Source organism: Trachinotus anak, unplaced genomic scaffold (assembly GCF_046630095.1).
Source record: "Trachinotus anak isolate AG129_WGS33_773 ecotype Australia unplaced genomic scaffold, CSIRO_AGI_Tana_v1 ptg000024l, whole genome shotgun sequence".
NCBI lineage: Eukaryota > Metazoa > Chordata > Actinopteri > Carangiformes > Carangidae > Trachinotus > Trachinotus anak.
This window is the reverse complement of record NW_027273875.1, coordinates 15,838,392-16,335,604: the sequence shown is the minus strand read 5'-3', so window position 1 is coordinate 16,335,604 and position 497,213 is coordinate 15,838,392. Positions and strand designations below refer to the sequence as shown.

The following is a 497,213-nucleotide window of genomic DNA, read 5'->3' as shown; positions in this document are numbered from 1 at the left end:
ATGGCAGCTGCTTCAGCAGTTATGATGAAAACACCATTGAGGGTATTTGGGTGGCTGGCAGATAAGGAGGCTTTGGAGAGGTATGAATCACTTAAAATGATGTGATACTCACACAACAAAACACAGCCACCAAATGCACAGTGTAACCTCGAGATGAAAAGATCCTGGCCTTGGTTAGTCTCAGTGAGATACAAGAAATCTCCTTTCATAGCTCACTAGCTGTTGATTGCTGACACAGTATAAGGCTGTGAGTGATAAACACTGCACATTAAAGCTGATATGGAAGTGCAGTTCTTCCAGTGACATCCAAAAAAACTCACTTTCTCTGCAAATCCGGGACGTGGACTGTCAGTTCACTTCTAATGTGTGTTTGGGGTTGGTAATTTAAAGATTCAGTAAGAATCTATAAAATTTAAAACCTTGAGACACATGTTTGGGAAATATTTTGACTCAACATACACACTGCTTCCCAAATAAATATTTTCATGCTCCAACGTTAAAAAGTTGTCAGCTCAATAAACATCAATTTAGACTTTAAAATTTAATTTGAGAAACTCACAAACATTGCTTAGTATCGGTGTTTAATGGTTTTTTACAATTAGTCCCCCCCCCCACATTTACTGCTTTACTACTTTATAGCTGTTTAATTGGGAAATCACAAACAACTATGCTAAGAATTAGTATTTTTCCTTTTGGGGTCCCATATTATATAAAATGAGAGGTCCATTTCTTTTTTGATTTTAAAGCAGGTCTAGGTTCTATATTAATACTGTGAATGTATCAAAGCCTCAGTCCACAGAGAAATGCACACAGCCTGTATTCAGACACTGAGCCTGAAAACAACTGCCCTGTTGTTACTAAAGCTCCAGAGAGAAGAGTGATAGAGGAGATGTAAAACTACACTGAGATGCTTTTTTGGTTCTTAAACCCACAAATTTATATCTTCTTATGGATATCAACACTTCAAATACAACACAGGAGAAGTTAATATATGGGATCTTAAAAGCACATTAAGTGAGCAGGCTGCTATGTTGTTCCTGTTGAAACTGGGTTTGATTTGTGTCTTAATGGCACGTTTAATTCCATTGTTCTTGAATGTGCACCGTACCTTTGAATTGTTAACACATTAATCTCCTTGTCTCCAGGTTAATGTAGTTCAGCTTTATCTGCTGTTTTTTCTAATCCAAGGAAGCGTAAGGAATAAGATGTAAGTGTTTTCTATTATAGTGCATCCTCAACATGCACATTCAGTCCAGTTAGAGATTTCCAAACTTCCCCACCAAGAAAATCAAATGAACAAAACAAGAATGAATTAAGAGCATTTATCCTGGATACCACACATCAAGCTCCACAACCCTCATGGTAACAGGCAGCTCAGCCAGAGAGAGAGAGAGAGAGAGCATGAGCAAAAAGAGAGAGACTGAAATGCACATGCCATCTACGGCTGAGATGCATTAAACCTTCCCCATCAGGAGAAGTAATGGATTAAAGGCCGCTGTGGCTCTGCAGTTTGCCAGTCAATGTTCTTTCGCTCTCCTCCATCCGGAGCCCCCCTCCCTCCTCCCCTCCCTTCCCGCTGGAAGAAGTTGATTTGCCATCAATTGCCATCTTGGCTGGCGCCATTAATGCACGCCCACAAAAGGATGACACATCGCATTATCACCTCACTCCCTTTCAAATTAGAGCTGAGCGATGCCTTGGCGCAGCTTGTGACTGGTTAACACTATCAGCTATTTGTAGGGATTGTTCCCTAATACACAGCGTCTACAGATTTCATCAGGCATTTGATGACAGAAATAAACCACTGCCCACAGGGAAATTGGACTGATTAATGGAATTATGCGTTGGAGGGGAGTCGATACAGGCAGCAGACACTCACATGGGGATGAGCTGTCTGTCATGGACCAGAATGAAGTGGCTTGGCCAGGGAGCCTCGGCCAGCAACACACTCACCTTGAGCCGGGCCTGGGTTATGTGTGTTCACTGGAAAAGCCAGGGATGGAAACCTGTGCTGCTAACTGCGGCTGCCTCCGCTCTGAATGTGCACAACCATATGGATAAAGATCATTTTATGTCATCCGTCTGACAGACAAAGCTGATCATGTAGGCCTGGAACAGCACTGAAGCGCCACTTCTTCTGCTTTTGTGCTCTTATTCAGTTTTGCCCCCTCACTCAGACCGGCCCCCCTCAGTATTGTTAAGTGCTCTCTTAGTCTGCCCTAATGCACCTCCACCCTGCCACTGAGGCTGTAGACGACCCCCTTCCACCACCATAGCCCAGTCTGCCTCTGCTCCACATCACAAGCTGTTTTTGCATTAATTGTTTCTGGCTGTTGAGGAAGATACAGATAGGTAGCTACGGTCCCTGGACAATCAGCCATACTGTGGGTCTATTTAAGCTTTTCTCTCAGAATATGTACAAGCTACTTGTGTGAAAAAATGTGAGTAAAAGTAATTATCATCTGCTTTTGGACATTTTATGTCAACAAGCCTTCTTTTACTGCTTCGCACTTTAAAATAAACAGAGTTGGGGTAAAAAAAAAGGGGTATTGTATGCATGTTTACACACACTCACAACCAATTGTCTGTGATAGAGTCAGAGGTTAAACTATGATCAATGGAATAACAAAATTCAGATTTTTGCACAGCATTTGCGTTAAAGACAAGTTTTGAATATTAAAGGGAAGCAAATTGTTTCTGGAGTCCACACAGACAGAACCTTGGTCTGTAGCAGCTTTACACATCCAGAAACTATTCAACCTAATGTAGTAGCCTACCTGCTACATATATTGTATTTCATATATTTCAGGTTCCCATACTTTGTGTACAGAACTGGCAACAGCTACTGTTAATGAATTAACAATGTTTTCTGAATTACCAGTGTTGTGTTTTAACTATATTGTTTCAAATTAATTCAATTAGATCAACTCATATTAACTGAAGACAACTGCAAACAATTTATCAACAGTTTAATTTAAAATTCCTCTCCAGACATGTTTAAAACTCTGTAAAAATGGTTGCTATGGTATAAATGCTATGGTTAATATATTGTTAAACACAGACTCAGGGGTTTTGGAGGAGTCTGTGTAGAAGACATATCAGGACAGTTAGTGGAGTTAGGATTTTTTATTTGTTTATGTTGTTTGTTAGCTTGTTGGTTGGTTAGTAGTAGGGGAAACATCAGAGAGACTCAGCCACATGTTTGAGCCTCAGTCAGACCCAGACTCAGATGAGGAGTCTGGCTGTGTGAATCTATTTTTACGAGACTGCCATCAGATCACAGCAGTTCAAGGTGGAAATACTCAGTCACGGTGTTGACTGATTATTTTGCTAATGATATGTCTTGTATTATATAAAAACATCTTATGGAGATGTTAACAAGGTTAAAAACTTGATTCATCAGAGGGGGTCTTTAAGAAATTAAGCAACAATTTCCTCAAATGACTTTGGTAATTAATTACTAAAAGACCTGATGTAGAAATACTTCTTGGTCATGTTTTGAGATATTTTATCCATACTTATTTCATAATTATATTCTGTTTTCTTTTACCGCATGAAATGAACACTCAATTTGTTGTTTAACATGTGCACCTCTTGTAACAGCAGTGTTATGGTCAACCTGTCAACCTGACAAATTAAATCCAGTGTGTGAGAAACTTGAGATAACTGGATCTGTTGTTGATCAGTCATGTCTCAAATTAGCCCCCCCCCCACATTCCCTCTCCATGACTCTTGTGTCTACTCACTTGATATGTATTTACAGTATATGTATATGTATAAGTATATAGTGCGTGTGTATGTTAGAGGAAACATCAGAGACTCAGCCACATGTCTGAGCCTCAGTCAGACCCAGACTCAGAGTCTGTTGAGACTTCTCATCTGACAGATGTATGATGCAAACCTAACAGAAAGTATGTTTAAAATTGAGAGAAACTGAATTTGACTATAAATGCTTTTGAATAGGATTTCAGGATTCTGGTGAGCTCCATTCTGATATATCAATAAGATTTACTATACTACTCCTCCAGTAAAAAAATGTACTTAAAAGGCTCAGGTTCAGGTAATATACACCTTCCAGTTTCTCACCTCGTCTAACTAGTTTGTATCTTTGTAGAAATAAAGGAATGAATAGATTTTAATAAGTTTTGGTGCCAGGTGGTACGTGGATGTATTCATTAGAGAAAATGCCCCCTGTATGCTCACCACATTACACATTAGCTGAGGAACATTGTCTCCTCCTGGATGGATGTGGCACATGCATGAGTATGCCGCGATCCTCTGCCCTGAGCTGAAGAATGAAACATCCACATTGACCACAATGTTGACGAGGTGGGAAGTGGTAGAGACACAATTAAGACAGAATTCAAACAGATCACAGTTAGTTTTAATCTTAGTTTTAATTACTACAAAAAAAGAAAAGAAAAGAAAAGAAAAGAAAAGAAAAGAGAAAGAAAGATGAGACATGCATGGCTGTCTGAGAGTCACTGTGTGTTATGTTGCAGACCCTCTGTCACTTGCTTGGCTCCCCTGCAAAGGTTTAGCAGCAGTGCCCTCTAGTGTGTAATCAGTGAAACTGGAGCAAGTCAAAGCCAAATTCACTGAGCTAAAATTGAAAAACATGGAAAAATAACTAACAAGACTTTAATGCACATGTAATCCACCTGCTGGTGAGTGTGACCAGGGGTTTTCCAACCTGGAGGTTGTATAAAGTAGAGTTGTGGTGTTGGTGAGGTAATAATGATCTGCAATACAGATAGAAGGCACCTTTTTTTATTGAATTATTTGTTTCATTTGAATTATTTACCATGTTTAAGCATCCATTGCTTCTATTATAATTATTATTTCATATTCATTAGAAAACATTAATAAAGAGGTGTGGCCTATTGTCCCAAATGTTTGTTCCAAAAAAATAAAAAATAAATAAAACAATCAATATTAAAACTACACTTTTCTTTGACTAGATCCTATAAAAACCTCAACAGTTTATATATTTCTCAAATGTGCTGCACAGTAATTAACAAAGAAGACCTAATGATGATGGTTCAAGATGTCAGTAACTTGTCATGACCAAATGTAGTTATTGTTACATGCTACAGATTTGTCATTTTATCAGTTTTGGTATTCTGCCTGACCACCCTACATAGATATCTGTGTTTTTCAGACCACTCGGGAGGCAAATCTTTTTTCTCTAAATGCTCTTCCTCTGACTCAAAGTGCAGATGCAATTTTATTGTTACAAGAAGTGCACATGCAGGGTTTCTCCTTATTTTAAAACTCCTACAACATCTAACACATTTTGTGACAGTCGTGCAGCAGTGAAGTACGCTCATTAAATTTGTATTTTACTTCAGAATAGTGCAATATTTAAAATCGTCACTAAGATGTCTAGTTTTACGTATTTATGTATGTTATTTTTTCACTTCAGTCTAATTTAAAATTGTAGATGTGATAATACAGACCAGAAGAATAATTGTGCCTATTTCTGTTGAAACATTATTAAGATTTATTCATAGACTCATAATTTGGGCTCAGTTCTTGAAAATTCAGAGTGTATTTAGTTTTTTTGTAATTATCTTTCATGTGAAGCATTCCCCAGATATCATCTGTCTACTGATTTTCTGTCTTAATCTGTTTAACCACTCATGCTCCAATGCTTCTTCTGCTGCATAAAACACACCACTACCTTGGAGAAGTGCTGTGACCCAGCCAGCCTGTTTATCGACTGACTGTATCTTGATTACTGGCATTAATGTATGAGTTTGAGTTGTTACTTCACATTTCAACTGACTGTAATAACATAGTGAATCCACAAATGCATGTTTGAAAACACAGATGGTCCAATTAGGCATTCACTTTAAAGGCAGAGGGATAAGATATCTTTGCAGTACCTCTCCTTCAAATCCCTTTAGTCAAGGCTTCTCTACAGTGATCTTCTTTGCTGCAGATCCGGCTGAAACTGGAGTCTAATGCTCATGTCTGGTAACAACCAGACCTTTCACCCATTAACCCTTAACTATCCAGCAACACACACTCTAATTAAACCTCATCTTGTTGTCACAACTGTCTTTTGGTGGAAGAGCTTGGGAGGATGTATGTCATTTCATTCCCTTAATGTGAAATAAATGCTAAAACCCTCTGAGGAGAGCAGACAGCGGCATTATGGGAGTTGTTGGCAGATTCTCTGAACTGAATGAAAGGGAATAAAGTGACTACAAGCTAATCACTTCATATTTCTTCCTCTAGGCTTCATCTGTCCCCCTGCAACTTGCTGCTGGCAGCCACAGAGGCATGAGATCTGAAAGTGATGTCAAACAGACTTAGCTTTTGGCTTGAAATGGTTTAGGGAAACAATGCAAAAAAAAAAAAAAAAATTTAAGCTTCTGGTGGTTTGTTCCTCAAATACATTAAATAAATCCCTTTTCCACTGGCAAGTCGATAATGAGATTACACACAGAGGCTGTGTGGAAAGTGGGCCGAGGAGAGCAGCAGGGCTGAGTCAAGCTGGAGAGATGAGAGATGGAGGATAGTATAAATCAGGAGAGGGTAGGGGAGGGGGCATGGTGCAGATATAAACTGAAAAGTTTACATAATGCTTCTTTGGTGCAATAAATAGCAAAAGATTAAGTTGAAGTTGACAGCTTTCTCATATACTGTGTTTAAGTCTAGTTGCCAAACTCAGATATGACTTATAACATTGTTAACTGCTTCATTGCACTGGAATAATTACTGGAACAGAGCATCATTAATGCTGATACATAATGTATAGGCATATACCTTTTCTGCTGTGACAAGTCAAAATGTGAGCTATGAATCTGATTCAACAAATCCTCCAACCTAAATGATGAAAATGGTCTCTCATCCCTACCCTCGGATACGCGCCACAGAGTCATGGATACAGTCAATATTAAAAACTTGTGGTATGGTTGTGGAACAGTCATGGTTTAGTTATGTTTAGTCACAAAAACTACAAGGTTAGGTAGAGGAGAAGATCATGGTTTGAGTTAAATAAGTATTTAAAATAATAAAGAAGGAAATAAATGCTGGTCCCCCTGTGTGATAATCCTGTGTTTTGTTGTCCCAACCATCTACGCCAGCCTGCTTGTAACATCGCAGCCTTTGTCACTCTGTAGCTGATTTCCTTCTTTGCTTCCATCATAATTGCTGTGTCCATTAGATGTCGCCTAACTGTGGGTCTAGGTTAAGTGCGGCACACCTATGGGCTCATTTTTTCAGGACAGAATTAAAGACAGGAAGTTCAGAAAGCAAAGTGGCATGTTAAGTACTTTTGAGCAAAAGCCTTATAATGTCCTTTTCTTTGTCTGTTAATTACTATTAACACCTGTGTTGGTGACCACAGGAACTGAATTAACAGTTAGACAGGGGTGGCAAAATAGCAAAAGAAAAGTAGTAAATGTAGAGCAGTCGGTAATATGCACACAATGACATTGTCAAATGCATGGTGCTGCTGTTATACTGTAACCAGAGACAGTTCTACTCAGTGCTAACTACACAACAGATTAACAAACGTGTAACAGTTATTGCCGCAGGAGCCAAACCAAAATGTGTTAATGTAAAAACAGCAACCAACTGAGTAAACTAACATTACAACTCTGCAAATGGTAATCAACTATCATTAGTTAGCAGTAAAACATGCGTACCAACAGTCAAAATGATTGATACTTGTGATGTGAATAAAGATGATGAATGCAGATGCTTCCACACAGGGTCACTAAATGGATTCATCTGAATGATGTGAATCATTTGTTCAGGCCTTGACAGCACCATCAGAGGGAATAGATTTTGGAAGAGTGATGTTTATCCCTCCCACGGTCACTGGAGCAGCAGCTGGCCCGACACTTTTCTAAGACACTTTATGTTCTGTGACTGTTTCTGAAACAGGGATTACAGATGCAGATCTGCTAATCCATCAGCAGAGGGCGCTGCTCTGGTGGAGTCGTCATATGAGGGACGTTAATAATGTGCACGAATATACCATTTACACTGAGATTGTTTTAACACTTGCCAAGAGTTACATGAGAAAACCGAAACAACTCAAATACACTACCCTACAGTAATTATGAACCTTCAGTGAGCAATTAGCTTAGAATGAGGAGTGCAAACTGAAGGAAAGAAGCTTGACTCTGCCTAAAGGCAAAACAATCCTACCAACCTCTCAACTTTATTATTTAAGTGAAATACACAAAATATACAGTCACAGTTTTTAGGCTTGATTTCTATGGACATCTTATCATCTTATCTTATTGATGGTCTTGGTCTTCTGAGTGCTGTGTTTCATATTGCTGATCGATCAGTATTTAATTAACAGTACCTAATGTTTAAAAAGAAAAGAATAATCACAGTCAAAGTCATTGTCAGGGCTGTGTGTGTCTTCCTGAGTGAAACCACAGAGCTGAGTCATTTTTGACAGATTTTTATTGACCTCTGTTGGTGAGGAGTGGAAAAAGCAACAACATCAACAGCTCTGAGAGCTCTGAGGGCTCTGAGTTGCCTGAAATTGAGACAACAAAGACAGTTACTTGAAAGGAAATGTTAAGTGGAAAGCTATTAGATGCAAAAACAATAATTAATCCAGTCAATGGTATTGATCAGCTGTCTGGTACCATTTTGTACTGGGCAGCAAAGAGCTCATTTATTCCAACATTGTTATCACTTCCTGCACATTTCTCTAAGGAAAAGCTCTGGTTCCTTTGCCTGAAGTCTTTCAACAGTTTCACCCCAGCAGTGAAGCATCAGTTCATTGTGTAGATGGATGGACACAGCAGCGCAGCATAAGAAAAGCCTCAAAGCATCTTGAAAATTGCTGCCTATTGAATCAGCTAATTCAACCTGTCTCCTCAGCCAGAATACAGAGAGGCCTGCTGCTCTCAGGGAGTTCATATGTCATACGCATCCTCTGAGCGTTCCTTTCTGAGAGGCTGGCGTGCTGTAGCAGCTGCACTTTCCTGGCCTTTATTTTGCGCCTTTTCACCAAGTCTGCTTCACTCATTCCCTGAGAGCAGTTAAGAGGTCATTACAAATCTCTACTGCTGCGAACTAAAGCAGGTGGAGGACACAGTATCCTCACACTGCCGAGCCCAGCCCAAGAGCATGTAATCCAGTCTACATCTGTAAAGTGTTGGCAGGTTCTCTGAGCTGTATTAAGTCAAACAGCATTAGTGTTTGATTTTTGTTGTTTAGCCTCCAAATAGTCAAGCAGCATCTCTAGTTTGTATGATCTGGTTTATCTCAACAACTTTTTGTCTTTTAATTTCCCCAACATGGCCCACATTCAAACACTGTTTGAACTGTTTATTGTATAAGAATGAAGCAGAAGGAGGTCAAGGTGTTTGCAGATGCACCAAATTAGATATGAAATTATTTATTTCTTTTGTCATCTAAAAACCTGCCATTGTTCCTCCTGTATGGATTAGAAAAGTGTTTTATGACTTAGATGAAAACATTCACGTGGCAGTGTGAGTTGTTTATGTAGCTTACATACACTGAAATGACTGCACAATTGTTTTTATGGCTGATTTAGCAGCTCAGATGATCAGTGCTAGATCCTGGTTAGAAAGTGCCGTTGTGTTGCCTTTGTCCTTTGACACTCAGACTGACTTCCCCTAGTTTTGTCTGCACTTGTCAGTTCTGCCTTTCCCTTTTTCTGGTCTGCTCTGCTCTGCTCTGCTTTGTTCTATTCTGTTCTGTTCAGGCCACTTCATTAGGTACACATGTACAATCTCATGCAATGCAGAACAACCTGTCACAAATTCTACCTCTACAGAGTTTGGAACGTTCAGCTTTTGGTGACATTGTCAAAAATGTCATTAAAAAATTGTCATTCAAGTTTCATCCAAGAGTGGGGGTAAGTCACACATGTGCAAATTATGGGAAAGTCTCAAGTCTCAAGCATGTCCCAAGTTACTGTGGTGAGCATCAAGCAAGTCAACTCGAGTCTTTGCTGTGGGTCAATCAAAACAAATCAAGTCATTGCTTAGATCAAGCAAGTCACAAGTCAAATTTCAAAATTCAAAATTCTGACCAGCAATCCCAGTTTCTACTTATAAGTATGTTAAAAAATCAGTGGACATGAAAAGTTTAGTTTTACTTTCAACATAAATGAGAACTGTTTACACCTTATAAATATAATACTGACATCCCGTGGTGATCTGTGACTGTGGCCACCAACTGCTATGATTATTATTATTAGTCTTATTATTATTACCTCCGTCAACGAGGTTATGTTTTCACCAGGTTCTGTTTTTTCGTCAGCAAAAAGTACTGAACTGATTTACACCAAACTTGGTGGAGGGACGTCAGAGGGGGCAGGGAAGAACAGCTCATTACTTTTTGGTGCAGATCTGGTTAAAGGGGCAAATCCAGATTTATAGGATGTAATGTATAGGATTGTTTGGCCTTGGTGCAGGTATGTGCTCTACCATTACAAATCTCTAGTCATGAGTGAAGCCAAAGTCAAGTTGAGTCTGAAGCCCTCATATTTGTGACTTAAGTCTGATTTGGGTCAAATGATGTGAGTCAAGTCTCCCACCTCTGTTTTCATCTAATCATTGGATCATTTTGTTATAGTTTATCCTAATATTGGCTGGAGGTTTGGAAAAGAGGAGAAGTACATTTTAAAATCTGCTAGGAATTGGAGGCAGTTGATTTCTTCAGAGGAGTGAGAAGCTGAAAGAAACCTCTGAACGACTTTGTGAAGAGCATTGATCGGCACACAGCAGGACTGCATATGCATTACTGTATGCTCACAGAAAAGTAAAAGCTTGTGATAGTATCAGAAATATTCTTCTTTATAGATGTTTTCCTTTTTTCATTTCTATTTTTTTCCCCTGAGCCACTGTTTACTGCCACTCACAGCCAGGGGACACAAACAAACACATAACTTCAGTTTAGGGGGCATCTCCCCAGTAAGTTCTCCTGGGAATCAGAGAGCATCATTGTGCTGTTACAAAGCCTTTGCCTCATCTCATCATTTTGCTCTGTCTCCTTTCGTTTGATATGCTGTTTACTATTTCAACCCATTTGCGAGTCGTTACTCTAGGTAATGCCTGACTCACAGTCCCCATTAACTCCAAGCTGCTTCTAAAATGCATGAAAAATGCCCTTGAGATGGTTTGGTAAAATGTATGCACAGCTATTCCACCATCACTATCACTCGCTGCTGCTGCTGTTAAATAACTTTTACGTCAGATCTGAACAGGAAAGGTGGTGGCACTGGAAGGCACGGTGGGAAGGGGAGCAGCAGGATCAGCTTGCACAGATGGTGTGAAATAACGAAACTCCATTTCGAGTGCAAATATTGATACAGGAGCCACAGTAAACCTGTATCATGTGATCTCACCAGCACATCTGACAATTTACCAACATGCACAACATGCATAGTACAAACAAGGGGGCTCATAATGTCTTGCCAGCTGAAATGGGCACAGGTGTGCTTTCTCCCTCCCACTAATCCCACGTGTTGTGATTTGCCTGCTGATGGATGATCATATTTACTGTGAAGTGATCTTGTCAGAGGTGCAATTTCAGGAAGAGGCAGCAGAGGGCATACAACTCAAACCTTTGAAAATGACAGCGTGTGCCGTCTCCTTCCTGTGATATGTGACAGCTGCTTCAGTGAAAGAATAAATCAGGTCTTTCTTCCCAGTTGATGCGACATAATGCCCGAGTGTGACTGAGACAGTGTAAACCACAGTGCTCAGTACATACATACATTAACATTAACCTTTTCATTTCATGTATGCTTCAAGTTAAATTTAAATGAAAGTTTAAGACTAAGGCTAAGACTTGATGTTCTAATGAAGCTGCACATACTCAGACCTGCAAGATATAAATAAATAAATGCATAAACAGAGAATCTTGCCTTGTTATGCTAATAGATTAGAAAAGACTAGAATTTGTTATTGCAGTCAGAAAAATCATATTCCACTCCTTCCAGACACAGACGGGAGGTTAAATGAGGCATCTCATTAGGCCTTTTAAATGTGTTTCAAACATTACAAGACAACAACCCTGGCAGCTCCTCAGCAGAACACAACAGAAACCCTGAGTGAGAAAAATGAGCAGAGAGAAATGTTGCTTCTGCTAACAGGAGAGGATATAGCCAGTTTTTGTCCCCAATGCATACCTTGTTGAATGAAAATTGACTTATCAATAATAGAACAAGACAAATGAAGGCAAACATCTATAGCACAGAGAGACCATCTGCAGGAGAGCATGTCTGGACATGAATGCAGAGACAGGAGCTTCACCTTACAGTGGGTGTTGTATTTTGAGAGCACACACTCACACATAACACAAGAACGCTAATAATGAAAGACTGTCTATACTTTTATCTTTATTGCTCTTTAATGCTGATACATTTATACACTGATTTAGCTGCTTCATGTAAACACATGTACACTCAGATTTACAGTTTAGAGTCTGCAGTGAACCTGACCTGCATGCCTCAGGACTCTGGGACAAAACACATGCAAGCATCACATATGAGAACGTTCAGACTCCACAACTGAATAAATTCCAGTATCAGTCACAGGCTAAGCAGTTCACTTCCACGCTCCCTCACATAAGCGAGCTCCCGTAGATCAAGGATGTGTGCTTGCCCTTCTCACCTCTGCTACCTTATACATCACTGACTGCACCTCCTGCAAGCTATCCAACAAGATACAGGTTTGTGGATAATGGTGCCCTGGAGGTCTCATTGCCAGAGGTGATAAGCTCATGTAGGAGAAAGAGTGAAGCTGGAGATCAATATATATCCAAATAGTGGCGTGCTGAGCAGACTCCTGCACCAACTCATTTGCTCATCCTCCCATTGAGGTTAGATTTGATTAAAGTTAGCAGAGTTAAGTTAAGTTGAACACACTTGTCTTCTGTGTAAATAACAAGGTAGGGCTGCAACAGCAGGCCCAAGACTGCTAATGGGATGCCAGATGCACCCTCTGTGCCCAAATTACATTTTGAAGTGATGTTCTCCAGCTACAGGGGACATGAACTGAAAAACCAAGAGCAAAAAAAAAAAAAAAAAAAACTTTTTCAACAACAGCATTGAGAAAGTTGGACCCCCCACAGGCCACTGAAAAGAGAAGGTTAGGTTGAGAGAACCTATCATTAATTGAGTTGAGTTGAATTTTTTTTTTTGAGTTTGAGTGAGAAAGGTGCTTAGTACAGCTAAAACTGCTCATCCACATCACTCGTCCACATCACCAACACGCTTACATGAGAACATCATCTGAAGAAAGAAAGAAAACCCAATGGAGGATTTCTGCCTGTGGAAACACTTTGAATTGCTTCTGTGTATGAAATGTGCCATATAAAAAAACTTGCTTTGTTATGTCCATGACCAATTCACAACCTTAACCACATTTATTATCGTAACCATGGTGATGATGGTCAATGACCTTAAGACAGAACTTAACTAACCCAAACCTGACCAAGAGGTTTTTGTGCCTAAATCAAAACAAATTATTATCTTTCCATATGCTGCATTTTTTTTGTTGTAACCATGACAACCAGGCATCCAGTACACCCCATTTTAAGAGATTGTGCAAATATTACATTTATTGCCTCAAAAGATATTCAATCTGTTAACTTAACTGCACTTAACAAACAGTCGTATTGATATATTTTAGTGTAGAAACAGAATATGGAGTCTTGCCTGAGTCCATGCCCTTTTCCCCATGTTTCTCTGATTCTGATTCTGATTCTGATTCTGATAATAAATATTGTTTGTTTTATAAATACCATGGCTAACTGCATGCATCATACCTGGTGCAAGTTTGGATCGCAGGATTGCCTCTACGGTAACCATGGTGATGAAGGTTTGTGTCAGAGAGTGGGGAGTTGATGAGATCGCTCAGGTTGAGGATGTTAGTTGTTCCTCTGTAGCTCCTCCCACCTGAAGGCAGAGATGTGGCTTATTTTCCGTGCCAGTGAGAGGGTCACTGAAAACAGACTTGCATGATCATGAAGAACAAAAGAGCAACTGAAAACTGTAACATCACTTCTATTTTTTTGTTGCACTGTTAAATAATTTTAATTCATGTAGAAAGACTGTTATAGAAATATATAAAGACATTAATACAACAAATAACAAAATAAGATATGTCAATATCTTTTTTAGTACTGTATCCTTTATGTACGGCCCTTTGCAAGTTCTGCACACTGTACTGTCCTTGTTGAGTAACATCAGATTCTGAAGAAGCAGATAGGAACATAAGTTAAAGCAGCTCTCTGTTGTCTGCTGAGCTCATGCAGAGCAGTTCCCTGTGTTAAAATCCTACTTGACACATTGGTTTATAGAGATAAATAAACTGCCCTCCTCACTAATGTGGTGTGGCTCATCAGTAGTCGAAAAGGAAAGATTACCACTGCGGGTCCTTCTCTTAAATTATTTTCACAAATAGCTTGGCAAAGAACAGACAGATTACTACAATGCTCTTTCTGCATCGCCTCATTCAGCAGACTGAACTGGAAATTATCTCAGTCCTCCGGATGGCCAAATCACCACTGTTATACTAAATGCTCTGTTGGCTGTGTGTTGGCTGTCTATTCTCTCTCGGTGGTGTACAACATTCACATATAAAACTGCTTAGTTTTATAGCAGTTGTGTTACAGATAAATAAAAATGGCAGATATTGTAGGATTATATTACAGGAGAACAGAATTCACAAAAGAAGACTTTCAATCATTTGATAGCTGTGAGTGCTGGTTTATGGAATTACAACCTGTAAACAAACAGTGAGATTGTGACTTTATTGGTCTCTCCTGAGGAGTGAATACTTAGTTTATGTGTTCAACATGAAAACCAAACACTGAGGAATGAGCTATCAGGATGACCCCTGTGGCTTCTGTTAGTACACTACTCACCCACTTCTCATTCTGGTGATTTACATTAGTCCTGTTTTGTGCTACACAACACTGCCTCATTATCCCACACAAACATAATTTCACACACTGACATAAATGCATGGAAAACACATGCATTCATCCCCTCAACTACTGTGCATGATCAAACATAAATGTTCCACATCTGGACATTGACTACAGTGTCGTTAAAAGGCTCCATATAGTATAAAGGCAGATTTCCATGTGTTTTTGATTATAAAGCAGGTCTAGGTTCTATATTTATACTGTGAAAGTACCAAAGCCTCAGTCCACAGAGAAATGCACACAGCCTGTATTCAGAAACTGAGCCATCAGGACTTCTGGAACTTGATGTCACAACAAAGGAGACACTGCTGTTAGCTATGCCCCAAGCCCAGCCCACCTGGACCCACCATCCAACCTTGAAGGATTTGGTTTCTCTGAGTGTTTACCTGAAATCTGCAGTATTTTTATGTCCAATCACTCAGCTAATCAGAAGAGAGGTTCAGAGCTTCTATTCTGAGTGACTCACCAACCTGTTGTCACTAGAGCTCCAGAGAGAAGCCTGAGAGAGGAGATGTAAAACTAAACTAAGATGGTTTTTGATTTTAAAATCACAAATATATCTTCTTACGGTTATCAACACTTCAAATGGCACAGGAGAAATCCAAAATATGGGACTTTCATGTTCCTGCGTTCAGAGTTTTAATGTGATTGTAGTATCTTTCAAAGGTTTTATCTACGTTTTAGCTCATTCACCTGTACTAAGGTTGGATCAGTGGGGTATAGTCTATAATGGTGTGAGAGGGTTGGTTTTGGTTATGAACCTGTCTTGGGGGCAGAGCTGCTGTGATGGGAGAATTATATGGGTCCAAAAGATTTTGAGCTTGAAAAGTGATTTACAAGTAATTCCCAAGTATGTAGTGTGTAAATCGACCTTTGTAAACCTGCAAAATAAATCTGTGTGAGAAGTTCAGGTTTGCACATGTCCAGAAAAGCTTTGTATTTGTAAGAACAAAAGAAACTGTATGAATAAAATATGTAATTGTAACTTCGGTGTCACACACAGTGTAGGAATTTTGAGCGCTGAATTTTATATGCAGGTTTCTGCTCTGTATCTGTACACATGTTCACAAAAGGCCCTTTTTTCTCTTTACAACCACAAACTTTGGAATTATTTGTGAACATCACTTTACAAACTTAAGATCTTTGACTCTAGAAACCATAGAAATCATGGTTAAATCAAGCCACATAATTTTAATATAAATGACTTTAAATATAACCTCTTGCTCTGCCTAAGAGTGTGTGAAGGGCATTTTCAGATAGAGGTTTCCAGGACAACTCATACAAGCACCCGTATGGATCAGGAATGACTGGGCAGTGCCACAAAAATGATTTGAGGTTAGGGAAACATTAAAATGTAATTTTTGTCTTTAGTCCCGACAGACAGGGCTTAGTGGCCAAATTAGTTTGGGTCTAAGGACAGAAGGTATAGAGTGCTGTTCAGATTGTAAAGCCCTTTGGGCCAAATTTGTCATTTCACAATGTGATTGCTTGCAAATTGTCTTATCGGATGAATCTATAGATCTTGTCAGTGTAACCAGATAGTCAGGGACAGTAGATGGCCTCCTCAATCTGTGAATCATGAGGCTTGTTCAAGATGAGCCAGGCCTGCACACGATCGACCACTGGTGATCGCTGCACGATGCACATGGTTTATCCGGACTTGCTCTGATATTATGCAAATGTACACAATGATAACCTCATGAGACCAGGGTGGCTGCAGTCTTTGGAGTCAGACACCACCTGACTGCAAAGCTCCAGAGCATGATGAGAGACACCTGGCTGTTACCTGATCTAAGAGATGATTGGTTTGAACATTTGATTGAAACTTTTTTGTTTAAATTGAGATATTTTAATTTTTATTAGTCTGATTTTCCACTATTAACAGAATAAATGTTGTAACATGAAACAATGCAAAAAGTTTTGGTGAGCCTTAAAACGAGCCATCAGGACTTGTGATGTCACAACAAAGCAGTCACTGCTGTCAGCCATGCTTCAAGTCCAGCCCACCTGGACCCAGCATCCAACCAAGCTATATTTCTATTCAGTCCAGTCAGAAGTTCTCTTCTGATTGGCTGACTGACCTGTTGTTACTAGAGCTCCAGAGAGAAGCCTGAGAGAGGAGCTGTAAAACTTCACTGAGATGGTTTTTGGTATAGATATATCTTCTTACTGATATCAACACTTCAAATAAAACACAGGAAAAGTATAAAATATGGGAGCTTTAAAATAACATCTGTACGGATGTGAGGATCTGACACTTTAAATATCTGATACATCAATGATAAAAACTATGCCTTTCCTCTCCCAGTTTATTTTGACAGTTTATTCATGTTTTGATTTTTTTCAAGTCTGGCCTGATTAAGCTGATTTATATATAGTGGCAAAACATTTGAGCCTATTAAATGTTTATGTAAAGTAATTCTGTGTTATGGTCATGATGATGACAGATAGCCTTCAGGTATGTAGCATTTCAAAGTGCTAGCCTGTCATAGGCTATAAAGAACATAATTCAAACAGCAATCATTGCAGACTGAGTACAAGCTCATAGAATAATCTGATAACATTTCATTAAACAGGGATCTGATCTAACAGGATGTAGATATTTCTTTGAAGTCATGTCAAGACTGTGAGGACTGCTGGAAACTGTTCTGCAGCTTTTTTCACTGATCCCTGCTGCAGCCGCCTGCTCTCGTCTGCCATCCAGGGCAAGGCACATTTCATCTCCAGTACCATCAAAGTCAAGTCAAAGTCTGGTCACATGACTTGGCCCCAAGTCCTCCAAGTCCTGGCTTCCTCCTCTGGACTCACTCTGCCCTTTTTCACTGTCTCTCCTCGGAAACACCTCGGTTCTTTAGTTTATCTCACCAAGTGAGACGATTTGTCTTCAGAGAGCTGAACTTCCTCTAAGAAAAATTTTGGAAACTAACTTAATAAAAACAATAACAACAAAAATGAAAACAACTGTTTTCTTTTCTTGATTGTTTGGAAGCAGCTTAGCTCACAGCTTACAGCATTATTGCTTATTCAGAAATTCTAGTTATCTATAGCAAGAGCCAAAAATATTAATGTCCCTGAATTGAAAACAGCTAACAGCCTCCTCTCCTGTGCTGAGAGAGCAAACTCGCTCAAATAGTCTTTTCGTTGCAATTGATTGAGTTTGTTTATGAAGTTCAGTGGATTCGTCTTCAGGCTCTACCCACATGATGGAGGTCTAGAGGCTCATCCTTCAACCTCATCAGACAGTTTTCTAATCAGCTCCATCGACTGCTCCTGTGGGCATGTGGCAGCAAATACTGTTTCGTGTTAGTGGGATCAGATGAGGAAAACAGCACTGGACTCGGCCTTTCAGAGGAAACACTGGTGCACTGATGCTCTAATTTATTATAAGTGGCTCTGAAATGAGTTTATTTGTACACTACATACAGTGCATATAACTGTTTTGTGGATGTTTGATAAAGAACAAGAGCAATTTATCATGAGTGATGTGACTTGAAGGACATTATGGACACTGGTAGATGAACCAGAAAACATTTAAAGGTCCCATATTGTATTGTTTTGGATTATAAAGCAGGTCTCACTTCCATAATTGCTGATTTCTGCTGGTGGGTGCTCTAAATAGTTCAATGTCCCATCCCCCTGCCCTGCAATATAAACTTTCTGCAAAAACCACAGCTGACATGACTTGTTGCTATATGGATTTGGAAAAGTCAAATGCAAGCATTTCAGCACTGATAGAAATGACAAACGATGACTGAAACATATACATACACAGTGGGATTGGAGATGAAAAGTTTAACAATACACAAAATGAAACACAAGGATAACGCCATACCATGCATGTGCAGCATGTGTGGTGTCAGGTGGAGTGTGTTAAGTACTAGCTTGGATTAATCAGAGGGGTGCTCTGTGACTGGAGGTTACAGTTAGGGGCAGAGGCCTGACAGTGAAACAGCCACAGCAGCTTAGACTCTACGGCTGATCCAACCTAGCACTAACCTGGAGTTTGTTATCAAATCTACTCCATGAAAGTATCAAAGCCTCAGTCCACAGAAAAATGCTCACAGCCTGTATTCAGAAAATGAGCCTCAAAATGAGCTGTCAGGACTTCTGTAACTTTGTGATGTCACAACAAAGCAGTCACTGCCCTTAGCCATGCCCAGACCACCTGGACCCTCCATCCAACCTTGCAGGATTTGGTTTCTCTGAGTGTTGCTATATTTTTATTGGATCTCTCAGAAAACAGTCCTGACTGACGCCGTCAAAAATACATCTTCTTATGGATCTCAACACTTCAAATAACACAGGAAAAGTGTAAAATATGGGACCTTTAAAAGAAAATGTGATTGGAAAGTTATTCAGCTGCTGGTTGAGGCAGTTTCATGCTGCAGCAATATCCAAAATAAATGTAGAAATCTTAAAATATAGCACTCTGAGTGGTTCATCTATGACTTTAAAAGTGACAACCCCAACATATATGCTTCAAAGAAAAATGTTCCCAGCACAAGCAAAGCTTCAGGCTGGGCGATTATTTTTGTGGTTGCAGTGTGATGAAATGTTGGTTTTGGTTTTAATATCAGTCCCAGTTTCGGTCACAGTTTGGCTCCCCTGCAGGTTTTCCTCTGAGTGATGAATAAACTTCACTTGAGAGGTTTGATGTGATTGGATAACTGGATGTTTTCCTTGTTTTTATGTGTAGTTTTATTTACTTATTTTTTTATTAGGGAGGGAAACACCGGTAGAGGGTATTTTAAAATCATGACAAAAGAAATGCTGTAGCAGCACTGTGAGCTTCATACTGCTGAATGTTCACTTTGAAACAACACCGCTCTCTCCATTATCCCCACTGATGGTAGAGACTCATCTTTTCTTTGTTGTATGAAGATCTGACTTGTCCCTGCATCAGGATTCAGCAGGACCATTATGCACATCCTAAAATTCTGCTCTGAACAGAGAAGCCTTTGTTAGTGGCTCCATTGAGTGGTACTGTATGTGACTTGCAGGGACAACTTAATTATTGATCACAAAGACGAACAGTCTAAGTGGGGGCACATTTTAATAAGCATGAATTGTGCCAAACTTATATGGAATTTGTGGACAACTTTTATTTAAACTAATGCTGCGAACTCACCAAGGTTAGTTAAAAGGTTCTGGTCCATCCAGTCTTCACATATGCATCAGATCCATCAGTGTTTCATTTGACCCCCAACTGTCCACCATTTATTCGTCTCAGTCAAAACACTCCCTTAGCCATTATTTAATCTTATTCATGCTCGACAATGAATCATATCTATGCTTCTCATTTCCATCCAATTTCCTAACTCTCTGTTCTACCCAGATTTCTCTTCCCATACCATCAGTGCTCTGAACATAACCACACCGTCTGCAATCTTCCTTAACACAGGTTTACTGTGACATATGCAAAGGCTCCACGATGAGTTCAACACCGTTCTCAGCTTATAAATTACCAGTTTTTCACACAAGCCATTGTTTTCATCAATTTCATCAACTGATCACACACAGGTATTTGCATAGTATGTAACTCAGCTAATGGAACAGCATTGACACCCTCATATTTTCTTGTGTTAAATGAGTGAGACTTTTTCTGATTAAAAATGAGCTTGGGAGCTTGCAGTAGCAGGAATATGAACCTATATTCAGTCACGAAACACCTGAAAGCTGAACTGAACCCCAAATCATGAACAATCTGCTGCTTGCTGGGAATTCTGTTAAATTCTTTGCATGATTTATCATCCTTTTGGAAAAGCTCTCCATGTTAAAAGACATAATATTTTGGTGAAAGTCCTGATATAATGCCATTTAAAAACCAGCCAGCTTGGGATGCATATGGACTGATCCATTTTTAAGCCCTTCATGTGGTTTAGATTATTATCCATCCTTCTTCTTTGCATGTTTTCACTGCAAACCTCTAATAGTAATGTAAATTTGGCCTGATGGTGGTGCTGTGAAGCATGACCAATTGCGGTTTGACACATATCTGGGCCTGTGGGCCTACAACTAAATGTTGTTTTAAAATGTTATTTAGGCTGAAGTGACCTTGAAGGTTTCTGTCCCTCTGTATGGATGGTGTCCTTGACTGCGTCTCTTGTGTGTGTTTGTGTATGTGCTGTCTGCTTTCTTTACAGATCTTTGCGATACAGAGGAGAATGTGTGGCTCAGAACCTCACTGCTTGACATTCTCCTGGATCCATAATCTTCATTTATGTTTACAACCTGTCTGTCTATCCTGGAAGAAAGACCGCTCTCTGTTGCTTCTCCTGAGATTTCCCCTTTCTTTTCCTGTTAAGGGTTTTTTTGGGGGGAGTTTTTCCTTATCTGAATCAAGGGTCTATGGATGGAGGATGTCATGGGCTATACAGAAGTCCTTTGAGGCAAATTTGAGCTTTGGGGCTAAATAAATAAAACTGCCAATTGATTCACCCTCAGTTGCAGCAACCAAACTGATCTTCAGGGCTCATCTCAAATCTGTCACTTTAACTGATAAGCCTTAGAACCTGCAGAATCTGAGGTGCAAATCATTTTAAGGTAGAAAAAGAACAAAGAAAAGAAAGACAAAAGGAACAAATGCAGGAAGATTAAGAAGAAAAAATTACTGAACAAGGAAACAACCAAAAATAGTCCATTTACAGTCTTTTATTTTCACTCATCCCCATTGCCCCTTTAGAATGGAGTAGTGAGGCTCTTCAAAAGAATCCAAATTAAAACCATCATTAAATTAATATTTTTAAACTTTAAAGCAGGATGTGGATTGGCCTGAATCTATATTACATCTCTTGGTTGCCTTGAAAAGAGTAAACCGTAGGTTTCTCGCCTCAGGCTCTACAAGCAAAGCTCTAGTTTGAAGATACATGTGAATGTCTATTAGTCATTTGTGCGCAGAGCCTCTCAGGCAATCATATGCCTGAGGACACAAGAGAGGCAACATTTAGATCCTCTTTTGAGCACATGATTATTACTTTTCTTTTATGAGCTTGAGCCATCCTCACTACAACGTTTCACACCGTTTGTTCTACTTTTACTCTCTGTTGTGATCTCCTGTGCCGATGTGAACAAAGCCATTAATATCAACTGGTCCCTTGTTCAGCTTTCTAATATTTGCATCTTGTTGAGCTGTCTGTGCTTTTACCATCATTACTTGTAATCACATTATTTACCGGCTAATTAGACACGAAGCTGATGCCTTTACAATGAGATAAAATCCCTCCTTACTTAACCTTGCTGTTAGTGAGGTCTGATTTGATAGCCAGCCTATCAGATGGCCAGTGGTGATTATCATGCCACAAAGAGAAACACAAATAAATGTCAGAAAAAGTCAGGCCATTCATCCATCTCTCGTGGGTGGAAGCGTCATTTACCATGAAAAAGATTAACTATGACTCGACAACGTTCAAGCACATGGACGCAACAGCTGTCATCTCGTCAAAAGGAATGCGGGGCTTCATTAGCAGGCAGCAAGCCTTCCTCTGCCTCTGCTCAGCAGCACCAGCACAGCACTTCTCCCAGGGCCATCCCACACCTCTATCCCCACTTTCCATCTCAGGTACATTGCACATCCTAAACTTTACAGCTAAAACATCGCCATCCAGCTCAGACTTGTTGGATTTCCTTTTTTTCAGGCTCAACAAACACAGAGGCATATTTTACAGTTCCCTACCCTCCCATCTGCCTTTTTCTTCTTGGAGTCATTGCAAATCCCTGTGCAGTTCCTATGAAAGAGAACTGACACTAAAATTTACATGTGGATTAATATGACTAGGGGGTCGCTTTTGTATGCAATACAAGCGATGCTGGTGGTGAATAAAAATGCATGAAAATGCTGGCATTAAATATGCCATCTTCTTCCCCCAGGCCCCCAGAGTTGGAGCCTCTGACATATTCATCTTTTGCTCTCTTTCTCATACTCTGTTGAAAATCACTTCGATCCCTTTCACTCTAGCTAGATTTCAGTACAGTTACCAGAATGCTGAAATATTGTAACAATTGCACTTTCTCTAACAATGCTGCTGGAAGAATTGCAAGAATATAGATAGCTGGTTGCTATTTCCTAGCATACAAGCAAAATAATTTGACAAAGTGCAATTTACTCTCTGGGAGGCTCAGGGGTATTAATCATAAGAACTACCAGAGCTACTGTATGTTCAGTTTTCAGTGCTGCTGCATTAAATACAGATTCTGCCTTTGTCTGCTCTGTGACTGCTCTGGCAGGTGATCGGCTGAGTTACTGTGAAAAATGCAGCACCGGTGGAAACAGCTAGGCTAATTGATGGGTCACTGAGCAGAGCGGGTGACTCTTGAGGTACCAACCAGACACCTTTTCCTTCACCTCTGGAGCTAACAATCACATCTCCACATCCCAGCTGTTACCTCTGCATCTGGAGCAGCAGTGCTGGTTGTGTTAGAGACTATTTGTAAGTTTTGCTCTTGCATCATTGCCAACGTTAGCATTAACAGATGTTTACTTACAAGTCTCGCCAGTCTCAGCCATAGTTAGAGGTGATAATACATTAGGGCTGCAACTAACGACTATTTTAATAGTCGACTAGTCACCGACTATTGAAACGATTAGTCGACTAATCGGATAATTATTAATTTTTTCTTAAATTTAGCATGAAGTTGCTTTAATTATGTGGCAAATGATAATAATCACAAGAAAGATGGGTATCCAGGCTAAAATGCTCCCAAACTTTAGAAGTTTTGGTACGCGTAGCTGACGTGTTGGACGCAGCCATTTCTGTGTACGTTACCGCGACTCTCGGCAGAGATTGTAATTAAGCGAGATGCCTCACTCTGTTGGAAAAACACGTCTGGCGACAATAGTCGACAATGGAATTCATTGTCGACTATTTCAACGATTTGTCGACGTTGTCGACAGCCCTATAATACATCCTCTGAGCAGCTACCTCTTCAGGGCAGACTGGATGCTACAGTGGCTTGCAATCAAAAAGTGACAAGACAGTCCAGCCAGAATATGGTGTAACCCAGTAGATAATTGGGTCTAGTAATATTGTTGTTTTCCTTTAATGTATTTTTTTTATTGATTAATCCTTTTTTGGTTATCATTCTGTCAATCATATTAATTTAGCACACACTCAGTCCTTATTTATTATATTACTGTGGATGATTGGTAAGAGAAAGTAGTCCCACCCTCTTTTCGCGAGAGTTACAGAGCGGAGTTAGGGTGCGGAGTGAGAGCAGCAGAGTCAGAGCAGCGGTACGAGCGTATGGGAAATACGGAAGAGAAAGTCAATCAGAAGTCAATAAAACTGCGGTTGTTAACTCACTTATCAACACAGAATAACCATTGAAAGTATACCTACCTGAAGCAGAGAGGTGGTTGAGGACCCGTGAGTTACTGTTTTCGGCAGAGACTTGGTGAGTTGCTCGAGCTTGCTAACTAGCGCTAGCGCATGCTAACCGTAATAGCCACATTGTGAGTTGGTTCATGAAATGGCGGAAACACATGAACGTGACTTACCGCTACTGTTTACTATGTGTGTCAAGTGTAATAAGAGTTAAAGCTGCATATTCTGCTCTGATAATCTGATGAAAAAATGAGGTGTGCTGTTTATTTTGCTGCTGTGTGTGTGTATTCATTCTGGGATGCACTGTTTATGTGTGTTATGATGAAGACTGCTGAATGTGTTCATTTATAACAAAGGCAGAAACTCTATAGTCCTGAATTTGATATTTTGATGTGTGTTAAATGTGCATTTTGTTAATTTGCAGTTCATAATTCAATGGACATGTGTGCAAAGGTTAAAAAAGGGTTAAAATTAACAATATTTCATATGGAAGATGAGCTAAAAATATCATAATTCATGGTAAGCAGCTAAAATAATTCATGTTTGTTAATAATGTGTAGGAATGGGTGGAAATACTTACCTTAAGGTAAACAAGAGAACTGTACAGTTAAAAAGATATTTTTTTAATCACTATTGTGTTCCAGTAGTGTGTTGAGATTTATCCTGAATATGGCCATAAGAGAGAAGTTGATGAGTCTGTGTCGTAATAGTCCTGTCTTTCTACAGGCTAGGTTTTTTGAGAACCTTGAGAAACTCTTAGAAGTGGGTCTTGATTCTCCTGGTTGAGGGAGATGGCGAGCCAGTGAAAATTCTCCTTACCCCAAAGAGTGGAGAACCAGCACCAGAACCCGAAGAGGACATCCAACCTTCCTCTTCACCTTAACTGAGTCTGTGGTGGTAGGACCACTACACACACCTGACTACTGTAATCCTAGACTCTTTGAGCTTTCCCCCTGACTTGACTTATACTCATTTGACTAAAGTGCGCTGACGGACAACAATGACAAGGAACATTAAAGGAACATTACCTTTCCATATGGACACTTTCATGTCGAAGAAGATACTGTGAATATTTAGAGATCAGTTGTGATTGCACTGAATTTTATTTTATTTTATTTTTTATTTTCATACAGTTCAATATAGTCAACTTAACTCCAAGGTACCTCGTGGCTCCATTAATCTATTGTGTCTGTCACTTCCTCTTTAAACCCTCCTATCACGAACCTAGTCCCTGGTCCATACACTCTAAACCCTGTGGTGCTGAGTGGGTTACAGTGGCTACCTGGTTAGCATGCTAACTTCAATGGAAAAAAAAGACGTGATGGAAATAGAAGCAAAACCAGAGTTAACATTGGCATTGCAAGTAAAGGAACAAAATTTGATGCTGACATTACAACATTTCTTCAAAGGAAACAGCTGTTAATGCTAAGGTTGGATATGTAGCTATGGCAAAACTTACATATTGCTCCTTTATGAGTCTTGAAAGACAAAAGCAAAAAAAAAAAATGCAGAAGTTTTGAAGCAGGGGCTATAAAGTCTGCATGTGTGTGTGCTTATGCATGACCTGCATGTGTCCAGCCCTATACAAGCATGGTCCATTTCTATGGCTATCAGACAGAACAAGAATATTTTAGACAATCTGGCATATTTTAATTTTGTTAGAGAAAGACCGACAGAGAATACATCAATCAATGGAGGGAAGGTAAGGTAGGGGGGGAACATTTATGTCAAGTAGCTGTGAAAGATCAAAAAAACATTTTCCTCAAATTAAATATCAAAACAATGTATGCCATTTGTAAATGCTAAGAATACAGACTCCGTGAGAGAGGGCGAGGCAAACTGGGGGAGGTATATACAACAGTATGACCCACAGGAACACTGATCTGACAACCCTGTCAGCAGAACACCATCATTTGGCACTTGGTTGACACAAAATCAACTTGGTTTAGGACAGAAGGATTATTTGGGTTCCAATAACTACTTTGTCAAGGTTACAAGACACCAATGTTAACCATGAACAGGAGACAGGAAGCAGGCAGTGTCTAAGTTTGACACTTTGTTGACCCATCCATCCATCCTGAGACTACAATGCTGCTGTTTTTATTGGGAGAACAGTCCAATAATCAAAGCTGGTACATGATTTTTTCCTCATCCTTCAACTGAAGTGCCTCTTCACTGAGGCACCACCACACTGTGCTGAGGGCTTCTATTGGTAGCTGTAATATTGCAAATACACAGCTTTACAACTATTAACAACAATTACAACAAGTAAAATGTTACCCTCATTAATAAAGCTCTTCACCCTGTGAGTTTATTTTAAGCAATCTTCCCACAATTGATTTTTTGAATGATTGTTGAGAGACTGAAATTTACCAGTTCCCTTTGCAGCCATCCAGTCCTGGATCATGGCTGCCATCAGGTGCTTTGCATTCCTTTCCATTACTGAGTATTTGAAATTGACTTCTGTTATAATAGAAGTCAACAAATGCATACATAGCTGGGATTCATTTGTTTTTCCTTTGAAATGTAAAGTTCAGATTCTTGAGACTGTGGTACGGTCCACATGTTTATTATTGTAATCATGACAACCATTGTCTGGTGCGGCCTGCCTCTATAGGGGCACTATTTCATGAGAAACCCCCTATGGGTCGAATTAGAGGGTTGTAAGTAGTTCAGGTTGGAGGACGGGTTGGGATTCTTGTACACTATAGGCAAAGTCACCTGCAGGAAGGCATATAAAACAGTTTCATGCAGGTTCAAATGAAATTAAAGTTAATTATTCAAACAGCTCTGAAAGTGCTCTGTTCGATGGAGAGGCTGGAAGGAGGCTGATACTGGGGATTAAACTGGTTTTTGGTGATTAATTCAGCATGTAGAGATCAGATAGTTGGACACTGGTTGTCCACTGCAACTGTGTTATCTGCTGTGCTAAACATAACTGTTACTGATCCTCAGGCTGGCCAGCACACTGTTTGTGTGAGTGATTGTCCATGAGTGTAATGATAATCCATAAGGCTTTGCTTGATGTGTGGAGTTAAGCAGGACTGTCAAATAATCAATTTTGCCCCTGTGACATACTTTTTGCCAAACAGCTGTGCTATTCCTATTGGGATTTGTCTCTGATTTCTTCAATTGATCCGGGGGATTTTATAGACACACGGGCTTGACTGCTCTTGCACTTTGCTGAACTTCATGGCAGTCAAGCTTGGCCGGGCTGCTTAATGATTTCTTTCGTTGCATATTTATCTACTGAGATGGTTGTGTTTTTCAAAGCAGAATGGTACTAATAGTGTATCAATAATGTAATCTGGTGGCCTCACAAATGAACTGCTTGATAGACACCAGCACAAAGTGAGTAGGAGAGTGAAGAAGGAATGCAGGGGCTCAATTAAAAATAATAATTCATAATGTTTTAATGAAAATATGCATCACTACTTCACTACTATTACCAATTCATACAACACAGTAGTAAATGAGTCCATAGTAAGTTTATGTTTTAGGTTTGTTAGGTTTAGGTGTGTGGCACATTTCACATATGATAATGTTTTGCCATTCTATGATAATATAATCTCATATATTAATTTATTAAAATACAAATGAATTGATCATTGCAGTTATCAGGTCATAGTGTGAAGCTACTCTGATGTAGTCCTACATGATCGAACCAAAACAAACCTTTTCATGACAGTAGCAGCAGCAATTCTCCCATAAATTCAGGGCCTGTTCTGTCTCTTGATTTTGTGCTGCTCTTCTCTCCTGTGCTGAAAGTCTTGCTGCTCTCTGCCCAGACATCTTCACCTTTATGCACTCCTTCCTGGCTGAAGACGTTTTAAGATTATTCCTTTGAACTAACATATCAAATGTGCAGTATAGAGGATACATATCTAAAAATCACTTTTATGGTTATCTTCAACATATTTACCATTAACTGACAATGGCACACTCCAATGACAGTGTTGAATCCTGTATTTTTCGGCCAAAGTGTTGTTAACCTTTCCTGGTCCATCATCTGGACTACAGTTGAAGCGTATGGGAGAAATGGAAACTTTGGTCTTGAGGAGTCGTAATATATATTTACTTGACACGGCACTGCTACATTCACAGCTACACTGCTAACTTTAAACTTTGCCCCATTTGCCAGCCTCATTGCTCTCCCTCTCTCTCTCTCCCACTGTGCACACAACCTGAAAGGTGCTGCTCTCCTTTATATTCTGTCTCAAACTTCTCAAGTTTACTGCAGATCTCACACAGAGATGATACATTTGTGTAATTTGCTTGTTTATATGCTACTGCTGCCTCTTAAAGCTTAATGTGGAAATTTAGTTTCCATATGTCTGCTCATGTGTATAATGTGTGTAATATTATTACTGAGCTCAGAACGGTAGAAGCTGAGTCAATGACAGCTTGTCAAGCACACTTTGGCTGTAGCTAATCACCAGTCAAAGATCCCAGGATTATCCTCAGTGTTCAGGATAATGTCCAAAAAAGGCTGCTCCCCTTTCTGCTTGACGAACTCCAGCCTTTGTCAATGGGACATGGTCACGCCCACAAAAATGCAACAGCTGGTAGTCAAGCTAGCTTCCAGAGAAAATTCCCTGCTGCCACCACAAGTAGACAGGAAATTACATGATGGATGCAAACACACATCAGATCCATTATGGGACAGAATGCTGTTCTGAGATCAGATGTAAGGAGAGATACTGCTTCTGCTTCAGTATTGTTCTAAGTGATGTCTATTTTTAGCTTTAATTAGTCAAGCACTGCTTGCCTTGCTTGCCCTGACAGCACGCCACTGACACTTTTGCTTAAATATTTGCTTTATCAGTGTCATGTTATGGTTGTGTGTTGCTACACTTGCAAGCAAGTACACAGACATTTTACTTGATTGCGTACTCATTGATATCTAGAAATTGACTATTCTCTATCACAAAGCAATGTCATGATGAGCTGCAGTAAGTTGCTGGAAAAATGCAAATGTTCTGAAGGATTATGTTCAGACATTTTTTTGCCATCTCTGCTTGCAACTGCATCATCATGTGACAACAAAGTAACTCTGACAAAAAACAGGCCATGAAATGTTTGCTGTGATGGATTTCTGACATTAATTTACTGACATTTTCTGGCACCAGAGGCCACCAAGAAGATAGGAAATTAAGACAAAACATTGGGTTTGTCTTTGAACGGTTTAGTGATGATGTCAGAGAGATTTTATTGATGTGCAAAACATGCAAAAACACTTTTACTGTATTAGTGGTGTGTTTGAGGCTGCTATTGAGCTGTTAAGGTACATTTGTGTCCATGAAAGATTGGCCAATGTTTTCCAAAGAAGAGAAGATTAATATTATATATTATCAATAAAGTTAAGACAAGGTACAGCCAGTGTGGCTGATGTTATTGTCTAACTACCATGCACCTATTTTATTTCTGCATTTGTGGGATATGGGAGAATGGCCTTGTGCATAGTTTTAAATTATGCATTACATAAGCCACTACCTGTTTTACATGAAGTATGTTGTGATAATTTCATTAACAAACACCTTTTTGTCTCTTTATACTCCTGAACTCATCTGCTTTTAGAGTTAGTTTCGTCCAGTTTCTGTTCTATTACCGTATTTTCCGCACTATAGGGCGCACTGGATTATAAAGCGCACTGTCAATGAATGGTCTATTTTCGAACTTTTTTCATATATAAAGTGCACCGGACTATAAGGTGCATTAAGCGAAACAAACCAGTCAGATAAGTCAGTCAAACTGTATTAAACGCGTTCACAATAACTCTCAACATTGTTCAAACGTTAATGAGCGTACTCACAATAACTCCCAACCTTGTTCAGTTGTAACACGTAAAAAAAAACACAGTCTGATACCGCTAAATCAAACATTAGCGTATTCACAATAACTCTCAAAATTGTTCAGTTATAACACGCAAAATACAACACAATACACTCACTTTTTCAGCTCATTCCTCGTCCACAAATCCCTCAAATTCTTGTTCTACTGTGTGACTGATAGCCTTGAGTTTGAGGTCCGCGTCGTAAGCGTGTCTCTTGACAGGTGCCATTTTGGGGTCCTTATACACACACACTGTAATATTATGGTGAGTATTACTCCGCGATGCTCCTGACTACGATAGCCGTAATGCTGCAAGCGGTGCAGCTTTGTAGTTTACCAAAGTCGTACTAAAACATTTTGACAGAGCGCCGTGAGCACCATGTACCACACACAATCGCTTCGAGGTCAGTAAGCACAACCAGAATTAATCCATATATAAGGCGGTAAAGATTATAAGGCACACTGTCGTTTTTTGAGAAAATTAAAGGCTTTTAAGTGCGCCTTATAGTCCGGAAAACAGGGTACTCTTAAGTTTTACCTTGTGCAAGGACAAAACCAAAAGGCACTGTCAGTATACCACACTGGCTGTCAATGCAGACATCAAACAGAAAAAGTCCTGACCAGGCAAAGAAGAAGAAGGGAGGAGTGGATGGGTAAGACTTCAGACTGAAAGCTGAAGTGTTATTCAGAGGTCTCTAGAGTTAACTTTCTTTTTTTGTACCAGCCTCATCTCTTGTAGGTTAAAAAATGTCTTATGCAAAGACAAAAGAAAAAATGCTGTCAGTGCATATCACTTGTTAATACACCATGTTGTGTGACTAAGAGTTCATTAAGCAAAACGAATTCCTCTCTCTAGCATGTTTCTCATTAAGTTCACTCTTTCAGAATGTAAATGGGACACTCAGTGTTTATTTTGTTGTTTCGTTTCAAAACAAAGCTTTGAATATTGTGTGTTTATGGATAGATTCTTGGAGTGGAAAGCAATAGTGCTATTCCTCCACGCCTTTTGCCTAACACTGTTCTGCTGGAAATTAATTTGCATTGTATGACTAATGACTAACTGCTGAGGTTACACTTTGCAAGTGAAATTGATTAACTATTTTTAATCATTTAATTAATTTCAATTTTATTATTTTATGATGTTTTTGTTGTCTGGGCAGCATATTTAAGCATTTTTAAATCTTGTAATGTCATTTGGTAGCTGGGTGGGGTGGGGTCTCCTGTGTTACTGATGATCTGACGCTATACTCATCCCTGTTTAGAAAGAAATACAATAATTGGCAACATTAAACTCCATATAAAATAAAAATAAAAAAAGACATCATAGCACGAACAACTCAGTGACTGACAGGTAATCTCTGAGATCTCAAACGACACAGCAAAAAAAAAAAAAAGCAAAACTAAAAATAAAAGCAGTATCTCACTGGATAAAGGGGGCAGAGTCATTTTAACACAGTGAAATCAGAAATAAAAGTCCAGCAGCAGACACATTTTAGCTTGATTATTGTGGTGTTGACACTAAAGACTAGGTGACTGACAGATTTTTCAGAAACCCCGCTGCTTTCTGTTGAACAAGTACGGAGCAGTTCTGCATGTAAATTGCAAAACTGTTCAGAGCTTTCAGGGCTGACAGTAATACTCACTGTTATTCAAATTAACACTGCAGATTACACAGGTGAAAGTGGCCAAAACAGAACAAATCGGAGAATGAGAACCAGTTTAAAATTCATGGAAATTCAGTATTAATGCATAGACATTTTATACATTTTAAATCTACTTTTTTTTTTAAAAAAGAGTAATTTGCTTCACTGAAGTGAATGTGTGTGCAAAGGTAGCTGGGTATGCATTTTTAGTAATTCACTATTGCAGAGTATTTACTGAGTAGCAGAAACATGTATCAGTTTTGGAACTGAAGCTTCTGACCATACTAATTTTCATACTGAACTCGGGGAACGGGGATTTGAAGGTGACTGTAAATGATGTCACTACTGCTAGATGTTGCACTAGACCACCAATATCTCAGACCAAAACAAACCCTTCATCAGCCACAGCCACCCCCCCTTCACCTTCTCAGCTAGCAAGGTGTTACATAGCCCAGTGAATGTGGCCACTAAACACGCAACAAGAAGCACAACTAAATAAAGTTACCCTGTGGACATGAGAACCAACATAAAACAATCTAACCATAACCCTAATGACATGTAACATTATGTAGCCATGAAGTTAATTACACATGGAGGATAAGAAAAGCCTGGTCTGAGTTAAGCTGGAGCCCTTTAGCCGCTCGTAGGGTTCTCCATCTCAGTAAGCTAACCCTTGGCTCCACAGTCAGACTGGGAAAGAATTTCAGCTGTGGACTTATTCACCGGGACAGGTCACATGAATGACACTAATGGAGTGTGCCTGTGTGTTTATCAATGGGGGGAGGACCAACGGTTTATCAGGAGGAACTGACATGCACTAACATGCATGTGCTACCAGACTGGCTACCAAGACAAAGACCAGAGGAACTCAGATAATAACACACACGGAGGGGATGTGACTGCAGGGTTTATAGAACCCTTTAAAACTTGATTGATGGTGATCTTAAAGCTTTCACTCTCCCAAGTCAAATGTTTGGCTTGTTGGTCTTCTGCTTGATGTAGCTACCTGTTGATCCTACAATCACTGCAGCTGACTCCCTTTTATCATCTGTCTATACAGACTGAACCAAACACAGGGAGTGCAATCAATGGTGTCTGTATAGAAGTGCAGCAAAAGCGCTGGTCTTCTGGACAAGGCACCTGAACCTGAAGGACACATTCATAACTTCTGCTAGATTCACAAAAGCGAAGATTTTATTGACCTCCTCCTGTGGCTCCAGTAATTGAAGCGAGTGATAGTCGGGAAACTCACCATCCATAACATATTGAGGAGCCCTTCAGTATCTCTAGCAGGGCATTTTACTGTCTCATCAAAAGACGCTTGGAAGCTATTTATCAACGGCAGCATCGCTGAGGAGGTGCTTCACCTTGAGGAACGGCGAGATCAAACAAAATTAAGTCTTTTATTGGTCTGAGTCTTCTTGAGGGGAACAAGTAAAACTTGGCTGCTCTAGTTCAAACACACACACACACGTATTCACACAAACACAAATTAATGTTCTTTCACAATCCAGTGTGTACAGCCTCCATGGCCACTAAGAGCCATGGTAATTCTACCATCCAAGAGTAGCAGAAATGTTTGAGAGGTTGAGTTATTACATGACAACAAATTTCTTCTTTTTCTTTTCAAGGACAGGCACAATTTATCTCCTGCTCAAAGGCCATTGGAGATGGGATGGATTCGAGTTCTTGCATACAATCCAGCATCAGAATTATTTGAAGTTTAAAGACTGCTGGCACAACATCCTCATAGAGAGGAGCATGTATTTTTACCCATATTTAGACCAGTGGTCTGTATGAAACATCAAAGTTCCCGATCATCAGGGAATCGATCGAAGGATTGGTTCATGTGGGAATTTAGCCAGAGCTCATGACAGATGCTTAAGAGTTTTCGAAAGCGCTCTGGGACAAAAACAGGCAAGCATGCAAATGACAGCTGTTAGTGATGGAGCTGACTACAGAGCTGGAGGGTCCTTGAAGGACTGCTTTAACTCACAGCACATTACCAAAGCATGGATGTGATTGCTGTTTATGGCGAACTGGTGTGAGCTATCTGACAAATGTTAAGTTAAGTGACAGTGAAGAACTCATAACTTGTCATGTCAAAAAAAAAAAAAACTTTCCCTTTAAAGGAACTAAGTTTTGCTGCTGCTTCATAATCAGTTTTAGCGTTAATATCTGTTTACTTATCAGTCTAGAAGAGATGTTACAAGTTCAGCATCAAGCTTCATTCCTTTAGTTGCCAAGAGCTGTCTTCAGCGGTGGAAAACATTGCCATTGTTAACTCTTGTTTTTCTTCTGTTTCTATCAATATTTCTATCGCTTTCCAAAAGTGAATCACTGTAGTGTTCAGTCTGCCATGATGAAGTGGCTGGTCAGAGGTTCTATTATAACCTCTTGTATTGTGCACACAGTACAATAGGCTGAAATTCTTTGCAAGAGACAACACCACTGGCAAGAACCCACCTTCAGTGGCGAGAAAACTTACAAATAACTCTTTTAAACACAACCATAGAACTCTTAAATCAATGGCTCAGTGTGCCTTTCACCAAATTTACAGTAAACGTAGGAATAGTGAGAACAAACTGGATAATCCACAAAACTCAACAGAAATTATCATGTAAATTTACTGTATCACTCTACTGATTCTGATTCAGTTTTAAGATTAATTTGACAGCTAGTGCAGAAAACTAGAATGTGTACAGTACTGTACATTTAGGAATGTTTTTCTCTTTGTCTTTTCTTTTGTATAAGAATTCCTGTTAACTCTTGGGTGAAAGCCATATTCTGTATATTTGGAAAGCTGACGTGAAATAACATGAGACAATCATGGTTTTTGGTTTTTGCTTCCAGGCTGATTGAAGTTATACATGTCTGTCTATATTTTTTTAGACTGACATCTGTTGTGTGATAATTTATGGAAAGCTATAAAATCTCCTTTATTTACCCCAACTGTGCATTGGTGTAGTTTGTCAGGACTGTACCAATACATTAACGATCTCAACAATCTTGTCAGTTTAACTCCACTCCACAGCAAAAATCCTTCACCCTTAACGACCACATTAATTGTTTGTTCCTGCAGTCTAATATGACCCATAGGAGTGTACCACTGGCTGTTGTGCCAGACCTTTGTCATCATGGTAACAATAATAAACATGCAAATAAGGTTATGGAACAATGTTTTTAAATGGGCCACTGATGTCAATGTCATGTGTTTTGTTGAGGCATCTATCCACCTCGACCTCCTACTAACACTGACTTCATCATAAATAGTACGACCACTAGATGTAGCCTGGCAATAAAATGAAACATAATAAGCTGCTTGGACAAATTATCTATGGGCTCGATTTTTACAGGTCTCCTAAACTGTGTATGGTCTGCTAGCTGCAGCGCTGGCAGTGAGATGAGTGAATGGTGGTGAAATGCTAATTTGAAGCAGTTGGTATATGTTGTATAGCCATCGAATTTAAAATACTTTGCTGACACCACTCAGTTGGTTTTTCGTTCAAATTTCAGTTGTAAGGTGTTTGCTGATTTGTGTTCATTGCTGTAACAGTTTATTGTTGTAAGTGAAAAGAGAACAGAACATCAGGTTTTAAAAAAGAATCACTGTCAAACACTTTAGCTTAAAAAATGTTTTCTAATCAATGATTAGCAATCAAGGATCATCTTTATAAATTGAGTTATTATTGTATGGATCATTAATTACCTTTGGTTTTGATTTTTAGCTCAGCATTGGCTTTCACCTGTTCAGTTCTACTTCTATTCTATTCTATTCTATTTTAGTTATATAGCACCGATTCATAACTTACGTTATCTCAAGGCAGTGTGCAGATCAAGGTCAAGATCTTATAATATCATAAAGAGAGGATGATATTACAGGAACAACTGCATATACTGCATAGCAAGCATAGTGAGACTGATTGCTATAATAATAATAATAACAGTGATATCTATAGGTGCAATAAAGTTATTAATCGTAACAGCAATAATAATGATGATGATGAGTGTTGAGTAGTGCTGGCAGATCTGGATCCAGCAGCTCTGGAGTCAGATATGTACAGAATGAGGACACAGAGGAGAAGCACAAACTATGGAGGAGAGGAAATACAAAGTCAATAACATGCAGTAGTGTGATATGTATGGATGGGAGAGAGAGAGAGAGAGAGGAACAAGAAGAAGAGGAAGAAGAGCTCAGTGCATCATAGGAGTTACCCCAGCAGCCTCAGCCTATAGCATCATAACTATGGGGTGGTTCAGTGCTCACCTGAGCCAAACTTAACTTTACACTTTATCAAAGAGGAACTTTTAAAGCCTAATCTTAAATGTAGAGAGGGTGCCTGCCTTCTGTCCCTAGACTGGGAGCTGGTTCCACAGAGGAGGAGCCTAAAGGCTTGGCCTCTCATACTCAAGGAACTACACTTGGCCTGCATTTTGTTCTGTTTTAATAAAAGGGCACTAGAAGGTCTTTAAGATACAATGGAGCTTGCTCCCCTTTCTTCCCCTTAAGTGCTTACATAAGGGGAGGTATTTTAAATTCTGTTCTGAATTTTATATTTGCTATTTTAACTTATGCAGGAGCAGCAATGCAAAATGGAGATGCTTCCTCAGGAAATCATATTGTTATGTGGATGATGCAGAGCGGCACAATGTGAACACACAGAACTATATATGTTGATTTTTCTTTTACAGTTAACAAATAGAGTTGTGATAGAAATTAATAGATTTGGTGACGCAGTTTATCTGATATTCAGAATATTGTAGGAGTGGTATTGCTTCATAAGCTGTTTTTTTGACTGGAGAAAGGATGTGATGTGGGTCAGTTCACTGGACCACTGTCCTCCCTAAGCCAGTATTTTTTCAGAATATTGACACTGTTTACAAAGGCCAGACCTGTCACACTGTGTGTTTAACCAGATTTACAGTCTCTATAACACACAGAAAAATCCTAGGCTGCTTGTCTCTTCACAAAACATATTTAAAAGTAACTGTAACTTTAATCCAGCAGTGTACTGTATATTTTTTCCATATGGTGCACAGGCTAGAGTACATTATCATTAATGACAGGATGATTATCATGTTCTCTGAAGACCTTACTTGGAGCAAGAACACTGCATCACTGGCCAAAAAAGCCCAACAGCGCCTGTACTTCCTCCGTAAACTGAAAAGAGCCAGTGCCCCAGTCCCCATCATGCTCACCTTCTACAGGGGCACCATCGAGTCCATCCTGACCAGCTACATCACTGTGTGGTACAGTGCCTGCCGCAAGACCCTGCAGCGCATAGTGAGAGCAGCTGAGAAGATCATCGGTGCCTCTCTCCCCTCCATTCTGGACATTTACAACACCCACCTCACCCGCAAAGCCCTCCAGATTGCGGGTGACCCCACCCACCCATCCCACTGCCTCTTCAGCCTGCTTCCATCAGGAAGACGACTGCGGAGTCTCTGGGCCAAAACCAGTAGGCTAAAGGACAGCTTCATTCACCAGGCTGTCAAGAGGCTCAACTCCCTCCCTCCCTCCCTCCCTGTTATTTGCACCGTGGCTCCGAGAGGACTGAAATTTCAATTGTGCTGTATGTCCTGTATGTGTAGCATAATTGACAATAAAGCTGACTTTGACTTTGACTTTGACTTGACTTTGACTTTGATGTTTAATGCTAATAAAAGGAAATCCAAGGTTTTCTCTAGATCCTAAAACAGACTGCTGTAATCTGTATATTTCTACTTTAAATAGCTGGAATATTCAGAGTGTTACAGAGGACAAGTATCCTGGCCTCTGGCTTGAAGACAAATTTACTTTTAAATACCACATCAGAAACCTCCGTTTGTATAGACACTAAACCAGTTTGCCTTTCATTTGTGGAGAGAGCATCATTGCAACAGTTTTCCTACCAGTTTTGGACTATGGGGATGTAATCTACAGACACGCTGCTGGTTCTTCTCTTAAGCCTTGAGATTCTGTTTACCACTCAGCCCTGAGGTTCATCACTGGTGATAGACACAACACTCATCATTGCATCCTCGATGGAAAGCTTGATTGGTCGTCTCTCACTGAGAGACACGATACGCATTGTCTGTACATCTGGAAAGCCCTGGTCAGGAAAATTACCATCATGCATCACAGCTATGTTGCACTGGAACCCTGGTCCACTTTCAACTCATTCCAGTGGCTGGCTGGGTTTTCAGGTACCCCATGCTAGGACTGACGGTGGAAGATTTGCTTTTAATATCAGTGCAGCAGAATCATGAAATCTCTTGCAGTTTGACCCATTGTTGTCCTGTATTATTTTTGGGGGTGTTTTTGTCTTCATTGGACAGTTATGATTGTGAGGGCTCTGACACGCCACAAAGGTCTATGGCCAGATTCAAACCATGGACACTGCAGTCACGGGATATACACTGTACGGCCACCAGAGTGCTTCTATGAATAGTTCTCTTATCATTTATCTTATCTGAAAACATACACACCGTAACAAACAAAAGTCACTATTATAATCACATGTCATTTTTTCATTCATTAATAATGGATAACGCTGAACCAACTGCAAAGATTTTTGTCCCTACCAATCATTTACACTCAGACATGAGAATATAAGGCCCAGGTGAAAAAAAAAATCATTCAAATTTACCTTCACCAGGGGAGATGGTTGTTTTATTGTTCATTATCTATGTAAATGTAAATGTTATTGTATGACAAGTGCTATACAAATAAAGTATGATTGACTGATTGATCATGTTAACTGCATTATCTCACATCAGGTCAAGATGTGGAAAGAGGATGTGTGGTTGTGCTTACGTAGTAAGTCATAAAAAATAAAAAAATAAAAACAGCATTTTGATTTCAGCAAAATTATTTGTGGCAGGAAAATATGAAAATGAAAAAGTAATTATATAAAGGAACAATAAGCCTTGAGTGTGACCATATTGCATCTGACGGGGGTTTATAGGATTGTTTATCAGTGTTGGTAAATCAATGGTTCTCTCTGAGATGGTGTGATTTTTTTCAGCAGTGGCTTTATGTGCTTTAGGCATTCAGCCACAAAGCAGTTTAAAACAAGAGAAGGTATACACCTAGTACATGGCTGCACTGTGTATGGGTGTGAACCATGGGCAGTTGTACGTAAATGGGAGAGTGGGAGGGAGAGAAAGAGAAGTCATCGGTAACTACTCAAGAAACTAGCAGATCTGAATAGCATGTAAACAACAGAAACACCAGCAACTGGAAATGTGACAATACGCTTACTGCAGCACAGCAATAAAAGCCCTGTTAAGAAATAAAGGGTTTCTGCCCACTGAAATGCAAGAGGGCTTTTAATTTGAAATTGAATATGTATTAACATGTAATGCAGTAAAATACCTCTATGACCAATTCTACATATCAAACAGAGGTGGTTATAAATAAAGACATCTAATAAAAGACTGTTACATCTAGAGGTGAGGTAAATAAAGGCTAAACTATTGTGGATCCCAGATGGAAGCTGTGCACTGTGTGAGAGACAAAATAAGAAGAGTGCAGCTGAAATCAACTCAGTCTTTGTTATTAATTTATGTGTTTGGTGGTTTTGTCAGATGACACTGTGGTTATAAAATCAGGATTTGACCATAGTTGGTCCAGCTATAGACTAGGTTTTGACCTAATTTTGCTTATAGTCTGTTTATTTATATAAGGTAATTTGTTTTTGATTTTGTTGATTTGCAAATTTGTGACTGCATTACAAATGGGCGGGAGGCGGGTGTTTGATGATGCTGAAGAGGTCCACTGGAGCTCACAGAAGGTGGTTTTAGCTCATTTGGAAATGGGTGGGAGGCAGGTTGAACACATCCTATCCCTTACCTTAACCAGGTTGTTTTTGTGTTTAGCCAAACCTGAACAATAGTGGTGGCAGATCAAAAAAATGTGTTGTTGTGGAAGGCTGTATCCCAAAGACAGTGACATAGTTTGTCATAACTTTAGGAGGACTTAGTAAATCATCAGCATTATAAGAACATCTCATCAGAGCTGCCAATCCCTTGCTGATGATGTGATGATGATGAAGAAAACTCCGCTGACACTGTCTTGCTTGTATATAAAGAGGTTTATTACAAAGAAGTCCAGCATCAAATCAAGCACTCGAGATTGCCTGAGAGAGGAGTCGAAGACAATATGATTCTCCTCTGAATAACTGCTCTAACTCCCCGTCTATATGGGTTGGTTGTCTTCATGAACCTATATGATCCATACCATAAAAGGCCTCATTTTCAGAGAGACAGTCATCTCCCAAAACCCCTAGACCTAAGACCAAAAAAGGCCACATTTTCCTAAACAGAGAAGCACTCATCTCCCAGTGCATCCTCTGACCTGGGGCCCCTATCTAAACACACCAAACCCATAACGTTACATGTCCTATAGAACTTCAGATACTACACTCACAACTGAAGAAGATGCAAAGACTAGACTTTTAAGCCAGGACAGTAAAAAAAAAGCACAGTTCAAAAAACAAATGCTTTTTCTTGTCCTTCATTGATAACAAGTACTCCAACTTAAACAAACCATTGTATAGGTTGTTTGTCCCTACACTTGGATATGACCCATAGGTCAGAACCAGCAGCAGGTGTACCAGACCTTCATCATGAGATGTGTTTTAAAACAAAATGTAGTAGTGTAGCCTTCAGCAGAAGAACTACTTGTATAAATATTGTGTTTTGGGTTAAATTAAGTGCTTCCTAGAGGTCAGAGGATCTTCATTGTCACGGTTACAATGAAAAACACATGGTTAAGATTGTAGAATCATCATGGATAAAAGAACTTTATTGACTGTCGGTTTCTTATAGGAGAAGGGTGTTCGTTTCCTGTGTGCAGGTCCCATCTTTGTCAATACATCCATCCACCCCCAACCACAAACCCACACGGCCTATGTTGGTCTTTACGCTCCTGTCATATTAACTACGGCAAAAGGTCACCTTACAATAAAACATAAACATAACATAATGAGTCATAATAAGCTGCTGCATAGATGACCTTTGGGGTCATTTCTAAAGACTCAAGTTGTATTGTAGAAAATAGTGACTACACAGCACTGGGCAAACTATCAGAAAAGAGACACAGGAGGGCATTAATTAATTATACCCATTCTATTGTAACAAGCTCCTCAGTATGTTTTTAAAACTAGTTCCAATTACACAATACAGCCTCAAATCTAATCTAAATTTGTCTGTGCATGTGGGTGTGTGCAAACAAAGGTTAACACTTGGATAATTACAGGAAAATTAAAGGTTTTAGTAGGAAACAAGTTAAATGGAAGCATGTTTTTTCAAGGACAAGCTCCTGAATGTGGTTTTCAAAATGGCCTCTAACATGAACTTGAATATAATTGTTACAAGTAAAAAAAGAATATATTTACTGAAAGGATAATTTTTCACTAAGAGAAGACTTCCAATGCTCTACCAATGGGAGACCTTTTAGATTATTCTACCTCTGGCTCTGCAGCAGATTGATAAAAATATGAAGCAAAAGTAACATGCTTGGACAATATTCATGTTTTGTTACATTAAGTATTTGAGAAATAAAAGCTCTGAATCACATAAAGTATCCCTAACCGACTGCAAAGTGTAGTCCAACAAGTCCGCTCAAATCCATTAATATGGGTGCCAAAATGAAAACCGAGATGTTGTGCAGCCGCCACGCAGCCAGTGTGTTCCTGGCCTTAGGACAAGCTAGTGCAGTGGACTGTTGAGTCTAGGGAGGACTGCAGACTGACAGATTTCAGTGCCAGTGCCATCAGGGAGAATCAGTAGGCCTCCTACTGTATGTTCTGAGATGGTCATGCAAAAATTACATTCAGGACATCAAAAACATTTAGAGCTCTTTTAGATTAAAACATCCACACACTGTCCAAAGCTGGTCCCTACTCTGGTACCTACCCTGCTTGTACTTAGGTTGAGGTCCACCTCACATACATTTCTCAAGAGATTATTCATTAACTGAACAGTTAGGGCGCATTAGTTCATTTTTAGGAGCTTTGAAGAAGATTTCTCTCTTAGGAGTCCGTCTCTCATTTTTAGGAGATGGAGGCACCTCAACACCTCAGAGCCCATCTGTAAAAGCACAAAACTGTTCATTATGTTTTTAGAGATTGTGACAGCAGCACTAACAAATATTCAACATTTACGTCATATAAAAGTAGGAGGCACTTGACTGCCCTGAAGATTTTAAACATATTGTATTTCAGATGTATTCAAATCAGGAAACAGAAGATGGTAGTTAGCTGGTAGATGAAAGTGAAGTTACTTCTGATGAAACACTTGTCAAAGAGGGTGAAGATTTAGTTATCGTCATTGTTGATCAAGTTGGTCCCTTATTACTTAAATTAGATCTTCAACATGCCTAGTAAATGTTTTGATGAGTTACGGGGTGTCAATTAATTACGTTTTATCAAAAACATTGTCCACAACACATAATAAAACCATAACTTCACTGTTGGAGAATTGTTAATAGACACATAGATTTGGTTCATAGTAAACCATCTTAGTGCAGCTGTAAGTGAAGAAGGTCCTCTTGGCACAGCATACTGGAGAAATGGGTACTTACAAGCACATTTCTGTATCACTGAACGGTTGATGCAGAACAGAGAAAGAGAAATTTTTGCAATCCTTGTCACAAACTCTGAAAAATAGTAACATCAAAAAGCAAGTGTTGAAGAGTGAAAAACCCGGTGATTCTTCATATCAGTAAAGTTGTTTTCATGATGGTTCCACTTCAAGAAAAACAAATTTCTACCTCGGGAGGAGGTAAGATTTTCACTTCTACTCTACTCTGATGATTTTGAAATATGTAATCCTTTAGGAACCTTGCGTAGGAAGCACAAGGTGACAGGTGTCTACTGCATATTGGTTGATATTCCGTCTACATTAAGGTCTATATTATCATAAATTTATTAAGCTATTTTGTGCATGGCAGATGATGTTAAGAAATTTACCTATCCCAAACGCTATTATTAAGTCATTCAAAAAGCTTTGAAGAAGATTGGTGTTTCCCTGTCTGGGAAAAAAAAAATCATAAAGGACGTCAAATTTTCTGTGATTGCCAAACCCCTGTGCACTAGGTCACATATTTGCAGATTTGATGTGGTCCCAGTCTCAAAGGCTTGAAGTCAGGACAGGAGTGTTCCCTGGTCTCACAAAACAGTAACACCAGTTGGACATTGAAGCAGCATTAGTAACACCCAGACGTAACAGACATAGACATAAAGTCAAAAGTTATTGTGCAATTATTCAAAGATTAAATCATTTTCATGTGACAACAGGTTACACACCTGAACCGCATAAATTCTGCCTGTAGACTTGGCACTTTGTTCAGATAACTTAATATAAATTATAGATAGATTTCTCTCTTGAAGAGTTCATTAGAAAAAGTACAAGGATAGGACAAAATGTCCCTAAGGTTTACAACGAACACACATGAAAACTGGTGTTTCATGATAGCACTTCCACTTCCGACTGGCCCCAAAGTACAGGAAGAGGAACAGGCATTGCGGTTGTTGATGACACTCTAAGTTGTTGTTGAGTTGGTTATGTCACCTACCCACACAGATGAAAGCAGTGGTCACCCAGATAGCCTCACTATATGGAGAACAGACATAGATTAAGCAGTGTTTTTCCACAAGAGATATTGATTCCAAAACATTTTGTAGAGCATTGTGAGGGAATTTTCCCCCTTCAGGTCTATTTTCTTTCATTTAGTCTGTATTCTCTTATTCAGGGAATGTCTACACATGTCTTTTACTCTCTGACAATAGTTCACTTTTTGTTTCGAGGAGAGCTGTGAAGGTACTGATAAGTTAGATAGCCATAACAAACGAGCCTGTGTCTGTCTTAGTGGGGCAGATATCATTTGGATCTAAAATGTGAGTTAGGTAAGACCTGAGCTCATGTTTCAATTTAAGTATCCAGTAGATTTTTTGCACATGCATGTTAGAGAAGGAATAACTTTATCCAGACATATAATCTGCGACATGTGAGTCTGGGCTATGGTAGGTAATGTGGGTTTAAAAACACCTTTTCAGAGGACAGCTTCAGATTTGTTGTGGCATTACAGGTAAAGCTCTCATCACTCTTCTCCACGATGCATTGAGCATCAATAAATGCTTCTTCTTAAGGCATCTGAATTCTCTTGAAAACCCCCTCCTTCAGCTCACAGTATTTCCATCACAAGCATTACCCACAGCTCATAAACGTGTGACCCACCAGTGTCCTCAGGTGAAGTATAGATAATTGCCGGTCAGGTATAACTCCAATGTAAGTGTAAGTTGTTGGGTTCATTTTTTACTTGAGTTTAAGTACAGGATTACTTTTTTTAAGTCAATGCATTGTTATATTCTATACAGGACCTAATGTCTCAAAAATAACCAGCTGAATGAACTGACTGGCTGGCTTGTAGAGTATGATACAAAGACTGAACTTTTGTTGATTCACTTGTCTTTTGGTGGCAATTTTGACAAAGGATTACTAATACAAGCTGGTTTATCAGGAATGAAAAACAAACCTGGACATGCTTTCTCAAGTTGGATGGCAAATTTTCGTCAGCAGTGATCAAGATTTAACATTCAACATTTAAAACAAATCTTTGTATATTTCTATGGACTTAAGATAAAGCTGTGGTCTCTGGTGAAGAATATTTTGCCTCATCTTAATCTAGTGTAGCATCATTAGGACACTGACAGATTCAACATGAACAATGAAACAATTGTGTTTGTCAAATATGACTGACAGTGTAGGAGTTGACTGTCATTGGTTTTCTCCTGTGACAAACACAATGTATGGCCTAACCAACCCGATAACATTTTTCAACATAAAAGAAAATTAATTCCACTGATTAAAGCTCTGCTTTAAAGTGACATGTACGTCATATAAACGTAGAAGAGTCAAAGGTTCAAGTATAGTTGAGTTAAAGTCATAAGTTTCCAAAAAACAAATATTCAAGTAAGGTACAGATATTTAAAAAATATACTTACTCAAGTAAATGTACTTTATACTTTGTTACCACCCTTTTCTGAAGCTGAGCATACTTATTTAAGAAGGCCAATGAGCTGCACCCATAACATTTATCTGAGGCAAAAAAAAAGTCCATGATACCAACACACCATCTCCATGTACAAATGTAGAGAAACCTGCTGTCTCTGTATCGAAGATGTCAGAGTTCCAACAGAGAACTGAATGGCTCCACTGGTGGGTTGCCTGACTTTGCTGAAATCTTACAACTCAGAATTGTTCGTTACAGCTCAGTGTTTGTGGTGAAACTGGAAAGTGCATGGTGCTGTGAAAACTGTAGATGTTTCAAGTTGGAGTCAATAAGTAAAACAGCAGTCACATCCCACAGTCATACCCATTGGCTACCTATACAATAGGAGGTGACGGGTTCTCTTAAATACAACAAAGGTAAAGCTGTTATGTAACACCTTATCAGGACTTATTCCAGATTTGCAATATTCATTGTAAATTTTTTTTCTGATCTGTCAAGAGCACACATTAATCATAGCCGCTTGTAGAAAAATACAGTATTTGCTCTTCTCAAATCACATTGTTCGTAGTTTTCTATAGCAGTTGTGCTTGCATAAGGCTTTGATGATGTCACTGTAGACAAACATCTGGCAGCTGCATCCTTTTCCCTTGCTCCATTTGGCAGTAGCAGTCATTTGTTTATATAATATATATTACGGAATACTGTAACTGATTGGACACACTTCTCTCAAGTTAAAATTGGAAATCAAATTAGTGTATCTCTTTTGTAAATAGTGGTAGCTTGTTCTTTCACCCTCTGTTCAGTTAGCATCAGACTTGGCCCAGTCCCCAATGTTGTACTTGTGAATCTGTCAGTTCAGATCAAAGATGAATTCAGGAGAATAATTACTAACTACAAATTTAACTGCTACACACCAAAGCTTACTACCCTCATAAAGGCTGAGGGAGGTGTCGCAGGGACCACGCTGAGGCTGTTCAAACTGAGTCAGGTGTGTTTGCTCAAAGTTTTGCTTGTTCACATTTGTTTGCAGGGAGATGGTCCTACTGTCTCTGGCCACATCCACACTGCTACATTTTTGTTTTAAAACAGCATTTTAAAATGAAAATTATCTCCATCTAGATGCCCATTTTAGCTCTGTATGAGAAACAATCTGCGTCCATACAAACACACCTGAAAATGCATACATGACCATTCACATACACTGGGCATGCACAAGTCAGTGTAAACAGGAAACAGATTGTCTACTCTTAGTTGTACTTAGCTGATTAGTTGCAGAATATACTATGAACGTGGAAAGCAAAGATAGTTGTAGCATTAATATACAGGATTTACATTATACAGGATTTACTTATACAGGAAAGACGACAAGGTCAGTAACACTTGTCATTTGTTACTCATATGGCTTTCACCACTTCTAGTCAAGACTGATAAGACCCAATCAGAGAGCTACAGGTTGTGACTACATCCTCACTTCCAAAAGTCTCCATTTTTGTCCATCCAGACTACAACGTAACCCTGTTTTAAAATGAAAACATAGTACTGTGGATGTAGCCTCTCTCACTCTCACTATCTCTCTCTCTCTCTCACACGCTGCCCCATGCAAATCACATATACAGCACAAGTCCTTGTACTGGGTGGCTTCTATGCCTCTGCATGCTCCATCTTTGCACACATGACTCTTGCTCACATCACTGCTCCTGGCTTCAGTATTGACACAATATTAATCCTTTGACAGAACTGAAGCACTGAGATGAAATGTGAAGCTGTAATGCTTTTATTTGCAGCCTCATATTGTACCTTGATGAGACAGAAGAGGAACCCTTTGAAGATTGCCTGGTAAAGCATGATTTTCTTAAATTTATTTTTAATGATATATTAAATTTTAATGTGATATTTAAATTTCAAGTTAACACAAAGCTAAGAGAGGAAGGCAGATGAAGAGATGGAGATGTTCCTCTCAGCAGTGGCCCAAATGGTACATTTTATTACACAAAATCTTGTATCATCTGTTGCAACAATCTAAATGGATATATTTTCAATGATTTAAATTAAGTAGAATTGCAAAAATTAAACTTGCTCGGGGTTTACAAATCCATAGTGTTTTCTGGTACTGTGAAGTTGCAGAGGCACATAATTTATGGCTGAGAGCAACATTTAAACAAGGGCTACAAATATTTTACTAATGCTGGCTCACTGTTAAATACTGTAGATTTGATTCAATTTCAATTAACCTGAGCTATGTTTAATTTTTTTCTAGCTCATATTTGTTTATTCTGCCTTGATAATGAAGCAACTTCGAAAGATTCAGGAAATTCCATTTGTAATTGTTTCTGAATAGAATGGTCTTCATTTTTCTTGTAAATCATATGCAGGGCAGCCACAGTGATGCCACTCAACACATCCTCAAGATCCTGGTCGTCCATGGTGCTGATGGTGAGGATCTAGTACAGGGGTCGGCAACCTTAAACACTCAAAGAGCCATTTGGACCCATTTCCCACAGAAAAGAAAACACCGGGAACCACAAAACCCTTTTGACATCTAAAATGAAGATAACACTACATATATTGTTTTTTACCTTTATGCTATGTATAAAAAAACTATAGTGTGTCGCATTTATGAAATCAATCAACTGCTACAGAGAAAATGAAATTTTATCTCTGCATGCAACAAAAACATTTTGAACTCCAAATTAATCTGCCCACGTAGCATTAAATGTTCTGTTTTCTTCAAAAACTTTTCTTTTCTTGGATTTATCCATGGTTGGCGTACCGGGGATCAAAAAGCTCAATAAATCACGTGCCGGCGGGCATCCCACATTGGCAGTTGTGACGCATATTTTGAGCGACAAAAAATTAAACACGTTTTATTTTAATGTTACAAGATCACCATAATCTTCAAATTTAGAATTACATTTAAAATACTAACAAACTAAAATAAAATACATTTAAATTAAATATTCATTATTTATTTTCCAAAGCTACAGGGAGCCACAACAGAGGGATGAAAGAGCCACATGTGGCTCCGGAGCCACAGGTTGCCGACCCCTGATCTAGTAGTTCCTTCTTCAAGGCAGGGAGATGATGCCAGCACTATTAAAGCTTGAGTGGGTGGGAAGCTGTCCTCAGAAGTACAAGCTCTATACTTGAAGTTGCCGTCTGAAATACTATCACCATAGCAAGTAATGCTACACCCCAACTCTGGATGTGGATGTGGTCAAATATGGCCAGGACACAATTTCTATTGCTGTTTGTAAGATGGTTTAGTGCACACATGATTATATTTTTGCAACAGATGCAAACATAATGTATTTTGTGTCAGTGTGGATATCAATATCTCTTTTATTGTAAACACTGGGCCCCAATAGTATTTAAGGCACTTTAGTGATGCTGCCCTGCTCACATTCTTGCCTTTGAGGTCAACTTCACCATGGCTATGTCAACTAAGGCACCTGGTCTTTCAGTCGCTGATGTTTATTACAGATAAAGGGCAAAGAAAAAGTTACTACTTTTAGCTGTTGATCAAAATGTTTTTTCATGCATTAAGGTTTAATGGCATACTTAAAGTGCACTAGTCCAGAGTGTCAGTTCAAATGTTGCAATTGCAGTGTTTCAGAGGGCTGCAAGGCTTTAATTGGATATTTCAAAAGCACTTCTCCAGCTCTGTGTTGGATGTAGTGGATTTTTTTTAAGACCAGCATTTGACACAAAGAAATCTTTGATACACTATAATACTTGGAGTAGGTGAGGTACTGATGTGGATTTGACCAGTTAAGAGGCATCAGTTTTTAATGTTGCTAATTCTAAAAATGTTGCTATTGAATTTTGGTACTATGCTCCCGCTGATTAAAACCTCAGCTCATGTTTTTGACATGTGATAAAACAAAAAGGAAATGCAGTGTTTTCTGCAGCGTAACAAGAGCCACACTTTAATAATCAGAAATCCTTGTTAATAGGGAACCGAGTCTGAAGAGGAATTTGGGGATTTTCCTGGTCAGAACCTACAGTTGGAGGCTGGGAACTTTTTCAAGACTGACTCTGGGGTGGTTTCCCCAAAAGACACATGGACCAAAACAAAAGAAGGGAATACAAGTGCAAAACAGCACAATGGCATGAAGCCAAACAGTGTATGTGATGCGTAATGTGTAATGTGATGCCAGTAGTTTTATTTCGCAGGGGGCTGGTGCCTGTCTTCTATCATTGTTTCAACTGGAGAGTAATTTTCCATAGAAATTTTGAATTGCTTAACCTATATTTTTTACGCACAAAAATCAAAGATGCGCCTTCCACCATGACCAATAAAACATTAAATGAACAGCATATAAATTGAATGCTGCTTTATATGACAGAAAAAAACAACACAACCGTGGACTTCATATTAGTACATCATTCAAAACCTTAAACATAATACAAGTTCATAGTTCAAACAGCACAATAAATGGTTGAAAAAAATAAACCAGAAATGTTGTCAGAATGGAGAGCAAGAGTTTTTATTAGCACAAGCACTAACACTGTGTCAGCCACTGCCAGTTAACAAACAACATAAACAAACAGAAGATGATAACTTTGCTAACCATCCTGATAGGTCCGCGTTGTGGTCACAACATACTTCTCAAGTATTGTCTATTCTCTTATTTGTTTGGCGAGATGCCGATCTTCTAGATTCTGCAATGCAGTTGCAACGCAAGAGACGTGTGTCTCATGTACATCTTACGTGGGCAGTGTGTCCACTCTTATCCATTAACATGGGTGCCGAGGTGAAAACCAAGACATTCTGCAGCTGCCACACGCGTAACACATCCAGTGTGTCTCCAGCCTGTCCATCTTGATACTCTCTGCTCTTTCACCTGTCAACCAGGGGCGAGCAGGTGGTAGCCAGGGCACAAGGCCTGATTCAGGATTTCTCAATGAGGACGTAAGTGTAGATGTCCTTCCAACCCAAGTTTTCCTTTTTTGTCACTCTTTATGTGAGAAAACCATGTTACACAAAATATGAATCATAGCATTTTTTACAGAGTTTAAAACATGACAAGAACTTTAAATGAGGAAAGTTCTGGAGATGATGAAGATCTAGTTTCTCTAGTTTCCTTGTGAGGTTTCTTTTCCTATGTTAGTCAAAGACCAATTGATAGATAGTCTTATTGTTACAGAATAGAGACTTTGTTTTTTTTTACTCCCATTTTGCCTTATATCCATTTAGTTGATCCTCTGAAATGACTATTTGACCCATGATCTGGTCATACATCTCTCTGACATGCTGATTGCTGGTCTGTTTTTGAGATAAGGATATTGTTTCCTATCCATGTGATAGTGTGACAGTGAGTAGACTGGAAGAGTAAATCCTTTTGGGTACACAAACTTTGCATGTCCTTACTTTGAACTCTTTAATAGCTCGTGACTGATGCCAGGCCAGGGAAGTCTGCTACAATACCTTGGATCAATATTTTTATTTTGATGAGTTCATGTTGGTGAACAGAGGCTGAATTATTTGACAGAACAGCAGATACTTCAATATACAGTCATACAACAACATACAGTCATACTTTCAACAGAGCAAAAATGGCCATGCTATATCTACATATATGAGCTGCCTGTCATGCCACTGTTAGATTTACAGCAGCTGAGGTGTCTGTTTTTCAGTTTTTCCTCCCTCATCAGTTGGGTGCAGCAACTGAACCTGGAAAACAGAAAGCCCTGGTCTCTACCTATGTTCCAATCATCAGGATGGAAGGCTACATGGAGCAGTGCTTCCCTCCTGCTCACACAGGCTTATTGCTGTCATCAGCAACGGCGTCTTCAGCATCGGACTTCCAGGGCTTTAGCCAAGAGTGTTTCTTGACTGGACCCAAAACTTCCTGAGAGAGTTAAAAAATCTATAATCAGAATGAAATGTTGGATAACATCCTCTTTTATAAAACCTCAGTCAGTCCTCTGCACAGCTGTTTTCGGCCTGAAAACAGGAAATGCATCCATTACATGTTTCAGTGTCTCCTTTCAGTATTTGCTTATTTATTAAAGCAATTCCCATTGCTCACTGCTTCAGCTGACAGCACAGTGAGCAGCCATGCAGAAGAGGCACACTGAAGAGCAGCAGCATATCATAATTAGCAGTGGAATAATCAACAAGAATCGGTATATGCCCATGAGAAGTGGTGGAAGCCGGTGTAGTCTCTTTCCCTGCTGATATGTGCTTCCCCTTACCTTAACCTGAACCTAGCCTTATCACAGGTGACATACCAGCCAGAGTTGGGGTACGCTGCAAGAACAATAGTGTCATCTGCATTTTTGATCTCAGTGTCACTCTTAAAGCAGAGTTTTTTTGCAAGATTTGAAAAGTCTTAATAAGCATTGAAGTCAGTTTTCTGAAATAAAAACCGTGTTGAAAAATCCTGAATTTAATTTACAGTCTTAAATATTTTCTCTTGCCTGCTGTAGGTAGTAATGTTAGTTATACTATGTTTTTGTATATGTGGGGGCCTGTTGAATTCTTTGCAGTCAGCACCATCAGACCTGTAGCAAACACTGTCACTACATTAAGGTGCATATGGGCCTGTGTAGTTAGGGCCTGTAATGGTTATGGATTCATTTGTTGAGGTAGGTGTGTTTGTGGTAACAGACAAAACCAGTGAGAAAGAGCCTATATCTAGCTTCACATTGAAACCACTACTGATGCCCTTAAAATTATAATATGTAACTTTTCTAAAAACAACTAGACCTCTGTTATATATTTTGTTGAGTTGTGTTTTTACATTATCCCAAAAGTTTCAATCAATTCTCAAACCAGAGAAATCTGTGATTTTAATCATGGTCCGTTTCATTTGGTCGTCTGTCAATGACGTCATATCCTCTATGCTCATGTGTTAGTGTTGTGGTTGCCTGCTGGAAGCTCAAAATGGACTTTTATCCAGTTTTAACATTTCTGATTTCACATTTTTAAGATAAACTTTTTACACCTTGGTCGTTTTCAGCTATATATTTAAACCAAAAAGAAGGATTTTAGTAATCAGACATCTGGGTCTTAAATTATCAAAGAAAAAAGCTGAGCAAATGTTAGACAGCTCACCTCACAGCCGTTCCGAGACATGCTGTGAAACACTGATTTTTACAGTAAATCAGTTTTATTCAGTTTTTCTACTGGTTTTAATCCCCTGCCCTGTTTGTTATGGAGGAGTCCTCTGCAGACAATTCGGCTACTGGTAAAATCTCCAGAACATCTGGTTCATAAGTTATCAGAGAAATACCATACAGTGCCATACGGTGTCAGCCAAACTTTAAACTCTGACTTTAAATGTGAAACTGCTTAAATTCAATGCTTTTACTGGTTATATGGATGAATCCATCCTTAATACTCAAAATGAGACCAAGACGATTCCCACATTGTTTTTTTGGTCGCATGAGGGATAAACCCACGAGTGGTAGCCTTAAAGAGCTTTGCCTATACTCTGGAGTTACAGTTTGTAACTAACGTTTCTAGTCCAGATGCTGAAAACAACTGCTGCGGAGGAACAGATGTCTGTGGGATGCAATACTGTTGCCATCTTCACCAGCCCAGGGGATCTCTTATTACATTTCCACCAGTAGACTTAATTTACACCCAAAGAAGGGGAGATGTTGTTTGGAGGGTTCATAGCTTTTGTTTTCATGTTGTTGAAAATGTTGTTGAAAAGGTTATCTCCAATGTTAGCACCATGGTCTGAACCAAGACCTCATGGCCTGTAATGTTTGAGTGCTGGTCCTGTTTAATCTGATGGCTTTCCATCAGTATGAGCTTCTGGATAGCTAGCTAAACCAGACAGCTGCCGCACAACAAATATGTATGTTGCAGGAGTCACAACACACACTAGAAAAGTCTGAAACCAGCTGACACTCGGCTGAATGCCAAAACGACACCATGACATCAAGAATATGCTAGTTAGTGTCATCTAGTGACATTTTGCGACATTTCCAGCCGCTTTAGCTACTTTACAAAGTAAAGTTGTTGTTTACAGCTGGTCCACAATAGTTTTCAATTATGACCTCAATTTTGCACAATGGCCATACACAGTCCAGACAGATACAAGGTTTTGACCATGTCTTATGTATCTAAGGAGAGCAAAGGAAGAGGGGCACACTCTTCTGAAGTGTAAGTAAAAATTTTTTTCATTAATGGAGATAATCCATTTTTCACTGACAGCGTCTAACTAAATAAATAATTGTTAGCACTTTTGCCAAGGTTTTGTGTATTGAAAATGACATATCCCATGAGGCAATGGGGTGGCATTGTGCTCAGATGATAATTTTATTAAAGCATTGACTTTCAGCACTTTGAATACATTGCAAAATACAAGGAGAAAAAATCTAAATGGAGGCTGCATTATGTTGTTAATGGAAAATGGAGGGTACAATTTAACTAGATGGTATGTTTTTTCAGGACGCTCCCTGCTGTGGCAATACAGAATAACAGTGTGACATACCTAGCAACATGGAGGAAGCAATGCAAATAACCTCCCCAATGGAATTAAGTCAGAGATAAAGAGCCTCCAGGGTGCCAACACACACAGCAGAGTCAGAACTAACAGACAGCAACAGCAGAGGAGTGACTGAGCTTGCACTCATTTAAATAGACCATCACCACTGTGACATGCAGTGTCATCCAGGGACATGCCTGTCAGACAAGTTGAATTAGATCAGTGGTTCTCAGATTTTTTTCTGGCATGCCACTTCAGGCCCGCCCACCCAACAATTTTTATCAATCATTATCAATGATAGGGGGAAGCGACTAATAAGGGGATCCATGTTTGATTTTAGTGAAATAGAGTTCAGCACGATAGCATCAGCAAACTCTTGTTTCTTTATTTGCCATACATCATATAATCATATTCATTCAACTTAGTTTCACTCCATATTTTTCGCCCCAGTCTGAGGACCAGTGAATTAGGTCAAGGCTTTGTAACAATAAGCTAACATGCAGACCAGTACTGTAAGAAAAAGGTTTTAGTTTTATTTCATTGTTAAGATACTGTACCAAAAGTGACTGAACCTAAAATAAGGAAAGTAATGATTGTTAAAAAACGGCACCGTTGTGTGATGAATGGGACATATAGCCTAAATGCCATGTTTATATGAAGAATAAGAATAATGTGAAGTCTGTCCTCTCTAATGATGGACTAAACTCTATCATAGCTGAATGGGACAACTTTTGATAAAACTGCCACTGTAGTGACTGTGTCATATTGATAGGAAAACAAGACGCTTGCCTGTGGTTTCAATGATGGATTGCATTTGTCAAACACTATTTCTGAACTATTTCTATTGTATTACAGACAGAAATACCTTCTGATGGGGGAAATTCATATATTCATGGATGAGTTTAGAATTTTTATTTTATGACCACTGATGTTATTCTTTATTTCCCTCTGCTATCTGTCATACAAGTTTTACTTTTTATTACAGCTTGTTGGAATTCAGAAAAAAATGGGTTTAAATAAAGAATATATCAGCATTTCTAGTGCCGATACAGGGCTATCCTCTGACATTTGATTTTAAACCAAATTCTAAACCTGTTCAGTCCTGGTATTAACATGAGTCTTGGGTGATTCAGTCACAACTGAACAGCTACATCAGTTCATTAACATGCGTCACCACATGCGTCTCGAGTGACCATGTGATCGGATCTCACTTCCCTGCTCTATATGCAAGTAAACACATTGATCATTTCTGTTTGCAAAGACCAAATGTGTTATTCTTTTTAAGGGGCGGGAGGCAGCGATGCACTTCCCGCCGTACGTGCATAAACTTAAAAGAAAAAGAAATCAAAACAAGCCTGGTTCTGTTTCTAGGTGTCTTCCAGGCAAAGCAAATCACCCAAGATGTTTGACGCACTTCTAATCTTTCTCCATGGGATTCTCGAAATTTTCAGATGGACAAAGTCAGCTGATGCAATTTGTACGCTGTACAATGCACTGTATTTATATGCTGTTTGTTTGTGAATGAGTATGCACATCTGTTTATGCAAAGGATGTCAGTTGAGTGGCCAGTCCTTCAATGTGGCCCAGCACACATAAGTGTAAACACTAAAAGAATATAGCCATGTGTGGCCGGGCCACCTCTGAATGTGGTCAGAAAGTTCAGAGATTGAGTCAGTGATGACCACAAACACATGCAGAGAGCTGAAATCACTGGTATCCAGTCTGTTTGGCTTGAGACTAGAGCTGCATGATATCTTGGCAGATAGTGCAACTTCGATATGCAATTGTTATTTCAGTTGAAATGATTGCTTTTGCATTTTATTTTAACTGAAAAAAAGTTTCAAATGATGATGATGTGATTTTTGTTGAGGCTTGTACCAAACATGTTCCCTTACGTCTGGAATATGATTTATAGCACAGCAATGCTTATGGTGCTAACAATGCACAACAGTGTTGTGACAGCCCACATTGCAATTTTCCAATATATTTTGATTAATTGTGCAGCCCTATTTGAGACCTTTTAAAGTTAAGCAATACAGAGCAGTTCAAGACAAGAATGATCCCTTTTCAGTTTGTTACATTTGACAGTTTTAGGAATATGGGGATGTAAAACCAAAAATGAGGGAAACATCAGAAAAAATCAGCACAAGCAAGAATTTTGTTATTCATCTTTTGATACCCTTAATACATTTTGTGACCCTGGCTGTGGGCCACAGACTGGCTTAATACTGGTCACTGGTGGTTTTAGGGCTGAAATTCTCACTCTACTTGTTGCATTTTAAAATTAGCCCTGCTAATCGTTTCAAAGCCCACTTACTGCTGGGCTCCACAGGAAACCGAAAACTCCTGAGATGAAGCCTACATGAAGCTCCTGCGTCACACTCTTGCTCGCACTTCACTTAATATCCTGAATGAAGATAAATACCCGCGGTAAGTGAGTAAATGAGGTGAAGGGACTGCGGGAGGGCAGCGCCTCCTCAAGAAGCCGCCACTTACAGCCACTTTAAGATCGCTTCAAACAACCGGGTCCGGACAGGAAGTGGCTAGATTTTTCCTTCAAATTAAAAGCGCACGTCAACCTGAACACCAGTAAATGTCTTTCATTTGACATTGTCCAGACCGGAAGTGATCGTGTTGATTGTCGCTAGCTTGTCGGTAGCAGCGCTGCCAATAACCTCTCAGTTGAAGGAGGGACTTTGTGGAGCGCTGCGTTGGTGGATGCTTTACAGTCAGACAGGCGGACCGGTGACTTGAAGAAAAGCACTTTTCGGGATTTTCAGAGACTCGCAGGCTATTTTTTCCTTGACGACATCACACAGCAGACAAACAGATCGATAGACATGAAGAATCCTCTGTACTGGGCTATGCTGGTGGGGATGACCATCCTGCTGATGGAGCAAGGTAAGTGATGGATTTTGTTCTCCTTGGAGCACTTGTTATCGCCGCCTTCGACTCTGGTCGGGTGCGCCTGTTTGTCAGTTTATGAAGTGGCTCATGCATGTCGCGGACAGTGTTGGGCCTGATGCTGCCCACCCAGCTTAAATTAAGCGATTAGTGAAGTGCAGTTGAGCTGTCTTGGTGCCACCGGCGTGACTCTAAGTACCGGGTGTGCTTTGAATGTATTTTTACACGGGTTATATTAGGCTGCAGCCTCTTCTCTTCTGTCAAAGTTTAATCCCTCCAGTTTAATTCTCAGCAGTGTCAGTGTTGCTTCAGTTGTGCATTTTGCATCTAAAAAAGAGAAACAGAAGTAAAATGTCATTGATCATTCTGACTGTATAGCCTCCAGCCACACTGCTCTCTACTTTAATGCACCTGCACTGTGTAATTGTCCTTTTTGCGCCTGTGGCTCCTGCTGCCCGCGGATCATAGAGACGCATGGTAAATCTCCCGGACGGGAGGTCTTTGCTGCAAAGTTGATTAAGCATTAGTTCTTAATCCATATTGACTGCGTGGTCAGGTCATCCAAGTTAAGCCCTGTATTCTCCGGGCAGGCAAGAGTTCCTTGCTGTTGGAGGAAGAGAAGCAAAGCAGCTCAGTCTTTCTGACCTTGTTTACACCTGACATTAAAAATTCAATCCAATAAGTAGATTGTGGCTGGATAGAGGCGCACTTACAACATGCAAATTAAGGCCACCTAAGGAAAATGAAAAGGGCTTCTTTATCAGCCTTAATCAACTTCTTGTGTATTTGCTTTGCTTTATAGCTCCACCATCAGTACACAGTAAAATGGGCAGGAAAGAGGAAAGATTAATGTTGTGAAATCCTACCATGATAATGGCCCTTGAAGTCAGAAGTAAACTGTTAAATAAAAAGGGTGAACAAACAAGTGAAGTGGATGAATCAATGACTGTAGGAAGGAAGGAAGGAAGGAAGGGTGTTTTTCCCTACCACCTCACTATTTAATTTGTCCAGCAGTCCATTTGCTCTTTGTAGATGCGCAAAATACGCCCCCCAGACGCAAAGTCAAACTCCTGCACAATGAACTAGAGCAGTTTAAGATTTTTGCTTAAATAGCTAAAATTATGATGCATACTTACAAAAATTAATGTTTAACATAGAAATCAGAATCAGAATTTATTGATACCTGCAGGGAAATTGCTTTGTTTCAACTGCTCAACACACAGCTGAGCAGTTGTAAGGAGGAGGTAAATAAGTGAAAAAGTCTCAACTGCTATAATAATCATAAATTCACAATGGTCTAAGTGTAGAATAGAAAAATCTACATATGCATATTTGAAAAAGTATGTAATCATACAAAATCAAAGCAAAAATGGAAACAAGTAAAACAGATTAACATAAATTTAACAGTAAATTAACCATAATTTGCCGAGTTATACTGAATGAAAAGTGTTATGTTAACAGTAGTTTAATAGCAGAGCAGTGATGAAGATGCAGAATTAAGTAAATTAACATTAATTTAAAAATAAGTCTGCAGAAGTGGCAGTAGATCGTGGAAGTTGTAATCATTTAGCAGAAAAGGGAGGAACTGTGTAACTGGATGTCACAGAGAGGAGGCGCTTAGTTATTCAGAGTCTCTGTGTGAACGTGCTCCTCTGGCCAACCGCAGCATGAGGGAAGGAGATGATGATGGACCACATGCAGTCCATCACGGGAAACATCTCCTGAGCCGGTCTTCTGCATAAGTTCTTTGAGTGTGATGGTGTCGGGCTTTTGCCCTAGCAAACAGCTTAGAAAATGGTTCTGGCCATAAAAGCATTTGCTGCATGACACCACAGATGTTGAAGGACTGGAGCTCTGGCTCTTTCTGTAGAGAGCTGCAGAGTTCCTGGTCAAATCCAGTTTGCTGTCCAAGTGGATACCTGAGTATTTACATTCTGGTACCATCTCCACCATCTGTTTTGCTGATGTTGAGCTGCAGGCAGTTCAACTCACTCTAGTTCACAAAACTGTCCACTACCCTTTGGATCTCTGACAAGTCATCCGGCCCTGATGCATGCAACAATTGCAGAGTCATTAGAGAACTCCTGCAGATGGCAGGTCTCTGTGTCGGACCTGAAGTCCGACGTGTACAGGGCAAAGAGAAGAGGGGGCAGTACAAACCCCTGTGGAGCTCCGGTACTGCTCACCACTGTGTCTGACAACCAGTTCTGAGGACATCTAGTGGTATTCCAGGATCGAGGACATCAGAGGAGCATGACATTCTTCCCCAGCAGGGTAGCCTTAATGATGTTAAAGGCACTGAGGAAATCACAGAACATGATTGATTAACAGGAACAGATGAGGTCACAGCTTTACCTCCTTCACAATGATGTTTTCTAATAAAACTATCCTGTCTTCAAAATTATGCCTTTTCACCAACATTGACACATTTAATAGAACTGTGTCTATTCCCATATTTTATTCCATCTTCAGCCGCACTAAATGAGGGTTACATTGAATACCATGAACCACACTGGTAAACTGAAACTGTGATGTCACATGGCACACTGTTTTAGCATATACAACTGTGAAAAAACTGGGGCACAGAGTCTTTGCACTTTTCAACCTAATTATGTATTTCAGATGTGTCAGTGGTAAGAGAAAGATGGAATTAATCAAGTGACTCACTGTGTGTGGTTTCGTAAACCAGAGAGAGCTTGCTTTAACCCCACTTAATGAAATTCAGCGCGTACTGTCACTGTCAATACCATATATTATTACTTATGTTGCAGAGTAGTGAAGTCATTATTTTGCAGGTGAGAAGTAGTTTCAATTGAAAGAAGACCCCTGACAATATTTTGAAAAATGCACAAATTACAGCTGAAACAAGCAGCGAAGGAGACATTGTTTTGTGTCACATCGCACCATAAAAAATGTCCGCTTTTAATACACCTGGAAAAATTGTCCTTTCCCCCCATTTCAAGTCCAATCCATTCTCCAGACAACATCAAATTTTTGCTGAAGTCATTTGCATATCAGCCAATCTCTTGCAGAATCAGAGATGTGTTAGATTCGATTAGATGAAACTTAAATGGTCCCCGTAGGGAAATTGGGTCATTGCAGCAAAATAATTCGGCACAGATGAGGAATGAGGCAAATTGTGATAAGATAACAAATAAACAGAACCAAAGAACATATGGAGGATAATAAATCATGAATGAATAGAAATAGGCAGATTTACAGGTGAGCAGAAGGATGCAGGGTATGAATGCATCACCAGTTCTCATAGAAAAGACTATATCTTATTCCTGCAGTCTCCTTAAGGTTGGGGTTGGATACTGCAGCATTTTATCGAACCCCTTATTCAACACAATTGTTTTTGCCTCTGTTTATTATTATTATTATTATTATTATTATTGTTGTTATTATTATGCCAAAATGGCTTAATGTCCTTGCTGGAATGAGCTAGAAACATGAAACTAGGCCAAATACCTGGAAATTATTACAACCTTTCAAAAAAAGGCCACACCCCTCACATCACAAATCCGATTGACTTGAAATTTAACATACAAGTTCAACCCAATGTGGCCTAGTCTGGCATGACTCTTTTTCCATTTTGAATTTTTTGAAAAACATCCACAGTGCACCAAGAGTTGTATAAAGCTTGCTGATATCTTATTGAGTTAACTTCACAAATTGGCCATAATTCATGATTGGTCCAATCATCCTGGTAGATATCTTCAGGTCGTGTTTAGGAATAGGCCTACCAAAGCATTTTGAGCCCGAACCATATGGGCTGACAAATAAACCAGCAACGTGTACTTCAAAACCTGGTGAATAGAATTTCACCAGATTTTTCACTAATCACTTTTCAGATGCCAGAAACATTATAGTGTTTACTAGTGGCCTAATTCAGTCAAGACAATTTATCTAGAGGGTGGTTTCTTTTACAAACAAACAATCACTGATCAAGTGTAGACACCAGCTTGGAGAGAGTCACCAGACAATGGCAACAAGCTTGATTTTGGCCTACATTAATTATCTGATGTTTGGCCAATGTGCCATTGGCAGTCAGTGGTGGAGGAAGTAATAGTGGGCTGAGAAGCAGTGCTTTGCTGACCTCTCTGGCTGAAAGTTTAACAGTTGTAGTAGCCCAATGTAAAGTTAAATCTTTACCAGTGAAAGTCCTGTATTCAAAATTTGAATTTGTATTTTTATTTTCAGATAATGGTATTGTTATTGTTTTTGTTAATGTGGAAATAAGTTAGTGCTAAGACATCATAATTGTCAACTACATGGTACATGTAGTTGACAATTATGTCAACTACATGTACTCCATGTACCATTACATGGAGTAACGGTACAGTAATTCCCTCCATAATGTAAAAGAGATGAATTATACCTAACCCTAACCCTAACCTTAACCCTAACTAGAATAATGTAGAAAGACTTGAGTAAAGTACAAGTACCTCAAAACTGTACTTAAGTGCAGTATTTGACAAAATGTTTGTGGTTCCTTTCCACCACTGCCAGCAGTGCTTGTCATTTCAACAGCTCACATCACCTGTATGTGCTTTTGTATGTTGCACTCTGCTGATTAAACAGGAGAGGGAGGACAAAATGTAGTTATGACATTATTTAGTGTTGGAAACATGAATCCAGGTCATTTTCAAACCTGGAATATGAACCATAATGGAACCAGCAAACAAGTCATGTTAAAAGTTTATATTTCTTACCCTGAGTAGTTAATGCTTCCTGTTCTGTATGTAATTATTATTATTATTACGATGAGTACGTTTCCATTACAAATGCTTCGTAGCAATATGTTTTTAGCTGTGGGTATGCTGCCATGGCTGTTGAAACATGCAAGACTGTGGGTCTGTTTTTAAAATAGAAAGTAGCTATTACAGTAGCTCCTCTCATGATCTGACCTGATTATAATCAGAAATGAAAGCAGCTTGCAAACATTGTACTGTTCATGAGAGAAATAATGATGTTTTGGCTCATGTACAGATGTGCAGAGAGATGTGCAGAGCACCCTGCAGGTCAGACCGAGGCTGGTGGGTTGGATGTAGAGACCAGGGTAAATCCCAAGAACAGAGAAAGACAATCCGGAGCAATTGATAGAGACAGTAAGAAGCGCCTGGGCTGATGCGCTCTGCTTGTTGGCTGGATGAAGCTGGAGCCACTGTGGCAGGAAGCACTGTACATCTGGATGGCGGTCGACACGAGCAAGTGCTTAAAGCGCTTCTCGGTGCACCTCAAGGGGATGAGCCGCAGGCTAAATTTGCTGTGGGGCTGCGTCAGCTCACTGAACAGAAGGTGGAAGGCTTGGTCCAAAGTGAAGATCAGTTCAGTTTCCCATTGATGTATTTATCCACCGTATTTCTTTGTCTTTCATTTCCAGAAGACAATAGACATTGTGCAGAGTACATTATAGTGTCCTTTTGCTTTCTCATATGCAGCGGGAAAATATGTGTGAATGTGTCAAGGTCAGCTTCACAGTACCCCTCACTGAGTTCAGTTCACTGCATTATTTTCTCCCATCTAATATGCTTGGCACAGACAGTTGTACACATTCGCCTTGACAGAATTGATTCACATTTGACACCAGAGTCATACATAAAAAAAAAACAAAAACAGTTGTACAAGGAATGTGTGCCTAGAATGAACTGCACAGATCCCTGTGGGTTGTCTGTAAGGTGAAGCAGTACGGTTAACGCAGCTCAAACAAAGAGCAGCTCTTTTCGCTTTCCTGCAGCTGGTCGTACTGTTTCTGTCAGCGGACTGAATATGGAAGCAGCCTCTGAATGTTTCTTGAAAGCAGGTGGGATATGAACCTCAACAGTTGATCATCCTCCACGAGAACAGACAGAACAGACTCCAACATGTGAAGGGTAGGTGGTAAGCAATCAAATGCTGACATCAGTGGGTGTTGTGTGTTTTTGTACAAAGGAAACAAAAATTGCAAAAAAGAAAGCAGAAGTAGAGCAAAACATTACAACATGAAACTGCCCCAAAAAAAGTAGCACATGTTCTTTTCTTCACAAAGAAAAGAAGGGCATTTCTTACTGGAGTATTAATCCAGCTTAAGATAAACACTGGTAATGAGGCAGCCTCATTGTCTAAGTGGGCTGCTTCCCTCCCTCTTTCTCTGTATGTGGCTGGGAGAGGACAGTGCCGGCTGTGTTGCCAGGGTGCAGCACAAACTCTTGAGGTTTTTTTGGCTGAGACCCTTGCAGCCCTGTGTATTGTGCCCTTGTCCTTCTTGTCCTTCCTTCATCAGCCCGTGTCAGCCAAAGACGAGAATTATAGCCGGTTAGATCGAAATTTGGAGCAACAGCTGTTCTTGGATGGCCAGCTGAGAGAGCAGAGATGGATAGGGGTGGTGGTAAGGGAGCCATGGTGTGCTCGTTGTATGCAGCCTTTTGTTAAAGACATTGGGATCATTGTTGATGGGTAGAGTGTGTTCTCTTCTTATCACAGGGCTACAGCTATTCAGTAGGGATCCCAAAGAAAAAGAGGCAGAGATGTTGCTGTAAAAAAATGTCCATGTTTGTGTCTCTCTACGCGGTGCTCAGTCCACATGAAGTCATGCTGCAGGATGTTTGGGCTGAGCTGGCGGATGGCTGACAATGGCAGGTAGATATCACCATCTGTGTACAGCCGTGTGATATCAGAATGTTATAAATTAATATCATGTAACTTGGCCATGAGATGCTATTAAAGCCAGGTGCAAAGTAAGACACAGATGCATTGATGTTTGCATTTCAAGATAAAGCAGTGGAATTTTTTTCCTGATGCTCTTTTCCTGAACCTTCTTCTTCTACCTTTACTTCAGATAGTGAGTTACTAACCTTCCCAGAATGCCCCACAGAGACTGGCATGAACCTGTTGTATACAGCTGTGAGCTACAGTATGCATATCATTGGCCTGTTGTGAAAAAAATTCAGTTTGAATGAATGAGAACAAACTTGTAATTCCTTCAAAAAAATTTAAATGTCGCCTAAACTCCTCTGTAGAGTCGACACTGTTAATCCCGCAGGGCCTCGCTCATGCCAACAGGCGACTCCACAGATGTGTCGTCATGGTAATGCTACTGTAAAGGAAGTGTTTCTTCACTGACCTTTGTCAGTTGTCTGTCTCACAGAGCGGAGACTAAGCTTCCACTTGCACAATGTTAGAAATCAGCACTGGTTCTTTTTCGGTGAAATGTCATCTCCTCAGCCAGCTGTTTAAGTCGCACAAATCTTCTTCTGTCTATAAGTTTTGAACTTATTATTTGTATCTATAATGATCAATCAACTTGATTGATACGGCCATAGTGAGACAATCTCTGACTCACTGAAAATGTAATTTAATTTTAATTTAATTTTAAATTTACACTCATGATGTGTCACTTCATGGTCAGTCAGCTGTGTGTGTGTCTGAGTGTGCGCACGTCTGCCTACTGGGCTCACTGGTTGTGATTAGCCCTCACCGAGCTGACCTGAGTCAGTGGCACAATGCGAAGTATGAATTATTAAATTGTTTATTAATCACAAAGTAGTGGGGCACCTGATATACTGTATTATTTGGTAATTAAAACTTAAAACTGGCGGGAAACACTGGGCTGGCGATGGGTGTCATCTTTTTAGCTCCCTAGTTGAACTGATCTCAGTACGCTGCTCTGAGTCTGGGGGACTGAACTGAAGCTTCAGTAGCTGATGCTGATGTTTTTTTTTTCTGGCTGTGATTTGGGAAAAGGATGTTGTACTTTACAAAGTCACAAAAGAGTGTTACAAAACATGCAACAGGCTGTTGCTCTTATACATTACAATGTATGCATTGAATTCAGACATGATTACCGTATATTAAAGTTTCTCACATACTACAAAGCGTGGGCTGTTGAATAAAAAAGTGGGAGCCCTGGTGTGTAGATAGACTGAGCAATCGAAAATAGGGATGGAAATGAGCGAGAGAGGTTTTTTTGTGATGCCCCCTGCTCCAGAAATACAGACTGTCTCATGGCTGCACTGCATTCTGTTACAGGTAAAATTGCTACTTCTACTTCTTCCACATAAGTTAAAAAACTCTGGACTTGACGTCCATGAAATCAGAAAAATACAGGACGAAGCAACAAAATGGACCCAGAAATAAAAGACTGATCACCAACAGCAATTTTTGTATTATTGTTGTTCCACAGATGAGTCAAGAGGTTGATTTTTTTTTTAATTAAACTTCATGGTGCTTACTTTCACAATGTAATATTAAGGAAATTACAGACATTATGAGATGACTAGTGTCTGTAATTGAGAATTATTACTCCACAGATATGAAACTGCCACTTTGCCTGTTTCTTGGAAACAGCAAGAGGCATTATTTGTTTTCTGAAAAGGCAAATTGCAAATTGGAGGTAATTGTTATCCAGTTGTCTTTTTCATTCCTGTCGTGGGAAGCAATTTCTGTGTTGCATTCTATTTCTGTATTCAGTATTGCTTCTGTTTTTTTTTCTGTGTTTGTGTGTGTTTGGTATTTTCACAGTTTCATATCACAAATAAATTGTTTCTGGGTTGTAGAAAATGTGTTGTAAGGGTTTAATGGAAGCCTGATTGATTCACTCATTCTTAGTTTGGGTCAACAATCAATTTGTCTACTGGAATTTCACTGAAGGCTTTTAGAGCTCAAGCTGCATTTTGTATGGAATTGATAATTTAGCAAAGAAGGAAGAAAAACAAATCCCAGGAGATGTGGAGAAAAACACATTTCTTGAATAAAATCATATTATTATTATATACTCTATATCACCTGATAGACAGACAGACACACAGTGAGACAGACATACAGACTGCATCTCGAGGAAACTTCTGAAATGCTGATACTTGAAATGCAGATAAACGTATGTAAATGTCATGGGCAAAAAATGCAACCTGAATCTGACTTTTGTTCATTTTTCATACTATAGGGGATGGAAATGTAGGAAATGTGCTGAATAAAGTCCTTAGTCTGCACATGGGCTTCAGTTTAACTTCCTAGATTTTAAATAATGCAGCGTCATCTCACAGTAGCAATACCTACAGTCGCACAAAAGTAAAGGCAAAGCTTATTGAGAAGCTTTTTCTCCCCCACACAGTTTTCCAAGTCACAGTGAAGTGATCATGTGACTTGGTGGCCACAGGGGACCTTGCCAGGGAGGGCTGATTAATAAGCAACAGGGATAGTGACTTCAGACTGTGTCCATTCACCAGGTTGTCGTGTCTGAGGAATGCTACCTCCTTGAGAAACTCACAGCTTGCACTTTCACGATGTATTTCACTGTGAGCAGCTTTATAGAAATACACATACATGTACTGTGTGTGTTCATACCTCTTACACAGCACGTTGAGGTGGAGTAAAGATGCAACATTCCCTAATTGGACAGGATGTTTTGTCACAGAGGCCTGAGTATTGAGTGTTGAGTGTCTCTCAACTTAAAGATCCCTGACCAAAAAAAAGTAGACTGTTCTAATATAAAATAGTATTTATACTATGGCTTGGCTAAAGACATGATGGTTATTATTTACTGAGAGATGTGCATATATATTGCCCAGTATGCACAGCTAATCAACATTTTAAATTTTAAATATTTAATCAATAGACAATGTCAACCCATCTTGCATTAGTACAGAGTTGTAACTAAACCTGACTGAGAGACTAGATGATCAGTGTCTTGTTTTAAAATGATGTGTGCCATATAATGTCTGGACCCCACAGAGGCTGCAGGAGAGCACAAGTTTCATTTGACGCAGGCACATATGGGTGTGTATTCATGTGCAACGCAGTTCGTAAATACTGTGTAAACAGCATTTATTATGTTATCTATTATTGTATTTTACTCTTGACTTGTCTGGCACAAAGTCACAGAAAGGCCGTGGAAGTGGTTGGTAAGCAAGACAAAGAACAAAGACCCACAGGCCAGATAGGTCAGAGAGCCAGACAGACTAGAGAGAGATGCACCTTAGCGTTAGCCTACTTTTATTTGCTCACATCGAACTTTACCTGATTGAATCGAATCGAACCATCGAATTTACACTCTCTCACAGTGTTAAATGGCAGGAGGATAATGAAATAAGTTGAAACAACAGTTTATTGAGCAAGAAGCCAAAGGAGTACAGTATAAATAATGGATCATATCCCCAACATGAACCCTGTGATGAGCAAAAGCTCTCTGTCTTTATAATCAGCTTACCTGTAGTTCTTGTGTCTAGAATGTGTAATAGCTTCCTCCTGCTTGCAACGAATATCCCTCTCCTGCCTGCACTACCGATACAATCAACCCATCCCTGCTACTATTCTTTACATTCTGGATTGTGGAGACTTCGCAGCCCTCCAGGAGTGTTTACAGCCTGAGATATGTCTCTGAATCTTCCATATGTTCTTTTTATCTGATTTGAAATCGCAAGGGAAGGAAACAGATATATAATTTAGATACCCACATTGGTCATACACCTTCATCTGCCCAGATCCTTCACATCTACACTGTGATAAGGCCTGCCCTCATGCGTTAACAGCAGGGAGGTGTCCCACAGTTGGGGAGTTGTTGTGTACTGGGGGTGTTTAAACTAGTGCAGCAGTGTGGTTGCAATTTTGGAGCAGATGTTCGAGTTTGTGGTTAGCAAGCACATGATCTGTGGAATAATCTGTGTGCAATTATTGGGGGCTTGACTGGGCATTTGTGTGAAGCACAAGAGATAATATTTCAATTAGTGCTATCATTGATTGGGCTGGAAGCCCCTTGGCAAAAGCCTTTGTGGCAGAATCTGGGAGGCTGTTAATAGGAAACAGGTGAGCCTCCTGAGAGCGGGAATCTTCATCAAAGTGCAGTCATTTTTTTACTCCTCCAGAAAAACCGCATCGATGAGCCGTTAAGTTGTTTGACCAACTCCTGCAAAAGCTCTCGCTGTTGTTTCTGTGTGTCTACCGAGATGATTTGTAACTACTACAAACAAAAGGTGACATAATGCCAGATTTCCACACTTAGGGAGGACAGAGTATGCTGATGTTATCTGAATCACTGCCTTAACCTTGTGATTGATGAATGCAAAGTTAATAGATCAATACAGCTGATATAGCTCAAAAAGGACCTGAAGGCTCTCGCGGTGTCACAAAGAGCTGATAATAGAGACAGCAGAGAGGAGTGTGCTGTTCATGCATTTGCAGGTCCATGTCAGGAAATGTAAACTCATGAATATTTAACCAGGATTTTTGACTAGGATTTTCCACATTACGGATGTTATAACAGTCATGTTTTAGTCTTTAGTGATTCAGCTGAAGAAACAAAACACATTTCATTCATAGACCCATCCTGTATGTTCATGAATATTTATGAAATATAGATTGGCCATGGAGACCTGCTGTATTACAGTGTAAACCGAGTGACGAGACGAGCTCTCATCCCCAGCTATCTGAGTAATGTGGCTTCCTGGCATCTGGGCTGGTGCGTTGTGGTTGTGGTTGTGCATCTGCACTAAAGTAGCTTTTTAATTGCAATCACATCAGCGGCAACTGTCTAAGATGAACCCTGATGCCATTTAAAAAGCGGCTGAGAGTGAACGCGTGGAGCTTTCACTCCAGTGGAGCTTCCTGGTGGTAACACATCACTGATGACCAGCAGCAGGTTTAATGTACCTGCTGTGCTGCAACTGCTCTAATTCAATCTGCCTAATCGCTTTGACATGGTTTTACAAAATATATAAAGAGACTATTTTTTAGGTAAGAGGTAAGTTTTTTGTTTTTTTTATTTGAATGATGCTACAAACTTCTGTCTACAAATGTCCTGGAGAAGATTCAGTTGTTAAAAAGAAAAATACTTTATTTGTTATAATGACTGGTTATATGCAATGGGAATTATGAGTCAGTATTTTCCCGGTATTTTTTTAATTATTGTGAGCAGTGAGTGTGTATGAATAACAATAATTTCTCAGGAAAAATAGAAGGTATCATTAATATGTGCACTGAAAACAAATTTGGCAGGGAAAGTTTATTACGGCCGTCATTTCAGGACTTTATTTACCACCTGATTTCTCTACAAAGCTCCTTCCATTACTTTAGACTTTACAATGCTCATTAAATTTCATGGAAGCTTATGTAGGCCTGCTTTATAATTAATGCTTAACGCTTGAGTGGCAATCTTAATAGTCTTTTAAATGGTCAATACAAAAATGAATGTTTCTCATTAATCAAAATCCCAACTGTAGTAATTTCTGCTAAGCCTTTTTCTTACTCTTGCTATAACACACGATTCATTTAGGCCAAAAAAACCATTGTCCCACATGTAAAAATCACCTCTTTACCCTCTCATTATTTGAGAATTTTTAGTGGCCACTACAGTATGTTATTTTGAAAATAAGCTTTAATGTCTAGGAAAGGCTTCCTGGCCACTTCTCAGATCTGCAGGAATCCCACACTTCCAAATAGGAGTGCAGTTAGAATAGTCATAAGATCAGTGACCACAGTGATCTGCCCTGACCACAGTGAACAATATTCAGTTTAGAGTGGCACTGTATGTACAAACTCCTCATTATCTACCTAGCGTGAGGAAACAACAGCCCTGTGAAAAAAAACAACTGAAAGAAAAACTAAAGCAAACCCAGAAGACAGCCACTGCTGCCTGCTGTCCCTGCTCAAACTGCATTAGCAGCTGTTAGCTGAGAATGCATGCAGCAAAGGCAGCAAAACCCAGTTATTATTCTCCTCTGCTGCAAACCTCTGAACATACCACAGGCCACTCCGACCTCATGTCGTCAGTCAAATGCATCAGACTTTACCATGTTCCTGCTGCATCATCTAGCAAAGGAAAACAACACGGCAGGCCATGATGTTTTGTCTCCAAATGACCTGACTGTGAACCCAGCCTAGCCAAAAATCCTGTGTATATATAAAAGTGTTGAACTCAAATTTAAAGGGAGCACAAAAAATGCCTCTCTCCCCTCAACAGATGAATGTGAAAACAAACCTTTCAGTTTCAAACCCTGCACATAGCTCATCCTGCACAGTGAAGCCTCAAAGTTAAGTAACTATAAGAAAAACAACTTGAACAACTTTAAATGTAAGAAGTCGTTTTCGTTGTCATACGCTGGCAGGGTCTTACATCTAACTTTCTGATATTACCCACAATAACTAACAACAAATAAGTTTGTAAAATGAACTTGTAGTAGTTTGATAAGAATGAATAATTTGGTTTATTGTATAGTATAGGCAGCTAGTTAGAGACAGAATCACACAGCAGTGGAACATGAAAAAATCCATTTTAATTTCACATCCGCAGCATCTCAGTGTGATGAAGCAAAATGATTTGTGATTTACCTGCAGGGGGTGAGATAATAGCACAGACTCAAGTACCTGCAAGACAGCTTTTGTTAGCGTAATTTAAGATGGATTTTGGTCATTGACTGAAGGCAACTGCATGAAATTTCATCAGTATGCAATACTAAGCTGTATACAACAGAGCAGAAAATATTTATCATGACAAATTACATAGAAGTTATTAGATTTATAGGAACTGTTTTAGTGAACTTCACACTGCCATAAAACACATGTTTAAATTGTTTAATAATATTCCAGCAGTATGTTCTTGTGCCATTGTGTCCCTGTCTTGGAAAAAACAAATTGTATGTCAAAACTTTTAGAGGTGCTTAACACATCTCGGCATTCTGCCATAGGTTGGAAGCAGCAGTTTTTTTATATACAGTGAATGAGTCACTGTTATAATGAGCAGTTTACAAAGTGAAATAGATTTTATTTATTTTTTGTGCCGTTTGATAAGTTTGCAAGCCTGCACTGCTGTGTTTAATGTAAAACTGACTTTTAAGCGGAGCCTGCAGAGATGAAAACAGTGCACAACACACAGAGGCTTTCTTCCACTTTATTTGAATACACCACCATTTGAGCTTGTTTTGGTGAGAACAAATGTCTAATTTAGATAAATGCCAAGTCCATCTGGTTGGAACAAACAGATCGACTACTGTATGTTTATGGTGGCACTGACATGTTTCCACTCCTCAGTCACATTTTATGTAATGTAATATCGTAATTATCTATCTGTTGTTCTGTAAGTTATGTAAAAAGTCAGCCACATACCTGAGGCATGATGTGACAGGCAGCTTTCATCATTGTTTATATTAGATGCAGCCTGTTATTTTCAGCCTGATAATGCAAACCTTTCAGCCTCAGCAAGAGCGTCGCAGCTCTGTGTTCACAGTGCAGGCTCACTTCAGGCACAAAAACAAAAAGGATGTGTGTTTGGTGAGACTCTTAACTTTGGGCCCAGCTTTTAATTTATACAGCATATCCACACAACACATTCTAATCCTGTTCAAATGTTTGATTCTGCCACATTATATGAGCTCAAGCTAATGTAATATGCTATAGTAACTGGGAGTGCTAGTCTAATCATCCGGTTGTCACCGCACTTGAAAAGAAGACTTTGATGCAAGACGTGTAATGTTGAGTTAATGTCAACCTGCCACAACAAACTGCTGTTGGCCTGTATAAATCTTTTATTGAGTACAGTGTATTTCCTGCATAGTATGTTGTGCTAAGACTGTTTGATGGCAAAGTTCTTGATTAATAGGCACAATTTGATATATGTTTATGTGTCTTGAAGTTTTGGACTGTTGGATGGACAGAATGGGGAGTATGAATATGTCACCATGGGCTCTGGGATATTGTGTGTGTATTTTTACTACTTGAGATACAGAATGCACTAAATGAGTTAATAATCACCAAATCAGTGCTTAACAAAAGAAGATCAGTTGTGGCTCTAGTTGTGTGAGGTGTAAACCAAGTGTGAACTGTTATTATTCTAGTAATATTAGTCACCAAATGTTTTTTCACCTACAGTGTCTAAAGGCAGTGTCTGAGGCTGTTTCTGGTTTCCATAGAGACTTAGGGAGATCACCATAGTCCATATCCACCATATTTACTCCTAGTGGATACATAAATTGCCAAGAAATGTAGTAAATGATCATAATTACAAAATATACTGCAACCAGGTTTCTGAATATTACACAGCAAATACAATTTTTGATCTTAACCAATCAAAGGGTAAAAAGCTTGATGTCAATTTTCAATACAAAGCGGAAAATTTTGCTGTTTTTGTTTCACATCAATCCTTCCACTAAATGTCCTATTGTGCTTGGAAAGCAAACACTGTGTAATCCACTGTAAAAAAAAAAAAAAAAAAAACTGCTTCAACTGTAGCTCCTCATTTAACCTTGAAACAGGCATAGACTCCAGCCTCGATAGTAAGTAAGTAACATTTGTTTATAAAGCACAATTAAAGTGCTGTAAAATCAAAAACCAAATCAAAAACAGTAAAACAAGACAATAAAGACACAAAAACTGGTTTAAAAGACAAAAGGACAATAAAATAACAGGCAGTGCGGAGGAGATTTTGGTGGTCAAAGGTCAAAGGTCAGTGTTAACCTAACCCTAATCCTGGTGATAACTCAAGTATTCAGACACTAATCATGACACAATTTAACTGAAGCATCTAACAGGATAAAATGATGAAGTGATGACAATTTATATCCAAAAGGTCAAAGGTCACTTTCACTGTGACATCATAATGCTGTGCACACTTTATTCAGCGCTGTAACTCAGAAAGGAGAGATTGCGACCATATTTCCTGCAACTTGTCTGGTTGGTGGAGGCATGCAACCTCAAGGAGGTGATTCCAGTTTATCATATGAGCGGTTTCATTATTGCGTTCTCATTTGTCATCATCATACTGAATAGTATGACTGTCTCAGTTTCAGAAGAAAAAAGAAGTTGCGACGTCCGTCAACATGTTGATGTTTCAACCAAGCATCAACCTCCAGGGCTGAAAAATGAAGCCAACACGGAGGTGCTAATAACTGCAGTTCCTCTAATGACCACGAGAGTCTGGCTCCAAAAGTGAGTCAGTCCCCACAGACTCTCAGGTCTCTGTAGCTGGTGTCCTCCTTCATTACAACTACACAGGGGTGAAACTGTTTAGTTTGTTTTTATGTAATTTACCTGTTTATATTGTATTAAGGCTTAAAGTCATGTTTGCCACAAACCAGCATGCACAGAAGTCTGAACCTTCCATCTTTATTTACAGTCTACAGTCCTGACAGAAGCACTCAGTACTCATGAGGTGGATCACCCATCCTGGAACACCTCCTTCATTTTGTTCTCAACTACACACCTGTAAGTTTTCATGACTGTATTGTTCTGACAAAATCTGTCCACAGACAGACAGACACATAAACACCCGCCAGAGTACTCAAAACCACCTCTGTGGCAACAGAAGGTGTCTCCAGAACCACACTTTGCCTTGACGACACTGATACATACTCTCTCTCTCTCTCTCACACACACACACACTCACACAGGAGAAAGCAATAAAAACAAAGTGAACAACATGAATCCAATTTGTGAAAATAAGAGCTGTATGGTGAAGAATGTTAAGAGCAGACTTTCATCAGTCAGGTTTTACTGACCAGCCAAGCAGCACGGCTTCACAATTAATTCTCCTCTTTTTCTGTTCAGTGTTTTTCTTTCAGAGTAGGATCACAACATGCTTTTAATATTTCATACCTGCTTTCAGTAATTGACTCGGAGCTGAAAAACAACACGTGTACTTGCTTTAAAGGATTTATTTTGCATGTTTTCTTTTGCATAAAGATATTAGATACAAATATTCCGATCAAAACAAATCATGACTCAAGACACAGCCAAGACCTGAGAGCTGTGTTGTCTCCTCTTAAATGGGTGACTTGGCTTATTTGGCCACTTAACAGATGCGATCCAAAATCCAGCCTCAAATATTGGCCTCCAACTGCTCCACCTACTCCTCTGGCTTACCTGCAGCCATCTGTTGAGGGGCAAAAAAAAAACCAAACAATAAGAGACTTGTGGTTGCCGCTTGCCTTCTCTTTCATCTCTTTGTTTTTGAGTATATTAATTGCACAGCCTGTGCCCATATACCTTCTGTGATCTAGACGCTTCCTTTCCCAGATCCCTGATCTCTTCTCCCTTTCTTAACAACATCATTTAGTTTTTCCCAGCAAACAAATGAGAGCAGGAGACTTTTGGAAGCAGCATGAATGTAGAGAGATTAATGCTGAGAGAGTTGTGTGTGTATTCTGCTCATGGCAGCATGTTTGAGGTACAGTATATATGTCTGTAAGTGCCCTCAGCAATAACATGAGCAGTAGCATCTTAAGATCTGACCTTTAAAAGTTTTCTTTTTTTTCGTACTTCTTTGTTCTCTTTGCTGGGATGAACTGAGAGTCTCCTCGGTTGCAGAGCGCTCTTTTTTTAGTTTGAAGTGTTCTTATTGGCTGAAAAGGTTATTGATTCAGTTACAAATAACTATCTTGAATATTTTTGATTGTTCTGTTTCTGTGTTTTCAGAAAACAGTAGAAAATCAGACCAGACCATGGTGACATGTACTGCATGGTGGTTCAACACTGCGGGTGATTAGCTTAGCTTAGCATAAAGAGTGGACATAGGGGGAAACAGCTAACGTGGCTCTGTCCAAAGGGACAACAGTTATACTGAATGACCACTTTGTTTTTATTGGTTCTTATCAATCAGTTAATTCTTGTGGATCAAACTACATAAAATTCATATTTCTAGGTGACCTGTGGTTAGTGTGTTGGAACTGTTGTCTGTCAACACCTGTAACGTGTGTTTCCATCTGGGGTCATTTTCTGTGCTTCTATAAATTCTATTAAAACTGTTTATCGCTGATTTTATTAAGATTACATAAAAGATATGATGCTCATTGTTGCCTAGCTTCGTAACAGGCTAATTGTTGACTGTGGTTAGCAGAGGCCGATGTAGCTTTACGAATGAAGCCTCATACTGAGTGCTGCATGTTGTTTACAGTGCCAGCCCCCTCCAAACAACAGAGACAGGCTCAGGGAGAGAAGGAGCAGAGGGAGACAGCTAAAGGAAGTTTTTCACAGCTAGTTTCAAAGACGCACCTGGCCAACAGCTGACTGAAATATCAAGCAGCCGGTTTTTACACATCGTATCTCCACTGGGTATTTTTTACCTCTGCCAAGGGTGTTATGTTTTTACCCTTGTATTTGTTTGTCAGCAGGATTACTCAAAAAGTACTGAACTGATTTTCACTGAACTTGGTGGAGGGGCAGGGCACAGGTCAGGGAAGAAGTCATTCAGGTTTTGGGCAGATCTGAATCATTTCCTGTGAATATAATTTTTTTTCTCTGAGGTCTGGCATATGTTGTTTGACAATAGCCCTGGCAGTTGGCTGTGATGTGCCATCCTATCTGTCTTTGCATCTTGGTAGTTGGAGAAGTAGTTGGAGTAGAAGTTGGAGGTACTTTAGGCATATTTCAAAAGACAGTGAGATTATAATATTATGGTATCTACATTATAGCTAAATGAAAGGTGCAATTGTAACAATGTTGTAATTGAGCAATGCTTTTCCTTATGGTGATGTGAAATATTTTATTCTGTATATGGGACATTTTGATCTCCTCTGGTCAGTTTTTTCTTAGTTCATGCAGTTATTTAAGCCCCAGTCTGTGTGTCTGCATGCATGTAATTTTATGCATGTGATGCAATGTGTAAAAATCAGGAAGAGGAGTGGTAACACCGCCGAGGCCTTTCTTTGAACTGAGCCTTTGCCCTACAAAGTACAGTTGTGTGGTTGTGTTGCTCAGTAACAGTAGCTACTGTGTTCACAGGATTTCTGATCTCATCCAATCAACCAAAACTACACATTAACTGCAACTTCTGCAACTGTTACCTGGCCTTGTATCACATACTACACCATGTTGAGGCTGAAACTCCCTGTTCAAAATTTTAAATAGATTTTACTTTACTATCTCACTTTGTGCCAGTCATTCAGACAAAGGAGATTTTTTGATAACATTCCTCCCTTTTCTTTTATGAGGTGGTGAGTTTGGATGAAAAACCCAAACGGTTTAGTTCACAGTTGGTCCATGAACCTGAATACATTTAATGAGGTTGAACTACTCACCTTTATCTGTCCCCAAGTTTCAAAGTCACCTGATGGGTCTGCACTGAGATGGGACAGCTTTATTGTCTTCATAAACACCAGCTGAATGATACGTGTGGAAATTATTTCTTTTTTTATAGTCTTTTTCCATTAATTTCCAAGAGGGTCAGTGTCAGATCTGTTGCATCTGCTTCTGTAATTACACTATATTGCACTATACACTGTTTAAACAACTAAAATGTGAAATTTTGTAAACCATACATGCACAACTCTGGGTCCAACTCCAAATGTCTGAACTTTTGTTGCATGTGATCCTCTCTTTATCTCCTTATCTTTGCTGCTGCTGCTGCTCACTGCTTGTGATGTGTACACTTGAAATAGCTTGGGGGTGGAACTTTTTGTTTTGTTTTTTTTCCTTTCCAACAATTTTGTCATTAACCTCAATCCAAGCGCTTCTTGACATTGGCAGAGTCAGCTTCCTACATCATCCGCCTGTGCTCTGACTGGACACATCTAAACATAGTCCTGGACAAACAGCATCATGCAATTTTCCACTTCTGCTGTGAATTACAAACACTGGTGAGTGCACAGCCCATGAGAAATACTGGCTTACCAATTTCCAGACCCTATAATAAAGTCTAATGGGACCATTGTGGCCATACAGCACAGGTATCACTGCTCAAACTCCATGTTACTTACAGTGACGGTGCAGTAGAATATGTAGGGATTATTTCATAGATGTACAATCAAGGATTTGCCGACTGGTGTGGTGGGTATACAGGACTCAGCACTTGCAAAGTGAAAGCTCTTGTCTGTCTCTTCATCTCTCTCTTGAGGAATCTCTGGATATTTGTCTGTGTGAGTGAAAAAAAAACTGATAACGCTGATCCAGTAATTTATTCACACAGATATTTAAAGTAACTTAGAAAATGGCTGATGCAGAATCAGATTTTAACTTTCTCAGATTGGGACAGTCATATCCTTGAGGCTACCCTGCGGCTATACTGAAGGCCATGCATTGGTAATGCCCCCTGGGAAGGTGGATGCCAGCCAGTGGCATCCATAATTCTTTTCTGCTTGAGTGTCCCCGACAGGAAGCACAGGAAAAAAAGGCTGGGGCACTCACCTTTTGTGTGTTCATCTAGCTCAATATTAGAGATTGACAGAGGCCGCTTTGCTCTCTTAGTAATAGCTGTGGTGCATATTGCTGTATGAAGCTGATTGGCCAATGGTTTCACCATGTCTGATTTCCTCCCACAGTATGCTTGCACTCCCATGTCTCCCTATCATCAAATGTCAGCTGAGACCCATTCGGAGAGGCGCATAGTCGTATCATAAATGGTGTAATGCATCCTCATCGTCCGTGCCTTTTGTGCCGCCTTTCCCCACTCAGTGTACGTCCTCCCACACAGAGCAGATACGGTGGACAGGTTCATTGGTATGTACATGGTGTTCTAAAATAAGCCAAGCCCACACTGGGATCATCAATAGGCTGACACGCTGCTGTGCTGTTGCAGCCAAGAGGTTAAAATAATATCTAAATCAGGACATTCTGGGAAGTGCGAGACTGAAATGAATCACTACTGTCTCATAGCATTTTCTCCCGCACCTCTTTGAGAATCCTGACCTGCTGTATCTCTCCCCACCAGATGGTGGGCCTCTTTGGAAGTTGTTTTCACAGGGGTTCCTTTTGCTCTATAACTAGGTACCACAAGCACAGGGAAATTATATTGCCATTAGTATGCTAAGAGATGCTAAGGTATTCTTTTTTTCATAAACCTAGAGCTTGTTTTCTCTGACTCATTGTCAGATTTCTCCCGAACAGAAGTGGGTAATTCAAAAGAGGGGAAAAAAACTGCAACATTAAAATCAATACTGCATAACATCTGCAGTTATTGTGGTTCTAGTATTTGTGTTGTATCCAGCATCCCATGAGACTTATAATTCAGTGTGAAATATGCAGTGTATGACAGCGTGATCTATACAAAATTACTGGAATTAGGAGGGAAGATGCAATGTTCGATAGCAATTTTTAATGCATTGTGTATGGAAATGTATTCTTGTAAACAGTCTGGGGATTGACCTTTTCATGTGTTAAAAAAAAGAGAGAAAAACTCTTTAATTTCAGGACTGTTCCCCTTTTTTTCCAATAACGCCCCTCACTGTCAAAAAAGGGTTACACAAGAACAGAGGAGGACAGGCACAAAAGCAAAGTGGGGGATTACACCAAGAAAACCAATATCATGGTCAACAAACGTTAAACCATTATGTGGAGGTCTTTATTATGTTGTGGTGGTTTAGGTCATTTCTGCTCCTCAGAGGGCAGGTAAACACAGATAAACGCTATATACCATTTCTGAGTGAATGCCTTCATCTTATGGTGAAGTGTCTCTATCCACACTATATATAAGCCTGGCTCTGCACAGGATTGCAGCCTCATGTATACTGTACATTAGGTGAAAGGTTTCTGGAATTTGAATCAGTTTTGGCAGCACAACCAAGTGATTTCAGGACTCGTTCTGATGGAACCTCTGTTTGTCAGCATAACAAACAAACAAACAAACAAACAAACAAACAAACAAACAACCAAACAAACAAACAAACAAACAAACAAACAAACAAACATATTTTGCTATGTGGTCCATCCACCCAGAAAGGATTGTAAAAGGAATTTTCTGCCAGCTCTTTATGCATGATATAATCCATTGTATTATCACCCATACTCAGATGTAATTAATGTACATATATATTTTTATTTCCATATATGAAATACAGTATATTTACATATAAAACATATACTGTACATATGTATGAAATTATTAAGAATTATACGCATATAGAATTTTTATATGTATGTTGTTTTAATAAACTTATATAAATTAAATAGATATAATTAATATATATGGTCACAAGATGTTATACCATTTAGAAATTCAACATATAGACATTTTTAATATATGTACATGTACAAATTTTACTATAGGGATTTCATATATGTTATAAACGTATATCTTCATGTATCCAGAGGATGTATATATGTGCTAATCATATAGGTGACATATATGGCAATTGTTATTTAATTAGCAATTGTTGGGACACGAGTCGAAGAAGCACACTGCTATCTTTTCCTGTTTTTCTCCTGTCACTGTCTGACAGGGAGTGGCAGGCAGTGACAGAACAAGAGATAAAGTGCTGGCACGTCTTTACAGGTGACAACAAATGAATTAAGTGACTTTTTTGTACAACTCCCATATCTCAGCATACAGTTAACATGTATATCTACTTTGTTGAGAATATCATTCTCATACGTTCCATATCAACATGGCCTTTTTTTCCTTGACAGCATTAGAGAGTATAGTATTTAGCAGTGGCTTCATTCTCACCTCACTTTGATCAAGTTTTCCTTTTCACCGTGTTAATCACTGTTGATATATGATCCACCCCTCTACCAAGTTCCACCATGTAAATCCACTTTTCAACTTGAACCACATCTAGATCATTTTATTGTGCTAGTAATTATCTTTTTAATATCCCAACATCTGGATTTTAATTTACAGGTAGCCTGCTGGAAGTTCGTCGAGGTCGGACCCAGTAAATTCATGGAAATAATCATATCCATCGCCGCTGGTGGAAGAGACAGAACCCGAGCTTGTAGATCCCTCAGACAGGCTTATTATGAGACCGAGACTCAGACATGTTTGACCTTTTAGACTCTCCAACCTGAGCATAAGGAGGACGTCATTAAGAATTCAAGGTCAGAACAGATAGACTGCAATCAGTTAATGACAGGGAGACCTTCCTGCTTGTCCTCTGAAGAGTTGGTCTTGAAAAGTGGCTAATATGGCTCTATTCATTTAGAATACATTTCCTCTTCCAGGCAATTTCATTGTCCCTCATTGTTCAGACAGCTGCTTCTGTGCCGCAGCCCTTAATGTTTGGTCTATTACAGGTCCTATCTTTCAAACTTTTTCTGTGTTTTATTTGAAGTGTTAATATCCATAAGAAGATGTACTTGTGATTTTAAGAAAACACCACCAAAAACCATCTCAGTGTAGTTTAATCTCTAGCAACAGCAGGTGTTTTGTGTCAGTTGTTTTCTGAGTGATGCAGGGCCAGGCCAAACACAGGTGATGGATTGAAGCCGAATACTGTCACTCGGTAAAACTGGATATCATTCCTTAACTGTGAATAAGCAAGTTTGCAATCCACCTGCAGCCGTAGAGGAATAGTGTTAAAAGCAGAAACGATTGAACAAAAGGAGTCCTAAATAGAGATCAAATAAAAATGTAGCGGCTCGTTTTAAGGCTCAGTTTCTGAATACAGGCTGCGTGCCTTTCTCTGTGGACTGAGCGTTTTCATACATTGACAGTATTTATATAGAACCTTGACCTGCTTTATAATAAGACATTTCAGAGAAATCTCACTTTCTACAATATAGGCCCTTAAAGTAGAAGTCAAATGAATTCTCCTATTATTGATTTTCTTGTACTTTGTGATGGCTTCACTAACAACAGTCACGAAGCACGCCAGTGTTAAGACCTGTTACAGGAGAACAGATTGTATGTGGTTACCGGTGATTTCTTTAGATGTACTTTTTCATAGGCTTTGATTAACAACAACATATACATTAACATATTAGTTAATTTGAATTGAGAAAAAAAAAATTAAAATAAAGATCTATAGGTAGATTTAAACTCAATAATGGTTTTATTGAATTTTAAAATGGGCAATTTTCCATTTAGATTTAATTTATTCCCCCATATAACACATGCACACACATACACAAACACACACAAGCACACACACAAAGGTTACGTCAGCATGATAAATTTAAATTCATACAAGTCAAATACACTGATTCATTGCCTCTAATTTCTTTCTTTGTGGGGTGTCTTTTATTTATTCAATTTTCCTTGGGGCTCTTGGCTAAAGTTTTGATCCTTGGGTTTTGAGGGGGTTTTGTGTGGGCTGCATGTGGGGTTGGGGTGTTTGCATGTGCTTAACTAAGCCAAGCAAGTTAGTTGTAAAGTTAATTAACAGTAACTCCTAAGTGGTTGTGATTTTAAATCCCCCACAAACCCCCTGCAGCAAGCCGGAGGGGAGGCTTGTGATTAGGATTTCTCTTAAGTGGCTCTCCCGCCTACGTGCACACATGAATCACTGCATCGTTTTGGCTTGCCATCAGATCCTACACAGGCAAAACTGTGCAGGCGCAAATCTGCACCACACATTTTAAGCTCAGGAAAGTCATATCCTCCCTCCAGATATAATGAGATCCTCCGGCGCAGCCAGTGCAGGTTAGTGGTGCAGGAGCATTTGCTCCCACTCTGAGCCTCCCCTTCTCCTTTCAGTCTTGTCCCAATCAGACACTTATAAGGAGCAGTGGACCCACCAGATCTAAAGCTGAGCCTTGTTCAAAGTGGGAAATCACATATTCCCACCTGTACAGGTCATCAAGCTCCAGAAACCTGTGACAAACAACATGGTTGCTTGTTTTTTTTTTGTTTTTTTATCCACCACAGTATAACAGCATTTGGCTTGCTATAGAATTAGCAGCTTTACACAGTAATCAAAATAAATAAAACTGTTTTAGTCTGAATTCACTTTTCATAAGCAGTTTATAAAGCAGTTAAAAAATGCTTTAATAACAATGGTTACTTTCCACAGGGAAATTCAGCATTCGCATTTGACATAACAAGGATAGTGAGTTATTTTGTCACTGTTGCAGAGTGGCTGATCACATACAGCAGGCTCCCACATTTTCATTACATTTCTCCTGAATTAAAATAATGTAACTTTATGTAAAAATGCAAATTTGCCCTATTTCTTTTTTTTTTTAGCATTTGGGGCAGTAGAATTACATGGATATATTTGCAAATGTACATGAAGAATTTGCTCGATGTGAGAGATGGGCAGATGCTTGTTAGGCTGTTCAGCTACTGACTACAGTCTCAAACAGATATGTTAGAGTCCTGATACAGCAGTGTTACAACTGCTAAATAAATGACATATATGAGTAAATTATTCAGAATTTAAGAAGTAATGAGAACTTCACTATATAAAATTTTGACTCTAAACTGAACTAAAATGCAAAACTAGGACCACAGTCTAAATATACAGTGACTTCAGACGCCTTCACTTGTTTCACACTTTCTCTTGTTGCAGATTTAATTCATAAGGCACTCAATAATTCATAATGACAAAATGAAAACATGTTTTTAAAATGTTTTGAAAATTTATAAAAAATCAAAAACTGAAATCCTTTATTTACAAAGGTATTCAGAGCCTTTGCTGCAACTCCAAACTGTGGTCAGGTGCTTCCTCTTTGCCTTAATTATCCTTGAGGTGAGTCTAGAACTTGAACTCAATGGGAGTCCACATGTGGCAAATTGATCCCACAATTCACAAAAACCAAGTCAAGGAACTCTCTGTGGATTCCTACGATAAAACTGTTGCCAAGCACAGATCAGGGCAAGGGTATGAAACCATTTCTAAAGCTCTGAGTATTCCCAGGAGAGCAGTGGCCCTGATAATTATGAAATGGAAGACGTTTGGAACCACCAGGACTTTTGAAGTCCTCTTTAGAGATGAAGAACCCGCCAGGAGGATGACCAGCAGCCCATCAATCAGGCCTTTGTGGCAGAGTGACTAGATGGAGACCACTTGGATTAAAGTCCATATGACAGCCTGCTGGAGTTTGTCAAACAGCATTTAAAGGCCTCTGAGAGCAGGAGGAAAAAATTCTCTGGTCTGATGAGACAAAAACTAAACCCTTTGGGCAGATTTCCAAATACTACTGTGTCTGCTGAACCTTGCTTGTTTCATTTTTGACCTTAACCACATGATTATTCTTGTAACCATGACAATGAAGCCCCCTTAAACTTAACAAAGAAGGCATTTTAACCTGAACCGTAGTCTCTCCCTAAACCTAACCAAGTTATGTTTGTGTCTACACCTAACCAAACTTTAACCTGGTGTGTTTAATTGAGAAACCTAAAAGTCTGGCAGATACTGTAGGTAAATTGCATTGTACTGACACAGGAGATATTCATGGTTATGTTAAGGTGATCATTTCTTTTTAAAGTGCAGGCTTACTTCCTGTTACATTGTGTCTATGGCAACTTATCAAAAGGTTGAATGACAGGCTCATTTTGCCCAAAGCAGTTTTGACAAGACACAAGTAATTGGTACCTCAAAATTTGCACTATTCATTAATTTCATGACCTTTCCTTGCGACTGTAAATTGGTTTGGTTGGTTGGTTTTTGACTTCTGATTTGTGGAGATAAATTAGTGTGAGTCTGATGTGGCAGAAAAGTCTAAGAAGTCGCTTGCATGAATTTTGGCTAATTTTAAGGTCAGATAGTGATGAAAATCAAACTTGAAGGTTTATACTATACAGGATTTATCTGTTATTGTTTGGGAAACACACCATTCAAAGTTGGCCCCTGCTCAATTAGAGAGAGAGAGAGAGAGAGAGACAGACAGACAGACAGAGAAACTGCAAATACAAACATACCCACACGTTTTTTGGGTTTTTTTTTCCTGCAGAAAATACCTGTGAGAGTCTTGAGAATTATGAAGGTACTGTATTGTTAGGTGGATCACAGTCTCATTTTATTTTCCCCGACACTTTAGCTGTATTTTAAGTCTAAAAGCATTGTGGGAGATCACTGTGGTATTGTCGCGTTAGAAACAAGACATTATCTTGATACAGACGAGGGGAGGAATGCCAGGGAGAGAAAGCTAGCTACTTTTTCTGTTGGTAATTACAATCTCAGTTTCAGATCAATCTGGCTTTGTCATGCACTGTCTCTGAAATAGGTCCTCGCCGTGAAAATGAGACTCTGGAGATTCTTGCATTGGTGTTAATATTTTGTTTAGCATCTAGAAGTCGTTATAAATAATGATATAATTAACCATAATGTTTGTATTTGTGATTTCTGAATTCCCAGAGTCTGATTGATGTAATTTAAAGAACAATTGAAATACAGGGTAGAATAAAATTACAGCCAATTCATCATCATGAAATACCATATTTCTTATTCCCAAATGCTGAAGAAAAGTACATAATATGATCAATATTTTTCCATTATGTTCTCACACACACAGGCTGTCTTTGTCAAGCTTGAATTGAAAGTTGCCTTTCTCTTTTTCTTCTTGGGATTGTAGTGCTACATTTTTCTTGTTTCTCCTGATGTTGTGTTGTGGTTCTCCACACATACACTGACCACGCACACACGCACGCACGCATGCAGACACACACACGCACGTACGCACGCACGCATGCACAGAATTCAGGCCAAATGAGAGCTGAAAAGCATGCTGTCTAATCATCCCATGAATACAGTATCTGCAGTGAAAAAAGTGGTCAGTGATGGTTTAGGTCACACACACACACACACACACACACACACACACACACACACACACTCTTTTGTATGTCTCATGCTAATCCAGTGCTTTCTGCTTTTACCAACACAAAAGATCTTCACATTGTGCACTCCGAGGATGAAGGAGGAAACTGTCAAACCTGCAGACTGGTAAACACAGACCTCATCAGATGCTGAAGCTTCGTACTTTCCTTTTTTTGCAGAGTACCAGATCGATATCACCAATTATCAGAACATGTTGAGGTAAACAGAGTTTCTCCATTTCCAACTCTAGCTCAGAGTAACTCAGTAAGAACTTGTTCTTCAGGAGAGGTATTTTGTCATTTGGTGTAGACTCCAGAGGGCCCAGACTTCTCCGACAAGTTTACCTTTATGTGATGGTGGTGCTGAATTAATGAATAAACTTCATTAATCTCAGAGGATTGTGGTACTTTGCAAACAGCAAGGAAGACACCAGAAATTAAACATTTTAAATGACAACCCCCAGTCTTTTTGCATACAGGCTAGAAGCAGGCAGAAGCTCAGTTCCTCTAACGACAGTCAGTGTCCATCTTAGACCTAACCCCACTTCTATCATCGTCAGTACTTCCACAAATAAAAAACAGTCACAAAACGTAACACATAAAACTATGAAGCCAGTCATTTTACTCAAAATATAAATTTTCCTTTTTTTGAAATAAAAAGGAAACAGCTTCACAGTGGTGGCTAACACTATGATATCTAACAACAGTCAGTCTTCATTGTCTTTTAGGTCTGTATTTATTTCACACACAGGTGATTATGTGAGTCTTCTGAAGTGAGAAACCAAAAGCAATGAACAGTCACATGGCTGCTTGAGAGAAAGTCTTGGTTATCATGATCACTGCACATACTCTTGACTGCATGGTTGTTGCTGTGAATTCAGGTGATCAGAGCAATAAGACTGATCCTATAACAGTAAAGTCATGGTGCCATGAAATAAAAACAAAGCTGAAAGAGGCTCAAATGCTCCAAAAAGCTGTGGGTAACTACAGAGTCAGATGATACTTCTCTACTGGGACTAGCAGAGATTGGAATCACATTGCACATAGTCATTTGATTAATTGTTAATGTGAAAACATTGATGACTGCAGATGAACTTATTCTTGTGAATGCCAATTTGCAGAATATCAGAACTTTTGTGATTTGAGTCTTGACAAACACTATTGATTTACTGTTACTGGAAAGAGTTGTGGATCATATCATAGTTAATGTGTGGTTGTTTGTCTCAGTGTCAGCTGGGATTGGCTCCAGCCCCCACCCCCACCACGCGACGCGGTTTCAGATAAGCGGTATAGAAAATGGATGGATAGATGGAATGTTGCTTACTAATAAAACAGACATCTTAGATGTCATTCCTTACTGATCACTGTTTAGCAAATCAGAGAGAACAGCTCAACCCCAAGAAAAATATGGAATTTAATATTTAAAAATGTGCAAACCAAGAGAGCATCTGTCTGCAGCAGCAGCAGGGAGTAGAAAATGTTGTAATCCTATTAAAAGTGAGCAGACTTCATGCTGCAGATGTAATAGAGTCCACTTTGTGGGGAGAGCAAGCATCTTATATCTCACCTAACCGAGGACCGCTGTGTTTGCTGGGTGAAAACATTTTCTCCTCACTGTCCCATCTCCTGCTGAAAAAATTCACACAATGCACTTTGCTCTCATGCTGCACCCAGCGGCTGCCAAGTAGCCTGCAATGCAAAATATGAGTCCAAAGGCTTTTTTAATCCATAAAAAGCTTTGTCTGCTGTGTGTTCTATCAACAGCTTTTACATTCTCCTCAATTACTTTCCAACTCTGATGAAACTGCTGGCAAGTAGCTTTGTGTTTGCATGGTGGTACTCTTTCCTGTAATTTTATGTTCCTTTCACTATCAACATCATTGCTTATGGCAAGTCAAAAGCCACAGAATTATATTATCTTTAAAATAGGAACCCCACAGATTTATCTCTTAATCTTCCAGAGTTTTGTGTGTTTCAGAGAGAGAATTATTATTATTATTATTATTGTTATTATTGAATTACTAAAATATAGTGATCAAAAACTCAAGGAGACAAAGCAGAAGATTGTTATTCAAATGTCCATTTGCATGAAATATTGACACTTACCACTTCCCAAAAATACATTTGCCATCAAATTATTTTATTTCATTATGTATTACATATTGTTGGCAGTTATTGCAACATGACTGGACATGCACAGGTGATTCTAACCGAGGGACTTTGGTTACATCCAGTCAAACAGATTATATATTCTTACTATGCACCTGTTGTTTTTGGTCTGTAACGCAATGACAAAATGACAAAATCACAAGATTATGTCCATAATCATTTAATTACTGAACTAAAATCTGGTCCCTCAAATATAAACCATCATTTTATCTTCAGTGTAGGCTTGTGCTGATATCTGATATTATCAAATATTGCAGTATTTCCCGCCAAAATGTAGTTTTTTTTCTTTTTTGTTTTTCCACTTCTGCACTGTCTGCCCAGTGCAACCCTCATTTCACTGCAACTGTGCATTGTACCCCAGCATATGACTGCTTTTTAGTGGCAGTGTCACTTATACCTGAAACATGAAATACAATAATTTATCAATAAAAATACATGTAGTAGTATGATAATATCATATATCACAATATTTGGGCTGGACTCAGATATCGCCCCAAGCCTACTCTCATGCCATCTTTACTTCACATTTAAAAGGAACAGTTTTGTTGATGAGCTTTTCTGCACCATCTAGCTTGACCTGGGTTGGTTTACCAATCTAAGGAACAATATAGATTGAAATTCTTTCTTTAAAAATTGCCATCTCTTGTCATTATCTTGGAAAGCCTTTAAAGTCCAGGTCTTGCTCAGAAGGTTGGCCAGCGGCTCACTGCTCAGTAGCATGCAGGGGGATTAGCTGGACAAACAAAAAATGGAGTTGTGTAACTTTACACTCAAAAGACGGAGAGAAAGACAATGATCTTTAGTTGTATACCCTGTTGTTGGTTATTCAAGCTGCATAAAAACATATTTTGAGGATCCCTAATGAATCCAGTGTTTGTCATTTCTTTGTCCGAGACTACAGGAAATGGATTACTGGCATCAGAGGGCATCTGCGTGCAACAAACAGACATGGTGCACATGGTAACAATAACTCTACCAGTGTGTTCTTAAGTTATCCCCACTGCCACACACAACCACACAAACAAACACGTACCCACCCAGTTCAGCAGGCAAGTTAAGGTCATGGATCTCTGTGTGCTCTCCTGGTGCCTGTCAGACTAAAGAAAAATTAAAGGTGTTCAGAGAAAGCTGCAGAGAGGTGCTTACTGCATGATGCTGATAACGCTACCTGCTCCCTCCCACCACTCCTTTGTTGTGACTTTAAAGATATTGCTCGACTGGATCTGGGGGGACCCCTCCCCTTCTCAGCAATGACACAACAGACTCTGTTTGTATGTTTATTTCAAGGTGTGTGTCCCTGTCTCTTTTTGTAGGAAACATAATTGCAACTTGGTTATCTTTGCTTATTAATATAATGAGGAAATGTTCATTTACCCATTTATGCAAATGTTGATACTGAAGGTATCAATAACGTTCACAGACAATGTGTTTGTTTTCTGCCAAAATATCTGATGTTGCAACACAATCCCCATGTGTAGAGACTCAGCATTATTAAACTGTTTTATGTTTCTGTTTAGCCTCTGACAGCTGGTTAAGGTTAGAAAGAGATCTTGGTCTGGTTCAATTCAGTTTTAATCAAGTTCACAGTGACTTCAGACACAACTTGTTTCTTTACATTTAACAAAACCACCATCTTTCCCTCAGCTTAACCAAAGTGCTTTTTTGGCTGAACCACCACAGCAGGGCCGACCCTATCACCTCGAATGTCCCTGACTGACTGGATGTATTTCCACCAATGGTTAGCCGAATGCCATGTCACATCATTTCAGGCACAAACAGGTTCTATTACGGTGTTTACATCCTGCAGAGTTGCCAACTTAGTACAATGTCGCTAGTCTAAAGACTTTTTTTCAAACAACACTGAGAAAAAAACCTGGTACATGACTGGACTAGCATGGATGCCTGCTGGGAGCTCAGGGCTACACCTCTTGTTATGGGCAGTCTACCCAGCCACTCTGGCTTTACAGCTACTGTCAAACTGCAGGGAAGCAGAGGAGCACTTCAAATACACTGAGCCTCAGCTCCATTACTACGTTCATAAACTACGTTCATTACATGTATCATTATTACTAAAGGAGGCAGAGGAATAAATAAACATGAGACACACTGAGCAGATACAGCACGAGAGAGAGAGAGAGAGAGAGAGAGAGAATTCATCACTAACTGCTAAAGAAGCTAGCAGATCTGAATAGCATGTAAACAAGAGAAACACCAGCAACTGGAAATGAGACAATACGCTTACTGCAGCACAGCAATAAAAGCCCTGTAAATAAAGGGTTTCTGCCCACTGAAATGCTATAGAGCTTTAATTTGAAACAATTACAGGAAGTCTCGAGTTTGTATTAACACATAATGCAGTTACTTTAAAACAGGAGCGACTGAAAACAAAGCTTCATACTAAAATACCACCATGACCAATTCTACATATCACACAGAGGAAGTTAGAAATAAATACCTGGCTCTGAAAAAAGTCTGTTATGTTCTGGAGTTGAGTAAATAAAGACTGAACTGTTGTGGACCCCAGATGCAGGCTGTGCTCTGTGTGAGACACAAAATAAGAAACATATTCTGTCTCTTCTAACTTTCTCTCTGAGTGATCATTTTATAAATGAATACAGCTGAAATCACAGCTCAGTCTTTTGTGTGTTTGGTGATTTTGTCAGATGACGTCGTGGTTATTTTTAACCACAAGCGGTCCAACCATATACTAGGTTTTGACCTAGCCTTGTTTGGCCAAACTTAGTGCAGACGTTACTGTGGATGTGAATCTCAGTCTTGTAACGGTGTTACAGTTGTGTACTTCGTATGTCCTCCATCCACCCCAGCCACCTCGCTGTTGATTACTTGACATTACTGGGAAACAGGTTAGTAGTATATTAAGATAATTCTGGGTTTAGTTTAATTTTGGTCAGTGCTGTCCCCTCACAGCAAGAAGGTTCTGGGTTTGAACCCCAGGACTCTCACCTTTCTGTGTGGAGTTTGTATGTTCTCCCCGTGTCTGTGTGGGTTCCCACAGTCCAGACAAATGCACATTAGGTTAATTGGTGTCTCTAAATTGCCTGTAGGTGTGAATGTGAGCATGTCTGGTTGTTTGTCTCCATATGTCAGCCCTGTGATAGACTCGACCTATCCAGTGTGTAGCCCACCCTCACCCAGTGTCACCTGGGATTGGCTCCAGGCCCCCCCATGACCAAATTCGGATTATAGATAATGGATGGATGGATGGATGGATGGATTAAGGTAATTTCCAGTGGACAGGGCTGGTATGAGACAGGTACAGGCCTGTATTATAACTAAATCAAGATGTTGGAAAGTGGTGAGACCCTTCAGATTCAGAGCTCAGTCAGTGTTTGCAGGGGGTTGATATGTATGTGGTGGGAATGAGGTTTAGCCTCGATGTGTATGGTCTCTTGAAGACATAAGAGGAACGTTTGCGGCATATTAAATGGTTTCTACAGTACGTGCTCATAATGTCATGGGACTCAGGGTGGATCCGGTATAGTAAAGGAGACAGGGTTGTGTCTGCTTATTCTGCTCTGCTGCAGCCAGCACTTTATACAACAGGATTTGCCCGACTGTTCAGCTGAGAGCAGTGTACTGTGCAGTTGCTCAGAAGGTCCCGCCAGGTGATTTTTTTTCTCCTGCATTTTAATTCATGTTGTTTGTGAAAAAAGCAGACACTTGAACCAGGCCTGGTAGACATAGCGTGCTTCTCTTAAATTATTTATGCCAGTTCAAGGTCAGAAAAATAAAGACTCTAATAAAGATCTGAAACATCAAAACCATGACATTAAACACACAAAAGAGCAAATGTACACATCCAGGGGAAAAGTGATAATATAGCAAAAGTACAAATAGACATATCATTTCATGCCTTAACATCATATCACACAAACCATTCCTGGGCACACAGATGCATATTTTTTGTGCTGGTGCACATTATCATTTTGTGCTTGAGCCTTGTCTGCACTGCATTTGGTCAGGTGGCTATGTCTTACATGTGTATGTGAAAATTGTGAAATAGTATAGCACAGTTACCTGTTTGGAAGCAGAGGTTTTCACGTGATGAGCTGATTCACAGGGAGCTGGCAGATGGATCGGAACGCACGTTTAACACTTGATGGCCGGATAAATAGTGTTCACTGTGCTCTTGGCAAGCTCACTGATTTCTTTTATCCTCAGGAGACAGGTGAGAAAGGCTGGCGATAGAAAGGCTTGGTAGAAAAAAGTGCGTGTGTGTTCGTGTGTGGACAATGGCCATGTTTTATACGAGAAGTGACTCATCTTTATATTCACTATATTCACATGCTTTTGCATGTGAGCAAGGCTGAGAACAGAAAATGAACCAGTCTTGATTGTTTGACAGCATGGTGCTTTTCATCATGAAAAACAACATGGATTCATCATCTCGCCTCTCCTGCACAACCCACTGACCAATGAGATGACCAATACCCAATCAAAATGGCAATATACATTTGATTAAAGACATAAATAGATATTACCCTGAGTCACGGTGGACTCACTCATTGCTTGCACCCCCCCAAATTCATTTATTTGGGCTGTGATATAACTCAATAGCCATAAAATGCAGAATGGTAATGACTCAAAGGTCAGAGGCATAAGTCCTGGTGGAGGTGCCATTTGTTTCTTAATACGCTGAGAACTCTAACATTATTGATCTCTCCCAACGCATGACTTTGAAAAGTAATTACTAGGTTATATATGATGAGATCTCCCTCCCCAAGGGGTAACTTTATTACTACAATATAACATCCTCTCTCCACCCCTAAAGAAATACAAGGTAGTCAATACAGCACATCAGTTGTTTGCATAGAGAAAGGATGAGCACATTCAATGACAGGGCCAATTTATTTTTCATCGCTATAGAAGTAAGACAGTGAAGGGGAGGTGGTGAAAGAGGTGAAAAGGAAGCGTTCTCTTCACAAACATATTCTTTAGCATAATGCTGGGGCTCACAGGAGCACTCCAGTGGGAGAGCGTCAAGAGTCAGAGGCAAGAGGGAAGAAGAAAAGGCGAGAGAGGAGCAGATGGGGTGAGATAAGGCGTGTGTGAGGAAGGGAGAAAAAATAGTGAGAGTGTGTTGAGGGAATGAAAAGGGAAAACAGGGTGGAGCAAGGCGGGAGAAAGCAGGAGAGTTGGGATTACTATGCTCCATGCTGTTTCGCATGGCTCCTCTTCCCAATAGCCTGAAGCGACCACAGGCTCAGATTTGGGCTGCCAACCAAAAGGTGGATATCAGCATTCCTTTGAGCCTTCCTGCCTCCTTCCCCCCTAACCAGACTTCACACACGCTGCTTCTATCAACTTAGTCTGTGCAGCTCTTTGAAGTGTTGGCTATGAGACGCTTTCGTGCAGTTTTAAATTCCCTTCTGCAGGTTATGGCAGTGCTATTACAGTAATTGTCAGTTAGTACAAGGTCCTACAGAGCCAGGTGAATTGATTGCGCATATGGCCGTCACAAACCACCTCGAACTGGCCATGCAAAGCATGAAAACTATAAATACATTTTAAGAGGGTTGTTTAGAGTTCAGCCTGTTAAAACTGCTTTATGTTACAATTTTAAACATTATTATAAATTACAATAAGCGGCCTTAATCTCTCACATCTGATATTGTTGTAGACATTTCTCATACTCCCCGCTGCTATTTAACCCTTCCTCTGTGAATGTGCTGCTCACTGTGCATTTGTTTTACCTTTAGCTTTACTGACGCAGGTAGGCTGAGGCTTTCACCTCCATTCATGCAAGTAAAGCAAATCAATCTTCCTTTGAGCCATAAATCAACACAAGATTTCCCGCCAAATCCGACTCGATGGCGTGCGGAGGAAAATGTTTCAAAAACCAACCCTCTCGCCTAGAAACTGCATTAACATTGACATTTGCATTAGCTATCACTAGTTTGCAACAGCAAACATGTTTTCACAAAATTGTACACTCAAGAAAATGATATGTGTATTTTAATTGCATATAAGAATTTCTACATTAGATTAGACAGTTTTGACAACAACTAATAAATTTAATGTGATGCATATTTGTCATCCAGTATGTTTAAAATTCTTAATAATCAGCAATACCAATAATAATAATCATAATCATAATCATAATCAACAGCATTAACCAATAAAGCCTGTTTAACTGTTTAACCTTGTTCATGTGCCCATATGATGTTTCTTATATAATACAAGACACATTATGGGTGAAATAATCAGTCAACACCATGACTAAGTGTTGACCACCTTGGAACTGCAGGGAACCAATAACAGTCTCATAAAAACAGATTCAGACAGTCAGGGATTCAAACGTCAGATAACCTAAGGAACCAATCCTGTCAACTTGTCAAAATATTAATCATATCAGAGTATTTTTACATATTTAAAAATTTGTGGAGAGGAACTTTAAAACATGTCTATAAAGGAACTGTTATATTTGATACTCTGTTACTATTCTATATTCTCTACTATTATCTAACACTTAGCTGCATGGATGAGGTGTTTCAGTGTCGGTAAGAAGCAGTGTATAGTGCATGTTGCTAGCTTTAAGATAAAATGATATGATCATATAACCATGTTGTTAACTTCCTGGCCTTTGCTGGTACTATAAGAATGAGCTCTACCATTGTAAGGAATTACCCATATTCATCATCCACACATACAGTTTGGAAAAAACACTCATTTTGCGAAGGTGTGTGTTATGTGTCGTTCTGCAGCTGCCTCATAAAATCCCAGTGCTGCTTTGCTTTTCCTACACACTGCTCTCTCTCCCTACTCATATTATGGGCTCATCCCCAGAGAATTCCAATTTTCCACTGAAAAACTTTGTTCCTCACCGTTAATTACAGTAGGCCAATGTTTTCTCTCACCCTTAATTACAATTCAGAAAACAATTACATATCATTCAGGCAGCATGATTACCTCCTGTCACTCCAGCCTTCCGTGCCGTAATTTAATATTTTGCTCAATGATCACTCAGAGGATTCATAAAGGCAAAAGAGGCTCCCACTTACAGTGCATTTCCTAGTCATCAGCCACTCTGCTTGTTCGTCTGATAAATGCCGGGTAGAGGGAGGCACTCTGGTTTGACAATGTGCCATTAAGCCATCTACAGACCCACTCTTGCAGGCTGTCGGTGATTAATGTCTTCTCCTTCTCCCCATTTAGCCCCTCAATAATGAACCTGAATTAACAAGTCTTTGCTTCTAGTGACAAAAGCTGCAAACAGTGACACTTTCCATATGAACACAAACCCAGACACAAAAAGCCGAAGCACCTCTTTTTGAAGTAGTGATGACAGATAACATTGGACACAACATTCAACATTTGTTTTCAGTTGTGATTTGAAGTGTAACATAAAAATAAACAAGAACAAAAAAAACCCACTAAATGTTCTGAAGGCCTTATGTGGCTTAAAATTGAAATGTTAGGACGGGGAACTGTCAAAGGATAAGAGCCTGTCCATCAAGCTGTCTCCATACTGAGGGGATAAAGATGTTTTCTGATCTGTTTACTTCATAAATAATTTATGAATTAAGTTTCCATTTGATTATTACTTAATCTGTATCAGTGCTAGAAAACTGAAACCACCGTGGGCCTAATTACCATTGAAAAACAACGAGAGGCTTCAGCTGCACTGTGATGCAACAAAGACATTGTACTGCAGTCAGTGAAAACAGTAACACTGTGTTTTGTCAGTGTGTATATTCCTGGGTATTTGGAGGTTAACATCATGCACAGTTGCAGGTGGAAATTTACATGTCATACACAATTAAATATTCAAAATGAAATTAGCCTTCTATTGTGAGAACTCCTGGTCGTACATGCTGTGAAATTTGTGGTGTCTGTCGCCATCATTTTTTGATTTTGGCAGCACTTTGAAGTCGCTGTCGGGATGTTTGGTGATGCAATATATATTGAATGTCATGTCATGCATTAAATTGGATTACATTTGGCTAACAGGAGTAGGTTAGGTATTACACTGCTCAGAAAGAGTTCCTGTAACATAAACAAGCATGGCTGCTGTTGCTCTGTAGTATTGTCTTACCAAAGTGCAGCTGATACGTAGTACTGTGACCTAGGGTTCATAAAGCCTCCTACTCCACAGTCTACAACCTTTCGATGTGATAAACAAACTCAGAAGTGAAAGAAGAAAAGTTTTCATAAGCAAAGAAACAACATAAGGTTGAAAAAGCTGGTTCACCGAGGTGTTTTCAATGCTGGGTGAATGGATGTGATGGCAACAGGACCTTTATTTAGCAACAGTGTTTTTTCTCCTGCACAATAAGCTCTACTGGATATTCATTTTATCAGATTTGAGTATGGCTTTGTGCTGTATTCACGACTAAATAATGAAGCTGCGGAGATATGAAGCTGCTACTGAGGATTATTTCCATTATTGATTCAGCTGCTGATTTTTTTCAATTAATCAAATATTTGTTTGTCCAACTTAAAACAATTATAGTTGACCATATAGTTTATTTGTCCCTACCCATGGACACAACCCATATAAGCGTACCAGTGGCAGCTGTACTGCATCTTTGTCATGTCATGGTTAGGGCTGCACCATTAACCACAATATTATTGAAATAGCAACATGACCAAGTGCAATATCCAAATTGCTGGAGCTGCAATTTTTTTTTTTGATAAAGGTTAATTGTGTCACAACAGACCTCTCCAGAAGTAAGGGAACATGGTTGTTAGTACAAGCCCCAACATCTCATCATCATCATCATCATTATTTTTTTATTTGGAAAATTAAATGCAAAAATGACCATTCCAGCTGAAGACGTGAGTCATTTCAAGCACAAAATGTGCCAAAATAATTGCAATGTAATTTTTTTTGCATGCCATTCAGCCCTAGTGGTGGTCAGTGGTGGTCAATATTGTGTTACTCCAGTGAGCCCAACTTACTGATTAGCCATGAAATCCTTTATTCAGCCCAATATCTGAGGAATTACATTTATGATAGTCGATTGGCCACTCACACTTCATATCTAATGCCAATGTTCAGAACTATTGCAGGAAGTAGCCCTATCCCTGTGCAAAGCTGGAGTAGTGGATATAGCAGGAGACTGGTGGTTGTTTCCTATCACAGACATTAAAAACTGATTTATTTAGCTAAAATAAGCCCCAGGTGTCAGCTTTAACCAAAGAATCAAAAGTATTTTAGTAACTGTAATGCATTCAAAGCTCCTAGGACCTCCATTCTTACTGTACTGCCTGTCATAATTCATCTTCTAGGGCTCCTCAGTTGCTTGTAACCTTCATGTCTATGGTGAGGATTGCTGGGCTTTGAGGGAGAGTGCAAATAGAAGCTAATTTTCCCACTCTGGCCAGTCTCTCTGGAGCATTGGCCAAAGCCCTTTGCAGTGCACCATGTGGAGGAGCCTTCCAGATTGCGACGTGCAAGCCCTCACTGAAAGCACATTATTAATGGAAAGGTCAGAGCAGGGTGGGTGCTTAGATAGCGGCAAGGAGATACTGTCAGTTCTCTTACCTTCACTGTCCGCGGCTGAGGGAAGTAAAGAATAAAGGAACAAACTCATAGAGGTATTGTAGCATATACCCTCAACTGTTTGTGAAGTTGGTGTGCTTCAAAGAGACTGGATTTCCATACATGTTGGATTGTCTAAAATCCTCTTAAGCTGCCATTCATTGCGATGGACATGCACTCATCTACTCCTTATTGGCAAAGTGATAGCGCTATTTTAGTTTTTAAAAGTGCTCTCAGATGTTGTCCATAAATATTAAGCTGCCTCTGAAGCTAATAATTACTTCCCAGGTTTGAATACAAGACTTATTGTGGTTTATACCCTATCATTGCTCATTATGTGCCGCTGTAATACAATTTAACTACAGATGTCAGCAGTAACCCTGAATAAAAATGTCGCCCCAAGCAAAAAGCAAAAAAAAAATTAAAATAGACAGTCAAAAATAAATATATAAATATAATCAAATCTGTTAAGTTCATTTGTTCTACTCAAATTCTAGAAGGTACTCAGATGATTTACTGATTGCTTCGCCAAGAAGGCATATTGACATTCACAGGAAATGAGCTCAGTGGGAAACACTGCAGCCATGGAAACTAGGAGGTATAATTGCTCAAAACATTATGCTGTCTCATATTTGCCTGTGGTTATTATTGCATCTGTACTTTTAATAGGTTGAAAGGAAAACAGCAGAAACTTATCAGCTGCAGACTCGCCAGTTACTCTGTGTCTTATTTTGCGACTGTTGTCCAATGCATCATCGGATACCACAGAGAGTGTCAGTGCACACACCACTTCTATGATTGTTGGATGTGACCCAATCACCTTTATGAATGTCACCTAAACTTTCAAAAGTTATCTCTTCCCTTTTGCAAACATCCAGCTGAAAACAGAAATGTATCTTCAGTTGCCGGGCATCTTCCTTATAAAGCCCTGCTTCTTTCAGGCATCCTCCTCATTTTATGTACTGCCATCTGTTTTAACAGTTGTGACAAGGTTAATGGTCTCATAAATGTCTGTGTCTGAGCGAATCCTGTGGGCAAGATTTCTTCACTGGAGGAGTTTTCAGTTTTGTTTGGCATTGACTGTTGCAGGAGGGTTCCCTGCTTTGATCTCACTGGTTCAGCTGACTGGATGCTGAAGGCATGACACAGGGGATGGCAATACCCTGCTGCATTCAGAGCTGTTTGTGTCAGGCTGTCTGAGTTACAGTGCATCATGGGAACAACTATTTTGCCCCCGCGGTTGTCTGCAAAAATTGCTGTGATTGAGCGGTAGCTTCACGTATGCCATCTTCAACAAAAATCTGTTTAGCAGGTGGATATGCATGAAGTGCACCAAGTATGACGTGTTCTGTCGATATGTTTGTTTTTCACTCTCCAAGCACCAGGGAAGAAGTGGATTATACAAAGGGCTTGCATTGCAGTAAATCGCTCTCAACTGTGTCTTTCTGTCATTGGTAAATGGATAAATGGATATGAATAGGTTCCCATTTTGCTGGTGTATTAATTGTATTAGAGATGCAGATTACATCTCTACGTGTTTGCATAAATTATTCATGTCATTGTAATATATGGTGCATATTTTCAAGTAAACCATTGTTCTAAAACATAATGTAATTGGGTCAAAAGGGGTTTTCACAGAGAGGAAAACAAACTGCATCAACTTCCTGTCATGGTTCCACATTTGCATGTGTTTTAATATACACAGTGTGGTGGTGCTCGTGTATTGAATTGTTAGGTGAGTTCCAAGATATGGAAGTCACATTTACACAGTGATGTCCACAAGTCTGAGACCACTTTCCCATACAAGTGACTATATATATACTGTATACTGTGTGTGTGTGTGTGTGTGTGTCTGTGTGTCTACTATCAGGTTGCTAGTGATGGTTTGCCCAGCTGCCTTTTGGCACACTGAGCTTCCAGACTCCCTCTGGTCCTCTCACACTGTGAACTGCTTCACCATTGAGCCACTTTCAGGGAGAATGTCCAGAGTAGAGGGAATACAAATGCAGCACTTCAAGAGGTATCACCTTGGATTCAACCTTGTAGCTGCTGTTAGAAAAAATGAAACAACTTATCATCAGATGATAAAATGGGACAAATCAGCAGGAGTTTTGGGATAAGCATAAGCTGTCACTGACTGCAAGGATCCAGAGCATGGCTCCTTCATGTGAAGGTGGATAAGAACACAGAGCTGAATTTATAGACACCTGCATTTCAGAGACTGTCCTCCTGTAAAAAACGAGCCCACATGTCGTCTGTGCAGCAGGTTATTATGACCCATAGTTAGGTTTTGTTGTTAGGCAAACAAAGGGAAAAGTGCAGTGACCTAGTTTATAAATCAACAAAGTCTACGTCAGGAGAAGGTTGTGTTGGATAAACACAGGAGAACGGTGTTCAGCTCCCACGTGAAAGTAACAGTTTATGTTGTTTCTATTATCCATGCCTGTTTGACAAAGTCAAACACGTTGTTATTATTGCAACCATGACAGCAAGTGTCATCTAATGTTGAGGAAGTACCTATTTTAACCCAAATCGCCAAATTTTCCTAAGCCTAACCAAGCCATGATGGTTATTATAGTTACCGCAGCGACAAAGGTAGGTTTGCCACTGTCAGTACAGTTGGTGTGTTTATTATTATAACCATGACAACCAGGGTCTGGTATGCCCATAGGGACACTATTGCAGGAGACACTCCTATGGGTCATCTCAGAGGGATGATATATGGTCGCTCAGGTTGGAGGACTAGTTCGCACTTCATGCTTAAACGTTCCTCAAATGAGAAACTCTATATTTTCATTGCCTCTTCACTGGTAACTTTACTGAAAGACTGACAGTAATTCTCCACCTCTTATTAGATTTTATAAAAGCTATTCTGTTTCTCTTGTAACTTTTCACTGGCTTTACATGACTTGAGAACACAAAACTAAGCCTGTCACTCAACCACTGTCTGCACTCTCACTGTATGTACATGCATTGCCTTTTTTTGCATTCAGACTGTCATGTAAGAGGTTGCTGTGCTGTGTATGGAACAGCTCTTACAATCGTTTACAGTCAGCAGTGATGAATGAAAGCAAATATTTCCAATAGATCAAGAATATTCATGTTAATTAGCTCTAAACCCTGATATAGGACATCCTTCCATTTCCATCCACCCCTTATTGTACTCCGGGGTTGGAGCCTGTTTCAGCTGACAGTGGGCGAGAGGCGGGGTGCACCATGGACAGGGTGCTACTCAATCACAGGGCTGTCACAAAGAGACAGACAACCATTTATGCTCACATTCACACATACAGATTTAAGAGTCGCTTACTTAACCTAACCTGCATGTCTCTGGATTGTGAGAGGAAACTGGAATAATATATAGAATATAATATAGCATGTATGCACATAATGTCTACTTTAATGGAAATATGACTCTTGCAATTTAGGCCAGTGTTCAAGTGATAGAATAAAAAAAATCAAATCTGAAACATGTTCAGCTTGAAATTAAGTTACAAAAACAATGAGAAATACCAAAGACAGCACAATAAGACTCATTTAGACACTCACCCTAATGACCTTCCAGGTTTTTTACTCCTCCTGTGGCACTCTGCATATTATGTTATAGCCATGAACCCAATGGAAATGAAGGTGCTCGATAAAGTGTTCCGGGAAGACTAAACCTCTGCTTCAGCCGGCTTTTATAAATTATTGAATGGTTGCTATGGGTCAATTCTCCATTTTAGAAAGAAGGTTTTGCTGTGGTGGCTGAAGTGTTTTTAAAAATGTACCTTTTTTAAAGTAAGTTCTGGACTATCTCTGGTAAAAGTGGACTTGGACATGTAGACAGAAACAATACTGAAACAATATTGAAAGGCTCAGCTGATGAACTGTCACAACAAGGATTTTGTTATGCACGGGAGACTCGCTGAGTGCATGTAAATGTTACAAATGATCATGGTAGTAAACTACTCCCTTTAATGTTTAAGGATGGTAATTTTATATTAACCACCTAGTGTCGATACTGAGAGGAGAAGGCAAAGGGGGAACACTCAAATTACAGCAACACAAAGAAGCTGGTCACAAAAATAGCAAAGATCCCTAGCTTCTACCTCTATGTGGTTACTAAATTCAGTATTCTCATTTAGACACCCACTGTTGAAATCTGTGGTAACAGATGACCTCTAATCCCCGCTGGGATGTAAGACCCAACACAGTCAATTGTAATTTGATGGCGCTACAGGAAAAAATAAAGCTTCTTTTGTTAGTCTTAGCAGGCTTTATCTATGTGTTTCCAATTACAGTCTTTGAGCCCTGGGCCTATAAGACAATCCCTTGCCAAGTTCACTGGCTTCATTAAATGTAGTAATGCTGTTGCTATCCTGTTAATCAAGGAAATGTCTGCATGTCTGCAACTGCTAGCCTAATAATTCTGACAAAACCATCTGTTATTTTTGTAGATGTGTTACTGTTTTTATTTCAAGGAGGGGGCTCCAGGATTTATACTTGGAACATATGGTATTCAACGAAACACTCATCACTCACATGCTGGAGGCTCTGTGAGGCTGAACTTAGGCACTACAATGCTTGGAGCTAAATGGTAACATCAGCATGCTCTCGATGACTATCCTAATGTGCTCATGTTTAGCAGGCATGTTTACCATCTTGGTTCAGTGGGAATATCATTAGCATTGTGGCCAGTTTATCATAAGCCGAAGTACTGGAGGGAAATGGAGCCAGTCCATCCGGTACATGTGAAGATATTTCATTGGTAATGGTTTTAACTTATGGTGAAAAACAGTGATCACCAAACTCAGAAGGCTTCATCTTCTGCTGTCATGAATGTCCATACTGTAGTTATTTCAGATGGACAGAAGCTGGAGGCAGGGCCAGATCTGGTCACAGAGGTGGAGACAAATTTTTGCTTTTGGTCTTTTCATGGGATTTTTTTATTTATTTTTGGCACCAGACTAATCTTTTAGTTAGAGTTTGCTATTTAAATTTTTTATTTTTTATATTCTTAACTCATTAAAAACATTTTACAGTAAATATGTCACAGAACTGGTTCACTCATTCAATCACAAAAGGGTTTCTGAGCTTTACGTATATTATGAATTAAACTGTTCATGGCTCATTTGTAGTCACAACATCAAATGCATATGAATGGTGAAATCATTTTCTGTGTCATTTGAAAGAGATGATGGCCTCAGTGAGTCCAGTTGTTTAAATGCATGGTGTCATTTTCTGCCACTAGGGGTCTCGCAATCAAAATATTCACGAAAGACGGAGTTGGGTGACGTCATGAAGTAGCATGGGACCATGGGAGCTGATGTCTTCTCCACCACTGGAGTCAGCTACTCTCAGTTTGCATTCTCCCAGCGCTATTGTCACTCAGGAGGTTTTTACCAGGAGCCAAATGATCCACAGAGGTCTCCTCCTCTCCAAAACAAACAGACCAGGTGATTAAATCTGGTAAATCACGTTAAAATTCAAGCCAGAGGGGCTGTGAGCCAAGCTGCTTGCTCAGCTTGTTTCTCCAATGAATAAAATCCTTCATCCGGTTAAAATATATATTTATATAACATATAAAATGACCAAGATCAGAAAGTGTATTATAAAAATGTGGCTTAAAACTGGATAAATGTCAGTTTTGAGTTTCTGGCAGACGACATCAACACTGATGCATGTGCATAGAGGATATGAGGTCATTGACAGGCGACCAAATGACACGGACCATTACCATGATTAACAGATTTCTCTAGGTTTGAAAATTGCTGGAAACATTTGGAATAATGAAAGTACACAACTCAACAAAATATATAGCTTATGTCATTTTTAGATCCTTTAAATAAAGGAGAACTTGAAGGAAACCGACTCTACCTTCCTCGTGTCTCCTCACCTCACAGGAGTCCTCCTCTGATTTATCTCATAGCTGCAGTTGGAACAGGAAGTTCTGTCTCTCCAGGGCACTGAGGATGCTGGGTAAATGTAATGACTTGTTGTCCACATGACAGAAGGAAACCATGGTGACCTCAGCTGATTAGTGGCTGCAGGAGGAAGCGAAAACAAATGAGTGACCTTTAGGAGACCATAAAGAGAAGGAAACATTGATGTGATCACAGCAGGTGAATCCTGTACGAGCTGAACAGCTGGACCAGTAAATTGAGCAAGAATCATCTGGACATTTACCCATCCTAATTTTAAAATTATGATTTTTTGAATCCAGTAAATCCCTGAACTGCTGTATGTGCTCTCTTGAATGGGTGTATGGTTGAAGGGATGGATGCTCCCATACTTTCAAATTGCTCACATTGACAATGACAACACGCTGATGTTTGGCAGGTATGCTGTTCACCGCATCTACCATCTTAGTTTAGCATGTTAGCATTAACACAAAGTGCAGTTCAGGCATAAAGGAATGTCCATAGTTTTGAGAGTATTTGTTCATGAACTACTGAAACATTTTGACCTAAAGCAAGTGCCAAAAGTAAAGGGAGGGATCTGGATACCAGGAATGTATGAAAAATTCACTAATGGTAATCCATTCAATAGTTGTTGAGACATTTCAGTCTGAGCCAAAGTGGTGAACAGACATTATCAGACATAGAGGCAGACTGAAAAACAGGGCTCAGAAGTGCAGATCATTATGAAATTTTTATTTAGAATTTTTAAACTGTGAAATGTTGAGCGTTCAAACAGCTGCAGTTTTGCCTACGAAGTCGTGTCTCCACTACTTTACTGTTGAACTGTCTTTCACTGGCTAATTAAGAGATAACAATCGAAGGATGTGGATATAGCTAAACATCAGGAAACTGTAGAAAGGGGGTGAAAGGTATTGTGTTATTTTCATCAGATGGGAAGAATTTCACATCAATCAGCTGTTTGTTTCTTTGTTTTTTTGAACTTATATTTCACATATACCAGGTGCATGTATATGCCCGTCAAAGGCTGCTCTTACAATCTGCTTTACCTCTGGCATTGTATCAGATCTTCATCTGTACATACCAACTGCTGAAGTTAGAGTATTACTATGGGTAATATAAGAGCTGTTACAATGAAATCATGCCTCAGGTAGCAAAACTGTCAGAGCCCACTTGAGCCTCATTGTATACATAAATGACTAGCTACTGTTGCACCTTAATTGAGCTGTTATCTAAATTTGCATCAGTAATGAACAGTAAAACAAATGAACAGTGCTTTTTAATCTATACAGTGCCTGAAGAAATATCTGCTCTGTATTACAGCTATTACAGCAGGGAATGGGAAATTCAAATATGTGGCCAAATAAATACCCACCTGCCAATGCATGTTTGCAGTTCTAATGGCAAAGGATATTACCACGGTCTCACTGGAAGACAGCATTTTAAGCTGCCAACGTAAACATCTAAACAAAATAATTCAGAGCTATCTGGGGTGCACAGTGCGGCTGTGGGCTCAGTGGAAGTGAGAGGGGAGTATCTGCTGTGTGCTACTTCTGTAACTTGTAGGACACAGCAAACTCTTGGAAGTGTTGGGGAGTGACACTGTCTGGGACCAAGGCGAGGGATCAAAATAAGCAGCTGTGGTGATATTTTCTTATTGTGGGTTCAGGCCGCTGTACCTGGTGGCTGAGTACCACATCCATTTATCATGCAGAAAGTCTTAGGTGTGTCGCTCTAGTCTCTCGTTCCTTCTGCTCAGAAAGTCTGTTTGAGAACAGGCTGCAGGAGCTGATGGACCCGGCCCGGATTTTTAGCCAAAGTGTGCTGTAAGCTGCCACAACAAAGGAAGACCTAGGACACCATGATAGATATAACCTTTCAAAAGTTGGTGAGCATTTTATGCAGAGGATCGCAACTTTAGCCGACAAGGACATCTGTGATAGGATCAAACGTGAAGTGCTTTACGACTCATGACATTTGAGTGAGATAATCGCTGGAAGGACAGCTGAGTGATAGAGATATCTTTGCAGCTCTCTCACTAAGAGGCCATATTGACCTTTCAGTAATGGTCGCTGCATGCTCAGCACAAAACAGATGCCTTTCAAGAGTAGCACACAGGGTCGCCTGCATTGTTGAGGCCTGGAGAGATGCATTACTTCCTTGCAGAACACAACATGGTGTTTGTAGGTGATGTACTGGGGCTTACCATCTGCAGCTGGCTCTCAGGGTGCCTGCAAAAGCCACTGACCGTGGTTGCTCTCACAACTTTCTTACATAAACAGAACTGGATAGTTGTATCAGGATTGTATATTTGTATTATGTGTTTGTACCCTCATCAGTTCCTTGGTTGCTAAGTATTTAGTGGTTGTTGATCCAGTCACAATAGTATTAGCAAGATGTAGGGCCTCAGATGTTTTTTCAGTATCAGTCATAATCTTTCTGCATCTATTCTGCATCTATCTCAAAGTCGAGTGTTGAAGTCTGAATTGTGTGCTCAGCAGGTCTGTTCATGCACACTGTCAAACAGACTGCCTTTGTGTGACTCCTGTATTACACAAGCTTCTTTATCATGATAAATTTGGACACGAAAATCTTTCTCTTTTAAAATGAAAATAATCCATGGGTATTAAGCTGTTGAGGTATCACAGGGAGTAGTTTGAAATGTAGCCTGAAGCTACAGTGTATGTCAGATTTTGATGGAGGAAAGAAACCGCATTCATCCACATCAGAGGCTTTTAGCCATTCACCCAAAAAGGTAGGAAAAAAGTCATACATGTTAATATTTTCTTTTTCTGTTTATCCATATTTTAGGCCGGCCAGTTAATGTCATGGTTCAGTTTATCAGCAGTGCTCAGAGCTTTCACTCGCTGACAGCACATGCATCAGTTAGTGAAACGTATCTAATGTAGTTATTTCCACTAAATTGCCATCTTAAAAAGAAACTTAAGAACATCAGTGTGTTATGTAACAAATGTGGGCTGAGCACTATCAAACGAATGCTGGCTCTCCCCTGATGTTCGCAGTCATGTCAGCCAGGGTCAAACTGCTATAAGGGATGTGTCAGGGCTTAGCATGAAGACAGGCAGGGCCATGCTTCTACAGATCCTTACCAGTGGTGAGAGTCAGGCAATCCAATTCACAATGAGATCCCACCGGAGCCTAAACTCTCAGCAATTCGCCTCAGCCAAGCCTGTAATTGATATTTGTCAGAGGAAAAAGGTGGTCCATGTCAGCTGTGAAGCTGCTGGGAGATGGAGAAAAGCAGAGGGGCACGCTCAGGGCTGAAGATAGTGGAGGAATATGTCTGCGAGGCATCTTATGACAAGCCTGTTGATATATGTAGCACTCTGTTCTATCATTGATGTATTTATTCCTGCTTTCTCCATGGCTGAGGAGTGCTATGATACAATTTCAACCCTAGTTTTATGGCCTCGTTCAGGTAGTGGCTGTTATAGTCGGTGGTATAAAATCTGTAGCACTGCTATTATTTGTGCAATTAAAAATCATAGTAATAGCATCAGCATTTGTAACAGTGTTGTCCCTGCACATCAAGCGAGCACATTTATTAACATTCAGTTCCTTCACTGTAAAAATAAACATGCCTGACATAAAAGCAATATTGTAAACACGAATTTGCTCTCACTTGGATGAAGAAAGCAGGAGTGCAGAAAGCCTTGCAGGCAGTAGTACTGTGGAGGAGAAACAGTCAGAATCAGCTACAAAAGATACAAAATGGCAGCTGATTACAGAAGTAATTATATTGTTATTCAAGATGCAAGAGGATACTCTGAATGTAAATGAACTGGAAAATCTGTCCTGAAACTCCACTTTTGTTGCTACTTTTCCTGCAACTTCAGCTAATTCTCTGATTTTCACAACAGATCTGTATTCACAGCAGCACCTGCTGAATAAATATAGTGGAAAGACTGAATACTAATAGTAGCAGTAGTAATGGCAGTAATAGAAGTAGTAGTGGTTGGAGTAGCAGTAAAAACAGTGGTGGGCACAGTGGCGACATGCGCTTGCTACTCAGCAATAGCAGTAACAGTGATGGAGCACAGTCGCTGCTTCTACCATATTGCTCAGATAGTCTCTTGGATGAGGTTCAGCATGAAAATTCTGCTTCTCCAAACCCACCTGTCTCTTTGAAAATACATTCATATGCTTTTAATTGGTTAAAATAAAACTAAAGTGAAATTAAAATTTGTACAATAATGTGTATAAAAGAAAAAAAAATGAGATTGGTATTGAAAAAGTATTGGTGAGAATCTAAGCTAAGGTATTGGTATTAGTACAGATGTTGAAGACCCAGCCCTAACCTACCATCCCAACCACATCCCGGAGACTCAGCTAAATGTAGCACTGCAACATATTCATATATTCAAAAAAAAAAAAGTTGTCTCTCAACAAGATCCAGACAGAGACTGTGTTTGTCCCAATGTAACCAAAACACTATTCAGTAATATCTAAATATAATTACTTGGAATTTATTTTGTACAATAGTAAGTTGTCTGCACTTACACTATACTTTTCTAGTCTTATCAACTACCACATTCACTCATTCACACACACATTCATACCTACACATACAGGACTTTTCTAAACCATACATCATCTGACAGCATCGACTGAGAGAAAAGCTGCAGCAGACAACAAGCTATGTTCACCACCTCAGTGTGAAAGTCACGACAGTTTCCAGTTCTCTGAACATCAGCCTGCTCGACCATAAGCCTGTTTCAAATGCTTTACTCTACAGAGGTCACATCTTGTCCTTTTGCTACCCCCCTCCTGTTGTTCTCAATTGAAAAACTCAATGATAGACACACTCGTGACTGACAAGCCGGTGGGAAAATGGCTTTGGGAAAACAGCAGGCTCAATGTTGAGTACTCGTTCTGTTTTTCCCTCTGTGTTCGTCGTTCTAGTTATTTCTTTAACTGTTGACCTTGTGGAAATTGCTGGTTGCTCCCCAGAACCTCAGTGGTCCGGGTCACAGCAGACTGCATCTCATCTGCTCAAAGCTGGCTCTCAATGGATGCTACATTAAGTGCTGTCGATACTCCACAGACCGCTCACTATGGGGACCTGAGATCAGCGAGTGCTCCGCAGGTCTGCGCTTATATGCATTAGAGTGAGAAATGAAGCAGTTCAGCACGAGTAAGCCACAGCAATTTATGTTCTGACTTAAGGACAGGAAGTGGTTACACAGTATAGCAGTATTTTCACCACACTTTGCAAAAGAGATGCTGTCAGAATTATGTTTTGTATTTTGTCAGCTTTTACACACACTAAAATGTTTGTTCCCATCCTATGAAGTAGCATCTAAAGTGACTTTTGAAAAGTTTTTCCTGCGTCTATTCTCCAGAACTCCTGCCTGTAACCCCAAGAGGAAGGTTTAGATGAACTGATGTCATAACAGAGGAGGAAGCTATCAAAAAAAAAGAGAGAGAGAGAGAGATTGTGATCGGCTAGATTATGAATAGACTCATCTGTGGTGGAAGCCTCTAAGATGGCAGTAAGTGGCAACCCCCCCCCCCCCCCCTCCCCAGAGCAGATAACATCAGAGAAAGTTTGGTGCAGATAAAGGCTCATCTCTTCATCTCTTTATTTTCTCTCATCCTCATTACTAACGGCTGCTTTTGATACATATTGAAACAATGCACTCAGTGCTTGAAAACCATTCTGAATAATTCATGCAATTGCATCACAGGGTTCCAGTGATATACTGGTCCTACAAGGATCATTGATATCTCATAAAATTCACAGTGTTCAATCTCAGAGGGAACATTGTGAATGAGGCTCATATTTTCGAGTTAAACGAACTGTGCGCTCCTTACGGAAAGAAGATGAGTGTACAGACCTAAGCAGAGGTGCGATGTCTGTGTAGTGAAAAGCTCTATTGGCACTGGACGAATAACGGTGGAGATCATTAGTAATTTTTTTTCTGTGTAAAAGTGATGTGTCTGTCATTTGCAGGTTACAAACTGCAAATTGCAATTTGTGGAGGACATGTCATTTAGGAATCCCATGTGAATTAAAGATGCATTGAGGCTGATTTGTTTTTGGCATCACTTTGTTTTCTCCCTCCTCAGGTTATTTCCTCTTTTGAGGCAGCTCTGGATTCTGCAGATGATGCTTCTGGGTGCAAATCGGTCTCAATGTTGTTAATTTTTGGAGAGAGGGAGGATCAGGAGAAATTACTGTCAAGTAGTCTGGAGGTAACAGAAAACACCTCTAGGTTGGGTTTTTGTGTATGACTGACATTAATTAAATGGCACCAAACATGTATATGAAATGCTGTTTTAGTAAACAGGAGCAGTTCCTCTTATCTATGGTCCAATACTTGGGTGAGTTTCTAAATGGATTAGGAGGAGGTTTGTGGTTTTTATTCATGAACCAATGTGAGAGGCACACAGCCCTTGAAACTGAACCAAAACAGAAGCGTTAAAAAGTTCTCGCTGTAGTCAATTTCTTAATCTAATACTGTGCAGGTTTTGAACAGACTTGAGCTGTGGAGAATACAAATTGCTTGATAAAATGAAATGAATTTCTTGATGCCAGGTTATCTTCAGCAGATAATTGCTAAATCCTTTGGCTGCCTCCATCAGCAGAAGGATTGGGTAACTGGCGGATGGGTGTAACTGGCATTAAGACCACAGTGACTGTGTCAGTTGTGTTAAAGTAGTTTCATCTCTCATTTTTTCCTTTTCTTTTTTTTTATTGGTGGAAGTGGGGAAACAGTTTGCTGATGTCAAATAAATGTTACATGCTTTGGTTGTACAAACTAACTGCATATGAAAGTGTTAAAAGTATTCTCCAAACAGAGACTCAACAGTGCTCACTGCCTCTGGGCCACCGTATGCACCATAATACCAGGCCCATTAATTAAAGCCAAAACCCAGCAAATTAATAAAGTTTTTAAACCCCCAAGAGTCATTTTTATTCCATGTAATCATAACTTGGATGTTTTCTCATTGAGGCAGAATCTTATATATGATTTGAGAACTATTTTAGTTTTGAAAGTTTAAAGAATGTTTTACTCAGATTTATATTTTATTAGTCAAATCTTACCTCTCTGAGTTATATTAGAGGCACTGACTCAACTCTGAGGTCATTTTCGAGCCTTTACAAGTTTGTTTTGGTGTATTGGTTGAATTATTATATTGAAGGGTGCCTCCAATATTTTGTGCGCCCCAAAGTCAGTGTCAGTAAACTTTTTAGCTATTAGATGAATGGAGCTGTAAGCCAAATGTTAGTGTTCTGAACTGACTGTACATTGAATTTTACATTTATGTTTCTTCTATTCATTTTTACAGCCCTGTACAACACATGTCATCTTGCTCATAAGCATTCATCATAGGCCTTCCATGCAGACCATAAGGTTAGGAGCACTGTGGCATATTACAGACATTAATCTCACAAGAAAATGATGTATTGATCTTTGGTGCACCACAGGTGGATCATTATATGACCCCTGACGCATAATTTAGCAAATTCCATCCAGACTTTTGCTTCAGGAGAATGAAAAGGTAAGGCTGAACAGTGGCTCATTGTTCCAAACTGAACCACAACAAATGTCATCTACTGTCAATCACAGTGACATTTAGCCTCTAACAACCAGAACGCTCAGCATGTAAAACCTGACAGCAGTAATTTTGCAGGATTTTTGCCCATTTCCTAAATACCACATATACTTTAATCAAAGCGTGTCATAGGTTTGTAGATAAATGAAAGCATTTTACTTTTATCTTTCAGCCAGCCATTTTGGTGCAGTATATGAAGAGACTTGAGACATAATCCATCACATTGTTGTCAAGGTTACATTATTGCTGCATGATAATGAAGGGAAGATAAATGTTACTCTGTTTATTAGGCTGTAGCCAATATTCAATAATATCAAATAGTATGATATTTTCCGCTGTATGTGATATTTTTCATAATATCAATAAAAAGATATAGTTTTTTGCAGTTTTGCAATTACACACGTCCACTGCTTTGCTGCACATTGACTGTACATAAAATACAATATTTATAATTATATATGATAAAAAACCAACTGAAACATAAAATACAATAATGAAATTATATATTACACCTGAATCAGAAAATGAAATAATAAAAAAAGAAGACCCAAAACATAAAAAAACAATAATAAAATTTTATATTATAGATGTTCATTATACAGCAGTAATATGTAGTATTGATATTACACAAAATTTGTGTTAATAGTTAAAGTCTGACATGTTAGTCCTCCAGAGTCAATAGGGAATGTTTTGAGAGTTTCTGTATCCCTATATGCACTTCTGTGGGGTCCCCACTGTGGCATTTCCTGCTTTGCCTGTTTACCTGTTTTTGCTGTTGTTCTTCTAACCCTGGTCTAAAATTACATTATGAAACCCCAGCCCTGTGATGATATCCTGCATCACAATATCTGGGCTGGATATTACCCATGTCTACCATTCATGTTTGGAAGGAAACTGTCTAATTCTTAATTTGAGAATCAGCTGTCCTACACCTTTATGTCCACAAGAACATCAAAGATACAACAATAATCAGAAGCAAACAATGGTGTCTTGTGAAGCATACTGTGTGTTTGGTTGTTACATTATCAAACTTTATGTTGATTTGCAAACAGTGTTGATTTTCTTATGGAAGTGACAAATATGCAAATATAGTCATTCAGCAATGTTTGAATTAGCAGGGATAAGACGCTGTTGTTTGTTGCAGCCACAAATTGTGATTTGATGATAATACATATGTTACACAAAGAGGGATGCCATAGGCTTCTACAGCTCTGGCCTTTAGTGGACTCATCATCCCCAGCAGCGCCAGCAGGATAGATGAATGCAACAGTGACCCCTGAACCCAGGTTTTTTTCCACCCTGCTCCCTTTTCGGGGGGCTTTTCCTATGCAAAGAAAAAAACATACCAGTGCCCTAGAAAAAATTTAATTATTTCAGTGGGTGGAGAATCCCAGTGAGGAAAAAAAATCTCATTTCAGCAAGATAGCAGACCTCCTGTAAAAGATGCCTCTCCCTTTCAAAATCCAGACAAACTGGGACAGTGAAGACCAGGTGCCACATGGGGAAACATTGTAATCAGACACTCATTTATGATTGCGACACAAAAACATCAAGCACATGTGACTTTTCACTTGTGGCTTTTGGAATTGAAGGATCCACCAATTTGACTTTCATTTCAACACAAATTCAAAGCTTTCAAAGGCACCCGTTTACATGCAGCCTGTGGATTGTGCTGACATTGATTTTCTTCTAATTTAATGTTATGTGTTAAAACCTGTTGTCACTCTCACATTCAGTGTCCACTGGTATGCCCCTTTTTTATGTGTAGAGAGAGAATTATAAAGTCATACGCATGACTGTCTTCAAAGTAAAATACTATATATGAAATCACTTTGATGGATCTCTGAGGATATGAGATTTTCAGCAAAGAGGATCCTGAAACTTTTCCATCTAAGAGTGGCCATCAGTTCACATTAAACAGAGCTTAAGTGAACAAAGAGCAGTATAATGGTCTTCCTGGGTGGAATCCTGCAGCGAAGGACATTGGACTTTAAAATTTAGTTGAGGATTAGAGTGGGATTAATGCAAGCAAGGCAGATAAAAAGGAGGCACATGTGAGCCAAGCTGCCTCTGTTGTACAATGTTGCTATTAGAGAGATATTCTTAACACCTCCCAACAGTAAATCACAGATGCAGAGATGTGAAAATCTGTCTCCTTGCTATGAGCAGAGATTTAGAGCCCACCATCTTCATTAAAAACACGCTGCCATATGATGATTACGTACTTCAGTGAAGCACTGTGGTGCCACTCTGCGGTAGCTAAATTCCCGTTTTTCTTCATTAGTTTCTAATGTACTGAAATGCTGGATTGGTGGTCAGACTTGAATTGCTTTGTTCATTTAGTTCAATATTTTTCACTGCTGCATTTTTGAGAAGCAGACAAGCCATATTTCCTCATCACTGGTTGTTTGAGGAGCCTCAGTCTGTTTGTTGTACTAATGGAAAGTTTTATGACTAATGCAAGCTCTAACCAACACACCTTCTCCTTTTTTTGCACATTAATAATACAATCCATCCTCAACTGAAATTGAAACTGTTGAGAAATGCAAAGTTTGCATCTTTATCCAAAATGCACCTTCACCCCCCTCTTGCTCCCATTTTTCAGGTCTGACTGTGTTGTTTTTCATTGTATGTAAAGAAGCGAATCCCTGATAATAAACCTGAAAATAATTAGCTTTAAAGCTGCTCTCCTCCTAGGTCTGGAGAACAAGCTGTGTCATGTAATTCTGGTCTTGTTCACCTTCCCCTGCATATCAAATGCCACCTTTAGGCCCTTTCCTTCCCGTTGTGGAGATAGTGTAACAGTCCTCAGTATGGCAGGCAACACACTTCAGTAACATTAAAATCTTCTGCTCCGGGCTCACTGATGCTTGGCAGTGTTGTACATGTAATATTTTGTATTTGCTCACTGTTTTGCTCAGTTTTTGTGTTTCAGGCTGTAACAGCACCAGTCCGTCCTTTTCTTCATATGTGAAAGGCCCTGCACATCTTGCTGGTTCTAACAGGTTGAATCTGATTGTTTTTGACATTTAAGGACCAGATGGTCGTTTTGAGGCAGCAGCTGTACATTTTGTGCAGTTTGTTCTGTCTTTTCTCTATTTATTTTATCATTGCAAAATAGTATAACATTTGAACTGGCATTTCTACATTATATAAAAGCCCTTCATTCAGTACTTTCATACTTTAAATCAAGTTTGATGCATCGCTCTTGATTTCAGGACTGACAATTCTGCTGTAAGAGAATATTTTCCCCAACTTTTCCAGTTTTAATGTTGCAGCGGGTTGGGTACACAGACATAGGACATTTCCCTCACAAGAGCTGTCTTTAGACTAAGGGAAAAATAATAAAAATTAGCCATGCACTCAGAGAAAAAATCATGAACTGTTAAATAAGATCAAATAAATTCAGTCTGCCTCAAAAAGATGTGTGTAAAGTTTATCTGTTCATATATATCAGCCTGAGAACAAAGCCTGCACAGAAGAAGAAAAGAGACAGTTTTGTTCTCTTGAGGGGACCAGCACTAAACTCTGATATGGATTAGAAAATATATTCCCCCAACACAGATGGTTATCATGGTGTTATTAACTGGCTAATGACTTTTTGTCTTTCTGGCTGTTTGCTTTCTACACTCCTGTTTCAGGGTGGCACTTCATTGAACAAATAAATGTAAGTGCATATGCCTTTTGCTTTATCCACTGGGCTTTGGCTGAGGGAATTATCTGAATATTCTGATTCTGAATTATCTGAATATTCTGATTCTGGTGGTCTGCTCTCTCATTCTCTCTCTGTTATTACAGTGTTGTTCCCAGGTTGAAAAGATACTCTGGTGGAGATTTTAAATAACTTTCTGTGTGCTGACTTTGGAGTGTGCCACAGACAGAAACAGTAAACCACTGTTTTCTTTTGCCCTGTAAGAATGCAATTATTTTCAAAGCTGATGCTTTGTGTTGACGGGGGTGTTATCAATGCACTGATCTAGGTTTCTCAAGCCCTGTTATATCTTCATGTAGAAAGTCAGGTCGGCTTAGGAAAGGTCTCCTGAGGATCAGTAGCTGTGATAGTGGGGTTTGTCAGACTTATGCAGACAGGATTTATCTCTCTGCTCTTGTAGGGATTTGAATTCATCAACAGTTAGAGTAGAGCTACTGCAGTTCTTTATTTAATCTGTTTCAGTGAAATATTTTTTATTTTCTGATTTTTTTTATCTCCTCTGAAAGACAAGTTTGTTTTTAACACAGATCATATAAATATATGTATATAAGTATCAACAATTTCCCATGACAAATTTTCTGCTATGCCATGTGTGAAAGTTAGCCAATCTGGCTTAAGTTAGCATTTTTATTAGTCATGAGAACTAATAACAGCTGGCTTAAAGACAGTGTAGATTTATACCCGTGGTCTGACCCAGGAGCACTGAGTACTCATGTAATAATGTAGCGGTATCTGGGGATGGATGCAATAAGGGATGGTTGCACCAAATATTACTCCTCCAATCAGTAACATGCTAGTGATGATGTTCATAATTTTGTCCCATAGCACAACAGATGCAACAAAAGTTGCTCATTTTAACATATAAGAGAATACAAACAAGTTATGGGAATTATTTATTGTTAGCCTCATAAGCTATAAAATTAGGCCTGTTTTCACTCAAAGTAGGAATTTGTTCTATGAAAAAGAAAACAGAATAACTGTTAAATATTACTAAATAAATAGATGATACTGTAATATTGTAAATAAAAAACAACAAAAAAAAAACAATGCATATTTTCAGAATACTCTACTTATTGGGACAAAAAACAAACTTTAATTAATGAAATTTAATGTATTTTCAGTGTGTTACAACCATCTCTGATCCATGTTGCAACAATCCCCAGGGTTGGGGTCAGTTGCAACATCTGTCTTCAGTTCAAATAAATACTGTGAATGATATGTCAAATAATCATCTTTAAATGCAGATTGGGTAATTAGCAGAGAGATATAAGTTTAATATAAAAAGTTTGAGTGATCTGGTCCAAATAGTCCCTGAATAACTGACAGACATGCAAAAAAAAAGTGTTGCAACCATCCCCGGTCTCCCCTAGTAACGATGACTGTGTGCTCCTTGCATGATGGTCTCTAGTTGTGCTTCTGCATCCTCATATTTAGGCAAATACGACTTCTTGACTTTTTGTGAACAGCAGAGTCTGTATTTGCATTGTTAGACTTCATCCTCATTCGTGAGACTTACATAAGACATCAAGTTAGGTCAGATGAAATGGTCGTGGCTGTGTCAGACTGGAGGCAAAATCATCCCCTCAAATAGAATGTAACAGGAAAGAGTGAAAAGAAAGTATTGTTAGAAATTTTTCTATCAAACAGAATATAGCTGGGATGAAAGAGGAAGAGTTTGCTGTGGATTATACATTCCTTTAGTGTTTCTTTGTGGAACTGTTGTCTTGCTTTATAATGACAGCCTCAAACTGTCATTAAGAGACAAGACAGAGACAAGCCGAGTCCAAACATAGTGTCCCACTGTGCTCTGGCACCTGGAGTGCTGTCATGTCTATAATCAACATGATGTAACCCAACTAACATCCTGTCTCTGTAGTGTTGAGTGTTGGCCTTTTCAAAATACAGACTATGGCAATGTTTCTTACTTGTTTTATATGTGGGCTGTAGTAACTCACTGTGATAGTAGGGCTGAACAATTAAGCAAAATATTATCGAAAAGTCAATATAGCTAAATGCAGTTCTATAATAAAGGTAAAATTCAAATATTGGCATGTTTCAGAGAAGCCTTGGCCTCTCTGAAACATTCATAAGATGTAAGGGAACATGCTTGTTTGGTTCAAATTCAACCCCCCACATATATATATATATATATTGTACATGTGTATGTGTGTGTGTGTGTGTGTGTGTGTAGAAATTAAAAAACCAACCCCGACTACAATGACTACAACAAAAATAACTCATCCCTGCTCCAGAAAAAAAGTGCTAAGAATCGGGAATCTGATCCAGTTGATCCAACTGAAATGTCGATTTTCATCTTTCCCTGTTCTGCTGAAGATCACACTAAACTTTGATTCAGTCCATGTCCAGGATGGCTGTCCCTCTTCTTCAATCCTCAGATGCTCCATGGCACTTCTGATTCACTTTGAAATGCCATTAACATAGATGTGAGCTCAACTCTTAGCTTTGAATGCTAAGGCTCTTAAATTTGTGATGGGAGGAGTAGAGCTGAGGAGGATTGGTGGGGGGTGTGGGTTGGATTCCCTTCCACTTTCATCACATTATTATTTTTTTTTTAGTTTTGCCCTTTTCCATTAATCTGTCAAAGGGAGAGAAAAAGACAGTTCTACAGGAAAAAAGCTTCCATCTTTCAGTATGATGATGATGGTTCCCTTGTACTCATATTCTGTGGTATTTGGTTGCGAGACGATGGATTAAGTCAAGTGGCTGCTTACATGCCCACTGCTTTGTGCTGCGACTGCTATGCTCTTTAAAAAAGGCCACTTCTCTTAGAAGATTAAAGATGGGATGTCTGCCCAGCTCCTCACACACTAAGACTATCCTTTTGTATCTCACTTGATCAATGTGCATGTGGCCACCATCTGCTGCAGAAGTATGTGAAGTAAAATCACATGATCAAATCATAAAATGCAATTGCCTCAATTATAAACATGCAGTGTTTGGAATACAGGGGTATCAGGGGGTCTCTGACCCCTTAATTAACACCTATGATCCACTGAACATTTCATATCCTTGAGGGGTCTCAAAAATGAAGCTAATTACTTTCTGTTTATGCAGAGGAGTTTATTTGCATATTGTTTTAGTGGAAGGTGACTGACAGATATATAATGGTGTTGTTGATGCTGTAGTTGCTTAAACTATAAATAAAGGCTAATTATTACACTTAATCTTTGTGGCTCTGCCTCTCATCTGTGTATCTGTGGAGCCTCATTTCTGCCCCTTAAGTCCAGCAAACATATTCAGGTCTATCTGCAAAATCTTAACTTAGCCAACAAAAAAGTGTATAAATCCCCTAAATTACTAAACAAAATAAGGCAAACAAACATTTAAGCTTTGGAGATTTAGACAGTTAGTGTGGAGTTGTGTTGAAAGATTTAAATAATTAATGGAAGTATCCAGCTGTGCCAGCTGGATGTAAGTGTGAGCCACGGCCAAATAGCTGGTCTGAGCAGGAGGAAACACAAGTGAGTACAATCCACTAAAACATATATACTTGTCTATTTATTTATTCATACATTTAGATCATGTATTTATTTCCCCTGGCCATGGTGTACCCCTGCAGTAATCTGGTGCCCACAGTTTCTGCCTTCACTGCTCAGCAGCAGCTCTAAACCTCATTACAGGTCAAGTTAGGTCTTATTCCAACAGGCCAAGCTGTTTCTTATAGATAACTGCAGATGATAGATCTGTACTTTTTATGTAGGACTATAAAAAAATAATTACTAGTGTGATCTTCTTTTAAAAAAAAATGTTCAGACACTTGTTCAAACAACCTCCCCCCAGATTAACATGGAGATTTTTGTAAACTGTACATATATACAGGTAGTTTAGAAAACAGTGATCTTCATTGCTGTGGTTAGAATGTGTGTCAAAAAGAGACAAGACAAGGTCAAAACCTTATGTATGCTGGACCATGTGTGGTCGATGTGCTGGAAAAGTTGCTAAATGTTGCTTGATGAAGTAATACACTAATAAGACTTCATTGCATTGTATTCACATTCAGCCCACTGTCAGCTGGTTTCAGCTCTTTATCTGTTGCTTCTCTCCTCCTCTTTGTGCTCACATATACAGTATTTTAATCCAGCTGAATTCACAATAAAGCTGTTCTCATGACATTTTTTTTCTGTTGTCATGACAATGAAACAAGTTTGAAATAGTGACTGAAACATAGCTGATTAAGACTACATGTTAACCAGCAGTCACTTCCAATCTGCTGCTAAAATCCAGATTTTATAACCATGACCTCGTCTGACAAAATCACCAAACACATAAAGACGAAGAGTGAGCTGTGGTTTCAGCTGTATTTACCTGTAAGTTGTAGTTAGAAGTAACAAAGTATCTTTCTTATTTAGTTTATCTCACGGACTCTCTGTCTGGGTAACACACTGCTGCTCCACCTCTCTGCCTCGCACTGAACAGACTAGACACAGAGAGTCATTAGAGGGATCTGAAAATGAAAGCCACTGTCGATCATTATGAAAGAGCAACAGCCAATGGGAAAAGTCCAACACTTTGCAGAACAATAGTGTAACTTCATCACTCACTCACACTCCGTCACACACATTCAGGGATGTAGGTCTGGTGCCAAAAATACAGCAGCTACAGGTGTTAAACTAAAGTGATACTAAATGGATTTGTTGCTTGGCCACTCGTCAGGCTGGTGGATTTGCAGCACAAATGTGCACCTGCATTCACAGAAAATGACTAGCACCTAAGGAATCCACTTTCAATGTGAAACACCTTTCATGAAAATGTTTTGCAATTAATATATAGTGTTTATTGATGAATTTTTTTAGTAGCTGCTCTGAAAATCAAAAACAGTAGATGTAGTATAGCTGTAGACATAAAAAGTTGTTACAACTCATCTGTTTAAATAAAGAGAACAAAAGCATCTTAAATCTTAAGCAATGATGAGCAGATGTATGATACCCCAAGTGCTACTAAAGAAAAGTTAAATGCTAAATCACCCAAACACACTGATATTATCACTATGAAGTAATTCGTTGAAGCTCTCCTCACAAAGACCCGAAGGCCAGAAAGGCAGAGAATTGCAGTAGCCTATTGTGCATAATAGAATGTATGTAAGAATAGGGTCAGCCATGTAATCAACCATTCACATGGTGACTCTCATTCTCCACTGATTCCTATTTTAAATTATTATAATGATCCAAAGTAAAAACAGACATCAAACCCTAAAGATGAAGGTCAGGCTGTGGCCGTCTGAAGCTTCACGCAGCACACAGGCTATCTCAGCTGTGTCCTCTGTGTCAGGACAACTGCACCAAAGACTTGGAAGAAGATGCGAATTGGCATAAGAATAAACCTCTCTGATCTTTGAGCACATGGAAGGGACATGAAGTCTAATGAAGGTTACAGGGGAATGATCTCATTGAATGTCAGTGGCCCTTGAAATGCTTCAGGAGAAAGTTGTGAAGATATAAAAGAAAGATTTAAAAGAGCTTGAAAGTCAGTCACCACTGCTGAACTCAATGTTAAATATCAGATTGGTACAAATATTAAAGGTCCCATATTTAACACTTTTCAGGTGTTTTATTTGAAGCTTTGATATCTATAAAACCATCTCAATGTAGTTTTACATCTTCTCTCTAAGGCTTCTGGTAACAACGGATATGTTTTCTGAGTGAATAAAAATAAGGTAGATTTCAGGTAAACACTCAGAGAAACCAAATCCTGCCAGGATGGATGGTGGGTCCAGGTGGGCTAGACTGCTTTGTTGTGACATCACAAAGTGACAGAAATCCTCACAGCTCGTTTTAAGGCTCAGTTTCTGAATACAGGCTGTGTGCTTTTCACAGTGGACTGAGCCTTTGATACTTTCACAATATTAATATAGAACCTAGACCTGCTTTATAATCAAAAAAGACGTGGACAGCTTACTTTATACTATATGGGATCTTTAAAATTCAACAATTACATCAAATAAGAAGAATGTGACTTTCATTTTGTCAAACACATTTGACACAAACAAATAATAACAACAGCTGCATTTCTGCATTTCTAACATATTTGTGAAGATGACAGCACCAACGACACTGACTTGAAACTGAAGGGCTGGCATTGAAGGATGATTAGAGTTTTAACTGTGAAGGTTTTAGTTGTTGTCTCATTCACTTATCCATTTCCTTCATACAAAACACTGAAATACCCGTTGTTGCATCACATTATGCTATAACTCACATGTCAACAGACTTCACATATAATTATAAAGTTCAAAGTCAGTTGAGTTGAAAGCGTGCCACTGCTGATTGCCTCCATTTTTTTTGCAGTAATTAATGACTGCAGAGCCCCACGGAACACAGCCAAGAAAAATGGGAAATTGTGGTTGTTTCAACTGTTTTAGTGAGTTGATAATATAATATGAGGTGGTTTGAACATGACAGTCATGCATGCTGAACTCCACAAAGTTCCTTAATAATAGTGGGAAACTTTTCCAGCAGTGTGGCTGAAGTCATGGAGGCAAGTGCTCCAAGTGTCCACAGTTACAATAATGAGAGGAATTATGAGCTTTAGGGAACCAAACTTGCTGCGGGGGAGGGGAGGCACTATATTTTTTTTACTCTGTGGTGCCCTTACTGTATCTTCCACGGGCCAACTTGAATTTGAAAAGCTATTACAGCAATTATAGTGAACCATTGTTCAGCATAGAGTACGGCAGTCAGCTATCACCTAAGTTTCATGCAGACAAAGACGTGTAGCCAAACACATTGTTTGTTGTTCCTAATCACTGAAATTAGAGCTGGTAACCACCCTTTACAAACTTCACTTGTTGGTTGTTGTTTAATTCAGCTGTTAGTATGTATATTAAGTAAATTGAGCCTGTGTCTATCCACTAATATGTTTTTGAATTTTGAGAACAGCTCAGTAGGGCTGCACAATTAATCAAAATATTTTGCAACATGGCCGAGTACAATATCCAAATCGTAGGAGCTGCAGTATCCAAAGCAATATCCTTTATCAGCAAGAGCTGATAGAGATAAAATGTGTCACAAGGTACCATAAATGAAGCACTGTGGTGCTACAGACGTCCCGGCCTACAAATCATATTCTCCAGACTTAAACAAACTTACTTGTACATTTTGACAATGAAATGCAAAAATTGTCATGGTTCAGCCCTACAGCTTAGAATTTAAGTGTCACGTCTGTTTATTATTTATTATGTGTATCCACTATGGTCTGTGGTCAGTGCTCTGATCACCAGATTAAATTTTTCTTATATATACATATTATTTTTTCATCTCCTGTGACAAAATCTTTCAGGTTAACCCACTTTTCAGCCAGTTTACTGAATCTCCACCCCTACACGTATCTCTTCATTTTAACCTTGCTGCTTGTCTGTGCCGAGGTCACTATGCACACAGCATATGGATGCATGTCAGTGCAGGTCACCTCTCCAGATGTGCATGAATTTCAAATTTGTCCCTGAAGTAAATATTAGTAATTAGTGCCTCGCTCCCATCATGCTATTTGATAGTGTCAGTTGGGAGAAACTCTGCTTTTCTCTCCTGTCACATATGGCACTGATGTCTTTTAACCTGAAACATCTCATTTTACAAACCCCTCTCTCAGGCTTATCTAAAATCTAAAATGTAGCAGATCTCAGGTAAAAGCTAAAAGAAACCAAATCCTGCAAAGTTGGATGGTGGGACCATGTGGGCTGGTCTTGGGGCATGGCTGAGAGCAGAGACTGCTTTGTTGTGACATCACAAAGTTACAGAAATCCTCATTCTAAGGCTCAGTTTCTGAATACAGGCTGTGTGCATTTCTTTGTGGACTGAGTGCTTTGATACTTTCACAGTATTAATATAGAACCTAGACCTGCTTTATAATCAAGAAAGGCATGGAAAACCTTTATACTATATGGGACCTTTAAATGACATCAATTTCACAACACACAGTGCTGCTCAGTACTGAACACAGTATTTATCATTACTGTTCATCATATCGTGGACTGCATTATAATGCAGGTGGGTAATTTCAGGTACCATTTTAATTCACAGCTGATATTCCTGCTTTATCACCTGAGCCTACTGTATGCACATAGTGATTAGTAGGTTGCATTAGTATTTCAGGGCAGGTCTGTGTGCCTTCAAACTTTTTCTGGAGGTCACTTCCAAACTGAGATGATAAGAAAAGGAAACAGGTGGATAAATAATGTCATTAGTTTTAAAATGCCTCGGTAGCATATGAACACACAGGAGTGCTCAGGTCGCAGCCCGTACATCATCTCTTGGCAAATTACTTTTGTAGTGTGAGTTGCTTAATTGTATTGATCCAGCTGTCTTTTTCTACTTGGGTGTCGATTATTTTGGGCCACATCGTGACCAAAATGAGCCAAGATAATTTACAACAAGCTCAAAACCCACAAAGGGATTTTTTTTTCACAAAGCTGTCTGAAAACCAAAATAAAGGAGGCAGAACCATGTTCAGACTACACAGATGTCAAATGCCCTCTAACAACCAGCAACCTCATGGACCACTGTACAAATTACTGGATTTATTTATATAGTTTGTTGCATAGAAAAATTTACTTTTGTCTGTGCTATCTTCAGGCCTGAGAATCTTAGTTTTCAGGCTCCTATGAGTTACATTAATATAAGAAAAAATATGATGAATGTACAGTATATACTCTCAAACTATACATGGCACACGGCTGTTGTACAAAGTTGAATGAATAAACTGTCCATGGCTGGGGGGCTGCGGTTCATAATGATCCTCTAGGTTTTCGCTCTCATCTTTTGGGTGTAGAAGTCAGAACAGTCCTGTGGAGATCAGATCAGTGCTGGTGATGTGCTGCGCTGCTTTGACCACCTGGTGCAGTGCCTTGGTTTCATGTGTAGGGCATCTGCCATAGCAGGCAGTGATGCAGACATGTCAGTGTACTCTGATGTTGCACCTGTAGAAGCTGCAGAGTTTCCCGAACATCCTCAGCCTGTGGATAAGGAAGAATTGCTGTTCTGTTTTCTTCACCACCATGCTGATGTATTGAGACCAGCCTGAGTTTTCACTAATGGAGACCCCAAGGTACTGGAGCTCAATCACAAATTTGGAGTGGAACTAAAAGCAGGGTACCCCTGCCAGATTGCCAGACATTTACTGGATGAGTTCCAATCTGGAGACCTGGACTTTATCAGTGGGTCTGTCTTCAAAAACTGAAACTGCCATTTGCACACAAGAAATATCAAACTATAACTGACGTGTCATAAAATTCATTGTCCATGCTTCCCAGGGGATGATAACATTTTGGACAATCTCTGACCTTTCCTCAAGTGCCACCCTCACATTAAAACATCAACTTTCATACAAGATGCTTTACAATCTATCAGGCAGATGGATAGGCATTCATCACCCTGTGGCTTTTTCTTTTAGCACCATTCTTAGAACATTTTTATTCTTACTATTTAGTGTTTGGGAGTAGTATAATTGGCAGTATATCATTTGTTCTTTCTGACAACTTTGTATCGTGGGATGTACTGAATATTTCATCCTCTAGGAGCCACAATGACAGCCCCAAATGATGTCACAGCTTGAAAACTCAAACTTCACCACAAATTCTGAAAAATTTTACACTTTTCCGTGAGATTTCTGTTAATTTAAGTACATAGTTAACAACCTAGCACTGGCTTAAATGCAGAAGTCAAATATAGTTTGACAAAAAAAGAGCAAACTTATAATTTCCATATTTTAAGCTATTGTGACATCACAAAGTTACAGAAGTCCTGATGGCTCTGAATACAGGCTGTGTGCATTTCACTGTGGACTGAGTCTTTGCTACTTTCACAGTATAAATATAGAACCTAGACCTGCTTTATAATCAAAAAAACACATGGTCCTCTCACTTTATACAATATGGGACCTTTAAGTTATCTCACGAGTCAGTACTGTGAGGTCCAGACTTTAAAGTTGGAATAGCAGTGTCAAAATTAACCAGCTAATGATATGTTACTCAGGGCACCTATTATCGTGATAGTTGGTGTAGTTTAGAGTGGAATAAGTTGACACCAGGTTGGAGTATACACTACAGTTAATTCTGCTCACTTGAATATGACCTTGTGTTAAGCATCGATTGGATTTTACAAAAAATCCCAGAGGTGTGGACAGTTTCAGCTGAAGGACTCTCTTGAAGATTCAGTTCTGTTCAGCTGTGATGTCGATTATTCTGCTTCTTTTTCTATGTAGTACTCATGCTGACAGTGCTTGCATGCACCACTGATAATTCTTCTAAAACACATTCAATGCTCCTAACAATACCCCAAAACAAATTATTCAGAAAAAAATAGCAGCTGGAATAGACTGTTTTTATCTGACTTTGTGGTGGTACATTATTTGAACCATCGAATGGAAATGGGCTGCTGAAAACCTTTTCAGCAGTATCTCATTCACTCAGAATTTTTGGCTGGGAGTCTCTCAAACTCTTTTGCTTTGTAACAATGGTAGCTGCTAGAATGGGTTTACAGTGCTGCATGCTGGCATCTTGCACTGGCTCAGCACAGCCATATTTTCTGTTATATCTTTAATTTTGAGCAAAGAGAATCATTGAGCAGCAGCTGCAAACCACAAGGAATGTGACTTTAATAAGTAGAATATAAGTTAAAAGGGTGTCACATCACAAACTGTATGGGCAGATAGAAGGAGGTTTGAAGTGTTGCAGAAACATCAAGCTACAGATTTAGTCTGATTCCAGAGTGACAAAGCTACTATCCACCCATTAATGTATTGCTTTTTGATGATATTCACTAAATACCCCATATGGTTGTGTGATCACATGTTATTAGACAAAATTACTTCTTTGTCATAATCTGAATAAGCATAAATCCTGAGCTGCATTTTGTAGCATGTGATTTTTTGTCCCGCCTTGAATCCAGGCTGTCAAAGTGAACACTCTCAGATTTTATTATGAATTTTTGAACCAAAGTTTGTGACAGATGACTTGAAAATTATGCATTTCACGTTTTATGTTGAAAGTCACTCGCACCATGTTTTTTTGGAAACTCTTACCAAAGTAACAGAAAAAAAGGCACTTGATTTCTGGGGAATTCTGAAACTTCAAAATATTTCCAAACAGGATTTGATGTATGACTTTTTTCACTCCCTCTCTCTCTCTAATATATATATTCCTGTATATAATAACTCATGTACCTCTTGATACCTCTTGAGCCTAATTAGGACCCAAAAATAGTGGAGGGTAAAACAGCACAAAGAGAAAGGGATGAGATGCTGAATTCAAAGAGTGATTCACTTCTATAGCCTCAGGCTTTTTTGCATTTGGGGTAACAGCAGGGTTCATTTGCAACACCCAAGGGATCTTTCAGTGGATTGCCAAGTCTCAGGAGAAGAGGCTCTTAGAAGGGGAGTGTGGGGGGCTTGGGAGGTGAGTGTGTGAGTGGCAGATCTGTAGCTTTGCTTTCAAAAACCAATGATTAGAGGAAATTGTAGATACAAATATTGTGCTTCCAACCCTGCCACAAGGGCTCAGTGATTCAGAGTCAATGGTAAGTATAGATCAATGCACTGCAGAAAATAGGGCTTTGCTGTACTCACAAGTTATTTCTGCAATGACTGCATCTTCTGCTGCTATAGAGACACACACAAACACTTTGCTGTAAACTGTCATCTAGGTGCACGCTGCAGCAGCACAGCAGAACTAATTGGATAAAGTTAACAATCAATGCTCATTGTTAATAGCATTAATTGTTCTACTTGTTTACCTCATGACTAAGCCAGATGCACTGACCTATGTGATGGAATTCACAAAAGTGAGAAGACCTTTGAGCAGCTGTTGCATTTAATTAGAATTTCCATCACTTTGTGCTGTCTTCAATTTGTGAATCTGCATTTTTATTCATTTATCAGGCTTGCATGTGGATGGTATGATCATATTATATGTTTTGAAATGATATAAATCTGAAAATATTTAGTCAGTTTAGTTGATTATTTTTTGTGTTACATAATCTCCTTATCCAAACAGATTTTTAAAGACACAACCACACAGTCTACTTGGAAAACCCTTTGCTGTCATAGACTGATTGAGTTGGACCCTAGTGTGTCACACATCATCCGACTTGTTTTTAACACAGTCCTCAGTGTGCAGTGGCAACATGCACTCAATAACTCTTGACACTGCACACTGAATGACCACACACACACACACACACACAGACACACACAGACACAAATAAAAGAAAGAAAAAAAATCACCAGTGGTCTTTCTTTGCCCCCACCTTCTCTACCTCTCAGCACTCAGATACTTCTTGTTAAATCTCCTGACCCTTTGACCCACCTCACCGCCTCCACATCCAGTGCTCTTACAGAGCAACTTTGCAGAGACACTAAGCCAGACCAACAGGGATCCGTGATGGATGTGGCTCGACAGGAGTCAGGAGTTTTGATGAGTTTCCAGCAACTTGTCAGGGGAGGGTTGGAAAAAAAGAAGAGGGATGAAAAATGACCCAGAGAGAACCACAAACATTATAAATGGGGGAGAAATGTCAGAAACTTTATGCGCCCGTAGGCAGCTCATATGGTCATGAAAGCCTTATTTCCATATGCCACACTGCAGTGTCTTATCTTCCGGCATCATATACTGTATATACTGATATGTTGAGCGATCCAGTCTCTGCTGGTGGATTGGAGAGCTGAACAGCGATTACCTCATGTCAGATGATCACACCTGAAGGTTTGGCTGAGTGTAAATCAGACAACCTACTACAGCACGGTGCTTGAACTGTTAAAGCAATTGTCGTGCCATATTTGGAAGACATGTCTGTGATGTACTCAGCACTGTTTTGTTAGTAAATGTAGCAAGTGAAGTGGAGTGGGCCCACTTACTCCTTTACTTTAGGGAACCTGGAAATACAAGGTGCCTGCAAAGAAGGCAAATGAATAAATTTTTATTCTACTGAAATATCATTACCCTCTCACTTTGCAAATTTTGCTCCTAATGTACTTTTAGAAATACAAGCTATGGACTGAGAAATACAAGTGCACATGGCTGTGCACCACATTTGTGGTTCAGAAAATTAGATTCTATGACATTATAGCTCATTTAGATGTATAATCTCAAATGAACAATTTCTCAGTTTTATAATCTCCTATTCATTATCAGTGAGTCACGCTTTTAATCAATGATATCAGAGATCATAGTTGTAATTCTCTCATTCTGATGTCTGTTTGAGTGTAGACTAAGATCACAAATGATAATGGAATTGTTCTCAAGACATGAAGATAATCACTTTAGATATATTAAATTGTGTGAGGCATGGTTATTGAAACAGCAGTTTGAGTTAGGCTTTAGATGTGTGTTTAATTTTGTAATGTGGTATCATAAAATAAGGAAATACCAAACCCCCATAATTATTATATGATGTGTGCTGCTGTCTTTAATACAAGTAACTATATGGTACAGCTTTCAACTTCAACCTCAACATTCAACTTTATTTGTTCCTTGAGGGCAACTGGTTGTGTGTCATAGACACAAAACGATTTTTATACAAACAATACAATAAAATGACAAACAAGCCTGCACAGAGTGCATCACAGGTGTGAGGTGTATGTGTAAAAAAAGTAAAAGTAAAAGTAAAAAAGAAAGAAAAAAAACTCTTTAAAGGGGCTGGAGGCACATCTATGCCTTCTTCCTCACTGATAAATCTGGATCAGGCCTTGTGCCCTGCCCACCATCACTGCTTGTTCCAGGTCTCCAGGTATAAGAGCAGAGAGCATCAAGATGGTTAGAGGAGGAAGCATCAGAGAGACTCAGCCACATGTTTGAGCCTCAGTCAGACCCAGACTCTGATTAGAAGTCTGTTGAGACCAGAAACAGAGACTAGCAGACGTGTCAGAGTGGTTAGCATAGTTAGCATCATTTATTTGTTTATATTGTTTGTTATAGCTTGTAACTGGCAGTGTCTGACACAGTGGCAGTGGCTGTGCTAATACAATCTCTCTCTCTCAGCATTGAAAAGGTTTTGGGTTTATTTTGGCCCTCCCCACAAGTTCACAGGATTGGTGCCTTACATTTGTGAAACCCTGGAGACTGTCATTGTTTCACTGCAGTTCAAAGATGAAAATTCTCAGTCATGGCACTGACTGCTTATTTTACTAATGATATGTCTTATGTCATATGAAAAACACGACATGTTAACCTCCCCATCGCAGGGGGTCTTGAAATATGTCTGTTGATTGTTGCTGCAATCAGTGTAAAGAGGGTAAGGAGTGATGAGTGGATGCACCCCCGAGGAGACCCTGTAGAAGGATGATCTTAAATATTATTTCTCAATTGTGGCATAAATCAATATGATGCTGATGGGGCCAGTGAGAATGTGAAAGCACAGTTTTCCCCTAAATAGAGCTCATCTTTGTCAGTCTTCTGACTGATTCTGTAGCATATGTGACAGTATCCTGTGACAGCCACTGATATTTTATTACCAGTACATCAGACATATTACCATTTATTTGCCGGTATCAGTCCAGAATCAATTCAAGCGTCTGTTATGGTGAAACCTAAACTCAAAAGAATGGATTAGAGCTTCCATTTAATTACTTCACCTATGGGATTTTAAGATGAGACGGATCAACAAACATTTGAATACTTTACACTTTTAATTCCGACTTTCTTTTGCATAAATCATTGCAGGATTCACACTCTTGCTGAAGCTGAAGCTTCTAAAAATAACCGTCAACAAAAAATATTCTAAAGCATATAAAGAAGTACAAGTTCCAGTTACGTGGGAAGAAAAGTAATTATTGCTCAGGACATGAAAATAAAGTGATAACTTAGTCTCTCGTATCTGTTTTACATGTTCATTATAGTTATTTTGCATTGTGTTTTATTTGAAGCACACATGCCTGATGATCAGAGCAATGTGTGTGAGCATCCACAGATGTCTCTGCTCTCACAGTAACTACAGGATAATTTAATTTAAAAAAAAAAAAAAATAAACAGAAAAATAAACAGGCAGGAGATATTTCATTGGGCATTGAACAATAGGATTTACTACTATTGTTTTGTGCATCTTGAATGTCACATTCAGTCACTGAAATGCCCACTCAGTGGGATGTGAAAGTGATAATTCAACACAACAATGAAGGCTACAAGGTAATAGCTGTGCTCCTGTTTGGTAGTTGGCAGAATAACTCTGTATGAAGAAGATTTAAAGGATTTGTTTGAGTCAAAGCTTTTTCTAATGTTTTTCCATGAAAATCAGCTCTTATGTAAAACCACCATTTTTACATTTTAAAAGTCCCATACCTCCAGTGGCAACACTTTTGAGGACAGGCTTGTAACATAATATACATGGCATTAATGGAGGTAAGGACGTATTGAGTCTCATTATCATTCTGATTTAACATTTTATTCAATTATTGCTGTTCTTTGTATAAGATGTTGTTTGACTCTCCATAGGAGCATACCAGTGTCAGGTGTACCGAACCTTAATTATCAATGTACGAGTAATACCATTGGCAGACTACTGGAACTTCATCATCATGGTAACAATAACAAGCATGTGGTTAAGGTTGTGGAACAGTCATGGCTTGGTTAGGTTTAGGAATATAGATTAGTGTCTGGGTTTAAACCAGTACTTTCAATTCAATTCAGTTCAATTTTATTTGTATAGCGCCAAATCATAATATACATTATCTCAAGGCACTTTACAGGGTAAGGTCAAGACCTTACTTAGAGAAAAACCCAACAGTTTCCACAAAGATATGTGATGCTGCCACTAAACAGTAAGTTTTATTTGTCACATGCCAAGGTACAATGACCAGTAAGTAAAGTGCAATGAGGGTCAGACTTGGCAACCAGGCAGCCTGTGAAAAACTGCAAATAAATGAAAAAATAAAAGTTTTTCTTGATTGATATTTTATTTCTGATGTTGTGAGTAATATTGCATATGGTCAGATATACTGTGATATTCAATATTATCAAATACCAAGCCTGTTAGAGGTTGCCTAACATTAAATGTAACTATGGGTTGTAATAGGCTCCTGCACAGATGAGCTATGGGCTCGTATTTTCGCTTCAGTATTCACAGTTTTTGTGTGTGTGTGTGTGTATGTGTGTCTAAATACTACACAACAGACTATAGTGAAGTGATGTCTATTGAACAAATGAAGTATAGCGTTAGCTCAGGCAGAGCACCTACATGCTTGCACAGGCTCCAACTGTTTGCAGTGTGCTGTACAATAATTGGCTCATTCACAGCTGCATATCAAGTAACATCCAGTCCTATTCATTCAGGTGTATTTCAGACATTATAACCTGACACTTCCTCACTGTTACTTTGGTGATCGAGCTCTTTGCGGCCACAGCTCCCTCCATTACACCAACCTTCTCCTTATATGGTATTTAGTGTTGTTGATTCAACTAAGATTCATGTTCACGTATGGGGGATTTGCTTTCTCAGCAGAATCCACATGGCTGCTCCCCCAAACAGCTGAGCCTTTCCTCCAGATCTAACTGTATAAGCATTTGCTATAAATGGTTACTCCCTCGATGCAACTGTCTCTGACTGGACAGGTGGTTAAGAAGAAGAAATCAAACGCATTGCATTCTATGTCCCAGAGCTATTCATAGTATATGTAGCTCTCTCATATCTTTTCAAATGTCTTTGATTAGTTGACTATTGATGAGTCCCATTGTAGTGTCACTATTCTTATTAGACATTCTCTTTTGTATACTTTATGTTATGATACATGGAGACTGAGCTGTCTCCCTGCAAAGGATTTTTCATCTTTTCACACCTTTGTAGCGTTCCTTTAAAGTCTCGTATGGTGTTGTGGCTTCAGTTGGATAAACATTGTTTTAGAGGAACACAATCATAGAAGAGGATGGAGTTATTTCCTTCTCTGACATTTACAGCTCTACCTTACATAAAGTCACACCTTGTGCACTGGAGTTCATGCTAACAATCCATCAAAGTTTTGGTTGTTGTCAAGACCACTTTTGCAAAATGCAAGGCATTCAGTTTTTTTTAGAGCTCATACTGGATTCAGTGGGGGCTGAGAGCAGCTGAGACTGAGGTCACTTCTCCATTACCAAAACAAGAATAATGCATGTCTTTCCAAATGCAAAAATATGATTTATATGAACAACAACGCAAAGGAACTCTCCCCTAAACAATATGAGGCCCATTGTAACCTGTTCACAGCTCAGTGCTTTTGCATCAAAAACTTCCATCAAGTAAAACATAGCGGAGAAATTGTGCCCAGGTAGGGCTCACATGTGTGCAACAGAAACTCAAATCTCTGGTCTCTTCTAAACTCTCATGAGTTCCAGTGATGGCCTGTGCACATTCTCATTTTCAGGCATGTTTTTCTCCCCTGCTAGAGGTTTGTGCAGTGACACTGATTAAAATCTTTGCAGACGCACAATGGAGGTAAACGCATATGGCTGAGCTGAGATGTTTAGAATAAAATGTGTGACAAGCACTTAGGAGACAGCAGGCTTTCAGAATGTGAAATGACGTGGTTCTTCATAAGCCAGCTGCATTTGATTGTCCAGGGTTTGTTGAGGTGAAGCTTATTCTGCGAGCCTCTCTTTGTATAAGTTAGTGTTTTCAGAAGTGGCTTTGCAGTATAGAGGCTTTTAGTACCAGCCCATCCAATGAGACCTATAGAGGACCTTGTAAGGAAAAGCAGCTCTGTAGTTTTATAGTTTATAGGTATTTTTTGTTCCTATTTTATGATAACAATAAGGAAAAACTGTGCAAGGTTTCATGAAATTTTAATGACCACAGGACTACGCTGGATAAGCATTACAAGACATATTTCGATCCACTGGCCCAAGGGTTATGGGACCAGCATGCACCTCTGCACCACAGTGCTGCACGTGGTCCTAATTCAATATCCAGGACCAGCATTAATGCAAGAGTGTGGTAATCCAACTCAAGGTCTCTACACGAGCTCTTTCTACACTCTAATGGAATATGTTAGTATATTTGTATGTACATACTGTATGTGTGCACAGTACCTGTCCAACACAACTATTTGCAATAATGCATGTGATGTGTGCACAATATTTTAATGCTCTCTAAACATAAAAGCCACAGCAGTTCTCTCACGGGAGTGGTTTTAGGTCTCATTGCTTATGAGATTCTGAATTTATGAATTCACAAAAATGTGCTCTGCATTTAATCTCTCATTTCTGTTCCCACATTATCCTAAGACAATGCCACACTTGAGAGAAGTGCTTTCTAATGCAAGTTATACTGCAGGTGTTGAAATATACAGGGTGGCTCTGTTCCTCTCCTGGTGATTCACCAAGCTATGCAATTTGCTAGAATTATGCTTGTTTCACAAATCACATTCTTATTATCAGTTCTTTGAAAAGGGGGAATTTAAGAGCCCGACTCTGCCAGGTGAGTCGACACGCTGGATGTCGGCCTCTGTAGGTAGTCATTTTTTACTAATGTCTCCTAACTTTGCGACTGGGGAATTTACTCCCGCCCAAGAAAACAGACCCTGTGATTTTTGGCAAAAGAATGAAAATTATTCAGCAGCTATTATAATGGGCCGTTTGCATCAAGTCACTGGAGTGTCCTGACACCTACGATCTGGGGAAATCTCTGCAAAACACGGCTGGTAATGATGAATTTAAATGCAAATGGCAACTTGACGGGGGAAACAAATTACACCCATCACTTGGCTAAATTGCTTCAAATTGAAGACGAGTCCTCAAACCTGAGCATATTGCACCAGTGGTTTATGAAAAAATAGAATATGGAAAACAAGGTAATAGCTAATTTCACCTCCTCCAGTTACCATGGCCTAGGGAAATAAATGGAAGGCACTGTTTTTGATGTATGATTACAGATCATACATACAAATTTGGATTGTTGCTTTGGTTGTTGTAATATGAGAACTGATGTCCATTTCCTGTCTCCCAGGATAGGACATCTTACATTTGCCTTGTCTTTTGTCGGAGTGAATAACAACGGGAAAAGCATGAGTGGGCTTGTATCAGGATTGTTTCCTCTCTTGTGGAAACAGCACCCTGTCAAAGTGCTTCAGAGTAACTGGGGAATCATGGCCAATGTCCATAGTCACATTCCTTCTGTCTTCGTGCAAATTCAGCAGTTGTTGTGATGTGGGTTTTGCCTGATAGATTGACTGTATGACATGTCGTTGACCTCCACCCCACTCCAGCTGCCAGCCATTTATTTCCTGCACACCGACTAAATGAGCGCTTCATTGAGAAGAGCTAACATGGGAGGGGAATATTGTCTCTTCTTCCCCATTAAGCCAGAGGGGATAAAAGAACACCCCACCCCCCACCCCCACTCACTCTTCTACTCACTCCATGTTATCCTCGGAGCAAGGAATGCAGGGAGACTCCGAGATCAGCCTTGGAGTCAGGTGCAGAATACAGATCAGCAGCAGGGAGAACTGATGCCCAGACTATTTAGCATACCTAATTGACCTCTAGCTCAAAAACCCCTGGCTGTGACTAACCCCGCCCCCCTGGCTCCGCCGCCACAGAGAAGCATTTGCTATAATATTATTTTCTGACTCAGTGCTTTCAGCCATCTTTAGTGATGAGTGAGCTTAATCATCGTTCAGGCCATCAGTATGTTTGTCTGCTGCGTGCAATGCAACAAAATGAAACCCTTGTGAGCCTCTGGTTTGTTTTGTTCTCCTTCCTCCTCCCCCTCGCTGCGTCCCTGCTGTCAACCAGAGAAAAGAATCAAGCTCACCGAGCCTTGAATAGAGAAGCGGTTACATTCAGTTCATCTGCAGTCTTTCAAAGCTATGATTTGTCAGAAATTGCCAAAAAAGGAAGGACTAGACCACATAAATTTGTTAGTCTAAATTGAAATATAAGCAGAGCTCTGGCTGTTTTTAATCATTTCAAACCAGAACCTTATCTTGTGTTTAATATTCCAGCCTGTATCGACGTTTAAATTCAAACTCAGCGTCTGCAGTGAGAGTGGTTAGTTTTATGCTTAATGAAGAGATTAACGACTGAGCAGTGTTTCAGCAGAATTATCAGCAACACGATTGCGCTGTCGCAAATAGCCCTGCCACTGCAGCGGGGTATCCCAGAAGGCCTCTAAAAATATACAGTAATTAAGTGCTCACCTCATTCTAATGGGATTATTGCTGTAAAAATATCCAAAGATATATTTTAAGTCTAAAGAAGAAGGAGGAGGAGAGGAGCTGTACCAGATATTTCACTGAAGAAAAGAGACACAGATGTCTCACAGCAGGACTGTTTGTCATATGAGATAATTATATGATGAGGTAAAGAGGCTGAATTACTTGAAATCTGTCACCGACCATGAGAACTCATATTAATTGTAAATAAATTAAACTGTGGGTGTTTTTTTGATCAAACCAAATAGTGTGAATCATTCTGTTCCTTGGTAAGATGAAGCACTATGACCACTACTTTTCTAGTTAATTAGAGAGTGATTAGTTATTAGCAGGGGAGGACAGTAACGAAGCACATTTATTTGAATACTGTACTTAAGTATATTTTCAAGTATCTGTCCTTTACTGGAATATTATTTATTTTGGAAACTTTGTGTAAATGAGTTTTACACCACTATCACAGCCAACTCCTACACTGTTTGAACAGCTCAGTATGAACCTGGCAGTTTCCTAACAATGCTACATTAGATTGAGAAGAAGCAGAAGTTTCTTCACCAGAGACCACAGCCTAATCTTAAATCCATGTTTGTCATTTAAGAAATATAGAAATATCTCTTTTGCCATCACTGCCAACAGAAATTCACCATCCAGGTCATCTCAGGGTTTGGTTAATTCTGGCCACTTCTACAGTCTTTGTATCGTATTCTTCAAGACTTTTATTCTAAAGGTTCTAGATTTAAATCAGTTAATTCGGTCGGTTGTTTCAGAGTCAATTCTGTAAATTCACTGTGGAACAAGACAAACTGTAATTTTGAATACTTAAGTAATTTTAAAAGCAAATACGTCAGTACTTTAACAAAATTGAACAACCTTCACTTGTGTTGGAGTAATATTTGACCAGGAGTATCTGCACTTTGATTCAAGCAATGGAGCTGTGTACTTTGTCCACCTCTGGTTATAAGTGATCTTATTTTCAGGTGAGTTTACTTTCAGTTTGACCTCCTAATGAAGTGATTTAGATAGCCTCGATAACACGAATTTACATTGAAATTCATTCTCTAAAAGATCCTTCAGTTCTGCTTAAAACTAACTTTGTCACAGTTCAGACTAAAAGCTTAGCTTTGTACGATGAATGTCAGACTACCAGGGATCACATGATCACAGCTGAGGTTGGCGCACCAGCATCCTGAATTCCTATATAATAAAAGCAGAGAGAAACAAAACCTTCTGGGCCAGAGTCTGCAGTTAACTACCCAAGCCTCCTTTCCACGGCTCTGAATGACATTTTGTGTGGGACTCAGTGGACATATCCAGTACTTCTTAATGGGCTGTCAACCCTTTTTATGTGGTTTTGTGACACTACCCTTTGCAATTAAGAGATACAGAAAAAAACACATAAGGTTGGGATTAGAAGCCATGCAGTGGTGTGTACACAGTGATTTGCACTAAGTGGTTGAGCCACAGGGATGTCCTGGCCACATGGGATTTAAAGACTGCCACTGGTTCAGATGTGTTGCAATACAAAGCCAAAGACTTCACTGAGATGGTATGTCAAAAACACTGACACCGAGCCACACTTCCTTTCCTCCCACGACAAAAAGTCATGAATCAGACATGCAGTCATGACAATCAGCCACCAGAGAGATGGACAGCGAAGCCATGGTCTGATGGACCCTGGGCTGTAAATCACTGTGAACTGTCTCTGTAGGCTCTCACACCTAAGATGATGTTTCACAGTATGTGCGCAGCCTCAGCAGTGGCATGCATGATACCAAGAACTGAATCATCATACATCATCATACAAGTGCTCCACAACTGTTACATTATGGACTAATTTAAACCTCTTAAGAATTATTGTCATAATGGACCCGTCTCTAATTTATGCGTCAATGTCATCACCACTGTCTTGACTCACCTGTTAGTCTTGGCTTAGATCACAGGAGAAGGAGGTTTTGGAGTAAAGATTTTCAATGGATGATTACATCCAGAACTATGGTACATTTAGGGGATTTAAGGTGTTGACAGCCAATATTCAATATCATTTGATCATTTCCACACCAAAGAAAAATCTACAATCTGAAATCCACAGTAATGCATGTTGATGGATGTCTGATTTTTTTAAAGACCTCACTTTGTCCCTTATGTGCCGTTCTTTGACTTATATATGATTTTGTTTCTCATTTCAGTAAGCAAAGCATCTCTGGAAACATTTTTATAATTACAGAACAACTACAGTCACTGTAAAATACCACAAGGCAGACATAATGTAACCATTTCCTGTCAGATTAGCATATAGTGATGCCAGCCAGGGCTACAGTCCATTTACCATAGGAATGACTGGGTTTTACTTCCAGTCATGTTGTAAAGTATGATGTATTCTTCAGGCTTTACTTTTTTCAACTTTAATACTAGAACTTCAAACTTACAGTTGCTTCAAATTAACTAGAAACAACGGTGTAAGATGACATGAAAATGACATTAAAGATTGTAAAGCAACATGTTTTTAGGGAATTATTCCCTGGAGAAGACTTTTCCTCTCAACCTGTGGATGTCAGGTGAAAAATAAAAAAAAACTAAATTACAATAATACTTGTGAATTCATTGAATTCAATTTGAATTCAAAATTTAATTCTATAAGTGCAGCAGACTGTTGGAAGCAGTTTGTCCTGTGATTCAGCAGAGCGCGCTCTAAATTGCATGTCATTTCATATTCAAATTCGTACTGAAAATGTGATGGTCCTATTATCTAGTGTAGCTTGGGGAAACAGCAGCGTCTTGTAAAAGGATGAAAATAATCCATTATGGGCTCAGACAGACTGCCTGTCGAGAATACTGTAAATGAGAGGGGCAACTTCTGCCACATTTAAAACACTGGTATCATGTTAGGCTGGTTAAGCTAAGTTGAGGCTTCTGAAAATTAAATAGCTTTTATAAATTGACCTTGTCGTATGAAAGACTGTGCATTAGCAGCAATTAAGCCAGTGGGTTTTATGAGCTGATTTACTTTTTGCGGTGATTATAAGGCTCATTAGCAAAGGTTTGAGTCTCTTTGACTAAGTTGTCCTTTGCCCAGGGATTCGTTGAAAATCCATGTTCCTAAGGGACATTTGATTTTGGACATTGGAATTCAAGTAGTCTCAGTTATTTCTCTGCATCAATAAACTGGTGTTCCCTTTGCCTGTGTTTTTTCATACTGGATGGGGGATTGTGAGAGATGCTAAGTATTTTACAACACACTGCTGGTGAGAGTGTCTGCACTATAATTGTAAATTAGGCTCTTGCTGAGTATGCTTGATGTTTTCACCCCAGTGGTGAGGAACCATCGTGTTGTTTAAAGCCCTCTGGATATTTATTACTGCTCTCTAACAGTAGCCAGGATTGATTGTGAAAGGTCCCAATCTTCAAATCATCATTCATTCACCTCTGATAGGGTTTGGATATGGTTTGTATACTATCTATTCATCATTGCAGGAGATTAAGTAGAGAGACAATCACCTAAATTATAAAACAATGTTTTTTTGTGGATTTTTGTGGTATACATATACATTAACATTAGTATGTGTCTGGATGTGCCAACGTACAGTGACCTCTTCACATTCAAAGACAGGCTAAGCCTTTCACATTGCATCATGTTTTGGCTAAAAGCCTTCACCGGAGTGTAAAGCCAGCACTCTGCCTTGCAATATTAAAGGCTGTTTATTATACCCAACGGTTGGAGTTTTTTGATGAAATAGGCCAAAAAACACCAACAAGAAGTTTTCCTGGCATATGCAACAACTTTTGAAATTTTATAGTGCAACATTTGAATAATTGTGACATGCAGAATGCAGAAATTTATGCTCAAAGAATGTTAACAAGACTGCCCAAAAAGATAGCAGGTGTTGTGTCGAAGTGTGCTCCCCCTGATATGCGTCCCCTAACCTTAACGTTATCCTAACCCTAACCAGTGGTAGGGGTGCTACACGAAACACAGTTGTAATGGGAGGGAAACTTAATCTGATGGGGAACAGAGTGAGCCACACACCAGGAAAGAGATGCTAAGTATTTTATGGATACTAAGTATTTTCATGGATTTTTTTGACCAAAGCAGCAGCAAACCACTGGGTTTGTATTTGTCCCAATATGCCCGATGGCCATTCTGACTCTGGCTGTTCTTGTTCAAATGCTGATACCGAGGAAGGGATGCTCACTGGTTTAACTTTGTGGAACAGAGATTGGGGGGACAGCGGAGCATTTTAATCAACAGATGTCACTGGTAAGCATTCCAACCATTAGGTTTCCAACAATTATAGCTTGGTTTCCAACTGCGCCACCCCAAATTCCCCAATGCTCAGGCCCAGCGGGGGATCAACCAATGCCTGAGGGCCGTGCATGGCCCTGCAGCCATGTGGAGGCTCTTTCAGCAGCATCTGTGATGCCCAGCATTGTGAATGCTCTGTGGAGCCAGTAAAACCTCTACATCCCACATCTATCGATATACAGCAAACTTTCCTCTCCTGCCTCTGACAGTGCTCTACCAGCTCCTGATAGTTGGCCCTCCTCCCTTTATGGGCTTTCCTTATTCAATCTTTGCAGGTGTTAGTCAGCTCAAACATGACACCTGCTTGAGGGCCTCAGACAGTGGAACCACACTGGGCCTCAGTGATGTTGGTGTAGTGGTGTCAGGGAACTTGAGGTGCCTGTCCAAGTCAACAAGCTGCTGCCAGTCAGTCCCTGTGGTGAGCAGAGCTGTTGACGCCCTGGACTGTTGGAGCTTCTCTTCAGAAAGCAGAATGCTTCTTAGGTGAGCAGAGGTGCTTACCTCTATTGGTGGTTGATGCAACAATCTCTCTCTCTCTGCCCTAGGCATCTGGTCATGCCAGCAGCATCAATGCCCTCCTTTTAAGGCCTCTGGGCAGCAGCTCAGTTTGTGTTCCAAGGGTCCTCCCTGTTGCCCAAGGTGTGGAGGTTTTATGGACTGGAAAGCATATCACACATAGCCTGGATCACAAACTGGATATGCTCAGCTTCTGACTTGCAGAAATCAGACCACAAGAGCTTGAGTTGCAACATAACCTTTAGTCCATGTTCCCTGCTGACACATACTTGCCACCCTTGTGGTATGTCCCATTCCTTATCATTTAAATTGCATGTGTCATTGACTTGGAAAAGATCATTGTATCTGTTGTAGTTGCTTGGTAATTAATGAAAACATCTGTCCAGGAAGTGCCAGGTTTTTAAGTTGGTAAATAACTTGACATTTCTAGAGTTCACAATCTTTGTATTGTTCTGTGTCTGGTGTTCCTGAAAGACTTGGACCTTTGCTAAACATACTCTTGAAATAGAAATTTTTAGAGATGTTTAAAACAATAAAAGGATCATGAATCAGAGCAAAAGTAGTGAAACTGAGACCCAGAAAATATCTAGCATATCTAGCACTTCCTTTATCACTGGCACAGCTTCAGAAAAGACAGTAAATGGTTTACAGTCACTGCACAGTGCCCTGTCTGAGCCACAGTTTGCTTTCTAATTCTGTAATAGTGCAGGGTTTTTTTGTATCTCGATTGACAAAGTGTCAAAAAGCTGATGTACCACACACACAGACACACATTTTGGCTGCTTACTTGCATCAGTCATCTAGCAGATCAGTCAGCTGCAGTTCAAGTGTTGAGGAGTAGAGCAGGGATGATAAGTTGTGAAGGCTGGCAGCATGTCTGGCGATTAGCCTGGCATTGGTAAGCACTGTGCCATCAGAGGCTTTTCTCCCATGCCAAAGCTAGCATCACACAACTAACAGGGCCAAGGGAGCTAGAGATAGCAGCGACTGGGAGATGGAAACCTGCTGAGTGATGCAGCCACAACAGGAAAACAAACAGAGGGCCAGGGGGCTACCTATCAATCAGTGCTGTGTCATGAACGGGATAGGCTCAAGTGTGTTTGAGCTGAATATGAACTGACAGTTGTGTGTGTTTGTGTGGGTGGGCATGGTACACCTGCAAAGGTTTTACTGTCAAGATTGATTGCATCACCATCGACTCATGAAAGATGACCTCACTCAGAGCAGGCTGGCACAAAACCACAATTGCAATAATCAGATAGCTCTCAGCAGATATCCTCTGAACACACACACACACACACACACACACACACACACACACACACACACACACAAGACAACACACATGCATACTCTATTTTACACCACTTTTACCGTTCATTGTTTGTGCAAGAAATAATCAAACAATACACTCTTCCCCTCTCCTCCCCTTCACTCTTTTGTCTTCCGGGATATAATCTCAAGGTTTGATCCTCAAACAGAAGTCAGCGCTGATCGCACAGAGACCTTTGTGCTGCTGGTGTTTCCCAGTATGTTACGTACAGAATATAAAACAAAAGTAAAAGCTGAATGATAAGTGGACGCAGCAGTGGCCAGTGCTTGTGTGCAGGTAATCTCTTATCCAATGAGCCACAGACATGCAGAACAAGACTACAGGGAGAGAACATTTTACTGGTTTCAGAGCCCCATTGCTATTTATCTTGTGGTTTATTGAATATAAACTTTCTGCTGTTGGTTTTTGCTGTTGGAGAAGTTTTCTTTACAAATGACTTCTTACTCCACCGTTGTGATTGAGGTAGTTTTTCACTATATTTATTTTGCAATAAGATTCATTGACATACTGAGCACTAATTCCAGTCTTCTGCAATCTTCTTCGTTCGAATTCTGCAATCTTCTTCTGCAATTAGTGCGTTCGAATTTCAACAGCTTTTATTTTCTTTGCCTGAGGGTGGCAACATCAACATCTCTACCTCTGCATTTCTAAACCACTGCTTTTACTTTCCTGTAGGTGGCACTGGTTGACGGGTGTAGAGCCAGTCAGACAATGACATAACAGCTCCACCTTGAAGAGCATCTGCAGCCTGCTGAGTGTGAATGAGTGAGCTTGTGAGTGAGTTACAAGCCAGCAACAATCCAGCATATTTGAACATTAACATTTGAGTTCAGGCTTGCTATATGTGTTATACAAGGGAAGCTCTAGCTGTAGTGCAGTTTAAATACATACTGAACATACATACAGATGCTTATACTTACATACACATCTGGCCCTTTGTGCAGTTCTTCCTATAAGCCTTTGCACACTACAAACCTTACTCTTATTTTTTCTACTTCAAATTCCCTCTGCTGCTTGTCATTTGTAATAGCCCAGTGTATCTGTATGAATGTGCATGACCCACTGCAGGCCACCTACTGATAACCCTGTCAAACAACCCAGCACCCCCAACTGTCAGCTCTCCCAGGGTCTCTGCTTCTCTGCTAATGGAGACCAACTCTGGCTCCGCATGAAGAAGAGGTGTGTCAAAATACCCATTATCTTCTTATGAAAAAGACGGGGCAGTCCAGAAACTATTCAAAAACAAGTCTGAATGTGTTCATAAGGAAGCAGTAATTTATGTGTGGGAGGCAGCTTCAGGACGTTGGCCAATATAAAACTGATGCTAGAACATGTGTACTTTGAGTTTACTTTTTTCACTCTGTCTCACTTACATACTCAATTTACTCAAATAAGAAATCATTAATATTCAAAACAATAAATTAAAAACACAGTATCACAAAAAATGGCATCATGGCATCACAGCAATATTTCAGATAAATGAAATATCTCATTAAGCCACTTGGAAGAAATGCAGTGAATGTGATATGAGTCTGCTTTCCTATAATTATACTTATCTTTCACTAGAGAAGGATTTGTGTTTGTTCCAAGTGAGAAAAGTTCTACAGTTAAAAGAAAGGATGATCCACTAACTTTTTAACAAGTGAAAACAGTACGGGGAATGAACTTGTAACACAAGACTCCTTTGGCTACTTTAGTGCTTAGTGATGAAAAGAAAAGTAGATGAAAGAGCGGAGCAGGCAAGAGTTCAGATTCAAGAGGAAATATGCATATCTTTTTCTTGGTTTAATTGCCAGATCTCCATGAGGTTTTGGACTCTTTGGATGTTGACATGATAAAAGCTGCTTAGCCTTACAATCGAGTTATGGTGAAAAGAATGTGCCTTCATCGTTCTTTGTTTACCCCACACCAGGGCTAAATCCAAAAACACACATTTACTGAGCCCAGTGTCCAAAATGCCAAAGGTGGCACGCATTAATGTCTGTGATGTAACTTAAAAAAAAGCTAAAGTATTACATGAATGAAAACATCAAAACCAAGGCTGTTTCTAGCTCATGAAAGGTTTGGAAGTGCTACTGTTACTGTATAGACAGTTCAACAAAAGCTGATTTTAAAGTGCTGTTTCTGTCAAGGCACCATCGCCCCAACACACTCCTCTCCACTAACCACTGTACACCCTAATTCAATTCCATTGAGGCACATGAATTAAAACGCAACCTTATAATAAATCCAAAGCTCTGTTCTGCATAATTTGCAGACGTCCCTCTAACCTTGTAAATTGCTCAGACCCTTTCTGAAAACACATCCTGGAACAAAATATTAAAGCAATTCTTTATCCTCTGCAGGAGACTGTCCCTGGACCTCATTAAGAATCCTGTACTCTCCACCCACATACTTTTCATATGCCCACCATGTTCAAGCAGGCTTGAGCCAGCCTGCTGTATATCCTTGAAAATGACATTCATAGCATTAATAACTGTGGCAATTCACTGCAGATTGACAAGAATGAAGTGGTCTTTCATATCTGTTAACATTGGACCAAAGCTTGCATATCAAGGCTGCTTTAAATAATTCAAAGCAGCCTTAATAATCGTGATTAATGGCTGCAGTTGTACTAGTGTTAGACAATGCATTACACGTTCTTAGGGTACGGCACCCTTAAATTTCAGACGTTGGGTTCAAATTCTAAAACCTCCTAAATCTGGGATTTTAAGAAGTTTAGTAAGCTCGCACATGCGCAGTGCTTGTCATTGGTTCCGAATGTGATGCTGTATGTTTTCATCAGAATTCAGGATTTTTCTCCACCCTTACTTCGTGTCCTCACTGACTTTTCACCTTGCCATTCAACTGGTGTGATGGTGGTTCAGCAAGCTAAGCCCGATTCCATGTTCTCCACTGAAATTTGGCACCTTGTCTGCCCTGCTTTATGTCATCCCTCCCACCTTGTTTTCTCATCTTCCTTATTGTTCTCTGTTGTTCAATTTGATCACATAAAAAAAAATTTAAATGTCAGCAGAGGTGGTGCAGAGGTCTGAGACCTCAAGTCTGGTCTTTTAAGAGCAAGATGGGAGTAGGTGTGACATTGTGAAGTCACGTGGGATCATGGGAGTTGTTGTCTTCACTATCGCTGTCATTGCAGTCAGCTTTTCCTGGTCAAGATTCATTCAGTGTCAGTCGTTCAGGAGGTTTTCAGGACAGTATGATTTACAATCAGCATTGTTCTTGACATATCAATATCTGGCTATATGAATAAAACAAACCCTGTTAATTAGGGCTGCACGATTAATCGTAATAAAATCCCGTTCTCGATTCACACCACTATGCGATCTCATTTCTAAATGATGGTTTTTTTTGCATTTTATTACATCAGCTGCATCAAAACAAGCGCTCCTACTTTACCCCAGAGAATCTCAAGCACTCCATAATCCTGCATTGTCTTTGCTTTCTCGCTCAACCAATGACAGCGTGGCTTTACACCACGTGATGCAGTGTCGCAGAAAGCCGGCAGTTGAGGAGTAGACCGAACGAGAGAGGCAGCACCGGATGAGTATGAGATAAGCAGAGAAAAGTTTGTGGTAAGGAGAAATACGGTGCAAGCAGTGTTTTGCCATAATAGCAGCACCGCAGGGTAACACCACCAATGTATACAATCACCTTAAACGTCACCACAAAGCGCAATATGACGAAGCTGTAAAGGGCAAGAAAACAAATTAAAATGCCTGTCTCCCAACATTTCAAGGTCTTCTAAAAAAGATTGCTGTTTTTGTTACCATAATTGAATTTTTTTTCTGTTTTTTTTTTTTCAGAAGTTGATATAACGGTCCTGGATCAATCATATGTTTGGCACAATCATATGTTTTGTTGTGCTTACTTTTCCAGGTTAATTAGTGCAATAAAAAATTTAATTTGAAAAAAATATCATGCCAGAGAATCATGATCTCAGTTCTAAGCAAAAAAAATCGTGATTCACATTTTTTCCAGAATGACAAGCATTTTTTTTTATTATCATTGCTGTTGTGCCTATTGCTAACAGCAATTTGTCTTCCTCCCAAGTCTGACACTGGAATCAGCTGAACATTACCTTTATCAGTAATAACACAACATTTTGTAAAACATCATTACCAGACACAACAGCAGGGCTGCTTTTGTTTTCACCTGTGTGTGTGTGTGTGTGTGTGTGTGTGTGTGTGTGTGTGTGTGTGTGTGTGTGTGTGTGTGTGTGTGTGTGTGTGCCTCAAGTGGACAGATGTCCACTCTGTGCTTCAAAACCACTCTTCAGAAACCTGTGGGTGACGTCACTGAGGCTACATCCATTTTTATTTACAGTCTATGGGTCCGACCCATGAGTACAAGTACTCATGTAATAATGTATAATGACTACTGAGTACTCATGTGTTGGAATGTCAGCAAGTGACGGGCATCATGACACCACAACATGGACTCTGGTTATACTTGTTAAACTAGTTGTGAGTTCATTTTTATGTTGATTTTATGTGAAGTACTTGGTACACGTCATTTGTTTGCTGTGAAACACTTTGAGCTGCACTTCTTGTCTGAAAGGTGCTATACAGACAAAGTTTGTTGTTATTATTGCTATTATAATCACTAAAAATCAGCTAAAATGGGGCGAGGTGGTAGGGGAAAGCACCAGAGCAACAATCTTAAAATTTCAGCACAGTCAGTCACTTAAGCTTGGACTTGCATGAAACCAAATCACGTTAGTCAGTGTTTCTGTAGCTTCTAAGCTAACCCATAAAACAGCTTTCTGTGGTCCCCAGACCTCAGTCACCTCTCAGAGTTTCTCTCACCATTTGCACAGCCCTGGGTTAATATCTGCATTAGTCCTGTACAGAAAATAAAAAATACTGAAAGTGATTTTAAGTTTGCACTTAAATTGTTCCGCCATCAATTTATGCTAACAAAAGCTATTAGTCTGACTTCCCATGGTGCATAGTGGATGAAGCTGTGAGCTGTGAATCCTTTCAACACTGCTCTCATTTTTACACAATAATGAAGTGGAGTCTGTCTCCCAGCCTGTCCATCACCGGTGACCAGCTGTGAATGGCTTCACCTGGTGACAGATGACGACAGTGGCTTGTCCAATAAGGTCGTTGGTTTGATTCCCGGCTCCTCAAGTCTGCATTTCAACATGTCCTTTGACAAGAAAGTTAACCCCAAACGATGTGTAATTGATGTGTGAATGTGTGTATATGGTAGAAAAGAATGTGTGTAAGAATGGGTGTGTGTGGCTTCCATTGTAAAGCACTCACTTGTGGTCATTATGACTAGAAAAGCACTGTAAAAGTGCAAACCTTTTACCATTTACTTTGTAGTTCCACTTCTACTTGGAAGCATTGTGACCAAAGAGATGAAGGGAAACAAATGATTACTCCCAAAACAGGTTGTCAGGTGATCACAGAGAGAAATTGAAATGGCATCCATGTGGTGCCAATATTGGACCAGGTAATGTGTCATTATGAGCAACAGCCCTCCAGGTATTCGCAACATTTATTGGAGTAGGGGAAGTGGGAAGCAAAAACACTTACGTTCTCCAGCCAGTACCATCAGTCTTCTTTAACAAAGTATAATAGTCAGATTGAACAATCCATCATCACATCCCTGCTCTTTTCTCATAAAGCAAATGAATAAGTGCCTCTCCTCATTCTGAAGGTGAGTTTCTTAGACCACTTCTGCTGCTGCAGTTGTTTCTGCTCTGATAAAACAAATCTGTCATTGTTCCTCAGATGTTTTCTGTTGTTTAGACAGGTGTGATGGGGCAGGAGCTGTGGATTAGTGCTCGTCTGAGGGCTAGTTACACTGTCACGTAAGGTATTGATCAAATTTTGACCAAACCCAGACAAATGATGTGTCATGTTGTTGCAAGCATTTCTGACATTATGCATAATTCTGTTAGTAACAAAAAAGTCAAACTGTCCTCAATAAAAACAAACAGAAAAAGAAAGGAGTGGACGTGATGTGACATTTATAGAGGGACAAAGTCCATGTCCATGGCGACAAAAGTAGGTACGCCACTGTTTTAGGTTACATTTTTCTTTTTTTCTTCAAGATATCTTCAGAATATCTTCATAAATAAATGCAAACCAGTGAACCAAGTTTTTGTGACCAGAGTATTTTAATCCAATCAAACTATTTTAATTTGCTAACACACACATGTACATGCGCGCGCACACACACACACACACACACACACACACACACACACACACACACACACACACACACACACACACATACACACACACACTTACTTGTACTTCTATCTTTATGAGAACACTCATTGACATAATGCATTCCCTAGCCCCTTACCCTAACCTTAACCATCACAACTGAGTGCCTAACCCTAACCCTGATCCTAACCTTAACCTAAACCTAATTCTAACCATAACTCTAAAACCAAGTCTTAACCCTCAACATGTGATTTGAAGGTGTCTCAAAAAGTGAGGACTGGCCAAAATGTCCTCACTTTCCCAAAATGTCCTCACTCTGTTAGTAAAATACTTTTTTTGGTCCTTACTATGTAGCAAGTCAACACACACACACACACACACACACACATACACACAGAGGAGAGAGAGAGAGAGAGATTACATTTACTGCCTTTAACTTGTCTGTGTTTTTGTGACATCTGCCCAACAGTTCAGATACTGATGCTGCTGGTGTTTGTTCAGTATCACCTGCAGCTCTGGCTTTCTCTTAAAAATGCAGAAGAGAGGAGTGTTTGTCTTAGTGCCGTGAGTAGTAGTGCTCTCTGCATACAATACAACTTTGTAGAGGTAAGCTAAGGCAACCTCAGATAATCTATGGTAAGCCTAACTGTCATGAATCATTTGGGCGAGACATCGCTGGCTTCTTTACTTTCCTTGTGTGTATTCTCTTTTTTTTTGTGTTGTTTTCTTAATCTTAACACTGAACATTCATGAGCCAGAAAACTTAACACACACTTAAAACTTCCAACACACACATTATTGTCTGGTTCTGCATATGTTTCTGCACTCAGACTGTGAAAGGCAGAGCAGAGTTGACATTTCACAACGACACAGTAGCTGTAGACTCCACTCACCTGTCAGGAGTCGCCTCACAGCCCATCTAACCCGAATGCAAATCTACTCTGCAATTCAGTGTTATTTTTTTACTATAATTGTGCATCTGCTGTGAACACAAACCATGAATTTGTGGATTTGTTTTTCTTTTTATTTTTATTTAGCATTTGCCACTTATGGCTTTTGAATTTTTGTTGATTTATTCTACAAAACATAACCTTTTTTACATAGTCTTTTAACACGTCTTTATTTTATTTTATCTTATTATTAATAAGTGCTATTTATTTTTGTTATCCTATTATTTTGGACCATACTGCCTCTGTGGTAGGCATCCACTCATTAACAAGACTGTGACCCTGCACCAGGGGAGACACACATACCACATACTGTATGTAGTTAAAAAACCCTCTGTACATACATACTTGTAAACACTGTTGGAGGGAGACTGGTTTTGAGAGTGAACCAGTTTAATAGTCAGCAGACAAATACAGGATGCAGTGTATACATTAATCTATTTTTTTCACATATTTTAACATTCTTTGGAGTCTGGAGGCAGTGCTTTTTTTTATTATGATGATAAAGTGATTAAAACTCAGTGTGAAATGACAGGCCTTTGACTGAAAACAAATAATAAATAAAAGATGAAAAGGATTTATCTAACTTAACCACAGGAGATGCTGCCTGCCGTCTTATATATGTGTTTGTGTGTGTGTGTGTGTGTGTGGGTGTGAGACATGGGTATTTTTTATGTTATTTTTTATATAATTTTTTAATTTCCTTTTTTTTTTTACTTTTTCCTCTCGTGTGCTCAAACTTTTATAACTTCTGGCAGAGACATACTGTATATGATGATTCAGTGTGGATCTCAGTGATCTCAGTAGGACGGCTTCATACAAGCAAACAAAAAATAAATGGAATAATAAAATGACAAAACAAAACATTGCGATTTCTTTTTTAGACTCATTACTTTCTTGATAATCTAGTCTTGTTTTTCATATTCTTCTGGGCGTTCAACTCAGACAGTCTCACAAATAAAGCCCCTTATCTCTTCTTCATTGTTAAATCTCAGTGGTATTGCTCGGCCGTTCGCTCCATATTCTATTACCTCTTGAAAGATCTTTCTTTTCTCCTGAGACATGTGCAAGGATTATCTAAATAATCAACCGGTGTGTTATCTGGAGCCCAGTCCCTTTGGGGAGGCATATTGATGATTTTCTACCTCAAATGAAACATAATATAATTTCATTAGCATGATTAAGACTGCTTGATCTCTTAGTACCAGGTTAGGATATCTCCATAGAAGGAGAGCAGCTCCAGGAAGCCTTTTGTGGTGTGAAAGCAAAAATGGTAATATAGAGTAGTTCCAGTAACTTGTAAAGATTGCTGCTCTTCGAATCATTGCCAACCAAGGCCCATGCCCTGACCCATAAATGATGAAGGTTATCTCTTCAACTAGCATTTTATGTTCATTAGTTTTGTTTAACCTCAACCCCAATCCTTTAATAGTCCAAGTATACCAAGGCAGTTGAACCAAGAGAAAATCTGTGTCACCTCGTTGGTAGGACTTAGTCATATCACTGCAGCGTGTAGGTACCAATAAGTAGGTACTTCCGGTACCAATTCGATACCAACACGCAAACAATACATCGATACCTGCTTTTTCTGGTACCGTCAGAACCGAATATTCAACTTTTCCCTCGGCGAGCCGTGTCGATTCTTGGCGGAAGTGACGGGGGCAGTGTCCGCGTGTGAGCAGCACAGAGCAGTCAGCGGCACTGAAGAAGAAAACCTGAGACAATAACAATGACTTCAGCAAGTGGGAGTGGAAGCACAACACGTCGGCTCGTTGACAAAACAGGTACGAAGAGTCGCGAGTGGAAATATTTTGCATCGGAGGCGGATGAATACGGAGCAATTCTAGACACAAACAAGCCGACATGCAAACAGTGGCTGGTGTTAGAGGTTTTAGTTATGTGAGATCAGGCTCCACACCACTGTTGTTTAGTTATTTATCTGCATATTTATAAGAAGAAGAATATTGTTTGTTTTATGTACTTGAAGGCTCCATGTCACTGCTGTTCTTTTTTGAATGTAAATAGTTGAATATTGTCGTTATTTATTACCATAAAGCACAGTATTGCTTGTTTTTATAGTGGTGTTAAATACTTGACAGTTTAAAGCAGTTTTCAATAAATTAGTGAATTTAAAAGTACATGGGTTCTGTTTTTTTTTTTTTTTTAAAAGATATTTTTTGGGCATTTTTTTGCCTTTATTGACAGGACAGGGGCAGAGAGAGAGGGGGAATGACACGCAGGAAAGAGTCGGGCCGGTCGGGAGTTGAACCAGCACTCGCCTGCTGAGAGCATCCGCTCATGTGGTACACGCCCTAACCACTCCGCCATTGGGCCACCCTGGTTTATTTTTTTTTTAATTGTCGTATCAAATTAGTATCGAGAATCGTGGAAAATCACAGGTATTGGTATCGACTACTGAAATTCTGGTATCGTGACAACCCTAGTACAGTGTATAGCTGGAGAGGAGGAGCTCAATAAGCTCAGATAGACTGGCTACCTTGATCAGCCTTGTTCTGCAGATTAATGAAAGACCTCATGGTCAGCCAGAGTGACAGCCATCCTCTTTCCAATAATAATTCAGTAAAAGCGAACTATAACCATAACCAAAAAGAAAGGTGGTGCGGTTTCACTGTGTGAAAGGAGCAGCATTGTTGTGTTGTCATCCATGTCACATAACACAATTAGCCAATACATTTTTAGATAACAGAATTTATTGCTTCCTGATAGGCTGTGTGGGGACACAGGGAAACAGTGTATGATACATGTTGCTACTGATCAGAATTTTTTTAACATTTGATGCTCAAAGGCAGACAGGGCCCTACCAGCCCTACGGGTTCTGTGGTCTGTACAGTATATGTCAGGACAAAAAGTCCAGAGATGTAGACCTCAACAAAAAAGCATATAAAACCATTTTTAAAGCTTTGTCTCAACAGTGGGCTCAATAATTTGCGATATGGAATAAGTAACAGGACTCTTCCTAGAGTTCACCGTGTGGTCAAGCTGAGTAACGGGGAAGAAAGTTCCTCATTTGTACAAAAGGGTGCACAATAACTTGAGGGAATGTGAGGCCACAGGGATTCACACCAATCGCATCTAATGAATTAGAGTTAGCACTTGTTTTAGGAGGGCAATATGAAGCTGTCCCATTACTGATGCTTTAATGAAATACATCTTGGCCCAACATGAAATGGTGCTGGCAGAAGGACAAAGGTGTCCTGATGTTAAATGTTACTATTAGCAAAGATTTATAGACAGAGCAGTTTTGGTTTAAAAGAGGAGACTTGGCTGTGCACACTAATTGCCATTCTGTTGTATTAAGTCCAAACTGCTGCACTTGTCTGTATCTGTTCACTGTTTCTCAATCAGCTGATTTTATCTTTTAGTCCGGAATAAATCAGCTGTCTTTATCTGTTGACCTGTTCTGAATGAGGTGTTTTTATCTCTTAACCCACTCAAAGCCTTAAAAGACAAAGGAATATATCAGTCTGATACATGTATCACCTAAGATCTGATGGATAGACCCAAAGGGAAATTCCCAAAGGGAATCTGAAGGATTTTGCTCGAAAATGTTCTTGGGTGGGAACTAACAGGAATATCTTAGTATCTTACAAAATACATTTATTCTGGAGTTCAATCCACATCATATACAAGCACCAAATCCAGTCTACATTGAATACCAGCACTGTTGAGCTTGGCTCTGTGTAATTCCAGTTTAACCAGTTGTTTTACTTCTTTGCTGACACAATATGGACACAGAATAGAGATGGGTATATGTGTGAGCAAGGAATCAAGTGTCAAATGTTTGACTCACTTATGTTTGTTTGAACTCATCAAAGTCAAACAATGTGAATCCACACCCAAAAGCTCTCAACTGTTGGCAAATTCTGTTGGGCCATTGTCAAAATGTTTTATTCTATATCTGATCTAGTGGTTTAGTACTTAAGTGCTGAGGTGATTAAGTTGTTAAAACCCCGGGTAAGTCACTGCAAGTAGGCTGTTAAATCACAGTTCATGCAGTGACAACATTTAAATGGAAACATACCTAAGAATAAATATCCTCTCTTGATTGGAACTTATTTATTTATTTAAGAAGTTACACATTGGAAAGTGGCAGAAGAGTGGCATAACATCCCAGAAAAGGAGCCAGTCTGCTCGTCATAGACAGTCAGTGCCTTTAGCATACTAGGGTCTTAGCTAGGAAAACAGTTCTACTTGTTCTTGTCCTTGCTGCCAAGTGACTTGATGGTGATGGTGCCGGGCCTGTGCTAGATTAGTGTGTAGTCTGATGCTAGAAGACACATGTACCAGGCAGATTATGTGAATGTATAAGACTTTGGAAGGTGTTCACACAGACCAGCTTTAATGTGGAATTATGACAAACTCCAGACAATCAAACTGAGGAGAGGATGTGATTATAGGATTCATGTTTTCACCACTCATCAGATAATCACATCTTTGCTCATGTGGTGCCTGTTTGGAAATTCCCTTTTATTCTGAAATTCCTTTGGAGCTACTAATACATTGTTTCTGTGTCACTTGATTGTTTATTTCACTGTGTATGCCGTTTCTCTGTTTCTTGCTCATGGCAACACTTAAGTCCAACACAGCTGAGCATTTTGAGATTTAGCACCAGCAGAGCTTGAGTGCATGGTGAGCAGATTTTTCTCTGGTGTCCCTGGGGTGACACCAGATCAAAATATGGTCTGAACCAGTTAAAGCCAGTCTGCCCAGCAAGGGGACGAACTAAGGTGTAAGGTGTTACTCAGGGGTGGCTGGTTAGCTGCTGCAGGGGGTTGCCAGATCAAAGCAAGCAGTCTGACAGGTTGATCAAGCAGAAGAGCGAGAAAAATACAGGTACCAGCTACTACTACTATCCTGAAGCAAGTATTGCTTGGTCTCATCAGGATATGAGGCTCTGCCTCACTTTCTTGTTGCTGGGCACCCTGGTGGTGAGTGCCACGGGTGGGTTCTCTGCTCACTGCAGGTCACGTGAAGTTGTGATCAAATAGAATCTCAGGACAAAGAATTGCACCTTAATTACATGTGTTGATATTTTTGATGTTCTACAACAAGCAATCATTACCTGATTTTAAAGAATAAAATGAATACTGTAAAATTACAATGCATCAAAATCATGTAGCAGTTATAAGCTGCTAGAACTTATACTTACTTAAGTTACATTATGAATCTGCCATCTGTCTTTTTCTCATTTAATCAATTTGTCCATTAAATGTCCCATTATATTAAATTCCCATTATAACTCCTCAAAGGCAAGATGATGTATCCTGATTGTTGGTTTTATTAGATAACCCAGAACCCAAATATATTCTATTATCATTTAGATATGACAAAAGAGAGCAGCAAATTATCTGAGAGGTTTTCAACAACAAATGTTACTGCATTGCATTTAGATAGAGACTAATCCCTTTTACACCAAAATTAATTCAGTTATACAGGTGTGTGTTCCTCCTGCTGGGCCCTAGGCTTGCTGCATCTCCACCGGTGCCAGATTTGTTAGCTGCAAGGTCACAGATGTTTCACCCCTTATCCCAGAACATCTCCCAGTGGTGTGACAGTGACCAGGGATGTCTCCATGACACTTCCTGCAGCTAACATTCTTCAGGAGTTATTTGCTCCCCAGGGTCGGTGCTCCTGTCGGTGTAAAACCCCCTGTGAGAGACACTTAGATCAGTGATTGTGTGTTTTTCAAACTTACTATTGGGATGTGCTTACTGTTATATCCCCGAGTGCACTATAGCAGCAGTGTTTCGGGTGTAACAGCACCGTGCTGGGCAGGTGACAGGTCTGTTTACAGTGTTTGTGCTCTGAGAGATGTCACAGCATGGAAATGCTGTGACAAATGTGAAAATTAGCGTGTTCACCTAGGTGTTATGTTTACAACCGATAAATACCCGTAACTACTGTAGAGTAATTTTGTACTGTGAGTGAATGCCGATTGTACCCTTTTCCATTGTTGACAAAAGCCTGATGTTAGTAGATTTCCACAGGTTTTTTGACAAGTGGAAAAGGGGCTAAAGACAAAAAGTCTGTCCTATCTTCATTGGGACATCTTCCATGTCTCCATGGTAATTCATTTTAATCTTGATATTAACAGTTACTGTAATTGTCGTGGTAATTGTTGAAGCTGATTATCCTAAAACGAAAAAACTGTAATGCAAAGACAGATATGAAACATTATCTTGGACTAAATATGACCTTTTTACACAACTTGTAATTTCTAACTCAAGGACTGCAAACCCTCAGTATTGTAATGTAGTGTGAGCGTTTTCTTCCCGAAGCATATACTGCATCTAACTCTGACCCACACATCAGACCAGAACACAAGTCACACAATCTGTAGGGCACAGGAGGTTGCTGTTTAGTTACAGAGTGGCCTCTTAATGGCCAGTTGCTACAGGATCTGAAAAGTTGCTGCTCTACAGGACAGCAGGAGAGAAAAGAGCACTGAGACCATGCTGGGGACCTCAAGTTTTAATCTTTTGCTCAGAATAAATTACAAGCTTAAAATGCAAACCTTGCCTGTCATCTTTGTACCTACCATTGGCCTATTGGTCGCAGCAGCCTCGGCATGTATAGCCTGTGGATGTAGCTCAACCCCCTTGTTCTTCCCCCTCCTCCTGCCTTTTATCCCATTCACTTGGCTTGGGGACAAAAGTGACAATGTCACAGGCTGCTTCCCAGCTGGATCGCACTGTCACCTGTCATTTGAGAGAGAGGCTCCAGAACACCTTCATTTGCTCAGCAAGAGATGTAGCTTGTGTGTGTGTGTGTGTGTGTGTGTGTGTGTGTGCGCATGTGTGCACGCTCTCTCTGGCCTGCAATGTTCCCAGGAGTCTGGCCAGTGCATTGACATTAAGTATTAAAGGCCCTGCTGGGCAAAATAACAGTAGAGGTGGGAGGTTTGTACGGGGCAGGGGAGGGGTGGGGGGGGGTCTGCCAAAGGCAGACAGAGGGCAGTGGTCTGTAGCCTTCCCTCTTGCTTACCTCTTGGTACGAAAGTGTCGTACCACACACTCTCCACCAGGGACTGAAATCAGCACTCACCAAGTGTCGACCAACTGTGTCTTTGGCAGATAAATCAATAGTGTCACCTGCCACACGGGCTGGTAACTTTTTTTTCCTATTTCCACTTTTTTTTTTTTTTTTTATTATTTGAATGCCTCAGTGATTTGGAGTTTTTGACCTTGAGTCTTCTGGTCTTGTTCTTGTTCTAACTTTTTTTTCCTTCTGACCACTGCTGCAGCCTCTGATTGTGAGCCAATCGAAGCAAAGCAAATCCATGGCGCTGTATCAAAAAGGCTGCCTGTTCTGCTGTCTGCCAACAAAGTGATATTGTCTTGTGTTTCAGGACCGCCTGGGTAGTTAACTGGCCTAACATTATTTGTAATTGATATCAAAATGTGAACACTTTTTACCTTGAATGTGTGTTTGTGTGTGTGTGTGTGTGTGTGTGTGTGTGTGTGTGTGTGTGTGTGTGTGTGTGTATGTGCAGCCATGCTCTGATGTGAAATCTGTCTCATTTTGTAATGAGCTGCTGGATCAAGTTTAAAATACAAACTCATTCTTTCTTTATTAAATGCTTCAGTCATGAGTGTAAAAGTGATTCTTAGCCGGGTTATTTTTAGATATGAGTCCTTTGAAGGTGAGCCAAAGAGCAACCCACTGCCCACCAACACCAATGTCTGGGTAGTTAACTGCCCCCACCCACCCACCCACCAATCACACACACACACACACACACACACACACACACACACACACACACCTCCTATCTGTCATTGCCATATGCTGACTCATCTGTTCATACCTCTGTCCTCATGTTACATTCAGTTCCCCTGGTGGAGGGTGGTGTGGGCGTGGCTCCATCAAGGCTGCTGTGCTCACAGGTCATCATTGATCAGCCAGTTTCTCTCCATGTTTTCTTTCTTTTGGTGTTTCGCCTCTCGCTTTGTGTTCCTCACTTTTGTGCTCCTACAGTACATCCTCCTCCTCCTCCTCAACCATCACTCATTCTAACTAAAAGCACATTTCTACATCTGTCTGCATTCACTTGCAGTAGCTCAGCTTTAAATTTGGTCGAAGTGTCTGTGTAATCTACCATTTGCGCCGGTTAGAACTGACTCAGAGATCTGCAGTCCTTCTTTTTTTTGTTCTCCTCTTTGACAGAAATGTAGCGAGGCATCAGATCTTTACAATGAATCAGCTGAAGTGAAGTGTGTCATTAGAAGTGACAGTATTTCGATTCAAGTGTATGAATGCCAAGTATTTTCACATTTCCCCATAAAATGGATATACCTGAGGTACGTCTCCCCTACCACTCTTTCTCTTTTCCCTGTTTTCTCTTGTGATTTTAAAACACAGAGGTTTTACATTTATGTTTCGTAGCAGAAAACACATAAAGGCCGATGTTTATTTGTAGTAGCTTTCCTGGACAGCAGCCTCCTGGCTGCCTTTTGTCCCTTTTCTTTCTTGCCAAGTCTCTGCATACAAACTAGATGATTCAATCTCTGTGAAAAGTTGGTTTGTATAGATACTCAACCACATTCAGAGGCCACAACACATGACATCCATCTCATAAAGAAATAATTACCACAGACAACTCAGTGTGTCCCTGTGTCAGTCTTAGACGCCTTTGGCTCTGTTCAATTTGTCAACTTGACGTCTGTTCATTTCCCCTCTATATGAAAACGATGGAAATGGAAAAGCAGAAGTGTGCTTGTCAGCTGCTTGCCTCACCTTGTTGAGAGTTGTGCCGCAGTGTGAGCGCTGTGCTGAATAGTCACAAACGCCTGGCTAAGGGTGCTCCCTGAAGGCACCTCACCAAATCACTGTCAACATATCCACCTGGGGTTTCAAGCCACCACCGAAGTACTTGTTTAACACAATACACTGTTATCTGCCCAGATGGCACTCTCTCAAACACTCATCATATTTTCCTGCTGTTTTTCACAAACGTGCCCTGGTGCATTCAGAGACATGGTGTGGTCTTTCCCAGGCTACAATGGATGATCGCTGCATTTTACCAGCATGCCATATAAGCAGCTTCCATGACTGTTGGCAGGGATATTGCCCTTACATTAGTACCACACAGTGACGGATGCAAACCTGAGCAGAAGGAGTGATTTTTACTCTGAAACATGTGAGGACGTACACACAACTAACCATGAGAATGAAAAGTACAGAGAAAACACTGCTGTTGCTTTGTGAAACCCAGCTCTTTTTAACTGAAAAAAAATGACATCACAATTCACATTATCAATAATTCATGCAACTTTTTTGATCTAGCTTAATGTCTCTCAATATAATTATGTAAATACTCTTCCCAAATGCAAACCGCTTAAGGATTTAGGTGAGCAGAGCTCAGAAGGTGTCTCTACACTTGGAGGAAAGAAAAATCTCAAAGTTTGTTGTGGCAGGTATTATATAAAGCCTAAACTCATCCAAAGTCATCATGTGCAAGACAACATGAGAGAAGAATGGGTGATAGCTGAATCCATTCTGTAGCACTGTGGGCAAGGTACCACACCTGGAGCATTTTCACAGTTTATACACTGCAGAAAAGAAAAATCTATGTTTTTCCATGTGAAACGATTCTGTAAGACGGGAACCATCAGAGAATCCCATCATCTGGAGAAATTACCTTTAAAAAGGGAAATTCCAATGTTTGCAAGTCATAAAATACACAGAGGATTATATGTTTAAATGAATATATATATATATATATATATATATATATATATATATATATCCTACAAGATTTTCTTGTGTTTCAAAAACATTGTGTTTCAAATACATGGGCCAGACATGGCCATTAAATGGGCCGGGGGAGTCTGGCACCAAGTAGTTCCTCGAGCACCTCCTCTTTTTGCATTCTATATATATATATATATATATATATATATATATATATACACACACACACACACCCCCGGCCTGTTTGATGGCCATGTCTGGCCCATGTATTTGAAACACAATGTTTTTGAAACAGAGGAATGATAATTACTATAATCATATGATTATAGTAATGACTGCACTATTGGATTAATCACTGCACTAATATTTGATTTGACTTTTATAAACATTCATTGTAACTAAGACACTTTTATTCAGCCCTATCTCCTACAAATTACATTGTAACTACACACAGCAAGCATATTTGTAATATCTGCTATTAGCCTCATCAACAAGGCTAGAGAGCCCCACTGTTGCTGATCAATTGCACCAATCACCAGAAAAAATTCCTTGTATGTGAAAACATACTTGGCAATAAAACTGATTCTGATTCTATTTTATAGAACATGTAATTGTGACTGTTACATTTTCTGTTAATATAATCATGATATGTTCTTAATTTATGTATTTGGCAAGTCGCAAGTACATTGATGCTACCTAAAGTGTTCACAGAGTGTTTGTTTCTCCACCAAAATATCTAACAGACACTACAGTATCCACCTGTAGTGACTCCAGCATTAACAAACAGTTTGATGGTTCTGTTCAGACTCTCACGACACTTGGTTCAGGTTGGACAAAGATCCTGATCTGGTTTAGAGAAAACATTCACAGTGGCTTCCGACACAACCTGCTGATTTAAAATTTAACCAAACCAACCATCTTTCCCTGAGCTTAACCAAAACTTATTTTATTCAAAAAGATGTTGCCTCTGAACATAATCCATCCAGCAGTTATGCTGCCACTACAGTACAATAAGGAAAGCAGTTTAGTTGTACATGAATGAAACAGGATTTTCCTATTCAATTGATTCTAGGTTGTTTGAACTCAGGCTGAGTGCCTGCCACATCTGCTTCATCAAATCTCCATCAACTATCATGGACAGTCTGGGATGACAGGGCGCATACCACATGAGCTGATGCTCTTAGAAGGCGAGTTACCGGTTCAACTCCCAACTGGCCCAACTCTCTCCTGCATGTCATTCCCCCTCTCTCTGCCCCTTTCCTGTCTCATGCAATAGCATATTCAGCTGTAGCATAACTGCATGTTAAATGGGTGCTAATAACATGATTTGGATTTGTTGTGAATTTCTTCAGTTATTTCAAATTATAGTTTATAATGTAGTTAATTTAATGTCACGAAACATGCACAGTTAAATGGAATGAAACATACAATACTTCTGTTTGTTTTGTATTTTGTTGTTATACATTGTCTGGTTATATATTGGGAATTGTTCCCCATCCATCTCACATTATTATGCTGAATGTTTGCTGGTCCTCTCTGTATATAGTTCTGTGATTTGTAAGCAGAGTTGCACACAGATGCACACAGCCTGTGTTCAGAAACTGACCCTTAAAACGAGCTGTCAGGACTTCTGTAATTTTGTGATGTCACAACAAAGCAGTCACCGCTCTCAGCCAGCCGTGCCCCAAGCTCCGCCCACCTGGACCCACCATGTAACCCTGCAGGATTTGGTTTGTACCTGAAATCTGCTATATTTTTATTTGATCACTCAGAAAACAGTCAGCCAATGAGAAGAAAGACTGGGAGCCTGATTGGTCAGACGTTCTATTCTCTCCACCATATTACAGTTCCACAGTACACTAGCGCCACAGCAACACTTCAATGAAATAAAAACAGTTGAAACAGTTTAAACTAGTTTGACAGCAGAGACGTTTTGCTGTTGGAAAACAGAAAGTGAATCTCAGGTTCTCTTTGATGGTTTCCTCTAATATGTGTGCTGTAGTGTTTGTAGGAGCGTCAGTGTGCATCTGCTGTGGCAGGGGTCTTTGGTACAGGAGGCAGGCAGCCATCTTTATCTCCAGTGTCAACTGAATACACATCACATTATTTGTACTGATTTTGTATCCTCATTCATGCGGGTTTCTCCTGTGTTGAATGGGTGAGGTTTTTTTCTTTTTATTTATTTTTTTACATGTATTTGCCTAGAGGCCCATTGTCTCATATGTAATTTGTCCATGGTCACTGTACAGTCACATCAGACAATGCACTGAAGCAGCTGGAGTCAAAGCAACTAATTCATCTCCCCAGCATCAAACGGTCCAAGTCGTTACCTGAGTTTCGTTCTTGTGTTTGATTGAAGCTCCTGTGCTCAGCTTTATTGAAGCTTTGATATTGATACATTGAACACAGAATAGCTTCAGACAACCAGGCCAGCTCCACCACCACTGTACTGTGAAGTGGGCTTAATACTCCCCCTGCAGGTCAGATGGTTGGATAGCTTTGGAAACCCCCCCAACACATTTCCGACATCAGACAAGCGCCGACCATTTCTGTAACCCTTCAAAGCCGACGATGCAGCATTCAAAGCCATCATGCTGTGATTATCCAGCTGTGTGGGACAGAAAGAACTGACTTTTTTCATATGTTACTATTTGCAGCACTTTCCATGTCAACAACTGAGCACAGCACTTAAAGGTGCAGTGTTACTGTATTTACTTTAAACGATATCACTGCAAGTACTGTCCATTTGTCATTTACCATTTGATGTAATTGCGACTAAAAGCTGAGCAGGGAGGGTAAAAAAATGATACCATTTATGACACCACCAGTCAGACCTAGTACCCTCATGATGTAGATGGTGTATGGTGTATCACAGTCCTTTGCTGCACTCTGTGGTGTTACTGTAGCCTGCAAAGGCTACTGCAGCTACTGCTGCACTACAACAGTGAGGCTAGACCAGCAGGCTTCCATACTCTACATGCTACTAAATGAATCATAATTTGTTATCAGCAGCATCCTGGTTTGGACATGACCAAATGCTTCAGAAGTGATCTAATCCTTGTCATCCTTGACAAAATCTTCCTCAGTTAATTATTATTAAAATTAGCTTTTTGTATCTAACAAGCTCAACTTTCAGCTACCTTTCTAATTTTGTTGCAGAAAATATAAATATAACTCGTTTGTGTCTGATCACTTCCATGTTCCATGCAAATTCTCCTTCTGGCCATGTGAGAACCCACTAATTCAATGGGCGTAGGTTTACATATGGACGTTAGAGACATGTCCCTACAGTCTTTTGGGAGGACAGAATTGTCCCTCCCAATATTTGAGTGGACTCATTTGCACTGTTTGGGGTGAGATCATGCCATTTCCTCTCTCACTCTCTCTCTCTCTCTGTCTCCCCATCTTTCTCGCTCTCTCATGTAGCTACAATAAAAGGGAAAAAATGCCCCAAAGAATAACTAAGTCACAGTGATTTAAAATGAAAACCTGCTAGCTACCAAACCTCAGCAGCCTTTCATTGTTAGATTGTTCATACGGATGCATCACTGGATCTGCAGCATTTTATTGTTGTAGCAGGTCAAGGTGGAGCCAGTTTTAAAAGTGAACTCAAGGGGAAAGGGGGAACTGTGACACTGGTAGGACACTGAATATAAAAGTGTTTATGTTGGATGAAAAAAATTCTAAAATGTTTTTCTCTTGTTCCTGGTACCAAGTAATAAAGTTTACTTTCTTTTAATCTTTGATCTGTTTGATCTGTGCATGTATCTATGAATGTAATGTCCTATGTGTGTCCCTACCAATGTTGACACCAAACCTACATCCTTGATTGACTCAGAGCTAAAAGTGTGTAATAGAGGGGACCATAATAAGACCTTTTGAGCTCTACATACAGTCCGCACACTCTTGAAAATGACTCCAAGTCAATTTAAAAACACAATATTTGTGTTTTATGACCCGTCCTGTCCCTCTGTGCCACTCTTTGCCACCTTGCAACTATGAAATGCAGAGTTTAGGCAGTGGCTGCACTAAATATTACTGTGCAGCTCCCAGAAATGAATGAATTATTAATACACAAACACATTAGCAGAGGATTATTAGCTGTGCATTGTGCTGTCAAGCAGCTGCAGCTGTGATTGGCAGATTAGTGCCCATTTGCCTGTGCGGGGATTATGATATTAGCCGGGCTGCAAGGCAGTGAATGCTGCGCTTGGCAGGCGTGCAGATATACGATGGTATGTTTATGTTTGTCTTTTCATGCTTGTATGCGGATGAATTACAGTTTCAACTTATGTAATCTGTCTTCTTCATTTGTGCAGCAAGAATCTGACCATGTTTGCTCTCATGTAGATTATGTGTTGCCTGCTGGTCTGTGCTGCTATTTCTCCCAGACAGCTCATTCTGTCTCTGATACTGTGACTCCTTCATTATATTGCTACTGCAGCCATATGCTTTGAATTATGTGTGGGAGAAACGTAAGGTGTAAGGGCACGCAGCCTTGCCAGCAGTCTCCTCTGTTTGTATGTGTGTGTGTCTACAGCTACACAGGTGTACTCTCATAACACATACCCCTAGAGTTTTACTAGCTCTACTCCTGTAGCAGTCAAAATAGATACAGCAGATCTAATGCAATCTGATACCAGTTTCATCCTGGATTCATATCTATCCATAGGCACACATATCTGTGATGTCTTTACTTGAGTAAATATCACAGTGTTTCTGATAGAATCCCAGCACCCGGCCAGAAAAATCCTCGCTCCTCCTCAAAGGGGTGAAGCAGAGTATCAGATACAGTGTGCCTGTGTGCCGCTCTTGTCAACATGTCTTGTTATCACTCTCAGTTTGGGTTGTCTGCCTCTCTGTCACCACACACACCACATCCTCGCTCCCATCCCATCCCGTTCTGTCAGACATGGAAACAGCACCCTGCGACAGCACGCTTCACAAGCTGAGAGGCTCACTCTGCGCCTCATCCCTCCCCAGCATGCAACAGTGTTGACTGTGGTTCCATTCACGGCCCCCATTTTTCATGTCTCCTCCAGGCTTTAACCTTCTCCTCTCTTCCAGCTCTGTGAGGTCACTGACACCCACTTTATGAAAGCCGTGTAAATGCTCGCTCATGGACCTCTGCGTGTCTTTTTCCATTCGTCCTTCCTGTTTTCCTTCTCCTTCACTACATTTGTTCTGCTACAGTTTGGTGGTGCAGTATTTTCAGAAATGGATCCGAGGAGGGCGGAGTGGGATGTGGGGGGCTGAAGGGGTGGCGAGGGAAGGGAGGGGCAGGTTGCCGGAAGGCTCTGCTCTGTGGCTGGCCTTGTCAAATTGATTGATGAGAAAGGCAAGCCTGTGTTCTTGGCAGGCTGGGGATTCATCCTCCTGGCTGTGCTGATACACTTATCTAGGTTTAAAGTGGTGGCGGGAGGGGTTGCCATCACACTGCAAGGGTGTTAAGAAGGAGATTAGGTTGCTGCACATCATGCCAAATGAGATCGAGCACTGGCTGATGCACATGCTACAATGTCATGTGAACACATGCACACACTCACCGGTTCTGTCGAACAAACACCCAATCAAATGGCGTGGCTGAGTGATCGAGCGCCTGGAGGGGAGATAAAGGAGTGCATGCTGGAAGTCCATGTTTTCTGTCTCGCTGACACTGGAGTCTGAGAGGAACACATCATCACCGGCTAAATGGACGACAACAAAAATGCAGGAAAGCTCCTGTTTTGACGAATGATGTTCCACCTCCGAGGCATTATAGTACTCCAGGTCGTCTTTGGGTTCTTTCTTCGCTCTTTGCAGAATGACCCCAATCAGTATCAGTAGAGTGAATCACAAACCACTAGAAGCCTTTCTCTCTTGTGCATGCTGTTGACAAATCCAGGATGAAATCTCCAGGACACATTGGAAATTCACTGCAGCTGGATTTATGGTATCAGCCCGTGCTGGAAATAAACCAAGCTTATTTAATTTACCCAGAGCCCTAACCTCTCAATGTCAAGACCAAAGAGAGAGAACAAAACATACCTTTTTAGTGACAGACATCACTTCACATAAGGAAATTAGTTTTTCTTTTCCTGGCTGGTTATTTTTATGGTTTATAGTGAGTCTCTGTGTCTCAGTTATTTCTGTATTCCACAGCGGCCGCCCTTAAAACAAACTTTGTACCACACTAAGAAAGCTTTGATATCCTGCCTGCAAACAATGGAAATTTGGAAGTCCTTAGCACACATGATCAAAGGGAATCTGCTTAGTGCAATGATGGCAACACACTCACAAGCACACGAACATGTACTCAGACACACATGCAGGCAGAGGAGCGCGCACACACACACACACACAAACACACCCTTAGTCAGTTTTTTAGGTCATCAAAAATTCCAAAAGTTGCGCTGAACTAACACCTTTGTTTATGAAACACCAAAACACAAATAAAATGACATGAATGGTGACAGTTGGAAGTGGAGTACAGTGAACATAAGGTGTAGCCTTTCATGGTTTTTAAAAAGTAGATTTTGCAGCATTTGGAAATGAAACCTTCAACTTTCATCTCAATTTGACAGCTGCTGCGCTCTCAGACCAGCACTGGAGGGAGAGGAAAATGTTCTTTCAATTCTTCCACCATGAAAGAAAGTTCAAATTGAATTGCCACGCCATAGCACTGAGGGGGAAGGGATTTGTCTTATAGATGTGACATTATCTTAATTCACTGTCCAGAACGCAGCATGGAGAAAAAGATGGGTTATATTTTCATTCTTGTCATATTCGTACGTCTTCCCACAACATACAGTGCTATTAATGCACTGTCTGAGAGGGTTTGATGAAGAGTGACTTCACTGAGCTGTGTGAGTTGCATCAGGCTGAAAAGAAAACAAAAACTCTGAGCAGAACTTCTCTGTACAAACCATTATTTTCTTCTTAGCAGAGATTAGAAATCGTGTATTTCACAGGTGCTTCTAGAAAAAAACACAGAAATTGGAACAGGTGTTCAAATGTCTCAGTTCGACTAAATGCAAAACCAAAAAAACCTTTTAGTCATGAGTGAAATCTGCAATGCTGCTTCCATTCGACTCGGTCTGCACCCCGGTGGCCTCGGTGTAAAGCAGTGAGGTCAATCTCCCCACCAGTGATAAATGAATGAATGAGAGCTTTATTGCTTCCCATTACATCTAGCCCCGAGAGAGCAGCAAATAAATGCATACAGCAATTTCTTTTTCAGCCTTTATTTATCCAGGGAATGCTGAGTAGAATAGTATTTCAGACCAGACTCTTTTCAATATTGCAACACTTTGCACTTCTACACAGGCCGGTAGCAAGGCATTATGGACCCTGTGCCCAGGAGGTGACTGCAGACCCGCGCCCACTTACCTCTCCCCTCCACCACCATTACTCCAGCTATGAGAAACATCAGTGTCAAATCAGCTGCGCCTTGCATGCATATTAAAAAAAAGTTTTCTGATCAGTTTTTGCAGAGCAAAGCAGACGTCATAACCACTTTTTCATAATTTGTCCCTTGCTCCCTTGTTTCCTTTAGTTTGCACAGAAATAATAAAATCAATACATTTTGTTTCTACATATTCTAGTTGATCAGATCATGAATTTTTACACACACACATTTGAGGGGAGTCGTCCTGAGGGATGGATAGTCGTCATCACTATATGTGCAGCCCTAGTTACACACATATACTACTGGGAGTTTTCCAGTACAAGACAAGGCTTCTACTGTCGGCACTAAGCAGGTCAGCAGATGCAGTTTTACAAGGCATACAACATTCATGCTACATGAATAATTGAAGCTTTACATTATGAGTCAGGAAAATGTAGGTGGAAAAAATGAGTCAGTAAGAGCCTCGAAGCATTTAACCCTCAAAAACTCTCCAGTGGAGCTGAGCAGCGGATTTAGGTTTAATGCCCCGAGAGTGTTTATGTGTGTATTTTATTAAAGGTCAAGATTTAGGTTGAGGTTTGACATTTGATTAAGAAAAAACCTAAATAATCCATCCATCGTTCTTTATGGCCAGTAGGGTTGCACATCTCTCTGTGATAAACGATTCGATATGAATCTAGATACACAGGTTACGATTCGATTCAAAAACGATATCCTTTTATTACAGACCGATTCGATACGAATCGATTCCATACAGTGTAAGAACGATAACCGGGTTACAGGCCGGAGTCAGTTATCAGTTTGAACCCGCTGACACAGTGAAGGTCATTAAATAATCTATAAAATAATAAGGCGGTTAAGTCACTGAGCTTCTGTGTGATAGTTAGATAGACATAAGACCTGGATCATGGATGTATTATAAGACCTGGATACGGCGCCGCCGCTCAGCCTTGCAGCCAATTTTTCCCAGTGGCCACTCGTGGTATTGCAGCGAAAAATCCCCTGCGGCCCAAAAAGCATTTTTCCCATAGACCGCAATAGTAAAAGAGAGGCCTGTAAAACTGTTAACAGGGCACCTCCAGCTGTGCACACAGCCAAATATCAATCTTTCTAATGTATATTTTTAAGCCATGGGGTTTTAATCTGTGTAAAAGTTTTTCAAAGCTCAGAAAAGTCTTTTTTCTCTGAGTGACGTCACCACTGTGTACGCGCACTCTATCCGCGGTCGTGCTGTGTCTCGGGAACGAGCATGGTTGCTAGGTTACTGCTAGCGTCGTCAGGACGAGAACAAGTTAGTGTGAAAAGTGAATAAACGGCACAAAGGAGAGTTTTCTTCTACACAAACCAAGTTCATTGATTTTGTGATTATTTTTTTCGCATTTATTCGTCACTTCTTGTACTTTTTTTCAGGAATGTAATTGTTTTTAATCGATATATTCGCCGCATAACTGGATTCACTAAGACGCCGCCATGCTTTTTCATAACTTCCTCCGTCACAGTTTCTTCAGGTATTTTAATTTAAGTCGCTGAGCTTCTGTGTGATAGTTTCTGTGATGTGTGAGCAGCAGTGTCTCATCCTGACTGCAGTTCACCAGCCTGTCATCCGCTCACAACAACCGCCTCATTATTTTATAGATGAATGACCTTCACTGTGTCAGCGGGTTAAACTATAACTGAGTCCGGCCTGGATGCAGCGTCCTCCGGGTCAGCAGCGGGGGCCTGAGCTGCTGCAGCCCGCTGCCCCTCTCTGTCCCTGAGGGGAAGAACCGTCCTGGACGTCCTCATCATCGTCTCTCTACCTCCCCACGTCCTCAGTGTGTGCTCAGTATACAGTAGCTATATGTTCAGTGGCATTCATCATTTAAATGAAATCTTTATAAAAAAATCATTTTGATATATTTTTCATTTTCAAATCAAATATCTGTGAAACAGAACAGTGAAAAATAGAAAGAGCAATGACGGGACATAAAGCATAACTACAGCCCTGCACAGTTTTGGTTGTTTTGTTTTTTTAAAGAAGACATGCCGTATAAATCTGCTTCTCAATGACAGAAAGTAAACGTAATAACTTTATCTGATGAGTTGTAGTTATCTGTCACATGCAGCATCAATATCTTAAAATTGCCTAAAAGACAATTTCAACGTAATATTTTTGCCTGGTTATGATTTTTTAAAATGTTGATTCCAATGTGACTTTCGGCTCTGAAGCTTCAGACTGAATGTTGTTGCCGTTTTAAATCCGTGTTTAAAGCCCCGGGCCGGTCCTGGATTAGTCTGTTAAACATCAAGTCCGCTAGCAGAGCACGCGTGAACGCGCAGCGCCAGATCGAGAACGTTTTTCGCTCGTTGTCATTGCCCAAAGGGATGATGGGAGTGACACTACTGCGCAGTCTCTATGGGCCGCATAACGCGGAAGTAACCCGGAAGCCAGAAACTTTTTCGGCGTATGCGCCAGGCGAGCAACTTGTATTGAACTGAATGAGCGCCATTTTTAGATCCGTCATCCAGTTCTTATAATACATCCATGACATCCATGGTGTGTAATGCCGCCAACCGATTCAAAGTCTCGCGATACCCGATCCATGACACTATAACCGATTCCTCTAGGAATTCATTGATAATTCGTATCGATTGAAGAGGCTGCCACCGATGCAGTCGTATCTCTCACTTGTTGAACCGAATATCCGGTTGCATCGGTTTATGGTTCACAACCCTAATGGCCAGCAATGAACACAATGAAAAGCAATACAAAGATTCTTTTAAATCACTTACCAAGTGAGTACATGGCTGTCAGCAAAAACTCGTTTTAGTAAAATTAGTCAAGTTCAGTGATGCAGTTTACTCAAATACTGTAAAGAATTTTCAGTAGGAAACATACTTTTCCTCCATTAATTTGGCAGTTAAAGTTACTAGTTACTGTACTTTGCAAATTAAATCTTGTGCTTTATTTTATCTTGACAAGTGTTTTCAGTTCTCTGGCTGATTACACCTCTCTATAAGGTGGGTGTAATATGATGCATTATTATTGATAAACCACGACAGACAGTATAATAACTAGTTAGGCATTTCCTTACCTATACCAGCAACAACATTAACGTGATTATCTTAAATGTATCAGTGGTAACAAATGAGTAACGGATACAAATATAATAACAGAGGTCACACTGTAAAGGAAGGACTACTTTTATTTTTGAATCTTTAAGTACATTTTTATACTTTCATGCTTTTACTTAGTTGATAGTTTTACATTGTGGTGTCGCTGCTGTAATATCATGCTGTACTGTATTATTTTCAGTGACAACACTGTATTTTAGTCTGAGAAACATTCTGATTCACTACTGCAATGTTGTGTTAAATTAAACGTGGTAACCATCAGTCAGCCCACTGGTGTAGCAACACAAAGCTGGTTAAAATGTCAGCAAAAAATAATGAGTGATATCATCACTGCCATCAGTCTTCCATTTGTGCCTCTTGACAACAGGAAATTGGTTACAGAATAAATTTGTTTAGCTGCTCAGCTTTAATGAGTTTGATTTTTTGATTTTGGCAAAACATGGGCCAACTTACAGAATTATATTATTACTCAGTCTGAGCGTTTGGGTAAAAGGGCAGGGCAGTCTCTACTACATTAAACCACCATATCAGCTCTTTTCCTTAAGTTTTCACTGCAGTGTAAATGATTACAACTTTATATATTCTCAGACTTAGAAACTATCTCATGCACTTTTTATAATGAATTCCAAACAAATATCCACTCCCTAACAACTGGCAGAATTAGTTATGATTACTGGTTGAAACACAGCATACGCATTCAGTGCAATAGCAAACTTGTTCTTAGAATTGTATTTTATTTATTCCAGTATAACATAACCTTTGATTCGTGACTGGTGTGACACATTCATATAATTGCTTATAACTTAAGGGAAATTTGCTGAACATTATAAAATCAAATTTTAATGCAAATCTAAGCAGTGGAGTTCAAATGTTGGCAAAGATTTGACTGGAGACTGGTGTTTTAAAAATGATTTAATCTGGGCACCACTTCCCCTGTGGCACGGATAATCTTATTGGTTGAGCTAAAGATCAATTGGCAGAGCCAGAGAAAAACAGGCCAAGTATGAATTCCAGCATTGCTTATTTGAGATGTGCTGTGTGCTTGAAGTAGAATGTGGTCAATTAAGATTCACAGCTGGTTACTCCCATCTGTCTTGGATTGCTCTCTGCTATAGATTATAACCCAGTTTGGCTGTAATATATTTTTCATGGAATGAATGTCAGGATTCCCTCAGGGCATTTCCATGTGTTCTCATGTGCCAAGTCATTATTTGATGTATCTACAGGAATCCCTTCAGCAAGACTTCTCTTTCTATCTGTTCTCCAGTTTGCATTCTTTTGTTTTGGATTGTGCTTTAACAATGAGAAATTGCATCATGAAAGACACAGGGTGCAAACAGACAGAGATTGGCAAAAAAATGTTAGCCACTACAAACTAATCTACACGTAGACAACTGTGTTGCAAGACCGGATGATGCAAAATCTCTGATTATGTCCAACTATTTTTTACAGTTTTCTCTATAACATCTGGTCATGGTAACTGGGGTTAAGGTCACAGTGAACATTATCTCTTGTTCTTCTTTGCTACTTCCTCCATTGGCACTGAACGTGAGCAGGGAGTCGTACTCTCCTGTAATCCTGGGCTGTTTGGTATGGCTACATTGCCATGGTTTTCACCCAGCACTAAGTGCATCTCACTTATTACTCACTAAAAGTATGACAATAGATGAGATTATTTCCAGAACTTTTGCCTGACAGAAATATTTATGTAATTGAAATCCCAATCTGTGCAGCTACACAGGCAGATCAGACCACCGTTTGTGATTTGTGCTGCGAAAGCTGATCAGCTGTGGTTAGCATCAGATGAGCTTCTGGTGCAGCTGAACAAGACTGTCATTCTCTCACTGCCTTGTTAATCACATATTTTTAGATGCATCAATATGACCACTCTATGTTATTTTCTATGTAAACACATGCACCTCTGCTGTCAACAGCAGCAGTATGATTACATTTGCTCCCTGGTTTGGCACAGGCACTGTAACGGTACTATCTGCTTAAACATCACTGTTCTGCTGTCTGATTTAACAGTGAAGAAGGGTAATGCACACTGCTTTTTGGTTATTCACTGTACCTCATGCTGAAATATTTTGTCCAGATAGAGGCACAGTATCACATTGAACTCATGAAGGACTTTTATTTTGAAACATTGCAAGAGACATGCTGTGCATCATGGGATAGGGAACCCACAGTAGTAAACAAGTCAGTATGGTGAGAGCATCTCCTGTGTCTTGCACTTTTCTCACGCCCCCGAAAGCACTGGCGGCAATACCTTAGTTTAGTGGTTCTCAAAGTGGGGTCCTGGGACCCCCAGGGGTCCTTGAGGGGGTTGACATGACAGAGTGTATCATGGGTTTTAAACACTGTCTGTAATAAAACATCTAAAAGCAAACACTTGGGTCCTTGATGTGAAAAACTTTAAGAACATGCCTTAGTTAACATGTAGAAGCTACTTAGATTTACTGTCTGTGCACAGTGTTAGTTCGTTGATGTGCAGATTGACAGTAACAGGAAGTCATTCTGGTGTTGCAGTGGTGCTAATTTAAAACAACGTTAAATGCTAATGTATGACAGTGTTAGCGTATCATTTAGATGTAATTCTGCTGATGGCTAACGTTAACGCTTATCGACCAGCTGTGCTGTAACAACAGCATCTCTGTTAATTACAGTTTCACCGGTCATGCACAAAGATTGTCAATAAAGGAGCTTCCAAGGAGCAAGCACATTGATGGATTGATTGAAAATCATTCAATCAATCAATCAATAAATCAATCAATCAATCAATCAATCAATCAATCAATCAATCAATCAGTGAAGGTGCTGGCTGCATGTGAAAATGGAGTTTGGCTGGTTGTTTAACTATGTCAACGTACTGGCTGTATAAAACATGACCAGGCTGGTATGTTCTTGCCCTTCATCCACATGCCTTACCCCACTGAGTGTAAGATACTGAAGTCAGGGAGATTATCCATACTCAACCATTTGCCACTAGAAAAGACAAGGAGTAACTGGTGTGAGCGCCTTAAATGAGTCTATAATTGAAAGACCTGTTTTGTCAGTGAATACATGATGCAAATTTAATTTTCATACCTGCTTCTTCTGCTGGCATTTGTAAAAACACTGGTGTCACAGGAGGTTTTCTGCCGTTCACCTATTATCTCATATAAGAAAGCCAAATACATGCTTAGTAATAGTTATTTAGTAGTAGAGGTAATTTTTTTTTTCTTGTTTGGGTAGATCTTCAATCTTTCACACTGCAGAGGCCAATGACAATCAAATTATCATAATTATTCATTAATATGCAAATGAGCCCAGATGTTCAACAAGCAACAGATGTGCATTCCTTGTACACAACAGCTCAATATTGAAAAATGCCACAGAGATGACGACACAGAATAGAAAGTGCGGGTAATTTAATACAACGCACTTAACTCCCACTTATTGTGTCAAAAGAGCATTAATGATGGAGATCCATATCAAATTATATGTCTGTTTCGGCACCAAACCAAAATGCTCACAGTCATAAAAGGGCCAAAACATCTGCAGAGACCCACTCAGGGAGGAAGTGAGAAAAACAAAAATAAACAAACAAACAATGGATCATTTACATTTAACTGTATTTCTTAAGATGATGTTTTTCACAGGTGGTTGATAAAACAGGATTTTCAAAGGGCAGTAATTAAGCAACATTATAAAAAATATATTTAAATTTAAATCCAAATACATAATTCCAACTGCCTCACAGGGCTATATTAACTATTGTTTAGAGGTAAGACACTACAGTACAGTTGCCGAGGGTTTTTTTTTTATGCCCCCCCCCCCCTTTGCTGCGCAGTCATCCTGTTATGTCTGTCTTACTATATGTTGTATGCCCTATGTGTAGACAGGGTGATTGTTGTAATTTCACTGTAATTGTACTTGTACTGTTACAGTGACAAATAAAGCTCATAATCATCATCATCATCATCATCATCAAATGTGTACGTATTACAGCTATTGTATCTATACACAACTGCTGTGAAATTATGGTCCATGGACGTGAGCAAAATAAACATATACCAGGAGTCCATATAATTAGTCCCGTCCCGTAGTGCAGCTCCAGGCTTGAATCACTTGTTTGTAATAATAAAAGTGCCGTTAATGAGTCTGGTCCCAATTTCCAGATTCAGCCTTTGATGCAAAGTCTTCTGGGAGAAGAGAAGAATGATTCTCTTTAAAGAACAGAATGTAAATATGTATTGTTGACTATACTAACATCATACTATGTAGTGTACAGTATGTGCATATTTTATGTACGCATAGTGCAAGAATATACAGCGTGAGACCACTTTCCTTTTGGACTGGAATGCATTAATGGTACATTAGCATAAGACCCCAAGATAGTGAACCAAGGCCAACAGTTCCAGGACCCTGGGAACTCCACATTCACTTGTTACTTTCTAAAATTTTAAAGAAATTGAAATATGTTTGGAAACATGTACCACAGCTTGGGCAGGGTGATTGGTTGGTTTGTGAGGCTCAGTGGGTTGGGGTGCTTGTTGTGGGCCATGTTGCTCATTATTGCCACAGGGACCACTAATGGGTTAATCTGGTCCTGCTGAGAGCTCTTACACTTTTAGAAGATTTTCCACATTTCTATTATTATTATGGACAACCTTTTTGAAATGGATTTCCTACAGTTAAGCATATGTTGCATTTAGGTTAAAATAAGTACTTCCTCAACATTAGATGATCTTTGTTGTCATGGTTACAATAACAACAAATTGGTTAACTTTGTCAAACGGTCATACATCATAGAAACAACATAAACTGCTACTTTCACATGGGTCTCTCCTGTGTCATATTCCTGTGTTTTGTTGACCCATCCATCCACCACAACCTCCTCCTTGTGTGGACTTTGTCGCTCTATAAACTACGTCACTGCACTTTTCCCTTCGCTGCTGTCATAATTACTACGACCACTAATAACAAAACATAACTATGGGAGATAATAACCTGCTGCACAGACGACCTCTGGGCTTTGTTTTTTATACGAGGACAGTCTAAATGTTCATCGACTCAGTCATTTTTTTAACCATTAATGAATGTCCTCTTGACTCACTCTTCTGAGCTGAAAGCAAAACAAAAAGAAATGTCTTCCCAAACACCAGCGACTCCTCATTCTCCAGGACAGTGGCATAGATAGTGTAACTCATAGCTTATGTACATACCCTGGCTGAGCTTCCAAAAGATGAAAGACCCCTCCTATTTTCTTCTCTGCCATTCTGTTTGAAAGTGAAGTTAATATGCATTGTGTTGGGCCTTCTGGGGTATTGCAGGGCATAACAAACAACGTGGCTTCCCTCAGGATTTTTTCATGTGTGCGAAATGGAACTCATTGGGGGAATTTCGAATAACCACTGTAACTACTGTTCCTGTCACACTTCTTTTTCTGTCTTCAGTTTCTTCCCTCTTCCTCTCAAGCACCAGCAATTATTTGACTGGCATTGAGCAAGCTGCTTTGTGAGCCACCTGCTCGTTATTCATTGTTACCCCACTGCCTCTCTAGAGCGCCTTGTCCCCTCTCGAAGAAAAAAAAAAGACCTCAGTCTCAATCAATGAGCTTTAGTGGCAAGAGGATGCATTAAGGAAACAATAGAGCATGCACAATGGTGCACTTGTTTTATGCGTAAACAATTTCTGAGTGGAGGGATGCCTGCTGCCAGAAACCATTTGCATGGAATAAGAGAATACAAAGTGTAAGTTGGAGTTTCACTTGACACCCTGTCTTTACATGTGGGGATTTGCTTGTGCTGAAAAACATGCAGCTGATGCTCTCTGAAAGGCAGCGGACGAGGCAGAGAAATTATCTCGGCTCCAGATATAAACATTTGAGAAATAACAGAGTGCTGGTTAATTTGTGTCCATCTGCATGGCAGATATCTCTCCGTGCCTGTGTATATAGATACTGACAGAGGTGTTTCCTGTGGTGTATGATAACACCTCTAAATGGATGAGTTTGGAGTCTCCAGGTGGATCAAGCTCTCACTGTTTTATTGGGACTTTTGATATCATCATCATAGATGAACTGTTGAACCATTATACTGAGTATCTTGAAAAGTATGTACATCAGTTACTCAAACATGTTTTTAAGGCAGTGCATGCACATAATTAAGATACATAATGTGGCAAATCGGATAGAAGTCCAGTCTCAACAAAGCTGTGTACATGAAAGCATCCAAGAAACACTCAGGACAGATTGAAATCCCATTGTTTAAGCCGATGGTAGTGTCGCTCATATGTAATCTCTGCTCCACCTGTAGAGTAGCTGTGTCAGTGAGCAGTGTGTGGAAATAACCACTCACTCTGATTTTCTTTATACATTCCCGGTCTGTCTTGCTACTTGTGGTAACAGCACTAAAGTTCCACTGAAATGAGCCGTTGTTCTGTCTCACCCGGCTGGCTCCAGCCGTATGTGACCAAATACAAGGTGCACCAAGCTGCTTTAGCATCGATCTGATCACTGATCAGTTTAACTACTGAGTGATCTGCATGGGTGGTGGACCATTGATCTGTATAGGTGAGGTATGAAGCTGATATAACTTTTGTCTCACTGGTAGTTCATAAATACATTTGTGTTTATGGATAGTTGTTTGCAAATGATAGTTAAACTGTTATTGTTGCAACTTAACTGCTTACTGTAAGTTCTGCTTACTGCTTACTTAACTGCTTACTGTAAGTGTGTGTGTGTGTGTGTGTGTGTGTGTGTGTGTGTGTGTGTGTGTGTGTGTGTGTGTGTGTGTGCGTGCGTTCTTCTTCCTCTGATGTTTTTTGTCAGTTGTCAAACAGCTTCAGGAGCACTACCACCCCCCTCTGGACTGGAGGAGGGTTGTTTGTATGCAGCCAGGAAAACAAAAAGCAGAAGGCATATACTGTATGTGACAACCTTTTATCATTTTCATCAGGATTTGATCTGGATGCATGACACTTTAAATCACTAGTGTAGATGGGGCTTATATACTGTTATACTTTATTTCAGAATGTCTGCATCGTCATATAGAGGTAAGAGCAAAGAATCCATTTATTGTTGGTAAGAGCATTTGTCAGCAGTAACATTAAAGTATTTCAAAAAGTGTACTTGTAGTTTCAAGGTACATGTACTTAACTTGAGGAAAATATCATAATTTGCCTCAACAACTGTACCGCCCTCGCCAGAGTGTGGCAACTCCACCCATACAGTCAGTTAAACTCTCTTAAATCCATGAATGAGAAGAACGCCTGATTGCTGGGTCGATGATTTAATTTCACTCTTCACATTGAACTGGATCCAATAGGTGATAGACACAGAGTCTAGAGTAAGAGAGTGAAACTAGGAAAAAACAACCGAATACCTAAATTAGTTAACATCCTAGTTTCCATACACATAACATGAGCTATACAACCGCCTGACAAGCTAACTGACTGATGAGAGACCACAGTGACATGCTAGCATTCCGCAAGTTAACAATAGCATGAACGAGTTAGCGATAGTATCTAAAGCCTTTTAACTTCGTTTTTTTACAGCATAAAATCAATATGAATTATTCAATTACAACAGATATGTTATACATACAAGCGATGTCTCTTCTGGGGAATCAACAAGTGAGAAGCCTTTACTTTAAATGAATGAACGTCTACATTGTTCGTCAAAATTGCCGTATGATCGTCAACTTCCGGTTCTAGCGCAAAATACATTTTCAAAATAAAGGTCCGCCTGAATTAAAGGCGCTCTAAAATAAATGCATGGAATGAAATGTAAATGCCTGAAGGGCAGAACAACTACATTTATTGGACGGCTCTAGTTATCAGTTACTGTGATGAATTTTATATGCAAAACAATAGTTATTATAAAGCAGTGGTTACCGAACCCATTGATCATGATTGTCTTTTTCACTGGCCTCCCCCATGTCATAAACACATATTATGATATTAGACGAGAACATGCAGGTTGTGGAGAAATCACTGTGACCTGTTGATGTAACCATCATGATTTTATTTTTATAATGAAGAGTTACCTATACTTACAGGATAAGATATGCTACAAAATAAAGGTTTGCACACTAGAAAAGAACCAATCCAATCCATACAGATACTATAAAACAGCAAACAGACATACACGTGACTCAAAGATTTTACTATTAAATGACCAGTAGAGCCAGAACATCTGACATTCCTTGATATTAAAATGGGAATTTGAAATGGGGGTTTAACTTCCATGGCAGGCTCATTATTATCACTACCCCATTTTAAGAATGATTCATTTTGACAATAGGCTTATCACTTAAAAGTTTCATGTCCGTTGGGGATAAACCAAAACATTTATTGCACCAGCATCACTCGTGCTCTAGAAAAATTCCCTGTGTAACAGTGATCAAAGTGTGGACCCAGTGGCAAAAAGTCTAATAATACAGTGCATTTAATAATCTGACACTGTGATGGTCCTAGTGCAAGGTGAGTAGATTACTTATTATCTGTATTATGTACTTTTACTGATTTCCTGACGTAAAGTCTTGAATGCAGGACTTGGTTGCAAAAGGTCTTTAGGCTGCAGTGAGCGCACATGCACAACTGAAATCACACTGTGTATAAAACACACCATCACCTTGAATGTCCATAGTATGAAAGTAGCAGTGGAGTCTAAATAAACCCTCTGAACCAATTCAGTAAACGTATTAAAGCATTCTGGAAGAACAGGATACTTTGTGCGGCTGTGCCTGTGAGGCAACTTAGAAAAGAATAGACAGAAAAGCACATTGACCAAGAACGCAGTGACAGTCACAATCCCTCTCATTTTCTATTGTGTACGGCTGTGTAGGAAGCCAGTGCAGAGGGAATAGTTGAAGCATGACCAACTGTGGATCTATCAGGACATTGTTTGTAAAATTAGCTTGACCTTTTTACATGTAAGGACAATGCTCAAGTCCATGCAGATGCGCACACAAAACACAAAAACCTTCTTGATGAGCGGTCATTGTGAACGGTACAAGAGGACTCACTGCCACGACTCCACGATGCATTGTATGAAGTTCAGGTTTCTTCCTTTTCTCATTATGATCTACTACATGATGGATCAAGCTGGCCTCATTTATCAATAGGGTTACTTGTGCATCATTAAAGCTTTCTTTCACAACAGTAAGAAATATATTGTTACACATAGATCACTCTCTTTCTCTGTATCCATGATTGAATTGCCATTAGTGTTGTACAGATTACTTTGCCTTTCCATCTTAATGATCTTAAGGAGGATTGACCTCCTAGAATGAATTAGCACATCAATGAAGTTCAGTAACACCACAGCAAATTGTGTCATAGAACAAACTCTAGCTTTCACTTCCTGCTTATTATGCAGAAAAAAAAATTTTACACCTGATGCAAAAAGTGCAAAAAGACATCCTCTGGAGTCATATGTGCAAATAAAAAACTATAAAAACTACTTTGACTTCTGTCAGGGATTCGACTTCTGTTAGGTATTAAATGAGCATGAATGTTAAGGCAAGTTGAAAATCTGAGCTCAACATAATAATATGACTTTGCAAGGTATCTCAAATTAAGTTATCAGGATGAGCAGGTCACTTGGGTAATGCAAAAGATTATCATTTTTAATAAATCCTTCCTGTGTTGCCACGGGGAAATCCACACTGGCAAGATTTCAGGCTTAGTAAGCCAAACTCCAGCAGACTGGCTCTGTGCACAGCTGATCTTCAGGAGCTGAATTTATTTAAACGATCTTAGCTGAAGTAAGTTTTGCTCTTCCCATGTGAAACTTTTTTCAGGTACAGGGCAATTATAAGCTAATCGTTAGTCATTTACCAGCCACCAGCAAGAACCTTATTCCTTTTGTCAATGTGCCTTATTATTATTCTGGACATCTTTCGTTCCCTATTTGATGTGGAATGGATGTTTGGCATCCTGAGGACCCTTCCAGCAAATGGGGTCAGTGCACAATCCTCACCTGGAAATAGATTAAATTGTTGCTATATATTACAAATGACTTGTCAGCTGTCTTGTAACATGTGACCCTGTATGGCACAGCCCTGCCTTCTGGTCAGTAGCACTTAAAGAAACACAAGGATTGTTGTTGCTTGCTCAAACGTAGAGGTTGATTAGATTGCAAATCTCATCTGGGATGCAACGGTGAGGTGCACCATTGGAGCTCTCTTATATGAGTCTGTCAATGCTGCAGAGGTTGTTCCTTAACCGCAGACTTGACCCTAAATCGAGCTTGAGCGAATACAAGCTTTTGTTAATGCTTGATGGTAATGCTGTCCCTTACAGGAGAAACATTTGTAAAGAGGGCTGTTATTATTATTATTATTATTATTATTATTATTATTATATTTTAAGTTCCCATATTTTACACTTTTCTGTTGTTTTATTTCAAGTGTTAATATTCATAAGAAGATATATTTGTGTCCTTAAGAACCAAAAACCATATCAATGTAGTCATCTCTCTCAGGCTTCTCTCTGGAGCTCTAGTAACAACAGGTCAGTGAGCCAATCAGAAGAGAGATTCTGAGCCTCTCTTCTGATTGGCTGACTGTTTTCTGAGAGATCTAATGAAAATATAGTAGATTTCAGGTAAACACTTGCAGAAATCAAATCCTGCAAGATTGGATGGTGGGTCCAGGTGGGCGGGGCTTGGAGCGTGGCTGAGAGCTGTGACTGCTTTGTTGTGACATCACAAAGTAACAGAAGTCCTGATGGCTCATTTAAGGGCTCAGTTTCTGAATACAGGCTGAATTTCTCTGTGGACTGAGGCTTTGATACTTTCAAAGTATTAATAGAGAACCTAGACCCCCCTTATAATCAAAAGAGACAATATGGGACTTTATACAATATGGGACCTTTAAACAAAGCTGGCACAGTTGTGTGACATGCTTCCCATCTGTGAGCATTTTAATAAATAGGCTGTCTAGATTACTACAAAGCCTGAACAGCAAACATGGTGACCAGCTACAACTGCTGGTAACAAGGCTGACAAGCACAGAGACACACAGGGAACAGGTTGCCACATTTCAAACCTCCAAATTTTGGATAGAAAAATATGAATAATTACTGGAGTAAACACACAGAGCAAGCACACAGTAGTTTCCCATCCTTAGAGGAAGGACCAAGGCTGAATTCTAGTAAGCAAACAGTTCCACAGCAGTTTGAACTATATATGTGAAATATGTAAAAATCAATCTTCCAGTGTAATGGCTGCGATGGCTAGAGTAACTTATGGACCATCAGCTGTAGTATAAAGGTTACCACCATTGGCCTCACAGATGCATCAGCTAATATGTGCTGTTTAATGGTGCCACTAAATGACACTCCTGTCATTTTCATGATTTGCCGGCTGAATATGGGGCAACATTTCATGATAATTTCCCACCAGCATTAGCTGATGTTAATATTATCATAAAAAGACATAGTGCAGGAAGTTTCAAACTGACAACAGTATTACAAGGGGTGAATCAGTAAAAACATTAAGTATTATCAATGGTGACAAACACGTTTGAGGAGTTGTGGAAATGTTAAACAATATCCTAAACAAATACATATTACGCTCATGTTACCAAAAGGTTTGAAGACTGTTCTTTCCTCCCAACTGTTCACAGTGAAGTCAGGTTATACCGGTTCAGCATTCCTTTCATTTCGGAGACATTTTTGACAGATTTTAGAAAACATCCCCCACCTTCCAGCGTTCTGTCTGTCTGTGGGTGATTGACTCAGCTGCTGACTGTTTGTGTAGGTGGTTGAGGCCAGCTGTTGACTGTTTCTTATGGAAATGTGATAAAAGTGTCTCTTTGCTTTCAGATTGTTGTCAGTGTTGTCCACAGTTTGTGGACACAAGTTGAACATTCCTGTTTAATTCTAAAACAACTGATGTAAGTGGTTTTGACAGAACTGTATGATGCCTGTACTGTAGTAATGACTCGGTCAAGTAAACCAGTCAATGTCCTCCATGATGAACTGCTTGAAGTCTGCTCTGAACTCAATTATAAATCTCCGTACCAGAGTCCTGGGGACTGATGCATAAAAATCTGTGTAGATTCATGACTGAAACTATGTCTCTGCACAAAATGGAAAATATGCATGTGCATTCTTTTGGTCAGAATTATATTCACTGATTGTTGGTCATTATTAACAGGAGTTCATCAGTAAACTTTAGTACAATAACTCCAAACTCCTGTTTTACTCTGAACTTCATTTGTCAGAACTAGGGGCGTGTTAATTAGGCTCCAGACAGGAGTCTTAAATTGTGATTAAATATTAAAATAGTATCTAAATAGTTTACAGAATGACTCACAATAAATAATGAGTATCTAATATTAAACAATGCTAAAGGAAACACTGAGCAGGAAAACGCAATTATTTCCTTTATGAATTGTCAAAATGTTTTTGCTGTGTAAAAAGCAAAACTTATAATAATGAATTCAAGCTTTTTTTTTGTTTTATGTTAAATTCTGTGTCTCTCCTTATTTTGAATTTTCACTTCATTGTATCTAACTTGGCTGGCTTTTAAAAAAACGTGTATGCATGGTCAAAAGAATACATGAGGTGTCATAGTCTCACTGCACATTCTGTGTTTATGAATACCAATTCATGTGTGGGAAAATGACACACACATGGTTTTTGTGTGTATGCATCATTTATGCATCTGGCCCCAGTACGGGTACAGTTTTGTTAACCTGTAATCGGGGCTTTGGGTTAGAATAAGAATAAGAATAAGAAATAGTTATGTCCTCAACATTAGACAATATTTGTCTAAATTGCTGGTTTCATACAGGAATCAAACACCGCTCTCCTGTGTCATATTCCTATGCTTTGTTGACCCATCCATCCACCCCAACCTCCTCCTGATGTGGACTTTGTCGCTCTATAAATGTCACATCACCACACTTTTCCCTTTGCTCCTGTCATTATTACTGTGACTGTGAGAGGTCACCTAATGACTGTATGTAAGTATTGGTCATAATGACCTGCTCCACATATGAGTTATGGGGTCATTTATTGCAGGACAGTCTCAAAATATTATCTAGGAAAATGGTGAAGTTATACTTTTGTGGCTGTAATGTTTGGTCATATGACAACATTGTTGCCTCACAGTGGAAATAGAGAGGAGAAATAAAGTTTCCCACTGTGGCATGAAAGGTCCCTTATTGTACAAAGGTAGATGTCCACATCTTTTTTGATTATAAAGCAGGTCTAGGTTCTTTATTACCACTGTGAAAGTATCAAAGCCTCAGTCCACAGAGAAATGCTCACAGCCTGTATTCAGAAACGGAGCCTTAAAACAAGCCATCAGGACTTCTATTACTTTGTGATGTCACAACAAAGCAGTCACTGCTCTCAGCCATGCCTCATACCCAACCCACCTGGACCCACCAGCCAACCTTGCAGGATCTGGTTTCTTTGATTGTTTACCTAAAATATGCTATAGTTTTATTTGATCTCTCAGAAAAAGTCAGAAGAGAAAATCAGGGCCAATCAGAAGAGAGGCTCTGAGACTCTCTGATCTGATCTGATCTCTCATCGACCTGTTGTTACTAGAGCTCCAGAGAGAAGCCTGAGAGAGGAAATATAAAACTACTTTTTTGGTTCTTAAAACCACAAATATATATATATATATATATATATACTGTATATATACTGTATATATACTGTATATATATTTATATGTAGATCTTAACCCATATGGAAACAGAAAAACTGTTTGGAAACATAGTGTTAGGCTAAGGCTCCAGAAGACCATAGTCACGGTAACTAGTGGAGAGTAAATACAGTAAGAGTTTCTTTACACCTGTGCCAATCAAACATATTGAAGAAGATTCTGCAGGATCTCAGCCGCCTCCAGTCTCTCTCGAACCTGTGTTTAATTCTAACAAATGAACGACATCTCTATCTCCCTGGCCTCATGTTCATATTTATTTTCAGTCTGAGATTGTCAGAGGAAATCTCTCACCACACAGCTGTTAGACATTTCCTAATAACGAATTAACTCATCTGAACCAGGCAAGCTCACATTCCTCACATGCTGCATCTTGAAGTCGAATATTAGGTTTGGGCAGAATTTCATCATAAGTTTTTATGATATTTTTCTTTTTCTTCTCTCCCACTTTGTGTTTGCTTTGCTTGGAGCTTGAAATCACAACCCACCAGGTCAAATTATTATCTGGAGTGTCGTGATTGATTGACAGGCAAGAAGGGGGGGGGGCATTTTCTCAGGCTTTAAAATGTTTTATGTGCAGCTGTCTGTGAAGGGGCAGATCTGCTGCTATTTCCATCTTGCATTTCCCATCAGTCCTCTGTAAGTTTTGTTACAGTCAGGTGAATTCAGGCTGATTCAGTATGTTTCAAGTGAGATATCATGGCTTTACATTTTGCTCAGCCACTAAAACACACTCTCCACATTGCTTCATCTGGATTCTTCACACTGCTAAATACAATTCTGCCTCGTGCAGTGCTGCCAAGTCATCGTTACCTCCCCTCTGTCTTCAGTTACCTCCTATCTTGAATGTATTTACCCTCACTTTACAATGCGAGGAGTCAGATGTGCAGCTCCATGCACCTTCATTTTCCAGTGGCCACGATTCTGCTAACACTAAAGTAAGAGCGGTCTGGGTTGGTTATAGGTGAAGCACTTGTTCCATGAGAACGTGCCTTCCTCACTTTGAGGCTTTTAGAGAGCTCTCTCTTCTTTTGAGAGACTTTTCTTCATCTACGTCCTGTGCTTCACGGAGACGTGGCTGTGTGGATCAATTCCGGACTCTGCGCTGGAGCTGGCCGGCTTCCAGCTCTTCAGAGCGGATCGCGACACAGAGCTGTCCGGCAAAACGAAAGGTGGAGGAATCTGCTTTTATGCTAACAGTGGCTGGTGCAGAGACGTGACAGTGATCCTGCAGCACTGTTCTCCTGACCTGGAGACTTTCATCATAAACTGCAGGCCCTTCTACTCCCCCCGTGAGTTCACCTCATTCATCCTGGTCGGTGTTTCCATCCCACCACAGGCCACAGCAGATACTGTGTGTGGAGCGGACCAACCCGGACTCCGTAGTTATTGTCCTTGGTGACTTTAACAAAGGTGACCTCAACCACAAACTGCCCAAATACAGACAGTTTGTTAATTGCCCGACCAGAGAGGGGAACACTCTGGACCACTGTTACACCACAATCAGTGGTGCTTATCACGCCGTCCCCCGGGCTGCACTGGGCCACTCTGACCATGTCATGGTCCACCTGATTCCCACATACAGGCAGAAACTAAAACTGAGTAAACCTGTTGCGAGGACATCGAAGCAGTGGAGCAGTGAAGCCATAGAGGATCTGCGGGCATGTTTGGACTGCACTGACTGGGAGGTGTTCAGGACTGCTTCCAACAGTCTGGATGAGTTCACAGAGGCTGTGACGTCATACATCAGCTTCTGTGAGGACTGCTGTATCCCATCACGCACCAGGGGGAGTTATAACAATGACAAACCCTGGTTCACAGCTAAGCTCAGTCAGCTCAGGAGGCAAAAGGAGGAAGCTTTCAGGAGTGGGGACAGGGACAAGTTTAAAGAGTCCAAGTACAGGTTTAGCAAAGCGGTGAGAGAAGCTAAACGACTGTACTCTGAGAAACTTCAGCTCCAGTTCTCAGCCAATGACTCTGCTTCTGTCTGGAAAGGGCTCAGACAGATCACTAACTACAAACCTAAACCCCCCCACTCCACTAACGACTTCCATCTGGCCAACGATCTGAATGAGTTCTACTGCCGCTTTGAAAGACAGTGGGACAAGCCTGACACTAACCTCCACATCAGAGCCACACCAGAACCCCCCTCCTCCTCCCCTACCAAAGGAACATCTCTCTCTATCCTGGAGAGAGATGTCAACAGGCTTTTTAAGAAGCAGAACCCCCGCAAAGCAGCCGGTCCTGACTCTCTCCATCATCCCTGAAGCACTGTGCTGATCAGCTGTCTCCAGTGTTCACGGACATCTTCAACACCTCACTGGAGACCTGCCACGTGCCAGCCTGCTTCAAATCCTCCACCATCATCCCTGTCCCCAAAAAACCAAGGCCCACAGGACTAAATGACTACAGACCCATTGCCCTGACCTCTGTGGTCATGAAATCATTTGAGCGCCTTGTCCTGTCCCACCTCAAATCTATCACTGACCCACTCCTGGACCCCCTGCAGTTCGCCTACAGAGCCAACAGGTCTGTAGACGACGCCGTCAACATGGCTCTCCACTTCATCCTCCAGCACCTGGACTCCTCAGGGACCTATGCCAGGATCCTGTTTGTGGACTTCAGCTCTGCCTTCAACACCATCATCCCGGCTCTGCTGCAGGACAAGCTCTCCCAGCTGAGCGTGCCTGACTCCACCTGCAGGTGGATCACCGACTTCCTGTCTGACAGGAGGCAGCACGTGAAGCTAGGAAAGCACGTGTCTGACTCCCAGACCATCAGCACTGGATCCCCGCAAGGCTGCGTTCTTTCTCCTCTGCTCTTCTCCCTGTACACCAACACCTGCACCTCCAGCCATCAGTCTGTCAAGCTCCTGAAGTTTGCAGACGACACCACTCTCATTGGACTCATCTCTGATGGCGATGAGTCCGCCTACAGGTGGGAGACTGAGCGTCTGGTGACCTGGTGCAGGCAGAACAACCTAGAGCTAAACGCTCTGAAGACAGTGGAAATGATAGTGGACTTCAGGAAGAGCCCAGCCCCACCCACCCCCATCTCCCTGTGTGACTCCCCCGTGGCCACCGTGGAGCATTTCCGCTTCTTGGGAACCACCATCACAGAGGATCTCAAATGGGAGCTGAACATCAGCTCCCTCATCAAAAAAGCTCAGCAGAGGATGTATTTCCTGAGGCAGTTGAAGAAGTTCAACCTGCCAAGGACTATGATGGTGAACTTCTACACCTCCATCATTGAGTCCATCCTCACCTCCTCCATCACCATCTGGTACGCTGCTGCCACGGAGAGGGACAATAACAGACTGCAGCGTATCATCCACTCTGCGGAGAAGGTGATTGGCTGCAATCTTCCGTCCCTCCAGGACCTGTACGCCTCAAGGACTCTGAGGCGTGCAGGGAAGATTGTAGCTGACTCCTCCCACCCTGGACACAAACTCTTTGTGACACTCCCCTCTGGCAGGAGGCTGCGGTCCTTCAGGACCAAAACCTCTTGCCACAAAAATAGCTTCTTCCCATCTGCTATTAGCCTCATCAACAAGGCTAGAGAGCCCCACTGTTGCTGATCCCCCTGATCCTCAATTGCACCAATCACCAGAAAAAATCCTTGTATGTGAAAACATACTTGGCAATAAAACTGATTCTGATTCTGATTCTGATTCTGATTAAAGCTTGGGTTTCTAAAGATTCCACAAGCACAAATTGCAGGTTATTTGGTAAAACCACAAGCGTGTAAAAATGTATTACATTCAAGTCAGCAGCCTCTTTCTGCCTTCTCCCAGCTGCCCTTAAACATGTTCGCAGCTTGAGTCTTTCAGTCCTCTGTCACTACATGTTTCCTGACTACCAGCCAGTCCTCTAACCTGAACAAGCATACAGGTGTTTTTTTTTTCAACCCTCTGATATGACCTATACATATATGGTGTATGGTATACACGACCTTGGTTGTCATGGTTACAAAAATAAACATGCAGATTGTACCAACAGCAGTGTACCTACCTTTGTCACCATGGTTACTATAATACTGTCAAAACGATCATGGCTTAGTTAGGTTTAGGAAAAGATGGAGATTTGTGTTAAAATAAGTACTTCCTCAACATTAGATGATATGTGTTGTCATGGTTACAATAATAACAAAGTTATTAACTCTGTTGAGTGGTCATGGAAAATATAAACCTATAGTAACCTGCTGCACAGATGACCTATGGGCTGGTTTTTAACAGGACAGTCTCTTCCTGAAAGTCTAAGTTGAAAGTCTGCCTCCCTGTTTGTTATCAGACATTATCTTTGCTCCTGAAAATTGCTAACAGCTAAATGCATCAGAGACACAGACCTCATGACCCACCAGTCAGTTTCTCCATTATAACTTATTTGTTTTTTCTTCACGTGTTGGTGTTATTAATGAAAACTTCTCTATTAAATAAGTATTTGCTTATCTCTTGAAAGTGAATATTTGGCGTACTTCAAGCATTCCCACAGATGCAGTGAATGGAGAGCAAACATTTCCACCAAAGACTGCTCATATTTTCTAAACAGGGAAAGAAGGCTGAAAAATCCATAATGTATTATTACTTAAGTGAAGGTGCTGAATGCCTCCACATGAAAACTGGAGAACCTGGTGCTGTGGGACCCAAAAGAAGCAATTTTCTATAGTCGCGCTTCAAGAATAGTGTCTCAAGGAAAGGACAAATGCAAAGGCAGCGTTTGGTATTTGTCCTTGCCCTGTATTCATGTTTAGAAAGGTTCACAGTTTGTCATATACCATGAAAAAAAATCATAGAAGCTTATCTTTGGTTCAAGGACAGTCCTTCCTCCATTGGAATTTTTTCCCATCAGTTTGAGTTTAAAACATATTTCAGCCTTATAATATGAATTTGTGGTCATAGCGGAGTTCAGTTTTATACATTGTTATATTGTTTTGTTTTATATATAGTTTTATATTGATTTTAAGAAGCCTGAAAGGGTCCAAAGTACTTTGGGTTGCAGCACTGTAGTGTTACATCTTTTCCTTGTCAATAGTTTTAGAACACAGTTTTCTATTTGTGTTAGTTTTCTAATGGCCTTAGGGAAATGCACACACTACAGCTTTAGGTGAGACTTTTATGTGCTTTGACTTGTGTTAGATTGTAGTGACTGCATGTTCAAAGCATTGTAAAGCGCACTCATCCTGCTTCTCCATCTGCGCCTCAGCACTGGATCGAGAATTTTTACTTATGGTCCTTTGAGTTGTGTAATTATTGCTTTTATTTATTTATTTATTTGTTGCTCTTATCTCTCAGACAGTCACAACAAATAACAGCATCTGCACTGGTATTGATCTCCTCTCCCACACACGTAAACACACACAAACACGCACACACATGAGTTGTCGATAGCCACTAGAATATGTTCCTCCAAGCAGCAAAGCACTTAATTAAATAACTTAAAAACATCCCCACCCTGAGGATGAAAAAAAACCTCAGAAGTGAAGCGATTTGTTGACACAGTAATTTCTTGAAATTGATTTTTGTGAATCTGAAATTGTTTTTATTATCTTGTTGTAGAAAATATGACAAAACATGCGCAGCAAAACATGAGTTGTGTGTTCTAACTGTGCTAATTGTGTATCTGGGGAGTTTGAAGTGAAACAGACCTTCACCTCCACTTGATGTTATTCCAGAGAGCTGATTGAACATGTAGCAACATTTCAGAGAATTTATATCCGTATATGGAATAATGGAAAATCCCTTTGTAATTGTTGTTGATTCCTTCTGACTTTCTTTAGCAGTCCTGAATCCCTCTGACTCATCTGACTCAGCTGAGACAGAGGCCCTCTTCACAACATCCACTCACTCACTGCATAGTCCTCTATATGGTGAATCAGCCATGTTGTAGTGCTGTTTGAATGTTCAACTGTAAATTTTATCCACTGTGTAGTGCACTACAAAATCAAGCTACATCGATCAAGCTAGACCACTGCAGCCTGCTAACTTTAGCTGCTAGCTAATGGGATTTTATCAACCATTGAAAGTTCCTGGTGAGCATAAAACTCCTAAGGCTTTCAAAAATTATAATGAAGACATCTGTCGGGACCACATTGTGCAAACAACACAAACTGACAAAACAGTAAGAACTGACAAAAACAGAGTAAAGATCATTCTGTAGACACACATTAAAAAAAATATAATACATGACAGATGCATAAAGATTTCATGTCTTGTATGATAGCATGTATTTTAATGTATTTTGCCTCATATGTAGTGCAGATGCTCTTGCATTATAATATTATGAAATAATATAATAATTATTATTGGCATAATTATGTAACAGTTTAACATTGAAGTAGTGTCTGAAACGTCCGAAGCTGCTGTCCACACTCCTCCCCTGGTGAGTCTTCTGTGTAGCAAACACTGTATAGTGGGCATGTGAGTGAACAAGTGGACAATCCGAATACAGCCCGGATGTGCTGACTGAGAGATACCGTCATATGTGTGTCCCCAAGCAACAAGGTGTGAACAAAGGTGCCTGCATGAGAGCATAGACACTGGTTAGGTTGTTTGTTAGCTTGTTATTACCCCAGGCTCATAATCAACAGAGCTCCAGGCAACAAGCCCTCCGACTGTTTTCCTAACTTAGCTGGTCATCAGCGGAGCTAAGCTACATACTAACAGCCAGTGTGTGTCTGCAGTGTGACAAGATGGATCGTAAGATTAGTGCAGGGGAGGGCAATCTCAACACATCTTAAGGACTGAACAGCTACAACACCTTTTCCTCTTCTTTCCCTCTTACATCCCACTCCCCCACTTCCCACACGAACTACTCTGACCACTGTCTTTCATCTCTCTCTTGTGTGTGTATCTCACTCACTGACTCAAGTTACAGTGATTAGCTGAGAGATGATTTACAATGCATGCACTCGGTCTGTGGAGTTTCTTGGACCAGAGCTAAACCAGAGCTGTAAAAGCTTGAAAAGCTGTGCTCTATCAAAATATAATATTTTTTTCAATTTACAGATTGTAGGTTTGGGTGGTCCCATCTTCAAACACCCTGGCCCCTGTAAATGAAAATACATGCGAGAGGCTTGTTGTGTTTTCTCTTACCTTGACTTTCACAATATTATGAAGTCTGTGAGGACACATCAGCTGATGAAGGCATTCCTGTGGGATTTCAAAGCATTTGACTCCATTGCTATGTGTCAGAGGGGATGAACAGAATATGCAGCCAGTGATATCTGGTGTTAGCATGAGTTGTTGCAATGTGTCACACAGATGAAAGTCAAAACCCAACTTGTGTGTTCAGGGTCAAGTGAAAAGCATCCCCAGCTCAGCACTGCGTGCAGTTTAGCCAGGGTTTACTGAGCTCGCCAAGAAGCATTGCTGTCCAAATCCCCACTGAAAGATGGCTTTAAGTGATGAGCAAGAAGTGGAAGGCACTCTCACAGAAAAGTCGGAATTAAAAAGCTTTGCTGCCCTGCAGAACTAGGTTCCTGCACCACCCCACCCTCTCCTTATCCTGTCTGTCCATCTGTCCAAATATCCATCCAGCTATAATATCTCTCTGTATCTCTGTCTTTGGCCTCTCACACTAAAAGCTCTTCATTTTCTTGGATTTATATGTGGTGCTTGTCCAAGGTTTGTTTTGCATGCAAGTTTCCTCAGTGACTTGCCAGACATTGTTGCTACAGCCCCAAAAGCACTAAGTGGACCCCATTTTTCTTTGCCTCTGCCTGCTGCTTTCTGAGCTTCCTAACAAAGTGTTGGAGTTGGAAAAGTTTTGTATTAGGCCAAGGCCTGTATTCACAAAGCATTTTATCTTACCACTAAGAGTCGCACTAAAAGTTTCTAACTCAAAGTTTTCTCTTGAATCCTGTTCACAAAGTTGCTGAGACCAACTTTTAATTAAGAAAAGCAAAAACTCAAAAACAAAAAGCTAAGAGTGCAACTCTGTTGCTATGGCTGACATCAGTTCCCATGGACGAGCTTGTTTGCATGATCCATAGCGATTGGGTGATGAAAGACCATTCGCCATTAAGATCCATGAATCACATGTAAGTCTTTGCCACTTTGCAACAGTTTCTAGAATTGTAGTAGCATTCAATACAATCCATGTGTTGATGGTGTGATTTATTTCTGGTTTACAAATAATAATAATCCTCGTCTTATGATGGTTCAACAATTTTTACATGTATTCCATCTGTGGCACCAATCACACCAGGCAATTGCCACGAAGCTGCTTTATTTCTCTGTAGTTGGCAAATATCTAAGGGGAATCATATGAATTGCCCAATGACATGGGGTCTACACTGTATTGTTTTGTGAATCGATCGATTTACAGACGAATGGGGGATCTCCAAGGTTTCCATAAATACCATACATCAGAAAGAAGTAAGAAATAATAGAGAATAAGATAAAATAGGAATAATATATACAATCAAATAGGTCTTTCTGTGTATATGTTTTTGTGTATATGCTATGAGCCAACAGCTGTGGCTCTAGCCACTTCCAGGTATATGTTATGATACGACAACCAAATGGAGCCAGGCCCTCACAATAACCACTTGAAACTGGATACTGAATAACCTGTTCATTAATTCTCATCTGACAGACAATGTTGTTCCTACAGAGAAGGCTGAAGCCGAGTGGAGGCCGAGCTGAATTCTGATGAGGCTCCATTCACATGCACAAAGTCTGCAGAGAGAGTGGTCTGGAAAAAAGCACGAGAGGAGGAGCGTGTTGTGGTTTTTGTTAGTTTATTGTTTTACTTCATATAATCCTTCACTCTCAGCTTTGATGAGTAAAACAATGTTCAAGTTCGAGCTGTCAGTTTGCACTTGAACACAGACAGGATAATTTTGTGTAATTTTGCAATTACCAGACAATGAATCCAAAACAAGGCAGCTGTATTCTTTCTGCATCTGTGAGCCTTCAGACATGACGCAGTGCTGTGTGGTAGCAGGTAACTGATCACCTTTACATTATGTCCTTTGTTTTGTTTGCTCATGTTAACTAGGCTACTTTAAATATCTCTACACTACAAACCACTTGTATATACTGGCACATTACAGGGATGCTCCATATTGATGTGATTCAGATGATCAATTGATTCATTTTTGGCATTTACAGACCTCGGTTGTTGTCTTTTTGCAAACAGCAACAGTGTAGTGCCTTCACAGCTACAGACAGGTGATGTACTGAAAGTGAGAAAATACATACACGCTCATCAACAGTAAGCTGGTCTGGTACACCACTCCATACAGCCAGGGGCACAGAATACAAATAAACTGCAACAATACATTTCTTCACACTTACATCGTAACCTGCGGTCTGAGGGGAAAATGTCGGAATAAAAATACAGAACCTGTGCATTTTAGATAAGAAAGGTTAAATATTCATGCTGCTTCGAAATCTCTAATCTCAGTGAGCATGTCTACGTGGCTGGCTTGAAGGTATCACTCTTGCACCTTCATGACCTTATTGTTGATGTGTATAAATTGTTGTCACTGACAAACACCACATGGTACAAAATTAGTCTTGTGAGACCTCAGATCTGCAGGATGCCTTTATCTATGAGGCTGTGGGTTTTTAATGACTTTATTTCAAATGTTCTGCTTTATTTAGACGAAACTGTTCAAAGAGTTGATTTTGACAATTTTGATTCATTTTCTTTTATTTCAATTTGTGATTAAATAGCCCCTCAGGCATCAACAATTTTAAATTTAATCACATGGTTTATTCATCTCATCTTCTGCCAGTCTTTTGGTTTGTGCAGTTGAAGGGGACTTTTTCAGACTGGGAAGTTTCTTCGCATCCAGAATCACATAAACCCATTGAAGTGCTCTGGACAAGCAGCTGCAGTCCAAGTGGGCCAAAGTTCCCTGGCAAAGTGCATGTGTCGTACCCCGGGTACACCACAATCAGCTCTGCATGTAGAATTGACAGCACAATGAAAAGTGTTCAGTGATGAACAATGCATATGTGTCATCCGTTTCCTCTGGGGTGCACTGGCCTCTGCTTCCAGGCCAAAGCAGCTCTTAAAGGGATCTCTGTCAAAGGATTCGCTGGCTGCAGGCTGGTTTTTCAAATGTAACCAACCATGCCAGCCTGAGTGTATATGATAGAAATTGCATTTCAGAAAAAATTCATGGGAGACAGAGCTCACGCTGTGAAGGCTTCTTTAGAAATTGTCAGGAAACTGGGTCAGGGGGAATGTACAATCGCATGGCTTCTATTAAAGGGAAAATGATTACAGGGTACTGGGTTAGAAGGGAAAAGAACAAGATGAACAGGCAAAGTATGAAAGGATTTTTGTGAAGTTCAACAAGTTAAGCAACAAGTACGACTTCTTTTCATAACTCAAGTTTTACATTAGATCTCCGTGCTTACCCTGAAAATCGCTGCTTGTGGTATTTCTATATTTGTAAACCATTTCTACATTAATTGTAGAATAATCACTGAGAAGACCATCAGCCATTGTTGAGTGCCTGAGTTGAATTTTATGGAAAAAAAAACAAAAAACCCTGCATTTTGGCGAGGTGTAACTGAAGTTCACATCACATCAAAACTGACCTTTTCATTAACAGTATTCACGTTCTTTCTAACCACCTCAGCCAAGTGTTTTAGTTGCCATAGTGAAGGCAGCACAATCTTTGGACAGATAAAGTGTAGTCATAACAGTGACAGTGTGTGATCCCATGATTTTCAGTGTCCACATTAACTAATTAACAGCTACTGCATAAAATAGCAGCTGTTATATTAATGCGGGAGCTGATAATGTTGTTTGATACAGTCTCCCAAGGGATTTTTTTTTCTTCCAGCCTTAACATGATTAAGTCACTTTGAGCCCCATTTAGAGGCAGGGCCCATGGCGTTGGTGTACTGACGCATGAGGCTTTGATTCAGACCAAACCTAGTTTCAACAGTATATGAAAATGTTCCGGGCTGTTTTATATTAGTGTCTTTAGACGACTGTTTGCCTTCTCCATCTCAGAGTACTGTGAGACCAGACCAAAATAATAAAAGCCTTTTAGCCTGATTATCTATTAACATCTGTGATTCTCATTATGCCAATATCTTCTTTGTCTGTGACTTGATATTTAGATAAGTATGTGACATCATTATAAAGTGCCAAACACTAATGAATATATTAATTCAAATAGTGATTTTGTCAGTAAAAGTCAACTCAATGTTAAGTCAGAATTTCAGGAAAATGTTTCATACCCTCAGTATCAATATAAACTGACGTTAGTTTATATTACAATATTTAAATTAGGGCAGGGCGGTCTGATGATCTTTTAGCATATGATCTACTTTTCAGATGAATTATACAAATTATCTGGTTTAAAGCCGCTATATTTAAATATTTTGGCTCAATTTTAAACGTTCAGTCACTTCTAACCAGAGTATTAAACAACTAGTGAGAAAAGCTGGGGCTAGCAACTGAAGTTTCAAATTAAAGTACTTACATATAGCACCTCATAAATAAATCATAGCACTGTCTAGACAAATATTCCATATGAACTCAGGAAAAAGTGTGATTGGTTGAGAATTTGTGAGTTTGAGTTGAAGGCACAGGTTTTGTAGTCATGTGATCTGGGCTCAGTTCAATCAGTGGGGAGACGGGTGATTCAGATCGTGGATCATGATTCTACCTAAAAAGACTGTGATATGATCTTTTGGCCTGATCAGCCCCTGATTCAGTGGTTTTTGAAGGACTGGTAGGTAGGATCAGAAAGAAGGACTAGTTGACTACTGCCACTTACTGCCACTTCAGTCAGTCTACCAGCACTCACCTCATGCTTTACACAACATTGATGTATTATCTATTATCTATATATTTCACAGTAACAGGCTTCACTGATTCTCATAAACAAGTAAGAGACAAGTAAGGATGAGGGACTTTTTCAACAGAATGCAGCATTATGTGTGGAAAACATGGTGCATAATTGCAAACACACAATACTGATGTTGCATTTGAGATGTTTCAAGAGAAAAAACATAATTCACCTGTAGAAAAATAAGGATATCCAAAGGATATTCATGCCCACGTACCTGTAACACCCCAGACCAGACCATATGGGCTTTCACTCTCCGAGATCAAATGATACACAAGTTCCCATCGAACCACACATAAATATTAAATGCATGAACAAAGACGAGCAGCACTTGTGCACAGCACTGCAAAGTGCAAAACACTCTTGGGGATCTCTTCCCTTTTCTGTGTTGTTCTTTCCTTTGTAAACCTGTGGTTTGAAGGCCACCGTGGGCTCCCCGGTGCCAGCTGAATAAAGGGAAATCACTTGCCCTGTCATCTAGATTCACCTTGCAGCCCAGCAGCAGGAAGACGGGGGAATTAAGCTGCAGTGTGTGTGTGCTGCTGTGTTTGTGTTTTTCTTTCAAAGCAGTGGCTCAAGTCAGAGAGAAAATCTAGGTCTGCTCTTAGGGCTGATTGAGGAAAGCCACATGTTGTAACCTCATCAGACAGCTCAGTTCATGTTTATTTATACATCACTTTATCGAAAGCTTGCAAATCCCAATACTTTTCTACATCTCCTGTGCTTCTGCCCATCCATCTGTTTTCAAGTTGCTCATCCTGGTGAGTGTTGCACTGGCAAAAGCCGAGCAGAGTAGACCAGGTGTTCTTTGCCCCAGGATCTTACTTCAGCTCCCAATCTGCTATTGAAAGAGGAAACAACAGGAACAGAGAAATGCCAAATTAAGAGGCTTTCTGCTGCTCTTACTGTGAGTTTCTGCGCTTGTTATCCACAACCAGGAGCTAGAGCTGGCCACCTCCAGAACAAGTGCTAACCCCAAAATCAATGGAAAGCCACTTCCAGGCAAACAGGGGATTTGCACATGTCCACACAGGGTCACACTGAGGCTGAGACTGATAACAAATAACACAATTTTTTTATTGTTATTATTTATTACATTGTATGGCTGTGTTTTTCTCATCTTGCGTGTTTGTCTGACTTTCCTGCAAGTTTCCTCTGAAATGACATTTAATTGAGGTAGACTCAGGGTTTAAATTGCCCACAGATCAGGGTGTGAGTGTCTGTCTGTCTGTGTTAGCACTGTGATGTCGGCAACCTGTCGGAAATGTCTCTCTGCCTTCCGTGTGCTTCACACTGGGATATGCTGCAGTCCCTGATGACTGTGAGAAGGAATGGGCAGGTAAAGACAGTGAATGGACGTTTCCATGAATCCTGTTTGCTGGGCACCTGTCACTTATTTCCCACTTACATTCCCTGTGAAAGAGTCCAGGAATGTTTCATAAATTATAGTTAGATGACCTTGACACAGCATACAGCTTCCTTCACCTATTATGATAATGTCAGTGAATAGTATTGACCCATTAACCCTGATGAAACACCTACAAATACCTCTACACAGAGTCAGCATCAGTTTAGTCTCTTGTGTGCAGTGATAGCTTCAAGCCTCATATAGTTAATGGAATCATATCAGTGCTTTGCTGAGCTCATGTATTAGCTGAGCTGAACACACATTTGTTTTTTCGTTTTTTTACCCAGCCATGGCAGCAGCATGTGTCCAGGCTGGTTGAGTTTCTCAGTCCACCATTTTCACCAGACTCAAATATGGTCAAACTTCTGATGCCATTTACTATGTGCTGACAGAAAGGGTGGATCTTCAGCAGGGCATGACAGGAAGCTGCTACCTCTACTATAGTGTTTGCACCTCAGCTGCTTCAGCAGCTTGCTACAACAGATCAGGCATTCATTCGTTATTAAGTGGTTCAACTAAAGGTCTGGTGGGGACTTTATACTTAAAACTGCTGTGTCTGTACTAAAATATTGATTATTGGTATTCAATAAGTACATAGATATATGCAAAAGTGGCCTTACTGCAACGCCTATCTATTAATCTGAACATATGACTGCACACAAACAGGCTGCATACTGCATACTGCACAATTTGCTGTAAAATGAAATGTTTTACATCCTTATTCTGTTAATTCATTCTTTTCCTTGAACTAGCAAACATGAGGGTATTTTAAATTTAGCACAGTAACATGTTTATAAAATTCTAAATTTTAGGCCTTTAATAGTCGTCCTGATATCCAACAGAGATGTGACTTTCTCTTCAATAACATGTTTTAAAAGGTAACAGTTTGTTTGTCTGCAGGATTACACAAAAAGTACCAAACTGATTTGCACCAAACCTGGAGAGGGGTGGGGGATGGGCCAGAGAAGAACCCATTAATTCTGTTGCAGATCCAGTTAAAATGGCGGATTCAGGAATTTTTTTTAGAATTGTGACAGTTTTGTCAATATCTCAGGAAATAATGTTTGGAAACTTTGACATATTTATGGTGTTAGCTCTATGACTTTGCAGCAGACTGTCAGAAGAGGCAAACCATGCAAATGCTTGGAGCCCGCAAAGGCAAAAGAGGCCCCTGATGACCCCTGATATTGGCACTTTTTGCAATGACAAATACAAACCCCCTTAAGTCTCCCATAAAGACACTATACAGTGCACTGTTGTTGGCACCCTGAGTGGCGCCCCTGATGATATGTGCCATAGCCAGTGTCTACCCATTGCCTGCATGTGAGGCATTCAGGGACCATCTGTAAATTTTAGTGTGCACCAATGTGCATATGAGGTGTGTCTCACCCTTAACTAACCTACCTGAATTTGCCATTTGATGGACATGGTGTCACACACAAATATTTCTCAGGTCTTCAGTTTTGACCCCACATGTAAAATGGACACATCTATTAGCTCTCATTATTCAAAATGAATTAAAGCTATAGTCATTTGCCTTTTTAATCTGTCTGTCTATTCATCTTATTCATCTTCTTTATAAAACTGAAAAAACAATCGATGTTAGCATATTAATGTGTGATTCATGAGCACGGTACAGTTATTCCATGCATGCTGCTCAGTTTCATGTTGGATATGTGCACATAGCTGACAAGCATTTAAAGTGTTTATTGGTGCCTCATATGAGAGATGGGGGAAGAACGTCTACAGTGCTTGGCAAACACTTTCATTTGCTTTGAAATATGTTTAGTCATATGGGATTTGTTTGTATGGCTTATGCTCTGAGACTGTTGTGACAGCAGCTTGCCTTGCAAAAGGAAACTGCCGCAAGATTATGTGAGGATACCTTTTATATTCAAAATCAAGAGGAGATGGTGGAAAGGAGCCTTTTGTGTTTTAAAAACATAGCATTTTTCCACCCATGATATGTGATTAGACTCAGAAATGATGAACTGACATGATGCACGTTGATTACCAATACATTTTACAGATGTAAAAAGTAAAACGTAAGGACTGTTTCTATTATCCAAACCATCAGAATGAATATAGGAGATACTGAACCAGTATGTTGCACAAACATGGGAGAAAGACCCCTTCTTCTTACCTGTACTGGAAGTTAAAGTCAATGAGGTGCTACCTGTGCTAGCAGCTTTAGTGTGGAAAGTACTTTGGAGCCGTAGCCACAAACCTGAACCAACAGCTGTTGCAGTGACATGGGGATCCTAAATGCTTTGCACAAATAGAATCAAGAGACTTAAAGCTCAACAATGAATAATTCGTCAAGGTTGTGTAAAGATTGAGTCCCGTGGAGACCAAAACTCTTCTTCAAGAATCACTACCAAGGTCCCACTGGGTGGGTCAATGTATTTTAAAAGGTTAATCCAGACCATGAACACAAGAATCTGTGTTGATTGTTTTATTCCAAAATCATTTCTTCTTACTCTTTTCTCCATGCCCTGCAGGAAACTGCCTCTGCATCCTGCAAAAGTGTCTGCCATCACTTTAAGATACTCCGCTCATGCTCCGATTAATGAAGTCATTTCATTTAATAGCTGAATAGTTATTGCTGGGGTAAATAACATTTCCTAACAATGGCAGGATAATCCATCCATCCATCCATCCATCCATCCATCCATCCATCCATCCATCCATCCATCCATCATAATTCAATAAATGTGGATAATGTCAGAAATAAATATAATTAAAAAATTATAATAATCTTCCTATAAGGGAATAAGAATTTGTGAGCTAATGATATTGTAACATTTTGCCCAAAGTGTGACAAGTAATTACATTTTCTGAACTTATTTATTTATTTATTTATTATATTCTATGTTCATGTCATGCACACAAAGTACCCAGACCCTCATGGGGTTTCTAAGACAACAAAAGTACAGTTACAGCAGTCAAACATTTCATTTCATCACAAAATTATGGGATAAATTACAGCTCTGCGTTAAACTAAATATTCTGCCTTATCTTTCAAATTTGGCGAATAAAATCTGCTACATAAAAAGTTCACTTCCTTAAGCACATCTCAGATGGCAATGACATAAATAGAGGACATTGAATTAAAAAGTACATCACTTATGTCCTTGTAGGCAGAAAAAAGAAAAAAATTAGCCTCATTCTCATTTTCACCTCCTGTGGCTCACGCCCCAAACACAGCCAGTCCTCCTCTGGAGTGGCATTACACCTGCTGCTCTCTAGGGCTGATGGTAGGGTTCCTGAACATAGCTGTGCAGATAGGGATCTTTGTCTTTTGTTTAAATTATACTTCACATAAGGTTCTACACTGTAGCTTTTCTTTAAAAGGCAATAGCTGCGTAATTATCGTTTGTACCATATATCAACAAGCCATTTCTCTGTATGCATGAGAAACATTTTACTCCTGATCTCCTGGATATCACAAAGTAACTTGTAATAAAAGATAAATGACAAATTATTCAAACAGAATAAGGATTTCAACCTATTAGCCCTGTGTTCACCATGCAAAGTTAATATCAGATAAAAGTTAAATATCTTTTTAGCCGAAGCATTTGACATTCATGTCTTCATGTTTGGAGGTTCCCATCCCATATCTCCACTAACGGCCGGAACGGAAGTAAATTTATACGCACCCCCAAAAAAAAAAAAATTAAAAATGAATAGCTCTGTGATGTACAGTGTTACAGCTTGTGTGTTCAGTGAAACCTGTAACACCAGAGACACAGTCAGGACACACATGAATTACAGAGTTGTGTATAAGTTGTGAATCCCAGCTCTTCACATTGTGTAAATTAGTTCAGCACACACCCCAGTGCTGATGCCTGCTGACTGAGCCACAACATTGAACATTGAACCAAAATCATAAACAGCTGATCCTTTCCTCAGTCATTTTTGTTTAAAATGTTCTGTTTGTGTTTTGTCTTGATTCACCACAAGCCTCCATATCCAGCACCAATGTTCAGCTCAGTCTGCTTTTTCATGTTCAGTGAGTAAAACTGCATCATCTGCATATGATAATATGATATCATGCCCAAAATCTGGTTAACAACAAGCTAGGGGCTTTAATTTAAGGCTAAATCATTGATATGAATAGAAAACAACATGAGATGAACATCTTCTTGCTTCACACCAAACTGTTGGGAAAACCATCCACTTGTGTGTTAACATTAACCTGAACACACAGCAGCACTTGATAAAAAGACTTAATAGCAAAGTAAAACTTCCCATTAACTCCCATTATTTAATTATTTGGTTACTCTTACAAATAATGTTATCCACAACTGTTTGAGGAAAGTAAGAGACCATTTTATTTTAGCGGATTAAACAGGAATTAAATGCTCCATTCAGCAGCTTCAGACTTTCACTTCGTTTTTGTGCTTCTTGTCACAAAAATTGAAAACCCCACCCCTGCAAGCATCATGCGCCCACAGTTTCTCAACCACAGAGCCTGAAGTGCTTCAAAGCAAATAATTGATAGCTCTGATGACCTGGTTATGCCACAGTAATCACTATTTTGTTACATCCATCAGAAAGAGGCTAGCAGATTTTATGTGAGAACTTGAATTACTGCCTCGTGGTTGTACGCTGCCATCAAAAAAAAAAGCTGCAGGAAATATGGTCATAACCTCCCTTTCTGTTACTGAATTACAGCACTGAATAATGACCCCAAAATGTTTTAGCAGGACATTATGATGTCACAGTGAAGCTGATATTTGACTTTTTTTTTTTTTAGAAAATGTCATCATCTTATCCTCTTAGAGATTTGTGTGGACTTTTGTCATAATTAGCGTATGAATTCTTCAGTTGTTGGTGCAAATCAATTTGTTATCCAAGTCATCCCTCTTTTGCATTTACAGTTTGACTCAATTGCATTTTCTGAAACTGCTGAAGCTAAAACATGAAGAACAATCATCATATCTGTTTCTACTGTGCAGCACATTATTTCATTTGCATTGAAACAAAATAAATTCATCAACTAGGTGTTCACTGTCACCAAAATGTCATTTCCCTTTAAGATTAGTGGAGCCAAGATGATCAAAAGTCTGAGGAACTGTGTCAAAATGAGTCCAGGAAATAGTTAGTTTCATTTCTCACTGAGACTATAGCAGTATAGCATAGACAGAGACTGTGTATAGGTCGTCTGTGCAGCAGGTTATTATGACCCATAGTTAGGTTTTGTTTCTAGGTGACATCTAGTGGTCGTAGTAATGATGACAGGAGCAAAGGGAAAAGTGCAGTGACGTAGTTTATAGAGACAAAGTCCACGTCAGGAGGAGGTTGGGGTGGATGGATGGGTCAACAAAACACAGGAATATGACACAGGAGAGCTGTGTTTGATTCCCATGTGAAAGTAGCAGTTTATGTTGTTTCTATTTTCCATGACCATTCGACAAAGTTAACCATGTTGTTATTATTGTAACCATGACAACCACAATTGTCTAATATTGAGCAAGTGCTAATTTTAACCCAAATCACCATCTTTTCCTAAACCTAACCAAGCCATGACTGTTATTATAGTAACCATGGCAACGAAGTTAGGTATTTTGGTACCATGACAATCGAGGTCTGGTACGCCTTCTGTCGTATGGGGCACTGTTTCAGGAGACACTCCTAAGGGTTGACTCAGAGGGTTGAAGAAAATGAGCTGCGTGGTTGTTCAGGGTGGAGGAGCTGTTTTTGGTGCAAAAGCAAACAAGAAAAACTGAAGTGAAATGGTGTCATCTAGAAACATGAGGGAGGTCATTTCCATCATGTGCCCCAGGCTCCAAAATAATAGAGAATATTTTATAGCTTTGATAACCTGCTTTCTTACATCCACTCAACAGCATATTGTGTATATACATACACTGTACGTAAGTAAACATGGAAAATGGAAGTACTGCTACATGGAGCATGTGGCAGACCTGTACATGTAGACAGGCGCTCAGTGTAAGACTTATGAAGCACATCTGCTCCTCACATCCCACTCTCACAGGGCACCCTGGCTCTCTCACACAGCCAAACTGAATTCACAGATTTCTCAGAGCAGGAAGATGCTCTCTCTGAGGCTGTTTTCAAGCATCACGTTTGGCCACGTCACTGATTGCCAGCTGTCTCTATACTCCCCATCATCCAGATCAAACGAGTGAATGTTCTCATTTCGAGCCCCCCCCCCCCCACCCCCATCAGTCAGATCTGGGTCTTTCGGCACCCAACGTTTGACATAATAAGCTTCATCGCCGCTCTGGTTCCTGTGATCATGACAATGATAATGCTGGTGGTAATATGGTTTTATGAGGCCTCTCATCCTCCCATCTGCTCTGCTCTCCTTCCCAGCTCTGGCTGCCCAGGACACCGTCTCAGCTCCCTCCCTCTGCCATCTGGCCTCTTCTGCTAATCCCTCCTTCACTCCCTCTCCCTGTTAACCCTCTACCCCCCCCTCCCCTCTATAAAAAAATAAAAAGCTACGACTTGTGTCTTGTGTTGCTATTTTTGATTGACGTGTGTTTACTGGATGTTTCCTGTGGATAGATTGATAAATAATAATTATAAATAATAAAACAATAGACAGATAGATGGAAAAGAACAACCTGCAATCATTGTATGTTGTTTGCTTTTGAATAGCAGTCCTATACAACATGACATGCAGCTACATATCTGGACTATAAAACATTAGATTATATTTTTATTGTTACAAAATATGTCCGGTCTTTAAGTCTAAATGTAAATATGCTGAATGAAGTCTTGAAGTCGCTGAGGTTTTTTAATGTGTTATATGAATTGTTCCAGTGGCTATTATTTATACACAGTGGTGCAGAAACCATTATTAAACCTATTCCTAAATCTTCAAAAAGCTACCACTCAATTACAGGAATGTGAGTCTTATTAGCTGTGTGAATAAATTGTATTCCTCACTTTTAAAATTGGAGGCATGTAGAGAGGACGGGTTTGTTAGTGGAGGAGAAAAATGGACTTAGGAAAGCCAGCACATGTATTGATCATATGTATGCAGTCACTTTAATTATAGTTGCTAGAATGAAGGCGAACAGGCCTACAGTCATTTGTGGTATTGATTTTAAGAAGATGGTTGTTCGGTAGGGATCTTCCAGATGAAACTAGATGAAAATATTTCTGTTTAATGAAAGAAGCCAAAGCAAAAGTGATCTTTGTGGTTATGAAGAGCTTTGTGTGTGTTCCTCCACCAGCTAAAGTAAAACTAAAGTTCATTATTTGCACCTGTTGTATGTCTGCAGTTAGATTTGGCCAGAGGGATGAAACACAGGGATGGCCCTGTGCCACCTGATCTGCATGAATAAAACATCAGCAGTGCCGCTCCACCCACTTCAGTGCAGGAGAGTTTGCTCTTATTCACAAATTACAGTTAGAATATGTGTGAGGCAAAGAATTGTTGCTTTTATGTATGTGAGGTCTTTACTGAAAAGACAAGTAGAAAGAAATTGATTCAATGACCGTAGAGACTGGAAATTCGAGAAGTAATGTGACAGCAGTGGACACACTGTTGGATTGCTTTGTGAGCTCTTGGAATAGCACAGCAATGGCAGCTTACCATCAAATATGGTGACAGCTTAAGAGAAACAAGGATATTGCTTGTCTATGACGGCTTTCTGTCTGCCAGAATGACAATAAATTTCCAAAAGCTCAAGGTAAGCTTGTAATGAAAAGCAGCAGAGGAGACTGAAGAGGTGGCACCTGTGATGTGACGGCATGTCAGTGAAGCACTTGTGTATTCAAGATGAAGACGTGTGTATGTATGTGTTTCTTTGTCTAGCCGTGCTCCTGCAGCTTCACAAGGGTTGTCAAGGCATAATGGCTCTATATTTCCCCGATGGTTTGCATAAAACACACGTGTGCTGTAAACGTGTAATATTTCATTTTGCATATGATTGTGTGTGTGTGTGTGTGTGTGTGTGTCTGTGTGTGTGTGTGTGTGTGTGTGTCTGTGTGTGTGTGTGTCTGTGTGTGTGTGTGTGTGTGTGTGTGTCTGTGTGTGTGTGTGTGTGTGTGTGTGTGTGTGTGTGTGTGTGTGTCTGTGTGTGTGTGTGTGTGTGTGTGTGTGTGTCTGTGTGTGTGTGTGTGTGTGTGTGTGTCAGAGAGGCTGCGTGTGCAGACATTTGAGCGTGCAACCTAAGCTATGCCAAGAACATATTAAGATATTTGTCATGTAATTGCATTGGGGCTGCGTTCAGCAGTATTAGAATGTGGATGGGGACATCCTCTGATGAATAATACACGAAGTTCATAAAAGGGGCTTCTGATGAGCTTAGCTACCTTAGCACTAACAGGAAGAAAAGGAAAAGAAAGCTGGTGAAGGAAATGTTTGAGAGCAGAGTGTTATGAATAATTAAAGAGGTTTTTGAAAAATTCACCACTATCTCACCTACTTGAAGGTCACATCCCTGTCGTTATGTCTGTGCTCCTTCAAAGGGGAAATTGAGTAACTGTTCATTGCTAAGCTAAGATCACTTACCACTAAGGGCAGTGTTGTTTGCCAGGCAACAACTGGGGGAGTACTGACGATGGGCCAGCGATCTGCAGTGAACTTTGACAGTTTGTTTTATTTTAAGTTTTGATACACTAGCAAGAACAGGGCAATAAGAGTCTCAAAGTCTCTCTTCCGATTGGCTGATAAAATGAAAATATAGCAGATTTCAGGTAAACACTGGGTCCAGGTGGGCAGTGCTGGGGCATGGCTGAGGGTGATGACTGCTTTGTTGTGACATCACAAAGTTACAGACATCCTGACAGCTTGTTTTAAGGCTCCGTTTCTGAATGCAGGCTGTGTGCATTTCTCTGTGGACTGAGCACTTTGATAGTTTCACAGTATTAATATAGAACCTAGACCTGCTTTATCATTGTAAAAGACATGGACATCTCGCTTTATACAATATGGGACCTTTACACAGACATCATTGCATGTACTGTTAAACCACCTAGACCCTCTATCCATAATAAGACGGGAGCTTTTTCCTGGATAAAAGCAGAATCTACTTGTTTTAAACTCTGCTCTTATCTGTTCTGATCCCTCACCTCAAAGGCTTAATCCTCCAGATTGAGGCACACATGGGGCAAATAGTGAAAAAATGCTTCTCTGCATATCTCTGACTGCCTGCAATTGGTTGTTTCTGTCATGAAATACACGCTTTTTTTCTTGTCAATGAATTAGCAGTAATACGATAAATGTAAAAGCAGTTCCTCTTTGAAAAGGCTGGTAATTAAGCCTGTGCAATTATTCATCTGTGCTTTTAATCATTTCAGCATGAACCTCAAGATGTCTTCTGGCAAATATCGTACAAGATAATTACCAGGTTTGGAATATGATCGATAAAAAGCAATTAGTAAGGGATTTTAGATCTTTTTAATTATTGATCACTCTCCTCTAGAGTCTGAGCCACACATTACAAACACATTTTCTTCACCAAATATTGTCACTTAGAGCTGGGCTTCCTAAAAATTAATTTGATTTGGTCAGACTGCTCTCTGGGCCTCTATTTAATTGAATTATCAAGCATAATATTCAGCCTGCCTTCAACTGAGGTGGGCTGCTAAGATCAGTTACCGGGAAGTTAGAATAAGGTTGGGGACGCTGCACTCATCATGAAGAGAAGCATCACATGTTGTGATTTGCAGAAGGTTCTCATCTTCCCGCTGCTTTTACATTTGTTATAAAGGAAAAGGTGTGATGTTTTACAGGCACTGATGCGGGCGTCGCCAAGCAACTTGCAAACTGTCACTTATATATAGTCTCTTTTGTTATCGCTCAAACACAGAGAGACTGAGGATCAAAAATAAATTGCACTCCCACTCCATATTTTTTCTCTAAAGCATGGTGCAAAATGCGGAGCTTTTTAAAGGCCTTTCTTGCACCACTAACTTTGATTGCTTTTCTTTGGCCAGCTGTTATGGCCACTCAGTATCAGTTTTAATGATGTGGAGACAAAGCTGGGACGGGATAGAGGCTGACCACATTGCAGAGTCAGTCAACCGAAAACGTGGTACTCCATTGAAGGTCTGAATTGAGTCCCAAAGGAATGTTTTTCAAAGCCCTCAGCCCACAACACCACGTCCCTCACCCTGCACAAGAGCAATTACTTCACTGTATTATGGTCCAAAGCGCAAACAGTGGTCCTGAAAACTACAAGCATCCTCCCAGTGTAACAGTCAGTTTAACAATAATCCTGCTTTATTCTGAACTTAACTGAAGTTAAAGGCATAGTTCAACGTTCAATGGGAATCAGCTTCTTTTTTTTTGCTCTAAGAGTGAGGAAGACAGATATCAGCCTTGTGTCATTACACACCGAGCTACAGGATGTGGTTAGCTTAGCTTAGTTTAAGAGAGGAATACAACGAACAGCACCAATAAATGAACACGTCTGTCAAACCTGGACATTAACATCAATGTAAAAAAGGAGAATTTGTGTTTTTAGAACAATTTTTTGGCAAACAGCAGCCAGGCAAAGAGTGTGCAAAGCAACAGCAGAGCCTTGTTGTCGCACTGTGCCTGCACAAACTCAGACCAAAACCCAGACCTGTACCCACTGAGCATACCTGGAAACCCACACTGCAGCCAGAGACACTGCACAGAGGCACTAGGTAGATTAACTAGGTAACTTCCCTGGAATCTCAAATTGTTTTTATATTTCTGCTTTTGTATCGTAAAAAATAAATAAGATATCAGATTTGAATTCTTGTAATTAATTGCTAGTTTCCAAGTAGTTAATAATAACATCATCGTTCAAATCATAATACTATTTGCTAAAACTCAGGAAAAGCTCAGTTGTATCAGATTTAATTTAATGATATGGAAATGCCTGAAAACCCAACAAACATGGACGCCTCACAACAGCTAAGGTTTGTGGTTCATTTAATGTGCAGTATTTTTAACACTCGCACAGCACCATTCCATATATGGCATGAATGTACAGACTCTGGATCAGTTTCTATCCTCCTCACTCACCTCACTCACTGATGAACATGCAAATAAACACATTTCCCAATACAAGACTTTTTTTGTGTCCTGTGTGATTCTGGAAATAACTTTTCACAGTTAAACAGTCTTCCATTGCAATGTTTTGAACCTGAAACAAATACTTGTGAGACAAATAACAGCAAAACAACACATCTCTTTGTCTTTCACTGTAAATTTATCAGTAAGTGTATGCTTGCTCGTGTTATTCAAAAAAAAAAAAAAATGTCTGTTTAGAATACCCCTGAATACTTATGCAGCTTAATGCAAGAGCTGAAGACTCAGCTAATTTGAATACATTAATGTCAAGTTGTTTTTCCAACCCATCCTGGCTAATAATAGATCGACCTTCTCACCCCCGGTTGACTGCTCAATTATATTTCATTAGGTGACTTTACAAACAGAAATTGGTGCTAGTTGCATGCATGGCACCTCCCTCAGCCTCCTTACTGTTGCAGAGGCTCTTTAACTTTAACCTTGTGTCAGTTGTCTCTTTGCAATAACATCTATCTATGTGCATGATGATTCAGGAAACTGGATATAAGTATTTACGTGTCTTAACAGAAAGAGAAGCCCATTCATTTTACAGTTACTGCTGTATAGATGTACCTCAGATAAAGAGTAGACTGTAAATATGAATACACTGACGCCATGAAACTTTGAAAGTTTTCCTTTGTCATACTTGTGGTGCAGTATGTCCACTGTTACAAGGTGTGACAATGCGTCAATCAAGGGGCCACGTGCAACCAGAAAAAAAAAGACTGTAAGTGTTGATGATACCTTTTCTGCAGGTGTGGAGACAGAGCTGCAACAGAGCCAATTCTCTGACCCCGGGGGATGTGGATTTGCAATGCTGGAAGATAGATTATCACGGCAGCTTCTGAAAACTGTCATTTTTCTCTACCTGGGGGCGATGTCACCTTTCTGTTTTGCTGTTAGCTTGTGGAGGCTGAACAACAAGTCTTATTTAGTATGAGGCAAGGAGGTTGGCAAGGAGGATCCTTTAGGGTATGTGGATGAGGTGCTATGAATGAATGCAGTCACCCAGGACCCAGCTGGGTCACAACTGCCATCGGGCATTAAGGCAGAGGTACTTGAACTTTTTTTTTTTTTTTTTTTTTAATTATATATATATATTTTTTTTTAATCCCAGCAAGTACAGAGCATTAATTCAGCATCACCCTGGGACCCATGCTCATTAAAAACAACAGATTAGTTTCTTATGCAACACTAACAGGTCACAGGATGTTTTGGGTGCTGACCTCAAGGTGAAGAGATGCTGCAGCACCTTCTGTAAAAGTTTGGTTTGACACAAAGTGGATGTAAAGTAGTTATAGTATGTAACAGCTTGTGATGCAGAGGTTGGACAAAATAACAGAAGTCTGTAAGGTGAGGGTACTGAACTGCTGGTTCTCCCAGCTAAACCTACAATACACCATGACATCAACATCAAAACTGATTCCCTATGGCTCGCCCCCACCAAGGTGGTGAGAAACTTAGGGGTTATGATTGATGACCAACTAACCTTTTCCAATCATGTCGCCTCAGTTGCCCGGTCATGCCGCTATGCACTTTACAACATCAGAAAAATCAGACCTTACCTAACTCAACATACTACTCAGCTCCTGACACAAGCTGTGGTCATCTCAAAACTAGACTAGTGTAATGCCCTCCTGACGGGCCTCCCAGCCCGCACAGTGCAACCACTTCGGATGATCCAGAACGCGGCAGCGCACCTGGTCTACAACCAACCCAAAAGGTCACATGTCACCCCGCTGCTCATCGAGCTCCTCTAACGAACGACGCCTGGCTCTGCCACCCATTCGTTCAAGGCAATCCAAACTCTTCTCTCACGTTGTCCCCCGTTGGTGGAACGCACTACCACTTCCTCCCAGAGCAGGGGCGTCCCTCTCCACCTTTAAAAGACTCCTGAAGACCCAGCTCTTCAGAGAGCACCTTCTCTCCTAGCACTACATAGCAAATCTACACTTAAAGAATCGTCACTAGCACTTATTGCTGTGCTAACACTTCTTATCGCACTTAACCTTGATTGTTCCCCTTTCTGTAAGTCGCTTTGGATAAAAGCGTCTGCTAAATGACTAAATGTTTGTATGTATGTAATGTATGGGTAACCAAAATTTTCCCACACTGCTGACTTCAGTGTGGGATCTGCAAAGCCTGAGGTCTTATCTGTCTTGAGCTGTCCATCACCATCACGTGATCGTGGACGTTTGTATCAGTGTGTATTGTTATTGTCATGTGTTTGTTAAAACAGCATCAGAGAGGTGTTGATTAAGTCACAACAAGTGCTGGGGATTGTGTGAGTGTTTTTTGAGTCGACTTGTGATATTGCTTTCCTGCAAGTTGTGACTTTTGCCATTGATCTGAGCAACAGCAACCGCAATCATTTCAATTGCACTGACATGGTGCAAGTTTTTTTTGTTTTTTTTTTCCACCACACAACAGCAGATAAAAGGTAAAAGTTGTCGATGTACAGCGTGTTGTCTGGAGCTCATCATCTAGCAGCTGCTGTTTGCTGTTTCCTCCCATACTGTTCCTCTCTGAAATATTTGAAGCTGATCTGCAGACTAAACAGCAGGGGTGGAAGAGCAGTGGAGGAAATTTTACTGTCTTTTAACTGCCTTCCTGCTGCACCACTTCTGCTGGTCATGTTACTGTTACTGTGGTTATAGTGCTGGTGACTGATGACAATGTGTTAGTACTGTAATGTGTTTATAACTTTATAATGTCATAACAGAATAGGTTGTCTGGGTGACCGTTCAAAAGGTGTTGATAGAATATTTCTTCATCCAAAACACAGTCACTTTGTTACACTGGGGATTCATTAGGTCTCTTATACTATTACACACAGTCTAGTTTTCCATAACATGGGCCTGTTATTGAGAAACGAGCTAATTATCCCAGAGAAAAGATGTGTTTGAATTCATGTTTATAAATCAGCTCTTAGACCAACAAAGTCACAATCCTCCGATTTTCTGCTACTGTTAATAACTTAATAACCTGCATCATCATAGTGACATGAGCATCAGAGCTCTTAGAGATCTGACAATTATCTGTGATAAATGTGATGGTGTTAGGCCACATGACCTTGTCTAACATGTGGTTGTGTGTCCCCAATTTTGAGAAATGTTTATCTGCAACTTTTTACTTTTTACCTCACATCTCTGCCTTGCATCCCTGTTGGTTTTGTTCTTGTTTTAAAAAGCAAACAATGGTAATGTCCAGTAACATGAAAGTGAGCATAAGCATCCATTTCAAATCTGAACTACATGATGTGATTGTGTGTCTTACCACTTGAACTTAAGGTCAGAGAATTGCTAATGTGGCTGGTTCCACTCCATTGTTTTCTGCCCTAGCATGCAGGGTGATTGTGAAAACATCAAGGGTGTCATTGTCTCACTTACCCCGCACTCATTCTCCTTTCTGCCTCTTCACACTGAAATGAAGAGAACTGATACAAAAAAGGCAGTGTCCTTGAAAAAATGATGGGGTCAACAAGGCTTTCTTTGTGTACAACAGGAAATGACATGCAACATTTCTTTAAAAATGCATTAAGTAGCACCTGCTTCCCACTGACCCCTGCCAGAAAACGGTAGGCAGTACAGCACCTCTGATGGGTCTCTGGTGCAGCATTCCAGAAGTGCCAGACAGAGTATGGATTTTTTTTTTCTTTTTGTACTGTTTTGTTTAAATCAAAGCAGAATACAGGCTGGAAACACACCTTTAAAAAGCACAACCTCAGAAATCAAATCTCAGCAGCTGGATTCATAACAGTTTGATCAGTGGTATTGAGAAACAGCCCTGTCAACCCCTGCAGATGCACTGAAGCTGTTTGTGCCATGAGGCAGCAAAGGTCACACACTTTTCTCCTGTAACTCACTGATGCTCTCTTTAGCTCATGTTTTCAGTGAGTCTAGGGCCTCTGCTTGCTCATTTTAGCTATGAATGACCTGAGCCCTCTAAATACAAAGATAATCATATTTTTCCTCCATAAGGAGATGGAATCAGAAGGTTTGCTCCTGATGCTACACACATGAGTGTGTGAATGTGTGTCCTCATTGGAATATTTAGAATGTTATTGTTTCATTAAGATAATAAAGGTGCTTTAGTAGATATGTTTATATATAGAGAATTATTGCCCGGCTCTGCAGCATGCAGCTCTAAAACCTCACTGTTAGTTAGCCAATAGCTGGTGAACTGGATGCAGATGTAGTAGGTGGAGAGCAAATTGGTGAAAGGAAGGTGGAGATTGGACTTAAAGTTTTCAAATTGATGCAAAATAATGGCCAAATGAGTACTTACATTATTCTGTGTAAATGGACATGTTTGCTAACAAGTTCACCATGCTAACTTACAAAATGATGTCAGTGTGGTGATTGTAGCTTGTTTTCACAGCAAAATGCAGGTTTTGTTTCAATGTTAGGGTCAACCAAGTCTGCAACACCCACTGCAGTATCTCCAAACCAGTGCTTCATCCTGAACCACCATATTGGTCATTTTTCTCTAATTTTCTCCCTCTGATACAACCCATAGGCGCACTGGACCTTGGTTGTCATGGTTACAGTATTAAACACGCAGACTGTACTGAGAGCAGCATTCCTGTGTTTCGTTGACTCATCCATCCACCCCAACTTCGTCCTGACGTGGACTTTGACGCTCTATAAACTACATCACCGCACTTCTACCTTTGCTCCTGTCATTATTACTATGACCATTAGATGTCGGCAACAACAAAACCTAACTATGGGTCATAATAACCTGCTGCATAAATGACCCACTTTTTTTACAAGAGGACAGTCCTGTGTCTCCAAAGGATGACATTGGTTAAATCAGGGAAATAATGATTAATAAGAAAGGTGAACATCAAATGTAGGTCTATTAGCAGATGCAAATTCTCCTGCATGAAAGTCTGATTTGTTATTCACCTCAGTAACCTGCACACACTTATAACCACATTAAGAGCACACTACATCCTGCACTCGCGTTAAATGCTGGATATATATGTAAATGATGAGGTGTGGAATCATCACATATGGAGGGTCCTGGGTTTTCTTCTTGATTCTCAGTCTGTCACACTCAGTTGTGGTGGTTGTTGAGCTTTCACCTTCTTGTCCAAATGTGGGATTTCTGTGCTCACATTTATGTAAGTGGTCGATCCAAACCAAAGCTTCATTCGGAAACCTGTTGGTGATGTGATAAAGAGTATGCCCATGTTTTACCAGCCTGTGTGCTGCTGCCTGTGACTTGGCAGTCACAGTGATGCTTTTTATTCGAGTATATTTAAAATAATTTCAAAATAGTTTGCTTGATCACCCCGTGGCAGTAAATATACAGGAACTATTTCTGCCTAGCATGAAGAAAATAAAAACATGCTCAAGTGTGTAAAGCAGAGAAAAGTTTAGAAGCTGCACAGCTCTGTACTGCCAATCAAATGAATGTCAGCAGGGAAACATTTGGGCTTAAAGCAGGACTGCAAAAAAAAAAAAAAAAAAATGCAGGACCTAATCAAACCCACTGCAGTGCAGGTAAGAGGTGTGACACAACCCAGCCTGCAATTAGAACTTCCACAGTGCAGCGCTCAGTGGCATAAAGCTGATGAAATCCAATTTATCATGGAACTACTGTGGTGACAGCGGGATAAAAAGAATAGAGTCCAAGCAGCTGAGGAGCAGACAGTTAGCAATTTGGTCTCTTTTGACTTATTAAGTCAGATTAGTGCATCTCTTAAGTGTGAATTAACTTTTCATACATATTATGATGTGGACAGAGGAAACTGTGGAAGATGACCGGTGATGATAGAGTACCGTAATTACAGTGCAGGAATGCAACAGGCTTTTTACCCCTGTTGTATGTGGGTCATTGATATTGGCTGAAAAAGTTCATTTAAACTTGTTTCACATATGTATGAAATGTGAAGAAAATATAAGATTTGAAAGTTTTATCAGAATATGATTCACCTTGAAATAAATAATAGTATTGATTATTTTTTTGAAGTTATTTATTTAAAAACTGAAAAAATATAACAGCTCCTCCAACCTGAACAACCACACAGGTCATTTTCTTTAACCCTCTGATACGACCTATATGAGTGTCTCCTGCAGCAATGCCCTGCCGGCAGCAGGCGTACCAGATCTTGGTTGTCATGGTAACACTGATAATGGTCATGGCTTGGTTCAGTTCAGGAAAAGATGACTATTTGGCTAAAATATGTTCTTCCTCAAAATTAGACGATCTTTGTCGTCATGGGTATGATAATAACAACGTGGTTCACTTTGTTGAATGGTCATGGATAATAGAAACAACATAAACTGCTGCTTTCACATGGGAATTGAACACCGCTCTCCTGTGTTTTAACCCCAACCTCCTCCTGACGTGGACTTTGTAGCTCTATAAACTACGTCACCGCACTTGAGAATGAGTGCGGGGTAAGTGAGACAATGACACCCTTGATGTTTTCACAATCACCCTGCATGCTAGGGCAGAAAACAATGGAGTGGAACCAGCCACATTAGCAATTCTCTGACCTTAAGTTCAAGTGGTAAGACACACAATCACATCATGTAGTTCAGATTTGAAATGGATGCTTATGCTCACTTTCATGTTACTGGACATTACCATTGTTTGCTTTTTAAAACAATGACTCCTCCAACCTGAACAACCTGAAACAGTGCCCCTACAGTGGCAGGCGTACCAGACCTCGGTTGTCATGGTTACAATAATATCAATATGGTTAACTTTGTCCAGCGATCATGGATAATAAACTGCTACTTTCACATGGGAATCAAACACGGCTCTCCTGTGTCATATTCCTGTGTTTTGTTGACCCATCCATCCACCACAACCTCCTCCTGACGTGGACCCTTCATAAACACTTCACCTCACTTCTCGCTTCGCTCCTGTCATAATTACTACGACCACTAGATGTCGCCTAGCAACAAAACCTAACTATGGGTCAAAAATAACCTGCTACACAGACGACCTGTGGGCTTGTTTTTTTGCAGGAGGACTTTAAACTGGCTGCAAGTTTTTATTTTGCAGCAAACCAATATCAGTGTGTGATGCTCAAGTAAGTTTCTAACGATTAAGTGTCAGACAGAAAACATTTGCTCACCCAGACTGTATAATTAGCAGTGACAGGAACACACACACAAACGTGACACTGTGCAGCTCTGGTTCACTCCATAATAGAGGAAGAAGAAAAATCCACTCTTCACACTGTACCCATACACCACCTGTACCACTGAACTGTATTATTCTGAGGCTGTGCTCTGTTAAGTTACCCATTAAACCACATCGAACAAGAAAGGAGAAAAAGAACTCAGAGACTTAATTCCGTCCTTGAATGCAGCAATTTGTAAATTCACTTTGAGAATTTTGATACATATTACTATTTCAAAAGTAAGTTGCCTATGGATTGCTTAATTCTTACAGATAAATAAAGACCTCAGTGTAGCGTATGACCTTGTGGGAACGGTTAAATTCAAAAGGTCGAGTCAGCTGCTGGGCTCTGACTTGAAAAGCCCATCTTTGCCTGCCTGTGCTGGGAGAGCTGCACACTGAGCACATATCGAGGCACAGATTGCAGGCATGTTGCTACCCTCTTTGTGAAATTGACTTTTAATTCACAATGAACAACTGCATATTAAAGTACTAATAGCCTCTAATGGAAGTTAATTTTGTCCCCCTGGGGACACAATATTAAGCAGCATCAAATGTTATGGTGGAATAGGATTGAAAGGATAAAATCAAAGATTCTGAAAGTTGTAATTGTTTGATTTAATCTGCCACTGGGGTTGAGAGATGCTTCTGATTTAAAGGATTATGGGTAGCTGACTTTACTTTGAGACACCCACAGAGGACAGCTTAAGACAATTCGCTGCAGGATCTGAGATGCAGTATGAGGTCAAATCTAGACTGCAAGGGTATAGGCTAATTGAATGCACTCAAATTACAATAGCACAGTAATTGCTTGATTAAAGTACAGTAGATCCAACATGAATAAAATATAGCCAGAGGCAAGCAGAGGGAAATGTGTCTCAACTAAAGGAAACTATTCTTTATCAGCCTCATTCTCACAGTTAACATGAATGATGCTCCGGCTTCTTGCCTTTGTACATCAGTGGTGTTTTAGCCTAATTCCACTTGTCATCAGCACTTCACAGCATTTGTGCTTCTGTCAATGAGGGAAATGAGTCAAATATGATGGACTGATTCTGTATTAACAAAGCTGGGCTTGATGCTTCATAGTTATGTGTCAAAATCATGTGCCAGTGTTTCTGATGGTTTATTTATCAAATCAAGTTCGAGTTGACGTTAAAGTTGAGGAAGACTGAAACAGGAGCCTGAGTTATTGCTTCTGGTTGAGGTAGATTTTTACTGCAGTGTGACGTATGGGTGCCATGAGCTACTGGTTACTTTTAGCTTCACAATAAACCATAAAATATTTTTTGTGCTACACGAAAACACATCACTTTCCACATATGCAGAAGGAAATAAAAAGATTCCTCCCATTAATCTTTCTCAGTCTGAGATGCAGGGCTCATTCACTAGTCAGTAATATGTAGCTTTAGCTGAATGGACTCATTCTTCTTGTTAAAGGCTCATATTATTTCCTAACTGTCTAATAAGTTAGCTTGACACTTATCCCATGCATTAATCACCTGCCGTGGATGTTCCATTCAGTTTAACCTTGGCTGTGAGGAGAACAGAAGAAACTCTTGTCTATGGTTCATGTATGTTCCCAAACAAGTGATAGTCAAAGGGCTGCTTACTGCACTGCTAGGCTGCAGTGAGATGAATGTGTGAATGTGGGATCAGTGGGCGTATTCCCATTGGTTTATATATGGTTAAATAAATGTAAATGTGGCCCACACAGACACACAAATAAATCACCCAAATAATTACAGCATCTAACAAAAGTAAAAACCTGCAATGTTGGTTTTTCTCTTAGCTTTTAGTTGAAAGATGATCGGAATGGGACCTGGATTTGTTTGGAGTCTGGATTTAGTGACGTAAAATGGAAAGGTAATTCTATTTAGTGTCCAGGTTTTCTAGCTGGTTTCTCTTTATAAAATGACAGTAATCTCATGGCAGAAAACTAACATTTAGCAGATTTAGCAGATGTTAAGAATACACTGGATACTGAACAACAAAACTTAAAACCAACAAAATATCAAAGTCAGCTGTCCTCAGTATTCTATGTCATATTGACATCGGCATATTGACATTGGATTTTGGCAGCTGAACTCACAACATACAACCAAATATCAGCATCTAAAGATGCTCGTGGCCAGCTGCATGCCTGCAGGCATGTTTAAGCATTGATGGCTAAGAGCCCAGATTTAAAATGATATCACCAAAGTTTAGCAGATGAGATTTAAAGGATTATGAAGTTAACTGAGAACATTGCATGTATATAAAGTTGTATTCTACTCTTTTGAGCTCTGAAAGTTTAATATGCATTGCTTTTATCATCTTGCCCCAAAATCGTTCTTGGATATACCTGAAACCAAACTGATAACCTGAGAACAAATTTCCAATCTTAATTCACATAGAAGACCTTTATACTTCATCTGCCAAGTGGAGCTGTAAGGAATCAAAGCGGGAAAGATGCCTGTCATCATTTAACCTTTCATCTAGAGATTTGCTTGACTGACTGCAAATGGTGTGTGAAACTCAACCTGAGTCTGTTATACACTGCTTTGAATTCCCATGAGACTGAACTACTTCTTATTTATGGCTTAGATTCCCTAATTCAGGGAATGATATATCCTCATTTGAATTTCAATGTGTAAAGTCAAAGAGTGATATAGTGACAAAAAGCAACACTGCTCTGGAAATTCAAACATCATCTGACAAGAATATTAGAAATGTAAAGTGTTTGGTTTTTTCTCCATTTCTCTCATAAGGCTTAAGACCTCTTTTTATGAACATAGTTTAAACTGAAAAGGTGCTTTTTCTCTATTAAACACGATTAAAATGCAGAGAAGATTTTCCTATTTGCTGCATAAGATATAAAGGAACATATGAAAATGTGCTGCTGAGATGAGCTAAAAATGGCTCCATGCAAAGATGCGTTTGCACACTGGTTGGATGTTTTTGGCAAGTCCTTGCAAAAATTGGAACCTTCAAACTACCATAACAAATCATTATGTTTTTCCTCTCTGCCCACACACACACCCATCAATTTCAAGTGGCCCAAGTAAAAGGAGGCCGAGCCTTAAATCCTTTTATTATTTACAGGATGGAAGCCACTGACCTTTAACAGGACAAATATTCCATCCCCAGCTACAAATACATGAAAATCATTGTTGTTGTTCAGTATGCATCAGATGAGATGGGTCCCCTCCCTGACACAGGAAGCCTCATGTCCCAGTCTGACAAATAAACACCTGAGAAAAGGCTCATAAGGCTGAGGCTGCCACTCTGCTGAGCCCCTCCGTACCATTACCTGAAGAAAAAACTGTTATTTCCTCTTTCATGTTGTGAGAATCAGAGCAAGATGAAGTGGCTTGGATGTTGATGATATCGGCCATAGGTGCATTCAAGCGACAACGTGTACTAAATCAGGCATAAAATTAATTTCCAGACCGCCTTTCAACAGAGGCCTGTATAATAAAGTTAATACCCATTGTTGTCGGGACCTGTCATCTGCAGTGGGGATCTGTCACTTGATTTGTCTTTCACAGTCAGATGTTCAGATGTTGTTGTACATCTCCATCAGAGAGGTGCTCCTTTTGATGCACACGTAGTTATAACAAGACTCCCTCCAGCCTGTGTGTGTGTCTGTGTGGTTGGGCTGCAGGTTGGGCAGATTGTTCCTAGTCCAGTGTCGTAGATGCTATTGGTCAGATTTTGTCGGGACTTGGGGATATTGTTTTTTGTTTTTGCTTCATCAGTAGTTTCAAAAATTAATCAGTTATTGAAATGATATATAGATGAATGACTATGTGATTAACATTTAGCCTAGCAACATGGCTATAAGGATGCCACTGTGAGCTGGTCAGTTTGTCAACCTGCGTCCAGACTGAAATAACTGAGATTGCCATGAAATGTGTCATTGACAGTACACAGTGGATGAATCCTACTGACTCTGATCAATCTAACTCTTCCTCTGGCACCACCATTAGGTTCTCAAGTTTTCACTTGAAATATATCGTCATCAGGGAGTGGGCACTGCATTTTGTGCAGATGTTGTCCCCTGAGGATGAATCCTAATCTCTTCAGTGATTCCCTGACTTTTCCTCTAGTGTCACCATGCAGCTGTGTCCTAAAAATTATGCCTCCTGAACTGGTGCAAAATACTGTCCTGCACCCAACAAAACAAAATAAAGTTATCTTACAAATCTTACAAGATCCTTCTGTTATCGACTGAAACCCAAAATAATATTTGAGGTAGCAGTAAACTTAACATATATGATATCATCATTTATGCTTAAGGGGTACTTTGAATTGGGAAGTGGCTCTCCCAAACCCTAACCCCTGAATTTCAACTACACACTGAAATGTGCAATTTATTTTCTTTATTTGAAGGTGAAATAAAAATAATTATAATAATAATAAAAGAACATCACAGTTATTTAACTTTTGTTTTGTGAAGCTTTATTTAAAAAAAATTTGTCCAGGATTTCAACGTCTCTACTGAAACAGTGTAAGTTTCAGACCCATGGGCTAAGAATGATTTTAGCCACACCCCTACATTTGTGATGGCCTGCATCCCTCTCTCTCATAGCTGGATGGGGAGCGGCTAGGCCGTCATTTTGACGTATCAGTATGTAACATTGAGGGATGTCACTACTGAACACCTATTTTCTACAATTTTTGGCTGGAATAGTGTATGTTTCGGTTCACTTTGCCATTTTGTTTCCCACTTACAGACCCAGGGCCAGAGTGTTTTTGAGTGATCTTTTTGTTTATGCGTGTATTTGATGGTTCAGCCAAACTGCTCAAAGTTCATGAAATGAGATTGCTTGGTGGCTAAGAGAACTCACTGATTGTTAAGATCTGTTTTTATGCTTGTCCTCAACACTTTAAGTGGTAACGCAGATGTGGAGTTGCAAGGTCGACATTGATCGTGAATGTCAGAGCTCTCTATCCCCTCTCCACTCCCTATCTACCCTCACCCTCCTGCTCTATCCCTCCCTCTAAACTGTCTCTCAAACTACAGAATTTGCCTTCTCCCTGTTTCAAAGTCTAATATTTCACAGATGTCATGTCCCATTTAGAATGTCAGGGTCCCTAAGTAGAATTTGTTAATGTGTACCCCCCTCACAGCTACCAACAACAGCACTCTTCAATTGAACATCTGCCCTTTGTAAACTTCATAACTGTGTTGCTGGTACACAGGTGTTCAGCTGGAGTTTAGCAGTGGAGGGGTACAAGGAGGGGTACTTTGACCAGGATTCAGATCCAGCCTTTTGTTTGCTCAGCACCACTTTTATTTGTGTCAGTGTTAGTCCGCAACAATCCAGCAGGTGGGTTTTTTCATCATGAACGTTTCCCTGCTACAGTCTTAGCAGGTTATAGATAGATAGATAGATAGATAGATAGATAGATAGATGGATAGAGGCTCTCTTCTGATTGGCTGAGTGTTCTGATTTGCTTACTAACCTGTTGTTACAAGGGTAAAACTACACTGAGAGGGATTTTGGTACTTAAAACCACAAACATATGTCTTCTGGACACTTCAAATAAAACTCAAGAAAAGTGTAAAAGATGGGACCTTTAGGCAAAAGAAAATACAACATAAGCAATTTAACCAGCGAATTACTGGACCTGTCTTACAGTGGACATCATGACAGTAGCAGACAAGACACACGTGTATGTAATGATATTGATGATGCCTCTGGTCAGTGTTGGTGCCACGACACACTAAACTGGAATGTGGCCATTTGCAGAAGATGTCGTATGTTGCACAGCGTGGTAGATGGTTTGGTCTGGAAACATGTACTTACAGTCAGACCCTAGCATTGGAGAATATGAGGTCTAATGCAGCGACACTGTAAAGTCTATAGTCATTATAATGCTGGTAACGTCTTTGCATGTCTTGGTTACGTCAAGTGTTTAGGAGGAGATCTATTCACACCTGTTCTTATAGTCTGTAGATCGTCTACACGATTACTCATAGCTTGTTGAATTTACAGAGACATATGGTCTGAATGTATTCAGCATAAACACTGTTTACTCAAGTGAGTTAATGTCAACAATGAACAGATGGTGGAATCTAAAATGGTAGTTCAATGCACATGATATAACTAATGGGATACCATGCCATATGTGTGCATGAAATGTCACAACACGAGCTGTTGTCATTATCTCGTGTACGTTGTTACAGCCCGCAGCATTGCTTTAATTAAGCGCAAAGGGTTCTGTCTGACCCTTTACACTGCATCTCTGCAAACTACATCACATGTGTAATTGTGATGTATTCAGACAGTTCGAGAACATCAGTTGTTTTGTAATCATCATTTGTGACCTCGGCAATATGAACGGTGGAAATTCACTCGAGGCCTGTTGGTAACAATAGAATCAGCTATGGCAAATTTGATTACACTTGATTCTGGTCTAATCACACTGTAATTATGGGAAAGAGCAACAATTGTTAATACTTTCTGCATAACAATGCTTTTACCTCCAACACACCTAATCACAGCCTTCTCCCCACTGACTATGTGAAGCAACACAGGGTGGGAAAAGATTTTCTTTTCTTTTCTACACACACAATTGTCAAGTAGTGCTTCTGTTATCTGACAATCTTCAAGGACCCCGGCAAGACTGCATTTGACTTTTGAGTCCCATATCAGGGTGATGTCCAATTTCCATCACTGCCAACAATCTGGGTCGACTTGAAGGGTTTGATTAAATCTCAGAAAGCAGGAATATCAACCAGGCTAAAAATAACTGCCTAGAAATCAGTGAGTATTTTTTTCTTTCTTCCTTTCAGCTCTGGATCAGTGACTGACTATAGATGCAATGTGATAATTTATGCTCATTAGTGGCTCAGTACAAAGTAGTCACTATCATTATTTCTGAACAATTGGAGGTGTATCCATCAGGATTGTCCATTTGTCAGACAACAGTGAGGCCTTTTCAGCCTTTTCCTGACACAGAAATGAACATGTCAAACTGTGGTGTTAAAGCTTCAGTAGCTACCTGTGCAGTTTGACCAAGGAGAAGTGCTTATTGCAGCACTGAAGTGACACCACTGTGTATGTTAAAAATAGCAAGATACACACAACACTAAAAGCTGCAGGGATGCCTTGAGCATGACCCCATGACAGAGTGGGTAGATATTACAGCTGCTAGTGTGAGTGTGTGCGTGTGTGTGTGTGTGTGTGTGTGTGTGTGTGTGTGTGTGTGTGTGTGTGCCAGACTGCATTGAATAGGCATGCACAACACTTACACTGAGAACAGATAAAGGCGAAGGAATAACTGTGAAATGAAGTTATCTTCATTGGCCGCAAACTTGAATAGGGATACAAATATATAATATATGTGACGCCTGATTCTGCACCCTTTTGTCAAGTCTGTCTTTTTTTCTTTGAAATTGATTTTCTTCAACAGTTAAGTAGAAAAAATAACCAACATTAGGAGAGTCACCTGGTGAAACAATCTGTACAGTTATAATTGTTACATTTGAAATTTTTATGGCAAATGATTTAGCAAATAGTTGTTTATTACACTTTCAGCAGAAACAGAGCAACACTGGCATTCCTTTGTGTTCCTGGCCACCTGGCAGTATATTTCTTGAAGCAGTCTAGTGATCTAATTCATACCTGAGTGAATAATTTAATGAGACTGTCCTGTGAAAACCAGCAAAGAGTTCATCTGTGCAGCAGGTCATTATGACCCATTGTTAGGTTTTGTTGTTAGGAGGTATCTAGTGGTTGTAGTAATTATGACAGGAACAAAGAGAGGGTTTGTGGACGTAGTTTATAGAGCAAGGTGGATGGATGGGTCAACAAAAACACAGGACTATGGACTATTCCCATGTGAAAGTAGCAATTTATGTTGTTTCTATTATCAAAGACCATTCAACAAAGTTAACCATGTTGTTTTTATTGTAACCATGACAACAAAGATTGTCTAATGTTGAGGACGTACTTATTTTAACCCAAGTCACCATCTTTTTCTAAACCTAACCAATCCATGACTGTAACTATGGCGATGAAAGTAGGTATGCCACTCCCACTACAGTCTGCATGTTTATTATTGTGACAACCAAGGTCCAGTACGCCTGCTGCCATTTCAGAGGGTTGAAAAAAACAACAAAAAAAACAAAAAAAACAACATATGTGGTTCTTCATCCAAATATCCAATACCACAAATACACACTGCACAACACAGTGCATTGGTCAACAGTGATTCATGGTGCCTTCCAGAGGTCAACAGCTGGAGCGTGTGGTGAGCTGGGTGAAATGGATAATTTTATATGAATTGAATTGAAATATTTTGTGGGTTTGACTATCTGATGTCAGATAGTCTTGTACCAGATAATATGAGAACACCCACAGTTTTACAGTGTATAACAAGAGTGTTATTGTCAGTCATCTTTTGTACAAGAATAGAATAGAAAAGTCTGAGGCCCATTAATAACCTAGCAGCAAGACGCAGGATAGTAAACAGCCCAAACAGGACAGCTGCACCCTGATGTCTGAACCAGCAGAAACTTGTGTTGCACCCAGCACCCAGTTCCAGCACCTGCTTATCAGCTGTAATCCTTTAATGTGACAGTGATATAGATTTCAATTTCTGGAATTTCAATGATTACGTTTATCTATGATATAATCACCAATAAATGAATTCATGACCTTGACAGCAGTGTGTGAGGACATGTGGGATGTTACAGCCCTCTGTGTTGCATTTTAAGCACCTGGGCTTCCACATACAGTAGATCAGTTTATCCAAGCTCAGATAGCTGCACGTCACATACTATCAAAGAGTGAATGGCATTTCAGTTTAATCAAATTGTGGGTCCCCTTTGGCCAGTCGGTGCCAAAGCAGATTGCAATGAATCCACTCTCAGTGCTAATGCGGCAAACACTCCGAATGCATGATGTAATTGTTTTCTCTTTTCTCCCTCTCTCTCTAGGTAAGTGAAACAAATTGCTGAGGCCGAATGAAAGTGGGCTGCCTTGGGGTATCACATTCCACAACACACCACTCTCTGGTACTGTACCCAGCCTTCACACTGAGAGAGCTTCTCCTTCTCTCAATTAACACACACCCTGACTGGAAATCAAATGGCTGAATGTTACTGAATGTTTCTTTTGCTCTATTGTGATTTTAGTGGTTCAGTGGCTGTGAAAGTAATTCCGTGTTTTTGAGAGGGTGTTGATGGGTGATGAAATGCATTGATTTTATTCCAAGCACTGTTTGCAGTGTTGTGATGCTGCAGAGATTGAAGTGTAAAAAAACTGTGTCGGTATTGGACGAGAAGCTGCACAACATTAGACTCTTACAGTAAACTGTTGTTCTTGAAATGAGAACGACTGTGTGTGACGATACAAGGCACGTTGGATTCTGTCTTTACCACCTGCCACCTGTGGCCTGTAGTGTCATTTGTACATGTGCAAATAGACAAAACACAAAAAACTCAAAACATTTTCATGAACTTGACAACGCATGGTGCAAATACTCACAACACAAAGGAAGTGCTTCCAAGTAATGCTAGAAATAGGTGAACCCAGCTGGAACACACTTGCATGTGTCCCTGAACACTTGTTGTTCAGTGTTTTTAAGTTCAAAACTCTCAAATCATTGAGCAACAAGTACCTCCCAGCCAGGTTCATCACTTTCTGGTGTTGCTTGGAAACACTTCTCTTGTGTTGTGAGTATTTGCTGCACATGTGGTGTCAAATTGATGAAGATGTTTCCTGACATTGTTTTGTCTGTTTAGATGTCTGTAGATTGTACTAGTGAGTTGAGCTCTCAGGGCCACCGTAGATTTGTGCTGTAGTGAAAAACCGAATTAGCAGCAGCTGATTTCAGCTCAGAGTTTTCATTATGTTTCCTTTCAGTTTCAGTTTTTTCTCTGTTGGCACAGTTGTGTTTAGTCAAACAGTTCTGCATATTTGGAGGTAGCAGTAGGCATTAAGAAACAGCGGTAATTATTTGGACACAAATCTGAAGTGCTGGTACTCTGTACAGGTGTGCACTGGTCCATTTCAATTATTTTTTTCTATCTCATCTGTTTAACCAGGAAAGTCTCATTGATTAAAAATCTCTTTTTCTAGGGTGTCATGGTGAAGATAGATGGATGTCATTATAAGCACTGCAACAGCATCTTAAAAGAGCATGCAATCTAAAACCATAATCATAACTAAGACAAAGCACTAACCTCACGTCCAGATTCTAAAATAGCCCAAAACATCAGCGGTCTGAGAAGAGCCCACAGATTCTGCAGTAATGATTTAAAGTCAGGGGGGGCAGGGAGAGAGGGAGGGAGTTGAGCCTCTTGACAGTCTGGTGAATGAAGCTGTCCTTTAGCCTACTGGTTTTGGCCCAGAGACTCCGCAGTCGTCTTCCTGATGGAAGCAGGCTGAAGAGGCAGTGGGATGAGTGGGTGGGGTCACCCGCAATCTGGAGGGCTTTGCGGGTGAGGTGGGTGTTGTAAATGTCCAGAATGGAGGGGAGAGAGGCACCGATGATCTTCTCAGCTGCTCTCACTATGCGCTGCAGGGTCTTGCGGCAGGCACTGTACCACACAGTGATGTAGCTGGTCAGGATGGACTCGATGGTGCCCCTGTAGAAGGTGAGCATGATGGGGACTGGGGCACTGGCTCTTTTCAGTTTACGGAGGAAGTACAGGTTGGGCTTTTTTGGCCAGTGCTGCAGTGTTCTTGCTCCAAGTAAGGTCTTCAGAGATGTGCACACCCAGGAACTTGGTGCTGCTCACTGTCTCCACTGCAGCACCGTCGATAGTTAGAAGAGCGTGCTGGGTGTGCACTCTCCTGAAGTCCACAACAATCTCCTTTGTCTTCTCCACGTTCAGACAGAGATTGTTGTCTTTGCACCACACGGCCAGTCAGCTCACCTCCTTCCTGTAGGCGGTCTCGTCGTTGTCGTTGATGAGACCTACCACAGTTGTGTCATCCGCATACTTGATGAAGATGTTGGAGCTCTCTTTCGGGGTGCAGTCGTGGGTCAGCAGAGTGAAGAGGAGGGGGCTTAGCACACATCCTTGGGGGGCTCCTGTGTTCAGAGTGATGGTGCTGGAGGTGTTGCTGCCAGCCCGTACAGACTGTGGTTTCCCCGTCAGGAAGTCCAGCAGCCAGTTGCACATTGAAGTATTCAGCCCCAGCTGGTCCAGTTTGTGAATGAGCTGTTGGGGGATGATTGTGTTGAATGCTGAGCTGAAGTCGATGAACAGCATTCTAACGTAGGAGTCTTTCGTCTCCAGGTGTGTGAGGGCTGAGTGAAGGGCAGTGGAGATGGCATCATCAGTTGAGCGGTTGGACCGATATGCAAACTGGAATGGGTCCAGGGAGGAGGGGAGGGCAGACTTGATGTGCTGCATGACTAGCCGCTCGAAGCAGTAGTCATTGCAGCAGGAGGAAGGCGACTTCTTCAGGACCGGGATGATGGTGGTGGCTTTGAGGCATGTGGGGACAAAAGCCTGGCTCAGTGAGGTGTTGAAGATGTCAGTAAAGACATCTGTGAGTTCCTCAGCACAGTCTTTAAGGACACATCCAGGTATGTTGTCAGGTCCCGGGGCTTTATGTGCGTTGGTCCTTCTGAGGGATCTCCTCACGCTGTCAGGGGAAAGTGTCAACACCTGGTCACCTGTTGTCTGCCTCAAAGCGAGCGAAGAAGTCGTTCAGCTGGTTTAGCAGAGAGGTGGAGTTGTCACAGGTCTGCGGTGGGGGCTTGTAGTCCGTGATGGACTGAATGCCCCGCCACAGGTTCCTAGTGTCTCTGCTGTCGCTGAAGTGGGTGGCTATCCTCCTTGAGTACTGTCTCTTGGCCTTTCTGATGCCACATGACAGGTTGGCCCTTGCCGTCCTTAGGCCCACCTTGTCCCCAGCTCTGAAGGCAGCATTTCGAGCCCTCAGGAGCCTGAGAACCTCCCCAGTCAGCCATGACTTCTGGTTGGCAAATTCACACAGAGAACAAATACAACACAAACATCAATTCCACAAACACTGAGATAGATTGACTGCTCTCATATGGCACAATTCTGCTGTTACTTCACATAGAATAACAGCAGCAAGATGCCAGTCTGACCATCAAGGACACTTCAGCAGGAGAAGCCAGGGATCAAACATCCAGCTCTGTGTTCAGTGGAGAACCTATTCTACCTACTGAGATTCAGCTGCCCTATATTTGAACCTCCAGCTGTTTGAACCACCATATGAAAACCTGCAGTTGATATGAATGTAAAGGAACGAGCTCATGGCCAGTCTTTCAGAAAATTGTATCTTTTTTTTATTGTATCACAGCAGTATCTCTTTCTGGATAAAATAAATGTTAAGCAGCTTTCACTCAGCAACTGATACTTTGAGTCTTCAGAAGAAAATCAGCTAAATACATTTTAACTTCTTGTATATTAACGGGGTGTTTCGTAGCATTTCCGTGTTTTTGGTGAGACAGCAACAGTGGGGGCCAGCCCTATAAACACAAATGACTTTGACTGACAAATTGACTGACTGACTGACTGATCAAGTTACACCAGTGGTCGGCTGGCCAGTCGGTCACTGCTCTTTGAAAATTAATTGGAGTGAAAAAGCAGTGTTGGGACTCCACCTTTGTCTCTAGATTAACTGACTTTTCAGAAAACTTTAGCAACTTAAGTAAAAAAACACAATAAAAAAAATAAATAGCTTTGACCTGGTCTTGTTAAACAAGTGTTGTTAAACAAGTGTTTGACAGATAACAGATAAACTGACATGCGATTCCTGGTCACTCTCTCTCTTCCCCCCCCTCTCCCCTCCGCCCCCTGCCTCCTCTTAAACCTAATCGGTCGAGGTAGACAGCCTCCCACCGTGACCCAGGTTGTGTTGGAGGATTCTTCCTGTTAAAAGGGAGTTTTTCCTCCCCCCTGTCACCAAGTGCTGCTCTTTGTGGGAAACTGTTGTTTTTTTCTCTATGATAAAGTAAGGTCTCAACCTTACCCTGTAAAATGCCTTGAGATAATGTATATTATGATTTGGTGCTATACAAATAAATTGAATTGAAACAATTGAATTGATCGACTTGTTCCATTCTCTAATGCTTGAGATACATGTAGCCAAAACAATTTTGCTGCTTTATTCACCACTGTTAGAAATGTCACCTCTTAGTCGGCTTTGCAGCCACTGGCTGTGAGGGGAAGTCACTGCATTTGTTTGACTCCTGGCTGTGTGTCATGCAGCATAATTGAGTTCAAATTGAATATGAGCTACCAATCAGTCCAATTAATGGAGGATTGGAGTGTGTCTTGTGAGGGCACAAAGTAGACAAATCTCCCCAGTCCTCAGACATTAATACCTAAGCAGCCATACAAGCTGCAAGATGACTCTCCTCTGATTGGTCATGCTCATGGCTAACAGAGGGCTGGCTTGCTGTAGGTCTGAATTAATTAGTTATTGATGTGCATTTTCTTTTTGTGACTTTAGGTAAGAGCATGAGGAGTAAATCTTTAGATGGGCAGATATAGTGGAGGATCAAATAAAACGTAATTAGATATGTGTGCTCGTGTTGGCAGCACTGGTTGTGTCATGTGTCATATGCCTGAAAAAAAAATCACTAGTCTTGGGTAATTCATGACTCAAAAAGTCCTAGTGAGCAAAAATCAAAAATATTATATGTGATAATAATGAGTAATCACCCCAGAGAACATGTCTGCATGAATCAATCCCGCACTGGCTTTGCAGCCACCTGCCATGCTACAGTATTTCTCTGAAATCCTGGAGTTTTTAATCAGAGTCTTTGGCTCCTGACGACATCTCATGCGCTCCAAGGTTTTCTTGCATGTTTTTATTGAGGGGAGACCTTCCTTTAATACTTCTACTACTACTTCTATGTTTCTTATCCTCTTTAACATGTGACAAACATGAACATGACACACTGACTTGTTTAGGAGGATTTTATTTAAGCTACTACTGTAGCTCTCACAGTATTTATTTAAAGACATGGAAATCTCACTTTCTACAACTGGGACCTTTACAGGCAGCAATGCAGAGTAAAGAAAACCTAGCATTCAGAGATGATTACTTCCTGAATGACGCCTTTTTTTTCATTATTATGCATTATAGTCATTTTAATGTTCAGTCTAATTCTTCATTCTCTATTCAGCTTTTATATCTAGTTTGACAATGAAGTCTGGCCAATAATTTTTTTTTGGAAATGCAGTGAAAACTGGAGAGACTGTTTAGAAAGATGACGTTGGTGATTTTTTGATGGTAACTTACCTCAGCACACAGTTCGTCATGTTCCACTGCCATTATCACATTTTACTGTTTCACAAACTGCAGTAAACTTCAGGCACTGGGCAGCATTACCGCTGGCTGATTGTGATGAAAATAAAAGGCTTAGAATTATTTGAAAACAAATTTAACAAATTATTTGTTCCTGTGCTTACAGTATGTTTTGTATTTTTTTTTCAGTGTAGCAATACGTCTTTGCATAGGTCTATAATAACTGTAATATCAACAGATTGTGTTGTCAGGTGAAAAATCTAAAAATATCTTCCACAATATATCACATTAACACAGACTAATGAACATGTCCTCATGGTAAAAATGTGAGCATTTCACTTTTCTTCATCATGCTTTCCTTTCATCAGCTCCAGACTGTTTTTTATGACCTCCTCTGTCAAAGAGGCTGAGCTGGCTCTGCTTCTGGCCATGTAATAAGGGCACTTTGTTTTGCTTTATATCAGCATCAGAATATCATGGAGCCATGAGTCAGACGCCTCTGCCGCCCAGCACAAAGGAAGCATTGTAACCCTTGCTCTTTTGTTCTTTGCAGAGTGGTAAATATTGTGTCTAGGGCTCTTTTGCTGAAATCCTTCTATGCTGATTCAATGTGAATTTAAATTATAAGAAGCAACACGGGAAAAAAAAAAAAAAAAAAAGGCAGGTATTTCAGCACACAGAGACATCTTTCCATTACAATATAGTATGCTCCACTGGCACCTCCATTATGCAAATCCACAAGGCGATGTTGTTGAAATGATTCGTTAGCATAATGGGAAGAAGCTAATTGAGTGAATTTGCGCCAAATTACCCGACGTGGTTAATTGTCCACCATAAGCCTCAGTCAGACGTGAACATGTATGTGCAGGTACAAATGGAGCTCACAAACACATACACTTGCACAAAATGCATGCAAAGGTGTCTACAAGACGGGTGACTGCACTTCATCTATGACAGCCACTCTATTTAGAGCAGGAGCACTGCACAGGTGCTCACTGCTCTAAGACAGACAAGATCTTGGAGTGGAATCGACTCTGAGCTGATAAAAAAAAAAGACATGAATACTGAACAGCTCTCTCAGCGGCAATACAGCACAACAGTCACAACCTAGTATGTCTTTGAGTTGTCTCCTAAAGGAATACTATCCAAGCCAATGGCCTTCACAAAGCTGGTGCGGGGACAGATAATAAAGATGATTTTTGTTTTGAGATGGTCCACAGTGTGTCAAGCAAATGCCTCAGACTTTACCAAAATAACCTGCTGATTTACACGGGAGCCTTTATGCTTGTTGCTAAAGAGCAGTGTTGATTAATCAGTAATGGTTACCTCCCTTCTCTGCCCTGATCTGGATGCGTGTGTGCGTGGGTGTGTTGAACGAGAGTACACTCTGGATAATGTCACATTAGCATACCTCCATCCCTACGCTGTCACTCAGTGTAAAATAGAAGACATACCTGTAGAGTCAGCCCTATACTGACTCCACAGATATGTCTCTAATGTAATCAGGAGTCAGCCATGTGTTTCACCGCAGCAGCTGACAGAACAGCCCTGTGTTACTCACCGCAGGCTGTTCCAGGGAGTGGATACATTAGCTTTCACAGAATACAATAGGTTTGGTTCAGCCAAGTAAAACACAATGTGGCGAAAGTTCCCATTTTCTGCTGAAGTCATGCAAAATGTTTGGCATCAGGTGTGTGTGTATCAGTATCTAAGTCAGACAAGCTGGAGGAATCACAGCTGAAACAAACAAGTGAAACCTGCAAATTCCTGCTCTGAAATCTTTTAGCCAGTTGACACAGCAGCCAGACTCCGTGCTGCAAGGCTGAGGCATCCATCATATCATCTGGTTATGGCCCACACAGTTTTCCCACATGAAATGATGAAGTTTCATTCAGACTGTAAAAGTTTATAAACTGATATTAGTGTTCTGCCTCATTGCCGCAGTTGTCGGCTTCTCATTCAACGATTACTGTCAGAATCACTGATCTCAAGGCTTCTTATCTGCACTATATGGAGCTGAATGGGAGTGAATGAGCCTGAGAAGCTTAGCAAATGTGAATATTTTAATAATTATACATATAAAAACTGTCACAAGTAACAAAATGGGGACAGAAAAAGTAAAACAAATTTAAAAGGTACAGGAAGAGCACTTTATATCCCCTCAGCTCCCTGGGCATGTCCTCAGTGGATGGAGCTGTTGCCCTCATACAGATATCGTGGAAAGTAATGTAAATGTATGAGAGGTCAAGTATTCACATATTAAAGTCCCACTGAGATTTTCTCAGGGATACTGATATTAAGAAAAAAAAAAAGCTTTAAGCTGCACCAGGGAAGATTTTTATTTTTATTTTTTTAATGTAAAACTGCAGCCATCTTTTTTCAACCATAATTCTCCAAGTGAGGCTGTAATAAAAACAGAAGAGAAGTGCGTCCCTTCCTTTTTAAAAGAGACGGTGTATAATCAACCTATATGCCCCACTGAAATTCTCCTGTTAAGTACAGACACTTAATCTCTCACAGGAAGTGACACGTTGACATTTTGATGCTGTATAAACTCTCCTGACCAGTTGCAGGCGAGCAGTCCTCCCAGACTAGAATCTCTAGATCCTTGGCCTCTCTTCTCTGGCTGGTAAAACATATCACAGACTGGCCAAATGAGTAAAAATGAGCTGTGTGTGCCGTTTCCAGATTTAAACTTCAAACAGCTGGTAATGCATCACTGTAAAATTGAAGCTGCCCGTTACACCGTATGAAGCCAGGTTTTAAATCAGGTTTTAAAGACATGTTTAAAATCATAATGAAAAATTACACTTCACCTTGCCAGAAATGTAACATATAACAGGCTTTAAGTCGGTGTTAAAATTGTTTTGTAATTTTTTAAAAATTTTATCTTAATTAAAAATATTCCAATCATTAAACAGACTTTTAGCCACGCTCTCTGTGGGGCTAGGTGATACCAACCTCAGTCTGCCAACCACTTTGGTCCAGACTGAGGTGACTGAGGTGTGGGGACCATCTGTGTATTGAGGGGAAGGTTAAACAGGAAGAACACTGTGCCACACCGTCTGCTTGCTTTGAATCATGTAGCAGAAGGGTGGGGCGGGTGGTTTCAGGTTGACCTGCTGCACCACGGTCTACAGTTCATCAAGTTTCTAATGTGGCTCATTGTCATGGCAGGAGGCGAAGCAGTGAAACCCTGTTAGAGGGCAAAGTTTGGGTGAATAGACTGATGGATAGGAATGGTGACACTAGTTATGCAATTGCAAGAAGAGAGTGATGATGAGTTGTATACTGTGCACCCACAGTCCTGTCAGAGGGCTCGACTGTAAGACAACCAGGATTTGTGACATGTTCACAGAAAGTTTCCCTTAGATCCAAAAATGTTATTAGTATTAGTTTTACTGCTGATGCTGCACCAATCTGTCTGTCAATTATCCCCACTTGTGAACAAGACCCCAAGATACTGATCTCCATAACTGGAGAAACTCACTCCAGTCTCCAGAAATGGTCCATGGGTCAGGACCCAGCCACCAGACACTTGCCAGCACAGTCCCCTCTCAGGTCTGGCTCCAGGAGAGGCACTGATTCCCCTGACCTGGGTGAGGTGGCACAAAGCAAAACACCTTTTAAAATGGAAGAATTATTATTATTAAAAGTATCCTCACTTTCAAATGTGTACAGTGTCAGAGCTCTACTCTCTAAAGCTCTTATTGTTTCTAAACATAATTACAAATCTATGAATCTAAATGAAACCCTCATTATGATACAAGTATGCACTGTCTATTTATTTTATATTTTCAAGCGTCACTAATTAAAAACTTCCATTAGAGAATATGTCAGAATCCCGATCCTGTTGTTATATTGCTGTTTTCCTAATTACATTGTGGTGACAAATGTAATCATGGGCTGGATTGCATTCAGAGACAACATTTTTCTCTTTTCAAATGAATGAACCACCATATTTATCAACTTCAGTGGAGACTGTTGGAGGCGGTCAGGGTGGACACAAAGGGCACAACTGTGAAACTGGACACTGGGGTTCACATCCACAGGGTCATCTGTGGTTTAGGCAATGAAAGTGCTTTGGTTAAGTTCAGTGAAAGATGGTGGTTTTGGCTCAATGAGAATAAACATTTTTATTGATGCGTTCAGTATCAATATATTTGGGACTTGTTAAATACGTTAATTAACAACATGAAACATAATGTGGTCACCATTGCACTTCATTAAAAACATATTTGCTGATGCAAATTAGTTGTACATCAACATCATTTGTCTGAGACAAGGTTGCAGAATTGACCTAATTCGTTACTGCTATATTAAAATCTTATAGAATTCTATGCTCATATATGCTTCAATCCTACATATCAGAATCAGAATCAGAATCAGAATCAGAATCAGTTTTATTGCCAAGTATGTTTTCACATACAAGGAATTTTTTCTGGTGATTGGTGCAATTGAGGATCAGGGGGATCAGCAACAGTGGGGCTCTCTAGCCTTGTTGATAAGGCTAATAGCAGATGGGAAGAAGCTATTTTTGTGGCGAGAGGTTTTGGTACTGAAGGACCGCAGCCTCCTGCCAGAGGGGAGTGTCACAAAGAGTTTGTGTCCAGGGTGGGAGGAGTCAGCTACAATCTTCCCTGCACGCCTGAAAGTCCTTGAGGTGTACAGGTCCTGGAGGGACGGAAGATTGCAGCCAATCACCTTCTCTGCAGAGTGGATGATACGCTGCAGTCTGTTATTGTCCCTGTCCGTGGCAGCAGCGTACCAGATGGTGATGGAGGAGGTGAGGATGGACTCAATGATGGAGGTGTAGAAGTTCACCATCATAGTCCTTGGCAGGTTGAACTTCTTCAACTGCCTCAGGAAATACATCCTCTGCTGAGCTTTTTCACAGATCCTCTGTGATGGTGGTACCCAAGAAGCAGAAATGCTCCACGGTGGCCACGGGGGAGTCGCACAGGGAGATGGGGGTGGGTGGGGCTGGGCTCTTCCTGAAGTCCACTATCATTTCCACTGTCTTCAGAGCATTTAGCTCTAGGTTGTTCTGCCTGCACCAGGTCACCAGACGCTCAGTCTCCCACCTGTAGGCAGACTCATCGCCATCAGAGATGAGTCCAATGAGAGTGGTGTCGTCTGCAAACTTCAGGAGCTTGACAGACTGATGGCTGGAGGTGCAGGTGTTGGTGTACAGGGAGAAGAGCAGAGGAGAAAGAACGCAGCCTTGTGGGGATCCAGTGCTGATGGTCTGGGAGTCAGACACGTGCTTTCCTAGTTTCACGTGCTGCCTCCTGTCAGACAGGAAGTCGGTGATCCACCTGCAGGTGGAGTCAGGCACGCTTAGCTGGGAGAGCTTGTCCTGCAGCATATATTGTGAACAGTATAATCTAGGGTAGACACCATACAGAGAAACCAGTGAAGCAATAAAAATTTACATACTAAAGGCCAACTCTCAGTATAGAGTGCAGAGGCCATCACAGAAAAATATACAACGAATATACTAAAGTGGACAATAAGATAAATAGATAAATAGTACAATTGAACATTCAGAAGGCATTGTGAAAAGAAAACTGTAGTGTAAAATATGCAAAACCTCGCAGAGAAAACAAAAGATCAAAAAGAAGCCTGTCTGTACTGATTACATAAAAATACAAAGACAAATAATAGAGTCAGTAAAGTAGCACATAACAAAAACAGTGTCAAATACCTGTAACCACATATGTAAGGCTGAGGTAAAAAAAAAAAAAAAAAAAAAAAAGTCCCCCAAGCTAGTCTGATTACACGAATGCCTATATAAACATCCTCTGAGATCGGTGAATAATAATCCTTGCAGTTTGCACAGATCATATTACAAAATAAGATTACATTGTTTATTCATTAATTTCTTACACTGAATAAACAGTTTTACTATCAAATGAAAAGGCACTTTACTGCATGCTCAATCTAAAATCCCTGTACAAGATACCAGGAATTTAAGTTTAATTATTAAAAAAAAGAAAGTGCCTGAGTCCGTGAATCCACAAGTGTCATAACAGAACTAGAGTTACAGTGTGTACTGTCACTCCTGGGAATTCATGTTAGTCGACCTTGAAATGAGACAGATTTGTTAAACAGTCATGGCTCATTATTGAGTCCAGTCACCTGTTAGTTGCAAGAATGCGTTCTGATAACAAGGACATCACTTAATTGTGCAAAACACTAATTTAGGGATTAAGTGGTACCTGCAGACGAGGGTATGTAGGGACATTTTTCAGGCGATTCTCCAGATACCCTATTAAACAGCACTGGGTGAGAGAGCTGTGCAACCTTACATGAAAGCCAGAGGATCAGTGCAGGCTGCTTATTTTGTGACACCAGAGCTGAGTGCTTTCATTTGTGAGGATTCCTGTGAGAAAGGGGGTGTTTTTAAATAATCTTTTCAATCACTGTCTATTCATATCCTTATTCCAATGTGCAGCTGAGAGGGCAGAGTGCACAAGCGCATCAATTTAGGAGAAAAGGATTTGCTTGAGATGTCTGTTTACATGAAAATAAAGGATAACCACTCGTCAAGCTGAGCTGAGTATTAACACTGATCAGACTGTCAGCATGCGTTTACTATGAAACCAGGAAACAATGAGGATAGAGACAGATGAATGATTGTGTATATAGATGGAAGACATGTCTCCACTTCCACCCAAAAATAAGCCAAAGTATCCCAGATATCAGGACTGCCATCTTGTGCTGGTGACGTCATTTGGAGCGAGAGTCTACGCAGTAGTGATCAGCCAGCCACCAGGTGGCCATCAAGATATTTTACCTTCATTTTTTGGGAGCTGTGATGTCATCCATCTTTATATACAGTCACTGAGACGGAGCAAAACATTTGATGCAGGAGAAGGTTTATGAAAAATGACACGTGTGACATCAACATTAGTCTCAAATTTTAACCAGTATTTACTAACACTTACGTACTGTAGATCAGCAATGTTGTAACTTTAGTAATAAGGCAATAAAATAAAGGTTTTAGCACACAACACAGCTACCTGCTGACTTGTCTACCAGGATGCTGTTCACCTCTCATGATACACTCCACTGTACCTTTCAAAATAAGATCAAGCATACTTGACCAGATTACCCAGATCAAATTATGCTTAGTCTTCTTTGAAGGCAAGCTTGCAGCCTGCAAATAGTATCTTTCCTTTTAAAACATCTCAGAGGAAACACGAGTGTTACTGAGAATATACTGAGCAATAAGGCATTTTTCACCTATCTAAAAAAAAACCTGAAAAACAAATAGTTTCGTCAGTTCATTCAAAAAAGAGAACTTTAAACAGTGTTTAAAAAAGCTATTTATAAGTTTTGCTATTGCTACAAAGCCAATGCTAGCATTAGCAGCTGTTTACTTCCTAGTCTTTGCAAGAGCTTCAGCCACTGTTGTGTTTATAAGAGGTTATAATACATCCTCTGAGCAGCTACTTCTTCAGGGCAGCCTGGATGCTACAGTAACTCGTATCAGAAAGTGATGAGAGTTAGATGGAAATGGAAAACACTTGCTCGTACCTTTATTTGATGCATAGTAGGGTTGCACATCTCTCTGTGATAAACATCTGCGATATGCATCTAGATACACAGGTTACGATTCGATTCAAAAACGATATCCTTTTATTACAGATTCCATACAGTGTAAGAACGATACGATTGGATTCTATGGTTAATATTTGTTGTAGATATTTTATATAATAAAGAAGCCAAGTCTATGAAAGTGACAGTACAATAGTTTCTTTTTAAATATGTAAAAGACTGGCACTGGCAAAAAAAAAACAAAAAAAAAACAGAACAACAAAATCACATGTCAATGTATTTATTTTTAGACATGGACCAAGAAAAAGTCTGGCTGAATCGTTGGATGGGAACTCCAGAGGGAAAAGTAGCACAGAATAGTAACAACAAACTTTGTTCGAGCTTCCCTTCCTTCTTATAAAACCCAAAAACAGTCCACACCTTGGATTTTTGTTTCCCCGATGCGTTGAAAATCTTTCTCGGTGCATTATCACCTTCGGTCAGGCTGACGCTTTCGTTCTCCACCTCCTCCATTTTCCGTGTCGTCCCTTGTTTATCACTCATGCTAATACCAGCTAGGCAGCCACAGCGTTTCGCGGGCAGCCTCAGCTCTCGCGTTGTTTTAGAGACCTGGCGTGTGTGTAATGCCGCCAACCGATTCAAAGTCTCGCGATACCCGATCCATGACTCTATAACCGATTCATCTAGGAATTCATTGATAATTCGTATTGATTGAGGAGGCTGCTACCGATGCAGCTGTATCTCTCACTTGTTGAACCGAATATCCGGTCGCATCGGTTTATCGTTCACAACCCTAATGCATAGTACAGTTCATTTTCTTTGACAGAATCAGTGTCCCATCTGGACAGAAAAGGGTAGTAGCACATTTTCGCAAAGGCTTTCGCTTTTGTTTTTTCACAGGTAACCCCTTTCGCAATTGATTGATCTCATTGTAGATTTTGTCATCTTGAGTCGATGAAGGGGCACCTGCACCTCTATTGTTTGTGCTTGTCTGTGCTTCCATGTTTGTAAGGGCCATGTTTCCCATCAACATAGTAATGACACAACATTCAAAAAGCATTGATATCGTCCTTTATGCTTTTTGTGATGAATCCATGTTATTTCTACCATTCGGGATTAAACAAAGTCTTTCGTTTTGGCATTTATTTGGTTTTACCTACCGCTACAGGTAGACTGCTGTGACATGACATCAAGAGGCCACATGAAAACCAATGAAATTCATTTGAATTAGACTATTTTTTATTAAAAATTGTAATTTATTTGTTCAGTCAGCTTCAACCATTAGATAAAGACAAAAAAGGGATGATCTCAAAGGGAGAGCAAATGAGTTTAGAGCTCAAGTCTGCACAACAGCAATGACAATTCACAGTCACTGTCATGTGAATATTGTACTGTGTATGTGCACACTGCACTTAGCATGCCAGTGTTGTAAGTGCTGTCAGGTTCATTTCATCTGAGCCGGCCTTGTCGCATTCATGCTTCAATTGATCACTTGGCACAAAGACATAAGAAAATGCTTTTCAACACTTTTGACATTATGGCACCAGAAAATGGCCAGTATGTATGTATGTGACTTGTAGGTACGTATCCTATACAGGAATTGTTACTTACATGGGCAGAGCCTCTTCCACCTTGGAATCTGTTTCTCCGCAATTAATTTTCAGCTTTTGTAGATATTAATAAATTGCAACACTGTAACGTCTACTTTGTGAATATGGGTGATCTTCGTGGTCATTTGTGTAGTTTGTAGTGCTTATTTTCTTCATATTATACTTCTCATTCCTCCAGTCTCATAAAAAGTCGCTGACTGGAAAAGAAGTGACACTTCACTGACTTGTACCTGAATCTGCTCTACTTCTGTGTAACTATTACTATTTCATGCTTTTATGGTTTGACTTTTTTCCTGGTGAAGGAGTTAATGAGCTTTAACTAAAAGATGTGGCCCTCATGTTCTGTAGTTAAGTCCCCCCATCACAAGCTTTGTGATGGGGGGAGTTTCCTATCCAACTCTTTTCCAGTGATGTATTATGCTGGGTATTACACTAATATCATGCATCGCCAGAGATAAGTATTGAGTCGCTCATAGGACCCAATTCAAAGTAGTGCACCTTCAATTTTGACCAGATACGAAACACAGAATTGGTTGCAAAGCAGTTTTAATGTTCATATGCCAGAGAAAATACAAAATGCCAGAATGAGTTAGTGTGGTCCTCAGAGTGCGAAGTTATGTTTATTTTGTTATACTCCTTGAGACAGTAACTGCTGCATACTAGAGAAATGAGTGACTGCGCTCGCCTAACAATTGGTTACACTAATGGGTCAATTTAGCTCAGAGGAGAAGTGAAAAACAAGCCACAGGTTTACTGCAAAAGTGCTGACAGTTTCAGAAGTGATCACAGTCTAACAAGAATAAGCTCCTCTGTAACTCTACAGTGGCATTTATTGTGTTGGGTACAAGCCATGAGTGTGTTTGTGTGTGTGTGTGTGTGTGTGTGTGTGTGTGCTTGCTTTAGTAACTGTCAATAAGGCTCTTATACCAAGAGCTGTTTTTATTGAAGCTGACCTTTTTACCCTCCATGCGTTCCTCTATGTACAGCAGGTTGTGGTAGGTGGGTAGTATAATCTGCAAAGACAGGAAATAACAACCACTGGCAATGGAGGGCCTGCTGTGATTTGTCCCAAGTTTGTTTTTCTTTGTGCAATTGCACAAGGTTTACAAGATTTACAAGGTTACAATAAAAAAAAAAAGGTCTCACTCAAATTCAGTGATTTGAGCTCAGTCTCCATCCTGAGTGGCTTAGATGAGCCTCTGGAATTTTTACACAAAATGTTCAAATTGAAAATTTCCACTGAAGCATTTAACTCTCAAAAATCTAAAAATCTAAAAATGCAGGAGAATCCAATCATTCTGTGTTTGTCCTCTTTGGGATCTGCAAAACCCAGTGAGGCTGTCAAGATGACGTACCATATGGAGGAATAAACTTATAAGAAAACTAATTTGAAAAAGATCTGCATAATTAAAATAAGCCACCAAGGCACATTTTAGAATAAGTTAAATAAGCATCTGTCAGTTTTATGACAACTAAAAACAAGCAATGCAAACACAATAGGGCTTCTAGCTGCCATAACTCAGCCAAGGTTACACATTATTTTAAGGTTAAACAGATGTGCAAAAATGTTAATCTCAGCTAAATGTAGCAAAACTCAACTGTTGAAGCTATGCAAAAGGTAGCTAATGTTAGCAGTTCTTTTAACCAGCCAACAACATTATCTTACAGCACAGGGCAGTAAAGTACAATATTAAGTTCAATCATAATTATTCAATTAATAAAATATGTTCAAATTCAAACTACTTGTAAGCATTTTATTGAATATGTTTTCCCATAATTTCTTTGTATTTCTATTTATTCATGCTCTATATCTACTTAGTATTAGTTCGCCCCATCTCATCTCAGTCTCAGTGTGTCTTTGTGGTTGTTTTGTGTGTCTCTGTAGTCCTGTGGCTTTTTGTGGTCGTTTTTTATCTGTTTTTCATTTCTTTGTGACATCTCTTTGTAGCTGGTTTGTGCCTGTCTGTAGTCCTTTTCAGTCTCTGAGTCTTTTCAACAAGAAATGCAGAAAAGAAAAAAAAACAGGCTCTGGCTCAGGGGCCCTGGGCCCTGGGCGCGTGCCTGGTAGGCCTGTTCAGTAATCCTTCCATGACCACAATCTTTCCCTAACGTTAATCAAAGTGCTTTTGTTGGCTAAACCAAACCACAGAGTACACTGTGGCTGCAAACTCCAGTTTCTGCTGTGACAGTCATTCGCTTTGCACGCCCACCATCCACCTCAAACACTCTCTGTCGACTCGGCTGCCGTTTCATTGCCTCTGAACCAAACTGGGAAAACAGTTGAGTGTTGTATGAACATCAAATCTTGTGTAGTACTGCACATGATTTTTTGAGTCCACCGCTGGACACACTTCATTGCTGGTTCATCCAAAGCTGACCAGTAACCAAGACAGTCAGAGCTAACTTCACTTCACTTTCAAGAATCACTTTACACATAAAATCTTGTCAGTTGTTTGTTTGTCATCATTTGTTTGTCGATTTGGCAGTTGCTAATTTCACTTGTAATGTGCAGATTGCTGGTAACAGTCTTTTGAATTGTTTGGCTTTGGCCCATGTGAGGCTTTGAATCAGTCCTTTGTGCATGAACAACAAAGCAAACTGTACTGTGGGAATGCTGCTGATTTATGTAACACACAACCACGCCACAAGTCATCCAACGACCCACCTATAGAGCTGCACTCGTTTGTCATTTGCATTTCTAAACATTGAGTGAACGGATCTGCCCATGAAAAATAGCCTTATTGTGAAAGGAAAATGTAAAGGACAAAGGCTGACAGGTTCCATTTATCTGTGACTAATTTTTCACCTTTTCGAATGCTGTCACAGATTCTGATGTAAATGACTGAGCCTCTTTTGTCTGGTGTTGCAAAAACGACTCAGTGAGTACAGGTGGGCCACATGTGACAGGCACTAGCAGGGACTGAAACAATATTTCAGGCCTGGAATTTGACTCCATCCCTGGCCACAGATGGCATGTCAGGAGCTCTGGCCTGCTGTGAATGGTCACCAGTGATACCATAATAAGCAGGAGTGAGTTGACAGATCAGGTGTGACTGTCACTTTTTCCACAGTGTCAAAAATGACATCAACACGTCTCTGGGCAATGTACATAGCAACCGTCTACCTGCTTCTCCAAAAGTAAGATTTTTGAGTGGCCAGTGAAAAGCTTGTTGTGGTCAGAAGAAAAGGAGGTGGAGGAGAGAAGGAGAGAGTAAAAAGAAAAGAGAAAGGTCACAGACGGAGCTACAGACTGCAAAATAAGCAACGTGGTCATTGTCACTGAATGTGTGTGTGTGTGTGTCTTTTGATGCGAGATGCTTGAATATAAAGATATTTATTTGAACATTTGAGATAACTCAGTATCTCTTGCCTTTGTAAACAGTGTAGGCTAAATGCTTTGTGAGTCTGGTCTTATTTGTATGTGCTGTGATTGGTGTGTTTGTGTGTTTTTGAGGATTCAGCCATAGCCACTGGCACATGCACAGATGGTCCTCAAAGGGGCCTTCAGCACCTGCCGTTTGCCTCCTAGAGGGAGAGTGCCCTGTTTCTGGGGTGTTTTTTTGTTGTTTATTTTTATATATATTGTAGCATACCCTTCGAAAGATGGTGGACCCAAACTGATGGTTTTCACAACGTTTTATTTTTCATGCAAGCTCCGTAATCAACTTCATGAAATCCTTGTATCAATGTGAGACCAACGTGAGAACTGTACAGAAAATGAAGGAAACACAATTACATTCTGTTCCCACTACTATATACACAAAGCAATACACAACAACAGCAGGTACGCAAAGTTAGCTTAGCATAGCTTCCCAATACAAAAATAAACATGACCACAAACACTAAACACTCTACCTTGTGCCTCCTCGAGGGGTTGCTATTACCGTCAGCCTTCGCCGTTTTATTCTTATGTTACCGTCACGGCTTTATTTTCCTTGCTGCCTTTGTTTACTTTGCTTTTACGTCAACTCGTATCGTCGTCAATTTCCGTTGTTGTTACAGGGAGACAGAAAACCGCCAGGAAGTAGGAGATTTAGCAATGCTTCAAAATAAAAGCTCAATACTATCTTAAACTCCAAAACGAGCAATAAACATATAAAAAACAAATTAATTACATTTTTACCATAAACTTAAATCATCAATAATATATTTATACCCAAATCATGTTGGAATATACACCCCTTTTATGACTTTTTTAAGATTTAACTCATATAACAAACATAAGCTGCCCTCTAGTGGACAAAATGAGAAACAGCATTTCACAAAACCAAAAGGTGGTCTGCTACATATATATATATACATATACATTTCTCTTTGAGCACAGTCTGCTCTGGCTGACAATATATATATATATATATATATATATATATATATATATATATATATATATATATATATATATAGAAAAATCAAAATAAAAAAAATCATGATTTTTTGATGATTTTCTATTTTATCATGTATGGTTGTGCTGCTTCTCCTCTCCTCTCTTCCTAAGGTGGGGCTGCGTACTCAAAGCATGCTACACACACACACACACACATACATACAGAGTGATCAGCAGATAGTGATGGTGGACCATGTGAACCAGGTGAAGTGAAGATAACTAAAAGATTAGCTGACAACAACTGTGCTCATTACTGTGCATGAAATGAAAAGTAAAAGGCCAATAAGTGCTTCATCAAACCTTCTGCTCAACGAGCACAAAGAAAAGGTTCGAGATTGTCGCAGGATTGTCCTGGAGTCCCAGCAAATATCTGTAATTAATGTCCCAGTTTTCAACTTTCACTATCAAACTGTTCTGGATTTCATAATGATTAAAATAATAACTATAATAATACGGTACTTGTTTTCAGTGTTTACATTGATATGTATCATGTTCTGTCCTCATTATTACCTAAACCTATATAAAAACATAAGGAATGCATGTGCCTGAATTCAACACTGATTGGTCTGTACCTGTGTCAATCAATCAGTGTATCGTTGTCAAGGCAGTTATTAGGCTAAGAGTCAAACAACAGAGGCAAGCACCATAGGCTATGACGCTAGCAGCTCTCTGTATCATAACATATCATTATGCTAATGGTTAGCTGCCAAAGAAGGCACAGTCGGACTTTTGTAAAGAGCTGCAGGAGGTGACTTCATAAGGCACTCATCAAATGCTACATTCATGACGTCCACACTGTTGAGAGGTGCACTTGGTAGGTGTGGAAAGGGCGGAAGTAACTACCCCCAGATGCTAGATCCTAGATGCTAAGTACACTTATTAAGTTGTGTGCTTCTACCTTAGAATGTCCATTGAACGAGTGTTTGGGAAAATGTTTAGGCTTATTCTATGTCATGTGACAGTGTCACACACATTACAGGAAATCATTTAGATTAATCCAGTTCTTGGTGAAATACTCAATACATTAATCAATAGAAAAATAGTCATTACACTTGCAGTGTGTGTGTGTGTGTGTGTGTGTGAGTGTGTGTGTGTGTGTGTGTGTGTGTGTGTGTGTGTGTGGGTGTAATCAAGCAGTGGGGGTGAGGCTGTAATGGTAGCCTCAGATATGGAGGTGAGGGAGAGGTGGAGGTGAGAGAGGAGGATGTGAGAGAGGCAGCCATTCAGCCAGAGCCTTTAGTTTTAAGCTGAGCCGGATGTCAGTGGAAGGGCTGAGGTAAGAGTTGGACTGGTTACATGTGTGGAGAATGAACTGAAATACACTTCATTTATTTGCATTTACCATTAATTAACTGTCCTGTAGCACTGTTTGAATAGGTTTGTTTTAAATACTTGCATTTCACCATCCCTTTAACAGGGTCACAAAGGTCAAAGTCATTCCAGGAATAGGTTTATTTAATTATTTGCAAAAATTGCCTTTTATGAATTTGGGCCCCTGCAACTATAATCATCCTCTGCATGTCCCTGAACAACCATAACATACATTACAGTCAGTTGGTCAGTCCCAGATTATATATACTTATACTTTGCAATGTGAATAACTTTCCTCCCAGTTGATCATAATGGACACTTTTGTAGTCTGGTAACTGTTACATCAACAAGTTGAGGTTCACCCACAAAAATAAGTGGAAATAAGCAGAAAAGAAGGGCAGTAGTTTTACAGTGCTCTCTCTCTCTCTCTCTCTCTCTCTCTCTCTCTCTCTCTCTCTCTCTCTTTCTCTCTGTCTCTCTGTCTCTCTCTCGCTCTCAACGAGGGTAAACAAAAATCATGAGTGCTTTCTCACTTTTAGGATAATGAAATGAAATGAAACATTGTATTATTGATGTCCATTAGCAAAGTCAAGCTTAGTATTGAAAGGCAGTGCCGGCAGGAGCAGTGCTGCAGCAGCAACAACACTGGCTGTGTGGACGCACATGTGTGTGAGAGCTGTGGTCGTCCAGTAAGGTCACCCACCGGTCAGGTAAGCAGTGGGGCTGAGGGAGTAAGAGTAATGACTGAGGTCCATCCGTCAACTCATTCCTGCTCGCTGTATTATCTCTGGTCATGTTGACTGTTCAGGTCAAAGCCAGAACGACCCAGAAGAAAATTAGCTTCTGCTTCGATCAGTCAAGGATCAGCTGTGGATCATACCCAGAACTGTGACAGACATTAATTACTGCTGGACCAGCTTCAAAATATGATGTTAATTATGGTTATTCTTAGACATTATTCAACTTTTGACTAAAACTAAGCAATAAACTGTTATTTTATATTATATGAAAATAATATGGGTGCAATTTATACTTTTGCAATTGATGTTTGAAAGCTAGTTTGTGTTATATACTGCACAATTATTTAGTCATTTCACTAAACTCAGATCAAAACATATAACTCCACTCTCGATTCCATTACATGTAATAATATGTTTTTCACTCATGGACATAATGACAGGCATGAGAACCTGGCAGCACAGGATGACATTAAATATAATGAGAAATCTCTACAGTGTCGATATGTAACATATCACGTTTTCTCTGGGCTGGGCCTAAAGGTTATAGAAAACCACTAATGACTAAAATGGCCTCACTGGAGCAGGAAGTGATCGCTGTAGAGGATGTGAGGAAGTAGAAGAAGTGATTTGTTGTCATTAAACAGCTTCTGCCAATGTGTCTTTGAGCAAAACCTTGCAGGACAGTTGCTACTGTTCATCCCACGACAGTAAATGAATCAATTATTGATGTTCCTCCATTGTTCATGTTCTTGATTCAAAGAACATTCAAATAATATTAATCAGGCAATTTTCTTTTATATGTGTTTGTTTTATTTTGAAAGACAGAGTTATTCCTGCCCACTTAAAGAGGTTTTAGATAACTGCTGGAGGAAGTGCTCAGATAATCTACTGAAGTAAAAGTAGCAACAACATACTATTTAAATACTTCATTAAAATTAAAAGTCTATAACTACTGAGTAAAAGTGTGGCCAATTAATTGTTAAAAAAAGAGGCCAGTGTGATGAGTTATCCCTCCATCCATCCCTCCATCCATCCATTTCCTGCCACTTATTTGAGGTTGGCTCATGGTGGCAGGTTAATCAATCAAAGTAGTCCAGACGTCCCTCTCCCCAGCAACGTTTTCCAGTTCCTGGATATAATCCCTCCAGCATATTCTGGGTTCTAACCCGAGGCCTCCCAGCAGTTGGACATGCATGGAAGACCTCCAATGGAACAAGCTGTGCATAGTCAGAAACAGTGCTGACTACTGCCACTGATTTCCCAAATCAATTCAGTTCCAATTCACAGTGTCCCAATTCAATGGAATTCCTGATTTAAATTGATTCAATATAGATTCAGTTAGAGATATTCAAGGGACAATAATACCAGTTCTGCCAGTTCTACAAATGAGATTCACAGAGAAGTAAGGCTGTAAATTCTTCCTCTGTCCTGGTGCAAATATTAACGTTTACATTACGAATGGACCCAAAGCAGTAACATTAATACACTTTCTATTTAACATGGCCAACAGTTTACACACATTTCTGAAGAAATAATAGGTAGGTCGGTAATGCGTGTTGCTAACGTACTGGCTACAGTCTGTATGAGCAGGTGCACACAGCTTCTTCTTCTATCAGCCTCTTTTGGACATCTTGCATATAGCTTTGCTTGCCGGTGACTTCACTGGAGCCACGTCTGCCATTTTTTTGTATCTCATGTGAGGAGATCTGGAGACTATAAAAGACATATATTAAAAGATTCATCTCTTGATTTTGTGAATTGATATTGGATGATTCAAATGATGATTGATTTAATCAGAGAATTGATTTTTTTCAACCCAGCACTAGTCAGAAACATGGACAGATCCACACCCCCACCCCAAACTGTACTAAAATCACATCTCTGGTGTGAATGATTTTACCTGAAAGAATTTCAAGTTCTATGAATAAACAGGACCTGGGTAACTTAAGGTGAAAAAAGGTGAAAAGGTTAATTTTGTTCCAAACCACACGTCATAGGTTTTTACATGGAAATTTAGATTACTCCTTCATTTCTCTTTAGTAATCTCTGCAAGGGGAGGCATTGATAAATCATGAGCAATCCGTTAACTTGATTTCAGCAAGATACCCAATTAACGGGGCATAAGGGCACACACATGCAACCCGGGTATTGCTAATAAAAATGATTGGTACTTTGCACTGGGCTGGACTGAGTCTGGTGGAAAACAAAATAAATCTCAGCAATTGCATTCTGCTGGGCTGAGAATGGCTCTTAAATGCAAGATTAATTTGGGTGTGGATCTTCACAGCACCAATCACTCAGAGTGGTAAAATGGTGAAATTACAAGAGGGGAAAAGGTACATAAACCCCATCTATAGTCAACACAAATCAATGACAGTTAATTAAACGAGGAGATGGGGTAAACAGCATATTGAAACACCTTTAAAGCCAGCCCACACAGATTTTGCCGCTCAGGATGGTAGCTGTAAATAAAGATTCACAAGCTTTACAGTAAAGCCTCACCTCCAAGCAATGTCAGGCGACTGTGCTTTATTGTTTACAATGATTTAGAATTCTTATCTTGAGCTGCAAGTCCAGGGTATTGTGGCAGAAGACAATAGAGTCAATAAGTTTATAAATTGAACTAGATTCAGAGTTTGCTGAGCATGGTGAATAAACACTGCTTTCAGCAGCTTATCTATGGTGTTTGATGGCATTGCAGTGTGTTTTAAAGTAAGAACAGTGGCACCTGCTCTGCTGCTGGGTTCAAACACTCTCTAATAGCTCATGCAGTCTGAAACACTAACAACACCATCTCACTCCTTAAAAAGTGAGCCACTACCATCTCTTCTTGGAAACACATCAATGCAAATGGATCACTGAAAACATAATGAGCTGAGTGAGAGGAAAATAGCATCTAATTGCCCTGAAACAATTAAGCTGACTGCTACTGTCCCACTTACAACAGCTTGTTGCTACCACCAGGGTTTCTACTATAAACCAGACAGAGGATAAAGTAACATGATATAATATGACATAATATGACATAAAATGACATGAAATGACAGAAAGATTTTTTCAACTTCTGGGGCTGAAAAATGAAGCCAACACTGAGGTGATATAAGCTGCAGCTCTCTAATGACCACTGGAGGCTGGCTCCAACAGTGAGTCCGTCCCCATAGACTCTCATGTTAAAATGTCCAACTTTACAGCAGAAATAAACACAGCGTGGTGCAAAAATCTGATTTGGTCTCTATAGCTAATTTCCTACTTCATGTCAACTGTACGGGTCTGAATTTTTATGTAATTCACCTGTTTCCACTTTATTAAGGCTTAGAGGGCGTGGCTGCTGTGAGTGTCAGGTGGGTGAGCTCCACACAGATGTAGATGTAACAGCAAGAAACACACACAATAAAATGGAAAACAGAAGAGAGGAGAGAACCTGAATGTAAATGACAGTTAACTGCAGCAGAGACTCTGACACTAAGCTGAAATGAAACGAGTGAATGTACATTAGGTAAATAAAATAAATATGAAACATTTTGTTTGCTTGTTTTGTTTTTGAAGGGGGAAGACTGATTTCTGGATTGTCTCCGTGTACTGTTTTGCAATAATCTATTTTCACATTTGTTTTTATGCGTCACAGTTGAACTGACATGCATCAGCGCATGTATTGCATCACCTTCTGTTAGTATAAAACAGTCCAGTATCTTGACTGATTTGGTATGCTAACTGCAAAATCAGTAAGTATACCAAAAATGAATGGACTGAACTGTATCTGTGACTGACACTAACAGGGAATGAGAGAGTACATGTGCTAATGCATGCCAGTTCAACTGGGATGTTCGTAAGTCATTGCTAATTAAACATAACAAAGGCAAATCTAAATGTACAATTAAGATTAATTAATTATTCTCTATTTCATAAGGTGCTGGCATAACTATAATATCATAATAATTTTACCATAGTTAAGTTCATTTTACTTTTTACAGCTTCAACTATGCCTTTTCCTTTTTTGTGCAAAAATCTTTTGTAATGCATCAGACAGTAGTGTGTCTCTCAATCTGAGCACTGCACACTCAAAAAATACTGTGCACTGTAGAGCCTATTGTTCCATAAAATAGGACCCTGTAAGTCACTGTTGCAAGCATCTTTTTATGACCCAGAGTTACACTTTATTGTTATGTGTCATGAAGGGGTTGTGTGAGACAGCATCAGTCTTTTTAGTAAACGCTTGTAAATGTTTACATTGGTGGCATAAAGCCCTCTAGTGGCTGTAGTAGTTTGACGGGAGCAGAGTCAGGTAATGTTATAGTGACAGAAAGCAGTGTTATCCCTGAATGTGATACATTTTTGGTGAACACTGAACTGAACGTATCCATTTGCAACAAATGAACATGGCGGTAGTTACCCAAAAAGCTGTTTGTCAACAGCCAAAGAAACACCTGAAGAAGAACAGGTCTCTTGGCAGCAGGCAGCAGGCAGCAGGCAGCACCCTGCATGTGACAGTACAAACAGTACAGCTATTAGTTCTGCTGAAGTCAGCTCGTATGAACATTTGAAGACTTTTATGAGCAAATCAGTTCAGAGTCCAAAGGTAAAAATCTGAATAAACAGCCTCACTAACAAATTTGAAACAACACGTTGAGTTGAAATGTCCGATCGCTCTTTAGAAATATCTGAGAGTGAATGAAAGTTCCATCCAAGTCAAACTCACAGCAGGCTCACTTTTAACACACATTTGTTTTTGGACTGCGAACTTGGTTCATGTTTAAAATTGTGAACTATGAACGTGAACCACTTCATTACAACCTTTGTGAACTGAACTTTCAGCTAGCTCTTGTGAAGTGTGAACTTGCACCACACTGCCAGAAAGTCTGCGTGGGGAGGAGGTCAGGTGAGTGAGTGGGTTGAGAAGATATTGGACTTCAACACAAGAGGCCACTGTTCATTTCCAATTTCAAACTGATAGTTAAACTTAGTTTCTTTGAATCGTGATCATTCTATAACCTTAACCACAAGTTTATCATTGTTCCCATGACTCCGAAGTTCCTCTAACCTGAATGAAGTGCTTATTTCAACCTAATCTGATGTTCTCCTAAATCGAACCAAGCTGTTTTTGAACCTAACCAAACCTTTACTATAGATAGTGTTATCACAAGATAAAAGGTTTAGTTATTTAGGTAATTTATCTGTCGTGCATCTCCTGGTCCTACAGGTTGTATCAGAGCATGAGAACAACCAACAGTGGTCATTAAGGTTGGAGGACTCTTGTAGATTATGTAGAATGGACCAGAGTCCACCATGTATACACTATCTGACACTAATTCTATGAAGTGCAGGTTATGTTACATGCTCATCAGCAGTGCACTTAGTCATTAAACAGGAAATGGATGTACTTCACTGTTTTGTAAAAACGTTGCATTATAAGGGCACATTCATCAAAATGTGGCATCAGAACATTGCTGCCAATTTCCATTTTCCAGACTTAACAATTAACAAATGTTTTTTCCAGGATTTTTGTGTTTACTTCATGAGCTGTGTCCTTTTTTCCAGCTCTGAGTACTCTGTCTTTTGTATTTGTACTGTGGGACAATAGTGTCCATCAACTAAACCTCACACGATTTGAGTTTTTAAGTGTGTTTCATGTAGTCATGTTGTTAAATACCGCCTTTTAAATTAAATGTAACCACAACCTTAACAGTCTCCTATCTTATAAAGGTCCATGTCTTTTTTGATTTTAAAGCAGGTCTAGGTTCTAAAATAATACTGTGAAAGAATCAAGATCAGTCCACAGAGAAATGCACACAGCCTGTATTCAGAAACTGAGCCTTAAAACAGGACTTGTCACAACAAAGCAGTCACCGCCCTCAGCCATGCCCCAAGCCCCGCCCACCTGGACCCACAATCCAACCTTGCAGGATTTGGTTTATCTAAATGTTCTATTTGTGTTCTGTTTCTATGTGCCCTATTTTCATTTGATTACTCAAACCTGTTGTTACTAGAGCTCCAGAGAGAAGCCTGAGAGAGGAGATGTAAAACTTCACTGAGATGGTTTTTGGTTCTTAAAACCACAAATATATCTTCTAATGGATATCAACACTTCAAATGAAACACAGGAAAAGTGCAAATATAGGACTTTTAAATGTAACCACAATCTTAGCAGGAAAAATAATATAGTTGCCATGAGCTGATATGGTAGAAAGTGAGAATTTGAGAACAGTGGAACTGGACATAATGTGGGTCTTTGCAGAATCATCCAATATTGACATTCTTGTCTGCTGAACCAACATTCAATAATCACATTTCTGAATCTAAATCACGGGAGAGTAGAAACCTACTTCTGAGGTTTGCTTGCCTGTTTTTTGTGTTTGTTTTGCTACAGGGCAGTATCTTAGTTTTTCCCAATTTAAATGATAATTAAAAGATCATAATGATTTTTAATGGCACATTTGACAAGAGTCGCAATTTTACTCTGAAATAACCTGACACTTGCTTGGAGACTGAACTGCCTGGTCGTTCCCTATACAGCACTTCCACATCAGTGTTTCTCAATGGCACCATTCAGGAGGAGGCTTGCTCTTATCAGAGTGGAGCGTGGAGTGCTCCCCATGTGGTGGAGTAAAACTGTGGATGAGACGACTTGCTGCAGTTGATGATACAATTACACCAGGCCCCTTAGGAAGCTGCCCTGATGAAGCACTGGCGTGACTTTGATTAGAATTACTGTAGCAGGGTTTATAATGAAGTCCGGGAATACGCAATTAGCATATGCCATTTGATGATGTGATATCAACATATTGTTTTATCAGCTGCAGCTTAATTAATATTTCATAATGCTCAGTGCACGCCTCCAGCTTGGTGTTCATATGGGGGAAGAAAGACAACATAGTAGTACAGTGGAATTCATACTTTTCTTCTGGAGGCGAGTGAGAAGCCCTGAAAAAATGAGAAAGAAAATCTAATATTTAGCCATTTTACCCTCTTTGAGGATTGCCTCAGTGGGAAGGGGGTGGGGGTGGTGTCATCGAGTTATGTAAGTGATCAACAAGAAACTAAACATGCTTAGTCCCAATTTGATTCATAAATTGCAGTTTTTCATTATTCAGAACAACCACAGCAACATGTGATTAATTCCCAGCTTCTAATTAGACTTTGTTGGAAGGATTAAGACGATTTCATCTCCAGGAATATTTATCACATTTCCATACTGGTACTCAGATTATTTTTTCTCTCCGTCTGCTGCAGCAGGCACACAGGCACACACACATACACACCCATGTATGCGTGTATGTGTGTATTCTTCTGGCATGAACTGCGTGTGACACTGATGAGAAGGGACATCACATATCATGAGACATCTTCACATCTATAACTCTGCTCTCAAGCTGTGGGGCTGAAGGTTAGGGTCATAAATGTAACCAAACACATGTGCCATAAAAATGAGGGGACACCCTTTAAGGGTCCTAAATGTGCCACTTTAAAGTGAAACACAGTGGAGCAGAAGGCATTGACTTCTCAATAGGTGTGTCCTTCACTCTGGTTAGTGTTGACATTGCTGCTTTTTAATGGAGAAGATGGGCTGATTGCAAAGCGGTGGATGCTGCCATTTTATGATCTCAGTCCAGCAAACATTATTTTCAGAAAAGCCCTCAGCATGGCACAGCACAGGACATCTGAATCAATTTTAGCTGCAAGCAGGAATATTGTAAATCCTTGTCTCTTTGGCGATGCTCAACCCACCAGAGCTATGATGGTTTTCTTTCTCAAGCATCAGCGGCATGATCTGTTGCAGGGGCTACTTTATTATCAGGTCATGAGGAAATGCAGAGGTGTGCTGCATGGTGTCATAAACACAGATTCATCTCTCTCTCTTTTTCCCCCCTCTCTGCACACAAGAATGAAATAAACAAATGCTATCACAACTGAGCTGATGAGATTCAGAACAGGAAATGTATTCACAGGTTATAACCCACACAACAAGGTGCTGTGAGTCCAGTCACGCCTCGGATCATCACATGAGTTCTGCACAGCACATTCACAAACCTGCCTGAATCGAAGTTTGTCATCTCAGTGACCTCTTAATGCATCCTCTCTTCTGATTTTGACGTTCGCAGGCATCTTGTTGCTGAGATACAGTTTTAGCAAAGTGTGTGCACACAAAGGTATTCACTGTTGAAACTGTTTCAACAGAGAATCCAGTCGATACATTCAAGCTCTAATTTGGTCCAGAGTAAAAGGCTCTCAGCTGAAATGCTGAGGTGCTGCATGATCATATGCAGCAGTTATGACAGACAGTTTTTTTTTAGTAGAAACAAAAAAGCTTCAATGTAAAAACTGCTCTTTTGTTGACTAAGGTTGACAATGGTGTACGTTGGTTGTTCTAACTATGAGCCCTGAGCATCTTCTTTGACAGTGCCTGTAAAAAATGTGACTGTCGATCGTTTGGTGTAGTTATTGAGTTCTACTCTCAGTTCTACTTACAAACTGATGTCACAGTTTGTGTGACATGATATTGTACGGCGTTCATCTGTGTTTGTTTTTTCCTCACGTCCAGTAACATGTAGAAAAGCAGAAACTGTCTCTAGATCAGTGGTTTGCAACCTGTGGGTCGGGGCCCGACAAATCATTTACAAAACAATTTTGTTGCAAATATGTAACTATATTTGTTGTATTGTCCCTGGCCAGACCACATCCTACAGAGTTTTCAGCCTGATTGTGTGCTAAAATGATTACTCCATGGCGAGAAGTGGAGCATCAAAATGAATGGTAACAGGAAGAGTCAAGAGGCACATGATGATCTCTCTTCCATCAAAAAGAAAATCGGAGCTTCCCCTGCTTCAGTTCAGTCCTGAATGTTTGATCGTTATCATTTAAATAAAAAACCCACCAAGTTTCAAGTCGATCGTATGAGTGGTTGAGGAGAAAACTGAAAGAGAGACAGAGATTCCTCCATTTATAGTTTGAAAATGAGTAATGAACATGTGACAGAGGGTTTCAGTGTGTTTGGGAGACAATCCTGATGACTGCTCAGTGCCCGGGTATTTCTTTCATCACTCTGACCTGCCAGTAGCTTAACTACATTAACTGTGGTACATTGACATTTTAATCATGCAGTGTTGCTTTGGTGGTTTGGGCCAACAGACACACGTGTTGTGTAGAAAATATCGGCTGTGTCTGTTCCACCACACACATTCACTAATCTTCTTCATGAATGCAGCCCTGTCATTGGAGTCTATCGTGTCCCAAACAGGATGGCTCCACAGCTCAGATCACTCAAATTAAAGCTGATGTTTCTGCAGAAACAAGTTGATTAACATCGACAGCTCAGAGGAATTAACGCTTCCTGTGTAATTCCCAGTTTCCAGCCTTTGTCTTGTTTAACAAAGATTTGAAAGCAAAGTGGGTGTCTTTGTTATGGAGTTATGAAGTCACTGTGTTTTGTTTTTTTTGTTTTTTTTTTTTGTCTGAGCATTTAATCCAGAGATCGCTGCAGGAGAGCTGACTCATGTCAGGATGCTCCTGACAGGTACAGATTTGACAGATGCACAATGGCAATTTGGCATCTAGTTCTCTTCCTGGTTGACCTTGCTGTTGGCTGAGTTCCTGTGCCCTTGAACCTGACAACCACCGGATTAAATCATTTCTAACTCCTGCTACAAAATATCCCAACAAAGAAAGATGCATTGCTCTTTTTTTTTAAACATTTATAGAAGAAATGTCATCACTTGGCACACTTATTTATTTGAGATATTTCTCATGATTTCAACACATGGCATTCTCTTTCAGACATGCATCCTTTCATGTTAATTTAATGGTAATTTCTCACTTGTCAGTCTCATGGTCTGAAAAAGCTTCCAAGTCACTTTTACATTATGACGGCAGTCTTACTACTGCAGGTCGGACCTGTAACATTTCTGCGTCACTTTAACAGCAGCACAGGTCTGAAGTGAATGCACACAGATTAACATGAAGTCTGCAGCAGCACAAGGTGAAACATGCAGAGAGAGAGAGATTAATCCTCCGTCTTATACTTCCTTCCAAGATCACTGTCATAAATTTATTATTTCATCGTCTTTTATGCACAAAGAAAATAAATCCAGTTTAATAATCTTATTTGTCACTATCATCGCACTTTTTACTCACCCCTGCTTTCTCTCTCTCTCTCTCTCTCTCTCTCTCTCTCTCTCTCTCTCTCTCTATCTCTCGCCAGGTGCATGAGCGAGAAATATGCAAACATTGTCTCTTCCTGTAAATCTCCTGTCATGTCTGAATGAAGCTTAAGTCATCTTTGTCTGAATGAGCAATGAGCAAGTGTCTGATTAGTAAAGAGTAAAGTTACATGTTCTCTGTCTGAAAATATCTTATATCTAAACCTACATCTATAGCAGCCATAACACGTTATCATCACCTTAAGATGCAGCTTTAATTGAAAAGTGAGTTGTCAGGTTTATCATTTTTTTGGTTAAATAACCAGCAGTGGGCACATGGAGCAGTTTGTATCCCCCTCAGTGTCACTGTTGAATAATTCTCCTTTGTTTTTTCTCAGCAAGAGGACACCTTTGGCCTCAACATGTTATGAACCGAAGTCTTCTAATGACAGTGTTAATGGGCTTCACACTTGCAGGTGAAGTGCTGCAGAGTGGTAATGAAATGCACAGCACAAGCCAGACTGGCTCTGCTGATGGGGGGGGGGGGCTGTTGCTTCCTCACACAATAATTCATCCCTGTTTACCATAGCTCCAGAGCGAGGAGACCAGGCAATTGGAGAGGCATAAATCCAGGCTGAAATCTTTCAGATTGCATCCGAATGGCCCTTTAAACAACCGGCATGGCTGCCACCGTGACTCCATCTGAGCAATCTATCGTCTAACGGGCGCCACTCGAGCCTCCTCTACAATCACAGATAACAAGGGAGGCAGGTACTCTGAGCAAATGATGTGAGGGGCTCTTCCCCTCCTTTGCCTTAGTACTTACGAGGTGTAATACACAAGGAAATTAATTGCCACACACACACATCCACACGCACTCTAGCTCATTTTCTTGTCATCTCTCTGAGTGGAAGATCTGTCAAGGTCAGAGCTAAAGAGAAAGCCAGTGGGTGTTTCTCTTGTAGGCAACAGTGAAGAAGAGCAGATGACAAAATCTGTTAATACTGTGTACATCATCATCTGGAGCCACCGTGGATGCATCCCTGGCTCACTGACTCTCGGCCTCCAGTGTATTCACGCACCGTGCACGTGTCTGAGTGTTTGAGAAGTTGAGAGCAAAACAGCAGCGTGTTGCTGTTTTCATGCAAGTTCAGTTTATTTGGCATTCTCCAGCAGGTACTTGCTGACTTAACAGCAAATGGCATGAAAGTGCACTGTTTGAGAATATCTTGTATTGCAGTTTAAGAGGCACTAATTGAAATTTGAAAGTGGGTGATAAACTGAACTGAATATCTATTCGTGGCGTGTTGGAATGAGAGAGAAACCTATTAAGGTGAGTTAAATTGCAAGCGAGTGGTTTTTCTGGGAAGAACTTGAGACGCCACGATCAGAGCTGCAAATATAAACTAAGGGCACTTACTGAACTGTGACAGCATTCTATGACCAAACTGAAAATAAAGTATAGGCTACACAAACAGCTCGCCAACAACTTGTTTCGTGTTACGTTGTTGGGAAACACTGTGTCACTGTTGTGTTTTGCTGCTGTAGAGTGACCCTGACTTTTTGTTTCTATACAGAAAACATGTTCTGTAGAAAAATTAATTTCTTGTCGGTTTATGTGAGGTGGTTCACTGGGGGAGTACAGTTCACACCAGAGACTGAGGTCCTGTCTGTGGTTTAGGCTACAAAAGCACTTTGGTTAAGCTGTGAATTCTTATGACACCAGGGCCTGAGGCGTTATGTTTTCAGGTTGTCCCCCTGTCTGTTCAGTTCTACTGAACGTGATAATCTCCGTAATGCCTTGAGGGAAATTCTTCAAAGTTAGTACAAACATTCACTTGGACTCAAGGATGAACTGATTAGATTTTCAAAGGTCAAGGTCAGTGTGACTGCACAAACATTTTAGCCATAATTCAAGACTTCGCACAGCAATTATAACAAAATTTCACATAAATGGTTAATATTTTTTAATGACTCGGGATAAACAGGGATGTAACCTGAAACAAGTCTGAGCGGCGGTGTCATACAGCTGTGAGATGGGAATACTTGTGCATGAATGTGCTAAATGAGCGCAAGAAGGTACGACTGAAAAATAACAGTGCAGCTCATTTAAAAAAAATGGAAGAAATAAACGTAAACTAGTCCATTTTTTGGGACAATGAATTTAGTTCAAAATTGTACACTATTAATGTGAACTGAACTATCACCATATTTGTGACCTGTCAAATACATAAATTAACAGCATTTCAACATTATGTCAGTAGAAACATGTTGGTCTGGTTGCAGTTACTTTTCCTACAAAATGTATTTGCTGCTGCAGTTTAGCTGTATAGAAAAGTAATTTCTGGGAGACAGAGAGTCTGCGGGAGTCAGGTGGTCTCAAGCTTTAAGTATGCCCCCTTTAGAGTTCTTGTCTTGCAGTTGGGATGGGTATAACTGGGGAAAGTTCTTTTGTTGAATGAATGTACTTTACACATGAATAATAAATAAACTGAGTGCTTTCATAGCAGCTGGACAGTTATGTCTTAGTCTAATTTAAAACTAATTACTCATATTTCCACTTTCCTTGTGGTTCAGACAGATCTGGTGCTGTTTTCATTAATATTTCTATGAAACTACACAGCCAGAGTTTTGTAGGCAGAGCTGAGACTGTATTTGTCATCATTCTGAGCCAGAGACAGAAAAAGTAGCTACATCCATGACATTGACAGAAGTGATAACAAATGTGGATGAGATATACACAGCTACAGATTGTTACAAATCCTTTTAGAGAAATACTGACTCTTAAATGGGCACATGTTTTAACTGCTCTTACTTTAATGACTGTAACTGCAGCATCAGCAAGGTCGACACGTCACTGTTCCCTCTTTACTTGTCACTTGGTCTGGGCAAAATAAAGTTCTGCCAAGCAGAAAGTGGCTGACATGAAATTGCAACTAAATGACACGTAAAATACAAGAGGGATAGGTAGAATAGTAGAAGAGTGTTGCTCATTAAACAGTAAAGTCAAGAATTTGTAATAAGGTTGTTGTTCTCTCTGTTAATATGACAAGTTTAATCCAAGTGGTAGGAAGTGAATGACAGGAGACGTACAATTTGTGTACTTGATAATGTTATTTCAACAACTTGGCCTCTTCACAATGTAATTGTTCACAATATTGAGACATTTTCTCCATATCGTTAACAATTTGTCAAAAGTAAATGCTTTACAGTGGGTGGCCAAAACATTCTTTCTAATGCGCCTAATAAATCCATCTTTCCATCCATTTTCTATACCACTTATCTGAACCAGGTCACGGGGGGGGGGGGGGGGGGGGGGGGGGCTACATCCCGGACAAGATGCCAGTCTATCATAGGGCTGAAATGTAGAGACTAACAACCACCCCCGCTCACATTCACATCTATGGGCAATTTAGAGTGTTTGGACTGTGGGAGGAAGCTGGAGAACCTGGAGGGAACCCACACAGACACAGGGAGAACATGCATGCAACATGCAACAGGTGCAGCAGGTCATTATGACCCATAGTTACATTTTGTTGCTAGGCAGCATCTAGTGGTCGTAGTAATGATGACAGGAGCAAAGCGAAAAGCCGGTCGACGTAGTTTATAGAGAGATTAAATCCACGTCAGGAGGAGGTTGTTGTCCATGTCCATCCATGACCATTCATGGTTATTATTGTAACCATGACAACAAAGACTCTAATGTTGAGGAAGTACTTATATAAACCCAATCGCCATCTTTTCCTTAACCTAACCAAGCCATGAGTGTTATTATTGTGACCATGTCCATGTCTCCAAAAATGACATATAATTAGAATTCACATGCACACAGCAAACGATCATCTAGACTCAATCAGAAGAAATACATTAGACACAGAAACATCTAAAATACACCCACACATCACATCCAAACATCTAACCATACCCGCACAGAGTATCTGTGGTATGCCCAGTGCACACACTTGCATTTAAAAGCAAATGAAGCACGACCATGTAGCCATTAGGGGAAAGCAGCCAGGTAACCGTCTGCCTCCTTACTCGAACAGCTGCATGCCCACTGTGGCTGTGTGCTTCATGTCACACTTTACCCGGCTGCCATATGGCACAGACTCCGCCTCCCCACCGTAGAGCACATTTAATAGGAATAAATTGAACTCATTTATCAGTTCAGTTGGATGGCCAAAACAGCATAGACGTTCTCCTACGGAAAATTAATTATAGGGGAATTTGTGACTCGTTTTTCCTTTTCAGTGATTAATCTTTGCTGCTAATGGATGAGGCAGCACCAGTTTACCTCACCTCGTCCTGTAGGTTTGCTTTGGTCATATGCAAATTGTTGGTACTTTGAAAGAATGAGGTAAATGTGATTAGGATCTATGAAGTATATTATATGATCAAAACAGACTTCCTTCTTTAGGATATGGGATAATTTATTGTGGAGTCTGTTACCTGTTTTTTCTTCTAAGAGGTTGGTGACATCAACTTTACTGTCCAGTGATCCTTAAAAATTGACAGGGCAATGAAACTGACTGCTCTGAGCTTTTTATCTTTGAAGATCAAACCAGTTCATACCTCAGGAATAATAACTGTGTTAAAGCTCTAACACATGAAAACAGCAGCCCTCTCTCAGCTGGCCAGTCTTCTCTTTCACCTTTTTTATCATTGGCTTAAGAAAGCTATTTTCAGCTTATTAACCTTTATCCGAGTACTCAAAGAAAGTCTAGTTGCGCCCTTAGTCAAACTGTAAGGACACAGCAATAAATAGACCAGAAGAAGAAGCTGGGGAGTTGGATAGGGCAAAGGTTGCCCAGAATTGTGGATGATCGATGTTGAAAAAGTCTCAGATAGGAATCAAATCCTCATGCTGTTGGCTCCAGCACGCTTCATTATGCACAGATTGCTTTATTCTGATGGGGGACAGTGGTGTAATAGGCCCTGGATAAGTGGGTATATTCTTTATTTATCTTTATCTCTATTTATTTCAGCCCCTCCAGCAAAGGATAAATGCCCTATCTTATAAGCAATGACATGTAAGACTCTTGCATATTTAGTTACCCAAAAACTGGGCCACTAGTCTTTGACTTGTGTTGTTTGACTTCAGGGAATAAGGTTCATTATGAATTTAACATCAGCCACAAGATGCAAATTTTACAATCACTACTGGCCCACAGACTAAGCTGGGAGACAGCTACATAATTACACATTTTGAGTGAACTGTTCATCCACCCATGAAAATTGGACAACTGCTCTCTCACCTTGCAGGTAGTCTATGGGCCAGTAGTTTCTTTTGTGAATTGTGAGCCATTGATTGAGAAGCCTGAGAGAGGAGATGTAAAACTACATTGAGATGGTTTTTGGCTCTTAAAATCACAAATATACCTTCTTATGGATATCAAAGCTTCAAATAGAACACTGGAGAAGTGTAAAATAAAAATATGTCTAAATATTTTAAATTACAATAAATGTAAAATTTGTCAAGGGGCAGTTTGCTAATATTACTGCTCCTACGCAGGCCTAATGCATGAATGTAAGACATATTCAAGATGAGGCAAAAACTGTTTCAGTTAGATTACTTTTTTTGTTTTACAAACATTCAGCTGATTTTCACAATGAACTAAACAGAATTTGACAACTGACAATAAATGATCACAGACAAGCTTTAGGCAAGAGCATTTAAAGAAATTGTTCCCTCCAAAAGGAAAATTGAGTTATAATGTGTTATGACTAAATGTTACCTCAAAGTCAAATTAACCTCAAAGGATCTGCAGTGAGTTATAGGCCAACAAGGCAGGCAGCAGGTGTATTCCCTCTGTTTTCCTAGGATGGTGAAGTGAAAGGCAGGTATACGCAATGCCAACTGAAAAATAAGTGGGTATATGACATTTACCAGGGTGGGGGGCGCATATGGTGATGTTCAGGGTTGGACAGTAACAAAGTATATTTACTGGAGTACTGTATTTAGGTACATTTTTCAAGTATTTGTACTTTACTTGAGTATTATTTGTTTTGGAATCTTATGATTGATATTTTACTCCACTACATTTAAAAGACATATATTGTATATTTGGCTTTTTGACTTTTGACTACATTTCTATGAAACACTCATTACTTTGAAGCAGAACTTTTAGTCAGTGGAATTAATTTACTTTTATTTTCAAAAATGTGATAGAGAACACAACCTGATCAAAAGTCCATGTTTGAGATATAGGAAGATTCCTTTTGTTTTAAATGTTTGCTGTGTTCACCACAACCAATCTTGAAAGCATGTAAAGGTACTGGTTATTCAATTCCAGATTAAACTGACACATTATAGTAGGCGCTGGTTTTAAACTGTGGTTGACTTATGGCCATTTCTATCAGCTTTATATCATATTCTACAAGCTTTATATTCTACAACTTGTACAGTCAGTCATTCATTCAGTCGGTTGCCTTATGTTCTTAAAATGTGGAACAATACAACAATATTTTGACATTAAAAAAAATGTACCCTTGAATACATGAGTATTTTTAAAAGCAAGTACTCCAGTACTTTAACTCAAGTAAAGATTTGATTGAACAGCTTGGAGTAATATTTGACCAGGTGGATCTATATTTTGACTCAAGTAATGGAACTGAGTACTCCTTCCACCTCTGGTGATATTGTGGTGAGAGATGATGCTCAATTAGTTCTTATGTTTTATCTAAGTGGCCTCTGCATGATGAATGTCTACCTGAATAAAGTATGGATAGCCAGCAATGTAAAACATCTTATCGGCTCATTAAGACCATGTTTTAATGATCAGTGTGTTATAAAACGTGCCTGCTGATGATGTGGGGATGTGCACATTTTCATTTCTTTCTCTCTGCCTTATCTTGGGTGGATTCTGTAAAAGCTTTTACTGAGTAAATAGCCTTTCTCTACTCATGTTCCCAATTTGATTTGGCAGACAAGGATATATTGATATATATTTACTTCTAAATTTGTAGCACAAGAAAAGTGTTACAGCTGTATATATTCAGCTGCCATGCAGTAGCTCAGAGTACACAGTGGGTAGCTTCAAAGTCACCGTTGTTATTTTGGGATAAACTCTTGCATTTGAAAAAAGAGGACGCTGTCACTCTTCCATCACTATGATGGCAAAAAGTAAAATAAAATGAAATAAAAAGTAAAACTGTCAAAAAGGCAATTTGAAAAAGTCTTCTCATTTCCTTCCGCTGCTCACACTGCACCCACATTACCTCGGGGTGGTAGTTAAAGCTCTGCTTGTGACAGGTTGTGGATAAAGTGGCACTGTGCGTCTTTATTGCTGTGCGCCTTGTTTGTGCGTTCAGCAGCAGCTGGCTGGTCGGCCTCTAAAGTACATCTCCCTCTGCCTCGATTAGGTTCAATAGAGTCATCAGCCGCACTGTGCTTCCATAGCTCACTTCCCAAGGTCAACGGGCCCTCAGGCACTCAGACACACCATGCGATTAACCTGAATATCACACACACACACACTGATCCAGGGAAGCCAGAAGACAGCAGACAGGAGGTGAGCAATGTGTATGTCAGTTGCTGTGCCCCGCTGCTGAGCCTGTACACAGGTGTTAAGTTTAAACCAAGATGCAGATATTTTGGGATTTTAGTTACTGAGATTCAACATTTTATAAAATAATTCAGTTCTTCCCCACGGATGAAAGAACTGTGCTTCAACCATCAATAACAAAACACTCCACTGAAGCAACAAGATTCAACATGATACTAACATTGCGAAAGCTTAACTGGCCTGGATTTAAAAAGAAGCAAAACATTCATAGGGTAGCTTTGCTTTTCAAGATAAACTTTATAGTGTCCTGTTTAGTGTAGTAACACACACACCACTACATATACAAGTCTCTCCTGCATGCCTTTGTAGAGATTCATATATATTTACTCAGCTGATCTAAAACTGGCTTGAGTTGGGCAATTCAACACAGGGAACATCATTTTTCACTAACTGTGATTTAATTAAAGAGTCTGCATAGTATTACCTGAAAAAAGTTTTTGTTTTCATGATGTTTACAATGATGGATTACACAACTCCAAAGAATCTGTAAATAGATTCCCATAAAAAAAAACAACAAAACAACATTTTGTGTTGACTGTGAATATTTTGCAGACATATTAAATTAAAAATCTATTTTATAATGATTAAAATAACAGAATATAATTTGGCCGGCATGATAGTAATGATAGTTGTATGCGAGTGTCATTTTCATAGGCGACATAGTTGGATAAGAAAACAGACAATAAAATCATCCAAGCAACCCCATTAGATCATTTGCTCTAGTACCTCATGAATATGCTAGTTTTTCTTTGTGTTCCTATCAGGCCAGCAGAGAAGCAGAGAGCTGTTTCAGACTTGCACAGACACCAGCTGCATTGGAGATGGATGCTACTGAGTGGTCGCTATTGGATTTTTAAATCAACACTCAAGATCAGCCCAATTCATCACTCTATCCCCAGTGCATGTACTGTACATGTGACTGAGTGTGTCCCTGTGTCTGTACTAGGTTTCATATAACTGTGCTTGTTTGCAGGAGCAGCCACATTCCAGTCATATGACAAGTGTGACAGTGACATATAGGCTAACATATAACACAGAACCAGCTCATCCTGACACTCCAGGGACTCAGTGGCACTGTCACGTAAAGAAGGGTTTGACGGTTGAGAGACATAAATTGACATAAATTCTCCACTTTGATTCCAGCTCTAGCAGTCCTTCATTCTGTAGAATGAAGGACTGCCAGAGGTCCATCAACATAACGCATCATATTCCCACTTATGGACAGGAGAGAGGTCCTCCTGTAAGAAACGAGCCCAGTGGTGCAGCAGGTTATTATGACCCATAGTTGTGTTTTGTTGTTGTTTGCGGGCATAGTAATGATGACAGAAACAAAGGGAAAACTGCGGTGACGTAGTTTATAGAGCAACAAAGTCCACGTCAGGAGTAGGGTGGGGTGGAAAAACAGGAATATGACTATGAGGAATATGAAAACAGGAAGAGCAGTGTTCGATTCTCATGTGAAAGTAGCAGTTTATGTTGTTTCTATTATCTATGACCATTTGACAAAGTGAACCATGTTGAACAAAGATCATCTAATGTTGAGGACGTACTTATCTTAACCCACTTCACCATCTTTTCCTAAACCTAACCAAGCCATTACTCTTATTATAGTAACATGGTGATGAAGCTAGGTACGTCACTCTCAGTACAGTCTGCGTGTTTATAATTGTAACCATGACAACCAGGATCCGGTACGCCTGCCGGGGTAGGCACTATATCAGCAGACACTCCTATGGATCGTATCAGAGGGCTGAAAAATATGACCTGTGTGGTTGTTCAGAGACAGTAAGTTAAAAGACAAAATAATAAATTTTTTCCCGCTGAATGCATTGAACAAATCAATGCATCTATTCCTGACCCATACCTACACACTCAGTATACCTATGTTTACGGTGTGTGTTTGTATACCCGTGTGAGTGTGAAGTTTAGTAGGCACTTACGCACAAGTCACACAGCCTTTGACACCATTCCTCTGAAAACACACGTCTTGAGATTACAGAAACAGTATAATTGAAAGCAAACCTTGAATCCTTGATGGACAAAAAAGAAGCCCTGTCACATGGTGAAGTGTTCTTTATTCATCAAAGGAGTTCATTTAACCTATCTGTTTTTAGGTTGCTTGTGCTTAAAGACCTCCTCAGATATGAAAAATTAAACACTCATGAAATGATTGCTGACTGGCTTCTCCACCTGCAGACTATCTGGATGGAAAAGGGTGAAAAAGGAAAAAGAAAGTCTCAAACTAAAGATCAATTGATGTTTAACTCACCTGAGCGAGGGCTATAGAACTGATCAAAGGTGCACTGCCGGGCACGGCCTGCTCACTGCAGACAGATATGACCATAGCTGCAGCTCTGTGGGAGGTGAATCTATCCATCCCATGGGGGAACAACACAAATAAAAAGATTTCTCCCTGACGTTCTGTGCTCTTGAGCCAGGTTCCCAAGCCTTGCTCGACTAGAGCTGAGGTGTCCCCTGTCACGCTCTGACAGATTTCCACTGCTGAGACCAACAATCTGTCTTCTCCTACATTTGGATTGATGTAACAAAACACGAAAAACTCTGTGCCAAGATACAGAAACAATTTTTTTTTTCATCAGCTTATATGACTTGTTCCTCTCTGTGTCCTTGTAAGAGAACGTCGCAGGTCTGACTTATTTCATTTTCAATGCATTGAGTGGGTGTGGTGCAACTCCACGGCATACATTATCTTACAAAACATGACAAGGTGTGCTGTTGCAGAGGACTCTGGTAAATTTGCAACATCTAAACAGGTTTGTGTTACTGCCAACTCCCAGAAGGCCACTGATTGAGGTCTAGTCCTGGACTCTGCATTCCCCAGAAAGGTGGAAAAATATGTCAGCACACACTGGCAGCCTAAATGAGTTAGTCAGTGTTTGTTCAGAAAGTAACTGTATTTGTCATTTGTGTAACAAGTTGATGCTAATATGGCCCATCCAAGCTGGTGAGAAAAATCTGTGCTCTTGTGAATAAATATCCACTGGCTTCCCGTCCCTTTAGAGATGCCAAATGTTTCTCCTCCTGCTTTCAGCACTTCATTTCTCTAGCAGTGCTGGAATCTGTTCAAATATCCATTTCCATTTTTTTGCTGCTGTTAAAGCAGTCACATGTCTGTCTGCTGTGTCACCTTTTTAGGAGACAATGGGCAAATTTGGACAGTGCCATGTGTTTGTCAACCCCGAGGGAAGGAAGTTTATTTAGATCTGTTTGGTTTCTGAATTTTTCTCTGGAGCTGTTAGACAGCTGCTATGTCAGGTTCAGTGTGTGGTGAAGTAAATAACACAAATTAAATGCAGGAAATATATATAACAGAAACTCAATTGAGAGACAAAGAGAGCAAACTTCGTATGACAGATTAATGAGAGTCTCAGATAGTGATTACAACAGCATTTGAAGAGTTATAAATCTCATTGCAATTATCGAATGGCTTTGTTCTTTCATTGTCTGACTCTCTCAGTGTTAGCAGTGATGATAACTGTTTCACTACCTGTTCACAAGACTGTCATATCTTTCAGTAAGCACTCTCTGTGCCACGTTGCTATCATTGCACAGTAAGTGGTGACATTTTTAGGGGTTGGAAAGAAAACTTGAAGCTTTCCATTTTAGTAGCATTTTGAGTTTGCAGGCTGCAGGCTCTTGTCTCATACTTGTCATATGAAGTGGGGCTTAAAGGTCCCTTATGTTACACTTTTCCTGTGTTTTATTTCGAAGTGTTGATATCCATAAGAAGATATATCTGTGGTTTGAAGAACCAAAAAACTTCTCAGTGTAGTTTTACATCTCCTCTGTAGCTCTAGTAACAACAGGTCAGTGAGCCAATTAGAAGAGAGGCTCTGAACCTCTCTTCTTACTGGCTGACTGTTTTCTGAGTAATTGATTAATAGAGCAGATTTCAGGCAAACATTTCGAGAAACCAAATCCTGCAAGGTCAAATGGTGGGTCCAGGTGGGCTGGGTGGGGGGCATGGCTGAGAGTGGTGACTGCTTTGTTGTGACATCACAAAGTTAAAGAAGTCCTAACGGCTCATCAAAGCCGCGGGTTGAGTATCGCTGGCCTAATCTTAATCTAGCGTAGCATCGTTATGACACTGCCATGGTCAAATTTAGCATTTCAAAAATACTTAGGTGTCGGCTGTGTTTGGTGTGAATGTGACGAGCACAGCCTAGGGTCTGTCACATTTTTGAAAATGACTAAAAGCTTTTAAATGTAGTGGTGTAAAAGTTTCCAAAAGAAATAATACTCAGGTAATGTACAGATACTTGAAAAATGCATTTAAGTACAGTATTCAAGTAAATGTAATTCATTACTCTCCATCCCTGGTATTCCTATAGATCCTAGACCTGCTTTATAATCAAAAAATACATGGAAATCTCACTTCATACAGTGTGGATGCAGACTTTTCATTTTTGGGTCTCTCACATGTAGTCAACCTATCTCTACTCACTTCCATTGTACTTGAAATTCACTAAGTGTTTACAACAGACACTCCATTTCAATTGCACAACACTTAGCATAATAAGATAATTAAAGGTACTTCACTCACGATGATAACATTTTAGATGAAGGTGCAATAGAATGCACTGTAGTCAATCTTCTTTATAGACTTTGAAAATAAATATAACTTGCTTGGTGCTTACATAAACTGCATCTCCTTTCAGTTCCATTATATTAATAAGGCTGTGGTACAGTAGGCCTGAATTATAGTGATCCAGTCCCCAGCTTTCCATTTAGATACACACAACAGCCATTTATCAAGGTCCACAGAGATTTATTCAGAAAACATGGCGAATGTGTGCAATCAAACATTGCCTGTGTTTTGATCAGACAAACATTATGTCCTGTTCATACAAGTGTTAAGTAGATTTAATATTAATATTATTTTTATATTCAAATATTCAAGGCTTATTATTAAAAGATGAGAGTTTGACACACCTGTCACCTTCTTCAATATCTGATGTAAGGCTTGACACCCAATTAATTTCCATTTATTAAGAAGCAAACACGGGTGCGGCACTTGAGTCATTCAGGAATAAGACTGTCATTGTTCTGCCATCTGTTCTTTTCCTATTGTCAAGAAATCCCATAGAAAAGACAAAACCAACAATACGCTGGTGGGCTTTCAAACAAAAATGTTAAAGCAATCAATCAAAATGAACTACAGTGTGTGTTCTTGATAATGATGGAGCATGTCAGCAAGTGTAACAGTGTGTGTTTTAATAGTGTTTGGATGACAATGCACAGAAGAAGAAGATATATCAGGCTTTTAGGTACACACTGTGTATTAACAATGAGAAAACATTGGACATCAACAGCTGATCCTTTGAACAGAGAGACTAATTTAAAAAGTGTCCATCAAACAACACTGTTTGTATTGATTATTATTCCATTTCACTATGTATATGAATGACCTGCCAAATAAATATTGTTAATTAACTTCTGCACTCATCTGCACTGACTCACTCTGAAGTTAAAACACTGACATAAGCTCTCAAGAAGTCTGCACATCCTCTCAACTGCCGACAAGCACTTTGATATAGTTTCCCTTTTGTGTCACACCTGCAAATCTGCACTTTATGTTCTGTGTTTAATATACTTATAAGTCACAAGGTGCTGTGGTATATGAAGAGGGAGATAATGCGCCGGGACAGGCAGCAGAGTGCAGGTCTCAGAATACTTGTGAGATCGCTGTTTAACATAAGGACATCAGTCACAGATAATCTTCATGCTGATTTGCCATGCCAAAGATTAGCGTCTCAGAGCCTGTGCCTCGTGCCAGCACATAGGCAGGACAGTGTTATTTTGAGACAACACTGTGTGTGTGTGTGTGTGTGTGTGTGTGTGTCTGTGCTGCTACAGAAGAAAAAGGGTGATGTCAGTTTGCATTAATGCACCTCAAGGACATTGACAACAGCCTCCAAATTAGTTCTATGCATGAAAGTAGCCATATATAGACTTTAGTAACACGTTTTGTAAAGGTGGCCTGATCAAATTAACCTGTGAAATGGTTTAACTGACCAATTAATTAATTGACAACTTTTTTTGTTAAAGGTCCTATATTGTATAAAGTGATTTCCATGTCTGTTTTGATTATGAAGCAGGTCTAGATTCTATATTAATACTGTGAAAGTATCAAAGCCTCAGTCCACAGAGAAATGTACACAGCCTGTATTCAGGAACTGAGCCTTAAAATGAGCCATCAGGACTTCTGTAACTTTGTGATGTCACAACAAAGCAGTCACTGCCCTCAGCTGTGCCCCCAGCACAGTCCACCTGCACCTGCAATCCAACCTTGCAGGATTTGGTTTCTCTGAGCGTTAACCTGAAATCTGCTATAGTTTTATTTGATCACTCAGAAAACAGTCAGCAAATCACAAGAGAGGCTCTGAGCCTCTCTTCTGATTGGTTGACCAACTTGTTGTTGCTAGAGCTCCAGAAAGAAGCCTAAGAGAGGAGATGAAAACTGTACTGAGAGGGTTTTTGGTTCTTAAAACCACAAATATATCTTCTATCTATATCTACCCATAAATATTAGAGGGGAGCAAACATGATACTGCAGGTTATTTTCTGATGATTTTTATAAATGTGATTATTAGTTGTGAAGGACCCTGGTGTCTGAAAAGAGCTGTGTGATGTCTAATTCTTGTTTTGGCCGTGTCCGGCACAAATTAAGCTCTGCTTATATAATCTACTCCTCTGCTTTTGAGGCAAATATACACACTTAAGTCACAACAGTTCCTTTCATCCTCATTCAGATGGTAAAATACAGCAACCCCCCCCCCCCCCCAATTGGTCCACTTGCCCAGTAGCATCTTCTTGTCTCCCAACAAATGCATCCTTTGAGCTTTCCCATTTTCTTGTCTTTAGAGGGAATAAATCTGACCGCCTTTTTTTTCTTTTTGGTCCTTCTGTGTTGTCACCTTTTTGTGGCTTGGTGTTGAGTAAACCTTTGCTGAGCTGACACTGCAACCACTGCAATAATCCTCTCGGTTTGTAGGGGGCAGAAGCACAGAATCAGAAGGAATTAGGACTGGCACCCTTGCCCTCCTCTTGTGGGGCGGATTAATAGCAAAGTGGAAGCACAACAACAGCAACCAGTAGAGGATGTTGGCATGAGAAATGATACAGACTCTCAGAAGCTGTTGTAAAAATTAGTCATTTTCTGTCATCCTCTTCACTTCTTTTGATCATATACACTTGCATGACTTGTGGTTTGTGGAATTATAGCTGCATCGTGGGACGATTTCTCATGCACCCTCAATGCCGATGAAGAAGGGATGATGAGAAAATTCTAATCAATACAGACACAAACACTCAGGTCCAAATGGACAATTTGGAAAGTGAATTGTAATATCTGTAAATGTACCATGTGGAGATGAGACAACAAGAAGAGAGAGGAGTGGTGACCACTTGATAGAGCACCAGTCTGAGCCACTGAATTATTTGCATCTCTACTGTCCTCTAGAGGAAAATGAAATGCATCACAACTCATTCTCCTCTGCAGTGTCTTGTATGACAATCCAAGGACGTTTGGAAAGGAGATGATGAGGGACAGACTGACTGCACGCAAAAAAAAAAAAAAAGACCCCTTCACATATCTTTGTTTCATAGTTTTCATTCCATCTTTCATTCACACTGCTTTATTCACTTTCGGACATGTGTATGAGGTGCTCTTGTATTGCAAAGGGGGAAGCTTTTACAGAATATGTGAAGCGTGACTCATTGATCACCTAAGTCCGTTTGCAGACACCGAGGTCTGAAGGTCTCCTCTGATATTTCTGCTCCATCCATCTTTGTCACATGTGAACAAGCCTGTGCCAGAGAAATTACATTTATATACAGCTAATTTGGTCTGGTTTAAAACAGAAAATGTTCACAGTACCTTCTCTCAGCCGAAGTCTGTCTTATGCTAAAATCACACACAGGACTGTGGATGTGAACCCAGCTTCTGGTGTGACAGCTGTCTGGTTTCTGCGTCCACCATCCACCGCAACTGCCTCATTGTTAGTAGATGCAGCTCTTCATTCATTCAGTCAAAAAACTAAATTAATAATATTAAAAAAGTTAAAGTTAAAGTTAAAATTAATAATGAGGAAATGAATGTCCTGGCTGAGTTTAGAGCTTAATGACCCTTTAGTGAAGATCCTGTTTCACATATGTAACCAGGCAGGCAACCACCTGCTGACTGTGCATTTTTATGGAGGTAATATTGTTTTTGCTCTGTATGAAAGCTGCTCTGTACAGTCTGACCTTGATGCTGACACATCAGGCTATAGAACAGTGAAAACCAATTTAATTGCAGGGTGAGACTGAAGACCATTTTCGCACAGAAAGAGACACAGTGAATTTGCTAAACTGGGCTGACAATAAGCCTCCTGTCTGGTACAAGCTTTTGGTCCCAGCATGTTTCCGTGTATTAAAGGCTTGCTTGGTTTTTCTTGCCTGCAGTGTTATGTGTTTCTCAACTGCTGGAGAGTCTTTAAAAAAAAATTACATTTTACACCTGGACATTTCAAACATTTTGATGCCACAGGCTTAAAGTGAATTGGATATTTTCCCCTTGTGGATCTCAGCGTTGTAAGACTTATTTTTGCGTACCTGTAGCAGACACAATGGTAACCATAATACCTGTGATTCCATCTGTGCTGGAAACTCTCCAGGACTCCCTCTCCAGTCCTAAAAGCTCACTTTGAGAAAACTGTCATACAACAACATGGTTGTTATTGTCGGCCTTGTAGATGTTCAAAGTTACAGAGGAGAGTGAAGATATTAGCCCATGTTTTGCCTTTGAACTGAGCCATCCACAGTAGGTATTCTGGTTAATTGGGATGTTTAATCTACAAATGCCTGTATGTGCTTTGAATGTACGCCGTGGGAAACTCTGCCACACACTAATAAAAGTTAAACTATATCACTATGATATCACTATGAGCATGTCCAACCTGATGAAATTGACTAGGCAATGCTGCTTTCAGTATAGTACATTAGAAAATGAAACTTCCCATTCACCCATCTATAATGAAATGTGGCGTGGGTCTGATGTGGTGTTTGGTGTGAGTAATGGATACAGACAAGTGGGGAAATTTAAAAGCAAATGAAAACGTCTAGTCATTTCTTTTAACATAACGCAGTGAAGGTAAAGTCATGACATGTTACATTTGGAGCAGTCATGAATATGAAATGCAATATCTCAGATGACAAAGTTACACAGTAAATTGATCTTTGCAGGTCTTTGCAAAGACGACGGGCAACTGATGCTCTGCTGTAGATAAATGGGGCAGTAAAGTAAGTAAGTAAGTAAAAATCATGTGGCACTAATGTACATTATACTATAGTGTATAGTAGCTTCAAGTTGTGGCTGTATTTCCACATATACACAGTTGACCAACCTTTGCTTGTTTGTTTTATTTTTGTCCTTCCCCAGGATTTGAGGTCCTGCCTCTGTTATATGAAGAAATCATGTAACTCCTGTTCTATTGACTTCAATGATAACACTATGTGTTAGTTAAGGAGTAAGTTTTTTGCATAATTTGATGCATAAAAACACACTGGTATGATGTCCCTGCAACATTTGTCTGCATTAAAACATTCTTGTTTACTTTTTATTCAGCAGTTTCTATTGAAAATAAGAAATATATTCATCAATATATATATGTCATCTCTAACTTTCTCCCTGATTGATTACAGCTGAAATCACTGCTCAGTCTTTGTCTTTGTGTGTTTGATGATTTTGTCAGACGACGTCATAAAATCAGGATTATAGTAGCAGCTTGGAAGTGACTGCATGTAGTCTTAATGAGCCATGTTTCAGTCCCTGTTTCAAACTTGTTCTGTTGTCATAACAACAGAAACAGAAAAACAAGTCAATGAGAACAGCTTTATTATGAATTCAGTTGTGTTAAAATAATGTATATGTGAGCACAGAGAGGAGGAGAGAAGCAAAGAGATAAAGAGCTGAAACCAAGCACATTGCAAATTTCATGTGATAACGTCATGAATATGCTAATTATCAGATTACGTCATCTAAAAACATTCAGCGACTTTTCCAGCAAGATTTTAACTATTTTCCACTGAAAATTATTGTTTGCAGCAGTTCAAGAACAGTTTTCATCAGTCCAGATATATACTAGGTTTTGACTTGGTCTCAACTGTCAGCTCCTAAAACATATGAAATAGCACAACGATGTCATCACAATATCTGGCGCACTGCAACTAGTTGTTGTGAAAATGAAAAAAATATAGGAACCTTGTGCAAGTGTTGTGAATTATATAAAACTATAGAGAGCACATGTAGCCCACAATATCTCTTTCAGTAGCCTGAAATCATCCCTCACAGGTCCTGTTTTCTTGTTCATGTCTCCAATTTCTGTTTTAAACAGCAGCTCTGTCAGTCAGCAAGCTTTTATCTTTCCAGGTTTTTGCATGAAGACAATACCAGTCACAAGTTTTATCACACCCCCGTTTTTACAGTTTCAAATCCAATGAGTAATGGTACATTACATGGTAGAAAGGTAAGCGGTAAACTGCTAAAGGTTAAAAACAAGAAGTTTAAATCACGTAAATGTCAAAGAAAACAGGACTTTTTCAGTTTCATTCATTGCTGAAGCATTGGAAGTAAATTAAGCCTTGAAAGTTTACTACTCAGTACTGTATATTGCTATCAGAGTGGAAAGAAAACAGTATATTCAGCTGCTGGATGAGTCAAAACGTTTGATTACATTTAGTTCAACAAGAAAATTCAATGACTCCTTTTTTTTTTTTTAAACTCCCTAATGGATAGTGTTTTTCTGTGTTTTCATTTCAGAAACACTGGGGCATTGAATTATGTGAATTTAAATAACAAGAAAATAGAGGCATTCAAAAACTTTTGGCTGGTAATGTATGTGTGGTATATTTAAAATTCCTTGACAGATCAATAGAGGAGACTTTACAGAACAATGCCCCTCACTGCCTCAGCCGCTTCCCTTGTAGCTTCTGTAGCTTAGCAACAGCTGGGCTAAGTGGCTCAGAGCTGGAGAAAAGAGGAGGGAGGGTTAATGGACCAGCATGTAGAGTCTCTTGCTCCCATGTGCTCACCATTGTTATTGTCTCTCTAATTTGACACAATTTAATTGTGTCGCTGTGTCTTAATGACACATACATCATCCTGTCAGTGAGCAAATACAAATATAAGCTTGGCCTTTAGTGCTGCCAGCAGTTTGTTGTTGGAGAGACGAGCTTTTGTTGTGCAATCGGGAGAGAAATGTTGACTTTAAACACAACAATGTCACCTGCTTGACGTGCTTCTCAATAAAAAAAAAAAAAGACACGGACATTTCACACTACAATACAGGACCTTTAAGGATATAAAATAAAATGCAAAGCATGGGTTAAAGATTATTGTATACATAATTATAACCGACCAACTAGACCATGTTCAAGACAGCTGGTTCTGTGTCATATGCCAGTGTTTCTCCTAATTTATTCCATGTTCCATGTTCTATGTTTTTAAATATTTCTTAGTCTCAGTGTCTCAGTTCAAAAGAGGACGTTGGGACTTGTGCCCCCTCCCCCCTTTCCAGATGTGTCTCCATCACACGACTGAAGCAGATACATACTGTAAGCTGGAACAGCTACTTTCTACTGGCTTTTCAATCCACCATCGAACTGTGGTAACTGTAGCTCTGTTTGCGCTGGAAGAACAATATTCTCTTCCTGTTTCGATTCTGTAAAGCAATCACATTTTATGAGTTAAGTCAATACACCAGGATTCCCACATGAAGGGGGGCACACAGCATAGAGTACAGTGTTCAGACTGGAAGACTTTCATCTGGAAATTTGCCAGAAAATCAGTAAAAATAAGTAAATCAGTAAAAAAAAAAAAAAAAAAAAGTTTCATCCCTCTTGAAACAAGGAAGAATAATGAAGGTTTGCATTGACAACAGGTTGAAAAACACTGAGGACAGAATTTCTCACTTTCTCGGAGTCCCTGAAGACTGAATTACAGACACTGAACAATTCATCATCATTTTAGAAGCTGATCATTGTCTGTTTTATAAAAAGAAAAGAAATCTTAATCTGCAAAATATCCAGAGCTGTCAGAGAAATGCATTGAAGAGAAAAAGTAGATATTCTATCTTGTCAAAGATTTGCTGTGGGAAGAATTCAGGCTGAGGAATAATTTCATAATTTAACAACCCCCAAACCCCTCACACAGCAAGAAATCATCAGTTTTGTGAAATGTGTAAAAGCTCCTTTCACTGTGTTTTATTTTTATTTTTATTTTTTCTCATATTAAGGCCTATCACTGTGTTGAGACAATGATAGGGATTTTTAAGTTGTCACTGGCTGCACCACATTGTAGCAACAGGAGGAGTTAAAAGGAAAGTGAGTTAAGAGACAGATGGTGGATTGACAAGTGATCCTTTCCCATCAAACAAAACTGAAAATTGTCTGCCTCAGTTCAGTCCTGAATGTTCAGTCATTATCATTAAAATCAACAGTGATCTGAGAGGACATTATCTGGCCTAAGTATTGTTAAGGGGTCGGATGTGGGTCGCCAACATTTTTGAGATTTTCAAGTGGACCATGAATTGGAATAGGGATCAGTGGACTGCAGCCTATTGTCAAGAACAGTACCACTAGTTACCATGCACATATATTATTTAGAACACAATCTACTCTACTTATATCCTTAAACACATTGCCTCAGAGCATGCTGGGAAATTCCACCCACTTATCCCCAACATGCTTCAATATTTGCCTTAAAATGAAGTGAAATAGAAATATGAAGTAGCATGAATTGGAGGCACTTATCGTCAATACAGTTTACTCTGTAAAAATCTGTACTCAGTGTATGTAAGTAATTGAAATAATGTTACATTCCACCACTGCTCATCTGAAAGGATGCACTTGGCATTTTGTCAAGTCTGTCTCATTGAATAAAACCATAACAATGATTCTTTTTACACACAAGCACTTCTCCATTAGTACATGTATATATATAATTGCAATTACATTTAGCCTCACTGAGTTTGCTTGACACAGCACAAATCTGGTCACTGAGCCAAAGCATGGCCTTTGATCCTGTTTGCAACAGTCTGTGGAAGGCAGCAATATGCCTCTTGAAATTATTCAGTAAATCTTGAGTGTGCTGATAAGCTGCAAGATCAGCGGGAGATGAATGGAAGGCAACAGTACACTCTGTAGCTGTGTGTGTGTGAATATGAGCAGAAATGCAGCTGAGTGGGAAATGCAAGAATGATCACAAACACACAAATCCATTTTAGTGTTCTCAGCAATTGTATGAAAAAAGCCTTTTGGCATGTAATGTAACATCAAAATAAGTCACCACCATGTAGCACTCTTAATCCACAGCAAGACTTATTCATACCTCCAGCAGTAGACCTTTGATAAGACCACAACATGTTTTTGCTGAGCAGCTAATGCAGAGCGTATACTTCTTTATAATGTGTACCTGGTCGAGCAGCCAGTCTAGAGTCTGCAGTACTTCCCGGAGTAAATCACATCCTTCCTTCAACTTCCTTCCCTTTTTCAATGGACCAATCATAATTGTCTGTTTTCATCTTTTTCAGTGGATCATCATCTGCATTTGGAGACGTGAGAGTGACGCAAAGGCTAAAAGCCTGAAAAGCCTGATGCATTAGCTTTGGTAACCCTTTATTACTTCTGAGAAGGTGCTTATCTTCCCTCCCTGTATTTCTAAAAGCAACCCGTGGTGACAACTTTGAATATGCAGGAGAGGATATACAGCACTGAGTGTCTGGAGTGGCAGAAGCCCACACCTGTGACGCAGGCCTGTGAAAACTGAAAATTATTTGTCTGACTTGTGAACAAAAGTGCTTAAACCTCCCCGTTGCATGGTGTATTGTTTGTGTCCAAGAAAGCACATTTTTATCCTGCTCGATTGCATCAAAATCTGTATCCTGTCGAGCTCTTCCCACACGGAACATTCCCCCGCTTCCCTGTGGGTTTATTCAGGGAGAAGGAAACATACATCTTTGATACAAATGCTGCAGAGAAAAGGCCATTTTCACTGCAGTAATTTACACTCACCAGAGCTTGCACTGCTACCAGGTGTGAAGTTTTCCATTGGCCACTTTATAGTCAGATAGATTCAATTCCATGAATAAAGACATACCTGCCTTCAGCTGTCAAATGTCTGTTCTGACAATCTGCAGTTGATCACAGATAATAGATCGCAGCTATGCCTGCCACAGGCATCAAGAGGGACACCTTTTCTTTTCTGCAAACCATTCCATCTCAAGGTTTCACTCTGCTCAGTGGTGCGGCAAAAACATTTATATCCATTTGAATAACTCAGAGCCATTTAGGAAAAAAGAAAGAGAAGTTTGGGATTCAGCCCTGTGGCTCTGCTGAAGGGGATGAAGTTGGATCGGAGGTGAATATGCAGAGAATGCTTGGATTACTTTTGCCAGACTCCACATCGAGTTAGGGCTCACTTCAGTAAACACTGTTGTCATAATAGACACTGTTCATGCAGTTGTGTAGCTGTGAGCTGCACAGATATGAAATAGTGTATATTGTTGCAATAACAATGGTTCAGAAAAGGTTGAAAAGTGAAACAAAAATAGTGTAATTACAGAAAGTGCAGCAATGGACTGGATTTAATTAAGAGGTATATTAAGAGGATGGGGAAAATGCACTATAAAGTAGCCGTAAGCAGATATATGCTTTTATCTACAACTATATCTCCTCCTATTTTTACCTCAGGATAAGTTACAACTATCTGGACTATGGGGTGAACTGTAACATTTCATTCCTTGTGTTTGAGACTAAACCATGTATGACGTACTTTCTGTTTGTGTTACAGAGATAACACCTCCTCCATTTAATAGCAGACACATTAACTAGTTTGTATCACTTTTTGAACACACTGGCTTACAAAACCTCCAAGATACAGAAAGAAATATCAAACATATTACAACCTTACTCCCGTTCTCCTCACATTCATAAAAAGTAAAAATGTCCTGACATCATTGTGGATTCTTCTAAAAGCTTGAGACTTGAGGACTTGACTAGTTTTGTACTTGCTGTTGGTCAAATTTGACAGTTTGCTTAGACTTGATTTGAATGACTTAGACTAGTCTGAAATGACCTGAGACTTTCTCTGACAGACAGGAGACTTGACTTAACTGGGACTTGTTGGAGGCTGGACTTTCCATTCAAGTGTATTGGACTGGACTTAAATCTGCTGTTGATGTCTGTCGTTGATTAAGAGGCTCTGAGTGGTAGACAAAATATACATGAGAATAAACAGGTGCATGTGTCCTGCATCTGTTGTTCGCTGCATGTTTCATAGGAACATATCCACGTTGGGTGCACAGCTGATGACCACTGTTTGAAAAATTTAACATTTTCTTCACAATTGAACTTTGTGCCTCCTTCTCCTCTCCCCTCCTCTGATCTTTCCTGCAGTCTCCACATATTCAAAACTTCAAAGTGTCTGTTTATTAGGATATTTACTTACCACTTTCCTCCCGGGCATAGTTTTGTGAGCTGAATTCAACAAAAAGATTATGGGAGTAAGAGCAACACAGTGCACGCACCCGTTCTGTTATTCATAATGTACATACAGGCGGGCTGCTTGCTGTTGGATTAGACAGCACTCTCCAGTCCCCTGCAGCTATCTGACACTGCTGAATAAACGCTGTTTTGTGTAGTTTTCATCTGGTAGAGAGATCCAGGCATTGGTTCAACAACAAGCCTGAATTGGACTGTTGGTTAAAGTAAACTCTCATTGCCTGCCAGAGACGCAGATCAGCATTGGTAGAACACTATGGACAAAAAGACAATCACATAGCATTTGAAAAGGAACAGGCTTGACAGACCTGAGGATATTTCCTGTAGAACACCAGCCCCATCTTCTGTCTCTGCCAGGCAAAGGCAGTGCTATTTGTCTTCATCACATGAGCACAAACCAAACTGTCTGGGAATGAAGCAAGAAAAATGAGGGTTATTTTGGTGTCAGTTCGGTTCGCATATTCCATTAATCAATGACCCATCAATACCGTATCATTTCATCCAGGCTCTGAATTGTGAATGTGAATCATATGTTTGCTGGCATTTGTGTAGACAGGGAACGATCTGCATGATGTGAGGTCAGTCTCAGAATTATTATGGTTTTACCTGGACATGCAATAGAAAGATTTTCTGCTTTGTGTTGTTGACATCAAGGCTTGCAGTGAAAACCATTCCAGCCTCCCAAGTGATTTTAATGATTATGGAAAACCAACCTTGTACTTCTTTTGTTCTTTTGGTTTTAATGGCTGTTGGCGAAACACATTGCCAGTGGATTACTGCCACTTTCTAGACTGGAGTGTGTTGCAGTAGACTGGCAGTAAAAAAAAGCAAAATTCTCTGTGTAGTTCGTGTTGATTAGACGACAACATGCTCTCTATATATTGTCAATAATACCTTTCCTCCTCATTGTAATATTAAGTGTTTTTCTTTACTCAGTGCTAATTAGGGGTGGGAATCACAATACATTGGCATCACGATACAGGAAGTCTGCGATATTTGACACATTGCAATAATCATCTACGATACATTGCGACATCTGTGTATAAGGGAACAGGAAAAATATCTTTAAAAAGACGAAAAGCAGGTATCATGTATGTATTCACTTCATTGTGGTGTCAGATACACAGAGTTTGACTGCTGAGATGAAACAATGCACAACAAATTACACAGAGTCTCAGCTTAGTGCCTCTTTAACACATACACACACTGCAACTTGTTTGACTGCACCTCGTCCACCACAAGGAGTCACAGAGTCACAACTCTGGTAAATCAAATCCGCTTCGAGCGCCTGCATGTTTTAACAAAAATATCAATATTGGCGCCAGTGTATTGATTACATATCTCAAGAGGAAGTAATACAATATATCCCCATATCAATATGCAGTCCCACCCCTAGTTGCTCTTAGTTCCCTTCTTGCTCCATCATATCTGCTACATGTTGGATGGTTTCTTTTGCACTTCATTTTAATCTCAGCTCTACTTAACATAACTTGTATGTCAATTATCTGTACAAACAAAAGGTCCTATTTGTATAATGATTTCCTGGACATGATACCAGAAAGCCAGCTGTAATGCTAACTGTACTCCCTGAAATTCAGCTGTGTGTGCAGAAGGATGGTTTGCTGCTCGTTTCTTCACTGCTACCTCACAGTGAGGGATGAAGAATGCTGTACCTGTGCCCCCAGTCTCTAGTTCTTTTGAACCGTCTTGAATGGGAAGATCTTCTGTTCATGTTAGTCACTCTAGTTTTGAACTATTGTTCCTGTTGGTACCAGTTTAGGACCCTCTTTCAATTCTGGTAGCAGAATTGTGTCCACTGATGGACTGAAGTTTAGGTTACATAAGCCAAGCCTTGCAACTTGGTACTTTGTAAGGATACCAAGGATAACTGGTGCTGTTTGAAAGACAAAGGGTGGTCACATTAACTATTGATTAGATTTAGGTTTTTTTGCGTAATGCACTTTGTATGAAGTTGATAAATAAAACCTACTCATGGCATTATGTCTGAAAGCATCTATACCTATTTTATTATTGTGTTATATACAAAAAAAATGTCATTTTTGCACATCAATTAACACAACAATAATCCAGTGACAAAACAAAAACATGTTTTTAGAAATTTTTGAACATTCATTTAAAATAAAAAACTGAAAGCTCTCATTTACAAAAGTATCCAGTCCCTTCACTGTGGCTCCAAACTGTGGTCAGATAAATGCTGTTTGCTTTAATACCTTGGGAAGTGCAATTTCAATTGATTAGACAGAGTAGAAACACACCTCTATATATAAAGTCCCACTCTTCACACAGCATGTCAGGACAAAAGCCAAGTAATGAAGTCCAAGGAACTTTCTGTAGACCTCTGCGATAAAATTGTGGCGAAGCACAGATCAGGGCAAAGGTATAAAACCATTTCTAAAGCTTTGAGTGTTTCCAGGGGCACAGTGGCCTCGGTAACTGTGAAATGAAAGAAGGAAACACCGGAGTTGGCCATCTGGTCAAACTGAGGAAGAAAGATAAAATGAATAAGATGTAAAAGTACTGTTGAAGAAGCACAACTTGAGAGGAATAAGGATGGTGTGTTTGAGAAAAGATAGACATGCATGCATACATGTGTCAGAACAGACAGGAATTTAGTGGAATCAACTCACTGTAATTTCAGTAATTTTTAATTTTAAGTTAACTCAACTCTGAATGTCTACTTTTTTTTATTTTCAGACCGGAGAACTTAGCAACATGTTTTGACAACTCGAACGATGAGTTGAATGACTGAATTCATTAAATTCTTTTTAATGAACAACTTAATTTAATGCATATTAACAGCATGTATGGTCTTTTTTTTTTTACTTATCATTGGTTGTTTTGCAAGACTTAGGTAGCACTAGGTAAATCAGGTGTTCTGCAAAGTGGATGGTAAAGGACCAAGTTTCATTTGGGAGGGTTGATGTATTTTTACCAAAGGAAGAGAAGCATCAGGGGCAGTGGCTGCTTTACTTGCTTACCTTGAATAAATAAACCCAAAGACTAAAACACAAAAAAAAGGAACCTCAATTTTTAGGTCAAGGAAAGCAAGCAAAGCAGTCACAGCCCCTGAAGCTTCTCTTGCTCTGGTAAAAATTCATTGACCCTCCCAAATGCATGCTGGTCCTTTACTACCCACTGTGCAAAACACCTGATGTGTGGCTTAATTCTTGCAAAACAAACCAAATATGAAGACTAATCAGACACTCAAAACTTCCCACACTAATACCAACAACAATAATAACTAAAACAACAAATAAACTAATAAATATCGTATTATTAGTATTTGTTTTATTAGTTTGATTCTAATCAGCGATGGGTCAGTCACAGAACTTTATATTCCAATAATAACCCAGTGTTTAAGTTTTTTAAGGAGCTCTCCAGGGTTTTTTTTTTCCAGAGCAGCTTTGCATCTCTTTCAGTTCTAGTACCAAGATGGACAGAAAATACAAGAAAATTCTCATGTAAATGTTTTGTAAATAAATGGGATCTTGTTGAGTCAGGTCCTTCACCACAATGCATTCCACTGTCTCTACTGAAGCAAGAAAGAAATGACTTGTTCTGATGGATATTTGCAGCAGTGTGGGTGTGATAAGCTGAACACAAGATGCACCCACATCACTTCCCACTTGCTAAATTAACTGCTTGTTCATGTGAGGAACCAAAGCTTTGAAAGAGCAGCTTATGCTTATGAAGATATATTGTGGTTTGACACTGAAGGAGGCATTAGAAAGTTTGTAACATTTGAAACTCCCATCATGCATCATCATGGTCAATAGATTCCAAATATCTTAAGTTATCTTAAGCTGCCAGCTACTTTGCTACTGAAGAGACGACTGCAGCCCAGTTAGTGAAGTGCAATGACGTAGAGACTATTAGCATCCATCAGGCTTGGGACCAGCTAACACATCATCAGAGTCGTGTTTTGATATAAAGTCTTATCCACATTCTCGCTCTCATTCTATCTGGGATCTACATCTATGGTTACAGAGTAAAAACTTCCCTTATGTCAGGCTATCTTTGTCTCATCATCAGCCTCGTAGCATTTCAATATTGATACAGTTATTCTAATTCAAACTTCTCATTCAATTTCAGTCTCTCAGCTGACACCACCCACTCCCCTAAAAGACAAAGAGAAATGTTGTGTGCTCTTTCGCTCTCTGTTTCACTTTTCAGATGTGGAAAGAAGCGATCATATTCACATTAACTGAGATGAAGCACTCAGTTTAGTAAGCACATCTGGGAGTACGCACACAGCACTTACTCCCAGTTTGTATCAGCTAATCAGACCCTGTGGATCCATCCTCAGCTCCATCCTGTGTCCTGTCAGTGAAGCATAATGGGATTTTCTCTGGTCTTTCTCGAGCTCAAAGCCTGTTCACTGTTTCTGTGTCCTCCTCTGCCAACTTGCTGTTTTTTTTTTAATCAAGCTGCTGTGTACAACAACCTTCTCAATGATAGCAGTTGAATGTACAGTTAGTTCAGACAGAGGTCAGCTTGGACTGGTGGCAACAGACTGTGTGGAGTATCCTCTAAGGGATTAGCATTAGCATATGTATCACTCAAGTGGTAGGTTATCAGAGGCAAGGCAATTAGAGCTCAGCAGACATGACAAGAAATAGCTTTGAATGTTATAGTCTTATGATTTCTTCATCTTCAGTTTCCTGTTGTCCCCTGAACAACAATTCCTCCAACCACAGAGCTTGTTTGACCCTACCCTTTGATAGCAATAATAATACAATAATAAACATTTAGAGAGTACCAGCAGCAGTGTACTTCATCATCGTGGTTAGAAAAATAAATGGTTAAGGTCATTGTTATGGAAAGGTTAATGGTTCAGGTGCAAAATCTACTTGGATAGGTTTAAGAAAAAAATTAACCAAACGATAAGTATTTACTCATGGTTAGACCTTCATCGTCATGGTTACAACAATAAACACGCAGTTGTGGAACAGGACAGGATTTAAACTGAGGCAAGACAACAACAACAACAACAACAACAACAACAACAACAACAACAACAACAACAACAACAACAACAAATAAACAATAAAAAACAAAAGAAAAGAAGAAAATTTAAAAAAGAAGAATCATTTCTGATACTTGCCATTAACCTGCATTAAAATATAAATGTGCAATAACTATTTTCAGGTTTAGGTAGACAATATTCTATATTTTATATTCTATATTATTGTCAGTAGGTCCCACAAACATTGTGCGTGTGTATACAAAGTCTGATGATAATATTCCTCTGTTTCTCAGAGCTCCATTGTTTTTCAAAAACTATTTGGCTGAATCCCTCTGGACTGCGGATTGAGCCCTTACCAACTCATGTCAGGTGTGAGTGCCATTGGACTGTAAGGGGATGAACTGCATTATGAGAGGAGAATTAAAGGCCTCATGTATTTCCATGGAGATTAAGTGAAATTTCTGACCCTATAACTCATTTCTCAGGTTTTATTTCTGGACAGTTTATGACTACACAGCATGCAACGTGCATGATATGTGCAGCTTGGCTACATTACAAAGTAGCTACAACAGATCTGATGTGCAGTAAGCTGCTCCTTTTACATCAGCTGCCAAACATAATATCATGTCAATATTAAAACCTCACATCACAGATTTATAAAAACCAACCTTTGCCTGTAGTTTTGCAAATTATATATAAATCTATATATAGAACTATTCATCTGTGGCCTGTGTGCAATGTTAAACCTTACTGCATCAATAATAAAACCAAAATAAAAAAAAACAAACAAATGTCTTCAAAAATGAATATGACACATATTATTATTATGTTATTGTTGTTGTTGTTGTTAGCCATTATATAAGCATAATTAAAGAACAGAAATGTATCCAGAAAGCACATGCAAGTACAGTGCAGGCAGCACTGCGCTTGGCCAGTGCTAGAGCATCATTACTTTAAAGGGTTTGCCAAGCTATTTGTGGATGGGGAAGCAGCCAGATCATGTGTTTACTGTCAGTCTGAGTGAGTAATGTTCACAGGAAATCTCTGTTTTTTCTCATGTCATGTCACACACGTAAATCTGATGAATATGAAAGATGATGCGCAAAGCAGGAGCTGCTTGAAAACAAAAAGTACCTTTTTTTATCTTCATAAAAAGCCTTTAGATATGTACAGATCCCAATCTACTGTACTGTACATAGAAATACAACCATCATTTAGATTTTCACCAGAGAGAAAAGAAGAGTAAGTTGAGCTACAGCATCCATTGCACAGAATAGTTCTTCTGTCTGCAGCAGCTGGAGATGATGGTATTTGGACATCAATAGCATTTCTGCAAGGGCTGCAGTTTTGATATTGCAACCTGCCAGACTAAGAGGAGGTTTATGTCTCAGCTCAGTAAGAACAATCCAACAGTGTATATATAATATAGTGTGTTTTATAATTACATAAGACACCACCTGAATGAGTTTCCTCCTGTTTGGGTTCTTGTAAAAAGTTAAGTTTTTAGTTTAGTTTTATGCTTGTACTTTTGTGGACAGAAATTAAGTGAAATAAACTAGACATTGCACAGAATGATTTATTGGACCTAACTTCTAAAACCCCTTTATCATAGTTGTTTTATTTTTGAAATCACTGGCTCATTGGTTTGATGGACTGTATCTGCAGCTGGTGTGATAGCTGTAGTTTTTTTTTAGCTTCCAGCTCAGTGCTGACCCTGAAAGATAAAAATAATAGGATGCTCATGTTAAAGGTCCCATATTTTACACTTTTCTGGTGTTTTATGTTTATGTTTTTATATCCATAAGATATATTTCTGTTTTTTAGCACCAAAAACCATCTTAGTGTTGTTTTACATCTCCTCTTTCAGACCACCCCCTATAGCTCTAGCAAGAACAGGTCAGTCAGCCAATCAGAAGAGAGGCTCTGACCCTCTTGTCTGATTGGCTGACTATTTTCTGAGTGATTGAATAAATAAAAAAGCAGATTTCAGGTAAACACTTCAACAAATCAAATCCTGCAAGGTTGGATGCTGGGTCCAGGTATAGGCAGTGAGGGGGCATGGCTGAGGGTGATGATTGATGATCTGTGACATCACAAAGTAAGGGAAGGTCTGATGGCTCATTTTAAGGCATAGTTTTTTACTGCAGGCTGTCCTTAGATTGCACATTTGCAAACCAACTCAGTATTCATACAACACCTACACCTGCTATATAATTAAAAAGACATTGACATGTCACTTTATACAATATGGGATCTTTAAATATTATTTCTATTTTAAGTATGAGTTGAATAATCACCCACTTCTCCAATTAAGTTCTGCATTCTGTGTAACCTATTAGCTCCTCACAGCAAACAGTCTTAGAGGCTCCTTCAGGCTCCATGTTGAGCCAAGTACAGCTTTAGTTTAATTCTGCACTTAATTTTGAAGCAGGCATGTAAATTAGTGAGGTTGGTTTCAGGGTCATACTGTAGCTATGATTTGCCTCCCCCAGAATAACATGAGAACAATTGTCTCTGTCTCCACAACAACATGCAGAGACAGAAAAACAAAAAAATGATTAGATTCTGCGAACATTACTGCGGATAAATACCCCAGTGAGATATGTTTACTGGATTCACTGCTTAATGAAGCATACTGCACTGACTACATATGAGTTTTTGTCCCACTGACTCCAATATAATTCATCATTAGTGTAAGAAATCTTAGCTAATAGTTTGCTAACTTGGGAAATGATTACCAGGGAGCCAGAGAGTACAGCAGTGCTTTCCAGTTTCAACTTTCTCTTAGACTATTCACAGGTCAGACAAGCATCTCATGAAGTATATGTATTATTCAGTCTCATTATTATCCTGCATTTCTCAAAGCTCGCTGTAGTTCTGTTCAGTGAAACATTCACACCAGCTGAATATTAATATTCATGATGTGCATTGTATTTACAGACAGCTGCACCTGTGAAGGCAACTTTTGAAGACCTCAAGGTTAACTTATTTCATTGCATCCTACAAACAGTGAATATTATTTAATTATACCCTATATGGGTACTGTGGCTGTTTGTCCATGTAATATCAGTGAGAGGTTACCATGCAGCCATGGTGATTGAAATGAAGGAATAAAAGTGGTCACACAGAGACAGTTTAGTATCACAAAAGTCTTAAAAAAAAAAAGTGGTGACAGCATTAGTCATGTCCTTGCAGTGCAGAGATCCTCTCTAAATTTCAGATTCTGAGCATGATCCACAGGCACCAAATGTCGTAGTGAACACATTGGCCCTGAGGCAGAACCCTCCCACCTTAGATTGCCTCTCCTCCATCCCTGAAAGCACCCATTCACTTCAAGTCCCATTCATTAGAGCAGATCATACCACCCTGTGAGCCAGCCAGACAGGTCTCTGAAAGGCCAAGGGAGCCATCCTGAGAATCCCCTCCTTCAGTTATTAGAACAAGACCTGACTCTGCAAAGGAGAAGAGTAAGGGAGCGAGCAAAACCCATTACTCTTCCTCCCCTAATCTTCATCATGATTTTTTTCCTCACACCTCCTTATTCTTCTGACAGCATGACTATCTGTGTGTGATGCTTGGGCAGGGGAATAAAAACCTCTGAGTGCACCTTTAGGGGGAAAAAGAAATTGGAATTAACTGAAGTTCAGTATTATCAGCCTACATGCCATAGGTGGCTGCAAGTCTATCAGCCCTGAGGAAAACGACTTAATAACAGCCTCATTAAGAGCATAGTCCATTACAGATAAGGGTCCCCCTGAGACTCGCTAATTAAAAGCAAAGGGGGGTTTCAGAGTGGGCAAATTGGACACAGTCAGTGAAACTTTAAGTTTTCATGGTGAAACAAAAGCCCGGCTAATCCGGCTGCCTCTTGTGTAAGGCTTTGTGTCTGCCCTGATGCACCTTACCAGGGTGCTTCAGGTATTTCTCACTGCTGGCCATATTAAGATTTAAAAAAGGGTGACTTTGCACAATGATCCTGCCAAATTAGATTGTACTCTGTGTGTGTGTGTGTGTGTGTGTGTGTGTGTGTGTGTGTGTGTGTGTGTGTGTGTGTGTGTGTGAGAGAGAGAGTGTGTGTATGAAGACGTGTTTGAATGCACACTCTTAAAAACTGGGCTTGAATGCAATTGCCCACTTGGTGGCAGAAGAGCTCTACTGTGCTGCACACACCTCTCTTTGTCGTTCCCTCCCTGTGAAGCAGGAGACAGGGAAAAAAAAGAAGAAAAAAAAAAACAAGAACTTGTGCACCGACACAGGAAATCAGTTGTAGATGTCATGACTATCACACTGGTTCTGCACAGACTGACATACCCACGCTGCTGTTTTCAGTATGTCAAATGAGTTGATGATGTATTGCAGAGGAAGACATTGAAATGTTCCGATTGGGACTTCATGACAAAATGTTAGGAGCCCGTAGATGCAGTCGTGCCTTGAATGACATCCTGGTTTCAGAGAGGTATTCTGTCTCATGTGGGTGCTGGTGTCTAGATCTTTGTGAATGTTAGTTCTTGAATTAATCCTAGAGGTTCTTCAAGTGGAGAGGTAATGACTGTAGTTAACTCTCATGTTGCCTTTGAAGAGCAAATACATTAAGGATTGCAGCTAAAGAATGTTTTCAGCAATGGTGCTGGGCAGGGTTAAAAGTATTCCTCCATTACTTGAAACCACAAGTTATCTGTGTCATCTGTTAAAAGCATGTTTGATCATAAAGCAGCCCATTTAGGCCACTGAAGGAGGAAGGAAATTATTAGGTTTATAGAAACTGTGTCGCCCATCAACATTCCGCATCTCCTCCTGGTGTCATGTTGTTGAATCGCTTCAAAGTTATTCTTTGTTGTTCCGCAAACAAAAAAAAAGCCCTACCTCAGTGAATTTTATGTTGGGGGATTGAATGCTTCTGAAATTACTTTCATCCTTGAAAAGGGGAAAGAATAAGTGACTGTCAGGAAATATTCTGTTTGGCGGCCCACATGTGTGTGGCATGCCATCCTCTTTGGAAACAAACATGCATGCCTAATAGAAAGGCTCCAGCAAGCAGAAAATACATTTCCTGCTCTATGCACTCCAGTTGTCTCTGGTTTCATCGTTATCCATTTCAGTGCTGCCGCTGGTACTGTCATTGATAGTAAGGGCAAGGACTGTTCATACACAAACCATTTCTCTTCTGGGAAGAATTGATTTAATGACAACATCCAGTGGCCGCAATCGATGGGGCAGAGGGAAAGGTACATTATGAGGAAAGGAAGACAGATAATGGAGGATCACAGAGCCATTTCCATCACTCTAACCAGTATCCTTGAACACTCCTCCCCCTCTTATTCCAAAAGGGCCCAGTAGAACAGGACAGTGTCTGAACTTGTCTCATTTCCTTGCCACTATCGTCACACTCTCCTTACCTTTGAATTGCTTGCTCCTTGCCACACTGAACCAACCACTACTATATGATAACCATTTCAGTTTACAGCCCCACTGTCTCACCCCACGTGGATGCTAAGCTAGCTGCTGTGGTTAGATATGAGGAGATGCTATTGTTTTCGCCTCAGCTCAAGCCGCCCAGCCAGCCTCAAGATCCAGCTGCATCTCAGCTGTAGAGGTGAACAGCCTCTCTCTCTCTCTCGTATCTGCACGTAAGGACGACACCCACACTAAGCACATTTGATGAGCTGTCTCATCAAACTAAGGAGACCTAATTCTTCTCACAGTGTACAGATACATTGTGTGGCCCACACCCACCATGATGTTGTGAGCTACAAAAAGCTTCATGATAATGAGTGTCACTGCAGAGCTTTTTTTTTTTTCCGCTTGCCCCAGATATGATGATTTCTATTTTTATATCCTTTACAGTGTTGTAAAAACTACTAAACACATTATTTTTTTATCCTCTGTATTCTCAGCTTACTCAGGGAATATATACTGAAGTGTCACATTGTGATAGAAAGCTATGTTAAAGTCTGGATGATTGTGCTTTGAAAAATAAACTAAAAGAATATCCTGCCAGGCCATGACAGCACAGATACTGGACATAAATTAAAACAAAACTAACTTACTATACCATACTGTTCATTCCAGTTTATTTAGGTGAGGACGCTAGTCTAGGATTTCTCACCTGAGACAGGTGGCCCTGAAGCCTCGATCCCTCACAGCAGGGGTCAGGTGACATGTTGTTTTTAGTCCCTACCTATGAACAACCAACAGAGCACTGCCCGAGGACCTGAAGCTGTGCTCCAGCTCCTGATGGGTCAAAACCTCTGAGAGAGCTGGAAGTGAGGCCTGGACACACCGTCAGCTGTCAGTATATTCTCAGCTATAAAACTGAAAGGCAACACATGTGACGGGATAAGAGCGATGTGCTCCCTCGTGTTAAAGTTTTAAATCCTTGAGATTTTCCTCATCCAGTAAACCGTGCTCAACGATCTGCAGCACCTGAGGAAAATCCTGCCTATTGTGGAGAAGAATAGCATGGGGTGCATTACAATATACATTTAACATTGCTTTATCAACCCACTCACATTGACATGCAAATTCCCTGCCATTATTTTAGCAGTGACTGTAATTCATGGAAACCTTGCAGTACAACTGAAAAGTCAGAGATGTCATTATCAGCGGTCAAGCACAGTAATAACTCCACAGTGTGACTGCTTCTGCTTAATGAACAAGCCCGGACTGCCTACAGTTCCTCGCCTGGCTCTTCACTTCTTGTTGAAAATGAACGACTTCCAGATGACAATCACTTACTGCATATAACATCCCTAAAGGTGAGCCATCATACTTGTGATTTATGGGCAGCTGATAGTTCTTTACCTCTAAACAGTGGCTATCTGAGAACTCCACACAATCAGCACTCTTGTCCTGATTAAGATTCATTTGTTTTTTTTACATTGTTTTTTCCTCAAAACTAAAAATTGCATCTGAACATTGTTCCGATAAGAGAGAGGTGACTGGACACAGCCTTCCTGATATGTAATAACATTGGAGTGCTTGTCAGAATGCATAAAATCCATCATCTGTCTGTGCTCGCAGCCTCGATAACCTCTAAAAACATCCACTGCCTCTTTCTGTGTCACATGACATCACACAGTTTCACATTTCAGAAAAACGCAGAGTAATATTCCAAACTTTCCTCAAGTCTTGGCTGGTGAAAAGCTGCCATTGGCTGCAGTGGTGGTGTGTCTCTTCCCTTTATATTCCCTGAGCGCTGGGGAGCCCAGGTGTTGGCAGTGAGCAGCTTGCGTGGCAGCAAAGTGATATTTTGATGAGAAGACAGTCAGCTCGCTTTGCAATTCTGCTGCACGGCACAGCATTGTGGCCCTGGCACTCCGGTGGGACAGGCAGCTCCTTGGGTCTACACAGCTGGCAGCGGTGCCTGCCAACTGCGCCAGCTCCCCATCACAGATGTTCATGCAGCCACCGCATTGGCAACATCGAGCCCTTTGTGTTGACCTTATTCACAAACGCAGCTACCCATGGATGAAGAGTGGAACTGCAGCCATCAGTGAACCTGTTAAATGAATATACTGAGGTTATAGGAGATTAGCTTGTTGGGTAATATTAAGTGAAGAGGACACTGCAAATGGCAGGAGATGCTACGTCTTTCTGTTTATGATCGTCTCGGCCGTTGGGATCATTGTGTTCCTGATGGCTCAGCAGACAAACTGTCTAATTCCCCAAATTAACAACTACATGAATCAGCAAGTTGCTTCATTTGGCTGATGTATAGAAAGTGTACAGTATTAGGGTATAGTATATAAGGTGAGAGGACAACAGCTAATTATTGTTTTTAGAATAAACCCCTAATCATTTGTTGTACGTCTATAAGTTGTGAGTTGTGAGTGTTTTTTAGATCTTGTTTAATTTGAATTAGGCCTAAATAAAAAGGTAAAGCTGTGCTGTGGGTCACAAGAAAAACAGCTAAGAGCGTCATGAAAATAAATAATATTATATTATATACTATATTAAAATATATGTCATTGAAGGAGCTGAAGGTAGGGGCTGTTTCAAAAGTGCATCCATGCTAATGGTCTAAGGGAGCTTTTCACATTTTTAAACTGATATTACAAACAAAATGTATTTTCCTCTGGACTTTTTTTGTCAATAGCTTTCTGATTTTCATCCTAGACCTCCAGATGTCTTTAAGATCCCCCCATTATAAACTCAACCTCCAGCCTTTTTAAGAAAATCATGCAATATGGCGCAGTGTAATTCTGACTTGGTTTTCTTTTGTTCTGATTTGACCTGATTATACCTAAACCTTCAACGGGTCAGCAGCTTTTAGACTTTCTGTTTTTTTTTTCTTTTTTTTCTAAATTGGCTTTGAATAAAGACCATATTTTATTATGTAGGCTATATAATGGCAGTAGAAAACAATTTAGTGTAGAAATGTCAGAGTAAGTCACTCCCACCTTTGGCACAATCTGAATACTGATACAAATACAGTGACATATACATATACAGATACGCAGAGTAGCTGGACTGGTGCAGCAAGACCTCATATCTCCTCAGTATTTACTGTCCCACCTCAACTGGTAAATACAGTAGGTCTCCTAACATCATCATTTGTGTCTTACTGTAAGAGAAGGGACGCTTTGTGTTGTATCTTCACAGCCCTCACTGCATGTGAGCTTGAAAATGTGTTTTTCACAGCATGATGCCCTTGATAATTACTCGACAATGAGAGAGATCAATTTTAAAAATGCATCTGATGGTGGTGGGATTACAGGATCTATTATTAGTGAACAGCTGTCATTTTCCAGTGGTTGAAATTCTTGTTTGTTGAAGGAGTTTCGAGGGGAGACACACACACCATCACTACCCCTATAGTCAAAACCACCACCGCTATCCCCCGCACCACCCAGAGTGCCTCCAATCTCATATGCACCGAGGCAGACGCAATTATTTTCACAGAGATAGAGGGAAATGTCATCAGGACTCTCCAAAAGCCTCCACATTCTGTCACCTTCTCCTCTTTTTTCTCATTTCCATGATTCCCTTTATCAATTAAGTCTGCTCTCAAGATTGTCTCCGGCAATTTCATTACAGTCAATTAGCCTGGAGAGAGGGAGTGAGAAAGAGGAGAGCTTTCTAGTCAGCGAGGGAGCTGCAGACGAACAACATGCATCTCAGCCCCTGCATACCAAACAGCGACAGCGGGAGGCTACTGGCCAAAAGGCCCTCAGACTAGCCGAGGACATTTACCTCTCTCAAGACTAATAATGTTTCTGAGATGTTCAGTGGAGACTGCAGAGACACACTGCTGGGCCTTTGTGCCTACATAGATTTATATAAAGAAAGTTGTGATGGACACGTTGCTGACCGCAAATGTAGCAGCTGTGAAATCTCCTCCTCTGTTGGATGGTGTAACACCAGCCTAAATCAGCATTCAGACATGTGCAGTGGGTAGCGACAAAGCTCAAGGGAGAATATTCAATAAATTAAAAAAAAAAAAAATTTATGGAGACAGATTTTTGTGATCTGTCAGCACTGTAGTATGCATAGAGCAGCATTCCCATTCATTTGACTGCTGCGATCGAGAGGCAATTAATAACCAACATAGAGTGGCAATCTCAGAGATTTTCATTCAAATAAATGTCTGTTAAAGGAGCTATATGTACGTTTCATTATCGCTACATAGCTAATATTAGCATTAACACACCAATAGCATTAACACACCAACAGCTATCTAGAGAGGTGGAAAGCAACACCAGTGTTAACTCTTGCCTCTTGTCTCTCAAGGGCATATTACAACCTCTTGTCTTGTAAACGCAACAGTGGCTGAAGTTCTTGCCATGCGACAATCACCACCACCTCCACCAGCAGGAAACCACGTTTGAAGAGAAAACTACAAGTAGGGACATTTCAGGACATCAACCTATGGGCAGTGGGTGTATGTACCAGCCAATAACACCACAGGGTGTGAGGGCGGGATTCTATAAAAATGTTGCATCCAGATTACATCACTGTCTCCGTCTCTCTTGTCTCCTCTCTGTCTGTGTCATGGATGTATAAAGAGCAGCAGGTCTGTTTGTCTGATTCACCGAACTGCACTCACATAAAATCCAGGGTGGCACCTTCCTGCAGGGCTGTGAGGAGTTGTGGCTGTGTTTATACTTAAGAATGTAACTGCTGTGAAACAATCAGAAAATAACATTTTATTTGCTTGATTCACTGCTTTGTTCTCGGTATGTTTATATATTTTCAGTGTTATGACCACAGACTGTGCTCACAGACTGATGGAAAAAGTCCAATTGTTGCCTGACTCCTAATTTAAAATGACAATAGTTTGACTACAATATGTCTCTGTACACATGTGAGTCACATGATTGGACTAACTATTAAAGTCTTGGCTCATAGTGAGAATCATTTAACATTTTAATACCGATATTAAAGCATTTAATGAATGCTTCATAAGACACCATAACAAAGTATATTTTAGTTGCAGGCAGATGTATGGACACTTTTAAGAGTTTATTCATGCATATAGCAAACTGCGTCAGAACTCATTTGGTTAAACATCCATGATGGTGTATGAACAGTGAATGTGTCCATGAGTGCTGAACACAAGTATTAATACTTCAGAACTCACATGTGAATGGTCTGCGCATGTGTATAAAGAGGCTAGAAATGCTTTACAACACACTGTAAGAATTGTGTGTGTGTGTGTGTGTGTGTGTGTGTGTGTGTGTGTGTGTGTGTAATCATACAGCTACATTATACAGCCCTGTTAAGCATGCATGATTTGTTGATACATCATTTATAGAAGCTTCAGCTTCAGAAGAGAAGTTACAAAATGATCTTAGCTTTAAAATGTCCTTATATTTGCATATAAATTCATTACAGCATGTTACAGTCCATGTATTAAAGGTTTATATATTGCTTATAAATGTTAACGTTCTCAATTGACTCAGCTCTGTAACTGCACCACCTCTAATCTTTGCTCTGCATTTACTCTGAACAGTTACGGTTGAAATTCTATTCAGCTTCCATGAATAAAAGAATTTACTTGTGACTGCAACATTCATCCACAGTGTTTTCTAGGTCATATTAGCCTAGATGTTGGAATGAAATGAGTATCACCTCTGTGTGGTACATTGGGTATAACCAGGGCATCCCCTTTAATGACATCAAAACATATGGCCAAGCTGCAGCTGGCTAACTCTCCCGCAGCAGATCAGCCTGCCAGAACTCCTGGGAATTCAGATGGGTTCTTGAGGGAGTAGCCAACATATGCCTGACTATGCAGTTTACTGCAACATTACCTGTATTCTGTTTTGGTATCATGCTGTCCTTGCAGTGGGTAGACCTGCTGTTGCTGTGCTGTTGCAGTATGAATTCTATGCAGGGCGGTCTTCAGATAAAAATATCTTAACATGACTGTAATTGCCAAAGAAGTAAGAAAATAATTGTTTTTCAACATTGTAGGTTGGATCAGCTGAGAGTTGTATAATGAAAAGTATTTTTCAGCAAAGTTGCAGCTTTCCAGTTCAGATTTTAGCTGAAAGGTAGGCAACAGAGTTGTTCTCTGTAGTTTATGGATTTGCAGGTTGAATGAAAAACAGCCTTTCCTGTTGTAATTAATTAAAAAAAATCAACTCTTCAAACCTTGAATAAATTGCTAATAAAATCAATGTAAAATTACTTTGGTACATTTATGCCTTTGTCAACACATTTATTAACAGATTCATGACGAGGTACAGTGCCCTCATTTGCCACATGCTTCATGTGAATAGCATACTTTTCTTATTTCTCAAAGAGGCTGTGGCTGGTGGACTGTGCTGCATCATGCAGCTTCTCACCCACACAGCAATAACAGGAGTGATATATGGCCCCACTGAGAGGGTATATTAAACCTACATTTTAGTACCACGAACAATGAGTTGTAGTGTTGACGTCAACCTGCCACATGGGTATCATCTGGGCTGTCTGTCTCATCTTCCACACAAACACAGCATCTCAAGAGCAAGAAGTTTACAGAAACATCAGATTCCTCCTACATAATAGATGATCTGATTAGATTTGGGAGCACCTTGCTGCATTAGTTTACATATAAATTAGAAAAAATAGATTTTCTTCAATATTTTAAGATGTGACATTATATTATCCCACCTGAGTGATGTGAAGACAGGAGTGCTGACATAGATACTTTCTTATTGCAATGCATTAATCAGATCAATGAATGAATGCTATGTTTTATTTACTGTGATTATAAGAGAGCATGTGTGCAACACATGTTACATGATTTATAACCTTGAGTGGTTATATATATATATATATATATGTATATATATATATTTAGAGAGCGAGAGAGAGAGAGAGAGAGCGAGAGAGAGAGAATGAATATATAGATGAAGCAGATTAAAGGTCCCCCTAGATTTTAATATGGAGAAACTTTGCAGCAATTTCAATTCATTCCAGAAGAATAATGAAAGATTTACCAAAATAAAGCCCCCTTTATATCTGAGTTTAACTTTGGTTAACTTTGAACAACAAATTTGCACCACTGACCAACAGCAAGTCATCTTAATGGTGCTTATCTTTGAAGGAACAGAGATAGTTTCTGAAATGGAGGAAGATAGAGATTATTCACATTTGTTTAACCTCTGAGTATTAACTGCTCCACCACAAAAGAGCAGTGGTTTACAGGCATTAAGACAGGAATCGATGGCACATCTTTTGAATGAACTGTGTTAAGATCTTTATTTTGACTCTTCTCTTTTTTATTGAACAAAATTATGTACAACAGTGAAAAGAAAAAATAAATCCTGGGGGCAGTGATAGGAACAGTAGAAAGTAAACACAGATCATTTTGCCTGGTCAGCTACAGAGTTCACAGATAAATTGCCAGTTACAGCTCTTCACCAGCTACCCCTGTGGTTAGTCACGATGTCACCAGAGACAAGATGTGCAGATTAATTTCACTGGATCGGTCTCTGGTGTGACCAGGCCTTAACTGTTTTCACAGGCTTTAGCCTCTTGTCTAAGGTCTTGTTTGATGTAGCTTTTCTTGCACACGCACACGCACACACACACACACACACACACACACACACACACACACACACACACACACACACACACACACACACTCACAGGACTTGGTTTCTCTTCTGTTTGTCTGTCTTGTTAAAACATAGTCCTGGAAATTAATGAAGAAGCCCATCATTTTACACAATATGAAGAACTAATGAGACATGACAAGTACACTTTCCCTCACATCTGCAGGCCGGCCAAGCTGACATGTTGACCATAACTTAATAGTGAAGGTGACTGTTTCCACTTGGAGTTGTATGGACCAGCTTCATCTGCATCTACTTGACTGCTTGAGTGTAACACAGACTCGTCTCTCTCACTATTTCCACTTCAGGCTCAGTGTGTGTCCATACGTGCCTCGCTCAGTAGGAATGGTTTGATTTCTGAAATTAGACACACCTCTGCACTGGGCTGTTGTTTGCTAGAGGCAAATGTGTCTTGAAAGGGCCTACGAACAAACCAACTTCAACATCTTCAAATGATGTGTAAGGTGTGATATCTTGTGTGTGGATTTGCACTTACTCATCTGAACAACTGTGAAATCACAAAGCTGCTCATGCTGCATCCTTCACTGCCATTGAGTGTGGGTAGCCATTTCTCTCATAAGTAATGCAGAACTAAGTGAATCCTTCAAGCCTCAGGTTTGACAGCAGCAGCTGCTTAAAAAGATTGCCAAAAGTTTTCATGGATACGCTTCTCTCGCTGAGACAAGCCAACAAACCAAACTGATAGTGTTTGAGGTCTTTTCAAAGGGTCAACATGAGTGCAAGTGAAGAGAAAATTGGTGTGAAAATTGAAATGGCAGGGCATCAATTCTTCCAATGAAAATGATTTTGTCACAATTTGGTCTGGAGCTTGTCTGTTCAAGATATGTCTGCAAATGGAATGGGGCCCATTTTAAGGAACGGTAGCGGCGTGTTTACATCAGTCATCAGTGTTGCTCTGTGCTCCTTTGCCCCCTCTTAGCATTTCTGCAAAGGTGCCAGTTTGTTGGATTGCAGTCAGAGACACAAGGAGGCAGTTTCTGCCCACCATCATCACCGCCAGCACCACCAAAACCTTCAACACCTTCAACACCCACCTCCAGTCAACATCACTCAAGTTCTCCTCATGAATATCCACACTCTTCTCTGTTTCTTCTCCCAATGTTCACACAGATTATGCATCAACTTTTTAATTGATCCCTCTGGGGTGGGATTCTCACAGTTGGGGAGACTTACACAATTGTATGAACCTCGATCCTGTGATTTCTAAGCGAACACAGCGTTTTGAATACATAGCTCCAGGCAGCATTAATTGGTTCTACACTGCAGAAACCTTCAGTAGAAGATGGGACGTTTGTGCATTGATTTGAGTATCGTAAGTACAGGAGCTGAGCACAGGACATTTAGTGTGTTTAAGATGAAGGCACATTCAGGTATTTTTGCAGTATCCCTGTTAGTGTTTTAGGTTTTTGTGCAGCTAATCTAGGACGGTAAACAAATCCAAATACATAAGCAACAATGAACAAATTAGAACAGCTGCTTATGAGCTGGGATCTTACCTCATAATCAGATAGATTCATAGTTTTTCTGCAGTATCACAGTGATGCAGGTGAGCGTGAAAGGAACAGGAAGCAGCCAGAGCAGCAGGACTTTCCATGATGCAGATTTGCTAAAATGACAAGTTAAGTTTAATATTGAAGTCAATAACTTTTCATCAGGTTTCACTCATGAGAGTGGGCTTTTCAGTGTGTGCAGAATGAAGTTTGACTGACATTGCACAGCTGTTATTTTTTACATGATGATCTCATACAGAAGCTCAGCACTGAGCGTGACTTGACAGTAGATGGGAGCTGAGGAGCTGAATTTAATTCTCTCTCTCTCTCTCTCTCTCTCTCAGTATGATGCAAAGCAAGTCATACTATTGCTGTAAAACCGCTTCTATTTCAGGCATTTATTTACACTTACAAACTTTTATTGAGACTCAGTTTAGGCTTTTGTTGGAAGTGTGGCTCAAATACAATCCACACGATCCCATTATTATTTGAAAAAGAAAATGGTTAAAATAGGATGTTATTTTGCATTTTAGAGTAACTACACTTATACAACATATACGTATATATATATATATGGGGAGGATAAAAGGAAAAACAAAGTAACACAGAAAATGAAGGCGTCAATACAATTTCAAAACTTACACTGATAGACATTATATCAGATGATAGCATTGTTCTACAGGTTTCAGATACCTGTCTGTGATTTATTCTGATCTTCTGTCACCGGTGATCAGATGAAGCAGAACTGAGCAGAGTGGTAAATCCAGCAGGAGTCAAACTAGGTTCGTCCACAACTGCTCGCTTAATTTAGTTGTGGATCTGTAGGAGTCAGATTCCTGCTCCAAAAACTGTGACAGCATTAGAATCATACTCAGACAAGAACAACCAGGTTTCTCTGTAAATAAATATAAATATAAATGTCATCTCCTAAATATGATAAAAATCAGTGCAGGATTTAGGACCTAGTATGTATTTAAACACTCAAGACACTTGAACCTCTCAAGTTATTTTCATTAAGATGTGGGTATAGAGGGCTTTGACTCAGGTCCTCATGTCCTGCCTGATATGTCCGCAGCATGTGCAGTGTGTCGGTAGGTAAAGGAGCTTGTGTATGCCCTTTTCCCTGACTATGACTCATCATCGGTGCCTTTAAACTCTCTACGTCCCTCTGGGGAATTAAATGTCCTCATCCTTGTCTCCGGACTTTTGGAGAGCAGATGATCCTCATTAAAGGTATCCAGATGGAGGACATGTGTCTCTGCAGTCTCTTCTGCCCTCACTCTAAGAAAACCAATCTGACAAATCCTCTTATAAAGATATCATTCCCCTGCCATCCCATCCCGCTCCCTGTTCTCATCAGACACCAACTCTTGATTCGTCCTTCCTTGTTTGCACACAGCATTGATCAGGTGAAAGCTGCAGTGACACTAGGATAGGCAGCGTGGATGAGTTGTAATAAATGATGAATATCCTTTGCTGAGCATTTTTGCTGGGACCTGACACATGAGGTATGGCGATCGCCCTTAATATCATCTCCCCGGCATGCAAATGAAGGGTCAGGCTGCCATCCCATCAACCACAATAATTGAACTGTCATCCAAATCCACCATGTTCCCCCACTTCTCTCCCTGTATCTCCCCTTCTTATATATTTCATGAAATTTTCATCAGTTCAAGTGGAGAGTTATTTCCTGTCTTCATTTACTCTGCTAACCTGAATGCTGTCGAAGACTTCACTGACAGCCACCACCATGTTTCATCAGATGAAAGCTGCGTGTTGATGAAAGAGCAGTTCAGCAGAGATCAAGGAACTTGACCTTTAAATGTGAACAAATGACAGCACACCTGTTTTTATTCACGTCCTGATGTTTAAACCCAACTCTGCTGCTCCGCTGATGCCTCACACAGATCACAGCTGTTCTCTGCTCCTGGCTCAGAGTGTGGGTGGCACCTCAAGGTAACCGATTCACCGGCTGCTGCTGCGGTGGATCAATTTAGTGCGATAACATCGTGATGCAAAGGCAGAATCTGAATTCCTTTGGAAAATATTCACTGTCAAGGAACTGTATTTCTCCTCAGCATAGAGGGAGTCGGTGTAGCAGCTCCATCCTGCTGCCTGTGCTACACGCTGTATCCTTTAATAAACACGTCTAATGGTGCGGTTGTGAAACTGTAGATTAGTGTGTACCTGTGATCTCATCAATCTCAAAAGCTACGCCCTCCGCTGGGCAAAACCAGTGAGTTTGTGATGCCGTAGCTCTGCAGGTTTCTGTTTAGTGGTAAGTTTGTTTAGCTGTTTCACCACGCAGTCATTTCCTGTCACTAAAAGAACAGTGACTTTTGACATTTTCTGCCCAGATTTCTGTTACAATGTGCACTGAGCTCAGTGGTCTAAGCTGCTGCTACTCGTTTCTATTGTAAGAAATCACCTTCAACAGCTCCTCCAGCCTGAACAACCACACAGGTCGTTTTTCTTCAAACCTCTGATAAAACCCATAGGTGTGTCTCCTGGAAGGTGCACCAGACCTTGGTTGTCATAGTTACAATAATAAACACACGGACTGTACCAAGAGCGTATCTACTGTTGTTGCCATGGTTATGAAAATAACAGTCATGGCTTGGTTAGGTTAAGGAAATCATGGTGATTTGGGTTCAAATAAGTACTTTCTCAACGTTAAATGATCTTTGTTGTCATGGTTACAATAATAACAACATGGTTAACTTTGTTGAATGGTCGTGGATGATAAAAACAACATAAACTGCTACTTACCATGGGAATTGAACCCAGCTCTCCTGTGTCATATTCCTGTGTTTTGTTGACCCATCCACCCACCACAACCTCCTATTACAGTGGACTTTGTCTCTATAAACTACGTCGCCGCACTTTTCCCTTTGCTCCTGTCATAATTACTACAACCACTAGATGTCGCCTAGCAACAAAACATAACATAACTCATAATAACCTGCCGCAAAATAAATCCTCCTTCAAATGACCTGAAGCTCAAACACTTGGAAGAAAAAGCACAACAGAGAATCTGAACATAATTTTTAGAAGAAACTAAAAATTCCCAGAGGCCTTTAAAGTCAAAAACTATTTCTGAAGCTACTTTCTGAATGTATTTGTATTGCATTGTGTATAAAATATACTTGCAATGCAAAACAACTTCAGAATTTACGTTATCAGTTTCAAGTGCTGGACTGGGTGACAGAGTGCTAAGACTAAATAGAAAACATAGTTACCTTAGAGAGATTTTTACATTACAACTTGGTGTAGATGACAATGAGGAACAAACTCTGTCTCAGTGTTTATCTACACATATCTGCATGCACAAACATTTATGCATAACTGCGCATGCAAAACATTCATCATGGATGTACATATGCACAGATTTGAGTTTGCCAAAAAAAAAAAAAAAAATCAGGGTGGGAAATCATTCTTTGGGGATTTGAGTTTTCATACACCACCCCTGCCAAATGTTGTAGCACAAAATGAAGTTCAGTTCAGTTTTAAATGGATTTTATTTCATCTCGGAGCACATTCACTGGAGACTTTAGAAAGAGAAAGAGAGAGAGAGAGAGAAACAAAATCAAGGTGAACTTCAAAACATCTATTTTTCCCTGATATTCTGTAATGAGAATAAACCTTGGGATTTCACAAAGGCTTATAAAACTTGAATGTTTGGAAGGCGGGTTGTGTTTGAATGCTCCTATTCATCTTAACACAGTTTACTTATACCTCTGCACTCCTTGATATCAACCTCTCCAGTGGGTAATAGACAACTTGATTGTTATCATAGTCTCATGTAAATCATGCAAATGGGGCCAGTTACTTAGTGCATCAAAGAAAATTAGGACAACAATGCCACCAACCCCTGTACATCAATTTGCTAGGAAAGAACTTTAGGAGCCACAGTAAATGCCACATGTGGAAGACAGACAGCAAGATGCAGGAGGTAAACACTCACAAGAAGAGCTCTTGACACCAGAGTGTGTTGGAGAGGTACAGTATCACCTCACTCAGTTTGATCACAATTACAGGTCACGTAAACACCCAACGCTGGCAGTGGGCAGATTAGCAGTGAGAGACAGGGAGAGGAGGGAGAGAGAGTGATTATTAAACAGAAAGAAATATGCCTTCATATAAACATGTAATGAGTTATTTAAAGTCCACAGGCAGCAGTTTTCTTGACATCCCCCAGCTCCCTGCTTATTTCCATTAATCCTCAGCCCTCAGCCTGAAAAAGAAAAACATCTAGGATCTGCTCAGACTGGTTAACAAAAGAAACACCATCAAACTGCTGTTAAATTATGGATTTTTATGATTATGATGGGAGGCTCTGTAATTATTGCTATAGACAGCCCCTCTGGTGGACTCAGTCCCATTACTATCTGTTTTTTTTTAAGAACTATTATGTTTTAGTTCTCCCTGTCTCATCGTCCTCTGTTTTCTTTCAAATTCACATCACAAGAGCAAAGACTTATTTTACCACAAGTCTCAAGTCTCGCTCTCAGTTTAGGCCTTGTAAGTGTCAGTACTAAGAACCTTCAGTTATTTTTATTATTCTTTTTTTTCTTTTGCTTAGAGATCATCAGCCACATTTAAAGTTATATAATTTTTCCATATTGAAATGTCTGAAAAAAAAAACTGGTAATATCCTCTGTGCTCATGTACCAGTGCTGTGGTTGTCTGCCGGAAGCTCAGAATTGACTTTTATCCAGTAATTCACATTTTTAGCATATACTTTTTACAGCTTGGTCATTTTCAACTATATATTTGTTATATTGTTGTCATCAGATGTCTGGATCTTAAATTATCAGAAAAATAAGCTGAGTAAATATTAGCTCAGCTCCCAGCTGTTTCGAGAGTGAAACTGCTTAATTTATTCACTGGTTTGGAGAGGAGGAGACCTCTGCAGATAATTCAGCTCCAGGTAAAAACCTCCTGAAACACTAACACTGAAGGAATCCAAACCAGCAATGGTAGTGAAGACAACAACTCCCATGATCCCACGCTATGTCATGACATCACCCAACGCCACCTTTTGTTATTACTTTTATTGAGAGACCCCCTAGCGGCAGCAGTTACAGACTGTGCCTTTAAACACTGCATCTTTTATTGTTATAATCCTCTCATAGGTCGTCTGACCTGCAAGAGTTGGAGTCAGGTTGCTTTACTTCCTGATGTAGATGCTGATGTGAATCAGATAATACACTCCTGTCAGAGGAGGATATACTGCCAAGACTGGATTCAGGAGAAATGTCAGCGTGATAGATGCCTACAGTCTGTCATTAAAAGACTTCAAAACTTGGCGGGGTCCCAAGGCTGGGCCATGTGTCTCCATGGTGCCCTGCAGAGCTGCCCACATTACCCCAGCAACGAGTCAGGGTGGAAGATGGATGCGAACGTCATGGCGCTCGCTGTCGTACAGAGCATACCATTTGACCAGGGAGGAGGGTAGGGTGTGTGTTGGGGGAGTCAGTCCAGGTCTGTGCTGCCCACAGCTTTTGTATGTCTGTCTCATTTCACAATTCATCAGCCGAGCGTGACTGTCAGGCGAGCCTTCAGCTCTAGCGATCCATCAGGACCTGCCATCCAGCCATCACAACTGAGAGATGAGGCCCGAGCATTCGAATTCCATTAGCCCCATCAGCCTCGGCTATACCACCAGGCAGCCCACTCAGCCAGCCAGCACCTTGTTCGGGACTCAAAAGATAATAAAAACGTATCAGCGAATCAGAAACAGCTCCCGTCTCCCTCCATCTGCTGCCACTCCCTCCGACTTGTGTGGGATACACTGCTGTATTAAAGGCGCGTTGACTGACATTCCTTTTCTTTTCTGTCCTTTCACATTTTCTCTTCTATATGAAATATTTTAGCTCCTTCCAACTCCTTTCATTCTCACATCAGCCCAGCCACTTTTCTCCCGGTCTGAGAGAAATAAATAAAGAAAAAGACCCGAACTTTCAACTTGTAATCATGGGGTTGCACAGACATCAACACGTAGCTGTCAGCTGCACTTTGACACTGAGGCTATTATGATGTGAGGGTGGATTGCCTCTTCATCCTATGACGTGATGAAAAAAAAAAAAGAAAATCTGTAGTCATGATTACATGTGAGCATTTTGAGTCCTGTGGAATCATAATGGTGGTATCACAGGTAGACAAACATATAGATACTGTAAACATACTATATACTGTAAATAATAAATATTACAAATAAGACTAGGTGATTCCGTTGAAATTAAAGTATAAAGTATATTTCAATATTTATTTGATATTAATAAATAAATATTCAAATTTTTTTGCCAATACCATTTTCACAATATTGCAAATGTATGAAAAATGGCATTAGTTTCATGCAATTATCTGATTCATTGTTATATTATCTTATGACTGATTGATTATATATCATCTTATCATATAGATGTATGTAAACATAAAATATCATAAAATGAGGTAATGATATAAGTGTCTCATGTTCTAAGAATGTATTCATTGTTATGTCAAGTTTGCAGGTCCTGTGAGGCACGATAACATATTGCGCCTGTTTAATTGTGGGAAAATAGATAACCTCCTTTAAAGCTTCAGTAGGCAACAATTTTTTTGTCTTATTTTTTGAATCTGTCACTATATTCTGACAGTCAGTACATGAAGTACATAAAGTACATGAAAATCCAGCTCCTCTGGCTCCACCTACAGCTTGTAATGCTTTTTGCAAATATCCACCGCTCCAGGTTCAATACCGCCAATCAGACCCAGGGGGAGTGTTGGCTGACTGTCAATCACAGCTCAAGCACATGCTGCAGACAGGTTCACCTGGCACGCTGCCAGATGTGCCTACTACACGGCTCTTGTTTGTACCCGTCTGTCGGGGTGTAGAAGCAGCTGAGGCCCGTGCTTCGGTCTCATAACTCTGTCCACATCAGCAGGTAAAAATGTCACATTTATCAAAGTGCCAGTGCTTAAAACGCTGCAGTGAATGCTAACTGTTACTTATCGGTAACCTAGGCTATGTAAACAAGCTGTACTTTCAGAAACACTGCAGCCTAACTTTTATCCCAAAGTTGACTATTGCTAAATAGTCTTACCTAAAGTATAACGTCAATATCTAACATTATTTGAGAGTAGAATAGGCTAGTTCTTAGTTCCGTGTGTTCCATACTTCCTGAAGTCTCCCGTTGCTGTGGACACTGTGCTCATGCACCTGCATGCACACTCTCTTGCATGCATTACCTCCTCTGTAGTCGGGGGAGGGACTTGGGAGATACTTTTTGAGCTTGGCAGAGAGTGGGGGAGGTCCCTGAAACTTGTCTCTGTTCAAATTTCCTGCCTAAGTCCTGGATTTTCGTAAGCCTGCCGACTGCTGCTTTAACTGAAGGTTCAAGTTTCAAGACAGTAAACTTAATTTTTGGTTAGGCAGTTCAACTTAAAACTTTAGTTCAGGCTTTGAGTTTATCCAACCTTTTCCCGCTGTTAATTTATTACAAGTTAGAGTAACATATTATTTTAATTCAATTCAGTTTTATTTGTATAGCATCTTATCATAACATATACTATCTCAAGGCACTGTACAGAATCAGGTCAAGACCTTACAGACAGTTCCCGCCATGAGCAGCACTTATAGTTCCCGCCATGAGCAGCACTTATTGACAGTGGAGAGGAAAAACTAACTTTAACAAGAAGAAACCTCCAACAGAACCAGACTCAGGGTGGGTGGCTGTCTGCCTCGACTGGGGGAGAGAGGAGAAAGAGGGGGAGAGAGGGAGAGAAAAGAGAGACCATACTGTTGTATTCAAGCAAAGTCATACTAGTTGTTATAATTGTTAGTTGTAAGTCTAATAATAATAATAATAATAATAACCCCTGGGTATAAGTGCCAGAGTTAAAATGTGCATAGCAGTAGAAACCATACAGTTTCTACAATGAAGGCTGGCACTTAAACGACTTTCATAAATAGGCTGTGTCACTTTAAGAACATAACTTTTCTGGAGCTTGTTTGAGCTTTATGTACTTGCCTCCACATGAGCAGTTATAGACTAACCTGCTCATGTTTAGTATTTTTGTTTATCTGCCTCAAATTGGGCCATAGAGAGACACATCACGTTTATAAAATTGTGATTGGTTAAGGGGTGGGACTAACAGGTAAGGGAGAAGGAGAGCGGAGGGAGACGTGGGATGCGACCGTGGCCCTTTGCCAAGGGCCTATTTTTCCTTTTACAGTAGCGACTAGCTACAACAGTAAGCAGAGTGTTAAGCCAAGAGTTAAAGACACTGTTAGTATCCTGACTCATTTGTAAAAATGTGTTATATGGCTAAAAAGTGTTGATTATTGTACTGTGCATGAGAGTTAACTTCAGCTCCTTAGGCTGCCAGTCCGCTGCTCCACTATCCAATTAGCTTCCTTGCTAATGTTCACTAATGTTCATGGACTTCGAGACTGGAACCAATTACCACACAGCGCACCGTGTGACCGGAAAAGCACGGCTGCACCTCTGGCTCGGAGGGAGACCAACTGTTTCTTCACTGCCTCTGGGACAAAGGAGAACTTTTCTTCATTGATACTGGGACTGAGAGTGGACCATCGTCAGACATTAAAGTGAGGAGACAGTTAGCAGTATGTGCGTAATACACTGTTGAGTCGCGCTTGTGAGTAAAGAGGCTATCAGTGCCGCGAAGGTCACACGCCTCACCCAGGCTGTGATCAGGCCTGCAATGGGGCTTATTTGGTTTTGTTAATTGACAGCTTTTGTTTTTATTCTCGTGCGGGCCCACAACAGTAAAACCAGTATTTTGATGTTGTTGAATCGTGCGCTGGCTTATTAAGAGTTAATCCAGGCATTTGTGGTTAATTAAAGCTACACATTCACAGTATCATACTTAACTATTTTAGCAGTGTTTACAGTATTGACATTTAAAGGGTAGTGAAAGTGAGAGTAATTTGTGTTTAAGGAAGAGAACCTAGGGCACTGTATCTCATGGTAACTGATACGGAGAAAGCACTACATAGATATCTGCAGAATGAGGACAGAGTTCCCCCAGCAGCCTTGGTCTATCACAGCATAACTAAGGGATGGTTCAGGGCTCACCTGAGCCAACCTTAACTATAAGTTTTAAACCTAGGGTGCCTGTCTCCTGAGCCAAGACTGGGAGTGGGTGCCACAGGGGAGGAGTCTGATAGCTGAAGGCTCTGCCTCCCATTCTACTGAAAATGGAGTGTTCTGTTGGGATAATATGAGCTATTTAACATACAATGGAGCTTGGTAATGAAGGACGTTGTATGTACGGAGGAGGATTTTAAATTATTTCCTGGATTTTATAGGGAGCCGATGCTGAGAAGCTAACACAGGAGAGATATGATCTCTTCTCCTGGCTCCTGCTGCAGCATTTTGGATATGCTAGTCCATCCTGACAATACAGGATGACAGTAGTCAAGTCTAGAGATAACAAATGCATGGACTAGTTTTCAGCACAATATTGCGCAGGTGGAAGAAGGCTGTCCTAGACGCTTGCTTTATGTGTGAAGTAGAGGACATGTCCTGGTCAAAAATGACCCTGGGGTTCTTCACAGTAGAACTAGAGGCCAAGGTAAAGCCATCCAAAGTAACTATATGATTAGATAATGCTTTCTCAGGTGTTTAGGGCCACATCCAATAACTTAGTTTTGTCTGAATTCAGAAGTAAAAAATAGCTGGTCATCCAGGTCTTTATGTCTTTAAGACGTGTGTGAAGTTTGACCACCTGGTTAGTCTCATCTGGCTGCATAGATAGATACAGCTGGGTGTCATCTGCATAACAACTTGCTGGTGATATTGCCCTAAGGAAGGGTGAAAACTATTGGTCCTGGCACAGAAGAGTCATGTGTCATGTGTGCATAGAAGAGTCATTATGAACATGAACAAACTGGAATCTATCTGATAAGTCTGACTTAAACCAGTCTAGTTTGGTTCATTCAATGTCAATGACCAGTGTCTGTAATAAAATCCTGTGATGGATGGTATCAAATGCAGCACATTGTCTGAGGCCATGAGATCATCATCGGTAACTTTCACTAGTGCTGTTTCTGTGCTATGATGGACTAAATCCTGATTGAAAAGCTTCAATCAAATCATTTCTATGAAAATAATCACATGACTGGTTTACAACGACCTTCTCAAGGATTTTAGAAATAAAGGGGAGGTTAGATATAGGTCTATAGTTGTGTAAAAAAAATCTGGATCAAGAGTAGGCTTTTTAAACAGAGGCTTAATTACAGCAACTTTAAAAAAAGCTTGCAGTCCAGAGCCTGTTAGTAAAGATAAATTGATGAGATCTATTATAAATGCTCATTAACAGTAAAGCATCCTTGAACAACCTTGTTGGAATTGGGTCTAAAAGGCAGGTTGACAGTTTTGATGAAGAAACTTTTGAATTTACCTCACAGAGATCTGTAGGAGAGACTTGTATAAAAAGACGTGTAACAAATTTCAACATGTACCTTTCCTCTAATCCGAAAAAGGTTTTTCTGGAGAATTAATTTTAACCATAACACAGTGTATGCTGGGAAGTATATGCAAATAAGATAACAATGTTTCAACTTCATTTGCATGAGCTACTTCAGTGAACTCTGAAAGTGATGAATTGAGACTTGGAATGAACAAACATATCTAATTACACTAAAAATAAATGTTTAATTAATGCATGGTTTGATTTGTGCCAAAGATCAAATAAACATGTACTGAAAGTATTTTGAAAGTTTTCCTGCATTCACAGATTAAGGTTCAAAGTTATCGGAATCAGTTTTCATTGAAACAGGAGATTAGGTTGATTTGGCAGAATTTTCTAAGGCTTAACAACTTGTAATTATGCCAAACAGTATAAATTGCAGTTTGTACAGTGTGAAATGAACAGTATTAGCTACATAGCTGGAATCAATGAAAAAAAAGTAAGGTCTGCACACTGACTGGCATTTTGACCTGACTTCCTCTCTTTGCAGAAGGTTCAACTTTGATCAAAACATCTTTTCGAATAAATGTGTGACTTGGAGTCAGGTGTGAGGCTATTGAAAAAGCAGCATGAATGAAAACAAGTACTGTCTGCATGTCTGTGATGTGTGTATACTTACGCCTTTTCAGTTATGAGCATAACTGGCCAATATATTATATGAAAGCCAGAGAAATAGTTTGAAAGTGTTTAGTGTCAGTTCATTGTCTTTTCTCATGTGGATGTGAAGTGCTAAAGCAGCCTGAGCTGCTGAACCCCGGACTAGGATCAATATGTTATTTGAATTCACATACAAGCTTGTACTGAACTCCTTACATGCTTTCTTCAGAGCTGCTTTATAAAGTGTCTTTGTAATAACGTTGCAGGTAGTGGTATTATGTCAAGTACTGAAGTCAGTCCTGGGGAGCGCTGAATTGTTTGTCTTCACATGATATTAAAACTGCTTTCTAATGTTTTAGTTGGAGAGGCGCTGTCAGAGGCGTCTGTGGGCCACACTCACTGAACAGCCTGGCATCAGGGCAAGTTTCTGACTCTGAACCTTTTAACCAATCAGATAAGGCCAAATTCAGGAAGGGGTGGGGGTGAGGGGGTTGGGGCTAATGGCTAATGCTCATCTGTCTCCAGTTACAGTGAGATTCACAGAATATCTGACACATTTCTGAAAAAAAAAGAAACAGAACAGACCTGAAATGAACTTGTTCAGGGCAATCAACTCACATTTCAGAAATGACTTTGTCTTATATGTGACTTTGACCCACTTACGACTTTCCTCTACTTTCTATTATACATTGATAGGACATTGATCCAAGTAAGTAGATACCCTCCCATTTAACCAACAATACCCTGAGTGACAGGATTATGTCCTGTCACACTGCCTTCTCTTTCTTCAGCCAGCTCCAGTGTTTTCACAACACCCCGGGTTTTTTAGTAGGTAGAGAAGATGAGCAATGTTGTCTCATCTCCAGCATTGGCATCATTGCCTTTCTCCTTAATCCTTCAGGCAGTCAATTTGCAGCCAGCGAAGTGTGAAGCTCTATAATGATGGGTTATTGACCCGTTTGCTGTTTGGCAACGAGGACTGAGGCAAACTGAAAGGATAGTTCCTGTTTTTCCATGTGATATTCAGATGGCTTTCTGGTGCTGAGGGTAATGTAACTGAAATTGATAGTGTGGTTGTCTGATAATGGCCATACAAATATGAGCAAATGTTTTGCCAGCGGTAATGCATAATGAATTAAGTGTGTGTCATCTTCTCTTAAATTTTGTGTTGAAGCAATAGACATGGCCTAAATCAACACGTTGTTGATTTATGTTTTTGTTCAGTTAATTTTAAAAAGAATTATGGATTAGTTCTTTTTTTTCTCACCACCCTGTATCATGAAGCTGACTTTAGCAGTTAAAAACACAAAAACAAAGACAGTCATTCACCCTGGTTATGTGTATCTGTATAAAAATTTGCAGATCACAAATGAAGACACATTTGTAGAGGAGAAGATTAAAAAGCGACGGTGAATTTAAAAAAAAAAAAAAAAGTAATTTTTCTGGTAAATGTCTGGTTGTCAGACACATTGGCGCAATGCATTTCTCTCCATTAGACTTTCTCATTCGCTTAAAAGATTAAAGTTTTTATTTATATGGCAGAGGATATATTTCTAAATACACAGTCAAGGACACGCTGACAGCTATTTAAAAAAGTTACCATTAAATGTTGCTAAGTATCAGGAAACGCAAATGCCTGATCCAACAACAACAAAAAAAAGACATCTCAGGTCCCGTCATCTCATCTAGAAGAAATTACATAATTGAACTTTCTTAGAAAGCAAGTTTTTTTTTCTTTTGTTTTCTCTCTTTTTCTATCTCTGTCTCTCATTCCATCTCTCTCTGTTTCCCATGAGGTTCCTGCAGTTATTCATCTTGACGCGAGGGAGGGGAAGCCTCAGGGTAACACTTGACAGGGATTCCTCTCCATGATTCCTGGCATCTCTTTCCATTTCCCTGCTGTCACTGTAGGGGGATATAAGGGAGTCATAAAAGAATGCTGTCATGTCACTGTCACAAACACTGTGTGGCACCGAGACGTCCGGCACCAATGCTGACTGCGAGCAGCAGAAATGTGTTGCGTGTGTGTGTTTATGTGTGTGTCCATGTGCTGTATGTCTTTGTGGGAAATGGTTTGGGGCAAAGAGAAACTGTATTTCTGTCTTTACCTGCCAGTTTGAGTTTCATATGAAGTTGTAGTGGTACCATTAACAGGTCCTGCTCTAAACTCCTGACATAGAACCTCATTAAAATAAGGTCTCACATTTTCAGAAATGAATGTTTGTTCTGACTTGCTGTCCGAGTTGTCTTACGTCAGTTTTTTTTTTTTTTTCATTTTGACATCCTGATAAATTCAAATATGTTTAATACTGTGGTAAGTTTTTAGTTTTGGCTCATGCAAATAGTAACATTCAATGAGGCTTTTTCCGGCAGCAAACAGGAAGCAGCAAACTGAGTTTGTAGTGAGCATAGAGGCGACATAATAATGTAAAATTTCACAGAGCAAAAAAGTCTGAAAAAAACAAATTTTCTTCCATTCAAAACCTTGTGGTCCCATACATATGATGTAAATGTAATATATGACATATGACACACATGTCCCTATATCAAGAGTGATGTTGTCACCTATATTATTATCAAATATATACATGAACAAGATATATGAATATATATATATATATATATAAGTTTATGACATATATCAAATACCCATAGTAAAATTTATGTATGTACATATATTGAAAATATCTATATGATGATTTTTTACATGGTATAAAATGCTACAACCATACATGTTAATGATATATTGTATTGAATTTAAATATGCAAGTTTACTAAAACAACATACATATAGAATTTCTATATGCTTATATATATATATATATATATTTATTTATATATTTATTTATTTTTTTACATATTCTACATTTGCACATGGGCTGTGTGTGTAAAAACTCTGTGACTTATGACACATTGTCTTTAGATGTGAGCGGGAGTCTTTAGTTTTTGAACAATCTTTTTAAAGTTCTCTAGTGTACGTTAGGCAGAAGGATACTTGTAGTTTAATGCAACTTGGGCTTTACTGGGTCATTGGTTGCAGTACTCACCAAACAAAATGATGAGATCTGTGACCACCACTTTATGCCTCATCACATGAAGGACATAAATTCTGATGAACAGCTCCAATATGGATGTAATCCTCCAAACGAGCCAGCAGTTTAGCCAGATTATCTAAACCTCTCTATTTGGTGAGAATATTCAAGGGGTCGGTCATAATCCCTCACTGCACAGAAAACCTGCCACCAACACAGGAGACTCTCAGTCCAACCAGTTTAATGGTCAGTCATTGTTAGTAGTGAGCCGGCGGACCTTGAGGATTCATGAATAAAACATTGCATGTGTGTGTGGCGATCGTAGGCAGTAGCGTTATGGGGCAGACAGTCCACAGCCAACTGTGCCATATGGTGTGTCTCAGTTCATAATTGAATATCTGTTTGAAATCAAAATTCCAAGCACAACAAGCTACAGGGTATCGATGGATTCCACAGTGGCTGCGGTCTGTGTAGACGTGAGCATTGTCTGATTTACGGTTGTGTAAATGTTGAACATAGACACAATGCCTTAGGACTCTTTAGTTCATCTAAAAATGATATTGGCAAAACAGGAAAAGAACAAATGTCATTAAGTATTAATATGTTAATCTAGCAATTTTGGACAGAAGTGAGACATCATCCTGATTCCAAAGCCAAATTCTGAGAGCACTCACACCGACTCTTCTACTGTATTATATCAATATTTCTAGCAGCTTTTAATAGTCTGAAAGGCTTATTACAGAGGCTAGACCTCTGCTTCAGGAAATTGTATGAGATCCTCATGTTTCACAGTTCCTCTTCACTCGTTTCTGAGTGTCATAATTAAACCTTTTTTAACTGCTGCCTTTTTTTAAAAATTATTTTCAACCGTAAGCTTCATTTTTTTCAGGGTCCAACACTTGGTTTAATGATAAGGCAATAACCCTCAGCAACACATCCATCTATCCTTATGTGTGCACTTAGTCCCAGTGACCTTTAGCTGCTGGAGTTGTTACTTAGTGCAGGTGACTTTCCTCTGCATGGCTGCGTTCAGTGATCTGTTGTAATTCCCTCTCTGTCACCTTGACTCACCCACCTCCGTTGTCTAATAACTGCATACAGTGGGACCTGTTTCATGCAAATGGGCTCCTGCTCAGAGCTGAGATGACCGAGGAAGAGGCTCGGCTGGTATCTATTAGCCGCAGGAAACCTTTACCAAGGAAGGGACATGAAATTCAGTTAGCGACTGAGGCGGTTTCTGTGGTTGGGATGTGTCTGGAGGGGACAAACGTTCACCTTGGCCCCTCTGATCCATCTGGAATCCAAGGCTTACCACGCTCCACCATCCTGAAACATGTTCTGGTCCACATCTCTCTTTCTGACGACATATTTCACTTTGATCTCTTCAAAGAAACCCTCAACACACCCCACCATGCAACGGAATTCAAATCATTTTCAGTAATGTAGAGCAAAAAGTACAAGTCCAACCTCTAGTCTAAACAGCTTCCAAAAGAAGAAAACAAGTTTAAACAGAAAATTGTGAGATACTGGGCTGTTTAACAGTTGTCAACAAGGAATATTGACAGTGCTGTCAGGGATCATGCCAGCTCACTGGCTTGGAAGGAGCTGTGATCAACTCAGAAAAGACCAGTCTGATTATAATACAGGACTACGGGGTGTCGGACGTCACCTTGGGCTGACTTTGTTTTTGGATCGATTGCAGAGAGATTGCACATGACTTCATATTTTTAATTGAGCAGCACCATGACCTCACTCACCCAGTTGGAAATGCCAGGAGCCAGCAAAGCAGGGAAAAGGAAATAAATTGGGCCAAGGTTATAGGGAAACAGAGCATGTATTTAGTGTACTGAGAATGTGGAGGAAAAGAAAAGGGAATCAGAGAAAGTGTTCGTCTTGCCTCTGACTGCGAGTACTTGATGCTCCGTGTGTGATGCCATTGAGCTTTGACAGCCAAACCTGGTTTCTCTGTAAACGAGGCTTGTAGTGTCTTTTTCCCCTCTAAAGCTGGCTATCAGTTGCAGTACCCAGAGGTAGCTGTGCTCTGGTTTATGCATTATTACTGCCAGGGACAGTGAGGAGAGCTTGTTATCTCTGCAACATGTGTGACCTCCCCCAGGAAATTCGCCCTGTAATAGCTACAGATGATGTGTATGTTTGGGATATTAAAGTGCATCCTTGATAGTCCACTACATGCATGCTTAGTTAATGTTGGACTAAATCCTTTGTTCCCCTCTTTCTGTCCCTTATTTAATGCATAATGGCTGGAGCATATTTGTTTTGGAGGACTTTGACGTCCTCAGTAATGAGTCATTCTGTGAGTTTATTGCTTTAAATAAAATCTTGTGCTAAGATGTTGAGAGGTGGATGATTGCAGCAGTTGTCCTGCATATTTCTTATTCCTGTGTTTTCAGTGAATGTTTAGTAGAACAACATCTCATACTATCCATGCTCACTTGAACCTGACAGAGGAACCTGTAGCTCATTTTAATGTTCTTTAAATTGCATTGCCCTTGAACTGTGTCATTAGTCCTTGTCAGGCAGATGATCTCAGCAGCCATGATGTTGATATGCTTGTGGTTACAACCATTATACAGTATAATGGCTCATTTGTCTCTCATCATTTCCCATCGACTGAGATTAAGTGGTTCCCCCATGCAGTGAAATTTAGATTTGTTAGCTGAGTGGTAAAGAAAACTGGCATATTGTGTGCCATGCTGGCTGAGCTCTGAAGAGGATGTGGTTTGGAATAAAATATTAATTTTGTTTTTGACTCTTCCTGTTGTGCCTGTGTAGTCGGGTTGTTACTATTCTAACCCCGTTGTTTAAGTAATGTGGGAATATTTCACTTTTTCCACTACAAAGGCAAAGACATACTTTATTCTGATTTAAATCGTATTCAGTGAACTGGTGAATTCTGCTGAATGTTCAAATTTTCCAGCTCTTGTTTGAAAGCCCTGAAGGTCACTGAGATAAAAAAAAAAAAATAAAAATAAAAAATAAAATCTGGGGTATCTTAAATATTTTGTTGTGTCTCATGTTTATGACTTATTTATGACCAGGTAAAAAATGTTTTGCCAAGATATAAATCTTTCTAAAGTGACTTAATTTTTTTCAGCTGTATAAACAGGTTAAAAATTGGCAGGTGGAAAAAAAAGTTATAACTTTCTAAATTAACTTTTTTTCATTTGTGAAAACAGGTGTTTTTTTCCATGATTACTTTTCTAAGTTGTTTTTTTTCCATCTGTAAAAATAGGTAAAACATTTTTTTTTTCTCTCACATGTAACCTTTTGAAAAATCATTCTTAAGGCCATTTCCTAATGGCACAGCAAGTTCCAGTGTGTCATTGAAAGTTGTTAATTCATTGCACCATTGTCGGGCTTTCTCACAGAGTTAATTATGGGGACACGTTCACCGAATAATTTTCCACCTGCTAAAGAATGGACATTCAGCGAGTGAATGTGGCCACATGGTGAGCAGACTGAATGAGAAGTGAAAGGCATACAGTGAAATTATTCGAAGTAGGCATCGTCGGTCTCTAGATTAACAAAGAGAGAAGAAATTAACAATTAATGGATTTTGCCAATCAAATGCCAAAATCCAGTAGAAGGTTCAGTTGTTCATGTGCAGCAGTATTTCATAGTGAACTCCAGTATCCACTGTCCGTATGACTGGAGCTTACTTTCTAATGTGCACTGGCATGCAGTGTCAGAGTATGTTAGTGCATATTGGATTATCTTTTGGGCTGCTGCACAGGGTCCCCAGACCCACTGGGCCCCAAAAGTCTGAAGCTTACTCCATATCATATGGGTCTACATAATATGATCAATAGCAAAGTTGTTAATATTTGCACCACTGAAGCGGGATTCTGTGTCAAACCCTAGATTCAAGTTTATAATCTGTGTAGAACCTAGCTATTGATTAATCTATATTGTAAAAAAATATAGATAATTAGGTACAGATTATCCATACCTTAAGTAATGCTTGAGACTGTCTATCATTTAACACATGTACATTAGTGTTTACCCACAGCCATCCAGATTGTTGTGTCTAAACTCTCTCAGGTAAGTTAAGTAATAGCATAACTTCTGCAAAACTCTGTTTTCTATTTGCAGCCTTTGCACCGTGAAAGATGGATTTTCCCCATCTGTTGAAGGTTTTAGTCTCCTCATCCTTTGTGCATCTTGGGCCGACATCAGACATATTGTCAGAGGCGGGAATGGCTGTGCACCAGGTTCTGCTGGCCATCCCCTGCCTCTGTGTCCATATCTGAGGGCAGATAGCTGGAAGAACACTCTGGGATTGTTGTCCTTCCTGTCTGGCCACCTCTTTCATTCTTGTGTGAGTTTGTGTGTGTGTCACACACCACCAAGTGGGGCTCGCTTCAAAGAGAAACCAATGTGTTTATTTGCCAAATACTTCTGAAATATTCCTTTTCAAGATGGGCAATTATGTAGCGTGAGTATTTACAATGCATCTGTCCTTCCAGCTCAAGAAGTTGAGCAGAGTAATTATTCTCCAGATATTCAGCAGCGACTGCTTTCCTATGAAGCATTTCTTCAACAACATTAATGTCTTATGCGTCTGTACATTTTACACACACTGTGCTGCTACTGGTCTGACAATTGTTGCACTTAAAGAAGTGAAAGACTTGGTGATGTTTTCATTGCTGAGAGAATTTGTTTCAGTGGCTGTGCTGGGAGATAGCAGAGGAGTCTAGACCACACAGTTAATGTTACCAATAACAGCAGGAGGAGAAAGAATGGATGTTGCCGTGTTGAACGGCAGCACCTGCAGACAAGCTCTCTCCTCTAAATCGAGTTCAGTGAGTCTCACCGAGGACGCTTAAGACCTGTGACCTGCAGCGCAGCCTGGTATTAATCTTCTATTTTCCCCTCCTCCCTTCGGCATTTTTCTCTTAACCCTTTAGAGTTTCCTTGAAAACAAACGTTTGAAACTGTCCTGTCCAAAATGAGCCCATAGGTCATCTATGCAGCATGTTATTGTGGCCCATAGTTAGGTTTTCTTGCTAGGCGACAGCCAGTGGTCATAGTAATTATGACAGGAGCAAAGAGAAAAGTGGGGTGATGTAGTTTATAAAGACCATGTCAGGAGGAGGTTGGGGTGGATGGATGAATATGACACAGGAGAGCGGTGTTTGATTCCCATGTGAAAGTAGCAGTTTGTGTTGTTTCTATTATCTATGACTGTTCGACAAAGTTAACCACGTTGGTATTATTGTAACCATGACAACAAAGATCATCTAATGTTGAGGAAGAACTTGTTTTAACCCAAATCACCATCTTTTTCCTGAACCTAACCAAGCAATGACCGTTACTATAGTAACCATGGTGACGAAGGTAGGTATGCTGTTCTCAGTACAGTCTGTGTGTTTATTATTGTAACCAGGACAACCAGTGTCTGGTACTCTGCTGCTGTAGGGGCACTGTTTCAGGAGACACTGCTGTGGGACGAATCAGAGGGTTGAAGAAAAATGACCTATGTGGTAGTTCAGGTTGGAGGAGCTGTGAAATGTTTAGATGAAGACGGCAAAAGAGGTTCATTAGTGCATGATACTCCCTTAAAGGTAAAGGTGTCTTTTTTTTTTAATGAATTTGTTTGAACTTTTTGCACCTTCCCTTCTATCTTTTGGTGCAGAGTTCAATTTTCTCTGCTCCACACAAAATATCCAATCAATGCTCACTCCTCCTTCCGGTTGCTTTTGAGACAAGATGTCCCGGTCAGTAGCAGAAACAAGCACAGCTCCTTCTCACAGGTATCATGCAATGGGAAACCACACAGACGCCCAGGGGGCAGCCACGACTTTCTCCTATCTGACACAGACCTAATTCCTCTTCTGCTTAACGAGCCACTTGATCATCCTGCCAACTCGTGCCGCCAGATCAATTTGAGCCGAAGCAGGAAAAAGCATGGGTAACATTTCTCCCTGCTGGAGACATTTGAAGCTGCTTATCAACAATGGGCAACAGAGCAAGACAGGCACTGCTGACCCCAGTGGCCCTCGTGTAATATGGTGGACTCTGGTATGAAATGAGAGCTTGTTACGAGTGGGAATTGGGAAGGGAGGGGTTCTGTAGCTGAAGAGGATGTCAAAAGCCATTTTTCTTTCTTGTATGAAAAGAACAGGTTCTGCAGCATTTGCACTTTGTTTTGTCTAAATATTCAAGAGGAAGTAAAAAAAATCTGTATAATATTAGATTATGCCAACTTTGCTTTGAAGCATACACTCGTTCACATTGTTGTAAATAGGTCATACCTTTTTGACACGAGATAATGCTGCAGTGTTGTGCCAGCGTTTTTGCTTTTCGCATTGGGGCCTTGAATGGTCTCGTGTTCAGCTCGAGTTGGAGCGCTTTGCTGTTCAGTGAAAATGCCCAGCCTTGACCCGAAGCTTTGCAATAAGTATGGCGGCACAACTCAGCACATCAGCATTTACCTTCTGTTCTGTGGAACCAAGGTTAGCATCTCATTGGGAAGCTGTGAGATTTATCAGAGTATAGTGGGATCCACTGGAAGGTCAGCTGGGATTCGGATGCTTTGTTTGAACTTTAAGCACAGAGATATGCATTAAGGTTTACCTGCTCCCGCTGCTTTGCAGGGATCTAAAGATGGTCTCTTGAGATGCCACTTTGGTACAAAACCTGAAAAGGCATTTTTAATCAAGATTGATGGGGTTGCTCTCATATATCCAGCACTTTGCTTTCACTCTCTGAGGCTAAGATTGTGCATGTGCGCAAGTCTCTGTTATTTGCCATTTAAGTAAGATGCTTGCCTGTTTTTGTCTAGCCAATTCTTGTTTTCTGAGTTGATGAATATGAAGGAGGTGGGCGAGAATGAGGAGATTCACAGGGTTATTTTGAATTCACTGTGAATTACAAAACAGAATAAATATCTGTAGACCACAAATACTCGACATATACTGATTATAATTATTCATTCAGCTGCATTCAGCAATTGCCGTCAGCACCATTCATATGTGTTCCTTCTTCTTGCTGCAATAATTTTCAAATCAGCCGCATATCCACCTTACTTGTAATATCTCAGGGTGATTTTCTCATTAGAATCCTTCTGAACATGGTCCAACATAGTCCAGATGAGAGAAGAAAGGAGTTGATAAAAATGTTTTCCTTTTTTTTTTTTTTGCTGTGGGTCTCATTTTTCAGACTATGTATGGGATGCCCATTCTGTGTTTCTGTATGTAGCCTGAGGGAAGACACTACTCAACAAATTAAACATCAGTTGAAAAGTGTTCTGTGTAGGAAAGATGCAAAATACAACAGGTGGCCCAAATAAATTGGAAACTGGCAAGTGAGCCCATATATACATAGACTCAGGTGGTTTATCAGGAACTCCTAAATCTAAATCTAATGCAGTCTAAGACAACAGTCCTGCAATAAATCCTCTATGAAGGTTACACTGTTCACTTTGTGTGAAAACCTTTTGAAAGAGTTGTTGATTTAATAGTGGGATCATTTGATGGATGGAGTGTGGTGCTGTTGAGCTATGTTGCATTACACAGAGATGTTTCTGTTATCCAGCCTCCCCTCACTGATAGAAATGGGGTGGTGTTATATGGAATCACCTGCCCATATAACATAATACAAACCTCCCATAACATTTGGTGATTAAAGGTCCCATATTTTACACTTCTCCAGTGTTTGATTTGAAGTGTCAATATCTATTAGATTAGATATCCATTTGTGGGTTTTAAGCTCCAAAAAAAAAAACATCTGAGTGTAGTTTTAGATCTCCTCTCTCAGGCTTCTCCCTGGAGCTCTAGTGACAACAAGTCGGTGAGACTCTCACTTTATACAATATAGGATCTTAACCTTTACCTTACCTTGGACACTTTGGTCGTCACAGCTTTCAAGTGTTTGACTTCTGTCTCACTGTAGAGAAGAGACAAGAAGAAAGATTGCAGGAGTGCTACTCAAAGAACTGAAACTACCAGACATATTCAAAAAAATCATTGGAATTGTAAAAAGCAGTAATACACTGCAGCTTTAGTTCAAATCACAGAACTTGGATATGTCAGTGGATGAATAACTGCTACTGTTGTTACGATTCAGGTACTGTGAGGAGTCTGAAACTCTGAGTCCTCTCTGCAGGTCAAAGTTAGTTTGTCACAATTTCTTTCCTAATTTGTAATTCATGTTTAAGGTGGCCTAATTCATCCCACTGATGGCAACCTCATTTCCCATCTCCATCTCCACATGTATATTTGACAGGAATATCCCAAGGGAATGTTGCACCTTCAAACCTTCGTACCAAGGTCTTTTATAGGGGGCTGCAGTGATATTTGACTAACCCTCATTAGCTTGGCCTTATTTCTAAGACAGATGCCCCTTAACTGCTTTCAGCTCTTCTCCTTCAACATGTGAAAAGGATCCATTCTTGAGGGAAATTGTCACAATCTGCACTGAGGAACAGAGCATTCGAATGGTGACAAAGTCTCTTTTCTCTTTTCTTTCTCAGGCCTTATAACAGACCACATGTCTCTGGCTACAGCCCCGTCTCTGCTTTTTAGTTTGCCAAGTGTGACTTAAGTGCCACTGTCACAAATATTTGAGTGGAGCATTTGTTTGTGTCTCTGTTTCAGTCACTCATGTTAGCTAGGACTATTGCTCTCTGTCAAGATAAGTCTCTGTCTCTGGTCTCCAATCCTTGACTCCTGTGTGCACGATTGAAGCCCTCTTCACTGGCAAAGTTGATTCAAATGGGAAGCTTTATTTAGTCTGACTGCTCTTCTGTCAGGGCAGCGACTGTCACATCCTCCGTATGGTTACCTCCCACCATGATAAGGAGTTGTTAGGATGATAAGATTATAAGTTTGCTATCACTTTCTGATGAGGCACATTTATAAAGGCTTATAAGCTGTGATTAATGACTTTATGGCTGGTTAAAAATCATCACTAATTCTTTATAGATCAGCCATTAATAATAACAACACTCTTATTAACCCTTTATAACTTGTGCCCTATCAGAGTTTGTTACTTCTCAGCAAGAATCACTGTTTTCACTGTGAGAATGCTTACCTCCATCTACCCCAACTGCTGTCTGAGAGTTTACTTCATGTCCCCTGTCAATGCTAATTATGCCCCTTCTGTCTACTTTATTGAAAGCACTCAGTTTAAAAAAAGGTTAAATTGTTCTTTAATACAGCTGTCACAAAGCAATCATCTGTTGTTTATGTGTAAATCTCTTTAGATGAGAGGTGACTGCAAACAGCTGATGGTTCAAAAACCAATCAGGAATGGAGGTGTATTGTTAAGTTTGTATTAGCTAGAGAGCCGTGGATCAATGAAGTAATGACAGGAAATTGGTAGCAGCTCTGTTGATCTATCAGTAATTATGTGTTTAACAGCAGGGAGCTACTCTGGCAGCACTGTGTGGTTTAAAAGCGCTGAGAGCTACACTTTGCTGATTGTTTCATGTGCTGATGAGCAAAAACCTTGATGTCTGGACTTTTTATGTGCTGTGCTTTTAACCTATGTGAACAAAAACCTTCCAGTTATTGTCCTTTCATGGTAAATATCCAATTATGACAAAATAATGTCACTGGTGAGAGCTCTTTATTGCTTGAAGTTGTTACATTTTAAAAATCACTAAAACATTGTAACTTGACAAACAAGATGATCTCTCTCAGCACTGTGCTTTGCTTTGGTATAAAGAACATTAAAAGGCACTAAACACTGCACAATAGCTCTGTATGTTGACATCACTCATTATTAAATGAATCTTAAATTTAGATGTAAGCAGTCTTATACTCCTTTATATAAGTCAGGATGTGCAGCTACCAGGAGTAGTTTTCAAGAATTTCAAGAATTCGTCCTTAATGTAGTTAAGTCAATTCCAAGCCAATTAACATTCAAAATAGGGAATTAACTTACTTAGAATAGGATTAATGTTGTTCTTGATCTTGGATCTTTTAGCAGTCCACATGTGGCAGACATGTATGAAGTCTAGTCTGTTCACTTCTAGTTGGAGGAATAGGTACACTCCACTAAGCTGCAGCCTTTGTGGTTGGTCAGTCCGTCAGTCCACCATTTTTTGTCCAGACTGAAATATCTCAACAACGACTTGATGTTCTCGCATCAAATTTTGCTCAGATATTCATGGTCACCACTCGCTGAATGGTGATGGCTGTGGTGGTCCCAAGAAAACTATTGGATAGATTGCCACGAAATTTAGTTCAGACATTCGTTGTCCTCAGAGGACGAATCCTAATAACTGTGGTGATCATCTGACTTTTCATCCAGTGCCACCAGCGGGACAAGGTTTTTAGTTTGTCCAGACTAGGATGTTAGGTCGAGTGATTGTTATGAGACCGTATAGTTTTTCTCATTGTAGCCTTCAGTTAAACATAAACCATCAGCACTGTTGTCAAAACATTAAAAGAGGAACTGCAAAGCAAATTAGGATTCAAGCTTGGTATCAGAGAATGAGTTGGTAATGTACCCTCACACAAGCTAAAAGAAAAAAAAAATATATGCTTTTGTCTTTTGTTGAAAATTCATAGTCTAAAACTTGTATTAACTCACACTGTGGGACTAAGAACATGTTTCTTGTACCTTGCTAAAAATAACTGAAGATCAAATTTTCCGGTCCTCCAACCTGAACAACCACACAGGTCGTTTTCATCAACCCTCTGATACGATCCATAGCTGTGTCTCCTGAAATAGCGCCCATGGCAGAAGGAATACTGGACCTTGGTTGTCATGTTTACAATAATAAACATGCAGACTGTACCGAGAGCAGCGTACCTTCCTTTGTTGCCAGGGTTACTATAATAGCAGTCATGACTTGGTTAGGTTCAGGAAAAGATGGTGATTTGGGTTAAAATAAGTACTTACTCAACGTTAGATGATCTTTGTTGTCATGGTTACAATAATACCAACGTGGTTAACTTTGTTGAACAGTCTTTGATAATAGAAACAACATAAACTGCTGCTTTCACATGGGAATTGAACACTGCTCTCCTGTGTCATATTCATCCATCCACCCCAACCTCCTCCTGACGTGGACTTTGTCTCTATAAACTACGTCACCGCACTTTTCCCTTTGCTCCTGTCATCATTACTACGGCCACTAGATGTTGCCAAACAACAAAAAGTAACTATGGGTCACAATGACCTGCTGCACAGACGACCTATGGGCTCTTTAGTGAGTCCTGGTCAGTGCTAGCTAATCCAACCCACACTGAAAACAAGTCAGAAAATTGTTCAAATAGTTAATATGAGAAACTTAAGAAACTTATGCTGCCTTAAAAATATAATTTTTCTCAGATGTTTGGAGTAGTGAACATGCAAAGCTGCCAAGCGCCGGTTTTAATGAGTTGATTATATTTCATGATGATAAAAACATTGTTCTTTCATATCCAAAATTTATTTAGGCATAGTGTCATTTCAGAAAGCATGTGGCCCTTTGTTGGAAATCTCCTGGATCAAGGGTATTTGATTGGAATATAATTGTAATGAGCATATGCATATGAATTATGCATTCTGTAAATTATAATGAATCCCATGGTCATTGACAGTGACAACAGTCTGTCATTGTTTGGTTGATTACTGCTGCTGCTTCCTCTGTATCCACCTCCGAGTACTCTTGATGAAAAACCTAACATTCATTTAAACATTCACTTAGCCTAAACAAACTGAGACAAAACACTTGAATCACCGTCATGGATTATAAAGTCCAGGACGACACTTGGACGTTTTGTGATGGAGTTTCTTTCATATGTTGCTCAGTTAATTTAATTATATATTTTATTTCTGTTTTATCAACTGATGAAGGTCATAAATATGCTTGACACTGCTGTTAACACAGGTTTGAGATCAGTGGTTTTCATCCAGTCAGCTGGTTCTAAGGCGTAGAGCCGATCAGCCAGAATGTATCTCAGCTCCTCAAAGACGTATTATCCCACAACCACAAATCTGTTCCTACAACACCTTGACTTCTTATGATCTGCACTGTGAATGGCTGTGAATGCAGCTGAAGCCATTTGTGTGGAGACAGTGAGATTGGAATTTCTCAGTTCTGCCTGGCTGGGGGGCGCCTGCCACATTTTAGTGCAGTGGCTTCTTCTCTACAGACACATTAAATAGTTCTATTACACAGACTCTGCCTGTTGAAACAAACACAGTGCATGTGTGGATCAATAAAATGTAGATCAAGATGATGGACTGACTACAACAAGAGCTGAGACATGGTTAAATATTTAATATAGTGTCTTTATAGATTGTCTCGGAATTCCCAAAGTGGAGTGAAGACACTTTTATTGTGAAATCAACTGTGCAGCTATATTTGACCTCCACATGTTATTGCTTAGGGACCGAGAGACGCCAGCAGTCTTAGTTGCTCATAATCAGATTGTATCTATTTGACCAATAGAGAAATCAATGCTCTTGTGATGTACAGTTATTAATACAGTTAGGAATTATTCTAGTGGAAGCAGCTGATACATCAAAGGCCAAGGAAAACCAAGAAACTGATGAAAAGAAGAGATCCCTGAATCACAGCGGCAGTGAAATGCTGTCACCCATGCATGCTTCCAGGAGGATGGGTGTGGAGTAAGGGGGGCGGGCAGGTAAATCAAAAGAGGCTGGTGTGTGGATTTCCTAAACCAAACAAGTTGTTCCAAGCCGTGTGTAATTCACCTCACAGATGATGGGTTTTACAGCCTTCTCTCCTGTATTCTATCCGGTGGGGATCTGTAAATCTGTCAAGGAGAGAGTCAATTCCATTCCCCCTGCTGTAATCTCATTTGCCTCTGGTGCCAATGGTGCGTCAAATGTCGTCACCAGCTCCTGTGGTTGGGTGCAGCAGCGCCTGCCTGCCTGCCTGCCATGCTGCCAAGTCAAGCCTGGGAGTAAATTCCACCTGTCCCACATGAGGTGCTCCATCAACCACAAAACTCCATTATCCCAGAATGTTTTAAGGGGCTAATGGAATCCTTATCTTTATTTTGCACTGGAAGAATTTAATTACATGCTGTAGTAGAAGTTCCCCCAATTTATCAGCCTTACATGCATATCTGTCCTTTTTAAGGTCCCACACTGTTTGTGAGGATGTTCCCAGGCTGATGTCTGTGTTTTGCAGCACTTCCAATCACAGGAGGTAATCATTTTACTATTCCATCATAGGCGAGCCCTTTCTATATATAGCCTGCACCAACAGGGTATATGGCTGTTAGGAATGTCCTCATCCTCCTGCACACAGTTCATGTGCATGTGGCATTTCCCTGCAAATCTGCGGTGTGTTATTAGACCTAATAAAAGGAGCTGGTGTTATACATGCATCACCTTAATGTGCACCATGGAAATTTTATCAAACTATCTGCTTTTACTTTGTTTTCTTACCAGAATGGCAATTTTATAACAAGCTTTCCCACACGTCCTCCGTAATTATTGGGGATTGAGTGTGTGTGTGTGTGTGTGTGTGTGTGTGTCATAAGCAATCCATAAATAGTAAAAGAAAGCCAAAGAGGGGTTGCAAATGAAACGGAATAATTACTGTCGTCACATTTTGTTTAGGCAGCGATATAGAGATATGAGATATGTTTTGTTTCCAAATTGTCTGGGAGAACGTCTTTGATGACAGTTCCCTTTAAGTGGAAGCTGCAAATGTTACAGTTGGAGCTTGTTATAGCCGAGCGTTTCTACGCTCCACAGTGGAGGAGAGCTAAAGAGGAGGCGTAGCTGTGGTCTTTTGCTGTGGAACATTTCCTACCACATAATTTAAGGCCGGCAAGTTGCCTTCAAATCCACAGAAAGTTACTGCAAGGTTATAATCATGGTTAATTACACCAAATTGCGGTGATGTAAGATAAATAGATAAAAGCCAATTGCCAAGGGCTGTGTGGATTATTAGAAAACTGCAGCATAGTTTGGTTCTTGCTGCTTGAAATGATTTAAACAGTCAGTCCTCTTCCATTTGTGCTGTCAATTCTCAAACTTTTCTTGGATTCTTATTAGTGTGAAATATATATATATATATATATTAATATATATTAACATAGTTACAAGATAACTGTACCAGAAAATGTCTAAAATCAGCCCTGCTACATGTTCATTCACTACCCTGTCCTCCATGTCCTTAATGTCTGCTGTGCAAAAAGGATTCTTCTTTTGTCACTGAACATTAGCACTGAATGTAAATCATGTGCTGTAAAATGTGAGCCTGGGCCTCCATGACCTCATCAGCTGTGGCATACAGTGTATTCAGAACGTCTGCAGACCGCTTCGGTTTTTTCACATGTTATGTTGAAGCCTCATGCTCAAAGCCTTCTTTAATATGTTTCATCTCTCATCATTCCACACTCAATAGCCCATCATGACAAAGCCAAATTCATTTAAAAGGAACACCTGAAAATCACGTTGACATTCAGACACTTTGCTATGACACTTGATATTCAGCTCAGGTTCCTCCATTTCTCTTGATCGTCTCTGAGTCCACCTGTGGTAAATTCAGCTGATTGGACCCACACCTGTCTATATAAGATCTCACAGCTGACAATGCAGATCAGAGCACAGACCATGAGGAGGAAGGAACAGCCTGCAGAGCTCAGAGACAGGAATCTGTCGAGGCACTGGTCTGGGGAAGGATACGAAACATTTCTCTTAAAGATTCCACAGAGCACAGTGGCCTCCATTATTCTTAAATGGAAGAAGTCTGGAAACAACCAGGACTCTTCTAGAGCTGGACCCTGCAAAGCTGAGTAATCAGGGGAGAAGGATCTTGGTAAGAGAGGGGACCAAGAACCTGATGGTCACTCTGGCTGAGCTCCAGACATCCTGTGTGGAGATGAGTAAAGTTTCCAGCAGGAAAACCATCACTGCAGCAGTCCACCAAGAAAAAGCCCCTCCTCAGTGAAAGTTTGTAAAGAAACACCTACAGGACTCTCAGACTGTGAGAAACAAGATTCTCTGGTCTGTGTGTGGCCTCACGCTGGAAGAAAAGCAGACATGACGCTTAGAACTGGTGATCCTCCTGGAGGTTTCTCCCATCTCCACGCAGGATCTGTGGGGCTCAGGCAGAGACGCAGAGATACAGTGGAGAGGACTCTTTCCAGAGGAGTTTGGGTACCATTTGCTATTTACTCTTTGCTACTGAAAAGAATGTGTGAAACTATAACGATCTGCAAAGCTACCATTAATGAGTGATGTTAGTGACTGACTCTGTAAATATCAACTTCTCTTTGTAGCTGAGAACCCTACTCTGTAAAACAGTTTCTCAACAGAGACTCAAAATAGTCATAGTAAATGCATTTTCAGACACAATTCTAGTTTCAGGTTTTCCATTATTAATGCTGCTCTTCTGAGAGCTGACATTAACTCCACTGAGGCGTAAAACATGATCTTTTGAATGCTACCACAGATAGCATACATATTACCAAAGACACCACTGATGTGCCCATGCAAGCTAGATGCAAGGAAAACTCAGGTCTCAACTCTGCTCTTTATTTGCACAAATACTGTAACCAGGGCAGACACAGGGAGGCCTGTGGAAAACGCAGTCAGAGTAGTCAGGGAGCAGGTATCAAAAGATTTTTAAACGGTACAAGCACTTTACACCGGAGCTTGGAAAAAGCAGCCACAAATTCTGCAGAAGAGCCAACCCATAGATTTACACAGTTACTGTGGATTACCTACAAAACAAATGTCAAAAATGTTGCATTACAAGTGGCATTGTTGTGTCAAATATAACGCCGAAAGCAACAGGGCATGTTTGTAAAGTGCAGTACAAAAACGTGAACAATGTTGTAGAAAAAGATGTAACTAATATCCAATGAAAACAAAAACTAAACACAAAATGTGCACGTTGGTCACCAAGAAATCATTATACATATTAATACAAAATGTACAAGATACAAAGGGGAAAAAAAAACCCAAAACAAACTAACAAACCAAACCCACTAAGGGCTCATTAAAGTGGCTGGAGCTGTTACTCTGGATCAACCTCTCAGCATGTGCAAAAAAAAAAAAAAAAAAAAAAAAAAAAGCTCCCCATGTTTTCCTAAATTTGACAAGTGCGCCATTCACAGTACATCTAATCTTATTTTCCATTTTAACAAAGCAAAAAATGTCCTTGAACCATGAGGAATGAGGGGTGGGGTGGGGGGGTTCAGGTGATGATTCACACCTCAGTACAATCAGACATCTGGCTAATAATGTAACAAACACGACCAAGTCTGCTTTATATTTGGGAAGCAGCAGAGTCCTAATACAGTTTAAAATTCAGCTGAATATTTCTAACCAATAGGTATGTAAGGAAAGGTATGACTGTGAATGGCAGGGGGCAGGCAACTGATGGATTTCCTCGGTAAACATTGATGTATTTGTCTGTACTAATTCAATTACATTTATTAATTGACTAATGTTCAATTCAACTGTAACTGAAGTAAAGTGAGAATGCTGTTTTGAGGCATTTTCACAGACATACAAGAGGAACTGTTAACGTTCCTTTATTCATATGATTCCCATGAGAACAATGATCTGCGTTTCCATTGAAATGACACTGAATGACCTGGCGGGGGCAGTAACATTATGGGCTAAAGATAACATTTGTTGCCTCCTTGCCCCGAGTGGGACAGCATCATATTCAGCGTATGGCGTGTTTACAGTTGCCTTGTTAAGGAAATAAATTTAAGCTGGTGAAGGTGTAGAAGTGTAACAGTTGGATAACCCAGTGTTGATGTCTTTCACACAGATGGCATGTGAACTCCCAAGGACACAACACAACACAGATAAATTTAGACTTGATTAAAGATGACTAAAGGGAATACATTTAAAGGGGCTGAAAACATTAAGATAGCTGCCACAGATAACCACAAACGTAAAATCTATGCGTGTTAAAATCTCTGCATCTTGACATGTTTCTGAGTTTTCTGTTGTGACACTACACTATACTATACTGCGGTACAGGCAAATTACATCTTATAAAAGAATAAAAAGTGTGTGATAGAGAAGAGACAGATTTGTTTTCCAGGTGTCAGTTCACTTAAATATCTGTTTTTAACAGCGGTGCTATCAGCAGGAACTGCTTCTTTCTTTAATCAACTTTGGCTATTTTGAAAGAAAATGTCACCAATCCAGGCTCTGCCCTTTTCCTTGTTTTGGCTTCATTGGTAACATCTGGTAGCAATAAAACTGTACTTTCAGTTTTAGAGTCTAAATGTCATCGAAGTTGGGGAGTCCTATATTAACGTGCAGGTTTTAATTTGAAGGTTATTGTTTTAAATAGAAATTCCAATCTTATTGAACAACCTGGTGATGGACCAACAGATGAGAAAAAGTTAGGTTCTAATATAGTTTAAAAATATGCTTTCAGTGCTCAGTCTATATATAAGTACATCATTAAAGTGGGTACTATTTCTGTCCATGCATACACAAGTAGCAGCAAGTCGCAGCTGATGAATGGAACGATCACATTGTTATTGCAGGCACACACAACAAAACCCACTTCAGGTAATTAGTTGTATTATGATGTTGATGTTGGTCTGTACAGACTGAAATATGTCCACAACTACTGAATGGATTTTCATGAAGTTTTGTACAGACATGCGTCGTCTCCAGAGAATGATCTTTAGTGATCCTCTGAATTTTAATCTAGCATCACCATCAGGTCAAGATTTTAATTTGTCCAACAGTTTAAAATACCTGCAAATGTAATGACCTTCCATCCACCTCAGCTGTGCTTCGCTCATCAGCATGTTTGCTTGTTAGCATGCTGATGTTAGCCTTTAGCTCAAAGTTGGCATATGCAATGCTGTACATGTTTTAATACAAAGGGAGAGAATGAACTTTTGGTAAACCAAACTTCTGTTGAACTGGGTATCAGGCATCCTGCTTGTCTGTGTAGGAGGTGTCCGTGTGCCCTTCACTCCCTGACTGAGCAAGAGGATTATTCCTGGGTGTTCAGGGGGTGTTATGTGGTGACAGCTGTCTGACACAGTAATGTTTGTTTTTTTTGTTGGGGGTGTAGGTGGGTTTTTATTCCAGTGGGATTATTCACTGGATTATAAATAATCCCACTGGAAACTAGTACTGCAGAACCAAATGCTCCCTCTCAGTCATTAACACATCATGTACTAATTAGTGCACTCAGTTTATTTAACGTGAAGCATAACCATCCAAACTGAGTCAAACCTGTACGCACTGTAAGGCAGCACTCAGCTATTTTAAGGAAGAAATGTTAAAAACACTCAGTTTTCTGTTGCACATCAGACTTAATGGTTGTGAGAATATGTTCCACTGATAAGAACGGATTAAAGATGCTTGTTGATTTGAAGCCTCTTCACCTGAAGAGTTCCACTTTAACTACTTAATCCTTCCAAGCAGCTACGTGCAGCACTGTTAGAGTCCAGTGTGCTAAAGGAACATCTGCCCTGACTCCACACTGCAGAGCTGTGCTATGTGTTGGCAGGCTGAGGGGCTCTGACACACTTGTGTTCCCGTTTCAGCACAATCCTTCACTCTCCCACTGCTTTGACAGGCCTCATCAACTAAAAGGCAGGTCTGAGGCTGGCATTTAATCTCAGTGACCCCTCTGCCATGGCACAAGATGCAAGTAACACAGCAGCTGTATCATCTTTAGATAAGAGAGAAGAATTGATGGGTAACCTAGAAGTGTCCAGGTTTTTTTTGTGTGTGTGTGTGTGTGTGTGTGTGTACTTGTACTTGCTACATAATAAGGAAAACAGAGTGAGGACATTTTGGCCGGTCCTCACTTTTTGAGACACCTTCAAATCACATTTTGAGGTTTAAGACTTAGTTTTAGAGTTATGGTTAGAATTAGGTTTAGAAAAAAAATTTGGGACTGACCAAAAAAAAAGTAGTCCTGGACCCACGCCTTAAACACGATCTGTCCCAAAATGGAATGGGTTCTGCCCTGGCCCTTTCGCTATCCTTCCACCAAGTGTGGTGCAAATTGGTTCAGCACTTTCTAATCCTGCTGACAAATAAACAGGCACAGGTGAAGACCTCCTTTTCAGAGGTAACGTTAACAAAACACTAGGTCAGGGGTGTCAAACTCATTTTAGCACAGGGGCCACATGGAAGAAAATTTATTCCCAAGCGGGCCGGACCGGTAAAATCATGGCATAATAACTTAAAAATAACAAGAACTTCAGATTGGTTTTTTTTGTTTTACTTTGGTCCAAAATAGAACAAGCACATTCTGAAAATGTACACATAACAAATACTCCTCTTGACAAAACACTTAGTTGAAAATTCTGAGGAAAAAAATTGGTGCAATTTTAAGAACACAATACACTCTTAATTGATAGAAAAATAAAAGCTGTGCAATGCATGAACAATTTCAACAAACCAAACTTATGAAATTTCCACAGAAGACAATCATCAGTCTTTCTCCAGTTCACAGAAAATCTGAAAGCGTTGCTCAAACTCCCGCAATAGTCCCGTAATTTTATCTTTGAACCGCTTCATGTCCACGGCATGTTGGGTCACGCACACATCTTTCAGACAAGGAAAGTGAGCTGCATCACCACCTGCCAGTTGCGTCTCCCACAATGACAGCTTCAACTTGAACGCACATATGCTGCGTGACAACTTTGTTGCGGCCTTGCAGCATTTTGTTCAAGTTATTCAAGTGCTCTGTAACATCCACCATAAATGCAAGGTCCTGCATCCATTCTGTGGACTGAAATTCTAACACTGGTTTGCCCTTTTTTTCCATGAACTGTTCAATTTCCTCTCGTAAATCAAAGAAATGCCTCAGCGCAGCACCTCAGCTTAACCATCTCACCTCGGTGTGGTACTGCAGGCCATAGTTGTGGTCTTTTCAGGCCTCTGGATCGGATTAAATTAACAGTTTGGACGACCACTTTCATGATGTTATCCATCTTTAATGACTTGCAACACAAAGCCTCCTGATGCAGAATACAGTGAAAAGTCCAAAAATCATGTCCTCCATTTGCAGTCTGCACTTTCTTTCTGAACATTGTCACAACACCTGCTTTTTTCCCGATCATTGAGGGTGCGCCATCTGTAGCCAGGCTGACGGCGGGACCAGTCCACTCCGACCCTGTCCAGCGCGCTGATGAGTGTGGTAAAAATATCAGCTGCTGTTTGGTATCCGTCATTGGCACCAACTCCACGAACTCCTCGGTGACGGTCAAAGTGTCGTCAACTCCGCGGATGAATATGGCCAGTTGCACAACATCTGTAATGTCCGTGCTTTCATCAATTGCAACTGAAAATGCAATAAACGACTTTACTTTGCGCTTCAATTGGCTGTCCAAATCTGTCTGCAACTGTGTTTCTAGTCAGGCTGATATTTGCAAAAGCCTCACGCTTTTCAGGGCACACAGTCTCCGCAGCCTTCAGCATGCACGTTTTCACAAATTCACCCTCACTAAATGGTTTTGAAGCCACTGTATTTCCATTAGCAATAAGGTAGCTAGCTTTCACTGCAGTGTCGCTGATTTCTTGGCTATGAGTAAACATAGACTGCTGTTTCTTCAGACCCGCCAACAATTCATTTACCTTCTCTCTGAGGGTGCCAAAGCACGTAATGTTCGAAGTAGAAGACGTAGTAGGGCAGGCAGAACAAGAAGGTAGCTCTGGACTAGCTGTACTTGCTTGGTCTACTTGCTCAGCCCCGGTATAAACAGTTTGCTTGCTTAACAGAATTGCTATTGCGACATCCAGTGGACACATTTAGAACAGCAGTTTCTTTCATTGAAAAATTGCAGCTCATTTTTATACCTTGCAAAATCATCTTGCGGGTCAGATTAAACTTGTTCGCGGGCCTTATCCGGCCCGCAGGCAGTACGTTTGACACCCCTGCACTAGGTGAAGGGCAGCAGATTCCCAGTTCTCTCTCTCGCTCTCTCTCTCGCTCTCTCTCTCTCTGTCTCTCTGTGTGTGTGAGAGAGAAAGAGGGTTAACAAAAATCGCTTTGACTGCTTTCTGGTTACAACTCTTCACGTTTCAGATTCCATTATTTACGGCCATCATCATAGGCAAACTCGGTGTCGCTGTATGACTCAGACGTCTCAGGTGCGTGAAGTCATTCCTGGTCAAGCTTACTGTTCACAGCAGGCCAAAATGACGCAGGCCACTGGGAATTGTGGTGATGGGCTGTCCACCACTGAGCACTGCTGTCATGCTCCCACTACCATCCTACTCCTAATTTCTTATTCAGCCCTTCTTTTGTTCAGCTACATCCAGTGCACACAGAGACTGTAGACTTTGTCTCTGCTCTTTGTGCACATTTATTTGTATTTTGTCCAGCGGTCACTAGCCTACCAAAAATTCTCTTTGCAGCTGTTTAAGCTGGATCAGCTTGAACAGTTCAGATTGCTGAGCCATGTGGAACCCCCCCCTCCCCCCCAAAAAAACCCAGAATCCACAACCTTGACCTAGAGATGTGCAAGTGTCGCAGCACATGAGCTGCCACTTCTATTTTATTCTGCTTTCATCACTTTTACCAGTAAAGTCAAAAAATAACAGACTGAAACATATCAGACAGGTCATGTCATTGCATTTAGTTAAAGAGAGAAAATGGCATGAAAGTGAAACTGAAATGGCAGCACATGGATGACGTTGCATATTTTATGCAGCGGGGGTCTAAAGTGGTCTCACACACTGTAACGGTGCTTGACTAAGCAAAGGTGGCTTCATAAGACTGCCCATGCTGCATTTCTGCTTCAGCTGGGCGGCAAGTTCCAGGGACACCAACCCAGTCCCAGTGTGCTGCTGCAGAAGATAAACAATCAAATATATCATGTGGGAGGAAAAACACACACACACACACACACACACACACACACACACACACACACACACACACACACACACACACACACACACACACACACACACACACACACACACACTTACTTGTACTTCTATCTTTGTGAGAACACTCATTGACATAATGCATTCCCTAGCCCCTTACCCTAACCTTAACCATCACACCTGAGTGCCTAACCCTGACCCTGACCCTAACCTTAACCTAAACCTAATTCTAACCATAACTCTAAAACCAAGTCTTAACCCTCAACATGTGATTTGAAGGTGTCTCAAAAAGTGAGGACCGGCCAAAATGTCCTCACTTTACCAAAATGTCCTCACTCTGTTAGTAAAATACTTTTTTTGGTCCTTACTATGTAGCAAATACAAGTGTGTATTACACACACACACACACACACACACACACACACACACACACACACACACACACACACACACACACACACACACACACACACTGCACGCGCATCACAGCAGTGGTGCAAAATACTGACACCCAAACTCAACAAGATGGTCACGTTTGATTTAACCAACCATGGTGATAAGAGGCGGTATGACATTGTAGCACAGTGGTGTAAATGGAAAAATTGTTGATAACTAGCATTTAATTTTGGTAACATGATATAACACAGATGTGATCATGTATATTTGATCACATCTGTGTTATATATCATGTGATATATATATGTCATATTTTTCACTGCACCACAGCAACACCCTGCTGTACATGTGTACTCATAATTTATAAAATAATTAGTAGTATACTGTTCTATATATATATATTATTATTACTGTTATATACTGTTTATACAGACGAGAGTTTGTTTTTTCAATTGTTTCTATTTTCTTAAAGGATCATTTTGATTTATTATAGTCTTAGTCTTATTTTTTAGCCCAGGCATCGTTTTTATCAACAACTCCTCCTTCCTGAACAACTGTAGAGGTCTTTTTTTTTTTTTTCAAATCTCTGATACAACCCGTTGGAGTGTCTCCTGAAATAGTGCCCCTGCGGCAGCAGGCACATCGGACCTTGGTTGTCATGGTTACGATCATAAACATGTAGCTTGGTTAGATTTAGATACTAAAACTACTTGGTTAGGTTTAAGAAAAGGTGGTGATTTAGCTTGAGATAAGTAGTTCCTCAACATTGACAATCTTTGTTGTCATGGTTACAATAATAACAACGGTCATAATTACTACGGGCACTAGATCTAGTCTAACAACAAAACATAACTATGGACCACAGCTTTCAGAGGTGGTTCAAGTTTTCATGTGCAATGAGGGATTATTACCAACATTTCAGGTGTGGTTTTGCCTGTAAATAGTAAACTTTTGACTCGTCCCTGAATCCCAGCCATTACTTTGAGTGCAAAGTTATCATAATGAATGTGGCCAAAACTACCAAAATACAAGTAAGACCCAGTTTGCTATAATAAACCAGAATTATCCACTGAAGCACAGTCCTCATTGTCAAGTTATAACAGGATGATGAAATGTGTCATTGATTCGTGCTGCGCTTCTGGCTCTAAATGCAAACAGAGCAGTATTGAAGCTTCTAATTTGAGGCACAGCTCCTACAGTAATTCTCACACACCTTGCACTGACATTTTCCTCTTGAATATGCATGAAAATCCTCTGCCTAAAAAAAAAAAAAAAAGTCACTAAGTTTGGGTGGCCACGAGGCTTTGCATATTTCTGTGGGTAATGTATTATTAGTCACAGTAAGCTCCTTTTTCCATTCCTGTAGGAAAAGCTCATAGAGGCTTGATTTTTGTCAACAAAAAGAATATAACCACATAATAATTAGATGTGTGCACCTTCCCGCCTTAAGCTGACATGTTATAAAGCTTTACTGAAAAAAACTCCATAGAGCAGCAAAAATGTGTTTATTAAAGTGCCTTTACCCAAGGGAGGCAAAGTGTGCATGTGTGGAGGGGGGAGGGGTGGGAGCTCTTTTAAAACAGCTGTTATATCAGTGTGCCCCCCCCCCCCCCCCCCCCCCCCCAAAAAAAAAAAAAAAACTGCTGAGATGAATAAACAAACAAGCCCACACGACTGCCATTAATAATTACTGAGTTGCTCTCCAGATTATTAAGACATTGAAGATAAAGTGCTTTCTTCATATTGTGCATTTATGCTTTGACCTGTGTGAATTAGGGAGTCCATCAGCTGAATCGCTCTGGGTGACCACATCCGCTTGTTTCCATGGATATGTTGCTGTATGATGTATGGCCTCAAATCCATTTGCCTTCCTCACACAGCTCTCACATGGACGCAAAGGCCAAAATGAGATGCTTGTGAAAATGCTGCCAGTGAGGCGTCAGTGAATGGAATGTGTTTTTTCCATCTTCCATCACTGGGATGATAGCTGGGGACGTGACACTGCAAAAGTGTACTTAACATGCCTGGCAGTCAGGATGCCATTTCTAAAGGGTGATGAAGACGACTTCAGCAGCATCAATCTCTTTATTAGAAAGTAATGGTCACTTCCATTCGGGGTTGTCTAACACCTAAGGGCCACTTTGGTATTGATTGCTTGAGCCCACCGTGATTAAAATCTTGGCAAACGCTTGCTCCTGGTGAGTGCAGGAGCTGAGGGGTGGAGCGGAGCACGAGCCTGCAGGCGCGACCGTCCCCTGATTCAGTGCCAGTTGGAAACCTCTCCCAGACCACAAGCAGCCGACTCCACAGCCACTCAGCCACAGTGCCTCTCCCACAGCTGTTATCACTACTGTTTGTTGACTCTTAATTATTGTTTTTCTCCAAGAGTCCAAAACCCAAGTCAAGTGCCTCCTGTCCAGACATCTGCAAGTGCTCCAGCACAATTACTTAGACACACAGTCACTTGCATACAATGGGAAAATCTAAAAAAAACACATTTGCATTGTCTTTTTTTTTTTTTTTTTCTTCCCAGGCTCTATAGAGATCCAATTATACTGTGAGCTTAATTTCACACTGATAGAAGTGTGTGTGATTAATATGCAAACAATTTATCAGGCATTTGATAAATTGCTGTTTGATCACACTTGCTGTTTGATCACATACAGTAGGTCGAGGTGTCCACATGTCTTTGGTGCTGAGATCCTCCCTCCTCGTCAGCAAAGCTATATTTCATTAACGCGGATGACTGAGACCTCATTACCTGAGCTTTCCTTGTGGACGAAGAGAGTCTTAAAGAAGGAGGATGACCATCTGGAAGTCATCAAGAGGGATCACAGTGCAGAGCAGCAGAGATAACTGTTTAACTCGCTGTCCAGAGCACCAGCGTGATCCATTTCATGCACATCTGGCCTGTGGCTCCCAGCTACAGTGTAAATTACAGTGTGAAAGGTGTCACCCGCTGCAGCTGATCGGCGGCTGCAGTTTGCCGTCATGTGAAGCTGTGTTGAATTTGTTCCTGATATTTTCTGAGCATCAATCGCATGAGGATTTCTTTTTAGACAATTGTTGCCATTTGTTGTCAAGACAACCAATGACACTATCATCTATGGGGCATTCGGCTCATTTAGCTCTGTATGATAATATGACATTTAAGAAGATAGCGAAGCACCTGTCACATAAATATAGTCGCTATATCTGTGGATGACTGTTATGATGTACTGAAAATAAACTGGACATTTGTTATGTAAAATCCTACTTGATAGTTTTGCAGAAAAAAAAGAGACCGTTAAAAAAAAAAGCATCCTGTGATCTGAAACATCATGGACTAATTAAGCCGCCATTTATAGAAAATATCTGCTGTTCTCAAGAGGAACCACATCTGAAGGTAGACAGGGGATGGATAAAGAGGCAGATAGTACTTAATTATCAGATTGTCTTTCATAAAGGCAGACTATGCATGTTTGTGTACATGTACCCTGAGTCCTTGAAATTGTACCAACCTGTTACAGCAAATACATTTTACATTTCAGCTTAGTTTTTTCAACATAATGAGACAACGTTAAAGAGTGTACTGTATCCGCTAAAGTGCAAAATGTTTATAATGAACGCATCTGCAAAACGTTCAGTACCCCTGTGTTTAATTCATTCTACAATATCTGCTGTGACATGACTATATGTGTTCACACTGAAGCGCAATTCTTGTATCTCACTGTATTCAAATGTGACTGCTACCTCAGGATGTGAGACCTGGTCTGCACTTTGCATGCCACCATCAGCCTGGACTGCATCACTGTGACTTGTGTGCAGCACAAAAAAACCTTGCACTTTCTTTACAATTATGTTTCCCAACAAAACATAATGGCAAAACAAATTAGTGGCATAAAAATATATTTCTAGAGAAGGTGTTATGTATGCAGATAGATTCAGATGTACCTGAAACATGTAGTTAACTGCAAGTAAACATAGCTACCCTAACTCAAGGTCAACTTATTGGTATGGTGGAGGCAGAGTTTGCTTGGTTGTCATGGAGATGGCTCAAGTGTCTGTGAATACCGACGAAATCATCATCGTCAGTCACAGAATTGACTGGGAAGGCGTCAAAATCATTGACCAAGGTTCAGTGGGTGGCTGGAGAAAACTCAAGGTTGACATCGCATCTGACACAATAGCTCATCTTTCAACCTGTTCACATGACAACAACCGACACATTTCCATGGCCACTGAAAAAAACATCTGCTGATAAAGACTAGGCTTTTGAAAGCATCTTGAGCTAAGACTATCTGTTCGAACCAATGTCCAAGAAGATGATCTGTGGCCACACTAAGCTACACAGACAAAGCTGCATACTGAGCATTTTTTTATGTAGCTGGTGCTTTGACTTGCAGTTTCAACTGCAAATGCCTGTAAATGAGATTGTGGTGTTGTCTGTTGTGCTGTGTGTTTGATCAGCACGGTGCAGATTTAGCTTTACTATGTTTTTATGTTTGAGTTAAGGTGCATTTTGCATCAACTAAAATAAATGATCCAGATGAAATTCAGCCACAGTCTCAGCCCACCACTGCTCCAAGGATTCCACCAGCAACATTTTAGCCTCAGGTCCACTTCCCCTCAAACATGATTTTGCAGTCTCAAACACCAACTCCAACACTAATGCTTTCCAAAAGTCTGAGGCCATTTTCCCAGAATGGGAATATAGACATGTTTAAAAGGAATTAGAAATAATAACAAATAATAAGAAAAAGATATAGAATTTTTATATGTATGTAGTTTTTAACTATCTTGCAAATATAAATGAAATGGGGTTTTTTTTTGATATATGTACATACACAATAATTTTACAATTTTAGTATGGATATTTCATATGTGTCAAAAACTTATCTCCTTATATCCAGAGGGTGTATATATGTGATATATATGGCAACATCACTCATGATATAGGGACATATATGTCCATATATTATGTGTCTGTATGAGCATATCCACTGAAGCACATAAACTCTGGAATCTGTCTCTGACGAGGTTGGCAGCCATTTTGCTGATTTGACAGCGGTCTTGAAATATGAGCCCTTGCACATACCCACAGTCGGTCTGTCTCTCTGCCGTACAGATAAATGCTGCTGAATGCTGAAAAAGCACCAGTGCCTGTGGTCAGTCTGACTAATTTTGTGATTCCTGGTAATGGGTTTGACTGCTGAACCCATCACTTGGCCTCTGCTGCAAGTACACTGTAATGCCCTTGTTTATGTACCACGGTTTGATTGACATGTGTGGAGGATTGCCTAATAGTGGTCATTAAACTGATAGCAATGATTAGAAAGTCTGCCCTATGGAGAGCTGATGAGCAGTGACATCATGACGCACTGAACACCAACGACATTCATCTATCAGTCTTTCCCACAAACACTCTTCCTGTCAATCTTCTTTCTCTGTCAATCATCCCAATTAACAAAAGATAAAACGTCCTTTGTTGCCTTCAGGGGCACTTTGAATCTTGTGTTTTCTTAAGGAAATCAGCTTCACCAGTAGAATGTCAGTTTACCTCGTGGTGAAGAAAAGAGGCTGTTCTGAGTAAATGTGTTTTTTTTACACACTGCTTCACATCAGGTCACGCCAAGAAGCCGTCCCGTCTGCTCCAGTGGAGTTGTCGGAGGTGAAGCACTTTGCTCAGTGACATCTTGAAAGTATTTGAAGTAGAACATCATTTACTGCCTTCACCCAGCTTTTCCCTGTGGTCCTCTGATTCAAACCACCCAATTAGACCTGCGTGATTACCATTCATTTAACTAGACATCATCATCATCAAGTAGATCGGGCGTTGTTTTCACTCTGGATGTCTTTCCCTCTCTTTGGTCTTTATTTACCTCATTATTTTTGGGCACCACAGCTGCCATAGACACGCTTTCCACAGTATCTCTATTTATGAATATTAACTGAAGACAGTAACACTTTCATAAACTAAAAGATATTCTCCTTTTTTTCTCTCCTATAGAATAAATATTACTTTAAATAAATATTACTTACTTTTATTATTATTATTGTTCTTTATTTTATTATTATTGTATTGAAATTCACAATTGTCCACTAGCTTATTCATGTATTAAGTTAAGATTGAGTCTGTGTCATGATCCACTGCCTTTGTCTGAGTTGTTAAATAGTCTGATGACAGTGGGAGCAAAGGATTTCCTGAACCTCTCAGTCCTGCAGCACAGAGACATGAGGTGTGGGCAGCTTCTCTGACCTGCAAGGATGTTATGGATATATTGGTATTTGCTTCATCCAAATGCAGTTTAGCTGATGCATGAATAATTTTCACTGGCTTCATTGTGACTTCAAAAGAACAGTGTTTGCCTCCTTTAGACAACTAAAACACTTCACGGCTTTCCCAAATTATTAATTATTATTCTTTGGCCTCTTGAGAGCAGCAGAACAAACACAATATTAGTCTGGCCACCTGACAAAAGTAGGTCCAGTATTGCCTTTGTAGCTCTGTTTTGGTCTCCGTCATGTCTGCTTCTTTAGCTGCCAAATGCTCCACTGTGTTCACCAGCTGTCTACCTGTGTGTGCCTGCTGTTTGCTGCTGGGCTTTGGTTTCTAATAGTAAATATCTCCCTGCTGCAGCTGGAAATGAGCTTGATGAGGAAGAGTTTGAGTTTCAGGGCCTTTAAACTAAAACAATGAGCTAAAGGTTAAACACTCTGCAGAGCTGAGGGGAACTGCAGAGTTGCTGATGCATCTCTGTGGGTTCATTACAGTGAACAAACCCTTTCAAATTAGTAATTTAATCCATTGTTGATCTAAAAAAATATTGATTAGTGTTAAGAATTGCACTCCCACTTTCTGCTACTGCTGTTTGTAATTAGGTTACTCTCACCAAAACTGAAGGAGTAAAGAACCCTGTTTTCATTCAGCGATTGACTAAATAAGGGGTTTCAGCTGGGGAACATTGGATGTCACCACACGAGGCTTTACCTCGCTCATTCGTTTACTTGATAACTTCATTCAGGGGACACGGGGGGGGGGGGGGGCCTCGTCTATGAGCTGCAGTGCTCTGAGCAAGTTAAGTGATGAGTCTGGATGGCTTCCTGGGAATGTGCAGCCTGGAGGCTCGTTGTTCTGGATGGTGACATCTCATTCTTTCCTTTTCAAGATCTGGACTATAAAATAGCTCAGATGCTGTCAAGCCTGAAGCGCACCCCCTTCCTCTAGCCCCATAACACACTGCTTAAAGATGCCGGGGAGGCATCTCATACAGGATAGTGGCCATGTTATCCATATAATATCACTGCAAACAAAGTAAATATGGCATGTTTTCACATTTTGGGTAAGCAGTTAAAAGAACACATATTACTCTTCTGCTAAATGACACTCTTGCAGAGAGAGAGAAGTTGTCAATGTGAAGTGAGAAAGGCCTTGAATTCCATCCAGTGATGAATACAGGTTGTCATATTCAGATCTCCAGTCGACTTTGACACTTTTTGGCCAAACAGAGCTTCTTGAGGTCCTTTAAACACAGACACAAATGACTTACCGGCACCTTCTCGCCATGAGGATACCACAACCTGGAGATTTAAAAACCTAGAGCTGGATTTCAACGATAGTCAAACTGATAAAAATGTACGAATCATAAAAAAATGGTGTAGCATTAGGAAAAAAGTCAAATTGTGAATTGTATATTCACCAGTAATATGCTTACAATTGCAGCTCTTATAATTCAAATTTGTATGACTTCATTACCTGCACTCTGCGGTGTGACAAGTTGAGGTAAAAGTGCTGAGAGGCAATATACCAGCTATTGAAAAGCACAGGTGAATGCTGGGATTAAATGAGTGAGAGCAGGAGCAGTTGTGAGCACAGGACTGAATCATTTCATGGCTTTTTTTTTTCTGCGAGGTGGTTGAACTGTACGTGATGTCATGAATGGGACTTGGCACAGCAGACCTCTATGAGGCTCCTGACAGACAGAGAGCCTGAAGTAATTAGGCTAAACCAGGGAAGCTTATTATTTTATTTTATTATTTTATTTTATTTTTATTGCTTTCGGTTGCAGAAGCAGTCTCTGTATATTTCATTGTGAGTATGGATCAATAATAGAAACATCAACCTGTTGACAATGCAGTGCATGTTTCACCCATCTCATGATAAAAAAGAAGCAACTTTTAGTATGATGGTATGAAATCAGGTGTTCCCCCTGCAGATTCTGACATAGTACAGTAAGTACATGTGTCTTCCTACTAACAGCGCTGGGTACTGTAATATTGGATGTAGTAGCTCATTGGTCACAATGTTGGTACGGAAATTATCTTTGTCAGATCTTTGTAAAGTACTATAAAGTTTGTACAGGCATTGATTTCATGATCAGTGGATTAATATCATATCACATGACTCAGCAGTGCAGATAGTCCAGATATCTGGTAAATGACACTAAAAGAAACAAAAAAACAAAACAACTGATGGAGAAATGAAAAAGAAGGGAACAATTCAAAATATTGCAGGTAGAAAGATTGATGTGTGATGTCTATTAAACCAGTCATCTAAACCGTGTCATTAATGTTAGTGGAGCATTTAGCAGCTGAAAGGCCTGAAAACCTATTTTCTCAAGCAGCTCCTTACTATGAGCAATGAGGTCTCAGGTGAGTGCACAATCCTCTGCTAAGTTTAGAAGGGTTTGTTGCTATGTCATGTCAGATTTTTGGGCTTGTGTTTTTGTTCTTTTCTCTCTAATTTGAAGTGCACCAGACTCATGCAGCAATCAGAGTTTACAGACATTAGAATCAAGATGTGATGAGAGTCAAGGCTCAAGGTCTTTATTTGTCAAATGCGCAACTATTACAGGCATGGCAGCCACTGAGGGCAATGAAATGCTTCGGCTTCAAGCTCAGTGCTGAAAATGAAATAAATAAGTCCTATGTGAGGACATCATTTAGTTTTCAGAAGTTTTACCGGAGCTTTAGTTAATTTACTTATAAATTACTAATTAAATTACTCTAAGAACATTTTTTCTGGGGATTTTTAAGGGGAATTAAAAAACTCTTCATTACAGACAGTGGAGAGAGGTGACAGGAAATGAGGGAGCGAGAGATGCAACAAACAATCACTAATAGTTAGACCATGGTCTGGATCTGGATACACACGCCGTATCAGGACCTGAGACACACACAGAAAGGGGATAGATGAGACAAAAGACAATAATCCCAGAGAAATAAGTGTGAAAAGTGGAGGGTGGAGTAAAAGGTGTTAAAGCTGTTCAGTTGTTAAGATGTGTTGAGACTGGTTGTTATAAAAACGGTTGAGACTGTTAAGATGTGAAGTTAACAAAAAAAGAAGAAAAACTTTGTTTCATTTTTTTAATAAGATGAAGCAGTTTATATTAATATGCACATTATTCAAAAGCTCCAACTGCCAGTAAAGACACAGAAGAGCCAATGTTGGGGGCTACTGTAGAAACATGGCGGTGCAACATGGCGGGCTCTGTGGAATAAGACCTGCTCCCTGTGTAGATATGAAGGACTCATTCTATGCTAACCAAAACACAATGATTTCTGTTTACAGGTGAATATACACTAATGAAAACAAAATCATGAATATAGATTATGAATTGATGCCCCTAAACCTTACACACTGGTCCTTTAATTGTCAGACATCCCATTTGTTTCCAGGCTTGATCAAACCTTGGCCATCCAGCCAGTCTAAGCTGACTAGACTGGTACATATGGATTAAACTGGCATTGCAGCAAAGAATGGTTTAACAAATACAAATATTGTCTACACATGCACAGACTTGAATTTCTCATTCCGATTTATTTTACAAAATTTACAAAGGTTTATTTACAATTGCAAACTTTGGATTTATTTGTGAACATCACTTTACAAGCTCAAAATGTTTTCTGACCCTAGTTTGACTCCATACTGATGAACCATGCACACAACAAATTCCCAACAGATCGCCAACAAAGGGAGACGCATCTCAGCATGAATCTGTGAATGTTCAGCACAGGCTTACAATTGCTGAATACTTAGCTAACATTTGTACATATTCATCTCAGGCTAGCTGCTGCTTCTATTACAAGCAGCATGTCTTCAGACTGAAAATGACCTGAATGGGAACTGGAAATGAATAGTAATATATGCGGGGTGAGTGTGAAGGAGACAGAGGTAGAAAATTGCAGCCGCTCAATGTTTGAGTTTATTCCCGTGCACGTATTTTCTTTTTCATTGTTATTTGTTGCCTAATAATAAAATATAGATTTGATTTAACAACATGGGTATTTAATGGCAGCATCATCTGCAACAATGCAGCGCTCTCTGACCTGAATGGTTGCGTTGATTTAACTACCACTCATCTTAAAGCAGATAATAAAGACATTCTTTTATTGTTTTAGGGAATACAACAATACAGTGCTGAAATAAAGTGGTCTATCTATTCCATACATAGCTTATACTATTTACCTTTATGACTATTTTATGTTTGAGTGATCGTCAGTGACAAAACACTTTGGCCAATAGAGGCAATTACAGTAATGATGGTAAATGTTGAACTATGGTGTAACAGCAGAACCTATAGACTCAGAAACATGACTTAGTTAGGTCCCTGATATACAAAAGGAAAAGGGTATTCAGGCTTAAGCAGTTCTGCATACCACATGTGGTATTTGCATCTGTGGATGAGCTCCACATGGCAGCAGTCGACACGCCTGCATGTATAGTTAATGTAGTTTGGGTGATGAGCACATGACAGAAAGTATGCACATCTTTGCATGAACATGGATATGGAAAGTGTGATTTGGGCTTCACCAGACCAAATAATGCTTTTGTGGTAAGACTCTTTAAAGTATTCACTTAACAATGAAATGTGCCCTTTCAGAAGTTACAAAGTCCTACGATATGGTTTTCACATCACACCAGAAAAAACTGAATTAGTTATTTTTGTGGGGTTTGTTTTTTACTCTTGGGTTTCTTTTATTGATTACTCTCAAAGGTTTAGAGATAAAACATGAGGTTAGTGAATGAAGTTATAGTGGCTTGACAGAAAATTAATGAGCAACTGTTGAGCAACCAATTAATTATTTCATGTTTTAAGCAAAATAAATTTATTTCTTTTTTTAACACTATATACTGATATTTAAATGATTTACTGAGAAAATGAAATTGATTAATAATGACCAAATCTTTAGTTGCAGCCATAGATGCTTTTAGGAAGTTTGTGGGGCTTTTTGCATTAGTTTACTGATTTTCTTTTACAATAGATAGTGGGGAAAAAAATCAATATGGGCTAATATCAGGTGGATGTGTGACTGTATTATATAGGAATATAATTAGTATTCCATGGAATAAAAATAACCATTATGAACAGTAACTATAAGCTTATTGAGTTGCAGCCTAAAGATTAACATCACGTATGAACTGTTAGTTGTTTTCTTCGGGGGGGTGTAGTTGATGTGAACGTGAATCCGCTTTGCTCTCGCCACCGTCCGTCTGTGACGTAGTCAGACCCCAAGCGCTCATAATCCGGAGCAGCGGCTCGGAAACAACTCCGGGACTACCGACGCGGATCGCAAACTTGGCCCCTCTCTTTTCTGTGGCTGTGACTCTCTTGTCTCTCGGCTGTTCGCCTGGTATTGAGGCACACTCGGCTCTCTGAGGAACAGTTTGGAGACACATTTTTGCTTGTTAATGACTTGTGTTACAAAACTTGGTAGAGGAACAGGGACACCGTCAGCCGCCGGCCCGGCGGGGAGAAATGGTTATTCCCCCCTCCCTCTTTAAACACTAAGCAGCGGGTGTTGTTCAGCGCAGCCAGATAGGGTCGAGTGTCCGCTGCTCACCGCGGCTACCTGCCGAGAAGATTTGGATTAAGACCAATGAACTGGGGGTAAATAATCTCCACGGGAGCGTTTACCGGGCGGAAACCGACTCATTGTCTCGCTGTGGGATTTGTTTTCGACACCTCTGAAGGCTGAAGACGATGTCTGTCCGGGGGCACATGGTCGCTCTTTACAAATGCACAGTTCTTCTCTCTCTGAGGATGTTGCTTCTTGTGCCTGCAGGGTTGCCAGTCCGCAGCCAAGGGGACTCTCAGTCCGACAACAAAGTGATGGACAATATCACCGTGCGACAAGGAGAGACCGTCTTTCTCAGGTGAGTCCACACATTTCTTTCTTTTCTTCGTCTCTCATTTTCTTCCTCCCGCTGCTGCTTTTGAATTCTCGAAGTTGAGCTGTAACTGCGGGCTTCAGTCGGCTGACTGAAGTATTTAGTGGGGGGGGGGGCAGAAACATGACTGAAGTGTTGTCTGTTTTATCATGTTCCCGCCGCTGAAAAAAAGGGGGGGATTTCAGAGGATTAGTCTCTGGAAAACACTCAATTCAGAAGCGATACTCTGCTAATCTTTAGCAGCTGTTAACGAGAGATTTAGCGCTTTTAATTGTTGTGTGATGGTGCAGAACTAAAGGTGGAGGAAAAAGGTGTTTCAGTCTTCAGAGTGTCTGCTGAGGACTGGGAGAGGGTGCTGCAGGTGGAGGAAGGAAGACGGGGAAAAAAACAAAACAAAAACGCCATACCATAGAGAGTGCATTGGTACAAATGGATTGACTAGCAATTCCTCAGGATGGGAGATTGTCTGTGGTGACCTTTCCCCTCCACCGCGCCCTCACAGGCTTACTGGGCATAGAAGGATTTGTGCTGCTTTCAAGTGCTGTCGGGAATGTCCAATTTAACATGAACAATAATCGCAGTGGCTGAAGGAATGGATTTTCTTTGATACCAGAGTTGGCAGGATGTAATGTGTGGGAGGCGGACGGGGTTGGGGGCGGCATGGGAGCAGTGTTAACAATTGATGGTGAAGGTGTTGTTGTGGGCCTCTTGCATTTATATTGTATGAATGTAACTGTCGGCATGAGTTGAAAATAAGCGACAGGGAAGTCAGGTTGAGGCCATCTAGACGCCATGATTGACAGTTTCTCCAAGCTCTTCTTGCTGCCAGTAATCTTCAGTCTTTTCACTTGATGGACTTGAGGTCAGAATAAAATAATGTTCAGTCAGCTGCAAAATTACCCCAGTGATGTATAGGCTGAGGTTATATGCTCAGCCACAGCCTTCAAAGATGGGGTCACACAATTACATCATTAATAATTCTATAATTTAATGATTTTTTTAAAAAGGAAAATAATACCTCAGTTTCATCAGTTGACTGCATTTTTCTTGCGGGTGATTCAGGAATGATTAATTCAACCAAATTGATGACCATGCATAAAATCATGATGAAACTTGCTTCCCTGAAAAACTTTTGTGTGCTGAAAGCTGATATAGGTGGCATTACAGCACACTCTCTATCCTGTATAGTGTCTTGTTGTTAATCTTTGGCTAACAATTTAACAGTCACTATACTCCATCTCTGGACTGCAAAAATCTAATTAGAACTGGGTAAAACCCACATCTCATATCATTAATGACCACATGTACTTGATAATGCAACATGCTGTTGCTTGGACCTGCACATTGGGACATTCTTTTTCTACTTGCACTGATTGAAAAAACAGTTGTCCGGGGAGGCTCAGGGTTTCCTTTGGTTCCAGCAGGTCATCAGTAAGGTGAGGATAAGCTCAACTTGGTTTTTGCTTCACTGGCTGTGAGCTCACACAGTTAAGGGAATGAGACTGCTCATTGGGTGACTGCTCAGGATCAACAGTACAGCAAGACAAACTAAACCAGACCGGGGTCAGCATCGTGCCGATCTGCGTTCTTTCATATATAATATGTCAAGAGTCCCTGTGCAGCACAATGCTAACAGTGATAATTGCTTGTGTCTGGTTGACAGGAGACCATTTCAGTTTATAAATGTTTTATCAGTGCAATGTGTTGCATTTGTTTTCAGTTTATATACCGTGAAGGGCCAGGGACAAAAATAAATAAGTAATAATCCACTGGCTCTACAGACCTGAACTGATAAATTCATGTCCTTTGACATGAAAAACCCTGCCTTAAAAAAAACCCTGCAATGGATGCAGTGGGTTGAAGTAGTTAGGGTGGGATGATGTTGATGGAAGGTGGAAGAATTTAGCTGCATCTGCGTGATTGAATTAATGATTGTCTATGTGATTGTTTGCATGACGCAAGATTAAAAAACACACTTGTTAAATACAAATAAATGGAAATGTTAATCCACATTTTGAATTCAAGGCATATTGGGAACTGTATTGACAGGCTGCTGTTGAAGTACTGGACAGTTCCAGTCGAGTGCTCCACTGTCCTGACTTTCAGCCTTCAGTGCTGACCTCCTTCAGCACCACGGACAGCGCACTGCCCAGAGATGCACCAATCGATGGGCTGGCAATCGGATGAGGCCAGTTTTCAGCGTGATTTTTGTTTACCCTTGTTCAGAGAGAGGGAGCGTGAGAACGCCCTTCACCCAGTTATTTCATAGTTAATCGTCAGTATTTTATTATGAATATGCAATTGAATTATCCAATGAAGAAAACTTACAAAATGGTTGTGTAGCTGTCAGTTAGAGTTCTTAAGAAAGAAAATCAGAGTTGGCCAATCGGTGCATCTCTAATGCTGCCCTGTCTTTAATGACAGGCTGCTAATGACCATGCCAGCAAGCCAGTAAACATCCAGTGTTTCTGCTGTGTGTTACATGGTGAAAGCTCATTATTTTTTCCTGATCTTTTACATGTTGCTATACCTGAGCCAACCTGCAAAGTACGGATACTGTTGTAGATGAAAAGCTCATATTGCTCTCGAAATTGGTGAGCAGTGCCATTATTACTCTACAGTTCAGCCCTCCACAGGTCAATGGGACCGGCAAGTCTGAACTTGCCATGAAGTACATCAATCCTCCAGGCTGAGCAGCAATAGCTGTTTCAGTTGTAAATTGATTTACACAAGCTGTGGCTGTGCTGGGCTTTCAAATTGTTGGTGAGTGCCCAATCACACAGTCACATGGGTTAAAGAGGCATTTGAATCTAAGATGCGTGAGGCTGGATGCTTAACCCGCAACGCTGTCCAGCTGTCGACACTGGCTACCTTGAAATAAATTCAGTTTCTGCAGCTCATGATTTGCCCATGAGGTCAGGCTCCTTTCTTTTCAAAGATGGACAGGATCTAGACCGTGGATGTAATGTCTGAACTTTGTCTTCAGTTTAGACTTGTGTCTAATTTTGATGTCAGTAATGGAACCAATCCTTTCTGCACCGCTTTTGACTGTCGGGTACATTACTGGCAGGCTGAGAATTCCAGACTTTGATAAAAACACAATATGGTCAAATATTTCTCCTCCTTTGTTCTTGTATTCTTCCTTATACCCATGGGATGGGCTGAATTCAGTTTTTATTTAAGTAGGACAGTGGACTTTCTTGTAGGTGTGATCAGGCTGCCTGCCAGCCAGTCCAGCTCCCACCCAGGACAACTTCTAAAAAAGCTTTACTTCAACACTGACTGAAGACTCCTTTTCACTTATTTATAATGTGCTTTACGACACAGCATTGTGTTTACTTAAGCTTTATGCAAGCTTGTGGGATTATTAGACAGCATGAAAATTAATAAGCACATTTGAGGTACATGAGAAACAAGGTGAGGTCAGCAGTAACATACACGATGCAGGAAGGCCTCCCTCCAAAAGCTAGCTGAGACGATTTGTATTACCTTTATAGTTCCTGGGAAATTTGGATAATTCAGACTCACCACCCCTGTGTTGCTGTGTACTAACAAGCTCCCCATTGCCCTTTTTGACAACTGCCAAAACTGAGGGTGGTATCACATTTTAAATTAAACTAAGTTAGAGCTGCCATTTTCATTTTTAGCTTCCTTTTTTATTTGTGTTGTTTTTCGATGGTGTTTCCTGATCCGTGGAGATGAGGCATAAATAGTATTAATTATCAGTTTATCTGTATTGTGATCTGAGCTCACACCCCCCAGTTGAGCTGCTGCTGAAACCTCATGGGGACAGAGAACAGCAAAACTACACTATTACAGCTCACAGAAAATTACATAGGAACACACTGTGGTTACATAAAACCAGCACTGATACAACAGTGTGAGGTGTTTTAAATATTGTGAAATAAATAAATAATCCAAGGCACTGGCAAGACAGAAGCTTTTAGTGAACATTCCTGGGAAAAAAAAAAAAAAAAAAACTCACAAAGCTGCTACTCTGCTTCCTTTCCTTGATTAGATGACTGTATAATTAGAAGGAGATCATGTCTGGAGATTTTTTCTTTTGCCAAACTGTGAGGCAGTTTGATTGCACCCAGAACTAGATGAGTGTTTCTGTCTGATTGTCTGAGCTGAGCTTGCTCCACAAAGACCACGTCCCCACCACAAAAGCAAACTATAAACTATTTACAATTAGTGACTGTACTGTAAATCTTCACTGTGTAATCCTTTTAAAGGATGCTGTTGTTACACAGCCACTGTTAGTATTAACAGCTGATTACTTACCAGTTCAGCATCAGACTTTTTTTCTTTACTCACCTAGAGCTGGAAAGCAACTCAAATGTTAGATCTGGTCTCTATGACATCCTCTCTTCTACTGCTGTTAGCATGCTAACCAGCTAACAACTATTTTCTGATAGTGACTAACTGTAGTGTCCATGCTGCCCTGAATACATAGCGCTGCTCAGAGGGCACATAATAACCTCTTGTCTTGTAAATGCAGCATTGGCCAAAACTCTTGTTAAGTGACAATCACCACCACCACCTCCCGGCAAGAGAACACGTTTGGCGGCAGAGAAAATTTACAAATGGTTCCTTCAGTAAATGTACTTTGAGAAATGTAGTACAACAAGTTATTCCATCTTACAATGTGGAAAACTTTTAGCTTCAGTAAACTATATTAGATAATAAAAAACTTAAATTACTGTATAAAAAAAACCTTCCTGAAAGAAAGAAGAAATGTTGTACTCATAGCACCTTCTATATATCTCCTGAAAATAGAATAAGGCAGTTACCTAATATTCCATTTGCTGTTCATGTACCTCTGTAGAATGAAATCTTTCAAAGCAATAACAATAAAGGGAAATATAAAAAGGCATATTGATGGACTTAAACTGCCCTCTGTGCTGTCACTTTATTGGAAGGTGGCATTTTTCTTCCTTCTCCATTCCTGGCTTCCTGTCGATCGGCTGCTCTCGGCTCGTGGTATTTTCTGTTTGTCCTTATGTGCAATAAGCTGTTAAATCTCTCCATGAAATGTAAGGATGGTGGTTAAATGCACAGATACTAAACGTGATTAAGGGTTTTATTTACACGCAGGATAGATCAGTATTTACAGTTGTAACAGGAGGAGCAGCAGAGAGATTAACTACACTTTTCATCACAGTCAAGTTAATGTAAGTTAGCACATTGGTACCACTGTGCTTTACATGGACTATAACTGGACTAAAATAAGAACACATTAATTTCCCAATGCTCTGCCCACTCAAATGGACAAAAGAGACAAGCGGCCTCCTGAGACTGCGATTAATGAATGTCGCCACAGTGGCCGAGGTGGGCTGACAGCCTCCTGAGACGCTTATCTACCTGCGCAGACCATTCTCGACTCAGAACCACGTCATGTTAACATTTATTCCTTTCTCTCCCAGCTGCCTGATGAACACATTTGTGATTCAGGTTAAATAGTTCAGGGACGAGGCTCTGTTCCAAACAGGGATGTTTGCTTGAAACATGTATTAATCTGTTTTCTTACATGCTGCTTTCAGCTTGTTTGGTGTGTCGTTGTCGTTGTTGTGAATGAAACTATCCTTTTCTATCTCTATCTTCTAATTTTCTATCTAGTCCATGCTAGGAGTTAAAGCAGCTTTCTTGTTAAGAGGTCATTCCTTTTATTCCTCATGTGCCGTGGGCCAAGATTGGAAAGCTGATAATTTGATTTCACAGAGGGATGCTAACGATTTCCTCTGTAATTCCATTTTCTTTCACCTTGCATGGTCTAGCCAGGCTGCCATCCATCAGTCCCACGTTTTCACTTATTGTCTTCAATGTTATTGTCCCAAAAAAGAGCTTTCACCCTCAAAATAAAATGGCAGTAGAATGGGATTGCTGTACAATTTCCATCTGTTAACAAGATTTTATAGAGTCCTTTCTAATAGAGGTGTAATATAGCTGAAAGCATTTTTCTTATTTAATTAAGTGTTAGGAGATGGATTTTTTTTTGCTTTTTCTCTTAGTGTTTATCACTTAGCCAAAGTGGCAAAAGATGACTTGAAGTCGGTGAAAGATGCGTACTCATAAACTCCCTCTCTCCGTGTTATTTCAGTCTTTCAGTGTGAGGGGATAATAGCAGAGTGCAGTATGGTTCTTTTGACTGTTTGTGTATAGCATGTGGATTTCATGATGATCTTCCAGTGATATTTGGATAGTTTTCAATAGGATGTTTTCTCCTTGATTATGTTATCAGCACAACAGCACAGCAGGATGTACAGATACAGATGGGTGATAGCAAGCTTTATTTATCCTGGGAGTTTTATTGAGATCTCTACAGCAGAGAACATGTTATATCTGTATACAAATTATTTCTACAGGATGAATCAGTCACACACAGCAGTCATCACACAGACACACAAAATATTCACAAATTTGATTAAAAAGTCAGTGAATGAAATCCTTAAACCTGGTAAATATGTATGGCCACTTGAGGGCAGCAAAAACAAGTTGTGAACACATCTTCACCTTTTAACTTGATATGTCAAACCTGATGGCAAACGATTTCTTATTTACATTTATCCATCTTTATCATCGGAGTTGTGTTTGTGCCCACATGACGAAACTAAGTGCAACGCTCACTCTCTTTTAGCTCCGTTTTAGGTCTCTACCAACTCCTGAAGGAAATATCTTGCTGCTGTAGAAAAAAGTGGTAAGAGTCAACTGAAACAGTTTCATTAGATTTCCAGTGAGGGTGCAGATCAAAATAGGAACATTTAACTTTGTGCTCTTGTAAAGTTCACACATGTAGTCTTTTTGGAGTTAAGAACAATTTTTAAATGAATAGAAGAGGTCAGCATAGTGGTGTACAAAATCACAAAATTTTGGTTTGTCCTTTGATTTGTCACCCACCATTTATATGAAATTATATGTAGTAAATAATAGGCAGATGAAGGTATGACCTCTAGTTGATGATTAATTGGTGAGAAATTAATTTATAGCCAATTATATAATTTTTTTTCTGCCATTAAAAGTCCCAATGAAATGGGATTTTGATATCATCTTGCTTTATTTAATTTCAGGTTGAAACTGGATTTTGATGATAACGCTGCCCTCATCTGAAATCTATGAAATATCAGTTAGTGAGAGAAATTAGGTTTAATTGATGAGGGTTAGGGCAAGACTATGCCAAGATGTTTTGACAGTATGCGTAGCAGGAGCTGGTTTATAATGCAGCCCTCATTAAAGATATTGTTTTCTAACTTCGGCAAATTGAAGACATTTGAAGCAAGTTGAGAAGGTGATTAGTTTCAATGTAACTTGGAGAACGTCAGACATCCAAAGATAAAAGACAGCAGCAAACTGCAGTCAAAACATCTGACATATTTCTTCCTCAAATCTTAATCGAGAAGTCTCGTGTTGCATTTCAGGACATTAACTTGTGTGGATGCTCTGGGAAACAGCTTGGCCTACATTTAACACAGTGAATTACAGTGAGGACATGCTGAACTGCGGAACAACGGTGGTTCATCGTTTGTAATTTCTGGAAGATATCTTTTCTCTCAGTCTCCCCTCTCACACTTGTCTTCCTTTGAAGTGATTTAATTCCGCCTTGAATGCTGTCCAGGAAATTACAAAGCCACTGTAATGAAGTGTGGCTGATTGGACAAGTGCCCTTGTGTGAACATTCATTTTCTGGCTATCCAGGAATTTTGAAATGAGTACTGGGCAGGTTGGATAGAGCAGATTGATTTTTATAGCCTTAACCCTCAGCAATTTGAAACTTTGAATTCTGTGAAGTTAGATAAGCTTCTGATAGCGTTGTTGCCCTAAAAACTAATCTGGAGCTAATTTCAAACAGCTTGAGCTTGCACTTGTATTGCAAATAAACTGTTCCACATAAAAGATAGTTTTTGGTGTCATCTTCAAGCTATTCTGAGATAAAACATGTCACTACTGTACACAAGCTGTACAGTACACAAAAATTGCACAACAATGTTCAGTGGATAGGGGATCAGACAGAACAAGACAAACAAGTCAAAGAACAAAAAATCAGGCAATAGACAAAAACTCTAGGAAAATGATGGCTGGAACAAGGGACAGAGGTGATCTGACGTTGAGGGAGGGGGAGACAAAGACTAAGTACTCTCAAGGGGAACAGGTAATGAGAGACAGGTGCAACACATCAGGGCAGAGCGGGTAATCACAGGATGTGTCTGAAATCACTCACTCAGCCACTGCTCCCGACTCTCCATCCAGGGAGTTGTGTGTAAAAGACAAAACAAAACAAAAAAAAACACTCTCTACACTTATTTCCAACTCTTCAGAGCGGATCGCGACACAGAGCTGTCCGGCAAAACGAAAGGTGGAGGAATCTGCTTTTATGCTAACAGTGGCTGGTGCAGAGACGTGACAGTGATCCTGCAGCACTGTTCTCCTGACCTGGAGACTTTCATCATAAACTGCAGGCCCTTCTACTCCCCCCGTGAGTTCACCTCAATCATTCTGGTCGGTGTTTACATCCCACCACAGGCCAACGTGCAGGAGGCACAGCGGGCGCTCGCCGATCAGATACTGTGTGTGGAGCGGACCAACCCGGACTCCGTAGTTATTGTACTTGGTGACTTTAACAAAGGTAACCTCAACCACAAACTGCCCAAATACAGACAGTTTGTTAATTGCCCGACCAGAGAGGGGAACACTCTGGACCACTGTTACACCACAATCAGTGGTGCTTATCACGCCGTCCCCCGGGCTGCACTGGGCCACTCTGACCATGTCATGGTCCACCTGATTCCCACATACAGGCAGAAACTAAAACTGTGTAAACCTGTTGTGAGGACATCGAAGCAGTGGAGCAGTGAAGCCATAGAGGATCTGCGGGCATGTTTGGACTGCACTGACTGGGAAGTGTTCAGGACTGCTTCCAACAGTCTGGATGAGTTCACAGAGGCTGTGACGTCATACATCAGCTTCTGTGAGGACTGCTGTATCCCATCACGCACCAGGGGGAGTTATAACAATGACAAACCCTGGTTCACAGCTAAGCTCAGTCAGCTCAGGAGGCAAAAGGAGGAAGCTTTCAGGAGTGGGGACAGGGACAAGTTTAAAGAGTCCAAGTACAGGTTTAGCAAGGCGGTGAGAGAAGCTAAACGACTGTACTCTGAGAAACTTCAGCTCCAGTTCTCAGCCAATGACTCTGCTTCTGTCTGGAAAGGGCTCAGACAGATCACTAACTACAAACCTAAACCCCCCCACTCCACTAACGACTTCCATCTGGCCAACGATCTGAATGAGTTCTACTGCCGCTTTGAAAGACAGTGGGACAAGCCTGACACTAACCTCCACATCAGAGCCACACCAGAACCCCCCTCCTCCCCTACCAAAGGAACGTCTCTCTCTATCCTGGAGAGAGATGTCAACAGGCTTTTTAAGAAGCAGAACCCCCGCAAAGCAGCCGGTCCTGACTCTGTCTCTCCATCATCCCTGAAGCACTGTGCTGATCAGCTGTCTCCAGTGTTCACGGACATCTTCAACACCTCACTGGAGACCTGCCACGTGACAGCCTGCTTCAAATCCTCCACCATCATCCCTGTCCCCAGAAAACAAAGGCCCACAGGTCTAAATGACTATAGACCCATTGCCCTGACCTCTGTGGTCATGAAATCATTTGAGCGCCTTGTCCTGTCCCACCTTAAATCCATCACTGACCCACTCCTGGACCCCCTGCAGTTCGCTTACAGAGCCAACAGGTCTGTAGACGACGCCGTCAACATGGCTCTCCACTTCATCCTCCAGCACCTGGACTCCTCAGGGACCTATGCCAGGATCCTGTTTGTGGACTTCAGCTCTGCCTTCAACACCGTCATCCCGGCTCTGCTGCAGGACAAGCTCTCCCAGCTGAGTGTGCCTGACTCCACCTGCAGGTGGATCACCGACTTCCTGTCTGACAGGAGGCAGCACGTGAAGCTAGGAAAGCACGTGTCTGACTCCCAGACCATCAGCACTGGATCCCCGCAAGGCTGCGTTCTTTCTCCTCTGCTCTTCTCCCTGTACACCAACACCTGCACCTCCAGCCATCAGTCTGTCAAGCTCCTGAAGTTTGCAGACGACACCACTCTCATTGGACTCATCTCTGACGGCGATGAGTCTGCCTACAGGTGGGAGACTGAGCGTCTGGTGACCTGGTGCAGGCAGAACAACCTAGAGCTAAACGCTCTGAAGACAGTGGAAATGATAGTGGACTTCAGGAAGAGCCCAGCCCCACCCACCCCCATCACCCTGTGCGACCGTGGAGCATTTCCGCTTCTTGGGAACCACCATCACACAGGATCTCAAATGGGAGCTGAACATCAGCTCCCTCATCAAAAAAGCTCAGCAGAGGATGTATTTCCTGAGGCAGTTGAAGAAGTTCAACCTGCCAAGGACTATGATGGTGAACTTCTACACCTCCATCATTGAGTCCATCCTCACCTCCTCCATCACCATCTGGTACGCTGCTGCCATGGAGAGGGACAATAACAGACTGCAGCGTATCATCCACTCTGCTGAGAAGGTGATTGGCTGCAATCTTCCATCCCTCCAGGACCTGTACACCTCAAGGACTCTGAGGCGTGCAGGGAAGATTGTAGCTGACTCCTCCCACCCTGGACACAAACTTTTTGTGACACTCCCCTCTGGCAGGAGGCTGCGGTCCTTCAGTACCAAAACCTCTCGCCACAAAAATAGCTTCTTCCCATCTGCTATTAGCTTTATCAACAAGGCTTAGAGAGCCCCACTGTTGCTGATCCCCCTGATCCTCAATTGCACCAATCACCAGAAAAAATTCCTTGTATGTGAAAACATACTTGGCAATAAAACTGATTCTGATTCTGATTCTGATTCTGATTTTGTCTGCGGAGTATTCCTTCTTTCAGCATAAGCACAGTGCATGATGGTATGTATAGCTTGGTTAGTGGCCTTTGGTTGTACACTACTTTTTGTGATGCACTGTGGGATACTTTGAGTCCACTACATAGGGTATAATAATTTTCACTATACGTTAAGGCAGCCCAACAAAACAGTAAACCATCTGTATAGTGGACGATAGGATGTACTGAGTGATTTCGGACATAGCCACAGAGACAGGAGACACACTGGGGCAGGAAGTGAAGCGACAGATGAGTACATCAAAATAAAAGAGGAACTAATGATAATAAGAAACTGAAAACATGACCTTTAAGATGCAGATTTCACCATGTCCCTTTTCAAATGGTTGTTTTAATTTCATGACTTTCTTTTCTCAATGACATATCATCATAATGTCACTTATACTTGTTGCTTAATGTCACATGCATATTTCATTACATGACAGTAGTGTCACCAGTGACTGCCTCAGCCAGTCACATGGTGCAGGATTACCAATTACTACAATAAATGTAGCTGGCCCCTGTTAGCTAGAGCAACAGCAATGCTAAAGTAATTTAATCGGGGCGGCCCGATGGCGGAGTGGTTAGGGCGCGTACAGATGGGTGAGAGCGGATGCTCTCAGCAGGCGAGCGCTGGTTTGACTCCCGACCGGCCCGACTCTTTCCTGCGTGTCATTCCCCCTCTCTCTCTGCTCCTTTCCTGTCACTCTCTACTGTTCTGTCAATAAAGGCAAAAAAAATGCCCAAAAAAAAAAAAAAAAAAAAAAAAAAAAAGTAATTTAATCAACCAACCAGAAGCTGCTGCTGTAACTAAACACAACAGCCTCATGAAATAATGATGTTATGAGGAAAAGTGCAATTATGATACAAAAACTGTATCTATATATTCTGTATATTCTATATTTTACAATTCTTTAATTTTTTTATAATGAAATAAAAATCACTTCTGACAAAATTAAGCTGTTATGAAAATAAACAAGACACACAATTAATAATAATGAATTTGAATTTCATATTTTAATGTATCATGTCATCATTTATTCTTTTGTATTTTTTACTTTATGTATTCATATCAGTATTCTGTTTTTTTTTTTCAAAATATTTTATTTATTTTTTTATTTGATATTGACCACATTAGGTGTCGATATGCTTATACTAGCAGTGTGGTTTAAACCAATGCTGACTTTGGTGTGTGATTGCAGTAAACAGTGTGAGAGTATGAGTGACCCATGGGCAGCACGAGCAGAGCTTTCCTGCAGCGTCTCGTCGACTTAAGCAGGGCTCCAGCCCTGTCTGGGTATTAGAAGAGGAGATGGGTGGGAGAGAGGTGGAGTGCTCAGGATTATGTGCTTAAAAGATTCTCAGCTCCACCTCCCCTTTAGCACCAAGATATCAATACTGCAGGGAACCATGCTCATGCACAACATAGACACACATGCATGCTGTTTAGCAACAACAGGATTAGTTATAGATATACCTCACAATTGGTTTGGCAGACCAGACAGAAGCACAGTGCAATATACAGGTCATGAATCTGTAAAAGTATAATTGGAAAAAGAAAAATCCATGTATTTCAAAGTAATGGCAAACAAACTGTAGAGGTAGAAGAGAGTTTGAGGATTGATCTGAAAACAGACTCGAACACAGTCCACATTAATTGCACCAGACACAGGGATAAGTAATGCTGTCAGCTTTATTGTAGGGCAATTAGCTCTTCAAGTATGGAATTTAACAAAGTAACTAAATAAAGAGTTAATAGTACAGTTATGTGAATGCATCACCTTTGGTAAGGGGAAATGTAACAGCCACTTTCTGTGGATGTACTGATTAATCAATAATACAAATAATCGTTAGTTGTAGCCCTATACAGTTTGTAAATAAAGATCCTTGGCTGCAGGTTGTGCTTCTGTGCCATCACACATACATTTACACACTGAACATATGAATCATCAGGGTAAAAGGGAAATTAAGAATCATGATGATTGACAAATAGTGCTGCATATGGGCCCTCAATACATTTTCCACTGATGTCACAGACACTTACAACTGATATTTACCCAGCTTTAAGACTCTTAGTCTGTACTTTATTATTTTAAGTCTATATTTTATTTAGGCAAAGTTTTGTTTCAGGACAAATACAAACTGACACAGTTGAGTAGTTTGGAGGCATCATGTTAACACCAGTTTCTTAATGGTTTTGCCAGCACCTCTGTGAGGCTGTTCTGAGCTAAAGGCTAATGTGCTCCCAGTACTGTGTTGTATTGTTTACCATGTTCACCATTTTAGTTGAACATTTGCTGATTACCAAACCAAAGTGTTGGACAAATCAAATTTCTTAGCTTGATGGAAAAGCAAGGAATCACTGCAGGTGTCATAATGCATTGTCAGGGGGAAATGGATGACTGTGCAGAATTTAATGACAGTCCATCACAAAGTTGTCCAGATATTTCATTAGTACCCAAGTGTCCATAAATTTCATTTTTTAGTCTACATACAGTGGATGTGGTAGGAGGGGTAAATACTTTGTGCCAACCCACTTTCACAGCCTGTATTCATTTTGTAAATCAAGACAAAGTGAGCTACTGCCCTCCTGCTTTTCCATAGAAAGATGTCAGTGGATGCATCAGTGGTAAACATACACTGTAGCTGCTTTATCTGGCTTCTCCCTCCCATGAGCGATTAGCAAGGACAAATGAGTGATCAATGTGAACACCATACCTCTGCTTTCACTGCCAGCTGGCATTCAGCTGGAAAACAAACAGCCTTACTTACTCTTCAGCCGTAATTGTGCCCAACAAACCACTCCTCTGGCTAAAAGAAGTTTCTTACTGACTTTACACTTCAAAGTGAAGAGACGGGGAGAGTGGAGTTAGAGGAGGCAGAGCTTCGGGCTGAAGCTCCAACACACCCTTCATGGCTGATCAGAAACTATCTGCCTGCATGTGTGTGTGTGTGTGTGTGCTGGTGGTTATATCTCTATGCTTATATATAGAAAAAAAACATATATTTGCACAAGGTTACACAAGTTAAAAAACCCAACAAAATGACAACTTTCTGTTTGTCTACAGGTGCTCAGTTTAGGTTTGGGATGAGGATTTGGTTGAGTGAAGGTCATTTCAGGGTGAAGGTGGAAGACCAGGCCGAGCTGAAACACTGGCATCAGGACCTGTGTTTAAGGTTACAGGAATTATTAAGCCTCGCTGGCTGAAACATAATAAATATGACATTTAATAATGACATATTGTCAGTTATGCCACGCACTTTGGCAACATTACAGCGTACTGTTAAGCTCCCTGACATTTTCCTTACATGTTCGTGTGCAGCAAAATAATACTTTTTTGTCTTTCTTATCCATGAAAGACGACCATGCTTGGGGACATAGTGTCACTGTCGAGCTTTGAGGAAGAAATAAGTAATGAAAATTGCTGCATGTGAAAATATTCTCATGCAGCGAGTGTCCTCTCAGTATGCACTTCCTGTTTAATTTCACCTCAGAGGTCACGGGGGACACTGGATGTGATGAAGTCCATGCACTCTGCTGAGGGTTATGGGTGATGGAAGAGTTGATAGGAGTGTGTGTGTGTGTGTGTGTGTGCTGGGGAAAGGGAGGGGGCAAGGTCAACATTGGGTGCCAAGTGTTATACACCATAAAACAGCTAGATTTATTTGACAGGCAGTGTAAGTATTGGTGCATAAACATGTACTACACTCAGCGTAGTAAATCACACTTACTCAGGTGTGGGAGGAGAACATGGCTGTGGGGGTTTAACCTCTATCAGACAAAGGGTTTTGCACTGCGAGTGTTAGGGTCACGGGATGGCTGATGTCAGACTGTCTGTCTGTCTGTCCAACACTTTGGTTTAGAGCAAGATATCATGACATCCTCAGTCCACTGATAGGAGGTATATATTCGTAATCCCCATGACAGTGTGTCCGGCATCATCATTAGGTCAGAACTCTGCACCAAGAGTTTGGTCCATATTGAGATACGAGATACAACTCAATTCCTTTAATTCCGTCCACTTGTGTCTTCCCCTCTTGTCTCAGTATTTGGATGCCTCAGGTCAAGTGAGGACTGAGGAGCGGGGTACAATCTGAACAGGCATTGGCCCGTAACCATGGATACTCATGATCACCCAAGGGATACTGATGCTTTGGTGACCTTTTCTTAAGCACCATAATCAAAGTAAGGCTGACTCAAAAACTTTGAAGCTTCATAGCTTCGACTGTTGCCATGGTAATCTACTTCAAAATCAGTATTTGAATGCTGCATTTTTCAGTTTTATTATCATTAATGTTCACTACCACACAAATCCCAATATCCCATGAAGCCAGAAATAGTAATCCAGCATTATTCATTCTGCATCAACATTAATTATTTGTTTTTCTTAGATGATAGTTCTGAGTTACAGCTACACCAGCAATATGTCAAAAAAGTCAAGTGTCTGGAGTAACATCCAAATTTATGAGGGTGACCCCAAAAGAGTCGAGTGGCAGGTATGTGAAGGGAACCAGACTTATTAGAAAAAAACGAGTCCGGCAAATCGCCCGTAAACTGTGAGTAACAGATGTTAGTGTGACCCTGCATCCTAATGAAGTACAACGTCAAAGTGCGACTGTTGTCCTCTGTGCCCTCCCTCGTCTCTCTCTCTGCTGTTACAGCTCAGCTAGGTAGCCCTCAGAGTGGCTCAGTGTGGCCCAGGTGTAAACAGTGTGACATTAAGCACAGCTCGGTCCAGGTTCTGGACCAGCACTTTGGTTCGCTAAGTCATGACAATTTAATTACGCAATTCTTGAATATTTTTCTAGAGGATTATTTTCTTCTTGAAACGCCTTGATTCAAGAGTATAATCCCTTTTACATTCACTTGTTTTGACTGTTAACTGTGTTTCTTAGGGAACAGTGGGGATAGTGTGTGACATACCAGGAGAAATAAAGATGCAGGTGTTTGTCACCAGAACACTAAAATAGAACAGCTACAGGGTAGCTTCATTAGCAGCGCTAGATGAATCTTTATTCATTATTTAAGATTTTTTTTATTGCACGTGTCTGTGGAGGTTTGTATTGCATGTACTTAGTAAATACTAGTAAATAGTAAGTAGCTTGTGCATGACACACAGGTCAAAATGTCAGCTTTGCTAAGTAAATGTACCACGCACAAGATAATAAACAGCCATTCATTTTGCTCAGTGTGTTCATGACCAAGCATGTGACTTTTTGATTGAAATGTTCATCTCTCTAGCACCTCTACTTGTAATGGGATGAGTAGATGGGAGTATGAGTGCAGTATATGTTGTGTGTTGCTCAGCGATCAGGGAAAAATAACCTAAAATATCAATTTTCTTGAATAGATTTTTCCCAAATGCCAGGCTTGTTGCAGATGCAACTTTTATCTCCACACATCCCATTTATATACATTGTCCCTTGAGCTTTATTAGATTTAGGGTCAATGATTTGTTTCCAGGCTGCAGCTCTGTCTGCAACAAGAATGCCTTCTTTCCTCCTGGGCATCGCTGCTCCATTAACCAAATGGAGATGCACCGCTTGCAGCCTTCCTGTGGATAAAGTGAAATCAGGTGGTATTCAAAGCAGATTATCTTCCCTTGAGCAGCGACTCACCTCACTTACCTAAAGCGCTCGGATGTCTGGTTCTGCGGTGGGAGAGGAGGATCCACTGTACTCGAGATTAGGGAATTCTTCACCGTTAATACACCGGGTAGCTTAAAAGAGCAGGTGAGGCAGGGATGTTCCTGCTCACCACTGCTTTTGTTCAGACTCTTCCCTCATGTCTGAGAGCATCTGCATCACAGTGTAACACAATATACCGCTGCAGGTATAGAGCAGCAGCAGCTTTCTGTTCATTCAGTGAGAGATTCACTCCTGGTGTTTCAATTCACCCCAGTAATACAGGATGAAATGAAAAACAGAGTCCTGGAGTGCAGCATTTAGTTCAGCTTGCTTCCTTGAAAAGTATCTGTCCTCATTTTTTTTTTTTTTTGTTGGAAATCCTGTGAAAACAAGTGAGAATATGGCAGCGATGAACAGGTTACCACAGCGTGAGAAAGAACGCAGCGAGTTCCCTGATTACCAAACAAATACAAATGTTGCTTTTTTTTACTGTACTGTTTTTGTGATGCTCATGATTTGAAATTGACTATTTTCCTACAAAATCTCTGTCAAAATATTTGTTCAAATCTTTGGTCAAACATTGCTGGGTGTACATGAAGATAAATCAGTCAAATAAGATCAAAACCTTCACACAGTTAAGACACAGCAGAACTTACAAAAACTGCTTTGACTAAGACTCTTCTCTTGGACCGTTGGGTCGACTGTGAGGGGGCAGCCCTACTGGCAGCCACATTTGAAAGTGATGTTTATTTGTTTCTAATTTCAGGTTCTTATTTTATAATTTTATATTTCTTCAATCTAATTTATTTAATTGATTTTATTTTACCTTTTATTTTAAAAAAATCAAATAAAATAAACTATTTGTTGTCTCAAAGATACATTTAAGGTAAAACAAAGAAAAACAAAGACAGAGCTGAACCTGGCTTATTCGCACTGTCTATAACCAGACAGCTTATTCTGTATTGTGGTACTGAGTTCTGGGTTGTTTGAGTGCGCCAAGCAGCCAGAGCTTACCTGCCAGGAGTAAACAGAAAATCACTGAAACTATGTTGAGGGTAGCTTCAGCACTGTATGAGAAGAAGAGGTAAGAGTTGGGGAGTAACACAAAGCTACTGTTGGTGTCTGTATCAGTCTGTTCATAAGGAAATAGCTACGTCCAGGTTAGGAGGGCAGAAATAATTCAAATCATTGCTGATTCGTCTGATTATTATCTCAATTAATTGTTCGGTTAATAAAAACCACGAAGACTACGGATCACAGTTTCCTAGAGTTTTGTCAGACCAGCAGTTCAAAACCTCTCAGTATTGAGATTCCCAGCAAAATGCAACAGAAGCCAGATGAAAATATAATTGGTCTCAAGTGTCTGTGTTAAGAAATGAAAAAGCTTTCGGTAAAATAAATCAATAAATAAAGAATGATTTGGTGGTTATACTTGCAGCTGGAGGAGGTCTACACCTGCACTGTGGCATGTACTGTAGGTCTTCATGCTTATAATTAATATATTAATTCCTGATATATTGTCAACAGAGCAGATCAGGGACCAGTTTAGTATCTTTGTCAGTTCTGTCTCCCATAATGCATTCTGATTCCCCACTTTTGTATGCTGGGCTGATTGCAAGGTGTGTCCTCTCAGAACTGGTCCACAATTTGACAAGCTGTCAGTGTCAGTGGAGTGGAAGCATGTTGCTGATGGCTGTACCTGTCTGTGTGTGTGTGTGTGTGTGTGTGTGTGTGTGAGTGTGAGAGTGAGAGAGAGAGAGAGAGAGAGGGAAACGGAGACAGCCTGAGAAAAACCTTCAAATGTCATTGTTTTTGTCAGCGCTTTCCTTGAATACCATTTGTGAGTGCTGCCATAATCTGTTTGAGAAACTGAAAAATATATATATTTTTTTCCAATGGGAGGGTTTGTACAAAATTGTTCAGTTGTGCAGTTAGCCTGTAACAATTATATTAGCAAGGTTTTTATAGTGTATACAGTAGAAACGATGATTAATTGTGACAAGATGTTAAATGAATTCTGGGCGGATCCTGGTCCACCTTGAGCAGTGGTAGATCTGATCCACCCTTTCTGAGTGTACTGTTGTCAGTGTAAATCTCCCTCTGCTGATTCCTTTAACTGTATGAGTTCTTCTTTAAATGATGAAATTAATATCTTAGGTAACTTCAATAAGAACTGGATCGATAAGTCTTCTGGTCAAGAGAGAAACTTTTCCTGATTCCTGAAACTCAGTGAGTGAGCCCACTCGTACTGCGCCTACATGCCAGTCTCTGCTTGACTGGGTGCTGGTCTCACATCCAAACAGATCACTTCATTTTAATTAATGGAACATATATCAACTAAAATCAAATATTCATGATGCTTGGGTCTCTTAATATTCTGTATTCACTAAAATTATAGATAAACAAAATTATAGATACACTTTAATAACTACCACACTCAAGGGAAGGCATATCCTGTGGATAACTTTTGACCCTTATAAGTATTTCCCCGCAGAGAGAAAATGCATGTGGCACATGTCCAATGACCCTGCTGACTGGGAAAGTACAGAGAGTTGTGAAACTATGAACAGAAAATACCAAATCCAGTTATTTTATTTTCTCTTGGTCAGGACTTTAAAAATCCAGAATGACTTTGAAATAAAATGAAAACTATAATGAATGCATCTGATAAAGCTATAGGCCTATTAGCCTATTTAATCAGAAGAGAGTGAACACTGTAATAATGTGTGATACATTTTTAGCTCAAGCTTTTAATCAGCATTTCTCCAGACATGTTAAAGATAACTCTTTACTGTTAGAGATACAACCGAGACCACTTTAAAAGTCTTAACAGCTTCTGTCTGTCTGTCACCCACAGTCACTGTTTAGAAGAGGCTACAGAGAAAGAGAGAGAAATGCCTTACAATGTCATTCAAACTCAATGCTCATTAGGTTGCATTTAAGCTACTTTACCGTCTGTAGAATGTCTTTCTTTTGATAAAAATTATGTTTGTGATGATATTAAACTGGCACGCTTTAACAACAACCAGATTACCAGAAAAATTCATATTTTCATCATGCATTTTCCACCACTCTGATAAACTCAACTGCTCCTGTATGAGCTGAAACTGTTTTTTTGGTTTTTTTTCATGCTTTATGTAGGGAATGTGATCAAATGTGAAATGCTGTACATTGTCATCAAGTTTGTGGAAGCCGGTAAAGCTTGTGAAGCAAGGTGCACCTCAGATTAACATAATGACAATTGGTTAAGTACATCTTTATTGACACTGTGCAAATGAGGCCATTGGATTTAAATACCGTGCAAGTCTTGTAGTGAGTCAAGTCTCTTTCAAGAAGGTGATGGTAAAAAGAGAGAGAGAGTCATGAAAGTGCAAAAAATCAATCCACATCACAGACCTTCATCGTCATGGTTACAATAATATAGATGTGGCTAAGCTTGGATAGAAAAAAAAAAATTAAAAAATGATGACAACTGGTTTCAAATGGGAAACAAAACAAACAGCAGTCTCCTATATGAAAGTCCTGTATTTTGTTGACTCATCCACCCTGACCTCCTCCCCCTCCTACTCCTGCTTTTGTACTACATCATCTTAATTCCTTCTTTGCTTATGTCACCTAACAACCATGGATGTATTATAAGACCTGGATACGGCGCCACTGCGCAGCCTTGCAGCCTTGCTGCCTTGCAGTTTTTTTCCAGTGGCTACTTGTGGTATTGCAGCGAAAAATCCATGGGGTTTTAATCTTTGTCAAAGTTTTCAAAAGCCCAGAAACTCTTTTTTCTCTGAGTGACGTCACCACTGTGTACGTATACTCTATCTGTGGTCGTGCTGCGTCTCGGGAACGAGGATGGTTGCTAGGTTACTTCTAGCATCATACAATCATTATAACCGCGTTATAATTTTATAGATTATTTTATGACCTTAACTGTGTCAGCGTGTTAGAATTATAACTGACTTCGGCCTGGATGCAGCGATGATTTTTTTGAATGTTGATTCTAAAGTGACTTTAGGCTCTAAAGCTTCAAACTGAATGTTGACACGTTTCCCTCTAACATCACAAATAAATTAACTCTTTACACGTGAATTAACCACGATATCAACGACTGCGGGTTTAACAACACCTTACTTTTCAGAACATTATCGTCACTGTTTGTTGCTGTTTACATTTGTCAGTGGTCAGTCCTGTATAAGTCTTATTGCACTTCCATAAAGTCTGCTAGCAGAGCACTCATGAATGTGGAGCATCAGAATGAGAACGTTGTTCGCTAGTTCTCATTACCCATGGGTACGATGGGAGTGACTACTGCGCAGTCTCTATGGGCCGCATTACGCGGATGTAACCCGGAAGCCAGAAACCTTTTCAGCATATGTGCCAAGTGAGCAATTCGTATTGAAATGAATGGGCACCATTTTTAGATCCAGTATCCAGGTCTTATAATACATCCATGCTAACAACCCACAACCACGGGTCACAATAAGCTTACAAGGGGACAGTCTCGTGACTGGGGCAAAGAGAACATCTCAAAACTATGAATTGGTGATGTAATGGGCAGCTTAGTTAGCTAAGATAGGCTCATTAGCTTGGTAATATTACTGAATTAGCTTAGTCATGTCAAAGATATGTCTAACATTTACATAACAATAAAGCCTGTTCAGGTCTAAAGTTTTTCCAACCCAGTTCCAACCCACTTACATTCGATGAAAGCCCTGTCAGAAAAAACAGAGCCCCGCCCATAACTCTGACCAAGACACAGAAGCAGGTGTGGTTTCGCCTAAACTGGGATGGAAATGCTTAGCACCATGGTCTGGCTGCTTTTGCAAGCACAGGTGGCTTTTTTCTCAGATCCTCAATTACATATTATATGGCAAGTGTATATTCTTAATCTGTGTGGTATAATGTTTTTGCGCATGTGTCTTTGTATTCTGCTGAGGCCTGGCAGCTGTTGGTTTCTGCGTTGCTGCTCTGTGTCCGCCCCTCTGTCCTCCACATGTTTCGTTATCTCAATATTTTCCTGAAAGAGTCTTTTTTTTCAATTAGTTATAACTTGGATCTGGCAGAAGGCTAGCGCTCACTTCTTGTTCTCCTCGTCCGACGTCTGTTTAAATATGTATAAGGCATCTGTGTTTGTGAAGCACTGTTTTTTTTCTCCCCTCGCTTCACCACGGTGCAGTTTGAACTTCTACGTGTTGGAACCATTTATCAGTTGCGAAGTGTAATTCAGGCAAGTGAGCTCCAAGTGCACATCTGGACACCCAGGGAGAATTATTTCTCAGTGGGACTTTGGTTGGTGAGTGACAAAGTCAAGCATGTGAGCGATACCTGATCAAGGTCGAGTGCTAGCTTCATGATAAGTATCCGTTTTTCAACAAGTTGTGAACTGATTTTTTCCCCCTAACACACATCACACAGAAACAAATGATAAAGCTTTCATATGGGAAATTTACTTTGAGAACATGACAGTTTAATAACAAGCTAAAAATAATTTTAAAGCTAATTTTAGGCTACTTTTGAAAATGATCCCACATATTAGATTTCCTGCCTGACATACCGGTACGTAATTGCTGTGACACACTGTCCTGTGTTTACAGGTTGCCGTAATCAGGACTCCTGCTCATCACAAATGTGTCAGTGAAAATAAAGAAGTTGTTGCAGCTCATAATTTTATTACTAAATTCCCAGTTAGGTGTACTAAAGACATTAATTCTTTTTTTTTTCTTTCATTTTCCTTATCACAACTATTTTGTCAAAAAAGGGCACAACTTTGTAACATGTAGATATGTATGTAGATATTTGAAGTTTTAAGTATTAAATGCACTGCTTACATAGCACTGTTTATAGCACTATAGCACTAGTCTTATTGATGACTCAAAGTGCTTTACAATGTGAGCCACATTCACCCACTCACACACAGTCATACATGCTTACATGTACACATAGAGCACTTCTGCCATTCTCACACACACACACACACACACACACACACACACACACGGATGGAACAGCCATCAGATGTTCAGTGTCTTGTCCGAGGACACTTCGACATGTGGACTGGAGGAGCAGGGGATCAAACCACTGACCTTCAGTCAACAATAAGCATCTTTTTTTAAGAGAAGCTATTAAAGCTAATGAGCATGAATGAATGAAGATCAGATGTGTTTACTTGCATGTTCTACATGTGAGCCTCAGCTCATCCCACCACACTGTAGTGTAGCAGACCTAACCCAGAAGAGCACAGGAGCCCACGATCATTTAGACTCAAATATTTACAATGAAAAATGTGAAGCTGCTTTGACATGGCAAATGTTTCTCCTCTCAGAGCTTCCCTGAGATGAATTCAGTAACAGATCCATCAGTGCTCACTGACAGTGTGTCTCCATGGATGTGTAAGGCAGCAGTGCTGTTCCCCTAATTTGAACTGCTGCATCCAGATGTCATTTTCCAGAGAGAACAAACACTCAGTGAATGAGGTGACCAGAGGAGTCCAGAGCAGTTATATGATTTTAGTGGGACTGGGATCCATCAGTGAGTAAGTTGTTGTTTGACCAGTGGGTGGTTCATTAGGACATTTTGAGCCTTTTCGGTTATTTAGCCAAACTGCCACAACAGCCCAGGAGTTGGATATTTTTTCCTCCAGCAACAACCAATCAGGTCGTTTGTTCCAACCCTTTGATACAACCCATAGGCGTGTCCTCTGAAATAGTGCTCCTGGCAGGGGTACTGGACCTTGGTCGTCATGTTTACAATTATAAACCTGTGGACCAAGAGCGGTGTACGTACCTTCGTTGCAATGGTTACTATAATAACAACATAGTTAACTTTGCTGAATGGTCATGGATAATAGAAACCACATAAACTGCTACTTTCACATGGGAATCGAACACCGCTCTCCTGTGTCATATTCCTGTGTTTTGTTGACCCATCCAACCACCACAACCTCCTCCTGACATAAACAACCTCCTCTATAATCTACGTCACCGTACTTTTCCCTTTGCTCCTGTCATAACAAAAGCAAACTATGGGTCACAATAACCTGCTGCACAGACGACCTATAGGCTCGTTTTTTACAGGACAGTCTGATTTTCTCAGACTTCATTAAAGGCTTTATCTTGCAAACCACCTTCTTCGTCCTTAAAAACCTTTTCCACTGGTACAACATCACACTAATTCCACCTTTCTTACTGAGCGTGGGCATTCATTACACTCATCAAGGTCATCAAGAAGGTCACGTGGCAGGTAAATATAAACTTAGGTTCAAACAGTTGACCAGTGGTGTCGCTTTTCTGGGGAGGACAGTGCCCGTTTGCTTTACCCTTCCCATCTTGAAGCAAGCAACCAGCAGCAATGCGCTAGTTTGTCTCTCTTCTGTTGTCATCCTTAGAAATGGCTCTCATTAAACAATTTGTAGTAATTGTTCCTCAGATGAAATTTATTTTTTTCAGCAGTGGATTGTTTCACATTTAGTGATCTAGTGGGTATTTGAGGCAGTAGGATGGGAATGAATTTTTTTCAGCCCATTCTATGTTTTGACTTTTCCTTTAAGTGATCATTTTGTGTGACAAATACAGTTCTACTCCTGCATACACACACTGATACATGCTCATCATACACACATGCAATGATACATTTCTTCACACATAATAATATTCTGTTCCTTGCGCTTTGTTTGCTACTCAGAGTAATTATATGTTGCTGTCTTTACTGTACTAAGCATACATAAATTGGTGCTGCATTTCTGTTTAACAAGGCCTGGGTAATATGCCTTTTTTTTTAGTTGTGACTCAATTTTATTTCTTCCTTTTTAAGTTTTAGGACTTGACAGTTGAGCAAGAATATTAAAAGACCTGCGCCACCTGCACAGGTGTCATTGTTATGCATTTCAAAATTACAGGTTATTCCACACAGCTGTGGACGGTCAGTACAACAGCCATGGCACTAAATACACTGTTTAATAATCAGTTTTAGCACAGAGAGAATTCAGCTGCTCCTGCTGTTTGTGTTTCAAGATATCAGCGTGAAATCTGCAGACTTTTAGCTGCCGGCAGGCAGGTAGGGTCACACTGAGCTAACAACAAGAGGAACCTGCACAGAACCAGGACAACTGGACCACTAATGAAGCAGCTGCCATCTACAGCACGTTTTGATCAAAAGTAATGTTTATGCACATTGTAATAATCATATTTCATAATGTAGACATTTTACAAATAATGAAGAAAAGAAATTTGATATCATTATATTATTGCATTGTATGTTTCAGTGGTTTTTAAAAAATAACATATCACATATTATTGTGTTAGTGTGGCTTCTCAGTATGGCAGGGGCCTTGGTTTATATTCCAAACAAAAAAATAAATGCATCTCATCTGATGGTAATGTGTTTTAGATGGCTACTGACATAACACTGTGACTGTGAGGCTGCAGTTGACACACTAATTCAACTGCGTTTACTAGACCTTTCTGATAGGTCAAAATGGATTAAGAGCAAGGATTGAGGACAGAATTGTCTTCCACTTTAGAGGTGAGCAGGGAAATAAGTATGGGGCTGGCCCAGAGCTCGTAATGGCCATAATGTGACTGTGTACAAAGCAGTAGATCAGTGATAATTTTACCTGGAGCTGATGGGTCTGGCTTTCTCAATTCACGACACAGAGGGGTGTATGGGTGGAGAGGGGTGTATGAGACCTAGAGTTATCTTCTAAATGATCTTCTTACTAGCTTTTTCCAGAGCTGTCAACCACAATTTTTTAGGCCATCTATCTATCTATCTATCTATCTATCTATCTATCTATCTATCTATCTATCTATCTATCTATCTATCTATCTGATGTTTACAGCTATGATTGAGATAAGATATATTTTTTAAATGTTTTTTACTATTTGATTTCTTTAAAAAAAAAAGTATAATTTTTTTTACTTTTTCAAGAAGTGTCACTGAAATAATACTAAACCAGGATTACACCAGACAATTATGTTGCAGCATGCTCTGCCACACCAACAGTATGAGGCACAGGCAGTTCCCAAGGCATTTTGTATTTAAATGTTGCTGACTGGTTGTTACAATATTTACTTCAGTCCATAGTCTGTGTCATTCCTATGAATTTGGTATTTTACATTAGTCATAGGCACGATGGATGATGCTCCTGACATATATCTGTCTCTGTTTCCTTTGTGTATCGTAAAGGTTGTTTCCTAGGTTTCTCATCTGGGACAGCAGACCACAGTTCAGGACTGAATGTTTTAAACATTAAATAATGTATTTATTTATTAATATTTTTATATTTTTACCTTCACAATCATGCGTCAGTTTTTCTATATCCGCCATGACACCTTTGTGTTGCTGTGTCGAGCTTCAAGTTAAATGGACAGCGAGGTCACTGCAGTACATTCAGCATTATTGAGAGAAGCTCACCATCATGTCTGAAAACAACCACTGAAACAATCCAGGCTTTTTTGTACAGTTGAATTTAATTATATATTAAAATGTGCCTTAAATCATCCTCTAAGCCTTCATCCCTCTGTGGCATCATGTTTGTGTTTGACAGATGTGTATTGTCAAAGTGCTGCACAGCCAAGGTCATAGGTGAATTGGTTTTGAGGCACAGATGTGAACGAAGACAAATCATTCGCACGACATGTTCATGGACAGTTATCTTAGAATAAGGTACTACAAATCAAAACGGCCAGCTCGGACTCTGACTTCTTCGTTCTTGCTTTTCTATGTTTGGGAAGTCATTTCACGTGACATGTTGAAACAGAGTGCTTTATTGCTGCGGTTGTCTCATGAGAGCTTTTGTTAGTCGGAGCAGATGTTCCACTAAATGAGGAATTAACTTCCCTCACCATTATGTATTTCTCTTCTCTTTGAAGTTATTTAGGGCATCTGCATGTGTATATTCAAATGTAAGCTGGCATCAGGTACAGGGATGTTCCTGTCATCCCACTGTCGCCTCCATAAAGTTTCTCTAGAAAAAAACATTTTGGAAAATGTAAAAATCTGAATTACATAACATTGTTTATGTGACACTAATGTGGAAACTGAACATGTTTATTACTGTAATGCAGCCTGAGGTTTGTGGAAGTCTTTATTTGTGTGAAACAATAGATTCTAGAAATAAGATGAATGAATAAAAGAATGACAGCCAGCACATATGATTCAAATAATATGGAAATCATGAACAGGAAGCTCAGGTTGATTATTCTTAGCTTGAGTCTGTAGAAAGACTTCACTAGCTGTTCCAGGAAGAGATTCAACAAAACCAAAATGTTTCAGTGTAAACAACCAAAAAACATGACACATCTCCTCATTACATGTCCTAGAGGTTGGCAGAATGATCATTCACACCGTGATGTGAGTTACATTTGTCTATTGTCATAAAGACATGTCAGTTCATCACTTATTGGTTAAATGACAACGTGAAGAATTCAATCAATACAAATAGATATTTACAGACAACATAGAAGAATTGGGGCACATGAGGTATCAGAAAAAGTACAGTGAGTTTGGTTTTGGAAAGATCATGGATAAAAGAAACACAGGAAACTCACAGCAGTCCTTAAATGGACGACTGCTCCTAGCACAGACTTTGTCATTCTTTATACTAGGTCACCTGACTTCCTCCTTTGCTCCCGTCAACATCATTACGGCCACTAGAGGTTGCTTATCAATGAAATGCTAAATATTGTCACAGAAAGCTCTGCAGAGTCGACTGATGGGCTCAGTCCCATTCACTACAACTGTCTTTCACATCAGACAAGTTCTGCTTTGTTTGTGCCCGAACTGAGATCAAAGTTCGTCCCACACAGAAAAGACACACAGACAAAAAGTTGTGTCTCCATGACTTCAGAGGACATTACATTGACTTACATTCATTTTTGCAGAATTACTCTAACCTTAACCTGTAACTACTACCTGCCTAACCCTAACCCTTCACCTGACCTTAACCTAAACCCAAAACTAACCTAACCCTAACCTTCATGTCTTCATCTCAGACTGTAATGATTTACATTATAGGAACTTGTTTTTTAATCCTAGAAGTAAGACAAGTCCCCATGTGACTGAGTAACACCTGGACCACACACACACACACACACACACACACACACACACACACACACACACACACACACACATACTTATTCAACTACTCGCAATGACCTCATGCATGACTACTGTCATATTGTTGTGTTACTGTAGGAAAAAAAATGTCTCCAAATACTCCAGCAAGCCAAAAATCATGCCCCGACAATCAGCCAGTTATCTCATTCTGCATGGGCGCAGACACAGTCACATTCCACACGACTACAGACCTAACTGTGTGACTCACCCAGAAGATTAAATGGGGCAACGTGTAGTTTCCGTCCATATCCTGAACTGCAAAAACAAGAGTATAGCTCAGAATTTACACTGTAAAACACATAAAACAGCAATCAGTTCAGACTGCAGAGGAAAACAGAAGTTGGAGTTTTCAAACCATAAATGAAGGTTTTTATTATATTTTGCTTATTCACCTCTTCAGTGTCGGAGGGAGTCTCTACTTTTGAGAAACTGGAGATGACACCTTTAATGATACAGTCTATTATCTTTAATATGCAAGCAAGCCATATGAAACCATATCATCAGTTTTGGGCAACAATACAACAGCACAAACAACAAAAACCAGAATTTGAACTGCACTGAAGTGGAGATAAAACAGACTGGGTGTGATATAAAAAGCTGAGGTGTCCTCGCAGACAGTGATTTAAACCTCAGTAAGCATATTGAATACATCAGTGAGACTGCATTTGTTCACCTGAGAAATATAAAAGTCAAACCACATATTGCTTTTCCAGATGTTCTCTTGTCTGGATTATTGCTGTGCTCTTTCAAAAAGAATCACAAAAAAAACAAAAAAAAAACGGTGAATCAAATTCATCTGTTCAAAATGCAGCTGTCAGACTTTTAACAAAGACAAAAGAGAATCACATTACACCTTTTTTTTCCTTTGTCTTTTAGAATTGAAGTTTTTTAAGTCCTCAATGGCTTAGCACCTCCCAGACTGTCTCTCCTTCCCCTGGAACAACCTGCCCTCAAATATCCCTCATGTAAGACTCACCTCCAAGTCTTTATCTTAAGTATGCATCTCAGCTTTTGCAGAGACTTACTCCTAAGTTTCTTTTTCTTTCATTATTCTATTCGTTAGTTTTCTTTTGAGGAGAAAGGATGCCATGAATATAGCTGGGAGCATCAATTTGTGGATTCAAACCTTTTGGGATCAACAGGCAGCTCAATCGGCCAAAACTAAAGCTGTCAGCCTTAACAAACTAGTTTAATTCTGTTTTAAGAATTGAGGAGAGTGAGGCCAATCACACACTTGTCTCATCATCGTAATGGATGTAGACAACAAAGTGTCCATGTAGTAAATAATATCTCATCTTGTAAATAACATCTTTTCATGTGGTAAATACGTTGGGGAGCTCATTTACGAAAAAATGTGCCTCAGTGCTGTTTATTAGTATTTTCCTCCAAATACTTTGCCAAAAGTGAAAGCCCTATGTTTTGTGAAGTCCTTGGATTGATGGCAGCCATGTTTTTTGACCGATCTTACCCATTTATAATAAAATTGATGGAAAGAGTTGGAATCCAAAAGGTTCATGTCATATTACTGTTTGTCACATTATGTAAATACAGACTGTTGGTGTGGGTGCGGGCAGGCTTTCAAAGTTTTTACTGTTTTGGCTGTTGATTATAGACTGAATCAGTCGAACCTATATATGTGACTCAGGCCACTCAATGAAGTAAATTGAAGTTGCATTTTTATCAGTCAGTATCTTAAAGTTAGCCTTTGATTACGTTCTGGTCCGCTGTGTAATAGGTTAGGAAATAATTGACCTGAAGCCAAACTGACTTGCCGACCCCTGATCTAAAAGATCTAAAAAGTTTTGCACAGCATTGTAGGTACAATTTGATGTAAATCCCACCAACAAATGGAGAGAAAACTGTCAAAATAAACAAACAGCCAGAGACTACCCACACCCTTCAACAGGCCTTATAATGCAATTACACCAAAATAGAGCTGTCAAGTGTTCAAGATGCCAACATTTGAGTTTTTACGTATTTGACAGAACATTTAAAGTGAAACTTCATAAAAAAGTGCTGATTCAGTGCAGTCGTCTTTCCTAACGAGGCCGGCTGATACAACTGACAGGCCGATGTCAGAGCCTTTTTCTAAACACTGATTCCTCCAGCTGGAGTTTTATACGGCGCCTCATTTAAAGCACCTGATTAAGGTCTGCTGGACAGGTTATCGCTCAGGTAAAGTGTTTTTTTTCTTTGTAATTTCAGAAAACCTTGTGCCGGTAACTGTATTTCAGCCTATGCTTTCACACACACTTGTTTGTTCTTCTCCAGTAGCCTGAATGCATTTGAAGCACAGTGCCCTAAAATGATTGACACTTATTTTGAAGTGAAGGATTCTGAAGTGCAGTTTGACAACAGCAGCTTTCTGTTGCCTTCAGTGACTCAGCCTCAAAGCCAATTTTAGCACCACATTTCCTGTGTGACATTTCAGACACAGACAGACAAGTGTCTTCCTCAGCAACGCAACAAATAAAATAAATTACTATTGATATTGTTATCGAGCCTTGGTGTCTGGTTAAGTCTGATGGACTCTTAAATCAGAATATTTTTAGAATGTTGCTCATTAATGGGACATTAGTCTTCCATCACCTATCTGAAATGCAGCTTACCCTGTCTATGCGGCTGTCTGGAACCCCAGCGGTGCATAGCGCTGATGAAGCAGCCAGAGAGATAATCAAATACTTATAAATGAGAAATGTTATGCTTCGTTATGCTTCTCTTTGATAAACGCGCTGCCTCATTTTTTCCATGACAAATGCAGATTACATTCTATCAGAGGCTACAGGTTGTTTCATGTATATTTAGCTGTGATTAACACTGTGATGGGAACGGTACACAAGTTTACAATTGAATTTCCTGTTCAGACATGCGCCACTATGTTGGTTTGTGTTGAGACACTTATTATGGAGGGACAAAAAAAAAAAAAGTATTTCTGTACTATTGACCACTGACACAGAAAATAACACAGAGAACAGTAACTCAGAAATTTAGAGCCAACTGAGGATCTGGACTCGGCCGACAAGAACGAATGAGAAGCAGCAAATTATAGTTGCTCTACACACACAATGCCAGTGTAATCCCCTCTGGATTTATTTGCTATGTAATGGAAGTGGAGTATTGAACAGTGTTATTTAACTTATCCATGCTAATTGTGTCAAAGTACTGTTTTCATAACAAAAGACATTGTAATGCATTCACAGACATTTCTGGGAAATGTAACTTGTCTTTAAAGGTCCCATATTGTATAAACCTGAGATCCCTATATTTTTTGATTATAAAGCAGGTCTAGGTTCTATATTAATAATGTGGAAGTATCAAAGCTTCAGTCCACAGAGAAATGCACACAGCTTGTATTCAGACACTGAGCCTTAAAACAAGCCGTCAAGACTTCTGTAACTTTGTGATGTCACAACAAAGCAGTCACCGCCCTCAGCTGTGCCCCCAGCAGAGCCCACCTGCACCTGCAGTCCAACCTTGCTAGAGCTCCAGAGAGACGTCTACATCACGGGTAAAGTGAAAAATATGGGACCTGAAAAATGTAGACACTGCCATAAGATGATGAAACCAAGAGTTCAAATAAGAGTAAAAAGCAAAATAAAATTTTCAAATTAAAAAAAAGCTTTCTATCTCATCTCCCAGACGTTCTCTAAGTGGCTAATTGAAATGCTTCTGTTTTGTGCATCATTCGTGTTTACAAAATGAACATCTGTTTTTATTATTAAACAAAGTACAGTTCCAATACTTTTCTTGTATTTATTGCTCGTGGTAACTGCTGGTTAGTAGAGCTCATCAGTTGAATCCACTATTGTTAGTTGGTGGTCAGTAACAGCGTACAGGGATAAAAAAAAACAAAACAAATGACGCACACACTCAACTAAAACAATACACTGTAGTTTGTTGAGACTCAGCACTCTGTCAACAGTGCCTTGTTTTATTTTTAAATCACCTCTAAAATTAACAGGGATCATCGTAATGGAGCTAAAATTGGGCTAATGTGAGCAGACAGTTTTACTCATCGACCTTGTTCTGGTTTTTGCAAGACAAGTAAGATCTCCCTTTGCAAGGACACAGCTTGGTTTTGCTGGATGTGAGACTTATAAGTTAGATGAGTCTGATTATTTTAAGTCTGATGGCATCTTAAGGTCGAGAGGTGAAGACAGCGCAGTGGAATATGAGGGCTGACATACAGACAGTATTAACATCTTAATTTCTTGGGAGTTCATGACAATAGTACACATCGCAGCCTGGGGTGGGTCACATCTTTCTGAGGCAGTGACAGTGAGCTGCTGACAGGCTCTGCAGAAAGGCCAGTAACAGTGCAGGGTTGAGCTGCTCTTGGTGGCGCACAAATGTTGTAACCTCAGCTGCAGTGCCGATGATAAAAACAGAGTGGTAAGAAGGTCATCTGGGACGCAGCTGCATGTCTGGGTCTCTATTATCATACTTTATTAAAAGTGAAACCTTACACTCTTTCAATTATATAGGGAAAAGATTAGGACTTTTTCATTAACCTCCTGTCTGTCTTACATAGAAAAGAGGCTTTGGAGTGGTCACACAAAATTACAAAACTGATGCCTGATAGCTGCCCTGTGCAGTTTTCACTGGGAGCTGATCACTCCTGATTTATAAACCACTACACTCTTAAATACTGTAGTTTGGTTCTTTGTCCTCGGTGCTCAGTGAAAATACATTGCTGTGCTGCTCTATATGTGAGGGGCCATGCATGAAATGCACACCCACCTATAAAAAAATGATCGTGTTAGTAGCTTCCTGAGCAACTTGTCACTTTGTGTTTGCCTTTTTTTTTTGTCACTTAGTAATTTTCCTGTAACGCAGCTTTCACATTGGCTTGGAGGCCAAATTTCCAGTTCACTGTAATTCATGAATTACAGTTCCGTTGGGTGATGTCATGAAATAGCATGGGATCATGGGAGAGGTTATCTTCACCACCGTTGCCGTCAGTGTCTCCTGGTTTGGATCCTTCAGTGTCAGTATATATATATATATATATATATATATATATAATGTGTTAAACCTGGATAAAAGTCCATTTTGAGCTTCTAGCAGGCAACCACAACATTAACGCATGAGCCTAGAGCAGTGATCGTCAACTGGCGGCCCGCCGAGGCTTCCAATCCGGCCCATGAAAAAGAAAATATCTTGTGGTACTTAGGGTATATTTTAAAAAAACAAAAAATCCCCACTCTTAAAGCAACCCAAAAACAATTGAGATGGAAATGACTTTAGCAGAAATGATTTACCGTTTGATCCATTCCAGAATCAATCTGTCGGCGCCTATCAGCGCTACAGGTAGGCCTACCTCCCTCATGTGCTTTCCGCAGCTTGCTTCTGGTTGTGCACTGAACAGTGGCAGCCTAGAATAAGTGAAGCTGAAACACATCCCCACTTTTTATGACTGTCGTAGTCTTTTTCAATTCAAGAATGAGGACAAACCCGTCGCAGTCATTTAACATTTATTGTTTTATGTGCTGTTCTTATTTAACGTCATTTTTCACATGCCCTCAATAACAAGCAGCAGAAGAAAAACATCACTTAAAAGAGCATGGTAAATACTAACCTTGCGCGATAACAGAAACAAACACAGGTCAGAAGTGTTACCCAGCACATCAAATCAAACGTTAACGATTTCACATTACGTGAGATCACAAGGCTAAAATATTCACACTTGGTTAGTGGGAGAAATTACATTTCCCCTCTGACGCCAACTTCTTAACATCAGGCTTGGCAGCTGTCAGGCTTATGCGCAAAGAGTCCTCCAAAGACTGATTTGACAGTCGGTTCCTCTCGTGTGTTTTGATAGAGTTCATCTTCGAGAACACAGATTCACATGTATAGGTTGAGCCGAACATGGTGAGCACATATATAGCCAGCGTCTTCGATGTGCCATAGTCTTGGGGACAAGACACCCACAAAGTGCTCAAGCTTTCAGCTCCACGGAGAGCAGCCTTCATGTCACTGGTGGCCTGGATTTCAACCAGCTCACGTTCAATAGCTGCCTCGTCCAAACGCATCACCTTCCTCACATTACCGGAGAATTCTCCACCTGGGCTGAGAGTGAATGGGTCAAGCACAAATCCAATAACATCCCTGGAAATAACAAAGTCATTGAATCTGGCTGAGAAGTTCTCCTTTAATTGTGTAATGAATTTCTTCATCTTCTCTGTGACGTTGCTGTCCCCCACCGTCTTCAGAGTATTGAAGTGCAGCAGCCTCCCTAACAACAAATCTGCGTGGAACAGATCAAGTTTGTTCCCAAAGGCATCAAGTTTTTCCACCATATCCACCACAGATTTTTCTTTCCCTTGTAGTTGTAGATTGAGTTTGTTCAAATGGGAAAAAATGTCGGTTAAAGACGCAATGTTGCACATGTATTCTCTGTCTTGCATGATGCGCAGATGGTCAGCTGCTGCTGCTTTTGATTTACTTTGCTTCAAAAAATCCTGATCTTGAACTCTGAGTTCAACGAAGTGCTCCAGTGCTTTGCCCTTGCTGAGCCAGCGCACGTCATTGTGGAGTAATGGGTCATCGTGACATGCTTGAGATTCCAGCACAAATTTGCGGAACAGGCGGTGCTGCGTACTTGAATGTCCTCTGATGAAGTTGATTATTTTCATTGTTTTGTCCATGACAACTTTGAGCTCCCCACTTAGTTTTGCGCACAGCACACTTTGATGAATACAGTGAAGTGCATTCATTTTAGGAGTGACAGTCTTAATTCTGCTCACCAGACCCCTGTTTTTGCCAATCATGGCAGGTGCCCCATCTGTCACTATCAGGCTGACTTTTTCCAACGACAATCCATCCTTTTTAAAAAGCTCCTCAAGCTTTCCAAAGACAATGTCACCAGTGGTGTTGTCTTCCAGTGGAATCAATGCCAGCAGCTCCTCTCTGAAATCTTTGCCATCAAAATATCGGACAAAAACGCACAACTGGGAAATGTCAGTATTGTCAGTGGACTCATCAATAGCCAGAGATATGTGTTTGGCTTCCTTGATCCCATCAATTACAAGTCACTGAACATCCTCTGCGACAGTTGGAGCAGACAGAGATATCTGTTTAACAGACGCAATAATTCCATAGACTTGTCGGTGGCAAGTTCCTCCAGAACAGTGACCATGCACTCCTTAAAAACCTCAGTGTCGGTAAATGGCCTGTTATGCTTGGAGAGCACCCAGGTAGCTTGCAGAGATGCACTCGTTAACCTCTCTTGTTCAGTTAAAGCTCGATTAATAATTCCTCTGGCATGGAAATATTCAATTCAATTCAATTCAATTCAATTTTATTTGTATAGCGCCAAATCATAATATACATTATCTCAAGGCACTTTACAGGGTAAGGTCAAGACCTTACTTTGTTACAGAGAAAAACCCAACAGTTCCCACAAAGAGCAAGCGCTTGGCGACAGGGGGGAGGAAAAACTCCCTTTAACAGGAAGAAACCTCCAACAGAACCGGGCTCAGGGTGGGGGGGGGGGGTCTGCCTCGACCGGTTGGGTTTAGGAGAAGATAGAAAGAGGGGGAGGGGGAGGAGAGGGGAGAGAAGAGAGAGAGAGAGAGAGAGAGACCAGGAACAGCTGTGTAGGTAATGGTGTTATCAATAATAATGACAGATAACAGTGGTTAATAGTAAAGATGAGTAGTGGTGGATCTGGATCCTGCTGCTCCCGAGGCAGAGAGACCTGCAGAATGAGGACAGAGAGGGAGAGAGAGGAGAAGCACAAACTATGGGAGAGAAAAAAAATACAAAGTTAATGGCATGAAGTCATCGAGAGAGAGAGAGAGGGAGAGAGACAGAAATAGGGAGAGAGCGCCCAGTGAATCATGGGAATCCCCCAGCAGTCTAGCTCTATAGCAGCATAACTAAGGGATGGGTCAGGACATACCCGAGCCAGCCCTAACTATAAGCTTCACTAAACAGGACAGTTTTAAGCCTGATCTTAAAGGTAGAGAGGGTGTCGCTCTGCCCCCCATTCTGCTCTTACAAACTCTGGGAACCACAAGTTGACCTGCATTTAGAGAGCAAAGTGTCCTATTGGGAATTCAGATGTCAAAGTGGCAATTTTTCTTTGACAGGCCTCTGACTGCTCAGGATATGACTCCTTGAAACTTGTATGCTTCGTGTTGTGGTGACTGTATTCTTTTGCAACAGCGACAGTTTCATTGCAAATGAAGCATACAGGTATCGCATTTCTAAAAGTTGGCATGATGAATACCGTAATTTCCGGACTATAAGCCGCTACTTTTTTCACACGCTTTGAACCCTGCGGCTTAAATAACGATGCGGCTAATCTATAGATTTTTACGGGCTAACAACCTCCAGGGGGCGAAAGTGACATTGAGAGCGACAACGAAAGAGAGACTGAGAAAGTGTGTGACGAAGTCATTCTGAGGCTGTTCAGTTCCGACACTGAAGACGACGACTTCAGTGGTTTTAGTCTGAGGAGGAAGATGAAGATAGGGATCAGTGACTTTTCTGGTAGGCTAACGGCCTACGGCTGGTAGGCTGGTTATTTTTTTTTTAACCAGTCGTGTTACTGCTGTGACTGCTTGTTACTGCCGTGTTACTGCCGTGTTACAGGCACTGTTCGGAAAAAAGCACTTATTAAAATAAAAATTAAAAAAAATCTTTCTGTGTAAATATCTCATGTTACAACGTGGACACCTGCGGCTTATAAAGAGGTGCGACCTATATATGTACAAATTCTTTTTTCTTTTTCAATTTAGTTGGTGCGGCTTATATTCAGGTGCGCTCAATAGTCTGGAAATTACGGTACATACTTGTCAGTTCAATCATCATTAAAGAGGTGGTTTTCAGCATCAACTTTTCGTTTCATACACTGAGAGAGTGCCATTTTACCTGCGTGAAATCAATTATAAAGGCCTTTTTCCTGCACGCGTTTTCCACCAATCATGAGACTGCATATTAGCGTTGAAGCCAGTGAAGGACATGACGGCCTGACAAATATCAAGGCAAAATATCTCTATCACCCCTGGTGGCTGACTGCGGTATAGGTGATAGGAGCCTGACTGATAAAGGCCAAAAAATACCAACAATTTTGTCAGAAAATTAAAATATCAAAACAACAATACATTAATTAGGCCAAAATGTAAATTTTATTTCATTTTATTTTAAAGTCTGGCCCTCACAGTGTCTGCTGAGAAAAATTCTGGCCTTTTGACAAATGTAGTTGATGACCCCTGGCCTAGAGGATACAACATCACTGACAGGCAACCAAATGAACAAACTATTACCATGATTAAAATCACAGATTTCTCCCTGATTTGAGAATTGATGAAAACATTTAGGATAATGTCAGAACACAACTCAACAACATATAAAACACAAGTTTACTTGTTTTTAGACATTTTGATATGGCTAAAGCGAATATGTCTTCTGGTGGTTTGTTATTTTATCCTCTGAGCAAAATTTCAAGGTTTACTTGATCTCTTTCAACAGCACATCTCCACCCTGGCGTATCTACATCTACTGAATAACAACACTCTACCAACAGTATCTATCATCATCTTATTTCATGGTCATAATGATTGGTCATTATCCTCCCATTAGCACCACTTCAGTGGGTGGCAGCATTTTGATAGGGGTCCACAACACCCTGAGAGCCTGTGGACAGTGACAGTACTTGACAATTACAACAGGGGTGAAAACAGCTTTCCAACACTTTACTGTTTTATCCCTGTTATCATCATTTACAGAGTTCTGTGGTCAAACTAATTTCTCACAGCAGCCCCCAACTGAATATTAAGTTGGCCACAGTCAAGATATGCGAAAAAAGGACTTTGTCAAACTCAAAATAAATTGGAGCACAGCACAAAAAGTCCAAACGGCCTCAGAAAATGAGGCTATCAGATTACTGCTGAGCATTATCACTGTTTACAGAGAACCCTCAAGTCAGGCAGAATTATCTAAAACGGAACAATTGGAGTGTTTTGAGAGTGTCGAGCGAAAGGAAATGATAAATATAATAGGAAACAAATGAGCTGCATTTTTGTGTAAACGATAAGAACACAGAAAACCTCCCTGCTTATGACTGCAAAAATATGAAATGTTAAAATCAAGTGGGACAATTAACATCCATAATCCATGTTGTATATATTTTTCATGTTCACGTTCATCTTGCAGTCGAGGTATTTTATGGAACACATTACAATATGATATGAAGTGTAATGCAAAAGTTTGTCTACATATTGGGGGATCCACAGTACTTGTAAGTGTGCACTTGTATGCTTGTCACCTGAGGGATGAGCAAAGTTGTTTGGTGCACTAACCATGGATTATACATAAATATAGAATATTTAACATGATACATGATTGTTCTTGACTTGGTTATGTAAATTGTGCGAAACAAACAAAAAGTTAAAGTGCTCTATGGCATAAGAACATAGCTAACATAGCTAAAAACATAGCATAGCGAGCTCCAGGCTACACGCCCGTTTTGACAACAATCCTTTATCTGATCGCTTCTAGATGTGAGTCCTCATGTTAACTTGAAAGGCTGATGGTGGAGAAGTAGTGGGTTAAATTATTTACTCACCCATTCTTCAGTCAGTAAACCATAGTCTGGTAATTGCATCCAGTCCAAGCACAACTTTCAAAGCCACCAGGAAGATCCAACACGCCTGTCTTTCATACTTATCAACATTCGCTCCTCTGTTGGTCCACAGTGTATGTGGCACAACAGGCCTACTGTTACCTGTCACCTGCCAACTCAGTCCAAACAACTGTGACAATGATATAAAAACAAGACAAATAGATTTGACTTTGCAGTACTTAATATTGGAGGACTTGTTGGGTTATTGATAGTGTGAGAAAAGGGACAGGCCCCCCTGAGTGAGGTCTTCATTGAATACTCAGGCAATCACTAATTATTCCCAGCATTCCTTGTTTTTAGGGCATTTTCTTCTGCAGTCACACTGCACATGCACTAGTGTTTACACATATCCCTGTAGTTTTCACACGTGCAAATAGTGCAGGTTTTAAAAGTTGACCAAATCCCTCCCAACAGTGTGATGGCGTACTCTCCAACTAAACATGCTATTGCCAGAGTGAAACACAAATGTAATGAAAGAGTTATTTAGACCAGGTAGTGATGGAAGCAGCATCTAGTTAACCTTTGGTTCAGTCCTCTCAGCAACAGTATGTGCCTTTTATACCCTCTGCTTTGATATTGCTGTTGTTTGATGTAACCTCCTGACTCATTTTTCTTTGCATTGTTGGGCCTTATCATCTCTCCTGTGAAATGGGCCAGTATGTGCTGCTGTTTTAATTTCAAGCTTATTAAAAAGAGGGATGAAACTGAGGGAGAAGTATTAAAGGGTAGAATTAGCATGTGGAGACAATCCTCTGTGAAATTACTGCATTTGGGGGCAGCTGAAGATACCTTCAAACATGCACTGTATCAACCAGATTCACAGTGTTTACCTGTTTCCCCAGAGCCTTAATTAACCCATCACTCACTCCTGAACCCCTTGTAATCACTGCAGAATCAGACATGCCATCATTTCTCTTGTGCAATTGTGAAAAAAAAATGATTTAATTTAGAATAGAGGATTATTTTCAAAAGAGTTGCAGGGCAAACACAAGCACAAAATCTACCATAATATTTCTAAATAACATGATTTGTGTAATTTTGAAATGGAGGGAAATCTGTTCCTTTTTCATGCTCGCAGACAGAAAACATCACACTACCAGCTGTGCTTAAAATGCACATGGCAAACCGCTTCCAGCAGAGCTGTGCGTACTGTACAGGCTTTACTTTCAGGAAGGTGAATGGGGGGACTTTGTTCCAGCTGTGGGGGTATCTTGTAAACCCACAATCTTTATTATTCTTGTGCATGTTTGAAGCTTTAAGGGTCCCATATTGTAGAAAGTGAGATTTCCATTTCTTTCTTTGATTATAAAGCAGGTGGAGCTGCTATACAAACACTGTCAAAGTATCACAACACTGAATGCACAGAGAAATGCACACAGCCCATTTTCAGAAGCTGTGCTTTAAAACAAGTCATCAGGACTTCTATGGCTTTGTGATGTCCCAGTGAAATCATCTGTGCCCTGAACATGGCCCACCAGGACACCCCTTTTTTCTGGTTTTCTGAGACAGAGAGTTGAGGAGTCGATCTTCATTTGTACATCTTTAAAATTTTGAAATTTTTTTTTTTTTTTTTTTTCAATTCATTGTCTTTCAAACTCACCAGAATTTGTGTATCAATCTCACATTAGCGGTGCAGATCACATCGTTGACGGCAGCAATCACCATAACTACGTATTCCACCTTAAGAAAGTCTGACATCAGTAGCTTCACGCGCTGCTGAATATGCATCACCGTATGTGTGTAAATGATTAAAACAACAGAGACATTGTATTCTCATTGCTGACAATTCTCTTTCAACTAAGGTGCCTATGAGACGCCCCAAAGTCATTAGGAGTCACAGATGACACCACACACTAAACTGCATATGATTATATTTGCTACAGTGCTGTAATTCCTGGCTCGTTGGAGGAGCTGTGATTATTGTCCTTGGATAAGACATACAAGAGTAAAGATAGAGAAAGGACTAGTCATGCACCAGTCCAATCTTTGTGATTTGTTTTGTCGTCAATACTGAACTTATTACTGTATTGAATACAGGACAACTCTGATTACAAGACAACCCCCCTTTTCCAACATTTGTTTTGGAGAAAGATACTTTTTGAAGAGAGGAAACACTTTGACAAGTAAGAAATATGGTAGGATATAAAACCCACATTAGTGTATCTTGTCCCTGAGCCATGGACTCTCACTCTCTCCTGTCAGACTGCTGAAGTATCACTCAGACTTATCATCTGTGACAGACGTAATGTTTGGCTGTTTGACAGATTCTCTTGCAAAGTAGCCAAAAACTGTACTCAAGTAAAAGTACTTGAATTGAAGTAAAACAAAAACCCATCGCAATAACTACTTGAGCTAGACAACAAATTTGTCAGCTGAAAAACACAAAAAACACACAAAAAAACCAAAACAGAAACACACTTGAGAAGCAATTAACAAATAAAAGAAAATGTTATTTTATTTTATTTTTTATGTGGGTATAATTTTAGCCACAGATGTTCTTCCTTGGCTAAAGCTATAGAATTAAACACGCATCTATATTTAAGGTCAGTTTGTGATGAACCGCCACAATCATCATTGATCATTGATTGATTAACTGATCTGCTATAGATACTGTACATCAGGACAATATTCCCAGTCTGTATCTCTCAAATGTGATCACAAAATTCCCATGTGAATATTGAATATTACATTCACATTGTATATTGAATTCATGACAAGGTAAGGCATTTCCAAGATTACATTCCTTTCTTGTTGGCCCCTGTATTATGATTTGGCAAAAAAACCTTTAAATCAGATATGCGTGAACCATGAGCATTATGTCAGTATAGAAAGACTGTTAACATGTGTCCCAGTTCCCATGGCAGATACTGTACCCACAGACCATCACATCCAGCTCTCTCCAACCACATCAACCCAATAAGATCACACAGGAGGCCAAATCAGTCTCTAATCTCATATCAGATGACTCATTGAGGCGAAGTAGGAGATTTGATGTTAAATCATGAATCTCCTTGAATACAGATGTGTGTGCTTCTTCACTTTTATCTCAGGAGGACCATCACCATGAGTATCTTCTTTTTGCTTTCTGAATCACCATAATCATAACAGACAGAAGGAGGAGTAGCTGTTCTGGAGGATAATATGCTGTGTATTGTGTATATGGTATTAAAATGATTAGCATTAACACAACGGACTCTCTGTCAGTTCAGTGTCAGCTCAGTTCTCAGATGCCCTGACCTCAGACCAGCCCTTGGTGCACTCACAAAACAGTGAGATCAGGGCTGTTTCATCTCATCTGAATCTCACTGCAATGTCCTTGTTGCGGAATATGAAATAAAGCATAAACTAAAGATTAAAGTAGTGCGATGAATGTATCCAGAATGTAAAAAAAAGAAAAAATCAGGATTTACGAATGTAACTTGAAATAAGCTTAAAAACATGGTTAAATCAAATTTCCCTCTTCAAGTTAAGCATTGATGCAGTTATGTTTTCACATTGCCTTACAGACTGGCTGGGTTTCCTCTGCGGTTTCACACAAAATGGAAGTGATGTTTTTTAGAAAAGTCAAAAAAAAAAAAAAAATGTGAATGGTCTGTGTTTCCATTGAGTTATGTTCAGTGAATAAAGCTGGGTTTTCACCTCTCACAAAATCAAGTGTTTCCATTTCAATTTTGTGAAATATGAAAATAAGATTTTGTCAAATGGTCTGAAAAAACACCCAATGCCAAGTGTATTTTTTTTTTTTTTGCAACATTTGAGATTTATATTGAATTGAACCTATTATTGAACCAATCAAATAATGATATTGCCTCACAGAAAATGAGTTTACAGATTTTAAATTTGGGAAAAGAAAGAGCTCTGGTATCAGACCAACAGGTTCTTACATTTAAGACATCAAATGTTTTGGAAATCAACTCTGCCACTCGTCTCAAAAGATACAAAGCCCTTCTTAGCATTTACAATCGAAATTGTACACGTAAAGCTTTGTTGAGTCATCTTTGTATAATAGACGTTGACAGTGATGTTGCTCTGGTTTGATTGTGACTCAGGATGCAGTCACTGTTGAACCGACGGCATCCCCAAACGCTTCAACTAAGCATTTATTCATAGAAATAACTGATATCAAGTTACTAAATAACTACAGTGTGGAAAAACAATTCAATGGAGGTGTATCATTAAGAAAGGGACTGATCTTCATCCTTTGTGAGTCTCAAACTCTAACAAAAGGTTGATTTTAATTTGGCTTTCACTACTGTATCCAAGCAAACCCCACACTGTCTTGATCTTGATGATATTTATTGATAACATCGGCAGACACATGGAGATCCCCAACAGGATCAATATGTTGTTATTAAATCTCAAACCACTGCTTGAGCTGGAAATCTGTATTAATTTAGGCCCTGTGCCAGACACAATGAGTCAGAAAGTTCAAAGCTGTATATCAGCTTGTAAATCCCTGATCTGAAAAAAAAAAAAAAAAAAAAAAAAAGGTGTGAGGCCGTTTTTTATGGGCAGCCAAAATAATAACAGGACCAGGAGCAGGGTATTTTAATCATAACACGGCTCAGTGAAATAGGAAAGCTCTAATCTGAGACAATTAGACTTGTGTGCTGTTGAAAATAAAGAGGATTATTCGTGTGTTTAAAAGGATCCTGAAGCTCATGTTTTACAGTGCAGTCAGCTCCATTCAGAGTTTGAGCAGAAACGTGTTGAATGTCAAACAGTTCTTTTATTTTCCAAAGCAGCTAAATCCTGTTAGATTTAGCTGCTCGAGTAAGTCTCGATCCCTTAATTTAGACATGACAAGAAGACAGCCAGGTGAGGCGTATGAGCCTGGACAGTGAATTATATGTTGCTTTTTAACTACATATGAGAAATGACTATCTCATCGAGTAGGATATTAATCTTCTGAAATGTTTCAGAGAATCCCTGAGGGACAGTGAGCAAAAACGCAGTGTAGCTCTGTTCATCCTTTGTGCTAATGAAGATCATCAAATGAAAGCTGACAAGCCTGCACTCATCACCTCACTGTGTCTGGTAAAGTCCTGATGTTGCTGAGCCAGAGTAGAAAACGACCAGAATGATCTGAAGCCGAAACTTTATACGATGGCTCGCTCTGCCACATGTGCTGCAGTCATCAATCTTGCTATTGATTTAGAGAACACCACGTTTAAATGAAATGTGTTTAATTGTAATAATCTGTTTTACTTGAACAGAGTCAGGGATTTTGTTTTTTTAGGGCTTAAAACATTTTTTTTAACCTATGAGCCAAATAAGTGGTGACGACTTGTCAATACATCAGAAAACAACAGTGGACGCGTTCACACTGGATGCGTGTCTATAAAATAGTGTTTAATGAAGCTAATTACACCTGCTCTTGCTGATCAGCTCATCCCAGGATCACACCTCCATCACCTCTTCTGTCTGTGCTCTCTGTGCGTCTGTTATGTGACACATATTGCATCATTTTATCTGCAGTAAATGCACACGCAGCAGAATTAGTGAAAGTTTGTGTGTTTTTTACACTGACCATTGTGTTGTGGCTCGAGCGGGGACCAATTACAAAACAATTCACATTTGTAACATATAAATATTTAAGAGACACATTAGTTTATAAAAATATCATAGACCTTATGCATAGTGCTTTTTTTGATAACCTTTTAAATCATTTACAAAAAAGTGGCTTATTATAGATGGATTAGCTTTTTTTGCAGCTCACATTGAGCTGGACTTGTTGTCAGTGAGGGGTCTTCATTTCTCCAAAATCAGTTACAGCGCCACCATCTGTCCAAGTGGGCTTTTCCAGTTATTGGGCCAAGTTTCATGTTTCTAGCTCACAGAAATTAGCTGCAACACAGATTTTTACTTGTACTGGATTTTTTATTATTTCTTTTTTTTTCAGAAATTATCCCGATATTTTACATTATATATAATATATTACCAATATTAATAATAGTATTATTAACACTGAAATTCCGTCCCCTACTTGTGTTGTCACTTCACATGCTTGGGTTGCTTGTGTGGAATTTGGAGAAGAAATCAAAACACTATTCAGGACCTCTTGAGAAGCTTTAATTTGGCAGCATGAGCTTCTGATTGCTGCCGAGGATTTGTCTGCTGTAGGTGTATGACATGATTTTTCCGGCTGCTTTTTAGCCGTGTGGAATCATGTTCTCTCAATCAAAATGTAAATATTTTGATGGTGTATTTACTGTACCTCATTTGAAATCAGTCACTTTGGGGGAGAATAACACCAGTGATGAGCAGAACTGACGAAGCTCTGGAAACAGTGATGAATCTTGCTCATGTGATGATTTCAGGAGAGGATGGACAGGGTGGAGAGCTGTCAATCAAACAGTAACAGTAACAGCTTCATGATATGTGAGTGGTGGTTGACTGAACTGGAAGTGCTGGGACACAGATCACCATACTGTGGAGTTGAGCAGACAAAGAAGATACAACAGCACTGACACCTCAGTTTGCACTGCAGACTACATAAATCACAAGCTGTGAACTCCACTTCAGATGACTGGAGGTTTTATGATTGAAACAGCAAACACGCAAATGTTAAAATCACTTGTCATCATAAACGCTGCCATCCTTAACACCTAAATGTCTACAGCTCAAAGTACTTTTGCATACTGAGTGGATACAAACAGCTTTCCACATGGGGCACTGTAATTCCACCTGAACTGAGAAATATCACTCTGAAAGCTTCTGGAGAAAAAAAAAAAAGGCGTAATTGCAGACAAGTGAAACCACTCAGCAGTGCTGCTATCTTCCTGTGTGTCTGCATGAGCATGTTTTGCTGAGGTTTGTGAGTTTAGTACACCGGCAATCAGAATTTAATTATGTCTTAATTTAATCCCACAATCAGGCAATGACGAGGGGGATGTAACACAATGAATGTCAGAGCTGTGTTTCCCTGCAGGCAAATAAACCATACACATGAAAAAAGGGTAGTGATTCAATTATGACCATGGTGGGGGGGCCTTCGAATGATAAAAGCTATTCAAAAACTCATAAACATGACAATTTAAGAGCATCACTTCCAGGGAGAGAGAAAATGCTGCACAGTTCATACATCAGTTTTCACAACACTTTTGTTTTGCGTCGCACTCAGCCTGAAATTCAGCAGCAGACAGCGACGTGCACTGAGGAGCAGCAGCCAGTGTGACAGCGACTAAATCTGTGCAGTTACAGCACACAGTGATGATGATGGTTAAGAGAGATGAATACATGGAAAACAGTGCTAGGTCAAAAAGAGTTAACACACTCTGTGTTGTGACAGTACACAGTAACAAAAAAAACAATATTTCATCAGTAATGCAATATTTGAAGTGCAGGTTGTAAAACGTCTTTCTCTGACTGTCTCTAACCCCACGCGTTCTCCTCTCCCTCTCTTCATCGTATTTTACAGCTGCTGTCAGCTCGCTGGCTGTAGTTACACAACCACCTCTTAAAAATTAAAGCAGCCTTTTCTCATATAAACAGACGAGCATGGAAATATCAGCGTCGACTGAGTTCACATCTGCGTCTGAGCCACACGCTCAATTTTCTATACAATAAGAAGCAGCAGTTTACCTGACACCTTACTGAATCAGCTGGTCTCAGTGTTCCAGGCCCCTTTATTTTGAAAGGAATGTAACTGTGCGAGAGTTGACTGTGCACAGTTCAACATATCATCTAAATGTTTTACAGAACTGTGTGCAGTGCATCATGGTTCATGAATATGAACAGGGAAGGTGATTGGCAAGTCACAAAACAAGTTTGCAATATATTTGATGGTGCTGTACACAGGAAGGCTAAACAAACGCTGCAGATACTTCACACCCACTACACTCTGTGTTTGAACTGCTTCCATCTGGCCGTCAATTCAGGGCCCCAAGGGCCAGCCGGGGCATATACAAGTCTCTTATTCCCGCTGCCATACAGATACACAAAATGATTGCATAAGGGAACTCTTGTTTGTTGTTATTTCATAAGATTTGCTCTCTGGTATTTATACAACCATCTTCTGCTGTCTGCTCAGCTGCACTGTTGTATGTTGTACATGTTGTGTGTTTTCAGTGGTGTCTTGTGCAGTCAATCAATCAATCAATTCTATGCTTATGTCACAATTTCCTCCATTATATGTTTACTGTGATAATAATGTCTTGGACATTAGCAGCCACGTGTTTCATCAGTATGAGGAGACACTAATGAATGTGATACTGAACACCTAGTAAAACGTTCACGGACAACATAAATGTATTTTCTTTGTCTTACTGTCTGGTTTTTCATAGAAATACAAACATTTGTTTTAAGATGTGGGAAAAAAGTTGATATTTGAGCTGCAATGAGCTGTTTAAAGTCTATAAGTCTACAGTCCAGGTTATTGAATCCAGCAGAGCGCACTCTAAAACGCATGGGATCAGTAAATTAAGCTAGTAATGTTGTCGTGTTTGCTACAAAAGAACACTGGGGGCGACCCGATAGCAAATACTCTTAGGTTAGGTTCGACTCCTGACTAGCCCGACTCTTCCCCCTATCCTGTCGCTCTTTACTGTCCCATCATATAATAAAGGCACAAAATGCCCAAAAATATCTTAAAAAATAAAAATAAAAATGGAGGACACTGGCGATGCATCTGAGAAACAGTGTGTGGGAGTATTTTGGGTTGTACGCTGTAGATGGCAAAGCAACTACTGTTGACGTTGCACAAAGCCGCTGTCTTATTCTACAGCGTCTTCACCTGCTGGCTTTCCATGATGGTGAGACAGTGGAGGCACCACAGACGACTTCACAGTCATTTCAAATCCATTCAAACATCATTTTTGGAAAAGCCTTAATATCTTCTCATTTGAATATTTGCTTTCGTTCTGTTTAGGCACTCACAGGTCTTGGTAAAGATTTTTTAATACTATTTTTTTTCTTTAATGACAGATATGGTTTCCATGGTTTCCATGGTGGTTGTGTTGAACCAACAGCTGACTATATAGTATATGGCTCAGGAAAACTTTATTGTTGCTGCCAACAGAAAAAATGATTCAACCTACCAGGATTTGAGGCCCTCTGTGGGTTCAAGAAGTTCTCTGTCCTCCTGGGGTTATAAAAACCTTCCAAAAAACCCAGTGGATTGACTGAAAAATTCATGGTTGTCAAGCTGTCAAGGAAGCTTTTCACCAGTTCTGTGGAGATACAAGTATTTCATCCTGCAGCAGTGAATGTAAATTTGCTGGTGCCTTGCCTGAGAGTGTAATGTTGACATTCAGGATTTTTTTAGAGAGCATAAAGACTTTGATCGATATAAAATCAAGACATCACCCCATGTTTTTTGACCTCTATTTTAATGAGTGGTTGTTGTGAAGAGCCCTTCTCTCAAATGGGCCCAGCTGCTCTAACACCTTGCCAGAGGAGTGCTGGGGAAGTGATCCAATTTGACGTCTTTATGTTTATATTGTTGATAAATCGAAACACTAACAGCAGAATTTAGTAGCAGCTCTAAATCGTGAGCAGTTGTGTTTTTTTTTTCTTTTTTTCCAAAGGACAAATCTTCTTACTCCACAGCTTCTCACCAGGTGAAAGCTTCCCTGTCCTCCATGATGTGGAAACTACTGCAGAGACCATTACCTTTCTAATTTACGCTGAGACAGATTCTGTTATGTGCAAAGGGAGGAAAGCACCAGTGTCTGCTTTATTTTTATTCCCTTCTAAAAAAAGATTTTCCTAATATTGCAATGTGTCTGTTTTTTGTTCTGCAAAATCTTTTATGAGAGCTACACCAAAGTAGCCTCAATGAATAGCAATGAGAAGGATCAGTAATATTGTGTCTTGAAATTAAATTCATCTGTGCTAAATGAATGAATATTGTTTCCAATAATCTTTTTTTTTTTTATGTTGAGGAGACATCCCTCTACTGTTGTCTCTTGTTACTTTGCTATGTTGAAGACGAGGAGGGAAACTATAGCTGAAAATAGCAGCTGGAAAACATCTGGAACAAATGTGGTGATTTACAGCACAAGTTGATTTTAGTCAGTAATGTGAAGAGCTTGATGTGTTTACACGCTGGTGGCTTTTTGAAACGAAGTGACTGCAGTGGGTCCAGTCCACTGAAACAAATGCTTTATGTTGTCTGCCTCTCAGGAAGCTTTGCATTTAGCAAAGTTAGCTGTCACATGAAGCCACGCTTTAGAGCATTTCCTGTCAGCTGCTCTGTGGTCAGCTGTTGTTCTGCCTGAAAATGGCGCAGAGTGAGGAGATCTTCATTGTGATCAAATTGTGATTTTATTCACTGTGACGCACACTTACAATATTCATGATCATAAGTGAGGATACTGCAATATCTTAAGCATCATGGAGAACCCGCCACAGTTCTTCTGTGGATGTGGGCTGTCTCAGTGCCTTTGGTTTCTTCACGTGATCCCAGACTGCAGTCGAAAAGGGGGCAAAATAAACTCCTTTCCTAACCACTTGTCATTTACCTCGATGGAAAACGTCACAAGATCAAGGGAAGCTGTGACAGAGAATTTATAAGCACTTTGCAGATAAGATAACCCTGGTGCAGAGAGATCTGGGTCCTGCCACGGTAAAACTACAGTGTTACGTCATTTTAAATGTTTCTCCTTTCCTTTCGTAAAGGAAGGTCCAATGTTTCTTATGCTAAAGGAGATAAGTTCCAATGGTCAGTGAGCTACTGCTTGTCCCAAAATAAATGCTGCGATGCAGGAGCCACGCTGAGCTCCAAATTCTGTTGAGCAGCAGTTGAGCAGTGACAGGCTTTAACCCCAAAGTCAAAGCTGCAGTCTCTCGGGCGGCCCGGTAGTCGAGTGGTTAGGGCACGTATCATGTTGAGCGTAAGACGCTCTTGGCAGGCAGTTGCTGGTTCGACTCCCGATCGGTCCGACTATTTCCTGCATGTCATTCCCTTCTCTCTACCCCCTTTCCTGTCAGTCTCCACTTGTCTATAATAAAGGCATAAAAAGCCCAAAAAAATAATTAAACCACAGAAGCAGGATCAATAAACAACATGTTGTAGCTGCAGCAGTCTATTCCGCAAGCCAGTCTAGTATCAGAGCATACTTTATAGCACAGATGGAGTTAACAGAAGCTGTGAGGTGTAATTTGCATTATGACTTATCCAGTCCAGAGACAGGAAAGAGGAGCTGTTCTTGCTGTAAAGACTCTTCAGTACTGAATACATTACTCAGTTATAATCTGGTTTAGGGATGTCACCAAAATTCTGACAATGTGACAGTACTTGTTTTTGTACAGTACCGTTAACACTGAGGGCACCGTAGATGTCGTAGGTACTGGAGATGTGATTCTTCCAGGACTGACAAGAACAGTATAATAACACTACAAGTGTCCTAGTCTGACATCAAACAAACAAACAGTAAATAACAACAACATGTGTAGCAAGAGCAAGCGCAGCAACAGGTCTGCTGCGACTTGTGGAAAAAAAAAATACACCTTGACTGATGTATGGAGATACCTAATAGATATTTGATGCAGATCATCAGATACAAGTTATAGACGACCGAGAGTCAGTATGTAAATGGTGCCACAGGAGGAGATGGCTCAGACTGGCCTCAGCAGCTCAGATACTGACTTCAGATCTGTGCAGAGTTCAGGCTCAGAGACTCTGAGTCCTTCCCTTTATATGAACAACATGTCGTCAACATGTTCATGTCCTGAAATGTTACTGTTATTGTTTGCAAATTGTGACAGTTGACATCTGTTGTTTGAGTGCTCCACACACAACATTCACAATGGTTAACGTTGGCTTTTTTAGGCTAACGTCATCTTGTTTAGGCTAACGCCATCTTGCTAAGGCTAATGCCATCTTGTTTAGGCTAACGTCATCTTGTTTAGGCTAACGTCATCTTGTTTAGGCTAACATTAGCCTGTTTAGGCTAATGTAGCAACAGCTACAATTGCCCTGTCTTAATAGTCTAAGCCGTAATATTCCTCTCCCACAGATCTGTACTGAATTGATTCTCAAAAATATGGAACAAAGCGCATCCTGTATCAGTTCAATACGTAACAGGTCTTTTGGTTTCCAATTATGGGACGATTCTGTATTTTACAGGATGGTTGGCAACCCTATTGGTATCGTGACTCTTTAATCTGTAATCTGTTTATTGTTCAGTACAGAGAAATGATAAGATGTCCACCTTGAGGACAGTTTTGTGGACAGATGTATTTAACAAAATGCATTAATTGTTACCAAGGTAAATATGATAATAAACTGTGATGTTAATTTGGGATATACTACCCCATCGTAGGACTAACATTCTTCCATATACAATTCTGTCCTACATATGTTTGTCTAACAAAAAGGAAAAAAAAACTTGGGCAGGGCCGGTAAAGATCTTGTTATGTCCTTTTAGAGAATAATAAATCATTACCACATAACTCTGAGGCAGCGCTGTAATTACCATAAACAAACTGGAGCATCACTCAGAGGTTTGGCAGGCTTCTTGTGTATTTTATGTTGTGAGCCGTGAGGTCAGATCTGGCAGGACATCAGCTGGGCCGGTTCACGGCACATAAACAATAGCAGGGAGCAGTTCCTTTAGCACAAACTCAGATTTAGCTGACAGAGCTTCATCACATGCATGTTGTGATGGTAATCAACAAGGTTTATTGGAAATGCAGTCTTGTTTTTGTGAAGCATTATTCATAATAGTTGGGTGAGTTTAAAGCCATGCTGTTTTTTCACATGTAGATTGTAGAAGAGGTAGTCCATTGATGACTCTATTTTTTCTGTCCTCACCTCGCTCTGGTGCCCATTATCAGCTGTCTGCACATGCTGGCCCTCTAGACCATCCCTGTCTCCAATCTCAATGGCCAGAACAACAGCTTTCTCTTCATGGGTGAATCCAATGACCCTGAGGCAAGGAGTGTAACTTTCCGCCATATCATAATCAATCCTTCACCATGATAGCACCACCTCAGGACACATGGGATGTGGAGTTCAGATAAATGTTGGCTTTTACTTAGCAGAAAAAAAACAGTAAAAAAAATACAATAACAAATTGTTTACCTCTCAAAGGGCAAAGCTTTAGCATATTGAAAACAGATCAAGAAATTAGTCATGTTTACAATATAAATGGTTATGCCAATTGTCAAGCTTCTTCCTGCCAAAGTGATTCATGAAGGAACAGCTGCTACTCTGTTGCACTGGTTAAATGAGTAACACCAGCAGCTAGCAATCACACAACCTCTTGCTCTGTCAGGATTGTATTTACTGTATTTAAGTGCAGCAGTGTTTGCATCAAATTGTAGGTTTCAGTAAATACAATACTTGTGTGTCCACAGCTCTTTTGCACAAACTGGATCCACATCTGGTGGGAGAATTTCCTGCATCCGTTCTAATGAGTATGCACCGTGTGTTTAAGAGTGTTCATCTGTTTCACATATGCATTTCTGTGTAGGTCTGTGTGGCCGTCCACACTGCGAGCACATTGTATATGCATTTATGTATTTGTTTATTTCCCATGCAGACCCTGTCTCCTTGAAAATATGTTTATATACGGAACAGCACGTTTTGCAGAAAATGTAATTATGAGAGAAAAAAAAAGTTGACCTTCATACATAGATTATCATTTGAAACAGAGATTATGATTTTAATTTATGATATTATCATGTTATTATTATTATTATTATTATTATTATTAGTAGTAGTAGTAGTAGTAGTAGTAGTATTTGCTTTTGCTTACAGTCAGGAGCTGATAGGTGGAACATGGTTGTGTACACATGCCTCAGAGTACTATGTGGTATGAATAGAAGCGTGCCTGTGTCCATCTGAGGTCAAGCTGAAACCATGAAACTGACCTTTAGGAATAAAAATGGAGGAACATTGTTAGAAATTAATAATTCATATAATGATGAAGTAATTACCCACCCAAACTAAAGCACGGCTGAAAAACCATGAATGACTCTATAGTATTACCAATACTAGTGACGTAGTGGAATCAAAAGTAATCACACTGATAGTCACCGAATAGAAATGCATGGTAATGACATGTTTTATATGTTACACATAATATTAAAAAGTTGATATTATGTTGATATTTTGTACATGTCCTCTGTCTCTGGTTCACCTGCTGACTCACAGTGTGCTGTTCATGTGTTCGGCCAGCTGACGTGCACACTCCTGTTTTATGTGTAAAAGTGACTGATTTGATTTGCATAAAGACTCAAACAAAATAGTTGGAATAAATGTGTCACTTAGCCCCCCACCCCTCTTCAGTCAGGGATACATGCAGGTCAGGGGCTACTAATGCAGTGACCAGGTGTATCAGAAAAAAGTAGTAATAGTGATTTTAATAAAAATAAATACTTTAATATCCACAAATTTGTGTTTTAGACCCAACCATTGACCTCACCCTCCATTATACACTTTTGTTGTTTTGTTTGTGTGTGATTTGTGTGAGCCAACCTTTAATTATAAAGGCGCCAACCCCCAAAAGCAAATTGTTATTATTACTCTTTATAAATGCAGCCCTCAGCTCGGTGATATGGCAAAACTGTCAGTTTATCTCCAGGCACGATAGGCTTTATGTAGTACTTACTGCCATTTTGTGTCACTCATTTCAGTCTGGTTTTCACCACGGACATGCACTGATTGTCACTGCACTTGTATCCATCTTTGGCTGATAAGGTAACAAATAAACAGAATTTATAAATAAAAAAGCACTAAACAAAGCCACCCACTTCTTTTGTGTGTCTGCTGTGGCCTAGAAAGCTGCGGGCTGCCCGTCCCTGCAGCTGTCTGCTTTCCTTTGATTCTGGTAATAATGGAACACGCTGGTGCAAGACAGATAAATACACACTCTTCCCCACCCTGCCATGTTTATTCTCTGGGAGTTTTGTTTACCCACCCCAGATACCATTGCTCTTCTCCCTCAGCTTTTAGGTCCACTTAAGTCTGAATCGATGTTCATCAGCTGAGGCCAGGGGTGACTGTAAAGGCCTGACAATCGTGCACTATTGATTAGCATCCACCCAGACTAATTTAAACTGCATATGGCATTATCAATACCTGCTGCTGACCCAGATTCAGTATTACTATTCAGTGAGCGTCCGTCAGGGCAGTGGAGAGGCGGAGCAGCGTGTGAGAGCCAGCTGAATGCTGGGTAATTACAAGGGAGACTTGTGGAATCCCTGACGATACCATTTGCCAGCAGCCCTTTTGTTTGCTCGCTTGCTTGTTTATTTGAACTCCTCCTCCATAATGGACTGCTGGGTAATGAGGTCATGATGTAAAACATGAGGATGAATGAAGACCAGCAGTATTTATTTTTCTTTGTGTCACTGTGTAGTCACCCTCAGGCCTCCCATGATAGTGAGGTTGTTAGAGTTTTTTTTTTTTTTTTGAGATGTGTATTTTAGATTTGTATTTGTGGGTAACCAAAATAGTGTGTGGGGGGTTATGGCAGTTAGTTAATTGAATTGTTGTTAGGATTGTTTTTTTTTTTTGTTTTTTTTTGTGAGAGAGAAGAACACTGCTCTCATGTGGATTTGAGACCGACTGCAAGACTGCACTTCCTCCCCTAAATGTGAAGCAGAATGCTTGACAGCAATTATTGGACTGAATGGGGCTGCAATTTTAGATCCAAATGCTCTACATTGTTCACACTCCGCTCTAAATCATCTACTACCACTTATGTCGCAGCCCATTTAGTTGCCTTTAATGCCTCTGTCATCTTTTTCTTCTGCCAAGTTTTTCTGGCCGATTTAAAGTTGGAAAAGGTGAACGAAATTATTACAAATTCACAGAAGCGATAACCGAATGAAAATGACTTACAACTTACCAGTTCAATCCCCTGTCTTCTACTTTACTCACTTCATTCTTGCAATTTGCATAAATGATCCTGAACTTCAAGCCATTGTATATTTCTTATTAAATTATTATAAGTTTATTATTACATTTTTTGAAGTCAGCTAGTAAACTTTGTGACAGTTTCAGATCTCCATGCCAATGTTAATGTCGCTTGCCCTTCACATTTGTTTAATCTGCAGACAACCAGAGCACACACATCTAGGGAAGCTAAGGTTATGACGTTGTAAAAGATCTTTGTGTTCTTTGTACATAGAGTCAGAACAGCAATATTTCATTCACTGTGCTTGATAAATCTCAGTTCTCAGCTTGCATGTCTTTTATCAATGAATGGCGGATTCGTCCAGTATTCAGAGACCAATGCCAGGGTCTGTTTCCTGTTTTTTAATATTTGTAAAAACCAGGGTTCTGCAGATGGCCAGCATAGAGTTCACATATCTGAGTGTTTTAGGACATGCAGTACAATCTTTTCTCTTTTCAAAGATTAAATCTCAATGTGTAGCTGCAGAGATTAACCCTTTAATGGGCATCCAGGTGACCCCTTTGCCCTTTTATTCCCTCTTTAGTCTTTTTAAGATTTTTTAAGATACAAATCTATCTTTCTATATATGTATATGTCTTCTACATAAGAATCAGTTCATGTTACATTCAGCACTAGGACCTGCCTTCCTGTATCTTATTATTCTACAGAGGGGAAAAAAATGAAAGTTGCATGTGATTATTTTCCAGTAATGAGATGACCGAACACAGCTCAAATTTTGCATAAATATAATTGTTATATGAAATATAATTGTACATATGTAAATTTGAAAATCACCATTGTACACAATATACACACATTGTGTGAGCATATTGTATATGCAATTAAAGCCTTTATTAAATGCACATAAAAAGTACCTTTGGCTTTTTCAGACTTTATTGGTGAGCTTCTTTAAAAATACTTGTGGGAATAGAAAGTCAGGACATACTGTAACGTCCTATTTCAACTTTTCATTTCATTTTTTTTTTCATCTGACTAAAATAAGTACAAGAGAATAGACGTAGTAAACCATCTTTCTTATAGTCTGTTGATAGTCTTCGCATAAACACACTCACCTCCCTCCTTTCATAAGCGCCTGCTGCACAAGCAGCATGTTACATTATTTAAAAATGACTTGGCATGAGAAACAAATAGAGAGCCATTATTTGTCAAAACAGGCTTTCACTCTTATCTGTTGTGTTTGAGCTACATAAGAGAGACAATAGACTTTAAAATGCCTTCTGGAGAAAAGAAGAGAAATAACAGTGAGTCTATTATTTAGTGGAACATATAAACAGATGTACTGTAGGTGAAAGCAAAGCCTACGCATATCAGTGTTAAATCAGCCGCAAACCAGAGCTGTTGCTTTGTTATGGATATGGAATAAATATATAATAAAAATGAATATGAAATAATAGGAAATCTTCATGTCTGCAGATTGTTGAAGCTTCTTTTGTGTTTTTTAGAGGTGTTGCTGTAGTTCCAGAAAGTAAAGAATCCTTTGTGTTTGTGGATTTAGTGAAATTAAATGCACTTAACTAGCAATGTGCACAGCGCGTCACTCACTCAGACCAAAGGGTTTCAAAGTCTGACTGTCAGTGAGACAGTCTGAGCCTCAATGATGTCAGAAAGAAATTGAATTGAAAAAAATATATATATATATCAGTTGATTAAAAAAAAAAAAAAAAACATTTCCCATCATTCCATATTCCCCAGCTTGTTTAGATGTTGGCAAACTGGCAAATTTAAAAGTATGTTGAACCACTCAATGTTTCTGCCCCCCTTCGCTTCTGATTGGCTTCTGTGCTCTACAGTACACTTAGGTTTGTACTGTGCTCTTCAAAATAAAGGTTCTACCTCTTTTACTTTAACATACAGACAGACAGACAGACAAGGCTACTCACAAAGACCACACTTTTATTGGCGGTTATAATGCCTTTTAACCTTTAAAAAAAAATTATGATTATATTGGATGATAATTTTGGTTTATGATCTATAATGACATAAAAATATTATGTACAGATACTAAGTTTTAATTTATATTCACATATATAAATATTATTTAGATATTAATTCCACCAGCACACCCTTTGCTCTGTATACATTGTCACCCGACTTCCTCCTTTGCTCCCGTCATAATTAAGCTAGAGGTCTCCTACTATGGGTCATGGAGGGACAGATGTGAGTTGACAGCACAAGTCGGTATACGATTGGTAAATGCAACTCGTTACCAGTAGAGGGGAAGGTCACACACTGACATGCACAGAGTAACATTTGAGGAAAAGACTTTTACAGGTTTATTGATTTTTAGCAAATTGTAAACAGAATTTGGTTTGAATGTGTGGTTGTGTAGCACTATAGCTCTAATGTGTATCAGTTTTCCAGTGTGTACTGGGTAATCTGTACATGCTTCAGTTAAATTTGGTGTGAACCAGTTATGCTTCCACTGGTAAGAAGACTCTGAGTAGCTCATAAAAATCACTGCTGCACAACATGTCAGTGGTGACAAAGAGGGTTGTGGGAAATATACAGATGTGTGTCATCAAACTACTGAAGTGTTTTTGTCTCGCTGGATGACCAACAAGAGCACCAAGAAATATTTCAAAGTCTAATTTTTCCTTCCTCTGTGATGTGTGACACAGATGAGCAGATAAATCATATTAATATTCCACCTTCCTTCAGTGTGAAATCTTCCCCACTGTCACGCCCCGCTGCGTTCTCCCCGCTGCGAAGGACACACACTGTGGTACTTACGACGACGATGCGGCCTTTGCCCTTCTCTCTCCTCAGCCTGGGTGATTTTTAAATGGAAATCAGCAGACTTGCAATAGATTAGTGTGCGGGCCTCTGACACTTGACCTGTGTGAGCAAATTAAGACGTCAGATCTGCAAAGAGATCTAAAGCTACTTTTGATGAACAAATCATCTGACCAATTTAATGAAAGACAGTCACTACTGATCTGAAGGGCTTTTTTTTCGTTTCTCCAGATGCATGGAACCTGAACTTCTTGTGTTAAAGTCTTCACTCTAAAATACACTTTGGCCACACATTATAGTCTTTCCTGAAGCCAAGAAACTTTTCAAGGCCAGAGACTTAGCAGTGGAGTTAGTTAACCTTGTCCAGAGTCAGTCTTTCGCCTATTTCCACACTAGCCTTAAGTGATGGGCCTCTCATAGCAGCCAATTAGGCTGTGTCATTTCTCGAAGTGTACAGGCCCCCAGTTTGATAGATCATGCACCAGAAGCATGTGGAGGGAAAGGCAGCCAAGCATGCGCTTAGGTCAGCTCCATCCAACATACACCAACCCCCAGCATCAGTCAGCCAAGGCCCTGTGATCAATGGGGAGGAAACTGTGTAGCTATTATTTATAGGATCACCAGGCCATTAGACCCAACTATCCACTTAGCCTTTGCCACTGACTGTTTCTGTGTGCCAGAGTAGAGAGAAGTGGAGATTGAGGATGGCTAGCCGGCCCATATTGTAGAAATTATTCTTTTCATTTATCTCCATCCCCACTAAATTTACTCTGGGCTTCAGTGCCTATGATGCTGCAGACCCAGCTGACTTTTAAGGCAGGCAGTTGCATAACATTGACAAACCACACTCAGTGATGTAGAACCAACATTCCTTGTAAAACTAAGATGATGCTCTTGTGTTGACCATGGTTTCATTTCGTTTTTTGTTTTTTTTTTGTTTTGTTGAGAAAGATTGTGCGACATAGTCACAAAATGTTGACACAGCTAGGATGAGATGTGTCAGTATTTGGTTCTTGATACTGTTATAAAGTCATAAAATCTGCTCCTGTCTCCCAGGAATATACCTGTGGGAAACTACCTCTGTCTTTGCCACTGACTTTTCATGCTTAAATGTCAGAGAAATATGCAGATGTTTCAACTTTAGTAAACAGACATGAAGGACTGGCAGCTCATCAAACGCATAGATGTATAGCCTTACTGTTACAACATGTTAAAGCTGCTATGCAAGTTAGTTGGAAGCTATTATGTAGTATGGCACATCAAAGAGTGACATTTATGTTTGAGCTGTACACTATCCCTTTAAATAAATAAAATAAAATAAAATAAATTATAAATAACATTCCAGAAACAGTGCTGCTGTTCCTCAGACCCTTTTAATGCAAAAATACCAATACTACTACTACTACTACTACTATTAATAATAATAATTATTATTATAATAATAATAATAATATGAAACAATCCATAGTCCTCAGGTCAGCACTATATAGATGGTCATACGCACAAATGTGTCTGTAGATGTGTTTTCTTTCCACCTCAAAGATTCTCCTACTACAATATAAGCCTAACAGTCATGTATAATAATTTGAGTAAATGCCGTTTTCTGTGGTTCTGTGATTAAAATCAAAATTTGTTCATGGAGGGAAAGTGACAGAAAATGATCCTGAGAAGTTAAACAAAAAAAACAAAAAAAAAGTCAATCCTGCATAGACCTGCATGAAGCACAAAGGCACACTCCCTTCTCCACCACCCTCTCACTCCCCTTATTTCCTACTAACAAATAGACAGTATAATATTCCCTGGAGGGTTGGTGTGGCAAACATGCTGTGGAAGGTAAGCATTGTGAGTGCAGTGGGAGGGTCGACATGACCTCATCAGGGGCACATTTAGGCTTTAAGCGAGCCCAGCTCCCCCTGACGTCCTTGAAAAAGATTGTTTACTGTATGCAGAGGCGTCGTCTCCTTTCTGTGTTTTCTAATGGCCCCTTTTAATTATTTATGGTTGAATCCAAGCTGCACTCTCAACTAGAGCTCATGTGCAGCTATTTCTTTTTTAGATCTTTGCTGCTCAGACCACCAGAGAGGATCAGTGTCTTCTGTGTGCATTTATACTGCAACATGATGTCATGTACTGGAGTAAAGTTTGGTTTAGTCTGCATCTGTGTAGGTCCTTTTATGGGGGTGGGGTGGGGGATGAGGTAGCAAGATCCAGCTCTCGCTTCAACAAAATATGACTAATATGAATCTTAACTGCAGGTGTGAACACAGCTTGAATGAGTGACCAGTTTAGTAAGTTTCATAGACAAAGGATTAAGGTGATAAGCACTGCCCCCAGCTCCTGTTTGTCTAACTGCAAACTTTCTTTAGGCTCTGTTGGGTAAATCATGTGTAAAGACACATTTTGTAATAGCCTTTTAGTTTATTTTTTTCTGTTTTTTCCTATAGCACTGTAACTCTGTGACTTAATAAATCACACACTTTAATTTGTGTCAATATACAAGAACAAAACATCATCAGCATGTGTCAATCATCTGCGCTGCAACAGTGGTAAACAATAAAGCTATGCAGGAAATCAAACCCTGCTAAAACCCTGCAGCTGGAGAAAAGAGGCCAACTCAGGATGGTGAATTTGCAAGGAGAGTTGGTTGTACCGTCAGTCACACTGTGAGATGGTCATCCTACATTTCTGATATCATCAGAGTTTTGTCCCAGGCTATCATGGTCGGCCGTCTTTGTTCCTCTGTTACAGTGCGATGTGTCATCAAAGACGCTGTCATGTTTCTCTCACTGTGGTCTGGTGTATACCTGCCTCACTGTGCTTGCCACGCTGGAGCTTTCCAGTCTGCCTCCTCTGACTTCACATGCTGTTTGTTTGAGCCGTAATAAAGGTGAACTGTGTCTCACAGTCGTGCTGCTGAGTCCTCCTAAACCCAAACCTGAATAAAATAATAAGAAAACTATAAACCATCAAAAGCTTCTCGCTTTCCATCGCAGGTATGAAGAAACATAACTCTGCGTCACGTTTTCCATCACTTGTGAAAGATCTTAAAAGATCTGTATAAAAACTTCAGACTGACAAACTTTGAGAAGAAGTGAGATTTGATCTGAGTTCCTTCTCAGTATAAAACAAACAAAAATAAGTATTCATCTTCTGCGTTTCCCTCTGATCACAGCGCCGGCTCTTCAGTCAGTATATGCGGACATGAATTTGTCTCTCAAAGCTATAAACCAAAGAACAAAGCCCTCTGTTCCTGTGATATAAACAAAAGACAAAAGTTACTCCACTCAGAGTCAGAGTTGTAAACTTGGATGAACATTCTTGTAGAAGTTACTAAATCCTGTTGGGCGTTGTCTATTGTAAATTCTATTAACTGCCTCTGCAGCAAGAGGATGTTTTTCTTGATGACATTGTGAGACTTCTGTCTCACGTCTCACACTTTTGAAAGTTTTGCTCATTTTCATCAGACAAGACTAAACTATCCAGACGATAAGTATCTTGGGTTTTAATGAATTTCGGCCGTCGAGGCTGATAAATGAACTGAATGATCCCCTGCAAATAGGCCGGCTATTCGCTGACTCTCCCTGGACTGAAAAATGTCTGACACATTCTGGCCATTAGCAAACCTAATACTTTAAATTAGCCTCTTTAATTTCTGATAGTTTTGTTGGGGTGGGATGGGGGGGTGGGAATGGAAGCGCAGGACTGCTCTGGTCTGTGGTATCTGATTTATTGCAATTACCATATGCTGTGCAAAAACGTTTATACAAGACAAGTGGAAGTGAGTGCTCCAGCAAATTTGGCCTGATGTGTGGAGCTGTGAGAGCGTTAATATTATTCACAGGGGCACTTTTATCCCTGGCTTAGCTTTGTGTCCAGCTCAATTAAGCAAAGCTCACACACTTTCTCAGACACTGAGTCTCGATTATCATCAGAGGAGCTGCAGTCCAGCCTGTGTCCTCTCTCTCTCTCTGTCTCTCTTCGCTTTGTGAAAACAGAGGGTGGGAGGCGGGTGGTGGAGGTGGTGGGGCTCCGGTTTTCATGTGTCACTTTGGGACACACTTGATGCCTGTATGCGGATATTTCTTGGCCATGTCAATTGCTCTGAGCCAGCTAAGACTCCTTCTGGGACAAATCTTATATTCCCCAAACAAGTGTTTCCTCCTCTATTTTAAAGGTCCCCTGAAGGACAAGAACAAGCACCATCTGACTCTGTCACACGACCCATGATTGACCCCTCCAGGGTAGAGGGTGATAAACTGGAGCAGCAATGTGGATCAATGATGAGACAATAGACCGCTGGGCATGAATGGGCAGCTAAAATGCAAGTCATACCCCCCCATCATGAGTAGCACAACTCAGCCTGTAAAATAATATCCTCTAATCAACACAAAAGCTCCTCCCACTGTCGACAGCTCTTAAAGGCATTGAGCAATGAATGCATTAACTGAAAAGTAACAGGCCTGCTTTACCTGACAGGTGTGAAGCTTTGTGAGGACTACATGGATCAGACAGTTTCTTGGATTTCAAAGACACACCTGCTGCAGCAGTTTATAATTTTAAACCATTTTGTGACTAAAGGTGTAGCCTACTCTTTACATTTCTTAAACTTGTCTTTGCTCTGGGTAACATTAATGTATGTTAATATACAGTATGACCATGAATTGTCATACTTTGTGTCTGCTGCCGAAGGTTTCAAGTCCTCTGCTAAAGTCCTTTCCCTGCTGGTTCTTTCTCAGTTTGCCACAGTACTTGTCAGTTATGTTAAAGACCTGGATGCATTTTACATGTTCATCAGCCGCAACGCTGGTTTGTTTGTAATGAATACAGGAAGTAGGAGTAGTTAGGAAACTAACTTAACAAGTACATACTAACATGCTAAAGTTTAGCATAGGTAGGCATAGGTGAAATTTTGACCTGATGATGAAAAGTTAAGGCTTCACCAAAGTTATTACAAATCATCCTGAACATCAATGTCTGGTTTCATAGGTTTCATAATTAGCCGACCTGCAGCAGCTGTATTATTTATGGCAGGAGCACAGGATTAAGCCAGATGATGTAGTATAAACCCCTTTAGCATCATTCTTTAACAGGCAGGTTAGTCCAGTCTGCTGTGTTGAAAGTTGACACGCGAGTCATGCAGACCACAGCCTATTTTCTGCTGACATATATGGGGCAAGACCTCGCCATGGTTTTGAGGTCATAGTGAACCTTTTCTGTATTAAACCAGACCACAACCTTTTCCTAACCTTACCAAGAGCACTTCTGATGCCTAATCATAATCACATGCACACCCCTGCCTCTGATGTGACAGCTGTGGGCTTTGTATGCCCACCATCCACCCCAGCCAACTCCTGGAGAGTTTGCTGCCATTAATCAATGTAGTACTTCATTCATTCAAAAAATGTCGCCTATCCATGTTGAAATATGATCCTTAAGGGTTTCCAAGTGTGTTAAAACGTGATGCTGAAGGGTCCAGATCACGTGTCTGTATGTGACGAGTTGGGAGTGAGGTGTCGGCTCAGCAGTTACACTAAGGAAGCAATGCTGCGATGATGAGTTGACTGCTCCCTGGAAGATCTCCAAGCTCATATATTACAACTATTTATTACTCTCAAGTGTTGCAGCTCTTAATCACTCCCAGACTAAATAACTGTATGAAAGAGTAGACTTGCTGTTCGCAAGGCAGCTGCTGCTGCTTTTCAAGTGGAATTAGCTCTCAGTTTAAGAGTTCACATGTACTATTCCTGTGGGCCAGGACAGTTAAGTGAATAATTTCTGACACATTAATGCCATTATACCAGAGAAATACAGAGTAGGAAGCTGAACTTGGATATGAGGAGGAGGAGGCTGTTGGCCTCAGATCCTGAAACACTCAGGGGAAGTAGTTATATATGGGCTGTTATTTTTTCCTCTATTTGTCATTGCTGTGGTGTTTGATGACTCTACCTCTCAGATTCATTTATGTGCTGCATTGTGCTGCTGCAATAACTGCAACATTTCACTGATGAAAGAAATGACCTCTTGGTCTTTTTTCATGAACCTTCAGCAGGTTGAACTGTCTCTGTTAGATCACTCATCAGCATAGCTCAGCAATCCAGGAACTCATGTTTGTGACAAATAAAAGTCATGAATTCTCAAGGAAAAAGATGTGACACAGAGGTGCTGAAGCAGACTCTGGGAAACGCTCTGTTGAAGTTACAGACATTGAAATTTAGTGATCTGAATACGACATTGTGCAAATAATGTATGAAGCACAGCAGCATTCACTACCATCGCTAAACATGCTTACACACAGAGATACAGGTATGATTTTAAAGATATGTAGATGTGTAAACAATTAAGGGGTAATAAAAAAAATGCATTTAAGTATATGGAGATAATCTAAAGAATAATGTTTAAAACCACCATTTTTTTAATTTGTTCATATATTTTGGTGATTTTGCTTTGTGAGAAGGAAAGGCGAATCCAGCCTCCATCTTTTCGGTCATGCTGCACTCCTGTTCATGAACTCAAAGACTGAAATAAATACAGAGATGATAAAAAGAAAAAAAGGATGTTGTGCACAGACAGTGTCAAAATATACATTTTCTGGAATAGCAGTACAGCAAAACAGTAAACTGTGCTGTACACACCTGGCTGATTGGTAGGGATCTCTGCCCTGACAGAGACAAAGGACTGACATTGATTGTCATTTTTCATTCCCTCCATCTCAACCCTGACTTAGCAGTTCCTCCAATTGAGAGGGTCAGATGCCTGCAGTCTGAAACAAAAGCCTCCTCATTCATTCCTTGAAGCGATGCTCAGGTAAAAAAAAAAAAAAAATGGCAGTAATCCAGGGACAATTTAGGCAATCATTTTAATGGATCTCACACTGCATGACCTTCACACTGTGCCATCATACAATTCATTTTAGCCCAGCTGCTTTATAGTGTACAATACAGGACGTTATCTTATTACTGTAAGTGATGCTTCATTTTGTAATATAACAGGGGGTTGAATTGAATGTGATGGTCTGAGCAGCTTTATCAACTGTCCTTTAGTCAACACTCGCATGAGAATCGCAAGAGGAAAAATGCATTAGAAACAACATAGACAAATAGTTATAAACAATTATAAATAACATAACAATATAATATTATTATAATAAACTATATAAAAAATAAAAGAATACAAGAAAATGTGTATGTGCAGGATTAAAAGATTCACAGAGGATAATGTGCACAGATCAGAGCCCTCTGTGTTAGACTTGTGGCTGCAGAGGCTTTGTCTGATTGTAGACGCTGTGGTTGTTAGCCTCCTTCATACTGTAGCTCTCGTTCTGCACCTTCTGGTGTTAGACTCCTGCAGAATTGCAGGTGAGGATCCGTTGGTACACCTCTGTCTGTAGGGCTGTTCCCACACCACTGGTGATCGACCCTGCTACTGCGCTTTCCACATCACCAGAGTAACAGGGTCAAAAGGACCCCTGGGGATATTCTGGGGAGGTAAAGTTGTCTGTGTGAGGACTATGTCAGATTCTCAGTGCCTGAAGGTGCTCACTCTCTCCACAAGTCAATGTTCAGGTCTGTGTAGCTCCTCTGCAGCTTCCTCCAACAATCCACAACCATCTTGTTGGTTTTACTGATGCTCAAAAAGAGGTTGTTGTTGCCATAGTGACAATAACAGTACCCTCCTCTTCCAGGCAAGCCTAATTGTTAGTGATCTGGCCTTTGTAACGTTCTTCTGAAAGCATGGCTCTCATTTGATCTTCCTGAATACAGAGCTTGTTAATTCTTACAATTTTGCAAGAATTGATTTACATTGTGATCAGGTCCAGCTACCCAAAATAATAATAAATAAATAGTTTCAATGTGCTTAATCATATTGTTTTGCAACAGTGTCAAAATTGTGTGACTTGCCAGATTTTTTAATAATAAAAAAAAAACCAAAAAACGTTTTATTTCATTTTTGAATTAGAAAACATAAATAAATAAAATAAAATATGTGCAACAGAATAAAGTTTATTTCAAGGTGAGTGTTGGATCCAGAGGTGTAGTGGTGTAGCTTACATGGTGGTGCATACGGCCTCTGGGCAGGAGGATATACTGTACAACTGCTTAAAATAGCCACAGATAAGCATCAGTGCACGTCTTTGCAGAATGAGTCCTTCATGGTTTTAGTCATTTAGTTTTACTCCTGACTTTGGGCTTTAAGGCAGTACTTCCTCCCTGGCAACATGAGTGCCCTCCTAAAGCAGCACCTGGAAAGAAGTCTTAACCCAGGAAACACATTTTTCTCCATTGCATTTGTTCCACAATGAGCGAGCTTCAGGGCTAATTGGGCACAAACAATTACACATATGAAACAAATAGCATATTCCTGCCAACCCAGACACCACAGGGACGATTCAGCCTTAAAGTGATAGTTCAGGTTATTTGGGGTGGGGGTGGGGGTGGGGGTGGGGGGGGGGGGGTGGGGGGGGGGGGGGGGGGGGGGGGGGGGGGAGTACTTATCTATAATCACTGTGTTACCTGTGGTCCACTCAGATCAGCATGCTGTCACTTCGGAGAAGCAGGGGCACCGGCACAGACGCAGAGTGATGTGCTGCTGTGGACGGGCCATCCACAAAAACCTATTTCAGCCAAATTTTAAAATGCCCACAGCAAAATAAAAAAAAAAAAGTAAACTATCAGTTTAAGCGTATGTTTTATTTAGAATATTAAATTTTATTATTGTTAACCGTTGAACTGGCTTATTCCTACGCACAAGCACAACATTGGTGCGGACTGTATCACCCTGCAGATCAGTTGTTTGACGCAGACAGAGCTAAGTGAAGAATGGACAGTATGGTACGGGTGTTCAACAGTTGTTGTTTCAAAGGAGAGGGCTCTTGGATGGCAAGATGAAGTGGTTAAAATATTGAAATTAAACTGATGTATTTTGGGGATTTTTTTGGGGGGGATTTTTTTTTGGGGGGCGTATGACCCCGTCCACAGCAGCTCAGCTCAGCATCACTCAACCTCTGTACCAGCCCTTCTCTAAACTGTGAGCATGCTGATCTGAATGTACTGCAGGTAATGCACTGACTATAAATAAGTACCTCACACAACTCCACCTCAAATAACCTGAACTATCACTTTAAGAACGATAAATGCATCTAGAAGTATCCAGAAATCAGTAATTGTGCTTTAACACGCAGCCTAAAGTAACTCTGACTGAATACTAAGGAGGCAGTTTCAGTGATTACTCTTCACTTAAACCAGTCTCACTAATGATCTGGCTATGCACCATCTTACACCCCGTGATGCTTGTCACGTTGGTGTCATGGAGGCATCTCCATCGCCGTGTGAACAGTGCATATTAGAGCCTAGTGAAAACGCCACAGCTGTGCTTCAAGATGCAGAGTGCAGATTTATTCCACCCACATGTTACGTGGAGACGAGCATGCTGACACAGAGATGCTTCCTAATGAATGCATGGATTGGGTTAATTAATGGCCCCATCAGCATACCTGCTGAGCCTAATATATCACTGTGATTATGGCGGGACATTAGGCAGCTCAAGTGGCTCTTTTTCCATCAGGTCATGGCAGCGCCTGTTTATCTGCTTTGTTCGACACAGAGATGGAAAACATGAATACTCACTCACACCGCAGGGACATACACCTACAGTTAGCACACATAGTGGTTTTGTAAAACACATTAAACACAGGCTGTGGGTCAGCCACAATGAGCAAACCATTACTTGATTAATTCCTGCATGATTTTCTTGCTGTTACACCTGACGCTGTAGCAGTGTGGAGGCCAAATAATGACGTCTCAGATCACATTTAATTTCATTGATAACATTCGACCATTCAGGACAGAGCTGAAAGCAGGGGAAGCTCATTGTTTCTCTTTATTCCAGAGCTCATTCATTGATTCACCGTCTGTCTCTTGACTCACTTTGCTTTTCATTCTCCCTGTTGCGAACTGGCGATCCACCTTGATACTCCAGTTCTTGCCTTTGATGTCATCTTTTAGCACACAATCAAACTGTTTCTAACATTTTTTAATTCAATTCGGTGTAACACAAGTCTCACCTTTCACATTCATCATATATTCAGAGTAGAGTAATTACAGTTCTGTAACACCATCAATTACTGTAATTCTTTTCCCCTTTGCCAGGAAATTACCGGAAATACTGTGGAAAATCTGGCAAAAGCTTTGCTTTCTTGTACATCAGGGCAACATTTAACCACCAGATATTTATCATTTATTCTGATTGCAAAGAAACAGTGTGTCAGAGGTCACTCTTGCATAAAATATCTAAACTGGCTGCTGCCACAATCATTTAGGGATTCTTTCTCAAATGTAACTCTGTATTTTACATTAACATTTTATCCTGGATAAAAAAAAAATATATATATATATATATATATATAACACACAGTAAACAAAAACATACACCCTATCACATTTTATTCTCCAGTGCTGTACCACTTCAGGACTTTACATCCAAAAGCCCAGAACATTTTCTGACATGCCTTGACAGGTCATTCACATGGAAACTGACTATCATGCATCTGACGTTTTTATGACGGCAAACACCCAAAGTTTTGGCTTCAGGTGGAAGCAGTAACTTGAGACTACAGGTTGTGAGGGACCCACTACTGGGGTAATTTCATCGATGGAACAGCCTGTCTATAAAACATGTCCTGATTAGATGAGTACAATAAAACCTGCAGGGGTGTTGGTTGTGACTAAGACCTGATCATCTGAGATGCTGTCATATGTAGTTTTCAACATGGAGAGCACCTGGCCAAGTCATTCTCGATTACTCCATAAACACACACAGATGTTTTATCATTGTCTTCTCTTCACAGCAGTGAAATCATGAATACCATGGTTTCCAAAGTTCCTGTGCATGGATAATGTCAGTCATTATCAGTTCTGGCTTGTGTTTCTCTTCTGCTTTTAAATGATCTGATTCATGAATATCATAGAAAACTAATTCCTTATCATCAGTAGCCTCTGGTGCATCTTCACTAGCAGAACTAAAGTCATTAAACTCCCTGCTATCAAAGAAAATGCTGCTCCGCACTAAACCTGCAAACCAGGTGCAGCGCCATTACGTTGCTGTGACAGTGAGTTGATAAAAACAAGTCTGTGTTCATTCATATTAACAGTGAGACAACACTGGCATCATGAAGTCGCTCGTGTTGGCTGTCACATGAAAAATAAAAACTTATACTTGGGGTTGCTGACCATATTCACCTTTTAAATAAAAATCTGAAAACACTTTTTCTCACTTTTGACATTTAACATAACAGAATAATGTTAAATACAAGTAGTTTGAGGAATACCACAAAGGTGAAGGCTGAAATGAAACCATCTAATATCAGTGTAATGTTACCACTGACGCCTCAAAATGTGTTAAATGGTCAAACAAGTGTGTAGTGGTGGTGTTGTCAGTTAAAACTAAAACACAGTCTAATGTTTGCTCATTAATGAATGCATCCAAAACCTTGACTATTAAAAAAATGAATACATTCATACAGTGTATGGAGCGAAGTGGCAGTGTCTCCTGAAGTAACTTGAATTCTCACTTACATGTGATTCTTCCTTAGTACCATTCAGTTTTATTTTACCTCAGCTCTGTCTTCCAATGTCTTTTTTTTTTAATTGTTGTACTTTTTTTTCCAACAGTGCACCACACTGGCTTAGGGCTTCATGTAAATAATTGAGCTAATCACACTTACAGTTGATGGAGACCACACATTTAGATGCAAACTGAGGTAAACACTTATCTTGCTGGATGCTGCTACTTGTATTAGAACTGCTGCTCTTGGTAAAGTAAAGTTAGCTTGTCAGGGAAAGCTAAGTTTAGCATTGTTTCAGCCGGCAAAAGAGGTGAAAGCAGTGCGATCCCAAGACTGGCCCATTCCATCTCTGAGTGACATGAGTGATTTTATTCTTTATGAGAAACATATTATCTTCACCCACTACAGTTCACCTGCAGAGCAGCTTCCCCACAGTCAGCTCCTAGAACAGCCAGTGTGAGTCTCTGTAATGTGAAAATGTTAGATTTCCATGCAGTCAAAAAATGAGCACACTAATACGTACTCAACATCATACTCAATCTACCTCGAGAGTGGGTTGACATGTCAGCAAGTCTCTGTGGAAGGAGCTTGATTTGTTCACAAGTCTTTTTCATGAGCAATCTGGTCATTTAGACCCATAATACTCACACATTGTAATTGACTTTTATATTATGAAATTCTTGAGAACACATTTGCATTTTCCAGTCACTAAACCAAGCCTGCTTTCTGTTGTTGTAGCATTTAGAAAGCACACCTTCATCTCATCATCATCATTCAGTGACTGAATGTTGAAAGGGATGAAGCAAAGCTACTGATGACATAGCATTAAACATGAACTCATCTGATCCACAGTGCAAACAGAGTCTGCCGGTGACATCTAATTGTGGAGCAACAAGTATAATGTATTTTTAATGATCTGCACACTACTGTCAGAAAACATATGAGGAAGAGAGGGGGAAGCTGTTTGCTTACGGACACGGTTTCACCTCCCAATCTCACATCTCGCCTTCCCTCCCTCCTCTCATGCTTTTGAGAGGATTGACAGTTTATTTGGATTATTTTTTTTGCCATCTGTGCAGAAGTGATAAGGGAAGACTATATGGTATGTAAAATATTTATCCCTTCGTTTTTCTTCTTGTTGCTCTCTGGGGGGATTTAGCTGGTGAGGCATATGGTTTCTTTAAGAATTAGAATGGTACTCAGTGGAGCGCATACTTCCACCAAAGCCAAAACATCCTACACGTCTGTCAGATCCAGATTATTATCTGGATCTGCACCAAATTGTACAGAGTCATAGATCTCGACATTGTAAATATGTCTGATTTTTTTACATCGAGACCCAAACATTATTCCTGAGAAATTTGTGAAAATGTTGAAGAACTTTACCATGTCTTGCATTGTGTGAAAAAAGAGCCATTGCTACATTGCCAACGGTAGCATTGACAGCTGTTTAGCCACCAGTCTTCATCCAATCGTTACATTTATAATACAAGAGATTACAATGTTTCTTCTGAGCAGCGTTACTTCTTCAGAGCAGACTGAAGAAGTGACTCGGTATCGGAAAGTGATGAGAGTTAGCTGGTTAGCATGCTAATGTCTGTACAAGAAAAGAAAGAAAAACAACAGTCAACTTTAGACAGCTCCTAGCGAGTAAAGGAATAAAGTCTGATGCTGAACTTGCAATGTTTCTTCTAGACTGGTAAGTAAACAGCTGTTAAGACTAACGTTAGCTATGTAGCAATAGCAGAAATAGCAAATTGTTTCATCACCTTTTTTTTTGTGTAATTGTGCTGATAAACAAACCAACAAACAGACACAGGGGAAAACATAACTTCCTTGGCGGAGCTAATAAGGATCATTCCAATTAATTTCTTTTCACTTCTCTTGTGGTGTCAACAACAGTAACACCAGATGATACAAGTGTAGCGCTGAAGAAAAAGTATTGACATTTGTGCAGTGATGTGAATGAGAGTGGCTGCACATGTAGACTGAGAAACTTTCCCAGTGTACTGGCTAAAGAGGCACAGAAGCTATACTCTGTCCTTCCTCCTCTTTCCTCCTTATTTAATGACTATCGAGAAACCGGCAACTGCAATTTTATATCTCATGACTTGTTTTGTACTCTTTCATCGCACTCAAAGAAGCAGCACTCCCACTCACTCAACATGACTGCACAGAGTTTCTCATGAAATGGGAATTGGAAGACAGTGTAAACACCGTGCCAGGATACCCTTAACTGTGTCACTGATCCTGCCAAACTAAACAAAAACCCCTGAAGGTGCATTTCTGTAGGAGGCACTGACCACAGCCCTGACACTGAAGACTGATAAGTAAACAGGAAGATCACTAAGTTCTTTAAAATTCATATGATCATGATTTTTTTGTTAAAAGTTGTACACCAATTTTACCCTGATTCTGTTGCACCGCAGCCCGTGTCAGAAGTCCACATATCTCAGTGGTTGATAATGATACAGGGTAACTTCAGGAGAGACTTTACCACTTCACATTTTAGTATTTTAAAAATGTTTTTCAAAGGTTTTTTTTTTTTTTAATTTTTATTTTTTATGATGGTAGTATTTTGTACTGTTGCCATGGTAAAACTCAGCACTTCTTTCCTTCTTAATAAAAACTTGTCAAGACAAATGTGGGGGAAAATAAGAAAATAAAATATATAATTCATCCATAATATACCACTGAATATTGGTGTATTGTGAACATGTGAACATTGTCACATATGCCTGAACTAGAAAGGTATGAAATGTCATACTCTTTTCAAACGTCTCATCAGCACAAAAGCAGTCTTTTCTGTCTCAGCTGTTTTACACAGAGACAAATCTGACACGGCCGATATTTAAACATAATGGTTTCTCTTTGACTGTGAGTGTGATTGACATCTACAACTATTCACTGGCTAAAAGGCAGAATGGATTTCTATATTTTGGACTGTATTTTGTTGAAGGGGATATACCCTATACTACATTAAGAAAGCCTCACTTGTGTGTTGCACTGCCATAAAGTCAGACGGCTCACAAGAAGACATAAAGCAAAGGTCAAAGTCAGAGGAGTAGAGGCGGAGATATTCAGACCTTTAAACACAAATATGGGTGAGGGCACAGAGAGCGTGGATCCTACATTTCACATAATGCAGTTCAGTAGCCTCTCACAGCAGACCTCTTGTCTTCTGAACTCCACACACCTCCAGTTTATATCACAGTGCATCAGGGTATGGAAGCATGAAAAAGCCTGCAATAAATGAACAATATTGTATTTTACTATATTCCATTTATGGATACCCATATGGGACATCGTGAAAATGACCATAAAGTAACTAAACCTCATTGACTACACAGTCCATTAAAGCATTCAAGCATCAGAGTATTTACACTCTGTCAGTTGAAAACAATGAAACCATCAGTGATATTATACCTGTAGAGAATTTTATCATGAAAAAAAAAGAAATAAAAAAGATAAAAATTATTTTGTTTGGAGCTCAGTTTGGTTTGCACTGTGAGCATGTGAATGTGTTGTTGTTGTTTGTTTTTTGGGTAGCATACTAAAATGAACTTGAGTTCATAGTTACTCATCAAACAGGTCATTTTAATGATAACAAATAATTACACATTTTATTCACAGGGCACTTTTCGAGGTTCTCAGATTTTTGTTTGACAAATTTACATGGAACACTGTGTGTGAACAGAGGGAGCCAGCGACCGGCACTGCCTGCTAATCTGCAGTGGCCTCAAACTTTACAGCCTTTTTGAAAATGTACAAAGTGAAGTCAAACAGAATCAGGTTTGAATTTTGCTTCTTGCTGGATTGCACCTTCCCTGTTTTGTTTGAAATAGAGAAACTTTGAGTTTTTGTGTGAAATTTAGTAGAGGGATGAGAAAGTGACATGTTGCTGCATCAGGAATCGAAACAGTTTCCCCACCTGCACTGATGCAAACGTGTCTCTGAAGGTAATGGCCTAACAACGACATTGAGGCTGACCGTGTAGATATGCCCCTCACCGAAGAGGCTGCATGTTGGATCTCCTCCAAGAAGTGTTTCATCCTTCAGTTTTTACACCTGAGTGAGCATCCATGTATATGCAAGCATGTGTCCTTGTAAGTCTGTGGCTGACCTTAAACTCTCTACATATCAATTCTTGTTTGCAGGCGTAACAGCAGGAGTATTTTCATTTTAAATAAAAGTTACAGGGCAAGCACTGTTCAGACCCTGCTGTTGTTAGCAGTGTGTCTGAAGAGTGGAATACATTTACAGCCCGAAATCAATTCACTGTAGCCGTCAGAAATACTCTTCTTTGAATCTACTTTATCACAGTAAATAAAGCAAATAAGTAACCAGTAAATTCATAACCACTCATACACTGTGATCCATTATTTTTGAAAGCCATTGCTCACACACACACACACACACACACACACACACACGCACACACACACACACATACACACACAAATACACCAGATTTTTGTCCTTTTTCCCCAACATAGCACCACAAATGCCCCAAGGATGCCATTGACCCTGCTGCAGCCACTGAAGTGGAAGTGACTGATGCTATAACAAAAGCTGTGACAGCGTAAATGGAGCTGAGAGTCTTTCAGCTGCAAAGCGTCAAGCTCCTGTTACATTGCCACCACACTAATCGGTTTAAATTGTAAAATCTCTTGCTCTTCTGTGCGTCGGAAAATTAGCCAACTGAAAGTTACATAAACCGAGATCATAAACAGGCATTTGGCAGCCAAAAGTACAGTTTGTACAAAGTATGAATTTCTTCTCCAGTTGGCACATTCACTTGTAAGTTATACTTTTTGTTTTTATTTTTCTTTTTCTGCAACTCTGTTGGTGCTTTCTCAGCAGGATCCAGAAATTTGTCTGAAAATATAGCAGATGTGTTGCTCTGTGGAAACAGTCAAAGATCAGTGACCCAGCTCCTGTATCAAAGCTGCATTTTGTTACTGGTGAAACCAATCTGTTGTAATTGCAGCAGAACACAGTGGTGCAGTTTCAGCTCATTGACTCTGTCAGTTTTGAATGTCACAAAGCAAGTGTGTGGGCAGATTAACAAAAGAAACCTGATGACTGCTCGAGAGCTGCATTTGCATATGTACAATGTGTCTAGTTACTAAGCTTATTGAAAAATTGTCAATAGTTTGAGCAAATGTGATTGCTAATAATTGAAATGCCATTATTATTCTTATTCTGCTGCTGCGTATCAGAACATCACTATACATCACTGAAATTTCCTACTTCTCATAAGAAACTGAGAACTGCACTGATGCTGTCCATGTGAAGGTGACTGTGTAATGAAGTAAAAAACACATGGTTTACTTCAGTTATAACAAACTAACTGAAATCTACTTATTGCACCAGTTTTGTGCACAGTTGAAAGTGCTTACTCAGGGCCCAGGGCCACACTGGACGACAGTTCCATCCTTTATAAGTTGTGAGCAGTGGTGAAAGCTGTGTGCAGTGGAGAACCAAACACTTCGCCAGCTGGTTCCACTGATTAGTTCCTCCTCCTCCAGGATTGCTGATCAGGAGTAGTAATAGTAAAGAGTCCTCATGTACACTCAGTTGTCACACCTAGCTCTTAGTTAGCCCACCCTCACTGATATAAATGGGTGGACAAAATAATAGAAACACCTGTCTGTGTGAGGCAGTGCATTTCAACTGCAGCCGCCAAAGCTTAATCTACAAATCTCTGAAACAATTTCAACACAATCTGAATATTATAACCTGACCAACCTCTATGCTAGAACTCCAGAGAGAAGCCTGAGAGAGGAGATGTAAAACTACACTGAGATGGTTTTTGGTTCTTTAAACCACAAATTTATCTTCTTATGGATATCAAAGCTTCAAATAAAACACTGGAAAAGTGTAAAATATGGGACCTTTAAAAAAACCTCAAGTCCACTTAAGAAAAAACCTGGTTTTCAACGTTATTTTTATTCCTTTACAGGTGTGCACAGGGGGATGTTGTCACACACACAGCATGGCTTAACCGGTCAAGTATACTGTACGCTGGTGAAGACAAATGGTCGGTGGATCCCCGAGTGAGTCTGGTGACCCTTAATCAAGAGGAGTTTACCATCAAGATTGAAAACGTGGACATGACAGATGAGGGGCAGTATGTGTGTGCAGTCCAGACAAGCAGTCGACCAAGAACCACCTCAGTTCACATCCTTGTCCAAGGTAACACATAAATGTACTACCGCTACTGCTGCTGCTGTTGTAATAAGATCCTTGAATTAATTTCTCTGTGAATTTCTATAAAACTGTTTCTTTTAACCTGTGGCCAGTTATAAATCTGTATCTTGGATTTTCTATAGAATCAGCTTGGCATGTGTCAGATGTAACATTGTGAAAAAAGAAACATGGTTTTTGTCAGGCACATCCAAAGCCTATAATGAACATGCCAGTTTTCTGGTGCACAATTACCCAGATCACACTGAGGTAGTGGTTGGTTTATGTCACACAGTGCCTATGACTTACACTGTGTGATTGATGGTTGTGTTATTCCTGTGCACCAGCACATGAGGGCATGAGTGAACAAACCAGAGAGTAAAAACAGACATGTGCTCCCGTTCTTGAATCTCATTTCCTCATTCATTGCTCCACTGGAGCAATTAGGGGCTAAATGCCTTGCTCAAGGAGAGGGAGGGAGGGAGTGTGTTCTTCGTTCACTGCATTAGGTGAGGTTAATGGGGAATACCAGATGTTAAGATGCTTTGGCTAAAATGATGTGTGGAGTTGTAATGGTGTCCTCGTAGAGATGCAGCGCAGTGAGGTGCACTGCAAGTTTTAAAAAAAGTTAGATGCAACCGATTTAATATGCAGATGAGCCGTGCAGCATGAAGTGCTGCTCATAAGATGCCAACCCCGAGTTCACAACAGAGAGAGAACCAGATATTATTGGCCATGTTTGGATATCTTCTATTCTCACTTTTCCTCTTCAGCCTGATGCCAAACAATAATAACACAACATTTATGACACAGAAAAGAGTCAGAGCAAACCAATACCACTGAAATTTTAAGGCCAACGATCACCATTAAATGGACTCAAATGAAGTCTGAAAATTCTCCTCTTGAAGCAAATGATTTTTTTAATGAATTAATGAAAGTTTTAAGGATGGTAACACATGTAACGCTAAACTTTTACACAGTTAGAAATGACTGCCCTATACATATATATATATATATGTATAAATGACATACTAAATGCATCTTAATTCCACTGCAGTGTCTACTTACTTACTGTGTCTATTCCTTGAAGTCACACATACATATTCAGTGTAGCTAACAAGCAGGTCACAGGGGCAGGAGCGAGCAGATGCACATGATCTTGCTGAGGAGCACTTTGACTGATGTGGACACTGGGGTCACTACAGTTCAACACTAAGATTCCTTTAACCACCAGCTCCACCTTCCTCTTCATTAGAGAGGGTGACTAACATTATGTTCAGGCTAAAGATAGTCTAATAGCTCCTTCTTCTTTTGAGAACCATCACTTACAGAGCCCCCAAACTTTTTTTTTTCCATCTTCTGCACACAAATTATTATCTTGAAATAAACATCCAGACATGGCCAAAGGTGTTAGTAGTAGGGCTGCGCTCTTATAATCGACCAAATGTTAGTGGATGACAAGAGTCCCAATCAACCAAGTTTTGAATGGTTGGTTGATTGTAAGGGAGAAAAGCTAAAGACAGACATCATTTCCATGGCTGGTACCTGCACTTATTAAACAGTAATGTAACTGAGCGTCTAAACTAACTGGGCATATTCAGTAATAGAATAATAAATGGGACATAGAGATGTAGTACACTGAACTGCAGGAACAACTTCTTTATTTTTACTAACACACACGTGTGACAAGTGGGGTACTGAAACAACTCCTGGGGCACAGAGTAATCACATACCAGCATGTTGTGCTGGAAATCCAAAGTGAGGGATCATTTTCATTTTCCAGTGGCTACAGGACCACCCCAATGAGGCAACATGCAGGCTCGGCAGGCAAACATTCACCTGCCATTTGTCAACCTGAAACATTGCTTATCATTTGAAACATGTAAGTGGCATCAACATGAAGTAACGTCCAACATCATTCATTCAACATTCAAGTTCTTTCTCAGCCCAAATATGTATTTAAATGATTCACTCAATATAATAAATGTGCAGCGAATAGTCAACTAATGGCTTGAACTAACTACTACCAGTCGACAAGGAAATTCTCTGGTGGGGGGCTGTTCCAGATGGTACCCTCAAAACTGACACAGGTGATTGGCATCCACTGTTCTCTAGTCTCCTGTATATTTAATAGACTAGATCATTTTATTACTATATTATATATATTAAATATACATGTTGCTTTTGATTTCCAATGTGACATGCAGTATATGGCATGGACAGAAATACTGGGACCCTTAACCTATTGTTTTGTAGGCCTAGCACACCCTTGTGCGGCAATCACTGCAAGCACCTCTACACGTCTCAGCTGCTATTTGCTCCACTCCTCCAGAGAAAACAGCTCCACTCCCAGCTGTGAGTTTCAGCTCTTTGCATGGATGTTCAGTCGGATTAAGATCAGGACTCACAGCAGCCCACTTCAGAAGGATCCAATGTTTTCTTCTCATCTATTCTTGGCTGCTCTCAGATGTATGCTTTGGGTCATTACCCTGCTGGAGGAGCCATGACCTGTGACTGAGACAAAGCTCACTGACAGTGGGCAATGTGTTTCACTCCAGAGTGCCTTAAAAATATTCAGATTTAATTGTGCCCACCACAGACTCAAGGCTCCCTGTGCCAGCAAAGCAGCCCCATAACATAACTGAGCCCCCTCCAGGTTTCACAGCAGGGAAATCTTACTTTCTTCTTCTGTGAACATAGAGCCGATGTGACTTACCTTATAGCTCTAATTTAGTTTTATCAGTTTGCAGGACATGTTCCCAAAAGTATGGCTGCTTCTTCACGTGCATTTTCCCAAACTCCAGTCAGGTTTTTTTTTTTACAATTCTCTTTCTGAAGTGGGCTCTTCCTGGGTCTTCTCCCATCGAGCCCATGCTGCGCCAAAACCCCAAGAACCGGGAGATAATCTTTTTAGGTTCTTGCAAGAATCTGGAGCATATCCAGAGATTTTTTTTGATATGACATCCTACAATGTCGTGATCAGAGTATGTCCAGTCCAGATTTCATCATAAATGAGGCATAGTTTGAAATATATGGGCAACTGCATATCTGAATTTTGGGGTATTTAGCGCAGTGCCACCTTTTTGTCAGAAAGCACTGTGTGGTGTGACTGGACTGGACGTTGTGCTTTGATCTTGGAGGTCAGCCTGTATCACTTTCAAAGGTTTCCTTGGTTCCTTTACCACCTTTCAAACTATCCTTCTGTTCAAGGGAGATTGGCTGTCATCCCATGGACCTTAAACTTCTTAAAAATATTAGCAGCTGTGGTCACAGGAACATGAAGCTGCTTGTAGCCTTTACCTCGACTTTGCTTATTATTATTATTTATTATTATTATTTTCATCCTAATCTCCTCAGACTCTCCTTTTCTTTCTCTTGTCCATGTTCAGTGTGGTGATGATACCTAAGACCACAATGAGTTTCATATTTTAAAATGATTCTAAAAAGATTGAAGACATCCGTCTGCTGGAAATATCACTAAAATCCAATTTATAATCACTTCTAATGGGTACCAGTCATTTTGTCCAGGCCATTTTAGATTTTCTCTCTGTCTATCTTAACTCTGCCCTAAAAGCTATGCCCCCTTTTTTTCCCCCATTTTTATGTTCAGGGGGAGTTTTAACATAAGCCCTAGAAGGGTTTCTTACCTCACCTGCACATAAAAAAAGAGAAATTGCATGCATTTTTAATGTTTTATGTCTGCAAACAGATCAAATCAAATCAAATCAAATCACGCAGCTGCTACCCACGCCTTCATTAGAAGTCAACAGTAGTTGATTAGACTATTGTAACACCTTGTTTTGAAAGCTAAAGCTGGAAACTGAGGAACCAAATGTCTTCACCTACAGTGGTCTCTGAAGTGACATCTGCCACACTATGTACAAACGCCTCCCTGAATGGGAGTCTGTCTCTGTGGATGATGGCATTTGAAGTGCCACTTCATATATTTAATCTGAAAATCTGTCTGGAATGCCATCAGTCTCAGTGATTGATCAGATGTTATTGGTGTGACATCAGTCATTCAGCTGGGATTCTATCCAATAAAACAAACTCAGAGGGAATTCATTAAAGTTTTCTTTGCAGCTATATTCTTTCAAGACTTATCTACATGCTACTGAGAAGTTGAGAATTAATGTTGTTAATGTAAACACACTGTGGTGTCATCAGATTGTCATTTTTCACTTGGTAATTTATCAGAATTGACAGAACAAGACAGTCACAGTCATAGTCACTTGATCTTTCTTTTTTATTATAAAGGCTTGTATATACAGGGCACTTTAATTGTTTCAGACGCTAAGCAGATTACCGTATTTATGTATGCATAGTTATTTAAAGCCATAAGCACATCATGCTGTCAGTGCTCTAAGGTTATCTTCCTGTTACAGAGTGTAAATTAACCAGCAGCTCTAATGAAATGTTCAGTGAAACTGTCTTCATGAGCGCAGTGATGTCAAGTTTTGTGAAGGAGGTTTACGCTTTTAAAATGAGCCCATTATATAGAAATGGCTCTCCTCCCTCTCTTTTGGAATATTTGATCAGAGGGTCTTGATGAGCAGTCAGTCCCTGGAACTATTGGATCCAATGCCAAACAGCAGTGTCAGATTATCAGTCCCTAGATTTTGTGCAAGTAAACAATAAAAGCCCATCAGTTCATCTAGTCAAAGTCTCCCCATACTGTTACACAAACAGTAACAGTAAGCCTTATTCATGAATGTTTCCTCTTTTCTTCTCTTAAATTTGTTTGTGTAAAATGCATAAAAAGAAAAGAAAACATCTGATAAATGAAACTGGTGACTTCTCAGCTGTTCTTACCCACCTACAAACCTCAAGTCAGGCTTGTTCATAGACTGGATGATCAGTCGGTAAATACATATTTATTTTGTATAGCGCCTGTCTAGATGAGATAGCATACCATGCTTTGCAACAAAAGATAAAAGAGATGAAAAATAGCAAGTCTTAGCTGCTTTTTAAACATCTCCACAGTGTGCACTCTTGAGTCCAATGGGAGGGAGTTCCACAGTTCAGTATCTGCCATGACTCCAAAGACGTAGTCTGCTTTATTTTGAGTCTGGAACCAATCAGAGGACCTTAGAGATGTACTGGTGATAAATTATTGCAACAGTTTCGATCATGCAGAGCTCTATAAATTTTGAATTGGATAGTGAACTTGATGGAGAGACAGTGTAATGAGTCACATGAGGCTATTTGTTGAAGACTTGATCTAAAGATTTACAAAAGCATTCTGGACCGTTTGTAAATGATCCAGGGTTGTTTTGCAAAGTTAAGTGAACAAAAAAATCACTAGAATTTAAAGCATAATAATCTGTAGTAATACTTTGCTTTAAGCTTCATTTTAAGCTGCGTTAGTAAGATGCCTGTTTTAACTACACATTTGAACAAGGTAAAAGATTGTAATCGTCTTACTTCTGGGTCTTAAGTTATAGGAGCTGTCAGCTGGATGTTGTTGAATGAACTTCCTCGACTGCTGCTTGCTTAGCTAGGTTAGACTGGTGGCTAAGGTTTCAATGCCTCGTTATTATCATCTGATGCTGGCCATGAATCCTAGATCTAAGTGCAACATTGGATACCATAGACTATGATATACTCTTCAACTGTCCAGCAACCTGGGTGGGTATTGATGGCGCTGCTCTGCAATGGTTTATGTCCTACCTAAAACACAGGTGTTTTTGCATTGGTATCACTAATACCAGATCAGCTGTAGCAGGTGTTCACTGTGGGATGCTCCTAGGCTCGTTGCTGGATCCTCTCCTCTTTTAGACATAATATCAGTTTCCATTGTTAGAGACAGTGCTCAGATCTATCTAAGCTGTGAACCTGCAAACAACCATCAGAACACTGTCAATCTGCTGAACTGCCTTCACGAGTTTCCTGCAGCTACATGCTGACATGACATAGACAATTAATCATAGGTCAGGATATGGAGTGCAAATACACAATCATCAAACGATCTTGGTTTAATGTCTCATTCAATAACTCAGACCTCTTGGTGTCAAAATCTCACCTTTGACAAACATGTTAACACCATGCTTCAATCCAGCTTCCATTGGCTCAGAAGCATCTCAGACCAATTACTTCTACCAACAATCTGAAAACTGTTATCCACGTCTTGTTGATTAGATTATTGTTATTTCCTTGTCCTCTGGCATCAATAAAGGAATCCCTCTCCTGCCTCCTCATCCATACCTCTGCAGCCAGGATTGTAACTGGGTCTATGAAACATGATCCTGGCTTCCTTACACTGCCTACCTGTCATTTTAGAATTGATTTTAAGATGTTATTAATTAGTTACAAAGCCCTAAGAGCCCTTACCCCAAATTATTTATCAGATCTCTTATTGTGTCATGTCCCTTTCCATTCCCTGAAATTCTTGGATACATCGTTCTTTGTTGTTCCCCACTCCAGATAAATACATGGAGGTGACCACCCTGAGGAGATCAGGTCTCATCTTTTAAATGACTCTTAAAAACACACTTTTTAAAAAATGCTTTTCAGTTATTTTTGTGTTTTATGATCTCTTATGACACCTTTATGATGATCATTGACAAGTACTGACCGCAGCCTGCAGAGAGCACACAAACCGACAACAGCCAGGTTTAATATAGGCCTGTCATCAAGTTACTGACTGAGTTGATTGTCTTTGAGCTCAGCCAGCCGCGTTTAACCAAAGTGGATTTTTTATTTTTTTTTTATTTCAGTCAACAGCAATGGTCCAGTGCAGTGACTGCGTTATTCTTATTGTTATTGTTTTATCAATGTTTTGGCAGCTCGGCCTTACTTTTGTGATGCACACAAACTCCTAAACACATTTTACACATTGGGCATATCTATTCTTAGTTGCAAATGCTAGTGAAACACTCGCACTGTCCAGCTGTGCTTCAGGAGAAGCCTACAAAGCCTCATACACATGTGGTCTTTTATGGATTTTTATGGCCTTTTATGGATCATAGCAGAGTGTGGGGAAAACGACTGGTATGGTTGTTCATGTTGGAGGACTACTTTCACCCCCGCCATGTGCGCATGATCTCTTCAAAACATCTGCCCACTATTTGCAATAAATAAGTTCAAACCCAAAACTTGAATATGATCTTAACTCACTGTTGCCGTGGTGACAGCAAAAAGCAGGAGAGAATGCAGAAAGAAAGTGAGTTCATTGAGGCAGCTGAGGAATACTTTAACAGTAAAGGTCAGTCACAATGTGTGGAGTTGCTGTATGCATTGCTGTTGCTGCTGCTGCTGCTGCCATTCTCTACCAAACAACACTCTCCCATCCACTTTATATAGAGTCTATATACTGTATCTACTGCGGCGCAAGTTCAGCAATTTTGACCTTGTCAAAGTTGGTCAGATCCTTACGCTGAGTTTGTGCCAATGAATGATGATCTCGGTGATGGACAGCCATGAGAGCGATCGCAGATAGCTTATGCCTTTGCCAATGTCAAGACGATATTTTGCTTGTTTTCTCATTAATATGTTATTATTATTATTATTATTTGCACTTAAATAAATATAAAATTTTAAGTTTACTGCCCTTCCATAGTTTCACCCGTGGTCACACCAGCATATAACTGATGCTTGCAACACCAGTGCGCAAACACAGTTCATTTAACTGGCTGTCATTGAAGCGCTGTTTGTTGACAGAAGATGTCACTGTCACATTGGCTATAACAAAGAAGTGAAGGGGAGAACGAGAGAGAAAGAGAGCGAGAGAGAGTCATAAACAGCTTTTTCTACCTGCCTTCCCCTGCAGTGAATATTGTGAATGCTCTGATTACTAAATGTAAATAATCAATTTTTTGTCAGTGAAGAAAATTTTGTTTAGTTTTGACAGAGCCATAAAATGTGTCTGCCATCCTGTTATTGACAAGAAAGTGATTCTGAAGCAACTGTTCACCTGCTGCCTGATATGACAGGTGCCATAGTAACGAGATAATCAATGTTATTCACTTCAGCTGTCAGTGGTTTTAACACTGTGGCTGATCGGTGTACATATATCTTCATTCAGCTGTTTTAAACTGCAAAATACCCAATGGCTTGAAATGTTTATGAGCAAACCTTCTTCAGCCACTCTGTGGGCGTGGCTCTAGTAGTGGTAGTGATGGTCTGCAGCTCATCAATCAGTCTCTTTGTCACTTTGGTCCAGACAGAAGTCCCTCAACAAACATTGGATGGATTCCAATGAAATTTGGTTGATATAACCACAGCTTCCAGTGCTTCCTGATTTTTCTTTTTTTTTTTTTATGTAACACAAACCAAACAGGTCAAAGTATTCATGCGTGTGTATTTTAAGTGTATTTTTCATTGCCTTTCATGCACCATCATTGTTTTTGCCTCTCAGACAAGATAATGTTAAGGTCATTTTCATTTTCATGGCTCTGTCATTGCAGATCATCTCCTCAGATTGCGCTGGCTCTATATCCTGATGTCTGCAGGTTTGCTATCTGTAAAATCAAATATGTTTTGGTTGTAATCACACAATCTTACATTACTTATTGCCATGCAAGCAACCAATTGCCTATCTCACAGAATATCTAGAGATATAGAGTTTGTAAAAACTTAAATTATTTTCAGTGGTGCACATAGATGTGACCACAACAAGTTCATGTTTTAAGGCACCAAAGAAAAGCCAAAGTGGGGATCACAATAGAATCACCCTTTTATTGCCAACCAAAGAGGCACAGACATTAGGCAGTTTTATTTAATTTGTTCACTCTTAAACCTGCGTTAGAATTAAATCCAAGTTTGCATGTCTCTTAAATCACCCATCTCCACTTATCTCCTTTTTTAAATTTTTTTAACCAAACTAATAGGACCAGTGAGTTAAGCAAAAGCCTTCATATTGTTTTCTGTCACTGAAATATTCTTCCCATGTTTAATGCAAACTCTCTTGACAGCTTCATGAAGATAAATTGTGACATAATTGTCATCGCTGTGTGAATTTGTATGCTTGAGTGGACGAGCCAGCCACTGTTAAAAGTGACACAACGCGACAAATCGCCTCCCTGTGTCCATTCAGAGGATTCTGCATCGGGTGTAGTGTGAAATAATGAGAAAGATGTTAGTCTGTGGCACTGCTGAATCCTCCCTTCATCCACCCCAGCTGCAGTATGCTCATTAACCCTGGGAAATCACAACGCAAAATGTCCTCTCTGTGCTGTTAGGAAAGACTCTGATCCATGTGGACAGTGTATAGTTCATGTGTGACGCTCAGTCAGTCCCTGTAGGGAAACTCACTTGACACAGCTCCTGATCAACTCATACCTCCCAACACAGATGACAGAGGGGAGCTATCGTCTACAACACAGTAGCTGTTTGTTTGTCTGTTTTGCCTTATAGGATAACGAAAATGTCCCATGAATATTTCAGAGTACTCGAGATGCACTGAGTACTTTAGTGACTAATGTATAACAATACAGAAAGTGAGTGTGTCTCTGACAAATCCTCACAGTGGGAGGGCGAAGCACTACATTAAGAGCTGTGGTTTCTCTTTATCACTCCAGGTTTTAGACACACACACACACACACACACAAAAACAACAATGATTTTCAGGGACTATATACTCTGCATTGAGTTCACTTCCTAAAAGCCAATGGAAATCATTTGCTAAGTCTTTAATAATAGGATGTCGTGCTCTATTTGAACTTGTCCAAAGCACAAGTACATTCAGGGGGTGTCAATATCAAGTGTGCTGTTTTAACGGTGAAAAAACAGTCGTTGCACCAGGCGCATGGTTCAAAAGGGTTGTACCAAGTGCTCTTAATTAATCGAGGGAGTGTTTTGGGTGAAACATTCAATAAACCAATCAGAGTGCAGATCTCCCACTGCCTTTCAAAGCCTGGGGTGCTTGCACCTTGGTGGAATGCTGTTACAATAGCACAAGGATTCACACAGAATTAGATCCTATTAGTGGTGAGCTGATTACATATTGTGACTGGCCAGTGAGCCCGGTCCTGACACACGCATGCAGGCAAGAAAAGGGGGTTAAGGGAATCGATGCGCTGCAAACAGCTTTGCCAAAAGGTTACGACAGTGAGGGTCACATCTTTTATGATATATCATCAAATGTGTAAATTAATTTTTGGTTCATTATGAAATTGCAGTAGCACCAATTTGATGTGATGAATGGGAAACACTGTTGCACGCTCTGCTTGTGCATAAAAGGCATGTATGCAATCTGTGCGCCCGCCTATGTAGACGCATATCACTCTCTTGATAATACGTTATTAAAATAACAGTGGAATACTGCACCACTGACTTAAGACCAGGTTTTTGTTGGTCAGTTGCATTCAGATGCAAGTGTATTTGCTTTTTAAATAACATGAGTGCTAGATGGGAAAATGACAACTGCGTTGGTCTGAAACTAAGATGCTTATGTTGCACTTTGCACCAGGTGTAGAACAGGGCCCATGGTTTAGCTATGGAAATGATAACGTAGAGGTAATGACTGCCTACCTACACATCGAGCAGAAAAGGAGAGATATGTTTCTGGCCTCTTGGAAGATAGAAATCCAGTGCCCTGTATCCTTTTAGTTCTGCTCTGGTCTCAACCCAGTCCTCATGAAACTTGCTAGAAGCTCAAATACCAGCCACTTGATACATTTGGCTGTCTCCCATTTGGTGGTGGTCATATATCATGCAGTGATTACTGCTTCCCATGCAGAATATGATGGGATAATGTAGAAGAGGTAATTCTATCAAAGTTTGAAATTTGAAGTGCATTCAGGACCAAACACCCCTTTGCCTAGTACACTATGCAGTATGATAACAGGGCCTCAGAGTTAGCTGTTGTAGTTTGGCTGCTGGTTTGAGCAGCAGTGACTGTGACACACAAGCTGGAGCATTCTGAGGTACTTCAAAAGCCTTAGTGTCCAGTAGCTGCAATTTGTGCCACTCCTCTGATGCCTAACAGAGTAATGGTTGAACACATAGACACGGTACACATACTTACATACTTACATCAGTGACTTACAGCTCCACATACGCCCCTCCTCTTTTCCCATTTTTGGTATTAGCCAGGAGTTAAGTGGGGTCAGGCACTGCCAAGATGTCGACAGTGGAACTGCCCACTGACCTTCTGACCCCAAATCAAAGTAAGACAAAGAACAATAATTTGAGTTATAAAAATCCAGTAATATTTTTCTATTTTCTATGTTTACATTTTTTATTTACATTACTCAGCCTAAGAATGTCCCATCAACACAGGTTGTACTTTCATCTGTCTATTCATGAGAAGACATTTGTCCTTTGTTAAAACAACTGCATTTCATTGTAGGTTTTATTGTTTTCATGAAAAATTGTTGCATTAAAATCGGAATGAATTAAAATTGCTTTGACAAGAGGTATAAGATTGTACCACCCCCATGGTGGATGAAATATATTCTTACAATAAGCTGCTAGTTGACTTGGGGCAGTCTTTGAAGAGCTGCAGTTCTTTCTCACGGACACTGTGAGGTTACACCTCTATTAAAAGGAAATTTAACAAGCTTTATAGGAAATTGAAGCCAGACAAAACCAATCTGATGGCTCAATACACACACACATACACACACACACACACACACACACACACACACACACACACATACACACACACAGCAACAGATCTCTGTGCACCTGTTATATGCACAGACATTTTAGTGAGAAATGAAGAGGAACTCACTGCCCAGTACAGGAGGTAATTTGTTGGCGTAAACAAAATAAAGATGCACAGGCAAAGGAAACGTTTGGTTTTGAAGAATTTAGCTGCAAATTGTTTCCAAATCGTGCCCCTCATACTGCTCTTTTTGCTGTCAGTCTCTCCTCCTGCTTCTGCCCTGGCTGCATCTCCCACAGCAGCATCTTGCCTGCTGTCCTCCTCCCCCTCCTCCTCCTCGTCTCCTACATCTCTCTCTTCATTGACTGTTATCTCTTCCTGACCCTCCCCTGCTGCTTCAGCTGCAGCAGCAGCTCTGGTTGGAGCCTGGAAATACTGGAAACAAATTAATTGGCTAGCTAATCACACTGGTCGGACTGTTCAGCTTTCCCACGTGTGTTTTCTTCACTCTCCATCCACTCTGTTGTGCTAATAGCTCTGGTCCAGACTTTCTTTGCACCTCCTCAGGACAAGCCCTTTTGAGTGTTGGAAAATGTTTTTCAATATTCATCTGGATTTAGGGCGCAAACATTGAGTGTCCATGTTAAAGAGTTAACATTGACATTATCCACTTACACAAGCAGTCAATATTAACTCGCAGCCATGCCAACCATCTCCTCTGTGGGGAAAAGCCAACAACACTCCTTCCTCCCACGCATGATCATGTTTTGACTCAGAGTGTGCACGGAGAGGAGGAGCTGTGCGCAGATGTAGTCAGTGTGTTTATAAGAGAGAGAGGGAGGGAGCACAAATCAATGCACTGCGTACAACTCTACAATCACAAGATTTTACACATTTGAAATAGTAAAAAAAAAAAAAAAAGAAAATCAATTTGTGATGATCGATGTTGATATTGTGGTGGGCTGCCACAAATAAACCAATGAGTGGGTCATGCCTGGTGCTTGTTCACACATTTTTTGGTCAGACATTTGGCCATTGTTTGTCTGTCTGTCTGCACCTTTCATTTCACTCCTTCTCTCTTTACTCTGACTTCTTTTTTGAGCCCGTTTGTTGGTGACTCAGCGATTTCACTTAGTCAGTCAGTTTGCGGTACTTGTGTGTCGGCACGTCTGACTGGCCAAGTGCTGCGACATTTTCATGGGGGGGGGGCATATCAGTTTTCATCACATATTTATATTGAAATGCATATGGAATGTGTTCTCAGGGATATAAGTCAGTGAGTAAATTGTCATACTTGATCCCATTTAAGGGTCAACAATAGACCTTTGCATAATGGGCCTCCTCTACTTTGGCCTGGGGTCGATGGCAGGGCTGTTGAGCAACTACAAAGCTCATAGTACACACAAACATCAGCTTATATCAACAACTCCTCCAACCTGAACAACCATATACGTCGGTTTTTCAACAGTCTGATACAACCCATAGGAGTGTCTCCTGAAATAGTGCCCCTATGGCAGCAGGTGTACTGGACCTTGGTTGTCATGGTTACAATAATGAATACTTGGCTTGGTTAGGTTTAGGAAAATATGGGCTCTGTCCAAAATCACTCACTACTCCCTCTATGGTCCACTGTATAGTGAGTTTGCCATTCTGCAGTGCTGTCCAAATGCATCGTGAGAATCATTATACCCTGCATAGTGGACTCATAGTATCCCACAATGCATCATAAAAAGTAGCGTACAACCAATGGTCACTTACCAAGCAATATATACCATCATGCATTGCACTCATATAGTGTCTGAAAGTGTTTTCCAATTTACTGATGAGCTCATTATGTAGTCCCCTACATAAAACTCCCTGTATAGTGAGTAGGGAGGAGGGAATGAGTGAGTGATTTCAGACACAACCATGATGATTTGGGTTAAAGTAAATACTTCCTAAACATTAGATAATCTTTGTTGTCATGGTTACAATAATAACCACATGGTTAACTTTGTCGAATGGTCATGGATAATACAAATAACATAAATTGCTACTTACCATGGGAATCGAACACCACTCTCCTGTGTTAAATCCCTGTGTTTTCCCTCTGCTCCTGTCATAACAAAAAAACAAAACCTAACTATGGGTCATAATAACGTGCTGCACAGACGACCTATGAGCTCGTTTTTTACAGTACAGTCCTGCACTGTATGTATGTATAAGTAATTCAGTCTCATTCATTTAAAATTCTGTTTGATGGCATCAGCCCCACTGTAGGGTAAATACACAGGATTTATTTTCTTTCCCACTTTAGCATAAAAACAAGTGTCTTATGTCTTATGTCATGTGACTGATCTCACTTGTCTGGCTCTTGTCTTGGTTTTGACTGCAACCCATCACACTGTCAGGACAAACAAGAGTTATAAACAGGATTCCACTTTTTTCACAGTGCCTGTATTATGATTATCAAAATTACTACAAAAATATCCAAACATGTCATAATCTGACAGTTTGTATTGAATAAATCCGAAACTTTGTTTTTATTTCTCAAACAGAGGTTCTGCCCTGGCCTCTCACAGCACAGGATGATAGAGGCAGCACTGACACACTTGCTGTATGCTTTTGTCATTCCGGAAGGGTAAATGGGGATTAAGCTGACATCCAATAAATTATTCATAGAGATTTTGTCTTACAAACAAGTCTGATGAAACTAAAATAAGTTAAAGCACTGGTGACACTTTATTCATTCATCATCCTGAAATGTTAAAATAGAGATGTGTCCTTGTTGCTTTGAAATGGAAATGACAAAAAGAGAGTTTGGACAGATGTGTCAAGGTTAGCAATAAAAAAAATAAATAAATGGAATTTGTTCAGGAAAATCTAATAATTGTAAGGCATACAGGAAAATTATACACAGCAGTCACCTAACTCTTCAGATGTTTTCATGTGTTCAGACATTCGGAGAAATCTTTAGATATTGTTTTCTAACATGAGCAGTGTCTGAATGTGAATGTCAACACACCACTCAAGGCAGCAATCACTGATTTGACTGTAAAGGCAGAAATATCATAATGTTTATATGTATGGAAGATAAAAATAGACAAAAAAAGATGTAAATGTGTAAAATAACAAAATACCTTTGTTCATCTACTTTATTCTAGATAAATACCACATCGAAATATTAACTTTACTTAAAGTCAGGTTCAGAGTTTTCCAAGTCTACCTTACATAAAATATTCACATGCCAAAAGTCACTATTTCCAAAAAAGTTGGAACACTGTGTGAAATGTAAATAAAAACAGAATGCGATGATTGACAAATCATGTAAACACATATTTAATTGGAAATAGAACAAAGACAACATATCAAATGTTGAAATGCTAAAATATTATTGTTTTATGAAAAATATTTGCTCAATTTGAATTTGATGCAGCAACACGTTTCAATAAGTTGGGACAGGGGCAACAAAAGACTGGAAAAATTGCATATACTCAGTAGATGATTGGGTATAAAAAGAGCCTCCCAGAGAGAAATCTCTGTAAGCAAAGGGACAAGGCTGAAAACCAGGACTGGATGGCTGTGATCTTCAGGTCCTCAGGCAGCACTGCATTAAAAACAGACATGATTCTATAGTGGAAATCACTGCATGGGCTCAGGAACACTTCTGAAAACCATTGTCCGTGAACACAGTTTGTTGATTCATCCACAAATGCAGATTGAAACTCCACCGTGCAAAGAAGAAACCATATCTTAACATGATCCAGAAACATCTCCGACTTCTCTGGGTCCAAGCTCATTTAAGATGGTCTGAGGTGAAATGGAAAACTGTTCTGTGGTCTGACAAATCAAAATTTCTAATTCTTTTTGGACCATGCATCCTCCGAGCTAAAGAGGAGAGGGACCATCCAGCTTGTTATCAGCACACAGTTCATAAGCCAGCATGGTATGGGGGGGGGGGGCATTGGTGCCCAAGGCTTGGGTAGCTTGCACAAGGAGTGCACCATTAATGCTGAACGATATATACATACTTTTGTGCAACATATGCTGCCATCCAGACAACGTCTTTTTCCGAGGCCTTGCATATTTCAGCAAGACAATGCCAAACCACATTCTGCACAAACTACGACAGCATGGTTCCGTAGTAGAAGAGTCCTGACACTAAACTGGCCTGTCTTCAGTCCAGACCTGTCACCCACTGAAAACATCTGGAGCATCATAAATGAAAAATACGACAAAGGAGACCCCGAACTTTTGAGCAGTTGAAATCCTGTATCAGGCAAGAATGGGACAACATTTCACTTTCAAAACTCCAGCAGCTGATCTCCTCAGCTCCCAAACATTTACAGAGTGATGTTAAAAGAAGAGGTGATGCAACACAGTGTTAAACATGACCCTGTCCCAACTTTTTTGAAATGTGTTGCTGACATCAAATTCAAATTGAGCTGATATTTCTCATAAAACAATACAATTTCAGCGTTTCAACATTTCATATGTTGTCTTTGTTTGGAAACAGGGTTGTAAATGAAAGCTTTATTGGTTGTTATTGTATTCATCCCTCCTTTCCACACTGGCCATGAAGTGATCCCTTTCTAATGTTGCTCAGTATCCTAACAAACACAAATGTCAGTTTAGAGCCAGCACACCAGACTGCCGCAGGAATGAATTTTACGTCTCTTAAAAAAGGCTGGTTGCTAACAAGTGGCTAAATGAGACAAAAAAAGGTTGTCGTGGACGTTAAACATCATCATGCTGAACATGAAAACCGACCTACTAACCACCTTTACAGCCACATTGTGTTTATACTTTAGTCTATTTCTAGCCCAACATTAAAAATCATAGAAGTGTTTGATTTGTGAAGAGCTGAACAAAACATGTAAGTATAGTCACAGAGAGCTTATTTTCTGCTGTAATCCGAAAGCCCATGTAAAAATTCCAATGGCTTTTTGTTGAGGGAACCAGGGTGACTCCAAAATCTGGGCTGGCCTCCAAATATATGTCATCCCTGCAGCACTCCATTGTTGGATGGGAAAGTAAATGGAAGGACCGAATTAGATGAAAATTCACCTGGAGTGGCACAAATTGACGAGAAGATGTGAAAAGGCTTCAACTGGCTGGCACTACCATTGCTACCGAGTTGAGCTAACACATGAACAGTTGGTTCATTCATTGGAGGGAAATAAATACAAATGGAGCAGTGGTCAAATGAAAATTGATGGTAAATGGGATGATTCTGCACTTAATGATATACATTCAGTGTGTATCCTCTGGAAGAACGTAAGAGTGCTGAGTGCTGTGGTAAATGGTTTTATAGTGAGTTTGATGTTCATGCAGAAGGCCGGTGTTTATGCCAAGTGTCAGACCCAACCATAGATAACCACAGTGAAACATTGGAATTGAAGTCACCAAACGTAATCTGTGAATGAGACAGTTTTGCTAAATCCCAGTCTTGGCTTCAGTCTCAAATCAAGTGGATGTTTTTTTTGTTTTTTTTTAAATACAAGTTTCAGTCTCTTGTTTGGCTGCAGTGTTTCTTTGCTGAGCTTTAGAGAAGGTTTTTAAAGCAGGACTGTGGATTTTGTCCTCCATCTCTTACATCGGAGTTGGTTTAGCATTCCTTGGATCTCTTCACTTCCAGTTCAGAGGAATTATTATAGCAAGTAATAACTAGATGCACATACAGTATGGAGATTGAGTGTTGTATTCAAGCAAACTTGAACACTGAACCTCTTCTGGGAAACTTTTCCTCAGTAAAATGTTTTTTAGAGGTGTGGCATAATTAAGTTTAACCTCAAAATGTAAATGAGGTCATGATCTGATGTATTTTTCATTCAACATTCAAAATTTTGTGGAGTCTTGACTAATTGGTGATTGGCTGAGCTGTGAAATATTACCTACACTGACATCCTTGGAAGTCATGGAGGTAAAATACTTCATGTGCAATGCAATTACAATTAAAATTCACATTGTTACAAAAAAAAAAGGACATCTAGTCTCATTTCAAAACAATCAGGTTAAGCAGGAGATGAGGGTGAAGTGTATTTGACAAAAACATCATTAACATATTGATGAGAAAGTAAATGAGGACATTCCCTCATTTACATAATGAAGTTAAAATGTAGACATGGGATTATAATATGGAGCCGCACTGTTAAAATTTGAGTCTTGATTTGTTAGGGATGAGGTCTTGATATTGTTTCTTATTTTGAAGTATTTTGATGTGTGAATTTCTCTATACATATACAGTCAAGCCCAAAATTATTCATACCCCTGGCAAATTTTGACTTAAAGTTACTTATATTCAACCAGCAAGTTTCTTCTTGATTGGAAATGACACAGGCATCTCCCAGAAGATAAGACAATGTACAAGAGGCATCATTGTGGAAAAAAATATTTCTCAGCTTTTATTTACATTTGAACAAAAAGTGGCATGTCCAGAGTTGTTCATACCATTCTTAATAATCAATAGAAAAGCCTTTATTGGCTATTACAGCAATCAAACGCTTCCTATAATTGCTGACCAGCTTTTTGCATGTCTCCACTGATATTTTTAACCCATTCATCTTTAGCGATGAGCTCCAACTCTTTCAGGTTGGAGGGTCTCCTTGCCATCACCCTGATCTTTAGCTCCCTCCATAGATTCTCAATTGGATTCAAGTCAGGACTCTGGCTGGGCCACTGCAAAACATTAATGTTTTTGTCTGCTAACCATTTCTTCACCACTCTTGCTGTGTGTTTTGGGTCGTTGTCGTGCTAAAATGTCCACTGGTGCCCAAGGCCAAGTTTCTCTGCAGACTGCTTGATGTTGTTGTTGAGAATCTTGATGTATTGCTCTTTTTTCATGGTGCAGTTTACTATGATTAGGTTCCCTGGTCCATTGGCTGAAAAACACCCCCAAAGCATTAGGTTCCTACCACCATGTTTGACAGTGGGGATGGTGTTCTTAGGGTTGAAGGCTTCTCCTTTTTTCGCCAAATGAAGGATACATCATTGTGGCCAAACAATTCAATTTTTGTTTCATCTGACCATAAAACAGAAGACCAGAAGTCTTCTTCTTTGTCCAGATGAGCGTTTGAAAAGGCCAAGCAGGCTTTTGTGTGCCTTATCTGGAGAAGAGGTGTCCTCCTTGGTGTGTGCCCGTGGAACCCAGCAGTGTGCAGTGTCCGTTGGACTGTCTGCCTTGAGACGTTGCCACCAGCAGAGCCCAGATTCACCAGGATGGCCTTGGTGGTGATCCTTTGATTCTTTTTCACCTCTCTCACTATCCTCCTGGCCAGCACAGGTGTCACTTTTGGCTTCCGACCACATCCTCTGAGATTTTCTACAGTGCGGAACGTCTTGTATTTTTTAATAATACTTTGCACTGTAGCCACAGGAACTTGAAAACATTTAGATGTGGCCTTATAGCCCTTTCCTGACTTGTGAGCAGCCACAATGCGCAGCCGCAGGTCCTCATTGAGCTCCTTTGTCTTAGCCATGACTGTCCACAAACCAACTGCAGAGAGCTGCTGTTTTTCACCTGTTGAGTTGATTAAAACAGCTGTTCCCAATGAATCAGGGTAATTAGGATGCTTTAGAACAGCTTGGACTATTTGGAATGGTATAGAACTTTGGATTTTCCCATAGACTGTGACAGTTTGCAAAGGGTATGAATAATTTTGGACATGCCACTTTTTGTTCAAATGTAAATAAAAGCTGAGAAATTATTTTTTCCACAATGATGCCTCTTGCACATTGTCTTATTATCTTCTGGGAGACGCCTATGTCATTTCCAATCAAGAAGAAACTTGCTGGTTGAATAAAAGTAACTTTAAGTCAAAATTTGCCAGGGGTATGAATAATTTTGGGCTTGACTATATATATATATATATATATATATATAGTTAGTTATATGTTTGACGTTGCATTTGCAACAGTTCACCATCCAATGATCCAATGTCCTTGTCACAGGCCTTCCTTCATGCACAGTGAAACCCTTGTAGATGACCCAGAATGAAGCAGTTCATTTGATCTTTATGATCTTTCTCAGCCACTGCATTCCTTCACCAAATATTGTCAGACATCACCATCCCTGAACACAAGTCAATCTCAATCCAGACTGTTCTCATCTGTGGTTCCCCGATGGTAGAACAAGCTACCGAAGTCTACCAGAGTAAGGGCGTCCCTCTCTATCTTCAACAATCTCTTCTGAGAGCACCTCCTCTCCTAACACCTCTAACACCCTAACATGGCTAATGAGTACTTACTACTTATACCCTGTTTCCACCAAAATTAGTGGGTATGAGCAGGTTTTTAAATGCAGGTAAACCCACTAATAAAAGCAGATTGACCCCTGCAGAGTCATTTGACCTGGGTGTGAATGCCACTTAAACCCTTTTCCACTGCCGATAAAAAAAAAAGCCTGATGTTAGCAGGTCTTAGCAGGTTTTTTAACCGGTGGATAAGGGATATTGAATAGATGTAGTACTTCGAACTGCTTTAGTGATGTCCCTCAGTAAATCTAAACTTTGGTAGAATAACGTGAGCTGTGCACAAGAAAACAAGTGTGTTCTTGCAGCAGGAATCACACATCAGTGGGGAAATTATATTCAAGTGAAAATCAGTTTTAACTCATCTGCTCATCTGCTGCTTAAAACAAATCTATGCAATTATATGGTCTAATGCAGCAGAGCTTTACTGTTTATCCAATTCAGGCATAATATATAACGGATTAAAACAACACTTATTTTGAATGGTCATTACCATTTGTTCTCATGTTGTGATTTGAGCCAGCTGTAAATTTATTGACAGTAAACTGATTACACTGTGACGTTGATTATTGATATTGGATGTTGGTGCCAAACCATCCACTGTAGGAAACTCTGACACAGAAAGACTAAAGTTAGTCATGAGTAATGCAACTTGTAAGTATTTTAATATTGCAGTTATTATCAGGGCCTTTGGCAGGTGTAATTTTATTGTATCAACTCAGACTTACTGTGGACTTCCATCAGTGTTGGTTTTTATAGAGGAACACAGAAGTGGCATCTCTGTGGGTTTTTTAAAATTTAATAGAACTACCACTTTGATCTCTTTATTAGAGAATTTCAGTGACTCTTCTGAGTGATCTATAAAGATAGAAAAGGCATAATAAAGGCTGCGATCCATGCAAGCAAGTTTACACTCCTGATTGTAACCATTTGTCTTCACCTTGGAGCAGTACTCTCAAAGGAGTTGGTAATATCTGTCCTGTACAAAGTGCTCTGTATTATAAATCTATCATTTTCTTGTTCAGAGGCAATTTACCCTCAACACCTTTAAAATTGGTTTGTAAAGTTTAGCACTAAGCAGTGCAGGAGATTTTTTGAAAGCAGTTTGGTGTCATCTACATTACTTGAAATAGCTCTGATTATTTGTTTCCTCAAAACTGGCTTTTATTTATATGGAATGCTTCAGAGAATGGGTCTTTTTGCTCAGTTAGTGCTGCATGTGAATACTATGAACTTGGAAATAAAATCCGTGTTTCACAGACCTTGGTTACTGAGAGATTTTATCTATAAACCACTTCCTCTCATGTACTGTGGATACTGTGGTGGCTGCTTCAGAGGATCTTTGTCCAATAGTTCATTTAGAAGAAAGTTTGATTAAGCAGCCTGCCTTGAGAAAAAACACTGGTAGCTATAAAATTGTCTAACAGCTGAGAAATCAATATATTTTTGCAGCTCTGGTTTGTACCGCAGAAAGTGCACACAAGCTGCTTTAAGAATTTTTTTTGGATCAATTGACTACTAGTGCAGTAATCCACTGTGAAGTGACACTGCAGTGAGAACAGGTGAAATTACCCTCCAACATTGAGAGATTCTTTCTATTTGTTTCAAGGAAAACAAGATTTTTAGACTCACAGAGCATCTTATCGTCAGAACTTAGTGAGATGTGCTGTGCCTTGAAAATATGTTCACACATTCTGAACATGATTCCACATTCTGGCTCTGGATATAGTTGTCAGAGCCAAATTTCGGCCTTGAACAGGGTGACAATAAGGGTCCTGTTTTCAGGAACCCGGCAGTGTGGCACAGGGTGCTGTCAAATGCGCACTTTGATATTTCTTTGGCCAGGCATGGTTGGGACACCCACAGGCCACATGCAAACGGGATGGGATCAGAAAGAATACATTATCGTATATTATAGATGAGCATGTTGGAGGCTGTGACAGTAATAGTTTCTGCTGTCTTCCCCTTTAAGTGCAGGACTCTCCCTGTCAGGATGTTCTGACAGTTAGGGAATCCTGTGGACAGGTTTTTCTCTGAGGCAACATAATGTCTGTAAATATGAACACAGCAGCAGGAATCTATTGCATTTCTATAGAACTGACTTCTCAGTTTACTTTGAACATCTTGAAGATTTTGCAGTCATCATGTTTTCCATTCATAATAGTAGTGCACGAGTTCACTTATCATACAACGATCCAACAATTTTGTGTGACTTGTGAGGTTTATATGTGTCTTGGTTTAACCAAAAAGAGTGACCAAAATGCTGTCGAAGAAAAAGTGCACTGAGTGGTGGTGGTGCACTCATTCTTCTCCCATCAGGAAGCACGAAAAGTCACCAAAATACCGATCCATCACAGTCGACGTAGTAACCTCAATGTATCATGAGTGAATACCTTCAGACAGAGCTAGCAGCACTGTTGATTATGCTCATCCAAGCTAGTAAGAGGCCACACCCATGAACAAGCACTTTTCTACAACCACTATTCTGCTGTAGAGTTTCTAAAAACTGCTGAGGCAAAATTATTAACTGCAAGTTGGCCAAGAGGTACAAACCCTCACCAGTGTTTCGAAAGACCATTTGAACCTCTTACAATCCCAAATGAGCTCCTAACTGGCAGCTTCAAGCTCAACCTCATTATCCCCTCAGCCTACATTGGCTGGTTGAAGCTCCACAGTGTTTGCTAGAGCTGCTAATACAAGGAAGCAGAACATTTTAAACGCCATTTTTAACTACAGAGAAAAGGCAGCTAAACCTTTAACTAGTTGGGGGCAGCAGAAACTCTACATTGAAACATTAACACAAATTAAGTTGATATGAAAAACTGGTAGCAGTTACAGAGCAACACGACCATTCATTTTGAGCTGTATGTCTGGCGGCCTGATGAATTTTTCGTCTCTACCAACTCCTGAGGGAAACATTTGGAGCTTCTAAATGTTGCACTGTGTTCACCAGCCGGTCTCTAGCTGTGTCTGCCTGCTGTTTGCTGTGGAGGGAACAAAGAGTAATGTTTGGGACCCGACAGCCACAGTTACTGCGAGCGCCCCCATTTACATTAAACATGGATTTTACATTGTCAGCTGAGACATTGTTATTTTACAGATATTGATTATAGCCCCTTTAAAGAAAACAGTGGTTGCTGTTGTAGTAGTGAAGTATATGAGATAATAAAAAAGAATAAATAAATATGGGGAAAGTATTTTTTTAAAGACATGGTAGAATTTGGACAGTGTTGGACTTTTACTGTTTTCACATATATTCTAAGAATAAAGCCATGTCGGTTACTTGGAACCACTCATCCAAAAAACTTGACAGTTGACATTGCTCTTCCTCAGTTCCTCAGCAACACACCCGCCAAGTCTGACGGTGATCGAAAATGAGCGGTTGTCAAGAAAATCAAAATGCAGACAGACAGGCAGATTCCTCCATTTATAGTTAGTAGATTTAGACTCTTAACCAAAATTGTATTTGTAATGTCAACTTTGATGTGCATGATGTTTTAAGTGTTGATACATTCATTTTTGCCTACCATTCTCCTGAAAACTGTACATGTAATTGTCTATTTAATTATTTTTACTTATTGACTTATTTTTTGTTCAGTTCACTCAGACACTTAACTTACCACTCCAGCCCTGGCTATACAGACTTTCAAGTGTTCCTTTAAAAGAAAACAGAAGTAGAAGTAGTCTGACTCTTTGTTAGCCTTCCCTGCCTGCTAATTGCCCATGTCTGTCAAACTCACATTATTTTCATTTTCTTTCACAGTACCACCGAAAATCAACAACCTGTCAAAAGACATTGTGGTGAACGAAGGCTCCAACGTCACCCTGATGTGCCAAGCCAGCGGTAAACCAGAGCCTTCTATCAGCTGGAAGCTCATTTCCTCTTCAGGTAACTGGTGTGTCTGTACACAAGTGCATCACCTACAGTGCAGTATCCTGCTATATTCACAGTTTCCCCTTAAGTGTGTCACATTTCCTGTGCTTCCTCCTTTCCCTCTCCATCCTCCTCCCTGCCTCTCTCTCTCTTCCCATCACCCCTCTGTGTTTATAGCCCTATCTTTGACTTTGTTTGACCCTTGGTGGATTTTTCGCTTCACTTATTACCCATCATTACCTGTTTCCAGATCATCATCACAACGAAATTGTTTGCAGGAAAATAAACTGGCCCTGTTGTAATTGAACTAATTAATTAGGATAATTGGATGGATGTAAATGTTGTGGAGGCTCTTTGAATGACAGGATTAATGCAGAGAGCACTAACACACTATGGAGACTTATGCATAGACAAGCAAGTCCGTGGTAAATATGCCCAGAATCAGGTTAGCTGCTTCATATTTGCTTCATGGTATTGGTTCCTTTATTCCCACCTGAAGACTGAAGGAAACCAAGTGTTGTTGTTTATGTACCCCTGTGTGTCCGTGCTTCACTTAATTGGACAAGATGCTTGCATCCATAATGAACTACATTTAAAGCCAGTTGTTGTGCTTTCATCTGCACTGTCCTTTGTGTTGAAGCAGGGATCTGGGAATTAAAGTGTTCACATAACACAAGTGTAACTGACCTATCTGCGAGGAGATAAACATTGAATGGGGACATCTATTAGTGAAATACTATATGCTTGTGCATACATCACAGTGCTGTCCTCATAGACTAGAGAAGCTGTCATCAGTGTTGTCAGGCTTCTTTCTTTCCTGTCTTTTGTTTTAAGGAGAGAAAGCTGTCGCTTGCCACCAGTCCGACCCCCTGGGTCATGGAGTCAAAAGTCAGGGGACTTGGAACCTACAATAACTGCGACACTAATGAGGCCATTGTTGAACAGAATGGAGTATCTGTTGACTTGTCTTGTTGTTCTGTGATTCGGGTCCCAGGAGTTTGATTTTGATTTTATTTGACGATGCAGTTTAACATAGTGTCAGTACAGAGCATGAAACTGATGCACTGCACAGAGTTTGCACAGAGGTGAGCTTTTACATGCACAGTGTAATTATAACATACAATACACTATAAATATGGAAATACACTGAGGATGACAAAAGCAGAGCAGGAATTTAAGTAGCCATTCTATCCTGTGCTCTGGCTTTGTTGTAAAGGATTTTATATCTGTAATTAATTTGATTTCAGTTGCTTGTGTGTTCCAGCATTGATGGCCTTTTAAGGCTGATTGTCCAAATTGAGATTTACAATGTGATGTTTTACAACTGCCATTCACCACACTTCTAGTTACCCTTGCTTTGGATATGTATCCAGACAGAGGCTCTGGAGTCAGACTGTTGATACATCTGATGACTAATGTCAGAAAACAAACATGAGTGAATCGCTCAGTGGATTGTCTCTTTTTAGACATGACTGTGTCTTTGTGTTCATTATTTTCTTCATTATTTTCTTTGCCTGCTTTTAAAAGGATGGGAGGATGCTTGAGCTTGAACTGACTTACAGTGTGAAAAAACAAGAGTGCATAAAGAAATGAGGTTCCGTGATTAATTTGAAACAATTAGGGTTGAATTTTACTGTTTGAAATCTTCTTTATCTGTTTATTAAATATGAGTCAGGATTATTCCTAATAAGTGTACATCATTTACCTCCTCTTTACCACATCTTCATGTTACAATATTCAAGTGAGCCAATGTTACTGTTAGAGAAACACAGATTTTATTTTTTTTTTCAAATTCAGAGCAAGATGATTATATTGCAGCCAAGATATCATCCAAGTATGTAGTTAGGATCTCCGGTGCCTTGCTAGGTGAGCGAGCTGGTACATATATAAGCTTGTCATCTGCATGAAGCTGGCAGCTGGCAGCCTCTGGGCAACAGTTAGGCGGGTCATTTATAAACAGACTGAAGAGCAGTGGGCCCAGGATCGAGCTGTCAAAACCCCACAGCGTCTGTATGAACAGACAGAGCAACACTGTCTCTCATCCTGCTGTAGCTCGCTTAAGGCTGGATTCACAGCTTAGTCCACAAGATGAGCATCAATATTTATCTTTGCCCGCATTGTTGCATGAAATAAATCATCATTGTTATACAAGTTAATGACATTGCCCTTTCTGGATTGAGCGAATTAAAACTTTGTTTAATGAGTGAGTGACATTGCTCAGCTCTGTCTCTAATTCCTAAACTGCTGCTGTATACCAACCAGACAGTGCTCAGCAGTTCACATCTGGATTATTACCTTGGGACAGGAGGAAAACCTGCTGGACTGAGGTGAGAAGCTCTGACAGAGAGGATTCTTACAACTCTAACCACCACAAAAGCACAGATATATTACTCTCAAATGTTTTGGCATATAAACCCTGCAACAGTTAAATTGTAATATCATATATAAATCATTCAAGCCTGTTCCTGTCAGTCAGTTCCAAAGCACCATCAGTGAGCACAGTACAGCCTCCTGTGTTGTATTCTCAATAAAGGACAGATCTCTTTGACAGGCTTCCAAGCATGGGAAGAGATTACATATTTTATAGTGAATATATGGCTCCAAAACTACATCAAACATTCTTAAGAGTTGATGGCAGACCCTTTAGGAAGGCATGAATCGTGACTGGATCATAGCTGGGGATTGTTGAAGAATTACTGCTCCTTGTGAGCCTGGCCCTGAGAGGAACAAGCTAAAATAATCAGCAGGGGCTTGTCAGTGAGCCCATAATGCTCATCGTGCAACAAACCAAACTGACCAATGGATTTGACCTGATAATGGTGCTTGATGGAGAGATCACCACGGCTCAGAGAGACCATGAATCTACCAGCACCAGATGAAACATTTAACATTTCATACACAAACTCCTGATGGCCCTAGAGGCACCGTGAACAAATTTAATCCCAATCCCTCACTTTATAGTCGGGTATGTTACAAACTTAGAGATCTATATCATATGAGCACATTCCACTAAAATACATGTAGACTCCAGTACGCCATCTACTCTTCAAGTACAGGATGAATGGCAAGATGGCATCTCCTCTTTTGTACTCTTACAGTTGTAACCTAGATCCTGCATTCGGTTTCATATTGCATATTTTTCTGTCCCAGAAAGAAACATCCTGCACACAAAACCAGCTATTTCTGTTTTGTCATCTCAGGCAGGGACAGACCGCTAACCAGTGCTTCTCCCACTGGACTGTTGCTCCTCAGTCCTGGGCTTAAAGAATGCACAGATGCTGAAGACACCTGCTCATTGTCCTGTCATATCATGAAAACATTGTAATATTTCATGGTGTAGCCATAAAAATGTCCTGGGGAGATGAAGTAGTATAACCTAGTTTCTCCTACAGTACTTGTCATGATTTTAAATTCCATACGTTCGCACTATTGTGAAGGGCAGGCTTCAAAAGGAAAGGCTAATTAGTAACCATGTGTCCTCCAGCATGTGCCCCCCCCCCCACACCCCCCCCCCCCCCCCCCCCCCCCCCCACCCCACCCCACCCCAACAGCCCAAGATGGATTCAGTGACAAGAGTATATCACCGATCCAGATCTGCACACTCTGCATGTATGTACAAATGTGGCTGCAGCTGCCTCTGCTGACTCCAGTCGATTCACTGGAGGCTGCAGAGCCAAGAGATCATGTCAGCTGTTACTGTGACCAACAGTTGACTTCTCTGCAGCTCCTACTAATGTGTTTTCCCTTATTTTTTTTCTCCCTCCGGCCAGTTGATCAGTTTGAACAAGAACCTGCAAATCTGAGGCAGTCATGATTTGACTTGGAGAGACTGTCAGCTCAGCACTGCTGACCTTCTGTCCTATAGCAGAGCAGCGGCCATGACTCACGCTGGGGATCTGGCGGAGGTGGTGGTTATGCCATTTGTATGGTGGCCCAGAGAGCTCAACACACTGCAGCCTAAGAAAACACATGTGAACAGACAAAAACACATGTGCTGTAAACACTCACAACACAACAGAACTGTTCCAGAGACAAGAAAAGTGTGTATTTATTTTGTGAGTACTTGCAGCATCTTTGTTGTCAATTTGATGATTTTCTAAATTGTTGGTGTTTTGTCTATTTGCATGCGTTTTCTAAGTTGCAGTGAATTGAGCTCTCAGGGCCACTGTCCAATTGAGCCTATGTTAGACTTCATCACTATATATGGATACGGTGGATGATCCTGCCAAGTCCAGGTGCTGACTGTTCCTATGCGAGGGCATCACTGGCTGTATGACACAAACAACCTGATTAACTATCGCTGTGCTTTTGTGTAAAGGTGCAGTAATTATTGATTCTTACCATGTGATGTTATCACCATACGCTGATTTGACATTCATCTCATGATCGCTCTCTGTTGTACTCTCATACAGCAGCTGTAAACATGGCTTGATGAGTAGATTAGTAGATGGAGAGTTTACCAGCAGGCAGTCAAAGGAGTGAGGACCGCTGACTCATTGGAAGGCGCTGATGCATTGCGTCTCTGGAGGATTTTCAGCTTGCTGCTTTATGTGGGTAAACATAATATTAGTTTGTGCATTAGAGATCATCAGCCACTAAGGCTTAGCTTGCACTTCCATTCATCTGCTGTCAACCTTCTCAACATTAGTACTTATTATTAATATTGCAGACAATATGTTATTATTCTGTATCTGTCTGTTTGTTTGGGATATGACATCACATGGGAAAAAAATATGAATCATATTGCAGTTGATGTTGTATTTGATGTCACCTGGTGGTGTAAAATGCAGGCATTTTCAGATGACTTTTCTTTGATATGTTGGGCTAAAAAGTTTTATAAATTGCTATCAACCACATGACATGTGCTGCTACTGTACACTAACTTTCTCAGGGACCTTTGTGTCATTAATTCCTGGCACTATGACCAAATCATTTTGTAGGGCAAAAGATAGAGCACGCTGAGCAGGCAGCTTGACCGGCACTTGTCCTGCAGGAGATCGCAATCTGTCAATGTCTCCTATAGTTCATAGTGGTTTGCTTGGTTTTTGGAGTGCACCACTCATCCACTGGCTTTACAGTCATTGGTTAGCTGGTCCCAGATGCTCTATAGACTTTGAATAAGCCCCCTGCTGGAGTCTAAATACAGTATGATCCAACAGAAGTGCATCTGAAAGCCTTTCTCCACACACCTTTCCCATGGGGGAGTCTTACATCCAACACTTCATGTGACTTTCAGAAACTAGCGAGGCAATGTTAAAGCCCTGCCTTCAGATGTGGCCATTCAGAACATCTAATAACGTATTATTTAGGGATGCACCGAAATGAAAATTCTTGGCCGAAAACGAAAACGAAAAATGAGGAAACCAAGGCCGAAAACCGAAAACGGAAACACCGAAAGAAATGATTATGTCAATTATTAGAACCATAGCATTTTTGGCTATGATGTGTACTAACCTCACTAAAATCAAGGCATTGCAATAAATCAATTACAAAAGTATGAAAATATTTATTTTGCACTGACATACAACAATGCACAATATAAATTAAAATTCAAAATAAAATGTTTAACTTGACCCCACTCATGTGTACATTACATAGTAATGTACAGGCTTATAACTGGCTGGCCTGCTGAAAGACTGTAAAAATTAAATATGTTCTCTCATAAAAACACAAAGTGCATAAGTCAAGTGCCTTTTAAATTTTTCTCTGTAGGACTACTACAACAAATAATAATGTACAGGCTTATAACTGACTGGCCTGCTGAAAGACTGTAAAATTAAATATGTTCTCTCATAAAAACACAAAGTGTCAAGTGCTTTTTAAATATTTCTCTGTAGGACTACTACACACGGGAAACGGGATAAGAGCCAGCATGTCTGCGGTGTGGACTTATTTCACTATCTCAGAGAAAGACCCACGAATAGCGATTTGCAAAACATGCAATGCTGAAATTTCAAGAGGGGGTGCATCTGCAAAGAGTTTCTCCACGTCGGGTTTAATTTATCACCTGAAATCCAAACATCCCCATCACCATTCTGAATATGAGAAGAATGCTGCTGGCTGCGCTGTTTGCCGTGTGATCACAAGTTTCGGCTATGTTGTTTCGGTGATTTAGGTCTTTCAGCCGAAAAACGAAAATGCACTTTTGGGTCATTTTCGGCCAAAAATTCTTGGTGCATCCCTAGTATTATTAGAAGATCATGTTGTATTCTCCAAGATGATGGCTTCATGATCAACGCCCAAGGCTTGTTTTGGTCATAAATAGGGTCCAATTCTTTCTGGTCTGAGAACTCCTCTATCTGTCCATCTTTTGGCACTAATACACTTTCTCTCCCTACTACTCTGAAAACATACACATCACACACATTCACTTCTCCAGCGTAGTAATGAAGTTGACTGGACTTAGACTGAACTTGGTGTTTCTCAAGGACCTAATCAATGATCTGAGAGGTCGGTCACCGATTTCAGTGGCCTGCCGGTCGACTGTATCTACTTTCTGCTTCAGTGCCTGCAAATGAACAAAGCATTACTCAGAAATGTAATGACTGTGCCAAATGAACGGTGAGAGGAAAGTACTGTATGAGTGGTTCATACTGTTATCAAGAAAAACTGACAACAAAAATGGTCTTGCAATTTGACAGAATTTACCCATATTGGAATATCTTTTGGGTGGCATCATGTCCAGTGAAAATAACACATCAATTAAGTTTTAATCACTATATAAAAAGTATAAGAAAGTAAAAGTAACGCCTTATTAGGAAAAACTGCCTCATTAGCTTTTTCTCCTAAACAGTCAATCAATAGTCTTGTAATTTTTTATTCTTAATTAGGCAAATAGTGAATCAGTGAGTTACACAGAAAGAGAAAGTTCTGACAGAATTGATTGCTGGGCCAGAAGGGTGTCACGTGTATCTGAGGCATGGGACTGAACCACTCAGGTATCTGTGGGAACTATTGCTATGAAATCTCATTAACTGGATCCAACAGCTGGTTTTGTAGCTGCTGTAACTTCCTGCCCTGATGTGAACAACAGAGCAGTATTCTCTTCAGACCTCCTGAAGGGGCAGCTGGTTATAATTGCCTATAACTACATTTTGATGTGGGATTGTGATAGCTGAGTCATCCATGAGCCAAATTATACAGTGTTATTTCAATACACCACACTGTGCTGAAGAGAGGAATTTTCACATATATCCATATGTTAACTTTGGTCATGAAAACAAACAAAAAACTATTAAGAAAAAAAGGTACAGACTAAAAAGCCAGTTTGGCCAATAGGATAAATGTGAACTACAAGCAGTAGTTATATAGGGTACCATGCTGACTGACCACCACAGGGTGCCCACCATGTATTTGTGACATCTATGTTTTTTCATGGTGTGTTTTTTTTTTATTTTTTTTATTTAAAGCAAAGGCCTTAAAACTAATATTTTATACAGGCAGCTCAGATCGCAAACTCTGATCTCTGCTGTGCATCTGTGCACTGTGAGATAGCAGAGGGTGTGTGAGCTGTGCGTGCCCGTGTGTTTGTGCAGAATGTGGCCGCACTTCCACCAAGTCTTGAGGCTGATTGAGAATCTTTATGTAAAACAAGTCGTTTATTTTCAGCTCCATTCAGAGGCATTCTCTATTCTGTGTTCATCTCAGCACTCTTCATGATCAGAATGGATGCAGTGACTGGTTGCTTATGTTTATTTATCTGTTTAAAATCCATATCTGAAAGAACATTGAAATTCATAGTGAAAATCCTTTTTTTGCAGGCACCAACAAAACTACAATTCAGGGATGTCTATTGGCTTTCGGTTTAGTGTGAGATGAAAATGTAAATAGACTAGCGTTACCTTGAGAAGCTGTCATTTTGATTTTCCTCTTGCAAGATAAAAGACAGTGATTCAGTCTTTTTGGTTTTTTTGTTTGTTTTTCTCTCAAATTGTTCAATGTGCTGAATTCTAGCTACTATTTTTTAGTTATCTTTTCTCTTGTCAGTTTCATCTTCAATATTCAGCTGAAGACTTGATAAGGAATCTTGGTGAGAATGCACAGAGTCACACAGCACAGTTGTCACCTGATTCAGAGAGAGCGGCAGAGCAGAAAATGTCCCAGTACTTGCTGAAGTCCAAACTTATGTTCCAGTATCTCCCAGCTGCAGAGCACCTCTGCTCCAGCCCCAGGGCCATTCAGTGTAGGCCCAGCAATTGCAAGCACTCTGGGGTGTTAAAAGAGGGAATTAAATAAATAAAGATCCTGCGTGTATGTGTGTGTGTGTAAAGATTGATGAATTCAGGCTGAGGCTGGGGCTCTCACACAGCCGTGACCCAGCTCCCCCTCACCTTTGATAGATAGATGGCTTTAGGGGCTTGTGGTGGATCAGAAGTGATCCTTGGTATCTTCCACAGACCGCACAACCTGACTGCAAAGTTTGTCAGCCCAGGTGGCCAGCCGACGCCCCGGTGCATTAAAGCAGCCGAAATGAACATGCACATGATTGAATTTGGCCTAGGAGCAATAGAAGTTGTGCAGATTTGCACAGGCCTGGTGGCCTGGAAAGATGAATTTGAGGTTGATGGAATTGGTCGTAATAAATTGAAATATTTTTTGACTGTGGCAAGAAAGAAGTTACAGTAATTCCATATCAGCGTTCTGTTTTTTTGTTTTTTGTTTTTTTTTTAATAATTTGATAATAATATATTTTAGTTTTTGTAACCATTTTAGTGATTTGTCATGGATTTTATATATGAGGCTACAGCTATCATCCTTCATGTGTACAGTTACCATAGTTACAGGTATTGCTCTTGTCTATTGCAACATTAACAGAGAGGGCACTTTTATAAAGCAGTTTATAACAGACTGTAATGTTTCACTCACACAGTGTGTCACTCTGCTGTGCTGTAACACAACACACAGAGCCGCTCTCTCTCTCTTATTCTCAGTCATTAGTCCTTATAGCAGCTACCTGCTCCCTACACTGAAGTGGTTCCCTCCAGAAGTGCCTGATTATTCAGAGGCTTTTTGCACTGAAATACTCCTCACTGTTTGGATTTAGCTTGAGAGGAGCAGCTAATACATCAGATAGCATTTACACAGTGACCATACCACTAATGTTGTATTATCATTAACTCACCTTTGTTATTTATGAAAATTGAAATACATTTACACTCAACATTCCTGGTTCCCACAGGATGATTCCTTATGACCCTTTGACTTCCAACAACAGGCTGATCTTTCCCTTCATTTCCACTTGTATGCCCTTCAATGTTCCCTCATAGACTAATCTCTGGATGTCCTTAAAATCTGCTCCTGTATTCACTCTCCCAAAAGGATGAATCCTACTGTTTTTGGTCATTCAAAATCTCCTGTTTAGTCTTGCTATCAGGCCAGAAAACTCACTTTGTACAAAAGAAGTATCCAGTTGTGATCAGCAGAATGCCATGAAATTTATCCACACTCCTCCTTCACTCTAGTGCCAACCTTGGGGCAAAATCTGCATTCAAAAATAAAAAAACTCATTGTTGTATTCTTAATGTATTGTTAACTCACCAATTATCCAATACTCCAAAAAAAAAAAAACACCAGGCAAATTGAATAGACTTGTGGGCTCTGTCTCTGTGTGGAATTTTATGGAAGATTTAAGATATCATAAATTATTATATAAATTGTTAGAGGGTAATGAATAATGTTGCCTTTACGTCCTGCCACAACAGCATTACAAGTTCAATCAAAGATTTTACCTAACACAGAGGAAAAGTACGACATGTTGGATTACTCTGTGCCCTGTCTTCCCTCACTCTTCCCTTTTATTTTTGCCAGTTTACCAGAAGCAACACACACAAGACTCACCTTTGAACTCAGAACAGATCAGTGGAGGCTGTTCCTTAGCAAAGTATTGTCACTTGAAGCTTGTTGTGTCAGAGCCCAGGGAGCTAAAACCCTATCCACTCAGGTTCCTCTGAAAGCAGCTGAAAAGCTCAAATTACTACTTTAATCTTTCCTGAGTAAACAACCTCGTCAGCCTCTTGGCCTGCCACTTGTACTGGTGAACCGTGGACAGCAGGAGTCTATACAGTCAGGCAACTGAATGTGGAGGATAGAGATATAGAGCATAAGAGGGAGTTGGGTACTGGCTATTCTATTATTACTCCTATACTTTAATAGATTGATGCACTGTTTTGCCATTAACATGTTTTTATATGAAAGCTCTCAATTTTAATGCGGCTGTACACAGAGTAACAATGCTCAACATATCAGCACATGTTCAGAAGTTTGAACAAAAGCCAGTGGCCAAATTATAGCAAAGCCTCTTCATCCAGCCTCTGCATTTTCAGACACTCCATGTGTGTCACTGAGCTAAAAATCTACTTCACTGTTCTATAATATAATATACACTACATCATATAACCTATTTTGGGAACTAAACTAAATAATGGCAAAAGTACTAACATTAATGATTTTGTGATTATAGAGACTGGTCATTATTAATGAATCTGATACATTTTATGAACACCATTATATTTGGATTATTGCCAGATACCAACACTTAAAGGTCCCATACTGTATAAAAGTAGATGTCCATGTGTTTTTTGATTATAAAGCAGGTCTAGGTTCTATATTAATACTGTGAAAGTATCAAAGCCTCAGTCCACAGAGAAATGCACACAGACTGTATTCAGCAACTGAGCCTTAAACCACCCGTCAGGACTTCTGTAACTTATGTGATGTCACAACAAAGCAGTCACCACTCTCAGCCACACCCCGAGCCCCACCCACCTGGACCCACCATCCAACCTTGCAGGATTTGGTTTATCTGAATGTTACCTGAAACCTGCTATATTATTATTTGATCACTCAGAAAACATTCACCCAATGAGCCTCTCTTCTGATTGGCTGACCAACCTGTTGTTGCTAGAGCTCCAGAGAGAAGCCTGAGAGAGGAGATGTCAAACTACAATGAGATGGTTTTTGGTTCTTAAAACCACAGGGATATCAACCCTTCAAGTAAAACACTGGTTAGTGTAAAGTGTAAAATATGGGATGTTTGAAAATACAATCAATGCAAATACAAATTTCCGTAGTTGTTTTTAATAACAGAAGATATCAGTGAAGGTATCAGTGAATCTTCTGTTATACTTTACTAAAATCAAATAATTGGATTGGGTTGTAAACACATCTTTTTTTTTTTCTTTTTTTTTTCAATAGTCAAAAGAGTGTCCTTTAAAATGTTCATCAAATACTGTTTCCTTCTTACAGATGCTCCACAGCTGCTTCTGCTATAGCATAACTGAGATACAAAAGGACTTGTGGCCTGAGAGATTAGTAGCAGCCATGGTTTTCATATTTTATTGTATGTTCAAATATGCACGCTATTGACGGGTCAAATCTACACCGTACTGTCACAACAGATTCTCTTCACTGGCAAACCCATTCAATAGAAGTAAAGCTGCCTTACTGCATCCTGGTAATATGTAGAACCCTGAGGTACTGTATTTCTATGATTCTTTTTCCGCTCACCCCTTTTATGTTTGTTTCCTTCAAAGAGGATGATGCATCAAAGGAGGCCTGGCACGTTAAGAAATTCCATATGCCGAAGGCTAATAATCAGTGGAAAAGTAACTATCTATATATTTCCCTTTCACAGTGGCAGCAGCAGAGGCACAGTTTACAACTCAAGCTGCAGCAATCAGCTGCTCTCCAACATTTGCCTTTCTGGACAGCTTTTAAATAATTTTTTCTTTCTCAATGTGTGTCTGACAGTGGTGGATTTAGCTATGGGGTCCAAAGGTCTGACATGACTTCCGGAAAGTGGTCTCAGACTGTATATATAATGCTGATATTTTGTATCTTTTGTGATACAATGTGAGTCTTTTGGATTGTCTTATGCCTAATGTTAAAGGAGGTTGTGTGGACCTATTCTCAAGGTTTGATAAATTGTGTATAATGTATATTTAGTTGTGCAATAAATGTACTCAGGGTGTTCGACTCTTCTGGGGCACCTCTGAAATCTTTCAGAGCACCCTGTGGCAGGGTCTTTGCTGACTTCACAAAGTCAGTCCAGAAAACACAGAGATAACTGGCAATGAGGATCGAAAAAGGGCAAACAATTGGTGAGCATGAGATGGCACTTGTGGAGACAAGAGGGTAAAATGGGAAGAGTCTCTTGCAATTAGAAATGTGACCCTAAGGGGACACACAGAACACTGCACTCTCCATCAAATGGCAATTTCCTCAAAGAGGTTGAACAGATAGCACAATTTGATCCAGGCATGAAAAAGCACCCTAATCGTGTCCAAAAAGGGACCTCGCGTCACACCAGCTACCATGACCACCAGTGAGTGACACCAAGCTGGCAAAATCATGCTAGATTACACTCCAGATGTCGGCCACAGTGGAGAGCTGTCAGCTGATTAGAAATCTATCACTTAAGGAGGAGCCCCACATAAACAAACCTTTTCTGGGTTTTTTTTTTGGGGTCCATGGGTGAATCTCAAAACATCAGAGGAGCTAACTGCAGAGGACAGTGAATAGACGCTGGGTCTGGCTGTGGCTGACGCTGCTAAAAGTTCTGTCAATGCCACAGGCTATTTTGACATCTTACACCAACTGTACCTCTCACCTGCACACACCACTGATGACAGGAAAACAGCTTTTCTGTTGTGTGTGCGTAGCAGCTGCGTCACTGAGAGGCTGCAGCTGGCATGTGTGTAAAAAGTTTGCAGGCTCGTCGAATGTTGGATTTCTTTTCATTATAAATGATTTCTGATTTGTTTTTGACAGAAAATGTCACTAAAATGCCACTGTGGCCACATGCAGATGCTTAAATGGTTAAAACATTTTTCATGTCTCTGCGTCGTGCTCAGATTCAGTCAAGACATAGACGACCGCAGTGAAAGGTGTCAGACATGGTTGCCAAAATGAAAACGAAGACATTCTGCAACCACCACGCACACACACTCCACACAAAGGATATTTGTGAGGTGATGACTGTAGAGGCCATCCCACAATAAAACAGGCTGAGGCCACAAAGCAGCGCTTTTCATATGAATCGTTTGATGAGCCTTTGAGTGATGCCCTTGAGAAGGTGGAGGTGTCATTTTACAGTGTCGTTGTTGATGCTGCAACCTCAGCCCCTCCAGGAAAGATTTTCCACATTGGGAAATGTGGGAGAGAAGTTTGAAGTGCTGTCAACCTTCCAAAGTCTCTCAAACGAAGCGTTGACTGAACAATGTGAGGTCTTTTGTGAGACTGGGACCACTCGCACGGATGACAGGGAGCTTGCACAGGAAGTGAAGAACCCGTCTGACCTGCCATTGAAGGCCATGACCCTGCTCCAGCTGCTGAAATTCACACACAAAAGGGGGCTCTCAAAAATGTATAAGAATTTCTGGAATTAGTTTTACTCTTCCAGTGAAGCAGAGAGGAGCTTTTCAAAGCTGAGGCTCATCAAATCCTACCTGAGGTTCGCACTGTCACAGGAACACCTTAGTGACCTTGCATACAATTGCTGGGCAGTTTGGTTACCAAGATGTAATTGTTGACTTTGCATCAAGGAAGGCAAGAAAGCTCAGGGTTTAGATGACAGTTCAATCAGGAGACTCCTTTTGTGTTAATGAATAAACTTTTATTTCCATATGCAAAATGAGAGGAAAAGTGAGCGATGTGAGAGTCTTGGTCCTGCTGATGGGAAGAGGAGAAGCGGAAGATCTGGATGTGATGAGGAGTGATGATGAGCTCGGTGTGCAGGAGGGTGCAGAGGGGAGAAAAGATTTAAAGGTTTGACAGGGACAGCGTGATTGGCTCGTTGAGATCTTGAGATCATGGTGAGATCTGATTGGTTGGCGAACACCTGAAATCAGCTGATTACAAAGAGAGAGGTGAGAGAGGGAGAAAATGAGAGAATTGTGAATGGAAGTGGTTCTGATTGAACTTACACTAAGCTTCATTTGTTCATTTTAGTTTGTGTCTTGTTTGTGTAATAATCAGGTTCTCTTCTTTATAAATGTTTCATCTGGGTATTTGCATGATATTTTTTTGCAATTTAGTTTTATTTGTGTTTTTGTTGCAAATATGATAATAGTGTATAGTTTTTTTGTTTTTTTGTACTGATATACTACAATTTATCTTTGTTTGTCTTTGTCACTTCCTTTGTGTCTTGTTGTGTTTGCATCGTCTTGTTCCACATGTCTGAATAGAAATGACAGTAGGTACAGGACGGTGTTTTTTGTTTGTGTTGTGTGTCTGTATTAGTGTGTGTGTCTGTGTGTGTGGTTGTGGGGCAGAGGCGTCTGAGTAACAAAAGCTGTGTCGCTTCTTCTTCAACACATTTCACTCTGACTACCTTTCCCTCAAGACAACAGTGGTAACAGCGCCTCCACTCCCACTCCTGCTCTCTCTCTTTCTCTTTGTGTGGTTGTGTGTGGTTTTTTTTTTCTGTTAACAGTTCATATCTGCTATTCTGCTTTTATTTCTTTCCCTCCCCCGTATTTGGATTCATCAATTTAAATCCTACCTCACCGCATCCCCTTGCTCCTTCTCCTTAAATGCCAATATCCCTCAACCATCTGCTCTCCTCAGTTTTTTTCCTCTCCAAAGTTGTTCCCCTTGCCCTGCACACAAATGTCTTCCTCTCTTTTCATTTTCTATGCCATTTTATTCTTTGCCCATGAGTTTGAGGATGAAATTTCAGGGACACAGAAAGGGTAGATATTCTGCTGCCAGCCTCTCCTGAGACTCCCCGGCTCCCTCTGCATTCTTCTCCTGACCACCTTGCCTTGTGTGGTCTCCCCAACGTCCTGCCATGTGACTTTGATGGCAGTGCAGGACACAGTACTATCTCACTAATGACTTGCTCACAAACAAGCAGTTGTCTTTAACAAAGACTCAGAGATTAGAGGGGCAGCTCACTTGTGGAGCTAAGAAAAATACTTTGCCCCCAGGTGGGAAACCTGAAGAAATCTGAAAATACCAGCAGTCCAGCTGTTGTACATTTTGTTGTTCTTTGTGAACACATTCCCATTAAAATGGAAGAATTCTATAATGAGGAGTTCTTTGTGTATTTTTCAGAGCTTGGTGGTGCTGTGTAGTGGTTACTAAAGTGTCCTGTGAACTCTTTGTTTCTGCTGAGACAACATTTGTTCTCTCTCTAGTACACAGAAAGAGAAACTTTCTTCTTTGGCACATGGCACTTGCTGTTTTCTTTGGCTCCGTTCACACAGTTGGGAGACTGCTGGTCGAAATGACAGCAGCAGCACATGCAGAGGCTCAGCAGTGCTGCCACAAGAGGACAGGCTGACAAGATAATAATGATTCATCACTTTATCTTTAATGCAGGGTATTTTGGCCAAAACCCTTTCACTGGCTCAAACACTTCATTCAAAGGCTGTGAACCCGTGACGCTGAGCCAGACGAGACTGTGGATGCTGGTGAAGGAGAACTGTGTGCAGTGAAAGACAACGACATAAAGATGATAGGTTGTAGGCTTGACAGGGAGGTCATGACTTACAGCGGAGGGGCTCCAGGAAAAAAAAACAAATGATGAGGTTGGTTAGAAAGAGGCTAGAAAGATGTTAATCTGATACAGATATAGTATCATTAGTTAAGTTAGTTAGTAAGATAGTTCAGCTTTATTTATTCTGGATTTCTTATTCTGATCACGATGTCTTTTGCAAGACAGATCAGTCAATAAGTTAGTAAGGCTCCACACATTAACCACTTCAGGAAACACATTCATTCAGGATACCTCAACCTAAAGCAGACGAGAACGTATGAAATCAGTCATCAGTGGGTTAGTGGAGGCGACTGATGCAAGGAAAAATAAAATGAGCTGATTTAAACTACCTGTAACAAGAACTGCCACCATTACTAAACACAACCAAGTTTTCCGCCTGTGAGGCACTGGCTTTCCGGAACTCAGCCACGTGTGCATATGTGACTCCTAACACACAAGCGTGTGTGTGTTCATATACCTGTGTGCGGCTCTTATGGCTGCACAGACGTGAAGAGTCAGGTAGTTAGTATAATAATGATTTGGTAAAACCATTTATGTGATTATATCTGAGTGATGCTGTAATAACAATAATTCTAATGTATCTCACCTCGTACATGGTCCCATAGATGAATAATAATGTTACACAACAGCATTAGCGTTGTGCTGTGTTTTATTGCTAAACTATGAGGTGCTACTTTGGCTGAAAAGAAAGCTGGAAAACGATGAGCTGGTAACCGTCTCCTTCACAACAATGCAGAACATCAAGTCATAACTGACCGGTGTTATGTGTGTAGAGGTCTGCATGGTTATACTGCAGCCTGTGATTTAATGAAGGCGAACCCAGTGAACAGCCGTGCGTAACAGCACCGCGCTCTGGTGCAGCACTTTTCAGAAGCTGCAGATTTAACAACACATCAGCCCCGCTGCCTTCAGATGCTGCAGGGATTTAATGAACTGACACAGAAGCTTTTCATACAGTATAAAGCAGCTGTGGACAGCAGATACTGTAAAAGTCACACACATTCATTCATACAACAATGCAGACTGATTTACTGACTTCCCTGCTTTAACCACCTTATTTAACTAAATATTTCCTGTGGATGTGCTACAACAATAGATGAACGTTAAATCATTTAAAGTCATAAATCAGTGAATTCAATTAAAGAGTCTTTAACCAAAATTGGCACAGAAAATACAGTTTAATGTGGTTAAAGCAGGAAATGCAGTCATCTGCATTGATCTCTGAATTTATGTAATTGGTGACTGATAATGACAGTCTGTCACAAGGTGGCCATACACATCAGGTTATGGATGTTGACCTATCATGAGCCAATGTGATGATCCAGGCAGACAGGTCCATACTGGAAGTGGTGTTAGCAATGGTGTATGTTCCTCATTTAAAGATCATAGCAAGCAAGTAACTGCTCTTGTCTTCTGGCTTTACTTTCGTGTAGCCATTTAAGTTGAATCAGGGGACGCCCATTCTGACAGGATGTCCCCTACTTCCTATGAGCTGAGCTCCACGTGAACAGTGTCCAAGTGGTACGGCGGATAATTTGTAACAGCATTCTTGCACTGAAATTTTACAAGAATTTACAAGAAGACTCAGAAGAAAGGGATTTCCATCCATTGGAATAATATACACTACATGTGACCACATTCAGATCCTTTACTTCAGTAAAAGTACGAACACAGCAATGTAAAAGTATCCCATGACAGTCATGCATGAAAAATACTTCTTCTGTAAAAGTACATACATATTTGCAGCAAAGTGCAGTTTGTGTTAAAGTACTGCTTTGATCCCTTTGATAGATATAATATTATATATGACATCATTAGATGATTAATCCTGAAGCATCAGGGTGTCAGCAGCATGATACTGTTGTTGCTGCTGGAGGTGGAGCTAGTTTGAACTACTTTATATACAGTTTTACACACAGAGACACCACATAAATCTGAGGGGTCATCAGAGAATTAATGGGAGAAGAAAAGAAGAACAAAACAAAGCTCGGATACACAAATCAGTTTTCAGTTTTTAGACGTTTTCTCTAATCTTTGATTTTTGGTCAGATAATGGATCATTTAAACATTTATTGAAATGTAACCATGTGAGAAGTTGAGAGGGAGAATCATGATTTGGTGGAGCTGTTAACAACTTGTAGAGAGCAGCATCTTTTTTGCTTCGTCAGAAGCCAAAAAGGTTGGAAACCACTGGTTTAACCTTCACCAGTGTGTTGTCTTTTAAAAGCTTGTTATATTATTCATTGTGTAAATCTTCATCTTAAAATAACTAGTGCAGTAGAGAGTACAGCCCCCCCCCCCCCTTGAAATGTAGTGGAGTGGATGTAAAAAGTACCATGAAATGGAAATACTCAGGTGAAGTACCTCAGAATTGTACTTGAGTTAGTTCCTTTCCACCACTGCACATGAATTTGCATCAACAACAAACTGAATGTCCATCTCTGCAGTGCAGCAGACCAGGATTTTGCTGGATCGACCAATCATATTTGTTGTAAGCTGAGAATTTGCTTTCTGAAAGTTCTGTCATAGCAACTAGGTCATTTTCTGGCTTGTTCAACAGCTAGTATCATTTTGTCCCTTAAATCTACAGCAAAGCCTGGTCTGCTTGCTACATTCTTGTTCTTTGCATTCATCTTATCACAAGACTTTGCATGGTAATTACTGCACATCAATTAATTCCAGTAGTTCTGGATCACACATTCAGCATGGGGCATCACACAATCGTACAGCCTTCGCCTCTTTGTCTACTTTTGTAACCTCCAAAATAATGCATGCATGTAGGGTGAGCCACGCATCTGAAACTTGATGCAGTAAAAGTAATCTGTGATCTCGCCTATTGGTGCTGCAAGGCTTCGTAGAACATCTTTTAAAAAACCATTGCCTTGAGAAGTCAAACATTCTGGCTGCAGGCACTGTATTGTGCTTTAATAATTGAATAAAGTTTTGTGCCTAAGAAAGGCCATCCACTTCACTCATTCAACATTTCAGGCCATCGCAAATAAGCAGAGCTAAATAGACAGAACCATACAGGAATGCCAAGCTGCTGTATCATTGCAAACAAATCTTGGCGCTGATTGCCAAAATGGAGGTGCTCTTTTGTTAGGCCTGAGAAATCTGTAGTCTTCATCAAAATGACAACAGTTTAATTGGATCATTTTCTTCTATTAGATAGATAGATAGATAGATAGATAGATAGATAGATAGATAGATAGATAGATAGATAGATAGACTGAAGCTCAGTTTTTGTGTCAGTTTCATTCTCATCATTTATCCTCACCTCATTTCCTGCCAAAGAGCTTGTCACATGTAACAGATTGGATGGTACACACACAGTTCTGGCCTCCCTTTCTCAAAGGTTTGAGTCTGATAAAGGGAATGTGCATGGAAATAGAGTGTTCTGACATTCTAGCTCAGGGGATACGTTGTTAGCAACACTCTCACCAGGCACTTTCCCCTGGAGAAGATGTCTATCACTCGGATGACAGATCCATATTTTGGTCAAAGCCTCAGCTTGACCTGAACTGCATTTCTTCCCACAAAATCACATACATGCAAATAAGTACTTTATCAGCAATTGCACTGTCATCTGGACCAACTGTAGAGTGTGTGCTCATCTTACAACTTGGTTCCTGAAAAGAAGTCTATGTCAACAGCAGCAGACACACTCAGGGCCGCTCTTTATTATTTTAAGGAAATCTTCAGTGACACAATTCAACTTCCTGTCAACTTCCCTGCCCTTTTGTTTTATGCCTCGATTTCGTCAACAGCCATGGGCCAGAGGCAGTACGTGTTTGGGTTGTCTGCCTGTGCATCTGTACATACGCCCCACCCTCGTGAATGCAATATCCCAGAAGCACCTTGGGGGAATTTCTTCTAATTCAACTCAAGGATGAACTGATTAGATTTTGGTGGTCAAAGGTCAAGGTCACAATGACCTCATGGTCTTGTGATACATCGTAGCATATTAGGGAATTTAATAGCATCTGGCATAAACATTCACTTGGACTCAAGAATATCCGTTTGTTTGGGTAGAATCCTTCACCAAGGTGTTTTCATCTGGAAGAACCCATTAAATTCTGGTGCAGATCCAGTGTAATAGACAAATCCAGGATTTTTTTTTTTTTTGTTTTTTTTTATCACTTTCCTTTACAGAGGGCATTTTCCAACATTGTTGCCTTTTTCTCAGGAAATAATATTTGGATCTTGATGTAAAAAATCTGACACATTTATGGTGATGAGATCTATGACATTGCACAGTTTGATGCAGATGTAGGAGTTTTTGGCCTTCATGAAGGTATGCACTCTACTGAGTGCCATTCTACTTGAAATGCTGTATCAGGAGCATATTTATTGCATCTTTGTTGAAGCACACATGGTTGAAGCTCTTCATCCACAACTTATTTATGCTGACTTTGTTTGCGCACATGGCAGTGGAACTGCGAATCATTAGGGTACTTTACCAAAAACGTGATGACCCTGGCAGGGAGACACTTGTTATTCAATGATTTGTGACTTTTGAGGTTAAGAGCATTTAACAAGTGAGCATCATGTATTATATAATGTCTTGTATCATGTATGAAACTCTTCCATTGTGTTGTATATGCAGCACGTGTTGTCAAATTGATGATGTTTTCTGAAATTGTTTGTTTCATGTCTGTTTACATGTGTTTTTCTTAAATGTGTTGAGCTCTCAGGGCCAATGTACATATTTGCCTTATACATATCATGATATCAAAATGACAATAAATGATGATGAACACATGGGGCATGAATCTGTCTGTCTGTCTGTCTGTATGTATGTATGTGTATGGGTCAACCTGCAGAAGGTTTAGCAGCTGCGCAGACTTTAGTCTGAAGTGTTTAAATGGTCTGGAATAGAGGACTGCCCTGCTCATGAGTATTTGTGGAGTTCTGCTGCAAGATGATCAACATTTTCCCTGGTGCTTTTTCATGCGTCTATTTCCAATTCCTGAAATGACAAAGATAAAGCTCAAAAGGAACAATTGTCATCACCCTGAATTGATTTTATTTCAGTCTCTTCCCATAGCTGACATTTCCACAGATTGCAGCTGCTTTGGATTCTCATCTCTGACGCCCATCTCTAAACAAGGTCTTTCTCTTGTCACAGCACTCAGCAGCTTGTATGTAAAAGGGATCAGGCTTACATTGGTTCTTTCAATATCTGCGTTCATATCGGTATCATTGCCACCTGATGCGTTCATACACTCTGCACTTGGTGTGTTTCTTGCAATTCACTTGCCCTCTTGCCTGCACCTCACAGTTCGCTAAGGCACACCATCTTTTTAGTCACACGTTCATGTAGCAGTTTTCATGTATTCACCTTTCAACACATCGCTTCTTAGGTGGCCTGCCTTCTTGTTGGTGTCTGTTAGCACCGTTATTTTTAACAGGAGTCCTCCCCGCTGGCTGGCACTTCACCATGTTGCATCATGTTACCTGTGATTCTCACCTTGACTCCTCTAATCTCAGACTACATGGCTTGAATCATGTGGTGACAAGGAAGCAGTTGTTTGGCAAGGTTCTCACAGCGCTCACACAGGTGTCTGCGCTGCGTGTCTCTGCATCCTTGTGACCCTAACTTTTCTATTGATGAGGATCAAACACAGCAAAACGGTGGCCTTGCTTGACAAGCAGGTGTGTTGCAAGCATCAGGATCCATCACTGGCCTTTGGATGGTCATATCCAGCGGTACATTAATATTCCTCATATCTGAATTAGCCTCATCACACACACCACTCGTTTCCCTGAAAGTTGAGCCACAATTTATTGCAAACTGTGCATCTTTCATTACATCTGGCAACTCTTCAATGAACAGATTGAACCCACTTTTTTTCACATATTTTACCACTTTCTTTATGAATAGTGTTCAACTCTTTGCCTTCAACAAAAAACAGTCAACATCATTTGTCTCTCTGTCATCACTCCAAGTGGTGATACTCCTTACATACAGTAATGGATTGCATTATTGACCACTTTACGCTGAGCTTTACACTACAAGCCACATTCAGCCATTCAGACAGCCATCACAGGTAATTTAAGATTCAGTATCTTGCTTAAGGACACTTTGACACACAGACAACATGTGTCAGAGCTGGAACTGAACCACCGACCTGCTGATTAGAGGACAACCTGCTCTACCTCCCGAGCCACAGCCGCCCCAGTGCCCTGGGCTGTTCAGCCGGTTTGTGTTGACAAGGAGTTAACTTCTCGGGTCTTGAAATTAACACTGAGGTCACCTACTGATCAAAGAAATCCTTGGGAGTAGTGTCATAGAAGAAGGTGTAGTAATGTGTGCAGTGTGCAGGCAGACACAAGCCTCAGTAATTATTTTATTCCCAGCTTTATATGCTGTCATGTTTGTTGTTAATAGCAGAGGCTCGATAAGTTTCATGTGCCACCCAAACATATTAGACACAACATTACTAGACGTGAGGGAGGAGTCTTATAGCTTTATTACAGCTTTTGTCAGTTTTTGTATTTATTTGTTTCTCCATAAATTATGGCGAAGCTGCTGATGCTGCTGCCTGCCATGAAGCTGAGGCGCTACGTACGTACTTTGACGCTGTGCGTCAGCTGACAGCCTTGTCCTCTGAGGATTGCAAGCGTGGCTTTAACTGACACTGCGGTCTCTATTGGCGAGACGTATCCTCTTCCGAGAGAAAGCCAAGCAGAAAAGGAACAAGAGGCGCACAAGTGGAACAGAGTGGAACCTACACACCTGTACGAGTCCTGCTCACGCTCCTCGTCAAGTGATTGGTGCGTCAGTGAGGACCCGTCTCCATAACAACCTTCCCAGCAAAGTGAATCCATTTGCAATTTATTACTGTCACCTACCGACATCTTGGGAGGAGGCTTGAAGTCAATTATGTCTTTTGTTCTTTATGTTGAGAGCTGTATTAAGTGCCTCTGTCAAGCGTGTCAGATTGATACAACAGAAAGTAGCAGGGCTGGCATTTTCTCCCCATTCATGTTCTCATATCTCTGTTGTAGTCCTGGTGCGCTTGCAGGCTTGAGAGACACAAAAAACAGGACGGTATGAAAGTTCTGACAGACGAGTGATAATGAGCGGGGGCTGAACAAAGCACTAATCACCAAGTGTTGTAACAACCTCCGAAAAATGTCAGTAAGCTCATGAACCGGGGCTTTGTAAGTGTTGAAAGAAACACGAGAGGAGCATGGGAGAAGGAGTCAGAATTGGGCACGTGTCATAACTTTTACTCGTGTAATTTTTGACACATATGTAGCTGTGTGAATTTTGCCCGTCATACCAGATCAGGTTGGTACAAGACTTTACAGGATCTGTCACCGATGTTGCTGATGAACTCAGATCTTTGATTTCTGTTTGAGCGTTAGAGCTTCTCCCTTTGTTTGCTTCATCCCAAAATATATTTTCTTTTCTTCTCAAATGCCAGAATAATTTTACTACAGCGCATCACAGTTCAAAAACAAACCCAGAAATTCAAATGTCCATAAACGACAGCTTCCCTCCTTCTTCATCATGCACCAGTGGTGATGCTGGCGACTCTCCCAGCGGCCTCACGGGGACACGGAGTGTGAAAATATCAATCGAGGCCACAGCTGTTGACTCAGCGCATTAACTCTGAATGACCATCTCCGCTTTCTCCCACTTTGTGCGTGTGATCTTTCACAGGGGACCTGGCGTCAGACGATGAGTACCTGGAAATCCCATCTATCTCCAGACAGAGAGCAGGGACGTACGAATGCACAGCTGTCAACGATATTGACACAGATGTTCAGACTGTGGACATCACCGTCAACTGTGAGTCTGCTGCAGAATTCAACACAGACATTATACACTAGAAAATAGTGCTGAAATGATTAGTCTGTTTAACAGAATTCTATGCATAAAATATATATGTTGTTTTTTTTTTTTTATTGTCGTATTATTATTTGAATCATTTTAATGCAAGTGTCGAATATTTCCAGGTTCCAGCTACTCAGAGATGAACCTTTCTTGCTCTTCTTGTAAACCAAGCACAGATGAGTGTGCGACAGTTGCTCAGACAAAAACAGGCAATTTGAAGATTTCATATTGGACTGTGTTATGGAATTGTTTTACTCGTTTCTACCACTAATCAGCCGTGACTAATCAGTTAATTAATTAAAAAGATTATTCAACACAAAAATGTATCAAAAAAGCTGCAACCCTACTAATAAGCCTATTATTAGTGTTGGATACTTGAATGTTTAATTCTAGAAAGGAAACAATGCTGTTACTGAGCTGCTGATTTTAATTTGAACAGAACCTAATGCAAAGAAATGGGTTCTTCATCTGTGCTCATGTGTGGTCACTGTCTAGTAACGGGTGGAAAAGCCATGTTTGACTTTGTTAACTTCACACTCGACTCTGCACTTCCTCAGATCCTCAGCAACACACCTGCCAAGTTTACAATCAGTCAGACAAGCACTCATCAAGAAACTCTAAATGCAGACAGAGAATAGCTGTAACATACAGAAAAGAAAAAACTAGGTATCAGGTTTATATCTAATAATTTAAAGTATATATTAGAGCCAAAGCTGAACCTATTTAAAGCTTCTCAGCTGTGATGATATGCTGCTGCTTTGACAGAAAACTGAAAACCTTTGACTTTTGGCTGATGGTTGGATTAAAACAAGACGTTTTGAAGATATTACATTTAGAAAACTGTGATTTTCCAATAGTTCATATTTTTATATTCATTCTATTGTCCATTCATTATATGAAGGAAATAATTGGTGGATTGACATGAAAATAAGTGTAGCCTTAACATATAGAGCTACACAGTTAGATTTTTTTTTTGCATTAAATGCCAGTTTTCAAGGCACATAACCGCGTTCGTGGGTCAACCTACATTTCAGGGAAAATAATCTGTTTAATCGATTGCAGCATCGAAGGAGAATGGATTGTATCACATGAAAATCAAAACAGTTAATTCCCACTCATCATGTCCCGACATTGTGCCGTTTCACCAGTGGAATAAATATCATACTTAGTTCATAATTCCTGTTCACTTGCGGTCATGGTGTCGATCCCAGCTCTGAACTGGAAACTGTGGCAGAGGAGGAGAGAGATGCTGTGACCCCACTCTTGATATCCTCGACTCGTGTTGCCTTGTAGTCCTGATCACAGTGCTCCTGTGTGTAGATGCTCCAACTGTGTCAGAGGGCAGAGATGTTGGAGTGACTCTGGGCCAAAGGGGAGTGCTGGAGTGTGAGGCCGATGCAGTGCCTGAGGCAGATTTTGAATGGTATAAAGACGACAGAAGGTAATGGGTTTTACACTTGCATTTTAAGTGGAAGAAGTGTGTGTGTGTGTGTGTGTGTGTGTGTGTGTGTGTGTGTGTGTGTGTGTGCGCTTACTGATCAGCTTTCACAGTTACTGATGGTTATTGATCAGCTGCCAGTCACACAGGCATTAAGATTATAAGATTACTGCAAAATTGCATATTTTTATTATTATTAATTAAATTATTATTATTGTGCTCTGTAATTTATGAAGTAAATATGAAGTATGAAGCCGAGGGACTTAGGATAAAAATAGACAAGCAAAACAAACAAACCAAAAACATAATCAACATCCTAAATGCTTCCATGCATTTGTTTTTCCTCCTGTCTAGGATCGTCAATGGCTTTGATGGCCTGGAGATTGTGAATACTGGATCGCTGTCTAAATTGACATTTTTTAACGTGTCTGACGGAGATTATGGCAACTACACCTGCGTTGCCATCAACAAACTTGGGAGCTCAAACACAAGCTTCCTTCTGTATGGTGAGTACAGGAATCTGTTACATTTATACTGCAGAGACTGAAGTGAATAATAATAATTTAGTGGTGTTTAATGTACCTGATGGTTTCAATTGTGTTAATATATTCTGTGAAATTCACAGTTAAACCTTTTTTTCGTAGTAGTGGAAAAAAAGGTTTTTAGCCCCTTTCAGACACTCACCTGTTTAGATAAAGTTCTGCAGCCACACAAACACATATTAGGACAAAAAGAAAGCCTGCTCAGTTTCTTTCACACAGTTTACCACACAAAGAAAACACTTTGTTGCTAATCAGTGCAGTAGTTGTTGATATCATCCCCTGAACAGTGAGTTACAACAACCATTTGTTGTTGCACTCACTTGCCTGAATGTCATTGTGTGAGTCTTGAGCACTGCAAAGTCCACAATCAGCTCTAGGTTTAACTTCTGCGCTCGTTCATTCTCAATGCAACATAAAAGCCGTCCACGGAGCCTCTCCCTCTCACTGCGCTCCTCACAGTTTCCAGACACTGAGCTGCACGAGCTCTGCAGTCACAGTGAAGCAGAGGTTGTGCACATCTCACTGAGGGGATCACACTGATGTATTAGGAGAGCTGGACACAGCACTGAGACTCAGGGTTGCTGCTAATTTGTTCCAGTGGCCATTCACAGTATTGCAACAAAAACATTTTCCCCACAGAGCACCGTTATAAAGAGATGTCAGTAAAACTGTGACAGGAAACCTCCAACTCTCTATACTATGACCTTTTAGCCCATGGAGGGTTTATATGTGTAAAACTTTCCCAGAGTCTAGAGAAGTGAGTTGTATTTTCACGACATCATCCCAGTGTAAATCTAAGGGCCCAGCAGGAACACACAGGTGGGGCCAGCAGGAGAAACACTAATGCACAAGTGCACTGGGTCTAGCGATGCAGAAGTAAACCTGGAAGCTAGAAAATGTTGTGGGTCATGCATCAGGTGAGCAATTTTCATTCAAGTGAAAGGGTGCCACCTGTGAGTCCAGTATCCAGTTCCTTTGATAACTCAGGCAGAGGATCCTGAGTGAACATAAAAGTCACAGCTGGGGTCACTTTAGCATTTTAGCATGTAGCCTTCAGCACGCACCGGTTGGTAACACCAACATCACTGGTGTGTTTGACTTTGGTCCTACAGCATTGTCTCCAAGTGGTGTATCAAATCAGTGATTCATTAAGGAAGATCAAGTTTTTTTTTTCGTTTTTTTTTTTACCTAAACTGAGGTTATGCTAATCCCAATCATTATCGTGCATTTTTGTGCTGTTCGCAAACTGCTTGTCCAGGAGTGAACACACCCCTCGCTCCCCCCGTCACTCCGTCATTGAACTTAAACATTTCAAACATCTAGTATATCTAGACTGGGAGCGGAGAAAACACACACATGCACACACACACACACACACACACAGACACACACACAAAAACGACTTTGTTACAAACGAGGGAAAATGTAACTCATCACTTCCACCCCTGGCATCACATGACAGCGCTGTTCCCAGGGCCTGCTCTCAGAACAAAGAAATAACCACGTCACCAAAGGTGTCACGGAAATATTAAATCTTGCAGATTATCAGCACTGAGTGGTCGTGAGAATTAAACTACTGCAGTGTTACACCTTTAAAGTGGACTTTTGACACCTCCTGTAATTCGATGAATGGCTGTTGGGACTATTATCAGTTTGACCTCTTCAGTAACTGCGCAGCTACAATTTAAAGTCCACTCAGCAGCACACCTTTCATGCTTTTCACAAGTGTTGTCAATGATGTGTTGCTGTTCTGTTTCCAATATGTTGCTCTGTTTCATTTGTTCCCCGGTGTAGTGGTAATTGAACCCACTAGCTCAACGCTATTGCAAGGTTAGTATTCTGCACCAGCATGCACTTCAGCTGTTGTGGATTGAAAGCATTAACTGCATGCTGGGACATGACGACCATTGCCATTTTCACAAACAGGAAGTCAGGCTCCTGTGTCACTGGAGTTATAGTTTTGTGTTTCTTCTGTGTTTGACAAGAACAGACAAATCATTCCTTGGCCTCTTTGATCCTATCAAAACTGTGCTGTTTTAGTGACTCTTTGTTCCTTTGTTGGATGGCGATCTCTGTATCTTTGTGAAAATGGTCAATGTGGCACCGTTGCACTAACCATGTTTCATCTTTGTCCTCTGCAAACCTAACTGCCTCTCTGTGTGACATTGGCTTCATTTTGATTTTTGCATGCTCTTTTTCCCATGTAAGTATTTATCACATTCTATTTTCCATTTGTGCTTATGTGACTGTTACACTTGCTGTGATTGTATTTCAACTGTACACCCCACGCAGAAAATGTGAAATAGTGAAAGCAAACACCAAGAGAGCTGCAAAAACTCACTGCTGGCTGAAATGCTTCTTGTGTCTGCAAATAGTGACTGTAGATTGTAGATTCCTGGTGTAGATGATTCCTGTCAATGTTTTTAGAACCAGCTGTTAAACATGTGGTGATACAGATAAACACCTTTCCCATCTTGTCATTTAATGTGTCCTTGCGAGTTCTGGTTGCAGCATCTTGTAAGCAAACTCACTCCATTAACAACACAGAACTGTATTAATGGCCTTGATTTTGACTATGAGTGAACGTCATTATTCTAATTAGCCATATGCAGGATTAGGGATAATCCACTGTGGCAGGGTAATTGGATAGATGCCCCAAAGGAAACTGGTGAACTCATGGAAATCCAAGGGAAATGAGTAGTCATTGTGTGACAAGCTTCAAAGTAAAAAGTTTAAAATTCGTCCTCAATCCTCATACAATGTATCCATTTAGATGGAACTTGCCTCATCCCTGAAAAGAGCATGATGAAAATATTATGTTTTCACTGTTGCATCATACAATTGTATTATATTGTACTAGTAGATTCTTATGAATTTAATGTGTTCTTAAAAGCTGTGCACACACTGTAGCACTTAGTAATACCAGAATACTACAGGGGCCATTAAAAATAAAGAATAAAGCTTGAATTTAATATAAGATACTGAAATTCTGGCTTACATTTTTTGTTAAATCTAAGAACAGTGTGTGTCTACAGTGTGTGTGTTTTAATGTATAAAGGTTGTTCAGGTGAATCAGTTTTATTGGATACATAAACGCAGAGAGTTTAATTGTATCTGCGTTAAAACATTTCTGGCTCCTCTGAACTTCCTGAAGGGATTCTAAAGGGCAACACACAGAGAAGCTGTGTTTCCAACAACTGTTCCAACTCTCCAATCTGCAAGACTAAATCAGACTGGTGGAAAACCAGATTACGACATCTGTATCTGAAATAAACTATTTTACAAATAGAGGCAGATTTGGCTGCATATGATAAACTCTAATAATGATGTCATCAATATATATATGTTAGGGACATAGATTGAAAACAAAGGAGGACCTAGGGGAGAACCTTGAGGTACTCCATATCACCAATGTAGTCTCTCTTTGTGGTGGATGGTTGGCGTACACTATAATGTACAGGACGCTAGACACTTGGGTTCTCATCCTGACTCCCGTCTGTGGTTAAGTGTATATACTATAAGTCCTTTGGTTAAGGTTAAGGAAAAATCATGATTTGATTAACAATATAATAATAGTAATAATAATAATAATAAACGTTATTTATATAGCACTTCATAAACAGGATGCAACTCCAAGCGCCTTGACAAAATACAATATAAATAAACAACTCTAAGAGCTAATTAAAAGCTAAACCGTCGTTAAAAAAATGTCCACTGGGTCTGCCCTGGTTTTCGTTAAATGTCAATAAAGTTGGCTAGTCCTGTCTTGTGTGGTTCAAATCAGCGTCAACTTTTTCATTATTAAATCAAGACCACAATCTTTGAATAACCTTTAGCAAATGGTGTGAATATCTAAACATGGCAATACACATTAAAACACACATAACAACACACACAATTTTACCTGTGTGCTCATTTAAAGTGAACTTTTTTTTCATTATTAGGTTTGCCTCAAAACATATATGCTGCTGCCAATTAGTACAGGCCTAAACATAATTTTAGGTAGACAGGGTTGCTTAATGAAGAAATTCAGTAATTCATGGAACATAGTGCTACTTAGTTCTATCAAAGAGGAAATATGTATTCTATGTATTGAAGTCTGTGGAAGCAGAGAAGCTGGCTTCACAGCTGCAGAGCAGGAATGAAAGTAAGGAAAACAGCTAATAATTGGGTCATATAATCTCATGTCACTAATAAGACCTTGTAATCCATACATCCCAGTCCCCAATCATTCATAACATAAACTGTAATCAGTGACTCCACTTTAATCACTAATTATGTACACTGCTTTGCATGTAGGCAATACAGTGTGAAGCAGTCACCTTGTCTTCTCATGCAAACAAAACTACATCGTTTGCACTCTTCAAGTCACAGTAATCACAGATGCTGGAGGGGTATTAAGCCAATGAATTGTTATCAGCAGACAGGAAGTTAATTTGATAATTTACCCCCAGTGGTGCTAACACAGAGGAAAAAAACAATCACCGGTGAAGGAACTTACACAGGTGTTTCTTCTCTCCCTCCTCTCTCCCTCCTTCAGGACCGAGAGCAGTTCAGGACGGTAGCGGTGGCGCAATGGGAGTGCACTCACACACCTGCCTCCTCTTCATAGTGTTTCTGCCATTCCTGCTCAGGTTTTGAAGAGGAATGGATTTGAACATGAGTATTGTTTGTGTGTGTGCGCGGGTGTGTGTGTGTGTGTGTGTGTGTATGCGTGCGCGCGTGTGTGCATGTGTGTGTGTGTGTGTGTGTTTGTGTGTGTGTGTGTGTGTGTGTGTGTTTGTGTTTTTTTTGTTTTGAACCAGAACCATAAACTGATGATGAGTGCATGAGGTACCAAGCTACGTAATGATGTTGATACACTAGATAAGTACATAACAAAATTTTCTGTTTATTTGTTTTTTGTTTTTTTGAGTTTTACTTTTTGAGGATGTAACAGATGTTTCACACTTTAACTGAGTTGTGTTAGATATTTTTCTCTCTAAATTATATTATTCTAGATTGTCTCTTTTTACATATGTGTCTCGGGAAAAAAAAGGATTTTTTAAAATGAGGTGTCTCTTATTCAGATGGATTTGTCTTAATTTTTAACTGCATTGCATATTCATCTCAACTCCAGGAAAAGGCAAATTTACGGCACGTATGAGAGGTGAATGTTAAATACCTCAAAGTCAAACTGAGACAGTGAAGCAGAAGGAATTTAGGTTACCCTGAGGCTGAAAGCCTGGTATTATCATATTTTAATGTATAATAATTATCATGCAGTCTGGTTGTTGAAAGCAGAATTGTTTTTGACCTTCATGTATTTTTATTCCCAGCATTATAGTGATATGCTAATCTTTTAATTTTATTTTTATTTTTATTTTTTTCAGTTATGTTTAGTTTTAAATGTTTTGACAAGGGAAAATATAATGTTGTAATTATTTAGGACAAATATCCTAGTTTAATGTCTTTGTTGTATTTTTTTCTTTACCAGTACAGTTGTACACAATAATGGTGTCAAGAATAATTATGTTATAATTAAGTAGTTAAAATGGAGCGAGAGTTTACTCCACATGTGTGGAGTCAGTGTCTGACTTAAGTAATGCAAATTTATGAATGCATTTCTACTTGTTTGAACATCATGCAATTTCTACACGACAGTTATTTGAGAAAATGTTCCTGTTCATGTTCCAAACCAGCAGTGCAAGGTTAGAGAAAACTCAGTAAGATCATGTTAACATAAAATAAACACTTTGTGCATGTAGTTAGACACCAGTAACCCAAAGACTTTAGACGTTTGTACACCACTTCACATCACAGATTTCTGTTTCCTCGTCTCAATACCAAACAAAAGACATGAACACTTCCATAGTACTGTCTTTTCACAAACAAGAGGGTTAATATGCTGTGTTTTCATATGGGGGTAATTTGGAAGAAAAAAAAAAATCTAAAATCATTGACCAAAATGTACGTTATGTGGTTCATGACACCTGAACATGATGTTTTCAGCTTGTATTGAAAAGAAAAAGAGCTGCAGGCTCACTGTACAGCACACGAGCCAATTGCAATAACGGAGATTGATCAGAGGTCTGAGCAAAAAGGCTACAACTGCTTTTTATCACTTGATATATAGCTTGCATTATCAGAAAAGACAGGATATATGAGAGAACAAGAAAACCATATCTCTGGGTCTTATTATGGAGAAATATCAGTGCAGACAGAGCATCACAGGCTGTAAGCAAACAACAGACCTGTTACCTTATTTTGTTGTGAGCGATTTTATGCAACAATCAGTAACCTCTCACAGCACAGCAGCAAGAATTAAAGCCAGTAATAAGTATCTGTTGTGTTGGCAAGTGATTTCACACCATCTGCCAGACTGCACTCAGGTTCAACCCAGCAGTGGAAAAGAGCTGAGCGACAACAATAAGAAAAGCAAGATTTGGCATTAGGCTGCTGGTTTTGTAATGCTGAAAGGCGTTTTTTTTAAACATGGTGAATCTCTTGCAAAATGCATCATTCTGTGTTTGTCAGTGTAGCTCAAACACAGCCATCTACTGACTGAGCTGCACTGCCCATCATCGGACTGCGTGCAGCACTAAAACATATGTAGGAACCCATTAAAACAACATCAGTCAGGAACAGTGAATTAAAACAAATTGGTGTGTGTCTGTGTCGTGGTCAGGCAATGATGCACTTCTTATGATCTAACAGCTCTGATTGAGTGTGTTTTCACACACTGTATGGTTTTTTTAAATGAGTAGAAGCTCAGCTGACACTGAGCAGGACCTGACAGGAAAGGAGCGAGACAGAACCAGTGATCTCTCCTCTGTTCAAATTCAGATCTTTTTATTTCTTTTTTCTTTTTTTCCCTGGATTGCCTCAGCTCAGGTGAGGTCTTAGTCCATCGCCCGTGTGCGCCTCGGTTTTTTCTTTATGACTCTTGGGGATAACAATGTTTGTGCTCCCTGATGTGTAAAAAGAGCCGATAGCTTAATAAAAAAGGCATGAAACAGATAGGGCCATTATTGAAATTGATCAGGGTAATCATCAGCTGAATCTGACAGGCTAATCACCATTTGCTTTCACACACAAGACAAAAGAAGAGAGAGAGAGAGAGAGAGACAGACACTGCAGACTATTATTCATCTCCAGCACAGTGATGTTTGGAAATTACACGGTAATTATTCCCGTCTTGGCTTGAAGGATGGCACAACTGATCTGGCATTTATTTTGCAGAGTCATTTTACCACAAGATTAACCACATTTAAGATCACCTCCCACGGAGGTCTGTGCTGGATCCCTCCTCAAATGGGTTTGTGGTGAAGTAGCAGCTGTCAGTGGTCCCACAAACAATCACAGCCGTGTCACTCTGAGTTCACTTGAAAGGCTGAAAAAGAGCTGAAGGTGAAAAACGCCCTTCTTAATAGTTAATCAAGACATATTAATTAACACACACACACGCGCACACACACACACACCTATATTTCTGCCTACATTTCTTCATTTGTAGAACAGCCAAGCACACATTGTAAAAAGTGGGTGTGAGCGATGCACATTCACAGAAACCCATGTGATACTGTACCCCACAGCTGTATTAGTGAGTAGGCGTATCGCAGAGCTCAACAGGCTTCTGAAAGGACAGCACAGACAGCTGAATGTTTATGCAGTTTATTGCTTTGTCCTTGATAATTGTGACTTTTTTTTTATGTCATTTCAGATGCAATAAAATATAATTTTTCAAGCCAAGCACACTATTACTGAGGACAGACCCATGGAAGTGCTTACCTTTAGAGCAAAGACAGATTTATACAAAAATGCAAAATGTAACACATTAGGCATTTCTAGATTAAATGACAATTAATGTTTGTTTTTTGTTTTTTTGTTTTTTTGTTTCCATGTATAACCAGAGGTGTGGAGTTGGTGGTATAGCTGACTTCACCTAATAATCCACTCGGTAATAACAATGCCATATTGTCACTATGGCAGCACATTAATATCCAGATTTTAGATGCATCATTAAGAGGAACCCCGCTAACCATCAGTACCAAACAACAGTATTGTTTATCAACTGTGATGAGATCTGTGGTCACAGACAGTGTTGCAGACTGAGCTGAGGAAGCTGAAGAGAGACAAAGAGCCGTCTGGTCTACGATCTGACGAAGTGGTATTCTGCCTTTTCAGTGGAGATTGAAAGCTGTCACTGTCAAATCCCACTAGATCACATTTCCTAAGGTTTAGGCCTTGGTCTGAGCCGTGCGCAGACAAAAGACAAGTGTCATCTTCATTTCTCTGTTCTCTTGAATTACCTGCTGTTCCAGACGTGTATAAAGAGCAGAGAAATCCTACACTGGCTGCTTCTTGATTTGGATTTCCTTTTGTATTACTTAGCATAAGTGTTGTCAATGCATTATGGGCTCTGGCCGCCTCAAGGTTAGACAAGCTGGCAGAGCAGTTAAATAAACACAATCACATTACATTTAGTGAGACTGTATTGTATTGTTTTATGTTGCACAGCACTGCTATGTGCTATGATAATGCTCTTTTAGATGAGAAAACAATAATAAGCCCTCAGTTTGTCCTTATATTGCCCTGTTGTTAGCTGGACTCATCCTGCATTGTAAATTATAAATCCTGGTTATGCAGCCAGGCTCTTCAGGAGTTAAATACAGTTAACAATAGAACACTGATTGTTTCTCCCCATGTTTGATGCTTCCAGCAGCGGCATGTAACATGCATCATGGTCAGGCAAAGAAAAACACAGCAGCAGATAACACACATATTTCAGAGGAAAATAATCAGCTCCTCTAAGTGAAAACAATTCATCCTTTCTCAGACAAACAGTAAGCTGTTGTACTACTGTTTCTTTCTGCACAGCATTAAAAAAGTCAGCCTCTGTGCTGTCTTATTAGAGCAAATGCAAATGCTCCAAATTCCCACCAAGCTTGACTTTCAAAAAAGGATATGCAAGACACACTGTAAGTCCCATTCAAGCCAAACTTATAATGATGAAGCCCAGCAAACCCAGGGAGAGAATCTCAGAAACACACTGGTAAAATATTCCTGATTCACTCGCAAAGTTCAGCTCAGAAACTGCACTGAAAAGGCCTGAATACACATAAATTTTCCTGTTTCAGTCTGACTCCAGTCAGCCAATTCTGAATCACAGCCCATGAAGGCTTATATTTTGGCAGTAGTGCTGCATATTTATGTTGATATGACCAATTCCACTCTCTGTTTGAAGACTGCACAGGGATTGCAGGGCTCACTCTTTCTCACAGCCCAAGCAAACATGGGTCCAGTTGGAACATGGGCTGATTTGGAAAAAAAAAAAAAAAAAAAGTAAGAAAAAAAAGAAAGCTGGGTAAATCTTTTCTTTGTCTCTATGTGTGCAAGGCGAGAGAGCAGTCTTTGAAGAAAATTTGATACCATTTAAGAAAAATGACTGAGTTTGTGTTGCACCTATCAGATAGTAATATTAATTTTAGGTGTTGTGACATTTGTGTAAGTTGCATTGCAGTCTGGAAAGGATCATTTGTGGATGTGGACTTTAGTTAGACATGAGAAATCAAACCTTTGTCTCGGCTGCCAGGGGGATTATTATCATAGCAGACGCATGAAGTAGTCTCATGACCCGATGAGATTTATTTTGGATGATTCACATGAATAAAATTCTGTCCTTTGCCTGGCTACAAGTTCACAGAGCTCTCTTCAACTGGATTGTTCACAAGTGGAGGGAGACTCCCTGCATTGTAAAGGATTGTTGGTTCTTATGTATTTTCTTGATGAAAAGTGTGTGCTCATATTTAAGACTGATAATAAAATGTTGTATCTTAAGATCATGTTTTGATACATTTGTGGTGTTTTTATTCATTGTCAGTGGGATGTTCAGAGCAAATGAATCCAGAAGAACACATCAGGTGTTTTGCCAACAGACTTTTACAAGGTGCACAAACAGTTCCCTATACTGGCACCTATCCAGTAACAAGGCAAACCTATTGATTCCCTTATCCCTCAGACGTTCTGACCTTGACCTGAGCTCATTGTGGTCTGTCCGCTACCAACGATGGCTAACCACAGTTCTCCAAGTGACACCAGTGTATTCAGCCTCAACACTTTGTTTTCAAGATTCTTGTACATCAGTTATGTACAAAACAGCAGGAGGTCTGCAATAACTCAATGAATCTTTTCTCTTTCCCCACAATGAATGTTAATTGCACACTAGCTGCATCCAAAAACCCATTTCCTATTCTCATCCATCTGCTGTATGGAAGATACATGTAACAAGAATCTGTGGTTTCTAATGTGAGTTGTCCATGGCATTGATGCTGATGACCTGGAGCAACGAAGTACATTAAATAATGTAAGGCGTGTTCGTGATATGTACCCTATTTCAGGTTTGTGCTTTTTATTGCATTTTTTAAGTAGGGACAGAAAAAAAGGGGTTTTGCAGTTGATACCCTGCCGCTCTACTTCAGCCTCAACAAATATTTAATTCATGCAAACATCTGCTCTCTGCAGCTGAGTATTTCTCCATACACCAGAAACCTGAGAATGCAAGATGCTGTTAGAAAAATAAGAGTTTTCTTTGCTTTATATTAAAGGAAGGTGTCCCAAAAATTAGAGCTAGCAGAAATGTCCTCTCCTCTGGAAAACGTCCCTATAGGTCATCTGTCCAGCAGCTTATTAATTCAATTCAGTTTTATTTGTATGGCGCCAAATCATAATATAGCCTTCATTACCTCAAGGCACTTTACAAGGTAAGGTCGAGACCTTACTTTATTATACAGAAAGATGCAACAGCTTCCACAAAGAGCAGCACCTGGTGACGGGGGGAGAAAAACTCCCTTTTACCAGGAAGAAATCTCCAACGGAAGCGGGCTCAGGGTGGGAAGCCGTCTGTCTCAACTGGTAGGAAATAACTATGGGTTATTACAACCCATAGTTAGCTTTTGTTGTGAAGCGACCTCTGGCTGCTGTAATAATTATGATGACAGCAAAGGAGGAAGTCAGGTGTAGGTGTCAGGTTTCGATAAAACACAAGATACTTTTTTTTTTTTGTGCCCAAACCTTACCAAACTGTGACTATTCCACAACCACACGTTTATTATAGAAACCATGACAACAATAGTGCAGAACGCCAGCACAATTTCAGCAGATGCTCCTGTTGTTTATATAAGAAGGTAGGATACAAACAACTGGTCAGGTGGGAAGACTTGTTGGAAATGCATCATTTCACACCATTTCAGACAATGTGATTAACTGCACACGACTCCAACGACAAATTTTCGTCAGAAAAGAAAATCCATCTGACATCAAAACCCAGTGCTGGATACTTTTGCTCAAGACGCAGATGTTAATATTTTATACATCAAGATGCTTTTGGCATTAGACATTTGGAAGACGCCAGATTTTGGTCGTCAAAGTGTACATTCAACCAAACATTGTCTAACAATGTTGTTGGCCAGCTGTGTGCCTACAGAGGTATTTATAAACTGATGAGGCATTGCAGGGAGATAGCTGTACACAAAATACTCAAACCAGGATAACGGCTCAGTGTTTGGGCTGGTGATCCAACAAGGACTAGGCTAATCATTGATATATCTGTTTCATATTATTAATGAGGAGGGGAACACATTCAACATGTTTGTTAGACCTCAAGGAAACAAGGATACACACAGTTTGTTATGATCAGTAAAGGTGTATGGAAACGTTTACAAGAATGCCTCACAGGGCACCTTTAATTTGAATTTCAAGGGGTATTTTCAGTTTAGGAATGAATCCTATAAAAACATGGTTTGTTATGTTTCTAAACAATCATTTATTTTTGAATAAAGAACTTGACACTCTCCACAACCAGCGTGCTACAACATTTATTCTCATTAGACTTGTGTAAGACTCTGCTGTGTGGCTAGACAACATGTCAGTGGTGGTAAATTGCTTTAAGCTCTTTTACTTTTCATCTGCATTCTACATGAAACAGAGGCAACTCTGTTTTTTTAAATGTTTCACTCCTCAGACTTTATACCCAGAGTTTCATTAGCTTCTGAAACCCAGTTTGTCCACTGGTGTCGTGTCTATAAAACATGAACACCTCCAGTTTCTCTGCTTCTTTTTGAGCTCTTATCATATGGGTAATGACTGAGAAGGCAGACACAAGCAACTGCTGCTAGGGCCTGAGTTAACGTTACCACAGGAGACTTGTTTGCAAGCTTGGCTGCTGATGCTGGTGTGGGAGCAGTTTTGGAGCACAGACTTTCTGTACACTGGGATGGTGGGATGGTAGGTTTGTTGTGTTTCTTGTCTTCATCAGCACAGGTCACCAGTTATCCAGCTTTAGAAATACAAACCATTTCCGAATCTCAGATGTTCTGTGACCTCTCCGTGCGACAGTTTTATCATCCTGTGCAGCCGACTGGCTCTTCTCACAGTCGCTCATTTTCACTCTTCAAACGTGGGTAAGTATTTTTTCTCCTCATTTTGATTGTGCAGAAGGTTGACACAAACACAGAACAGACACAAGACAGTTGCTGAAAATGACTTAACAGTTTATCATCCTTATTTTGAGATTTTTCACAAGACTTATCAAGATGGTTTGATCACCCAGCGCTATGTTCACACCAGTCATGTGTGGATCTAGAGTATGTGGATGCTGCAACTTTGGCGCCTGATCACACCTTAAAGCTTCAGAGTGAAATCTCAAAAATAGGTGGAGCCACAAACTTTTTGACTTGAGAGGGCTACCGCTGGTTGACACTAGTTTCATTCACAGTTACACACAATCGAATGGTGCAGCACAGCTGCTATGACAGCTTCCTCCATTTTTTACCCTCTGGTTCTCCTGTGAAATGTGCTGAGGCTCTGTAAGCTAATAGACTGACTGGGACAACTGCATTTAAATGTGTTGTTTGCAGTGCAAAATCAGCTGGGATCAAGCCTGGACTCCACTTATTCTCAGGTAAGAATGTTTGAACAAGAGTGGCACCAGATAAGTGCATTAAGACACCCGATGATGGGAGTCGAAGTCCTCCTGCAGTTTGAGCCAGAGACTTTAAAGACCAACTTTGATTGGAAATTCACAACTGAGCTGTTTGCTTCTCAGACCAACATTTCATTCATCTGTCTTCGGTCATGCATAAGTTCTCTAATATAGATTTAAAACTCTGCTACTCATTTATTCTCTCATTTACATTTTGATACCCCTTTGGTTGAAATGTTTAGTATTTGTCATTTAAGTGTTAGTAATAAATGTGTGTAATCAGATTAAACCATTTAAAAAAATGTGTAAATCACAAACAATAATCTAGATTAATAATGATTTCTGTCCGTAATGTCATAATAACATTAAAAACTATAATAAGTCTAACTTATCCGTCTTTTTGGCCAGCAAAATTGGCTAATATGAGATAACACATTTATAATTCCCCCTCAGACTCATAATACAATTTCAGCATCTCAAATTCTTATATTTCTTTGGTGGATGAGGCAAATATATGTTTAAAATGTTTCATGAGCAAAAGGAGAATCATGGGTCCTCTGATTGTAGACATTTCGTGGTTTAATGTTATGATGTTTTTGCCAAATTCCTTCAACTCTCATTAACTAGTGGAAATAACGACCTGTGAGAACATGTTGACATTGCCACACAATGTCAGTAGTCACTACGACATTTCAGCACTCGTGGGTAGGAGCGCACCCATCTTTGAACTCTGCCTTCATTTTGATTTCAGCTACACACCTTTAAAGTGACCGTCTCTCGCAGGTTATGATGATGTTGTGATGAAGGGTGTCCACAGACAGACAGACAAACACCTGCTGAAGTCTGTGCTAGTTCCTGCTACAGTAAATGTCTCCAGGACCACATCTCGCCATGACACACACACACACACACACACACACACACACTAAGAGGTAAGACAGTTTATCCTATATATCCATCTACTTTTAATTTGTATCAGCACACATTGTAAAAACAAAATGAAAAAAAAAACATACCAGCCCATCTGTCACAACTGGTGACAAACAAGACTACAATAGTCTACAGCCCTGCTGGCAGCTCTGTTTGCTACTTCAGTATACTAACACGCTGACAATGACAATGGTGACGTTTAGGAGTATTCATCCTGGCAAACCATCCAATAGTTTTTGTATCATTTCACTCAAAGCTACAAACTTCACTCTTTTGCTCAAACTCCAAGTGTTCTACTTGTGAATCTGTGCAAGTAAACTTTTTTACAATGGTTCACTTCACAGTCAGAAAGCTGTAGGTATAATTTAACCTTGTACTCAGTATCCAGCATACTTTCCTGAGTTTTGACACCAAGAAATATTTTATTTTTATTTAAAACTTTTCTGTGTACCTTGCTATGTGGTTCTCAGCCTGAACTCTGGATATTGTGTGGAAGCAGTAAAAATCCAGGGTCAGCTGTGTATGAAAAGGCACACTACTTAGTGGGAAGGACTGGTCTACTAGCCAGAGGTTGTCTTGGTTATGTGGCCTTTCTCAAGCTTAAGAGCCCTGTTTCTTTATTTTTCCACTCATGTTTCTCTTAAAGTTTTCCATGACTTGTTTTACTGAAGTGTTTCATTGCTGTTATTGAACCCAGTCACCAGTTGCTGGAAGACTGACCTGACTGATGAGTCCCTGCATAGTGGGTAGTGGTCTGGACCAAAGCCTGAGGCTGTGGGTCTGTTGTTGAGGCTTTCTGTTAAGACATGGAGACAGTGGCCCTTGGAGGTCAATGCCCTGCAACTTGGGCCAACACATGCAAATAAACAAAGCACAATAAAATTAAGAAAACATTTGACAACCAATTTGACAACACATGAACAACAGTTAGACAAAATGCACCAAAAACACAACCAAATAGCTTTCTAAACAGAGGCGCAAATACTGACAGCACAATCAAACAGACACATGGTTCAAATACATGAAACACAACCAGAAACATAAAACATTTCCTAACTAGAGTAGACCTTCACCAAGGCCAATGTCAAACAACGTAGGCCAGACTGAAGGGAAGGGAAGAAGCACAGGAAATGATGTGGATCTACCAAGATCCACCATCCCTGTACCAAGTTCATCAATTTCTTACCAGTTTTTGCATAATCCTGCCAACAAATAAAGAAACAGACATTACCTCCTTGGCCTAGTGATGAAGTGAAGATGTTCATGTGTCCTAAAAGTTGAGTCTGATTCGAGTCTCAAGCATGTCGAGGAAGAGTCTCACGTCACGTCTGAAGTCACTGTGTGTGCAACTCCAGACCCATCTCTGACTCATTACAAAGCATAACCTCTTTGCCAGAGCAAATAAACATGCTAATAATAAAGAAAATAAAGCAATCTCCAGAAATGGTGTGCAATTACAGTAAAGTGCTGAAAACACAACCACATTCTTAAACATGGTGCAATTGGGTTGTATCTTCTGAATTTGCCTTTACACCTGCTAGCATGGCTGTGGACTTGTTACTGTTTTCATTAAAACTGTTCCACCTTGGGCGGCCCGGTAGTCGAGTGGTTAGGGCGCATACCATGTCGAGCGCAAGGCGCTCTTAGCAGGCAGTCACTGGTTCAACTCCTGACCGGTCCGACTCTTTCCTGCATGTCATTCCCCTCTCTCTACCCCCTTTCCTGTCAGTCTCCACTAAGCTATAATAAAGGCATAAAAAGCACAAAAAAATAATAAAAAAAAACAAAAAAAACTGCTCCACCTTAAACTCAGATGACATTAAAAAATGCTTCCACGATTATTTTTTTTATGCTTTTTTAAATAAGCTACACATCAGTGGTTGAGTGAAGACTGTTTCATTAGTCAGGTCAATTTTTATATTACATATTCTGTAAAATATGCTACATTCATTTGATTTTAGTTTTTTAATCAAAATAGCAAGAACATGTTTTCACTGTCACTGTATTTTATTGGTTTAATAACTGCTTCCTCCAGAGCTCTTGGTTATTCAACATTCATTACCATGTGAAGATACCTACTGAGCTTGAAAAACCAGACTCATACGGCCAGCAGATTTACTTTGTTGAACAGCACTCCGGCGAGTTTGCAACACCAGGCTATTTAACGTTGTAGTGCTCTCATTTATATGACATCCAGCTAGCTTGGTAACATATAAAGACGAGTGAGCAGGAGAGCGCTAAAGAGCTTTTGTTCACAGTTGGGCTTAGAGTGTGGGCATACGGCAATTTCCTTGAGGCATGGTGTAAGAATGTAAACTCGATACATGTGGAACTCACAATAGGTAATACACTGTCTGGGGAATGTAAAACTGCCCTGATTTTTTTTTTAGCAAGAAAATGCAGATACATTTACTTAATGTATCAATGTATCAGCAAACTTTCACTTTCACTGTATTTTATTAGTTTATGAACTGCTTCCTCCAGAGCTCTTAGTTAAAGAAAGACCATTTGACATTCATTACCATGTTTAGATACAGCACCCGCAGAGATCGAACAACCAGACTCATTCTGCCAGCAGATTCACTGTAAATGCTAATAAACTGTAGGTACTGTGTTTGTGTTGCAGAGCGCCCACTTAGAGGCCCATGATAGACATGTAAGCGCTGGAGAAATGTCTCGCCGTCTACCTTATAACTCCCAGTTGGAGCCATCTTTTCCCTCATGCTCTCCTCACTATATTTCAACCTAATTAATGTCAAAATGCAGTAAAAACAATTAAGGATCTGTCTTCAAAAGTTGTTGATTTTTTCTTTCCACTCTCCTCATTTCCTCTCTCATTCAGGCGAGCAGACGATCTTAATGGCTGGTAAACATCGTTTGATTGGCCTGATTGTCTCACAGGACTGTGAGTGTACTGTAGCTGAGCGGAGAGGAGAAGAAATGAGGAAGAATAGCGCACTGCTCAAAACCAAAGAGAATAACATCTGTGCTGAAAGAAGCCAGACTGCAGCTTCCTCCATGTAAACTCAGATGAAACAGTGTTTTCCAGTTTCACAATTAGATGTTGTTTCACTGCCACATTTCACTCACTGAGGAGGGGCTGCTTCCAGCGTCGTCGGGAGATAATGATGATTTACATGCATACAAACAATTTTATGTTGTGGTAGTTGTCAGGGAACAATTTATATATCAAGGAGGTTTCTCATAAACAACAATTTATGGAAAGATTTTTATTTTTAAGTCATAGACAGTTTAACTAATGGGACACCCAAGGGTCTCTCAACTATTGGTTGAATTAACTGAATCAATTCTTCCACAATACTTTCTTTCAATGTCTTACAGTCTTCATCCCAAGACTTTTATTTCCCTAATTCTTTAGACCTTTTCTTGAGCTACAGAATCACTTTGGTGGTATATCACCCCTTAATTTCCAGATCTATTATTGGGCGGTAAGCACATGTCCTGTGTTGTATTGCTTTGACCTAGCTTAGCACTTAGCTTCCACTTGTGTACAACACTCTTATCTGCCGATTCATCAGTGAATACAGTGAGCATGTTGTATTAATACTAACATAACATCAGACTTATAGCTGAGTTTGTGCTGATTATATGACTTCATGCATGTAGGTCAGGACAATTTAAATAAAAGGTGTTAAATACACACTGACAAACTGAATGTATAGATAAAGGCAAGAATTTACCAAAATGAAACTGGAACCCAGATGGTTAATGCAGTATACTTTGCCACTAAAGTTGGGAAGCAGTTTGATAATAATAATAATAATAATAATAACTACTATTTTGCTATTATCAGTGTTTTATTTTATTTCATTTTTGCTGTTTGGCTAGTTTGGCAACAGCCTGGCAGACAACATGTACCTGGAAAATTAATATACACAGTATGGAAAATTTAATTTGGGTATGAAATGGCAAAATTCAGGTGCTATTTTACTTATAATAATACATTTTTCTTATATATATTTTTTTTTCACACCTCAGTTTGACACTGTATTCATTATCATATTGGTTATTTAAAAGCATGATTTTACACATTCTTCTTTTTTTAATTAAGTAGTAGTTAGCTTGTGATATGGTTTCACTGCCTCAAGGAACATGAACAATTTATCTCCTTTGGTCTTTCTTAAGGGGAGGTTCTTTTTTGGTGTAAAATCTCAAGCTTCTTTACATCTGTGAAAGTTTGATACTTACAGTTTTCAAGAGCAATCATTGGCGCCTAATTAAGAAGGAATAATGAATGTCACTGATTAGACTAAATGACACCTTCCACAGAAATTGAAATTACTGGTAAGAAAGAGTCGGAGCAGTGTGAAACACGTTTTTGAGTTGGAATTACAACTCGTAATGAGATAATATGATTGTAAGATAACCACTGCCTGTGATCGCCTTTAGCAAATTTAGGATTTTATAAGGAAACTGCTGCTGCAGAAAGTGGCCTCAGACTTATCAACCCCACTGTATCTCACTGTTGATGTTATTGCTTCTTGTATTATCTGGACTTTGGTTTAGATAAGCATTTATATAAATCATTTATATGACACAAAATAACAAAATAAGTAAATTATTAATTAAAAAATAAACACACCACCCTTTACTGTATGATTTGCATCACATAAAGAGGAACACAAATGAGAAATAAAAATTAAACAACCAAACCACCACTGAAACTACACTATACTGTGGTCCTTTATTAATTGAACTGATGTATGTACATGAAAAAAAGTAGGTATTGATGTTTCTCATCAAGATCAGAATGATAATACAAAGCTAATGTGGCACTAAAACATGATGTCTCAGCCAAAGGATTTACCCAATTTAAAGTCAGAGACGTAGACAAACATGGCTCGACGGTTATGTGCTTAATGTTTCAACTTCATACTAAATGTGTGATTGACATATGAGTTATTACTGATTCATATTGTAGGGGCTGCTACTTCAAATGTGTCTCATTATTCAGAACTTATTTAAAGATTAATTACATTACTTTTTACCAATCAACATACATAATTAGTTTCATTACTCACCACACCACCTTCTGTTGAGCTGGACAGATACTGCAGTTTTTTTAATCACTCTTGTACATTGAGTTAGTGATTATCTCACCAGCTGCAGCAGTTGACCCAATCACTTTAAACATCTCCAAGCCCCCGCAAACAAACAGTTTGCAAAGAAGCAAAGATTACAGATCACTGTGACTTTACCTTGAAGCAACCTCAAACCCTGCACTCCATACTAACATGTCTCGGACCAGTTTACTGCACATACTGGGGCAAACTGGTCAACCCTGCTATCCATCTCTTGGTAAAACGGAAATTCCCAAAATGGTAAAGTAGCAGAGCATTGATGGGAATAGTCATGGTAGCACTGGATTTCAAGTGGTAATACCTTACACTATTCATTGTAATGTAACTACATTATTGTAAGATATCATTCAGTAATTGAGCTAAAACTGATAGAAAAGAGTAAAATACCTACAACCAGTGCAACATGTGATGCTGAAATCTGATTCTCACTTTCATTGTTTCAATCCATCAAAGACAGACAGGAAAAAAAACAAACATCTGAATTGATTTTTTTTTTTTAGAGTGGATTGCCATGTACACAGTCTCAAGCAGAGTATTTGCTTTGTGGGGAGACATGGGAGAAGCATCTTCCAAAAGGACTCTCCCCCTGAAAATATGATTAATGAGCTGACAGCCATCAACCTTCACAGTCCTCACTGCTTTCATCCAAGGCCAATAAATGTGCTTTCAGCAGCAAAATGTAAAGTCTTACAAACGGTGACACTTCTCAGTGTAAATCCAAAAAGAAATTCCAGCAACTGTCTTCTGTGTGCGCATGTATTTTTGTAATATCAAAGGGAACCACCCTCAGGCAAAATATGCAAAGCAATATGCTTTGCAAACACGAATGCTAATAAAACAATTTGAGAGGTTTTAATTGCATTGGCTCAAGATTTCTATAGTTAAGTGTGAGAAATTTGACATAAGACACAATTACGTAAGATGAACTATTTTAAGCAATCTGAATGCATGAGGCTGAGATCCAGTGCTGCGTCATAAATGACACATCATGAGCTGTTAACAAGTTTGGTTTCAACCATTACTTAGTTGGCCTTGTCTGGTGTTTATGTTCTGAGATTGGAGTTAAATGCTTTAAAGGTTATATGTGAGATTTTAAACAATAATAAAGCAGCACAAGAGGACAAAGTCACATTCCCTCTGAGGGTGTTGCAATCCTAGCTTTTTTGTTATGTGTCCACATTAGAGAGCGTCAGTCCTTCTTTTTGTACAGTTGGCTCTCCCTATATCAATAAATACACAGGGACTGCCCACATGCAATACAGCACAGTGCACTACGCAGCTTTAAGATGAAAGTGGCCAGTAGACCATCAAAACATCCAAAAGGTTTTTAAAGTTAAACCACCATTGTCATTCGTGTCAATGCTGCTCTGGCTTTACTGTGATGGAGAGCCCTACCAGCTGCTAAACAGGACTCAGAGCTGGCTTTTCTTCCCCTCAATGTGTAAGTGACTTGTTGGTTGCATAGTGTTATATGTCTGCTTTCATTAGTGACTGGCTACAGTAGGCATGCTAACATTAGCTAACTCCTGTTACAGATATAATGAATTTGTTAGGCAAATATTGCTATTGCTAGTTGGCTTAATGTCAGCATTCATGCGGAGCATATCATGGCAATGCTAGTGTGGCCAAATAGTTGTGGCTGGATTGTCTTTTTTTGTTGGCTCTATTTGCAGGGTAACTTCATTCAGTTGTGCATCTCGTTGTGTGTGTAGTGCCCACTTTCACTAGGCCTTGTAACACCTTGCTGAGAACAAGAAAGGAGGCGGGAGGCTGAAGGGAGGGGAGAGGCGTGGCCAAAGAAGCATTTGTTTTGGTGTGAGTGGCAGTGAATATCATATATAGAACCTTTAAAACAGGGTCTTAAAATGGTGTGGACTCTGAAGAAGTCCAAGAGAAAATTTAATATGACTGGCAACACAAGGTTATTTTGTGAACTGGAATAAAAATAAACTCCTGACATGAACTGAAATTCAACTGCGAGAATATCCTGCTCCTCTTATGATAAATATGCAGACTGAATTATCAGCGACAGTGTCTGTCTTTTATAAGACCATAGTTTAACACTGCTCATACAAAATGCAAAGACTGCTCCATATCTGGAGAGCCGTGTGTATACATTACCTAGTCATCTGAGTCATGGCTGACAGTGTAAACTACCTGAAAGACTCACTTTACTACAGTGAAACCAACTGAGATCTCACTGTGACTTCATTAAGCACATTACACACAATGAGCTGTACGCTACCAGTCCCGCAGCACATATCTGGTTCACATGTGAATTTACAAGTTCATGCCCTTGTACTGATGTTGCCCAATGTGTCATTAATCAGTGTTGAGTAGGAGTAGATGTTGTGCCCTCAAAAAAGGGAAATAGTGAGGAGAGATGGATGAAGAAACCAACACGCTGCTCTCACTTTCACTCGTCTGTATTGAGTTTCAATTACATATGGGTCAACCAAATTCACACATTTTCTCTGCATGAATACACTCAGTCTCCGCACCAGTTATTCTTCTTTTCTTTTCTAACTGATGTAAATTATATTTTCACCAGTGCACAACACAGTTCATCTGAAACTCTTTAACAAAATAAAAGTCCAAAATTCACCTCTTTCTCTCACAAAGAACAACAATGATACAATTAAAAATAACATGTGTTGCTAAGTTTATAGTGCTTTGTGTATGGTGACTACCTTAAAGAGGGGAAATAGGGAGGGGAGATCCAAACCAAACCAAGAACAAACCAACATGCTCTACTCTCACCTTCAATCGTCCGTACTGAGTGAGGGCTACTGGACCGCTAAGCCATTACCAATGGATCAACACACAATCAACCCAGACAAAAACCCTGTATTACCTATTTCTACTCTTTACATTCTGACTGCATATCACAGTAACGACCTTGGCAACATAGTCAAGATAACAATGAAATTATGTTATGGAATATAAAGAATAGAATTACATAAAAGAATGAAATGAAATTATTTTAAATTACTTATCCACCACATAGGCAGAAGAGGTGTTATAATTACAGGCATGGAGCACGGGGAAAACAACACCTCTGCTCTGGAAAGAGTGTTGGCTTCACATACACACTGTAGATCTGTGAAAAATCACAGTATGTATGCATCAAACCTCTGATCTATACCATCCCATCCCTTTGCTAAAACTTCACATATGTGAGAAGCAAATGCAGTTCATGATACTTATCACACTGGAAAACTTGCTAGGGGAATATTCATGAAAGTAGAAGTGAGAAATTTAACCGATAAGAAATAACCTTTGAAGAAGATAAAGCTTCATTTGACAAGGTTATGATATAATCCCGTTTTAAAGGGTTGCCTCACTTAAATGACAAAAGAGCTTTTATTCTGGTGGTATCTGGCTATGCTCATCGTTAACAATGCACATTATAGTCCAAGTTATGAGATCTGTCTGAGACTTCTGCCTGCACAATAACTTAGAGGTGAATGGAAATCTGCTTGTGGTGCTTATGTTCATTGCTTGGAGTATAACAAAAAATAATGTGTAAAAATAACTAACATTTGTTTAACTAAATACATAAACCAGACTTCAGAAAAAAAAATCTAATTCATAGTAAATGATCATGATAATGGGTTCCATGTCCCATCCCTCCACCAAGTTTGCTGCAAATCACTTCAGTCCTTTTTGCATAATGCCGCTGACAAACTAACAAACTCGGGTGAAAACACAACCTCCTTGGCTGAGGTAGTAAAGAGATGGAGGTATCGAGTGGTTGTATGAGGCCGTCATCTTCCTCACGTCTTCTCCGACCACATGCTTACCATTTATGTGTTTTTATTATCATCATCATTTCAACTGTGAGCCAGCAGTGAACTGTTGCTGACTTGCTTTACACCATTGACAATTTAAAAAAAAAAAAGAACTGTCTGTTCTTTTCTGGATTTTAACTTTTTTTTTTTTTCCTGAAATTTTCAAAGTGCTTGAAATGGTTGTGCATTCAGCAGCAGTAACTGTGCAAACAACAGACAGGAGCAGAGCAGCAGAGTGGGTTCAGCCTGAGCGGTAGACAGAAGACAACAGGAGGCTGGTTTGAGTTTATTTAGTAGGATAATGTTATATACATTTTTTTCTGTTGTTGTTTGAGCAGAAATACTAACATGCTAATTAAAGTCTGTGTGATCAAGTCAGATCTACAGAATTTTACAGAAAGATCCAGTCACCAATAACTACTGTTTAATGTGCCGGTTGTTCCATTTCTTGTATCGTTGCAAAGTGTGACATTGGCTGTATGTGATGGCTCCAGATGGGTCTTGGTGGGCCAGTCAAAAGTCCTGGGCTTATTTTTATCCCCACTCCGTACCTGATTGCAATAATAAGTATTGATGAAAACTATCTTTATGACTAGACTGTACTATGTACAGGTTTATTTTATTTCATTGGTAATTTCAGTCACCTGACCTTGTAAAGATCCCCTATTTTACACTATTCTGGTATTTTAAGTTTTATCATCCATAAGAAGATATATCTGTGGCTTTAACTAAAAACCATCTCAATGTAGTTTTAAATCTCCTCTCTCAGGCTTCTCCCTGGCGCCCTAGAAACAACAGGTCAGTGAGCCAACCAGGCTCAGAGCCTCTCTTCTGATTGGCTCTGAGCCTCTCTACTGATTGTCTGTCTTCTGAGTGATCAGATAAAATACATAAGATGACACTCAGAGAAACCAAATCCTGCAAGGCTGGATAGTGGGTCCAGGTGAGCGGGGCTTACAGCATGACTGAGGGCAGTTACTACTTTGTTGTGACATCACAAAGTTACAGAAGTCCTAAGTGCTCATTTGAAGGCTCGGTTTTTGAATATGGGCTATGTGCATTTTGTCCGCGTTTTGTGCACTTTGGCACTTTTATAACCAAAAAAGACATGGAAATCCCATTTATACTATGTGGATCCTTTAAAGCAAAAGTCTACTCATTGCTACTCAATGAGCAACTGGGCTGATCGCCACACACATTGCTACCTCTGTGTTTTGGCTACTTCTCTTTCATGACTCCTGCTCCCTGCCCCTGTATGACAGCTGTAAATCCACCAAAAGTACCCCGCCATCGGTGTGTGCTGCTGGGGCAACTGCAGCTCCTTGGCAGATCTTTGCTCCAGAGAGTGTTGATTGCCCATAATCTGTCACACCAAGCTCGGATGTCAGCTACCAGTTTGGCTCTCACTTTCGCCCCCCTGCCAGCCCACCCCCCCCTCCCAGAGGCACACATGAAGGCTCTCCTATGCTTCTTTGGCTTTCTCTCTCCCTTCTCTGTCTGTTCTTCACAGCCTGTTTATTCAGAGCTCCTTGGCAACACATTCACAGCTTCACAGCTCTCTACTTCCAGCACTCTCTGTTGGACAAGCAGCCCATCCCTGCTGCCCACCTCTGCATGAGACATGTTTCTGATGCACACACACTCACCATCTTACCTGCAACTGAACTCCCACCACCTCCGTTTGCCCTCTTCAGCTGCACTTTTTTACTGATCACATTTTAATGCACTGGCGAACGTTATTTACATCCAGGTAAAACTACAGATGTATAGTCCAGACCATAAATACTGAGACAGTTACATCTCTTTTGTGCTACAAAGTGAAATAAAATAATGGATACAGCATTAAAATGCCAAGTCCCAGCTTTAATTAGATAAGGTTACATCAGTATTCAAAGAACCCTGTGGGAGATATAACCCTTTGAACACATAGTGCCCAAACTGCAAGGGTTCAAAAGTAATTAGATTCTTGGCTACCAAATATTTCTTGGACAGAGTTAGTTCAGACATGAAAGTTGCCATTTAGATCTGTCAGTGTGACAATTAAAGAGGTGGCCAGTGTTTTTCCATATAGATGTAAACCTACTCAAATTCAAACTGAGACTTGGCACTTTAATGTAATACCCATCGTTTTATTTGACACTGAGGATCAGAGGATGAAGAACAAAAGATGTGTAACTGTCCAAACACCTCTGCTCTGCGCTGTAGGTTGTGGAAGCTTCTTGATCAGTGCAGTGAAAACCATTGTTGTGCACAGGTAGGGGCAATTTGGTAATTGGCATATAATATTAATGATTATCAGTGATAATCACCAATATATATATAGATGTTTACACCACCCTGTCACCAGGGACCAATGACCACATTGATGGCTCAAAACACAGTCTCAGAAGGTTGGCTGAAGGGTAAATTCGAAGAGTGACTGTTGTGAATCCAGCTGTTATCACAAATATAGTCACAATAATCACAGACGACTGGTTAAATTATAACAGGATTTATTAATAAGAGTAATAATTATTCAAAATAACATTACTTGATATTAAACCGATTATAACTCAACTACAACTAAAACAAACATTGGTTACTAACTAGATGATTACAGGCAAAACACGTATGTACAACCGTGTGTGTGTGTGTGTGTGTGTGTGTGTGTGTGTGTGTGGATGGTGACGAAGTCACGTGAGTGACGTGTCAGTAGGGGCCAAGATGGCGGCAGAGTGAGGTACTCGCTAGAGCCAAGATGGCGGCTGGCCGCAGAGCGTGAATGGCGTGAACACGAGAACAGTGGGCGGGGCCTTGAGCCTTACGTGTATGACGCGATCACACTCTCGGGCCTGAATGAGAGAGAGATGTAGATGAGGTGATTGGGAGAAGAGAGGGAGAATAGAGGTGAGAGAGGAAAGAGTCCACAAGAGATCGTCACCACAGTTAATAATCACCACAATATCACTACACAATAACGGAGCCAGAGAACCGAGCTCGTCTGGTCGGATATTGGTCCTTTAACTAGTGATATTTGGCTTATTAAGCTGATCACAGTGACCGATCTAAACAACAGGATCTGCAGCACTTATAAGTTAAATTACTACACTAACTGTGTCTCTGCCCAGACATCAGCCTCTTACTGTGAGCGGCTCCGGTCCTCCGGAGTTAGAACAGAAAGTCTCTGGGTCTCCACAGCTCGGTCCTCGGCCGGGAGCTCGGCGGGTCGTGTCTCGCTCTCCTGCCGATGACAGTGAGGAGTTTGCGGCAGCGGGAAGATCACAGGTGAGGGACGGTGAACTTTGTTTGTCTTTAACAAAGTCGGCGCTCGTCCTCACAGGACGTGAAATCAGCTGATTGCACAGCGATCTACGTCGGATCCGAGAAGAAATAGTTCTTCTGACCCATTACATCTCTTAATGCAGTAGTGGGCAACCACTAAAAAACCAAAAACAAAACATGGAAAACACTGAATAATCAAGCAATTAAAAAACGACTATGTACACTGAATGAGGTACAGTAGGTTCCTGCACTGAATGTGCAGGAGCAACATAATTTTGCTACTGTAAGCAGCATAAACATTTGGGCCAGCCAATGGCTTCACAGGTTTTTGAATTAAATTTTGGAATAATAATGTCTTTAAAGAGCCACTTCAGTGTTTTTGTGAGTTTTAGCTCCTTAACTTAACTAAGTAATGTATAGTTTACAGTTTTGCTGACTATCTTTTTCTTGCACCAGGTTATATAACTGACCTCCTAACCCCCTACTGTCCTCAAAGACTGCTCAGATCCACCAACTGGGGTCTTCTACCATAGCTGTTCCAGAGTCTAGGTCAATAACTAAGGGTGCTGTGCAGAGCAGAAAGCTGTGCAACTCAGCCTTAGGCCAGATTACACAGTGTCTGTATTAAATCATCATCTTAGAGTCTTATTTTTGAGACCCTTCCATAGATAGGCAACGGTCTCAGTCATTTCACCAAATGTCTTAAAGCAGCAAGTCCATTACATTCAAGTCAGTTGTCCTCCAGTGGTTGTGGGCATTATTGTTTTTATCCATCTGCAGCAAAGAAGGAAATACTGGGACATGTGTTGTAACATGTCAGACTTTGGCCCGAGGGGATCACTGTTCACTTCCTGTTTGCTAGTGACAGTCCAGGGGCATAATTTTCACATTAAGGTGCATGTCCCCTTTATTTTTCAAAATCAAAATTATGTTCCCTCACTTTTATATTTTTGGGTTGATTCCCTCACTAAAACTGATTTCCAAAAAAGATTTCCCAGCCACCATAGGCCCAATAAAAATGTTGCTACAACTGTCTGAGTCACTTGCAGTTATTACTGTGCCTCAGGTCCTGTCTAAGGCGGAAAGTGGTCACATACTATATGTGTTTTTTTGTCTTAGTGCTATTTTAACAGAATTACTTGTCTTAGTTCTTCTTCATTCCTCTTTGTGTTAAATTGTTTTATTGTGATTTCACATTTTCTACCACTGTTGAAACAGTTTTTTTTTTCTTCATGGCTCATTAAATAACAGCAAGAATGAATATCAGGCCTCTTACATCTGGTCAGTGTGTTATATCTTTCTGCCTCATTCACAGACAAGTAAATATACAGTACGTTATTCTAACCACTTATTACTTATGTTTAGGGTCAATTAGACTCCAGAGGGTTTTATGAAGAGAAATCCTGCATAAACATATTAAAAACACAATTTATTTTTCTAACTCCGCTGAACGTTATCTAGTTTTTAGTTTTAGTTTTTTAAAATTTGGTTGATTTCGATTTGTTAATTTATTGAGTTGCTGAGTTATTTGAGCTTACAATTTTATTTCAGTGTAATTAAAACAGGCTGTTGTGTAAACCTTTGTCTTGTTTATTTGTGTTAAATTTGGTCATTTATGTAACTCCTCTGGTGGTTATTTGAAATTGAAAACCCATTTCAACAGAACTTGGCCTGTTGTATAAACTAAATCTCAATTCATTTTCTCAGTTAGAGGAGTCAGGTCTTCAGTTATCGTGTCACAGCCGCTTTGTGCCAGTTTCAGTACAAAGACAAAATGCAGAGGTGCCCCCAGTGAATTTATGGCATCAGTATCTTCAGTATCTTCATCATGTATTCATTACCTGTATTAAACACACACAAGTTTCCATCATGTCTGTTTTCTTCAAAAAAAAAAAAAAAATTGAGTTTTATATCTCAAAAAGTGCATACTGGGAAGTATTAATATGTTAGTTTTGCTTCTTTTAAACTCCATTTAATCAGTTGAGTGACCTTTCAGCAGGTCACTCATTCAACTCATCTTTCAGGTCAAAGGTCATAAGTGAAGAAGCCTCTTGGATGAGAGGTGAAAGGTCTTCAAGTATCTATGACCAACTGCCCTCGCTTGAACTGGTCTTAGATAACCCTGACCTGGATGACTGAGGATCTTCAGGCAAGTCAGAAGAGACCTCAAGTTAGAGCAACTCATGTTTATAAGTTCAAAAGTCTGAGAATTAAAACTAGAAATGTAAAGTTGAATGAACTTGAAATGAAAAAGCTGTATTACATTAAGTTAATACATTTGCTAATTTCATGCATCAAATCATTCATCACATTTGTAACATATTATGATTAAAAAAAAAAAAAAAAAAAAAGATCTCGCAAAAGTTTTTCATTTAAGTCAATTTACTTCCAGGTCAGGTAGGGATCATGGAAATAACAACAATGGAATACACACACACACACACAGACACACACACACACAGACACACACACACACACACACAGCAGTTCATAGAGTTTTATTCTGAGATTGGCCTCAAACATAAAGACATTAAGTCTTTAATCAGTGCTTGTGTTGTAGGCATGGTTTTCACGAAAGCGAGAGACATCTGAAGAGAGTACTTAGTGCAAGGGGCCACTGTCATCACAAAGCTTTCTCACCTGGCAGACTTGATTGAATTCATTAACAACCAACTGGTCTGGGAGGCTTCACAGGTACTGCTGGATGTACACTAAATGTAGAAGACATGGGCCACATGTGAGCAGCGCACAGACTGAAAAGTGGCAGGTGGTGGGACGGCTTATCCGGATCCCCTCAGCAGAACATCCTGGCCTCTAGCGGAACGCCACATGTATTTCACCAGCACATGCTGTTTCTGGTGCCGCTTGACTTATCATCGGCCACTGTCAGACTGTCACATTATGTCATATATGCATATGAAAGTTTGTCTTGTCTGCTCTGTGGGTGGGATATGTGCGACACTTTTGAAATGTGTGTAGCTGCTGTCATCTAGCAACATTTTTTTCATAAAAACCTGAGGTTTAAAGGTTCTTGTTTTTTTTGACAGTTGTACCATTGTGCAGGTGAAACCCAATACTTAAATTTAAAAATGTAATCCTCTGCCTCTCTGTTGGTGTTGTTCGCTGCCATAATATTTTCATTACCAGCATGCAATGAATCTTGGGATAGACTGGGCCATGAAGGCTCCCCAGGAGAACAAGGCTGTATATGAAGGAGCCTTCGAAATGGGACAGCCTAGCCGCGCAGCTGCGATGAAATCGGTCTTCAGGTTTGCAGCGTCTGAAGGATGCGGCCCCTGAATTGGAACACAGCTTATGAGCATCTGTTTAGTAGATGAATAATTCCAGTGAAAACTGTTAATGAAAGCTGTCTTTATGACTAGTCTGTTTGACTGCCACAGTGATTGTAGTGTTTATGTTTCTGGCTTTTGGAGAAAGCAGCAGTTCTAGAGACTGTAACTTGTACTTGGCCAAAGATCATGATCCTCTGCAGTTGTTCCTCTAAAGTGTATGAAATATTTTATATAGAAACCTGAACATGCTACATTTGTACTGCACTGATTCACACTCTCTGACTTAGGAAAGGCCTGAATTTCAATTATGTCTGCTTTTTTCTGCATTGTGCTGAATTGTGTTACAATTTTCTTCCAGAAATTAATTAAAAATGAAAAGAGCAAAGTGCTTTAGTCAGTGAGTGCTCAGCTTCTCAGCAGTGCCACTTCTAATTGTGTCCAAATTCTTTTGAGTGTCCTTGAGATGGCTGACTCACATTCAAATGACTCGACTTGAATTGGAAGGAAACAAATTTATGTTAAGAGATAAAATTGGGGAGACACACACACACTCACACACATCTGGGTGAGGCTGCAAAACAAGACATTGACCCCAAGCCAAATTAAAACTGGAAAAGCTTCAGACAACCATGTAGAAATTTTGAGAGGCCATGGTCAAAGCCCAAATTTCCTATTGAGAATTTGTGGAAAGACTTGAAGATAACTTTTCACAAACACCCCCCAGTCCAACTTGATCCAGCATGAAAGAATCTGTGAGGGAAGAAAATCTGAACCAGCTGCCAAAGATCCCTCTATAATGTAATGAGTGAGGGGAGTGGATTTTGTAAAATGAGATATTTCTGGATTTCAATTTCCATGAATTAAAAACAAGGCCTGTAGTTTCACATTGGAATTCCATATAGATTCCCCTGAATAAATCAATATCTGACATTAATTTATTTTACATTAAGCTGGAACACCAGAAATAAAAACCTGCAGACTGTGGATACCCACGGCTCCCCAGGGACAGAACAATATAGATCTGCACTAAGTGCAAAGGCATAAATCAATGATCAATCAAAAAGCACAGAACTGCATGACACTGTAGCATTATTAGTAGACGGACTCCAGAGGAGATGCCACGTTTTAATTTATTATACAGGAGGAGTCTGGATTTATGTCACCTCTGACACTGGCAATAACCACAGTAGATAATTAATCCTGTAAGGTTGAATAGTGACATAAATACATGTGTTAGGTGATGTTATTTAAATGTAGTCTGTGGAGCTGTACTGTTCCATAATGATGAGAAAGAAACTCGTTGGATTTTCTTTTCCTTTTTTTACCTGAAGGGGTCTGCCTTGGACGTGCTGGATAACTGAGTTAGCTTGAGTTGATTATTCATGATTTGATCTGTATTATTTCATTGGTTCTTAAAATCTGATGTTAAATTTGACCTGCTAGTGTTGGCATAGCAACAAGATCTTAAAAGACCATCTTACCATCCACAGACCATCGTCAGATACACATGAATCCTTTTATTAGATTTACTACTACTTTAGAAAAAAAAGGTTATTGAGAAACATTTGCAATCTGTTGGTGTCATTATCACAATTTGCTCTCACAATGAAGACTTCAATACCTATGTTTGATAAAATTCACAACAAAAACCCTTAAAAAGAACTAAACCTAATAAGAGACAGACATGAACTCAAATCAGACTTTCTGATGGTTAAAAGAAAGATGGAACCACAAATCATGGTGTGCAACTATAATATAATAATAGCATGCTAAAATTTGTTGCATCAAATGTACAGACTGTATTTACTTGGACTTCCTCAGCTGAAGTGTTTCATTGACTGCATTGACATTAAATCTGCTCAATCATTCGCAAAACCACCAATAACTCCTTCAACCTGAACAACTCTATAGGTCATCTTTCCCTTACTACCGATACAACCCATAGGAGTATCTGATGTACCGGAGCTTGTTGTCATGGTTACAATTCTAAATACGTGGTTAAAGTTGTGGAAAAGTCATGGATAAAGCAAACAACTGGTTTCAAACGGGTAATGACCAGCAGTCTTGTTCTATGTTTTTCTGACCAATCCATCCTCCCCCTCCCTCCTCCTTTAATGAATGAATGACATTTATCACTTTATAAACGACATCACCTGACTTCCTCCTTTGCTCCCATCAT

At 40.0% G+C, this 497,213-nt stretch overlaps 1 protein-coding gene and 3 long non-coding RNA genes across 10 annotated transcripts; 2 read left to right on the top strand and 2 right to left on the bottom strand.

Moving 5' to 3' along the window:
* The first annotated feature begins 18,723 nt into the window (after positions 1–18,723).
* On the top strand, positions 18,724–44,901 carry LOC139607922 (uncharacterized). 2 transcript variants are annotated; one of them, XR_011684921.1, is made up of 3 exons: positions 18,795–24,336; positions 24,993–35,376; positions 35,846–44,901. It is a non-coding gene; the product is annotated as an uncharacterized lncRNA (long non-coding RNA). The 2 variants fall into 2 exon arrangements; XR_011684922.1 differs by lacking the exon at positions 35,846–44,901 and having other exon boundaries at positions 18,724–24,336; positions 24,993–31,880.
* A 10,967-nt stretch (positions 44,902–55,868) lies between these two features.
* ntm (neurotrimin) lies at positions 55,869–475,520 on the top strand. Of its 6 annotated transcripts, none has more exons than XM_071461184.1 (9): positions 55,877–56,083; positions 341,996–342,086; positions 416,494–416,726; positions 440,261–440,386; positions 463,543–463,671; positions 465,037–465,157; positions 465,509–465,660; positions 467,491–467,526; positions 470,237–475,520. In XM_071461184.1, the coding sequence occupies exons 1-9, from the start codon at positions 56,023–56,025 to the stop codon at positions 470,335–470,337; spliced, it is 1,050 nt and encodes a 349-aa protein (XP_071317285.1). In that variant the 5' UTR covers positions 55,877–56,022; the 3' UTR covers positions 470,338–475,520. The 6 variants fall into 6 exon arrangements, with proteins under 6 accessions (XP_071317288.1, XP_071317285.1, XP_071317284.1 ...); XM_071461188.1 differs by lacking the exon at positions 55,877–56,083 and adding an exon at positions 340,898–341,820; XM_071461187.1 differs by lacking the exon at positions 467,491–467,526 and having other exon boundaries at positions 55,869–56,083; positions 470,249–475,520.
* On the bottom strand, positions 164,856–179,510 carry LOC139607964 (uncharacterized). The gene is made up of 2 exons (XR_011684926.1): positions 173,538–179,510; positions 164,856–173,294 (listed from the first exon to the last, which is right to left on the bottom strand). It is a non-coding gene; the product is annotated as an uncharacterized lncRNA (long non-coding RNA).
* On the bottom strand, positions 291,656–295,716 carry LOC139607776 (uncharacterized). Its single transcript, XR_011684887.1, has 3 exons — positions 294,357–295,716; positions 293,670–293,779; positions 291,656–292,232 (listed from the first exon to the last, which is right to left on the bottom strand). It is a non-coding gene; the product is annotated as an uncharacterized lncRNA (long non-coding RNA).
* Positions 475,521–497,213: the final 21,693 nt, after the last annotated feature.

Excerpts from the sequence above, each read along its gene's own strand:
- ntm (XM_071461183.1), top strand. The coding sequence starts at position 341,914 with ATGTCTGTCCGGGGGCACATGGTCGCTCTTTACAAATGCACAGTTCTT. Across the intron at positions 440,387-463,542 it reads GAAGCTCATTTCCTCTTCAG|GGGACCTGGCGTCAGACGAT; the intron begins GTAACTGGTGTG and ends GATCTTTCACAG. Across the intron at positions 465,158-465,508 it reads TGGTATAAAGACGACAGAAG|GATCGTCAATGGCTTTGATG; the intron begins GTAATGGGTTTT and ends CCTCCTGTCTAG.